Source organism: Spodoptera frugiperda, chromosome 4 (assembly GCF_023101765.2).
Source record: "Spodoptera frugiperda isolate SF20-4 chromosome 4, AGI-APGP_CSIRO_Sfru_2.0, whole genome shotgun sequence".
NCBI lineage: Eukaryota > Metazoa > Arthropoda > Insecta > Lepidoptera > Noctuidae > Spodoptera > Spodoptera frugiperda.
Window position 1 is genome coordinate 8419025 of NC_064215.1, and position 487587 is coordinate 8906611.

Consider the following 487587-nt stretch of genomic DNA (forward strand, 5'->3'; position numbering starts at 1 on the left):
GCGCTGTGTACCCTTGTATTGTTTTACTCCTGTTCGCTTGTACGTATTGAATAAATTATGATATGTGTGTTTGAAGCTTTATTTTATTTATGGTTGTATTTTTAAATTGGTATCAGGGTTTGTTTTTATTGATTTGGTAAAAGAATTTAAAGAGATGATTGCGTCTTTCTCTGAATAATATGTGACCATAGAGGTTGTTTTGGTCCCGGAGCTGCGGACTTCAGGTTATTGGGTATCCGGCTCGAAAAGCAGGAGTAGGAACGGAATGGTTTTTAGTCAGTAAGAGATACTTGCCACACCCAAGGCGAGAGAAGTCATTTGATGATTTTTCGCCCTAAAACAAAAGAGATTGTTTTGGTCCTTCGGTAGCATGCGGTACAAATAAAAAAAAAAGTATAGAAGTGACATTGACAGACGATAAATGATTATTGACAATCTCATACGGCGACATCCAAGTTCCATGTGACTAGAACTAATATCATTTGTTAACCAGCACTGGTACTTTTACTCTCACAGTTCCAATTCTAATGGGCCAAATAATAAATGAGTCATCCACTTAATAATAGTCGGGATGCAATCATTGTTATAAATAAACAAATCAAAATAATTATTTAGGTCGCGATAGTAATATCTTTGACGTATAATGAGATTACTGCTAAAGATATGTCAAGACATAACATGTCATAATGTTTATGAGAAGTGTCAGCACTTGATTGATGTTTGAATTGATTTCTAGAACGTTTGTATATTTAAATTCATAATTGTGGTTTTAAAGCCATATGGCAGACCGACACGACCAGAGAGAGATCAGGCGCAAGACAAACGGCTTTACGTGCTTTTCGAGCCAAGGGGGTGTAACACCACTGGGTCCCTCACTGGCTTATAATCGTCATTTTACTCAGAAAATACAATTAACACTTTTTGGTCGGTTTGGGAATCGAACCCGCGACACGAAGCACAGCAGCCGGCCACCCAACCACTGCGCCACCACCACTTCTATTCTTCTTTCAGTGTAGTAAGAGCCATTAAAGAAACTGCACATTTACGGAGGCCACACAGCATCACTCTCTAATTAACCAGAATCTTTTAAACAGCGATTACCAACCTAGGAGGTACGCAAATAACTGCTCTCAAGTAGAAGGGGTTCACAGTCCAGCAGTGGCTATGGAGCCACTTGTTGTTGATGATGGTCATGACGATTTTGTTTCAGCTCGTGGTAGACAATCACTCTAATATTATAATATATGAAAGTTTGGATGTTTGTTTGTCAATCACGCTAAAACCATTGAACGGATATTAATAAAATTTGGTATTCACTTGGGTGATAGGATACTTTTTATCCCACGGGAATGTGAGCAAAACCACTACCAAAAGCAAGTTTAAAATAACAGCTACATTAATATACCTACATTACTAACAAATTACTCATATAAGAACTAAAATATAATTAAATAGCTGTTGACATCACCAATGTTACGGTTCACTATTCATAGCTATTTTCAATATAAAACACAGTATGATGTCATTTTACATAGTCAGCTATACAACTGTGACATTACGTTTGACTCACTGAAATATTTTTGTCTTCTTTGCTAATAAATTTTCAGTAGTATTCTTACGTTATGTACAATTATGTGTGATGTAATAATTTGAGCATGATTGAAGAACAACTTGGGGGGTAAGGGGATAGTGGATTAAACATCTTTTCCAGCCCAAATGTCAACCTCACCTGCTCGCGCCGGATGGCAGCGGAGACTAATCTGTTTCCGTGGTGCTCCCTGCTAGACAACGGACGGGGCTCTGGCGACCGAGTCAATGGCGGTATAACCATTCCCCAACCTGACAACTGGTTGGAAGAGGTAACAACGACCTTGGGGGTTAAATGCTTCCTAAAATGAAAAAAGGCAGAAGGTAATGGGAACCCACTGCTGAATAATCTTCCCAAGAGAGTCATGATGGACAACGTTGCAACGGAGATTTTGTCGAGCGATCCGGCTAACGCCCGGCGCCACCTATCCGGGCAAGGTGGTGTGAAATATGCTACCGGCCACGTGGGAGTAGAACACCAGGCCTCACGTGGAAACTATGCGACTGGTGCAGCACATCCAAACAAACTTTCGGCGAGATGCCCTCATCGAATTGGAACCTGGAACGTCAGAGGGCTTAATCAACCTGGCAAACTACAGATTGTGGAGAGGGAGATGGAAAGGAAAAACCTGAATCTCTTAGGACTCAGTGAAACTAAATGGAAGAAGTCTGGACATTTTGTTTCTGAAATTGGTAACAAAATTTATTTTTCGGGACCAGAAAATGAGAGCAGCAATGGAGTGGCTTTTATTATACCAAAACACCTAGACAAATGTGTCATAGGATATAATCCAGTCAATGACAGGATAATCACCATTAAACTTAATGCATCCCCTTGCCTCATAAACATTGTCCAAGTCTACGCCCCCACATCGCTATCCACGGAAGAAGACATAAATCAGTTCTACAACGATTTAGCAAAGACACTGAAAGACATACCTCAAAGAGAAGTAACGCTGGTAATTGGGGATTTCAATGCAAAAGTTGGAAGCACAGTCGATGATGACCACCTTAGACGCGTAGTTGGAAAATATGGTATTGGAGAGAGAAACGAGAGAGGTGATCGTTTTCTGCAATTCTGCAGTGAAGAAGATCTGACTATCGCAAACACCTGGTTTAAACATCATATCCGTAGGCTATACACGTGGATATCGCCGGGGGACAGATACAGGAACCAGATAGATTATATTCTTATAAAATCTTGTTGGCAATCGTCTGTTCTGAACGCCACTACCTTTCCTGGAGCGGACTGTGGGAGCGATCACCAGCTCCTTGCTGCTGTTCTAAGAATACGTTTCAAAAAATTAAAGAAACCAAGCAGAACACCAGACCTCCGAAAAGTAGACTACAGCGGATTTAGACAGAGCTTCAAGGATAAGACTGATAATCACCCTGGAAATGGCGTAATCTCTTGGAGTGGCATGAAGGAAGTCATAATACAAGCAGCTAAAGAAAACGCAGTTCATAACACCTTGATGAAGAACTTCATTACAAAAGACACCGAGCGCGCTATAACGGAGAGAAGAATGCTAAAAGAAAAAGGATTGATCTCGGAAGAAGAGCATCAGCGATATTCTGATCTAAGCGCTGAAATACAACGCCGATGTCGGAGAGACAAAACTGACCAGATTAATAATCTCTGTGAGGAACTGGAACGGAACTCTTTAAAGCATCAGACCAAAGACCTTTTTCAGAAAGTTAAAGATCTCACCAGAACGTGCGCTTTCAAAACGTGTTCAATAAAAGCAGAAAATGGAGTACTACTTACAAATGTGGAACAAGTACTTAGTCGCTGGAATCAATACTGTAGCCAACTCTATGATGACGTTTCTGCTGACTTAACACCATTACCCTGGGACATACAGGAAAAGGAACCAGATATTTTACCAGCTGAAGTAGAAAGAGCGGTGAAAACTCTAAAACCTGGTAAATCTCCTGGCAAGGATGGAGTTCCAGCCGAACTTATTAAAAACTGTGGCGATGAAGGCATAGCAATGTTGACCAACATCTGTAACGCTATTTGGAACACTGGGCAATGGCCGGAAGAATGGACCGAGTCGGTTTTTATACCACTTCATAAAAAAGGTTCTACCACGGAATGTAGCAACTACAGAACCATTGCATTAATTTCGCATGCCAGCAAAGTTCTCTTGAACATCATAAACCATCGGCTCCATCATTACCTTGACCGCCAAATACCCGAAGAGCAAGCTGGTTTTGTTAAGGGTAAAGGAACCAGAGAGCAGGTTCTCAATATTCGGCAGATAATAGAGAAGAGCCGAGAGTTCAACAACCCCGTAGTGCTATGTTTCATAGATTACAGTAAGGCCTTCGACTGCGTGAGATGGGATAAGCTATGGACAGTTCTTAGAGAGATAGGAGTGCCCGAACATCTCGTTCGCCTTATTCGTAACCTCTATGCGAACAACCGCTCCTTCGTAAGAATCGATACCGACTGGTCTGATGTATTCGTCACAAAGAAGGGAGTTCGACAAGGTTGCATACTCTCTCCAGTTCTATTCAATATCTATGGAGAGTACATAATCCGCAAAACAGTCGAGAACTGGGAGGGAGGTTTTCCGATAGGAGGGAAGCGCATATGTAACCTTAGGTATGCCGACGACACTGTCCTTTTAACAACATCCATGGAGGATATGCGACTACTTCTGCAGAAACTGGAGGCGGAGAGCTTGAATCTGGGTCTGGCCATCAATAGGAGCAAAACTAAACTTATGATAGTAGACCGTGCTCAGAAGTTGGCTGATATTGATGACATTGGTGTAGACGTCGTCCAAAATTACATCTACTTAGGCTCCCAAATATGTAACGATGGCAGTTGCGAGCCGGAAATAAGGAGACGTATAGCTATGGCCAAGGACGCTATGACCCGCCTTAATGGGCTGTGGAGGAATAGGGGCATCACCAACACAACCAAAATGCGCCTGGTGAGAGCATTGATTTTCCCGATATTCCTGTACGGCGTGGAAACATGTACCATCAAAGCAAGAGAGAGGCAAAGGATTGACGCATTCGAAATGTGGTGCTGGAGGCGGATGCTGAGAATTCCGTGGACTGCCAAACGCACAAATGTGTCAATCCTTTCACAGCTTAAAATCAAGGAGCGTCTCTCAGCAACGTGCTATCAGCGTGTGCTGAGCTACTTTGGCCACATAATGAGACGCGAAGACGACAGCCTCGAGAAATTGGTCATTGTTGGAAACACGGAGGGCAAAAGATCCAGAGGCCGCTCGCCGACAAGATGGTCTGACCAGCTCAAGACCACGAAAGCAACAAAGTTTTATGGCGTCGTTAGCATAGCATCAAACAGAAGCCGATGGAGACAATTTGTGCGCGCCAGAATCACCCACCATGACCACGATCTTCAGACATGAAGGACCGACCAGAGAGAGAGAGAAGAACAACTTACTGTAAATTATGTATGTATATTGTAGTGAGAAAGAAACAATTTAATATTGTTACATAAGAAATAAAGATTTTAATTTCGATCCCCAGGGGAACAGTGAGTCAATAGTCCCCCACTGTAAGTGCGGGTCTGGGGACGACGAGCTACCCTTGCTCGCCGTCTACAGACCCGCACCTGAACCGACCGAATCGACCAGACCCGTATGTACGCGTCGTGCTTCGCGCGCGCTTCAAAAGGCCAAATCACCACAGATGGGGTGCAGTAGAACTGATGCCCGATTCGGAGCTGCAGACAACGTAATAGTTTACCAGGGATCCGGCTCAAATAGCAGGAACGGGGTGGTTTTTAATCAGTAAGAGTCTGACAATTCATGAGTTGAAGTGAAGTAATTGGATGATTTTGCCATAAAAAAAAATATCCCATAGAAAACAGCTGAATATCAAATCTTTGAAAAAGGGGGATACCGTAATAATATTATCACATTCACAACCGGAAGCTAATAGCGACCGCCATTAATGCATTATCACTTCCGGTGCGCTGGAGTTCCACGATATTTGCTCCGCCCGCACATTTAATTTTGCAAACTAAAGTTTGTTCAGTGAAAATAGCAAAACACAATACGGTAGTACTGGGTTGGTCTCACTTTATTTATTTATTTATTAAAGCTTTATTCACTATCGTACATTAGGCGGACTTAATGCCATTGGTATTATCTTCCAGTCTGACCTTTTGGTGATGTAGAGAGAACTATCAAGCAAGGAGAGAGCAATGAGTTTAAATGTAAATTAAAGAAATATTAAAACTCTTACATATTGCATATACAAATATACCTACGTGTGATAAGTACACATATATTATAACTAGCTACTTCCGCGCGGTTTCACCCGCTCTGCTTGGCTGCTATTGGTCATACCGTGATTTTTTATAGCCTATAGCCTTCCTCAATAAATGCACTATTCAACACAAAAAGAATTATTCAAATCGGACCAGTAGTTCCTAAGATTAGCGCGTTCAAACAAACAAACTCTTCAGCTTTATATATTATTATAGTATAGATGATACCTACATACAAGTTAATTCACTTTATGTATTGGAGAGATAGAAATAGGTTTGAATGATGCATGATTAGAACTGATGATATAGAACTGACGCATTCGTCAAACGATTGTAAAATATATATGGCACTGACAGTTTATCGTTGGCAGGTCTTTCTATCGAGAAAAATAATTATTAGTTAATTAAAGATAAATCTTAACGTGAAGTTCCTATTTCCGGTATTCTTTAGGAGTCCAAATATCGTATAATATGGTGCAAATTTTGTAATTACTAGAGTTTTGCCACAGGCTTTTCTTATTACGAAGCATTCAAAACTGTAGAAAGTAAGAGTATCATTATAATCCTTGTACAACCATCCCTTCTGGGAATAAGAGAAAGGAAGTCTTTGTAAATTGTTCACAACACCCCAACGCGGAATCCTTGCAAAGGATCCAAAGATAACTGGAGTTGGGACTGCCGAAACATCCGTACATTGTCTTTGACGAAATTACATCACACTACAAGTTACTATGTAGAAGTAAACATCAAGGTATACAAAACCAGTTTACCCTGGTCTCGCTATGTATGATCATTTCTTACATTCTACGGTCAGTTTATACTGGTTTTGTATAGCTTCACGTGCAGTCGTGTGTACGAACAAACTTGTTCCCTTTGTTCACGCAAACTTTGTTTCGGTTTATACCTCACCTACCCTTTGATCTCATTCGCTGTGCGGTATTCAGGAAGTCACTGAATGCGTTTTACAGTAGTATCGTTCGTAGAATTTCGTTTTAGTGTTCTGTGGCTACATTGTGTTTGGATTTATTGTTGTAATATACTTGCACGTCATGCTACTTCGATGTGTTAAATTCTTTAATTGATTTTGAGTCTTATAGAAAAATAATAGGGTATTTTTATGGTATAAGCCAGTTAACACGCAGACGAATCACCTGATGGTAAGCAATCGCCGCCACCCATAGACACACGAAACAACAGAAGCATTACTATTGGGGGTTTGGAATTTAAGGGTTGTTGGGGAATCGGGGATTGGGAAGGGGGGTAATTGGGTTTCCGTTAATTTCATTCACACAACTAAACATATCGCCAGCGTTGTTTCACGTTAGTTTTCTGTGAGGTCATGGTATTACTCCGGTCGTGCCGGCCCGTCCGTGCCGAAGCGTGGCTCTCCCACATCAAAAACTGAAATATAAGATAATTTCAGTTATAATAATTATGATTATTCTCTAGACTTATTCTCGTTATGTAAATCGTAAACATATGAATAACCTATCTACATTTAACTTAACTATAAGTCAGTGTAATTATTTCTCACGATAACGATTTCTACAAATGAATGGGCGGACAGTCGCTACTTTCGCAATTAATCCTACATTAGTATAAATGATCCTGGAATTAGATGTATTTGTCTTCGTGATCTAAAAATAGGAATAATCTTGCAACTAAATCTTAAACTTGAGTTTTCCATTTTGATGAAAATTTATTTCATCAATCTATACTAATGCTCAAAACTTCTCCGTATGAGAAGAGACCTTTGGTCAGCTATGGCCACTTACAGGCTGCTGATGTGATAATGTCATACCCTACTTATTAACAGAATACATTATTCTAGTAATCATAATCTTAAATGCCAAGAAAACAAATTCAAAGCAATTAAATATGCATTCAAAAAGATATTGCACACGCACGCAATCTTCCGGAACATTACTCTTGACAGAAATCCTACTAAGAAAACTGATTTCACTTGAGCTATCACCTGTACAAAATCCTCAAACGATTTCCAACCTTCAGTAGTACAATTTAAAGTAGTATTTGGAATGTCAGCGAGTGCCAAAACAGAAAGAGGCAACAGCTGTTCTAAGTCGTTGACCTGACCCAAAGAAGATTCATTCATATTTAATACCTTCGGGAGATACGGTCTCCGGAATGAGTCACTTTTACTTGATTCGGGCTCGTTAAACACAAAGTGAACAAATTATATTTGCATTTCAAGGTAAATACGAGAAAACCGTGGTTTTTCACCGATCTCGTTTTTTAGTAAGAGTTTCCGGGACGTTGTATTTTTTATTATCAAGATTTTCGACGTAATTTTTGCAGTGTTATCTTTTGAGTTAGGTTATTTTATCTACTAGTGAATTTGGATATAAAAAAAGCCTATTGCCTTCACGATTTATATATAGAGTCTCACCGCAAATATTAGATATCTTAAACCAAATAAGTATCATTCAAAAATTTAAAAATTAAATCTTGTACATAAACAAAGTGCGTATGGGCAGCGCTGATTGCTAGCCATCAGGTGACCCGGCGGCTCGTAAAACAGATTCGAGACTAGAACGCTCCGACGTAAATGAGCTGTCTAATAATAACTAAATGAGAGGAAGATTATCTAATAACAATAGACCAATGACCAATGTATTCCTCATTCTAATATAAATACTTAAAAGGGTCGATGACGAATCGGAATGTAATTCACACGTCAATCTCAGTTTCAATTGTTTGTTTAGTTTGTAAGAATTCTAAACAGGACAATGTAACATTCCGCCTGATTCCGATACTAACTTAAGTAATATTATAAATATAAAATTAGTTTGCTTCTAATAGAGTGAGAGCCCACGACGCCCAGACCTTTGTTATATTATAAAAGCTGAAAATTTTTCTATACATGTCTCCTACACAGGTATAAGCAAACCCAATTTAACGAAGGTCTGGGCTTAGTGAGCTCTTAGCCCATAACCTTTTTATGTATTATTTATTCAATCAGTCTTTAAAAGTCTACAGGGTAGACGTAGGGTGTAAAGAAAGACAGGTTAAGAAGTGACACTGGTAAAACTGCGGAAAAAATCTAGTTAACAATTAAATAAACTTAATATTCGTATCGTCTCATCACCATCATCATCCATGTAAGTGATCACTGCTAAGAAAAGGCGAAGGTTTGAGCATTCATTACCACGCTTCCTCAATGCATGTTAGCGATTTCAAACTTATAATTAGAAAATATAAGTCCAGGTTTATAACGATGTTTTCCTTCAACGTTCGTCAGTGGTGTCTATAAAATCTTAGAAAGTGCATATAACTCGGATAAAGTCACATTGGTACCTGCCGTTGGTAGGTTTCGAACTCGCACTCTCATGCATGAGAAGCAGACGTTTTAAACCTCCGAGTTAGCACGACGCGACGGGCCTCGTATTGTCTATTTCGAGGCATTAAGGCAGTTGTCCCACCAACGGCGAGTGAACGACTAACTATCGGCTATTTTCTCGCTCAAGAAACGTACAATAGATATACTTTCCGTGTAAACAAAAGAGATGCATATACAAATAGTTGATCGCTGACTGTTCACACTGCCGGCGAGTGCTCGCTTCACTTGTTTGTTTTTGTTTTCACTCGTTTTCACTCGTTTCTAGTTCTAGCTCTACTCGTTACTCGTTCATCGTTGCCGGTGGGACAACTGCCTTATTGACAAAACATTGTAGCTGTGTTTAGCTAAATAAGATAATTTATTGTTGTGTTCTAGTAACAAGGCCAAATAGAATGTAATATTCGTGGGCCGGTCGTAAAACCTGATCTAGTTTCAATTCCAATATAGAGCTAAACTGTATAACTAATGAAATTATTGGTACTATATTTCTTTGGTCAAATTGTTGCAAAATCTACTGCAAACCACTATGCTGATGGTTTTATAGACTAAAGGTTTTTAGGGTTGCTTATATCTTATTATATTATATTTATTATGTTACTAGCTGTTGCTCGTGATTTTGTCCGCATAGAATAATTACTTCTAAAGAAATTGGGTTTTTCGGTTTTCCGTTCCATCAAAATCGGTCTAGCCATTTTAGAGATTAGCCGGAACAAACACACGGAAGACGGACAGATAGACAGTCAGACAAAGATTGAAAAACAAAGTGATTTGGGTGTATGTATCGCATGTAAATTCACATGCATGGTTATTTTAGTATTAAAAACAAACACTCCAATTTTATTTATTAGTCTAGATCAGGTGCTTAAGTTCTTGGTGAACATTTATTTTGCAAAAATAAGTAGTAAATCTCTCGAAAGCACAACTATAACTTTATTCTCTAAGTAACATATTTTCGATATTTCAAGGGAAGAAAATATTTTCCACGTCTTTCTACCTTTGAAGTATTTACCTGAGAAGAACTTAGGAGTATTATTGTATTTAGTATTAAATAATTTTATAATCTTAATAGTGCAAAACCATAATCATATTATTTTGAATTCAGTTATCAAAAACACTTAAGTGGTGTTATTTAGTATCCATAAGTGCTTTACCTGTTTTTATCCTCATACTTAGTTTATTCGTTTAAACTAGTTTACCTGTGAACGTAATTACTTCTTATCGGTTAGTGTTAATAAGTTTTCCTTATAAGTAACCAGTTTAATAGACACATTACATTAAATATCTTACTTTATTGCAGAAGTACTAATATTGAACGCAAAACCATGTTTCTAGAAGTCATTACTATTTAATATAACCTACCCATTTCCTGGCGCTGGTATTACTAAGTTAATTGGGAAAATTTAAAGACACAGTTCTAGTTTGCGCAACGTTACTAAAAAAGCATACCTAAAGCGGTCAAAATACAGATGGGGCCCAGTAGGTTGATAACTGAATCGCAGCTGCTTACTACCTAGGTTTACCGGAGCTACGGCACGAAAAGCAGGAGTAGGTACGGGTAGTTTTAAGCGAATAAGAGTCTGACACTCCCTATACTAAGTTATGTACCTGTACGAGTAAGATATGCTATGACGATGCGCCGCCGCAAAATCGAGTATGCGATGTGTCAATAGCTATGGATGGCTTCCCTAGCCATCCATAGCATGCATCTGTCCATATAAAAACATAGCTTAGCAGAGTCGCTTTCCACCAACACGTTATTATATTTGCTTTGACGTTAAAAAGTGCCTGCCTGGTCTATTTAAAAATAAATAATTTTGACTTTGTTTTTGACGTACTATGTGTACCAATGAATGTGATTGGTGGCAGCCAAACGCACCCACAGTAACATAGCATAGCACATCTCTGGTAGAAAAGGCCTAACCAAAATCAAATGATTACCAAACCAATGACGTCATTACACAACTAATACTGAAAACACATTTGTATTTTATTTTAATAAATAATTTAATAAGATTATGTGTTTATATTATAATTGCCACAATAATGGCTCGTTAAATAGTATTTTGATTGTATACTGTAAACACAAAGAGCTTTGTTAAACATTAGTTTAAACATTAATCGAATTAATCTGTAATACGTTATAATATTTAGTTTGATACTATATTTGTGCACATATAGATATACCAAATCCATATTTAACTTACAAATAAAGTAAATAAATATTTGCACGCCTTTTATTCCCGAGGGGTAGGCAGAGATGCACATTATAGCACGTAGAACCACTGAACAATGTACATCCACTGCTCACAATTTATGTCATAAGTCCCTTGTAATAGGAGTTGTACTACGGCGCGCGCGCGAGAAATTTTCGAAAAACTGAAAAAGCGCAGCAACACTTTGCCCAACGCAGGAATCGAAGCCGCGACTCCTAGCCCGGCAATCGTACATTAAGCCACTCAGCCAACGAGGCAGTCTATTTGATTTACTATTTATATTTATTTATAGCAACAGAGTGGCATATTATCATCATTATCATATCAGCCGTAAGAAGTCCACTGCTGAACATAGGCCTTCCCCAATGACTTCCAGATAGGCTGGTTGGAAGCGACCTTCATAATAATATTTACTAGGAATTCATAATTGGCGAAAAACTGATCAATACATGGAACAATATTTATAAATAGGTATATGTTTACTTCGAAGAATTTGTATATTAGAGACGTAATAAGACATTATAAATAAATATTATGTAGTAATTCTTGTGAATCACGGAACATAATTCTGAATATTCTATAATATAATTAAATACCTGGTAAACTATTCTGTAATCTCTCGCTCGGTAGTTACGTTTGTGTTCACTCGCTCAAGAAGGAACAAAATACATACATTGTAATACAGGTTTTATGAATCGCAGTTTATTTCCCAACAACCCTTAAATTCCTAACCCCCAAAAAGCCGGCAACGCACTTGTAACGCCTCTGGTGTTTCAGGTGTCCATGGGCGGCGGCGACTGCTTACCATCAGGTGATCCGCTTGCACGTTTACCAGCATACACAATAAAAACACAGTACCTCAAACCCCGCATTCGGTATTCGCGTTTGCGATCAAGAAGGTACAAATATTGTAATGTAGGTTTTATGAATCACAGCTTATCTTTCTGAATAGACGTAAATAGCTACTGTAATAGTTAAATGACTACAGGAAATATGAATGACCACTACACATTACTATTTTATGACTAACTACTATTGCTATGAAATTGTGTTTCAGTAAATACCGCTGATGTAATAGAAACGGTTGTGGTACAATAGTTTTAGTAGCAATTATCGAATGGTATGTATTAATTATTAATTATTATTGGCGAATTTAATCATGATTTATAATTGGTTAGTTTAATTATGAGTTTGCTGTTTATGAGGTCGACGATGTTAAATAAATTTCGTGATGAGCAAGAAGTAGATAGACTAACTAAATATATTTTTATTGTAATTTCTGTTGCTTTTTACTTTAATTTTAGTAAAAGAAACATTGCTTTACACTAGGATTTTCTCCTGTGTCGTGGATGCGTTTATAAACATACAAGTTCACACAAACATGACATCCAGTCCGGCTACAACAATTTGTGGATCACACAAAGAGTTGCTCCATGCGGGAATCGAACCCAATAAACATTGTGCGGCAGCCGATTTCCCATCCAAAACGCCAACCAATATACATATATATTAAGACACAATATTGGACGACATTCATAAAAAGAAAATCGTTAACCACTATACGCTTTGTTTTTAAAAAAGATATAAGCTTGTAAATTTGAAGTAAGTTATGAAAGATTCAATTCTAATTTGGATCAGATCGGATCGGCTTTAGATCGGATATTGCAAATAGATTTGATAAGCCTGACCTGCCTTAATACATAAATACTAGACTGCTATGTTAGATAAACTTAATATCTCCTTACGTGGGTGGGATCGTAGGCGGAGTTAGTACTCAAGTTAGAATGAACTAGTTCTCGAATATTCTTTGTCACTAATAAACACAAAATAATTATTTTGAGTGTTTGTTTATTCAGAAAAAAAAATGTGAAATAAATCAAACGCTAATTCTCATGAAAAACCACTTAAAACCAGGGAATCAAGTCTGCTATTTTCATAAATTGAGTCATTCCCACACGATCCCATTGTCGTTTTGCTAAGACTATAGACAGGGTAACCAATCCACAAACAAGGGTATAAGCTGATTTAGGTGATACTATTGACTTTTTAGGCCACGGGAAAGTGGGCGAAGTCATTGGCAGAAGCTAGTTATTCATATTCGTATACACAACTTGTCTCGTAAAACAACTTCTTTAGACAAAGTCACAGTAAAAGCTAGTGCACTATAAAATTCGAAGGTATTATTACAAAAGCAAGATTGAAAACATAAAATATAGTTGCACTAAGGAATATCTTGTCGTATTTAATTTAAACGTCAAGACAGTTAGTAGCAGTTGAATTAATTGGAAACATGTAGTTGAAATGCTTGCTATTCAAATGTTTGATACTAGTAACTAGTTAGTTCTAATTGAAGATTATTATTTCGTGATACTCTTATTGATTAATTTTGATTTTGTTAGGCGTAGTAGGTATTTACATATCTTTTACCGTGGTTTCGCATACGGTGTGTTGTTTTCATTGAGCTTTTTTAGAGTACTTTTTCACCAGAGATGTGCTACGTAGCTATACTACGAAGACGTTATAGTTAAGCTGTGAAAGTATGTGACCGTTTCCACTGATACTAACATGTATTAAAATGGGTCGCCGCAAAGAAGGTATGCGAGGAAGATGCGCAGCTCGACTATGCGAAGTATCGATAGAAGAGAAGCCATCGATAGCACACGGCCATAGCACACATCCATAGCACGCATCGTCATATAAAAAACATAGCATAGCTGAGTCCGATTTCACTAGTGCTAATCTATGTGTATCAGTGTATATGACTGGTGGAAGCCAAACGCATCCACGACAACGTAGCATAGCACATTACTGGTAGAAAAGCACCATTATTTTCTAAAAGTTTTATCTAAAAAATACATAACATAATACGTGCATTCTGCACATCTGCCAACTACTTCTAGGAATACAAATTATGATATTGTGTAAATATACATCTTCTGTGGTTATGTACGTTTCATAACGCTAATTTTAATTTAGTTTTATGAAACTATAAAGCGCCAATAAAACTTATATAGCAGGATATAGTGATGTAAACGCATAGCTGGCACGTTCTCAAAGAATATTGTATGTTCTATGTTTAAGAATTTTGCAACGATCTGTTTATCTATCAAAAACTATTATGATGTCAATGAACTTGCCTCTGGTTGCATCACAATACATCAAATCCCCACGCTATAGATTCAATGGGGATCACAGCTACGTCATCGACATATTAAGGATGCTGGTTCCTTGTTCTTTAGGCGTCTGGTCAAAGGCTATTATAGGACATAAGCACTCGGATGTAAAAGAGTACCGGGCAAGGGGTCTCGGTTTCGATTCCTAGGTCGGGCAAAGTATTATTGAGTTTTTTTCAGTTTCTCGAGAATGACTCAATAGTAGCACGGAGTTTAGAATTGTGCACAGTATATGGCAATAGGCTCACCCTCTATGATATGGGACTTATAACATAAATAGTTAAAAGTGGGTGTATATTGTATAGCGGCATTACGTGCCGTAATATACACCTCTGCCTACCTGCCTGCCTTTTAGTATAAAAGGTGTGACGTGGCAAAAATAACAGGTTAATGACGAAAATAGCTATTGTTTATTTTTCATATCAATTTATCCTCAGGGAAAAATAACAGTGATTGCGTATATTAATAACATCTGACAAACGTAGGGCAACATTGTTTTCATAATAAAATGTACTAGTTTATTAGCTGCGGGTTTCTCTACACAAATTTCCCGTTAAGAGTGCTCCAGCAGAGATGTGCTATGTAACTATGCTATGAAGATGTAATAGCTAAGCTGATAAACCATGCGATCGTTTCCACTGATACTACGCTGTGTAGCTGGGAGAGTAAGATGTGCTATGAAGATGCACCGCCGCAAAGTAGTTGTGTGAAGAAAATGCGCAGCTCGAGTATACGATGTATCGATAGCAGGGAAGCTATTCATAGCACACAACGATAGCACAAATCTTTCCATATAAAAAACATAGCTGAGTCCGTTTACACTAAGTGCTAAGCTATGAATATCAATGAATATGATTGGTGGAAGCCAAAAGCATCGCACAGCTACGTAGCATTACCACATCTTTGGTGGGAAAAGCACCCTAAAGGGTAGACTATGTCTTCCATACTCCAACTATCAAATATTGGTATTTTGCAAAACTTAGAGAGTGCTTGAGGATAAATACCTAATCAGCATAAAAGGGTAAGAAACAAACTTACTTTTGCAATTTTTATATCAATTAAGATTACTGCATCTATTTTCAGAATGCATCTAAAATCAATAGAAGATCTCAGTTCAGACCCATTGAGCAATTCAAATGTCAGACAGACTCAAAGCAATAGGTATACCAATATTCAATTGTTTTGTATCAATAGTTGAATAGGCAAGTGATTGTAGGCATGTGCTTAATTCTGCAGTGCGCCTTTGTGTAAATGGTTGTAGCAATACTATCATATTGTCATGTTTGTTTTAGCTAAATAACAACATACTCTTAGGTACAATATGAATTGTGTCTTGGATTATATTAGATCACTGTCAGACTGCAGCCTTTGGTTAAGCGCTTTCTATCTGGCAAAGTATGGACTATCTATCTGGTAAATCTACCTATTTAAGACTAGCCTAACTCTAACCTATTCCAATGAAACACAATTGTTTCTACACTATTGTTATAAAAAGTGAAACAAATTTGACTGCAGGGTTGGCGTGGTACTTAGGCAACCGGCTGTCGTTCTACGTCAAGCGGGTTTAATTCCCGGATTCGATAAATTGATGTTTCGGGTCTGAGTTCAAACATATAAGTTCACATAGACATCAGTCTATGTGAACTTGTATGTTTTTTAACACACCCACGACACAAGAGAATATCTTAGTAATAGGAGACGTCCAAAAAACAGTACTCAACACATTTTATACAGCATGATTATATGGACGTATAAACTTAAATGAAATACTGACAAAGTACTAATCATATCACAAGTAATATATGTATTACAGGACATAAAAAACGGGCACAAGCACTAATCTCCCATCACAGTTCCACTCAAACTACCAATCTCCTCACATCTATCAAATTACACAAAACACAAGATGCACTCAAAAGATTTCACCCGAAAACTTCTCTTTCTGACCTAAGCTTAATCTTGTTCAAGCAATTTCATGGCCCGACTTGATTACTGCAGAACAAACAAGGAAAACAAAATCACTATCCCGCGTATTAATCTTTTGCTCCTAACAATTATTTTCCTTCGCAAATCTCACACGCAACTAAACAGCTCTATCTATTTAGTTATGTTGTGTCATAATACACAAACTGGGTAGAAGGACCACTTTTGTAAGCAGTAGTAAAAAATCTTGTAAAGTAAGTTTATCGTTTCGGAGATGTGAAATTGTAGGTTTGTAAACGCACCCACGACCCAGGAGAAAATATGATTGTGGAGCACGGTTTAAAAAAAAAATCTCTACAATACAAGGAGATACGGAGATTAATTTTTCTTATCAGTTGGTAAGTCCAACTAATAAGACAAAATTATGTTTATGGATTAAAAAAAAAGACAATATGTAATAATGAAAAAGGATTAGACAAAACCAGGATTATTTTTATTTATTATAGCTTTTTTAATTATAATTGTTTAAGTATTTGATATCGGTGAAGAGAAATCTTGACAACGAATACGGGGTTCGGGCTCGAAAAGCAGGGGTAGGAATGGAGTGATTTTTAATCAGTAAGTCTGACACACCAACAAAAAGAGTACCTAAGCCAGATTTGACACACCAACCGTATTCCACTCCCTCCTTAACAGTCTTACTGAACCTTCTGTTCCCTCCACCGTCTACATATTTCGTTCTAGTCACGCAACAGTGTCAGCTAGATCACTTGCGATAGACGTAACGTGCCCACGCTTTGTTAGCTGGAGGAAATCACTTCAGTAATGGGTTTGCATTACGCGTTCTACTTAGAGGATTTCGGTACACAATTTAGAAGTGATTTCAATTAACATTTGTGTTAAACAGAATGGCTTGTATGGTTACGTTATAATTGAATTGTCAATTAGCTCGTGTTTGGAGATAGTTAAGGAAGTTCATTTGTCCTGTATATGTTGAGATAGGTGGTAATAAATGATGATTATGTAATATAATTGGGGTATATACTATCTTCTGTTCTGTTTGTCGTTTTCACAGCAATATGGGCATACAATTGACAATTATTTATTATTGTGGTAGTGCTTCTTCAAAAGCATAAAAGCTGCTGACAATGGGTCTTTGGAGAATACAGTTTATTACTCAATTTATTGATCAGATGGCTTGTAACAGTGGACCACATTGGATCAGAACCTCTGATCTCTTATTAAGCGAAACATTTGTGTGGTCTATCTCCTAAAGGAAGAGAAGGAAACTCCAGAAACAATAAGACAAAGACATCAGAGAGGTCGCGGGTGTGATGTGGAACAGAGCAGCTCTAGTCAGGACAGAGTGAAAAGGTTGGAGGAGGTCTTTGCCGACGCCAAACAGATTTGCAAAAGATTACCAAACAATAGTCATAGAATAAGTTTTATCTACAGTTACCTTGAATATGATTTTTAAATGTACCTATAATATTATGTAATGTTTTTAATTTTATTTCCGAGGGCTTATAGAATTACTTGATATCCATCCAAATCCATTTATAAATATGAATAGTCAACAAATTAATTGAAAACTAGCAATAAAAATAAGAGTATCCACGTGAGTAGTACCTCAGGACAAATAAATAAATCAATAGGTCACGTAAGCACAGGTTGAACGGTTGCCTTGAGACACAGGTACGAGTCAGAAGTGTATCTTTTTAAATAATGATCACGTGTCACGGAATACCGCATCGTTAATCGAGTGGCTATAATGCGGCTGGCGAACAAGGTGTCTTGTTTAATTCTTATTTCATGCTAAAAGGTATTAATTTTAGTTTTTATGTAGTGGAAATTGGCTGTTACGTTTACGTTATGATAAGTTATGTGTTTGATTTTGGTTCAGTAATATTTCAGTAATCAAATAGGACTTACAAATAATTATATTTATACATATCAGTTATTATAATATAAGGCCATCTTAAAAGGCCGGCAACGCACCTGTGACTCCTCTGGTTTTGCAGGTGTCCATGGGCGGCGCTGATCGGTTACTTTCAGGTGACCAAAAAGTTCGTTGGCCCCAATTTCATGAAAAAAATAAAGCTAAAGAGTTTGTTCCTGACTATAAAGTATAAGTATAATTATAAAAAAGTCGCGTGCATTTATCTCAATGCGTTATGCATAATGCTAGAAAACAATATTATTGATTAGCTCTAAGATTTGCCACAAATTAATCATCGTTATGGAAACACGCTACATCTACTACTGAAACTATTTGTAAAACCATTGTATAGTACCTACATCTATAAGCATAAGTGTACAGTATTTTTTATACTAAAATAGTTTATTTTCCACGGGCTCGTGTCTCTGCCGTTGTTGTAAATTAGTTACAGTTTTATAGTCAATAACACTTATTTTAAAGATAAAGATAGAATTGATTGAATAAACATAGAAGTACACAGTATTAAAATCTATGATTGAATTACTTTAATGCGTCCTTAAACAAGCAGTTACTAGTAAACAATACAAGTATCTGTTTAAGGATGTTTTGCCACCAGAGATGTGCTATGTAGCTAGGTTACAAAGTTGTATTAGCTAAGCTGTGAAACTCTGTAACCGTTTCTACTGATACTAAGCTTTGTATCTATGTAAGGAAGATGCGCAGCTCGACTATGCGACGTATAAATAGTAGGGAAGTCATCCATAGTACACAGCAATAGCACGCATCGTTTCATATAAAAAACACAGCTTAGTTGAGTCTGTTTCTACCAGCGCTAAGTTATGTGTACCACTGAATATGATTGGTGGAAGCCAAACGCATCTACAGTAACGTAGCATAGAATATCTCTGGTGGAAAAGCACCATTAGGATTTTGCCATAAAATAGTGTCGGTGTGTGACGGCATTCATGCCGTTGTAAAACTGCCAATTGTTTTAATAAGACTTCCAATGTTAAAACTACATTTTTATTACTATTCTTGCTATATATTTAAACAATTTCGACTTAAACGTCTACGTGTTTGGCATACAGTAATACATCTATATAAAAAGGCCTAATGGAGTGAATTATAATCAGTTTTTTTTGGAATATGATTAAACATTCATTGAAAACTCCCGTTTAAGGAGTGGAGTGAGATTACTTTGGTTAAAATTAATTATTATGAATGTTGTACACCAGCCATAAAATATAGTCGCTTTAAGGTGATGACAGCTATGGAGGCTTGGTAGTTTAAGATGCGTCACATGCATGAGAGACAAACGATGAATGAAATCATCGTAAGGAAATCTGAGCCTATCATTTCTAATTATAAGTTTGAAATCACCAACACACATTGAGCAAGGGTAGTTAGTGATTAATAACACAAAACTTCTCTTCTTGCCAAAATACGCCTTTGGCCAGTAGTATCCACATATAGGCTGTTAATGATATGAGAAGGTGTTGATGGTGATCATCACATCTCTATAAAATATGAGAATTGAACTAATAACACACTGTAAAGAAAATTCCTCGAACATCTTCATGAACCAAACTCAAGGCCTTAGAAACCAAACTCAAGGACTCGTTCACAACGATAACATTACCATTAAAACAATAAAATAAAACTTAAATACAAGCACTTCAGTCAATCAAAGTCCTTTAAACGAATAAAAACATTCACAGTTAAAAAAAAATGCTTAAACAACTAAAATGCTAATGGAACTTGAAAACTAGAATTTATAAATTTCCAAATGACTTTTGGCGTCAGTTCCCGAGATATCTAGGTTCCCCGGCGCGTCATTAGGGACGAATCAGCTGTCAACATTAATAAAAGTTAAAACTTCGCAGAAAAATGTAATTAGGTCCGAATAGTTGGATCGTTCAGAATCCTGCTTTTCTAGTGATCGAAATTTGTGTGTGCCTGTGTGTGTTTGTTTGTTTATGTTTTTTGTTATTCAAACTCAAATTATTTATTGCATTCATGTGTACATTTGAATAATATATAATTAGGGGCTCTTCATGGGTCTCAACATGAAACCCGGTTAGGGATTCTTCTTTTTTGTTAAAATAGAGATGATATCTGGATCTTTTTTTTCTTGTATATATTTAATAATTTATATATAGCTAATCAGTTTTCAAGGCAAGGACGTTGTTAGCAGTCTGTAAAAAAATACTATCCTATTTTTGTCGTAGTTGGTGGTTCTATACAACGATCATATAAATAGGACGTTTCTATTATTATCTAACATCTATTTTGATTTCTAGGCTTATAGAATACACTGATGGAGCCTAGTAGGGCTGATGCTTAATCTAGAGCTGCGGACTACCTAACGGGTTTACCGGGGTTCCGGCTCGAAAAGCAGGAGTTGGAACGGGGTAGTTTTTAGTCAGGAAGGTCTGACACCCTTTCTAACCTCGCCCAGAGCGGGATAAGTCATTGGATGTTTCTTCCCGCTTAGAAAAAATCCTTAAAAGTGAAGCTGCAATCCACAGCTAGTGTATATTATAAGTTCCTTCTAATTTCCGACGACAACCGCAAAATTGGAACGATTAAAAATAATACGTTTTTTATTTACAAAGATACCGTTCATTTAATTCTGTGGCCTTTTCTAATAGGTTCTATTAAAGAGGTGTTTAGTTGTTCTAGTTATGGCTAAATGCAGTGTGACCTAACCTGTGATGAGGTCAATTTTGTTTCTTTGGGTGGTCCATAGATGCGTGTACGAACGTAATCTACAACACATGTTGAGAACGTACATAGTACAAGAAAACCCAATGTATTTTTTTTTTTTTTTTTTTTTTTTTTTTACATTTAATGGGTCGACGTTTGACCGCTATCTCACCTGATGGTAAGTGATGATGCGGCCTACGGTGGAGCACGTCTGCCCATAAGCAACCTATTCACTCGGGCCTTGAAGACACCCAGGTTATACCCATCAGGGAACACAGACTCCGGCAAGGAGTTCCACTCCCTAGCAGTTCGCACAAGGAAGCTTGAAGCGAAACGCTTCGTGCGAGTGGGTGGGATATCTACCATGAAGCGGTGACGCCTCGCCGATTGTCTTGTGGTTCGATGATGAAAAGGACTAGGGGGAATCAAGTTGTGCAATTCCCCCGCACACTCTCCGAAATGTATCCGGTAAAAAACGGAAAGGCTTGCGACCTTGCGCCTGTGTTCAAGGCTTTGAAGCCGGGCCTCCACAAGCGCATCATCGTTGATGAGCTTCTTGGCACGCCTTTCAATGTGTTCGAGCGCATCTAGCTGGCATTTAGCCGAGCCGTCCCAAAGGTGAGAACAGTACTCCATACATGACCGAACCTGCGCTTGGTACAGGCTCAGCAGTTGTTTCGGTGTGAAGTACCGTCTCACCTTCGAGAGGATACCCAACTTCCTACCAGCCAGATGCGCCTTCGACTCTATATAAGAGCCGAAGTTTAGCGTTGGCGATAGAGTTACGCCCAGAAGCTCTAGATGATCCGATATTGGAACGGATACATTTCGGAAAGTAGGAGCCAGCGGAAATTGACTCCGTTTGGCAGAGAATAGACACGCCTGGGTTTTGGTAGCGTTGAACTTGACCAAGTTGGCGTCACCCCAATCGGAGACCGCCTTCAAGGACGAGTTCAACCGTTCGACCATGGATTCTCTTAGAGACTGGATCTGTGTTCCGCTAGTCCGCGCATCGGACACATACCTTTCAACAACTGTGCTGTCATCTGCATACCCAAAGATACCGGGCTTAAGCAGGTCGTTGATGTGCAGCAAAAAGAGCGTTGCTGAAAGTACTGACCCCTGAGGGACTCCGGCGTTGATACCAAATTGGTCAGACGAGCAGCCATCGATGACTACTCGAATTGACCGATCCCTCAGGAAGTCTGCAATCCATCTGCACAGATCAGCGGGAAGTCCATATGCAGGAAGCTTGCCGATAAGGCTGTCGTGCCAAACCCTGTCAAAGGCCTTCGATATATCGAGTGAGACCGCTATTGCCTCCCCGTGCTTCTCTATGGCCTCGCTCCAAATGTGGGTGGCATACGCAAGAAGGTCCCCAGTGGATCGGTTGTGGCGAAACCCATACTGCTGATCGCTGAGGAGGTCGTTACCTTCAAGGTATGCCAGGAGCCTGTTGTTAAGTACACGTTCCATACTCTTACAGAGTATGGACGTGACTGAGATTGGTCGGTAATTGTTAGGGTCGGCACGACTACCTTTTTGGGCACAGGCTGCACGTTGGCCAGCTTCCATGCAACCGGCACTTGACCAGTCTCCAAGGAAAGTCGAAACAGGCGTGTCAGGATTGGAGACAACTCAGGCGCACAGGTTTTTAAAACCACGGCCGGGATTCCGTCGGGGCCACTGGCCTTGTTCACGTCGAGATTACGCAACGTCTTATACACCTCCTTCTGTCGGATGCGAATTTTCGACATTTTCGTCTCGCATACGTTATTTAGAGAAGGAGGTATAGCGCCACCAGTATCAAGACGTGAAGATTCCGCAAATAGAGAAGCAAACAGGTTTGCCTTCTCTACCGCGGTGTGTGCCAGCGTCCCGTTAGGCCCCAGGAGAGGTGGGAGTGAAGGACGGCAGAAGTTCGATTCAACCGCCTTGGCCAGGGACCAGAATGCTTTACTACCCGCTGGGTAAGAAGCCAGTTTGTTCCCTATTCGGCCAATGTGGTTGAACCGGGCCATCCGTAATGCCTTTTTGCATGACTTGGCAGCCCGGTTATAGGCTCTCTTCCTCTGAAGAGTGTCGTCAGCCCTACGACGCCTGGCATCCGCCCATGCCAAGTATGCCGCATGCTTTCGCGCTTCAGCACGTCTGCAGTCGGCATCGAACCATGGACGAGTCCCACCGAAAGATGTCGCGTCCGAGAATGGAATGTAGTATTCCATGCCCTGACGCAACACCCCTGTTATGGCATCCGCACAAGCTGACGGGTCTTCAGTAGAGAAGCAGACAGGCCGCCAAGGATAGGATGCAAAAAAGGATCGCATCCCATCCCAATCTGCTGACTTGTACCGCCACATCCGCCGAGATCCTCTGGGACAAGGATCCGGTGGGGAGTACGTGGATACGGATTTCACCAGACAGTGGTCAGAGCTACCCAAGGGTGAAGATACTGACACCGAGTAGCTGTCTGGATCAGTTGTCAGCAGAAGGTCTAGGCAGTTGGCAGTGTGCGAGTCGACATCGGGCACCCTTGTGGCCTCCTGGACCAGCTGGGTCAGGCCAAGCGTTAGCGCAAGCTTACGCATTTCCCTCCCAGCATGGTCAGTGCACTGGTATGGGAACAGCCACTCCTGGTGATGGGCGTTAAAGTCCCCCAGTAACACCAACTGGGCCGAAGGGTACCTCTGCCGAGCCGCATCCGCCGTCTCCACAAGGTGCTGCGCTAATCTGGTCGTCTCCAAATCTCCGCTGTGCGACCGGTAGACACAGGCATAGAGGATTTTCTCTATGCCTGTGTCCACCAGTATCCACAAGGTTGAAAAACTGGGGTCCTCAAAGTTTCGGAGACGCCGGTAACAGACGCCGTCTTGGACGTATAGGCATACGCCTGCACGGGGAACGAAATTGTGCTCCAGGGAAAAGCCTGGGTAGTTCAGGTATGATACGTCCGACGGACATCTGATCTGGGTCTCCGAGAGAAACAAGAGCGTTGGGTTCTCGGTCTCCAGATGGTGATGGACCGCATTGAGATTTGAGTGCAAGCCTCGGATGTTGGAGAGGTGCACTTTGAGGGAGAGGAGTGCAGCCGCTGTTGAACCCTTTTCTTAGCTCTCGTTTTCATAATCGTAAATAAGTTGCTGAGAGAATGGTAGTGAAATGTTTCCCCACACAGGCGACCCCCAGACGCGCACCGCAGTTGGCTACACCATTGGGAGGCCAGTCTGGAGACTGCGGGGACGCCCGAGCCCCCCCACGTAAATCCATCGGGCCCTCTCTTCCGGTCGCCAACCGGCACGATGGCGTATACGTGGGATTTTTCGCTAGATGGCGGGGCAGCCTTTCACGTGTGGCTAGCACGCTAATTGGGCCCCCAACTATCTGCGGTCGGCCAGCGGTGCACCGTGCCTCGGATCCCGCTACCCTCCGCGACTGGCCACCCGATGCAGCCACACCAGCGCGCGCCAGATCGGTCTACCCATAGTGGAACAAACACTTCGACCCATCCTCTCGTACGGCGTCACCGAGCATCGTGGCGGAACACGGCTAGGCCGCTTGGCGACACGGTTTTGCTCGGTGGGTGGTTATAATGCCGACGGCCGAAACCTACCACCTGAGTGTCACCTGTTTAGCACCACCCAGAGGCCACGTGTAGGGGTTCAGTTTTTTAAGGGTGCTCTCCTACGGACGAGGGTGACTCAGCCTCCTAAAAAAGTACCTAAGTCATTCAAATTTGAGTATTTGAATGACTTATTTGTAAAAATAAGTTTTAGTTACTTTAGTCTGTTGAAAGTAGGATAAAAACTAAAACCGAACCACGTGTCAAGCAAGACAAGACTCTCAATATCACACTTAGATTTTAATAATGATTCAATTTTAGCATTTTTTTCGATTCTAAACAAACCATAATAAAGGCACCACAAAACTGAAGCATGTCACAAAATAATATCTCAATTGACTGCGCCCATGCTTATAAAATAGTTTTAGTGAGACTTTCGTCAGTCGATAAGCATATTATTTATCTCATTCAATCGGAATTACAATGAGAGTGAGATTTTGTTGACTCACCCATTCATAGGTTGGGCGTGTTCAGTAGATGCTGTGATTGCGTGGCTACAAATATCAAGTTGTAAGCGGATTGATACGTGTGTTATGGAAATATTTATACCAACTGTTATTTATTCACGATGCTATGGAGGTTTGCCTTTTTTTTAGTATGTACATTTTCATTCATCTTATCTATTTGATGACAAATTTTAATATCCGTCTTGTAGATTATTTTAAAACATTAGACATGAATTTTTATTTTCTTACGGAAACAAATACTTTTGAAGATATAAACTTGGCATGTATGTTCCTTAAGGAGTGTAGGTAAGCTCTAAGAGGGGATTGCCCTAAATTCTGGGAAAAACAGGAATCTCCTAAATAGGCGTACGAAGTCGCTGACAGAATCTATAAATCAAATGCTATGAACTAAACCAGCTGTTATTACTTTCATAAACAAAAATCATATGAATCACCACTACGATTAAGCGGCTACGAGTTAGCTTCTGTTGCTCGTAAACCTCTTTTTACTAAACATTTAATTGGACCGATTATAGTACCGCCTCCTTAATGAAGTAATTGCTATTATCGCGTGTTAGAAACGAAACAAAAACTGAGACACTAATTATTGTTCTTCAGTCTGGTCGGCCCAAATTGTTAGTTTTAGGGGATGTCAACAAATACTCGAATATTATATTATTATTTCTTTACTGAACGAGTTTTAGTTAGTTATATTCATACATATAAGCTAAAATAGTAATATTGTATTGTTAACATAAATATACATCACTAGTTGACCCGGCAAACTTCGTACCGCCTCATAACGAAACAACAACATGTGATCTATGAAACTTTCAATCTTCAATCACTAAAACAAACCAAATCGGCACTATTGATATAAAATTAAAATTCAAAAATCCGTAGAAAATTCCAACACTGAATATTAAACGCTCAATTAAGTCTACTAAGCAAGCCATTTTAAACAGTTTCGTAGAACAATAAATAGCTAATATGGTCATAAAACAAAAATAGAAGACAATCGCCAAAATTACATCACCTCCTCTATGACAGGACAGGTATGGGGCCCATAGTAAGCTACACATATAAATATGTTTGATTATGTCATAGACATTTAAGAAGTCGTTAAACTCACCTCTAAAATGTTACTTTGGCGCAGAGGTTAACTTATTTTAGCGATTGGTTTTTGCTTAGATTACTACGATACTCAGAAAGAAAAATATAAAAAAAAAATAGTCCTACTATTTCTTTTTTGAGTGAGGAAATCATCCATTCTCCCGCCTTGGAAGAAGTGATAGGGAGTGTCATACTCTTACTGACTAAAAACCATCCTGTTCCTACTCTTGCTTTTCAAGACAGAGCCCCGGTCCTGTTCCGGATAATAGTAGGACTATACCAATTTATTTTTGTAGGTGGCATCATAACAAAAATAAAATTAATTTCAAATAAGTACCGTAATAAAACTTTACAATACTGATAAAAAAAATAGTTTCAGTAGAATTTTTGTAGACTCACCGAAGTGATAAATTAATCGCTCAAGGAGACTTCAAACGAATATCCGCCATTGTTCTTTTTAAGGACATCATGACATCTGTCAATCAATAAGAACTGTCACTGTCATCTTGTCAGTCAATCTTCCTTTCTCTCGACCTTTTTCGCAGCCAGATCAAAATGAAATCTAGGCTATAATTGAGATTTTGGGTGTTTATTTTAAGACTGTATTTAATGTTATAATAGTTATCGTGAAATATACTAAATTAACTAAAAATGCTGCTCATGATGTGGTCCTTCTGTGACTCGAAACTAGTGGAGATTTTCTCCATTAACATACGTGCGTAAACTGTGATTTTTGTTACTCTAATATTTTTATATTCGATTACATTAAAACAAAATGACACTAAAAAAACCGAATTACTTCAAATATCAGTTTCAAAAAATATAACAATGCTTAGTTAGGATACAAAACGACAAAACAATACAAAATATTCCTATAACCCAATGAACATGTTAGGTCATCAATAAAAACTACCAGACAGTTACCACGTAACCTATTTTTAGTTTTTATAACACTAATAAGAACAGAGAGACAGCCCTAAGTTCCGCCGGCGCTATATACAGTATGTGCAAAATATTAATGAAGACATGTCACGTTGTTAATATGGCCCAATTTTTTGACGTTGATTGCAGCTGTAATTAGAACTCGAGACTTGATGAATTACGTGTTTTTTTTCCACCAAAATCGGGTCAAGGATGAATGAAGCCTGGGAGCCCTGTTTTTTATTTAATTGGCGACGTGTTTGGATACAGGACTTTGTTCAGTATTATGCGCTGTACTTAAGATATTCTTTTATTATATGTAACTTTGTAATTTCGAATCATCTCCATGTCTTAAGTCTTCGTGTGAAACACAGAGTGAACTTACACAGAAAAAACCCCAGACTTTACTCATCTTTGTCATTCATCTAATCAAATTTTGAAACAATCACAACATCAAAAAAGTAATTTAATGTTTACTACATCTTATTATCGCATTGACATCAAAAACCAATGACGCAGACTCATCAAACATGCCAAAATGAACCTTAAAGCAACCACAATTAAGCCTAACAGCACTATTGTTCGAATCTAATAAGGCCATTCACAACAATGCCTAAACGATTCCACACCTAAATCTATTCAGAAGAAAAAATTATACGTCACAATTATCACAACTTGAATTCATTGAGCCGTTGCCAGAACATTCGACAGTGCCGCGGAAACAAGGGTCATTGGTTCCTATTAATGCCCTCAAAATCGGGGCTATAGATGAATTCCCGCGTGATGTAAGCATTGACTGTTGTTAGGCAAAGCTCGTTACAATTCCAACTAGATTATTCTGATATGCATTATTGTGCTTTGGCTAGACTTGGTCTAAAATAAATGTCTAAATTGATTTCGATGACAATGGATAGTTTTAATTTGTCTAGTCTACTGTATAGTCGATTGTAGCAATTTAAATGCTTTGAAACCTAATAATAGTATTGTATTTAGATCATTACTAGTTATTCTGGTAAAACTTTAGTTAATCATTATTACATAGTGCCTATTATTACAATAAATTTTTCTATTGGACACCTAAAAATACAACACAATACACGACAAATTGTACTATAAATACAATTTCAAACTGGGATTGGGCATAGGAAAATATTTATCATCTTTTATTTAAAATTAATGTCCAATCAGTATGAGCCTATGAGAAAATTTTACCTTATAGTCACGAGACTGATTTCAAACCATATTATTATTAGATATATTGAAAATCAAATGTAGGTATGACAGCCAATATTTCATACAGGCGTAAATTAGTACATAAATAATATTTATAGCTACGCCAGGTCAGTTAAGCACGTAATTCACACAATTAAATTACCAGATGACAATATTACATCAACCAACTATTATTACTGCGTTAATTTATTAATTAAGTAATCCTATACATGTCACGTTATGAAATTTATTTACTGTTTACGAAATATTCAGATACTGTTAATATTGCGTACGTTTTTAATGAGGACGTATGACTTATCCGGGGCAGGTCTTTTAGAGGACCCGGTGCTCCTTATAGGTGCTGAGGTACCGGAGTGGTTTCAGTGAGGTAAGAATCCCACACTCACTAGTCTTTTTCCTCAAAAAAAATAGGTGCCTTTTGAAAGTTTCCCCTGTCGTCAACGAGTTGTAAGATTATTTAGACACTTCTGGTAAACGGTGAAGTAAAACAAAACCATCGTGAGAAAACCTGGGCTTATAATTTCTAATTATGAGTTTGAAATCGCCAATCCGCGTTGAGCAAGCATGGTGATTAAAGCTCAAATCTTCTTCTTGTGAATAAACGCCTTGATCAGCAATGGCCACGTATAAGCTGATGATGTATTGACCAAATACTACACTAAGCGCAAAATATTAAGATATGTTTTCACCTCTTTTAAGGTGTGAAAATCATCTAATGACTTCTCCGGCCTTGGGCGAAGCGAGAGGAGCGTCAGACTCTTACTTACTAAAAACCACCCCGTTCCTACTCTTGCTTTTAGGGCCGGAGCCGCAGTAAACCCGGTAAACCTACCTGCTTGTTTAGCTACCCCTTGTAGGGTTGTTGTAGGGCAAAAATACTCACAATTTAATACCGTTAATTAAATGTCATGGTGGAACTCCGTTCTTAACGTGTGTAATTGTTAATTGAATGTTAGCTTCGCTGGATATACAAGGCTTCAATATCGATGCTCGTAATTATACTGGAAAATTGAATCGTTCAATGTAGTTCGATATTGAAATTGGTAGGGGAGTGTTTACCTTGGGCGTGATTTACAGGTTGCATTATATTGTGTTTAGTTGTTAATTATTATAAATTATTATAAATACATTATTGAGCCAATTATTTATGGATTTTTATAAACAGATTCATTTAGCTTGAACTGTTTATTTGGGTCAAATTTAGTTATTTTCATTTAACCCTTTCCTGACGTCTGAACGGTCTGATATTTGGTACACCCTCTTAATCTTGATAAGCATACAATATATAAGCCATACATTAAAACTGTTACATCAAAATATTCTTATGTATGGTTTGTCTACTATTTATCTATTGATCAATAGATTGGCTTCTGGCTCTCCTTTACTTAAGAAGGTTTGTTGAAGGTAATCTTTGTACCGTTTGGCAAATCGCAATTTTAAACTGCTGCTGCTCGCTCTTTGTCAAACCTCAAATATCCTTATGTCTATCTAGGTTAGGTAGAGAAGAGAAGGTGACAAAAGGACTATTTTTTGCATTGCTAACTATTTGACAAAGATGATATTTATAACAATTACTTTTGTTTAGCAATATGGAAATATTTTTTCTTGACAAAATTTGGTTGCCCAAAGAAATAAGTATTTACTTTTCAACCGCTATGTTTTGAACACTAGGTACATATTGTAAATAATAAAGTCGAATCATATCAGGCATAGTGCCAGACTTTTTTGAGAATGACAATGACATCTCATGGCGCCTAGTCATAATTATGTAAAAGAACACGTGTTTGCTTCAAGATGAATTTGGCAATGGTCTGAATAATTAGCAATTATTTAAACTATACTTTAGATAGCTTTAAAAATAAAGGCGAGATACGCCTGTTTTTTTGTCCGTTAGCAATAACTCAAAAGCTATTAAAATGTCATTACAGTTTAGAACTAAAAATAAAGTATTTGAGAAAGGTGTAAGAAACTAATGTAGGAGGATTTGAGTACCGAAAGCAAAGCAGTAAGTTATACATATACAGTGAAACCTCGTTAAGTGAGACAGCCAAGGGACCTTCAAATTGGTATCACTTATAGAGGTATTCCACTAACCCAGTGTCTCAGATAAGCAGGTATAAATGAATTGTTGACATTAGATAATCATTTCTATTACGACGCACTAAAGGTCGTAACAGATCAAATTTCTATCACATGCATTTGTATAAACAATAAACGGGTTATTTCACATAAAGAGGTAACAATGATGATTCTTAAATAAAACAATGTGTTATGTGCACATTATAAATGAATAAGAATAAGTAAATCAACAAACAAAATGATGTGGTCTCAGTTACTGAGGTTTATGCATTAAAATTCACTTGCTGTCTCATTTATAGAGGTAACGAAGATGATAAATCGAAAGAACGAATCCCAGATATAGAGGGTTGTTTGTCCCACTAATAGAGGTAATTCAGTGCCAATGGGTAGGGACCTCAGTATGAATTCCATTTGTGGAGGTTTCTCACTTATCCAGGTCCCACTTAACCAAGTTTCACTGTACGGACATACCTACACATGTATATCTTACTGTAAGGTATGTAGTTGCTGTACTTAAGCAGTAAGGCATATATGTAGTAAAAAAATAATAATAGAACGTAGTTGACATTAGATAATCATTTTTATTACGACGCACTAAAGGACATGACGGATCAAATTTCTATCACATGCATTTGTATAAACAATGAATGTTTTGATTTACTAACCTAAAGACTCTTATAACAATGCGATGACGTATCGAGGAAGTAAATGCATCTGATTACTCATTATTGTTATTTGATCACTTAACACTATCAACACTACGTCGCGTGAGAAGAATATCTCAAATCAACTAAAGATCAGAACATGTTTATTACCAACAAGTCCATATTGGAAACTTCCACATGGTTGCCTAACGTGAGCAAGTCAATTTGTCATACAAAACAGCGGGAAGCCAGTACGGAGGTAATTTATATCCACCAGTTAGTTTAACTATGTAGACTGTTTCCTAATATCTTGAAGAACGTGTTTTAATGGCTTAAGGAAAACATATTTTTATGAATAGGTTGCCAGCAGTACATGTCCGATAATATGGATGTTCAAAGGAACACAGCAATTATTCGGAAGTGCAAATTAGGCTTTTATTTTAAAGACATACAAGTTCACAAACACACGACACCCAGGCCCGCAACAACAATTTGTGGATCACACTAAAAGTAACACATCGCACGGCAGCTAGTTGCCCAGCCACCACGCCAACCGTGCAGTTAATGTCATGTCAATAAAAGCGTAAAATAAACAACATCAACACTACGTCGCGTGAGAAAATATCTCAAATCAACTAAATCATCAGAACATGTTTATTTACCAACAAGTCCATGGAAACTTCCACATTATTGCACTAACGTGAGCAAGTCAATTTGTCATACAAAACAGCGGGAAGCCAGTACGGAGGTAATTTATATCGTTAGCAGTTAGTTTTAACTATGTAGTACTGTTTCCTAATATCTTGAAGAACGTGTTTTAATGGCTGATGTAAAGGTTATATTATGAATGGAAAGGAAAGATGATGGTTGAAGAAAATGTAATGTATTTTGTAGCTTGGCTGATCAGAGCCATTTGCAATCGTCATTCACATTGCAACGTTAGGTCTTTTATCCCCGAAGAGGTAGGCAGAGATGCACATTACGGCACGTAATGCCACTATACAATGTATACCCACTTTTCACAAGTTGTGTTATAATTCCCATTTAATAGGGGGTGAGCCTATTGCCTTATACTGGGCTATCCACTACACAATTCTAGACTTCGTGCTACTGCTGAGAAATTTTCGAAAAACCGAAAAAAACCCAGTAATACTTTACCCGACTCGGGAATCGAACCCGAGACCCCTTGTTAGGCAGTCACACTAGCGACGTAGACCACACTAACGAGGCAGTCCCATCTCATATTCACCATTTAGTTCCAAATTAAATTAAAGAGTAGTTTTTAGGTAATTACGTAAGCGACGTATTGTTTTGGTCTAGATCGGGGTATTTCCATGTTCAAAAAAACTTATCTTAATACCTATTTAAAATGTTTTATTTATGCATCGAACTAATAATATTTAAGCCAAGCTGGTTATGAGCTATCGGCTATGTTGACCTATGACACTTTCAGATTGTATTAAAGACAACGACCCGCGTGATTCGATTTAAATATTTTTTTTTACATTCATAACTAGTAATTGCCTAATTATTATGTGTAAAATAATCCAAATGCAATTGCAAAGATGGCAGATTTTAGTTCTTTCTCCAAGTTAGGGAAATTAGAGTTAAAACTAAAAAAAAAAACAAGGTGAAACAAAGTTTGCGGGATCTACTAGTATTAATTATGTTTGTCAGTATTTTTGTGCAAAATATTAAATATAGTATTTAAAATATAGATGATTCCAATTGAAACTATAAACTTTCCTCCTATATTGAATAATCAATAAAATTACAATTATTTATCGTAAATAATTTAATCATTTCAAATAACAATCTATTTAAAATATAGTCATGTTTGTATTAATAATTTACACCGTGTAAAGGGAAATTATACTTTTATAAATTGTATTATCAGTTATTTTACCTATTATTATTCTGAATTAGACATATGTATACTATTTTATTTTGAACATCTCTACTTTATAAGTCATTTATACATATAAAATAATAACAAACAAAAGATTTAAAGAAATTATTGTCAAACTAAATTCTGCCAGCGGCTTCGCCCGCTTTCACGTGGGATAGAATTCTAGTGAAAAATGTCACCCAAGTCAGCTTATACGTAGTCTGTAAACCAAATTCATCCAAATCCGTTCAGTAGGTAGTTTCAGCGTAATTGATAGACAAACATCCAAACAAACAAACTTTTACATAGATTATAATATTAGTGTGATAGTGTAATATAATAGTGTAATAAACAGCACGAAATTTGGAAGTAGATGATACGTATTAATACATTACTTTGTTCTAATTCTGTTTAAAAAAACAGTTGCTGGAATAAACGAATGTTCCTTGTTAAGTCTGTCAACAAGGGAAATAAATCTGCGCGTGAGTTGTATGTCTATTCAACATTTACAATAATACACACTTACACGCTTCGGTCGCGAAAAATCTAAATTTAAACCATAACGTATTGTGTTTATAGACTGCCATAGTATTTATAACATTAATAAATCATAGAAAATGAAGTGAATTTTAAAAATACATTGAAAAGTATTTTAGACGAAAATCGAAAAGATATGAAAATGAAAACCGTCTCCTTTTTTAAAAGTCGGTTGATTAATAAAATAAACACTATGTGTTAAGTAAATTACTTAACTATTTACTGAATACAAGTGATAAAATAACATCAATAATTCTGTAGAAGTGTTATATATAAATAACGTGTATTAACTGAATGAAAAATAAATGTAAATGAATTAATGAAATTAAATTAATAAATGTAAATGAAATATAACATAACCAAGTGTTACTTTAACCATCCCTACCAGGAAATAAAAAACATGATATATCTAATGTTACATTTTTTACGTCAGAATGTAATATCTATTAATCTGTCGGCTTGTTTGTTCAATAAAGAATCAGATTACTAATACATTTTTCTTAACCATTATCTTGGTGTGTGGGCCATGTTCCAATTTATACAAGATGACGTGTTTCGGAACTTTTAGTTTAGTTAGTAAAAATAACTTCGTTTAATAAATTTAAATAAAGGAGACATTAATATAGTGACGTGCCTTTCCTACTATTTATACTAATTATTGTTACATGTTTGCGTTTATTTTAGTTAGATTTTGTGATATTTATCATTTATGTTTTCCTTTTTTTATTCGTACCGGTGATTGATTTTACTTTAGTGTTTGTATGACGATCGAATGCTTGGTTTTGTGTTTGATCCATCATAATCCACTGCTGGACTACGGGCCTTCTGTATGTAAAATTGGGGCTCTGGTAACCTCACTCACACAATGAAACACGCAAGCTTTGTCTCACGTCGGTATTCTGTATCACTTGAATTCTTGGAGATTTTTGTACACTTAAATACTTAAACAGGTAAATACAAGGTATAAGATAGTGCAATTTTAATTAATTACGCACATTTATGTAATATTTTACCGTATCATTCGTACCTAGAGGAAATAATGATTTAATAAACACTATTTGTAACTGTGCCTTAAGTACTAAAATTAAATTTTAAGGATAACGTATTAGGAAATAATTTTAGCTGTGCCTAAACTACTTAAATTTTTGTAAGGTGTTGAATAGTGTTATTGGCTTGTACCGTTCTATTCAAATAAATAAATAAATTAAATTTAATTGTAAGGAAAACGTTTACTATTAGAAACAAGATATATTTTTATTTCAAAAATCAATTAATAAAAATAAGAAATAAATTATTTATATATAATTCTATGTCTTAGTTACACTACTACGGTTCATGTTATTGTTTTAATTTTCGAAAAAAGTAAATAATAGTTATTATATCAATATAATATAGTACAAAGAAAATGCTCTAGTACGGTAGTATAATAATTCTATGTCGATCGTTACACGACTTCGGTTCATGTTATTGTTTTAATTGCATGTAAATAAATAGTAAAAAGGTTGATGAAAATAATATCAATATATTATTGTTGGATGTATATCCAAGTATTCGATAGATGGCGTTGGGATCGAAATATCGCGCTATGGCTTCGTTACATTCATTTGGTTGGGTAAGGAGCTTCGGTACTATTGTAGCCTAGTATTATCAGTCGTATTTATTATTTGTCCGTAGTGGCTCCTGCTGTTTCGTATATTCTAAATGGTTTCATGTCAATTAATAAGTTTACTGGTTTTTTGGTTAAACTATAGGTTCAGTTTGAATCGAATTAGTAGTTACTGTAGTTAGTATAAAATTGTAAGTCTAATTTTTTTTTAATTAGATTAGATTTTCGTTTCTCTTAAATTATTTAGTTTAAGCTTGGTTATTATAGCATAGAGGATAGGTTGTAATTGGTTATAAATTGTAATTCGTAGCTTTCTTTAGTTTTAAGTTAGTTGAAGTCCGTTTTTAAAATTTCATGCCCTAAGTGAGTAAACATCTATTAAATTCAAACGCAGAGCTCATTATGTTGGAAGTTCCCTGGAATATCTTCCACATCTCATTTTTGAAGAGATCCCGCGAGATCGGGAACTATGTGGTTAAAACCAAAAATTTGCCGGAAGTCACTATTCCACGCGAACGAAGTCGCGGGCAAAAGCTATGATTTAATAAACACTATTTGTAACTGTGCTATACTAAAATACAATTTTAAGGAAACCGTATTAGGAAATAATTTAAGAAATAATAAAATTGTAGCTGTGCCATAAGTACTAAAATAATTTTGTAAGGAAAACGTTTATTATAAGGAACAAGAATTTACCCAATATTAATTATTGTTCTACTATATGTAACTGCTTAGTAAACTAATACGTCCTTTGTTGAAAATGTTCATAATTATTATTGTTGGATATAGTATTGAGTAGTTACCTATAATAATTTGTATTGATTGATTTATTGTTAGCATGTAATACGTCCTTGATGAAAATATTCATATATTGTTGGATATATATACAGTGTTCTGAAATTATCTGCCACGGCTTTAATGGAAGGTAGTGTTGTATTTGAAGATTACTATAGTGCAGTAATTTTATACCCCAGATCACTTTATTCAATTTGGGAACATATAAAAGAAAAATAAACATTGACTCTTCATTGCATAAAGTAGTTTACAAATACACACGATGACAGTGACAGTGAAAAAGATAGCTCTTTCATAACAAACTCAAACGTAGAATTTTGTGTATGAAAAAAAATATATATATTATATTATTTGCTATTGTAATCTTCCAACCTAACACCATCTCCCATTAAAGCCTTGGCAGATAATTTTAAAACACTTAATATACCCGTATATTATTGAGTACCTATAATAATTTGTATTGATCGATTTATTTATTACATGGGAAGAGACCTTGGATTGGAATATTTGTATGTTACATACTGACTCATGTATTAGACATACTTCTTCCGGTCCAGAGCTGTGGACTACCCAGCGGGTTTACCGGGACTCCGGCTCGAGCACAGCACAGGGTGGTTTTTAGTCAGTAAGAGTCTGACATTCTCTCTCGCCTCGCCCAAGGTTTAAAATACAGACTTCTTATAGGGAAAAAATTTGAATATAAAATTATGAAAATCAAATTTTATGTTGTACCTAACTATCATGTGTATGTCAACTTGTATTTTTGTAAACGCTCTCACAACACAGGAGAAAATCCGAGCGCGAGGCAACGATTTAAAAAAAATGTAAATACTAGGCAATGCAAGGACAACTCGTTTTCAGGAATTTCATCAATCAGGAAAAAAACTAAATTAGAATACTACACGTTGAACATTAATCTGCAACTCCTTAATTATGAGCTCACGATAATACACCCGAAGACTAATACAAAAGGTCCACACGACACAAAAAACAACAATGTACAAGACTTTAAAAAGAAACAGATAGATGCTTATTTTTTGGTTTTGTCATGCATTTGAATGAATAGCTTGGATTATAAGGAGGTATAAAAAGATCTATGGTAGTGGGCCCGCATGTTCTTTTTATTTTCAAAAACTGACTGGTTTGATTTAAATATTAAATAATTTGAGGGGTTTTTTTGACCCTACAGGATAATTTTGACTCAAACTTTCAGAGCCCTGAAAAACTAATAAATGCTTTGTTTTAGATTCGTATTGGTTAGGGAATTTAGATCAAAAAGAGATCAGACTCCAGCAGGCCAAAATAACCCGGACTTACCAAAATCCAGTGGCTCAAAACCAGTATGGTTCATTGTTATTACTATAAAATGTTCTTTGTAACTCGTTCTGTAAATCACTAAACTGAAGAAGATAGAATAGAAGTCTAGATAGCAAAATACAAATAAGGTTTATTTTTATTATAAATTTTTACATAACATTATAATTGTCAAAATGTGCTTCAAAACTAAACTATCGGTGTTACTAAAAATAAAATTTTAATATAAACAGGTAAACCTTCTGATTTTATTTATAAGTATCTATTATCACTACCAATACTTATCAATTTGATAATATAAAGAGATTAGTATTAAAATCATTTGACCTAATTCTAATTAACAAAAAAAAAAACAAATATCATATCACAAAAGTATAATTGTTTTTATAACAAAACTGTAATCATAACCTATATTTAAACATTTGAACGGAGTAGACCTTCTGCACGATTTTGTTATCACACTGAACTTTGGCGCAGGCGCTAACAGCTAAGCCAGTCAAACTTCCCGCGTCGACGCGAATACATGCGTATGCGCTCCAATGTGCGAATAATTCGAAAATACGATGTTTTCATATGAAAAAATGTGAAACAAAGTTTTTATAAAAATTAAATTTAAATCGGTGATGGTGATTATGTTAATTTTAAATTAGTGTTGTGTTGGTTTTATTTAATTTAAGTGCATATTCGGATTTTTATAAGTCAACATGAAAATTATTTTGTGAGTATTTTTTTCCTATTATTTTGTTATTGGTTCGCGATTTAGATTTGTCATGAAACTCGTTTTACCAGACGATTGTAATTTATTGACTTATTTCTATATGACTTTTATTTTTCGTAAACTTTTTTATATATTTTGTATAATATTACCTAATACATTAAAATAATATATGAATTTTAAAATACAACCTTATACGCTATTAATATTACATATAGATTTAAAAATGTCATCGTTTATTCTAAATTATTTTTCAAAATCTTGCATAGAAACAGCACCTCAAAATACACACAACTTAAATACCTAATAATATCAGATAAAAATGTGACACAAACGTAACACACATTTTATAAAAATCGTTATAATAATTTAAAACGCTATTTGCACGTACGAATAATAACATTGACGTATGAATATAGTTCAGGAGTACCTTTTTAGGACATCAGTCTACATTGCCTAAATAATATGGAGTTTAGAACTACTAAAATCTACCATAAAATATAAACAATGGATACATACAATGCCCCTAAAATGAATATAAAGGGGGTCAGATATTTAAGTACAAAAAAAAAGTTAAATATTGCTTCTATTGCTATTCCTATTTTTGTTTTATTCGACTGTAGATAGAGTATTGTTATCTTATACTGTTTTTGAAAACAGTAAAAATCAGCACTGCATTTTACTTTTCTCTCCAAACGTCATTGAAATAGAAAAACCTTATTTGTTATCTATCTTAGTTCCGATATTTACCAAAATTAGTCTAGCAATTTAGGATGACAAGCGCAACAAATCAATCTAAGACTGGTAATATTACTCATCAAAGATAATATTATGCTTAATTAATTAAACAAATGCCATTAAAACTCGTGTAGAGATTTTATCACCAAAAATCCGGTAGTCAGTAGTGTTACCAGTTAATTTATTTGATCAATGATTAATTTACGACCTTAAACAATTAAATTAATAAGGTCTAATTTTTATTACAACATGGGTTCACTTCAACAAACATATATTACGTAAAAATATAGTAAAACTATGACGACAAAATATAAAGATTGTTTGATGTTAAAAAGTATAAGAGATCTTACTAAATTTATTTTGTGATGAATATCATAAAACATTACAATAAGTTACACTCTACACCATACTCACGCAACTGTTTAGAATACTTCGACTAGTTTCGAGCCACAATAAGGACTCATAATCACAAGTAACATACGCGACAACCGACGCAGATTGAAACTAATCGAGAAAGCACTTCGAATTTAGTGACTAATTAACTTACTTAGAATATGTCAGCGTGACGACGTGAAAAATTAGCAAAATTTTCGCACAAAAAATTGTCAGCCAGTTGAATCTGGCTAAGACTTAGTGGCGACCCTAACCCAGTTGGTAAAAAGCCAGGAGAACAAAAACATTCTAGAATAATAGTTGCTAAGCCAAAATTTCTTCCTTTCTAGCCAAAAAATATAAGATCTATTCTTAGGTATGATCTAAGTAATGATGTACAGAAAGAACGTAATTGTCATGTACGTGGAAAATTTTGGTAATCACTCATTTTTCATATTCGAGTGTTTTTCTCGCGAAAATTATTATTATTATGAGGCCATTTCTACTCTTTGTTAATCCTTGTCAGAATAATACAAATGTGTTAAACGTAATGTAGTTTGTATTGTGAAGTATGTTATAATAATAAACTTGCAGTTTTTGACTGTATTTCTCATTACATTTTGGCCACAATAGGATGGATGATAATTTTTTTATTTTAATGCCCGTCTTGTAGATTATTTTAAAATATTAGATACGTATTTTTTTTACTTAGGGAAACAAATACTTTCGAAGATATACGGTATTGATTTAAAATGACGTATTTTATTCCCACTCCTAAACTTTGATTCATTTTATTTAAGTATTGTTATTTTATATGACAAAATAAAATATTTGTTTCTAATATTATTCATTAGCTAACTGACGAACTAAATAGATTTTTAAATTCTTTTTACTTCATTATAATCCCTATTGCAGATTTACAAATAATATTTTGTTTGAACGACGTATCAAGACCGAGACCTTTTGCAGATACTAGATCCGCAGTAAAGAGGCAGTCAGACATAACATATTTTTTACTGATAATATTATGTATGTAATGTACACTATGTATCGTATATACATATAAAGAAAAGATAACTCTTCATAAAGTTTACATTTCGCGTGGCCATGAACATGACCGATAGATCGTAAATATAAATAAACAGTGACTCATTAAACATTATTGTAATTCATGACCGAATAAAAATCCACTCCATTCAGTTACAACATCAATTTTATTTATGTCGAACTATAATTGGATGAAAACTATTTTTTTAAGCGTTGCCTATTAGAATTTTCTCAATGGTCGTGGGTGCATTGCACCCAGTGCATCTAGACCCGTAACAACAATCTGTGGATCATACAAAGAGTTATTCTGTGCGGGAATCGAACCCGGGACATGTTGTACGGCAGCCAGTTGCCCAGCCATCGCGCCAACTGTGCAGTCGAAATAAACTAAATGGATGCACTTTGTGATTGACACTGAACTTTCTTTCTCGTGTACTGTACACAATTTTATTCCGCTTCCTCATTGTTCTCGCCAAATAATCGATATAAATGCATAACAAAACAAATAAATCGATTTGCATTCAATACTAATTACCATTCACGAACACAAAGCACAATTATAATATTTGCATAAAGAGCATATTATGAATTTATAGGCCATATGCTTGTTACATTTTAGGGATGCAAGTCGCGTATTGCAATTTATATTTTAAATTGAGAGCAGTAATATAACTTTTCTAGTAAATTGAATTTTCTCGTCACAATTAAATTGGAAGTCAATGTGTTGTAATTATTTGCTATGTTTTAATTAAAATGGACTTTAATAACCAAATTAAAAGTTCTCATATCATAAAAGAAATGATCAGTTAAACAAATTATTACATTGGGGTTATATTTCCTTGGCAAAACAATAACAGGTTTATTACATACATTCATTTTATATGTTTAATTTACTAATTTTAATTTTAGTTCACGTTAACTTACGAATATTCATACTCAACTAAGGTTTTCTTTTTTAATTTTAACTTTTTTATTATACGTTATTTTAGTTTTATCAACTGGTGATGACTCAAGATAATACAGTGCTTGTACCTCCCACCTAAGGGGATCATGGTGACGCATTTTCATTTATATATCGGACACTTTATTTACATGAAACTTTGCCAAAATTTTCTTCGAAAGCTAAACTAAAACTGTTTGTATTACATTAAAATCCGGTAAAGTTACGTGACAATATGCAATAGAAGGCTTAACGTTAAGCCGGACATACGAGCTTCAAGTTCATTGAACCTGTTATTATCTTAAACAGACGACTATTTTGGTTTTCCACTTGAGTATATTTAATTTTAATGATGACAAATTTTTTGGTAATTTGAGTAGGTAATATCTGGCTGCTAAATTGTTGCATGTTAAAGGTTTCTTGGTCAGATTAGAAGAATCATATAATTTACTTTTATATAATATCCATTTAAAAATATAGAATACAATGGACAATCCTATTGTTTTGGGTAACTTCTTCGAGCCTATTTTTATACCACGACAAGTGACAAGAAAGCTCACGCTTGCTACACTTGGGGCATTACATGTGATTTATCGACCCTTAAGTAACCTATTTACACTAAACCTACAACATTACCTAAACACATTCCTGGAAAATGTAGGTATTGCTCTATAAACATGTTCCTAAATAATCGGTGAAAAAGGTGTATATATAGATTACTTTATTCAAAAGATCAAATGATCACTTTAAGCAGCTAATAATATCCCAATTCGCTTTGGTAATATTATTTATCAAAACCACTCTCAGGCAGTGTGTTTTAAAAAATCAAAGCCACAAAGAAGTGCCCTCGAACGAGTTTCTTTAGTCCCGAAATGGGCAATTTCAGCAGATTTTTTATTACCCTTATAGCCGATGCTCGTTGACGAAATTTTAAAGGACGTAAACGAAAACCCGTAAGTCTTTAGAGTTTTTAAATCGCTTTCCCTGACTTGCTTGACTCGTAAAATCCAAATTTAACTATTATGTCTCAGGCTCTGAATAAAACGTATCATTTGTTTTGTATTAAATTGTTCTGGCTGACATAGGAGTAGTTAAAGTTTATGACAGCATATGTTTTATGGCAGAAATAATTGTGGAGGTCTAAGATGATTGTTCCAACTTCATTCTGCTGTTATTGCTCCTTAAATTGTTGTAAGTAACGTGCCCCCAAGTGGCTATTGAATGTTGAATTTCATTTTAGTTGTTTTGGAATAAATATGTTTTTATTTTTCACTGTCCAGTATTAATTTTTTGGTGGATTTAGTTTATCTATTTATTTATGTATTTAATCTTCATCATAAAAGTGATAGTGAATGGCGGACTTAATGCCTTAGAGGCATTCTCTGTCAACCATAGGGTAGTGCAGAAAAATTAAGCGGTTGATGCGAAGCCAGGACACAGTCACAAAAGAATAAATATATGAATACAATATACAATACATTATATTAGTTTATGTTTATACATTAGTTCTGATCCATTATTTGGATTGGTTTTTACTTGATATTTTTATCTATTTTTTTGTTATAAGTTTAAGCGTGTCTACCGAATACAGTAAGATCGTCTCCTAATGAAGATTCAAATCATAACCACCCAATGGCTACAGATTACTAGACACATAAGATAATCTAGTAATTCTACAGAATGATATCTTATTATTACATGATAAACGAGACAGGCCAACGACTTTGACATCAAAATTCCCAACTGACTATTTAGTTTAAGAACAACCATATGGGATGCCTTAGTTTATTGCTAGTCTCATTCTCATAATATTGTAGAAGATCTAATGACATTTTATTACAAGGACAGTAAGAGATACCATTTCACAGACTAAAATTTTACAAGAATTTTGCTTTGTCATCAGATTGTAAAATTCGTTTCAAAGTTGTGAGGGAATTCTTAAAATAAGTATTTGGTCATGCGTAGAGAGACTGTTAAAGTAGATACAATGTAATGAGTCAAGCTCTGTACTATGTGTTGCGTACAGAGAATCATAAAATCTTTAATACATATATAATTATGTACCTGTGTTGAGTTTGTGAGTTTATGTGTTTGTATGTGGTTGAGTAACAAACATGTTTGTTACACGATCACGTCAAAACGTCTGAAGAGGTGGGAATGAAATTTGAAACAAGAGTAGATTATGGTCGGGAATAACACATAGGATACTTTTCATCCCACGGAAAGTGGGGGAGCGGACAAAGCCGCTGGCAGAAGCTAGTAATCAGATAATGGTAATTAAATTAGCTATAATTTTTATATGAGTATGAACAATGTAACTCCAATTGCCCTTTACTCTACCAAGCAGTGTGTCTCAACTAGTTTTTCTCGTATCGCTGAACATTTTCAATACCTATCGTTCGTGTTGACACTTATGAATGTAACCTATATGAGACGTGCCTAAGCCTAGCCTGGGAACATCATCTTTGCAGGAAATTGTGGCGACACTAAATCCAGATGAGATTCTATTTAGATCTAATTTAGGAATCTTTTTAACGTGATTTTAGCTTTAAATTGAACAGGCTATCTATTTTGTCGACAATTTCGTAGCTGTCACGAACAAGAGTAAAAAAATATGACGTCATGATATACCAACGCTATATAACTATTATAAAAAAAAAAACAACGAAAATCACCTTATTACGCTTCGCCTGACTTTGGAATCGGCCACGAGACCCATCACTTGTCCCCACTTATAATTGCTCAATGAAAAAGACTGTTTAAAAATCACACCATTAAATTAATAAAACTTAAACACAATTGGCACTAACTCTCTATCTTTCTTACAACAAAATTTGCAAACCAAATTACACGAACAAAATGAACAAGGAATTAAATAGCAACCAGTATTTAACACAGCAAGGGATCTGAGTAACATAAATCTGTTCGTGTTCAGTACAGATAACAATGGCTTCAATATTAAATGTCCAGTACATCAGCGCCCACGGATGCCTTTAACCTGTTCCTATAGGACTAACTCTCATTGGAGTTGTGTAAGTGATAAAGTAAGGTATAGGATTGTTCGTGGGCTCATTATAATGTAATGTTGGATTTAATAAAGTGACTGTTTTGGTTTGTTTGGTCGGTTCCAATAGTAGAGCATCGTGTACATTATAGGTTTTTTTATGGAATACGGGGCAAAACAGTAGGCGGATCACCTGATAGTAACTGATCAGTGCCGCAGAAGGACGTCAACACCAGAGGAGGAAGGTGCGTTGTCAGCCTTATAAAAAGGAATAAGGTCTTTTCCTGAAGTTTTGAAGATCGTATCGGTTTAAAACTATCACTGACGATAATCTAGTTCTTGTAAAAGAACATGTCCAACCGGCTTCTTCTATTTAATGATTTTCACCAAAGTGTTTAGTAAAGAGTTATACAATAGTGCTTGCAGCTGATGAAAAATAGCTTATTTAATCTGATTAAAGCTGAAATCTTCTCCTCTTTTAGAAGACCTCACTATTAATCATTTTTCATCGTACCTTAAATCTGCACCCAAAATAATTTAACTAAAAATCCCTTTTACAACCTCACATACACCAGTAACATCACTGGAAATTCCTGCAAACGAGAATCACAGTCACAGTGCTACTTCATGAATTCAATCTCTATCATACAAAGTTATTGGATAGCTAGCTTTAAACTTGTCCGGAGAGGACTGCATTATCCACAAATCGTCTTCCAATATGTAGATGCCCATTGATGCGGCAAAGCTCAGGTGTCAATAAATTCAGAACGTATGAAGTGAAATTTTAATATTCGTACGAATCTAAGCGTTCTAAGAAACTTATTCCTTTCAAAGTATGAATTGAATGTAAGTGTCCTACCATATACAGTTGCTTGCGTCTTTGATACTAGAAGAATGGATAATGTTCTTAATAATAAGAAATGAAATAGTAGCACGGTATCCATCGGAGACAAACATTATACAAAAGTCGCTCACGACTGCTTTGTTGCTGATTGGCCACACACGGTGTGATCGAGCGAATGCTAAGAATATTTCCTAAAAAATAATAATAATAATAATTCCTTGATTTAGATAAAGCCAGATAAAGTGAAGGTCAAATCATTTCTTCCAATTAAACCATAAATATGTACTTTTGAAATGTCAACAAATAAAGACATAAATCTGACAGTCTGTAATAGTCTGTCAGTCTGTCAGTCTGTCGGTCAGTGAAGCTAGGTGCTCGTTTTAAAGTGTAGCTTCGATTGGAGAAGAACGAGCAAGAAACTCCATTCGATGAAGCAATATTATAATTATGTAAATTAAAATATTAAGTCATCAAAAAATTATCTATAATTCATAAATAAATCCGCGAAGAAATGTGTTGGGCTTGGCAATTCACCGTAAAACTGGTTTTGATATGATTGTGTTAATTGTGTGACAGTAAGAGCTTCGTGTGTTATCAATTAGAGCCCCATAAACACACATTCACAAACAGTTACATAGAATACAATGTTGTTAATATGCCTATGAAGGCTATAAACTGTCGTTTTTCTTTTTATTTTGTTGTCTGGCTTCCATTTATACTCATAGTTTGGATTTTTGTTTACTAGTAAACTTTTGAAGGGTTTGTAACCAACTAACTACATGCTTGACAGTGATAGGCTAGCAACGATCTATGATCATTTGGAATCTTCAACAACGATTTCTTGCTTTCTAGAGAAGCCCACTAATAAAGTGGATCCATAATCCAGTAATTTGTGTGACTGTGATAGGTTATTGATACCTGTACTACGTCTGGGCTCAACTGTTCATATATAAAACTTCTTTTTTAAAAAAGGGAACCATCTTCTTTACTGCCCACATTTTTGTCAAGTTAGGCAAGTCAATAATAATCCCTAAAACCTTTACCTAAATCTGAAAAATACGATACAGAACAGCGCATCCAAATTGGTTCAATCAAACGCAACATAATTGCGCACATACATACATGCATACAAGTCAAACTTAGAACATTCTTTTTTGAAATTGGTTGAAAATATTTTACTTTGGAAATTATTATAAGAACCCACACACCTTGATTCAAAAGCATGTCACAATATTTATATTAAGTATCTAAACATGTACTATTATTTATTGGCGATTCACTCGAACATCGTACAAACTTTGAACTTAACCGACCTGTGTGGAAATGTCGTAGGAGTTACACAGGTGGCTAGAATTTAAATCCGTTTATTCAAATGAAGCTTACTATCAAATCTTTTGAGGATTTATTAATTTTGACTATTTATTTAGCTATCTTCAATCTGCGAATCTATACTAATATTATAAAGCTGAAGAGTTTGTTTGTTTGAACGCGCTAATCTCAGGAACTACTGGTCCGATTTGAATAATTCTTTTTGTGTTGGATAGCGCATTTATCGAGGAAGGCTATAGGCTATAAAACATCACGTAATTAATAGGAACCGAGCAGAGCGGGTGAAACCGCGCGGAAGTAGCTAGTCAAATGATAAATTCAAAGTTAAAGTCAAAGTCAAGGTCTAGTTATTTATTGCAAATAGACCGGGAAGGTAATTTTGAACGTCAAAGCAAATATTATAATATCAAATGTCTGTTTGTTGGTCAGGCATCTAGTTAAGCTATTTGCTCGTTCCAAAGTGATAAATGATACATAATACATACATATATTTCCTACATATAAGTAGAAAAGAAAGCAAGCCTTTAAGTTAACAAACATATCTTCCTTTGTTTCAATTAACAAGGGAGATTCTCTCTCGAACATAAACATTACATTCTAACTACGAAAACAACTAAAAGAAAGAAATTAGACATTCAACTTGCATATTGTTATCAAGTCTAACAGTCTACCGAAATAGATATTAAAACGCTTATCACACAAACAAACATACATACATATGTTTATATAAAAGCAAACAAGTAAAGTGTCTACTAAAAACAGGTTACTTCAGTGCGATTGCCTACAAAACTTGCTAATCGCTCATAATCGGCTAGTAAACGATTGGTTATAACACGTCATTATGTGACGACCTCCTTTTATAGATTTGTACCTTATATACGTATACATATGTATACAGATTTTATATATATTTCATTCAGCGCTATTCTGAACTGATAAGACCTTCAAACCTTCAAGAAAAGAGCGTATTCCTTTTTTAAAAGGCCGGCAACGCGCCTTTGACTCCTCTGGTGTTTTGAGTGTCTATGGACGGCGCTGATCGCTTACCATCTGGTGTTTCGTCTGCTTGTTTGCCTCCTATTCCATAAAAAAATATATTGTTAACACAGAATTTAGATAAAACAAAAGAATGATACCAACGAATCGCGCTACCTAATGAATTGATAGAAAGAAATGATGCCATGGTCATCACAGATTAGTTTAAAAATAATTATTATGTTATCGGCTTACTCACGTAACTGTTTGACGAGGAACTCAACTAGTTTCAATCCATGGTAGAGGCTCATATTCATGAGCAGCATTCCGCGATACACTACGATACAGTCACTTATAATAAAATAATTCTTTAAAAGTTGTGCAAATCTAATTACCATTTAAGCTTAGCTTCTATTCATAACATTTTGTTCAATAGTATTCAATAGAAATCTTTTATACGTATTTTTGTACTAAATAGTCAGATAATACATTAGTTTCAGATCAATCACAAACTACAGAACAACGACTTAACCGCTATTACTAGCTAATATTATGGCTTGCCATAACCATTTGAACTAAATCCTACGGTACATTATCCTCCAAATCCCTGTAGGATGCACATTGAACTGGTATCTACGGGTCATTGCGTACACGCAATCGATCCCGCGGGACCCATAACAATTCGCGAGAACAAGCAATTGATAAAAATAGATAGATATTTCTTCCTTTCGTATTCTTGAATAATATATGCATTTCGTTTCTCTACGTTTAGCAGGAATAACTAGATATTTCCCAGTTAAAAAGATAATTACGAAAGTTGAATGTATTTTTTTTTTGATCTTGACTTACTAAACTATATTTGAGAAGTTTAGTATGCTAGCTGTTATCTAAAACGGAGAGTAAAAATACGAAGAAGAATACATAGGCCTATCAAAAATCTAAAAAACCATTAAAATAGTTAAGAAATATGTATGGAAAAGCAAGATAGTCAATCTACCTATTGACACCTTTTGATAGAACTAGAGGCCTCGTGATCCGTGACCGAACACCGAAGAGTCAACAGTGCAATGTATAGTAGTGGACAGTTAAACAAACTTGCAGAAGCGTTAGAAAGTCATATCAACCAGCATACAGAACAAATATTGGCATGAATAGATGAAAACAATGGGAACATACATCTTCTAAGAACTACCGACAAACATAAAACGAGAAAAGCATTAAAAATTTCACGTCGTGTTTTAAAAAAGAAGTTTAAACCTGCCGTCCATTATTGGTGTTCGAAACTTCCTGAACAGGTTTTATTTTCGGCTTTTATTAAAACCTTTTTGGACTGCAAGCTTTATGCAAAGTCAGGGAGTCGAACAAGGTATGTTCTCCCGTAAATGGATGCAACACGGTAATGGTTACTTTTAAGATAAAAAAGTATGATTGAATATCTTGTTTAACGTGTCTTAAGATATTGTTATTACTGTATTTTGGAGTGTTTCGTCGAATACTTTGCAGGTAAACGTGCTACGTATGCGAACTCTCTCAATTCTGTACTTAATGTGAATGAAATTTGAAGTGTATTTTTTGTTTACTGTTCGACTAATTGATTCATTATCAATAACTGAAGATTTTTAGGTCAAAAGAAAATATTTTAGCCACTAATTAACTATCTAATTCCTATCAAAAACTAGAACTAGTACAACAAAGATAGGTCTACGAATCTACTAGAAAAAATGGCGTAACTATGAACCAAAGAAATCAAAGGCCGATAGGCATTCCAAGTAGGTAGTAATATCAACGTTATCAGTCACGATAATCACAGGTCAATGACTCCATATGACGACTTTGTCCCAGATATTAGCCACGAAAATGTTCTTTATCTGATTAATCGTCTGACATTATTACAATGAGTAAATACAAACAATGAATGAGTAAAACTATCGTCACGTTTTGTATGTTGAAAATAGATCATTGTTGCTAATGAAAATTTGTTATGCAAGTTTTAGTCGAAGACATTGATTTACTGGTAGTGTCTAGTCTTTTATCTAGTGAGTAGAGTCAAATACCTGAGACAAAAGTGTTAAACGATGGCATGGAACTATTATGACTCAAAGGTTATTCAACTGGTGAAGTTAATGCTGGAAAAAGAATTCTAGAAATGAGACATTTAATACATGTAACTGATGAAACTGCTTGACCAGCGTATAAAGATATTAATCATACTGAAAGAATTTTTATACACCTGGCAATTGGACATATCACTAATATTATGAATGCTAAATGATTGTGAAGATGTTTGTTTATCAATCATGGTGATACTACTGAACGGATTTTGATCAAATTTAGTGAAAGGATACTTTTTATCCCAGAAGAACGCGGCGAAACCGTTGGCAGAGTCTAGACTATAATTAATCTCGAAAATATATTTATGGCATTAAGACCAACAACATTACCAGCTCGCAATCCAACAAAGCCTAAATCCTGTATGTTTAAAGAATAGATAACCTGTCCAGCCAGCAACCAGTGACCTTCAAAATGATTAAGTGGCTCAAACAGCTGTAACTTAGACACGACATCTACCATTGAATATCTAAACAGGTCTACATTTGATTGTGGTGGTGTTAGATTACCACTATCTGATAATATGGTGACCGAACACGCGGATTATGCGTTTGATAGTAATGGTGCAGAACCTGTTTTAAGTGTGAGTTTAGATACCAAGCCGTAGGCTGTTATAGCTAATCTTCTTCATGACACATTTGAATAATTGTTATATGTTTGGATTTTAAATCATTTGGCTATTAAGCTAATTTTAAAATTTGTCTAGATAAGAAATAAGATAAATTGTTTAATTCATATTCTATTATTCATAATTCCATTATTTGGCTGTCACACCTGCATCCGTTTGACCATCAAGGCTTTTATATAAGGTTAAAAAATATCATTTGTAAGATTCATGGGATGAAGTCTAACATTAATATTTTTAGTCTAATCTTTAATAGTAACGTGCGTAACTTTTGCAGATGGTCATTTAAAAGATGATCAAATAGTTTAATAGTCATTGAACGTTTGCAAAAGATTATCTTGTTTGATAAAATCAATCACTTGGAATCGGATAGGCTCATGGTTCATGTCAGAATTAATGGTCAGGGTTTCGCCATCAACAGATACATCGATTAGTAATTAATATTGTTTTACCATCCAAATGATAATCTTTCTCGTATTAGGTAAAAAAATTCTTCATTCGGCTCCATAATAAAATTGTAATTTCGGTTCTGAGATAGAAGTATCGACAGTCCATAGAATTTTCCTTTAGGTATTAACACCAAGTTTCTATATGTATGTATGTAATTATATGAGAATGTGTGTGATTCACGTCTTATCTTATTATCACAGAATTATAAGGAAGATTAAAAGTAAATATGCCTAGGATTACAAAACATGTTTGTTATGATAACAACGCCTAATTGAGATGTTAGTTTCTCACGATTTGAAGAAAGTAACACTGTATTTGTTACTGATTTGATGTCTGTTATTTCATGCTTTACTTTTTAAATTTTCCACCAGATGACCACATACTTTTTTGTATCAGTGAAAATGTATTTATATCACCAGCATCTAAATTTAATCAAAAACATACGCGCGTACGTAAATAAAGCGTTTATGTATAATCTATATAAAAATCAATTGCTGTTCGTTAGTCTCGCTAAAACTCGAGAACAGCTGGGTCATTTTGGCAGATTTTGGTCTTGAATTATTTGTGCAGGTCCAGGGAAGGTTTAAAACGTGAGAAAAAAATGGAGACAGTACGAAGTTTGCCGGGTCAGCTAGTTGTTTTATAAATTAGAAAAAGAGAGTAAAAACTAAAAATGCATAAGTTTGTCGATGATGTGTATATTTTGGCAGAGTTCCACGTACTTGCAGAAGACTCTTCATAGAAATTGGTAATCAATCTGCGAAACTAGAACAACGTACTGTAGTAAACCAATACTAATTGAAGCGTTTACAATAATGTAGGTAATAAAAATACGTCGAAAGTGGTAAGCTCGTGGTAATAGAGTCTGCTATGCAAAATTATTCTTCATTCTATACTATGAAAAGAGATGAATAACTAACTATTTTTTATTTTAATGTCCGTTCTGTATACTATTTTACACATTAGACACGTTGTTATTTATATTTGTCGTATTTTTTTTTTTTATTTTCTTACGGAAACAAAATACTTTCGAAAATATATTGACTTCAAATATCGCGTGACGTATCTTATAGGTACGTTTTATACGTAGAAATGACGTATTTGCTCCTAAACGTTTTATATAAGTATTGTTTTATGACAAAATAACTGACAAAATAAAAATATACCTGTCTTATATTTTTTCATTGCGTAACTGAAGAACTAAATAGATTTTTAATTTCATACCCCGTCATCATCCCAATTCTATTTTTACCTTATCCAAAAATCAATATGTAAGATTGCTTATATGTTGTTTGTTATACCAGTCAATATTGTATCTACTGTGAAAATACAAACAATTCATGCGAAATTTCCCGCTAAATATCAGCAGCGTAATATTTGCTAAGTTCATTCACAGGCTTCTAGTCTATCAATCTTGTGCAGTGTCGAGAGTTAAACAAACATTTATTTTACACCTTAAAACTCTAATACGACTTCTATTCCCACACCCTTAAGAGCGAAGTTTGGTTACATTTTCTTTTCTGGTTTACTTTTTCGATAGGTCATTGTCATTGTTCGCTCTCCTAGATTTCTCGAACACCTTAGTAACTCTTCCTAACCGTTTGAACTAGAACCGTTTCCAATATATCTTGCAGAGTCTCCGATGTAGACAAATGAAAGTGTCGTTTGAATAATGGCTTTCGATATGACGATTTCGGGAAAGTTTTTTATTGTAGCTACGAATTTATGGGGAGAAAATTGCATATAGATTTGGCTGTGACCAGGAAAATCTTTTTGGATTTTGTTTTAAGTTGTGATCTGGGTAAGGTGGAATAAAATGAGATCTAACCATGATTATCCCAGCTGATAGCAGTAGAAAGAGCATAGTAAAAATATGGTTTACAAATTGTAATGCAAAATAATACAAGCACGGAGTCTGTAATTGTGGCCGGTATAACACTATCACACTAATAGGATAACTGTGAAACTTTGTTTGTTTGAATATTTGGACATTTTCCATAAATTACGATGAAACTACCGATCGGATTTTGATGAAATTCTGTATACAGACAGGGTAAGAGCTGACTTGTTTGATAGGTTTTTTATTCTATAGGAACTTGGGTGAACTCACTGGCGGAAGATAGTATGGTTACAGGTTCATCCCTAATCATATGAGCCTCTTACAACTGGTGACACGAGAATTTTACATTAGACGTGTACAACATTGCTAACCATTCGAAAATTAAAAAGTTACATGACATTTACTTATGTTGTGTCGATATTTACCCGGTAACAAACCTCTAAGTTCATACTAAGCACTTATAAATGTATACGAAGTATTTTCCTTAAGATTTCCATCAAGCATTCGTTCCTTGCGACCTGTTACCATTTACACACCATCATGAATCTCTTTAAAATATTGCAACACTTTGCTTCCGATAATGTCAAGTAAACTTATACACTGATGGTACAAATATACATATACAAAACCAGTTTATCATGGTCTTGCTTTGTATGATTCTTCAGTACTTTCGAAGGTCAGTTTATACTGGTTTTGTGTAGCTTGATGAGTAGCGGCGTGTACCTGTAAGTTAGCTTGTCCGGTTGAATGATAAAGCGATAGATGATGGTAAATAAGTAGACGCAGTACTACTTACATGCGTGTTTAAGTAAAGATAGACAAGAAATAAAGTGTGCAGTAAAGTAATGTAAAATCAGATTGGATTACTTTAATGTTTTATTTTAAAAAAAAAAAAAAAGTATATTTATATAAACTCCATATTAAGGTAACTTACTTTAGTAGATGAGTTATCGGATCTGTAATTGTTATAATAAAGAACTTTTCTTTATTTGGAATTCAGGATTGGAAAAAATATTGATATTTTTTTCAAATTATCTTTCGGAATGCATAAATGTTAAGTATATAAGTAAGTAAATAATGTTTATACAGCAACACCAAAATGATATGGTTGGACCAAAAATAAGTATGCAAGTTTTAAAGCAAAATTATACACAACCTAATCTCAAATCGATTAAGATAACAGTTATTACTTATTAGTGAGATTCGAAAAACTTTTTATCGAAATATCATCTTCGAATAAAAAAAAACAATTAAAGATATGGGTCTCATTTACTTTTAAATTCATTCCAAATGATAGCTTTAAAAGTTTTATTGGAGCATTTGCGATAAAAAAATATTTTCCATTAAATTAATCGGAAACTTTCAAATTGCTAAATCATAACTGTGATTTTAAGATTTGAACTTTATTACTATTATAATAAGTTTTTTATTTTTTGTGTATAGGTGAGGGATCCTTTTCTAAGCACCGATTTATATCCATACAGTAAAACTAGAAATAATGACCTAATTTTTCAAATATAAAGTCAAAAATTCGTATGTGTACTATTTGTGAGTAACAAAAACTTTGTACTTATAGCATTTTTGTAAAATCCAATTATCTCCCTCCCTCTCCCAACCCCTCAAAATAGGCGCGTGCAAAGCCGCGGTCAGAAAGCTAGTTTCAAATATGTCTATAACAAATCAAATTCAGTTACATTATGGCTAGCAAACAGCAATGCATTGAGCAAAGCGTAGTCTTGATACAAACTCGATTTAGCTAGGTTCAACTGTATCGAATTAATTGTTTGAGCAAGGTTTAGCTGATCAAATAGATTTATACGAAAGGTCATTTCCAGTCATTGGTTTAAGACCAGAATAGGCATTTGTGGAGGAGATATGTATGAAGGAGATTTATTACTGCTTTATTCGTAAAGTGGTTGCAGTGCAGCATGAGATTCTGGATTTGATTCCTTTTTTGGCTAGGTATTGGGTATAGAAATATTATTATTATTACGAAATTGATTTAAGTACAGGGTGAACTAGACTTCACGGTTGCCGCACAACGGGTAGTAGAGTTCCCTCATTGTAAACGCACCCACGACGCAGGAGAAAATCTTAAGACGGGGCAATTTTTATAAAAGAAAAAAAACTTCTCAATTAATCGTTACGTCTTGTGAATTATTTATGGTGTTATTGTCATCGCACGAAGTTTGAAATGGCATTTTAACTTAAACCTTCAATTGGGTCGTAAAGTGGGTGTTATTATAACTTACAAGATCTTAGTAAAAATAACCAATACACCATATTTCTCAGGGTTTACCAACTACATAAAAAAATACAGGTGCATATTCTTATCCCCAACAATTTTCCTTGTACACCTGATATTTAAAACTAAATGCAAGTCTTTGTATGCAAACCGCCAACTTGTAGTTATGTTATTGCTATTTTATTGTCCCGTCTTATCGCGTTCCTACCATGTTTATATAGCTATACTCAAAGGACGAGATGCCATTTTACTTTGTCTTGCACTAACATTTTTATCTAGTTATGCACGTACCCAACTACATACCAAGTTATACATAACCAGTATAAACTGACCGATGAACGTGTGGAAAGATTGTATAAAGCGAGGTCATTGTAAATTGGTTATGTATAGTTTGAGGTGAAAGCGTGTATACTTTAACCCTGAGTAGGGTTGGCATGTTCTTAAGTATTCTTTTAATCTTGACATTGCTATGTTACTCGACTGAAAAGTTGTTTTATATTGGCAGTTTAACGTGTGATCTTAAAATGTTAATATTGATAGGCAACTTGGATTGTATTTTTGTTTTACTAAAGGGCGAGTACAAGTTTAGTGCGGACATATATTTTTAGAAGTGATGTCTTAGTTATATTTTGTCAGGCAGTGATTAAAATACAATGTAGCAAAATAGTAGACTGTAAGGAGTAAAAACATTAAAAAAATGATGGTTGTAAATGAATTGGAAATGTGTGAGAAGGTAACAACTGGTTAAAGCGAATTGTAAAAGATATCGTGTTACAATATTAGTAACTTGAGATCAAGCACAACATAATATAGGTATTTGGATTCATTAAAGCCACACAAAGTTTTAAAATGTACTTTAGCACTTGCTAGCGGCTGCACTCATGTTCCTGTAGAATAAAAAGTGTTTAAGTGTTATTCTAGATCATGATTTGTTCTAAATTTTATTCCAATCCCTTCAGCCGTTTTGACGTGAAGGAGTAACAAACAAACAAGCATACACTGTTTCGCATTCATGACATTAGTAAGATATTTAGCAACAAGTCTAGACAAAAGTTCATCAATTTAAATTCAAGTCATCGACAGTTCTTCTTACTATTGCATCAGAACCTAACGGGAGGCCAACCAAGGAAGATATTTAAAGAAAACATTAACATAAAGTTGCAATTCCATTCAATGGTTGAAGTAAGTAAGAATTTATATCGACAGTAATCAATTCAGTTAGTGAAGCTAATTGAATAGAACACGATGTTCTAGATAAGAGGGGAGGAACATATTTTATCATTCAATAAGCTGGCCTTCTGTGTGCCGACTGCTAAGTCACAGCTAAAGATATTTTTGAAGCTATTGAAAGCGTTAAGTGAAAGATTATTGTAATAGACTATGATGAACAACAGAGTAAAGGGTAAAACCTAAGTACCTAACCAAATGTAAGATATTTTGCAGAACAAGGCGAACTAATTATTTTTATTGGTAAACGAGCAAACATAATTATCACCTGGTAAGCAATCGCCGCCGCCTCATGAACACTTGAAATACCCGAGGCGTTTTGGGGGTTAGATATTTAAGGGTTGTTGGGAAATCGGGGATTGGGAAGATTGGGAAGAGGGGTAATTGGACCTCCGGTAAACTCACTCACACAACAAAACACAACGCAAGCGTTATTTCACGTCAATTTTCGGTAAGGCCTTGGTATCACTCCGATCGAGCCGGCCCATTCGCACCGAAGCATGGCTCTCCCACACTTAAAAGTTTAGTAGAATCTAAAAAGCCATGATACAAAACATAATCTTGACTTGGTCTTTCATAAGAGAACTAACTGAATGCCGAGAAATTCATTTACCTAATATACAAAATTTTACAAATCTCCATTCATCTTTCATAGCCTTTGATGGAGTTCCACCTTAGTTGACGCGATGCCAACTGTTTCTGCATTCAGTGAGTCATCAATCAGGCTGGGGTGCAGGTTTCTTGTTATAAATAACTCCAGGCTTGTTAGTGTGGGCTTACTTGCAAATTATGCTGTCAAACCCATCACTCTGTTTTTTTGTTCACAGCTTTTTATTTTTGAGGCTAATTGTATGTAATGTTATACTTTTTGGCTTTGTAGTGCCTTTTTTGTCGTGATTTATTATATCACTTGTCTTGAGTATCTAGTATGATTGACGAGTATGAAGACTGAAGAGTAGCGCAAACTGTGTATATTTTTGTTAATAAATTTTGATTGATTTTATAATATGTATGAAGTTCTTTTTTCTATTTAATATTATGGACCTTTATACTATGTACACTACGTATCAGTGTCGTGATGTACAGGCGTATCAGTCTCATCGTAATCTAATAAGTGTATAAATCAACCAGAGATCAATAAATCAGGGCCATAAAGTTAAACAACATTCTCACACTATTCGTTCTCGGCTCATTTAGTATTTTATGGATAATGTGTGAAAACTTCGAAACGTTTACCTAATTCTCATTCCAGTCTCTGACTCAAAACTATTCGTGGCGATTTTGTTTCCACAGTTTATTTAATTTTTATCTGTCAACTGACCAACGTCATGCCCACTTATAACTACTACCTTATAGCAGTATCTACGCTAAATATAAAACTAATATATTCCAGTACTTCCCACCTTAGAGGCATCAATTGCCAAGCGATGTGGATAGAGGTATTCACAATAATAAGGTACTAACTATTCTGACCATGTCGGTATCACCCTTTGCCCGCCTTATTTCATTTAGCAGGAATTTTAGTCTCAATTGTGAATTCTCACTTTTGCGAATAAATTCAACATTTATACCTTCCCCTGAAGGCTATTTCCGAAATTGGATTCGGAACAAAGTAAGCCTTGCAGAATGCTTAGAATGAATTCGCGAAGGTAAAATACAAGGGGAACTGCTAGCGCTGTGAACGACAATGCTTGCCTTATTCGATGGTAGAAGAAACGCCCAAGATAAAACACCAAGACGATCAGCTTACTAAACATTTTAATAGATATTCTTTTGGATACGATAGAAGAACAATAGTTAATTATGAAATGGAGAACATTATTGACGTACATAGTAGACTTATCGAGTTTCTCGCCAAACAGTTACGTGAGTGAACCGATAAACATAATAGTTAAATACAATAACATTCCACTGGAAACACCAAATATTGTTTTGTCGACGACTACATACTAATCGTAAAAAATATTAAATTTTAATGAAATATAGATTCTATATTAGAAGCATTTAGGTACACTTGTAGTTAGCTGATCCCGAGGGCTCAAGTCCTTGAGTTAGTGACGTCCACGCAGAATATGATTACTAACAAGATCGCACATTTATTATAATATGATACGTCCCGTAGTTACGTGAACCGCGTTATAAATAAAATAAATAGAATATTTTTTGCATTTATTGAAGACTTGGCGCGATTCCAACATTTCATTCGATATGTCGCCGATTCATAGCGATCATTTTTGTCAAGCGCCAATAAAATCTGGGATTTCTGAGTATTTGAATTATTTTTGGCATTTCATTAAAGTTCATGTAACGATAAATTGGATGGCCGTTAGCAAAAGATAGCACCAAATTCTTACATAATCAAAGTATTAGTTTCTTTTAGATCAAACATATCGTGTTCCGTTTAGAATAAATCCATATTGATTAAAATAATTTGTATATTACTATGCTGTAGGTATTGAGACCATTATTGTGCTAATAAATTATTACATCGATGTTATACAAGTCTAACGTGTATTGTGGAATAAAAAAACATAAATTAGTTCCTCGCTTTTATTCTGAGCATATTAATGTTGAATTTTCTACCTTGAAATATTGTTAGTGTGGACTGTACCCAACCAGGCTAACACTGGCTAACTTAGAATTGGAAGTACTTCAATCCAACCTCCAAATCGTAACACATAATATTTAACCTTATATTGAATCCTTTAAATTACAATTTTCAAAGGTCTACATGTCCATAGACAGCTTTAGACGACCTGATATCGGTTATCGTGCCGGCTCGAACCAGGAGAAGGAACGGGGTAGTTTTTGGTCAATAAGAGAGTCTGACACTCTCCTTCTCACTTCGCTCTAGACGAGATAAAACATTAGGTGATTTTCTCCCTCAGAAAAGTCTTTATGTAAAGAAAGACCGTAGTCCACCAGAGTAGACTGTTAGAGGCCGTTAATGATGAATAGTTTAATTCAAAGATCACATTCGCAGTTCCAGATGCTTGACCTTGAATATAATTTTATACACTAACGTTAGAAATAGGTTGAACAAAAAAATCTTACGAGAGCAAAACATTTTCGAATGCAGTTTTATTTTTCGTAACATTTCGACAGCTCATTAGTTTTATAAGTCCAAATATTTGTATTTATTCGACGATTTTATCTATATTCGATGTTCTTACTGAGATTTATAAAGATCAAACATTTTCTATTACGAAAACATATGGTTCTAAAGAAAAACCAATTACGTCGTTTTATCGCATAAAGGATTAGATGTTCGATAGTAACGTATCAATGTTATTTTGTTTTAAGACAAATCTAATAGATTTTTGAGACTGTCAAGTATGAACTGAAGTTACGGGGTGTTATTATTGTTAAAGATTTTTCTTTTATTTATATGAGCAACTTATTATCATTGTTGTTCTAGATTCTTGTCTAATTGTAAACTTACATGCATTATCTGATTACAATGAATGGCTGAAAGTTTGTTTGTTTGGATGTTTTTCCGTCAATCATGCTGAAACTAGTAGACGGATTTTGATGAAATTTGATGTACAGATAGGGTATAAAAGCTGACTTAGCTGATAGAATACTTTTTGTCACACAGGATCATGGACGAAGCCACTGTCAGATGCTAGTTGAATATAAAGCATAAAGTCAGTGACACTCGCTCTTTTTAGTGTGGGTGAATAAAATATTTTTGGTATAAAATGACTCGTAATTTACGATTTAATGATATAGACAGGTGGCTTTCGTCAGTAGTAGGTACAATACGGTCTTTTTTAAATTTTTTGTAAGCGATCCTTAAAGGTTTTAAGATTTGTAAATCTATTTCCAATATATCAAATTCTGCTGAAGTACACATGAGAGTTCAAGATTTATTTCATCTCGTCTGCTTTTTGCTTCGTTTTCAATCGGATTTTTATTTCTATTCTTTTTTAGCCATTTTAAAGGTTGACGTCAAGGTTCATTTATTACCATTTTGAGAATGCATGACTAAGACATTGTGCGAAAAATATGGCGTCAATTAGTTCGGCATTTTAGAGTTAGATTAATGATTTGAAAAAAAGAGGTCGTAGTAAAGTTAAATACTAAAAGTAAGAGACTATCTAGCAATATCCATGACTATGGCACGTCGCATTCAGTCTGCACATCAAAGAGCCATCAGACCACTACAGATGGGGCCCAGTAAGCCTGATGCCTGATGGAGTTGCGGACTGAATAATGGGTTTACCGAGGCTCCGGTTCGAGAAATAGAAGTAGGTACCTAGCGGGCTTATCGCTCCTCCGGTTCGAAAAGCAGAAGTAGCTGAACGAGGTGGTTTTTAGTCAGTAAGTGTCTGACACTCCCTCTCGCCTCGCCCAAGGCGGGAGAAGACATTGATTGATTTTCCCCCATCAAAAAAAAAATCTAGCAACATTGTACCTACAACTCAATTTCTTATTCCAAAACTTCAAACACTTCTTACAGCTTATTTAATTAGTATAAACAAACAAATCATATTTTACCTATAACATAAATAAATAAAACAAAAACTATACTATGTTTATATCCATCCATCATCATCTAATTATGTTTAAGTAGTATTCTCTGACAGTTTGAGGAAGCTTCGCACTATTCTTAGGCAAGACCACACAGTAAGCGTCTAGACTGTACGTAATGGATTTGGATTTTGTTGTACATTCCATAACGAAATGACAGGTCTAGATTGCGGTACATTCGTCTGACTGACAGACAACATATCTCCAAAACTACTGATCGTAGAAAACTGAAATTTGGTCATTTGTGCGTTAGTTGGGGAGTGTAGGGTAGCACTAAGGAACAATGTATGGAATTTCCCACCCTAAGGCGACAAAGGGGTGGTAAATTGAGAGTGGGAGTAAGAGTGAGAGTGAGAGCAAGAGTGAGAGCGAGGGTGATATAAAGAAAGAGAAAAGAGAGAGAGAAAGAGAAAGAGAAAGAGAAAGAGAAAGAGAAAGAGAGAGAAAGAGAAAGAGAAAGAGAAAGAGAAAGAGAAAGAGAAAGAGAAAGAGAAAGAGAAAGAGAAAGAGAAAGAGAAAGAGAAAGAGAAAGAGAAAGAGAAAGAGAAAGAGAAAGAGAAAGATTTTTAAGGTTGCGTTACTAAGATAACTACAAACTATTTTTACTTCTAGAGTTATTTATTTTGTCTAAAGCCAAAACATAATGTTACACCAAATACACAGTGTCACATTATCTTGTTGATTCTGTTCCAAATATCATGTCTGTAACGACGAGTAGCATGCATTTACAAATGCCAAACCAGACGGTAATTAATTCATCTTTTGACATTGCATTGCTTTTAAAAATACTACTGAGCTCATGATCTCAATTCAAATTCTTACCGTATGATTCGATTTAAAATTCGCATGTTTAACTATCAAATAAACATTTTGCATTCAATATCGATTTTGTATCTATACTTATTCTCATCAGTGGTATTATTAAGAGCATGATAACGTATTTGGTTATGTAGAAAATATGGATGAAAGCAGATTTACGAAAGAAGTATATAGAGCGGATATGAAGGGGTCGTCGCCAGAGGGCGCCCTAGACGGATATACCTATATCGACCATGACCCGACGAGCTTGCACAAAAAGACTGATGCCTGTTGATGCAGTGAAAGAAGTATGTAAAATTTGTAGCAATTGGCGTTCCATTGTCTCTGCCTGCCCCCATGAAAGACAGGCGTGAGGTTATGTATGTATGTAGGAATGTATGAAAAAATATTAAGGTATTTTCGTCAGATCGTTTTAGTCCGATAAAGGTTTAAAGTAGGTTGGTCACTTTAATTGTTTATATGACGTCAGCAGCCCTCGTGGAAAAGTAAATTTCTTGCAGCAATAGTAACTGCAATAGAAATAAATAAATATTCCTGCATTAACAACTTCAATGAACTACAAAGAGTTCAAATTGCCGTGACACTAAACAGGTCGCCAATATAAAAAGTTTTATTGAGTTCCAATATTTATTTAGTATAGAAGTTTATTTCATTTCAGACATCTGTTCGCCATCATGCATCGTGTCTATTTGTTATCGTGAGACTAAAATGTAGGTAATGTATCCGGTTGAAATAAATAGTTCTAAAAACATTAGTACTTTGGCCTTTACCTATTTAAATCTGATCTGGTCTAGACTTTGAAATCTATTACACGTGTAATTTACGTTAGCTGATCTATTTGTGGGTTTTTTAAATTATGTTTTTAGGTCATCGGTGTTTTATAGAATCTTCGAATTTCTGCAGTCTTGATATACAAATCATCGTGGCCTAGATTTTATTAGACTGTATGCTTTATGCACATAAAATAAATCCCTACATACCTAATACTAGACTTAAATACCATAAGCAATTTCTATCTATTAAGCTTACGGGTAAAACAGTTTGGTGACGATACATAATAGAAGCGAGACAAAGAACTGCTGAATTGACGAACTGGTGAACATAGTCATTGATGAAGTTCATCACTGATGATTCATCAATGACATCATTATCACTGATGATTCATCAATGACATCATTAGTGATGTCATCATCATCACCAGTTCATCACTGATGAACTTCATCATCAGAACCAAATTATGCACTTTGGAATTATTACATAATTTCGTATTAAAAAATATTAAAAAAATAAATATTTATAAATAAGGATAAATAGATTTGCTCTTCTCTCTGTATTTAATAAACAACAGAATAAAGCTCTGAATAGCTCAGATAAACATTACAACAAAAAGGAGTCAAACTTACATCAGAAACCCTCATGTTAGACAAGAAACCTCCAAAAAATATTTTCAAAATCTACAAAAATGTCATGATCGTTAAATATATTATCACCTTATTCTAAAAAAGGACCGCTAGCCAGACGTGTCCTAGACAGGACCCACAATGGCCGATCCTGCGCTTAAATCCAGCGAATTCTATTATAATGGCGTTCTTCACCTTGAAGGACCTTGTTAAAATAGTCGACAGATAGATAATCTATAGTCGTTCAGTACCTAGTTGGACCTAGTATTTTTTTAAGTCTATTAGGCACCTACTCACGTTTTTGTGACGTTTTGGTTAGGTTGATTTGTGTATAGGCACACCCATTTTAACTCAACATAAAAACTTAAATAAGACACGATTCTATACATATAAATCTTTTAAGTCTAATCTTAAAATCTAAAGTGCATATTGACTAGTATAAAATGATCGTCATTAAACCGTTTTCGCCGCTACCGAAAATAGATCTGTCCTATTCTTTTCAACTTGTTTATTCTAGAATAATAGATACATACTGAGTAGTGGCTTTACAGGAGATAAAAACCCGCTTCTAATACACAAGGTTGCGGGCTTGAAACCTACCAATGGCAAGTACCAATGTAAATTTTTCGAGTTATATGTACTCTCTAAGATTACTTAGACAGCACTGACAAACAGAGAAGGAAAATATCATGAGGAAACCTGAGCTTATAATTTCTAATTATAAGTTTGTAATCGCCAGCATTGAGCAAGCGTGATGATTAATACTCAAACCTTCTCCATCCGAGAAGAGGCCTTTGGTCAGCAGTGGCAATTTATAGGTTGTTGATGTGAGTAGCTAAGATATTAAGAACCCCTTCAATAAATTTTTTTAGACAAAACCATTACACCACTTGAGTTACAAGGCTGGACACTCTCGGAACCACTCGATAAAAGAAGCACTTGATACCAAGAACTAAAAACTTAGTTTTTAAAATAAAATAATGATCTTTAATGACATTGACCTATAGAAATAGCGGGTGAGCTAATCAGTTCAGGTTGCAATTTATCATTGCTATTATGACTACAATATGGCGTCTCCGAACCGTGCCAACATACTTTTACATTGTGTTTACAAAGTCTCTCTCATAGTTCACAATTATTGAATATAATATGATGATCATGTGATGTCATTATACTTTGTTTGAGATGATACATAATAAATTTTCAACCAACATAAATATTTGCATAGAGCTGCGAAAAATCATAAATATTGAGACTAGTCTGCCAATATTTAATTTAGTACATGATATCAAAAGGCTCGGCCATTGTTTATGTACTTTGTATGTATCTACTCAACTCTTTCAACGCTTCAACGCCTATAAAGATTTCGGTATCAAAAGTATCTATGAATGATTGACGATGATATGAAACACATACTGAAGAAACATTAAGATTGAATTCAAAGTCAAAATTATTTATTTCAAATAGTTCAGGAAGCCACTTTTGAACGTCAAAGCAAATATAATAATATTAATAACGTCTGTCTGTCGGTCAGTCCTCTAGTGAATCTATTTGCTCGTTCCAAAGTGTAGATTCTTATGGAGAAAAATTAGCAAGAAATTCCATAGGTTACTCGTTTTTAATTTTATTGAATATTGATTATTACATTATTTGAAGCTATTTAAACGAAACACGACTGTGGTATCCTCCTGATCGAGCCACCCTTTCATACCGAAGCATGACTCTCTCACATACATACATAACCTCACGCCTGTCTCCCATCGGGGTAGGCAGAGACAATGGAACGCCAATCTTACAAACTTCTTTCGCTTCATCAACAGTCATCGTTCTTTTCATTTACTTTTAATTTGCCCCTTTTTTAATATATCGCCAATTTGGTCGCTATATGTCCTTCTGGGACTCCCTCTACCGACGGTCCCACTCACAGCACGCTCTCCCACACTTTACTTAAAAATGGGGGATCAAATTCGAAACTTCAAATTCAAATCTGCTATCACGACGCAAAACTAGCTTGACAACAAACAAAAGCGAAACGATCTCTAACATTTTAATTATAAAACGATTCAATAATAAAACTCACATAATTTATGATGACCAGTCTGTGGCTATTTATAAGACAACTATTTCAAGCGATTTTGAACCTTATTCTATAGATTTGACTGCTGTGATTTGTTATTAATCCTGTGTAGGAGATTATGTTATTTATAGTACAATCGAACTTGCCTACCTCAACATAATTGAAGGTTGCCCTTATTAAATGAATAAGCGCAGTGATTTCATTCGTAATGAATTTGAAATTGGATAAAGCTAGGTTTTACTTGACAATATGTATGACATTAACAATTTTATATTGATTTAAGTTTGTTATAACTTTCGTGGGACATACTAAATTAATTATTATGTTATCGGCTTACTCATGTAACAGTTTGACGAGGAACTCGACTAGCAGCGCGCGATTATCGCGGTAGCTAGGTAGCCCGCCGCCGTGCAAAGTGTAGTTCAGTTCCCGCACGGAGGACCTCTTTGTGTGATCAACAACTTGTCATTTCGGTACTGGATGTCACGTGTATGTGAACTTGTTTCTTTGTAAACGCACTCATGACATAGGAGAAAATCCTAGGGGGGTAACGTTTTTTTTTAATTAGGACCGGAAGATATGTTTGATCACTAATCTACTTACCCTATTGGAAAATAACACACAAACTTAAAAAGTTCCTAAAACCAAGAGTTTTAGGAATTTTTTATTTGTTAGAACGAATCAATGAAAAAAAAAATAAAACAGCACACAGTTTTTTCTGCATCGACTAATGGCATGAGCATATCGATGATAAGCAACAATAGAACTTCCTAGCGGTATTATTCAATCACGTGTTTAGATAGCGCGGAATACCTACAGTAACTACATGTCATGTCATAGTAGAGACGGTTAATGAATGAAGTGGAGATAAGAATGTTTATAAATTCTATGAATTCATTTATGACAAAGTGCGTTATGGCGGCTTCAGATTTTTACGTCAAATAGTACTCATTTCTAGAAAATTTGTAACAAATATTCGAAAATTAATTGGTTCATTAAATCTATAAATGAAATTGTGATTATTTTAGATAATTTTGTAGTATTGAAATGTCGAAATAATTTATTTTTAACTGAGGAAACTACCCAATTATATTATCAGTTGTATTATGTGCCTTTTGCCACAGGTAAACAGTATTGCGTATATAATTATATACAGGAATGAAAAATAGAACAGTCCCACTTGATATTAATCACTCAATGATGGTCTATGGAAAATCCACGTCAGAACATAAGTTTTCTATTATATTATCACCATACAAACTAGACACTCTTATACAAACGTTTATAGGACACATACATTAGAACGCTGCAACGAAAATCACAAGCACCGCTAAATAGAGAAAGTACACACACGATTTGTAAGTGTAACTATGAACCAATGACCAATACTCAACACATAATTTATGCTAATGCGTCCAATAACAAATATTTGATACCAATATTATGACGAAAGTGGCCCTTTGAGTCCAAACACCAATATTGGGCCATGGCCGACCGGATCTCTTAGTAATGGTTAAGTATATTGGTCATCCCGTGGTAATGTTAAACAAGTACAAATAAATTACTTATTGACTGTTTGTTGATCAATATAATTAATTAAGCCAACCTATTAGGCAATTAAAGTGTTATAATAAATCATTTGAATCGATTTTAATGTAACATAGTAGATGTTAGAAGTGAAATGAAAACTGATTTAAATAAATCAGTTGCTATTTTTTTTTATGAAATAGGTGGCAAACGAGCAAACTAGTCACCTGATGGTTAGCGATCAGCGCAAAAATGCTATTCGTTAGTCTCGCTAAAACCCCAGAACGGCTGGATCGATTTGGCAAATGTTGGTCTTGAATGATTTGTCCAGTCCAGAGAAGGTTTAAAAGGTGAAAAAAATATATTTAAAACTGTACGAAGTTCGCCGGGTCTATTAGGTAAATTATAACTTTTGTGGTACAATTAGATGGTCCGCAAGCTTTATTATAGCCATAATACCTATGTATGTAGCATATAAAAGAATAGCTAAGCTACATGGTAATTCTAATACAAACAAATAAAGAGATAATTCATTCAACCTTGGGCAAATAAAAGAGAATAAGTTTCTTAGACAAAAACACCTTTAGTCTTAGAACCATTTCCTGGATAAATAATTCAACATGACAATTCAAATAAAGATTATTAATAGTCTAGTTTATAAAGCAGACAGTCGTGTCTAAAGTATAATTTATTGACTGGTTCCCATTTAGTGTTAGATAAAAATAAACAAAAACCACTTTGTAATGTTGTAGTTCAAGCTCTTAACGTTTTGTTTGGTTTAGATAATGCAGGTTAACTCACAGATACCTGTAAGTAAGAAGTCCATTTTTGTATTTATTTAGCTTCAAATCCATCATTTTTTTAAGATGTAAGTAAATATTTTTATTCTTTTAATGATACTGCTGGCTGATAAACGAGCAGACGGACCACCTGATGGTAAGCAATCACCGCCGCCAATGGACACCCGAAACACCAGAGGCGTTACAAGTACGTAGCTGGCCTTATGTGGGTTAGGAATTTAAGGAATCGGGGATTGGGAAGGGTGATTGTGCTTCTTGTAACCTCACTCACACAACGCAAGTGTTGTTTCACTTCAGTTTTCTGTAAGACCGTAGTATCACTCATGCATGGCTCTCTCCCACTTATTATACATAGTAATATCTTTTTACGCAAAAAAGTGTAAAACCCGCTCCTGTGTCGCGGCTCACACATACTAAGGTAATTTCCTATATTTGTAGGTCACACAATTCAAATATCCAAGACTTCTTTAAAATTTAAATAAAAAGCGAAGAAATAAACATTGTTAAATGACTCCTAATCTAACACGTGGAGTTGGTTTGTTTATCGGAATATCTTAACCGTTGTACTTACAATAGAAATCCTATCTCTGTAATATTACTATAGCTATGTAAAATAGTAATACAATATCGTAAACTCACCATGTAATGTTAGAAGTATCGAAGCGTTATCTCTCACGAGTTACACGATAACCAAAGCAGATAATTGTTATAGGGACCGTTAGAGATTAGACGGTAAAACTTAGGTGTACCTATGTATATGGCTAGGAATTATACGAACTATTCAAGTATTGTACGGTACTAGTTGTTGCTTGTTACTTTGTTCAACTGATAATTTTGAAAAATATTGTAGTCATGATCATAAATTACATGCTAGCCAAAGCTATGCATTGGGCTCGCTGTCATTGCAGCGGTAAGTCCCCTCTTTGAGGAGTGGCTAGAGAGGCGCCATGGCGCCCTCACCTACCGCCTGACACAGGTGCTTACCGGACATGGGAGGTTCAGTAGGTTCCTGTTTCTGATTGGGCGGGAGGAAACGCCCGGGTGTCATCACTGCGAGGACCGCCCGGAGGACACGGTGGAACATACGGTTGCGGTCTGCCCTGCGTGGGCTGAGCACCGCCGTGTCCTCAGGGATGTGGTCGGCGACGGCGACCTCTCGCGTCCGGCACTGGTACAAGCCATGGTGCGGAGAGAGGGGGACTGGGATGCCGTCTCCTCCTTCTGCGAAGCAGTCATGCTAGCTAAGGAGGCGGGGCGCGTGAGGGAACGAACCTCACGCCCCAGCCGTCGCGAGAGACACTCCGGGCGTCGGGGATCGCGCGACGATCTCCGGCCACCGTAAGTGCGGGTCTGCGGACGACGAGTAAGGGTAACTCGCCGCCCGACCAGATCCAGACCCGTGCGTGCGGCGCGTCGCGTTCCGCGCCTCAAAGAGCCATTAAACCACTACAGATGGGGCCCAGTAGGGCTGATGCCTGATCCGGAGCTGCGGACTACCTAGCGGGTTTACCGGGGCTCCGGCTCGAAAAGCAGGAGAAGGAACGGGGTGGTTTTTAGTCAGTAAGAGTCTGACACTCCCTCACGCCTCGCCCAAGGCGGGAGAAGTCATAGGATGATTTTCCCCCTGAAAAAAAAAAAGTCAAAGCTATGCATAGTGCATAGCCAAGTTCAATGTCAACGCCTTATTGAATTACTAAACCAAACAAATGTATGTATTTATGTATGTATGAAGACTTTGACATAACAAATGTAATAATAATAGAATTTATTAATATTGAACAATGCTTTTTTTAAACGTTGCCCCACACTAGGATTTTCTCTTGTGTTGTGAGTGCGTTTACAAACATACAAGTTCACATACACATGACACCCAAACCCGAAACAACTATTTGTAGATCACATAAACAGTTGTTCCGCGCGGGAATCGAACCCGCTACAGGTTACACAACAGTGCAGAACAATGAAACGTTGATAAGCAACACTTAAGCGCCACATAGGAAAAAAACTTCGGGACATATCGCATTAGTTTTTAAATAAAAAAAAAACATTGTATTGATAACATATACCTAATTAAAACTGGTTAATATGAATTACTTGATAATGAAATACTTACTAATTACCAGCTTCGAGAGAAGACGAGCAAATGATTTCTTATCAATGAATTAAGTAATTACCTACAATTTGAGATAATCGGTAAAAACATTGAATGGAGAGGAAAATATGTTGGTTTCATTACTTGAACAAGTAGTAACTTTTGTGAGTAACTAAATTAATTATTATGTTATCGACTTGCTAACGTAACTGTTTGACGAGGAACTCGACATGAATATGAACTTCTAGCAAGGCATGAAACTAGTCCAGTTCCTCGTCAAACAGTTACTTGAGTAAGTCGATAACACAAGGATTAATTGAGTTATTCTATATTTCTTTTAAAAGTTCGATTTATAAAGACTCGAAAATTACAATTATCTTTTTAAAGCATAATAATATGATAGATTGCAACTACAACGTCAAATCGGTCCCTTCATTCATATATTCATTCATTCTTATGTATATACAAAGATAACCATTATTGCTAATAATAAAAAATTGTGTGTGAGGCGACTAGTTACTAACCGCTATCATTATTATTTACTTTATATAATATATTGATTTGTTTAATAGACAATCGTGGCGGAAATGTGGCGCCCTTTATATCATGTATTATTGTATATAAGAGATAAATAACTTGGTATCAGTAACACGTATTGTAATGTATTTATGTAAAAAATAATGGATGTAATGTACATTGTTGGTTGTAATGATTGTGTCGCCAAGCCGACGCCTGCGCCGCTCTAATAGGTTAAAAGTAGTGGAAGAGGCGACTAGTGATTGTATATTTTCCTTGTATCGTGGATAAATAACATAAACACTAAAATTATCACTATTTACAGAAGTAAATCAATATATTTAGGTACTATGGATCTTTGTGTTTTATTATATTCCATGTTTTCGTAGCAGTCTATAAAAAATAAAAATAAAAACTGCGTTTAAAAAACCGACTTAAAAAGCCAAAAACTAAAACAAAATGTTAAAACTAAAAAGAATAAATTGACTATTATTAGTACTAACTTATAGGTTAAAAGTCGGTGCCGAGGCGGTTGGTAACAATAAATCTTATGTCGTCGATATAAGATTTAATGTTAAAAAATCGACAAGTTTATTTATGGGTTGGAGCGATATGTGCTTAAGAAGTTAAAACGATAGTAACGTCACTGGATTGTGGATAAAAAATATTAATTTATGAGAATGTTCAAAAGTTACGAGCTAAATCGCTCCTCTTAAAATCTTTGAAAACACACACAAACACCCAGGCAGGCAGAGGTGCACATTACGCTATACAATGTACACCCATTTTATAAGTCCCATGTAATAGGAGGTAAGCCTATTGCCATATACTGGGTACTATTATTCATCTTTAAAAACATCCCACTAAAATTGCAACAGCAATGCAGCATACACTCATACAGCATTTTTAAATAAAACAAACCTTGAGTTCCGTCTACAATTTATGCGTGCCAACAAAACGTTTGCGAAAATAATGTTGTAGCAAAATGCAAGCAAGTGTAATTAATTGTATGACGACTGACAAATCGTTTTATCTTCTCCATATGTCCGACCTTCTTCAAGGTGGACCGTCAGGATTAACAGAGCTTTTCACTCGTGAATTATCTTCCGAAATTATATTTGGACTGTCATGTCTGGTTTCTTTTGTATTTTGTTTGTTGGATACTTTTTAACCGACTTCATAAAGGAGGTTCGCAGTTTGACCAGTATGTATGTATGTTTGGGCGCGTTTATCTCGCGTTCGCTGAACCGATTTTGATACAGTTTTGAGCATAGTATTTGTTAAATCTTTGACTGCCAATAGAAAACTGTTGAAGGCAAATCCTCCACTAACTACGGTCACCGGCGACCACCACGGCGTTCAATCTGTTAAGGGGGAAAATCATCCAATCACTTCTCCCGCCTTGGGCGAGGGGAGAGGGAGTGTCAGACTTTTACTGACTAAAAACCACTCCGTTCCTACTCCTGCTTTTCGAGCCGGAGCCCCGGTAAACCCGCTAGGTAGTCCGCAACTCCGAATCAGACTTAGGAATAGGTCTAAGGCATATTACTTACTGCTAATATTACCTACTGCCTAGCTAAGATATACGCAGCTAGGCAAGTTTATTTCCCACGGCTAAATAAAATACTCGAACTCGACTGCCTCGTTGGTCGAGTGGTCGCAAGTGCGACTGCCGAACAAGGGGTCTCGGGTTCGATTCCCGGGTCGGGCAAAGTATTACTGGGCATTTTTCGGATTTTCGAAAATTTCTCGGTAGTAGCACGGAGTCTGGAATTGTGTCCAGGATATGGCAATAGGCTCACCCCCTATTACATGGAACTTTAACACAAAATGGTGAAAAGTGGGTGTACATTGTATAGCGGCATTACGTGCCGTAATGTGCACCTCTGCCTACCCCTTCGGGGATAAAAGGCGTGAAGTTGTATGTGTGTGTGTGTGTGTGTGTGTGTGTGTGTGCTAAATAAAATACATTACTAGAGCTATTCATTCATCATTGTAAAATACTGCCTAGAAACTGTTCGTGACATATCGATGTAAGTAAAGCAAGCACAAGCAATTCCTATCTAGATTTAATTATTAGATATCGGTAATTTAAACCATTGCTTGCCTGTGAATAGAATGAATAATTGGTAGTAAAATATTTATAGGTTGATACTAATTGTATTATTAGTAGGATTTGTACGATATTGTATTTTGTTAGTGCATATTTTTGGCAAATGGCTTGTATACATAGAGTTCTTGTAGTATGTAAATAATAGGACTTTCGAGCTAGAGTACCAATGATTAAATGTGCGACCAAATCTAAGTATACGGTTAGTCATGTCTTTGGGATATTTAAATAAAAATAGCTTTAAATAAATGATTAGTTTTATTTTTGATACGTACTCCATGGCAGAGACATTGGACCGCCAATTGCTACTAATTTAACATACCTCTTTCGCTCGTCGATTCCTCGTTCTTTAATATATCGCTAATCTGGTCGATACATGTCCGTCTAGGGTGCCCTCCACAGACGGTCCCATTCATATCCGCTCTATATACTTCTTTCGCAAATCTGCTTTCATCCATTCTTTCTAAATTTTTTATTAAACATACTTAAAGCTACTCAAGATTAAACGTAAACTTCATGATTATTAGACGATCACCGTTATCTAAATGACATAATATTGTAATAAAAATAAATTAAAATTTCGTAATCCCAATATTTAATCATAATTATTATGATAGGTACTAAAATCATTTTATTGGTAAATTGTTAAGATCGTTTAGGACCGTATACCTATCAAACCTTAGATTTTATTTTTATCTATTTGCCAAAAATAGCTTCGTTGTGAAATTTATTAAAAATTATTGTTAGTTTGTAAAGTTTTCACCTAATAAACTACTGAACTGGCTTTAATATATTTTTTTTATTTTACAACTAACTTCTGCCAGCGGCTTCCACGTTTCCGTGTGATAAAAAGTATCCTATCACCCAAAATCAGCTCACACTGTCTGCATCAAAATCCGTTCAGTAGTTTCAGCAACATCCAAAAGATCAAACTTTTCCATTTATAATAATAGTGTAATAATTGTTTCTTATGCTTTTTTATACAAACAAATTTTTTTTTTTTTTGCATTTAATTGGATTTTGAAACTTTTCCATCACTTTGATAATTATGAATATCAAAAACAAAGCAGTAAAAATCAAATATTAAATTAATAGAGTCACTATCATTTATCGATGTTTGAACATCTCCTCCAACTTGATCATTATGATAATCCAATATCATAAAATATACGAAGAAATTAATCGTTTAAGAGTAAAAAACCAGTTTTGGAACATTTTACGATAATATAATCCCACCCAAAACATAAATGTGAAAGGCTGCCAAGTTCGATAATATTGGAATGCTTCGCCTATAAAAGAAGTGAGATCTAAATAAGTACCAAGTTCCACACACAGACCTCAGTTAAAAATGATATAACAAGTTGGCAAGTTTTCACACACTTTGTTATAAATCTATAAACGCAATGAGTCAAGTATATAATTTTCTATTAAAACTTGCCAAGTTATATCATTTTTAACTGAGGTCTGTGTATGGAACTTGGTACTTATTTAGATCTCACTTCTTTTATAGGCGAAGCATTCCAATATTATCGAACTTGGCAGCCTTTCACATTTATGTTTTGGGTGGGATTTCATTTATTTTTGTAAGGTTTATTTTCTTTTTTTCTTATTTTACTTTACTTTGACTAAATACAAACCTTCGTAACGAATTTTAGGTCGGTACGATCATTGGAAGATATAGATAATTTTTTTGTTTTAGTTCCTTAGGGGTATGAATTTACACCTTCATTATTTTTAAAACCGACTCACACTTGGCCATTTTCAGATTTTTTCCTTTACTTTGACCTAAAGACCTACCTCCATGCCAAATTTCAAGTCAATACGACCATTGGAAGTGGTCTAGGTTTTTGATGAGTGAGTGAGTCAGTCAGTGAGTGTATAGTAAAAATAGCGATTTTCTGACGTCAATATCTCAAGACCTACAATAGGTACATTAATGAAATTTTGTATTTTAGATAAGTAAGTAGATCTCGACAGATACTAGAAATTTCATATGCGTAGATAAAATAGATTTTGAGTTATAGGTGGGTCGAACTTGGCCCGAAATGGTTCGTGTAATATAACCCACGGCCGGTGTGTCGGTTTTTTTGCTCGAACTTGGCGGACACACTGCCGTGTGTCTAGATCAAAACATCTGTGATTTAGCATTTCTATTGAAAATAGGTAATATTTAATTATGTTTGAACATCTGTAAATAAGGCCAACGGGACAAGTTTTTTGGAAAATACATTTTAAATGTTACTTCCTTGAGACAAGGTCGCATGTTGAAAAACAAAAATATTTTCTAACAATTTTGCCAAAAATATAATAATATATTGCCAATAAGTTTACCCCATTTTTAATGAACAGAAAACCGACGCGCGACGTCGAACACCGCTTACATTGTATTTCGTTGTGTGAGTGAGGTTACCAGAGGCCTAATTTCCATATTTCCCAATCCTGATTCCCTAACAACCCTTAAATTCCTAACCCCCAAAAAGCCGGCAACGCACTTGTAACGCCCGAAATTGCTTACAATCAGGTGATCGATATGCTACTTTACCGACTAATAACCATACTAAACCATAAAAAGTATGAGCTGACTCAAAAATAACCAGAAATCGAACTAATAAACGACCAAAATCTCAGCACAAATAAGGATAGCATCGCAAAACTTTCTTGCTTCCCCATTCAGGGTAAATACAAGGCATATGCTCCTACCCAGCTATCCGCACAAGTTAGCACTCCGATTTAACACCAACTCACCAACAGTATATGGAAATAGCTCGGATGCCCGATGTAGTTAAAATTATCTCACTGCGAATGTAGAAATAATTCAGCACTGGCGCAGAGTATTTTATCTCTTAATTGTCAGGTCCTGTTATGGTGGTGATTACCATTGGTAGTTTCTTAAGGTTTATCTCTATTAGACTTTTAGTATGATTTTATACCTAGATTTATATTTCCTACAAAGTTGTTTCGTTTTCGCTAATACTAATGAGGACTTATTGATGACTGCACGGTTGGTGCGGTGGCTGGGCAACTGGCTGCCGTGCAACGTGTAGCGGGTTCGATTCCCGCACGGAGCAACTCTTTGTGTGATCCACAAATTGGTGTTTCAGGTCTAGGTGTGATGTGTATGTGAAATTGTTTGTAAACGCACCTACGACACAGGAGAAAATGCTAAAGTGGGACAAAGCCTTTTATAAAGAAAAAAAAAAAAAACGCAAAGTAAGAATGCTTTGTACAGTGAGTGATTTGCTTCATCAGATTATAGCTATAAAAATAAAATAAAATAAAAATGTTTATTGCAGAAACTTGTACAACTATAACAGTTAGTAACAGTCATAACATAGAGACCTCCTTTTAAGTAAACGATATAGCTGTGCTAGGAGGCCCCGCTCTTCAATTAAAATTTATAAAATGGTTAAAATGGTGCACAAGAAAAACAATAATAAATAAATGAACTTGAGTACAAAAATTTAAACAAAATAAAATAAAACTTAAAAGAAAAGAAAAGAAAAGAGTGTGTGTGTGTTTGTATTTGTGTTTGTGTGGGTGTGTGTGTGTGTGGGTGTGTGTGTGTGGGTGTGTGTGTGAGTGTGGGTGTGGGTGTGTGTGCAAGCTACATCCAAACAACAGAAGATGACTAAATCATCTTTTGTGAACGAAGTAAAAAGTTTATCCTATAGATAGATGAATTGTAACACACTTTTGTAAAACAAGACAAACTCAAATAATTTATTGCATTCATATGTAGGTAGGTACATACTTACATAGATATTACGTTAACAGCATTAGTTTCAACATGAAACCTGGTTAGGGCTCGGCGACATACAGAATGACACAATGAGCATCAAGTCAGTTGGTATTACAAGCTTAACACAAATGTGCTTATTTTAACAAAACTAACATGACATTATTTTACTTAATATCAATATGTTATTAAAGGATATTATTGAGGAACATTAAAGGGTATGAAGAATTAATAATTGTTACATAATTATATTGTCAGTGATATTAAGCTGGCTACTTATAAGAGTGGAAACTTATCATCTTCTTTTGTTTTTATGAAATATTATATTGAGTGTACTTCTGACTATTTGTTTAATTCACATGTTACATTATTTTGGCTATATAGTATATATATTAATAAAAAATATATAACAATAACAAAATGTAGAATATGAAAAAAAAGATCCTAAAATGACCAAAATCAAAATATTATCATTCTCTTTGCAAAGCGACGTACCAATAATAATCCCTAAGCTAAACCAAATACCGGTATTACAATATCAAATAGGCGAAGAACAGTTCATGTGCATATATGGCGAGACCAAGACTGCAGAGCAGGTTTGACTTTTAATACAAAATTGTTTAGTGGCTACACAAGTACCCAGTTTATAATAGCCTCTCTTTGTATGATCTCTCAGTACATTCGACGGTCACTTTATAATGGTTTTGTATAGCTTGATCTGCAGCCATGTTTCTCCGGTGTAATTTAATGATTTTCTAACAGTTGCACTGCTAATGATTACGCTCTTAACAAGCGTTGCCAATGTTACTCGTTTAAACATGTCATTATAATCCCATTTGCTAAGATATAAGTAAGGTCCATAAATGGCATAGCTTGACATATTAGTTATGGAAATTTTGATGTCAACGTGTCTGTATTAGCATAATTGGTGTCGTTAAAGGTAAAATATAACTGTCGTTTCATAAATTTATTTAGTAAGTCTTTGACTGCCAATAGAAAACTGTTGAAGGCAAATCCGCCGCTAACGTCGGTCACCGGTGACCACCCCGGCGTTCAATGAGTTAATAGTTCTTTAAAAACGAGTATCGACGGTTTTGACAAGTTTAAGATTTTAGTTATGTATGTTAATCTGCACATAATTTCTTACCATGCTCTTTTTACTTTTGGCTGATAAAACCTTTTACTCATTAATTGGATTAGTAGGGTTTGCTGATTTCAAATGTAAATATGTTTTTTGAAGATATTCATCATACATCATTCATATTAATTCATTTCATTGTCTCATTATGTTATGATAAAATTTGAATGACTACCTTTACATTAAAACGATTAGAATGACAATAAGTAATAATTACATTTGATTCAATAAGTTACATCTATTGTCTAAAATTTTAATTCCAAGAAATGAAATCCGAAATTCACATCAATGGATAAATTGGATTATCTTTTAAATATTATGTTCATTTGCAAAAGTAAAGGACTTCGATTATATGTTATCTTTTTAATTACATTTAATACTAATTTACATAAGAAGATAAAGCTTAAGGTTTATTGAAGCATACATCCTATTCGATAGGATTTTAATGACGATTAAAATACAGTAACCAGAGAAAACTAATCTATACGCGGTTCAGGTTTAATAGGACTAGTGATTACAAATAATTAATTGTAAAAAAGATAAATATTTGTCTTCTAAAATCTTCTACTTATTTACGCGACATACGGCAGTTAAAACAACACAGTTAAATAGTAAGGTGTGTAGCCGCTATTAAATTACCAGATTATTCTATTTAGATTCTTTGGATATAAGTACTTCTAGCTATCAAAGAAACTCTAGAATAAAATATTGGGTACGAAATTAATACAGATCAGCTTGCATTTATTTCACGCCAATATTAATATTTTGTACATTTGGTTGTTTAAAATTATAAAGACTAAACTCAATCAACCCAAGAATTCAACACGAAAAATATAACAAGTCATAAAGTATTTAATATCCAAGAAATCAACATGACAAATAAAACAAGTCATACTTTAAACAGTCTTACGATATTGCTACCTTAGCAAGATTCTTAGCACCCATTGTCATGTTTCTCCTTCCATCCAAGACTAATGTTTTTCCGATATCCCTGTGTACTTTAAAGTGCATTTCGTTTTCGTTATAAAAGAAGTTCCATGTTTTATTTCGATACGTTCAAGATTTTGATTTAACTTTTCTTTCCTTTTGATATTTCTAGTTTCGTATCTTATGGATGAGGTTTACTGTAGTGGATTTTCGTATTGGTCTTTGATTTTTGTTTTTTAAAGTTTAGGTTCCGTATCTTTTAGATAATAGGGTTTAAATGAAATTGACTAGTCATGTAAATACTAAGAATGTTGATGAGTACCTAATATATAATATCTTCATATAATCAGACATGAGTGTAGTTGAAGCCGATGGTACCAGAGACTGAAGAGCCGGTATGCCAGAATTTTGGCATTTAGTGTTCGATGATTTTATGTAGGTATGTGTTTAGTTTGATATTAGACTGCTTTTCTCCTGTATTTTTTTAGTTAGATCTCAAAAACAGTTATATGAAAAAAAAAATCAATAGCTTCGAATTAAAATGACCATGAAATGATTAAAAAATGCCACTCAGTTCACTAGGCACTCATTTGTTTATACAAAACGAATTTAATATGTAAATGTTAGCAACCATGGTAAAATTATTAAAGGTCACCCATAAGACCACATAGATCGTCGAAACTCTCCATCATTAGTGATCGGAATGTTTACCATCGATTATAATATTATTATTTAAACTGCCATGGTCATAAATATCCGAACTAGTTTGTTAAACCGTTCCCCAAATATCTTGTTGATGATAACATGAATGAAAGTTTTACAAATCTACACATATGAATAGTAACGAAACCTTTGTAGGTTGTTTAAATTAGGGAAAAACTAATATTGAATATTTTTAATTAAATGTCTATCTGTCCGAACTTGACACCTACGATAGGGATTGGTTCGATACAGAAAGCTCTGCACAGAGTGGAAGGAGAGTAAATCATAATTTTTAGAAAATATGGAAAAATGACCATGACACAAGTTCAAACAATTTCCACATAGGCAAAGTCGTACGCATGAGGTAGTTAAATAATAAAATCCTCCGCATAATTTATTTTCCCACACACATTTTAAAATTGAGGAAATTATTATAACACTCATGAACGAGAGAACTCGACGTTATGAAATTACAATCTTTGAAACTTGTGAAATGAATAAATCATGGCGTATTACTGTATTACCCACTCGGTAAATGTTTATGTATAATTTTGTGGTTTTAAAACGTTTTCTTTAATGTCGGTTTTAGTTTATTTTTTGTTTGTCTTCTGTGAATAGTTAGATTTATGTTATCATGTTTGTATAATTGAGTTTGTTTGCTATTTAAATATAACTTTGGCTTAAAAACGTTAGTTCTGCATTACTTTTTTTTAATCATATTGACGAAATTATACACAAATTGATAAAAAAAACCTTTCATTTCTTGGGTTTTCATACATTAGTTACTATTGCGATTGATTTAAAAAAAATATCAGTTAGAAATAGGTACTTCGCCATCAATATGTAAAAAAAATTTTTGAATAAGAAACACATTTTAGTTAGGGCAACAAAACCTCGTAACTTCGTTTTAACAGACTATCTAAGTATTAAAGAAAATTTTACTGATTGTAATCGTATCAAACTAATTCAGATTTTTACTCACAACATAAAAAAAAATGCGGAAATAATCTCATCATTCGACGGAGCAAACGGCGCCGGTGTACGAAGTTATAAAAATTCTTTCGTAATTAATTGCATTTCTGTAGACTAGACTCAACTGGTTGGTTGAGGCGTCGCCATTAATAGGGCTGGTTCATGCGTCAAACTAACACTTTATGCGTTGACGGTGTGATGGGCTAGCAACTGATCTCTGTAATCAAGCTATGAGTATCTTATCTTTCATCTTAAGCAGATAACTGTATAATTTTATTATAGCATGTGTGTGAAAATAACTAAGAAGCAATAGGAAATGACAACTGTCGATAAAAAATTAAATTTTATTATAGAAAATTGGTCATTAACTGTCACGGTCTTAGTCTTGCATATCAGAACATTTTCTTTTCGATTTCTGTTTGTAAGTACAGCTAAACATTATCAAGCTACTCGTATTCGATTTCTAAGTAGTTTTAAATCAAACCCTGACATTGATAATAAGTTTGATCCGTGGATTTTTGCACCTGTACGGAGCCGGGAAAGTCTGCTGGGGCTGTGGTATGTAAAGCAGCAGTAGGAACGGGTCGTTTTTGGTCAGTAAAAGTCTGACACTCCCTCTCGCCTCACCACGCGCACCAAAGAAAAGTTATTGAATAATTTTTCAACCTACAAAAAAGAAATTCTTTTTTTATATGTCCTTACTAGAGACAGTATTGACATAAGCTCCGTATATAATAAAATGTGTCAAAGTTCTAAACTATTTTAGATCCTGGTATAAGTGCTATAAACGTGTATAAAAGTAATAAGTATGTAAAGAAAACTATAGTTTCCTTTATTTGAATTTACGCGCGCATATAGCAACTCTTTGGTAGTTTAGAGTTTTTAAGAAAGAGTAAACTGTGACGGTCATGACGCACGCCTTTTGTTAATGTCAAATAAGAAAAATTTCTCTTTACAAAGAATAAGTTAATATCTAATTTTAAATAAAATAAGAAATCGACACCGGAATAATAACATTTAATGTCGTTTCTTTGATTTACAGGTATGTAAGTTAATGTTTGTTTGATTTGTTTCATGATTTGTTTCTTAGATTAACTGAAATAAAACTTTGATTTACAGAGAAACTCAATGTGTTTAATTGACGGTGCCGTATATCAAGCCACTATAAAATAATATTATAAAACGACATTAACTGTCACAAAAATGGAGAAACTAAAATTTACTTTTCAAATTAAACCAACAGTGGACGGAAAGTCAAACTTCATTGCCATAACTTCAATTGCCACACTAGATGACAAAGTTTACCTGGTTCCTGAAGAGTATCAAGCAATATCACTTCATAAACATATTCAAGCCACGAAAACATATGTTACATTAAAAAGTACATTGAAAAAGAGATATCAAACTAGAAATGTTTGGATAAAAACAACAGAAGAAATTTTAAAAACATATGTCGATGAGGCTGGAAACATGATTTTTCAGGACCAATTTCTAGAAGAAATTAACCAAGAACAGTCACCAGCTGTGAGTAAAATGACATTAGAGGATCCTATAGTGAAAATTTTGGAAAAATTGGTTGAAGACAAACAGAATGAAGAAAAGAAGAGTAAGAAAAAGTTAGCTGAAAGATTTGTGATTGAAAAATTTAGCGGAAGAAATTCAAGAGCATGTCAGTGGATGGAAGTATTCGAAAAAGAATGTGAAAGATTTAATATTGTAAAAGAGGAAGAAAAGATTGAAATTCTCAGACTTTTTCTTGATAAAACATGCATAGATTGGTACTCCTCCATGATGATAAAGTTTGGATATAATATATAATAATATATCCAAACTATATGTGTAATTTTTTGTGCACTTGCTCATTCTAATAATTTCCGAACTAGGTCAACCATTTGATAAAAAAAAATCTTAAATCACATATTATACTGCTCTGAATTGCACTGTAAACTTTATTTACGTTTATACGTCGTTTATTTATATGTCCTACAAAACCATGTAGCAATAATATTGATCTTATTTCAGCTAGAAGCTCATGTCAACCAGTCAATCAGTGGTTCACAATCGATATAATTGCGTTGACTGATTTATTTGTTCGATCTTTATCAATATATTCAGTACTGGTTTTATTGAAAGACTTTATTTATTTATTTATTTATTCTCCTTATAAGTGGCAACCTTATTCTTAGGACTGTCAATCAGTGAGATCATTATGTGATATATTTATTGTATGAGATCGTGATGTTGAATTGAATGATCAGTCTCAAGAGTGAGCTAAGAATTAGGTGGCGATTGAAAGGCATGTGGCATGGGTTTGTCATAATATTGTTAATATTTCTGTTTTCAATGTTTAAGTTAAATAATAAGAAGTCTTTTTAAGGGGGTAATCCAATGACTTCTCCCACCTTGGGTTAGGCAAGGAATGTTAGATTATTACCCGGCTAAAAACCACCCTGTTCTCTAACTCCTGCGTTTCAAGCCGGAGCCCCGGTAAATCCGCCAGGTCCGCAGGTCCGAATGAGGCATCAGCCCTACAGGGCTCCATCTGTGGAATAATAAGAAGTCGAAGATTGGGTTTTGTGATAGTTTCGCTTAGTAGTATCGAGGTTAATAAGTAATAACATTATGAATATCTTTAATTACACCTCAACTCTTCATTATTCATCAGATATTTCGATATTTATAATTAATCTTTAATTAAATGTCGAAATATCAGTCTTTATCTCTGTATTTTTTTAATTTTTATGTTTTTGTTTCTATTTTTTATATGTCTTAATATAATAAATAAATAAATAAATAACATGTCATTAAAAAAACATTATTATTGCCTTTGCAATTTAACTCACTACTATCTAGACAGTTAATCTTCACGTTGAAATTCTATCTGATCAATTAATTAGTTCCTATTTGGTCCACAAGAAGATATTTATGGGTATTTATAATTTCAATGGTTTTCTGTCCATATAAAGATTTTATATTAGTCTCACATTCATGGTTTTATTTCCTTTTTAAGATTTTTATATTAGTCTCAAAACTGTAAATGCTAGTTATAAAGGGTGATTATTTTTAATAATGTTCGTTCAACTTAATATTTTAAATTACTAATACGTGAAGGCAGGGACGTACTTGGGACATTAATAGTGAAAAATAAAATTACCTCCGTACGTAAGAAAATGATATCATGTGTATGAAGCATTTTATAAGTTAATGAGTTCTCACTTATGTTTCTTGATAGGCTTTCCAAAGGACCAATTTTATGTTTGTTCAATTAACTTTCTAATTAAGGCTTAGTAAAGGCTGTTAGTAATATCAAAGAAAAATGTGTTACTATGAACGCGTTAAAATTGTTATTTCTTACTCTAACTAATTGTGCTTTTAAATTATAAATTATTTAGGTTCTTCAATATTATTTAAATATAAAACGTTAGCGACTGCAAAACATGAAATTAACTGCTTGAATGCTGTTCAAGCTAGAATATTAACAAAATTATTAATACTGGGACGAAATTCAATACTCTTATTAATATTTTATTTACATGCAAACCATGTATTTTTAGTATGGTAGGTAAATACTTATATAGAAGTTGAAACCTAATACAGATAAAAATTTACCAAAATTATTGATACAAAATCAATTAATGACGTCATAATTTATCATATGCGGTTTATTGTTCTAAATTCTTATTTCATTTAGAATTATTTGTAGTGGTGTATTTAAATAAAAGTTGTTTACTAAAAGTCCTTGATATGTGAACCATGGCCTCTCAATATGTTTTAAATTGGTTGACAGTTACTTACATTAAAGTATAACGGAATAGCATTTTTTTTTTGTTCATGAACAATTAGAAATTTAATATTCATGATAGTCAAACAATAGGAGCGTAGGCGCCATGACTGATTTGTGCCAATTATTATTTTGTATTGCATTACATCATTGACATTGAGACTGCTTATAAAGTGCAGTGATTCAGTTAATTCTGTTATAAGGTGAACTCATCAATTTTATGGCTGTCTTTATGTTTCATTTATAACTCATAATAATGACTCTTCTTAAGGTTACTTTAATATAAACTTAAGTTTTTGTAGTCTTGAAATTACCACATTGATCTTGCAATATGTACGAATACTGAGTCAGATATTTCGAATTTGCTCCTTAACATATTAAACACCAAGAGAGGCAAAAGCGATCGGCGCTAACGGAGGATTTGTCTTCAATAGATTTTTGTTGGCAGTCAAAGTATTAAATATGTATAGTTATAATATTAAAAACAGCATACACACATTCTTGCTTGCGTTTGTATACCTACTGGTATCCAATATCGTCTAATCTGACCACATTCCACAACAAATACCTATATAATTAAATAAAATACCTTTATACCCAAAATATTGACAAAACAACCGCCGCCTACGTCGTACAATTAAGATAATTTCTTCTCAAATTGTCCCAAACGTGTGCTCCTAATTTGATTAAAATACTTTCTATCGAGCCCAAAATTACTTTAATCAAGTATCCAAATTACCTTTGTACGGTGTAGCCGCAAACCAAAACCATAAATTTAATTTAATTCACATTCTTGACATATTATAATAGAAGCAGAGTAATTTTTAAAATTACTATGGTTTTTAGAGAAAATTCTAGCATGGCTTAAACACTAGTCGAGTTCCTCGTCAAAACAATACGTGAGTAAGCCGATAACATAATAATTAAAATTGTAACATTACCAATAATAATTTTAATATTTTAAAAATGTTTTAGATTTATTAAAATTATCCAAATCCGTCCCTGTTACGTCACTTAATGTAGGTGATATTAACTTTTAACTGTATTTCACATGATTTAAAGTTGAAATTTGCATACAAAATAAAACTGCAAGCTTGTTTTTGAGTCCATTTATGAAAAACACCTGATTTCCATTCGATTAAATTTCATGTCGCCGACAGAGGCTGTCATTACAAGCCTGATTGCGTCCAAGATACCAGTTAAGACGCGCTAATGAAAGATTGTAAGTGCCACTCAAGTGTCATTGCATTTTATGCTAAAAATTTATGGCGGTCTGGACTAATTTGCCTTAACGGTGATGCAAGTGTTGCCCGAGGCGTGATGTAGAGTTAACATGATTGGTCTAAAGGATCATAAATTGTTGTGCATTTGGTTTAATGTGATTGATTGCGTTCGTAAAGCTGTGAGTCGCAAGCGCAGGGTGTGCGCGCTGAATGTTAAGTAAAATTAATATTTAATTGTGAAGCTACTTTTTGAAATGTCAAATCATTTAGCTCAAACACCTTATATCTTCGAAGGGGTAGACAGAGATGCACATTAGGCCACTGTTCAATTAACGCCCACTTTTCACCTTTTCTGTTATAATTACATAGGAGATGAAACTATTGCCATATACACTATAAAAAGCCCGGCAGTACGTTCCCCGACCCAGGAATCGAACCCTATATATATACCCGACTGCCAGATAAGAGGTCTCCTCTTACCTGACAGTCGCACTTGTTTGTCTCGCACTCGATTATCGAAAAAGTCCCTTTAACTCACAAATAATATAATAAGCTTATCAACTCTCACTAGAATCAGAAAATTAATCTCACCATAAAGCAATTCTGAATGCGCTCCACCACCTTATAATTTCATAAGTTACCTAGCGCAACTAAGCTCCGTATAACCTGCAAAGCACGTGACGTGTTAAGTCATATAATTACGTAATCCCTTAGAGAATCCCCCTTTGACGGTGCTAAACCTAGACTAGTTTAGAAGTAGGTGTTTTCAAACTGTTTATAAGTGCTACATCTGTTTTGTTGTTTGAGTAAAGAGACAGTAACAAAGCACCTATTAAAGTTGGTCAGTAAAGGTCGTAGTGTTTTTTAATTTAAGCAAAATTGTTTACTTTTGTAGCTTTATCATAGTGAAAGCAGATTAGATTTTTTCGCGTCTCAACTAGATTCGTGAGTATCACAAAATACAGACAGGGCAGCAACGCCCACTGATAAGCGTCTGATCTCTATCCATGTGGGTTAGAGCTAAACTTAAAAGCCTCTTATGTAGAGGAGGCTCATAGTCCGGTAGCCAGTGGCAGTCCACCAGAACTGTCAGCTCGAGAAGAAGGAGTAGGAACGAGATGGTTTTTAGTTAGTAATAGTTTGATACTCCCTCTCGCCTCGCCTAAGGTGATGGTAAATTGATGATATTTCCCCTTAAAAAAGCTAAATCATATTTTAGCTTGCTTAATTTTGAAGCAATATTGTCAACTAGACCCAGAATATGTAAGACCTCAAAATTATAATCAACACGTAACTTCATGAACCATTCATTAGAATAAACAAAAAAAGGTTTTCTAAAAATAAAAAATCCATTCATTCATTCGTGTCGTACAAAGTCGTTGAGTTTCTGTACTCGCGGCCCACTGCTGACAGCGGGATACTATTCTGGGTCGCGAATAAAGTGACCCAGTTACAAATGATCTGGCCACGGTGCTAGTAACCTAACTAGAATAAAACATGCCGTAATGCCTCGCCTTTTATCTCTTTAAGGGGTACATGTAACGCTCAGTTCGAATAGACATCTTTGTTACAACCACTTTTAGCCAGTTTTACATGTAGATAATCATTTTCTTCAATGAAACAAACGCTCCAGATACTATAGATGCAGATGAATGCATGGGAGAGCCATACTTTGGTACAAATGGGCCGTCTCGACTGGTGTAATACCACGGCCTCACAGAAAACCGACGTGAAATAACGCTTGCGTTGTATTTCGTTGTGTAAGTGAGGTTACCGGAGGCCCAATTCCCCCTTTCCAATCTTTTCAATCCCCGATTCCCCCAACAACCCTTAAATTCCTAACCCTCAAAAGGCCGGCAACGCACTTGTAACGCCTCCGGTGTTTTGGGTTTACATGGGTGGCGGCGATTGCTTACCATCAGGTGATCCATCTGCTTGTTAACCGGCTTATATCATAAAAAAATCAATCTAGAGAAACAAAAAATACATCTGTACAACATCATACGCTCATCAAAGAACTAAGCAATTTAATTAAACTTAATTTACACTTCACCTATTTATGTCCATTATCAGAAAACGTAATATAGTCAGCAGTCACACATAACACTAATGAAAATGTTCCAAATACATGCCTCAGTACTAGACACCATAAACATAATAAAACTCGGTTTTAGGTCTTCCGAACCCTATAACCGTACATAAAAGTGACGGATGAATCTGGTATCGATCAAGAATTCTTTCATCTTCTAGTTGGACGTATGTTTCGTTGATTAGGTTGTAAATTGACTATTTGGAATCGAATAATGATTTCATTGGAAGATTTTTATAGCGTGGGAACGTTTGTAGTTATTCTAATAGTTGTTGCTATGGTAGACATAGAGGAAACTGTGTTCTTAACAGTAGAAAGTTTAACTAGTGAGATGCTATGATAATGTGGGATGTTTATAGCATTATTGATTTTCTGTTTCCGAAGCGCGAATAATATTGTCAAATTATAATCGGATTTTTCTTCAATTTCAGAAAATACTCTTTAATATTTTGGACCTATGCCCAGTGAATGACAATAATTTCATATTAAAAAATTGGTATCTTATTTTCAATATTCTCAGCCAATCTCATTGGAAAATATCAAGCCTAACATTAACTTATACTAGAAAAGCTGTAAGACGTAAATTAGTACTGGTAGGCGCATAAAGTCGTCGTCGTAAATAGAAACAGTAACATTCACATTTAAGGTGTACTTACGACTGCATAATCTATACAAAACCGATATAAACTGACCGTTGTATATGAAGAAAGATCATACAAAGCGAGACCATGATAAACTGGTTGTGTATAGCTTCATGTGCTTACTTGCGTTTATTGGTTGGTTTATGTGACGTGCTAATGAGTACCACGCATATAACGGTTCGCTGTCACATGGTTAATTATAGGCTTAGGAATAGAGGGTACTGTATTGAAAAGTTATTGTGAAAGCTAAATGTGGAATAATCTAGACTGGGCTTTTGTGCTTGCCGTTTACCTTATTGAAGTTTCTTATATACATATAGCTGATCACAGTCGTCTGCATAACATTGCAATTGGAAATGATTTCCTTGAATTATTGTTTTATTAATTAGCAAAGATAACACTTTCTTTGCCGAAAATCTAATAGGTACTTTTTTAAGTTACAGAGCCGCAAATTGAGCACGTTACAATTAGTATAATCAAAATCAAAAAGTCGATGTGTCTAAAAAACACAAGAAACGTTAAAAAGATTGATTGGGTGTTAATTGTTTTGGTGCTGTTATCTCCTTTTATTATCACCCTTCCAATATCCACAAAATATCAACTAAACCGAATATTCTAAGTCAATATTAATACAAAACAAAATAACACTCCAAATGCAAATCTTCAACAAATCAAAGACATTTCACTCAACGTACTAACAATAGAATTCAGTGGTTCAGGTAACTGCATACATTGTCAGCTACAACTCAGGCCAACACAAAGTACTGCAGACTAATTGCAAAGCCGCGAGGCCAAGCCAGGCCGAGGCCGAGGTCAACACTATTGACATAGAGATTCCTCAAGTTGAACTAAGATTGTAAGCACCTTTTGAACTTGGTGACATTGTGGCTTTAGTGTTTTGATTCCTAAAATTTGTAATGGATGTTTTAGACTTTGTATTAAAGTTAGATTTTGGTTGACTCGTTTAAAGTGAGTTATATGTCATGTGTTTTTATTATATAATGTTCTGTTTCAAGCTACTACATTATCAGTATATACTATGTAAGTATATCAGTATAGACTGTGCGGTGGCTGGGCAACCGGCTGCCGCGCGACGTATAGCAAGTTCGATTCCAGCATGGAGCAACTCTTTATATGATCCACATTATATTATTTTGTTTAGGGTCTGGGTGCCATGTGTATGAGAACTTGTATGTTTGTAAAAGCACCCACGAGATAAGAGGAAATCCTAACTCGGGACTAAGTTTTATTAAAAACCAAAAAAAACAAATACGGACCAACTTGACTTTTACTTTCAAAACACTATACGATCAAAACCGTAGAAGAAAATGTATAAACGATTTTCAACTCGAGACTACTACATTTTTTTCCACAAATATAGCTATAATTACGACGTACACTTAAAAATATAACCCATTCTTGATTAAATCGATGCAATCACTATAATAAAACAATTTAAAACTGGCAGCATAGTCGACAACACTGGAGACTCGGTTGCCATTAAAGGAAAAAAACTAAAAACTGACATCGAGTAAAACTTTTCATATCAAAACAAGTTCTTAATCCTTCAAAATTATTGCCAACTGACTAACCAGCAATTTAAACTTTCATTCGCTTGAAACTAGATCTAGTTTCCTTTAACTTCAAAAAAGATTTCAGGCATTTTTTTTTTAACTAGTTGGTTCTTTGATTGTAAGAGTAATATTTCTTCGCTTGTAAATATTTGAAACAGTAGCGGTATCAAGCCTAATAAAAATTCAGGTAGGCTCTGATTCAAAACTCGTTACGTCTGGCCTAGTTTGTTTTTGTAGAACTTGATGATCTTTTTTTCAACCTGGATTTAAGACTAATTTTAAATAAAAATAAAATTTCTTCTTCAGATTTATTTTTCCAACCAAGATTTGTTTGTTCGTCTCGTTTTTGGAACGTGAATGAAATTATAATGACGCCTCGGGTTTTCTTTCAGTGAATTAGGTCTTCGTTGGTTTTTATAACTAATTATAAATTCTAGGTTACAGAAATAAATCCTAATTGGAGTGTAATCAAAATTATTTTAATTGAAATTATTGTGTAGGTAGAAATATCTCGGTCAGGCTTTTGATGAAAGAAGTGTAAATACTGATTCACTATTTTTGAGAAGATTGATTAAAATCTTTTCTAAATAACCTTTTTAGAAGAATTTTCATGAAGTCTCCACACCTTGAAGGAGAAGAGATTCCGTTAAAACATAGCTAAAATAGAATGATCATGCTAAATATACACCAGATCAAAATTTCGAATTATGAAATTCAATTTGATTTCATCCAACCAAAACAATCTACCTCTAACCAACAAACTATAACAACTTGAAATAACAATACCTCTCTATTGAAGATCTCATTAATACAAAACGTGATAACGTACATACAAATTTGGCAACACAAAGAGCCTCAATCGTTGCACGTTCCCAAAATACCGGGATAATAAAGCTTACTCGCGATTCTATTAATTATGAAGGCACACAAAATGAAATGAACACCGTACGTCGTGACGTCATCCATACAAATACTTACACACGGCTCAATTAATACCTGCCCGACAGCCCTCATCAAACCTCATACGAATATCTAATTTAATATAACATGAAAGCAATTTCATGTATAAGTAAAATAGAGACCCACATACAAGTCGATACATGTCTTTAAGATCGACAGTTGTGCCACAGTGTAAAGAAACACAAAGAGTTTTTCGTGAAAATTTACAGTTTGTCAAGATGATTGTGTGGAGTAGTTTTAGTCTGTGAAGAAATACGATATTACACTGCTGACTAAAATGAACGCTAACGACTTGGTTAAAGATAAGACGTTTGACGGCGGCGCTAGTAATTTTGACATTCGTATCACGTTTTAATTGAATGTCGGTGTAGTTAGATACGCCAGTGATTTTCATACTATATTCATTTACTATTATAATATATTGCTCGTACAGATATTGAATAATCCCTTTGTTTTGATATTAATAATAGATCTGAAGTTTTAGATGCCATTTAATCTTGCGTATCACCTTTTGTGTTTTGATACTGTTTCTGCTTAGCTTTAGGAATATGTACATATATGAATGGAACGTCACTTGTTTTATCCTCGAAAGGATAGGCAGAGGTGAACTTAATGCCGCTATACAATTTACATCCACTTTTCATCATTTGTGTTATAAGTCCCATGTAATAGGGCGTGAACCTATAGCCAATACCTACTATTGCAGACTCCGTGAGAAAATATCGAAAAACTGAAAACAGCCCCGTAATACCTTGCTCGACCAACAAGGCAGTCTCTTTAGCAATATATTTTTTATGTATTAGTTATAAATTCCAATAGTAGATACTTAATTAAGTATACACAATTACTTTTATATGAGCAAAAATTAAATCGGTATAACATTTTTTATAATTATAAAATATTATATTTACGGACAGATAATAAACCACAAATAGATCTGTTTCCTTCAATTAACATAATTTCATTCCACAAACAAGCTTTAAAAAAATTCATTGAATATACAGCTTGTTTAATTTTCATAGTCCAAATGTAATATATCATTTTGACAGCTGTGTACCACTTAATTTTTTCGGATACTTTGCTCTAGATAATGCGGTGAACACTCCCCGTGATTCATTTTGTAGTCACATATTTATTTGTAAACGTTATTATTTTGTTAGGCAATTTTCGACTCGAATATTGATGAGTTATGAAGACAAATAGACTGAAAGTGGCTTGCTTTATTAGATAATGGGTACTTTTTCATGACAGTGGAAGCCTTCATAAGGCGTCTTGCTTTTTGGGGAGAAAGACTAGGGAGTATGGGATTTTTACTTCACTAAAACCACCTCGATGACAATAGGCTCAGCTTACCTATTATTACACACGATTATGTTTTAAATCGTATATGTTTATCCATCTCTACCTAACTTTTGAGGAGAAAAAGATATGAGAATGTGTTTAATGCCAATACTAAGCTAAAGAAACACAATCTCCCTAATACCTAAGACCAGCAGCGTCTTAGCTCTTACCGCAACAGAAAAAGCAGCTAAGCTCATAGCCTAACTTAGTAGACCGACCCGCATATTTATCTTCCCTGCCCCTACTAAGTACTGACCGTCTTAACAAACAACTAAGGCGACGTTGTTCTAGTACTTAGACGAAATAAACACATTTGTCTTGGTCTAAACCCCCAAACCCTTTGCGTGACACGCTAGCCGAGTCGGCTATGTGGCCCCGTCAGCTGTGTTCTGACACGTATTTATAGCCGTTATATACCTTATATAGTACAGTTCGTGTCACTTGAATTGTATTGTTAAGGCGAAGGTTTGGCTTTTGGTTGTACGTTTCAAGTTTCTGTTAAGTGTAAGTGTGTTTAGTATACTGATTCCGGCTATGGTTAATAGTCTCGACCTGGAGCTGCGGACTACCTAGCTGGTTACCGGGGCTCCGGCTCGAAAATCAGGAGTAGGAACGGGGTGGTTTTGAGTCAGTAAGAGTCTGACACTCCCTCTCGCTCAAGGTGGGAGAATGGATGATTTTCCAACCTCAAAAAGGTTTAATTGTTACAAAGGGGTACAAATAAACATTTTAAATTCTGAGCTCAATTCATCAATATCACAAGTGCTTGATATACTATCATACGGGACGTATAGGAAACTATAACTTAAACCTAATAATATTGTGTAGGCATTAAACTTGTTGTTAGGTTCATACTTTAGATCTGTAGCAAGATACAAGCTATGCTTAATAAATTCAACGATTATGAAATGTGTCTATTTAGTATCATCTTAGATTTTATTTGGATCAAAACTCATCAAACGCTGTACACATTCGATTAATCTAACATGAGTACCGCACAGAAAATAGAACACCAAAAACGCTACGAAAGTCGAAAACCAACCCCTACCATCAACTTAAACGAAAGACTTTCATCCTAAAACGCTGACATCGAGTGTGCCCAAGCAATCGCTTTGGAACCACAAACTATTTCAATTCCAGAACTTTTCACCCCCATTTTTCATTCCTTTAGGGATCAGACTAAGTGTCAACTGTCGTACTAAAAGGTTAACAGTGTGAATGTGAGTATTTGGAGTTAGTTCCTGAATGGATGGTAGCTAATTCCAGTTTATTTGAGATGGGTTGCTGTAAAACTCGTTTTAAATTAGTAGGTTGAATGAAACATGTGTTCCTAACTGACGTCTATTCTTTAATCTTTTATTAAAGGGGAAGGGAAAGTGAGAATGTATTTTAATGTAAACGGCAAAATGAATAAATATATCGGTAGAATTATTCACAGGTCAATTAATATTAGCTTACACATAATGAGATGTTGGTAAGACATCCTTTGTTTTAAAAGAGAAGAGGCCTTTGGACAACAGTAGCCACAGTAGGCTGTTGATGAGGATGAATTTAATAATAATTATTTTTCTTTTGTTTCAGATATATTGCTATAACAACATACGTCGTGTTAAATACAACAAATGCATTTGGTAATTATTATTTTTATTTTTGATACGTAGTTCATACATTTGAAACACTTCTACAGTGAGAAAAATGTTGGTTCTCCATATTATGGCCTTTGTCTAGCAATTTTCCAAACCCAAGAATTCAATTCTGTAGTACCAAGAAGAGAATAAGATTAAAATTTAAAAAGAAATGGGAACTATCTTCAATTTTCTTCACCCCATCCTTTTTTAAGTCAGGTAATATCCCTAAAACCTTTTCCTAAGTTCAAAACATACTATGCTGAAAACCGCATCAAAATCGGTACATACAGGTCAAACTGAGAACCTACCTTTTTTGAAGTCGGTTAAAAATAATGGTGGATTAGATAAGAACAAGAAGAAGAAGGCCTTAAGAAGGGATCCCATAAAATAATGAACCTTATTCAAAAGACGATACGGTATACGTCTTATAGCCGGGTTTAAATACACAAATAGTGAGGTGACTAAGATCCTATTAATACCGAACGCCACCAAAAAGCTCCCGTGACGGTCACCATTAGTGCTTCATCAAGATTAGGGTGTAAACACCAGCCTGTTATACGGTAGCGTCTTTTGTGCTTCGTTTGAACGATACAAGGATCGAGTCAGTTATTTTATATGTTCTTTTATGATAAACGTCCACAGGTCCGCATCATACGCATCGCACGGGACATATCGCATCAAACGGATTGACTGCATACGTACGATACGGATCAGACCAACTAAAATACGTTGTGTGCGATGCGTATGATGCGAGCCTGTGGAAGTTTACCTTTAAGGCCATAAATGAATGACCGTTCTTAATTCAAAATCTTGGAGTTGAAATCGACTTTTGACAATAGTTGTTTGGTTTTTTCTGTCAGAATTCGAAATTTTCGGATTAAGATTAGGCCATACCAAGTATTATAAAAAATATGCCATAATTGCTTCGTTGACCAACATTACCATTCGTACAAAACTACCAGTTTTCAATTTTCTGACGTTTTCTGCAAAAATAATTGTTGATGCTGTAGTTTTTTTTCAACCATCATTGACTTTATAGATATTTGATAATCACTACTACACATAATATATTATTATCAAATATAAACTGGTATTTGGGCATCATACATGAAAATGTGAGTAAACATAAAAAAATATATAACTCGCTCACCTACTTAATTCGTCGTCAGTTCAAACGAAGCATGACTTAGTAGATGGGGTGTTACTAACTTAGCTATTTGTTAGCTTCCACTTTGACAAATAGACATAGATAAGAATTTTGTGTTAACTAAGATGTTTATATATCTATAGTATAAAGTTTACCTGTCCATTCAAGTGTAGTATCGCTATCCAATCGTGTTAAAAATGTAATACGAAAAGTCTTAAAATTGCATTTGTGTTTATTCCTAATTCACATGAATTTTATCAACCAAAAAAAATAAATTTTATAATATTTTTTCGATACTTTCAGATTATCTTTTGCTTGAAGTTCAACTTTGTAACTTTAGATTTAGATTTCAACCATGATCATCCCAATGCAGGACAAAGGTCTCCATACCATCCTTCCACTCCTCTCTGTTTAAAACGAAATAATTGATGTCTATTTTTGGGTATTATTCAGTTGTCCAATTACAAGTATTACTAATTTGATCCATCATCTCAATTCTTAGCTACAACTTGATGACTACTGAATATTAGTCCATAAGCCTATGTTTTTATTTTGTTATTTGATATTGAATTTTATTTTCCAGATACAAAATACACATTGCTTCAGCCACCGACAGACACCGAATTAGTTGAAGAATCCTTCTCACCTGGTGGCTTCTCATATAAATTTACCAGCGGTGAGGCGTTTCCAGTTGATCCCACCAGCACAGACCTTATAGGCACATCACTGGCACCTCCATTTCTTGTATCGTCAACATTTAAATCGTATACAAGCAAATCCTTCTGCGTATTTTCTATAAAACAAAATGATGTTATCGTCTTGAGCTTATGTTTGCAACCGGCTGGAAAGAACGTTTCCAGAATCACACTGAGAACCGAATTATTCACATTAAGTGAATCGATTCAATACTTATTCAATGAGAATTACAAAGATAATTGGATCAAACTTGTGATGTATGTACATGATGACACTGCGGACTTGTACGTGAACTGCAGTAAGCAACCAAATACGCTGTATTTGGATCAAAAATTGGACAGTATAGCGCTAACGGACCGTATGGAGATCAATGTAGCTGTGTCACAGAGATTTAAATTTGAGGTGAGTGGACTTTTTAGTTTTAATTTTTTTTTCTTAAGTAGATTAGATGACTAATTTTTATTTTAATGTCCGTCTTGTTGATTATTTTGAAAATTACGATTACGAGATTAAATACGTACTTTTTATTTTCTTACGGAAACATATACTTTCGCAGATAATTTATATTCCTATGTACATCGCCTGTAAAATTTTATTAGATTAATTTAAGAATAGTTTTCTTACCTATACGACAAAATAAAAAATACGTGTCTTATATTTTTTCATTACCTAATTGACGGACTAAATAGATTTTTAATTTTCATACCCCGTCATCATCCCTATTATTCTAAAGTACAAAAAAGGAGTTTTCCTCTATAAATGAGGAGTTTGACATAATCTACACGCATAACGCATAGTCTATTAGAAAGTGTCACTGCCTAGTCTCTGTTTAAAATATACAGTTCTGAATATGAGTAGTCAAATGTTGTATAGTCTGCTAATATTGACTTTTTTAAACATAAAAAGAAACATTTTCTTCTCTCTAATTAAGTACCTTCTAAATTGCTTCCAATGTTAATATGCTGTGTAGTTTGTAAACGGTGACTCACACGGAGCATGGCCGGAAAGTTCAGATTCACGATAATTATGATGAATGTAGAATTAGATAAGACTTGTTAGGTCTAACTAGTAGACGTATTAGGGTTAACAAGTTATTTAGTTTGAAGAGTCAAAAGTTAAGTTAAGACGAAGTAGGAAATATAAATGGTTTAGTTTTAGAAATGAATGGTTAATTTTTCAAGAGGTGATTGAAAAGTTCCTAAAACAATAGATAGTAAAATATTAACTTAAGAGGAAGAAATTCTAAGAAAATATTACGCTTCTCGTTTGTCATAAAAGTATTTATCTTGGTTCCTTAATTATTTATTTAAGTTTTCAGTTATAAAGAGTATGCTTCTTCTTTTTTTGAGATGGGAAGAATCATCCATTGACTTTTCCCGCCTAAGCTGAGGTAAAAGGGAGTGTCAGACTCTTACTGTCTAAAAACCACCACGTTCCTATTCGTGCTCTTCAAGCCAGAGCTCCGGTAACTCTCTGCTAAAGATAGGTACTTATTACGATTGTATTATCAAACAAGCTGACCTTTTTTCCGGTTCTACCACCCTTTTAAATACATATATGTATAATTATATATCAACGTCATTCATTTGATAAACTTTATCATAGACGTACTTACCTAAGTTAAATGGTGTGGAACGTAAATAATTATAAACAACATTAATTATGTATATTATCTTGTCTCTAACGTAATGAACGATAAACATACCTACATTGTTAATACATATTTATATTCATTCATAGAATTGTAACTGGTTGTGTATTTTCAGCAAAATTTTTCACCCATGTATTCGTGTTATTTTACAACCCACTCATTACAGTGTAAGAACCAGAACGTTTCATTAATAAAAACACATCAATGAATTCTATTTTACTATTTTTGCTGTTATTAGAGGGCGCTACTGTTGATTATGATCTTAACTTTTTAATAGAGTGAACGTTTTTATTTATAGGAGTCTGATCATATCATCAGCTTAGGTGGTCTTCTACTGAGCATAAGTCTGTTCCAAATCGCAAAACAATGGTCCCTACTTGCCTGACAACATTTTATTACCTTCACATTAATTGCCCTTTCTAGATTATTTTTAATTAACTTGTGAATGTGATTGTTTTCTAGCATATTAGCAAAAATCAATCCACTGGTTTTACGTATTGTTTTGTAACTTACTTCTCTTCTTTTAAAATATCTTTGAGCCACATTAGGATTTTCTCCTGCGTCGTGGATACGTTTACAAACATATAATTTCACATACACATAACACCCAGGCCCAAAACAACAATTTGTGGATCACACAAAGAGTTGCTCCGTGCGAAAATCAAACCCGCTACCCGTTGCACGGCAGCCGTTTGCCCAGCCACCGCACCAACCGTGTACTCATCAGTCACTTCTATTCTAATTAAGACTAAATAATATTGATGCCAAATTCGATTCCCACCTAATTCCGGTACGTACCGACACACGACGTTTTAGTTCGTTTAACATCAGTTATTACTTGAATTTACATTCATTTGAATACGAGCATCGAATGTATACACACTCCTATTCTACTAATTTACAACCGAATCAATGAAGCGTTGATTGTCTGTTTATATCAAATAGTTATTTTTGTATTTTAGTCTAGATTAAAGACAAATGATTCTACTATATCCGTGATCTGTTTTGTGTTTGCTTATCAAAATTATACACAAATATCACGTGATAAAGAGTGCAAAATTGATTGCCAAAAACTTGTCTGATATTAATCTGTATGTTAAATACCAACAGACTATTACTAGTAGTAAAGAAGAAAAAAAAAAAATTTACGATTAAAAAACTTGTGAATATAATTATTATACATGAGTAGCAAAACATGTGAACAGCCTACATATGGCCACTGTTGAATAAAGACCTCTTCTTGCACGGAGAAGGATCATTAATCACCATGCTTGCTTAAAGCGGGTTAGCGATTTCAAACTTATAATTGGAAATTATAAATAAGCCGAAGATGTTTTTCTTCACCGCTCTGTCAGTGGTGGAAAAATAATCTTAGAAAGTACATATAACTCGGAAAAAGTCACATTAGTACTTGCTGTTGGTAGATTTCAAACCCGCATGCATGAGAAGCGGGCGTCTTAAACCTCGTGGCCACCAAAACCACTAGAATTCATTGGAAGAAAATTATCTTACTAGATTAGAAGTTTCTGTTCCTCTGAACATAGAACAATCATGATACTAACTTATTTACTCAACACGATATCACTGCAAAACTGCCTCGAACTTTCGCAACTGAGAACTAGACTTTAACAACAACTAACTTAGTTCCTAATGTAGCTAAACCTAAATATTAAATCACGCTATATTACTTAATTAAAGCGTGTTTCCTACGAGCCATGTGTTACTGAATTATTGTTTATACAATTTGTATAATTCGCATTCAATTTACGGGATTCTAGGGGAGTGTAATTGGACTTTAAGTTTGTCACACATGTGTGTATGAAAGATTATATTTTGGCCGTTAAAGGTTGTTTACACGCCTTGATGCTGGTTCGAGGGATATAGATGTATATTTTAATTAAATTACGCCATTTTAGGGGTGCTTTTCCACCAAGATGTATATGTAGCTATGCTACGAAGATGTAATAGATTTTTCTTTCTTTCTAATAGCTAAAGTGTGATGCGAGTATACATATGCTATAAGTATACTAAACTAAGTATGGAGCTGCTGCGAGTAAGAGTTACGTGCTATGAAGATGCTCCACAGCAAAGTACTAATATTAAGCGAGGAAGATGCGCAGCTCGAATATGCGATGTATCGATAGTAGGGAAGCCATCCGTAGCACACATCCACAACACGCATCTTTCCATATAAAAAACATAGCTGAGTCAGTTACCACTAGTACTAAGCTATGTGTACCAATAAATATGAGTGGTGGAAGCCAAACGCGTCTACAGTAACAGAGCATATCCCATCTATGGTGGAAAAGCACCTTAAAGCGAAGGGGAGGAAATTTACTGAGTCTTGTGTTGTGTGAAATGTAATAATAAAATAATAATTTTGAAGGAGCTCGTTATAATTTTGGTATGTTGTGTAAATGTTTATTTTTTAAGCCATGACAGATAAATAATAATTTCAAATATAGGTAATTATAATAATTAACAGGATATCGCATTCAATTTATGGTGTTACATTCAGTCTAAAGGTTGGCAATCTAGATCCCAGAACTTATACAAAAACAAATTATAAAAAATATTTTAAGAAGCTATTGAAATCATACAAGTGTGAGAATGTAGAAAATCGAAGTGAAACAACGCTTGTGTTGTGTTTCGTTGTGCGATTGAGGTTACCCGCGACCCAGGTACCCCTCTTCCCAATCTTTCCAATCCCCGATTTTCTAATAACCCTTAAATTAATAATAAATAATAATAAAACCATCAGGTGATCCGTCTGCTCGTTAACCGGCTTATACAAAAAAAAAAAATTGGTTCTCATATCATTTGTAAAGGGAATAAAGATACATTTTTTTAAATAAACTTTCATTCAAACTACGCCTGCAAACATCGAAACATTAATTATGACATCTAATGATGACAACGCGTGGGTCTCTTAATTTTGTCATTTAAATACCTTTTCAATTAACTTAATTAGAGAGAAAATGTTAATAGATATCCCTTGCTTTCAAATTATACTGACAATTAGGTAGTACTAAGAACGAAGAGTGGGTGTTTTAAAAGCGGCACATAAACAGCTTTACAAAATTTTAATAACAAATATCAAAACCTTAAAATTAATTATGAAATTCTGTTACAGAATGATAAAACAAAGTTTAAATTTCAAAATTAGAACGCTCCTGTGAACGTAAAGCGCGTGCCGTTGGCTTTTTGTGAATAAAATAATAAAAAAGTTGGTTTAAAAGAGTTTATATGTGAGTAGGATCTTGTTTGTCTATTAGTTGCTGGCTGTAAAGATTTTGTTTTTCGCACGTTTTTGTGAATATAATCTTTGGAGAACCGTTTTCAATTACAATGTGCATTTGATAGAATTAGATGAGATTAGATTTTGTTTTGGGATAATTAGCAATAAGATAATGTTTTCATGTTTACTAATGATAATTCGTAACGTTTTTCAAGCCGAATAAATGGGAGGTAATTTCTAATATTTATCGAGAAATATGAAAAAGAATGTGTGTATATTACCTGATTTATACAAATCTGTGCACTAAATCGTTTATAATCACAACTTATAATGAAGAATGAAAACTATCGTGAGAAATACTAAATTAACTAAAAACACGGTTTACTTACATAAATTAATGGAGAAAAGCTCTACTAGTTTCGAGTCACAGAGGGACTCTTTATCATGACGTCACGCATCCTACTGGCATTTCTCGATTAACTTACATGAGCAAACCGTAATTTTTATATATTGAATGAAAACATAAAATGAACACCATTTTTGTAAAAAAAAAGTTCCTAACACACCACAATCACCTAAATACATAGGCAACACAATTAAATACATAAACCGTATGAGGGCCAGTTTCAATTTTATACCGTCTGTAGACGTTTCAAAGAAAATCCAATTTTCTCTTCTTGGTAAAATCCGCCTCTTATTTGTGGCTTGCGTTCAATGGGACAATATGACACACAATATGGGAACGGCGATTCACTGGATCACTTTCCCATATCACTCAACACTATGGAGGATTTTATCTTTCTGTTGTCTGTTTTTAATTTTAAGAAAACAAGAATATCTGGTATTATGATGTAAATGCTCTTATAGGTTTTTCTTAGTAGTAGGAGTCGGGAATTGAGGCCAGTATATGGCAATAGGCTCACCCCTTATTACATACTTACTTATAACACAAATGGTAAAAAGTGGGTGTACATTGAATAGCGGCATAATATGCCGTAATACGCATCTCTGGCTACCTCTTCGGGGATAAAAGGCGTGACATTGCTTGCTATTTTAGATGTAATGTTAAATTGTCTTGAGACTGTAAAGGCGACTATTAGATTTGATTTCTTTGTCAGATAAAATATTTATTGTTTATTAGCTTTTCATCCACAGCTTTACTCGCCTAATGAAAAAGTTTTCTAATCTCTAGCCCTTTGAGGCATGAAAATCGAGCAATAAAAATCATAATTCAACGCTAGCTTCTGTCCGCTGCTTCGCCCGCGTTTTGTCAGATAAAAAGTAGCCCGATCCCTTCAGCCGTTTTGACGTGATTGTATGACAAACACAGAAACTGACAAACTTTATTACTTTTAGTAAAATTGATAGCTAAAAACCTGAATTACCAATTAAAATTTATCATAGAAAACAATATACATTCAATTATTATACAATACAACAATATATCACATAACAAAAACAATATATAACACTTATACAACTATCATTATTTTCATGGCAATATAAGCAAGTTGAAATAATAAAATATAACAAGCATTTACTACATACAATTATCCTGTCATCAATAAATATACAATTTTATTTCTTTTTTTCTTCTATCTAACAAACAAGCGATGAAAAAGAAAAAATAATTCAAAGTTCTTTTTATACTTGCTCGCTTATTGGTACAGTTTTATTTATTGTGAATAGTTATCCATATTTTATTATCTTTTATTTTATTTTCTTCGAGTGAGATAATTAAAAATAAAATTAGCGTCACGCCTTTTTTGCTAGAAGGGGTTAGCAGAGCATATTACGGCACTTCGTGTCATGGGCGGTAATTGGGCCTCCGGTAATCTCATTCACACAATTTTTTTCTATGGGGCAGTGGCTCAGAGCTGGCTCATTTGCACTGAAGCATGGCTCTCCTCCATATATTATTATACAAGCCTATGTACCTTAATCTACCTATTTATTTCTCTATATTATTTGATGAACAAAAATTTGTAAATAAAATATTTATCGAGCAGCAATATTTTTGCATAGTCAATAATAATAATATTCAGTCGTTAATATTAACGTTTTAATTTTCATCATGTCCAATAGTCATTGAAAACTCATCAGTTTTGCCATAAAATATGAAAATATCGCTCATTTCATTGATCATAATGATTACTTTTATTGCAAATTATTATTCAGCATCAATATCATTGACAATATTATCTCATACATTTACAAAAATATTTAATAACCCTACAAATTAAATAGTCCGCCATTTTCATCCAAATCTCTTTTTTATGGTATAAGCCGATAAACGAACACACGGATCATCTGATGGTAAGCTGTCGCCACCGCCCATGGACACGCGGAACATCAGAAGTTGCCGGCATTTTGGGGTTAGGAATTTAAGAGTTGTTGGGGAATCGAGGGATTGGGATACTTCCTAATATTCCCAATATTAGGAAGTATCGGGCGTCCGGTAATTTCACTTACACTACGAAATACAACGCAAGCGTTATTTCACGTCGGTTTTCTATGAAACCGTGGTGTCACTTCGGTCAAGCCGGCCCAATCGTGCCGCAGCATGGCTCTCCCATACTTAAATCCCTGCCAAATAGTATTTTTCATTACGTGCAACACAAACAATTGAGGTTGCAGGCAGAATGCCTAATGGGTAGCATCTTGAACTTTACAAATTGAGACCAAGCTTCGTCCCACGTACTGAAGACAGAAAAACTTCTACCTACCTGTCTGAACAATGATCACATCGCTACAAACTTTCAACTGTTTACTGTTGGCTTAAGTTAGGAGATAACAGCGATTTTTGTTGAGAGACGATTTTATAATCGATTTATACTATTACTAGTCGGTATGCGCGCCAGAACGAAAGACGGAGGTCTTTTCTAAATGCCCTCCAAACGCTGGATAAGTGGCTAAAGTCCAGAATTGCTTGGTCATTGAAAATTTAAAGATTGTTATCACCCATGTCGCGCTAGCTGCTCGCAGTTTTAGGACATTTTCGGGCCCATTTGATACCATTTATTTCATTCTTCATTCCTATTTAATAAAACATCCAAGTTCCAGCCAAACCAAAAAATGTATCGAATTATCATCTTAACTTCTAGCAAATACATTTGATTAAATTATGTAACGACATACTATCTTTTGACTTGTACCATACCTCTAAAGTAAGATACCAAACCGTGGTTTGGGACACTTTGCTAAGAATTTGAGTGGGTTTCTTCGTGAGGTCCACTTCGTTTTTGTTTCAAACTTTCTTTTTGAGAAACTTTAAACAAAGAGCAGCAATTGATTTTATATACAATTCAATAGAACTATTATGTCTTTAACGTTCGTTTGTGATATTCCAGTAGAAATTATTTTCAATTGGTAGGTAGGTACTATTTTTTAAATTGCTCGAGTGTTTGTGAATATGGCAGTGGACCATGAGACCATAGATTTGGTTTTCGTCTAAAATAAAGTTTTATTCGTAGTTTAGTTCATGAGTCTCCCTAGTTTCTACCTTAAATTACGAATAATAAGTGATTTGATAATTCGCGAGGCGATACATAATAACTCTAAATAACCCACAGACTGTAACAAAATTACAGTAATGTGGGTAATTAAGTTTAAAAGATGACATATTCCAAGATGTTGAAAAACGTACCTATTCATAATAATTCACAACACATTGGGAAGTAAGAAACGTGCATTTGTACTCGTCCAACGTAGTTCTAGTAGATAAATCAAATACATCAGTACGGTCTACGGATAAATAAATCGTCAGATTGTCTGTTTGTATCTAATATTTCACTATGACGATGAAAATAAAAAGAATAAAGTGCTGTCTATTTTCTAAAAAATATTTATAATGATGTTGTGTGTCAAATCATTAAATCGAATAAAGTATTTTTTTTTAGATTCGTAAATTAAAGATCTATTTTTTGTTATTTGTTGCAAAGTTTAGATTTACAATAAACATTAAATTGTAACCATACGACAAATTTAAAGTCAAACCATTTATTTCAATGAACCCTCAATAAAGCACTTTTGAAACATCAAATTCAATTATCTGTCAGTCTGTCTGTCTGTCAGTGAAACTAGGTGCTGGTTCCTAATAGACACGTTTACTCAAACCATTGAAATCATTATACATTTCAGTACAAAAGCAACTAAAACATGATTTAAAACTGTGACCAAAAAACCCGAAACTCAATACAAAAGCACATGTATGCAGAACCAATATAAATCATAATAACAGACTAACTGAAGTATCATTAGTGGTGTTGAAAATATATGGTTTTTGTTCGGAACAGTCACCAAACGTGACCTCATTCCGTTTGATACAAGGAATTAAGATTTATGAGACAAAAAATTGAGACAAGACTTCCACGTCTTAATATTCGGGTAATAATGGGTTAATAAAGGGGTTATGGGTTGTTTTATTTCGATATTTTAGGGTTTCTTAGGAATGTGTAGGTTTAAGGGGAGAGCCATGCTTCCATGAATAGGATGGTTTGACCAGAGTGATACAATGGCCTCACAGAAAACCGACGTGAAACAACGCTTGTGTTGTATGGTTGAGGTTACCAGAGGCCCAATTTTCTCCCTTCCTAATCTTCCTAAACTCCGATTCCGCAACAACTCTTAAATTCCTTACCCCAAAAGGCTGGCAACGCACTTGTAACGCCTCTGGTGTTTCAAGTGTCTATGGGCGGCGGTGAATGCTTAAGATCAGGTGATCAGTCTGCTCGTTTACTGGTTTATACCATAAGTGTGAGTGATGTTGCTGGAGACCCGATTGGAGTAAACACAACAACGCAACCGTTGTTACACATCGGTTTTCTATGAGGCTGTGGTATCACTCCGGTCGAGCCCATTCGTGCCGAAGCATGGTTCTCTCAAACATTATTTTTAAATTTCTTCGCTTAAACAGTATTTTTATTACTACGGAACCGTCGGAAGTTAACCCATTTCATTCTCCATTCGTCCAAATTTCTTGATAAGTGGAAGTTAAAGGGATTAATTGTGGGCGGTAACTGTCAGACATTTATCTTCACCCGTTAGTTATAAATCATTTTGTAATAGGATGGACATAAAAATTATTAGTATTGTGTTTAACTAGACACATTAACACACATACTGAAATGTGGTTATTAAAATTTTTATGTCGGAGTTTTAGGTGTTGTCGCAATTTTTATTTGTTGTATTTATAGTTCTTTTAAAGTTATATTCTATTATGCAATGAGTGCACAGCAGAGTCATGTAATGTGGGGCACAATGTGACACTATTAATATTTCTTAAGTCTTTGACTGCCAATAGAAAACTGTTGAAGACATGTCCTCCTAACGTCGGTCTCCAGTGACCACCACGGCGTTCAATGTATTAAACAAAAGCGCAAAAGCAAAAATGTTGCACTGACTCGAATATCAAACAGATCAAACAATACAAAAACTAGATTCAATAACAATAAAACAAAAATGTATGATCAAACCCTAAAACAGGCCAGAAAAAAACTAAACTCAAAACTCATAACCCATTGAAGGTCAAAAGTACCCGAATATCAAACAGACATTCGGCACCACATCACGTAACAATTTCAGTTTCACCAGTAAGGCACGCGTTCAAACCGGTTCAAACCGGCTCCACCTTAAAATTTGCCTCAATTCTGAAGCGGGAAATCCAGTGATTTACTAGGTTAAGGCCTTATCATAATCTTGCACGTCTCTCATATTTTACGGTGAGTTAGTAGCTAGTGGCATTCTCTTTAAAACACTATTTTCACTATTCAAACGGCTATTAGGTGGTTTTATTGGAGAGTCTAGATTCTAGGTAGACCTTTTTTTTAAGGGGGGGAAATCATTCAATGACTTCTCTCGCCTTGGGCGGAGCAGGGAGTGAGTGACAGACTCTTACTGATGAAAAACCACCCCATTCCTACTCTTTGAGTCGGATTCCCGGTAAACCTGCTAGGTAGTCCGCAGCTCCGGGTCGGGCATCAGCCCTCAGCCACGGTTCAGCCCATGTTTCTGGTCGGGCAGCGAGTTACTCTTGCTCGCCGTCATCGCTCGGAGATCGTTTTCATTAAAACGCATTTATAAACTTTATATTATACATTTTTTTTTATTTCGTCTACGAAAAAGTTAAATTTACAGACAAAATATTATCATAATATTATATTAACATCAAACTAAACAAATTAACATTAAAATTCACAACAAACATAATCTGCTTTTGGTTTACAGCTCGCTTTTTAATAAAACAAAAAACAACAGAAAAAATCTAGACAAAATTAAATTCCTCGCAAACTTAACCACCGCACTGCGCTCGAGAATGTTTGAATAATTAATCAATGAAGCACATATCTTTTTGTGCTAAAATCTCTCATTAATTCCACGTTTGGTAACGAGTACGTGCTTTTATAAACTATACTAACTCGTGGCTTGCATGTTAATATACCATCCACGATAGTTTGAGGGTTAATGCATAGTATCGCTTTAGAAGATATAGTCATTGTTCAGATATCTGAGTTTGAGCCTGTTAAAATCTGTCTACGTGTAGCTATAACATAAGAAAAAATATTTATTTTTTTCTTTGACTGCCTCGTTAGCTGAGAGGTCGCAACTGCGACTACCGGGCTACTTATTACCCGGCAACTGCCGGGCAATGGATCTCGGGTTTGATTCCCAGGTCGAGCAAAGATATCTCATTAGTATCACGGAATCTGGAAATGTGCACGCTATATGGCAATTGGCTCACCCCCTATTATATTTGACTTATAACATAAATGGTGAAAAGTGTGTGTACATTTAACAATACCATTACGTGTCATAATGTGCATATCTGTCTACCACTTTAGGGAAAGGCGCGATGATAAAAATGTAAAAAAATCCTTTGAAGTAATTAATAGATTTTAACAATATTATTTGCATTGCACTAACTATCCATACGTAAAATACTTCAAACACTTATTTTAATCTAAACATCACGCCTTGCACTAACCGAACCCACAAACGACAGTCAAAAGGTTAAATTCAACATTACATTTCTCAATTTACTCGCTTTGACTGTGACAATACAAAATACACAATATATACAGCAATATTGTAAAGTGTAATAAACCAACCTGTGGTATTATAAGCCACACCATTCGTCTGTCTAGACGTCGGTTGACACTACAGGGTTAAGAGACCGTGTATGAAATAGTGCCACGAAAAATATACTCACATTATTGTGGTTAAACGTTTCGCTGTGTTTTATTAAATACAGTTTTTTGTTTATTAAAATAGATTATTAATGTTGGGTTTTTAGAAAGTATTTGTTTTTAGTAAGTGAATGACTTTATTTATTTAGGTGAATCATAAAATAAATTGAATTATGTCACAAATGTAGTGCGTCTAATTTATTATGTAACATGTTTTTAAACCTATCAGGTTCGGAGCAAACGTTTTAAGAAATGTGTTTTTCACACACACATATCACAACTTATAAGTGGCCACTGCTGACCAAAGGCCTCTTCTAGCACGAAGAAGGCTTGATCATTACCACGCTTGCTCAATGTGGGTTGGCGATTTCAAACTTATAATTAGAAATTATAAGCCTAGGTTTTCTCACGATGTTTTCCTTCACCGTTTGTCAGTGGTATCTAAATAATCTTAGAAAGTACATATAACTCGGAAAATGTCACATTGGTACTTACCGTCGGTATGGCACCTTCGTATATAAATTGTTGAAATAATACAGAGTTATACAGGTACTCGTAATTTAACCAAACACACGCACCATAACATTGTTTCCAGCCAAAAAACGTCAAGGAAACATCTTAACAAAAGATTTCCGCCTCCCATTATTTTAATATAATTTCTCCCCCACAAAAAATACATGCAAATTTAAAATACCACCATACACAGAAGTTGCGTCATAACAAAAACAACTTTTTAAAGGTACTGTGTAAGACTCGGTGGTAAAGACAGCGGGTGAATAAATAATTACAGGTTTTTAGGCTTTATCTCAAAAAAACGGGGTGGTTGTGGTCAGTGGTGTAGTGGGTTGGGTTGCTTTGTTCCCTTTAAAATGGTTGATAGGACTGATTGCTGGCCACAGGTCATGCTCGTAGTGGATGCCTTCTGCTGGAGCAGGTCGGCTTGTTAATCGTGCTGGTGGGCTGATCCAGTAGGGCCAGTCTAATGTATGTAATGAAATGAGACATTATATAGGTAATATCTTTAAGTAATTTAAGTACCAATATTAATGGTTAGTATAGAATGAAATATCGTTATAATAAGAAGTAATGACTATAAAACTGTAACTAATTATAATATGACAAAGGCACGGACTCGAGTTCGTTGAAAACAAACTATTTTAATTGAAAAAAGTATCGTATGTGTCATTCCAGACCATAATCTACCCCTGTTCCGAATTTCATCCTGATCCCTACAGCTGTTTTGTGATTGAGTAACAACCATATATCAAACACAAAATCACAAACTTTTGCATTTATAACATTAATAAGATGAAAGAGTATATTAAAACAATTATTTAAATTCTACCACACTTTTAAAATAGTATTCAAATCATTATATAAATTATATTCAGCGAATTTAAATAATATGTAATTTAAATTATCATTATTTAATTAGTATTATAAACCACATTTGTGTGTTATCTCGTATCACGATCTACATTAATTAAGAGACATCTATAAAAAATATACAAATTATGTTTAAATTTTAAACTAATTAACACTTTAATTTAAATTATTTACAAACTTGAAATTTGTGGTTATATCTAATAGGTAACAAGTTTATTTGTTTTAAAAACAACAATTCTGGACCTTATTCATTTCATAATAAGTTTAATAATAAGTTTAGTAATTAAATTTGATATAATATTTAGCTTTTGCCTACGGTTTCGTCTGCGTTCCCGGGAAATATAGCGGCCTATGTTATAATAATTTAAGGGGTTTTTTTGAGGTGTGAAAATCACCCAATGACTTCTCTTAGGCGAGGTAAGAAGGAGTGTCAGACTCTTACTGACTAAAAACCACCCCATTCCTACTCCTGCTTTTCAAGCCAGAGCCCCGGTAAACCCGCTAGGTAGTCCGCAACTCCATGTATTAATTTAAGAGTAGCTTTAACAATAAATATAGGTAGTTTATCTTTCTCACACATAAATTCTTATCCACAAAAGTTATAAAGATAATCTAAAATTAAGTGCCCGCCATCATTCAGACCTCGCTGCACAGAAGGGACGAGAAAAGCAACACTTGAGAAACGAGGTATCCAAACGTCAGCCGTTGTGATGTATATCTAAAATATATGGCAGTACTTTTTGTAAAACTTTACAACTCCACGCGTGAAATTTACGACTGTGGAGGCCCACTTACAAATTAGCAAGAGGCTTTAGGTATTTTGAGGTACGAACGGACGTATAACCGTCCATTCTGTAGGTAACAATGGAAATGCAAAATGTCGCCCGGTCCGCAATTCTCTGTTGACTTATTCATTCCTTTACTTGTACATATTAATCGCTTTTGTCTTTCGAATTTTCTCTGTTCACTGAACTGAGGATTGCTTTCAGTATAATTCACACGGGTTGAAGATTTTGTAATGCATTCATGTATGTGTTGTCTGTATGAGTGTATTAACAGGGTGCGTAGTTACAGACAGCGTACCAAGCTGTACTAAACCAATATATCGTGGTCTCGCTCTGTATGATCTTTTCGCACCTTCAAAGGTCAATTTATACTGGATGTGCATAGCTCAATGTGTACACAGTGTGTTACAAATTGATGGATCTTTAACAAGTGAACGCTTTGAACATTATTTGTGTTATCTTCAAGTGTTTTGTGGCTTTAAGTTAAATATAATTGCGTTCTTTTGATGTCTGGAAGATAATTGAGATGAAAGATTAAGTGTGTGGTTAAGAAACTTGGTTAAATCTTGTTATGAAGTTCATTTTGATAGAAACTAAGATTGACACTTTAATGAAAATAGTAATGGACTTATGTTACTAGGGTACAAAGATACTCTGAGCTTTGTGAGAAGGTAAAATAACACACTTTTTAATGATATAAGCCGGTAAACGAGCAGACGTACCACCCAATAGCCAAGCGGCAAGCAATTGCCGCCACCCATGGCACGCGAAACACCAGAGGCGTTACAAGTATGTTGCCTTTTGGGGGTTAGAAATATAGGTAAAGGTTTTTGGAGAATCGGGGATGGAGAAGATTAGAAAGGTGAGTAATTGGGCCACCAGTAACCTCACTCACAACGCAAGCCTTGTTTCACATCGGTTTTCTATGAGGCCGTGGCATCACTCCAGTGAGCCGGCCCATTCTTGCCAAAAGATGGCTCTCTCACACTTAAACCTTAGACTTTAGTATGAAAACATCGTTTAAAAATTGTTTTAATGTATAGAAAATGCATAACAGACTTTCGATTTTAATTCTCCATGCCATTCTAGCAATTGCGTTTTGAGTGTACCTTTAAGAATTGATCCAAGTATTCCTCGCTTACTCCTCCACGTTTGCTACCACAGAATTTCCTCTCTCAGACGTCCATTGTAGGAACCTCGTATCTTCTACCTTTTGTGGTCGATTCCACCGAAGCTTAGCAACATACTCGTATAAATCATTTTCAAAGGACATACTTTAATGCACAAATATCTTTAAAATTTGCCAGGAGTACCGCAAAAGATCAAAAATTCTTTGGAAATACTTTTATATGTAGCTTTGAAAATTTTATTGGTAGGTGGATTTTAAAACAAAATCTTTAGAAACTATGGAATCAATTCCCTATATTCGTGGCAAGTACGTTCTTTTTACTGAATGGAACTCTTGACTTTATCAAAATATGTTCATACATACTCATAAAACGTCAATGACCTTTTACAATAGGTGTAGATTCTCAGGTCAATAAGTATCATAATAAATGTAAACTACATAAAAAACACCTTAATTAGTCATACACAAAGATCAAAATAAAAAAAAATCCTTTTGTGTCCCACAACACAATGCTTTACCCTTGTACTGAAACTAGATCCCTTAGTTTCTAGACGGTCATATATTAGTTTGGACGTTTAAAAGTTATTGGAGCCACCGATCATCAATAACATAGTAATTGTTCTACGTAATTCAATATTTCATATGAACAAAGTAGCGCTTCTTGTTATTAATCTTGTATCTGTGTGATAGATTGGTTATGGAAGTAAAGACGTGATTGGGTCCCTTGTATTTTGGTCTAGGTTATAAACTTACCCGTGCGTACGGAGCTCTAAAAGCCATTAGACCACCACAGATAGGGCGCGTACAGCGGCTCGCGTTCCGCACGTGCCTCAAAGAGCCATCAGAACACCACAGATGGGACCCAGAAGGGTTGATGCCTGATCCGGAGTAGGAAATGCAAGAGTATGAACAGGTGATTTTTAGTCAATAAAAGTCTGACACTCCCTCTCGCGGGAGAAGTCATTGGATGATTTAGGTTATTAGTTAACCTACATTCCACATTCCAATTGTACAATCATTGGGCAATAGAATTTTATTCATTCACGCCTATCCGGTAATTTGTATTGCCAAAATTAAAACTAAAAACGCAAACAAATTAAAACCTAATCAACGTTATCTTAGCTTAGATATTCTTAAAATTTAGTTCACTCGAATCAAATTGAACTATGTGCACTTGTAAAGTACATTCTATTTTACTCCCTACAAGTAGCTGATAAATGGCAACTCCACGATACATTCGAAGACAATGGGATGTATGAGCTATACCGTGTCGCCCCCTCAAGCCGTGTTATTTCTTCCCAGCACAATGTTGCTTGCAAGATGCAACCATAACAACGCCTTGCTTCTCTCGATAGAATTTTCTCGGTTACGCTTTTTTTTTGTTAGAAAATGTAAACGTGTTTATAGCAATTGCGTGTATGGTTTTTAAATTGTTTGACTAGTAAATTGATTATGAATAAAAATATTATTATCTCTTGATTCAACGCCCGTGTCTAATATAAAATGATTTGTTACAGTTTCAAAACAAGTATATCGAAGTATTATAAATTCGCCATTAATCTGTGAAGTAATGTTTATGTCAACCACAATTGATTCTGAGACAGGAATTCTACATGAATACATTTAACTACAATTTATGTATACCTAATAGAAATATGGCCTTAAACTTACATCAAACCATTCATATCACCACATGACTCAAATCAACCCCACAAATCACAAACTGACCGAGCCGAAAGATGCGAACTTTTGATAAGTTTTACGTCCATATAGGGCTGCACACGACACACCTATAGATCCTAGTATAACGCTCCAAAGTTTGAAAGCCTGCTAAAAGATATAGAAAGATGAATGGGCCACAGTGCCCTCGCATTCGGTTAGGTAATATCCGCCACGTCATAACTTCACAGCTGCTGTGGATCTGCTTCCTTTGAAACATGGAATAAGGAAGCTTTGTGGATAATTTATGTTTAAATACGTTTTTTGAAGAATTTAAAACCAAAATGCTTTAAAGTTTGTTTAAAGTTATGACATTTAAATTCTGGCATAATTATGTATTTAATCGTGAGATAGGCCTTTTGTTTCCCAAAAAGTTGTCACGATGCACGATGAAGCGCATCAAAGCAGGGAAATAAGAATACACTCACATACCTTCGTTTCATCATAAAAATAAAAAAATTGCAACTGTTACACCATCGAAAAGCAATAGCAACATTTTGTTATAGTATTCCCAATTTAACACCAACCTTAGCTTCACTTTCCGATTTAGATATTCCTAACACAGTAAAAGGTATACAGTCAGACTTTGTTTATGGCCACTAAACCAACGAGTCAGTCCATAGCACATGAAGCCAAGCTGTTAAAAATATGTCTAACACAGCTTTAGTTCAAGCCGAGAGTCATAAATAAATAATGGCCCATCATTCACTAGGCGCATAGTGATTCGTCACATTCGCTCGACATTTAATACCTTTTGTGGACTAACATACAGTCGTATTCAGCATTCCAATGTCATTCAAAATCACTGGAAAATAGTCTGTTATTCAGTTAGAAAATATGTTAATGGTGACAGTTATTGCGAATGTATTAAAACATATGGGTTCCATTTTGGATAAAGTTTTGCAAAACGTTATGCCTTTTGTTCTATTAAAAAAGAGCTCATTTGTATTGCTTGTTCAATTTTATTCGCGTAATTATGGGACGTAATGCCACTGTGAAATGTACACCCGCTTAGCACAATTTATGTTATAAGTCTCATGTAATAGGGGGTGAGCCTGCCTACCGGGAAAATAACATTTTTTTTAAACCAGTGAAACCCTGCAATTCTTTGCCTTATCCGGGAATTGAGCCCAGCAGTCACACTTATGATTACTCGGCCAATAAAGTAGCCAATGTAATTTTCATCTAAGGCAATTAGGCAGCTCACACACAGGACCCACTTAGTTTGAAGTCAAATTTCCGTGGTGCTTGGCGACTGGGCACCTCCGTGTTGTCTCTTTTGCGCCTTTAGCCTTAGGTTATTCAGTCTTCTGTATTAAATTCAAGTGGAAGTGGAAACTATGATTTTCTTTTATTCTCCTCTACCTAATAATATCTTCTGATTTATTTCTTTGCAAAATACAAGCCAGTCATTCAAATCCCTGAAACGCTGGACTTCATTATTCCGGTGTTTTCATGAGTGTAATGTAGATCCTGGCTTACAGCAATTGCAGCAGCTAGGGAGGTTGTGATGGGCTTGTCCCAAAAATAAAATATAATTTTCAACAATCAAAGATTCAATGCAATCTATCAGCACATCCTAAAACGAAGCAGTGTGCACACAAAGTTTCGTCACTCCGTATACGGTAACATCCCTTTCCTAAAGTGAGGTACGCTTGAATCCGTTCGGAATCAAACTGTGGTGAAACTGTTCAGAGGCGGCGCGAGTTTGCTGCTAATGTATTTAGACAGCCTTAGCTATGTCGCAAGCAGTGACTACTACTACTCGTACCAACGTAAATATAGAGGTACGCTCAAGTTTGTTTGTAGTGATAAAATTAGTGTATAGACGCGCTAAGTTTAGTGCAGGAAGTTGTTTTCATCGTGACGTAGTTTGAAGAAGGGTGTGAGAAATGTAACTACTGTTTGTCGTGAGCTTGTCTGAGTATTGCAGCTTTTTTTTAAACGTTTGCACCGCTAGTTTTTGCCACTAGTATTTTCTCCTGTGTCGTGGGTGCGTTAACAAACTTACAAGTTCATATATACACACGACTGTGTCTTAACTTTTTAAATCATATTGGCATTGCTCAAAAATTTAAGTCATTATGAATGGAAAAAAATATCTTGATGTTCATTTTCTTATTGAAACTCATTACTTTTAAGTACACAAAGTACAGTACAGTACATACAAGTAAAAACTACATACTCGTATAATATCATATCATCTAAGTTGATTTAATATCAAAAAGTAGTCCCTGAGACGCAGACGGTGTAGGCAGATATAACATAATGGACGTAGGACTAGCAATTGAATGAAATGGGTAAAAGTATTTTACTTAAAGTAATAAATTCATTTCATATAATAAATATTATTATGATAAACGATATGGTACAGTATTAAGACGAAACGTTTATTGAAGTGTTTTTAGCTAACTTTGAAGCATGCTAACTAAAAATTAAAAAATACTATTTTTGGATTGGAAAGCTATTCGTAGTTTTCCGTTCACTTTGGTGAACAGTGACCATTTTTAAAATCATTATTGGGAATATTCCTTGCTTTGCAACGCAGTAACTCGAAGCTCTATTCTGCACCTTTAGTACGAGTTTGCTTTACTTTACCCTTTTGATCGAAAACGAAACGAGACCGCATTCAGCGCTTTGATTGACCGGTACGAATTAATCAACCAATCAGAGCACCGAACGCGTTTTCGGTCAACATAAAGCAAACTCGTACTAAGGGTACTGAAATTGTATGTACCTACAAAAACATAATTAACATTTATTGTTTTCAAAACACACATTTATAATGTATGAACGATAAATGATTATTTGTTCAAAGAAAGTTTCCATGTATGTTGAATTGTTAGAAAGCGTTCTACTAAAGGTTATGAAAATATTATCTATACCAGCGTTTTGCTTAGAAATGGCGGAGCTGGCTTAAGATTAATTGAGGACGTAAATAAAAGGAATTTGTGAAATACTAGGTCTGGCTGTGGGTAGCACCAGATTTTGATAATGACCAAGAATTAATTTAATACTCCTATTGTGAATATTCCTCTTTCAGCTTTATTCGTGGCTAGGTGCCTACTCGAAAAAGATGAGCAATTTAATTGGATTATCTAAATGTAATTTGATGAAATTAGAGGATTTTGAATGTGTTTACGGACAGTTAATAATGTAATGCTAATCTAGTATGGATAAAATGGCATTGGTAGTCGTTTTTTAAATTAATTAATTTCTTAATCTAACTACTAATATTATAAACGTTTGTATGTATTATCGTTACTCAATCACGTCAAAATGGGTGAAGAGATCAGAAAGAAATTTGAAACAAGGGTAGATTATGGTTTGAAATAACACATAGGACCTGTTTATCTCACGGGACCACGAGCGAATCTAGTATTAGCATGTTTTATAATATAGCTGATCTAAATGACGGGTAACTCTAATTAACTACAAGCTTTCTAAATAATTATTAAAATATCTTGGAATGATATAAAAATTCTATGTATATTTTTAGAGAAAAATAAACGTAAATTAGAAGTGATATCAATCTAGTGAGACTAAGTTAATACGAAATAACAGCAATTCTGTTTCTCAGGTTGTAACCAATCACATGTTAGGAACAGCAATCAGTAAACATTACAAGTTTGGCAATAGTTCGACGGTACGCACGTGTGTAGACGATGTTTGAAGAAAATCTGTTTAATTACCTCAAACTGTGGTACTGAATGTATACGTAATAGACCGAATAACGCCTTGTGGTGACAACAGCGCAGGTTACATTTGTTTCCGGAGCTGCGGACTACCTAGCGGGATTACCGGGGCGCGGGCTCAAACAGCAGGAGAAAAAACTGAGTAGTTTTTAGCCAAATAGAGTCTGACACTCCCCCTCACTTCGCCCAAGGCGGGAGAAGTCATTGGATGATGTCCCCCCTTCAAAAAAGAGACGTAGAATGTTGAGGAGACACTACTATTTGATAATACTATGAAATTATTTCTCTTATGAACCATCTCTTGATGATTCATATTCTAACAAATGGTTAAGCAAAATTTCGTTTGCAAAAGGAAGCTTCTAACGCATAGAGCTCATTATATCATTTCGTAATTTCTTAGCCATAAGTCTGATAATAATTTACAAACATTATGAGCTAAGCAATAACACATCTAAGTCATGGGGCATTAATGTCATATTTGCCTAACGCTGCCTTCTTTGATGAATTTTAATTATTGTTACTTAGATACAAAATGCTATTATTTAAGATAGTTAGTGTTTTAAGTTTAGTCTCTTCTAAGATGATTAGTTTAGTTAATAGTCATAACGAAGTACGCCACGTGCTTAGTCATGCAGTCGTTAGTAAATGAGAAACGCTAAAGCTAAAAATATTTGTGTATTTAAAGATTATGACTGTGAATTTTCATGGAACATGCGAAATTTTATTAGATTCTACTTTGACCATTCTAAAACTAGTTCTTGTACGCAACCAATGTGAAGATTTCTTTAATTCTCTTACTTTCACTAAAAAGTATTGAATCTCATACACAGTAAGCCACGTCGATGGAAAAGGAACATTTCCCTACGTCAGTTTCATTAAAAATCTCGCTTCATCTATTCACAAAAGCTTACTGACTCCTGTCATATTTTTAATCTTCTAGCAGAACAATGAGTCTGGCGTTTGCATAGAAAATATCCTTATTCCATATGTCTAGTCTTTGTACGTAAGGTTTAGGAAATGTTTGACTATAAAACAATGATACATAATGGAACGTACCAGAATAACATCAAATACGTAGAAAGGTACAATTCAATGTAAAGCTAGGTTTTTTTTCTGTTTTGAAGTCCATATGAGGTGATCTAGGGGTCATTTTCAAGAATTCGAAAGCCAAAGATAATACTTATATTTTGCTCTACTAGAGTAGCCTTTCCCGGAGCTGCGGACTAATTAGCGGGTTACCGGGACTCCGGCTCGAAGAGCAGGAGTAGGAATAGGGTGGTTTTTAGTCAGTAAGAGTCAGACACTCATTCGTCTCACCCAAGACGAGAGAAGTCACTAGATGATTTTTCCTCCTTAAAATGCCAATTAGAATATCGGATTCGGCAGTGGCACTTATTAATTCTTGGTTCGTGCTATGTTTCAATTCTAATATGGGTAACGTTTTTCACGAGAAAATATATTATTTTTGTTTTTGTTTCAGGGTCTCATAGAAGAAATAAACTTGCACACAAATGCCGACGAGGACACTTTAAAGTTAATATGTGAAAAGGTACGTATAACGATAATTTGTGGAACGAAGTGTGTGTTTTTGGTTTTTATGGGGATAGAGGGACAATGGGGCAGAAGGATCACCTGATAGTAAGCAAGCAGTGTCACCATGGACACTTAACCCGGAGTATGCTGGAAGCGCAGACCTACGCGAGATGTCTTATAGCATAGAAGAAGTTAAAACACCAGGAAAGTTACAAGTGTGAAGCCGGCTTTTTGGAGGTGGGAAGTGGATTGGTCCTCCGATACACGATAAGAAATGCAACACAAGCGTTGTTTCACCCTTGTTTTCTGTGAAGCATGGTATAACTCTGGTTCAGTTGGCCCATTCGACCCGAATAATCACTCTACCACGTGACTGCAATTTTCATATTTTGTTATTATTTTAATTTAATATGTCATATACATTTTTTAATATGTTTTTTACGTTCCAGGCTAGATCAATTACAGATATAGTTAGTATATTTAAATGTATTCAAAAACCTGTCGCTTACTGCTGCTGTTCTTGTTAAAACTCGTCCTAACTTTTGAATCTTTTTAACGCAATTATTTTTCTAATACGTAGTAGATTTGACTGCTACTACCAAATGCACCATGTGACCTTCAACTTACGATCTGTTTTACAACAACTATTAATACGTGCAACACAAAAATATGTTCATTTAGATGTAATTTAATCATTTTAAATGAATTTATTATTAAGTTCATTTCAAATGATAAAATTACATTTGAAAGCGTTAAAAAGATAGTACAACTGTATTTTTTCCAAATTCAAATTTATTTTCGTTTCAACACTAAAATAGATTTTGGGCTAAATTCAATTTGGTTGTAAATTTCTTGTAGATAACTAATTAGTTTTAGTTGTACATAAATACAGTTATTTTAATATCTTTTCTTAAACTTGTATCATGAATGAAAATGTAAAAAACTTAGATTATTTTCTATTTATTATAAGTTCATGAGTATAAAGTTTAAGCCAAGATACTTTTTGCAGAGCTCCAAAGTATTGAAGAGCAGTGGTAAAATAAAACATATTATATACTAAACACTTCGTAGCATAACAAAAAACAGAAAATTTAAATTAAATTTCCAAAATAATTGACCATTTACTCTCACTATAATTCTTTAGGTACTAATAATGATAATTACTTTAATAAAATTATCCTTTAATCAATAAAAAATTAGACTTAATTCTAAGTAAACTGTCATTGTTGAAAATTAAAAAAAAATATATTTTATTTAACGTCTATTTTCTGTCCTAGATTACATCATACACTGATCCAGTAAGTCTATTACTTATTTTTCTTGAATTTTTAGTAGATTTCTTTTCTTGTAGTTTTTCATATTTTTATATGAATATTTTGTATGATCGTCAATAATGGCATGTTATTTTCTTTTTCATTTTAAATGATTATCTATTAAGTACTTCTCTATTTTATCAACTGTAATACTTTTCTATGTACCTTTTGCTTTTATTGTACCCCAAAAACTCTTTTAAAAAGAAGAAAGGGGTTTGAAATATATTTATCTTTTTAAGCAGAAAGTCTATCTACTTCGTACTATTCTGTTCTCTTCTGGGATTTCAAGCCTTTCTTTACCAGGGTACTTCTTAAACTCGGTTCAGTTATTTACTAAACTGTAGTCATAATGTATTAATTCTTTATTATTTAAATATTCATATATTTATACTTTATCTCTATACTTCATAGTTTTAACTTTATAGCACAAAAACGAAGCTTCGTGCATCAAAATGTAGTTAGCAAATGTAACCTGTATCTACATATCTATCAATTTCTTACTATCGGTAGCATGTAACTATAAACGTTAAGTAGATTTTAGGTTTTACTAACAATTTGTGTATAACTTTAAAGCAAAAATAATGTATATCAATAATAACGTATTTGTCTAAATTATCCTTTCGATATTGAAAAGATTGTGCAACACCAATATATTTTAAATTTCACTTATTATACCATTTTGTTTTAAGACCATTTCAACTGTTATATTTGGATATTAAAACTGAAAATCGAGGTGAATTGACAACTTTTTATGTGTTGCTTTGCCAAAATTAAATTACACCTGTGTTTTGCACCCTTAAAACATCAACAAGTGCATGAATGGTATGTATAAGAATGTGCTTTGCAACGTCCACTCATCTCGATCAAAGTAACATAACGTTTGGTCTATAATAGAAATGGTATAATGAGGGAAAACTTGTAAAATTCTAAACTTAAGTAATTGGGTAGTTTCTTCAGCCAAAATCAAATTACCATTATTTCGCTTTTCAAAACACTTAAATATTCTAAAATAATTCACACTTTCGTAAGGTATTTAATTGATTTTGACATCTATTTTTTGCACTAATTTTGACATGTATTTATAGTAATAAGTATGTGCATTTGGTGCATAAATAGTTCGACGTCACAATACACTATCTAGTACTAACGACTACCTGGTAACTAGGTACCAGATAGTCGTTTTGACATTTTGAAAAAGTTTTTAAATTTGGCTAGTAACTACCCTGTTAATAATAATGATTATTTGTTCTAATCTCTCAAAATTCTAACCCATTTTGTTTGGCTTTTGAATTCCTCTACTTTAATGTCTATGTGCTTATTGCAGTGTTTTTGATAAAACTTTGTATATTAGAAACTGAATAACCAATAACACGAATCTGTATTATTTATGTCCAAAAAACTTATATGTCGTATCTATATTTTCACAGCTTGGGCCAAGTTTAGTTACCGCTGATACAGATCCTCCATCAACAGAAGGTGAATCTTTTAAAGTTAATTTTATCGTGTAATTTAAGATTAAAAATAGTGTGAATAAAAATAGTAACAAAAAGCTGATCTGAGAGAAATATTACAATTACTCAATATTCATACTAAATGATTTTTCCAGATCCTTTGCCTGAAAAGGGGGAAAAAGGAGAAAGAGGAGACCAAGGAGAAAGAGGGACACAAGGCCTTAAAGGAGAAGTAGGTGCACCAGGTATTAAAGGAATCAAAGGCGAAAAGGGTGATAAAGGTGATCTTGGACAGAAAGTAAGCAAAGCCCTATAAATAATTTTACTAATATTATAAAAAAATGAAACTAAAATATCATTTAAAACTTGCAGGGTGATGTGGGACCCCAAGGACTACTGGGACCAGTAGGACCAATTGGCAAAAAAGGAGAGGAAGGAGTAAGATAAATATTCAGTTCATTAGATTTTGTTTAAACATCTGAACTACTTTATTCTTCAATGTAAAAAGCAAAATATTAACAGTTAGTAACACTGCTATATATATTTTTACTAGGCATGCCAATGCTCAGAGAAAGTGGTATCAAGTCTGTTACTGTCAATGCCTGAAATGAAAGGACCTGCTGGTGAAAGAGGTCCACCAGGATATGATGGCCCAGTTGGACCACCAGGTAAAACTGTAAGTATTATAAAACAAACAGAAACAGGAGACTTAAAAAAATTAAACGCTTTGGACAGTACCTTCTTTTTAATATTACTACATACATAATATAAAACAAAGTCGCTTTTACTGTCCCTATATCCTTTGGATGCTTAAATCTTTAAAATTACGCAACGGATTTTGATGCGGTTAATTTTTAATAGATAGAATGATACAAGAGGAAGGTTTATATGTTTTTTTTTTTTTTGGTTTATACATGCATAATATATTACCATTGCACCAATGCGAAGCTGGGGCGGATTGCTAGTGTTAGATAAATGTATCTGAAAGTTTAATATTATTTCCTTATCAGGGTAATATTGGTCCTATGGGTGAAAGAGGACCCATGGGTTTGAAAGGAGAACCAGGAGCCAAAGGGGATGATGGTCTTCCAGGTAGAGATGGGGCAATTGGACCAAAAGGGGAGCCAGGTAAAGATGGCATTCCAGGAACACCAGGGGAAAGAGGACCAAGAGGAGAGCAGGGACCTCCGGGTGAAATACGTTTGGTGATTATTGTTTTTTAATGTTATTTCTATCTTTGTAACTATTGAGAAAATTCTTACATTCGTAATATCTGCAAATTGAGTGAAACGACACTACTTTTTAATTTACGAATATAATAAATTTAATTAGCAGACGTGCTCCACCGTTGGCCGCATCATCACTTACCATCAGGCGAGATAGCGGCCAAACGTCGGCCCATTTAACATAAAAAAAAATTCTAGGCTTAATGTTAATACTTCACATAGGTGTTTTTAAAACGTTATCTCATTTTGAGGTATTCCTGTCACTTCGTCTAAACATACAGTCGTGAGCGTTCCAATAAAATTCTTTATTTTACTGTAATGCAAGCAACAATCTTAGAAGTAACTCTGACAGGAAACAGACGAGGAGATAAAGTCAAGAACCGTAGTTATTCCTGGAGCAAAAGGTGATGAAGGACCAGTGGGACCTCCGGGCAGGCAAGGTGAAAGAGGTGAACGGGGGGAACGAGGTGATAAAGGGGAACCTGGACCAATGGGACAAAAGGGTGATCAGGTAAGAAAAAAATATTTTATAATATTCAAATCTCTGTTATAAAAAAGGGTAAAAAGAGAAGTATAAAATGTATTAGATTCCTCATTACTGTAATAATATGTTAACAAAGCGAACTATCTAAAAATATCTTGAGTTTATGCCATTGTATTGTAAATGAAATCGAATCTATTAATAAACCATATTTCTAAATTTTATGGTCTTGACAAAATCAAAATGAAAACACAATATCCTTTAAAGCCTCATAACATTAGTAATTCAGAGATAACAACAAGTCTAATTTACCAAAAAAATACTCAATCACAAAGCTCGATCGTACCTGTCTTGATAAACAAAGTGACGACGGAACAAGTTGTCTAATATTTTAGGGCCACAGAGGTCTTCAAGGCCCTAGAGGTGAAAAGGGTGACATAGGTGAGGCAGGAGAGGATGGATTACCTGGCACACCCGGCACACATGGACGGCCTGGAGAAAGAGGCGAAAAAGGTAAAAATGTTTTTCATTTACAAATACATTGACAGGCTAGATTACATTTACTATCTAGTCTTAACTTGTGATTCGTTGGGAACAATAAAAAGCTGTATATTTCTAGTGAGAGACAAATTATTAATACCTTAAATTGTGAGGTCACGCCTTTTAAGCCCCAAAGGTACAGGCATGTATGGCCAACGAGCATGCATGAAAAGACTGATGACTATTAAGCAAGAGAAAGAGGTATGTAAGATATGTAGTATGGGAGACTGGCACGGGATTATGCATGTATGTGTAGGCAATCGATCACTATGTAGTGGCCATTTCTCATCAGTTATGTTTAAGGCTTCATATAATAGGGATTAAACCACGAAACGATTGTACAATACAATAAGTACAATATGTAGGCATTATGAATTCCGCTACTTCTTCACATTGAGTATGCACAATAACTAATTATTTATTATTTTTAGGTGAAAGAGGTGACAAAGGAGATAAAGGTGTAGACGGACGGCCAGCTTCTTTGAAATCAGTTCTAGATGCTGAAAGTAAGTTCCGTTTTTCTGAATTCAATGTTATAAAATTGGTTATATGTATATCTTTTTATATAAAAATCAATTGCTGTTCGTTAGTCTCGCTAAAACTCATATTAACAACAAACATACATTAATCATAAAATCATTATTGATAAATAAGTTTTTCTATTATATACTGATTTTATAACCAGGAAAATAAGTTTTGAAGACAAATATAAAAAATAAACTCCTGAAAATTTTACATAGCAATAATTTACTGTCTTGCAAAATCGTATTAGGTTTTATCAATTGACTATTATCACGTTGCTATATTTTACTTGACCAAGAGTTGCTACGGGACTATACATATATTTAATTAAACAAAACACAAAGAAATACAGTTCACCAAAATATACATATATGGGAATATATGGATAAGGCATAGATACAATCATCAAAAGGAATAGTCTCACATAACAACAATTTACTATTTATTTAGATCTTTTCATTCAAGTTCGAAGCATAATACAACCTGAATAAATTTCAATATCAAACAAAACATTCTGGTCACGTAAATGTAATAACGTAAGTAGATTGAATCCCTTAACATTTTTTGCTACTATCAGCTCTATTGGCTTTGATCCTGAATCCATTGTGTAGTATAGGTAAGTTTATATTGCCATCCTTTTCCATCACAAGGGAAATGAAAAAGACGTACGCTAGAATATCTTAATAGAGCTCTTGTTTACATTTTGTCCACTGACACGATCAGGCATCGTGATTTTTGGTGACCAAAATATTTTTAACACAAACAGGACAATATTTATTATCATTTAAAGCCATGGTTTTATCCTACTGAATTGAACAAGGCACAATGCACAATTTCACAGAACGGCCTTACCAATAAAATACACAATCGTAATGAAAAGGACCACTATCCTTTATTTTCAATAATGTGTACGTGAAAATAAACGTTATTTCAGATGCAGCGGTGGCCGAAAAATTGAGAGGGATGAAAGGCGAAAGGGGAGAAACAGGTGAAAAGGTATTTCATTAATGCCCTATTGAAATTTGGGAAGCGATGCTTTCAGATTTAATATTTTTTAAAGAATATTAATCCTGTCAACATTTTATATCTAGGTCGTAATAAAAAAATACATATTAATATTTCGAGAGAGACGTAAATTAATCGGTTTGTACGAGGCTAAAGATATTTTGTTTTTTGGATGATGATCTCTCACTTCAAAGCTTTTACTCTAGGGTGAAAAAGGTGATCGAGGTGAAACTGGGCTACAAGGACCAAGTGGAAAGGATGGTAAAGACGGCAAAGATGGAAAGAAAGGTGATGTTGGTCCGATTGGAAAGACTGGGCCTAAAGGAAGCCAAGGAGAACGAGGTCTACCTGGTGAAGTTCCTGAATCTAAAATAGCTTTATTGAAGGTAAAGTTGCATTTAATTATTGGTTTAATAATGAAAACACTTTAAAAATAATTAATGGTGTAGGCGTTTTAGAAACTAAGGTATAGAATAAAGCCAAATATCTATCTACTGAAATAATTTGTTTGATTCTTAACTAAGACTCGAACAAACTATGATTATTTGTATCTATAATAATAATTAGTACTCATGTTTATAATCATGTTTTCATCCTCTCAATCTCATTACTTTGTGTACAGGGTTCAAAAGGCGACAGAGGTCACCATGGACCAAAAGGACCACCTGGCCCTACTGGTAGTAAAGGAGAACCGGGAGAAAGAGGTCCAGTTGGTCCTCAGGGACAAACTGGAGATCAAGGTGTTGCGGGACCAATAGTAATACTTGAATATTATTTTTATTAATTTTAATTCTATATTTTACCAATTTTATAAATGCGATTGTTTTTGAGTTTACATGTTAGTGTTTGTGTATATGTTTGTTACTCAATCACGTTAAAATGGCTGAAGGAATCGAGATAAAATTTGGAAAGGGGTAGATTATGGTCTGGACACTTTTATCCCACGCAATCGCAGATGAAGAATGGCAGATGTTTATTTTAAGCATCATTTAATACTTATTATTTATTTATTTATTAATACGTTTTATTTTCTAGGGACCTATGGGACCAGCAGGGTATAATGGCACGAAGGGGCAAAAAGGAGAAAAAGGTGCAAGTGCGCCACCAGTTGATTTGTATAAGGTATGTATGTACGGTTTCATACACATTTTGCTATTATCTGACAAAAATAAATTTATTTACACAAAAAACCCACATACATATATATAACTTCACGCCTTATGGAACATCAATTGCTACGAGTCTTATATTATACCTTTTTCACTTCATCAACAGTCATTAGTTTTTAAATACTGGCTCGATAATGTAGGATACTTTTAATTTGATCCTACTTTCATAATTACAATAACTTCTAGAAGCGTTATGTCATTAATCTATTTTTAAATACTAAATTTCAGGTTTTATGTCATTAATCTATTTGTAAATACTAAATTCCAGCTAAAAGGTGAAAAAGGAGACAGGGGTCTTCCTGGCGATCCTGGTCCTCCAGGGAAGTCTGGGCCAGAAGGTCCACCGGGTAAATGTGTGGAAGCATCAGTTCGATCACCTATACCAGGTCCACCAGGACCGCCGGGTCCACCTGGACCCCAGGGACTTTCCATCGTGGGTCCTAAAGGGGAACCAGGAGTCACGATGATACAGGAGACGTATCAGTCATTTGTCAAAGCGCCAGGTAAGAATATAAAGAAGTTAAAAGTATATAAAGAAATAGTCAAGTAGTGTTAAAGTGCAGGAAATATTTTAATGACAATGTTTATAGATAGAATATTAACATTTTTTTAAACGTTGCCCCTGTCTATGATTTTCACATACACATCTCATCTAGATCCGAAACAACAATCTGTCGATCTCACAAAGAGTTGCTCTGTACGAGAATCGAAGCCGCTACACGTTGCGTGGCAGCCGGTTTTCCAGCCACGGACCACGCCAACAGTCCACTCGAGTTCACTCCAGTTCCCAATTGAATCGTCTCCAGATATTTTATATAATTTCAAGTATTAGAATAGTATAATAATTAAGTATTCTTTTCATCTCCAGGTGATCCAACTGATGAGGATGACTTCTATACATTAAATACAATGGTCTTTAGGACGAAACGTGCTCTTCTGAAGGTAAAAATTTATCAATTTACTTGCAACATACAAAAATGTACTCTATTTACAGAATATAGAAGGTACCTATTCAGTAATCATCTTATTATTTTTTTGAGAAATTGACGTATCAAGTTATTTTCTTTAATGTAAATGACTTAACCCGTTTGTACCACTTAATAGGCTATCATATAAATTACATTTCCTGAACATAAACTACATTAACATAAGAAGCACAACATATGAAAACAGGAAAACTATTCAAAGCGAAATATTTCTACGTGAACAGTTCCATTACCTTGAACAATAGGTAAATATATGTACATAATTGGTTTCCTTTTGCAGAAAACAGAGGAAACGGAGCTCGGAACGTTAGCGTACGTTTTAAAGGAGAAAATATTGCTTCTCAGAGTTGAAAACGGCTGGCAATATGTTGTGGTAAATAGCGTTATTGATTTTGAATTTCTTATCCTTATACTGTTTCCTTTAAATGTATGGTTTCTTGGAAATAGGACTTTATTTTCACAGACGCAGAAGATCAATGGATCGTTATGAGATACTAAAATCATTTAAGTTACTAAAGATTTTTTGTTTACACACCTCTATATTAACGCTTGTCAGAATCGGTCAAGCCATTTCAGATATTAGCCAGAACAAACAAAGAGACAGACAAAAATTGTACATTATAATTTTATTGTAACTATTATGTGTGTAGTTAAAAGCAATTGTTTCCATATTACAAGCAGATAATCCAATTTAATGTATAACTGTAGAGTGTAGATGTAGATTAACAATCGCATTTTCTTAGATGGCTTCAATGTTGGATTCAAACCCGCCCCCACCGCCAACAACAACAACTACCACAACGACCACCACTACCACTGCCAGGCCGAGTACTACCACTACCACTACCACTGCTAGGCCAACTACTCCATCAACTGCCAGGCCGTTTGTAGAACCAGTCGTACGACCACCGAGAAGAAGAGGCTACGTAAGTTTCATTTAATTTTTTCTTGAATCAAAGACCGGCAACGCACCTGTGACTCCTCTGATGTTGCGGGTATCCATGGGTGGCACTGATCGGTTACCATTAGCCGAAATGGGTTGTCCTCTATTCTTAAAAAAAAAAAAGATAAAATAGTACATCTGTGTATAAGCGTTAATCTCTTCTTTATGTTTAATGTCTTTGTTGATTTAATAGTCACAACTCGTAGACAAGATTGCCTAACAAGGTGTTTCGTTATCGATATACGATTCGAAATTTGTCAGATATGCTATCAGTTTCTCAGTAACATGATTTCTAGAATTGTACCCGGTGTGCGGTAAACAATCGTTGCTTTATTACATGGGACCCATAACATAACTGTTAAAAAGCGGGTATTACTTTGTATATGTACAATAGCCTTTCGAGGAAAAAAATATTCACGTTATGTATGTGTCTTTTTTATCCAAAATTCGTTTTAATTTCTATTATTTTCTTTCTAGATTCGAATGGTGGCTCTGAACGATCCACATACAGGATATATGTTAAGTCATAAGAAGGTTGGACGCGAAGGAGCTGACCAGTTGTGCTACGAACAAGGCAAGATGTTCAGACTAGGAGCTACATTTAAACCATTTTTGGCGACAAGGTAACTGCCGAATATAAAACAATTTATTTATGACTTAAAAAAATATTTACATAAAGACCTTTAGTACGAGTTTGCTTTGTCTTCGTTTGCTTTATCGGATCGAGACCGCGTTCCGCGCTCTGATTGGTTGGTACATTCGATCCGGGCAATCAGAGCGCCAATCGCCCTCTCATTTCGATTACTTTAAACGTAAAGTAAACTCATACTAAGGGCTAAGGGTACAGTAATTGGTTCTAAATAATTTAACTACTTTCGACAATATAAAAACCAGTCTACCGATAAGCATACATATGTAGTATAAAAGTATTGAATTCTTTTAAAAAAATATTGCAAATTGTATTGAAAATAGATATACTTATCCAATTAACTTTTTTTGTAACAATAATTACCTCTCTTTTCCTTAGTGATCAAAACCTCATCAATATAGTTGGGAGGGCGGATTGGAATGCTCCAGTGGTCAATATGAACAGGTCCCTTCTATTTCCCTCTTGGGCCAGCATTTTCTTTGGGAGTGGAGCAGAATTTGTCAATCCTGCTACAATCTTCAGTTTTAATGGGAAAAGCGTTATGATCGACTCGCACTGGTATGTATAACTTAATCTGTATTAAATAAGGTCTAAAACGCTTTGATGATCTTGTCGATTACGTCTTAGTTGGTTAGTTATATATTTTTGATTATATGCATTGATGTCTACCAAATTGTTAATATTGAAAGTTTGAATTTCTTCAAAGTTTAAAGTTTTGATTTCGCCTACATGATTATGTAAACACACGCATATCTGATCAAGTTTGTTTTTAGGCTCTTGCATAATAATTACAAACATATAATATTATTATTGTTGTTTCGCAAAATTCCAAAGTTTAGAAAATAAATTTAATGTGAAATCTAAATTGAAAATGTCAAATGGGCGCTTACTCTTGATACCAATCTCAATGTCAATGCAATTGCAATCCAATAAAATCTCAATAATTATTTTGTAAATCAATGTAAAAAACTAAACAACCCCAACTGTAGCTAGTAATAGCATTCAGAGTACGGAATATAAAGAGCCAAACTCAATACCTTTTTGTTCATTCAATATCTACGCGATGCAGATTCAAAAGGCGCAAGTGTTGCAACTCAAGAGTTCGAGTTCCTCACGGTGTTTTCCTTCACCGTTTTTAAATAATATTACTATTACTATATGGACTAGAATATTATAATATAAATTCTTTTTCGTTTTCAGGCCAACTAAGACCGTATGGCATGGTGGTCATAATGACCATTATGGCTCAGCAGATATGGACGCAAACTGCAACAATTGGAAGAGTGGCTCTAAACACTACTATGGAGTTGGATCTTCATTAGCCAACAATCGTCTATTAAACCAAGAATTGTAAGTAACATCTATGTACCTTACTAGCTTTTGTCAGCGGTTTCGCTCACGTTCCCGTGGGTTAAAAAGTATTGTTTCACCCAAGTCAGCTCATACCCAGTCTGATTTTTTTAACTCAATGTTTCAAAAGAGGTATTATAATAATTATTAGCAGATTTTGTCCCAGCGGCTTCACCCGCGTTTCTATTCTTGATAAATAATAACATATTGTTTAATTTTTTTTTTTACTTTTCAGATACACCTGTGATAGTAAATTTATAGTTCTTTGCGTAGAAGTAGAAGCTTTCAAAGGTGATCCGATGAAAGTACGGAGACGGTAAGTTTGTGAATTTTCTTATGATAAGAAATAAATTAAAAATTAAAAAAGGTTCTATTGTAGGAGCCTTGTCGATACGCTAGTTATTTTAAACGAATCTGGTTGAAGGGGACATATTTTTTTCTAATCGAAAATCATGACTCATTCCTAAAAGTTGGACAAGTTTCCTCCCATCCCAAAAAAATTGACAGTATTCGTAACCATGATTATAATAATCTGTAAATCTGAATAGACATAATATATTTATTTGTTTTTCTTTATTTTCAGACACCGTCGCGGACGGCGGCATGATAATATAATTTATTAAATTAGTATTTTTAATTTTAAGGAATTTAACGACAATAGTTTCATTCAATTTGATTGAATTTCAAAAACTTCCATGTTGTATTAAGAGTTATTATTTTAAAAATAATACTCTCATCACATTTTAGGAATAATATTATTAAAAAAAGAAATTCAATGCTTTAAATCTAATCATATTCATGTATTTATTTATTTTATAATTAAATATTTTAATTCATTATTGTAAATAGTAGTTAGATAGTCTGTTTTTTAATTGATTTGATAGAGAAATGTAAGTGAAATATACTCAGAGCATTTTGAACAAAATTAAAGCATTTATGTACGGCATGATTTTATTTTAAAACTAGTATTTTTATATGAGAAAGGAATGTATGTTAATGAAATGAAATAGGAACAACATTGTATTCTTCATTTCAACACTGCCAGTTATTTGTGAAATTTCGTGTGAAACATTGTGTGAAAATTTCGAAAAATCAAACCGTTTTCGACAAACGAAAATGCAACCACGAAACAGTCAATATGTAGGTGCGTACGAAAAATGTAATATTAGTTTTATTTAGATCTAATTTCACTCATTAATTATCATTCGAACTTCAGGAGACGTTTATTATAAAATTTATTATAAATAAATTAATTTATGAATATATTATAACATAAAATTGGTAAATTATTTTTCGTGTTGATGATTTTTTTACAAAATGTGGAAAAGTATTACTTATTTTTATAAAATTTTATGTTATAATTTATAAAAAGAAATTTAATTAAAACTAATTGTTCAATTTTAATTTAATGTCAACTACATTGAAACGAACCTTTTTCGTTTAAGTTACGTGTTTTCTGTATTTACCAAAAATATGTTTTCAGTCAAATTATTATAGTAATCAATCTGTCAGTTTTGTATAATCATATATTATAATGTGTATTTATAATAAGATGTAAGCCAGTGCCATAATAAAATCGATGCAAATTTACAAAAACGTCGTTGCGAAAATATTAAACCGACATACTTCATATTCATAAATAAACATTTTCTAAACTTTTGATTTATTTTTCTGTGTCATTCCTGTTTTACTTTGCTTCTATAACAGCTCCTTATTTTTGGAATCTAAAGATTCAGTTTTAGGGTGCTTTTCTCCCAGAGATGTGCTAGCTATGCTGCGAGGATGTAGTAGCTAAGTTGTGGTACTATGTGACCGTGTCCACTGATACTAAGCTATGATTTAATGTACATTATAACTGTTGCTAATTCCATTTTTAAAAATAGTTTTAGAGAAAACCATTTATTTATTTATGTAGCTTTTTTTTTGTTAAAAAAATACTAGAGAGTATAATAAAAAAAATCTACACTAAAATGAAGATAAAATAACTGCAGCAGCAGACTCAGTCTCTTATCTAAAAAAAAAACATCATTTCTAAAAACGCTTACAATAACAATCAATGCAAATTTTCACCATTGAAGCCCACATTAACCGCGAAAAGCAATAATAGTTTCTTTAAATCGTTATTACAATAATCTTATTCCAAAATTAGGTCTCCGATCTTAGGCCACGTTTTGGTGTGCACTTCTCTAGAAGTGCCACGAAGCTCATTTGCAATAAGAGCGGTTGGAATGAGAAGCATAATGCGAGTTGGCTGGAGTTACCTTCCACGGTCCCACCACAAGATTGCAATAACCTCGCTCCCTCCATCTAGCAGCGGCGACTGAAAATTTGCTAGGTGCTCATTTTTAAACGGACTTACAAATTTCTTCGATTGCACAAAGGTTCTTTTGTGGGCGGTTTTTAGTTGTTTGTGTGTTTTCTGTAAGCGGTTTGTGGTTGTGATTGTTTTACGTTATTTATAAAAGAAGTGTCATTGTTAAGATATTTTACTATTACATGTATGATGAGTTTGCTAATAAATCCTTGAAAAGAATCACATAGCATATCATAAAAACTGCAAGGTTTTTGTATTATACTGCACGGTCGACGCGGTGGCCACTGGCTACTATGTAACGGGACGAAGCAACAACTATTGTGTGATCCTCAAATTGTTGTGTTTGTGAACGTGAAGTATGTTTGTAAACTGACACTGGAGAAAATCCTGGTTTTTTTTCAAAATAAAAACTTCTCAGTCAGGATGGTAGTAATCAATCAGGATCATTTTAGTCTAAACACTACATAACCAAAAAATCTTTAACACTTCATAGTTTTCTCCCATCTTCTTTAACTTTTCCGGTATTCCCCCAAACAAACATACAACCTCATACAGCCATCACTTCCCATAGGAAGTGACATATCACTGAACCTTTTTTTTTTTCAATAAAACTTTTTTCCCAAAACATTTATGAATCGCAACACTCATTCGAACTTGTTAATAGAAAAACCGCCTTCAAAACACAGACCAATCAGGTACAACCACGCCATGGTATACACAGCTTCACATCAAGTTACGCAACCTTTATAAATTGACCGTCTAATGTGTGGAAAGGTCATACAAAGTTAGGCAAAGATACACTGGTTTTGTATAGTTTGACATGTTATAATACGTGCTACATTTGATATTGGTTTCCATTGCTATTTTTAGATCGGAAACCATTGTATAGGTATATTCGGAAAATGTAAAGCAATTTTTTATGCTTTTTCCTACTGGTGTTGTTTTCTATGTAAACTCTTTGGCATTGTATCACGGTTGGCGACCGGCTGCGTCACAACATAAAGCGGGTTCGATTTCCGTATGAAGCTATTCTTTGTGCGTTTCACAAATTACAACGTAACGGCAACGTAATTTATAAAAAAAAGGTGTATGAATAATAGCTCGTGACCTATTTTCACTCATGTAACATATGAAAATATATTTAAACTTATTCACATAAGATTCATAACGATCTAAAATGGATTTGGTCTATTCATAATAACACTATGTAAAGGAAAAAGTATAAAAAAATTCAACCACAAAGAAGAAAGAACATTTATTTGAGACGTTAAAACAAAGAATCATTACATTACAAGTCTAACTGATGGCATGGCCAGTAAAAAATAAGTGAACAGTTAATATGCTTCCTGGAGCTGAAAATCCACAGGTCGACTAGATTGCATTTCTTACATTACCATACGTTCTCGACATATACCTTTCGAGTTTATGCCTCTAGTTTAAGGAGTTGGTTGAAAATCTTTTTTATAAAAGAACCGATATTGTTGTAAAAAAGGAAAACGCCTTAAATTTTCTTTGCCGCCTCCATTTTAGTAAATCAGGTAAAATTTCTTTGGCCTCTTATGTATGAAAACTACTATACTGAAAATCGCATCAAAATCGGTTCAGCCAAATGCGAGATAATCGTACACAAACCTCCTTTTATAAAAATTTGTCGAGTAAGAAGTAAGTACCTATAATTTTATTATAACTAACGTGAGATATACTAAATTAATACTGTTATCGGCTTACTAATGTAACTGATTGATGAGAAACTCGACTAGCAAGAATATGAGCCTCTAGCATGGCTCGAAACTAATCAAGTTCCTCGTCAACCAGTTACGTGGGTAAGTTGATAAAATAATAATTAACACTTTATCTTATACATCAACTACACCTAGAAACTCGTTCACAAATCATAAATCAAAAAAAGACGATGAACTATGTAGATTTCAACTCCATACTCGGTACCAACAGTAGGGCACCTAGGTCTCAGATTTGGCCGTTTTCCAACCACCAATCTCCTTAGCGCAATATCCCCTAGCTCTGTATTATTGCAGTACAAAACATAAATATAAACTTGCTAACTGTCTGTTCTTGTGATAATGTAGGACGTCTACTCTCTTGGCACCTTTGCTCAGCTTTCGATCTTGTGGTTCGGAAGTTAAATGCCAAAATTCACTTAGAGAATGGTTAATTTTGAGGCAGGCTGTGATTGAATGGTTTAGGAGGTATAGTTTTGTTTTGTTTTTAATAATTGTAGTTCTTAGATTATAATTATTATACGATTAAAACTTAAAAAAATAGTAGATTAAAAACAAAAAGCAATTGTTGTGGTCGCCCGGTGGTTTAAGGCGTCCACTTCTCATACATCAGAGTGCAGGTTTGAAACCTACCAACGGCAAATACCAATGTGACGTTTTCCGAGTATTATGTACTTTCTAAGTCTATTTAGACACTACTGACAAATGGTGAAAGAAAACATCGTGAGGAAACCTGGGCTTAGAGTTTCTAATTATAAGTTTGAAATTGTCAACCCGCATTGAACAAGCGTGGTGATTAAAGCTCAAACCTTCTCTGTGCTAGAAGAGGCCTCTAGTCACAGTGACAGTGGTCACTTAAAGGCTTAAAGATTATAAAACTATTCACACTTTTGTGTTGAACTAATATACCATCAAGAGTTCCCGAGTGAATAGGTTGCTTAAGGGCAGACGTGCTCCATCGTACGCCGCATCATCACTTACCATCAGGTGAGATAGCGGCCAAACGTCGACCCATTAATGTACCAAAAAGAGTTACTTTAATCATCCGGTAGATGTCACTACAAACTTTTAGCAGCAACGTTTAAATACTCCAACATTTTATTAGGTATCAAGTGTCGGTCGCAATATAAATTAATAATGGCACTCGACTGCTACGAAAAAGTTTTTTAATAACGCCGCAGAATATAATTTTTTTGTCATTCATTGCGGTTGAGCGCTGCATAGCTCATCGTGTATGAGATGAAGTTTAGTTTTGGACAGTCATTGTGTCATTTTTGTATGACGGTATGTACCTAAATTAATGATTTATTTTTTACTATAAATACATTGTCTTTATAGTAAAATATTATAAGGTACTAACTCTGATAAATTACGTAGTGCTCAGTAATAGCTACATGTCGTCCTTAGAAATCTATTATATAAAAATAAGTCGGGTTGTTAGGAATCGGGCAACGACAGGTTAACGACATAGGTACATACACATGTGATATGAACTTTCACAAACGTTGTCTGTATTCTATCATTTTCGTACAAAGCGAATTGTGTATTACCTACAGCAAATACACTGTCTTTATGTTATTAGGTACTGACTCTGATAAATTACGTAGAGCTCAGTAATAGCGACATGTTTTCCACGAAAATAGTAAATCATTAACAGATTTCAATGCAGAGGAGATTCACTTATATACATATGAAGAACATAAATCAGACAATGTACTTGATAGCAAAGACCACGATCAGTTATTTTAATAAGAGCAGGACTTGGCATCGTTCCAGGTAAAAGTTCTGGATGAAAAAGAGCATGTTTTTGACCAACCACTTGGCAATATTAATCTGTTCTCAAGAAAATGCTTGCTAAGTCTTATGGACGAGTTTTGAGTCTGCTTTTTTCTTTTATTTGAATCAGAAATTTCAAGATAATACATATTTTATTTTTGGTGTCTTAGGGCAGATTATCATCATCATAATACAAAACGTGTAGTGCTGATCATTGGCCTTCCCCAAAATCTTACTTAAGATAAAAATTAAATAATAACTTGCTTGAAATAATATTCTATATTTTAGTTTCAAACTCTAACGTTCCTAAAGAATAGACTTTAAGGACATAACATTAGCCTTTGTGAACATAAGTTCTAAACCAATCTATCATCATTAAGAAATCCTTTTGCTCCACTAAATAGTAAAAAGCTTGAAATGTATTTCTGCTACCTTTGATTTTTAACATCACCTATACAGTAACAATCCCACTACAACAAAAGTAACAATTACTTCGGAAAGCACCTTCATAAAGTTCCAAAAATAATTAAAACCACGAACAGCCACGTATATTCGGTTTAAAGATTTTTATCGGTCATGGGACAGTGAGGCATCCATTGTCTGCCATCATTATGGCAAGCCACTTCCCTCACTTGATGGCTTCCGACCTCGCCTTTCCACTTTAACAGCATATGCGATTTTGTGAGGTTGTAATTTTGCTACGGAATATAATTAAAATGTCCATTAGGTTTTCACTATTTCGTGAGTTTTACTGTTATGGTGGCTGAAGAGTGGATTTCGATATTAAATTATTTTATTTATTCCTTTTTGTACACCACATCAACACATAGGACAACATGAATAAGCACAGTGTACATTGGGATAGTTGGGACAGATAACCTTTTGATGGAGCTGATATTATAGTACGATATGATAGAATAAATTATATTAGTGGTACGTGTTGTTCTGATTTCTATTCTTGATTACTTTAATTATACTAAAATCTTAGTAAAAATATATTAATTAAATCTGCAATCATAATTCTTCAAGACACAACAAGCAATTAGAGCAATTCACATCAAGCAAGAAAGTGATTTACGTATATAATTTCTAGGAATTAGCCCAGCTACGTTAGATAGGGTACATAGTATTAGGGTAGCATAGTACTTACTATAACTATGTAATATTAAACCCTATGTCAATCCAAAAACTAGAACTAGGTCGTCACGTGACACAGTCATATTCTGGTGACTAATAAGCTTGTCAAACTGACAACTAAAATACTGAACATTGTGACCTAATAAAGTTAAAAACAAGTTCACAACAATATCAAGTTACAACTTAGCCCTAAAGGGTGTTTTAGGATCAACAGGACGCTCGCACTATATACAAAGGGCTCATTCAACAATGTAGGGAGGTGGTGAAAGCATTTGAAACTTCAATTTGCTAGGAGTTTAATGTGTATAGAAGTTTTAATGTTACCTATATTTAGTGTTTTCAACTCGACTTAATATTGACTTGAATTGAATATGTTATTTTTGTGTCACGTTTATTTTTAAGACGATTATGACATAGTACTTACAACATGAAATCATTCATCACAATCATTATTCAAGAGGACAGATAGCTAGGCAGTATAATTATCTTTCTAGTAAACATGACAGGTTTCAAGAAACTAGAACAGAAAGTCCTCCTTGGAAATATTTGCAATGATAGGTACTTTTTTTAGAGGGGAAAATCATAAAATGACTTATCTCACCTTGGGTGAGACGAGAGGAAGTATCAGATTCTTACTGACTAAAAACCACCCCGTTCCTATTCCTGCTTTTCGAGCCGGAGCCCCGCCACCAAAACATACCTACTTGTAGTGAACACGTAATAATACCGCTCAATTTAAACCCTTGTCTATTCAGGAAACGGCCAAAATAAAGACAAATAAGCCACTTCTATTGTATGTACACTTTCAATAAAACAAAATGCCACCATTAGCGCTAAGGAATTTGAAAGTGGTTGATAGTAAAGTTATAAGCGACGCGACGTAGGAACTTGTGGGTAAATTTGGCAAGCGCCCAACCACCGCTTAATTACAAAAGAGACAAAAACCGAAGGCTTTTTGTTCATATTTTGTAGTACGGAATTGTAGTAATAGCTATGTGATTAATGTTCGCTAGAAATTTTAACATGGACTTGTTTTGTTATTCAAATAAGCATACTTTGAGCTATGGAGTTAGTCGCTTACTTGAGTCTTGGTAATCGTGATTAGTACTTTATTTATACAAATACATCACAATATTATTGCCACTGTTATATACATAGTCGCGCACAACGTGATTTGACAGATATTTTAAGTGTAGGAGAGCCATACTTCGGCATTAATAGGCCGGCTCGACAGGAGTGATACCATGACCTCATAGAAAACTACCGTCAAACAACGCTTGCGTTGTGTAAGTTAGGTTACCAGAGGCCCAATTACCCTCTTTTCCAATCCACGATTTCCCAACAACCCTTAAATTCCTAACCCCCAAAAGGCTGGCAACGCACTTGTGACGGTTCTAGTGTTACCATCAGCATTCCTTTGCTTGTTTTTCTGGCTTATATCATAAAAAGTCATTTCTTGGTAAACAGGTTAGGCGACGCAACGAATTTTCCTACCCTTGTTCATCTTAAACTAAACACAGCTGAAACAACATTACGTAATCTTAAGAATATTATTTATTCCGTATGAGGATTGAATCTGTGACAAGTTGAGAAGCAGTCAGTATCTTCTACCTAATTACACAATGAAACTGTTAATTCAATTTATTCGTAGTTTATTCTGTTCAAAGGCATTAAGCATTCTGTTACGTATTAATTATTTACCTAAACATCTTCTAGGAAATTACAGAATCATTAATTTACAACTAATATAACTTATGAAACAACACGTGGTATGTTACGCACTTACAGTTTCTTAGAAAATACGTATGTACTGATAAATTGAGTGGAATTCCCTAGAGTGAAAAGCACTATGTAGATTAGTTAGGTTGGATGTTTTAGGTCATCGTTTCTCAGAATAAGAGCGATATTTATGTATTGTGTGTTGTGTTATTTGTTGGGGTATAATCCTTTTATTCTAGAGGGTCATCTATGTATAATAATAATATGTATTTCATACGGGTGTTTATTTTAGGACAAGATGTAATACATCTTTGCTTTTATGTTCATGGATCGATTATTTATATTTTTATAGCAACAAAGTTTAGAGCCCGCTGATAATTATCGGTAACCGTAGCAACAACGCATTAGTGCTATCTCTGATATTGCAGGCCCCACACTAGGATTTTCCCCTGTATCGTGACTGCGTTCACAAGCATACAGTTTCACATACATATATGACACCCATACTTGGAAAAACAATTTGTGGATCACACAAAGAGTTGCTCCGTGCGGGAATCGAAAACGTTACACGTTGCGCGGCAGCTGGATGCTTAGTCACTGCGCCAACCGTGCAATCAAGAGTTCAGACGCCTATAATCTTATAAGTACCACAAGTGCGTTGCAAAATTAATAAGTGCTCAATATCTAAGAAGTAGTCGTGCAGATCAGACTCTAAGTAGGTTATGATTATAATTAAGTACAAAAAAGAAGGATAATATTTTCGCAAATAAAAATAGTAGGTACTACAATTTTATTCCTAACCCCTTTTTCCTAAAAGATCAAGAAACAACAGAACAGAAACTCAAATTCAACACGAACAATAATAAATAAAAAACATTGCTTCAAATAAAACAAACGGTCGGTCGGTGTGAACGATGAATTTTCTTCTGACAGTGTTGGAGAAATACTAGTACAAATGTACTGGGCCATTATTTATTATAGTTCCCTCATTCTTCACTACGGTGCCTTAAGTTTCTATTTAATATCTCTTGAGTTTGTGGCGATGTTGCTAGAGTAGTTTTTGCTAGATAAAAATTGTTGATTAGATTATGTAATATATTGTCATGCTTTTTTATTCTTATTTTTATCTTTTATTCTTATCTCTTACTATGAAAAGTAACACCCATTTATTAAAAGTAAATCATCAAGTTATCACCCAGTTTCACCCCGGAGCTGCGGAGTATCTAGCGGGTTACCGGGGCTCCGGCCCGAAAAGCAGGAGTAGGAACGGAGTGGTTTTTAGTCAGTAAGAGTCTGAAACTTCCTTTCGCCTCACCCAAGGCGAGAGAAGACATTGGATGATTTGCCCCACTCAAAAAAAGTACAGTTTGAAATTCCGTTTCATGTTATACACTTTAAAAAGTGACCACCATATCGCTTCTTACCGCCGTACCCAAAATCATTTAATGGTTACTTAACCCAATGCTGAACAATCGTTTTCCGAACAAAATTATAAGTAAGGAATAGTTTAAGTAATCATTAAATGTCTTAGAGTACTGCAATAAAACACAAAAAATTAAGAAGTCTTCATCACCCAACTCAAAAAAAAAAAACAATTACCATCCTATCAAAAAACCCACATCAAATACTAGGCTAGCATAACAAGACAAGACAGTTAAAACAACTCTATTATAATGTAAATCAGTATTTATCTCACTTAGCTGCCTAGTCGGCAGCGTGCAGTTGCAGCGCGGTCGAAACGACACTAATTGCGATGCCGTTTGTCCTAAGTGAATGTACAGATAGCAGCAGATCAACCTACATCTTTCTGTCAAATTTCTTTATTAGATTTTCAACTATACTTGTTGTGATATAAAGTTCAAAATTAAATGAAAAAATTGACTGATTAGAGTTGGTTGACGTGCTGGTGACTATACATTTGCTCAAGTCTTGTAGATGTTGTCAGTTACAATTTTGTCGACAATTTTAAGTGACGTTTTGTTTCGAGTTTTTTAGGTCTGAAGATGGTACGTGTTGAATTTATTGGTTGATTTGCTGATCTTAGTTTGGATAAAAAAAAGTTAATTATTACGAGTATATGTCAAGTCTACGGTGTAGCAACATAATATTGCGCATTTACAGTTTAACCTACAAATATTACTTTTCAGTCTAGCCATAAACACAAACATTTGTTAATTTGATCAAATTCTAATTATAGTAGGACCTCCGGCACTTTACAAACTGGAGAAATGAGGTGTTTATATGTATCGTATATGGGTAAACTCGTCTTAAGCGTTATAACTTTAGAAGGTCGATCTTTGCTTCTTGATTTAAGATTTTGAGTTTGATGTGTACAGGTATAAGGTTTCTTATTTCTTGAAGTGGTATTTACCTACTCGGTGCATCACTATGACCATCGTTCATATAGAAAGCGGCACGCGAGGCAGGGTATCGAACCTATACCACCGCGCGAACGCCGCGTCTCGATCTTCGCTCGTTGACTTTGAGCATTTCTTTGCATCTTAACATCGATCTTGATTGTAGTTTGAGCAATAAACCTATATAATTGTAGTCCTTTTCTTTTTTACTTATAACCGACTAAGCTATATACCTATTGCTTATATCCTGTCCAGTTCAATTGTATTTAATAAATATTATCTTAATATATAATTATGTAATGCCGTTTACGACCCCCTGGGCCACCAAAAAAGTCTTCACATACATTTGTCATACATACAAGTGGTCAACCTTTAATTACAATGACATAAAGGTGGTTTTGATTGGTAAAGTAATGAAACATTGTACAAAATTAAATAAATTACAGATATTGAATTCATTTACAACCAGCTCATAACAGTAAAACAACCACACACATACCTACACACACAGTTCAACCAAAAATCCATTCACTCAACAAGTTAAAACCAGAACCGCTTCACACAGGCCATTCAGAAACGATTTAAAACATTCTACACAACCGTATTTCATGCCGACAGCATAACTTTAAAATATTAAGTAACTCTACGTTCCACTGAATATTTCAAATCGAATTGATTCCAGCTATTTCGAATCGTAATAAATTCTTTCCTACGCTTACTTCTGACATCCGCGTCTATCTGAAATCCGCGTAACCATTGCGGATTTCGTAAACTATGAATCTCATCTTCGTCTAGGCTGAGAGCCCACAGCATTACTGAGTATATCATTCCATGGCGGATATTAGGACATCGCTCAATGCTGTCGCGTATACTCTGATATATGAGCTTGAATGACTGAGACTCATAGATTCCTTGGGATTCCTTTACATTACACATAGTGCAGTCTTGGAGAAATATGAGCCGTCTTACACTATGTTACATTGCAGGAATTCGGTCTTAAATCTATGTGTAAGTAAATACATATTATACATAATATGTAATAAACTTGTGGTAAGGATTGCGTAAAATTAACTTAATATTAGAGTTTAGAAAAAACATTAACTTAATACGTCCTATACCAATCAATACGAAAGGTATAAGCGATTGTAACAACCGTAATAGTACAAAAATCACCCTTATTTACCTTTAAAAAAAATGATATTTATTTTATACAATCACGAACTAAAGTATGAACAACTCAACGAGATTGAAAGGAACAGAAAACAATGACTCATCAATATTTTCAATCCCAAATCTGTTAGTAAATAACAAGAGGTACGTAAACCGTTTTTCTTCGTATTTTCTTACTATCGCTCTCCTATTTGCTTTATATCCATCTAAAGCAAAACTGACAACCCTATTCTTACCCTTATCGCTAGGGATTATATATCTTCTCTCAGTATCGAAGAGCCATTGACCTCGGTCGAAAAAGCAAACCCAATTTGTTCATATAAACAAAAAAAGAATATAAACTAGATAAAATATTGAAACTATAATTCCCAAAAGCAACTTACAGGAGAATGATAAAAGTAATTTATGAGACTGTAGCATTATGCAGTACAGTACGTAAACGTAATAAATTTGAGTACAATATCGATATTCGATATGCAAATAGAGGTACCCAAAAATCACAAGAGGAAAATAAAAGGATGGAGGAAACAAAAAAAAATGTATGATAATCAAATTTACTTGAGTCGAAGGTATATCTGAAGATGGAGAGGTTGAATCGGTAGCGTATGGTATTTTTTTTGGCTTGTTTATTTAAGTTATTGATTCCTTTTTTTCTTCTGAAAATATTTTTGTATAGTTAGGTGCATGAATGTGATGGAAGCTACTCGTATGCATGATCGTAGAGATGGCTGTTGTTAATTTCTCATGAAACAACGGTTAAAGGATAAAATACTCATGTAAGTAACTCTTAAGCTACATAATTGTTTGAATAATATGTTGAGTTTATCCAGTTGGCTCTTATCTTTGGACATAGAAATCGCAGCATTTTACGTTTTATTACATTTTCTTATTGGTTGTTATTGAATCTTGTCATGATTCAAATGGACATTCTTACTTTGATTCAAAGTAAACAAAAAGGTCGATAGATTTAGAAAAAATAAAAGGACACACGAAATAAGTAACCACTATCCACATAGAACAATCTTTAGAATAAAACTTCAAAATAATTTACATTCTCTCACCAGATGGCAGTGGTGGTGAAACTATCAAAACAATTAAGGGGTAATTCGTCAAGCCGACCAAATACCAACAAAAATAATAGAGCTATCGACATCCATCGTATGTAGACAGATCATTAAGACCGGACGGGCCTGACTGACGACGGTAGTTAGTAACACGTCAACATGCTAAAATGCTGCTCCCTGCAGCTCTTGGGGACATTTTAATATTTTGGTTTTTGTTTGTGATTTTAAGTGTGGATACACATGCTATTTTATGGGATGTGACTGAAAATGAACAGACTGTGGACTGCCTAGCAGCAGTAGGAACGAGGTGGTTTTAGTCACTAAGAGTCTGACACTCCCTCTCGCCTCGCCCATGGCTAGAGAAGGCATTGGATGATTTTTCCCATTCAAAAATAATAATCTGTGCCACCCATGGACACTCGCAACTCCAGAGCATTTAGAAATGCGTTGTTGGCTTTTTGAGAGTTAGGGATGTTTAGCGAGCGTAAGCATGCGAACACTTACGCTTTAGGCTGAATAAAATGCATGTAGTTGTAAGCGTGCATTACTAAAACGTGCGCTTGACAGCAGCTATTTAAATCATCCAATGGCTTCACCCACCTTGAGCGAGGTGAAAGGGAGTGTCAGATTCTTACTATCTAAAAACTATCCCGTTCCTACCCTTGCCCTTTGAGCCGGAACCCCAGTAAGCCCGCTAGGTAGTCCGCAGCTCCGGATCTAAACATAGGCTCAGGGTGAAACCTCCCGTCATCTCTCTATTATCATTTTTATTCTTCCCATGTACTCATACCTCAAACGAGAAAATCGCAAAGGCCCCCAGCTATTGTAGCAACTAAACTAGAGAATTCATATTGTTCCATAAATAATATTTTCAATATAAATAACAGCTTTAGTTCGTTTAGTCTGAAGAACTAAAAAAGTGGATATATCTAATGAAGGTCACTGCTCCTATATTGAACATTTATCGATGCGTGGGTAGAATAATAGGCGAAATAAATCTACACTGGACAAATATTCTATATACGACGCCTTTTTTCATCCAATTCCATAAATTCAATACTCTGTCTGCGTTTATTTTTTATGCAATAAGATATATGACTCTCCTCATTTTCCAAATTGAATTGAGAACTGCTTTTGTCTGTGAGTTTTATCGTATACAAAATTAATATGACCTTTAACCATAATCATCTTTATATTTTCGCACACATTCATAATTTTTTCATAGGTATCCACGAATCGGATAAATATTTTTGTAATCAATACGCAAAAAAATATTATTAACTATTTACCTCTATTCAAATATTGAAGCAATTAAATATGCAAGCAATTACTGCATTAAATAATTCAGCTTGCAAATCTATTAGAACAAGATCTTGACAGAGCTAAACTCAAAACTAATCATCTAATATTCACCTCTCTGCTTTATCCCCGCCCAACACACACACTATTGACGCAGCAGCATCTTAACTGCCCACATGGAGTGCTAATGGCCACAGAGGGTTAGTCCCTTGTAATTTCAGTGCTAATGTTTAGGCTATTAAAGCTAGAGCTTTCCTATTGAATGGGTCACCTTTCAATCCACACAAATAGCCATCGGACCAATCAGCGACGAGGTAACTTGATAGAAAATTCAGATACAATTGATATTTCAAATTCGTTTCGTGTATAGTAAAGGAAAGCTGTTATTGGTATGAGAATAAGAGGTATTTTAATGTTTTTAAAGAAATAGTAGTATTATATTATTATGAGTGTATATTATGTGTTTATGACCAAGTTATTCGTATATTTCGTCTTACTGTAGTGACTTAATGTCCTATGTCCCCTAGTTGGGGCAGAGGGCGTCCATAGAAGTTCTTGAGTTTCCTTTGGTCTTGAGTATCCCGCTTCACCTTGTCCACGTCATCCCGATGCCCGCCGCTTCTACCAACACTGTGCGATGCCAGGTTTGACAAGGTGGGCCACGCTTCCTTTTAACTTATTTAAATGTCAAATCTATACTTATTATTAATATTATAAAGCTGAAGAGTTTGTTTGTTTGAACGCGCTAATCTCCGGAACTACTGGTCCGATTTGAATAAATGTCCGATTTGTGTTGGATGGCATTTATCGAGGAAGGCTATAGGCTATAAAACATCACTATGACCAATAGGAGCCAAGCAGAGCGGGTGAAACCGCGCGGAAGTAGCTAGTGGAATATAACTATTATTAGAGCACTATATTTTCTGAAATTCCCGAATGTATCTTCAAATAGGACCTTTTAAATAAAATTGTAAACATTTGTTTGCCATACAAGAATACTACTCTAATTACAACATAAGCCCTAGTTTACTAAATAGCCTAAATAATAGCCAACAATTGAACAACACAAAACATTTGCTCTTTTGTTTAAACAAAACAAACACTTTAAATACGATATTACTCGTCGACAATCATTATAACATAAAATAATTTAATACTCGTACCCTCAACTTACAACAAAGGAAGTAACAGGATAATTTAAATAACAAAACACAAATTTATATTTCGAAAATCAATCAACATTGTTCGGCTATCCTACCGTAGACAATGTGACGAACAAAGTATGTAATCCGAACATTGTTTGAATTGTACAGGCGACACAAGGTTCGAATATTTTCAGGATAATCTCACAGAAAATATTCAATTTTAATACCTTGATGGCATTGAAAAATGAGCCGCCATTCGAGTGGGTTTTAATGGTATGTTACCGGTATAATTAAAATTAAATTAAAATGGCTCATGAGGATATATTTTCATTTCAACCTTTTATGTTATACTATAACTCCGGGCTTTATTCGCACGCAATTTTTATGGTCTTAAACCTAACATATTTTCAAAAGTAATTTATGTTCTAACCTCAACTCTATTTTTACTCAGTCATCACTCTAAGAGCTTCGAAAAAAAAATAACGTAAGTTTCTTGTAGTAAAATTCTTTGTAGAAAAAAAAACAACGTGTAGTATACTGTATGATCAAGTCGTATACAGTACCCTTAGTTTGAGTTTGCTTTACATTTAAAGTAACCGAAACAAGAACGCGGTCGACGCTCTGATTGGCTGCCTGGAAGAAACCATTCAATCAGAGTGCCGAACGCGCTCTCGTTTCGATTACAAACTCGTACTAAGGGTACTGCACACTTTGTTCACAAAATCGTACAGTGTATGATCGAATCGTATACTGCTTGTATTATATACACATTACATAAAAATTACAACTAAACTACTGAAAACTTCTCAGTATACTACTCCCAACTCCCTTTTGAGAGTTTCCAACAACATATCTTTAGATTAAAACCCCCAAACGGTTAATGGAAAATCTATTTTCACATAATTTCGTACGATTTCATGGAAAAAGGACTGCTATCGTCTCATTTATAGGTAGGACCGCTTAAATGTATATTGGTCGACAAAACTGCCAGACATTGATTGATGGTAAGGGTCACACGTTGGGCGCCAATAAGTTGAATGTGTTACTTAGATGTATAGGATGGATTTACCATGTGGGCGGCGATGGCCAAATCCTAAGTTTAAATATAGGTACGAATAGATTTGCTTTCAAGACATAATTCTTAGTTAAGACCAGGTTGCTGGCTTTTCTTTATTATTCTAGGCCAAAGCCAGACACGAAATTAAAATAATTTTATTCCGTAAGTCTGTAAGGGTCTCCGGGTTGAAAAGTAGGAGTAGGAACGGGGTTCGTTTTTAGTCAGTGAGAGTCTGCCACCCCCTCTCACCTCGCTCAAGGCGGGAGAAGCCATTTGATGAATTTCCCACTTTAAAAAAACGCTCTGTGTGGGTATCAATAAAAAATAAATTTCAATTCATAAATACAACTCTGATAGTTATTAAAAAATACAGTTTTAATAAAAAGTATTTTATCAATAAACAAATTTAATATCTGAATACCTGGTCGATTCCTCTTTCAGGAGACTCAACAACGTACAATTTTAATTAAAACTCAATTCATTCAGACTTTCACTATAACGTTACAGAATATTTGTGTAAACAGTAAATTGACATAAATGGTATTTTCGAAGAACAATTTTAACGTTAACATGATAATAATTTCGTGTTTGCAACCTTTTGAAAAAAGATATATCTATCGAAAAAAGCTTAGTAATCCCTTATAGCCCGACCTGGGAATCGAACCCGAGAACCCTTACTCAGCAGTCACTCTTGCGATCACTCGACCAACGAGGCAGTCAAATATGTATAGTCTATAAAAAGTATACCTTTTACCTAATAAGAATGTTTACTTCCAAGAAGTTTTCTTACATAAAACCTTTTTTTTTAACCATTTTCTTCAGGTAACTCCCTTTTGACGAGTTTTCATTGTATTATTTGGATGGCCCTTTAAACGGCTGTAAGTACCCGGAATTCTATTATCACCATCGACATTTCAATTTTGTACTGAGTCTTTTGAATATTGTTTGACGTGTTGTCAATTTTATTGAGAAAGCTTTAACATAATTATTTATTTATTTTTAGTATTTTTTTATAGGCTTTAACTGCATACTAACGTAACGTACGTAACGTAGTGGTACAATTTTTTGACCACCCAAAGTGCACGACATGTTTTAAAATTTTAATTGGTTTGCTTACGACTTCTATAAAATATCAAAATTCTTAAAGAAATGGATATAAATGGGACCGGTCCTAGACGGACATATATTGACCAGATTGGCGATATATTAAAGGAGCGTTAAAGTACCTTTAATCGATGAGCATGCATGAAAAGTTGATAACTATTGATGAAGCGAATGAGGTAAGTTAGAATCGTAGCAATTGGCGCTCCGTAGTGTCTGCCTACTCTCATGGGAGACAGGTGTGAGTTTATGTATGTTTAATTCCTGAATTTATAAAAAATATGAAAAGCATAACATAACCTATTAAAAAAGAATACAACAATACCAAAGAACCTATAATTATTCATTTCATTAGGATGCGCGGTGTTGCATTGTATTATATGTTATTTAGACTAACAAATACATACAGTCCAAAATTAAGCATACAAAATAAATTTTAGACAGCTGCTACGAACTGCTACGCCGTAGTACGTGTAGCTACGAAATCCTTTAGCAGATACAGTCTACGAATTTATTTTGTGGAATATAAAAATATTCAAATGTAAACCTTATATGTATATTCTATGTGATTAAAATTCAGTGAAGTGTAAAGCTATTTATAAAAATAAAATTGAGATAAATAAACGAAATAAAATTTTGTTACGAAATGTCTTGTAGCTCTCGTTTTTTTTTTCTGGTGTAAAAGAAATAATTTATTTTTGTCATTGATCTATTATTTTGACGACTCTAGAAAATTCATGTTTGCATAAAAACGAATTGAAGGAAGTTTATTTGTAGATGTTAAGGGAAAAAGGAAATAATGTAATGTGGTTCCGTATGTAATGCTTATATATTTTATGGGATGGTGATTATTTTCTTCCGTAATTAATACATTGTTAGATTAACTTCTTCTTGATGTTAATATTAATGTTAAAATATATAAATACATATATACGCACGTATACGTGCCTGTGATGTAATATTTCAAAATATATTAGTGCGTGTTTTGCTCAAGAACACTTCTAAGTATTATATAATAACAAAAACACACAAAATAAGTTAAATCTTTAAAACAGTTCAATCTAAAACAAACTTTATCCAAACCTGCAATAACATTCAAAACAGAAGTAAAAAAAAGTGTTGCAACACGAACTGCAGTAAATCAACTTCATTGTTTCCATCAAAAAAAAAATCCCAAAAGTTAACTAACAGCAATTGAAGAAACGTTTGAATTTATCACGGGGATAATGTATAAGAGTTACTGTTTCTTCTGAACAAAGTATAAACTCGTAAACGCGTTTTAAGACTGTTTCCAAAGAACCCTAAAATGCCAAAAGGCGAGTTCAATTTATCTCTGTCAACTCTCAAGGGGCAGACACTGTGAAATCTCCACTCCATTAAAATGCTATACACCCTGTATATTGGATGTAACAAATACAAAATTCAAATACAATTTTCTTCAATCATTAAATGTCAGTCAGATTTGGATTGAGCGCACTTAGGACGTGCTTAGATGTTTTTTTTTGTTTTTTCGTTTATTTTAAGTAAAGTATCAAGATTACGTTGTTACTTTTTAATGTGATAAATTTTGAATGAACCGTATATTTAAATTACGACACTATACACTATTATATTTAATAAAAACTTAATAAAGAGTAGTAATAAGTTGTTTGTTCTAGTATTTCTCAGCTCATAGCCATTACGTGAGCAGCTGGCTAAGGAAGTCAAACGTCCACTGTCCAAGAAAACTGCGGTGGTTTTAGCCGGTAAGAGTCCGACACGCTCCCTTTGTCCCCAGTCAAGCTAGGCATGGTGAGGGAATTCCATGAGGATTAAAAAAAAAAGATAAGGCAAATTATCTCTGTGATATTGATGTTTATGATTAAAAGTCCTAATCAATAGGTTTTAACTATGAATATTAATATTATCATGTTTGTGATTAGCACTAGCTCATATAATCCCCATATCAAATAATTAAATAAAACAAAATATAATTCGTGACGTTCCACGCCATTTAAATGAGAAATGAGCTCAATTTATGTTTTCCATTTCGACAAGTCGGCAACGCAAATTACTATTAGACTAAAATATTGACTTTTATTACGTTGATATGAAAAATTTACTAAATTACGGCAATTTTTTTGGTGAAATTTTCTTGTAGTTCTTTTCAAGCTAACGAGGCATTAGACTTGTCACTTAGAAATGTAATTTGGTGTTTATTTAATTCCACATTTTTATTTTAATAACATTTTTGTGAGACGTTGGCAAATTACGCGTTTAGTTTTTATTTGATTTAATAAGTAGGTTACAAAGTGAGTATTTAGTAAAAGAAATCTCATATTTTGGTTTAAGCGTAATTACATTTTATCGTAACGGCTGAGTAAACGGTTTCGGTAAGTTCCTAAAGTCTATTCTGAGGATTAAAAAAATATATATACAATGTAATATTCATATTATAAACTCAAAAAGAAGTCAGTAAGTTGATAAGTTCCGATGGAACTGGCATAAACCTTGTATAAAAGTCCCTAATTAAAATAAAGAGAAAAAAATATTATTTATATAGTTATTCATGTCCTTAGGACAGACGGACTTCAGTATTCCTATGTTTACATAGTTGTATCTACTGTAGATCTTGGCTTACAGGAGATGCAACAGAGGAGGTTTGTCCCAAAAAAATAAAAATCCAAAATGCTATTACCAAAAGTGGACCCAAAAAATATAAACTTGCAAATTCTAAAAAAAGAAGTCACTTCCAAAATAAATTCTATACACAGAAACAGTTACAAAATGCGGTACATTATCTAAAGCAAACGTTGAACGTTCCCACCCAGTACCCAGTTGAAAAGTTTCCAGCAAGGAAACATCTGTTGGGTATAATTAATTAGAACTCTACTTACACCGTCTTCGTTAACAGCTTGCAGTTTGTACCGATGTGAGAATTCCTTAGTGTTTTTATAAAATTCAGTACTGAGTCTACTGTTATATTGAATGCTTTTTGGCAAAGAAATGTTTTATTACTATTGCTTTGATGGTCAAGTAATGCACGAATGGCAAGGGGGTTTGATTCATAAGTGTTAAGGTGCTTTGTCACCAGAGATGTACTATCTAATACATAGCTAGGCTGTGAAACTATGTTACTGCTTTCATCGATACTAAGCTATGTAACTGTGCAATGAAGGTGTACATCTCGGGTATGTAATAGTAGGTAAGCCACATACAGCACATATTCATAACATGCATCCATAGCACACATCTTTCCATATAAAAAATTTGATTGATGGAAGCCAAACGCATCCACTGCAACGTATCATAGCACATCTCTGGTGGAAAAACAGTTTAACGCTGTGTGTGTGTATCTTTTTTTGTCAGGACAGAAAACTTTTATTCCATACGACTCTTTAATTTATCTGTTTTATGTAATAGATTTTTGGACGTTTTACGAAATTTCATCTGAAACAATAAAGAAGAAAATGGAAAACAATTCATAAAATAAAATAAAAAACAATTTAAACCCACAAAACATTACGATTACAAAATCATAATCCAGCAATTTTTATCAGACATTAGTTTGGAACAAAAAATAAATAAAAGAAAGCGCAAAACATTTCAAACAATAAAAATATCATTAGAACATTAATTTTATATTCAATTCTGCGACATCCACACTAATATCATAAAGTGTTTATGTCTGTCTGTTTGTTTGTTCAATTTTCACGTCAAAATGGAGCATGAATTGACGTGGTTTTTTCAGTGAAGATAGTTGAAGGGATGGAGAATCACATATGCTAAAATATTACGCAAAATAAAATATAAATAAAATATTAAATGATCAATAGAAATCAAGAAGCGGGTGAAACCGCGTAGAAGTAGCTAGTATTTTTTATGGTATAAGCCGGTAAACGGGCAGACGGATCACCTGATGGCAAGCAATCGCAGCAGCCCATGGACACCCGAAACACCAGAGACACTACAAGTGTGTTGCCGGCCTTTTGGAGATTAGGAATTTAAGAGTTGTTGGGGAATCGGGGATTGGGAAGGGGGTAATTGAGCCTCCGGTAACTTTATTTTCACACCAAACACACAAGCGTTGTTTCACGTCGCTTTTCTTTGAGACCGTCGTATCATTTCAGTCGACCCGAACCATTTGTGCCGAAGCATGGCTCTCCCACACTTTACACAGTATTCTAAACAATATTTATTTACACAGTATTCTATAAAAGTATAGTCGTAAATTCAATTTAAAATGCGAACAAATGTTTATGCGGCTTATAATTCTTAGCAAGGCTCATTTGGCATGTTAATTGAAAAAAGTCGAGTCTGATAATCCGTCGTGGTGCATTGCGGTGCTGGTTGTCACAGCTGTTATTGAGACTATCGATTTATTTACGTGATTTATTTGTTTTCTAGTAAATTGTTATCTCTTGAAATAATTGAAGAAAGAAAAATAAAGAAACTGTTTATTACACCACAACACAAAGTGACCGAAAGTATAGGTTACACAATAAAATTAAATGAGAGGTGGTAGAATGGCTCTAGTATCTTATTGTGTATCTAGTGTCTTGTGTGACCTGTAGTCAGCCGAATTTAATTTACCTAGACAAGATTCATAGATCAAAAATCAGTATTGTTGTTGATATAAATATTTCCATTCACTAACTATACCTATAGGAAAACCTATTGAATCTTATTTATGTCTAACTACTACCGAGTGGTTTCAACCGCTCTGTTCAGTTCTATTGAATCATAACGTGATATTTTGTAATGCCTTTCTCAGTAAATGGACTGTCCAACATAAAAAGTATTATTCAATTCGAACCAGTAGTTTCCGGAGATTAGCTCGTTCAAACAAACAAATAACCTCCCCATTAAGATAAATGATGATGTTTTTTTTTATTCTAAATAAACTGCACAATATTATTATTAAAAACGTTTTATTTACAACTAAAGACCGTTCTTGAACCATCCCAGTTTTACAGTTTTCATGCCGTTTTCACATCGTTCCACATAATCAGCCTATTCCCTGCAGTCAGCAGGATTTGTGAATAAGCCACTGCTCACCCTGTTCCATTTGTTGCCAGATACCCTTGTTGCCGACTAACTAGCGCATTTCGGCTTTATTAAAATTAAAAATACATCGTTTCTTACAAAAAATGAACACGATTTTGTTGCTATCAGATTTTGTGTGAGTTAGTCATTTTTATTGAGGCCACGGATTTTGTTATATTTTTGTTGTTGTTTACAAGTTTTATTGAAATCTACGATATTGTAAAGTCACATATGAGACATACTTATGTGTGTAATACTTTTGAAATGATCCTAAAGACGGCGTTGCGCTGGTTGTACCGAAATATTTTTTGGACCAAGCTGACAAATTCTTAGCATCAAAGACTTTCTTTACCTAAATTTTAAACATAACATCTTGCATATACGTCAATAAGACCGCACCTCCACCGCTACCGCCACCGTGCCACAGCGTTAGCTTCCCTTGGATTTGCCAACGCCGAAGAAAGTCTTGCCGCCGTCGCGCCCTAAAACATTCTTTAAAGAAAGCCTATAAACAACAAATAAGATATCGCAAGAAGTGGTTGTATTTACTGAAGATTCACCTACACCTATTACTTCGGAGAATTATAGGTTAACTCTAAGCGATATAGCACTCCCAGTAAATAAACTACAATTTTCTTATGAAATTGTTAACTAATCTTATGAAAACAACAAAACAGAAATGGAAAAGGTTTGTAAGAGGTGCTCTAAAATTAAGGAAGATTTAATTTAGTTCATTAAGTGTGCCTGTTAAGAAGCTAATAGGGGTGACTTGGATTGTTTGAAAATGTCTCTAACTTCTATGACCTACATTTAACTTTTCAAGGATTTAAGAAGAACAATTTACTAACGACACTTTATATTATTTGCATACTGGCACCTCCATTAAAAATAATTGTTGATTATTAATGTCGTGGTATTTTTATGCATGCTCATCATAACTTTAATTCAAGTCTTTGACTGCCAAAAGAAAGCTGTTGAGGGAAAATCCTCCGGCTAACGTCGGTCACCAGTGACCACCACGTTGGTCGAGTGGTCGCAAGCGCGTCTGCCGGACTAGATGTTTTGGGTTCGAGTCCCGGGTCGGCCGAAGCTATTTTTCAGTTGGGCTATTTTTCAGTTTTTCGAAAATTTCTTAGTAGTCGCACGGAGTTTGGAATTGTGTTCAGTATATGGCAATAGGCTCACCTCATATTACATGGGACTTATAACATAAATGGTGAAAAGTGGCTGTACATTGTATAGTGGCATTACACACCATAACGTCTACCCCCTCGGAAATAAAAGGCGTGGCGTTCCTTTTTTTTAAATATGAAGTTGAAAGACCAACAGAGCTCCTATACTTTATTCCTGTCACACATAGCTCACATAGCTGTCAGTGTCTGATATTTCATTTCTTGGCACCCTAATATCTTTTACAATCTCAGAGAAGATCCAACGATATGTGTACAGGCAGCATAACGTTTAGCTTGCTTCATGCCTCAACGAGCAATTCCACGGACAATTTCATGAGATAAATTCTTAAAATGCTATTTTTAAAACTTTCTACCTTATTTGCTTTTACATTATATCTTGAGGCACTATTTTAGATTTTGACAGTTATATACGTTTTTGTATGTTGTTGTGAGTTATAATATATTGTGTTTTTGTATTCTTTTTTTTTGGAAGTTGTGTTTTGTTTTGGCAATGTTGAATGCGTTAGGGTGCTTTTTACTAGAGATGTGATATGCTATGTTGCTGTGGATGCGTTTGGTTTCCACCAAACATGTTTATTGGTAAACACAGTACAGCACTGGTGGAAACGAACTCAGCTATACATTTTATAGCGGAAAAGTGCGTGTTATAGATGTGTGCTATGGATGTTTTAGAGCTTAGCTATTACATCTTTATATTTACCATAGTTACATAGCACATCTCGGGTAAAAAAGCACCCATCTACCATACGATAGTTAAAAATTGTAAGAATAAAATTAAATTTTCTTTATGTAAACCAAAACACCATGAAATGAGACCTAAAAATAGATAGACAAAAACACTATTTAGCAGAGTCCCGTCGATAGATCTATTTAATTAGAGCAATCTCGTCGACCCCGAGTATAATCATTCACTCGGCAAGACAATTTATTTGGAACAAATTTTGCCACACTCGCTATTATCGTCAATCTTTCGGGAATTGGATTTCATTCATTTCCGCGAGGACAATGACCTTTATTGAAATGTTACGTGAACTCGTATGTGTGTTTTGGCGCTTGAAAACATGTCCATCTGTTTTGTTGATTAACGCAATTGTTACTTCGAAGCATTAAGTCTCACCTGCGGACTACCCAGTGGATTCGTACCGGGGCTCCGGTTCGAAAAGCAGGAGTAGAAACGGGGTGATTTTTAGTCAGTTAGAGTCTGACACTCCCTCTCACCTCGCCCAAGACGAGAGAAGTCATTGGATGAAAAGTATTAAATCTCAAAATGTAGTGAAAAGTATCAACCTCATAAATCTCACAAGGAGCAACTAACTTAGGAAGGTACCATTAAAATCAACATGACCTTAATAGCAATAATTGCAATATTATTTAGATATAACGTTTGTTATCTTATTGCATTTTATATCTTTTATATTAGTAATAATTTGAAACAGAAATGTAATCTAGGCAAATTTTAAGCAACAACACTTTCCCTACATTTTTATATTTTTTGTTAATATCGGTATAGGTAGCAAATAATTGTTTTATTTTTTTAGAATTAGATGTAGAAAACCTTTTTAAACTGGAAATAAAAGGCTTTTTTATTTTTATTTTATTTATCTTATTGCATTTCACGAAGATTCAAATTGCCACACCACATTGTTTGACTGGCACTTAACCAGTTTAAAAATAACTTATTGTAAGATTAAAGCGAATGAACGAAAACCAAATTAGTTTAAAGACATCCCCATATTAGCAGCTACCTCAGTCTTTTTGTATTGCCAATCTGCCTCCGTTCCACTGCATTTCCTTATCTACCTAATTTGCACTATCGAGTTAAGAGCAAAATAAAATCAGGAAGCGAATCTTGATAGCAAATTGAGAACCAGATCCAATGTTCACTAAATGGAAGCTAAAGCCTATCTCTGTTAACGTGCATCCTCCTTTTGTGGTGAAATCTGATATTCTGCTAGCTTAGGTGGGTTAGAAAAACAAACGGCTTGCTTGTATTAGCTTGTTTATATACCTATATAGCTTTTGTGAGACATACTAAATAAATTATTATGTTTTTCGGCTTACTCGCGTAATTATTTGACAAGGAACTAGACTAGTTTCAAGCCATACTAGAGGGTCATACGCATGAGCAGTAAGTATGTTGCGACACACGACGGTAACTGTTGCGCTACTACGTATTAGTAGCAGTATGTTAATAAAATAATATTGATGATATTTCATTTTCTTTAGCATGTTTACAATTAATTAAGTGGTGCTCAAATATGATAAAAAGTGGTACACTAAGTAAGTAAGTATTATGCTGTTACTTTAAATGAGTATAGAAGATACATTACAAAAAGTAAGCTATTAAATAAATAAATGATTCTAAAAATAAAACCTTATCACCACCAAAATAAAGTTTACTTCACAAATGATAGCATGATATTCTTCTCTAGAGAACGTTCTTCTCCACTTACTGCAGTATTTCCGAACAAGCAGACACCTAATGCATGCATTGGTCTTATGTTTGTCTTCACGTAAAATGCTGCACGTTGCAAATACAACGTCTGAGCTGAATTCTCGCTTTAAACTTAACAAAGAGAAACAAACTATTTTGAACGTACGATATAATATAATCCACACAATGTTCTTTTGTTTACATATCTCTTAAACTTTAGTGTTATCTCGTTTTGGTGTTAAAGCATGTTAATAATAATAGATTATAGAAGTTAAGCTTAATTCTCAGTTTTTTTTTTTTTTTGTAATAACTATCGTGAGGACTGCCTCGTTGGCCGTGTGGTTGCAACTGCGACTGCCGAGCAAGGGGTCTCGATTCCCGGGTCGGGCGAAGTATTATTGGGCTTTTTTCGGTTTTTCGAAAATTTCTCAGTAATAGCACGGAGTCTGGAAATGTGCCCGGTATATGGCAATAGGCTCACCACCTATTACATGGGACTTACAATATAAATTGTGAAAAAAGTGGGTGTACGCAGTGGCATTACGTTACGTGCCATAATGTACACCTCTGTCTACCCCTTCGGGGATTAAAGGCGTGACGATATGTATGTAACTATCGTGACTTGGTATACTAACTAAAAATAACAGTTTACTCCCTTGAATATACTGTGACTGAGAATGATAAATGATAAATGATAAATGATATTTATTTCTGTAAATAGATTATAAAATAACACTTTTACACGTCAATATTTCAAATAGCTAGATGAGGCCGGCATTTCCTATCCGACTACTCTGAGAAGAAATGCCGAAACAAACTCAGAGGTCATAAGTCTCTTTTAAAGTCCAGACAAAATCAATTAAAGATGTCGGAGAACCGTGCAAGTTTATTCTGTAGTGGTCTTTTGAGGAAAGAACCACAGCAGTTTGAGCGGACCTGTTCAGATGGCAGCACGCATGTATCAGTTTACAATGAGCTCAGCTGACGGCTGTTGCTGAATGATCCGACGAACAATACCTACCAAAAGAACATTTGGGTAGGCCACACAAATGCTCACACTGTCAGAATATAATTAACTAAAAGTGAAATGACTAGGCAAACTCTCGCACGGTCCTCAAACTAACAATTTTAAAAATAATATGTGAAAACAAAAAAATGTCGAATGATATTAATGTATATCATGTCAAATTGTATAAAAATGTAACTTGTGTTACAAACATGTCAACATGACCTGTGTGGACATTATAGCGGCTCACTCCCAAGCCTGACTATCATCTAAGTAGTCTTTAATTTTATAAAAAGCTTTACTATACAGTTTTTCTTTAATAACATTTTTAAATTTATTCAGGCTCAAACTTTGAATATCGCTGGGAATTTTATTGTAAAAGCGTATGCATTGACATCTGAACGAACCACTTATTTTCTTAAGTCTAGTAGTGGGAAGTCTGCGCACGCTACTCATGATGAAGAATTCCCTCAGTGACTCGAAACTAGTAGAGATTTTTTCAGTATATTTGCACGAGTAAACCGTTTTTTAGTTAACTGTATTACCAAAGTATGTGATGCCCCAATAGTAGGGTATCCATCTATTTAACGCATCCATGGCACGCATCTTTCCATATAAAAATATAGCTTAGGTGAGTCCAATTCCACCAGTGCTAAGCCATGTATACCGTTTTCACCAGTGCTAAGCTATGGGTACCAAAAAATGTGATTGGTGGAAGCCAAACGCATTCACAGCAACGTAGCATAGCACATTTCTGGTGGAAAAACACCCTTACACGAGATTCTACAAAGTTAACAAAAAACAATTTAAAATGAGAAAAAACATCTTATTTTATATTAAATTCTTTCCTTCCACTTTGTAATCAAAGAACGAAGAAATGCATTTCAATTCCTTTTGAGGAATGAAATGTAAGTAAAGCAGTGTCATTGCATAGAGGATTAATCTGCGAACATTCTTGTTTGTCGGAAAGACCTTACAAAGAGGTTCGCCTTAGTACTTGAGTTCATAGGAACAAATTACTTGGACACCTTGGAAATAGTTCAAAGAATGAATACTAGGTAGGTATTATCTAGAACTCTTGTAAAGTTGTGTGTACACTTGGAATTAAATGGTATTTATTGATCGCGTAATATACATACTTATCGTTTCTAATAAGCTATCATAGGTTTAAGAGATGATTATGTATTATGTTTTCTGTGAATGTGAGTATTCACATTGAATACAATCTCCCCCTAAAATTTGGGTGTATTTGGAAATAAATAAATAATAATACAATAAATAAAAAGATAAGACTTAGGTGGTCACCCCACCTGTGTTGTAGGTATGTAGCAAAATCATGCATTTCTATGCTATTTAAAATACTTATATTTTATGTGTATCCTGACCTTAAGTCTTTTGATACAAGAAAATTGTAATTCCGTGATAAATTAAAAACCGAAACTTTCTTAGTAACAAATTAATGCAATTAAAATTCCCTTTGTCAAAATTCCTATGAGATCTGTGCTGATATAAAACTGGATTCTCTTATTATCTGCGAAACTGTCCTATTTTTCATTTTTTATCAACAAAAACTAAAACAATTTATTATTGTTCTTTGTTTTCCCACAAAATAAACAGATCTTTGTAATCATGGGGTTATCTCGTTTCGAGTTAATTTCTATTCGTTATGCCTTTTATAAGAAAGTGGAAGAAAATTAAAAAGAACCCTTTGATGTCTTGTTTAGGGGGCAAACAATTTTGATCCTTGATTATTTGTTAAAGTGGTTTAGTTTTATGAAGATACCATCTGATTAGTATAATTTTTGTGTAAGTATTTTGTGAGGTTGGTGTTAGAGTTTTTAATTTTGATTATTTATTATAAGTAGATACCGATTAAAAGTTCTTACTTTGTGTAAATACCTATTTGAATTATATAACTAAAATAAAAAAAAAGTTGGTCGCAGACTGTTCTCTTTAATCATATCCTACCTGTCTAATGTTTAAAACTCAATGTAGATTCGGGATTGGGACTATTAGGAAGCGGAGTCATTGGGCTTCTGATAACCTCACACACATAACTAAACACAACGCAAGCGTTGTTTCACGTCGGGTTTTCTGTGAGGACGTGGTATCACTCTCGACCCGGCCCATTCGTGCCGAAACATGACTCTCCCACACTTAAAATTTACCGGACAAAATTTCCTAACATAAACATAAACTACAAGAAAATATTCTATTATCGCTTGAACTTCAGACCGAAGGCGCTTGATACATAATATGTAAATATATTAAAATCGAATCGAAACTTCTGTTATGTAAAAACTTCTCCATTAGTTTTTGAAACTACGTACTTTGAGATCTAAAAGTTTCCCGCAGTCTCTCAACCCTTTTAAAACAAGCCTATGGCTAAAAGAATAATGTTTTATTTTTCAAAAACTTGAGAATCTTGTACTTGATTCTTAGTTTTGTTGTGTTATTTTCAAATATTCATCATTCATGGGAGTTTCAAGGTGCTTTTCCACCAGAGATGTGCTATGCTACATTGCTGTGGATGCGTTTGGATTTCACCAGTCATATTAATTGGTACACATAGCTTAACACTGGTGGAAAGATGCGTGCTATGGATGCCTGCTGTGAATGTGTGCTATGGATGGCTTCCCTACTATTGACACATCGCATACTTGAGCTCGCGCATCCTCCTCACACAGCGACATGGCTTAGTATCAGTGGAAACGGTCATATAGTTTCACAGCTCAGCTATTACATCTTGATAGCATAGCTACATAGCACATTTCTGGTGGAAAAGCATCCTCATGCTCGGATTGCTGTGAAATCGTTCAGAAGCATGTCATCGATGTATCACCAATATGGGCGTGCGTTGAATACCAATGATTAACGTTTGACCAATCAGCCCTGAGTATACCAACCATTGATCGAACTCGAGTCCCTACTACCTATGCTAAACAATCATGACAATCATGACCGCAACTGAACAAATAAATCAAAAAGTCTTATGTTGATTTAATTAAATTGGAAATAATACTGTTTAAGACTGCACGGTTGGTTAGTGCGGTGGCTGGGTAACTGGCTGCCGCGCTACGGGTAGCGGGTTCGATTCCCGCACGGAACAACTCTTAGTGTGATCCACAAATTGTTGTTTCGGGTCTGGGTGTCTTGTGTATGTGAACTTGTATGTTTGTAAACGCACCCCCGACACAGGAGAAAATACCAATGTGGGGCAAGGTTTTATTAAAAAAAAAAACTGTGACTATCTTACAACTCCTATTTTAGCATAAAAACTAATCGATCGTACTCAAAATAAATAAACCCTTATTAAACAGGAACACTGAATAAGTAAACATGAATTTGTCTCACAAAAGCGTCACGAAGCGTCCAATTTCATTGTTTGTTCTCGATTACAAATTAACATTCTACTAACAGTAATTATTCAAGAAGGTTTTAGTGAACCAATCAGGATCCTTTTTGGGACATGATGTACCAATGAGGTTGTTGGAATGACGAATGAAGCGACAAACTTACTGAGGGACTGACGCAGCCTTTGATTGTAACACTCGCAACACGAGGCTGTTAGCCGTTCGTGCTAATACGTATATACAATTGTATAGTGAGATAGAACTTGCTGGAAGAGTCTTGAAAGACTATTTTTATTTGTTTTTGTAATAGATTTACTACCTCTTATTAATACAACGTGAGTGTTTATTGTTGTATTTTAGTCGTTAGTAATTTAGGATTAAGTTTATTTTAAGTGTCAGATTAAATATAATCTTCAGAACGTCTCCTCAGGCCTTTTAACTCCGAAGGGTAAGGCAGAGATGCACATTATGGCATGAAATGCCACTGTAATATACACCCACTTCTTACAATTTAAGTTGTAAGTCTCCCGTAATAGGTTCCAGACTACTAATGAGATGTTTTTCGAAAAAACCGGAAAATACCAGCAATACTTTGCCCGATCCGGGAATCGAACCTGAGACCCCTTGCCCGGCAATCGCACTTGCAATCACTCGGCCAACGAGGCAGTCATCTTCAGGACATATCTCTTATTTTTCTCAATTTATAAAAATATACTGGAACATATAAACCCAAGGAGCTGCGCTCTATACACTGAATAATACCAGTCAACAATAATTCATTTTGTGGGCCTAGTATGAAGTTTATCGGAAAATCATCTCCACACCGGTTTGGCGAGCCTCCAACAGGGAATCTCGTACTAAAATAATGATAAGTGGCAAGTTGCTGGTCTTGTGTAGCCAGCCATAAACATGTTATACTTTTTATGAGAATAACTTGAACCAAATTTTTTTTTTTTTTTAATTAATCAAAAACAAGTTTTACAGTTCCTACACTTATAGATGATGCAGGAATGTAGAGAGAAAATATCATCAAGATAAAATGACTATAAACTTTTTTCCACTTAAGTAGGTACAATATAATACGGTTGCTAATACCTTTCTCATTAGCTTTGTAGTTTTCTTGTAAATTTATTTAATGCTTTAAACCTTGTATTGAAGTCAGGTGAAACAAACTTAGAGATAATTTTAAAATCGTCCACATTCCACTTTCCATTGTAATATCAATAAAAATATTGAGACTTACAAAAAACTGCATTATTATATTTCTGTCGCAGCCATTTCCAGTAACAAACCATCCACGTCAGACTGTAGTGCTCATTTCGCACTTACCCTTTTGACGGCCCTAAAAAGGTTGAGTTCATTTGCCAACGCCATGTCGGACGGAATGAGACCGTTTGACGTCAGATTACAGAAGCACTGCGATTTTCTTTGTATATGTTGATTACAAATCGGAACGGTCCAAGAACGGCTATCGGCCAAGTGGGAACCGATCACTCTTATCGCCCTCCACCTTTTGTGACATAAGAGCCTTTTTGAAATTTTGCAAGTGTGAACAGAGAAATGGGTGTTCATGTTTTTAGGGACCGGTGAGTTTTAAGTTGGTAATGCAACCTTATTTTATAACTTTTCTGGATATGTGTCTAAAGGAATAATTATGACGAGCGATAACAATTCTTTGAAGGTACTGCAAAAATTTGTTTCAGTTTTAGTATAACAGTATTCCTTTCCGGATTACTGCCGTAGATATGGAGGTGAACGTGCTTGCGTGCGGTTCAGTTTGCACGTCGAAGCGCGTCGCCGGGGCGAAACTTCGCTGACACGACAGATTAATGCGTAACAGGATAAGTTCCGGCGTGATCTCATAGCAGTATGGCGGCAACGTGGTGGTTTTCAGTCAGTAAGAGTCTGACACTCCCTCTCGCATCATTGGAGAGCTGCCTAGGCGTTAAGAGAAGTCATTGGATGATTTTCCCCCTTTAAAAAAACCTAACAGTATACAATTTGTTGGAGTTTAGATCAGAAATTTGAACATAAAACATGCACTACAATATAGCAAAAGTAAACAGAAATGATGGAATAAATTTAAAAACGTTTTTTTTTTTTGGAACAAAATCAGCTCATACAGGATTCTGAATGAAGTCTTACTCACGCTTGACCAGTATTTTTTAGTGTTCCATGTTTCTTTTTGTACAGTATCCTCAGTGAGTATGATTCGCATTTGACCACTGTTTTTGAGAGCGTTATGGTGAATGATTTTTTGCTTCAAAGTATTCGTGTTGTGTCGACAATTTTATCGTTGCCATTTTAGAGAAACTCCACTTGAATGTGTGTCCGATCCGTCAAGAGAGGTTGGATCGGGAACGATTTTTTGCTCAATTTCTTTGTAGCAGTTTAATTGATATTTTTGTATTTTGTTTTAAGGATTTTAAGTATTGTTACAGTGGTAAAAGGTAAGCAATACTTTGAACACTTTCAGATAAATTAGTACACTTTAACTAATTTACTCGATAATGACAGATGAAAACAAACTTTAAGGAATGATTATTATTTAACTTTAAAAAATAATTCAAAAACATGATCACTTATTGTTACTGAACTATCATCAACCACTTTTTCACACGGCGCAGAATTAATGAGCCACTACAACGTTTACTCATGACGAATTTGCGATTTCAAAATCTATAACAATGTCCATTCATCTTCCAAAATAAAACCTTGTCTAACATAGTCATAAAGGTCGATAGACCTACAACAATAAGTTCCGAATCGTCTCAAAATTCATATCGCATAGCAATAACTCAAAGAGTGAGCCTACTTAATACCACTGATGTTACCCTTAACCGAACCCGATTACATTACAAACGATTCCAAGTCTCGGTACCAAATGACCGATCTCTTTCCTTACTCCCATTTGCCACGTAGAAATGAGGTCTTAGACGTACCATTGACAGCGGAATTTAACTCGTCTTTCTAAAAGGTGAGGGTTCAGAATTGTGTGTGGGTGCGAAAATATATAAGGGTTTACGTTCGTTAGGATTGACTTTAGCTGTTTGGATAGATACGCACGGTTCATTTTGAGTTTTATTTACACTATGCTATGGTGTTGTTAGGGTTTGGGAATATGGTAGGTGTTTGTGTAAGGATTTTGTCGGATCGAAGGAAATATTTAGAGAGTTGTTACGTCAAGAATAGAAAGGTGACGAACGTGCTTTTTGTGGTAGATGCATTACTTCTTTAGTTCTTTTGAAGTGCGTATTTATGAACATGGACTTTAAGACTTAATCACTAGTTCGGTAATAGTAATGCTAATGCTGTCCTGCTTTGGCATTTACTTTTTTTGTGACGTATTCCACTATAGTGATGGTCCCAGCAATGCACTAACCTTGTAGTAAAAATCTTTATAATTCAAGACATGAAGTTTATATGCGAATAAAAATGGATAGAAAATCCCAACGAACAACATTTGGACAGAAAGCCGGGTAGACACAATCACCGCGCCTGGTCGGAGGATCCTCCTTTTCCTAGGAAACAATTTTCTTGCTATATGAACTATTTATCTTACTTAAAGTATTTCTTATTCACGCCTCAACATACCCTAAACATAATTGTCGTATGATAACCATCAGTAAGTAATACGAAAATGAAAGTGTTGTAGTATACATATGTAAGTTAGACAAAACCTAGCAGAATTTAGCTTAGCTACAGGCATTCCGCTCATGTGTTGCATGATTTGCTAGTCGTTCTCCAACTCATATCACTGAATTTCCACATTGCTCTAAAATTACATAGAACATAGCTAAGTAGTGTAGAATAAAACCTCTAGTGAACAATTCATTTGATATTTTTATAATAACTGTCGTGAAACATACTAAAGTAACTAAAAATAACGGTTTACTTACGTAAATATAATGAGAAAAACTACTAGTTCCGAGTCGTAGTCATGTTATATCTATGTAAAACTAAAAATGTTTCATTTTTATTTAACATGCATTATTTACCACACTTTGACTTACGGGAGAAGGTAGAAATTTAATTACAGAGCCTCACCTCAATATAATTACGACGCAGTAAGGCTAGACAAAGTGAAGGAGATTTTTACAAGAGTTCCTTAGCATTTTTTTATTTTATAGGGTGGAAAATAGAAAGAGTAAGAAAAGAAAGAAACTTCTCCCACCTTCGGTGATAGGAGAGAGAGAGTTAGCATTCGTTTCTTGTCGTTACCAGCTCTTTATTAAAACTAAGAGATGAGACGCTATCATCATACCTTTAAAATAACGAAAAATCTTTTAAAGAAAAACGTAACTTATGAAATATTTCCAAGCACTATTCTTGTTTGCACTTAAAATTTGCAAAAAAAGGTAAGCTTTTACTCGTTGCATAGATTGTTGTCTTAAAAAATGTGTTTATGTTATATTTGTACGGTATTTTGTTATTTTACTTAGAATTTACTCTGCTAGCAAAAAATGCTGTACTTATTTTAATAAACTAACTGATAAGAAAAACATAATTGTGTTTGCGTTTTCAATTAGTATTATCAGCAATACATTAAGCTATTCCTTAGTAAGGATTTTGTACCGAAAACAATTGTTTGGGTTAAGTAATCATTAAATGACTTTGAGTACGGCGGTTAAGTTATTTATGACACACAGAGTTACATAAGTCTCAAACAGGAGATATTTTAATTTATGACTTAGTGTAAGGCCAATGAGGTCTAAGATAGATTCCGTTATTCCAAAACTAACTTTATTAAAATGAACTTAAAGTTAAAGATATATTCAACAAAGTTTTATGATAATATAATTTCAGAATTTAAAATTAAATAATACCTAAAGGACACAGATGTCCTGAACTAATCTCCTACAAAACGGATCGTATACCAGATGCTACTATGTTGCTACTAAATCCCATTATAATTTATACAATAATCTCACTAAAGGAATGCTAAAATTTACTTATTGTAATAAGTAATAAGAATGCCTTTAAAAAAATGTATTTAAAGTCTTAAATTATAATGATATTATTGAAATAAAAAATTATGCACCGCCACGTGCAATGGAGTATTTTTTACCAATTTGAATTTTAATAAGATAAATGCATTTTATAGGTAAAAACTATTGATTTTTGTAATTGTTTTATGTCTCAGTTTTTTTTAAACTTATCTTAGCTGCGTCAGTTTTCACCAGTACTTATGTGTACCAATAAATACGATTGGTGGAAGTCAAACGCATTCACAATAAAAGCACATCTCTTGTGGAAAAGCATGCTTAGACTTCATCAAAATAACAACCAAATTATTTACTGAAACCTAAAAATGGAAGAGTACACTCTTCTCATCTTTTAATTAAACACAAACCTCTATGATCTTAAAACGAATCTTGCAACCTGTGCTTGCAACAAGATGTTTACACATGAACGAATGTACAAAGCTTTGCTTAGCTAATTGTTTCTTAGAAAAATATTAATTAATGCGTTAATTTTTAGGTAACCGCTGACTAAAAGTAAAAACCACCCCGTTCCTACTCCTGCCCGTCGAGCCGGAGCCTCGGTAAACCCGCTTTTTGTTAATGATACTTTATATTATAAAGTATGTTGCAATGTCTGAGTGGCTAATTAAAAATATCAACAATAGTAAAACGTTGTATTAGCTCATTGTTTCAATTATAAATACCTATATACTGTTTTCAATTCATAAATACATAATGAAGATTTGTTACAACAAACTCTCCACATTGCATTACACATAAAATAAGCAACTAACCAAAAAATACTACAATTTCTCCAAAAATAAACCAGTACATAAAAATCTCCCTCCAAAAATTACCTCACAGTCCCATCCCCTTCCAAAACGCTGAACCTTCATTATTATTTAAAATATTTCCTTAATCTTGGAACAAACACTTCAATTAATAGTCGAGTGACTTTACAGGATTACACGGGGAAACTCTTGAAACTGGGGATTTCTGGGGATTAGCACGAAGCCTGAGACAATATTATGGTATTACCAATGTAAGGCGATCGCCAAATCTCCAAACGACAACAGATTCTCTTAAACGATATTGATAATAATATTCTTTTAAAGTTTGAGATAATTTGTTTTGCGTGGTGGAATAAAAAAATAATACTGATGTTGATGTAGTTTAAAATGTATAGTTTTATTTTAGGGAAAATTATCAAATGACTTTTTCCGCCTTGGGTGATGCGAGAGGATGTGTCAGACTCTTAGTGATTAAAAACCACCCATTCCTACTCCTGTTAGTCCGCAGCTAATAATACAACCTAAGGGTGGTACACGTAGCATAGCACTGTTAAAAACAGACTCAGCTAAGATATGTTTTTACATGGAAAGATGCGTGCTATGAAGCTGCGCATTTTCCTCGTACAGCTACATAGCTTAGTATCAGTGGAAACGGTCACATAGTTTCACAGTTTAACTTTTACTTTTACATCTTCGTAACATAGCTATATAGCACATATCTAATAGAAAAGCACACTAAGAGTATAAGACTAAAAAAATAACAATTAGGGTCAGGTGGGGTAAGTGAAACTCAGGGGGAACTGAAACACTCATTCATAACTATATTACTAACAAGTGTATCGATATTTCGCGCTTAGTCGGTAAAACAGAATGGCGATGTGGTTTTATTGATAAAACATAGAAGTCGCTATTATCATTTTCTACACCAATAAACAAAAAAGATTTTTTTCAACTGTCAGTTGTCAAAACACGAGTTGGAGGTGTGATATTTTCGGCTTTCGTGAAAGTTTAAAAATAAGTGTTTTAAATGTACCTAATGGTAAGTACTGAGTAAAAAGTATGTACTTTCTAGTCCAATGATTATATTTCGATAATTCCTACGGATAATTAATTTTTGGCTTTGGTAAAAACTAAACCTAAAAAAGTGTTAAGTGGGGTAAGTGAAACTTAATACACGGGGAAAGAGAAACATATGTTTAACTTCCCCCGTATCAGAAATCACAAACATTTTTACGTGATTAAAAATGTTGGTAATCATAAATTTACTATTTGTGTCTAAATTTTATTTGCGAAATTCTTATACTTTTTTTATTTTCAGATTGCCTTCACAAATATCTCGTAGAAAGAGTGGACACGAACACAGACTTAATAAATCGGATACTAATGACATCAGACCACTACATTGCAAGCTTACGTGCCGCTCCCAAAACTAGATGTAGCCAAATGACTCCTGAAGTCTGTGAACTTTTACAAATGAGTACTATTGACATTGAACACGAAGAAATTCAGTCAGAAAATTAAGATTCTGATACTAATAGCGACTTTGAAGAATTTCAGTATTCTGACTGAATTTCTTCCTGTTTAAGGTCTTCATGGTACTTCTGATTTGAAGTTTTGATATTGTTTTATTTTTTTTAGTTTTTTTTTATACATATATTGAAATATATGCTGTGTTATATGTTAATAATATGGTTACAATATATGTCTGAAACCTTGACAATGTCTTTAAATTTCATTCAATACATTTTATCTCGTAGTAAATTTGTACAGTTTGGGTTCCAGACTTTTGTCCCTTTAGATTATGGAAATTACACACTGTGCGGTGTCTGATGCTTGTTTCCGTAATTGTAAGCAAACTGTTAAGTCAGTAAAGAAATTTATTTTTATTTTGTTTTTGATTTCACTATCTATAATTTCTGTTTTAAATTTTACACAAATGTTTGAGACATCTGACCATGGTAACTATGTTTCACTTACCCCAAAATACGTTTTTTGTTTTCTTTTCTAAAACTAAGCCTTATATTGATTGTAGAATATAGACATTAGAGAAAGAAATTCTGAATTGTTGCCTTAGTCAGATAACCGTTGCATAAATACAACATTTAACTATATTTCTGACGTTTGTTTCACTTACCCCTTTCCAGGGGCAAGTGAAACAAAACCATAGTCTGAAAATATTGATTGTTTTCTCGCTTATGGTAAGACTAAAGAGCTGTTTGTCATAACTCCATGAATCATTGGTTAAAGGAGAGTACTGTGCAAGAAATGCAACTGAAATTGATCGTCGCATTACTGCGTCAGATGCCGTTATGTTAAAATACAAGTAAAGTATGTTTCACTTACCCCACCTGACCCTAAACCTATTTTTTTTATCTTACCTTTCACCTGCAAAGGTAGCATAATGTATGGTTAATGGCTGGCTATCTAAGAATCCGTCGGTCGGTTAGCGGTCTAACATAAGATAACCCCACAAGGCATTAATTAGGCGTGCGACGGCGCCCTCTCGCGTCCGGCACTGATACAAGCCATGGTGCGGAGCGAGGGGGACTGGGATGCCGTCTCCTCCTTCTGCGAAGCAGTCATGCTAGCTAAGGAGGAGGCGGGGCGCGTGAGAGAAAGAACCTCTTCACGCCCCAGCCGTCGCGAGAGACACTCCGGGCGTCGGGGATCGCGCGACGATCTCCGGCCACCGTAAGTGCGGGTCTGCGGACGACGAGCAAGGGTAGCTCGCCGCCCGACCAGAACCAGACCCGTGCGTGCGGCGCGTCGCGTTCTGCGCGCGCCTCAAAGAGCCATCAGACCACCACAGATGGGGCCCAGTAGGGCTGATGCCTAATCCGGAGCTGCGGACAACCTAGCGGGTTTACCGGGGCTCCGGCTCGACGGGCAGGAGTAGGAACGGGGTGGTTTTTAGTCAGTAAGAGTCTGACACTCCCTCTCGCCTCGCCCAAGGCGGGAGAAGTCATTGGATGATTTTCCACCCTAAAAAAAAAAAAAAAAAGGCATTAATTAGGCGTATCTCTTAAAGGGATGTAGTTAGGCCTTACAATTTGTTACTAGTATTGGCCCTTTAGTAAAGGTTGCTGAACTATTGAAGCTTTTACTTTTTATTGTAGAGATTTAAGGTTTATAGGTGAGGTATAGTATTGAATTTTGGGTAGTATTGAATATTTGTTGTGTTTAAATAAGCCATGCGTCGGCACGAATGGGCTGGCTCGACCGAAGTGATACCACGGCCTCACAGAAAACCGACGTGAAACAAGACTTACGTTGTTTTTTGTTGTGTCAGCCGCCATCCCAATCTTCCCAATTTCTCATTCTCCAACAACCCATTATTTCTTAACTCGCAAAAGGCCGACAACGCACTTGTAACTTCTCTGGTGTTTCGGGCGTCCATGGGCGGCGGCGATAAGTTACCATGAGGTGATCCATCGGATCGTTTAGCGGCTTATACCATAAAAAAAAAACTTTTATCCCACGAAAACGCAGACGAAGCTATTGACAGAAGCTAGAATCAAAATAAAGATAAAATTTCTAATAAATTGACACATTGTACACGTGATACATACTACATGTATTGTCACAAAAGAAAAATCCTAATAATCTCAAAAGCTCACAAGAATGTACGTCTATCCAAACAATTTAGCGAACAAACAACATACCTAAGGTCTATTTTACATGAGTGCAGGATAATGTAGATATTTCTCCTGCTTTATGACCCCGGCGTTCTCAAGCGGTCATTTGAAGAATGTGGGATATTTCAAAGGCATTTTGTTTCTTAGTATTATGTTAGACATTTTGTACGCGCTGTTTAGAGGGTTAAGGGAAAATTGCTGTGTAATGAATGAACAGGGTGTTGTAATTATTGGACGTTTCTGTGTTGGAATTTCGATGTCAGTCTAATTAACCGCTTAAATTCAGCTGTTTCCCTTAGCTACTGCTAACAATATTGTAGTCTTTAACACGCTAAAAGTAGCCACTGCTGACTAAAGGCCTCTTCTTGCACTGAGAAAGTTGGAGCATTAATCACCATGCTTGGTCAAGCGGGTTGGCGATATCAAACTTATAATCAAAAAATATAAGCCCAGGTTTTCTTACGACGTTTTCCTCCACCGTTAGTCAATGGTATCTAAATAATCTTAGAAGGTTTTTCCCATTGGTACTTGCCTTTGGTAGGCTTCGCACCGGCATTTTCATGCATGAGAAGCGGGCGTCTTAAACTCTGAGCCATATTTTGCGTAAATACAATAATTGTAGTAGTAGCACAAAAATCCTCACAATCGAGTCGAAAAATTGTATATTTATAACATCAGTTGTTCCTATTACAAATACAATCAAAATCGTATCACGTTTTCCCTAAAAATTACATTACATATTGCTTTTAAGTTTCAACATGAAAGGTACAAAACTAAGCTGTTAACACGAATTCCTGAAAACGTTGACCTATTTTCCTACAGGTCTTAGTTGAAGAGACAAAAATTCACGACCTACTTATGAGAAACTTGCAAAATGATCTAGGCGCGGTGCCCTAAGTTCAGCGTGCGCGCAATAAATTAACAATACCATTAAACTTTTGCCTCTCACTGTACCTACAGTCTCACAGTGATCTATTTAATAATTATAATGCTTAACTTATTCTACAAATTTTGTTAACCAAAACCAACTTTCCAAATTCACTCGACAAAAATGACAATAGACTTTATGCAGGAATGAATAGGATTGATTTTAGCCTGTCTCTCAGTTTTTTGGCAACATGGTCATATTTGTACAATCTGGCGGAAGAGACAAGTCTGAAATTAGACGTTTCTCGAAGTTTATTAGTTAAAGTGTTCAGATGGGGAGTTTTAATCGAACTTCTCACCTGCGCCTATTGACTTTAAACTTAATTTTGATTGGCTAAACACAAGTTTTGCTCCACCATTTCGTGGCTGTCACCTTGAAAAGAACAAACTACAACACAAACAATGTAAAGACGTTCAAGATAGATGTATACAAAATGACATACGATAGTATGTAAATAAAATACTTATTAACACTTTGTAATAAAAAATACATACCATCATAAAGTTAGGAACTGAGTATGATTAGCTAAGTTCTGGATCTCAAAAAAATATAACATTAGCATCTCTATTTCTAGATGTCGTAAAGGGCAGGAGGCTTAAAACGCCCACTTCTCATGCATAAGGATTCAGGTTCAAAACCTACCAAAGACAAGTACCAATATGTATATTTTTTTCCGAGTTACATGTACTTTCCAAGATTATTTAGACACCACTGACAAATCGGTGAAGGAAAACATCGTGATCCCAACCTGAACTTATAATGTCTAATTATTATTATAAGTTTAAAATCGCCAACCCGCATTGAGCATGCGTCGTGATAAATGCTCAAACCATCTCCACGTGTGAGAAGAGGCTTTAGTCAGCAGTGTCGACTATTAGGCTGTTGATGTTATGTGATGTGATGACTATTTCAACACGGAAATTAACTGAAAATATAGCCAGTGTAAGTCTTATAAAATAGCTTAAAAAATATTCCATAGAACATTTCCATTAAATAACAATAATAACAAAATCAATAAACAACGTTTCAATAAATTAGTTCAACTCTCAATAGGAGCAAAGTTCGATACATTAAGATAACACTCGATGAAGTATTGATGCAAATTAATTCGCTCCCTGATTTGAATATCTTAAGATAACAAATGTAAAGGGTTAGAAAATCTAAAGTTCTTGTAACCCACACAGTTTTCACTGAAAAATATACATAAGATAATATTTCTCTTGTTTTTCTTTGAACGGGTAAGCAGTGAGTTTACATTCACTTTTCGCCTGTTTTCACGAGAGTCTGTGGTGTCTAAGCGCAATTTTGCTTACATAATCAATTATCTTATTTTCAAGAACCGACGCAAAACGGTTGCGCTGTTTACTCCCTTTCGAAGTTACAAATAACATACACTATAGTTGTTATACTCCAAAAACCTAATTGTGAAATGAATTAGTAATAAATACTTCAATAATAAATTTGAGATCACTGTGATATAAATCCTATCGTTTTAAAAATAACGTTGCCCCACACTAGGATTTTCTCTTGTGTAAATAATATGCAAAATTTAGTGATTTAAATTTAGCAGAATCAGTAACCAGTAGGTAAAATAAAAATATGTAGACTTATGTTGACCAAAAATTATAGTTTTTTGTGCATGAATATACATATATAAACCAAAAAAATATTTTTTACAATTTTTGTCTGTCCATCTGTTTGTTCTAGCTCATCTCTAAAATGGCACTACCGATTTTGATGGGACTTTTATTGGCAAGTAGTTAATGTATGAAGGAGAAAGATGGAGAGACCCCCAATTTTGTTTTATTGACACATAGCTGATGTACATCGAGCAAAACCTTAGGCATCAGCTAGTATTTACATGAAATCCAACGTTTTCAAAAGCACATAGGTACAAGTAACGTATGTACAACATAATCCGTTAACAAACTTCATAGTAGGTAACCACGACTGTTTCTTGTTCGAAACTCGGTTACACAGCTCTGACAGAATTAGACCCTGGTTAGCTACTTCATACCGATACGAAGCTTAACATCAGGTAAAATTATTATAACTTTAATATTATTAGAACCAAGGATGTTACATATGATATTTCGGGTTTAGATACGAATATAGTAATAGAATAAAAAAAAACAGGTTGCTATTTTTTGAACTAACTAACTAACTTCTTCATAAAAATTAAAATGTAATTATTATTCTAGAACCCGTAATAGCAATAATAGTTTAGAATTCACTATCATTTGAACCATTCGAGCGTTCAGGAGAATTGATCATGGTTGTAAATAAAATGATAAATAACAAAAATACAGACAATAACAAATAATAGTAATAACAGTTAAAATTTATTAATTTGGCTGACAGTTGTGGTATGGAGCTGAAAATCAAGGACAATGGCATGCTAGATAAAGCTTAACTATAAAATGGTCTGAAATAAATAATCAACACTGAAGCAGAAATGGGCTATTATACTTATGTAGGCAAGATAGTTTATTCATTTATTTCGGATATCTCCTTATTTAGGTTACCTTTACGATACTCCAGAACATAACTAATTAAAACGAGCACACGTTGAAATACATCTCCGTCAAACTGACTTATACGTACGTGTGTCATGCAATAATTTCAACTTTGATTCTAACAACGGGACCTCTGAATAATTGGCCAAGTTTCCAACTTGAATCTATGTCGAAAATGTTAAAGGTAATTGTTTTTAGGGCGAATTGCCCTTGATGTTGGTTGCTAAGTGAAAATTTGTTGCTGGGACACAAATTTGTACGTCGTATGGATGTAAAGGTTATTAATGTTGTCGAAGGTCATATAATTAGAGTGTGGCAATATAGGCTCTTAGTATGAGTTTGCTTTACGTTTAAAGTAATCGAAACGAGAGCGCGTTCGACGTCCATGCACACTAAAAACACCAGAGGCGTTACAAGTGCGTAGCCGACCTTTTGGGGGTTAGAAATTGAAGAGTTGTTGGGGCATTGGGGATTGGAAATATTGGGGAGGGAGGTTATTGGACCTCCGGTAACTTCACTCACGCAACGCAAACGTTGTTTCATTTCTATGATTATTCAGGATTATTCTGATTTTTTATGAAATGAAAAAGAATTAAAAAATGACTCACGAAGTTATTATTAAGCCTTTTACTGCCAACAAAAAACTGTTACAGCCTATTCCTCTAGGTCGGTCGGTTAGCGTTTCAGACATGGCCTCTAATGTGGTAATGTACAAAATCGTATTCGTCCATCGATATCAGTTATGCATGTGCATTGTCAATCACAAGTCCGGTTGAGTGTGGTTTCTCAGTCATTGCATTAACAAAGGATTCCAGTATTATTGGTTAAATTAAACCGCATATAGTCAACCACCAGATAAGTGATCTTGTGCCAAACCATGCTCTATTGGTTTATTTCGGTTACGCACTCAAATTAGTAGCAACACGCATAACTGGCTTATTTGATTATATACCTACCTCAAGTGATCATTCCTAATTGAGGTAACGCCCGATTCGAACAATGACTTCTTAAATTAAAGGAACGCATATGCTACGATGGGTGACATTTTTGTTTCCACTACTCTGTAAGTGACACTTTACAGTAAAGGGTTAGTTTAGGAGCTACGTCACATTAAGTCACTTTTAGTTAAGTGACAACTTAAGGATGAATAGTGAAAACGTTTGTAGTTAACTACTGTTAACATCAATCTTTTAGCCATTATTGTTATAAGTCCCATGTAACAATATAGTTCCAGATTCCGCATAATAAAAAAATAAATAACATAGGTACATGCTTCACATAATTGGAATTATTCTTAAGCCTTTAACTGCCATCAGAAAACTGTTGCAAATTCTCCATTAACGTAGGTCACCGGCGACCTACGTGGCATTTAACGTGTTAAAAGTGTCAAAAATCACTCAATTCTTTCCAAACCAAGCCTAAACAAATCTATTTATAAACAAAACAAAACTAACTTATCTCATTACTTACGACCTTTTAAACTCCTAAGTCTTATAGTGTACTCGCTTTTAAGCTTTATTTAGACCCATTAAGGACTACATTCCCAAAACCTACTTAACCTGTCAACTTATAAAACCAATTTTTCTAAAAAAAAACCGCGTCTCTCACAAAATATTTGTTCCCATAATTAAATTTCTGCGACCCATCGGACTAAGGAGCATTTATTAATTTTGTTCTTATGAAGATTTTATGAAACTTTCCAAATCCATTAATTCCTATAATCCCCATTACAATAATGGATCCTCCATTATGTTATAATGGAGTTAGTTAGTAATTCACACGCTTGGAGACTTGAAACATCTCGCAAGGATCCCTTGTAATTGGTTTAACATAATAATATTTTTCATTCTATAAATAAATATATCACTTTTTGACGTTTCTTGCGTCTCTTTTTGTAATGGATGTTGCTTAAAAGTTTGATATTGTTTTGTTTTTATCTTTGTTGTTGAATGACAAAATATTTTTGTGTGGCAGTTCGGGCTAGTATTATTTTGGGACGACTCGACTCGACTTGGACGTCACACATAAACATTTTTGTAAGTCACTTTGCATCACTTTTCTGGAGACAAGAACATAACATTTAAGTCTATTTTTTGTTGCTTTTATTACACACACTGTATCGTAAGTTATAACTATTTCTCCTGCCACAGATCTACAGTATGAAATTCTAATATAAATATGTAGTACCTTTGTACATCAATTTTTGATATTATCTATTGTCCTTTGTGTTATATGTATATTTTAAAAAGCAAAACTAACATACTTACTACTTACCTCAAACAAGAAGCATTCTCACTTTCACACTCTCTCTAAAATCTTGAAGCCTGACTTACAATACGAACCCAAAACCAAACAATTCCATATCAACCCCTCATTAACCACCTCCCATAAAACCGCTTGCTCCAATTCTTACGGAAAAACTCGAATTGAAATCGTCTCATAATCATAATATTAATGAAAGTGATCTGATCGTTATTGCTTTGTGTGTCTGTCTGTCTCAGATATTAATAATAACAACGTCAACACGTTCTGCGTTCATCACATACAGTAACATTGGTAGAAACGTGCACATGAAATAAATGTGACGTTTATATGTCACGGGACGTGTACGACACGACATAGTCTGATCTAGACAAATATATGACTAGACCAATGTGAATAGGAATATTAACTTAGATATTATTTAATTTTATCGAGTATTACTAAAACTATAAAATTTTAACGCCATCTGCAATGGTTTTTACAAATGTAGTCTACCTAACTGATCGTCTAAAGACCAGTGGATTTTGCATTTGATGTTCAGGTCAAGCCATCGCTTTTTTGGCCTTGTAACTGCTCGCAAGAGAATCACCTACATTACATGAAAGTCATAACATAACTAATGAAAGTTAAATGTCATTGCATCATCAACAGCCTATAAGTAACCTCTTTTCACACCTAGAACATTTGAGCATTAATCACCACCCTTTGCTCAATGTGGGTTGATGATTTCAAACCTATAATTTGAAATTATTTGCTCAGGTATTCTCATGATATTTCCTTCGCCATTTGTCAGTGGTGTCTAAAAAAATAAAAAATATATGTAACTCGGAAAATTTCACGTTGGTACATGCCGTTGGTAGGTTTCGAACTTGCACCCTTGTTCATGAAATGCCGGTATTTTATCACGACTAATCGGTCAACATTGGTTATATTACTCCTCAAAATATCGTCACATATAAAAGTCTCTATCAACGTGAAATATGTTATAATTATAGCGTTATTTGCTTCAAGCTCAGGAAATGAACCTCTGTGCCGTATCACATTTAGTGTGGAACTTTCATTTCAGACCCATATATTGTGTTTACCTATAAATACATTGCGTTTTCATTTCCGAAATTAGATTTTGATATATCTGCTGTTCAATAATAAGGTTCAGTTTTGCTTGTAACTTTTGTCCTTTAAATTATAACTGGATTTGGAACATAGTAAGCAAATGACAACGAAGCAGTCTCAGAGTGAATCGTCGGTCGAGTGCTCGCAAGTGCGGCTGCCGGACAAGAGGTCTCGGCTTTGATTCGGGCAAGGTATTACTGGACATGTTTCGGTTTTTAGAAAATTTCTTAGTAGTAGCATGGAGTCTGGAATTGTGCCCAGTATATGGCAATAGGTTCATCATATTACATGTTTGTGTAACACATTAATTGGTGAAAAGTAGGTGTACATTGTATAGCGGCATTACGTGCCGTAATGTGCACACACTGACACACCCCTTCGGGGATAAAAGGTGTCGTTGCATATACAATAGCAGATGAAAACAGGGTGATTTTATTTTTAAAGGTCTTTAATAAAATGCATAAAATATTTTATTAATTTATTTATTTCCTGTCTTCTCTAATAATATAACAGATACAATATATTCCCAAGGCGAAACAAATTTGTCTAAAACTATTTTATTTTTAGCAATTCTACATCTATTTACTAATATTACAATTACATACAATAAATACAATTTAATATGTATATTTTGATCTTATAAATATTTTAATAATATTACACACGATTTCCCTTAAGACTAGTCAGGAAGTAATTAATGTTATTAATAATTAATATTATTATTTATTTTTGAACAATTTGTTAATGTTAAAAAATATAATAATTACAAGGTTTTTGAATGTTGAACAAAGCTTTTTTTTTAATAGGATTTTTCTATTTTTTTTTCGACAGAATATCACAGCAATTAAAATTAAATTATATACAGTACTTCTTATATGTATGGTTTTGTTAATACATTTCGTTATAGGGCACATAAAATGTTAAATCGTCTAAATTTTGGTGTAAAGCTAACTTTAAAAACTAGTGGCAAACTGTTCTTGAATATTTACAATTAATTAAAAAAGAACCAAACAAAAATCGGGAATGTAGGTATTTAATGATAAATCTATTAAAAAATAATTAAATTTAATCAAAATGCACGCATTTCATTGTTTTTTTCTTTAATTAACAATAATATTTTACCAACCCTTCGTCTTTAAAATACGTTTCGAAAAATACCACAGCACTCAAAAATTTATGACAGTCTCAAGCCAATACAATACTAACAAGCAGAGGGCACCACTTTCGCTTTTTAAACGATTTTTGACATACATACGTTTTAGTGATGTTACTCGATCAGAATAATTCATATGACTTTTTTCGAAATCACAAAATCTTATCGATAACACTGACAACAAAAATTCTTTAAATAAGAATTTAAGTAAGATTGGTATTAATTATTTTTGTTTCAGTTAAGATTGGTAATAATTTTTAACCTGGTACGTAACCAGTAACGGAATACTGATAAGTAACGAAATACAAAAAAAAAGTATATTTCCCAAAAAAATCATATAAACAAATCCTTAACTTCAACACATCACTGATCGTTCACCATTTCATGTAACCCTCTCACGTTTCAAACCACAACAGTACTTTGACCATCAATTCCTAGTCAGCATAGGGTTGATCATGATGTTTGCGAGCGCGTTCCTGCGCTTGCGCCATGCGCCGGCGCCTTGTGCGTGATACTGCAGCTGACGGTACCAAGTGCGCGTGCGTGAATTTTCTTCCGCCTGTAATAAAATGGTTTAAAGATTTAATATTATTGTTTAGATTGGTTTGTCAGTCACAGTGGTTTACAAAATTATTTAAGTTGATGGAGCTAGAACTATTTTAGATTACTTATTTTAATGACGTTACTTCTTTTATCCCCGAACGAGTAGGCAGAGGTGCACATTACGGGACATATTTGGTAATAATATTACCAAATACTATTAATAGTATTTGGTAATAGGCTCGCAGCCTATTGCATGGGACTAGTAACACAAATGGTGAAAAGTGAGTAAGTATACATTGTATCAGTAAAACTGGTAAGGACACTTAAACTATAAAACACATGTAAAATAATTATAACAACTATTATGTTGAATATTGAAATTACCGTTGAACAAAGATAAAGGAATCTAATATCTACGATTAATTTACCAAAAAAAACTGTATATTTCTCACCTTAAAAATATAAGAATCCTTAGTAGTGATCTCGTGTACTTCGAAGAAATGTTCAGGTTCGTGGTCTGCGGCGACCACGCATCGGTCCAAGAACAGTGGCTCCCTCTGCAATGTGTATCTTCCCGCTTTCTCCCTCACAAGCAGAAGAGCTGCTTCTCTTACTCCACTGCGCGCGAACAAAGCTTCTCCTTCTTTCTCCCTCGCTTCTCTATCTCTTGCCTCCCGTGTCTCTCGGATCTCGTTCGTTTTGTGAGTGATCGTTGGCTGTAAATTAAATATTATTGTGTTTAATTTTATTATAATTTTCGTGAGATATACTAAATCAATTTTTATGTTATCGCCGCATCGTGTGTCACGGAATACTGCTCATGAATATGAGCCTCTAGCATGGATTGAAACTAGTCGAGTTTCTCGACAAACAGTTACGTGAGTAAACCGATAACATAATATTATTGTGTTTAATCAAACATTGCTCTACAACTATTATCATTTTTATTTTAATATATTAAATTAGCATTAAGATCGAATCTAAAACTAGATTAAATTTTCGAAAAACTTGTAGTAGATCAGTTTAGAAATAATTTTATTTTGACCAAAAATTCCACAGAACTTTTTCAACTGAAACACTAAGTTTACATCTAGAACTATCGCAAAAGTTACTCCCACATACACAGAACTTAAGCTACCATGTTCGACTAGTACCAACTCACACGAAAAAAAAAAGTCAGCAGAATAGAACTCACCTTCCCGTTAGTTACCAAAAGAGCGTTGATTGGCGTCAACTTGATGGTGCGACCTTTCCGCCAGTTGTTGTCGTTGGGCTGGGTGAACAGCAGCTTACCCTCCATTGCGAACCTTATTAACAAGAGCAGAAAGTCCAGAATTGATTATCGATGTAACTAGGATTTTATCGTTTTATTTGTCGGTAAGGTTGTGTCAATTTGGTGGATAAGGTCGATTGGGCTTCGAGTCATTTGAGACTGACTTGGTTTGTGTTATAGGTGCGTGCATATTGCACATTGCGTCTCGTTGAGGGTTATGGTTTGTATACTATAAATTTCTAGCCCAATTTAGTAGCTATATATTATCATGTCACACAAAATATCATCATGACAAAATTGTTTAAACAATATCTGTACTACAAAAGTACACGATGAGAATTAAAAATAAAATGCCAACCTCATTTTCTTAACTTTCATTTGTCACTTATCATTTTAAATTCTTACAAACTTAACAATAATAAAATTCTCCCCACTTCTAGACCTATTACAGCGACAGAACGCAACATCTAAAATTATTTCATCTCGAGTATAATTCGCTGTTGGCAACACTGCAATGTATTATGGCACATGACGTCACAACACAACATTTCATGTTCCCCAGTCGTGATAAATTCTACGCGAGCTAAAACATTAATTCCACTCGAGAATATTGCTGCTAAATAGGATAACTCGGCACTTGTCTAATTTTAATTAGCTTTCATTAGCTGCGTTTCGAGTTAATTTGTATTGAAGGTTGAAATATTTAGTAAAATTGTCTGAAGCTTAGTAGCTACCTGTATTCTAAGGTTAATGTAATCCTGTGGTTTCAGGAAGACGTCTGTAAGATGTCAGTAGAACCTTACGTTTACCACTTCTTAAGTTATAAATTCAACTGATTTTCAAATGTTAGTCTCTTTCTAATTATTTTAAGAGATTATATCCTCTATATCCGACCTAGTAAAGTTCATAATTCTATTTCAAAACAACGACACGTTATTTAAATGTATACACTATAAATATTTAAAGCCTCCACGATTTTTTGGTGAGATTATATTCTCTATATCCTTCCTAGTAAAGCACATAATTCAGATTAACACCGACACGTCATTTTATTTCATGCACTTACAATATTTAAAGCCACCACGATTTAGTACAACTATTTCTACAGCTAGCTATAACTCACAATATTATGTATTTTCAATGTAACTATAAGCCAAACTATTCAGAAACTTACAATGCAAGAACTATTAAACAACGTTCAGCTGTTTCCAAGATGTGCGCAACAAAATTGCAAAAACGGTGGGTTTAGTTTAAATGAAGTCTAATGGCACCTGAAAGTGTTTCTCAATAAACTTCGCTCAGAATGGATTTACGTGATTTTTATATCGAAACCTTACTTTAAAAATACATTATTTTAAAAACGTCAATTTAAGCATCAGGCTGAGTGAACATACTGTGGACTTTTCACTATTTTTAACTGTATTAAACGTAGATAGAAATGAAAACTAATAATCTATAGCTATACATTAGAAACAATTTCATACTCTTGCTACTACAAAGCATGTTCATTTTGCTCGATCTTATTTTAAGTATTAACTAGAAACTGTGGGTATCGATTTTTATCTTTCTATTCTGGTATTCGCGAAATAAATTAATATTGGTTCCCAGAAAGTTACGTGCGTAGAGAAACATGAGTTAAATTTCAATGAGTATGTATGTGATTATGTTTTGCGTCAGATTTTTATATAAAGTATGTTATAAAAATGCGTAATAATTTTTAATAATTTTAATTCTGTTTCCTCGAAATCACTCAAAGATTACTTATCTTAATACTTTGAATGCCGTAAAATAAAATAATAAAATATATTATGAGTGTCATAACTTTTTAATTGACATATATTTCTTAGAAAATGAGATTTCTTAGAAAATGAGCTTCAGCAAGATGAAGCATAATTCATTTACGGCGATATCATTTTCAGTTTTCCAGGAACAGTTTTCCCGTGAATTTCCGAGATTGTGTGGGTATTGGTAAACATCCCTAGCCTACATAAATGATGGATTCATACACTGAAAACATTGATTGCTTTTTTGTTAGTCATTAAAAAGTGAAATCACATCGTTCATTTTGGGAGAAATTTGAATTTGACAACGAAAGTGTAACAACCAATCATGATACAAAAAAAGCGTTGTCATTTTGTTACCGGCGCTGTTTGAACAATAATAATGAGAAAACATTGATTTTTAAAAGCATTCTTTCACTAACTAAAATGCTTAAAAAATGTAGGTAATGAACGAGCATCAACAATTCTAGTCATTCTATTTATAGTCCATTAAAAATATATGACAGTCTATAAAAAACCAAATCTATAGTTTTCCAAGTTATTATTTTAAGTACAATTTTCTTAATCTACTTAAAACCGTGTTTTAAACCTTTTACACTTATAATTACATGTATTTGTGAAAGTCTTGAGCCGTAAAAAGCCCTTTTGAATAGCACTTGTAACTGTTAGTGCCACTAAAGCAACGATTATCAACTTTATGGTTCAAGTAATAAGAGGCAACGTATTTTGCATAGTAAAAATGTGAAGGGAAATGGTTATATTTAATAGTGCCATTAGGATATTGTCATCAAAACGTGGTAAATGCTGCTAATGTTATGCTCAATAACGCTTTCATAATAAAATCCAAAACAATGAACTTTATAGACACACTTAAGTACAAATGCAAATACTGCACCTATTTGCTATACGAATGGTATGTGAGTCTATCAACTATCTTCATTAGTATCTACGTCTGTAACTTAGACCATTGGTAAGGAAACTGCGTCCCGCATTGGATCTGTAATGGTATCATTTGTACCATCCACCAATAGTACTAAATGTGCCAACGCTACAATTTGGCGAAACATCTCCAATTATACAAAGAGCTAAGGCTAATGTTTATCTTTATGAAAAAGATTTCCCTGGAAATATTTGACATTTGCTAAAACATTTCTAGATGCTTTCATTGTTACGTAATGTAAGTGGCAGTTCAAGAAAACGTTGGGCAATTTAAATCTCATAAAATATGGACGCGTAATCTCGACATTGTAATGACATCGTGTGATAGACGAAATTTTTAGGTGAAAAAGTCATTTTGCTAATATCTCTATTATTTGTGTCTTTGGAAATACGATTCAAAATCGCATCATTGTCTTGTCAGTTTGTTATGAAACATGCCACCCACCTGGCGTCATCATGATTCCAGTCCAGAACATCGACAGCCATTTTCCTCAACTTAATATCGGCCACATGTAAGTCATGCGCAGTTCTTCGTGCAGCTGCGAGTCGTCTCCACAGAGGTACGTCTCTCGCTGCAGCAGCTGCGGCCGCGGCAGCTGCGTTGATTTCTTCGAGTCTGCATTCCACGCAGCGTTGCGCAGACTTTACGTCTTCTCGTTCGGTGGCGCACGCGGCTGTGGCGCGATACAGCCGAGAGAGAAGGAGGGGATATTTTGTCACGCGTTGTACTGGCACCTGGAATTACCAGAATAAATGTATTTATGAAAATTTATGAATGAGTATAGGAAACAAAACTTTAATGGTAGAACGTTACTTTACCATGAGAAATGAGTTTAGATTCATTCTCCTCAAAACGGCGTTTTCCATCTGCGAGACGCGTAAGAATATCCTCAGAAGTTCCTTCTCCTTCTCGAGACCAGCCAGCAGAAGGGCAGCACCAGCTTGCTTTACGCAATACGACTGGAACGCTGTCAGCATGCCTGAACACTCCAGCAGGATTTTTCCAACGTTCACAGTCAAGAGATCCTGGAAAAGTGGAATAAAAATTAGACAGTTTTAAAATGAACAATTAAAAAGTGTATATATGTTTAATGCAATTGGCAATTGTGATTAAGTTTGAGCATACCTCATCGCCTTGTTCAATAGCTATTTCAAGTCCATCCCTTAACTTCTCAGAAAGGACTTGGTTATTCTCAATTAGCTCTTCGACATTCAAGAAAATAGCACTTAGTTGTTCTTGATTGAGCAGACCAGCCACCAGCATAGGTTTGTAAAACTCTTCAAGAATGATTTGTAAATCTCTGCCATACTTCTCTTCAGTTTCCACTATTTCTGTGATAATTTCCTTTCTTTCTGCCCTTTTCTTAGCACATTTTCGGCACACTAAGGGAGCGTATATTGCACCTGGAACATTAACATAAATAAATATTAGGGACATTGCACATTAAAATTATTAATTTGTATGATAAATAGACCTTTACATACCTTGTTCTGTAATTTGTGTTTCCACAGCACTATCACAATCTTCACAAAGATGTATAGGCGTATCTTTGTCACTAATTATATTGCACGGAGACGTTTTACCTTGAAGTCTACTTCTTGAAGACTTACTCGTCTCCGAACCAACGCCAGAATCGTTCCTTTCGATTTCTGCGGACGTTTTCTTGCACACGAGGGCTTTTTCTAACGTCTCATGGTTGATGATAAGCGAATTATCTTCACTTGAATCTGATGCGTTAGATAACTGGCTGGTGTTACTACTTAGATGTGTGTCAATTATTTCACTATTATTTATTTTGTCTTTTGATTCCTCAATCATATTCGAAGACTCATTATGAGTAGCGTAACTAGTTATGTATGTTTCCTCATCATCAATACCTCTCTCCTTAGCATCCACCAAGTAAGATAAAATATCGTACTTCGATGCTCCTTCAAATATTGAACGTGATCCACTTCGTTTCTCGTCATCTAGTATCATTAGAGAATTTGGAGGCGGGTTTACGGGCAATGGCGGTGGCATATCTCCAATCTCTTCGTATATAGGATCACTGTTCAAACGAATCGATTCGTAATGATGGTCATCGTCGGTATTATTGGATATTTCAATATCACACAACGCGGCGTCGACCAACATTTGATAAAATTTCGATCTCGTTGAATTCGTATCGTCTTCAGTAGACAACTCACTCGCTGAAGCATTATAGCAGTCTGACATTGGCTCGAGATCAGAAAAAACTCCCATAGCACCGCTCTCGTACTCCATACTTTCATAGGGAGCAGAGCAGCTATTATCTTCATTCTCTTGGCAGACGGAAGAGTCGATCATATTTTGTTTATTCGACGCATCGTCTTTGGCACTATTCTCATTCTTTGGTTTCACTTCTTCTTTCTTCTCTCCTTCCTTCGCACTCTCTTCTTTCAAATTCTTTAATGAACTTTCTATAAGCTTTTCTATAGTCATTTCACTGCTGTCTGTCCCTTCTGAGTTCTTAGTTTCTTGGAGTTTTATTAAAGAGTTCTCTATTAATTTTTTAACCAGATCTGAATCCAAACCTTCGGCAAGATGAGCAAAGAAAGGATCATCAAAAAGTTTTGTGACAAAATTACCGTTATTTGGCTCAATTGTTTGTTGGCAATCAGAATAATTTTTATCGTCTTGTTTACCACAGACGTGTGGAATCAAATTTCTTCTAACAGCTTCGACGGGGTCGTTAAGAATTGAAGATAGATCATTTGATGTGTTCTGATCTCTAGAGCTGTACGAGCCATCTTTATTTTTATCAGCGTAATATTCTTCGTACGTGTTCGCTTCTAAATTCTTTTCAGGTTGTTGGGAAAGTACAGCACCTATGTAAATTTGACTTTTAGATTTCTTTACTTCTTTTTGTGGAGTTCCAACACTAATTGTAACGGTGGTTCCAGTTTGATAGGTATTACACGTATTTCCATACTCATCATTGACAACAACTGAAGACAAATAAATGGGTGTATCACTGCTCACATTCATAGTTGAATAGCACTCGTTTCCATTTATTTGAATGGAGGTCTTTCTGGGTTCATTTTCTGATGATCGCAGTATGCCTGAAGCAGTTTTCGGTTCATCGGTATCAGAATCAAATTGTTTTACACGTAGAATAGTTTTTTGCTCGTAATCATTAGCATCTGACCATTCGTCACTGGTGGAGCTTGAGGAGTTGTTACGAACAAAGCGTGTTTTGACGTAGTTATGCTTCTTTGATTTAGTTCGTTCCTTTGACTTGAGCCGAGGTGGCGGTTCAGGTGACTCCGATATTCCTCGACGTAAATTAGTCAAAATAGTTCTTGTTATTTCGCTGCTGTCGCTGAGATTTCCAATATCAATGTTGTCATTGTAATGATTGTTCAACGTTGGCATAGTAACTTCTTCATTCGCCTCTGGTTGACTAAAAACGTATTGATTTGTGCTGCACATTTCGTTTTCTACTACGGATGTTAGGAACACTTGGCTTGTGTGTCCATGTTTACTTCTTGGTCGCAATGCCATCGTATCTAAGAACTTCGGTGGATCTATTGATATAGTCGATGGGATACGTTCAGATTCTGATCGACGTAGTGCAGGTATTCTGGGAATGTTGTTATCTGGAAACAAAAAATAAACTTTAACATCATCACATACGTCACTTACATTCACATTAACAAAATATAAAATCTTACCTTCTTTATTTACATTATTAACAACTTCAACACTGATCGCTTCTGGTTTAGATACCGTAGCTGTAATTGTCTCTGTAGTGTCTTCGACCGCGGTGTCGATTATATTATTTTCCAGCTGCACATTGTCAAATTTTTCATCACCATTTGTTGTTATAGTTTGGGTTATCAACTCTGTCAATTTTTCACAAGATTCATCCAAACTACGGCTTACAATGTCTCCTTCGGCTACCACATCTTCTTCAGTATCTATGCTAGAGCTCAAAACTTCGGCGGGAACTTCTTTCGAGGTAACCGGTTCAAGGTTAAGTTCAGCAGTATAGATTTCTGTGGTTTCTTCCTTTTCAACCAGAAATTGGACACGCTTTCTACCCAGTATATTTTGAGGATTAATAGACACCTTATCTTTAGGTTTTGGTAGATAAAACAGAGACGAGTTTACTCTTTTATTCTCCATCTCATTTGATGATTCAGATTTTGTAGTCGATTCAATGGTATCGTAATTTCTTGGCTTTTTCAGAATAGATTTTATAGTATCAGTATTGTGATTCTTAAGCTTAGAGTTACGTGAGTAACTGTCAAGTTTTCTGTTAGTTCTTTCCGTCAATCTCTGATTATCACTCTCACTGTCATCATCAGTTTTATTATTCCTCATTCGTCTCGGTGGTCGCTTCGGGGAGACACTTTTTTGTTTTGCACGGTTTGATGTAGGGATACTTAATATTTTCTTACTCGAACTCTTACTAATAGACACTGTTTTCTTATTTTCATTTTTAATATTTGGCAATGACAAAGTCGGGGATGTGTCTTGAGATTTTAATTCATAGGATTTGAGATCATAATCAACGGGATCATATACTGAGGCGTCATCTATTTTACTCGATTTAGACTCGTCAGAGATTCTTATTCTTTGACCACCAATGGCTTTTACATTGGAATCTGATTTAGACTTGCCTGAAGAGCTCAAGTTTTTACTTTTCATGGATTCTTGGAAAACGTGTCCAAAATCATCGTCAAACTCAATTTCTACTAATGATTTTGAATTACCGTTTGATTTTACCAAGTCATAAGGATTGATGTCACAAGACAATATTGACTTCTTGGAGTCAGTACTTGTGTTGGCATCTTCTTCAACCCATATCTCATTTACTCGACTAACAGATTTACTTCGATTCTTACGAAGTGTCTCTGGGCTGGTTGGTTTCTTAGTTTTCACTCTACAAGGGCTTATACTTTTGGCCCGCAACCGCGTTGTTGAAAACTGGCTTCCTATACGAGCTTCATGTGGAGGTGCCAATCTGTTTCTTCTCATCAAATCATATGGATCGGTATCTCCATTAGACTTAAGTATTGTCGGTCGTGACTTCGATCCTTGTACTCTTACTGTCCCAGCTCTCAGCAAGCCAGAGTCACGACTGACTTGAGGACCTCTAACCGTGCCCCCGACCAACAACTGTGGGCTATCAGCTATAGTTAATGGCAAACGAGATCCCTTGCATTTCTTACAAATACTGACTTTGGTTGAGCTGGTTTTCTTTGTACCGTTCAGGTACTCAGGACAGGAACATAGTATGACAGCATAGTTGTGTGGTGTAGGTTTTTGAGGTGTGCTTATAAGGACAGGACCAGAGACTTCTGGGTAAGCAGAGAAGACGCTGGGTCGTATAGGTGGGGTTTGGGTCCTTACGGACCCATAAAGCCAGGTCTCAGCATACTTCATTGATTTAGATAGCGCTGAACCTCCTGGCCCACTGATAGTTCCGTACATGTACGGGCTTTCTGGAGATTTTTCTGATGTCTTGGAGCTTCCTGATGTGTTCAACTTCAGCTTCGATGACCATTTCTTCGGCCGCGTGTTTTCTGTCGTGTCATATATCTGTAACAACAAGAAGACAGCATCGTTAGACAAATGAATTTATTACTCAACATAGAAATAATCACATTTATATCCACTTAAGAGATTTCTATACCACTTATCTGACAGGAATTGGTACAAGAGCGCAATCAAAACAAAATGAGATATATCTACACCGGTGTACCATAAAATACTTGAATGAGAATAGAACTGGAAATAGACGAACACAATGGAAACAAAATGTCAAGTCCCACTCCACGAACGGGCCTACGAATAATTGTTATAGTAGCTTGTTCAAAACGATGTTTTACAACGAAACCATTCAAATGTAGGTCCAGTAAATGTGAATGAATAATAAATAATACAAATAGATTAGCTACGGCCATTTCATAGTCATTTGTTCATTTTGTATTCGAGTATTGAAAGGCTATTTTTGAATGATTTGTTTTTGATTATTTGTGGATTGTATATGTATGAGTATTTTAATATAAGGATTATCATAATTTAACTCTCTATAAAGCTGTAATTTGAAGTTCAGAAAATCGCTTGTTACATTTTTGTCTACGTATTTTTTTTAAGTCGTGAAATAAACAAATAATATGACCTTTATTTTCGTAAAACATTCCCCAATAAAATATCACTAGTTCTATTTATTCAATCCCGATTATCTATAGGCTTAACAAAATCCACTAGCTCAGTAAGCACGTTCACAAAACTTGGGCTCATAAATATTGTCTTCATCCAAAGGCATTTTGTTTACTAACTCGACAAAGCTGAGAGCTTTTTCATGCAAATATTTTTAGCCTATTTACGTAGTCGAATCGATACTTGACAGTTCAAGTCTGTTATAAAACCATTAAAATTTGTTATTGTAACTTTGTAAGCAAGCTGAAAATATTTATAATTCTTTTGTAAAATAAGGATTACTTGAATTGTTGGATTTGTTGTGATGAACGAAGAAATGTGATTTTGAGATCGATTACTGGTTGTTATAGCATTAATTTTCATCTTTTAACACAACACAACTTTTCTACCCTAAATTATTATGTGTTCCCAAATTAACAGCAACCAAGAATGGGTTAAACATATTATCCATCAAAATATTACTCTAATATCAATATTCTTATATTCTTCTTCAAACTAATACTCCTACTATATGTATTTTTACAGTATACACATCTTCATTCAATATCTTTATTTATCGTATAAACAAAACAATGATTATTTCTCGAAACAAACAAAGCTTAACTACGTACAGACATCTACTACATTGTTGCCCTATTGCTTCATAGAAACCTCTAACCTATACCTGCTATTAGCCCCCTTAATATACTATTGCCAAAGCCTTCACATTCTTCATTTTAAAGTCCAATAGAAAGCAAGCCTTCAGCATTTAGAACAGAAACAATTGTCTCTTTACTGCTACTACTAAAAGTACTGCGAGATCTAGATAGCCTTCTCTGTGGTATTGATCAGTTAAAAACAGGGCTCTACTTAGAAAGGCCTGTGTTTCTTGTTGTTTGGTTTAAACTAGACTGGCTCGTTGAGTTGTTAAATTACCAGCTGGCGTAAATGCTTATTTAGTCTTTTTTTGTTTTTAGAAATTCATGAAAATTTTTAGTAGTAAGATAATGTTAAATTTGTGGGTCTAAGACTCGACTGAATTAACAAAAAAAAGTATACTCCAAAAATAAACATTACTACATTCAAACAAACTTCGGAAGCTAACCTAATTAAAACGTTTTCCAAAATCAAATGTTAATTAACAAAAAAAATCTCTACCCATTCATTGAGGAGGATGTTTTCATTACTTGTTTAAATGACTCGATGTTTCCAAAAGGTTAATTGCCCACTTTAAGTTTAGTAAGACGGATTTGTTGTTACGTTTTGAATACTCATTCTGTTTTCAGCTTTCTTGTTAAAACATTGTTTTCCATTTTGTTTGTTTTTCGTTATTTCTTGATCTGAAATTGTTCGGTCAGTGATTTGCGTAATTTGGCCTAGTTTCTTATTTTGTCTCTGTTTAGTTGCTAATCATTGCTTATTTTTTATGAGATAGGGATTAAAAATAAAGAATGAATGAAACGTTGCTAATATTTTTGCACTGTTTTCACACTTTCTTTCACAGAGTTCTTACTTACGTTTATAGAAAAGAAAAATTTTGCTATCGATATTATTATTTAGGTAGGTGCTCTATTTATCATCTACCAACCACTTTGCAGATATCTTCACTCCACCTAGCTCGACACTATATACAAAACCTCACGCCAATTCCTACGAATCTTACATACTTACCTCTATACGCTTCATAAACATAGCTGAAGAGTGTGGAAGTTTATCTAGCCTCATTGCTTACAATTTTTCTCTTGTTTAACAACACAAAAATTTCAATGCAATTAAATAAAGCTTACTTTTAATTTTAGCAGAAAATCCTGCATAGAGTAAGCAGTGTATTATTCAAATAGTGTTTAACGCAAAACATTTTCCGCATATGCTCGGCTTCAACTTAAAACGATTTCCATCTGTTTCGCGTTCCACAAAGAAGTTTCGTGTTATTTTTGATGTCGAGAAAACTAAAAACGGTTTTCAAAGATAGCTTTTGCGCAAAATTCCTTTCGGAAATTTTTCCGTATTTTCTCCCTTCAAATAACGTAAGTCTGCAAATTCAATTTTTCGTTGAACAAAAAACTGGTTTTGAATACGAATGTACTTAACATTCGCCTTGCCTTTTGCCTCTGACTTGAAGCAAGTGAGTGGGATCCTTAGGAGACTGCGTTCTAGAAAACTCACGAATTCTTAGGATAATTAGAATCAGCACTCCTTTATGTACTTTTAGGAAAATGAATTCTAGGAAACTTCATTTTAGACGTTTTGTTCCTATTACGCGTACATTATTCAGTTTCTGAGTTTTTGTAGCTTTACTTAACTATTCTAATGAAATTGAGTACGAAAGACAAAAAAGTAAGGAGGTAAGTAAATTCATTTATTCGGTTTGATTGAAAACAACTCTAGATAAAGTAATTTAGTTTTTATGGCCTACATAATTGATACTATTCAATTTCCTGTATAGGACTTAATGGCAGTCGCAGAGAGCTACTGTCATTTCCACAATTTTAGAGAAATATAAAATAAACGGTTTAAGCTACACAAAGAAAGGCAACAATTTTCATAATGTAAGTCGCTACACTGTACAAAATACACACCTAAAATAATTTCAAAGAACTGACAAGATTAAGCCAACTAGCGCTCCAAATTAGGGTATCCACGCTTTCGGCTCACAAACCCGATTGTCTACTCCTAATTACGAGTGCCGAGCTAAGCCGGCGCGTGCTTTGTGGGGTGACCACATGGGACATTGTCCTCGGACAGTTAGATTACCGTCAGCTTTTGATTAGCCAATTTCATGCATTGACATATTAAAGGACATAACATGGGTTTTCCTATTATGGGACATCTGTTCGTTTAACGGATTTCAACGGTACGTGATTGTCACTAAGTACCTTTGTTAGGCTACGCTTAGTGCTATATTCGGTGAAAAGGTTCTTATTGAATTTCGGTTAATAGCTATTATTACGATACATGAAAGTCAAAGAGTTTTTAGAATTGTGTGTATAAGAAATACGGATGTTTTATTACTAGTTTCTGCCAACGGCTTCGTCCGCGATTCCGTGGGATAAAAAGTATCCTATCACCCAAGTCATCTTATATTCTGTCTGTATACCTAATTTCATCAAAAACCGTTCAGTAGTTTCAGCATGATTGACGGACAAATCCAACAAACTAACTTTCACATTTATATTATTATAGTGTGAAGAATTATTTTAGAACTAAATTGAACTTTATTCAAAATTGTCAGCTGAACAATTATTATTTACACATTTATAGATATAATTTTAAAATTCAGTTGCACAATTATACGGTACAGTAAACACCATAACTTTTGAAATGCAAGCCAAAATACCCATGAACTTCCTCCAGCAACCCGCCTTTTGCCTGTCAACTGACGTAATGGGGTCCACATCACTTACTTCCAAAGGGGTCTCGGGTTATCGTAAACAACCTATATATTGTTAATCTGAATACTGCAGTTAGGAGCTCCGTGGTTTTCAATTTACTATAACAAAGGCCTACACGGATACTGGCACGATTTGAATAATCGATCGACGGTATCGCGTGGTTGCAACATAGATAGGTTATCAAGTTTAGCCATTTTAGTGCAGCTATGGAAGATGCTTTGATAAGTGGTGGTTTGTAATGAATTCGGACGTAGGTAACCTTCGGAGATTGGATCGTGTTGCTTGATATGGTTAAGGGCTTGGATCTTGTTGAATATTTTCGTGGCTTGTTGTTGAAAAGCTGACTGACTAAAAAGTTGACTTACAGTCATTTTAAATTAAACAGCATAAAAATATAATTATAGAATCGCGTGCTGTTTTATCAAAATTTTACTAAATTAAATGTGCATTAAATCAATTCAATTGTTTTTTTATACACTATACCACGCGCTTGAGTTTTCTCCTGTATCGTAAGTGCGTTTACAAACATACAAGTTCACATATATATACAATATGACACCCAGACCCGAAACAACAATCTGTGGATTCTACAAAGTGTTGCTCCGTGCGTGAATCGAACCCGCTACACGCTTCTGGGCAGCCGGTTGCCCAGCCATCGTGCAGACACTTATTATCGTAATTAAAGTTTTTTTTTCAACAACCTAAACAAATTAATAACAAGCGAATTCCGCCCTTTCACTACAAACAATACATAATAAACATAGTGTATAAATACTACAAAAGTTTCGCAAAACGTTTAACGAAAGTCTGCATTCGGTATTAAGGTGCGTTTGCGCAAGCGACAGTCACGATCAATTACTTATTGTTCGAGTAAGAGAACTGTGTAACTGCTTGTCTGGCTTTCTAAGTACAGTAATAAAATAAACGAAATATTATGTAGTTAAACATAAGTTTTAATATACTCGAAATTGGTAATGAACAAATTTGAAAAATTTAATATTATAGACTAGATGTTTGATCTGCTAGAAGTATACTTAAAATTTCTTGAAAAAGAAGATTTCACTATAATAATCCTGTTTCCGAACCCTTTGATAGATTACAATTTCCTTCCACCGACCCTCCGATTGTCTCTCCCTGCCGAGGTTTTCCCAAAAGTGACATATAGGTTTCATCCAGAAAGGAGTACACTACACAATATTTTATAAGATAGACTGCCTCGTTGGCCGAGTGGTTGCAAGTGCGACTGCCGGACAAGGGGTCTCGGGTTCGATTCCCGGGTCGGGAATACTGGGCTTTTTTCGGTTTTTCGAAATTTTCTCAGGGAGTCTGGAAATGTGCCCGATATGGCAATAGGCTCACCACCTATCACATGGGACTTGCAACATAAATTGTGAAAAGTGGGTGGACACAGTGGCATTACGTGCCATAATGTGCACCTCTGTCTACCCCTTCGGGGATTAAAGGCACATACTTTATTCCAAAAACAGAAACATCATCATAGAAAATCTACACAATTACCCACACATTGTAACTAATAATATTAATTCTTACACAATTGTGGCTTGTAATTCAAAACGAATGAGATCGAGTGACAGTTGTACTGACATCTAATACTTGGCCTTCCTACGCAACCTAGTTAGTTAGGGAGAGACCTAACACCGGCCGGTGTTGGTTACAGAACAACGATACTCATTTGTTACTGGGAATGAGGATTTTATTCAAAGAATTTTGTCTGTTAAGTTTTTGAAGAGTTTTTGTTGTTAAAAAATAACGTCGCCCCACACTAGGATTTTCTCCTAAGCCGTGGGTGCGTTTATAAATATACAAGTACACTTACATATGACACCTAGAGCCAAAACAACAATTTGTGGATCATACAAAGAGTTGCTCCGTGCGGAAAATTAAGCTATACGTTGCGTGGCAGCCGATTGCTCAGCCACCGCGCTAGCCGTGCAGTCCTGCAACCCCTTTTGTAAAGTAGACCCACTGTCCAGCAATATTGCTATCAAGATAATTATCTATATTACCAAATCTCACCATTACCAATTTATTTCAATATCTCACACATCTACTTGCAGAATACAAATTCCATTCTTCACCGGAGGTTCAATTACCAATTTATCTCCTAATAATCTTCCCAATCCCCGATTCCCCATAAATCCTTAAATACTTAACCCCCAAAAGGCCGGCTACGCACTTGCAACGCCTCTGGTGTTTCGGGTGTCCATAGGCAGCGGTGATTGCTTATCATCAGGTGATCCGTCGGCTCGTTTACCGGCTTATACTATAAAAAAATCTTTATTCAAAAAAGTTATAACAGCAAAATTAGCCATTTTCATTAGCAAATAACTTCGGAAACAGTTAACCAATTTCTGCCCGATTCTCACTTCGTATGTAACATTTTCGTAGTCATTAATTACTGCCCACATAACATTATTTCCCAAGTTCCAATGTAAGAAAGTTATGGTAATAAAACTTTTAATTATGTTCATGGTTCGCCTCAAATTAATATAGTATCGAATAACACGATAGCAACTCGTTAATAGGATTGGTAAACGAAAAAATATTGCGAATATGTGACGAAGTTTCGTGTGTAACGTTCCGTAGTTATATTATTTTGTGGTTTAACCAGCTTATTATAGCAATCAATACTTTTTCTTGTGATTAAGGAATACAGGAATATCTCAAATTCAATGGCAATACAAATACCATTATATAAAAATAATTAATTAATTAATTCATAGATTTATTTAAATGTCTACATTATTTTGGATACTAGCTTCATTCAGCGGCTTTGCCTGCGTTCCCGTATAATAAAAATTATACTATCACTTAAGTCAGCTCATACCTTGTCTGTAAGTATACCAAATTTCATCAAAATCTGTTCAGTAGTTTCAGCGTAATTGATGGAGAAACATCCAGACAAACAAACTTTCTGATACGTGTATAATATCAGTGTGATAGTTTGATGTTAATAAGTATTAGAGGAAAATTAAAAGCGACGTCCTAAAAATAGCAGAAACTTGGCTCTCAACGGTTTGTTTACGGGACCCTTAAAAAAGAATCCAATTATTTACCTTAGAAAAATATTTGAACGGGTATAATAAAAAGAATCGGTATTTTTTACAAATTTTAACGTGAACCTCATCGATAAATCGGAAGGATCAAAAGATGTATGAAAGGAAAACGGATTTTATGCTCAATATCTACGGTTTTCCCCGAAGATTTTCTGGAAAACGTTTGAGTAATTATTGACAAACCTTCCTTTTATAAATAACGGGTTTTCTTGAAAATAAAATCAAAGTTTTTAAACGACTTTAAAAAGGAGATGAAAATAGGAGGTTCTCAGTTTGACCTTTATGCATTGTATGTTTGTGCGCGATTATTTTGCGTTTGGATTAACCGATTTTGATACGGTTTTCAACATAGTATTTTTTGGACTAAGAAGAAGGGTTTGGATGATTTCCATCCCTTAAAAAATGTAACGTTGAACACAGTTTGGTAAGAAAACGATAATAATATCATGTAATTACCTAGGCATTTACGCTCACACAACAAAATATCAATTATACCAACTTTGTAAAGATAACTTGTAAAGATATTCACAAAGAAAATGTATCGATATTTTTGTTTGCAACTCGATAACGTGTTCGGTGAAGTTTTGTTAAAAGGCTACCCGATGCGTGTGTGAACCGATGTCTGGTGGGAGGTTCGTTGGGTAGTTTGTAAAGTTACTAGTAGTTAGTGGAGTGATTTTCACAGGTTTTAAGAAATTTTAAGCTGGTAGGTAGTAGTCTATATTAAACTCCAGATACCTTACTATCTTTACACACAAAAATCATACCATAAAATCACTATATCACGGGCTACGTGAGAATCAAAAACAAACTAAAATATGACATATAATTAAGTCTTTCACTGCCAATAGAAAACTGTTGAAAGCAAATCCTCCGCTAACGTCGGTCACCGGTGACCACCAAGGCGTTCAATGTGTTAAAGGTAAATATATTTTTTTCGAAATTGTCGCATCTTTCAAAGCCATGGTTATTAATGATATCATTGCTATCAACGTTGTATTTAATAGATAAAGTTCATCAGTAACCTATATCACACTACCCCACTCATAAAAAGTGTATAAGGGTAAAACCGCAGGGCAATGCTAGTGGCTTAAATAAAAAATGGCGGAGTGCAGCCGCGAACACGATACGAGTGCACAAACCGGTTGACACTATCTATAAGGTTACAGTAACACGAAGCCGGGAAATCGCATTCGAAAGTAAAGGGAATGAGACTGGAAATTATGCTTTGTTTATTTATAGACAAGTACTAGTTTCGATTGCATGCCCATTGTCCGGTCCACGCCTTTTGTTTTGATACCGTTTTATTTTAAATGTTGGTATTTTTTGAAAAGTGCTCGGGTTTTATTTGGGTGCTTGTATTAATGTTTGTAGAAAACTGTAAAAGGGTAACGATGCACTTGATACTTCTCTGCAATGGATTGTTTGCATAGACCAGAAAACAGAAAACTAGCAGACAGATCACCCAATTGTAAGCAATAGACGCCGCCCATGGAAGCCCGCAACATCAGGGGAGTTACAATTGCGTTGTCGGCCTTTTAGGGGTTAGCAATTTGTGGGTTGGCGACAATTTGTAATCTGTATTCTGTACAGATCTTTATAATATATCTTCTGATAAATTAAAAGTTCTTTCCTGCCATAAAGGGCGATAAAATAATTGCCTTCATATCTTAATCAGTCAATCACGACACTCCCCTATATAATTAATTCAAATTAACCGATTAGAAATGTTTTACCGTTTCCAGGAAATATCCTATTATTATTATTCCAGGAATTATTACTCCAGGAATATATCTCCGTCAATGTAATTATGTAATAATTGCTAATTTGTACTATCATTATAAGCATAAATTGAAGTATATTATTGTGGTAAGTACCTAAAGGTGTATTTAAGGCACTACTACACCAAAGTGTGTTAGAATCAGAGCAATCACTGACAATTTAGAAAACGAATTACTACCGCGTTGTTTTACTGTCTGTGAGCTCAGCTTACTTTTCACTGGTTATGTTTTCTATCGCTGAAGCCATCAGTCATTTTATCACACTAATATTATAAATGTAAGAATTTATTTGTTTGGAAGTTTGTCAGTATATCACTACCAACCAGATTTTGATAAAATTTTGTATACAGACAGGGTATATAGCTGACTTAGGGGATAGGATATTTTTATTCCACGAGAACGACGAACGAGAACCCGGCGAAGCCGCTAGTATTATCGTAATTTTACTGGACATAATTACGAAAGAAGTCTAATAGTGTTGTACCCAATCCCGTCCGGTCATCAATTTCAAGACTTTACTCGACAATCAGAAACAGACCAGTTTAAAAATAAATTTAGATTAAGCGACAAGGACCCTAAGCACTTCCTACACAAACTAATATAAAAATAAAATAAATAATTCCTTAGAGACAGTAAATTAGACGGAGATCAAAAGGCAGTCTATTAATAAATCAAAATGTTGACCAGAACAGCTTCTGGAAATAATAGGAAACAGGATACTTATCATTAAACATAATGGAGCTTTTGATTTCTTTCATATTTTTCCTTTTCAATATTAGTCTGTTTAATTTTAGTGACTGTTATTAGGCACGTGGTTGTGAGGATAACTGTCAAATACGAGGTATTTTTTATTTTTACGGGGGGATAGGCATCCAAACACACTTCTCCCACTTTCCGCAAAGCTAGAGGTGAGAGAGTGTCAGACTCTTACTGATTAAAAACCACCCCGTTCTTACTCCTGCTTTTCGAGCCAGATCCTTGGTAACTTTCTAGGCAGTCCGCAACTCCGGGTTGGCATTAGCCCTACTGGGCCCCATCTGAGATGTCTGTTGTCTCTTTGAAGACTTAACATTACTTTGAAGATTTTATTTCAATCCTATAATCAATCCTATTCTCTGAGAGATCCAAGAATTATTTCCCTATCAAGAACTTCATAGCTGTGGGTTACAAAGCAAACTGATCCGTTACGCTGAAAAAAACAGGAGCAGTTCCACGTAAGCCTAAAAACAACCAGCTAGTTGAACCGTTGAACATACAAACACTCTGTATTGATACAGCACTACCTAGCTCCATGGCGATAGCACTAGGTAGGGGATCAATCGTGATTGATCCAGTCACTGCCCATACTAACAAAAACTTAAATAAAAATACCAAACCCATCAACTTTATACATTCTCTAATCAAGTGAATGTCAGTGTAACTACTAAACATTGAGTAATTGTTTAAGGGCGGAAAATCATCCAATGTCTTCTCTCGCCTTGGGGAGGGAGAGTGTCAGACTCTTACTGACTAAAAACCGTCCTGTTCTTATTCCTGCTTTTCGAGCCGGAGCCCCATTAAACTTGATAGGTAGTCCGCAGCTCAAAGGAGTTGATTCTCCGGTCAGAAGTTGTTATATCTTATTGTTCTCAGGCAACAGCAAATACCCATCCTATAAACATTTTATCTTGTCGCATCAACTAGAACAGGTACTGATACAGAACATAATATTCCAAGTACACTACAAAACAAAATTAAACGTCCGATTAAAATAAATAGCCACTTTGAACAGCAAAACAAAGTAAACGTACTCTTTTAATTCAAACCTTTATCTTTCTCGGAAATGCTGTTGATATTTTTCGTGCTATTTCGCGCAGCTAGGTTTTGTACCGCAAAAAGTCGAACTGACTCGCATGAACGGACTCTGCCCGGTTTTTGTACAATCACCTACCACGTTTTGTTATATCTATAGCTTTACACATTACATTTCCAACACTATTCCTCAGGGAATACGGTCGGAAATTGAATGCGTTAACACGTGCTTTGTTACATCCGAATAAAAGCGGTTGATAAAATGTACTTTGTTAAATACTCTGTGGCAAACTAGCCAGTGTTTTCATTAGCTTTTGGTATGTTTTGTAATATATTGGATCTAATGTGCATATAAATAAGATACATTTTGAACAATTTTCAAAAGCGTACGCTTGCCCTCGATTTCATGGCTAAAACTAAATATTTTAATATATATCCTACAATTTTAAAATGTTACCATTAGTAGAATATCATCATAATCCAAAAGATCCAAGAATCCATCTTCTGTATAACAAAGGCCTTCCAAAATGCTATGTTAAAGCACAAATTTTCCATCATACTAAACAGAAATACACACAAATACAAATAAAAAGACCTTACTACATATAAGGTTTCTCAATATTAAATATCTAGGAATAATTCTATTTCAAATTGTAATAAAAATGAGAACTATTAGATCTATATCTATTGTGACTAGTTTTTCTAGAAAATGTATTTCGACACAAAAGAACGTAAAGTATATCATTTTCGAAGAAAATATTATGATTATTACTAGTATCCAAAATCCATTATTAAAAGTCTATTATTTATAGAAAACATCTATATCTTTAGGAATATCCATATATAATAGGAATATCTTTATGTTTCAATAGTTATCTACGTCTTTACGGCCTTTTAATAAAAATATTTAGTTAATACAAAATATTGTTTAATTCAGAGAAGTGGTTTTATCGTAAAAGATCATAATTCAAATCAATTACTTTAGTAAATTGTTGGTCTGTTACAAAGATGAAATAAAATTAAATAAAACTATAGATACTATAGAGATTTTCGAACCACGACTTAAACATTTAAAAGTCTTATCACGTTCCAGTACAACACATAATATGTAAGTAAAAGAAAATACTAAACTAAAAACAAAAGAGTAAACTGTCTGATTTAATGTTAGAACAATATTCAAAGTCAAGAGAAACATTCATAACTAGTCGAAAACATTCGAAGTAAGTACACAAAGAATACTAAGATTTCTGGGTAAGTTTTTGAGTATAAGTGTAAAGGTTTGTTCCTACATATCGACTATACTAGCTTACTGGCTTTATGACTGAAAGACAAAGCATACAATGCGCCTAAACATTGCCTACGCCTAAACTAAACTGATTAATTTTACTACAACATTCGTGAGACATTAAATTAATCATTATGTTATCGTATTGGCCAGTAGCAGCGCGACAATTGCCGCGTCGTATTGCGCGGAATGCTGCTCATGAATGGGAGCCTCTAGCATGGCTTGTAACTAGTGGAGTTCCTCATCAAATGTTAAGTGACTAAGCGATAACTTAGTAATTAGGCTAGTATTCATATCATTATCGTTAAAAAGGGATTACCTGTGTCTAATATAAAATACCAAAACAGCCAAATTAATTTACTTCCAAGCAGTTGGAGGTCGAGACATTATTTGAAGTCTATGTTCAGAAGAAGATGTCAATATCTAATCAAACTTGATTTACATATTTAAGTATGAAAAGGTAGAAATACTATGCGAAAAAGAAAATCAAGCACAATAGTTATCGGTATGAACACGGCTCTACCCGTAATGTCCACTTCAAGCACGTTCATTGAATATACAAAAGTCGAGCATCTTTCCGCCCGTATCGCCCATATTTAAATAACAATATGAATAACACTTCCAAAGTTGAATAAATAAGAAAGTTTTGCAGTCACGTTTAGAATACACTTTTTCAGGACATTCTGTTTATTTCATGAACTAGGTTATAATACTACTTTTTTAGAAACTTTTTTTTTATTCTGAATCTAAGATTCAGGTCAAAATTTCGCTTGTGATGAGAATTCTTAAACGCAACCCATATGATGAAAAGGAAAGAGTCCAGCTTCACTGACGGACAGACTGACGAACGATTCAAATTAACGTTTCAAAAGTGCCTAATTATGATTGAAATAAATGCTTTGACTTAGAATTGGTTCAGATTAATTTTATTTAGTACTAAGGATTTATCATAAGTTACAGGACTCATATAAATGACTACTAGGTTCTACAATAGACATGAGAAATAGGTTTCTTTCCGAATACATATAGTAAACAATTTTATTTGTTGCTATTAAACGAGAAACCTCTCAATTCAATATATTTCTTGTCAATAACAAAAAAATATTGGAACATATCTTTGTCAAATTAAAGTAATAGTTTTGACATTGTTATCAAATGTATCATCATGTATTTGATTTGTGTTCAAAAATATGTTTTGGCTCTTTTAAATCAATATCTATGAACATCACTCACTGTTTAGTTTTGAAATAATAAAATGTATCTACATTTTTTCCTAGTTTAATGATAGTCCCACGTTGTTATGCCGTAACTATTGCTGAACAATGACATATTACTAACAACTTCAAACTTCTACTGATTTTGGAATCGAAATACACATATTATAATGTTTTTATTAAACAGCTTCTTTTTTTATTTTAGTTTACCTGTTTGTTTGTTTGGGTCAAAATTAATAATTGGGATTTAATCCCCTACTTGACGTCCGATCGATTTGATGCCCATACAATATAAGTGCTTTAAAAACGTTTAATATAAAAATAGTCCGGTCAAATTAGACCAAATAATTAGGGTGAAATTACATAAATTCGCAACAAGCTGAATTTCGGTACAATTGTTCAAAACACGATTATAAACAATAGCTGAAAATCATTCCCGTAAAAAAAATATCCATAGATACAAACTAGAAACAATGAAATTCGCTATTTTCAGCAAAACGGCATTTGAATAGAACTCAAAATCACAACACATTTAAATATTAACCTACCATCCTAATCCTACCAAAGTTAACTTTCACTCTGTAAGAAAATCCCAATCCACTTGAACACTCCATGTTTAGAATTAAATTGTATATAGGTAAACCGTTAGCATAATTACTTCCCTGGTTCGGCTCAAAACACTTTCAAATAAGATCCCGATAAAATGGTTCGCCATTTTCCATTATTTGAAAGCCACAAAATATCAGAAAATCTCATTGGTAACTCATCAACAAATGGATGAGGAAGGAAGGTCTCGATAGGGAAAAATCCGAGTTCAAGGTGGCGTGGAAATGTGCATTCGGTGACAATTGCAACTGTTACAACTTTTTATTCCGTAACGGTGTCTTGAGAAAAAAGTATTAATATATTGTTATCGATAACTTAATATCTACATAATATGTGTATTTATTGGTTATTTAGTTTAGATGTTTGTACGGAAACAATAAAGTCACCACTCACCTGAACTATTTTTATAGAAGTATTTTCGTAATATGAAATTGTAAAAAAAATAAGTTAGGAAGTATGCCACGTTGTTATAGAACGTGGGACAGTTTTAATTGTAAACTAATACACGCCAAAACTGTTGAGTCAAAAATAACATCTTTAAAAAAAAATCCATACATCATCATCTGGAAAATTAAATACCAACTTAAAAAGCATTTAAATAGAACTCAAAATCACAACACATTTAAACATAAAGCTACCATCCTAATCCTACCAAAGTTAACTTTCACTCTTTAAGAAAATCCCAATCCACTTGAACACTCCATGTTTAGAATTAAATTGTATATAGGTAAACCGTTAGCATAATTACTTCTCCGGCTCGGCTCAAAACACTTTCAAATAAGATCCCGATAAAATGGTTCGCCATTTTCCATTATTTGAAAGCCACAAAATATCAGAAAATCTCATTGGTAACTCATCAACAAATGGATGGGGAAGGAAGGTCTCGATAGGGAAAAATCCGAGTATAAGTAAGTAAATGTATCGGTAGTGTGTGTAATGTTTTATTTATTGATTTAATGTATTATTGGATAAGCATTATTTTTGAAAAATATTAACGTTCTGCAATTCTCCTACACATAAACTATAAGTGTACCAAATTTTATGCTCCTACGTCCGCGCAATTTTCGTAAAAAGAGTTACAAAGTTTTTGCTTCACGTATTAATATATAGATTGTAAAGAAATCTGCAGACTTTTTAAAGACATACAGTTTGAAAATACCTACGTAACTGCGATCCTTAAACCGCTTACAACGAGAACAAGCAATATGACCTGCTTATTTACTGATACTTTAAATCAAAACCATAATAGGTAACAAAAGAGTCCATAAAATAATATTCTACCTACTCAGGATATTTACAAAACTTTCAAAAACAAAAAAGGTTTTCTTTCACTTTACGCATGTCTTAATATTAAAACCGTTTGTAATAAAATGTGACCCTATTTTCAATTCAAAACAAACCTCTTCGCTTATAACAGTCACAAGTGTTGCTAGTAGTTGTAAGGGTCACATAAAGTCATATTATTGGATAAGTAACCGAAAGTTTGTCGCATATGCGATCGACTGAAGTTGCAAGTTTTCTTTTGGTTTCGTTGGATTTTAAGTCATAAGTTTAAAGCGATTAAGGTAAATTTTTCTATTTAGCAAATTTATCGTAGGAAATTCCACTTTTTGATAAAAATAAATACCCCTTATTAAAGTGGACAAGTCTATTGTTGTATAAATGAGAAGTAGGCACGTGCCATTACAGAAAAAAAAAATACAATGCCTTAAACCGTTTCTCAGCTTAGCCTATCTAACCTCCATGTAGTTGATACAAGAAAATCCAAGCGAACTAAATATAAAAGTAACTGTCTTTTCCACTAAATTCACGAATTTAGGTTAAAAACTAAACGGTATTTTTTACAACGTACCTATCTGAAACACGCAACCGCTCCTAACCGACACACGTACCAGAGATGATTCAAACCATTTCTTGCTACGGGCTGTTAAAAATTTTATTGAATGCTGTTTTTATGCTCGGGCATATAAAATCGAGTATAGGTCCTTGTAAGGTGTAAAATCGGTCTATTTTTTACGCCCCCAAAAGTCGTAACTAAGCGAGTGGATTTTTATTTGTGACACTTTTTTCTGAACTGTTACTTTTGTAAGGGTTCGTTCACTAGCGTTAACGGTGCTGAGAATTGTTGATGAGATTGTAAGATGCTCAATATTCATTTTTGAAGTCATATCAAGTCACTAAAAATGTCTTAAACTTAGTCCAAACAAACAGAAGCTTCTTTCTAAATTATTAAATTGTAAGATTGCATACCCACAAAGTGGATACACGACCTGATTAAGGTCGCAGCGAGCCGCTGGATGCAGGTGGCTACCAATCAGTCTATTTGGAAGTTATTGGAGGAGGCCTATGTTCAGCAATGGACGTCTTATCGCTAATATGTTGATGATGAATTTATGCTAAATCATATCTTATTTATGCAATTTCATAGAATTTATGCTAAAGATTGGCCAAAACGCCTAAGTCAACTACATACTTAATTATAATAATTTTAAGACTATTTTCAATCAAGAACGCAAAAATCTTACCAGTAGACGCTTAACTTAGTGCGAAGGCACTAGAATTCCTTTACGTTCCTTATAAAACATTGAGTTGCTATTTGTAACGAATTTCATTTTATGTTTACTTCTTAACTTTCGTATTTAGACATTGATAGGGTTATAAAGCGTGTTCCGAATTCATTCATACGGTTATACTTAAAGTCGACTTTTTATTTATCGACTTACGATGTGACTGATTTAAGAGCACCATTTTATTATTAAACTGTTGTGCTGTAAAAGTTATGTTTCTGGCTTTATAAAGGCGGCTACATACTGCTGAGTAAAGGTTTCAAGCGTTATTTCTGACTGAAGTAGAATTTTGTTGGTTTTATTGAGTTCTAACTATGAAGTAAGTACAAAGAGGAGATATCATAACGTGATTGTGTAAGTATTTATCTTCTGACTAATATTTTTGTCGTGGCAAGGATTCGGACAATAAAACGGAAAATAACTTTTGCCTTTTAACCGATTTCACAGAAAATTTGTAAGGAGGTAGCATAAAATCAGCAGACGGACATTTGATACTTTTTATCCAAGCAATTGCCGAAAATCCTTCGGGAACGGGCAAAAACGCAATTGCACGTACAAAGTAACGATTTTTTTTACTTACAAATACATCTTGTCTTTAGGATTCACCCTTCGTAAGACGGATAACAACAATAATAACATAATTACTAACTAATTAATCAATTACAACACCTGTTAACTGTTCCAGTTGATTGATTTCATACGAAATCCTTTACTATATCATCATTATTATATGTATATGTATGACATAACAAATAGTACATCCGTTTGTATTAGCAAACATCATTAATCATTATGTAATTAATACTTAATTAATCAATGTTTTATATTATTAATTAATTTAATTAACATTAATTTATTTACAGATTCATTAAATGGATATTTTTAATCATGTTCTAATTATGATTGTGTTGTTTGTCGAGTGAGAATTAATTACAAATGTTAAACAAGATATTTTGGGTTCGATTTTAATTGAGAAAAATGTACCATAGTGACAAAAGATGAAGGAAAAGGAAAACTGGACTTATAATTTCTAATTATAAGTTTGAAATCGGCAACCCGCATTGAGCAAGCGTGGTGATTAATGCTCAAACCTTTTCCATGCGAAAAGAGGCTTTGATTAGCACTGGCCATTAATAGGCTGTAGATGTGGACGTTTATATTTTACCATAGTGATATTTTTTTAATGTGCTATGAGTATTGTATGAAGTCTAGCATTTTAGATACCTACTTAGTTTAGGTAGCCTATGACAAAAAGTAGGTTCTTTTTAATATATACTCCACTACGACTTACCGCCTACACAGAACGAAAATCATGATTTTAAATCTCGCTTTCCTTTCAAGGTCTTATTACTACTTACAATCAATCACTGATAATAGGGAGACAAGGAAAAAAATTCGCTCAACATTCAAATACCGACCTTCCCCATTTGTAAATTGGATCTCTTTTTCAACTTAACAAGGTGACAGGTGATCTTGTCGGCGACTTACCTAAAACAAAAGAAAAACAATATTAAAGGAATATGTCAATAGAAAATGTAGTGATCTTTTTTTAGGAAGATTGCGGATAATAGTGGCTTAGGAATCAATGTTTTATATTCTGATACATATAAAGAGGCGTAAGTCACGGTTCAAATAGTTGGTTTGTGCGAATGAGCACTACTTTAGCTGAAATCACAGGGAAAAAAACTAGTCTAGAAGTTCTACCTAATCTCAAATACCTAGTAATTATCAATAGTCAATATGGACTCCTGCTTTCAGATAGTCTGTAGACGATTCGCTTCCATTAGAACTAAAGTTGACTGCACGGTTGGAGCGGTGGTTGAGCAACTGGCTGCTGCAGGTTTGATTCGCGCACGGAGCAACTCTCGGTCCTTAAATTGTTGTTTCGGCCTGAGTGTCATGCCTATGTGAACTTGTAAGTTCATAAACGCAGCCTGTCTTTTTTTTAAAAAAAAAAAGAAAGTTCACGTTGTTTCTCTCAGGTAATTTGATTTGATTTGATACCAGTAAGAGTAAGTAAGGCTTCTCTAGCACGGTTAGATATTATGAAAAATGTTCAAATCTTTTATTGGCATTATTACTGTACTATGTCATTGAAAATTCAGTTTTATCGGTATTTAGATAAGCTTTAGATTTCAATAGATTTTTAATGTAAGATCTCGTCAGCAATGGTTTCCAACTACCAAAGTGACATATTGGCAAAATAATATCACACATGTTAGCCATAAAATACATGTGCAGTAAACATAATGTTTCAAGTATAAGAAAGTCATAAAAATAAATTGTATACTTTATTGCAACGTCGCATAGTGTGCAGCATTAAATTCATGTGCAACAATATTATATAGTAGCGGAGTATGTTGGCTTTTATTGTTTTATGTAGATTTCTTTATTATTCTTATTAGTAATAGATTTGTAGATACTTATCACTTTGTTTATTAATAATTTGAACCATTTATATGGGTTGTGGTTTTTAATTAAAATTTTACTATGTTTATTTTACTACTTGTTATATTTTACTAATTTTACATTACGTTATATTATAAAAATATACATGTCTGCACTAATAAAAATATATTATTAAATAGCTACGTCTGATTTCGTTTCGGTATTTCTACTCAGTATATTTCCTATATATTCTCTATATATTCCATATTATATCAAAGTATCATGTATATACCTTAGAAAAAAGGACATATCCAACTCATAAAACTCAATACCACTTTACCTAACCCTTGCTAGACATAAAATTACAACCACTCTGTCTTCCAAAAATATAATAACAACACTAAGACAGATTAAGCGTACACGGATCTCATTACCGAAATATATTTTCGGCAATTCGGCCTAATCCTTTACGTGTATTCCGGGAAAAAATAGCCGAGTCTCAAGTGTTGGCCATCCATCAAATACGAGTAGCAAGTGCTCTTGGCAAATTAACATGGAGTATACGATATTTGGATAAGAGGTCAGTTTAATAAGTATTCTTGTAACACTTCTTATTATATTGGACGAAAATAAATTCGATTCTATTTTCGTAATGAAGTGAAGATGATAAAAAATACCTATTTATTTGTTTTTTGTACTATTATTTTGGGTTGAAGTTCGTTGTCATCTCAAAACAGACTTAAAGGACGTTAATTGTTAATTGACCAATATTCATAATTATTTTTTTCTGCTTTAAACCTTAAAACCAATCTATATATACGTCATGCCATTTATCCCTGAAGGGGTAGGCAGAGGTCCACATTACGGCACGTAATGCCACTATAAAATGTACACCCACTTTTCACCATTTGTGTTATAAGTCCCATGTAATAGGAACTACCTAGAAAAGCAAACCATACCCTGCTTATATACCAAATTCCATCAAAATTCGTTCAGTAGTTTCAGCGTGTTAACGGATAAACATCCAAATATGCAAACAAACAAACGTTCACATTTATAATATTCGTGTGATTACTATTTAATAGTACAGCACTTTTTACTTAATATATATATAGCCTTTCTCAAAAGCTCGTATAACTATACCTTGGAGAAAACTCATAAGTTTCCCCTCACAATATTAAACTTGTGCTCAATAACATCTGCTCTATTTCTTTGTTCTCACAAACGAACAATTTTCAATAAGTTTGTAAAGTAAAATACTCATTTTATTAGTCTACGTAGACTTGAAACTTTATAGTATTGTCCACGATAATATTGTTTTATAAACTCGCTATGTTATTAGTCCGTAGGTGATTTAAGGATATACTTAACTTAATAAGAATACTAAAATAATATTTGATACTTATCCTTTATCATAAATAACTGTATTTATTAGTGCAAACTAATATCACAATATATAAAAAATATGTATATAAGTAAATTAATTGATAACAACGATGTTTACTCACGTAAAACTATTGAGAAAAGCCCTACTACTTTCAAGTTATAACGGAACTCTTATTCATGAGCCGGGTATGCATACATGGACGTAAGACATTACACAGCCGGCTATTTTCAAATAATTATTGAATTAGAAAAATAACATTTTGTTTAAATATAAACACGAGATAAACGAAAAATAACAACTTTACATCATACACAACACTTACTTACTCCCTTAACATTTTTGACTACTACGTAAATCCAAGAATTGAATAAAAAAATGACGATGAAAAACTCTTAAGTTGAGGTGAATTGAGGCGTGAATTGATGATAATCTGTTCCCGTAGGATCCGCCTTCGCACTTAATTACATAGACTGTTGAGTACCAAGAGAAGAATCGACGAAAACCCACTTCATATCAAGTATTTGTTGCCCGTAATACTCGTCAAATATAACAATAATCTTGGACAAATGAAATGTAATGTGATGAATTATGTGAAGAACTCTAGAACTAATATATGGTAAATGCACGTCAGCTTTTTTAAAATTAATTATTACATAACTATAGCTAAATATAATAACATAAAACATGTCGCTTTCGCTGTCCCTATGTTCCTTTGTATGCTTAAATCTTTGAAACTACACAACGGATTTTGTTGCTATTTTTTTTAAAAGATAGAGTGATTCAAGAGGAAGTTTCATATGTAAGTATAATACATGCACCCGTGCGAAGCTGGGGCGAGTCGCTAGTTTGTGTATAAACACAATATTTTTTTTTATTAAAAGCTTGTATTTATAAACTTCAGTTTTATTAAATTTGGGTGATTTTATTTTCCGATATTAAAATCTATAAAATTAAATTACTTTTCCGAATTGGATTTTCTGTGCTTATGTTTTTTAAATCGATACTGATAGGTTTCAATTCACGCACCGTTCCTTTTGTACCTACATCGTTATTTAATTAAATAACAGATTTATTTTCAAGTTAAACAACTACAGTTTTTGGAATAGTTTGAAAAGCCTACGATTATTGTCTTATAAGTTGGCTTTTTTGAGGGTGGAAAACCATCCAATAACTTCTCCCGAGAAGGAGTATCAGACTCTTACTGACTAAAAAAAACCACCCCGTTCCAACTCCTGCTTTTCAAGCCGCTTAGACCTGCTAATGACAAACTTGACTACTGTACTCAAAACTCGCACACACAGCTACATACAGATAATATAGTAAGACAACGTACACACGTAGATATAAATACACTACTTTTTAAAATCAAGCAAGTAAAATAACAAATGCTAAATCTACTAAGGCAGCATAAAAGTCACACACATACTTTTGTCAACGTAAAAATAAAATGGCGTCCAATCTTGGCGGTTTTAACTTGAATTGTAACAACTTATCACGCGAACATAACACGTATTAATCACATGTTATCCTTACACGATCATAGCTAAAGAATTATAGTGACAGAATTTAAATAACTTGTGATTTTTCCATGCTTACATTTCACTGGAGGCATGCAAAACTGTATTTTTAAAGCTATAACCGTGCACTCATATTTTTTAAAATAGTAGTACTATACTTTAGTCAAACATAGAACGGGCTTTGACTAGATGAAGTGACACTATCTAAGAAGTGGATGGTAATGATTGGATGCGATGAGATAAAGATCGAGCTCAGTGGCGAAATGTGATAAAGCCTGGCAGGGCTGGGCAACTGGCTGCTGTGCAACGTGTAATGGTTTTGATTCCCGCACGGGGTAATTCTTTGTGTGATCCAGAAATTGTTGTTTCGGTTCTGGGTATCATTTTTATGTGAACTTATATTGTTTGTAAACGCATCCATGTCACAGTAGGAAATCCTAGCAAAGTGGGGCAAAGTGTAAAATAAAACATCACTACAGAAAAAGATCAGCAGAGAATCGTATCTAATAACCTTGTTGACCTTTTGTTCAATCTCTTCATCTCACAAGAGTACACAAAACTCTTTTTATTTACCCAAATAACTTCCACAGCAAACTCAGTTAACTCAGGCTAGCCCATCCATTACATATAATTTGACTAGCCAAGCTAATTGTCCCCGATGACTATTCAACAGCATTAGACTATAATAGCCGCAGATAGGCGGGCAACACTACATTATTTTGCAGTTGGTAACACATAAATTTTGCAGAGGAACTGTTTTGATTAATTGTCGCTGTGTGATAGTGTTGTTAGTGGAGTTGTAATATTTTAGTGTTTCATATGTTACCTGGTATTAGGAGTTGGTTTTGGTATTTCAATATTCCTTGTTCAAAGCGCTAAGTAAATAGTGTTACGGTTTGTTACACAATGTGTGGTTTAACTTTAAAATCTTCACCTTAATCATACATTTTGGATTTGGCCTTAAGTATAAAGTACTAGGTGGACCGACTATATCGTCAAAGTCGCGGGGAGCCAGTGGATGCAGGTGACGGCTTGTCGTTCTACGTGGAAGACTAAGGGGAAAGCCTTTACTCAACAGTGGACGTATGTCGGCTGATGATGATGAAGCAATTGAGACCTTGATCGTGTAAAGTCTTATCAAGCTTCTCTGTCATTTTATAAAGAATTTATATAGACAGAATTATTGAGAGTGTCTTCAAATTAGATAGCGTTTAAGTATTTAACCAATAGTCCTGTATTTAACACGGTATGTTACCGGACCTGTGATAGTATAGTGCAGTTTACTATATCGCTTTCATATTTAACGACGTTCACCTATTTACTTAGAAAGTATTGATTATATTGCTATTAATGTAAGTTAAACCTTCCTGTACACGACTCATCAGTAACTTCCTGCACTTTCTTAGGAACTTCACCTTGATGCTTCGGCAAATGCTTGGAAAAATAAAATTCATTTAAATACAAGTGACAGACTATTTTAAATTAGACACCCAAAACAATCTTAAAACAGTTCCAAAAATACATTAGCTTCTAGCATAAGGTATAGTCGTGTCGTCACGCCTTTTATCCCTGAAGGAGTAGGCAGAGGTGCACATTATGCCACTGTACAATTTATACCCACTTTTCACCATTTGTGTTATAAGTCCCATGTAATAGGGGATGAGCCTATTCCCATATACTGGGCACAATTCCAGGTTCCGTGCTAATAACCGAAAATAGTCCTGTAATCTTTGCCCGACACGGGAATAGATCCTTGCCCGGTAGTCGCACTTGCAACCACTCGGCTAACGAGGCAGTCTAGCATAAGGTCTTTACAGATAATAACAATTTAATGTAAAAGTAAAACAAATAGAATATACTATAGGGTCTATAATTCTATAGGGCCCATAAAGCATTACGCATAAGAAACTTCTAAGTCACTCGTTTAAAGGGATATCGTAATTGGGTAAGACATAAAATGTACTATCGATGGTTTATACCATTGCGATAATTCAATCAGTGCTTATAACCGGTATGGCAAACATTACTAGCCCGCTTTCCCATACACTTCCATGTAATATGTGGAACCAAGAGCGAGAGTTAGTACTTTCTAGGGGACATTAAGGGCATGTCCATTTTCGTATTTATTTGTCGATTGTACTTTTCTAATGTTTAGGACGTATGTATGTTGATGTTTGTGGACATGGATAAAAGATTTTTATTTCATTCACAAAAGTATGTTTGATTCGAAGACGAAACTTTAGATTTGATAGTCGGCTAGGAGTTGTTTGTAGGTATTTCTTATCAGGCATTGCACCATGGGGGCTCTGTGGTTGAAAAGGACACCGTATCTCCTTTAGGAGTAGATGGTGTCCACTACGGAGGTTTTAGTAAGGTAAAAATCCTTCAAACCCTGATTTTACTTTAAAAAAGCTAGGCGCCTTATAACGGTTTCCCCCCATCAAAAAAAAGAAGGTATTTCTTATGTCCTATGTGAAAAATCTGAATCTTTAATATAACTGAATAATTATGATATACCTACTCTTTCAATATAAATATTTCATTTTAATTCCATGACTATTAACTATTATCGCATTAAAACAAACCATGGCCTGGGTATTTATGTATGCCCTGTGTATACGTCAACGAAACGTTCTAGATTTGAAATGGAAATGAAACGAAAACATGGCGACTGTGTCGTAAAGTATTACGTTTTTTTTTCAGTGAAACAAATCACGGTTGCCTGTTTTAGTAACATGATTCTTACGACAAAATGACAAAATTTTAATTTAATAGAATAAATATTGTTTCGTTTTGGTATAAGACTTAAATTGTAAAGGAAATTAAATTGGAAAGGCATGCAACGTCATACCGAAGGGGTAGGCAGAGGTGCATTACGGCACGTAATTCCGCTATATGTCGCTACACCCACTTTTCACCATTTGTGTTATAAGTCCCATGTATTTGAGTTTGAACCTATTGCCATATACTGGGCACAATTCGAAACTCCATGCTACTACTGAGAAATTTTCGAAAAATTCGAAAATCCGAAAAAAAGCTTAGTATTTCTTCGCCCGACCAGGGAATCGAAAACCTTTGTTTGGCAGTCGCACTTGTACAGTCAGTAAAGGAATCGTTACAATTATTAATGCTTGCTTACCATTTTAGTGCATTATAATGCTTACTAATGTATGTATTATAATGCACTAAAAATCAAACCTTTTAACACAATACAATGATAATGGAATGCCAACAAACTAAACAAAGTATTCAGGCCTTAAGTGTGAGATTGATAGATGATTGTACGACTGATGGATGGAGGTGAGATGTGATTGCGTTGTAACGAAACGGTGCAGTCGACCGGCAACAATTTGTTTGTTACTAATACGAAGCTATGTGTGAAGTGAAGGATTTAGAGTTAAATTATACATCTTTATATATATAATTCTTCTGTACGTGTGTATGTCACTGAACTCCTCTTAAACGACTAGACGGATTTTGATGAAACTTTTTGTGTGTGTTCAAGAGGATCTGAGAATGGTTTAGATTCACAATTTTGTCCGCTGGACAATGTTTTTTTAATTAATTTTTAATTTATTAGTAGTTGTTGATTTTGGAATGTTTTACATCGGATCCGACGGACGGCGCTACCATCGCAGTGTCAAATATTAATGACGTTAGATATTGTCATAACATTTGAATAATAATTTTCATCAAAAAGGTTCAGAATGTTTTAGCTTATTAAAAAAAGAATAAAATTTTCAAATTAACGTGTAGACAGGACAACGTCTGTCGGGTCCGCTAGTATTGTATAAAACAAGGTGATTTAGAGTGCTTTTCTACCATAGATGTGCTATGTAGCTGTACATCGAAAACTGCTGTGCAACTAGGTATATGGTTTCACTGATACTAAACTATGTAGCTTTGCGAGAAAGATGCGCGGTGGTACGAGTATGCGATGTATCGATAGTAGGGAAGCCATCCATAACACGCATCTTTCCATAAAAAACAAAATTTAAGTCCGTTTCCACCAGTGCTAACCTATGTGTACCAATGAATGAATATGATTGGTAGAAGCCAAATGCATTCACAGCAATGTAACATACTTGACTTCTTTTAATAGGTAGCTGATGTACTGAGGAGTAACTTTGGTTAGTTTTATTTGTCATGTCCGTAATACACATGAGCAAAGCCGTAGGCATCAACCAGTTAAAGATATTGAATAGTTTAGTAGAGTTTGATGGGCTATACATAATAGAAGTACTACATGAAAATGTTACCCAACAGAATATCGGAAGAGGAATTATGAGGCACACAATGATCGTAAAATTTTAAATGTACTTACGAAGTTATTTATACATCGTGTTCATAAAAATAATATAGGAAACGTTGCGTAAATCTCATGTAACCAAAGTGTGCATAGAGATCAACAAGCACATCAAATGTACGTGAATGTTTTTATAACTATCGAGTAACTAAATAGAAAAATACTTGTAGACTCTGTGATTGAAAAGCCTTATAAATAAACATTTGTATAGCCCGGGAATAAGTCTCTAAAACCTTTGTCCTACTTGCAAGAGACCACAGCAACTCTAACTAACCACATAACAGTAATAGGCACAATCGGGTATATGACTAATTTTTATTTTAATGTTCGTCTCGTAGATTATTTAAAAAATATTAGACACGTATTTTTTATTTTCTTACGGAAATAAACACTTTTAAATAAAAATCAATTTGAAATATCTTATTATGTGACTGACAGACTAAATAGATTTTTAATTTTGATACCCCGTCATTATCCCTAATTACACATTGATTGTTACTAATACCATCCACTCAGGAATCAAACTCAAATCTCTTTATTCGCCAGTCATACATATACCTAAAAACTAACCGACAAACGAGTCAGTAAGGATTATACAGATGATGTTCAATAAAAATAATAAAGGAAGAGTGCGTAAATCCCACACAATAACATTAAATTTATTCAAAAGTATTATTAATACTCCTTGTACGAGTATGTATGCAAAACATCCGTAAGTGTATGGCGTCTTGAGCGCAGATCACACTGTGAGCGAGCGAGGAAGATAGACAACTTTCTGGAATAGATGTTTTTGAAAATCAGTAGTGAGCTGATAGTGAAATAAAATACATTTTATCACAACCTCTACTCTTATAATGGGTAAATAAGGGACTACACATTCAGATATACTTGAATCTTTTAAATGCGACTTCAACTTCTCTCGCAATTGTTTAAGTACTTTTGCGGTGCCCTATAGTTGAAACATATTATTGTATTAAAATTGTAAGAAAAGTAATTTGATTTAATTTGTAGAGATTATACAATACCTATCAAGTTGAGGAGCAATATAGGCTAGCAGTATTAGCTATTAACCCTTGGTATGTAAACGCAGATCCATGTGAGACAGAATTTGTTTTCTATTGTGTCTTATATACCAGAGGTTAAAACGCTGGTGATAACGATGAGTAGAATTCACACCCGAAAAAAAACGAAGCCATAACTTTTACTTATCAGGAGTCACCCATCAAATAAAACAAAATTCTCGTATACTCGCTGACAGTATGACCTACTCTTTATCAAAGCTTATACTTCATACCTTTCAACAAAATCCATATCATCGAAGGCTTTCCTGAGTTTTAAGTGAGTTCCCACCTCAACGTGGGTGTCGAACGTAGCATGACAAACAACGATAACTGAGCTAAGATAAAGCTTAACACAAACTTCTGTATGCGATACGTGATCTTATTATAATCATCTTAGAACTTATAATGGTATAGTAATTGATTATTTCAAGTTTTGTCTCATGTTATGTGAAATGCTTTTAATTGTTATACATGAAGTACAAATGTAGATCTCGTAAAAAACAAATGACAAGTCAGTGACGTCACGCTCAAAATGACAAAGACCTCAAAATATAGGTATTATCATCTCTTTCTATTCCATGAGAACAGCTGAAAAACAAAATATGCACATCAATGACGCGATGCTCAAAATGACAAGGACAGTAACATAGTGTGTGTTCTCTTTCTACATATTTGAATGAAAATGTTCTCAGTTCAAAAGAAAAACAAAAACAAATACGTTATTTTTTATTTAAATTCGGTTGAAAGCCATATGAAAGTAGGGTATATAAACTCTTTGGTTACTACCGAGGCTTAACGAATGACAGACAAACCACATAGCAAAGGCTCCTTAGTAAATGAAAGACAGAATAAAGAGAAAATCAGGAAATTGCAAGCAAAAGCTAATTCGATACAAAAATATTTAATCCATTATTCGACAAAAAGTCAGCTGTGTAAAGGTAGTTTATTTTTAATTAGAGATAGGGTTGGGTCGGTGCAGTGTTATCTAGCTCGGCACTACGTGATGCCAGTACTAATTCCTTTGGTACACTATCGCGGCGTCTGGAGTAAGATTGTCCACGTTATAACCTGATACCAAGCTACCGTTTGTACTGCGAATTAGAACTGTAATAGTTAGTGCTTACTGTAGTTTTTTGTTTAATTATATTTTATGTACGTGATGTTGTGATAATGAAGGTTTTTTTAATTAAAATTTTGTGTTGAAAACTTGATGCTAGTATTATTTTTGTTCTATAGATAACATCAAGAGATTCTGGGAATTTGTACTAGACTTTTAGCTTACCTGGTGGAAAGTAAGCTTCACGTTTAACGTTTCTGCTCTTTGGGGAATGGCGTGATTCTACATATTATGGTATGCAACCAAGTTGCACCAATCGTGGTCCACATTGTTGATATTTTTGTTAGTCTACACAGTGTGTTCAAAGTAGATATAGAATAGAATAGAAAGACTGCCTCGCTAGTCGAGTGGTCGCAAGAGCAACTGCCGAGCAAGGGGTTTTGGGTTCGATTTCCTGGTCAGGCTTAGTCTTAAAGGTTTACGAAAATTTCTCAGTAGTAGTACGGAGTCTGAAATTGTGCCCAGTATAATAATATAGTAATAGGCTCACTCCCTATTACGTGGGACTTATAAGACACTAGCTACTTCGGCGCGGTTTCGCCCGCTCTGCTTGGCTCCTATTGGTCATAGGGTGATGTTTTATAGCCTATAGCCTTCCTTGATAAATGCACTATTCAACACAAAAAGAATTATTCAAATCGAACCAGTAGCTCCGGAGATTAGCGCGTTCAAACAAACAAACAAACTCTTCAGCTTTATAATATTAGTATAGATATGGTGTAAAGTGGGTGTACATTGTAAAGTGGCATTACGTGCCGTAATGTGCATCTCTGCCTACCTCTGCGGGGATAAAAGGCATGACGATATGAGAGAGAGAAAAACAGAATAAGACAACCATTGGATTCAATGCATGTAATAAGAATAATATTGAGTATGCACTCTAAAGTCTAAATACAGAGGCGGACACTGCCTTACGTGGTTACCATTTCAAATGATACACGATTTTCTCTTTAAGATTTCATTGCATATTTAAAAGCGAAAAGTGAATAAGTAAAGTATCTATCGCTTTGCCAAGTCAACACTATCCAGTATTTCCATTAAAGCATTTCTAGGAATAGATTTTAAATAATCTGACTTTTATCATTTATTATGGAACTTTCTTGTACTTGGGTCACTAATAGGTTTTGTTTGAAGTAGGTTTTGGGAAATCGAAGGTTCTTTATTTTATTTACATCTAAATCCAAACTATGGTGATGTTTTAAAGTTAAGTCTAATGCCTTGGTAGAGCATCCTCATCATAATACTTTTCAGCACAGTCTAAAAGAGCACATTCTCTCAATAGTATTGAATATGAAGCTAAATTCCTTACCGCCGTACTCAAAGCTTAATGGTTACTTAGTCATAGTTTTGGAAACAAAATCGTTGCTAAAGAATAGTTTAAGTAATCATTAAATGTGTCTGAGTACGGCAGTTAGTTTTGTTTTCTTTCATCGAGTTAGTGTTTTTTAATTTCCTTCGTAGCTGAATGTATCTCCAAAGATAAAAAGTACCTATATAGATATCTACCATAATGTATGACAATATGATGTAGCTATAAAGAGTATAGAAAATTCTCGCGGGCTATTAAGAAAATAAACATTAAAAATGAAACACCTATTTAATTACTAAAACAGACAATTCTACCCAAAAGAAACATCATAAAAATAAGTGTAAGTACTTCCTTCGCGGACAGTTAACTCCCTAGTCGCGTATACGGGCTAAGGGTCTATTTTTTACGATCTCAGATCAAGGAAGTCACGTTTTACAGCCCCTGCAATTGTATATGCAGATGTCATGAAACAGCCCCTTAACGTGTGGGTCGAGTCGGTTGTAAACAAAATTGACACTTATACAAAGTTATGTTAGGTATCAATTTTGTTTGGTGCTACAGAAATGTAACACCTTGTAGTATAAAGTATACTTTAGTTGTCAAAAAAATGCTTCGGACTGTCTAGCGGGTTACCCCCGGTAACCTGTGGGTAAACCTAGTGGGTTACCGGGGCTCCGGCTCGAAAAGCAGGAGTAGGAACAGGGTGGTTTATAGTCAGTAAGAGTCTGACACTCTCTCTGTCCTCGCTGAAGGCGAGAGAAGCCCTCTAAAAAAAGTTGTCAAAAACCTACCTAATAAAAAATATTTCCATAATTGTGAATCAAATAAATTGTAACATTTCTTTATCCCAAGACCCATCACAACCTATCGGTTATTCGTAATCACTAAAAAAGGTGTAATAGCAGTAAAACTTTTAAACCAAAGGCCTGTCATATTACGTAAGTACTACAACAATACTTTAATGAAAAAACTAGGTCTTATAATAAAGTCTAGAATATCTGTAAAACCGTTAACAATACGCCTGCCCATCTTAATCCATGTTTACATCATGTCAGGCAAACTTTACCTTACTTAGTTAAAGTTTCCACGATCCCTGTGCTTACCTAAGATACATCACTTATTAAATTTCTAGAACAGCCGAGGATTAATACAGCATTATTTGTGTTAAGATTATAGTAATATTAATACGTAGAATATTAATCGTCTTGGATTTACTAGAACACTTGTATTGTTGATTGGAGTCGTCAGTGCCTGAAAGATTTGTAAAACATTCTACTATTAATAAGACACTTAAAATAATTGTATGGCTTACCCACATGTATTTCACGGATTAACTCGATTAGTTTCAAGCATTGCCCGGGGCCTTAAGTCATGAGCACTATGCGCTCAAACCGACAACACGAGAGACGTTTGGATTCACGAGCTATTGCAGTGCAAAATAACAATCTAACAATCTTTCATAACTCAATAACATAAACATAAGATCTAAATTCTTTATAATAATACCTACAATTATTCTACATACCAGTTTAAATAAAATTAATGTTCACGAGTCTAACAAAATATTCCTAATTCAATTCCCTTTCTCTCATTATTATATAACTGAAATCTAAATAAGTGGGACGGAAAAAATGTAGGGTACAAAATGAACGTAGGCTAGCTCTAATTCCAGGGATAAAAGTGTAGCACTGAGAAATCTAGACACGCAAATAAGCGGATAAAAAACAGGGACACAGGTTAACGCTTTGTCCAAACACTTTTATCTCGAAAAACTTAGCTTGGATTTCATACGTTTCTAGTGTGTTTGTTATTTCTTTTTTTGACTAAGGTCCGTAATGTACTGTTGGCGAATTTGTTGTGGATGTGGTAGTTCTTTAAGTATAACTTTTTTTTAAAGGGGAAATTCATCCAATGACTTCTTTCGCTTTGGGCAAGGTGAGAGGGAGTGACTAAAAACGTACTAGGTAGTGCGCAGCTACGTTTTTCTTTAAGTATTATTTTTTAAACATACAACTTAATGTCACTTTTTGGTCTCCAATGGAGTATACAGAGGTGCACGCATCCAATTAAACCCCCTTTCCAACAACTTCCAACGCCCCCCGTCCGTGCTATGGTAAAAGATTCTCTGAGAAATTCAATTATACTTGTATTTGAAAGTTAATAATAACGAAATCAAAACTTCGTAAATAATAATGTAATACTAAGTTTTGCCTCTTAGTTTGTTTAAAAAATAAGCAGTAAACTTAGTATTAAATAAGTACCACATATTAAGTCCAATCCAGAAATATAACACAATATCCCATGTTCCTCTTGGTTGACTGTACTCACCCAACACAAAGACTTCTCTGAAATAACTTTTCTAAATAATATTTTTACGCGGACAACACAATATTTCGTAAGCGAATCAGCTTTGTGGTCGAGAAGTTTATAACAGAAATATTTAAACGTACTACTGCATGGTGGTACCACTGTCTTGTATTTCATAGTTGCAGTATATTAATGTTTAGTAAGCATGTTATGGCAGATTTGAAACTAAAAAAGTGTGAATATTTTTATGATATTATGTGCATAATTTTTGTTTTTAAATGCCCTAAAATCTAATTCACTAACGTCTTGATTCAAACCTTGCCGAGTTGAGTAGGTAGGTACATAAGATATCTTTTGATATTCCTGTTCGTATTAGCACTGAAAAAGAAAACTCCTTAAAGCTTTATTATTTTACCCAAATCAAAAAAGTTCATAAAAACTTTCTAATTTAACTCAATATTTGACGTACAAGAGCACAATTCACTCAACAAACCAATCAACATTTTCCAACAAAATCAAACACCCTCATTACGAAAGCACTAGAAAAAAACATCAACAACATAGACAGTAAACAAACAACTTGAAAAAACTGATAAAATAGGAATGGAATCAATTAGTTTGTTGCGACATAAGGATTGAAGCAATAACATTGGATCAACACGCCATTGAACTAACAGCCATTGCTTCGAAATCGAAAAATTCTTCTCAAGTGTTAGCACAACGAAACGTGCGTGTCGACAATGGATCCTATAACTCTCTTTTACACGTTACCTACGGGAAAAACCCGATTGGATGGAAAAAATAAATCTTGTAATCGGTTAGTAGGACCTACTGGGCTCTGGGCACATTTTTAAAGATATATCAAAGTATTTTTTTTGTGTTTTGCTGAATGACCGTTAAAGTAACGTGAACATAACTTGTTATTGTTTTAATAGTATAATCTAAACAATATATTGTGTTGAAGCATTTTAGCTGGCTCTTCTATAAAAAGGTGAAAATCAGGCTAAAAATTAAGAACTGATTTTATCGGAGTAAATTGTCAAATATTTGACAATTGTTCCATTTTCACTACAAACAGTCCCAAGTCTAGTAAATGCTACAAAATTATCATAAGATTAGTTTTAGTCCTCAGAAGCTACGCTATAAAATACTAATTCAATACAAAATATGACTATCATTACTTTTGGTTACATTCTACTAAAATCATAAAGGTACCGTACAAAAAACATTATCCCAATCACCTCGAACGCTACTAAACACTTACAAATAATTACCTACACAATTCTAATGGAATTCCATTTTATAAAGAAACAATTCAATTAACCTTTTTAATTGAATTGAAACAATCGGAATCCAACCCCTTGGTTGTTTTGGGGGAAAACTTCGCAAGTGAGACATTGAACTTAGGACTTAACTTAATAATGTCCAATAACAATGAACGGGGCCTATTGTGGCGTATAATTTGAGCTAAACTTCTAACTTGTAGAATAATTTGTGAATTCATTGAAATCTGCATAAGTCTATGTCCTCTTAAAATGGCTCATGGTTTGAGTGGTGTCAAGGTTGAGCATCGAGTCTCCAATATCATCTACCTCAGAGCCAGAGTTTTTAGTTATTATAAGTAGCAATTAATATAAACAACTAAATTTAAAACACTTCTTTGCACCACCCTGTGGTTCGCTGGCAGAAAATGACATTCGGCATTAAGCCCGCCTAAGTTCGTATTGTACAAAAAGTGTTAAATAAATAAATATTTTTAATGTGCGCTTTATAAACTAACGCCTACTATCGTACAATGTTGAAATTAAGCTACTCGTAATTAGCTTTCTTATGAAGTACTAGTAGAGTATGTCACAACCAATTGCTAGTATGTATTTGTACAATAAAACTTCAGAATAAAAAACAATCCACTATTACAATATAGTCATCTACATCAATGGTTTGATTATGATCACAAGATAAGGTCACCAAACTAAACATCAATCATTTTTCATACATTTCATCACTTTCTAAATAAAAAAGTATGAAGTGATAGTGACTATGTAATCTCTCAATAATCACAGCATGCAACAATCCCTTCCCTATTTCTCACTTCCTATGACAGGCATCTTCATTTTCTTCATTATCACATTTATCAGTGTGGAAAGTTAATCAATCATGTTCATATCACGATGATGAAGGCATCATCTCCGACAAAAAGGTAAAAGGTACTTGTTATATAGAAGCTTCTATAAATAGTTCCGTATATGCTATTAAATAAGTAGTTTCCAATATTTTTTTAATAGTTTTGTGAGACATTCTAAATTATCTAAAAATAACGGTTTACTCTCTTAGTAAGCATTTTTAGGCTGCATGACGTCGCCGCATTGACACACGCTGCTCATGATGAAGGGTCCGTTCTCGTTAATCTGTGACTCGAAACTAGTAGAGCTTTCTTCAGTATATTTATTTAAGTACGTAAGTAAAATGTTAATTTTCAATTGTGTTTTTATATGCAAAAAAGTGATGTTGAGTGTTTTAAAAATGACTAAGCTTATTTGGCTAAGTCTATCTAGAATCTAATATAAACTTTCAAAGATACCAAGTTGTTAAAAAACAAGAAAGCTAGTCAATCATATCAGTTTTCTAACATTGGTAATAGGAGGATGTGGGAACCATTAACAAGGGATGGACAGTAGGATGTGGGTTTTAATGAGGATTGTCCCAAGAGTAGGTAGGGCAGTATGTGCTATTAAAAAGAAACTCTTAACTCGTAATAGGTTGGAATAAGTGACCAAGATATTATTTATAGGTGATAAATACACCATTTTCTACTTTGACATCTAAATACATGACGAGAAAAAGGTCCTAATACTTTCTCTAAGTTACTAAAACCGTGTGAATTCAAGGTTTCTAGATATTTAATAGCTGTTATCTTGAAAACCGCAGAAGAATGTTGGCATGGTAAAATATTTAGTATTGATAAGTATGAAACTGGTCACTTTGAGTGGTCACTTTGTGAGATTTGCTTTCTATTTCATGTCACTCATATTTCTGTGTTTATCTGTGGAATTGGAGTGGATTTGTGGTATAGAGATAAAAGTTATAAAGTTGGAAAGATATTAATCAATTTATTTTCTTTAGTGGTAATTGCTACCAATGATTAAAAAGAGTGTACATATAAATTAATCCATCTTAGATAAAATATGCTATTTAAAAAAATAGATAGTGACTCATGTAGCATTTCACTTGTTTAATAATTTTCTTGTTGGTATTTTAAAAGAAAATCTCAACAACGCAAACAACAATCTCAAATTAACACATTCAAAAAACAGCAAAAGAAAAAACAAAGAAAAATAAAACATTGAAAAGAAACAGTAGTTAAATTCCAAAACCAGACTTAAACATTTCACGAACATTCTCAAACAGTCAGACAGACTACTAAATCATTAAAATTGCCGTTACAAATCCTCATTACTTTGTATACCGTCTTATGCTCTCGAATAATAAAGAAAAATATTCAAAACATTCACCCACCCTTCCTACAACGGTAAAAATAAAACACCCCGTCAGTTTTTACAGGCGTACCTCTAGGCAAACTGCAGCGCGGATCTTAGTGAAGCTTTTGACAAAGTATACCATGTTTAAGGACCAAAGTTTTTAATAATAAATTATTCTATATGGTCTAGAAGGCTAAAATTGAAGCCTGTCATCGTTGTCTCGATAATTCTTCCACACCAACCCGGGTAGCTTTACTAAAGGAGTATAAAAATCCACGGACAATCTCGGCGAGAAATTTATGGCAACAATAAAATGTGGGATGTTTCCCCGCTCCGGCTAAGAGCTGTACCGGAATTGTTTGAGCCACCATTCGTATAGTTCTTCACAAATATATCTTCTATCTCAATGCGGTAGTGTTGAACTTTGTTGTAAGATTAAAACGCTCGGCGTTAAGGTTTCCCTCTGTCAAAATTGGTGCAACTTTGTACGTGATTTCATCAGTCGAGAATGGTGTAATAACTTTGATGAGTCGGTTTATTTAAAAAATATTGTTCGTTTATAGCGGATTTGTGTTTTGTGGACCGTAAGGAAGTAGAAATTGAAACGTTTGATACTAAAAGTCGCAAAATTAAGTACATTTACATAAATGACTCCTTTTTGATGTTATTTTCTTGAGACTGTAATTATAGTAATGCTCTCAAAATTATTAAATATCCTTGGTTTCAAGGTAGTTCCTCGAGTATTGCTTGTGTTTATAATTTTAAGACACGAGTGCCCTCACGCATTTTGTGTGACGAAATAGATCTTTATCTTGCTTTAGAATACATTCGTGATTATCAAATGGACAAAATATAATTATACTATAAACATACCTATATAATTTCAACAAGACTGACGGTGATTTATATTTGTGAGTCGCATAAAATATTGCTTAAGGTATTAAATACAGCAAAGAATTAGGCGATAGGCTTGAACTCGTTAGTGGTGCCAACAGATTAAAACAAAATACATTAGATTGAGATTTGACTGAAAACAAAAAGAATACTTAGTCTAAACTCCATAGTAAATAGACCTAACGACGGAACGACTGACAGCCTTCCAAATTAAAAAAAAAAAGAAACAAGGACTTGGAACACCGTATTTCTCTAAAAATAAAAATAAACAATTCACGAAACGAATTTTATTTATAGAAACGTGTTCTATTATAGTATTAATTGAATTACTCCACAGTATAGGCTAAAAAAAGCGAAGGTTAAACCATAAAACTGTACTTAAAGTAATTTCTAAATAGTATTGTAACAACCACGAGGGCTATTCACACAACGTTCACTTTCGAAATCAGTTTCACTATCTACTCGCTACATGGTTGTCTAGTCAGCTGTTGTACAAATTAATGGCTGAAGTTAGTTAGAATTGATAAAATATTAGCACACAGTGTTTAGGAAATTGTGTTATGAATGGTTTGTCATATATTTTGGTGGTGGATTTGTTTTTATTTGCTGGTTATAGTTGGTTTTGGTTGATTGGGTGTTTTTTATTGATGATTGATTTGGAACTTGTTATCTGGAACAGCCAAACTACATATATATAATGAACTTTTACATAAAAACATTCAAGATTTTTAACCCCATAGTATTTCAATTGTACCTATGCGATGAAGGGTTACATTTTGTTTAAGGGGGAGTGATCATCCAATTACTTCTCCCGCCTTGGGTGAGGAGCGAGAGGGAGTGCCACATTCTTACTGACTTAAAACCATCCTGTTCCTACTCCTGGTTTCGAGCCGGAGCCCCGGTAAACCACAGTCCGTAGCTACAGATCAATGAAGGATTAAAGAATCTTACTTGATTATTATTAAATCTCTGATAAATATAACCGTGCAAATGCACAGCGCAACAGTGGTCCCAAATGGAAAATCACAATAACATTTAACAGAAATCGCTATCGAGAACATCAAACGTATCGTTTCATTACGATTGGCCGAGTGATCGCATAACGGTTATAGAGCCAATCATAACCATCATAATTACAGAGCCACGGTAATCGAATAAGTTAATTAAATAAATAAATATTATGAGACATAATTGCTACAATTTATTTTCAATAAAAATTATTCAATCACTTCCTTATTTGCATAAGTAATCGTTCTTAAAATATTAATCTTAGAGTTTTTTATCTACATTCCTTGTTTAGACTATGTCTGTAGTAATTCCGTCTATTTTTTGCTGTGTCTAATGTAATACGAAACTATTAAGTATCCATTGAAATGTACTTAATATATTCTAATTTTATTTCACAATATTTTTACACGTGTGTGCTTAGTGTGTTCCGCATAGTTTTAGAGCGAACAATAATATCGAAACCACGTGTATATTACATACGACATTATATTTTTGTTTCTGAATGTTGTTTGTTTTGTTTCCTTTCTTACAAAGTTTAATAAATAAATATACGTTTTTGAAATTGTCAGCGCATTTTTATTGTAAACCTGCAAGCTAGGTAATAAAAAAATAAAGTAGGCCTTATTTGGTGACCATACCTTACATACTAGTGTGTCATAGGGCTCTGTTGAGTCGCTAATAACATGACACTGAGCATAATCTTCAACCACCACCATTCAACCACTGCCAAATACTTTACAATATCACTCTACTTAGCTACAAACAACCTACCTAGCTGAGCACCCCACCTTTTGATTTTTGTGGACCTGGTCACCACTCCAGTACACGCCTAACCCAAGGGTCATTATATTTTTCTCTCATAATAATGTGATCGATTGTTACGTCGTTTATATGAGCATTACGTGGTGTAAGGTTACGTTTACTTCAATAATATAATATTTAAAAACAAACCACTTCATTATTCTTTCCTATATAAATAAACCAACCACCCAATCTTCAAATATCGGTAAAACGAACATTACTCCATAAACACATGACGTGTAATGATGTGGGTCACCGATAGATGGCGTTATTACAAGAAAGTAACTTGCGGTAAAGGTGCGAATGCATTGCGGTATCGCAACGGGACGGAGCTAATGACTACTCTTTAGCACATCATTGGAATGAGAACAGCGGATATGTTAACGATACTTAAGTTGTTTCTTATAAATAAATACAATGTTTATGGTTGTAACTGTAAAATTTTGTTTGAACAACTTAATAAGATTGGTTTTAAAAGATTTTTATGAGGCAAACATATTAAGAGAAAAGACATAAATGTAATACTTATGAGTCAATGGCATAAATTCTCACGATATAAAATCATTTTAATTGCAATTAGACCAGAATATCTTTCACATAAGGTGCATTTAGAACTGAACATTCTTTAACTAAAATCTAGTGGTGTACAGTCTCTCAAGTCATGAAAAATAGTACAACTCACTCCATTACCTTCAAAGACCTTTGAAAAAAGGCATTAACACATACGAAAGTACAAGCACCAACAAAAAGAATTACCATTATTTTGTACTATTTTTTGCGAGCAATCGAATTACTATCATCAATCACCCATCGACAAGTCCAAGAGTAATTATTTTAAGTGTAGGTACACGGGCCAGCAGATCATACTATACCTTTTTGACAAATCTATTTATTACATTTTGAACTTTATTACTTTGATATATAAAGTCGAAAATGCAATGACACAATTTTACAGGTTGGTGTATGTTGACTTGCTTGCACCGTACTTAATAATTTTACAAGTCAATAAATCATGAAAAGCCTATCTTAACAAAGTTAGCATTAACTTTATTGAATCGCCGTAATTAAGACTTTTCAAATAGTTTATTTATTAAGATGTATTATTTCTTTAACTGTCAAATCTTTACACAGTTAAGTGATTCAGCTGTCATACTTAGTTTCAAAGTGATACCAAGTAAGTAATGATCCATAACTTAACTAAACTAGACTGCAACTTGTTTCTAGAACAACTTACTTAGTTAAGTTATTATAAATTCTAATGCTGTTAGCTGAAGTGCTGTTGGGTTTTTGGATTTGGCAAATTCGGTATTCTAATCATTGTCTCATTGTGATGACCGTGGACATGTATGGTAATAGACTCATTCGCTATTACAAAGAAATTATACCTAAACCTGGTAAAAATTGAGTGTAAAGTAACTATATAATCATACATGACTGCCTCGCTGGTAGAATTGTAGCAAGTACGACTACCGGACATGGGATCATAGGTTCGATGCCCAGATCGGGCAAAGTATTGTTGACATTTGTACCATTTCGTTTTCTCGAATGCTGCTCATGAATATGAGCTGAAACTAGTCGAGTTCTTCGTCAAATAATGACGTGACTAAGCCGAAAAACAATAATTAATCAAGACTAGACCAGAAGTAGTCAGCATCTAAATATAAACCCAACAATTTACAAGTCTCACAAGCTCTATAAAATTAATTTCTATTTTTACTCCTAGCTTGCAACTAGTTCAGGCTACTGCAGGAAGAGGGCGTTACCGATTGCTACCGATTTGCCTGTTAACACGTAATCTATTTACATATTCCCTGTCGCAATACCTTATCATAACTGGACTTTACATAATAAATAATTATAGGTAATCATTATTGACCATGAATATTTAAAGTAGAAGTTAGTACACGCATTTTTTTAATTCATGTACTCATGATCATTTATCAATTAGAATATTGTACCAACTAAAATATCTACCAAAAGATTTCATAATATTAATTTTGATCATAACCTCAGCCGGCTGCGTGACGCTCGCCATATTGGTTGTCACGCATACTGCTCATGTTTATGGGCCCCGGCATGGCTTGAAAGTAATCGAGTCACCTTGTTGAACATGAAACAGACAGCTGTATATAGCATTGTTAATCATTTTAAATCAGTCCATCTAAACGCACCTACTTCAAATTATCAAATTTTCACCTCACAAAAAGGTTAAGAAATTCTACCGTCTATAAATCACGGGATCCCTTCAAAACCCTTTCTAATTTCATCTGCGGTTGCGTGCTATACATTCGGTTAATAATGGAGTAATTTGTACCAAAATCTAAAGTTCATTATTTTCACCATACAACTCCGGAAATTATAATACTTTCCACCGTCATGACGGATGTTCTAATCGTCAATTTTATACATAAATCCATCAACGTACCGGTTTATGTGAATTTGTAATCCTAACACGTGTGTACACGTCATTGGATTTTAAACCTAAACTTTTTCACACTAAGGTAGGTTTTAAATCTATGTTTCTAATCACTTATGACCGTTTTGAATTATTGTATACAGGAAAGCAATGTAAAATAATTTGTATTATAGATTTGGATGCTCGTAAAATTAGAATGCGTCGTTCGAAATTTGAATTGATTTGCATTTAACGGTTTTACATTGACATTTATTGTCTTTGTTGTTGTTTGATTCAATTTGAACTTTATGTATAGGTATATAAATATTACATTTAAAAACAGATTTAAGTCACATATATTATAAGATTTTACGTCAAAATAAATGCTTACTTAAAATTTGTGTTATAAGTCTCATGTAGTAGGGGGTGAGCCTATTGCTATATTCCGGGTACAATTCTAGACTCCGTGCTACTACTGAGACATTTTCAAAAAAACCGAAAAAAAGCCCACCAATACTTTGCCCTACACGAGAATCGAACCCGAGACCCCTTGCTCGGCAGTCGCAATTGCGACCACTTGACCAACGAGGCAGTAAATACAATCGACTAGCGCATTTATTTAACCCAAAATAGATTATTGAGATACTAAATCACCAGTACCTTTTGCAATCGTTTAGCAGTTACTATTGATTATTTACATAAAACACTAAGTATATACAATAACAATTCAATAAATACACACATAACCCGACTTAAAACACATCTAATTGGCGTTTCGGAAGCAATTACACCAACTCTCATTGGCGTAACATACAAATACAATTTGATTTCAAAGATTTCCAATTTCTTAACAAACTAATATTAAACCTTAAACTTTGTATGCTAAGGTTGGATTTGGTTTGTGTACAGAAGTTCAGAAAGTCAAGTGTTAAAGTTTACGGGAGATATCACTAAGCACGCGTCGATTAACTAAACGAATGATTGCTATTACTTAACAATTAGCGTTCGTAACATCTTACGATTATTTCTATTGATATTGTTCCTTTAATTTGGATTTTAAAGTCATTGCGTTGGTCTAATGGCTTGGTTACACGATTTGTGACTCATATTTTTTATTATTGTGCCAAAATATTAATTTAAAATACAAGTAGGTAAAGGAAAAGTAAAAATAAAAAACTAAGCACGCTTTGTTCTTGCAAATTCTTAATAAATAAATATCCAAAAACATATATAATTTTAGGCACATTTTCAATGTGAAAGTTTGTTTCGATGTTTGTCTAATTATCACGCTGAAACTACTGAACAGAGTTTGATGAATTTTGGTATACAGCCAGGGTATGAGCTGACTTGGGTAATAGGATACTTTTTATCCCACGGAAACGCAGGCAAAGACGCTGACAGAAAGCTAGTTCTCACATAAATATTGACTATAATTTCAATAACAAACAAATAAAGTCTACCTCTAAAGAACAGGTGAGCTCATAAGTGTTAACAACACATATAATAATATTCTTTCAATCACTCTTTAAACCGTTAACACCAGACATAAACGCTTTAGGCATTAGAATATTATTTTAATAGCTGGATTATATCAACTCAGCTAACTGCAAATGGCTAAGCCTTATAGATAGCATCAATTTATAAAATAATTAAAGACGCCCCAGGCATTTGTAAGTTAAACGTTTTACATAATCAATGTTATGTAGTATTAGATAACGGATATTTGTTCAAGAAATTCTGTTAGAAAACGTGCAAAAAATATAAAAAGCTATTAAGAATGATTATATTTTTATTTTTCGCTAAATATCTTGCTTTTAGAAAACTGGATAGTTGAAGCCTATCGATTTCATTTAAAATTTATTAATAAAATGTGCATATAGAAATTTGTCCAGTCACGCCCATACTCATATTTAATTTATTCATTAGCAACGCTCAATTTTACTCGAAAAAAGACTTTAAAGGCAACAAAATAAAATCGCATTTTATAATTAGGAGTAAACATCAATCATTACTAACTAAAGGCCGTAAGAAAAAAAAAATGAAAGTGAACACATAATGACTCAAAGCTTTGTCTAACACTGCGGTTAAGTAACTTAGTGAATGAACTATTTATACACAAAAGTCTTTGAGAAAATTGGCTTTTCACACAAAATGTCACGGCTCTTATTTATTTCGTGAACTAGACTAATTATAGCTGCTATTACAGTGACAAAGTTATAATAAAATGAGTGCTTAAAATAGTTTTTTTACAGTGACTGTATTCATAACGCGTTTTTTATCAAAATATTTCCTATCACAACAATATAGTGACTATTATTATTACAACGTCACGGCTTTTATCTCCGAAGGGGTATGCAGAGGTGCACATTACGGCAAGTAATGCCGTTATACAATGTACACCCATTTTTCAGTATTTAATGTCCCATGTAAATCGAAACAAACACATAGAAACAATTCCGATTAGAAGATGTACATTAAGACACAACAATAGTAACGACTTCATTACAAATATTTCAATAGTTTTCCTATCTAAATATTCTACAATCCTATCGTACCAAAAACCACAGATGGGGCCCAATAGGGCTGATGCCTGATCCGGAGCTGTGGACTACCTAGCGGGTTTACCGGGGCTCCGGTTCGAAAAGCAGGAATAGGAATGAGGTGGTTTTTAGTCAGTAGGACTCCCTCTCACCTCGCCCAAAGCGGGAGAAGTCATTAGATAATTAACTCCCCTTAAAAAAAACATACCAAAAATCAAACAAAGAGAAAACAAGATAAACAAAACAACGTCACCCAAGTACCCGCAAACAGTCCCATAATCTTGCTAATTACTAACATCCTTATCTCCTCCGTATAAGAATACACTTATCATTTTATGTCCCTTCCTTGGTGACAACGGAATGAGTTGCCTGTTCCAATTTCTATACAATGTAATTAATCTTGGGGTAAATTGATTGGTGTTGCTAGGGTGGGGAGCGGACGTATGTGTTCTTAATTAGCACCGGTTTCCGTTGTGCTGAAGATGGGATTTTTGTTTTTGTGGTTGTGTAAAGGGTGTTTGTTTTTCTTTTTGAGGGTATAGAAATGTTTGTTTCTGTAAGTGTGTACATAGTTAACAGAGATCTCGAGTCTCAGTAGCCGACCTGTAATGTTTTCTGATATACCTAATAGGTACTTTTAAACTGGCAAAGTAAAACATTAACTACTTGCCAAGCGTGAAGCTTATGGCAGATTGTAGTGGAGACACGTCCCGAGTCCGGCACGCTCACAGGCTGTGGATGATAATGATTTCTATATTTTGTCTGAGATTTTATCTATGCTAAGTTTATTAGTGTCCTTGTCAATCCACAAATAAAAAAACTCATCTCTCACTTTCTTAACAAACCGTTCATTCAAGTTACATGTTACGTCATTTACATGATTGACACATTAACTGTCAGCTGTCACCGTAACTTGTCAAAAGGTCGTTGACTTCCCACAAGTAAAATTTCCGTAACTTTTAAACTGTGTAACTGGCTGATAGCATGCAACCTGCGCGTTGGCAAATCGGTATTTTCTATGCAATATAGTAATCAGTTTTCGAGTTTAGCTATTACTTAAACTAGTTCATGCTAATACATTTCCTATTTTTAGTTGTTATAACGTAAACGTAATTTTTCGGTATCGGAAAATCGGTAATTAAAAAAAACTACATCTTAAATCTGTGAAATTAAAATTATAAATCGACAATTCGATATAAATTAAAGTACAATTCACTATCTTTCTGTACCATGTTTTACAAAATAAGACTGAAAAAACGCAAACCTTTCTTTCAATAAGAAACCTCAAAAAGATACCCAAAAAACCAGTATAACCGCGTACTTGGAAAACAACATGTGTGACCAACACAACACGTGTCAAGTACATTTCACCGACATGACAGGTGCATTTCGCCAAATCATAACTGACATCGAAGTCCCTAAAAACCGGTTATAACGACAAACATCTGACAATATTCAACACCTTTTAAACTACAATGTAAGAAGAAAAGCAGAAAATCAATACCAACAATTCTATTTAAAATACATAAGGAGTTATTGCTATTGTTAATTCTAACCTAAGAATAATAATGTATCCTAGTAATAGTTGCTAGGCTTGTCAACATGACCCTTACTAAAATAAGAATTTTAACACAACTAACAAAAACTAGATTATTTAACCAAATTAATAATACAGCCAAATAAATAATAAACAATAGTGGTTCAGGATCATCATTTTATTCACAAAACGTCTACAACTGAATATAGCCTCACCTCACATATGAAGGAAGTTATTACTTCCAAATCGGTCAGTTGGAAGCGACTTGCATTATTATATTCTACATACATACAATGCCTAAGTTCAAGACTTCCATAATAATCCAATGATTATTATCAATCAATCCATAGATTATCGCAGTTGCCGAGATCAATTAACAAATCCAAAATCTGACACTAAGCCTTCTGTTCTCATACTATTTCAAGTTTAAAATTGGAAAGCGATTGGGCGATAAACGGCGCGCGCGCACCTGTGCCTTTCACGCCATCTATTGCGCAACCGTGGTATGCGCGCTTTTGTGTTTGCCGTTTATTGATATTTAATACTGGGTGGGAGTCTACATGTGTCTTCTGTTATTACATATTACGTCAAACGATTGATTGTACCTGTTGTAAGAGTATTTGCTAAGTGAGCCTGTGGTTGCACTTTTGCGAATTAAGTGGCAGATGTTTCGTGACGTAGGTGCCTATGTATGTATGTATGTATTAGTTCTCAAAGTGAATGGGACGAACTAGCAAATAAAACTGAGTGAGCTTTGAGTGTTTTAGCATGTTTATATCAATTGAGGTCATATCTGTGTGCCAAATTATATATCAGACTTTCAACGATCTTGGCTATCAAGAAATATCGTTTTCATTAAGCCACTTCTAAAATTTTTCTCACATTAATTAAAACAACCTGCGTTATACTACAGCTACATTTCAACGCAAAATCTTAATAAAAAAAACCGTTGTAATATTCAATACGCCGATTTCTTAACAAAACAATTGAATAATCAGCCGACCATATAAAATCTTCGGTAATTCTCTCACACGTTAATAGAAGGATATATCTGATACGTAATTAGCCTGTTCCAATACTAAATTAAAATTAATTGTAAAACATAACGTCTCTAGCTCAAGATATGCATATCAAGCTACGCAACCAATATAAACTGCCCCTTAGATGTGCGGAAAGCTCATATAAAGCGAGACCAGGGTAAACTGGTGTTGTATAGCTCGATGTGCCGTGTGTACGTGTATCGAAGCAAAACAGATCATTATGTTTGTAATGATGAATAATGCGATACATTGTGGTATGTTGTGTTGGTAATTTGCGATTTAATTACTTAATTTTGTTAATATTAATGGGCATGGATAGTGTACGGGGGATTTTCATTGATTTTACTAGACTATAAATAATGTTATATTGGTGCAAAAAGGTGCCATACTATCTCATCTATATTCATGGAAAGTATTGTGATGATCTGACGTGTTTGTCAAAATATTTTTAAGAATTTCATTTACTAACGTGAATGTATAAGCACTGGTAGAAACAATAATGTTTTGCAATATTTAAATAGCTACATGAAGTCCAAAAAGGTAGACATACAACAACAAACCATTCACCTTTGAGACTGTTAACATGGCTGGTGTTTTTTATGGTACAAGTCGGCAAACAAGCAGGCGGATCACCTGATGATAAGCAATCGCCAGCACCCATGGATATCCGAAACGCCTCTGGCGTTACAAGTGCTTTGCCGGCCTTTTAAAGCTTAGGAATTTAAGGGTTGTTATTAGTAATCACAAGGCAAGCAATCATTTCAAGTAAACGTTGGTTGTTGAAACAAAATCGAATATACTATTCTATATCTCCAATATTCCAAATCTTGTCTCAAACTAGACTTCATACAACAACTCCGTAACACATAACCGCTAAACCTAACCTCACTTAGACTCCCATTAATAAGCCATCAACAACTACCAAGTTAATTAACAACTTAGTTCAGATTTCAGCGCCGTCTAAGTACATAGTACATAGCCATAAACAACATTCCTAGAGGAAAGTGAATTCCGTATAACATGCCAGTTTGTTATGCAAGTATGCTGTTAATTTGCCGAGTGACCCCTAACCAGTACTGTTGGTTCTAGACGATAGATTTATAAATGGAATGGGATTGGTCAGTAAAAAAATCTTAAGTTACTTGGTGACCAAGTGCCTAGTAGACAATGAATAGTTCTGCTATAATAGTATGTAATAATTTTGGGATCTTATAAATAAAGAATCCTGATACCATTATAATGTCGAGAAATCTTCTATTACATTTTTCCTCCCGTTTAATTCAAAACGAGAAAACGTATTTTTCATGCGTTTTTGAAATCGTGGACTTGACATGTTAACTTAAAAATTTGCGCAGACTTTAGATCACAATAAAAGTCGGCATAACATGAAACAAAAAATGATATAATATATCATGACTTGAAACAAAAAATGATATAATATATCATGACTTGAAACAAAAAATGATATAATATATCATTTCATCACATTTGTTTCTATCGAGAGAAGGAAGAGGCGATTCCTGTGAAGGAAAATTTTACAAAAAATAGCACAGGCGAAAATGCGATTACTATCGAGTAAAGCAACCAGCAAAACAATACTTACATTACCTTGAACAACAACTTAAAAATCTAAATAAATCAAACCAGTGATAAATAATATGAGTTCGAGAATCCTTTGTACCGCTGACCTCATTTGAAACAAGACAAGTCGTGATGTTAAAATAAACTATTCAACTTAGAAACGATATTGAGATCTAATCGAAAGTAAGGCCACGAGGTAATCGTATACTTGCAATAATGTGTCGATGCATACCTTTGCATATACCTACCTATATCGCTATGATATTGCATTAGTTTCAATACAGAATCGATTTGCCTACGCGATGCGATCAAGTACGTATGGTGAATGGTGTAACTGTAATGGATCATGTTTTTGTTATGATTATTGTTCTAAGTGATGGATGTAGGAATGTAATAATAATATTAGCGGCTTATCACTGAACGCGGTAATTACCTTTAGGTGTATAGGGCACTGTAACCTTAATATGAGTTTGCTTTTCGTTGAACGAAAACAAAAGGAGAGCGCATTCGGTTTGATTGGTCGGCGCGAATGAATCAACCAATCAGAGCACTGAAAGAGTAGTTACTGTTTAGGTAAAGGGGGTTGTTGTAGCATTTGAATTTGTTTTTTGATTAAATACGATAAAATTTAATCTTATCGTGTCATTTGGACAAAATGGAAACACATTTGCAGCACCCACATAAAATGGAATTTATTGAATCTACCACACATTTGTTGCCCTAGTCGTCCCATAATTTTATAAGTCCTATGTAATAAGAATAAAACCCTACTAAACAGCCGTAATTTGAGAAATTTGCAACTTCCTCCAAAATAAAACAAAAAGAAATTATAAAAAAGTCATACAAATACGTCCCAAAAGCGCATCACGAAAAAGATATCAAGCCCACCCTCGAATGAACTCACCTTCAAAAGCAGAACTCACAATAAAATATGCGCGTAAAATATTTATCCTCGAAACGTGACGTCATAAAGTTTAAACGTTGCAAATTAAATATTCGACCGCCATTATTAAAATTTAAATGTTTCAAGCGTGACTTTAATTCGAGAGGACGAACAACAGATATAATAATGTGATCAGATGTAGCTCATGAGATTCGACGTTCATTTCTCTCTACTACTTTTATATTACTAAAATATATTAAAATTATTTTAAGGCTTTTAATTGCATAAGAAATTTATCTTATCTTACTATAGCATTATAAACGGGATTTGGGAATGAGTTTGTGTGTATGTTTGTCAAAATCATCAATGCAAACGCCTAAACGGCTTTAAAGATTATCGGGATGCAAATGTTAGTGTCAGGGGTATGTATTATTGTCTTAATCAATCACGTCAGAAATGGTTGACGGATCGGATTTTAATCCTACGAAACAGGGGAGACGATAGTCCGCTATCAGAAGCTAGTAATAAATAAAACTAAACCACGCAAAGAAACCTGTCACAAAAACAAAACATTACCTCCATTGTAGTCACAATTATCTACTAACTGACTAAGATAGATCTCCATGTTAAGCTTTATATCGTGCGAACATCAGTGGTGAACGCAAAAATTATCAATTGAAAGAAGAAAAGTGAAAATTTTCTAAATGGTCATAGAAAAAGCTATAGAGTATGTTGTGTTGTGTTATCGCAATACTTTCACTAGTTGTCAATGTGTGATTCTACGCTAAACATGTCGATAGGGTCTTGTAAAGGTTTTGTGTTAGCGGTAATGAAGAGTGAAAAGGCGAAACATTTTTTTCACTAGATTTTTCTATACTGGTTTTGAACGTCAATTGTCATAGGTACCTATAGGTAAGTCCTGGGAAATTTTTCATTAATGGATATTGACTGCATACCAGGCTTTATTACCATGTATTATAAACGCACCTACGACACAAGAGAAATCTTAGTACAGGGCATTTTTTTATCATCCGGTGCTGCTTTTTCATCAATATTGACTGCATACCATGCTTATTGCTAAGTATTATAAACGCACGTACGATACTGGAGAAAATCCTAGTGCAAAAGATTTTTTTATCAGGTATTGCGGACAACGTAACAGCTTACCGGGGCTTAGGCTCAAAGCAGAAGAAGGAATGGGATGGCTTTTAGTTAGTAAGAGTCTTTCCCTCTAGCCTCACCAGAGGCAAGAAAAGTTATAGGATGATTTACGCCATTAAAAAAAGGGCAAGGTTTTTGTTTTGGAAAAACAAACAAACAAAAAGATATTTCTGTCCTTATCACAGTAACTTTTGATCTAACAAACAATCTACTTACCTAAATTCACCATCTTGAAAACCAAATGACCACGAAAATCGTTTATACTTGAAAGGTGTTTAAACGCTCGTGAAGGCTCTCAGTTCACATCTCGACCCGAGTAACGGCAATTACATGTGCATTATGGCGGGACAAACATCCGCCATATTGGATGTATGCGTTACAGGGCCCATGGGAACAAGGAATACAGAGCCCTAAAATGTGGTTTCTTGTTTGTTCAGGTAGAAAAATATTATGTTATTTTGTTTTGGTCACTAGAACAAAATTAAGCTTATTTTTCCTTGAAGATTATTTGGAATCAATAAGGAAAATCTCAATAATATGTTAATATTATTATCTAGATTTCGTGATGATACTAAGAATTTTGGATTCAAAGAACACAGTAACACGATTATTTTTTACTAATAATTTTTAGGAAAAATCCATTGCAAGTTACACCCATCAGTTTTAGCAAATAATGTGAACATTTTTTTTCTTGCATCCCATTTGTATATTTGATAAACAATCCTTGAGAAACTAAAGTTTGTGGTCAAAATCTTGTGGTTACACTTTAGTTATTTTTTATACAATGTGCTAATAAACAGTATGTGTCAAGGAGAGCATTCAATTTGAATCATTAAGTATCGGTATTATAACTATGTAGAAAAACATAGATAAACAGAAAAATCTACCTTTTTGATTTCGATCACAAGTGAAAATGTTAATGAGTCTTACGTACAGGTTAAAATTATAAGCATAATACCTGTGAAAATTTTCCAACACAATTAATTATTACCATTGTTGTATCACAAAACAAAACAACATCAACATTCCATAATAATTATTAAACAAGAAACTTCATCTAAACAAACAAAGAATATATTTTTAGGACGCAACGAACAAACAGCGTCATTTTAAGCATCCTTGTTGACTTATGCAGAACGGTTATAAATGTCAGCTAATGCTGATATGCTGAAGAGTAGGTTGAAAAAACAAAGAGTATTTTGCAAAAATACGACGCGAGACTAAAGTACACCACTTTGTTTGTATAAGAACGTATGTTTTCAAACAAATAGCTCTATTTATAAGCCTTTTTGGTGCAGCGGAAAAATATTTCGTGAGCTTTCCCACTCGCAGTCAGTTTTAGATATATTTTGTGGTTTGTTGTTGTTCAGTGTATTTTTCGTGTATACTTTTTAAAGACGGGTAATTAAATATTTTATTAGTGTAGTCTGTTCTGTTGTTTCATAATGTAACTTATGTTGTTAATGTAAGGTTTGCTTTGGTGCAAACATTTTCAAATGAACTGTTAATGACATATTTAGCGTTAAAAGTCAACTACCATAATTATAAATAATTCAATATTTTAATTTCTAAATTATGGACCTATAGACATAAATAGCGACTAGATTGGCGATATGTTAAAGAAGGGACAAATTAATAGTAGTCTTAACCAACGAGCAAGCATGAAAAGACTGATGACTGTTGATGAAGCAAAAGAGGTATGTAAGATTCGTAGCAACTGACGTTCCTTAGTGTCTGTAACCCATGGGAGAAAGGCGTGAAGTTGTGTATGTATGTAAAATTACTCTAAGCTTAACAAACATAACTGTCTCCGACCTCCAAATATCAATAGGCGAACTGGATAGGCTAGAAAAACAATAACAAGTCTAATAAAAAAATTGTTATGTGCCACAAGCTATACATATAAAAAACCCTGCATACATTGCCAGTAACCAACACAATTACTTCGCAAGGTCTTTAATTCATTATAACGCTTATAAAAACTAACTATGTGTAACTCATTAGACCTAATATAGACAAATAATAATTTTAATGATAGTTCTAGCTATACGGAACTCGGAAGTGAATTAGTACTAGATAACAATGTCGAGGTGTTATTTTAATAACTCAGTTTCTATTCATAGAAGTAATCGAGTTAATTTATAAAGAGTTGAGCATATTTTTACTGTTCTGGGTAAATTAGTTTTGACATTAATTGAGGATAATTTCATAATTGTGGGCTTTATCCTTCTGCTATGGATGTTTTCTTACTGATCTGATTTATAAATCGCTGTGTATTACAGTTTATTAAAATAATGAATGACAAAGAGGCTTTATGGCATATTTAACATTCAACCATAAGATAGATAGAGATATAAAACGATTGTAGTGAATTTTGCATACTTATAAATCACAAGTTTTATTAATATTTGCTTATATCTACAAACTAATTCTGCCTAAAACTTATCTGAAGAGCAGTTGTGGTTGCCTAAAATTCAGCGTGATAAAATTGGGAATAACGCCATCTATGAATGAATAGTAGAACTTACCCGTTGCGTGGCATAGCAGGAGGGGTCGAGACCGCCCCCAGGTCGGAACATCGCCGCGCTGACTGCTGCCATCTGCCGGCTACCTTAGTATACCCTTCCACCGCGACATCGCTCTGAAACAATAGAACCTTCTGTGAGAAAGGTAACATAAGGTTTGTAGTGTTATTAGCTTACTAGATGCCACCTGTAACACCTTCAATAAATATAAAGACTTAGGGTTATACAAATAAGTGCTAAAATGCGTTGCCTTGCTAAACAATATAAAAAAATATATGTTTAGAACTTTCATAGAATATAAAGTAGCTAAGTAAATATCACCATCGTCCCATTTCCATACACTACTCGTAAGCCTCTCCAAATATGTAAAAGCAACAGTAAACAACATCATATTCCAATAATACAATTCAATTCCTTAATCAACGAACAACCAGTAAACGAACTAAGACATACAGACAATACCCCTACTGAAGCCACAATACTTAAAACCAACGCACCGCCAACGTAAGGCGCAAATATCGCACACTTAAGAACAACCCGTTTCTTCTTAATGCCAGCGCCACACATATGTGCACTGGTTTATTCACATTGTGTGCCATGGGCAAAATAACACATAAATGTCCGTACCACGCAATATGAAAGATGACATATGAGCAGACATATCACCTAATGGTAAGCAATCGCCGCCGCTCATGGAAACTTGAAACACCAGAGGCGTTACAAGTGCGCTGCCGGCCTTTTGAGGAAATTCCTAAGAATTTAAGGGTTGTTGGGAAATCGGGGTTGGGAAGGGGAGAATTGGGCCTCCGGTAACCTCACTCACACAACGGAAGACACCGCAAGCGTTGTTTCACGTCGGTTTTCGGTGAGAACGTGGTGTCACTCCGGTCGAGCCGGCCCATTCGTGCCGAAACATGGCTCTCCCACACTTATCACGTTCGCACATGTCTGGCTCCAGCATTATAGAGAAACGTGTAAGGACAGTTGCACACCGGTAAATTAGTGGCAAGCAACGGGAAGTATGACTCATAACTTAAAGGTAATCGGAACTAAAGCCAATGAACTTAAAGGGTTTTACGAAATGGGTAAAGTAGTCGGACCCTATTGTGCTTTGTGGATAGGCTGTATGACTGTACTCACTGGTGGACTTTGAACCGTTCATTTAAAAGAGCCTGTGAGTATTGTGAAGAAATTTCTTAAACTTTATTTCAAAGATCAATGTTGACAGAAGGAATGCTTTTTTTCATTTTTTTTAATGGTTGACTCAATTTCAAAAGAAACAATATGTCGAGAATGCAACTGAATACCATTGTAGGAGGTAAGATATTGGAGGTGTCCAGCAGTAGACTGAAATGAATTTCATGATAATTATAGTAAATGTTCAACGCTTTTTCTTTAATTTATTTCAATTAATAGCGATTTACACAATCTCTATGATATAAAGACTGAAGATCTAATAGAATTAACTACGCAGAACTATGTATTTACATTATTACATTTACGTCATTGTCTGTAAGTAGTAAACTGACTAACCGATTAAGAAATAAACCTCGAATCACACAGACCAGAAGCAAACCAATAAATCTTAATCCATTACAATTGATTGCTTGTCTACAAAGCCTACACAATCAATGTGTACTTTAAAGTTCAATAAACGAACCTTCGTGGTATAAAAACTTCACAAGACACGATTGTGCAGCGTCGGCGCATCCGTATGACGCGGCGCGTCAGTGCACTTCGGGTCAATAACCTCGCTTCCTAGCAGAGACAATTCCCACACAGGTCGCGGTAATGAGTGTATCAGTACTAACTAGTGATGCTACTTTGAGATCGGGATTATATGTATGAAATCCCGGGATTCTGATATAGTCTAGTCCCGATTCTGTTTTCAATGACAGAAACTGGTGTTTTTTGCTAATTTAATTGATTGACAAATTTCATTTTAATAGTGTCTTTTTTGTTTAACTGGATATATGTCTGAAATCCCGGGATTCTGATATGGTCTAACCCCGATTCTGAATAACAGAAACTGGCGTTTTTGTCAATTTAATTGCATGACAAATTTTCTTTTAAGTGTATTTTTAGTTTATCTGGACAAAGCTAGAATCCTAGTTTATTTATACCTATGTAGATAAGGTAAAAAATTTAGAAAATAATCTAAGAAAGTTAAATTAATTTACTAGAGAAAGGAAAATCGTGTCATTTACATGACTACTTTAGCTTAGTGTTGGAGTAAATTGCAATCGAAATACGGAAGTTGAAATACCTAGTTACCGGTGGAATTTCCAATCATGAGTTCATGAGTTCATATTACACTTGCTAAAGTAACTATGTTGTAGTCAAAATATTGTTTTGAGATAGCAGGAATATTTTTGGATCAAGTCTTGTGTTAGGAAATAACTTAAAAGTTACGAATTGTATGCTACAGAGCTTTAATAGAACTCTGGCCAGAATTCATTGATTCCAATTATTGTTGCAAATTAGGAAAGATGAATAGCAAAAATTGCATTATCCGACACAGAAATCAGACTACGCACACTTTAGGGTTTGGAACTGCGGCTTACCTAGCGGGTAACCGAAAAGTAGGAATAGGAACGGGATGGTTTTTAGTCAGTAAGAATCTGACGCCTCGCCCAAGGCGGGAGAAGACATTGGATTATTTTCATCCCATAAACAAAACACACACACTCGGTCAAACCTCACTTACTGCTACATGATGTAGCAAAAGCCCCGGCAAACGGGAAACAACGCACAACACTAAACTATCATACAATAGTGCATGTTACACAAAGGTACTACTCTAACCTACAATAGAGACATTTAAGCGGCATTTGTTTATCGTAGCCACTATTTATTGCCTGGAAATGTGCCTAGAAAGTCTAGTCCGGCTCAATATTCAACAATTTATAACTATAATAAAATTAATACTTAACACTGATTTCTATTTATGAGACATCCGTCTTTTCAATACATTTGCTTGGAGACAAGAGAAGTGAATCAAATGGCAGAATAAGATTTTGTTTAAGTTTCGATCGTAAGAGAAATGTTATTGTGATATGAATATAAGTAGGCATGGATAGGGTTAAATAAAGTAAGGGAGCAATACTTAACGATCTGATGGAGAAATATGGTATTCAAATATTTTTGGAAGATCACAGTTTGTTGAAATTAGAAGATATCTCAGGCAATAATGGACACTAAACACTTAATAACACCAATAGCAACATAGAAATCTCCAAAATTCCATTACCAATATTAAAATTAAAACTCTTGACTAACCTCACACATGAACAAAAAATAGCAACTTGTAATCTTTTCAATCGTTTCACATTAGCGTAGGTTAAGTTTATAACAATTACTGTTTAATTACAATACATAATTAGACACGCCAGTTAAAACGGCTGCACCTAATCATTACGTTTATGGTTTGCAGTGAAGCGTGCAAACTCGTGCACTTCAAACATAATGTGTGATATAATCATATAGAGGTCATTCTGCGCTTGTGTTAGAACCACCTTGTACTTGCCTTTCTTGTCTGTTAGTAGTGTTTTAGATATCAATAGTTGTATTGGTTGATTATGGTTATGTTATGTTATGTTAAAGGCTGTTGTTTTATCTTAATTTGTATTTGCCGCTGCTACCATCGTGTTTACTTCTTCATGTTGAACTGTTATAATAATATGTTGTTAATAATCTCTTCATTAATTTCTTGCTATTACTTCTACAGCAAAAAATAAGACATATGTAATGCTTTGTCAGAAACTCATGTTTTGACACAAATATTTTAGTTCAATGAGTGCGACGTTTCCCATAAACCGTCTACAATTCCAAAATCAGACTTGGCGCAAAACGTCATCTAAGCGCATAATGTCATATCAACTTTTGTACAAAAATGAGTAAAAATCGTCCAGTTTGGCTACAAATAAACAATGTCACCTTCGTGTTGGTTTGAGTACCCAAAGTATTATGAGACACTGACCTTAAAGTCACAACCTAAATTCTTATGAGAAATAGAACATGAAAAAACAACTATAAAAACCACACACTTATATCCATTGTCAACTGTGACCGTGACAAAAAATACAGTGAAGTAGCGACAATCAGAATTCGGGGGTAATGACATAATTGTGACCCCAAAAGAAATGCTCCAATGACATAAAGATGGAAGCGAAAGTTGGTAAACTTATGAATCATTGTCGAAATCAAGAGTGCACAAATTTAGCACAAGTGCCATACTATTTTCGTACTGAGTCATTGTCTTCATGACTTATAACTTAAGTAGAGGTTGACCGAAAATTATAAATGTTTTTCCATTCAATCTCATCTCATAGATTGTTTACTTCATCATCAGCTGAAAGACGTCCACTGTTGAACAAAGGCCTCCCCATTTTTAGTGCAAACATTAGTTTAAAAAAATAGTTACGTTACTAAACCAAACCATGAAATAACTTTAACACAAACTATCAAATCCCATACGCAACCTTCACATACCACAACCATAACACTACAATATGGACTAAATACTCAGAAACTATTACGTGCGTTGTTTACATCATAAAACTAATTCACTTTTTCCATAGTTTCTGGTTGAGAACTATATCACATTGCAACAGTGTTGCCAAATTGTATGTTTTCTAAAACATGACCTTATCGAATTGACGTGACGAGCTCGAGATATGACCGGTTCACGTAATTGTAGGCTAGATACCGTGACCTACACCATGAGAGGCAGTAAAGCATGGTGTCGAAAGTGGTGAAGTTATTTGCAACTTGTGTGTGATAGTGTTTCGTAATATGTTTTATTTGTTGAGGGAATAAAGGTTTATGTCAGTGAACGCATTTTTCAATAGTAGGCCATGTTATTAGGAACTCATTGCAAATGAGCCTATGTCTAAAGATCAGGAATAGTTCCGTGAGGAATTTCCAAATTGAAAAACTCAAAACTACAACAATTTGTAGCATGTATAGTTTAGTACTGAACAATTCAATACTTTACAAAAAAATATACAACGTCACGCTAAAAGAGCCCAGTAATACTTTGCCTAACCCGAGGCCCCTTGCAGCCGGCAGTCGCATTTGCGACCACTCGACCGATGAGGCAGTCACAAAGAAAATCTATCATAATGAATTAATAATAAACAAACCTAGTAAGACACAATTATAAACAACAAAAATTTGTAATGTCCAAGACCAAGCACAATATTTCAACTACCAATCTCTTTAGAAACAATCATTGCTACAAATCTACGTAAAACAAGAAAAAACTTTTAACAAAAACAAAGATGAGCAATCCTCGGCAGCCTTGTACATTATACCAAGGCGACGCCTAAACGTGGCTCTAACTACAACATCGTCACAAGAACGTGACATTCATGTCAATTACTTATCTTTAGACTTTTACATTTATCGGGATTACACCATTTTTCATCATATTGAGAAAGGTGGTGAAATTCTTTGTAATTATGTTGAATGTTTTGGACTATATGGCAAACCTTAGTTTAACCTTAATAATTAATTGGTTTAATATCAAAACGCTGAGTTTAATACCAAAATTTTATTATTTTATTCGTAAAAAAAAAAACATATTTTTACACCGATAACCATAATACGTAGTGTATGTGAAACTATTTATATTATATTAAGATCTCGATGTATACCATATACTCAGAAATAAATAACCATTCTATTCTATTCTATTAGTACGAAGGCTAGAACATTATACATCAGTACCCTCAGTATGAAATTGGTTTTATGTTTAATAACCCAATATCAAGTGTTAAGTCGTTTGTTAGATCAAATATTTGTAAAATCTTAACAGCGAATGTTTTATGTGCTTGTATGTTTGGACACGTGGCATTTAGGTATGTTTGCTAAGACGAGAAGCTGTAGCCCTACATAGTTTCCGTAATCTAAGTGTGAAAGAGCAATGAAAAGCGTGTTTAATGTCAATATTTTGATGACGAGGTTAAAGAAACGAAAGAGGTTTGATGTAGTTAACTAGCTTAGTACAAGCTACTGAATTTAATGATATAAGTGTCTGTATAATAAGAAGCAAATGTTTTGTTAATGAATTGGTTGCAATTGCAAATACACATAAAGTTTCTTTATGTACCTTTAGTACGGGACCCACAGATGGGACCTAGTCACAAATGGGCCCAGTATGGCTGATACCGACCTGGAGCTGCGGACTGTATAGCGGGTTACCGGGGCTCTGGCTCGTAAAGCAGGAGTAAGAACGTGATTTTTAGTCAGTAAGAGTTTGACACTCCCTCTCACCTCACCCAAGGCGGCGCTCTGATTGGTTGTTTTATTCGAGCTGACCAATCAAAACACCTAACGCGCTCGCATTTCGATTACTTTAATCCTTAAGCCAAACTAACTATGAACGTCCAAATTAGTCCTTCTAAACTAACTTTTACTTTTTGAAACTAATTTCCTTTTTGTTTGGAAGTGAAAGTATATTTGACAAAACAATGGATAAGGTATATACGTAGGTTCTTGTATATCTAGATAAATTGCTTGACAAGATCGTTTATGGGGAGCGCAGTTTTAAAGCCTTAGTCTTTTAACATTTCACTGGTGGGCGCGCCCACTTATTTATCCAAGTTTGAGTTATAAGATGAGGTACTTTTTGCTTTTACTGTACCTACACAATAAGGCATTTGTTTCTTTTACGGCCAATACAAACTGTCTCTCGGTAGATTTTTGATTATTTTATAGGGAACTTAGGTGTAAAGTTCCGGAGCTGTGTAAAACGTAACAGGTTACTGGGGCTCTGCCTCAAAGCAGGAGAAGGAACAGGGTGATGTTTAATCAGTAAGAGTCTGACACCCTTTCCCGCCTCCCTCAAGGTTGGAGAAGTCATTTGATGATTTTCCCCCCTCAAGATCAGTTAAGATCGATTTCTGACATTACTTCTACGAATTTTTTACTGTCGTAAATCGATCCAGAATTTTCAGATTATGGTCGATCGATTATTAACTTCCACCGAAATTGTCTGGTATTTCATCAAACTAAACTTTGTGAACATTTACACAACTCGTTTAATATTAGCAGTAATTAGACATGATACTTAAAAATGCAAAGTCAATTAATTTAAAGATAGGATCTATGAAATATACATAGTATGAAAGCACTTTATTAATTTCTTAACACTTTGCCTAATCGGAATCTTACATCACAATGTAATTCAAAACTGTCATATTGAGCGTCGTGCGCATGCGTTTATATCGCACGTATTGCACGAGACAAAATGCAATAGTATGATAATGTATTGCAAGAAAGTGTGACGTTATGCAAAAAAGTGCAGAAGGTACTTTTTAAAGTTATGTCATTAAGAACTGATTTTGGATGTTTTTATATTTTTCCAAATAACCCACAATTATATTTTATCTTGTATCGTGGATAAATTTACGTACAATTTTACATAATTACATTATGCCCAAACCTGCATTAACAATTATTTGAAAATTATTCAAAAATTGCTCCCGTAATCGTTATATTACAATATACATTATTACGTCATTTTGTCTAAATACACCCAATGCTTTAAGGTTCTTAAGTACTTCTTAGATTTTCTATCATACCATCATTTTAAACAACAATTATTCAAAATAAGACTTTGGGAACATTTCAACTATATACTTACACAGTATACCTACGCCAACAGTTTTTGGTATTTTATAGAACGGCGATTGACTCACTTTAATATATAACTTTTTGGGTGTTCTGTTGCACCCACTTGCATCGTATAAGGCTTCATCTTTTATGACTCAATTCAACGACTCTTTTGTTACTGGCAGATGGTCAATGGTCATATTGATATTAGGGTAACAATATAAAATAAATCAATCGATTGGTTACGCAAATACAATAAGAGACGGAAAAATCTTTCAAAATCTTCAAGTTTGGGTTGATGCGATGAAATTAGCTAAGTATTGTGTTTTAACATAATGTGACACATTTGTTTTTACATATTTCTTTTTGTTCCTTCTTTTTTTCGATCAATGTAGTGCGGTCCTTTAACTCCCGATTCTAATAAACTACTTTTCTTAACATCTATTGATTATCTTATGGACAACTTCATTTAGTATTACTATGTACTTACTTTTTTCTCTTTGGTAATCTACTGTTTACTGAGGAAAGAGCAATTTTAAAAATATCTGTAAATTGTGTAGTTTAAAGAAATTTTAACAATCTGAACTATATACATCTTCAACCTTGTGATCTCTAAACAAGACAGTAATTTCCCATAACCATCCCATAAGTTCGTAATAGAAACACGAACAATAATCTCACATACAATTTAACCATTATTCGTTACAATTGCTTTCCCAAAACAACTTTTGGGTATTTTATGTAGGACAGTATCATTAAATACAATAGTATGTCAATAGTGGTCACAATATAATGAAAAATGAGGTGCATCGGAAAGTAACACAATTTTTTACATTTGGATTTATGTTTTAAGGCGTATGACTAAGATTGAAAGTTGAATGCGTTTTGTGTAGGTTTGAGCCAATTTCTCGGCTCAATAATTTCCGTTACGTCCGAATCAAGTTCAGATGGGCTAGTATTGCAAGTTGGGTTATTTGGAGGTACCTTTATGAGGTTAATTGAAGATTAACCATATAAAAGGTATTTATATACCTTCCTATAGTACATCCTCACTGTTTCAAAGATGCAATATTGAAAACGCACTTTATTTATTACAATTAAGGTTGAAATTCAAATAAATCAAATGCTTTTATTATTTTCTAGTACTAGTTGTCTATCGTGGGAGTCCTACGACTATTACACTTTTTATTATGATATTCTGAGTAACGACATATAAACCGGTCGTGAAGATGTTCAGAATGTTCTAATTATTCTCGATTAAACAAATAGTCTAAGACAAGCTAAACTTTATGTAGAAATAATGTTTGTGCAGTACACTTCACTTAGTGCCAAAATATTTTTTTAAACTATATTCTTCTAGAATCATCTGGAAATACCCAAGTAGGAAGTCAGTAGTGCATTTAGGTATTCCGTCGAAGAACGAATAGTTTCGAACATTGACGGGTTCAAATGTTTTCCTGATTATGAGTACCATGCGTAACTTGAAACTAGTCGAGTAGCCTCATTGAACAAAAATATTACTTAATCTCTTTGAGTTTAAACCGAACACCATTTACTGAAAGACAGCGACAGACAATCTATGTGCAATATTTTTAATTTCCTGCCCATATAGATGTTTCAATTCTTTCACGTACACACCTCTACACATCAAGCTATATAAAACCAGTATAAACTGATCGTTGAACATGCAGAAAGATTATATTAAGGGAGGTCATGATACACTGTTTTTGTATAACTTGTCTAGCCAAACTAAATGAAGCTTAGCATGACGAGAAACAAGCATTTAATCACGTAATGAAACTAAAAAACGATGGATAGCCATATAATCACTTGTAAGTTAAAGTACTTAAGATAATTGATTTTCTTCATTAAAACTTAACTATAAAAGGATTGTAAAGCAATTTCAACTTTAAATCGTGTGTAGTATAGCTGTTTGTCGTTTGGAGTTTGTTGTTTTTATTATTTTATATACCTAATAGTAATACAAGAAGTATTTATGTATAGTTTTTAAAATGTACATTCTTTTTTAATCGATCTTTATATAGTTTATTATATATAAATACTATTTATGAATATTAATGAATACTTAGCACACTAGTTTAAACAATGTAGGTCACATTGTTTAAACTAAAAATTTTATTAGACCGAAATAAACAACAAAATACATTAAAATGAAAGAAAAATATACACAACACATCCTAAAACAAAAATAAAAAAAAACATCAAAGCCGACCCATCCAATTCGCGACCTCGACAACATACGCTGAACCTGACACAAAAATCCCATACAAAGCACTTCATCATTTAAAATCAATATTCCAAACTTAAACTGGGACAAAAGGGTCCAAAAGTCCGGACTAAAATACTTTGAGTGGCAATTTTCTAAAAACTACATTAATAGTCTATGGACAACGGGTGCTACTTTCTATAGAAAACGTGTAGAGACATGGTAATGCTTTGACGTGTTCACGCACAAACCTATTAGGCAATATCGCACATGCCTCGTTTACTTTTAGCTAGCTAGTATTCCAGTTACTGGGGCGAGTACTGGAGAGATTTTTATTCACACAGTTCTTTCTTGGTGACAATTAATTTATTCTAAGCGTAAATTAATTCCTATTTTTGAGGGGATAAAATCATTCAATGACTTCTCCCGCCTTCGGCGAGGCGAGAGGGAGTGTCAGTTTGTAGTGTAAATATCGTTACGTCTTTTATCTCCGAAGGGGTAGGCAGAGGTGAGCCTATTGCCATATACTGGGTACATTTACAGACTCCGTGCTGTCTACTGAGAATTTACTCTAAATTCCAAAAACCTCTGCAAAATTTGCCCGACGCGAGAATCAAATCCGAGAGTCAGTCTGTGAGTCAGTCAGAGCAGTCAGTAAAATTAATTTATTAAAAGTCATACATCTTTTGCTCTACTAGCCATAACAACAGATACTTAAAAAAAAATATTATAAGAAAGACCTAGCCACTGTCCCATCAACTTATTAATCTAGTAAACTAAACACGGCTAAGAAACCGACACAGACATGGCCAACTACACATCACCCGTCAAACTTGAACTACAAAAACAGTCCTTACTACATCGAGATACGGTGCTGTCAATGTCAAAGTTATGTATTAGTTTTTATCGCAGTGAGACAAGACATTTGTCCAATGGCCAGACAGCTGCTAACTGCTGCAAAAAGGTACAGGAGATTAGCAGTGTTTTATATTTTATTTTCTGCGTATAATTAAAGAAAGATCTGTTTCCAATCTTGTTTAGAGATTTTCTTTTGAAATAGACATACATATACGGGTGGTGGATATTAATTAGGTTGGATCATTTCTTATTGAATGGGACATAGATATAAGGAAGTGTGATATGAAATAGGTAGGGCAAGGAAAATAGGTCGGGTAGTAGATTTAGATCACCCTTATATTTTGTTCTTAAAGAAGGTCTTGGATATCCATTACGAAACACCATGTACCAACTCACACATTTACTACCAGAAAGCTTTAAATGTCATCAACAGCCTATAAGTGACCACATACAAAGGCCTCTTCTCACACGGAGAAGGTTTGATCAATAATCAGAAACAATTCACATAACTAAACAAGATAGAAAGACCAGCGAAAGAATAATTAGCCTCCACGCTTAGTAATTCAATTAAGTCCTATAAAATCTTAACGGTATTTAGCACCAAGCATGAAGACTTCCCACGTTCAAACTCATGGGCACCTTCCATAAAGAAAATGGAAACATCCCGTTACTACATAACCCAACCATATGATTATACCATGAGGTCCTTCCATATTTCAATTCCATACATGATGCTATCAACGATAAAACGAGTACTGAGATTCAATTTAACCAATAAATAAGATGGTTGCTTGTATAATAATTTAATACGAATGAATTTATTTTATTTGACTGTTATTTTTATTTTGATAAAGCGTGTTAGTAAGTGTAAAAGCTGGGTTAGATTGTATAACACAGAAAGTTATATGTAAAAAAATAGCTATTTTTTTATATCTGACTAGCTTACCCGGCAAACTTCGTATCTACAGCCTCAATAATTTTATTCTTACCTTTTAAACCTTATTCTAACTTCCACAAATAATTCAAGACCAAAACTAACCAAATCGGTGCAGCCGTTTTCGAGTCTTAGCGAGACTAACGAACAGTAATTCATTTTTAAATATTTATAGATATAGATTTATATTTTAATAGATTAGTTATTTTGTCTGATTTCTAGAAACGTCCAAGACTAATTTATTGTCATTGACTTGGCGTAAACGCTTGCAATCGGCTTTTGCAAACTTTTGCTTTTGCTTTTTTCTCGGGGTTTCAAAATATTAACAGACAAATGTAATTTGAAATCAATACGATTTTTATAATAATATTGCGTTACAAATAAGATGTATAAATATTGAATAAGTTACGTGTACGACTACTACGTGACAGACAACAAAAAAAAAAAAACGTTACATTGGAAGCGATCAACTGGAGCAAGTTACTAGCATAATGTGAACGCACAAAAAATGGTTGCTTGCTTCCCTACTACATTTTTTATTTGACTATTATCGCACTTCATTATTATGCACTTTTTCGATAATAATAATCTTTTTATCAATTTCTGCCTAAAAGATAGGATCGAAATATGATTTATGAAATGTATTAAACTAGTGTCTATTGCCCGATTCGACTACCGTAATGGTTTTTGGCTACTTTCGGACTCAAGTAGTATTTCAAAATTAGAAACGATATCTGACATCCTTTCTAATATCTGGCGAATGATAATTATAACCCTTATTTAAATAGACAGAAGCACCTAACTGACATAAAGCATAAGATATAATAAAATCTACACTTCTGTAGAACCTGTAGAACAGTAGACACATCATCATCATCATCATCATCAGCCGAGAGACGTCCACTGTTAAACAAAGGCCTCCCCCTAAGTCCTTCACGTAGAACGACAAACCGCCACCTGCAGACACGATTAGACCTAAATAGCAAAAGTGATTGAAATTTAATAAAAAAAAAAATGTCAATCAATAAATTTCATACCACAACTAGCGCTCACGTATCAATCTAATAAAACCCAGACACCATCTTTCTTTAGCATTTCATAAAACGAACGTTGCATCTCTAGAGCCTACACATGTATCAGAGTCACACACTCAAAGTCTTACATTTCATATAACAACATTGCATCTCTCGAGCCTATATATTAGAGTCTCGAGTCTATGTACTAGAGGCTCACAATCAAAGTTTCTTGGGAAAGTCGATCCAATCCAGAATCAATTCCGATCCAACTCCGGAAGTAACACGAACACTCCCACTCGTGAACAATTTAATGTGACTACGTGATCATGATGACATGTGGGAAGGTGAATGTTGATCAAGATTACTTACGTCGTGTCATTTCCGTGGTAATCTTAAGAAAAACGCACGCGACACGTCAATGATTTTGTTACTTGTTGTATATGATGTTGTAGTTGTGAATGGGAACTGGAGTCTTCTTCAAGGAAGTAATGATAGCTAATGGCTTAGATTTTATCAGTAGCCCCTTTAGGTAATTGGATCCAAACCTCAGCGTGCGGGCATGACAAAAATTTGTATCCTCAGAAAATCAGTAGACGTGTACTGAACTATGAGCCTCCTCTACATAATAAGGATTAGTATATTCGCAAATAATAAATACCAGCCCACTGCTAGACTGTGTGGACCTCCTGTATAAAAATGGATTACTATAATGTAGCTACCTATATACCTATGAACTTCTTCTAGATCACAGTTTAAAGAGTTCATTGATACAACACCGCTGCCCGGTCTCTGGCAAATATGTAATCTCTTAGTCAAGAAGAGTAAAAGAGTGGTAATATATGTATTCTATTCTACCCTGATGTCACTACCCAGTTTATTCTACAAATAATAATCTTTACTCCAAATCTGACCATCTTTTCGCAGAACTCGTGCTCATCATATCAACATCTACATTCATAAAATCATCACTATCTTTGTCACATACAGAGTGAGATTATATTTAGTAACAGTAGGTACATTCATGTCAAAATAAAACGTGCTAATAGCGACATGTTTCCATTTAACATTAAACCTCACGTTTGAAGTTCGGCCAGTGATGTTCAACTGTTATTTTTTTAATATGGCCAGCCTATTGCCCGCATTTTTACCCTCATAGTCAAAGCTATACACTTAAATCATCCTTTGTGATCATCACTGTTTGTTGGTTAAAATCATACAAAAGTCAGTGACCACACTGACTTTACATACTGACGACTATCTATACGAACGGGATAAATTAAAGAACTTGGTAGTGACGATGGACGCGAAAGAAAACGTGTTTCGGAATATGTAAAGTTTGTAAGAATTGTAAAAGTCACTCTTAAATCATATAGTGTGAAAGAAGAAATTGATTTACTGTATAGATTCATCAGATAAAACTCGTTATTTCTCATTAATAAAATTGTAATCTGGTAATCTATGCAAATATGCAGATTATGATTTATTAATCTTTTCTCATTCTGAATCACTGTGTAACCATTGTTGAATAAATTATTTTTGTTCAATCTTTAAGAAAACAGAAAATTTAAAGACCTTTTTTTTACTATACACTCTTCAAGATATATATTTCCAGATCAATTGATATTTATTTTTGCAAATAGTTTACAATGTAAAACTTTTACACGTCAATCTCTTAACTAGACGAGACCGGCATTTCCTATCGGACTACTCTGAGAAGTAATGCCGAAACAAACTCATAGGTCATAAAAAACCGCAAATACCCTAAAAAAAGCAACACAACAATAAAACATTGAGCACCACTGACCACATAACCTCAAAATCACGCGAATGGCTCAGAAACCACGAAATTTTATTGTAATCACGTTTCATAGACGACACTTACGTCACTATATTACATTTCCCACGATTTTCGAGTTTGTATCGTGTAGTACTATGTAGTACCTTAGAATCGTGCGCTGCGAAAGTACTTTGAATGGACATTGTGTAACTGTACTAGTCCTATGTACTGTGGCTCTAGTACAGTTTAACATGGACTTCAAGCTTCAAGTGGTTACCTACTTACTTCTACATACTTGATATTATAGCTGTAAAAATGTTTAGTACCTACAGAAACAAACAACGTGTGTGCTTTTTTACCGTAGATGTTCTACATAATTGCTATGTTGCTGTGGATGCTTTTGGCTTCCATCAATCATATTTGTAAACGGACCGTTAAATAGGGCATAAATCTTATAGTATCTTTACGCGTTTCATCACCGCAGGCGTAGGCAGAGGTGTGCATTACGCCACTTAATGCAACTGTACAATATAGTACCAATTCTAGACTCCATGGTACTTCTCAGCAGTTTTCGAAAAACCAAAAAACAACCGATAATTGTTTGTCGAGAACCGAGACTTCTTGCCCGGTAGTTGCACTTGCGACCACTCCACCATCGAGGCATAAATCTTGTTCATTCAAAATTAAACACCAAAAAACAACTATTACAAAACAAATTCAATAACTAAAACAATAATTCAGTAGACGTACCTACAGTCGAGTAATAGATTGCGTATTTCATACTAATGACTATAACACCGGAACTAACATTACGATGCTCGACATCAAAGGTTGCCACATATAGCTACATTTATTTCTACAACACATACATACAGTACAACAATTACGCAATATATACATACATTTATTTACTTTTTATGGTCTAGTGGTCGTAAGTGGTGATGATGAACTTGCTTTTACGGAATTCGGTCAAGATATACTTTAGTAGGTATACTTCTAAAGATTTGGTGATCTAATATTTTCTTATGGTATAAGCCGGCAAACGAGCAGACGGATCAACTGATGGTAAGCAATCGCCGCCGCTCATGGACCCGTTACAAGTGCGTTGCCGGCCTTTTGGCGTTAGGAATTAAGGGTTGTTGAAGAATCGTGGATTGACAGAATTGGGTAGATGGGGTTATTGTAGGTACCTCCGGTAATCTCAATTACTAAATACTACAAGATCAACTAGCATTCAAAGAGGTAGATTATTTTGCGATTATTCATTTCTTAAACCTCTTACTCCACAATGTTTTAGCATAATGTTTTATCCTCGTGTTACCTTCATAAAATACTAAAACAATATACTGCTCCTATAATACAAGCAAGATTCACTTTCAAAATAACATGCAAATCTAAAAACTTAACAACGAAAAGAAAAACAAACAAATATATTATATACGTAATAAAATATATGTGAACATTGAAATTGGACGCGTACACGGACACAATGAATGACGCAACAAAATGTTTGGAGCAACTAGAGTGAAACGTTCACACACACGGCTTTACTTTATAATTAGTTAGTGTTAGTTATTAGTGTAATAATTACACATTTATAACTTTATGGCCCATCACTAACCTTTGCTTTGTACTTATACTTATAGGAAGAAGAGATTTTTTGCGGTAACAATTTAAATGATGTATTTTGTTCTTTACTAGCCTAGCTCGGTGGTCTTTTCTGTGATCCGATTTATTACTAACAAATACAACGTTACATTTTTTATTCTACGACTGTGGCAAGAAAGCACACGGCCTACCTGATGATAAGTGGTTACCGTGGCCTATGAACGCTTGTAACACTTGAGGCATCACATGCGCTTTACCGACCCTTAAGACACCTATTTACATCCTTCTTGAAATACCCTATACCCATATCTACCGAAGGGATAAGCATAGGTGCTCATATACAATTTAACACCCGCATTTTACTAATTATGTTTTAAGTCTCATGTAATAGAGGGTGAGCCTTTGTCATAATTATAGGTACGAGTAGGCATTCTCATGTTGATAAAAGATTTTTTTACCAAAAATATTTTTATTGTATGCTTTCGCTATTCTTTATAGTGTATATATGTAGTGACAAATCTGGGCCAAATACATTCGATCTACAATAACACTAATAAAAAATATGTCACATTTAATACGAACACGTCTACCTACGTCTTCGGAGAAAATAACTCTGACGTTATACATCTAAACAATGAGACCGACAACTAATGAATGAATGAACAATAGGAAATCGTTCAGAAAGCAATCATTATATTAAACTGATTATTATAACCGATAATCGATCAATCAAAGTATAATCGGTCGACTAACGGGCATCTCGTTAGTCTGAACTCGATTCTGCGAGCATAATTAATATATTTTATCCGACGTTAATACCATGGGTAGTCGGCTCGCCAAGCGGCTGCCAGGCAAAAGGTTTTGTGATCGATTTCCGGGTCAAGCAAAGTATTACTAGACATTTAAATTTTTTTTTTCATTTACAATAGTTAAATATTTTGGATTTATATGACAAAGTACATTAGGTTAGGCTAAACATAATAGAATTATGAAAGAAGTGCATATTATGTTTAAAACTTAGTTATTCTATAAGAAATTAAAAGCAAGATTCATTATTAATTCGGTATTAAAATCGTCGATAAAAATACAAATTTTAACGTCAATATTGTTATATCTCTCTTTGAAAATAAAAATTAAATCACAGGCCTTTGTAACAAAATATCACGTGAAAACAATCGTATCAGGATTTGACGATCGTAAAACAAACAATATTTATTACCACGAACCGACAATAACCGGATAATCCATAAAGCATGCGAATCCTGTTAACGATTTGTCTCAGAAACGACAAATACGGAAATGTAAGTAAAAGTAATATTTAAGCTATAAAAAATAAGGATTAAAATTAATTTATAGGCACTTAAATTTTTGCAGCGTAACAGTACATTAAAAACCAGTTCATTAATGATCCTACTAAGATATGGTAAAATATACCCCAGCGAGCACAGTTGATGCTAATACATCTTTTCACTTTAATAACAATGTAAGTGAACAACCATTCAAAACTAAAGCTACGCATAAACTAATTGATAAACCATAACATAATAATTCAATTAACAATATCATTTTTGCGTTCTGTAGATGGCGCCTCAATCGAGTAAAGTCATCATTCTCAAAAACTAACCGATATTTGTTGACAAATCGAATTTTTAAGTTAACTAGATACCAAAAATGTTATAAACGTCTTCCATGGACCCATTAAAGCATATAGCCACTTGTCAAACAAGATTGGATGCTTTAGTCTGAACGATTTTCTTGCGAACAGTAAGAAGCTGTTCTTTTCTGAGAAGCGGGAATGGGTCAGTGTTCGTAAACCATAGACGCAAAGCGGAGTCATTAGTGGAGGGATAACTGTATGGGACCGGTAGCCGAGTGCAAAAACTATATGATGTGGTACAAGGTATAGGCTATTAGAGGTCCCGATTAAACTTCTTCGAGTAGGTAGTATGGTTTTTGTAGTGTGGAAGATTGTTTGGTTTTTAGTAGCTACTGTTTGTTCTAGATGCTTGTTATACAAAGTAAGTTTTAGATCGTATCGGTGTCTAAATTAATAAAACGCTCGCTCGTAGTGGAAAATGTGTTAAACTGGTGTGTTAGTACTAAATGTTTAAAACTACCAATCCCAATAAACACAGGATAAATAATTCTACTTCCTCATTGGCCTAGTGGTTGTAAGTGCGACTACCAGGCAAGTGGTTTGATTCCCGGGTTGAGCGAGTATTGCTGGGTTTTTTCAGTATTTCGATAATTTGTTAGTAGTAGCACGGAGTCTGGAAATATGCCCGATATATAGCACTAACTAAACTTGCCCTCTTTGCTTTCACTGTCCTAAACTCATAGTTCTCATAACTTAAAACCCTAACTGGTCTGATACTTCGGCACCGTTTCTAATTAATGTGACAGGCTAGTGACACCTAAAGTTACGGCGTTCCTTACTAGATATGGCTAGTCTTAAGTTAATTACTACAACACTATGGGTAAGTTATTCAGATCTACTTAAAGATGCACTAGAACGAGACTGTTTGAGACTCTAAACTAATTCCCATTGAGGAAAATGGAGATTTTACTTTAGATTCGCAATGACGCATTCTTTTTGGTCAATTGCATTAACCTAAGATTTGGGACTTAACGGTAGTAAGATTAGTCATTAAGTGAAGTAGGATCCGTTTGTTACGGTTTTTATTGGAAAATTATATTTTTGGAGTCAAGGTTTTTCCTTTTGGTAATTCGATTGAGTCATGATTTAGGTTTAGTGTATGTTTTATTTACGCAGAAGTTAGGTCTCACCTTAAAACATAAGAAGGTGAACCTGTTATAAAAACCACAGTTTCATTACACATTATGAGCAATAACGGGAAATAACGCTTGCGTTGTATTTCGTTGTGTGAGCGAGGTTACCGGAGGCCAAATTATCCCCCTTCCCAATCTTTCCAATCTCCTAACAACCCTTAAATTCCTGACCCCCGAAATTACTGGCAACGCACTTGTAACGCCTCTGGTGTTGGTCTGATGTCCATGAGCGGCGACAATTGCTTACCATCAGATGATCCGTCCGTTCGTTTACCGACTTATACCATAAAAAATAAGCAAATATTAAAAACAAAGCTAACAAATGTAAAAACAAAGAAAATTTTATAACAAAACTGAACTTAGACTCGTTGAATAGTACCTAATATTAATTGGTATAATATATTTACCTAATATTTTATCCCTGATACGGGCTTCCTACCTAAAAAATCAGTAAACAAAAATCTAAGCACTTAATTAAAACCTTCTTGCTTGTTTCAGTGCGTCCAACAAAAAGTCCTCAAGCATGAAGGTTAAATTAAAAATATAGTAGGAACTGTTTTTATTGTGACTTCAATCGTGAAACGGTTTGTTTGAAAAAATGGCGCCTTCATTACTTCGGAGTATCATATGACGTCTGGCATTGGTGTTTTTCTAATAATGTTCCACGTGAACTGGTGCTGACATATTATTAATTAATATGAGACATTTATAGTTACATAATAATTAGACCTATTCATTCTCAACTAGTAAACACTATCTACAATATCTGCACCACTTTTCAGTAGTCAGTTTAAAAAGTATTACCTATATAAAACCCTTATTCCAGACTATGCTACAACTGAAAAAATAACCACTTCTTACCGCCGTATTCAGAGTCATTTAATGGTTACTTAACCCAGTGCTTAGCAATTTTATTTTTAGAACAAAAGCATCACATAGGTATAGTTTAAGTAATCATTAAAAGTCTCTGAGTGTGGAAAATAGACAGATTAATGAGATGCAAAATTTCAATATTGAATGAATGAATTAAGAACGCACTGTGTTCACAGCGCTTACAACAAACATTTGACCAAACGAAGCAATCACAGTACAAACACACCTAATTAACACATCAACTAAAAATAACAAAATCTAAAACTAAAAACTAATTTTCAACTCTAAAACAAGCTAATTAGTGCATCTATTTATATGCACGTCAGTTTATCGCGCATAGTTGTACAACACGTAATGCAGTGGAAGCATTGTTCCCGTGCACACCCTAGATACCAACTGGAGCATTGCTGCCCGTCTCATGTTTACATTTGTATTTATTACAAAACATATAACAAAATGGTTTAAAGCCTTGAAAATCTTGAAATGTTGTCACAATTGTTATTAAGATGTTTTGGATAAAGATAACTTGTTTAGAGTTTTTTAGTTGAGTATAAGCCGGTGAACAAGTAGACAAATCACCTGATGGAAAGCAATCGCCGCTACCCATGGATACTCGAAACACCAGAGGCGTTACAAGTGCATTGCTGGATTTTTGGAGGTTAGGAATTTAAGGGTTGTTGGGGAATCGAGGATTGTGAAGGAGGGTAATTGGGCTTCCACTGACCTTACTCACGCAACGAAACGCAACGCAAGCGTTGCGTATTAATCCCTTTAAAAGTTAAGATTTTTCAAATGAAGTTGACTTAATTATATGATTACTTACAGAAGCACGCTTACAATTTCAACCAATTGAATCTTCACAAAGATCAGAAGCTGCGATGACTATTTACCTGCAACAATCAATAAATAAATTAAGTAATTGGTTAACTAAACATTACAACATTAATAAAACTGATTGCACACAAGTATCGATTAAATTGTAATGGGACACAAGTATAAGCACACATGTTTATGTTCCATACTTCTGCTGCAGACTACCTAGCGGATTAACGGGGCACCGGAACAGTGTGGTTTGTAGTCAGTAAGAGTCTGACACTCCCTCCCGCCTCACCCTATGCGGGAGAAGTAATTAGATGATTTTCCGCACTCAAAAGAGATGCTTCTGTAGAAAATTATGTAAAAATGATTGACGGGGCCTGTGTCCTTGCACTAGCAAACCCATTGGTTAGTGTATACGAGCCGGCTAATCAGATCATCGAACGCATTCTCTCATCTCGATCTCGTTAAACGTAAAACAAACTTCCTTTAACGTAAAACAAACTCATTCTACGCCCTCTGCACTCTACTAACTATCCTAACAAGAACAGTACCGTTCAAACAAACATTACAAAACACATATTAGATCAAGTCAAGAGATAGCAATCATTCAGATTCGCAGACGATGCCACACAGCCACAGGCATCATTCACCAAACACATAATTACACGTTTATATCACAATACAGGCAATTATGTGTCTTACGCAATATTTTAATACGGCAACTTTTTCTTTCACACTGACAGACATGGCTTTACAATATTACGATTGTTATTATTATGTAAATCGCTTGTTTTTAAGAAATAAAATAGGTATATCATTTATCTTTTCGTGTTCTTTTTTTATCTTGATGTTAGCAAATCTTATTTATTTACCTTTTAGAATGTGAAAAGGCAATTTTGTTGATGAATAAATTAGTCATAACATAATGTCTATTCTTTTCGACTAAGGCCAAAAAGACTAAAGGCATAGAGTAAGACATACATACTATTGCTGTTTATGTGATCTGTGTTCCAAATATCTAAATAGCATGAGTCAATACAGTTTGCTATTTAAGGAACAGTAGTATTTGTTCTTAACTTAAATGTTCAATAATTGCTTAAAAGTTAAAATATATCTAAGGATGTTACAAAACATCACAATACTTCAGCAATTAATATCAAACACATAAGTTACCCATTGCCCACGCGCACGATAAGGATCCGTTTCACTCTGGTGCCCTCCAAAACTGGGCTACAACGGCAAGTACTGGTTTTTTTCGTACCAACAAAACATGGAAATTTATTCCACGGCCGTTATCTCCAAAATACTCGAAAAAAAAAACATAAGTTCAACGACTTCCGTAAGTACAATGACTTTAATGTATATCGGTTCGCGAAAAGGGGTGATGACGGGGTATGACAACCAAAAATATATTTAGTACGTAGGTTAGATAATTAAAAAATATTAGACGGATATTTTTTTGTCGTATAAGTTAACAATACTTAGAAAAAATAATCATAATTTAGGAGTGAGAGTAAATACGTCATTTCTACTTACAAAACGTACCGTAGAAGTGACGTAACGCAATATTTCAAATCAATATATATTTGAATAAGAAAATAAAAAATATGTATCTAGGTTTTTATTATTTCTACAAGTCGGACATTAAAATAAAAATTAGTCAACTAATTCACCTACCCTATTGATAAAAACAAAACATTTTCCACTTAAACACCGCAAGGGGGCGGTACCTACTTCATTTTAATGTCCCAACAGTTTTCTTCGACAATTTATCGAATACTTACAGCGAACGTTACAAAAGAAAAAACACGAATACCTTATTACCATTGACAAGTAGATAAACAATGTTATTTGCAGTCAAACATTCAAATGGCAAGCGATTATGGTACTTAACGTTGCGTAATAAGGATTGTGTATTGTTTTTTCGAAAGGTATTGTTGAGAAAAAAAAGAAAATTCGAGATAATAATATGCTAACGACACACTATTCCTCACGCGACGTCGATGCAAAAATAGTAGCGTCTGTTACTGAGTGAATCCACGCAATGAGAGATATAAAATTTCAAGAAGGTTTTTATTCTTTTTGCTAACAGTATTTTTCCTACAATACATAATATGACATACTTACATATAGGTATTGATTTCTTTGTTTTATGTCTGGTGTTAATTTCATCAGCTTAGTGACAACGTGACGTGACGTTTGTGTCTATGCAAACGTTGCGACAGAGTGTTAATAGGTAATTTAATGTGTTTCAAAATGTATGAGTCATAAACCAATTAACGCGTATGGTTAGTCGAAGTAATCGTTTGATTGTTCACATAAATGGACTTTATTCAGAATTTATTAAATTTAACAAATACTTAGACTTTAATAAAAAACCATCTAAGTAAATTTGCATTCAACAAAGCAATTTTATCCCTAAAGGATGTCTCCATTTAAAAAAAACTAAACCAACTTTCACCGTTCGACTTCGCATAAAACCCTCCATCAACTTTCCAACAAATTATTCGAAGCAATTGTTCCGAAAATTTGAATATCGAACCACTGTGCATTGCGCCCGCGTTGGTTCTTATGCAAGTCTTATGTGGGTCAGCCCATACGCCAACCACGGTATCTTGATACTAAGTTAATGGTAGTATACAAACTTTGTATAACTGTATTTTATACATCTTAAGCTTCGCGTATAATTTATGCGAAGATCATTGAGAATTAAGTTTTATTTTGATATTGGAAATTGATACTTATGGTTGGAGAAATAATGGTAATTGATGGTGTAAGAAGAGATCTTTGTCTTTTCTTTGAAGAATCATGATTAAACTCTGTTTTTGACTTTGACTAGTGATCATTAAACTGGACATAAAGCGATGATAAGACTTTAAACCATATCATATCGAAATTCAATATTGGTAACATAGCATCCACGTAAGTGTACATCTCTGGCTTACATTACATTGTTATGCTTTACTTATCTTCAGAATAACTAGGTACGAAAACCATGGTTGGGAGAACACGTGAGAGTTATTTATGAAATGAGTTCAAGAGATACGATAAAGTACAAGTGGTTTAAAAATAGATCAAATTTCAATAAAAACCATGAATTTGTTAATACTAGCTATAAATAATACAAAAATAGTAATTTATGACATTGTACTTTCTCGTTTAATGCCCCATAAACTCATAGTCAAACATTTATGGCACGATGTTCTTAGATTTTGTTGTTCTTACAACAAGCTTATAATAAAAGTAACCATAAAATATTATTATATTCATGTTTCGCGAGTGTAATATATTCGATCCCCCATATAAATCCCCTTCTGAAGGTCATGTATATACTGAACTAGGTTTCACACACGATGTGTGAAAAGGTAGGTACTAAGGGCCAACTACGAATACACTTTATATAAGTACCATGTTCTTTAGTCATAATTCATATTGGAAAAATTAACTTGATTGTCTTAAAACTACAATGCACATTTATTTTTTTAAATATTACAGTCATTATCATCAGTTGGACATGTCATTGTTACAAAAATGCCACATCTGATGCAAGTAGTAGTCGTAAGGGTGTAATGGCTGAAAATATGTGACCGTTTTCACTGATACTAAGCTATGTAGCTGTACGAGAAATAGGAGGCTTTTGATATTAGGGAAGCCATCCATAGCACACATCTATAGCACGCATCCATAGCACGCATCTTTTCAGATAAAAAACGTAACTTAACTGAGTCCGTTTCCACCAATGCTATACTATGTGTTTCTAGTGTATATCTGTAGGGTGTTTTTCTACTTGAGATACAAGAGTAGTAGTCTAATCTTTTCAAATACCACTATTATATATTATTTACTATTTTTTTCAAATAAACTAAACAAATTATCAAAGAAAAATCAAGTTTTCCCAACACGTTCCATTTCTGCGACAGTTGACGGCGATCAAACGACAGTCGATAGTGTTATCATAATTGTTAAGAGAAAGTCGTTGTACTCAAACTTGTCATTCTTTAAACAACTTTATCAGTGTTAAATAAAGTCTAAAGTCATTTGTAGGTATTTGTAAGTCATGTCGCGTAACTAGGGAGAATAGTAATGCAAACATTACATCTATACAACCTTTTTGACGTATTCTCAAGTGCCATTGATGAGTTAGGTACCGTATATTAAAGGGCACCGTGAAATACATATTTCAATAACACTTATGTATGACAAATATATTATATCAGTGTTGAAAAGTGAGGGTGAAATGTTCATTTCGTCCAATAACTTCTCTCACCTCGGGTGAGGTGAGAGGGAGTGTCAGACTCTTACTGACTAAAAACCACCTCGTTCCTGCTCCTGCTTTGTGCTGGAGCCCTGGTAACTTGTTAACTTGTTCTGCAGCCCCAAATCGGGCATCATCACTACTTGACTGGGGCCAAGTAGGTACAAGTATAAGTAGGTACAGATACCCATCTATACCTACTTATACTCTATGTACTGTGGTGCTATGATAGCTTTTTGAGGCGCGCGTGCTTATTCATAACATGCTATTTCGCAGATTTAGCAACGACCAGCCAATAATCAACTATAGGAAAGTGACTAAAACACCAATCCCAATATTGTTAGTACACATTAAAGTAATTAATTACCGTCATAAAACGTCTAGAGACATTAACTTACCTTTATAAGTGTCCAGCTAACATGACTGTTGCATCAATGTTGCAAACTCATAATGTTATGATGAATCGTAAAAATCCCGTTGGTCTGTCCTAACGTTAACCGTTGCTTTCTCAATATTTATATTAGTATTAATTAATTATCATTTCAAGTTAATTCATATTTTAAGTTAATATTCCTAGCTGAATTGTGATTGGTTTCAAATCATTGGTGTTTCACACTTATATCTATACGATGGACGTTAAATCTATACTAATATCTATACTAATATTATAAAGCTGAAGAGTTTGTTTGTTTGTTTGTTTGAACGCGCTAATCTCAGGAACTACTGGTCCGATTTAAATAATTATTTTTGTGTTGGATAGCGCATTTATCGAGGAAGGTTATAGGCTATAAAACATCACGCTACGATTAATAGAAACCGAGCAGAGCGAAACTCGCGGAAGTAGCTAGTTCACAATGTACATTACACTCAGACCCGGAACATCTATTTGTGTATCACACAAAGAATTATTCTGTGCAGAATCGAACTCGCGATACGTTGCACAGGAGCCGATTGCCAAGGTACTGCGCTAACCGTGCTGTTAAAACAATACAATATAATGGTAATTAAAAACAATACTAAAAACTAAACCTTGAATCCCTACAACCAAGAATTAAAATCCAAATCTAACCTTACTTTTCAATACAAATAATACAATAGAATATTTCAATGATATCCATGAAAAATATAATTTAAATTATAATCAAAATAATTGCCTGAGAAATAACTGTACGAGAACTGTATCGAATGGCAATCGATATAAAATCGGACAAGCGCTAACAGCAGCTAATGAAATTTCACGTCCTACTGAACTTGATAAATTTCAAACTCACAATTTTCATACTAGAGGAACAAAATTTGTTAATAGGGCTGTCTGCAATGACTATGCTATTGCTGGGTATTTTAAATACAAAATTTTGTCAGTGAACGATATCTGCTAGTCTGTCTACTAATTTGATTATTTATTTAGAATTCGCTACACAAACTAACCACGGTAAAAAAATTGGTCTGATTTGAGTTATTCCTAAGAATTATATTGTTTATATTTTGATTAATACATACACACACAATAATTTGTAATATTTTATCATTCACCGAAAAGCATGCATGAAAAGATTGATGACTGATGAAGCGACAGAAGTATGTAGGAATCGTAGCATTTAGCGTTCTGTAATCTCTGTCTAACAAATGGGAGACAGGCGTGAGCTTATGTATGTATAATTACATTATTTATAAAGTTATTTTAAGTTGTGCTTTTTCGTATAACATCACGGTTAAATTAAACAGTACCCTTAGTACGAGGTTATTTTACAACATAGCAAACTCGAACTAAGGATACAGAATTTTCAAACACATCAACAAAATCAACTTCATGTCTAGTTCCCGTTAATTCGAAAGGACATTTACCGTGGACTTTTAACCGCGTCTCTGATAACAGCCGTATTCGAAACGTGATCAAGCCATTGCCACATTTTACCCCGAGTCTGTTTGCTTAACCTAAACCAACCGTGCAAGTTTACTTACATTTAAACCGCCGACTTTTTATCTAAAGATCTTATTCTATCGTACGGTTCTGTAGCTTTTATTGTCTTTGCAGTGGAAATAAAATTGGCTTTGCATTTATCTATCCATGAAATTTCATTCCATTTGTATTCTTATGATGCTTTATTTTAACCTGTGTTTCAAAATAACAATTAGAATATTGTCTAAAGATAATATTCAGATATTGAGCAAGTACAACACAGTTATTAAAATCATCTATAACAATTAAACACAAAGTAATAAATTAAAAGCTAACATCATTCCATATATCACCAATCAAACTACAATCAAACTCATTCCTAAAATCGTTCTTTCCAAAAACAAAGTCTCAAAACATTCAATTAAGTAATATCTTAACTTCAAGCAGCCCTGTACAAAACAGATATCACAAACCGATTTCTAAGTTCCCATTGCTTTCACCAAACAGTTTAGTTGCCATTTGCACCTATGTCCATTGTTCTCAACTGAATACTAGTGAAAAAAAAATAACGCATTACATTTACTGTAGATACCTTTTCAATAAGATGGTGTTGGAAGCCAATATGGAGATGGTTTTTCTTCACTGTTTATGGGTCTGTCTATAAATAGGTTTCAATAGGAATCTTTGAAAAATGTTTTTGGAATAGCTTTGCACTTGCATACAAATATAGCAACTACGCTACTGGCTATGTTTTGGCCATGTGAACTATTTACTTCTGATATAAGTTTTTAACTGACATGGTCACTAACACTGTCATTAGAACTTAAGTTCCATTGTTGTAAAGTTCCATGTTTATTTATATCTATGAGTTTCCGATATTTCGGCACTGTTACGAGCGCTATAATCACGGATGAACTCATCTATTTTTTCTGTAAAAATATCACCAGCTCTTCAGATTATTCAAATTTGTCCAATTTCCCACCTTATTCATTTGGCATTAAAATTGAAAATCAACCAACCGAAATAACAATATCCTCAATAAAAAATCTAAAAAAACGAAGAGAAAATATAAGACTAGGCTATACAAACCGATCGACAATAACACGGACAGTTACGTAACACTATCTAATGATTGTAATACATAAACGGAAGATAACTAGTTATCTTCTCATTGACGAAGTATACGTAATACAAGTGTTTGTGTATTTAATGATGTCAATAGAAATCAGAGGAAACACGTTGAACAGGAACTTGATGAAAGTTAAAAGAATAACAAAGTCGCTAATACTGCAGTTATAAATTATTTAGTTAATAAAGAACTTTATTGGAAAGACAATAGAAGTTATGTAAGAATGAAATTGTATCAACCGCTATACTTGTTATTGGAAACAAGTGTTTTTTAGGAAAAATCATCTAATGATTTCTCCCGCCTTGGGCGAGGTGAATGTCAGACTTACTGACTAAAAACCACCTCGTTCCTACTCCTGCTTTTCGAGCCAGGGCCCTGGTAAACCCGCTAGGTAGTCCGCAGCTTCGGAAAACAAGTATAATGACTTCAAAATATTCCTAGCGGGGCGATACTCGCATCATAGTGTATGCTTAATTTGAAAATCTGCTGAAGAAATTACACAAGGTAGCTTGGTTTGGTAAGCAAAAGCCTCACGCAGACCAATCGACCTCACAACCTCTATAACCCAAACCGCAGCACGAACAGTTTCCACATGAAAACTAGTTCACACAAAAGAGAGCAACTACCAAAACATTATCTTGTGTTCAACACAAATATCTGAAAAGCGGATACGTGTCCAAAACGAAAGTACTTCATCCATTCATTGGAGCATTAAAAAGGCATCCACATAATGACAGGTTACAAATTGACGAAAGTAAGAATTCTATTGTGTGTTGCTGTTCAACTGTTGTTCTCATTTCCTGCCTCATTGTGGTTTACGTGTAGGAGGATTTTGAATGAAATATACACAGTTTTGGACTGATTGAATTAGCGTAGGTTTGTTAAACGTTTTACTTTATTATTGCTAATTGGAAAGAGTTCTAATTTTACTGTTTTGTTAGATCAATTTAGTTGTATTTTAGAAGATCCGTTTTAGGTGATTGTGTGGTTATTGGATAGATCAATATGGTTTGGCCTTCATTATCGGAAACGATGTATAGTGATTGTAGACGATAATTTCATCATTTCATAAATCACTACTATCATGCCATTAGCCAAAAGATGTTACTATCTAAAGGTATGTCTTCAAAAAATAAAGAACATTCCTTATATTTATTTATCGTTTATAAAAATTTACAGTAGTGTGACTTAAATCATAATTTGTTTTGAAGTATATGCCCTGTTTCCATAACACGTGAATCTTTGCATTCAAACCATAATATACAAAAACCAAAAAAGAACTCTTCCATTGCAAACCAATACAAATTGATACAGATGACTAATTACACAGAAAACACTGATGAATGAATACGATTATGCACAGGATTAGATAAGGCAGCTACAAACGACATACGATTCGTACACACGGGTTATGAATAACCAGTATACACTGACCTACGAATGTACGAAAATATCATACAAAGCGAGACTATGATAAACTGGTTGTGAATCGCTTGACGTGTACATGAGCGAAACATCCTCATGTTGTCTGCGATCCTGGTACCGATTATCGTATGTAAGCGACATTTAAATGGATGCCCAACAGATTACCGTGTCAAAATGTCAACAGATAATTTTAATTTTAATTGATTATTTCTATGTGAGCGTATTAATATTGAAATTGAAAAAAGAGTGCATTTATGCTAGTATACTAAATTAATTAAAGAGGGTACCTAGAGGTTGCTACTGGAATGTAGCCTAAACCATTTAGTAATTATGCCTTCCATATATGTTCAAGTTCTTAATTACCACGCAAAGATGAAATAAAATTAATCAAATCTCACGATAAATCATTTTGATGCATAAAAACATTATAAAATTAATTAACTTCGTACAAAAATATTGACTTCCATATGATTTCCACATTTCTAAACAATTAAACCCAATGTGCACGGTTTCAATGATTTCAATTTATTTAATGACACTAATAATTACAAGAGATCCAATGGAAATTAAAACCGTCAATCACTTTCACTAAAATTAATAAAACGAACGTAATAATCTTGTTACATAACAACTTAATTAAAAGAAAACTCAAAACAATACGTTTTATTTTGTAGGCGACGAAGATTTTGTAATAGTTAAAAAAATACGACTGTATACCAAACATTACTTTCTTTTGTTTATGTTCGCCTAGTACAATGCGAGGTTTAGAGACATTTTTGGAACGTATATACTCGAACGCATGCAAGTAAGAACATTACTATGGAATATTTAAGATATGCAAATCTTTTTCCTCAGACCATTCAATTTTGAACACTCATTACCAAATTAGAAAGCTCAGTTTCGCACAAACATATCAAACACCCAATTTATAATTTCATTAGCTCGAAGCTAACATTAATATCAATAAAGTTCCTGGTAATCTAAATTTCGCATCTGATATCAGTGAATGTTCAGTTCAGTGCTATTATTCGCAATCACGGCGCTAGATTCAATCCGACCGGGTTTCTAAACGCTCACAGCTAAATGCTATATCTACCACAATAACGGGCAATACTCGTTTTGAGACCAAAATGGTACAAGTGGGAACAAAAGGGATATTTGAAACATAGAAAGTTAAGACTAGAAGCAATTGATAAAAGATTGAATCGATTCAGCTATTATTGATATTAGAATCTGATTTAAAGAGAGAAGTTAATATAATACTTATTAATATCGTTATTAAAGTTTAAAATACATAGGCAAGAACTTACCCAAATACCTAGTAACACACTTCAAACCCGTCAGCTATCACAATTACAGAAACATCGTTATTAAAATTCCTTTCTTCGCCGCAATTCCGTGACGCGTCAGTCCTACTCTTGCGCCACACTTCACAAAGATCCAGGGCCATCTCCTAAGGCAATAAGTCACTATAGAAAGCAAGGAAGTGGCAACGCCTATAGTTCAATATTGTCTCGGCTCAATAAACTGAACTGGTTCAGTTTCAAACGGATCTTTGTTTAAAGTTTCACCAAATATTTTTGTTTACAATGCACTGACCGAGTTGCTTACTCTATTTAGAATTAACTAGCTAGTTAAAGGTCATTCAAACAATAGTTGAGTCGTTGAATTGAATAAAGCAGGTGCTTCAATAGGTACAGTTACTCATGAGGGCACAGTTAAAGTAATGAACTAAATCAATGACGATGATTCAAAACTACCACAATGAAAGAACCTTAAGTCATTAGGTAAAGATAAAATGGACATCAAAACAATTACCAAAACAAAAATATTTTAGTAAGAATTAAAAAGCCATATCCATATTATATGCAGTCTCAATCAAAGCAACAAAAGCGTCCTCTTTACGTATTATTAACACAGAAACCGATAGATCAGGATCTAAAACCGTTCACACCGAATCGAAACAGGAAAGCGGTGGTGGCAGCTTTTTCAGACAAAAAACATGGACGATAGATCTAGTTCATCCAATTAACACTTCCATGTGAGATAAGAAGTTGGCTATGTTGGACGTACTTGGAAGTATTTGCTTGTGTCAGTGCGTCAGTACTGCTTGAAGACATAATGGGCTCTCTGCAGTTTCATATAATTAGCATCATTGCAGGATGCCCTACCTACAATTTTGACTTTGATAAGCGTTTAAAATCTTCATTATTCTGTTTGATTTCTAATCAATTATCATTCAAATGTCTTATTAAAATTTTATTTGTGTCTGATTTCGTTTTTACTTAGTCTAGAAGCAATTTAGCTAAATCACTCGCCGTTCCACGATTTCAATAAAATCATTGTTATATTGATTTTGTCCGAACACTAGATAATATTATAAGCCTTTATTTATTGCCTTGCAATAATGAAATCTATGGCAATATAAATCTTCTGCAATCATCATTAAACTAACACTGAGTTGGAAAACGTAAATCACTTGAATGGGCCTTTCATAGCCCTTGCATGCGATGCAGGTGATGAACGACGCCTTGGGGACCGTTACTTGCTCCAAATGTTCTATGTCGGAACGACCTAGTTCTGGCCATTTTACATGTCAATAGACAGACGGATCTTCTAGTGGTGATAAAGCCGCAACTAGTCGAGATGACACGTCTAGACGTGGTGGCTTTAAACATAAGAGATGTTATAGCGAAGAAATGAATGATAGGTTGAATAAAGAAGGAAATAAAAGGAACTTGAAAAGGAATTGGATATTGGTTACTTTTTAAACATGAAATGTAGAGACTTTTGCTAGACAAGACAGATCAGTTTAATAAAAATTAGTTAACGACAGTCAGTATCAGCACCGCAATAAAACAATAACTAAAATGCTAAGAAACGTCACGTCAACGTTCAGATCAGACATCGTCTCTTCGAATCCAGAACTGCGTTTAAATTGTAGGTATATCTAGAAACGGAAAAGGTTACATTTGCTATGACCAAGAATGCAATTTGTATGACAGGACTAATCATTTTAGAACTTGTTATTTATTCATAGACTTTCCTTATAAATTAATTAATTAATTGCTTGCTCTTAACATCTTCTAATGGCTTCCGGATACAAAGATATGTATGTAGGAATTCAATAACAACTCGTTTAACTAGTTTTAAAGACTTCTAAATTGCATAGACAAAACCTGCCCAGATTTTACAAATTTCTGCATAGTGACAGATTTCATTGGTTGTATTTTATATTAGAACCGACACATTGAGTTCAGTTTACTTCCACATGAGCAAAACCGTGGAACATGGAGTTTCTTGCTCGTACTTTTCCAAATCTAAATCTACACTTTAGAACGAGCAAATAGCTTCACTAGAAGACTGACCGACAAACAGAATTTTTTTATGTCTATGTGAAATAAATAATTTTGATTTTGACTCTGATAGTGAACAGCTAGTTCCAATATAAATAAAACTTCACACAGATTTTCCTCAACGCCTAACAAAGGATAACTGTAACTGACCATACTGAATATGTATTGTAAAGCTTTAATTGACCTTCTATATAATTGCATAAAAAGCTGTACTTAGGGTTATAAATAAAGATGATTTTTCTAAGACATACCAGTATTGGGTGCGCCTTCTCGTGATAGCAGGAGACTGGACTAGACAACCTTGATGTGTGCGGTGCAACTTTTTAGATTCACTTCCTATTGTGAATTGCAGTACTGCAAGGGTAGATGTAACAATGCATATCGTGGGAGTATAGGAAAAAAATTGCAACAAAGAATATAATGCACTAGATGCAAAAAAAAATTGGCCTTTATTGTTGTTTTTTTTTTCAGAGCTAGTAATAACATATTCTTTGCAAAAGGTAGGAACTAGGAAGACCTTAGATTTTACCTCTTTGCAATTTGGTTACAAGCAAGAAAACTTGAAATATTAAAAGTAATAAAGTTGGAATATCATATTTATGTCAAATCTTCAAATAAATACTGCTCCTAACATTTAGACACTTAAACACTTTTTTCAGAACCCTATTAGTACAAATATACGTTTAAAGTAATCATAACAAGAGCGCGTTCGGCTACTCTGATTGGCCGGCTCGAATAAACTAACCAATCAGCAAGAGCGCCGAACGCCCTCTCGTTTCAATTACTTTAAACGTAAAGCAAACTCGTACGAAGGGTACAGATCAAAATGCGTAAACTTTACTCAGTTTGTGAGTGTATAGCACATTGCACAATAGCCCCGCATCTCCTAATTTGTAACAAAACAATTACCCAGCCCTATGGGTCAAAGCAACCTAATAAAACTAGTTCTTCTTTTGGTCATTCACAATTTTCATTATAAGTTAAAAGTATGGAAGAAGGTTTTAAGCGACAAATTTCGTCTTTATTTGTTAATGTATAAAGCGTATAATGCTATATGCAGTGTTTGTAGACATTTTGTTAGGATTACGCCAGCCATACTCGTCTCTTTTGAGGTTAGGTGTATGATCTGAATTGCAGTCATGGCCTGAACATTATGGTTTGAAACAATAACTTTGTCATTTATTAATCTTATAAGTAACTACTTATAAAGTTCAAAATTGAACAGCACCTACGCTTAATATTAACATTACTTCTCATATTTTCTGATAGACTGGCCCACTTTTACTTACAACTCATTTTACATCGTATTAATATACTGTTTAGACCATAATATAAAGGTGGAAAAAACAATGCACAACATTTCCTACCAGAGATGTGCTATGCTATGTTGCTATGGATGCGTTTGGCTTCCACCAATTTTATTCATTGGTATACATAGCTTAGCACAGATGGAAACTGGCTCAGTTAAGCTATGTTAAATGATAAGAGGCGTGCTATGGATGGCTTCCTACTATCGATACATCGCATACTCAACCCTATCTAGTTTAGTATCAGTGGAAACGGTCACATAGTTTTACAGCTTAGCCATTACATCTTTGTAACATAGCTACATAACACATCAGATGGAAAAACACTCTAAACCTACTAACAAATATTCTCACCCTACATACATTGACATATAGTTATTATAAACTTCAACTACACAATACAATACAATAGTATATTTTTCCATCAACCAAAAGACCCTTAATAAGGAAGTGTTATTAAATAACACCGGTAATGAGGTTTTTAGCGTGTAATTATTCCATAATTAATAGTCTCATGTGAAATACTAACACGGTATCTAAATTCAGTAATGTTATACAATTCAAGGCTGCTCAGTGATTATTGTGTTCAAAAAGTCATTATGAAAATAATTAAGCTAACGTACCTATGTACGTACGTTTTGATTGCATTTGGTAGCAAAATTGTTTGTTTGCTTTGAGTTAGGCAATTGCTTAAACAAATTTGTTTGAACACCAAAATGACTTGTTATTTAAGAGTGCCTAAATTGAGGACATTTGTCCTAAAACTAGTAATGGAAGAAGTTTATTGATTATTCACTTTATCTGCCAAATGTTTTATTCAATATAGTTCTATAATTACTATCATAAGACATATTAAATTAACTATATCACGGTTTACTCTACTATTCTACTACACACACTGCTCATGATAAAGAGTCCCTCTGTGACACGAAACTAGTAGAGATTTTCTCCATTAATGTACCTGAGTAAATTTTTAGTTAATCAAGACAATTTTCTTATTTCTGCTTTGACTTTATCTGTGCAACTACCGTAAAGGAATGCATCTATTACTATAACATATCATATTTCCTGAACCTCACAGACTTGCTCAAACATACCAACACACACATTACCTACATATGATATAAATTACTCAATAATTTCTTATTCAAACCAGTCCTTATACCAAGTTGCATTCACTACGACCTTAGCAACGTTGTCACATAAAATCGTTAATAAATAAACCTGATTGATCAAGATGCTTATCTCAAATCTCCATATTTGTATAAACCGCATATCAAGAGACACTGATACAGTATAAACTGACCTTGCAATATTTCTACTTTATATGAAATCAGAGCTCAACTTACGCTGGATATATTTAGTATGACGTGCTGTCTTCTAAGCATTGACTGGTCTCACTAGAAAAACAAAAGAACATCGTACATTCTTTATCTAATAAAGTGCAGATCGTATTGGAAATTAATTGATTATCTAGAGATATGAAAACGGGTTTTTACTACTTTTTCTTCGCAAACTGTTGATGACATATTATTTGTCTAAGCTATAATGTTATGTGTTCGATGTGGGTTTGAAAGGCAGCATTTAAGTACGCATACAACAACATAAATATGAACTAACAATATTATTACTGACCGCAAACCTAATTGGTAAACGCCAATACAAAGAGTATCTAACAAGAAACGAGAAATTGACCCAAAACATACACCATTGTAGTTCCTGTGCATTCTCCAATATAAAACAAAATAACATTATTGATTTAAAGCTATTATTTTTCGTAGTTTAGAGGCCATCCTGTTTTCACCTCCGGGTCTTTGTAAAATGTTCCCAGACCAAAGGCAAGGCTAAGCCAATTATGGCAGATCGTCATTCATCATACAAATGATTTCTTGTACCTCTATTCATACGATAAGTGATTGGAATAACAGCTCTTAGAACACATTCCTATAATTATGCAATAAATTATGCTTGAAGATTATCCTTTTTTTCTTGTCTTGTTCTTAAGTTGGTATTAAATTTTTTGTGTCTTGCAAATTACCCATTTAGGAGGTTGACAAAAACTGTTGAAGTCTTTATTGGCTTTATATTTAAAGCTGATGATGATGAATTTGTTGATAAGTAGTCGTAATGGCTACTTACGTTGTTTTTTTCTATAGACTTTTTGCTAGTTTTGTAGATTTTCTATCCATAATTACACTCGTTTTGAGCAAAGATCTTTTAATCCTTTACACTTTAAATAAGTTCTGACTAACTGACTATTTATGAATAAGTATAGAAAACCGGACCTTCCTGGACTAAAAATTGACGCGTTTAAAATGTGGTGATGGCGAAGCAGTGGGTGAGATGTCCAACCTCACAGTTCCACAAGCTATAAAGACCGCAGACGACAGAGGCGTTTGAAGGAGGGTCGTACATCAAGTGACGCGTGCACCTGACCAGACACGATATCTTCAGCAATGAAGAGAACGACTGAGAATAATAGAAAACTTAAAACAGTAAATATACGAAAGACAAATACTGTCCATTTCCTCACAAAAAAGATTTTAGTAAGCTTATCTTCTTAAAATGACTGATGCTTTGCCAGTTTATACGGTACCCCATAGCTGACATTATGTCAACCACAAGTTGACCCATATCTGTCAGGTTTCCTATTAACTGAAGTAATGATAATTAAGCAGACTTTCGCCAGACGACACTGACACAGTGGCCAGATTCCGACGCAATTAGCCAGGCAATCGCGATTATAGAATTTTATACATGCTCCCTGTAGAAACACCATGGTTTTGTTCGTTGAAGGACATAAAACACCCAAATAAATGAAAGAAAAACAGTTTATTTGCGCCGTTATAATAAGATATTGCAGGCAAAATATATAATCAAGAAGGCACAAAAAGGGCTGTGCTCAGCTGAAAGCGTAGCCACTTTGGCTCGAGCCACGGCACTGATTTTCAGCACTAGCCATTCTACACTGATAAGCTAAAGATTTCAAAATCGTTCAAATAAATGCAAAATTCCTAAGAAGGTTATTCAATTCTCATAATATTCAATCACAAAATGGAGTTCAGAATTGTACCTGATAAAAGTTAGCTAATTCACAAAACACAATAAGCGAACAAAGTCAGGTATTACATTTGAAAAAAGCCGACAAGATTTAGTTATTAAGTCTCAAAACAGAAATAACTCGGTAACCTACATACATAGTTAGAAAAACAAACAAAATAAAACGTTGTATCGTGCAACGCCAGTCAAATTGCGTGCATATCACAATCGTCCGTCAGGGGCTTAATGCAATTTTTAAACATCAGACAAAAAAAAAAATTGTTTTGCCAATTACGTGCAACGTAACTTGCAGTTTCTCCCTCGCTGTAATTACGTCACGAAGATTGCAAATCTCTGTTATTCAAGTATTTATCTTTATTTTCCTTTAAAATGTTTGTCTTCTTTAAATATTTATTTGGTTTTTGGGATTATCTGAGGAGTCGTACCAGTTACGGCATCGTTCTTTTTGCAATATTTTATTTTTGCATCGTTTGTGGTTTCTGGTTTTTGTTTTTTAAACTTTCCTTGCCTTTCCTTGTATAGGAGAACTGTTCTACATACTTCGTGTCCTATATTACACTTTTTATGACAAATATCGACTTTCATCTATAGCCGATACTTTATAAATTTAATCCAAAGACAAAAAACCTTAAATTCGGCTTTTTTGTACCACTAAACGTACCATACTAAAGATGAAAATTATCATACGATCCAATATACTTCCCTAAAATTAGCAAATCATTACGCTTACCATCCGATATACTTCTCTAAAATCAGCAATGATCGAAGGAAGCTACATTAATAAGACTACAAGAAACTGTCCAAGACAACATATAAATCATAGTGACCCCAGTAAGGTATGAGGACATAGCTGGTCTGTTAGTGTCGCGACACCGACATATACACGGCAAAAACTTAAACTGATACTAATGAGGTTTACATTGCAGCACATTGTATTTAACTAGCACCTAGACTAGAAGATACCAGTGCTTAGACATTCTAACGAAACCAAGTATCTAAAGAGCACGAAGCAACTTTAAATATTGAAACACATTTTGGTAGATTTTCTGTTTGACCTCGCTTGGGTAGAAATGTCGTTATGGAATCTTCTAGTCACTGTTTTAAATAGTTGAATTAGTTATTGCATTTTAATAATGTCAGACAAAAAATTAAGAAGAAAAAAACTAAGGTTAAGAATGAAACTAAACAGCGATGATAATAATACTTTTACTGTCGTACTCAGAAACATTTAATGATTACTAAACCTACTGCTTAGTAACGATTTTGTTCCGAAAAAAAAAGTTGCTAAGGACTGGGTAAAGTAACTATTAAATGACTCTGAATACGGCAGTTAGTTCGTATTAGGTAGATAAAAATACCATTCCATACATCATAATATACAACCACATAAACACAAACGTTGAAACGTAAATACCGAACACTGGTGGGAAAAACAAAAGTGAAAAGGATGAAAGCGTACCAAGAGATTTTTCTCGAACAAAAGTCGATTTAAAAATGTTCCCAGAAACAGCTATACAATGAACATTTGTTCGTGCGAGATTATAAAGACGTAATTGTCAAACGTAAGACGATGAAAGTATTACGACATTGGTTAGCTTCGAATTATATTTGAGCTATTAATTAGGTGTGAGCTTTCGCTTTTGTATGCGTGAGATCTTATGATGAAACTGTAGGAATAACGCACGACGAACGAGCTGTGGCGTGTGTTTGTACCTCGTAGTAATTGTGGGAGCGTTTCGTCATTAAAATGATTCTATAGTAAGGTGTGAATGAAATATTGCGTGCGCTAAGGTGTACTTTAAAAACTGGATTGTTGTGTGTAGTGAAATTTGTGATGCTTCGCAGAGAGTGCTGGATAAAATCATCTTTGTTTGCAACTTAGACCTTATCTACGAATGTAAATGGAAATTTAGCTCTATTAGTACTGAGACAACCTTAGTAGGTTGTCTCCTCAGAAGATAAAGTAGTCTTTATCTTTTGAGGGGCTGAAATCATCCTGTTGTATCTCCCGCCTTGAGCGAGGCGAGACGGAGTGTCAGACTCTTACTGACTAAAAACCACCCCATTCCTACTCGTACTTTGAACCGGACACCCGGTAACCTATTACATTGTTTACAGCTCCGGAACAACCAACTACTTAGATGTCATATTTAAGACCATCTGACAACTTAAGGTTAAGTTAAGTTGTGTTAACATCATTCAACGCTTAACATCATTTTCGACAAAACTCATCTACACTTTACTTGTACTAAATATTTCGATTATAAAACAGTTTTATACCACAGTAAAATAAATGAGCCTGTTTACCTGAAAGATTAATTCAATAAATAATTCTGGAAAGTCTCCGTTCCTACACTAGGGCTGTGTTATTCGCGCTGTAATGGCGTGAAGTAATAAATCTTCATTTTAACATCTACAAGCCACGATGAATGATTGTGCAGCCCTACTACTTTCGATTTCGCAAGATCTTGAATATAAATTGGCATTTATTTTATGAACAGTTTTTCATATCTGTGACATCGATAGGTCTATATTAAGATTTATAAGAGACTCTTGTTCTTAATTACTATCTCTTTCATCAGTGTAGTTTTTATACAAGTAAAGGATTTTATTGTAACTTTCATGAGACATACCAAATTATAACAAGTAAAGGAGTTCATTTAACCCTGATTTTAACTCATATTATTTACTCGTATACATCCATTCTAAATAACGGAGCTAATAGTAACCACAAAATCCATCACCAAGCTACTCCTTTTAACTCACATCTATTTCAGTCCTTCACACACATTTTTTAAACCCCATTCATACAAAAACTTACACGCCCAACATTGTACTACAAAACCAATTAAGCTAACAAAACAACTTCGTAACCAATTGATTATAATTCATGTCTGCTGGTGACAAAAACCGAATCACAAGCTAACAGGGCCATAAAATGTACTGACAGAGCTTATAATAGCTTGTAAACAAGTACACTTTCGCCCAGTCACTATGACTTGTGGCATTGAGTGTACATAGTTACAGATCAAGCTACACAAAACCAGTTTATCATGGTCTCGCTTGGTTTGATCTTTCTTCACATTCAAAGGTCAGGTTATATTGGTTGTCATAGCTGGAATGTACTCGTATAGCCGTGTAAACACGAGCTAGTAAAATACAATCACCCTATATTCAGGTAGATTAATCAATTATAGGACAATAGTTATATTTTGATTGGTTTATGAACGTAGAGTACAATCCTTTGGGATTCCCAGATTGTAAATAAATTGGTTTATTTTTTTATACTGTTAATAGGTCACATTACGGAGGTAGGTAATGAATGCGGATTTTAGATTCTCGTTAACTTGCATCATAAAGAACTTAAGCTTCGATTTTCCTGCTCTACCTATGTACTGATTATATCATATCTTCAAACGCATTCATTTTCATTAGCAATATGAATATCGAAAGGTGGTGGACTAGTAACCTTTTGATTGAGTTAATAGTTATCTGCATACGTAATTGTTGGAAATTTGTACACTCTGCCTGTACTGCCTTAACCTACTTCTTGTGTTAAACCAATTACAGTTACTGCAATCAATCTCTATTGTAGTAATTGGCCCATAACTTTATTCACCTATAATTTAGTTATACAACGTACAATGTTCCTCACTTTTCTACATCAATCTTACCAGTCACAATAATTGTCAGAGCATCATTGAAATCTGCAACACAATTTACGGAAACTATTTGTCCAATCAAAATCAAATTCAATTGAGGAAACGTTTTACGAAAGCAATTTGATAAATCTACATAGACAGGTACCTATTAAATATACGAATTGTTATCTTAACAAATCATAGCGAGACACGCGAGCTAAATTAAAAACAAACAATTTATACGCTCAATACGTTTTACAATACTAAAATTAATTACGTAGTTACATTAATTGCGTACCGAATCAAATCTTGTTGGGCGCGTTGAGAACATAAGTCACTGGTAAACGAAAGCTATTGTGACGTTTAATTACAGTTTCGGTTTCAACAGGCAACACGTGACCTCAAGGCAATTGTTCGTGCCCTCATTATACTAATTGATAAATATTTCCGAATGAACAATAATAGGAGTGCCGCAGGGCACCATTTTTTTGCAACTTATTGGTAAAGTATGGCCTTCATTATAAGACTATATCTTAGCTATTGTTCCAGTTTCATTCAGGTATTGTTTGGTCTAGACAGTAGACACGACTTACATACTATACTCAATTATTTAGTACTCAAATTGTAGATCTTATTACGAATGCATAAGATACAATGTTGCGTTTTCGGTAAAGCGTTTGTTGTTATGTTTTTATACGCTGACTAATGTTCGAAAACAGACGTTTTATTCGCCGGAACTTCAAGAAAGTAAGTGGCTAGCCACTCGTGTTTATGTGCACAAGCACCATAATCATTTTACTTTTACAACCAGCTCGGAAAGAAAAGTTCCTCACGCGATTTTCCTAACGTACTCGTCTCCATCGAGGACAAGTGGTTTATGACGCTTATAAGTACGAGTATACGGCTGTAAAGCATTATTAAAATAGCAAGCAAAAGCATTATTAATAATTGATTACAAGTGATTCTGTTAAGAAACCAAAATCTGACTAACTAAAGAGTTGGGTCAAGCAGTCAGTTTAAGAATAATAAATACTTACAACCGTCTAATGAAAATATTAGATTATTTTATCTATCATTAGATTAATTGACCTTACAATCACAATATGTTCTACAATAAATCAGTCGATAATTTCCAAGAATTACAAAACAGCTTTCAACCCATCACGATTCATAAACATGTCAGCTCAAATCATCTGACATTTGGCATGACCACGTACAAATGTATCTCCATTCGTGTCCAACTTCAAGATTGACATTTCGTTAGTCCTTTATGGAAAGTTGAACAGATGTATTGCCCGTTTGCCCCTTTTGGCGTTCAATTTTGCAATGTTCAGGTTTGTAATGAGTCATAACATAACACGACAATTTTGTCAAAAGGGTAAGTAACAAGCTAGCCAGTCAGGGACATAATAATTACTAGGATTAATTCAATTTTTTTGACTAACTGTTTAAGCACTCTTGGGCGATCATTTCATTTGAAACGCACATAATCTGAAAATAAGTACTGAAACTACTACAGCACAATATTATACGGATACTAAATAAAACACATTTTAAATACCAATTATTAAACTAGATACACAGGTAGTATAACGGTTAATTAAAGGAGTCTCCAAGACGAATCGCTTTATGAGTCACATCGATACAGATTTGGCATGTGTGAATCATAGTGATGTATTATTCCACAGCTTCAATTAACACCTTATATTGCTTGTGAACTCAATAAATTACGTCTTGAAGATTGATCATAATCGTATATGGTAGGTGATTGCTTCTCGTTATCTGCGAGGTAAGATCTGTCCAAATTTGGAAACCATACAAGACTTTCAGCCAAGGTTTTTATAGCTGTAAATGTTACAAGCCTCTTTAAGATCTAGTTTTAAGTAACTAATAATAATTTACGCTTACGCAATACGAAAGAACTAAAATGGTTCAAAAAGATATAAACAACATTTTCATCAACTTGTTTAAAAATAATGCGTCACATTTAATTCAAATATAACTAAAACAATAAAGGCAACACAATAAACTACCAAATTAGTTACGATCATAAATCTCATAGAATCCCACTTCATTGAAATTACAGCAATAAAATTCACATCTATATCCAAACCTAACTTCAGCTTCATAAAACCTGCTAATCTAAATTAGTATTTCTACACTACGTTTTAAAGTTTAATATCAGATATCCTTGTGTGTTAAAGTAAAATCTAAATTGGTGTACGTATCCTCGAAAGGCTCGGGAGGTATGTGCAGGCGCAAATGCCACGCTCCACTCCGCCCGTAACGATATTTCAAATGTCAGAATCGTGATTTTTGTTCGAGAAATGTTTTGCAACCGTTTCGGTGCACCTTCATACCTTGCTTCTACAATGATTCACTTTTCTATTTTATTTATTGCTATAACTTTAGCTTGTGCTTTGTCTTGTAAAGATTGCTTTGTCGGCCCTTAATACAAATTATCGTGGTACTGTACCTTAGCATTCACTTCCTTATGTGAGGCTAGAAAAATTATGTTTACCTGAAACAAAAATGCATTTTGGTTAATGTAAAATCATAGGATTCATTTCAAACTCAGTATCTTTTAATAAACATCATTTCTGCCAGTAATAATTCCAGAATTCAATATGCCAGTAATTCATAAAAACAGGGAAATGTCAGTTCGTTAGAAGAATAACAACAAAAAAATCATATTCTTCTCTTAAACCTTATACATTATAGTACATAATAACAATCACATTTGAACTATAGTACAATTCAAAATCAATAACCACTGATACAGTTTGTTAAATTCTTGTTGCATTCACCAACCATATATACCATCAGATTAGTTAGCGCCTTTAATTCTCAAGAGACTTTAGAATAGATCGCCTAATCGTTTCCCACGGCCCTTATTCCCATTATTGCATTATACTTTATATGTATCCGTACAAACAAATCATAATTATCCTAGACGTATTAATGTTAGGAAATAACGCCAACATGCTTGAACAAACAGCCTGTAAAACTAATCGGATAATAGGTACAGAAATTATTTTCAAAATTGCTGCTAATAGTATTAGTCTCCTGGAATAATGGTTGTTTATGGAACATCAGCTTTTAGAGTTGACTCTAGTATTAGATAAAATCACTACAGTTAGTATTCTATATTAAAAAATCTCAATTCCGGATAAAAATGGTATTTCACAACAATTACTAGAAGTAACAACCAATGTTAACACATTGAACGCCATGGTAGTCACCGGTAACCGACGTTAGCGGAGGATTTGCCTTCAACAGTTTTCTATTGGCAGTCAAACACTTAAAAAGAGTTTTATCGTACATATAAACTTTCTGATACACCATTGAATCAAGTTCATAGAAAGGGCTACAAAATAATTTTCGAATAAAGAAAACTATAAACGTGAAGCAACGATGTAAAGCACAATACTTTACGACGACAATTCTGTCAAATAATGTTAATGCTTAATGCAAACGCCACCTTAATTCAAGTTTGAAGTGGAAGTAGGCAACATTAGAGTCACCGCGAAGACTCCCAACTATCTAGCTAATGCGCTTATAATGGTACCATTATATACAGGGGAAAGTAGGCAGGGTCGTTTAAATGAGACCTGACTCAGAGATACCACACATAAAGCTGATATGGGTGGAACTAAATTAGCCAACAAGGGCAATTACAGATACATGTAAGCAGATAAACGACTGCAAGCGTAAGATATAGAGGAATTAAATGTTTGTGTAAGCAAAATTGAATTGCATTTGATAATAATCGGTTGGCGGTCGGTAACAGTAAGGGTGCGCTTCTACCAAATATGCTATGCTACGTTGCTATGGATGCATTTGGCTTCCACCAATTATATTTATTGGTACACGAAGCTTAGCGCTGCTGCTAACGGGTTCAGCTAAGATATGTTTTTTATATGGAAAGTTGCGTGCTATGGATGAATGACATGGACATGTGATATTGATGGTTTCCCTATTATCGATACATCGCTTCTCGAGCTGCTCATCTTCCTCGTGCAGCTATTTGTGGCGGCACATCTTACTCGCCCCGCTACATAGCTTAGTATCAGTGAAAATGGTCACATAGTTTCACAGCTTAGCCATTACATCCCCGCAGCATAGCTACATAGCATATCTCTGGTGGAAAACCACCCGCAGCAACGTACGGTACTAAACTAAGATTTATTGGACGCAACAACACACAAATTGCATGACACCTCGTGGCCTGTACACCGCTATAAAGTTCAACTTGCTGATTTACTACTTTCTATCTATCTTTAGATATATGTCTCTAAGCTACTTATTGACGCCAGTCTCGGGAAGCAATAAATAAAGGATTTCCCTTTCAAAATATTTATAACGAAATTACTTAAAATATAGTTCAACATAAATCGTGCCTCCGTGTACGCAAGATAAGATTAAAAGAACAAAAAACTAGAGCAGTTTTTGAAATAGTGAAACGCGGTAATATTGTGAAATCAAAATGTTGAATAATATCATTACACAGATTAAATCCGTCATCCTTTATCAAATATAAGTCTTTATTGCATAATATAGAACACCAACTGAAAAATAAGTCAACCATATAGAATTGTAATTGGCCGATATCATGGAAAAACTCTGTAATGGCTTGATGGAAACATTGGATAGCTCATTTGAAGCATTTACCTTCTTCATGGTCTCATAACCATTGATAAACGATCCATCTCCAGCAATAATAGCTTTGGAAACTGGTGCCTTTACCAATGATTTGCTGTCCAATCTTCGAGATCTCTGAAGTGGAATTCGAAGGTGAATTCAATATAAACACCTAACACCTGTGTCATTTGAGAATTATTACCTAAGACTTGATATACCTCTACATTTATATTCTTTGTTAAGCTCAGTTCTATCTTGAAACATTTTGGACGGAAAATAAAGGAATTTTCGGTCGTGACTTATCTTTTCGATCCTTCAGAGACAAAGTAATATTTCATGTTAAATGTTGCCAAGACGAGACCGTATAGCTCGCACTGTCAAAAAGTAATCAGATCCCGTGTAGAGCCAAGTTTCTAACCCTACATGACCTCGCTTTGCGGAAGAAAGGTAACAGAGTCAAATGACTTCTTTTGTTTCATTGCTATGATCAGTGGTGCGATAAGGCTTTTTGCTCCATTTGCTTTATCCTATTTCTTCAGATGGAATTCGAAGGTGAATTCAATATAAACACCTAACACCTGTGTCATTTGAGAATTATTACCTAAGACTTGATATACCTCTGAGATCAGGGAATTAAGTTTTATTTCAGATTTTTACCCCTCCGCGGCCGCATTCTTTGTTAAGCTCAGTTCTATCTTGAAACATTTTGGAATTTTGGAAAGTGATAACGAAATCGGGGAATTTTCGGTCGAAACTTTGACTTATCTTTTCGGTTCAAAAATCCTTCAGAGACAAACCGTGCCCCCAGAACAAAGAATAAGTGGAAAAACACTTAATAAATAACTGTTAACCTTTCTCGCGAAACATTCGCTCCGTAAGTAAGATTTCGTTGCTACTGACGTGTAGCAAACAAAATGATTAGCGATATATCACAAATGGGCCAGTCACGCAATGTTTTGCAATCCTTGCTGTATCAGTTTCGAAACAATGTCATCTTTTGTTCTCTTCATAACCTCTATAAGAATGGGTAAGAATACCATTGGAGCAATCACGCTGATAAAGACAAATAGATCTTGCCGTCAATCAGAATTCTTTAATTAAGCTCTGTGTTCGGATGTCAAAATAAATTAACTAGGCCATGTAGGGTTTGGTCATTGTTTGATTTGGATTTTAATTGGATTAGGAGATGATCTGTAGTAAAAGTAATTAATTTTGTTACATCAGTATTTTCATTATTGTTGTTTTGGTTTAAGCAACTTATCGTGTAGCACTTCGGACATATGTGGTCATACTTCTGCAGTCTTTTTACTTTATGAATTCTCTTTATTTGAATATTCTTCGTACCTGCAAACAAATTTTTATTTTTGTAATTCTTAGTATTTTTACCTTGAGTGATGTTTGTTCTTTCACCTTAAGTCTGTTAGCGTACCTACTTCGAAAAACCCCGAATATTAGTCATAAAATTTTACCGTTTCAACAATAATTTCTTGAAGAATTTGTTTATTTTTAACGGTTCATCCTTGACGTTTACTGATTGCTATTAGCATTTATTCATACGCAGGAATAAAAACGTTGTTTGCGACCGATTTGTCCCTAAACTCTGTAGTCACGAATCCAAACGCTTTTATTTCTTTTAATGTTATATGTGACCTTGATTTCGTTTATTTTTACCAAACGATTTTCTGCTTAGATGACTCTAAATCGTACCATAAAATTGTGTAGATAATTTTCTTGGGATATAAATCATGTTATGTCATATTTTTGTTTAGGGGTTATGTAAATAGACGAAACGTTTATCGTTGGGCTATTTGGGCCTAGAATATTGTGGTAGCATAAAACATGGCGACTAAACGTCATCTATAAAGGCTGGCAGATATATTTATGCGTCCATATTCCTATTTGGTTTTAGATCTCAGAACGTGTATTTCTGTCTATTGAAAGGAAAATGAAACTGGTGTAATAAAGAAAGCTTGTCTAGACAATCTCGCTCCCAATATAGAGGTAAGTACTATTACGTACACAATATACAAGAGAATTTAGCGAAATACTGAATTCTTTTATCCAATTTTGTTCAGTTATGATCCAAACCACATAACATAAAGTACAGTTACCATTTTAGTACTCACTTGTAATTCTACACTACTTTCGAAACCTTATTGGATTTGTCTTTACATGCCAATTGGTTCTTACTATCGTTTCTATAACAATAACACTCTTCATTTCTTTAAACCATACTAACTACTTGTTTCTCAATATTAAAATTGATACAAATTCCAAATGTTTTAAGTTTTTATAACAATTATATAATTGTTATGGATATGGATATTCCAAAACATGATATTAGAGCCACTGTTCGTTTTAAAGTTTATAAGCAAAAACTTGACAACGAGCTCAAGTTACATATTAATAAAGAGTCCGTAGATGACGATTACGAAAAATCTAACAAATCTAATGCTGTGTCTAGTTTCATAAATGACCTAATCTATCAAATAAGAGATGGAATGGCGTTTAAAGATGGAGACAAATTATCGGAGCGCCAACGTCCTAACTATTTATGAAGACCATTGAGCAGTCATTGGAGCGCAGTGAAACGCTTTCTATGCGCTCTGAGTGACGCGATGACGCACTACACTGTAACAGACCAGAAAAAAGGGAACGACCAATCTAGAACATTGTATCTCAATACTTGAAGTTGTTATGAAAAGGATTCTATCGATGTTAGTTTAAAAATAATTTTATACAAACATCTAGTACCTCTACCATGAATTTTAAGCAATAGTATTTGTCGATAGTCGCTAGCGACGCCGAAATTTTTTTGTATAGGAAGTTTTAGTTCCACATTTGACCGGTAGAGGCGTTGTAAAATTTGACATTCAAAAAATTTACGTCGTCGCTAGCGACTATCGACAAATACTGTTGCTTCAAACTCATGATAGAGATACAGTTAATAAGAAACAAAAGGATATACACGCATTATCTCAAAAATCAGTTTAAAATGTTAATTTAAACAAACAATGTAAAAATATAGATTACAATTACACTGAAAATCAATTAGACACAATCAAAGAAAAGCGAATCGATCTACAAAATTAATTTGTCAGAATTAATTTCTGAAATAACGGTGCAAAGTTTTGAGGGAAAATTTTATGGTGGCGTGACTCGGCGGTGTTGAACACTGTTCCAAGTTTCAAATTATATTCACGCCGTCTAGATTATTAACAAGATAGCTTTTGAACACCATGTTAAATTGTCTTCTTCATAGTTTTTACCGTTGATTTTCAAAACGGTAATTTTAATATTAGCAATTTTACCATTGGGAATCACACGAATGTTTTATTCTTCTTCAATTACTGTTAAATGTGGTGTGTTATTAGTTGTTATATATAATTATGAACAGTTTATAACTAAAATGTGTTTTGCTTCCGTAAGACCAATACGCAGTACACTCGTACTTTCCAAAGTCGTGGGTGGACTTGGTTTTCTAATCCAGTAGTCAGAACCTTACTGATAAAACACTAATCAGGTACTGAATATAATCTTTATTTATGACACCTATTAACTCACGTTTAAAGTAAACCGTATTACATAGGACTTATAACACAAATGCTGAAGAGTAGGTATACATTGTTCAGTGGCATTACGTGCCGCAATGTTTACCCGTGCCTACCCCTTACACACAATATCTAAACTAACGTATCACTCTTCATCACCACCTCCATCATCACCACCATAGACCTTTGCTTATGACTTCCAGATCAGCAAATTGAAAACAATTTATATCCAATGAATGCTACCTTTATCAGATCGTCCTCACCTCACCTCAACCTCCTCTCCTCAAATAGAGACTTCAAATATCACAATCATAAACCTCATCTACCATAATACACACTAAACTCCCGTCACAACATTCAACCAACAAGTAGGTAGGTACCTCGCCTTTTTCACCAAAACATACAAAACGTATTCATTAGCTATATCCATTCAGTTTTCTCTATACCAAACGAGCTACGCACAATGGTGCACAATAGCATGGAACTATGGTTGGTTGCGCATACACAAGGCCACGAGGATGTCCGTCCGTTCGTGTCGGATCATAACTAACAAGCGAATGTTCGTTAAGATACGGCTTTTAATTACATGCTGTCTGAGAGTAAACATCTTTAGGCAGGCTATTCGTGTGAAGGATTTGTTAAAAGTGGGTTTGGTGTGGTTTGAATAGGATTTGTACAATGTTGCAAGTCGTTTTTGGAAGAGCCATGCTTCGGCACGAATGGGCCGGCTCGATCGGAGTGATACCACGGCTTCACAGAAAACAGACGTGAAACAACGCTTGCGTTGTACTATTTTGTTGTGTGAGTAAGGTAACCGGAGGCCCAATTACCCCTGTTCCCAATCTTTCCAATCCGCGATTTCTCAACAACCCTTAAATTCCTATATCCCCAAAAGGCCGGCAACGCACTTGTAACGTCTCTAGTGTTTCGGGTGTCCATGAGCAGCGGCGATTGCTTACCATCAGGTGATTCAGGTGGTTTCAATAGATACCATCGTTTTATAGTAGAAATTATCGATAACCTCACGGATGTAAATTAGGAGTAATACATACTATAGTTGGTAGAGATTTATGGGGAACCATAAAAATCGTGATGTCTTTTTTTGTCTCAGTTTGCACACGATTGCAAATATCTAAATCCTTAAGAGCAATTCTCCTTGACCTTCTGGTCGATATAAGATTCAATATTACGAATTGTTTTATTTCATTTCCCGATTCGTTCGGGGTTTTTCTTAAGAGCTGAGACCGGAGTTTTAACCACAATCATTGCGTTATAACCTTGGTTTTTGTTCAGTCGCTATCAACAGGCGGATAAGAGGTTAAACAAATGATTAACTTTTCCCATAAGTTTTTTTTATAACATTGGACAACGAATGGGCATTCTTACTTAGTGTTAATAAACGGTTGACGAGACTACACCATGTTTCTATACATTTATGCTGCTAAGATTTTTTTAATTTTATTAACATACATTATTAATGTCCAATGACAATATGGCATAATTACCTGCGATTTTCTCGGCCACATATCAATAACAAAATAATATTTTTCAAACTTTAGAATCCTTTCAAAATAATTTGTTTACAGCAGCCGGATCTCCATTTTTCTTTCCATATTTCGAGTCTTTTCTTGTTATCATGATTGCCTTCAAATTACCCTTTACAATATCAATTTAGAATAACCTTTTCATTATAATGCATCAACCTTCTAACAAAGAAGTCTAATACAACAAACGGTTGTGGTCATGCGCAAGACCTTTGACATGAGCGGTTAGACCAATCAGAGTATAGAAGCAAGAATTATTGTGAATGTGATAAATGGTTGAAGGCCACAACTTGTCGCCAATCACGTAACCTCACTTAACACCTTTTGTTTAAAACTTAGAGTTGTTCTGCGAATAATATTTAGGTATCCTAGAAGCACGTCTTTTAATTTACAATTGTGCATAATAAGTATTTGATTGTTTGGTTTTAAAGTCTATTATGCTTTGGCCAACAGCTTGAGGTAGACTGAGATGTGGTTTATTGCCCAAAACGACAGACTGGTGTATGTCTCTTATAAGTCTTATTTTGGACAGGACTACATGTAACCCAGCAAGTTGTAGGTGTTGACGATTTAAAAAGCAAATTCCTCCAGTAACCTCACAAAGTAAAGGCCTCAAACTAGGGTTGCAATACTCTTACAATGTAAAAAAAAATATAAGTCTCATCTGCCTGTACTCATATTAATTTTGTATTCGGCTCAACAAACACAATGAGAGAAAGATATATTATACTTAGATTTGGAAAATAAAATTAAAGGATAGAAGGATTCTTATCACCTAAATCTAAAATAAACTTTACACAAATAATTTTACAACTCAATTTAACATAAACAAACGAATCTTGAAACAAGTTTACTTCAGTCGCGTGCAAACAGCAGTCATTAGGCTTCCAAACTACTTGTATTGGGGTCGATTATTCTATTAAATCCAGCAGTAGAGCTATTACCGGGGCGCGAAACTCCGACCAATTTGAGATCCCACATTAACTTTTATAATGAGAAAATTATTCAGCCCTCAGTCTACCTCACTCACGTCTTGCTTTTTCATCATCTTTAAAGCAAGGACGTGCATCTTCTGTAGAACTATTTTCATTTTTGTACTCTAAACTTTAAAGTTCAAATTGATTTGTAGGAAAAATGAAGTTCAGAAGATATTTCGTATCGATTTTAATAATACCGATTATGGTGATCGATTGCGTTCTATTGCAAAACATTTTTTATTGTATTATGTTTGTTCCATTGTTCGAAAGTGGGTGGCCGAGTGTTCTTATTTTGAAATTACTTTATGCCTGCTTTTGTTTTGGTTTTTTTTTTTAAGTGATTGAAGTGGCGTTCGAATGAGTGTTGTACAAGTTTTAATCAAATTGAAAATCTCTCCCATAACGAAATTGTTGTCTGTTTTTGTTTACATAATGTTTATTAGATTAATTTTCTAAGTTTCTTTAATGGATTCTATTAGTAGTCTTCTTTTACATTGCTAATATTTCATTAAAAAGTAAACGCTTACTCTTTTGCCAAACGCACCGGAATTGATTATCATATAATTTTAATTTCGCTAAATTTCAAATATTTGCTTAATTTAAATATAATCTGTAGATATCCAAGTGAAACCTGCACAGCATTGACCTCAGACCTCCACATGCAACTAACCGGCTGTCAAAAAACCGTGCCATTGCCACCGGGGTAACAAAAAAACAACCAGAGTGCTTTTTTTAAATAAACTGTCAAACCTGTTAAACAGCCTCTGAGACATTTTTTCCACTGAAAATTTGAATCGTAAAGAATAATAGGCTTGTTAACTTTAGTCGTTTAATAAAAAAAGGTTTCGTAACTTAAAAAAGTATTTAACAATAATTATGTTCTAATTTTAAACTTCAATCCAGTATTCAATGTTGACCTTGACAATCCTGTCAACAAATATCTAATTAAGATTTTTTATTTGTGATTATTTTTAAATTTGGAACATAACAAATGGAATGGAATGAATGGAATAGTGTCCAGTATATGGCAATAGATGGGTCCTATTACATGGGACATATAACACAAATGGTGAAAAGTGGGTGTACCTACATTGTATAGCGGCATTACGTGCCGTGATGTGCATCTCTACCCTTCCGGGAATAAAAGGCGTGACGTTGCGTTATAAATAACATTCTAAACTTTGCATAGCAAAAAGGTATAATAATTACACACAGCAATGTAACCAATCAAATAAGGAAGAAATAAAACATAACCTCAAAATTTGCATCAAACTTCTGTTAGTCCTAGTTACAATCAGGCATACATAATGGCGCACGCATTTTCGATGATATAATTTACAAAATCGTGAGGCATGCATCCAATTATAATTGGTATAGCTACATTCACACATCAAACTAAACAAACCAGTATAAGCTGACCGTCAAATGTACAGAAAGATCATACAAAGCGAGACCAAGATAAACTGGTTATAATAGCTCGATGTGCGTCTAGTGTACATGGTTGCCGTGAGAAAGCGTTGCATAATGTAATAGAAAGAATGTTTCCACTCATTTCCTCAATACTTGTCAAGCAGCGGATGCTTTGATTGACGCGAGTGAACACTAGTAGCTTTAATCGTCGTTTGTTTTTATAGTATAATCATTGGTTAGAAATAATGAGGCATTTGATTAATAAGAAAAATTTAATGGCCACGAATATGTGGTAAGAATCCTGGTCAAGTTTAATTTTAATTGGACTAAGAAAATGATCAATGTGTCTGAAATTCGTAATTCCTAGATAATAACACACAGACATATAACCTTACGCATGTCTCCCATGGAGGTAGCTAGAGACAATAGAACGCCAACTCTTGTCACTTTATTTACAGTCATCAGTCTTTTGGATTGTTATTAATAAAGGGTTAGTGACCTTATATTACACCTGCTTAATAGAAAATAGTCACGTGTATGACCAGATATATGAACTTGAAGGAATTAGAATCGTTGTAGATAAACCGATAGCAGTTAGTAGACAAAAACCAAAGAACAAAAAAAATATTTTCAATAATCGTAACTTTAATCAAAACTATGATAATTTTGGTTCTAAATACAAAGTAGTGGCAAGTTAACCATGTTAATGACCCTTTAAAAGGTAGTTTGAATAAATTAATTAATTGAATGTGACTTGGTTTGAATGGGATTTTGACGTAATTAACTCAGAATTGAATGAAGTTTGATGGGAACGTTTGACAGACAAACAGATTAACATAATGAAATTTGATACATCATACCTACATGAGTGGGCTATTGTCCCTACTGCTCTTTTTATAACTAGTTTTCAACAATTTGAAACTTAAAGCCCGTCGTGATGCTATTGAATTGATAAGATTACCTACCTATCACGTATATGTACAAACTCAAATCGGTAGGTAATAAGTATGACGTTTTTACTCAAAGAAGGAATGAGAAACAGAAAAAAAAACTTAAAATTCACTACTAGTATTTAAAAATCAGACATAAAAAGCAAAAATTTGCCTCCAAAAACTTTCTCACCACCATAAATCTAAGCCCCAACTACTACATAACGAATGAATTTATTACCTAAAAGTAAATACACGCCCATTATTATAATAATGTAAATAGCCAAAATTTCTCCCATGAGGTTCATCAGCTGACCGACACCCAAAGTTATATAAGATTTTATCTGGTGTTATTGTTATGTTAGCGAAAGTGCCTGCCGACCAGGTGGCTTACTCGTGTTGCCGGCTAATTTCCAATTTCTCCGCAAGACCGGTTCTAGGTGTAAACTATTAACTATTGTAACTGAGATTATTGATTTTGTTTCACTAATAATTAAACGCCTAAGGCTTGGCTCGTGGGAGACGCTTGTCGGTGATTTTATCAATTTGTTTATCTGATGGCTGTTGAAAAATTTGATAATGAGTCTTCTAGTGAAATTGATGGTGCTATAATGGATAACGTTGTTTTGAAGGGAGTTGAAAGCTGAACATTGTCTCTGCCTACCTCCATGAGAGACATGAGGTTATGTACATGTGTATTGAAAGCTGAACTGGTACAATTAAAATGACTATGAAAGAAAATGAAAAATTTGCAAAGACTTTTACAGTGATGATCTTTTAATTTTGTAGCTGCTGAATCGAAAGCTAGGAGACAGAGAGAAGAAATAAGGAGAACAGAGTAATGGACAGGAACATATATTAATCACATTCAGGGAATCAGAAATAAAAAGTAAAATACTCCAACTGCAAACATTCAGTTATAAAACGCACGTGGGTGCGTTTACAAAACAATTAGCACACGATCAAAAAACCCGATATAAAGCAACAAAAAATATTGAATCACAGTTCCTAATGGACGGTAGTGTTTACCAAATTAGTGATGCCAAATGAGAGATGCTTTCAAAACATTTCCATCTATGTTTTCACTTAGTTCATGATAGAATGAATAACATTTAGATTAAGACACGAGCTATAGGCACTGTTTAATTGGTAGACAATAATAATGCTCCCGATATGGATACATCGAGGTCGATGAACTTTTTACTTAGCCTATCATTACGTAGCACTGCGAGTACCTATCAACATTGCGGTAATGTTTGCTGACGAATTCAACTAGCTGTAGGCTTGCAAATGTGAATATTTTTTGCTAATAATAGACAATTTAATAAGCACGTTGCACGTTGAACGCAATTTAGTAATTTAAAACTGTTAGTATTTTTATTGAATGTATCGTATAGAGAATGCCTTTCTGGTGATTCCACAAAAATTATTAGAAAAAAATGTATTAAGAATTCTGGATGTATTTCCTCTAGTAGGTGCATTTACCTTCATAATTTTTCCTCAAGAACAAACCTGACGCAGGATTTTGTTGTGAATTGAAAATATTTTCTAGTTTTCCAAGGTCATTTGGAGAGTAAAATTAAAGTTAAGAATGTGCACTTTAACATTTAAATAGACATAGATATCAGAAAGTATCATAATACTTACAGCTAAAAGGAAAAATATTTAATTAATAAACTGGAAAATATCAACGACGAAGCCATAAAAAGTAATACCTACTAAAATAGTTTCAAGTATTTTTACATCGTCTGTTTCGTTCGCGGAAATTTTCCACACTACCGACTATGAAGCGTTTGTGACCTTTCAAGAAATTAATTTTATATTTTAAGCGGCGTTAGGCATTGGTGGAGCTAATGCGATGTCCATTCGTGTCGCTGTTTTTTATCAACACCAACGTTCTTGACATTTTGATGAAATCCTCGATAATATAATTGTCTGTTTTTGTTACTTTGCCAACATTAATAATAAAGTCGAATTAATCTCGGCTTTGGTAAGATTAGCTTAGTTACTGTAAACCGGTTTTGTGAGAGGAAAGGCAAATGCATTCTAAGGCCATAATAATAAATATTGTTGATTAAAAAAAGATACTTAGCGAGAGATGACGTTGTTCATTGTCTGGAATTATTTTTAATGGATGATCGTTTGCAGTAAAATTAAAAAATTAAACGATTAAAGAGAATTGTGTGTTATAAAACTTAATTAAAAAAGTGATTTAGAAGCTATTAATGCAAAACTCACCTTGAATATAGCGAAGCTCAACAAACCACGTACTGCAGATCTGAAAACAAAAACAAGATTTATTAGATAAGGTATTAAGTAACTTCAATCATAGCTTATAATTACATCTCTTGAAGAAGTTCCAATTATTTAAAGAGCGATTAATAATCTAAATATCGACGCCCACAGACGGAAGTCCCAAACGAGATTAAGTAACTTAATAATAACATTATCTATACAACGTATTACTTCAACGAAAGTGAAAATATCGAAAGTAAGAGGTCCAACGGCTCGCCGCCATTTTGACGAAACAAATGATGCGCGCGTATTTTCGAACCTGTTCGTGTGTGGGTGTGTTACACACGATAGCAATAAAATGATAGTAGACGCAGGCGCACGCAGTGTTTTTATTCATGGCGTCTAGCCCAAGTTTTTGCTCGGTCATCTCATCTGTCAAGATTATTTTGTTCGCATTGGAAGGCTTGATATCACTTGTGTTCTTGTACAGTTTTATTATCATTTGTACTTCTGAGAGTCAAATGATTATCTAAGAAGTTGACTTGCAGTGATACATTTAATGCATTCATTTCTGCATCTGGTACGCGTACCTCGTTTATATTAAGAGTTGTTTTATCAGGATTTGTAGCAGTGACTCATTGTTTGTTTGAACTGATTTCGTTGTAGGCCGTGACATTCAAATAAATCTGAAGTCCTGTTAGAACTAGAATGGTTAGCTCCTAAATATGGTCGGCATTCTGAACCAAGTCACGTTTAAATTTTTGGTGTAGGCCCTCATTGTGTCGAAATACCGCTAAGTTGGTAATAAATTGTACTGGTCAACCATCAGCTGGAATGGCTTCTAACTATCAACATTAAAATCTAACCGAATAAGGTTGACCTGTCTTACAGCTGCATTGATATGATCTTAAGGTTGATGCATGGTGGTTCTCTATTACAAGCCTGTTTGCCTTTTGAGGTAAATTTCGTATTACAAGTATTACCGTGGTTTACGTGTTTAGAATATTTAAATGGGTCAATGTTTTAAATGACTGTGACATTTTTGTTTAAATGAAGGCATTGATCTTAAGATGAACGTTCTTTTGTAAAAACGTAACGGCTCTTATGCTCTTACAGATTCCATATTTGATTTATCTGAAGCTATGGTATAAATTAGTAACTGTCACTGAGCTATTTACTTAGCTAATTGACGTTGGATGTATCGCGTGAAAATTGTTCGTTGTAAATGTGCGTGTTACCAACATGACAACCTGATTATGACAGATGGTATTATCGTTTTACAATGTTGGTACATAACATAACAGATGGTTAAGAACATCGTGTGTTGCGTAAGTTGAAAAGTTGCTCCGGAGATTTCGTTCGTACCTCCAACATGCAAGTTGGATTTGTAACTTGTATAAAGTTAATTACGTTTAATGTATTAATGGAGGCTGTTACTTATTATGGATTACAAATTATTTTAAGTTGCTCATGATTGAAAATGTGACTGTATAATTTGAAGCAAGAAAAGTAAGACTACGAAAACTAACATTACACGGTTGGTGTGGAACATGTAGCGGGTTCGATTCCCGCACGGAACAATACTATGTGCGATCCACAAATTGTTGTTTCGGGTCTGGGTGTCATGTGAATTTGAACTTGTATATTTGTAAACGCACCTACGACACAGAAGTAAATCCTACTATGGGGCATATTAAACAAAAACAAAAACTAAAAGCGAGAAAATGTATGTCCCATAATACTTAATACAAGTTAAAACTGACTTTTTCTATTTGTATTACCGGCATACAATTGTGTAGTTGACAGTTTGACGAACAACTGCAACTAGATACTAAAGTCTATCTTTGAACTTATGAGCAGCGCGCGGTGCACAATGTAAAGAATCTCATTACGACTCAAAGCAGGCAACCGTTGTTTACGATCCACACGATTTATGTATTTCTAGTTAAAAGCAAAGAATCTTTCCGTTTCTTTGGATACTACTTTCACAAAAAGGATTTTAATTTGAAATTAAACCTACAAGCTTACTTTTGTCAGTATAAAAAGCCAGTAGCTGCGGACTACCTAGCGGGTTTACCGGGGCTCCGGCTAGAAAAGCAGGAGTAGGAACGGGGTGGTTTTTAGTCAGTAAGAGTTTGACACTCCCTCTCGCCTCGCCTAAAGCGAGAGAAATCATTGGATGATTTTCGCCCCTTGAAAAAAAAAGGTTCTTATTTCAAATATTCAATTACACATATTATGAGCAAGCCAAGAAAACAAAAGAAAAGTTATCACTAAAAAGGCTGTAATCTATAAAAAAAAATACCTTAAAACTCACTGCTGTCAATATAAACAGCCAGTACGGTGGTTCTATTTTCAAATAAAATTATGAGTATAAATAGCCAGTCTCTCTTATATTGCAGGTTATAACGTGTTTCCTCGCAGATGGACGGCGGTTGATCGACACGTAGGACGGCAATGAACTCCACGGAACCATTATTGAATTCTAATAAGCACCGTAATGAATTGTCTAGTGCACCAGATTGTCTGATTGGAGTTTATTAGTGTCAATAATTAATAGAGTGATAAGATAATTTGACTAATTGGGTTTTTAATTGGCACTGCTTGAAATATATGTTTTGTTTATGTTTTCTGTCTCAACTAAAACCTGTGCTAAAATTCACGGTTTACTCACGTAAATTAATGGGGAAAACTTCTACTAGTATCGAGTCACTGAGGGACTTTTCATCATGAGCAGCGTGCGCAGTCGCGGCGATTGTTATTTAATTTAGTATGCCTTGTTTTCGGTGATTCGGTGTAATTTAGTATGTCTTACGATAGATATTATAAAAATATTTTTTCAATCCTTTATAGATTTGAAAATTTGGTTTCATTTGGTATGTTATTGTCATTTTCTTTACAGTTATAATCATAAAAAGTTAACAATAAGAGACACCACATATCCACACATAGACCTTTATGTATGGCGTGTACTGTATTACATAATTCCATACAATTTTCATAACAGTACCTAAATAATAACAGGTAACTTCTCTTGCTCGCATCACGCGTTATAATTGTTTAATTATACAACCTTCGCAGGGCAGAATGTGATGGAGTTTCCCATAATTATTCTTTTGCCATTGTTTATGTAAAATTCCATGGTAGGCATTTGTTTTCTCTTACTATTAAGTGCTTCATTGGGTGAGTACCAAACACTACTTTAACTTTACTTTACTCAAGTATAGTTTTTCTTATTCGAAAGTATAGACTTTGCTATGGAAGAGGCTTATGTTGAGTAGTTAACTGTGGAAGAGCCGTGCTTCGGCACGAATGGGACGGCTCAACCGAAGTGATACCACGGCCCCACAGAAAACTGACGTGAAACAACGCTTGCGTTGTGTTGTTTGTTAGTGAGGTTACTGGAGGCCTAATTACACCCCTTCCTAATCCCCGTTTCCCCAACAACCTTTAAATTCCTGAGCTCCGGTTTAAAGCAGGAGTAGGAACGGGGTGGTTTTAGTCAATAAGAGTCCGTCTGTCTCACCCGGGCGGGAGAAGACATTGGATGTTTTCCCCTCTCAAAAAAAGGAATACATAGAATGCGTAAAATGGCGAAATAATAAGAATTTTGTCCTATCGCGCAGAACTGAAAATTAGCTGAAATATTATTGTGTCATTATTAACATATGCTTCGGATAATAATTTTGATGTTAAGTACATAATGTTATTAGGAACTTGTCTCTACATAAACATATTGATTGACGTAAATACCTATAAAGCCTGTACATAATATACTTACCTAAGGTAAGCTAACCAAATAAGGCCTACCTTATTTTTATTACCGCCTAGCTCGTAGGTTTAAAATGACAATGGGCTGATAATTTCAAAATCTTATATTTATTTATTAAACTTTGTAATAATGGAATCAAAATGGCTTTAGAAACAAAATTTACAATTTTATAAACACAAATAACTAAAGTGTCACTTTGGCCTTATTGGGAACCCTATGTCTTAATAAGGCCTCAATAAAACTAGTAAGTATTCAACTTCTTAATTATAACAAAACTTTGTCAATGCTTATAATAAATGTAATGAGATCTTATTAATTAATTTTTGTCATTATACATCAGGCTAAACGAGTTTCTCATCATGTAATACCCAAGTAACATTTTTGAAGTCATCGGCACCCCAGCATCAGTCAAACGAATGAGAATAACTTCTTGTTCTGTAGCCAATTTAGCGACCGACCTAGCTTTCGTGTAGTGGAAACCACTCTTTAGATGATGCGTACTTCTTTGGATGTTATATCTGGCTGCAGCAGCCTACCGGGTAAAACAGGGTGTATAAAATTCGAAGGGTGAATAGATACTATGAAGAATTTCCCGATATCCATTCACCCCTTTTCTGTATCTATTCACCCCGTTTACCCCTTTCTACCATTTTAACAGCGTTTTCTATCTTTTGCAAAATATATTGGCTTTCTTTTTGACAGAAGCTGGTGATCCGTTTTCTTTGAAATTACTGAAAAACAACTATGCCGTAATAAAGCCTACACGTTTTTTTTGTAGGCTTTATTAGGGCATGGCACATAGGTAAACAAAACAACGATTATATGAAATACACCGATATTATAGCTATTTCACTAATGTGAGGAGATGGCTAAATGTATAATTGTCATACAGGCAAAACACGGCACGTCGTATACTGATAAATATAAAAATACTAACAGTTTACGCTACTCGAATTTTATAAAAACTAAAGTGCGCTCCACGTCGTGATTGTTTTCGTCTGTAGGTTCCAACATAATCGCGGCACGGGTTGCTTGCTGTGCTCAAATTAGTTAAGTAATGTGCATGCACACTTCTACAAACTTTGGCGACCATTTGACATCGGGAAGAGGGAAATTTTCAAAATAGGCTTTATTGGGGCATAGGCCTTATTTGGTTAGGGTACTATATATTATGTATAAGCTGTATTTATACTCAACGTACATAAACGCAAGAGTAATAAGGTATGTTATGAAAACGAAACAGGTTGCTGCGATGTAAAATTAATGACTCTTTAGTGGTTATCCCAACGTAATTAATTATGAAATAACTATACCTACAAATGATTTGTCAATTTGTTACCAACTCTTGGTGCAAGCTCGCAATCAATTTTGTATTAAAGTTGGTTTTAAATGAAAGTTGTGACACGCGTATGATTGATGAAATGTATGGGATTTTGTAGAAAAGGTAGTTAAAGAAAGTTTTTTTTTGTTTTGTTTACGTAACATCGCAAGGTTTTTTGTATATTGTACCACTATCTGTTGGTTAGGTATGTTGTGAGATCTATGTAAGAGGTACCTACGACATTTTGTCCCTTATTTTTTATTCTACAGATGATCATCATCAAAAGTGAGTGAGAAAACCTGTCTCCTTTGTCTCTTGAACGAAAATATAAATTATTTTTAAAAATGAAAATCAGAAAAAAAATATATTTAAACAAGTGTTCTTTAAAAAAAAACAGAAATTACCAGCCACTATTTTTATTTGGATGCCTCAAAAATATTTGAAATTCGAACAAAAGACTGACAGAAATAAGGCGCGGTACACACAATAGTTCACGTGCGTTTATAATTTTGTCTCATTAGTATTGGCCTCTCGACCGCTTCGTGTTAACCTATGGCCACCTGTATGAGTATTGTTTTCTTCTTAACGTGCGACATGGAGAGAATGGAACATTAAAGATAGATTGTCTGACTAGTCGGTGTGTGACTGTGAAACAAGAAATCTTGCTTTGGTTCAATTTCTGGTACATACAACGTATTTCCCTTTTGGGGATTCAGCGATGATACGTTTTGATTTATGCTTGTAGTTGTAGCAACTTTCTTCATACTGAAATTCGAAATTGAAATCGGCACTTAAAATTACAATTACAATCAAGATGCGATGAGAATTAGATAGACAAAAAAAACAATGCATAATATCTATTCCACCCAACAATTGCATGCCCCAGTCGCCAGTGAACAATAAGCCTTAAAATACCATAGAGCACGGCTCATAAAAACTTATTGTAGACATGTCAATTGATTTTTTTTACTGGCAATCACTTTCTTGATATTGTTTTGTGGAATTAGTTGCCATATCCAACGGACTACTCTCATTGTAAGCCCCCACCGTTATGTAAGCTTGAGAACTGAGTTCTCTCTGACTCTCTGAGCCCATTGTGACATGGGAACATGAGCTTTCTACTCAACTATGTAAAAAAGAGCAGTTTTGTCGATGACTGGATCACTCAGCCAGCGATGTTGTTATGTTTTTCTTTTTTTAATTATATACTCTTACACATATTATGTAGTTTTTGTCAAGATATTACGTGACAATGGAAAGTGGGTTTTTAAAAGGTAATAATAAGACAATCCCTTTATTTTATTTTTTTCTTTGAAGATACATCGTTCGGTTTTGTTGACATTGACATTTCGAAATTAATTCTAATCGATGATTATCTAATTTAAATGCTTCCTAACAGCGTGTTATTAACTTTATTTAATTTTGATGAACTGAACTAAAATATTTACTAACCGAAATGTCAAGTATGAGTCATGATCGGATCAAATTAAGCATTAAATTTAGTACCTACATACGTAAGCAGTTCATCCGTTAATTTCTACATCAATACGTAAGTGAGGTTACCGGGAGGCCCAATTACCGCCCATCCCAATCTCGATTCCCCAACAACCCTTCAATTCCTAACCAAAAGGCTGCACGGTGGCTGGGCAACTGGCTGCCGCGCAACGGGTAGCGGGTTCGATTCCCGGCCACGGAGCAACCTTTGTGAGATCCACAAATTGTTGTTTCGGGTCTGGGTGTCATGTCTATATGAACTTGTATGTTTGTAAACGCACCCACGATAACAGGAGAAAATCCTAATGTGGGGCAACGTTTCCACAATAAAGAAAAAAGAAAAGGCAACGGCAACGTATTTGCAATGCCTCTGGTGATTTCGGTGTCTATGGGCGGCGGCGATTGCTTGCCCTCAGATGATCCGTCAACTCGTTTACCAGCTTATACCACAAAAAAACAATCTTTAGAAAATAACAAGTGTAACCAATAATGATAGATATGTTAAAACCCATTACAAATTCGCCACCATAAAGTTTGCTTTACACACGCAACGGTACTAAACACACAAAATCCCCCGAGGCGAAACACGCTGTATTTCATTAAACTGGAACCACAAACATGTTCGAACATACCGAACACAATTAAGAAACACCTGAACATACACTCGTATGAAACATTCCATTTGATACACAAAATGTTGCGTAAAATCAACCATGTCCAATATTCGAGCCTCTCGAATAAATACAGGATTTGTACACGAAGTCACGTGTAGAAGCTACTACACTGATTTACGAAACTAACCCTTGATGGTGTAGAATAAGGTGTAAAGTAAAACGGGAAAGGGTTGAAGATTGTCACACAGGATTGTGAATTAAGAACAGATACGAGAATTACAAACAAACCCCCTAAACCTAAACATTTTCCAAGATTATGATAGCACGTAGTGATTTTGTTCAAAAAGAACCGGTATAAACTGGCTGTCAAATCTGAAGAAAGATCACACAAAAAGAGACCATAATAAACTGGATGGGTTATCCGAAAACAATAATTGAATTTGGGATATACCTACTACGTATACTACTTTGCTACATATAAATTATTTTAATCGATTCTGGATTTTTGGTCCTTACATATTTGGCCATAATTATTTTTCTTTACAGTATACTCACTGTCAGAAACTTAGTATTTCTCCAATAAGTAGAGGGCGCTCTACAGTCGACACTAGCTTACCAACCATTGGAAGGCAAATATACGTATATAAACCTTCAGGGTATAAAACATAAGTGTTATTCTTATGACCAAGAACATTTTAATAATCATAATAATTTTATAATGACGTCAAGTATGCTATGCTATTAAGCGATGAGCTCAGTGAAATCAATGATCAAAATAACTTGCAAGATCATATAGTACAAACACGATTCGATCAAGTTTCTTCACTGACATTGAAAATACGTATTTACAAACACGATAAACAGGTATACATAGTTTCCTTATATATGAAATAACCTAGTAAAATGTTAGACTACCTAAGATTTTATTTGAATATATCCAAAATGGCGACTGTCATGTGACTGTTATTTTGTTGCTAATAACTGGAAAGCTGTTAACGGTTCTTTAATATTATTTAAACATTAATAATGTATAATAATTTAAACACTGAACAAATATTGTAAAGTACATTACAGTCGAATCTTATTAATTTGAAACTGGAGGGATTTTTACAATATTTCAAATTACCGAATGTTCGTGTTGCCGATAAGTTCAAATTGACAAGCCATTGGTTCACGTAGAATTTTTTTTTTATTCAAATTACCATGTGTTTCGAAATATAAAGAGATTTTCTTGGGACCTCGTGATAACTTCGAATTATAGAGAAGTTTGAATTAACGAAAGTCGACTGTATTTACCTACATTGCAACATAATCTGTAATAAAACCACCTTCTTTTTCTTTTCTAAACGTAAATGCCTACGCACAATATGTGAACATTGTATCCATTTAATCATGAAGCGAATGCTTGCATTACTTTTGCCAATTAGATACGTATCGCTTCTAAAATCTATGTAATAGACAATCAATATTTCGAATTCCAACATTCTTAGGGACATCCGAAGACATTGTTGACATTTCGTCACGTATCTCTTAAATTTAAGATGGCCGCTGCATCGTCTGTCATCTGTCATCTTATTGCGTTTTGTTACATGTTGAAAATCACGCGCGCTATGATAACGTGTTGGTATGCAAAGAATTGGCTTCCGTGCATGCTGACAAATTAATCGTCGCATTTGAAATGTCTTACAGTAACTAATACATTGGCTTTTTAATGTAATTATTGCTAATAAACATTACACTAATGCGTTACTAGTAGTAAATGTAGTTTAAATCCAAGTATTGTGTCTTCCTATTCCTCGATAATAAAATGTCTTGAATCATCAACTGGTTTCACAAGACACGTTTTAAAAGGTTATACAGAATAATACAGCACAAAAAGTATTATTTTTCTTGCAAATTCTTATAGAACTTGATAATAGGTATAACATTCAATGATAATAATATTATTAAAAAAAAACATATAGCGTTGAATTATTGACTTGCTTTCAAATATTTTAAGCATGACAACACTATGTATGATGCACTACAGAAATAGAAGGATAAATAAGTATCTGTTAGTAAATAAAAATCTATGTAGGTATTGGTTAATCCAGCAAAACAAAAATAAGCCACAATAACTAGGCGTCTGTCAATTTAAAAACCATAATATCATCAGATGAAGTAAGTAGGTATCCATTTATATACTTCAAAGAATATAAAGAGGTTCAAAATTATCTGCCACGGCTTTAATGGGAGGTAGTATTGTGTTTGAAGATTACAATAGTGAAAACAAATAATTATTGATAATGAGTGTCTATTTTTTTTTAAATAACATACGAGTATACAGTATAACATACGAGTATACAGAGTAATAAACATACGAGTTTGGTATGAAAGAACTATCTCTATCATTGTCTGTCGCATACGAAGCGATGCAGAGTGCGTATTTGTGAACCACTTTATGCAGAGTAGAGTCAATGTTTATTTAACTTCTTTATGCTTTTTGAAATTGAATTAACTGGTGCGGCAATTTGGTCCGGAGTACGAAATTTCTTCACTATTGTAATCTTCAAACATAACACTACCTCCCATTAAAGCCGTGGCCTATAATTTTAGAACACCTAAATGTATAAAATTTATAGTTTAATAATTTTATTATCTTTTAGCATTAGCTGTAATATAATAATAAAATGTGCATTCGTGTCATGTTGTCGTAAACAATAACACAAAAGTGTGTATAATTAAACTTTATTAAGATGTTATTAGCCTGCGATGCCAACCATTGTTAGATCTTCATTTTTATTATTTTTAATTCTACGCCAAGATCTTAAAGATACAAGGACGTTGGTATTATATCCACTAGTCAGTAAATCTTTTTTTATATGAGACTTCTGTATAGTCAAACCAAATTATTTTGTATACAGGTAAAAAATATAGATTGATTAAGTACCTATAAAGACAATAGCTATTGTGATACTATTTTCCATTTTTAATGTTTTTTGATAAACCCTAATCTTTTATCAACTACTACTACTAAATCGACTGATCTACGACTGACTCTAATCGCTTAAGTAATAACAAGGTGCCTCATTTTTAAATAGATTTTCAAGAAAAAGCAAGAAACTGACAAGTTTAACATGCTAGAGTGTTCATCATATAGCCTCTGCACTTCAACTAAATATTATCAACACTTCTATACAAGACATTTACTATTCTACAACCCCACACGTAGAGAATAAAACCTCCATAGACAATAAAATAAAGTTTCCAACGTACTTATAGACAACAACTTTCATTGGCTATTTAACCAAATTTAATCCGCGCATTATGTCGTTTTCCCGCGCTTTCTATTCTAGTCCCGGTCGTGATGCGTATGCGCATACTACAGCGATCGATTTTACGCGCGACAGGTGTGTGTTTACGATTACCTTTGAATGTTTTATCGGTAAACGTTGAACGTATCGATTTCTGGAAGTAAATTGAGTATACTATTGTCTATTGTTCTTATTTTATTTTAGATTCATTCGAAATTCGACTCTCAGTTTTTAATCAAAAGGTATTTATTATAAAAATCCATAAAATCAAATGTCTCCTATCTCAATAACCTTGTATGCCTAAAAAAACAAATATGGAACCTGTTTGATTTTTGAATTGGCTATTAAAATATCATAATTAGAACTTGTTTCCTCCATTAGATAAAAAAGACATGCTCATACCTAAATCGTTTTGACTACCTACTTACCTAGATTTTTTGCACACTTGACATTTAGAACCTCTTTTTTTGAAGAGGGAAAATCATTCAATAATTTTTCCCGTCTCAGACAAGGTGAGAGGGAGTGTCAGACTCGTACTGCTCCTACCTAAACTTTCGCATTTATAATATAAGTAAGATGCCAATTTGTTAGTATTTAATAGTAATGATTTGATTGCTAACACGATTAAATGTCTGTAATACTAGCGAAATCCTAAATGTCAAATATTTCATGTAGTTGTAGCTCTCTCAATACATAGGTAATGATAGGTACTTACAAAATTACATACGTTAAGTAGGTAATTGGCAATTGGTAAACTGCTAATTCATGTCTGTCTAGGTTTCTAAATAAAATTTTAGTGTTGACATGAAAGACCGTAAGGTAAAGACAGATGTATACCTACTGAAATAATTTAGATGAAATTTCTAACCTAACGAACCAAAACCTGAACACATAGTTTTTACCCACACAATATCGTGAATATCGACGTCAGAAGAAACAAAACAATTAACAAAAAGTTAATAATATTTATTTTGCCATGACGTATCCACACTATTAAAAGAAAAACGTGATTGTTTCCTTTTACGTCTTTAAATTATAGGTGTTTTCAAGTCTAGAAATTATAATCAAGAAGTGTCATTTTGCAGTAAGTGCCACTGCTATAGGATTAAATCTAAATAAAAGTCAAAGTTCAATACAAAACTATTAATTACGTATTTACTTACAGTTAACGTACGTACGCAGATCAACTTACACACAATCTGTCAATTTTATTCAAAGGATTTTCGACTTTATGTCATCAATATAATAAGATTGAAAATGTCATAAAGAACTTCGTATATACTTATATTGCGCTGTCATCACCTTAACTATAACTCCATTGAATAACAATTTTACATACTAAGACCTGTTTATTTACAGTTCATGGCTTCCTTACAAGCTTTACATACATATAAGGAAAATGTACAGGTAATAACTAATACCAGTATATAATTATGTAAAGCGATAGAGGAGCTGAAAGGTGGTCGACTCTATTGGTACGGTACGTAAATAGAAGGGATGAAAATCATGAGACTAACCGAATGCTTAGTATCGATGTGGAAGGATGGAAAACCAGAGGACGAAATCAAATAAAGAAAAAATATCAATAGACTCACTTTGAGCCGGGGCCCTGGTAACCTATTAACCACAGCTTAGGAGTCCGAAATAAGTCATAATACAAAAAAATACTTAGACCTAATTGAAAATAAAATGTATAAAATAAACAAACAAACAGTCAAGTCACGTGCAACAAACTAGAGCAAACATTAAAACGTTACTCCAATAATCTAATGACACATTAGAATGACACCTGCGATTAATTTATTACCAGAATGACATAAAAATTAAATCTGCTCTAGAACTGTCAATTCATAGAACACAGGTGATACAAAAAGCTTCAATGCGAGACATTTCGAAAGTGACTGACATTGAGCATGAAATGTCAATTTTGTAGCGGTCACACTGGTCAAATGTCACGTTACATAAATATAGTAACAAAAAACAAACTGGGCTAGGTCAGAATGCGTTATATGATACGCATAATACGCCGTGACGTATGCAATTTTACTAAATAATGCATATGTAGAATTGATTAACTTTTGAAAGTTTTTTTTTATTATATTTGATGCTTCCTAATCTTGTATTAAGGCTAAATTTCCCTTCAAAGATTGATATTAAGTAACACTATATTTGGTATTGTCTCAAAAACGTTTAAAAACTAACTTAATCTCGCTTTCCAAACTCATTAAACGCATTTGGAACTTCGACAAAAATACGTGGGTGAAATTAACGCTTCAACCTACGTAGGTAAAACAAAACGTGAAGTTAAAACAAGGTTTGAAATAAAAGTAAAAACGAGGTATTTAGGTGCAATCGAACGAAAGTCAAATACCTTCACGTCTATAAATGGCGTCAGAGATGAAACAAAGACATTTTTCTAACAAGAAACAAACATTGGACATGAAAAAGTTAAACAAAACGTAAATGGTGGAGAAAGTGGTGTCTTCCTATTCTCACAACGACTAATCATTAGAGGAAACTGCTTATACGTAGGCAGTGTACTTATAGACACACATACAAAGATGGTAGGTAAAGATATACCTAGTTGTAAAGACAAAGATTCGTGAAACAATGTTTTGTTGCTTGAAAAGTAACACAAAGGTATCCTACGCTGCGATACTTTGGATGGATTCAATGAAATCTTAAATATTATTGTCTCTAATTCATTTGGTAGTTTATGTTTTTCTATTGATTTATATAGCTTGTCTACAGTTTTTGTCCGTTTTTTTTTTCAAAATACTCCGTCTTATATCTTCCCCAAAAAAGAAAGTTTTATGTCTAAGTTTACAGTAATCTAGTTCTGTCGTGTAATGAACACAATACTTTTATATTTATAACACTATCAATAGGCTTAATTAACAAACCTTATTACAACTTCTCGAATAAGGTTATTACCTTATTACAATACTCTGACACAATATTTACACAAACACAGATTACGACTTCATTGCTATCACAAAAATATTTGAACGGCCTTCGAAAATTACGCGACAAACCGATACAGCGACTAAAGTTGCGACAAACTTGCAAACTGGTCGCTAGTGATCTCGATTTTGGTGAGGACATTTTTTATAGGCATAATTTTAATAAAATTGTTGCATAAAAATATTGTTATGTACCTTTAATACCTAGGCTAGGCACAAACATAGTTGTTACTCTCTAATTGCTTGTATACTACTTCGTATATTTTTTATTACCAAAGTACCCCTGCTTCGCTTGGGTGCAATGGTGATATATCATGCAAGTATTATACATATAAACCTTCCCTTAAAACTCTATCTATTAAAAAAACTGCGTCAAAATCCGTTGCGTAGTTTTAAAGATTTAAGCATACAAAGGGACATAGGGACAGAGAAAGCGATTTTGTTTTATACTATGTATGTGAAGAGATTTATTATTACTTCATGTACACTAAAGAATTGTTCAGATTTCTTCCTCGTATTATTTGGAATCCGATGATTCACAATTACAACAAGCAATTACTTCATCCGATGTAGACATACCACTTCAAATTAAAAAATATCCTACAAAAACGCAGCCATATTTGCCAGACTGTTTAAGGATGTTTATACGCGTTATTTAGCCTCCGTACTTTGAATTACGGTTAAAAGATTCCTTGCGGTTGGAACTTGGAATTCATTTAAGCCATATATAGAGAAATCGTGTTTCGTTTGAAGATAGGAACGGTTCACAGGTCGATAGAACATCGCCTACAAACATCTTCTATTTACTATTACTGCTTCAAGGAGTATTAAGAAGTCAGTTGCTACCTACGCTTGCTGTATTTATTTTACTAATATTGTGCTATGTTTATTTCATGTCTTAATATTGCGTTTCAATGCAGACCGTTTCGTTTCGAATGTATTCTATTATATTTTTGCAGCAGAGGTTTGAAACTTTTTAAATTAATAACTTGTACACTGCAATCATAAGTTGAAAGTGGCCATTTTTTGTATGAAATGTTGTACAAATAAAAAAGCACTTTAAACTTCTGTATCAATACAGATTGCTAAACAAATTGAGACCACAATATGGCGACCTCGCGGCTGCATTCGATTTCGTGATATTAACATATTTTGCATATTGTTGAGTTTCGAAACTTGATTTGCAAAATTTAAATTCCTTAATTAATTTCGACACAGAGTGTTGTCATTTGAGAAGAATATATTTTTAAATGGACTTTTAATCAATTCAATAATAGGAGATGAAAATTTTGAAACGAAATTTGCCAAGATTGAGTTGTATATCTTACCTAAGTAATTTGTAGTACTTAACTGGAATTGTGAATAAAGAAAAGTATGAGCCATAAATTATAGTACTTCCAGCATTTCGCGCGTAACATACGCCATTCCAATGTATCATTATAAGCATAATTACATTGATTAGCCTTATTACGATGTAAATTAATCACACAGTCACGATAAAAACGTTACAAAAGAAACGCAATACACGATTTATAATAAGAAAATTCGAATGCGTTGTCACTGTTACATAAACATTAGGAATTCAAACGCATATGCAAATCAACACGTACTCGGATAAGCGCAGGACATCGTTGTAATGAGGCGTCAACTCGATTCTACACCCGTTGTCAACGCGAGACGATTTCTATCGACTCGACTATCGAGATCTCGTTACTGGAATCAGTGAGGTATGACAGCGATGAGTGCTCTACAGAGGCATCGCACGCTTTAAAAATCTAAATTCGAATAAATACGAAATTCAAATCGATATCGAATATTTGTTTGTCTTAAGAGGTCAGGTTGAAGGAGACTGTTGTGACAAAAAGAGGTAGTCTCTTTTACGACAAACATTATGATTTTTTTAATCTTAATGCTAATATTAGTGGAGTTGTAAACAATATTAGGTATAGTTAGTTTAATAACAATATCAATGATCACATCGATATCATTGTGTGCAACTGATGTAAACCATGCTCAAATATATGAAAATTAGTATTGAATGGGTCACTCCGCACATAACCAACAAAATTATGCACGATTCTGCACCAAAATCCGGATATTGATATATGTTCGAACTAATGAACCAATATGTATAGTGCATAAATAAACAATTGTTGACATTGACACTAGTCTGGCAAGCCGGATCTAACGAGCTGGTCTTATCACTCGATCTTATTGTGGCCTGCCACAAGGCTGACTACTGGGCCCAACCTTGTTCCTAAGCTTAGAAAGCCAACTTTTTTACTAAGATATCAATCAACGGCTTTCTATATGGTTTCTATATTAGCTAAACATAGACTTGGACTTGCCTTATCAATAATTCATTTAATTCTCTGGTCTGTTTCTAGATTTACGTCATAAATATTTTAGTTCAAATATTTTTTTTTCGAATTTATTTAATTATTACATGAGAACTAACCTTTATCACCAAGAACATATTATTATTAAATAAAAATAAGTATATTTTAATTTCTCATCTAGTTCACTATAAATAGGAAAATGTTAAAAAGATAATTACTTTCCCGTCATCTATAATCAAAATCATCTATTTCATTAAAAAAACAAATGGAAAACAATCTGGTTTTGCCTTAATTTCTTTCTGATTGACGAAAGTTGCCGAAATCACATTAATTTAAAATACCTCATCAAAATATTTTACATATTTTAATTTTAATTTAAACTTAACCAGTTAGAACTGTAGGTACAGGTTTGAATGGCAGTTTGAAATATTAGCACCGGTCCAGATACGAACATGACTTGTACATTATGAATGATTCAAAAAATCTTGGTCATCAAACTGGAGAACCGTTCTATATCAAATTGAAAACTCCACAAAAACATACGCCAATAACGGATAAATATTAAATCTTTTGTTATTAATGAAAATGAGACAGATACTTATTTACAAGAAAACTTGTTTGGCAATAAGAATCTTTGGGTTTGTGTAAGAAATAAACAAAAATATCAGCAACTTGTTTAACAAGTTAGAGACTCAATCTAAACAAGATTTCAAAAACAGAAACATTGTGCAAACAGGACTATGTGATGATATCAATATACAAGGTTTGGATACTTGAAGCTGCGGGTGATATCAATACAACCCTGGCTTCGCAATAAACATGGCATTGTACCAACAGAGCCAAGAGGAAAACACTTAATTCCAAACATCGGCTTTATCGTTGTAAACTAGGCCGTGCATGATCTCAGAACCACTATTTATGGAGTTGTGAAATGTGGAGGGATGAGATAGGATCTTGAGGAAAAGAACAATTCTGCACAATTTGATAAAACTGGAAGTAGCCGATTAAAACAACAAGTCAGGGTCCTTGACTTTGCAACAAAGAACTTGCGTCATGCTGTTACAGAGATAACGATATAATTGCCGCAAGAACTTTACTTTCACGGACATAAGCAACTATCATACTCCGATCCAAGGCTTTGTATGAATTGTGGCGGTTTAGCGTTAAGTAACACCATTTACAGTTTCAGTTTCAAATTGCACTTGGATATCAGAGTAATCACTGATCGGTCACACTGAACGGGCAACGACCTAACACGAAATCTAACAATTTTCCACTCCGAGAGGCATTTCGAAAACATCTGGCGTCTAGTTTAATAAAAAACTTAGTTTTACTATGTTAGTGAGCTGTATTGCATTCAGCATAAAGTTTATTTTTATTCAAATCAGTGTCAAAGTTAAATTGCTAAAGCAAAGCTCTGGTTCGCTGATTCGTTAAAACGTTTGTATAACGAAATTGTTTAATACTGTCGGTGGACTTTCTGTTGCCTTTGTTTGTCGCTTTGACACTTTTTAATGGCTTATTATAAACATAAATTGGCGTATCGTCTTTCGTTTTTAAGATCTTGTTAAATTAAAATTGCTTCAAGATTAAACATTGCAACACGTTTATTGATTACAATTTTTGATGAGACACAACGTCAATAGAAATCTATACTTTATTTAATTTTCTATTTAAAACTACAGGATAGTTTACATCGTAGAAAGTCTTTGGAACAACATTGCAAATTTAGTTTCTAGATTAACTTTAGCCCTTCATTAAACTCTGCGTGCGTGGGTGAAATTGTTTCCTTTATTGCATGTACCGTTTGTACAATAACTTGAATGCATAATGCATGTAAAATATCCATTTAACAAAATCTTGATAGATTATCCTCAAAATGGTAAACTAGGATGACTAATAAAATCACTTTTTCAACAGCTAATACATTAGTTCCATAAGAAATAGATCAAGTTTCACGCTACAGTTGCAAATATCGGAGCCAAAAATTAAAATTATGACTGCCTAATCCACAACAAGTTGGGCAGTTATATTTACCGTTAATAACGTGTTTAGCTTCATCGAACCGTGGACCAAAAACATCCAGTACAATACTATTAATTCCTATATCCAACCGAATATTAACATGGTTGGTATTTGTGTCAGCCGAGGAATCAAAAAACTGCCTTCCTATGTAATTTTTGCCAGTTACCGTGAAGTCATAATCATATGATTTCGTCCGTCCATCAATACAGAGAAGATAGAGAGCTAACGGTATAATCAGTCACATCTGAACGGCCATCAGGTCTAGATTCCAACACGGGGAGACCTCGATAGTTTTTTACTATAGTTTCTCTTTTAGCTCCATCATTAATGGTCTTTATTGCTCTGTTAATTAAGTCTGTATTTGTTCAACTCTTTACGTTTGTATCTTTGTCCGATCCGTATTTGTTTGTAATCGCTGTGATGCTTTCTTAATTAAATTTTCTACGTCATTTAGTTTTGAGGCTGGTGGTATTATAGCATTTAGTTTATTTGAAAACGGTACTTTATCATCTAGTGCTTACAACTATGACTGCTGTACATTAAGTAGAATTTTTAGCTTCTGATTTTATCCAAAACAAATAATAAAGTACAATTAAATAACATAAAAAGCCTTAAAGCAAAAAATATTTCAAAGTAAACTTTTCTAAAATTAACAGAAAAGTTAAATAATGTTACGTATGACAGCCTTACATTACACACTTCCATTACACAAGTAACTTCAATCAAAGTTTAACCAAATATCAAAAAAATCAACTGTATGTAACCACAAAAATGTTTTGCAAAAACACAATTTTTAAGAGCATGAATATTCATTGCGTGTCTTAATAGTCTAGCCATTTAACGATTCGATCTTTTGTCGATAACTCACGTATTTGTCAAGGAACTGACAAAATGATATCATCGAGAGAATCGTGACTTCATATTAGTCTTTATTTTCTTCAATATTTCCTCGTAAGACAAATGCCATATATAAATATTATGTTTAAAATAAAAAATATGATCTAGTCCTAGCCCGGCTAGCTTAAGACAATGATGGTATACAGACAAGAAGGTAACTTCCCTCCAGAGTAATTAATATCTCTTTTCATAATGAAGTCTATACAGTCCCTGATATTTGGCAGTGAAGTTCTTTTTTATTCATAGGAACAGACCATCATAACTGTCTAACACACATTCTTATGGTTATTGATAGCCGTACTTTTTTCACCAGAGACGTGCTATGGTACATTGCTGTGGATGCGTTTAGCTTCCACTAATCATATTCATTGGTACACATAAAATAGCACTGGTGAACACGGACTCAGCTAAGCTATGTTTTTATACGGAAAGTTGCGTGCTATGGATGGCTTTCCTACTATCGATACATCGTATACTCGAGTTGTGCATCTTCCTCGCATAGCTACATAGCTTAGTATCAGTGGAAACGTTCACATAGTTTCATAGCTTAGCTATTACATCGTAGAATAGCTATGAAGCACATCTCTGGTGGAAAAGCACCCAACAATAACTATTATTAGTCCTATAGTACTTATAGGACTAATAATAGTTATATGACTAAATATACAACAATAACTATTATATTAGTCCTATAAGTACCTCTTCAAACTTCTGCTTATCCCATCACAGAATAACAGCTACAACGTTCTATACGAACAGTTGTTTAGCAAGCTATATTCAAATATTTCAACAACACTTACTAGTTTTGCTACAACCAAGATGAATTTCGCAAGTTTTCATAAGTCATTAGTTATTTGCACAACTTCAAGTAGGAAAGCGAAATCTGATTTGCATGCTATTTAATAACGAACGAAATTGGTTCAAGAGCAGTCTGTTTGTCCATCTTGTTATACTTTTTAACTTTGACCCGCTTACATTTTGTTAACATAAAGTAATAATGTTACGTTTTTATGTTTGTTTTGATACACAAAGCAATGTCACTCGTACGACCTAGTAGTACTCGAATACTATATATTGATTAATTCAGTGTGAGTTTTACGATTCTAAAGAGGTTAGTTACATCTCTTTAAAAATCGCACTCAGTAAAACAATTTAATTCTTACCAGGAACATATAACTACCAAGAATAGGCCTATGGAGGCTAATTTTAAAATTAATCATAAGCTACAGGATTCCGTTACCCACTCAACCCTTAACTACTCAACCAACAAACGTCACTACCACAAGAAAATAACATCATCAACTTAACTGTAAAACAGTCTGCAATATGAAATATCGACCAGACAACTTGATCCTTCATCTCTTTGACATAAAGTCTATTCAGAGACCATATTATGCTGGTTGTTAGAGATAGCAATCAGAAATTGTGTCATAGAGATTATTGCTTATGTAATAAGCGGAATAGTGTCACCTAAGTTCCCATAGGCGGTACAAGCGATTAACCGTTAATCGACTAACGCTAACCGCTTAAACACGCTTTTTAGTTTCGATTTGAAAACTCGATTTTGTAAATTGCAGTTCTTAACCAAGTTTTGTGATAGCTTTAATTATGTTTCGCTTTGAAATGAACGGAAATTAAGGCATTCTATGATTTTGAGTCTTAATAGCCTAAGTTTAGGTTTGAAATCGATGTTGTAAAGCGGTAAACAGTAAGTGTGGGAGAGCCATGCTTCGGCACGAATGGGCCGGTTTGACCGAAGAGATACCACGGCCTCACCGAAAACCGACGTGAAACAACGCTTGCGTTGTGTAAGTGACGCTGTCGGAGGCCCTATTACCTTCACCCTTCCCAGTCCTCGATTCCCCAACAACCCTTAAATTCCTAACCCCCAAAAGGCCAGCAACGCACTTGTAACGCCTCTGATGTTTCAAGTGTCCATGGGCGGCGGCGACTGCTTACCATCAGGTGTTCCATAAAAAAGATGGCCATATTAATTGGAAAATGTTTCCGACATCGCGTCAAGTATAGCGGTAATCATATCTTGTTGAATGTTCAAAGAAATCTGGTGTGGAACACGCGACGCTAACGTTTTCTCGTTGTAAACATGTGTTATGTAGGTGAGTGCGCACTTTACATACATATTGTCTGATAAGTCATTTGTTGACTGATTCTCTACTTTAGTAGGTACAACGAATAGAATTTTGATCGATACTATAGATCGGCAATAGCTATCTTTCAAAGCATAGAAATTTAGAAATAACTTTGCCTTGATGAGTAAATTAATTACTTTAATTAATTTTTCCTGTACTATCAAAGTCTAGGGCACAATTTCCTCTACCGCCTTATCTACAATCACTGTAAACGGTAATAGTTTGTTTGAGTTCATCTCTAAACGCATTAGTTAGTCTGATTTGAATAATTATTTTTGGGTCTGCAACTACCACTCTAAAGTAAAGTATAACCTGTTTAGAACCCAGAGCTGCGGACTACCCAACGGGTTTACTGGGGAGTAGGAACGGGGTGGTTTTTAGTCGGTAAAAGTCTGACACTCCCTCTCGCCTCGCCCAAGGCGAGAGAAGTCAATGGATGATATTCCCCCTTAAAAAATGCCTCTTTGGAATCAAGCTACAACACTAAGAAACCATAGGTAAAGCCATACGTAACATGTCCAAGAATAGTCATCACTTGACTTTGACATTTCAAAGGACAATCTAAACATTGATGGCATTTAGATGAAAACAAGAAGCTTATTGTAGGTAAATATATTTTGATTGTGGTCTTTTAAGATACCTTTTGTATCTCGTATAAAACCACATATTTTTTAAATGTCCAAGGTCCTCAATGACGCGTGTACTTAAAGAGCGCTTTGCTTATTATTATAATGTTCTTAATTTTATATTAAATGTTTTGTTAATGCTTATTATTGTCAAACAAAAACTTCTTAGATAGGATATTGTTCAGAACTATTCAGTTTTGTTTATTCGACAGTAATCTTGTTCCTATCGATACATTTTATATTGAATTGAAAAGCAATTTCAAATAGTTAAACAAACATCCCATCAACAGCCTATAAGTAGCCACTGCTGATTTAATGCCTATTCTCATAAGGAGAAGGTTTGATAAATCACCATGCTTGCTCATTGCTAGTTTGGAAGCAAAAATATTCTCTTTTGTGAGAATTTTGCCAAAATGCACCAGGTTGAGTGATAATCGCAAAAATAAATCAAACAATAAACAAGGTTATATTAAAAGTACTGCAAGTCAGTTGTCAGTATCATAATTTAGTCGGTCGTATAAAAACTACCACAAAGGTCACTCGAGCCTTAACAATGCAAGTCAGTGTGATTGACATTTAACACTTCTTGTCAGGGTTCGCACTTTCAAAGTAATATTTGCACTAAAAAAAATGCGGCTAAACTCATTACTTAGTATAACTATGAAGTACATTTTAAACTTTTTTAGGGGGAAATATCATCCTATGACTTCTCCCGCCCAAGGTGAGGCGAGAGGAGTATCAGACCTTTACTGACTAAAAGCCACCATGTTCCTATTCCTGCTTTTCGAGCCGGAGCCCCGGCAAACCCGCTAGGTAATCCGCAGATCCGAAGTACATTTTAACCTAATTATTAGTTTTGTAACAATGAAGCATGTCATAAATATAGAGCAAAATAATGTTAACGAGTAATCGGAAAATGCATTATCCCATTATTCTCATAAAAAGACAAAAGTAAAAGGAGCCATAACTAAACCTTTAAAATAACCTAACCTCTAGGCATCTGACAGCCCTGCATAAAGCATACAACTTTCAAACACTTTCAAGGACTCTAAACTCTCAGTAATAAGATCCATATTAGCATCACACCGCCTCATGTTTATCAATCATAGTGACACAAGTGTTTCGATGAACAATACACTTGTTAGTGTGCCAGTTACCTGTTTTCAAACACGCGTGGAACGTCTCTGAGTGACATTCGAAATTCAAATCAAAAGAATGAAACAACGGAATATGGATCTAATTGTTGAATAATATAGATTTATTTTTAAAGAGTGGACTGTTTTGAGGGTTTTTCCTGGGTTTTTTTGGATTTGTATTCTGTTTTGTAGACTGCAAGGTCTATTTTGCAATGTTTCTATAAATCTACCAATGTTTGCCGCCGTGTTCTACTCCATTGTGTCCAATATCTTTGAAATGACTAAAGTTGAAAAGAACTCGATGTTTTCTCATTTTCCAAGACTCGTCAATCACGTTCTTAAGATCTCCAACGAGAGCAATTCTATCAAACCGTTTCATTTAATTAAAGCAAGCATGATTGCAACCCAAGCGTCACCTAACGCATAAACCTATCATCATCAAATTAAAGGAAAGTCGCAACAAAATTAAGATTAAACAAATTAATTTCACACCCAAATCATTTCACTTTTTCATCTTCCAAAACGACAGCGTAAAATGTGATCAATTAAATTATATAAAACCCCAAAAACTGGTCTCTAATCTCTTCATTGAGATAAACGTTTAAATTATGTACAATCATACATTTGTAATTACTAGTAATCTCAAAAACATGTAGAAAGCCATATTCAATTATTACTTGGACATTTTACTTTCGAATTCTACTATGTTGTATGTGTCGTATAGGCTGATCATGTGACTAGTTCGTAATTGAATTTCGAATTAAAAAAAACAAGTTTTTGAATCTACATAATCCTTTCGAGGAATCACTGATATGGTTTTCGCCATTAGCAGATGGCGCCACTGTCGATTATAGTCGTGTAGACAAACTTTTAGCGAGTATCAAAAGATGTGTTGGTAATTTTATCTCCTGTATTTTGATTCGGATATTTGTAGATGGTTTTACGTCTCATAACGTATTAACAGATATTTATAACAGTGTTAATATTAGAACTGTTAGAGGTTTTAAATAGTAATGACGTGTTAAGTTGTCAACGGTTAATTTTTCCGCAATAGCCTCGTCATTGCGTGTGAGAGCGAGCGAGTAACGGTCATAGGCAAAGGGCCAAGTTGGTCACACCATTAACAACGATGTGTGTAAGAAATTTTACAATTACGAGTATGTTACATTTCTCTATAGTTCGTCATGAGACCTAGTTAATGAGAAGAAGTGAAGCATTTGAGTGGGGGGATATAAAACGATGAAGAATTAACATGAGGTTTCGAAAAACTTTAAAACACTTCATTAACTAAAAATAACGGTTTACTCTCGCGTAAATGTATTGAGAAAAGCTCTACTAGTGTCGAGTCACAGAGGGACTCTTTTCATGAGTAGCGTGCGCAGACGTTGTGCAGCCTATTCTCAATATATTTACGTGAGTAAACCGTTATTTTTAGTTAATTTGTATGTCTCACGATAGTTATTATAAATTACCTTTGAAAAACAGAATGGTTATGGATGAAATGGTCATTCTCGTTCTATACTTCAAAGAGAAGAACACCATAAGATTTTACATAAACTGCCCATCTTCATGAAGTATCCTTTTATGTGTAAGCGATAGAAAACTGTTAAATACGCGGCCATGATGCCAGATAGAGTGAAACTACATTAATAAAACATGAATACATAAAAAAATAGGTAACCAAACGCTAGGAGATTGCATCTATTATTAAATTGACGCAATTAGACTTGAACAATCTTCGCGTCTATTCTTCTCAATCATAATTAACTGTTGCTTTTGCATAATTACATATTTTGACGAATGTTGTTTACATAAATTTTCATAATTGGATTGTGTTACATCAAAACTTACGTAGACGAATCTATTGTACAACTAATTATGTGTTCAGAACAATCGTCTAATATTCTAATCGAATAATTAATGGCTTTTGAAGACTGCAGACCTTAATGAAAGGTTCGTTTATTTAATTCTCAATTGGATTTGATTTGATTTTTTACTATTATAGATGTGAAAGTTTGTTTGTTCGGATGTTTGTCCGTCAATCACGCTGAAACTACTGAACGGATTTTGATAAAATTTGGTATACATACAGGGTTTGAGCTGACTTGGGTGATAGGATACCTTTTATTCCACGGGAACGCGAACAAAGCAGCTAGTAGAACCTAGTTCCCAATAATTAACATGACAACTTAATTTACATCTTACGTCCTAAGCAATAAAGTCTTTTCTCTAAACATGGTGCTTACTAAAACGTTACTAAGGAAAAGTGAGTGCACTGTACTGCTTTACACCTGTCGTAAAAACAGGCCTAGTATCATATTATGTATCATTACCTCCAGAATCATTTCACTACGCATCTCATACGTATCGCATCCTCTCCTTGATTTTCCACTTTCATTTTCTACCTATCAAGAGGTTAGCTTTCAAGTTTAAGTTACTTAATGCTCGGGTCATAAGTTAAATGTGTTGACATTAGTCGCAAGTGTGAATAGTAACTGCTTACATACTAAGAAGTTTGTACGTGATAGTAATTATTATTTATTTTTCTTGCAAAGTCATGAAGGTGAATAGGTGTGAAGGATGGAATAATTATAGAGCCGTGGGCTCTGATGAACTTTGATAACGATGCAGCGTTGAAACGTGAAAGGATAGATTATTAACACTGGCTAGACGCTAATTCTAAAACAAATGTCAGTATGCATTACACTATTGACTGGACTGAATATAAACAATGCATAGAAACGTGCTGTACTCAGAGATATTTAATTATTACTTTGACTATTCCTTAGAAACGATTTTGTAGCAAAAACAAGATGACAACGATTTTGTTGTTAAGTGACCATCAAATGACTCTGAGTATGGCAGATTTTAAACAAGATCTTAATTTCAGAAACTATGGATAACTATATAAAATAGGCTCAGTCTTCTGTTTATAGTTAATAATAAAAAGTTAAAGAAATAACCAGTACAGGTAAGCGAAGGCCAAACAAATAGCATTTATTTACATTTCGCAACCTACATAAAAACTAGACTGCAACCCACTTCATAATGACCCCTAGTACTCCCCTATAAAGTACAAAATATAAATGTCAAGCATTACTTAAAAGCCGGTGTTGACATCGCATTAAATCTGCCCATAAAAATATAAAGCTGACAACCGGCCGTACTTATTTCTACAATACTAGGTCAGAATATGCCCAAAAATGTAAGCCTTGATGATGAATATATCAACGGAGTAGCGTAGGTGGAACACAGAGACGAACAAAGTGAAATGGATGTAATACATTGCGTAGTGTAAACAAACACACTCAAATCAAAACCGCAGTAAACAGTCAATGAAGTGCAAACAACGATTTTTACTTTCGCAGGTGAAGCTCAAGTGCTACTTATGAAGCAGTGTTACGACTCAAATGTACCACTTTGGCGAACAACTGAATACATTAAATACACACGAGTGGACAATTTCTTGCTCATTACCTTGACTCGTATTTGAAAAGGAAAATCTCGTAGTTTTGTTACTTAATGACGAAAGCGTTGACAGCTTTGAATAACAATTTACTGGGGAACTTAGAAAATAAAACGTTTTCAGTGTCACTGATATCATAACACTATTTTTTGTGCTATTCGCTAGTTTTTTTATTGAAATCATTGAAGTTCTACTAGTTTCGAGTCACAGAGGAACTCTTCATTATGAGCAGCGTGCGCAAACGCAGCGTGCGCAGACGTCGCGCAGCTACTGAGATTTTTAAATATCCTGACTAAAATTGTATGTCAATTGCACGGACCAAGAGTCCGTGGAGAACTAATAAGAATAAAAAATATTTTCCTTTTTAGTGTCTACTTATTCTAAACTCTAATGACACTTTGTCCCACTTTGAAAACAAAACCTAATGCTAAACAATTTTACACTAGATGACCTACATAAGTATTTGTTTAAAACTAATTGTAAAATAGTCATTAAGAAATATTGTTTCACAAATCTATCACTGTCTAGCAACATTAATTCCTATACAAATATGAACAATTCCTACATTTCCCATACTCTCACCACTTTCCTAAGCAACATGCTAAGTCAATACAACATTCTAACGAACGCGGGGTCACATCGGAGTGACGATTCAATCTAAAGTTATGGAACTTTACGATTATATGGAACGTGTAGCAGAAGACTGGCATGACGAATGAGACGATTCTACCAAGCATAATAGGTAATATGAAAGTCGGTTCTAGAATACAAATGCAAATAAAATGCATTGTGGCAATAATACGTCTGTTATTCCCTAAAAACAAAGCCGTACTTGTATATAAATGTATTTTTCACCGATAATGTCAAAGATCCCATATTTTTGAAAATTTTAACATCATCCAATAATGTTCTGCGTAATATTAAAGCAGACTAAAGCCCGCAACAGGTCAAAATAAAAAATCTTTAAATGTTCGAAAATATTTTTCCGATAAATTTTTGCACTTAAAACGTAAATGTTAATAGTTGTAACAAGGTCTGTGGGCCATCGTGTAATTTCCATACAAACTACGGTCACTTTCGAAATTGTTCATTGAAATTCGGCTCCGTTGACAATTTTTAAACACCATTGTTTTCGATGCTCCAACGGTTGGGAAGCGGTTTGAAAGGTTTAGTGTAGTGTATTGACTTGTAGTATACAACGAATGAGGTTTTCAATAAACAGAAGTAATATTTGTAACCATTAAAAACGAGAAATTATTTATGAAAATGACTTAAATCTTTGGAGATACAACTGTGAGAATTAAAAAAAATCAAATTTTAATTAAGAGACTTAATTAAAATCAAATTTTAATTAAGAGACTTAATTAAAATCAAATTTTAATTAAGTGCATAAATAGAGTGTCTGAAGTAGTCTGAAGAAGTCATAAATAGAGTTAATAACCCACATCCAACAAACAAAAGCAATCAAAATTTCAAAGAACACAACTCCACAGCAACGACGATCTTTAAAACAATGGCCTCTTAAAAAAAGAAATACGTCATTTATCGAAACGTAATAAACTGCGGCTGGAATTTTATTACAAAACTGAGAGGAACAAGAGAAATGCGTATTATAAGACAGTGTTGCATCACTATCATTCAGTCACGACTCTATCTGGGCTGCCAGGCTACACTTACTACTATTAATATGGAATTATGTTGAAGAAAACCACAAGCCGGTTTTGACATAAGCCAGTAATTTCTTGAAGACCCATTGATTTTGATGGTGTAAAGGAATTGGGAGAGGTTTTTGAAAAACTTAATACAGTTTTTAATAAAGGATATATTTGGTGCTTCAGTAGTTTGTGAGTGCTTTACAACACGATTTTCTAAAAGTTAAGTAGTGAACGTAAGACTGTAAGTCGTAAAGAGAGCTTGAATTTAAAAGTAGTAGTATTAACTCCATACACTACCAAAGAATCAAAAACTTTGAACTAAGAATACGTACCTATACAAAAATTAAATGACCTGATAGGTAATTTTCCCACCTCACGGTTAGACAAATAACTCATCCTCAACAACCGCGTTGATGATCACTCAACTAGCGATACGACCATTCAAGGTTTTATATTAATTGATAGTAAACAAGAAAACGGTTTTCCAAAATTCATTTATGAAAACGGTACATTTAAAGTAACTGCACAGTAGAAAGCTTGCCTAATGCAATAATTGCCGTAGATAATCATTTTAAACGATTGCTTGTCGTCGCTTGTACAGTAAACATTTCAATATTTCTATTTATGAGTGAGCTTCTGTCAAGAATATTAATTAAAATTCACATTTCATAGCTTAAAGTAGTAACGGTACTACCTTAGGTGTCGCAAACAATAGTGTTAGACATTTAATTTCAGGTTCTGCCTCTCCTAAGACTTTGTCAATATTTTTACCTAAAAATTAGGCTGATATTTGGTTGAAGGTATAATTGTCTTAAGCTTATATTCCATCTGACCTTGTATTCCCTCTGATTAACCAAGAAAATACTTTGGCAAAGATATACCTATAACACCTAATATTATGTCTACCTTATCGATGATTAATCAGGAACAGTTTGTGGTTACACTAATTTGAATAAAGTTCAAACTGAGATCAGCATTGGCTCAAACAGGCTTTGCCTTAAACCTAACCTAAATGACGTCATTGGGGACAACTTTAGAAATGGATTACTAGCGCTTACTCATTGTATCTGCGATGCAGTCATCAAGTCAACCTACCTTTTATCCTTCTTTAGATCGCTCCTTCAGATTGTGATAGGTATTCAATTTGACAAAGCTAGAATGTCAGATGATGTAAACATAATTTTGGTTGACCACCGCAATAAAACAGTACGATAGCTAGATATTTTCACTGTTGTTTTTGCATATCATCACGTCTTTATATTCCCTGAAGCTGTAGGTACATAGATATTCAAATATCCAGTGCAACATCCATCTGTTGCTGAATTTGCAGTATTGCTGTGATACAGTGGATCAAGGACAAATACGACAGCTAAATCTAGTGCAATAGTGAGAAAGATTATTCAATAAAAACTATATTGTACAAAATTTACTAAAATCAATAATGTAAACGACAACTGGTTAATCATCGTCCGTTATCTTAAAAGGTAAACTCTTGCTTTAAGAGCAGTCTATAACTACTAATTTTACGATCAAATGCGACTAGGCAATTGGTCAAAGCAGCCATAACTTAGCTACGATCACCCCGTACTATAATTATCTAACCCACCATATTTTGTCCATAATGTCATGTCAAACCAGTACAGAATACAAAATTAGCTCTTTAATATTATCTGACCCCAGCCACCGAGCAAAAGTCAAGGATGGAGCCTTAAAAGTAAAAGATATAATGTATGGAAATGTCAGTTGTATTAGATATACATCGTCTTGTCTTTAGTCAAAGCCGCGAGGCAAACTAGTTATTCAAAAGACGAGATAATATAAATATCTTTTTTAGAAACTATTAACACTTGAGCATGGTTCTTAAATGGCAATGCCAAGGATGTATTGTTAGCAGAATTCATTGGATTATACAAATGAAGGCCAATTTGATGATAATGGTCACAATGTAGTCATCGATTATGCTGATTAAGAACTCTTGAACAACTATAGTGATGTTTTTACAGTTTACAGATATATATAAGCTCTCATTAAATGATATCTGGTACAAGAAACCTTTGACTAAACTCCAGAATATTCCATAAATGCCACTATTACGTACAATATCAAATAAAACTTATCATCAAACGCTACCAAGGAAATTAACAAGGTTACTATAGCAACGAACATTTCGAATACCCACATTATTAGTAACACATTACTTGGTGAAACTTCCTCCTTACGCATGCGTAAATAGATAAAGTATACTGATAACTATTCAAAATTGTATTTCACATAGTAAGCATTTAAAGCACATTATTGCTTGACATGAAAGGTGAATTACATCATTACTCTCCCTTAACCTATTCTTTTTTGTTCAAAATTAATTTATTTTTGTGAACATGTCCAGCCTATGTTTCGCCGAAAGGCATACTGTAATTCTATGATCAAATTTAAATCATTGATAAACTATAATAAGAAAACTATCTTAACCTTTGTCTTATAGATGAAGCAACCGCTATAGACCGCTACCTAATACGATCTGTTATACTTCTTTTGTCTTTATTACATTCAAGATTTGGATCATACAATCACGCAAAATCGCTATAACTAACATGCATTACTTCTTTTCTCATTTCCACCAGTACATGGAAAAAATTTAACTTGAGCGTGTATTTTAGGTAAAATACTAGCTTCCGCCATCACCCCTCAAAAATCTGATATTTAGCAAATATTCAAAACATTGACGCAATGAGCAACAACTAAAAATACTAACAAAAAAAATCTTTATTAATGAATTTCCGTGTTCCGTCCACATTATTGTGTCTAATTAAATTAATCTATAGTCGTATCCGCAATTACAAGAATCTTTAAAGAATTTTAGATGAGATTTTGCTACAAATGGAAAATATATATATATCTCTGAAAATATGGAAATGAAACTAACCAAGAAGAAAGAATATGAATATCATAACACAAATTACTTTTTCTCTGAAGAAATAGCAAGAAATATACTATTAATCAACCTAAAGTGCTAAAGAATGAGGCAATCGGAAATCATTAAGTTTCAATACAATAGATACTAAAATATAAAATCTATTGCAGACGTTCCCTACCGTCAACATGAGTTACAAGTCCTGTCGAATGTTAGATAGATTATATTTTAATAATAGGGATAAGTAAACAGCAACTAATTAATTGAAACTAGAGTAAAATTTCTAGAGCTGATTAACATTTTTCGAATCCAATCTAATTAAACACGATTTCTTTTTGGCTTAGATAATTTTTTAAACGCTGATTAAACAATTTTATGCTTTATAGCAAGAAAGGTACGGAATGATAATAAACCTTTTGCAAATAAAACTAAAGTTAAAAATACAATAAAAAGTCTAAAAAGAGGTCGAGGGACTTTCCTTGGTGCACAAAGGCAATACAATAATTATATTGAAATCGTGACTGCAATTTTCCTTAAAGCTGACCACATCGTTTTTATAAAACTTCAAGATGTTCTTGATAAGATAGGTAAAGAATAAAAATCAATAAATAACTAAATACTTTAGGTAGATATAAAACCCGTCTTATTTTATTTCGACAATCATAAAAAAGAAACACGACATACAGGAGAGACTGGAACAGTCTTGACATTAAAACTCTTCATTTATTACAGTAATTCGATGTAATTGTGTTGATAACCACTTCATTCAAGGCGATTCACACGTTTAGGGCCTTTGTCATACAAACAATTGAAAGTGAATATTTCTAACGACCACATTTTTCGTAGACAATGACATTAATTTGCGCAGTTCCATCATTAGACACAATAATCTTAAATTATGTAAGTGTTGTCACCAAAATCTTGGTTTAGAATCGCAAATTCAGAATGCGTTAACTTTATTTACATTCAAGCATTGTTTTAACACTTTAAAGTAACGCCTTTGAAGATAGTGCTGTATGTAGTAAACTACGTTACTTAAAGTTGCAAAAGCAATGCCGTAGATAACCCAGAAAGATGTTCGTCTGCATTTACTTTATTAAAGTGTTAAAACATTAACACGAAACGTTTCCAAACTCTTACTTCGAGTAAAAAGTACCGAAACAATAATCAAGCCATTAGTTCCATCGGAAACCAATTTAAAAATTCGTATTGCACTACTTAAGACCCGTTTCATTTTGTTCAATATTAAAAAAGCTGGTGCCGAAACTATTCCGTGACATGGAATATAAAAAAATCTATATTTGGAGGCGATTGCTGCATTCGCGCCAATAGGAGCGGTGAATGCGGTGGCAGCGAGGTTGTGGCGAGGTCGTCACGAGGGCCGACGGACTGCACACTGGACCGATTTTAAACTTTTATAGAGCTCACGACTTGTCGGGTCCTGTTGTGAGAGAACCTTGACTGCGCTAAGTGGTCGTCGATATTATCGTTCATGCTGTTTACTACAGCATTAACTTAATTGGTCTCACTTTAGAAGTGGATCACGATTAATATCAAGCAATTTAAATCGAAGAAGATTGTAACAAGAAAATTTATTTGACAAATTGTAAAAAGAACGTTAGTAGGCCACGAAAAACTTTTCTAACACGCAACCCGATTAATCTTACTCAAAATAATACTACTACAATTGCTATAATTCATTGTGATAGCTCTAGAATAAAAGGACGATAAATTAACGGATGGACGTAAAAATAAAATAAAATTCTAGAAAAATGGCTCATAAGCCATTTGAATAATGTTCATCATTAGGATAATTGCCGCATATGTACATAAGAGCGGTGCGGTTATTCGTCATTGTCACATACCCTGTAATGACTACCAGTTTTGAAATATTTCCTAAATATGTTGGATAAAAATGTTCATGAACCGTAAAGTTTTCCATTCAAAACAAGTCATTAAAGAAACCTGCCACATCGTGACAGAATATGCAAAACAATGAAAAGTCGCCTTGCCCCAATTACATCGCCCTTTGCATAGTGGGCGGCTGGACTTGGCTGCCTTGTGCGACCATTCTACATACATACACGAACATCCTAACGAGTACAGTTCACTTTTATTGTAATTAAAAGAAGATTTATTGCAACCTTTACCAGCGCGGAGGGGTTCCACTGGGTACTATTTTGGGTCCACCACAAAAAACAAGGCAAAGTAATTTTAATCGTTGAATAAATATACTTATTTTTAGTGTAAAAAAATACATGTGTACAAAGTGTACAAAGTGTACAAAAATATATATTTAAGAGAAATCAAGAACTTAGTAACGACATAGAAGCCCCTACACCTACAACAGAGAAAGCATTTAAGTAAATATTTAATCAGTCTGGCTTCACGTCTGTCTATTTGAAATAAAAGATAAGGATACATTTCAATCCAAATATGCAGACACCATTTATATTTACCTACAAACACAGATAGGACTACGTATAGATCTGTAGTTAAAAACTTTCACTAATATTTAGACATGATTGCATAACACAATTAATAGTTTAACTTTATAGTAAATAGCTTGTTACAAAATATAAATTAAAGTAAAAACATCGTCGAATTATTATATAAGGCAATGCGAGTGGCAAAAGCCACCTAAAGTACTTTCCCTCAGCAGCCTTTTACAACTTGATTAGCTACTGGTCCATTCATCTTTTCTTTCACTCCTTATATTTCAGCAATACCTGCCCGTATATGTTTTACTACCATATTTTGGTGTAAGATTGAGATGGGACATATGTCAAGTCACATTATGTTAAAGCTCAATATGGTATTTAAACAAATGTGTTGAAGATAAAAATGTGATCACAATACCAAAAAAGATTGACGCTGTACCATTAATTATGGTTAAGTCTTTAAATTTAAACGATACTAAATGCACTATAAATTAAACTTTATATAAACACAGATAGCGTTACTTTTCCCAATAAATACAGCACTAATTAAAATGCCAACGTGAGCAATGCACGTGTTCTAAACAAAACCAATTTATTGTTTAATCGTGACACAACAATTAAAAGTGTAAAACTGAAACCGTAATTAAAAATAATATCTAAAACAAATCTGATGGAGCAATAAACTCAAGTGGGACATGTTTCCGGAGCTGTGGACTGCTACTAGCTGGTTTACCGGGGTTCGAGCTCGAAAAGCAGAAGTAGGAACAGGGGGATTTTTAAGAGTCTTCACTCTAGGCCCGGCCAAGGCGGGAGAAGTCACTGGATGATTTTCCCCCTCAACACAAAAAAGTGGGATATCTTTGTATCGGGGAGAATAAAGACGGAAAGCTTTGGCACTTATGAAAATAAATAATTACCGGTAAACTATGGCAACTTTACCGGACCCTTGGCAACTTTACCATACTATAGGTATTCAGTATAAACTCATTTACCTAAAAATCTACCCACTAGAATTCTGTTTTGTAATAGTAGTATTTTTTAGACATTAAAAGGAAATATTTACTATATTTTGCGTAGACGCAAGACTGTTATTATACCAGTAATGGCTGTCACAGTGTAGTGCGTGAAAATGTGCTAAAAGTTAGTAGTTCCTAAATTGTGCTCACAGAGCCTTAATTATATGTCACAGGTGAGTGAAATTTTGATCTTGAATGTATAATATAGTTGGGATTACTGTTGTAATGTCAGCAATTGCTTTTTCTTTAATTTATTGATAAATAATCGCTTCGGTAATGTTGACACAGGTTAGGTAAAGTTGCCACGGCCTGCTTTGTGGCAACTTTACCTACAGTTAGGGTTGGCAATAAATGTTTTTTTCTTGTTTGTGTGTATGTAACCATTTTCGAATACCTAAATTTCCCAGCATAATAGTGAATATCCTGGATGATAAGTTATAATGTATTTAATAATACCTTTTGTTTTAGAGCCAAAATGGCTCACATGAAACAAAACCGCAGAAAACTCGGAGTTAGACAATATAAAAAGTATACGAAAGTAATGTTAAAATTAGCTAGGGAGATAGTGAAGTCAAAAAATTAAAAAGTCAAAAGATTAAACATTATTTTGTAGCCTTTTTTTACAATTTTAAACATAAATACTTAAAATTTTAGAACTTAATTTAGTTTAAAAGGGAACAATATTTATGTCAGATATTTATGTTTTTTTTTACTTTAGGTTTAAGGTTTATATATATATTTTTTTAAATATACATGTCATAAAAATAATTCTCATTTTTTGACAACCCCGAGCGTAACAAATTATTTGTATGTAAATTACGATGAAACCCGTGGCAACTTTCTCTAATGTCTGTGTAGCCGTTATCTTTATAGATTTCCTCATATTGTTTGCATTATAATACGAAGAGGTCCTAGATGAAGCCCTCTGTACCTCAACAACTCTTTAATATGCAATACACGATGAATACGGCGCGTAGGTAAAGTTGCCAAAAATTTGGTATCTTTACCCATGTTATTTTTTCTTTACTACGGCTAAAGTAAGCGTTTGTATATAATGACGATTACGGTAAAGTGAGCCAGATAGACTACAATTCTAAATATATAGTTTTGGTTCCTATGCGTCTTATGGTTAAAAATATATTTCGATTTTTGTTCCAAAATATGGTAAAGTTGCCATGTTTTACGGTAATCTTGAATTTTCGTCATTCAGTTTTATAGATATGATGCATAGATATCGACTTTACGACATCATTGTGACTTTTTCTAAATGAAACATTTGCGCATTTTTAGACGTCTGGCACTCCCTCACCCAAGACGGGAGAAGCCATTTGATGGTTTTTGCCCCTTAAAAAAGACACCAAAGAAAGGCAACCTCCTAAACCTTAACTGATTCGGTGTAAAAATCAGAAAGCCGGACGTAGGAAACCAAGAAATGTGATGGCATGGATACAGCTATGCAATTTGAATTAATAGATTCGCCACTGTTTACTGCAATAAGTGACATAAGCTAATGTAATTGTGAGGTAATGGCGTTGCATCAAATGCAAGATGAAATGTTACATCATGTAAGCGAGAGAAGATTTGATGCGCAGTTATTACCAAGTTATTATATTTCACAAATAATGAAATGAGTCATCACACATCAATTAAAATTGGCAATCCGAATGCAAATAAAAGTTGAGAATTTAATACCAAAATAAAAAAACATGTGAGACGTGATTAAAAATTCACCAAATGACATTTCGAAGCAATCTGCATAACAGAAACTAGTTTTCAATCAAACATAGCAAAAGAACGAATGTCAGCGTATAGGTACCTAGCAACAGAAATTATTTCATTGCATTCTACCTGCTTAAACGACCTCCAAAATGAATATCATTCCTTTTAATCAGCTTTTTTTCAATTTTATGCAACATAATTGCATTTGCTAACGAATAGACGTTGTACAAAGATATGGCATTTTCAAGTGGACTCTTAAATTCTAATAGACAAATGATCTTGACCTTTATGCTATCATAAGTTTAAAGGCCAAATTAATTTTGTTGAAATAAATCAGGCGGCTACTTTTGTAATACAAAACAAGTTGAATTATTTTTCTTTTATTTATAAGTAAAAGAGCTTGTGTTGTATTCAAATTGGCTTGCTGCCATATAAAACTGTCATTGTTAACCTTGAATTTCTCTGGCTTAACATAAACATCCCTAACATTTGATAAAATGTTGAACAGTTTTATATCTTGCTCAAACATTGTCACCACACGAAGTTAAGTCTACAAAGGCGTTCTCAAAAATGGAAAATGTAAACACCCAAGGTCAGGGAACGAGCTCAGCGTGGACCCAGAGTGAGTCCTTATCAGTAATAGGGTGCATTTACAACCATCCTATGTTTGCACTTTCATAAACATCGGGACCTTTGTTTGATAGCATGGCTTGTTTATACACCTTGATAACACGCTCAATGTTTTTTTCATCACTTAGATACTTTAGGGATATAGACATAGGCACGCTAGCGAAGAATTTCTTGATAAAACCTCCTGGTTTAACATTTTCTTTGAAAACTACAAACATGAATAAAATTGTAAAATGTTTATTGTCGTCAATAACAATAAAATATTTCCGTATTTTATAAACGTTTGCCGGTCTTTAGAAAGTTTCAAGCTTGAGCCATATTCTTTGATGACTGAATGAGTTTCTTTAGTTTGTAACGATTGTTGTTCTACATTTAATACGTAAAATATAATGTTTATAACTCTATTTCGGTTTGAACAATGATCATAAAATGTTTTTCTAGTCAGCTGATTGTTGTTAATTGCCTTTATTTATAAATCTCTCTAGCTTGACGATTGTTTTGACATCAATAAATTATAAGTTAGGTTAGAATAGATTTGATTTGTCAACGATACAATTAACTGCACGTTTGATAGTAACCGGATTCCGCGCAACGTGTAGCAGGTTCGATTCCCGCACAGAGCAACACTTTGTGTGATCCACAAATTGTTGTGTGATGTGTATGTGAACTTGTATGTTTGTAAACGCACCTACGACACAGGAGAAAATGTTAGTGTGGGGCAACGTTTAAAAAAAGTTACTAGTTCATCTACAACATTACACCTTTTATTGAGTTAAGTTAGGTATTAAGTCCCATATTCTCAAATAACTAGAACAAAATAATATTAATTACTATTCTAGACTCCAATACTATTAAATTATAGCATTCCTATTCATCATTTTAACGCATACAATCTTTCATTACACCAACCATTAATTAATAATGGATGACGCTTAATTTCGGCAACCCTTTATGCATTTATAGTACCAAATGTCACTGCAGTTATGTCATACACCTATTGACATTTAATTCGCTGATTTACTACAGGTCACCCAATTCAATAGTAGTTTCATTGTTCCATTGTTTTTAAACAACTAACTGAGCTGTGAGCTAACTTTTTTTTCTACGAATGACAAATACTTACTTTTACTTATGATCGAAGAAAACAATCAGTTTACGATCTTTTTTTATATCATAGTCATTGACGAATAAAAGTCAAAAGTTTAATATTTAACCTTAAACGAAAACAACACTCGATGTTTATGAATACAATACTTTCATTAAATGCAAATATAGACTTACCGCCACACTCAAGAGTAATTTAATGGTTACTTAACCCAGTCCTTAGCAATTGTTTTCGGAACAAAATTGTTACTGAGGAATAGTTGAAGTATTATCTCTCAGTACTCACACACTCTCAGTCACAAAGATTTTGATGGGATAGGCCAGCTAACGAACAGATGGATCACCTGATGGTAACAAACAGCGCCAATACCGAATACCCAAAACAGAGGAGAGGAGAGTGAAACAAAAAGTGCAATTAGACAAAAAAGATCATGATTACTTACGTATTGACTTACTTTTTACTTAGTGTAAAAGTTATTGGAATTTGGCAACGAAAGAACAATGTTTTGTACAGTTCATTTGTTTTCGAAAAGTTTAAGAAAAAGTTAGTCGTGCGCCGTTGCTCTCTTTTGCAACTTGTTTTAAAACTTGGATGGCGAAATGCGCTGTTACCACTGCAGGCTTGCGCAGTGGTACATGTTTCTTAAGGAGATAGGCATAAAAGTTTACCTTCTGACTTATTAACTGGTCATTATTTTCATTATTTATATTAGAGTATGAATGAGTATTATGCCCAATATTTTAAACAAAGTTTTGCGAAGAGAAATGGTGCAAAACTTTCGCGAAATCCATCGCAGCCATATCTTTCACCGGCCGATCAGACGGCAGCTTACGCAAAGAATAATTAAACAGATATAAACAAATCGGTCCGCGCCCATTGTTTACTAAAGAGACATACAAAGCTCGTTTCGAAGGTAAATTTATTCTAAACAGAAGCTCCGGGCGCGAGTGCCGCACGTAAGATGAGTCAGAGACCTTTTCACCTGGCCAGCCAACCATTGTTTATTCTGGACGCAAGCACGTCCTTAACGTTTTCCCTCACAATTTCGTTGGTGACTTTAAAAACTCTAAACGCTCCATTTGAATATTCATAACACCATTTATGAATTATGAATGTTTTAGAATTTATAATTTCTCGCTTTTTACCAGTCCCATGACTTTGTATGGAAACTTGTTTCTCTTGAATATTTCATTATTACCCACCTAGTTTTTTTTTTTTAATCTGTGTTCGTTAAGAGCTTTGCTGTTCGATATATTGACGAGGTGATCAATCAGAGTGTTAGTTTTATGTTTGAAACTTTCTACCAATAAGTTTTAATCTAGAACCTTTCTAGGCATTACCTAATAATCTCTATGATCTCCGATTTGATTGGTAATGTTTAATGAACGTGATTCTTGTAAGCTTTCTCCGCCACCGTTAAAGTTATACAATAAGCATAACTGTAAACATCCGTTCTTACCTCTGCTTAGGCAAGTCCGTTAAAATTCCGGCACACTGCTTTTAAGATACACTAACACTTATTCGATTTTAGCGAGTCGATCGAGCGTCGGATCCCCGCACCGTTATTCACGTCATATGTGTGTCAAATAACGAGAAAAATTCTCACAATCTCCGTGGACACTCACGTAGGGAGCCGTGGAACACAATCACTAGCACAAAGGTTTTCATGCACAATATCACTGTAATGCGGGTATTTGGTGGTAGGTGCAGGGAGTGCACAGTTGCGCGCGCGGCGTTTGTGTTGCGCGTGGAGTCGTGTTTCGCGCGCACTCGTACAGCGCAAGCGTCGGTCGTGCGCCCGCCTCTCACTCGCGTCGGCGACTGGCGCTCGCCTCCTTCACCTTCGCCGCGCGCCCGCCCGTTTCGCAACCTCAGCGGTTTCCTTGCAGATATCTTGTTGCATGGCAACTGTTGAAACGATGTGACGCCGCAATAACAAACTTATTTTCGAACAAATCGATTCTTTTCCAATATTTTTTTGTCTCGAGCTCTTCGAGCGAAGTGTCCCACTGTGCACGCACTGTTCTAAATCGGTGAACAGGTTGACGCGCAATGTAAACAAACAAAACGTCTGTGACTTCATGTGCTTAAACAACTGCCGGTCGGAACTTTAAAACATGCTAATGCAGACTTTAATTAACCTTCGCTTTTTCAACGTTAAATTAAAGTGCATTGAAAAAGTCGAGCAAACTTGAGTAGTTCAACTTGAAACCCGGAACTTGAGAGTGCAGACAGATGCACAGGTCGCACTAAACCAAACTGGTTGTATTGCTCTTGATCTTAACAAAGGGAAGCCTTTCAAAACTACTCGAATACCTAATAATATCTATAATAAAATTTTACAAGAGAATTGAACCGAACGTGACCGAGCGAATGAACGTGAACTTTCTATCGATAACAAATCGATTATTGTTACAATTCTATGAAATAGCACATATCGATATGTGGTGAAACGCTGATGAAATCGATACTGTACGAGTATGAACAATTTACGTGTCACAATTATGATGTATCGAGTTTTGATTTCGATTGTCTTCAGTTAACGAATGGGCGTTGATATCTTTTGGCTGCGCGTTGCGTTGTAGTGCTGCGCTACCAGTACAATCACTTTCTAAGTAAGAAATGTTAGAAAATATTGATTATAATAGATTAGTATTATTGCTCCTATCATTGGATGGAATGAGGAAAGTAGTTTAATTGCTTTTATGACTTGTTCATCATAGAAAAACACTGAGGTAAATAAACACATATGATGTAAACAAGACTGTGGGTATTTCTAATTTTTTTCGTCCATGCCTATCATGCGATCGACTTATGCCAGCATTATACATATATATATCTACCCCTTTTTTATGGAATAGGGGGCAAACGAAAATACGGGTCACCTGATGGTAAGCGATCAGCGCCGCCCATGGACGCCCCTTTGTGTAGCAACAGATGCAATATTCCGTTAAATATATTACACAAAATTAATACTTAACTTACAAACCTATATGCCTTTAAAATATACAGGCAGCACGTCAAGCTCTACCTTACCATCAAACATTTTCAACCCTACACTATCACAACAAAATCGAAATTCCATTGAACTTTAGGATACCTTTATAAGCTGGTGACTACAAAATACATAATACATGCACTTAAACTTACTTGTTGGTGCACATGGTTTAAGCTATACAAAACCAGTTTATCATGATCTCGCTTTGTACTAACTTTCAGTGTATTCAACGGTCAGTTTATACTGGTGGTGTTTAGCTCTATGTGTAGCTGTGTATACGAAAAGCGGATGTTATATGCGATAAAATTATACCCTTAAGACGGATAGGGGTTAAATAAGTGGCTTATGTAATGGCTAATTACAACGTGGTATCGTGTCTGAGGCTTCGAAGGAAGCTATTGTAATAAAATGATTATTTAATAGGTCAATGCACTTGACTGCATAGCATGAGGTCTTAGTTTGAATTATTGGGGTTTCCGATCTAGTACTTATTCACTAACTAATCTATATCTACTTAGGTATAGTTAAAGCTGAAGAGTTCGTTTGTTTGAACTCGGAGATATTTTTGTGTTAGATAGTGCATTAATTGAAGTAGATCAATATAATTAAAAGATTATATATTGTAAAACATCACGCCACGACCAATAGGAGCCAAGCAGAACGCGAAGCTGAACAGCCAGGAAGTAGCTAGTGAACTATAAGTTTAATGTGGCTGGAAAATTGATAATTTTTCACTATCACGATACTTCATGGCACTTTTTCAGGCTGTATAATGTGGACATACACAATAGAAATTCCAAAAATAAAAAAACCATCAATTCTTCTTCATACACTGTAATCAAACCCTTTGTTCAACTAATATACTTACAACCAGTCGACCAACGCAAACCAATAAAGCAATCAAACTTACATAAACAAAAGAAAACTCATTATTTAAAGTTTAGACGAATCACAATCATTGAGACATTAAAATCAAAAACGTGATGAGATAAATATCATACTTTATACTCTGAAGGTATGATAACACGACATAGGTATAGTCACGCAATGGCTATATGTATGAAGGGAACTCGTTAGTAACCAATTATAAAGTTATATAGATATATATTATTATAGTACAAGTTTGGATGTCAAGATTTCACTTTTGTTAGCAATGTTACTTGTTTTCCTACTAGAGTCATAAACTTCCGATAAAATTATGTACTTATGAGACAAGCCAAGCTATTTTATAGAATGAGCCGGTAAACGAGCAGACATCACATCATCACACATCACATCATCATCACATCAGCAGCCTATAAGTAGCCACTGCTGACCAAAGGCCTCTTCTCGCACGGAGAAGGTTTGAACATTAATCACCACGTTTGCTCAATGCGTGTTGCGGGCATCAAAATAATCACAATTTTTTATAAGACCAAGTTTCCTCACAATGTTTTCCTTAACCGTTTGTCGGTGGTGTCTAAATAATCTTAGAACGTACATATGTATAACTCCGAAAATGTCATATTGGTACTTTACCGTTGGTAGGTTTCGGCTCTCATGAGAAGCGGACGTCTTAAACCTCCGTGCCACCACGACATAATTATCTATAATAGCAAATATTTGGGAGATGATTTCACTTTTCTTAGCAACAACCACAACTTTTTCTCCTACAGAGTCATAAGTTCCCATAATTGTATGTTTACAAGCACGGATCATTAGAATGGCCATTGAAGACATGCGGGCAATCATTGGTCTTTGGTGAAAACTTGAATAAGGAAACAATTTGATGTTGATGGAAGTGGGAGGTTATTAGTGAGACAGTCGTTATTACTAAGACTCGTATAGTACTGCAATTCCCATGTCATAAACCACAAATGTTGTTCTATGACTTTTCTTTTGTCATTTATAAGGTGTTAAGTCAATGCCTGAAAAACTAGGTTTTAAGCTTTAAAGTGTGCAAGAGCCATGTTTCGACACGAATGGCCCTGCTCGACCGGAGTGATACCACGTCCTCACAGAAAACTGACATGAAACATCGCTTGCGTTGTGTGAGTGAGATTACCAGAGGCCTAATTATTCCCCTTGTCAAACTCTTCCCTATCCATGATTCCCCAACAACCCTTAAATTCCTAACCCCCAAAAGGCCTGTAACGCACTTGGAATGCACGAGCCATTTTCACACACACAATTAATTGCAAGTTAAATAAAAGCTTGTAAAAATCACTCATATTTACCTACTAAACATTGTCTTTATTGCATACTTCAAAGCATTTTGAAGTTTATTTTTATGCTATTAACATTCAATTTCAATAATCGCGTGATCTATTTGGCTTGCAGCGACATTTCCCTGAGTGAACAAGTTTTCATTGACCTCTGAACTAATTCCAAGTTCAGCTGCTTCGTGATTGAGTTGCAAACATTCATTCATTCATTTAAACTTCCGCATTCATGTTATTTCAAATGTTTTTCAAATCAAGTCTTTGTCTGGTAACCAATATTGTATTTTAGTGGATAAGTACCTAATAGGTATGTCACATGATTTCATTATCGCCTAAAACAATGTAGTTTTCATACATAACTGAATTGAATTGAATTGAATAACGTATTGTACATCTATACAGTATATTAAAATTGTAGGAAAGTCAAAACTGTACATTAATATTTTTTTAAAAGAATACTTGGAGCGTCGCCGTCGTCTGCAATCCATATCAAAAAATATAGTTTTTAAATTATTTTGTCTGTTCGAATCGACGTTCGAATGTGACGAATTATTCTATATCTAAAACTAATTAAAATGTTTAAGCAAAAGAAAAATATTTATCGTAAACCGGTGTAAGCAGTTTAATACGAATATTGCTGTAGATAGGCCAAAACTATGTATTACCGCTGGAATCGAACGGTAGTACGGCACTCATATATCTCGCGGTAACTAGCCCCTGTGGCCTACCTTGCAATTTTATCTATCAGTTTAAATAAATCTTATTAATAGAATTATTAGAAGTCAATTAATTTCAAGTCTACCCAGACGAGGCAGCCAACTTCCAAGGCAGTTTGAGAACAATAAGTAGGAAATTAGTCTAAACAGTTCCTTGATAAAGAAAAATAAACCTTATAATATTATGCAAATGCTAGGTAATTAGCCTTTTGTTAACAAGTTTACTTTAGGTTTGGTTTTCATATTTATTCATTTTTGTGCACGTAGGTCGTGGGTACCTAGTCTAAACTAGTGTTTAATGTGGAGATCGAAATTTTCAATAATGCTTTGTTCGCATTACACTAGTATTTTTGTCCAGTAGCGAAGTACATAGTAACTCTTTCTCTCTTCTGTCTCAAAACCGAAACTAGAGAGAGCTACTAAATACTCGGTGCTGGACTAAAATAATAGCGTAGTGTGAACAAGGCATTAACGAAAAGTTTGTGTTAAATCTTGTACGATGGTACTTACTACCTTCATCCTCTCCTAATCCTAATTTATCTTATTATCTAATTTATTTATCTCTCCTAATTTATATCCATTAATTATTATTTTCACTTGTATGTTGTCAACTACCCAAGCCCAATTTACTCAATAGTACCTATTCCGTTAGATACAGAAAAAAAGAAAACTATTTTTTCACCGATTTTGTAATGACGTGCATAACAGAATAGTCGCGTCATTGTATAAAATGTAACACCGAATCGTGAGCGATTGATTTGTTGCAGATTATTTTTTGCTGTTACACATTCTGTCTGAAACGACAGTCGTGATTATAACAATTAAATATAGACCTATTTACTTCCGTGTACACTGTACATAGACCGATAATTTAAGTGCCTAGATAAGTTAGGCTAGATTTTATTTAAGTTGACAAAGGCTTGTTGGTTCTTCATGAGTAAAATATACGTAAAATCAATAGCTGTGGGAAATAAGGAATTATTTATATTTTCTGCTACTAATGTCCAAATACTAGGACTCTCTCAAGACTAGTTCTGCTGCTACCAATTCTTTATAAAATGACACAGATAGCTCGATATTTAAGTATAATAGCATAGTATTTCAGTATTCGGGCGTTAGATACTTACTTGACTAAGTGGAGAAATATCTACACATCTCCTTTTTCTAAATGAAATTCTAAAAAAATCCGTCTGGGTTCTATGTATTTCTTTAAAAAGAAAACATACACTAAACTACATAAACTTTCAATGACATTGACTTTCATCCCCAATGGTTTGGCATGCTTGCCTACAAAAAAACCTACCAATAAAATTTATTACATTAACATTCCCATTTTCTATGAAATCGATAGAACATTTCCATAGATTTCGCATCTATGTGGGCTGTATATCGAGTTGTTCTCGTACACTTGCAATATTTCATGTGGTCCGTCTGTACGTCTGTACGTCATTGTGTATATGTGGGTCGATCGTAACAGACGATAGTCACGAACAGAGCTCGTCAACGCATCCGCCACCGGACGAGCGTTGCTCTTTTGTGAGCGTGCCCATTGGGATACACGACACGACATTTGGATGCAGACATTTTACATCTTTAATTATTCTGTTATCGGCTTACTCACGTAAATGTTTGACCAGGAACTCGACTAGTTCATTCATTCATGAATATGAGTCTCTAGCATGGCTTGAAACTAGTCGAAAATAATATAATAATTAATTTAGTATGTCTCACGAAAGTTACAATAAAATTTTACATCTTACTCATTTCGATAATATAACGTCAATGATTATGTTACAAGTAAACTAGATGTATAGTGATTGGATGCGTAGAGGTGATGATCGAGCTCAGTGGCGTGCCATTGGAGAGACCTATGTCCAGCAGTGGACGAGAACAGGCTGATGATGATGATGATGAAACTAGATGCTACGGTCACAATCTGGTAGGATTTTCATCTCTGCACAACCGTCACCGGGCTATTCCATTTTTTCAATAACATCAACAGCTTTTTTTGAAGGGGAAAGATCGTCCACCGACTTCTCCCGCCTTGGGTGAGGGGGAGTATCAGACTCTTACTGACTTAAAACCACCCCGTTTTTACTCCTGCTTTTCGAGCTGGATCCTCGGTAACCTCCGGATCGGCATCAGCCCTACTGGGCCCTATCTAGGGTGGTCTGATGATGGATGGTCGTGACGATGATTACTTACCACCAGGTGAGATAGCAGCCAAACGTCGACCGTCGTTTTTTTCTAAAATGACGTACAAACAAGTGGGTCATTTTCTCATTCAAAAATACAATAAAATAACCAAAAACAATCATTCTTTCATTCATAGATTTGACGATCTATTTAAGTTTCGATTTTTTCTAGTTTATTTTCTAAAAATAAGTCAGCTATTTGGCGCAAAAAATCTGATGACGTCATAACGCACTATTAAACTATCGTTTTTGACGTTTCGAAAAAAGTATTGAATTTGACTAGTAGGAAACTAGCCTATTCACGCACAACTGAACTTGCCGTATGACAATGAGAACGCACATTATTATAAGTGATGGTCCAAAGCCATTCACTGGCTGTCCGATCGGATTCTCAGTCTGTTCTCACTTACATAATAACAAAAATATTTCTCTTGTTTTGTTTTCTTTGCTTACAAGTTACAAATGCATTTCAAATGTAAAGAGCTTTTTGATGTTAAAGGGACATTAATTATGTGTCTTGTATTGTTTTTTTTTATATTTCCCACCATAAAATATTCAATGAAAAATCAATTAATAAAATTATTAATTTAATTTGTAAGAAAAAGTCTGTACCTACCTTTCTCTGAGACTGTATTTAAGATTGCTTTTGTTTTCTTGAAAAATCTAATCTCTCTCTATCTAAAAGTATAAGTCAAAATTATTTATTTTCAAATAAGGAAGGCACTTTCGAACGTCAAAGCAAATATTATAATTTTAAAAAATGTGTCTGTCGGCCAGTCTTCTAGTGAAGCTATTTGCTCGTCCCAAAGTGTACATTACTATAGAGAAGAACGAGCAAGAAACTCTTTTCCAATCAGGTAAACCTGATTAATATAATTCTTGGTTACATTGTATCATTGCATTTTTGTTTTCGAATTAATACAATATGCAGGTTAAAATTTGTATTACAACCTGAAGTATCATCGACTACATTAAGATGTTTCACCAAAGACAAATAAATTAACATAAAATATTTCACATGCAAACTTCCCACACGAAACCCACGACCGACATTTTATCATCTCCAATGATTGATATCTCAAGAGACGCAGACGTTTCGTCAATTTCCTTCGTAATGTACCAATACTAATAAGCGTAATGCATGAAACTGTAAGTAACATCACGAATTCATGCGCAATGACCATTAAAGTATCTTCAAATAGCTAACAATTATGTACCATTTGAAATAGATCGACAACTAAAAAGATTTTAACCTAATTTTTGCATACGTAATGATTACGTGAAGCCAAGGATGAGTTGGTATACAATTTGTTCGCAAAAATAAGTACAAAATAATGTTCTTTGTTAGATAAGTAGACTTTGATTGTTTGCTTTCGTTTTCTTTGAGACATTTTCGACTACAACTGATGAGTGTAATGTAGTTTGTGAGATGAAAGTGATGACCCATTTTGGGTGCTTTGCCACCAGAGATGTGCTATGCTACGTTGTTGTGCGTTTGGCTTCCACCAATCATATTCATTGGTACACATAGCTTAGCACTGGTAGAAACCGACTCAGTTAAGCTATGTTATTTATATGAAAAGATACATGCTATGACGTCGATACATCGCATGAACTCGAGCTGCGCATCTTCCTCGCACATCTACCTTGCGGCGGCGCACCTTCATAGTACATCTTCTTCAGACAGCTACAGAGCTTAGTATCATTAAAAACGGTTACATAGTTTCATAGCTTAGGTATTACATTTTCGTAGCATAGTTACATAGCACATCTCTGATGGAAAAGCATTCAAAGCCTAATTAGCAAATGAAAACAATGTTACGTAACAGTATCATCTCATTACTTGTTTATTTCACAGATGTGAATGTCTGTTACTGCACCTGAGTATATTTTGAATTCTGTTTAATAGCAACAATAGACTATTGTGATCAGTACATGGAAGACGATCTTAGGTCTACTACTACCATTACTATTAGAATACTCTGTAAAAGTTCTGAGAACTCGGAAAATTATTTATTGGAAAAGAGTTTCATTTCCAAGTATTTACACAGCATTTAAATAATAAAAATAACTAGCAAACCGGGCGAACTCCGTTTCGCCGCCAATGTTTTCTCGTTTTTCTGCTTTTCTCTTGAAGTTTTCCCTAATTATCTTTGCTATAAACCTTACGGAGCCCGAGATCTTTCCAACGAATGCTAAATAAGGAAATCAGTTCGTGCATTCTGGAGTTATAGCGTCAGGAAGGAGAACCTGACCTATTTTTATATTATAGAAGATAAAAATAAAAAAAATAATTGTATAGAAGACGAATGTTATGTGCATAAACACGTAGGTAGATATACATCTGCACACCGTTAGAGAAATGAAGTGAAATATTACCGTCCAACAACAAAACCTCTAAACTAAACTAACATAAAATTAAACAGTACCCAAGATAGTTAACACAGTTGCCACCCACCGTGTTTACATCAAAGTCAGGCTCAACATTAATATATGCATATTAAATACCTGGGCTAGACTAAAGTAGGTGTTTGATAGCTCGATGCATGGAGTGGGTGCCACCGTCTTGACCATTGCCATTTCGACAGAGGTCAGTCGCATTCCAGTGTTTGCGGATCTATAAAAACTATAATGTATGAAGGAATCCTACTTGTGCTGTTATTTAGGCGGTATAGTGGGCTTTTTGATCGAACTGATAAGTGATCTGGTAGTTTCTAATTTAGACGACTAATTGCTTCTGAATTTCTTATAATATATTTATTTGTTACAATATCCATAGCTTTTATTTGTATTTATTTTACAAAAGTAAACAATCAACCATAAAGCTAATTACGGTTTTACAATTTAATAGTGATATAATGTATATTATACTATAAGTTTCAAGTATTTAAGTATTTATTGCTTCTTAAGTTTCGTGGCTTCCATATTAGTGAGAGTCTTCTGGACTATGTTTCTGAGTCCTGTTAATGACCTAATTACATACTAGTTCATTTTTTAAATTGATAGAAAAGGGTAATTGGTACAAACAGTAAAATAGGTATGTTGTAGGTAGGGTTGCCAACGTTTTTAGAAGAATCTGATTTTAAAGGATACAGTAAAGAGTACAGATTCACAAAAAAGAGAATTGTTTATTTTAAAGAAAACTAACGGTACTACTGCACTTTGATACAAAAACAGCACAGCTGACAAAAAGGTAGGCATGGCACACTTTTACTTATTTTTGACTGTAAAAAAGTGTTATTGGATCAATATTATGATGTATCCAAAAACCACAAAAACCAACAACTCCAAACCAAACATTAAAAAAACAACTGTTAACTTTTGAATTTCGATCGATCGTGAATTCGTGACGCAATCAATGTTTGATCAACGGGCGACGAATTTTTCGCGGTAAAAGCGAAAAAAATTGTCACGCATTTCATTGTCAACAAAATATGAGAAATTATTGTAAGGAAAGCGTTTAAAATTGCTTATGAAATGGAAGAATGAGTAGGAAAGTCGATGTGAGAAATAAAGAAATTGAAACGATATTATATTATCTGCTACAATGCGTTTTGATCATTGTTTGAGTTTGTTCCGTGATCTTTTTGTCACCTAGTTAGCTATGCTTTTTGCTTGATTAACTAATCTACTACTTATTATCTGTTTATCTCTCTGCTTCATCTTTTTAGAATCAGCATTTCAAATCATTCACGGAATGCCGTTTCATTGCCGGGTCGCACGTAGCAACACTATTTTTTATTTCTAAATATTCTCAAGATTATTGTGCACACATTTAATAAAACTATAATAAAATTATACTTTTTAAAATAATCACCACATTATCAAATAAAAAAAAGAATTCTCATTTCAAATTCATACGAAAATCGAATGCCAATTTTCACCAATAAAAATCCTTTTTGCGCAGTAGGTATATTTCATTAAAACCTCTTTACTAATTAACATTATAGTAGTAGTTGGAATAAATGACAGAATCGTGTCGGTTGGCACCGAGGTAATTGAGTGCCACCTTAATTAATCACGGTATGCATTGCATGCGAGATTGAGTGCAGTTGCATTGTGCGAGCTAAAATATCTTCTACACTGTCAGAATGAAATTGTATAAATATTTCATAGAGAGAAACCTGCACGATTTTCTTTTCTATTAACCTTTACTCAACAGTTAGGTATCTGGTTTCTTCGTAATGAATCTTTATGGTAGTCGTAGTACTATTTCTGTTTTATCATTCTTAGTTTATCTGGACTTTCTAGCTACTGAATACTTGCAAAGACTTTTATTGTCTTTATTATGGCAACTAGAATTACTTATCTAAAATTTATCTAATAATCTACAATCAAAAATAAAAATTCAGATCCAATAATTTCATTTTTCTTTCTACAAAGAATAGATTGTACACGATATTCTAAACGATTTTTATTAATATACAAACAAACGAACTCCTTAAAATCTCCAATCCGCTTATTGAAACTCTCCGCTTACATCCTAAGTCCTCCGTCTGGGAACGACTATGACCCACGAGGACAATTTGTTAGTGTTATTACGTGCTGTTAAAGTTCGCGTCAGTAGGTACTCCGCGGTTGAAAGGGGGCGCGTTACCGACGTGCTCCTGGCCGTTAATAAAAAAAAAGAATAATAAAAAAAGTGAATCAGTGCGTTGCGTCTGTGGTTGACAATTTGAATTTATTTCGAACATGGAATGCGCGCCATTATTTTATTACTATTTGTAAATCGATAAAACAGTTTTTATTTTCGTGTGTTTTTAAAATTGTGTGCAAATGTTTATTTCGGCTGTGATTTTTTAAGATATTAGTGTGAGTTTTTGTGTTTCTTTAAATAAAAAGTATTTTCTTAGAGCTGCACAGAAATGTCTGTTCAAGTAATGCGATAAATTAAAACCAACATGAATTCCTAAGATAAAGTGCTCTTGTAAACAAGAATTCCTAGTTTAGTGCAGGATTTCCCGCCGTATATCTGACACATAACATAGCCCCAGTGATCTTGGATAGCATTAAGACATTTGCTTTGAATATTTTCAAACATTTTCTTAGGAATAAACTATTTTCTAAACGAGAGTCGAGCTCATAAATATGTTAATTTATTTTTACTTTTATCAAGTTCTGAAAGGCGGTAATAAGAAATTATTCTCTTAATTTAAAAATAGAATTATATATTAAATAGGTATTGAAATTAATTTAAACCAATAGTTGAAAGATTTTACTTTATATTGCAATATTTTTTCGACTGTTAATAATTACGGGTCTTCTTAAGAGAAAAGTTTTTCTGTCGATAGTTACTTAATCGGTAATTTATAAGAAGGACTCACTCAATTATTCAGCTTTATTTTCAAAACCTGTATTTTAGAGCCGTTGTATTAACAAACACAAGTCTAACTTTCAAAATATTCTACAAACAAACATTTAAATATTTCCCACAGCCTTTAAAACCAGTAGCTGAATTGGCAACTAAGCATGATTCACATTAATCAATTGTGGTTCTCGGTATAAATCACCAATCCCGGACATAAGTCAACATGTCATACACAAGCCATCTCAAAAACCGATGTGTCAACCCGCTTCTCTAGACAACAGTAGTTACTTGAGCCAATTTAACCTGACAACAGAATCCAACATAAATTGACCCTTCATTCGTCAACCAGTTTCTCATTCCCAGTCGCTTTTAGTAACAGTAAGGGGTGTCACGGATCAAGTTACACTGGGAGTATTTTAGCCAGCCCACACTAACACTCTGATTCCACATTTCCGCCCAATGCCCTATACAAAATATCGTGTTACGAATATAAACCCTATCGCTTTGTTGATAAAGTTTAATTCTCTGTAATGGGACGGAATTAAAAATCCACTTAAAAATTATGATGGAGTTTACATTTAGGTAGAAATACATAAAGTGGAATTTAATCCTCTTTGGCTGTGTAAAGACGATTTAAAAAGGCCAAGGGCTACTTTATTTTGACATTGACCAGGCATCAGACTTACTGAGTCCAAAACGCCTTGAAATATATGTAGGTACTTATTGCTATTGAGAAAGTAAATAAGCGAATAGAAGTTACATAGTCTTTAGATTTATCTTTAAAGCTATGTACATATGTTCGGTTACAAGCGGTGTTCGATGTTTTAGCGCTATTAGCTTAGATTTATGTGAAAGTGCACATAAAATGCATAAGGAATTACTTGAGAGAAACAAGTTTGTATTTCAACGAATTTATGTTTGTGTTAATAAGGGTCACATTTGTGTAAATCCATGCATAAGGACAGGCGTGAATTAATGTATGTATGTATGTATGCATTCATAAGTCACCGTATTCTTCCAATAAATACTTACCTACGTTGTGGGATAATATATAGGTCCGCAATCTTTCGATCATTTTCTTCTATAAGTGTTCTCATACACTGACATTGTAAATAACTCCATTACTGTACGTTTACTACTTAAAATTACATAATAAATTGAACAAATTTCAGATAAATGATCCGCAAAGAGCAAAATGGATACACCATCTCAAAGAAAAAGAATAAGTTTGATCGTATTATTAATTTTATATGGAACAGCTGATGTTTGGTGCAGTTTACCGGTTGATTTGGCTGCTGAAGAAAAAGGTGAGAAAACAACTTTATTTATCTACTTACATTAATAATATTTTCCGGGTTGACTAAAGTGATACCACGGCCTCACAGAAAACCGACGTGAAACAACGCTTGCGTTGTGTAAGTAAGATAACCGGAGGCCCAAATACAATCCCCGATTCCCCAACAACCCTTAAATTCCAAACCCCCAAAAGGCCGGCAACACACTTGTAACACTTCATATGTTTCGGGTGTCCATGGGCAGCGGCGATTGCTTACCATCAGGTGATACGACTGCTCGTTTACCGACTCATATCATATAAAAAAACTTAATCATTGGTAAACACAGTGGAAATTAACTGCAATATCTGTATATTGTCTTTATTTATGATATGAGGATACTTGGCCTGCATATTTCTGGTTCAAAAACATTTAGTTTAAAATTATTGTTAGTGACTTTTTAAACGACTTCATATCAAGTAGGTATCATTATCTCCTTGTCACTTTGATCAGAGATGGCAATCATGGCTGCTACAAAATAAATAAAAAATGTGTTCCAGTGTCTTAGTTTCGAAATTCTCAATATACTTAATTGCATAGTAACAACTGTATTACTAGTACCTACTGCTTATTACATATAATATAATAATATTGTACTTAATTATTTATCCGTGAGAATAATATTACAAAATCCCTTCGCCAATGTGCCAAAAACCAGGCCTATCTCTTTAACTATTATTAACACAATCAGAGTCAGATTTCAAAACAAGAAACAAGAATTTAATAAAGTGACTTACTTAAGTAATTACCAACACTTACGTTTCAGTGTGTTGTACTCGAATCGAAAGTATTTTATTACATTATGTTGAAACTTTTATTAAATAATACTTGGACTTAGTATTTGTTTTATATTGGTTTAATGTGGACATAAAACTTTCAATAAGTATTAAGATTGATTGTGTTGCTAATGGATAGGAAAATTGAAGGTTTTCCAACAATCCACCACTTTAATTTTAGGTTATCGGCTTACTCACGTAACTCTATAACGAGGAAGTCGACTAGTTTCAAGCCGTGCTAGAGGTTCATATTCATGAGCAGCATTCGACACACGAGGCGGCTATTGTCGCGGTGCTACTCTAGTCAAGTTCCTCATCAAACAGTTACGTGACTAAGTCGATAACATAATTATTTATACCAAAGTTTCAGTATTACGCAAAGCTTGATTAAGCTCAAACTTGGTCAGAACTTTTATTTGTCAATTATTTTAATACATATTATGTAAATCACAGCAATTTCACCCAAAAATATTCTTTTGTGGCCAAAAGTGGCCTTAGTATCTTAGTGCACCATCCCCATAATATCATTCGTCAAGCTTATTGCAATAACTTTTGTTTATACTACAAAAGACTATGCATATAGGTAGGTTACCAACTGCTACCAATTTAACTCGCATCGGTATCACTTAGACTGAGTATGATCCTATTGATTTTAATTTAAATCCTTGAACTCCAGACCTCAGGTCACGTGGTCTACATCTAGCCAGGCCACTTTATTGGCTAGTTCTAAATGACTTAGTAACAAATCTATGCAGAACACAAGGCTAGATTGTATATTTTGTAACAGTGGAAGCTAATTGTTAGTTTTATATTAATGTCAATTACTTTCTTTTGTATTTTGACTAGTTACAACTTAGAGTAAACCTAATTAATTTAGAAACGTATTGCCAAATGTTCCCAAAATCTGGGCTACTACTGAGAAATTTTCGAAAAACCGAAAAAAGCCCATTAGTACTTTGCTCGACCCGGGAATCGAACCCAAGACCCCTTGCCCGGCAGTCGCACTTGCGACCACTCGCACAACGAAGCAGTCACAGCCTTAGTGTACTTCTACCATCTTTATTTTAAAAAAGGCAATAAATAGGATAATAGGCCGTAATAGGCCCAGAAGGAGATGGCGGGACGAACTTAACAGCTATGACAAGGATTGGCCGCAAAAAGCTTTTAACAGAGAGGAGTGGAAGGAAGGTAGGGAGGCCTTTGCCCTGCAGTGGGACGATCATGGCTGTATAATAATAAATGGATAATCTAATCTAATCAATAATTAACAAGTCTTTTTATTTCCAGTGCTTCCACCAACCACATTACCGCTAACCTCACCATCATCGAGCATCACCACAGTCAACGTGTCCACGTCTACCTACGCCACTGCCATCCCGCCGATACCACCCAGTGATAGAGACAGATTCCTCACGTTCGCAGAGTCTGGACATCATCAGACCTTCATGTTTGCTAAGGACAATACTTATATACAGCTAGATGGAGATATAATACAGAGGTTTCAGCTTAGGTTAGTTAGATATCATTTTTATTTAATAAGACTGCTTCAAAGGTAAAAAGATCCACTATCATTAGAACTTCAGACGGGATATTTACCATGTTTATTTATGTCTATGAGTTTCCGATATTTCGGCACTTTTGCAAGCGCCATGATCACGGATCCAATTTTATTCGGTGAGAAATTAGCGTGAATAATGTCATAAAACATACTTGTAGTTGTATGTTTTGTGAGTTTGAGTTGCATGTTGTATGTGAGACAAATTTTATTGGTATTTTGAAAATCATCGAAAACATCAAATTCGTTTATGGCTATCCAGCTTGCAATTTACACACTGTGAAGAGTTCTTTATGCTTCTTCTCCACTAGTGGAACATTAGTCGAGCGACATGTGTCCCCAGAGACATCGGGTGATGTCGGGCGACGTCTGACGACATCACCCTACAGTTTCAACAATGTCGTGGCGATTTCGTCTGACTTCGCCCGATATCGTCCGATTTTTCAACCGATGTCTCCGGGGACACAGTCATGTCGCTCGACAAATGTACCTAGTGGAGACGAGGCTTTACATTGTAACATTTTCGATAAAATACTTTAAATATACTTTTTTCAAATTACAGATTGTGCAGAGAAATATCGTTTAAATTCCGAACACGTTTGCCACACGGCCTTTTAGTGTACCACAATGTCAAGAACCCAGTTTTCAAAATGCAACCGTACGCTTTGTATGTAATTGTGGAAAAAGGTGAATTGAAAGGTAAGAAATTGTTTAACTTAATAGTTTCTTACTTAGTTCTTCAAACGCGTATGGCAAAATTACTTTTGGGTCTGTAAAGTATGTTTTCCTATTCTATTTCCCCATATTCTTATTATGTGATAAAATCTTCTACTGAATGTCCAATTACCCCCATTCCAATCTTCACAATCCCCTATTTCCCAACAAACTTTAAATTCCTAACCACTAAAAGGCCGGCAAAGCACTTGTAACGCCTCTGGTGTTTCAAGTGACCATGACCAGCGGCGATTTCTTACCATCAGCTGATCCATCTGCTCGTTTACCGGCTTAGAACATAAAAAATATGTCTCCTAATAACAGAAGTCTTTTTAATTCCCCTTTCTTCTATCATAACTTGTACCTCAACTCTTCTACTCATTCATCTTTTCGCGCAAATAGATTAAAATGCACTATAAACCATTTCAACACAATAAAGTAAACGTTAATGCAATCACAATATCGATAGCAAAACGAATACCACGACGAACATTAGCAAAATGTAAGATGGCGCAGGTATCGGTCCCTCTTAAATTGCAAATACGGAGCGCGGCGAATCGTTGACAAGCTCTAATTCAGGGACACAAACAATAAATCTTAGTTGGAGACGCGCTCCGAAGCTATGCCTATCAAGTGCGGCATTGAGATCTTATTTGTGATTTGTAGAACAATCATTTAATTTTATATACGAGTAATATAAAATTTATAAAAGATCTTTCGTAAATCTAACTAGTAGAATATGATTAAGTTATTTCATATTACTGGTTTATTTCTTCTGATAAATAATTAAGCTACAAATAATCCACATATTTCATAATTCTTAAGTAATTTATTTGCAAATGATAGAGACCAAAATCCTACTAGTACTCATACCTACCTTGAAACAAAATCGAATTCAATTTACGAGTTCAAGTACCTTCAACCTTTCTGTTTCAATGACACAGAATCATGTATCTTATTCAATCCTTAAATCATTAGTACAACAATCTCTGCTTCCGTTACAACTATCAATTCATCTTCTTACAACTTAAAGAATATAATAAACTTGCTATGATTTATAAATTCCAATCAATCAGCTATCATCATTTATTACCATTGCTATACACACACATCAAGCTAAAGAAACCAGTATTAACTGACCGTTGAATGTGCGGAAAGGTCACACAAAGCGAGGTCATGATAAACTGGTTACTATAACTTGATGATTTCTCATCTTCTATACCTCCGGGATCGTACTAAGCCTTCACTTTTTTCTCAAGCGTGTCAAGAGTTTCCTATTCAAGTGTCTGTCCATCTGTGTCGTCTTGTCTGTCGATCTGTCTATATGCCTCACAATGTCTATGTGTTTTGTATCTAAAGTCGGTCACTAGTGTATTCTGTCTGTCTGTTCCTACTATTTGTTGTACGGTAAAAGTTTTTTTACGTCACTGACATTTCTTTAGGATAAACGATAAAGAATTACGGTTTCCTAAAATGAATCTTAGAATCCTTGTTTTTGGATGATCTTAATACATGCTCTAATTTTCATAGCGTCTCTAAATGTCTATTTATGACAGTCTATTTATCTGTTCCAGCTAATTTTAGTGTACTTCTTTAACGGGGAGAATCATGCAATATCTTCTCTTACTTTGGACGGGGCAAAAGGAGGTGTCAGACTCTTACTGACTAAAACCTCACCCATTCCTTCTTGCTTTTTGAGCCGGAGCCCCAGTAATCCACCAGGCAGTCCACAGTTCAATTATAATGTATTTTTTTCTTATATTTCCAGTGGTCCATGTATTTGGCAAGCACCTAACTTCAGTCACAGTTGGCAGAGCATTGAACAGAGACCAATGGCACAGCGTAGTAGTCACCATAGATGTCCATGGCGCCAGACTTATTGCTAAGGTGGACCATCTTAAAGAAGAAGTGTATTTGAAGGTATGTTTATTACGAATAGCTAAGCGTCAAATAGCGTCTCCTTTTATATTTTGAAATCAGCAAAATATTTACTGTCCATCCAAAAGGCGTTTGAACGTCATCTACTGTTTTATGGTATAAGCCGGTAAACGAGCAGACGGATCACCTGATGGTAAGCAATCGCCGAGGCATCTGGTATTTTGGGTGTCTTTTACCCGAAACACTAGAGGCGTTCCAAGTTTTTGGTTTCCGCAACGGGATTAGGAATTTAAGGGTTGTTGGTGAAACGAGGATTAAAAAGAATGGGGAGGACAATTATTGGGCCTCCGTTAACCTCACACACAAAAACAAAATACAACGCAAACGCTGTTTCACGTCGGTTTTCTGTGAGGCCGTGGTCGGTTGATCCGGGCCATTTATGCTGAAGCATGGCTCTCCCACACTTAAAACTTCTTATCAAAAATAAAATAACTTGAAAGTAAATATAACAGTTATTTTTATCTATTAGTAGCTCCTACCGTAGTCTATATTCTACAAATATTTCATACAATTTCAAAATCCTAACATTACTTTCATAATGTTAAATAACAAGCACCCGTACCAATGAAAACGGCAAAAAATTGTACTGCAGTGTAAATTGTCAGTAACAAATACAGGAAGCCGGTCACTTCATGCCGCGAATTTGTGACCTGCCGCAACGCGTGTGTCATGATTTTAAACGTTATTGTTGAACAAGGACATTGGTGTGAGGACATCAGAACTTGACTCACAGTATTCTGCGTTTGGAAGAGGAAATTCGAATTTACCTAATTCATTAATTCTTTATGATGTTCTTGATACCGTGTAATAGGGTAGATGATTAGTATTCATTTTAATGTCCACCTTGTAGATTATTTTAAAATATTAGAGATTTTTTTTTTCTTATGGAAACAAATACTTTCAAAGATATAACTATCGATTTTAAATATCACATGATGTCAGTTATAGGTAGGTACATTTATACGTAGAAGTGACGTATTTGGTCCCCACTTTCTAGATATTGTTATCTTATACGAGTAAGATTTAAAAAAAAAAGACAAAATGAAAAAATACGTGCCTTATATTTTTTCATTACCTAACAGACGGATTAAAGATTTTTAATTTGCATACCCCGTCATCATGTCTATTATGAACTTTAAGAAATTGGTATTTTTGGAGTTGTATTCAGAGTTATATAATGTTTTTATCTTTTCTTTTCAGGGTTTAAGCTTCGACACTAATTATGGTATCACCGACAACTTGACATCCGTTATTCTTATCGGAGGTAAGTTGTTATGTCACCTCAACTTAATTACTTTTTAACCAAAATTTATTACAACAGTAATTCTGTTATTTAATTTGTATTTTGTTTACAACGATCTGAAATTTTCATTAGCAGCATTATAATTTGCAAAAACACATTTTTTGACTGCACGGTTGATGCGGTGGCTGGGCAACTGGCTGCCGCGCAACGTGTAGCGGGTTCGATTCCCGCACGGAGCAACTCTTTGTGTGATCCACAAATTGTTGTTTCGGGTCTGGGTGTCATGTGTATGTGAACTTGTATGTTTGTAAACGCACCCACGACACATGAGAAAATCCTAATGTGGGGCAACGTTTTTTTAAAGAAAAAAAGGCAGTTCATTTTCCAGAAGACTTTAACCAATCCCTTAAAATTCTCTCCAGGTCTCAGCTCAGAAGAAAAACTTCACGGTGTAAAATACATAATAGAATCTTTCGTCGGCTGCATCAGTGATATGGTCCTAAGTTCTGGCAAAGCAGCATCAGATCTCCTACCAATAGTGCCTCTAATTGCTACCAAGCACGAAAATGTTAAAGAAGGTTGTATAGACAAGTGCAGGACTATGGAGAACTTATGTTTCGGAGGTTCCAGATGTATCAATGAGTACAATGGATACAGATGTGACTGTTTCGGGACTTTGTATGAAGAGCATCTCTGTGATGTTTTCAGTGAGTATTTTTATATATAGTTTATATTTGTTTATATGGAATAAGCCGGTAAATGAGCAGACGGATCACCTGATAGTAAACAATCGCCGCCCATGGACACTTGAAACACCAGAGGCGTTACAAGTGCGTTGCCGGCCTTTTTGGGGTAAGGAATTTAAGGGTAAGCGGGATTGGGAAGATTGGGAAGGGGGATTGGGAAGATTGGGCTTCCGATATTCTACCTGTGTAACGAAACACACCGCAAGCGTTGTTTTACTTCGGTTTTCTGTGGAGCCACTATTATTATTAACTGTTAAAATGTTCGAAGAAGCAATTTATGACTTTGACCGCAGTAACGTCTTCTCATTAACACGGTATCTGGTTCATTTTTTGTCTCCATAGTCAACCTAGTTTCAATTTTAGTCAAATTAATTTCATTCATCCAACTTAGAGCAATTAAGAACTCGTCTTCATCACCGTATAGATTTATAGTATCACTCAAAACATAGGAATCGTAAATCCAAGTATTTACGACACCAGTGTCTGTTTTCCTTTCTACAATAAATTTTAAGTTGATATTTCAAGTAAATTGAGGCCAATCAAGATCTTTATAACCCTGTGCATTTCGCGAGCTATTTAGGTTTATTAATCCTTTCAAAAGCAGTTCAATCTTAAGCACTGCTTACATAAGTCCAATGAACAAAATAATTAAAAATTACGCAAGCTCGTTTTATCCACATCTGGGCATTAACTTCGTATAAGATCTAAAGCAAGATGAGAGATGATTGTTTGCTTTCACAAAGTCCATACTAGACCATCATAGCTACATAATATAGCCTAAAGGAATTAGGTAACAAAATCAACTCCCACTTTCAATAACTCTATTATTAAGAACCGAATAAGGACAAGCGACAACAAGCATATAGCTATAGATTAAAGATTAACCAGACTTATTTCTGCTCAATGATTTAAGCAGCCGTTAAACATTTAAGAGACGATTCAGTGTTCTGGCATATGACTTTAAAATTATATTATGTATTAACCTATGTCTCTAAAAAGTAAATCCTAAACAACGTGGTATTGAATCGTAATTGGATGCAATTCTAACAGTCCCTATGGCTTTTTTCATTCCTTTCTTCATTTCAACGCCTATCTCATTACCTCTATAGATGTTTACTGTTAGAAATTACAATCAAAAATACACTTTCTCTGTTAAAATCTCTGATAAACCAGTATCATTATCTTCATCTATCATCCTGAGCCTACGTATGACCTTAAAATAAATCGGCCTGTTTCTAATAATGTTGCTAATATCGATCTGAGACTGGTTTTGGAAACATGTTTTGATTGAACTCTGACCAAATTGCTAGTTACGTCCTTAAGAGTGTTCATGTCATTACTAGCCTCTAAGTACATAAAATAACGTCATCTTATTCCTTGAAGGGTAAACAGAGTTGCACATATTATAGGGTATCAAGCACATCTAGCCAGTTGTTTAATAGTAATAAGTCCCAATTGAAACAGTAAAGCGACTTTTTACGTCATATTCTGGGCATAACTCCAAGCTCTAGGTAAATCATCCAATGACTTCTACCGTCTTGGGCGAGTCAAGAGGGAGTGTTAGTCTTTTACTGATTAAACACCACCTTCAGTTTTTACTCACTAAACACCAACCCCGTTCCTACTCCTGTTTTTCGAGCTGGAACCCGCTAAGTAGTCCACAGCTCCGGATCAGTCTGCAGCTCAAATTCTGTACCGTACACTGAACAATTTGTTTTGAAAATAGTCGAAAGCAATAATATTTTAGCCAACCAAGTATTTATAGACCTCTATCTCAGCATTTACTCTCACGATCATTCACACAAAACTTCTAAGTACCATATTTAAGTACCATTACTTGTATTTCCACTTCTCTTTCATCAGAATTTATATCAGTTACAGGTTTTAGTATTACTTTCTCGATACTTAAAGTTATGTTGTCGTTATCATCCTTTATATTGTTGAACTTGACTATCACAAAAACTAGTTCTGTTTATTCAAGTTTGATATCAAACTGGTCCTGTCACGTAGTTTTAATTATACTAACAATCATTAATTTAATGCTTTTTTTCTACATCTGGAACGTTCTGTGTGATACTTGTATCAGAATTTAAGGTGTTTTTACTAAACTCTGTCTCTTTATGAAGATAAATTGGTTATATCGAGGAAAAAATTAAAATTTCTCAGTGGTAGCACGGAGTCTGGAAATGTGCCCTATATATGGCATGGGACTTACAACATAAATGTGGGCGTACATTGTACAGTGGCATTACATGCCATAACGTGCACCTCTGCCTATACCTTCGGGGATAAAAGGCGTGACGATGTGTGTATCCAGAAAAACACATGTCTAAAAAACTTTAAATTTGTCACAAACACTTACAACTTAATCACGTATTTCAACATTATCATCGATAAAAATAACTTTGCCGATATAAAGTTAATACTTTGTAGGTAATTACGTCACGATTGCATTAACTCTCTAAGAGATTCTAGTTACGTGTCAATTCACAATTTGTGACTAAAAGGACCAATTAGATCGTTAGGAATATCTACAACTCTTGCTATAATTTTCAAGTGAAATTACTCTAATCTGATATCAGTAGTATCGACTACAACTAAAATTATATAAACAATACAATGAAATGCTTTGATATTGGGGAAACTAACAAACGTACGGTAACCTGATGGTATGTAATCAGCGCCGCCCATGTACTCCCGCAACACCAGAGAAGTTACAACACTTTTTTTGATGAGAGAAAATCATCCAATTACTTCTTTCCCCATGGGAGAAGCGAAAGGGGGTGTCAGGCTCTTACTGACTAAATACTACCCCGTTCCAACTCTAGCTTTTTGAGCCAGAACCCCGATAACCCGCTAGGCAGTACAGCTCCGGGTCGGGTGTTACAAGACCGTTTGTCGGGGGACTCACAAGTCACATAGCAAAACACAATGCAAGTCTTAGCAAAATGTAATGTAATTCCTCATCTTGTTTCTTCCACATCATCAATCTCAATACCCACTAGTCCTAAGACACTTTCTTCATGACAACCATCAGCAATACCACGACCAATGACATCTGATTCCAGCGGCAACGGTCCTCACTCTGCGAGGCTCGAGTTACGTGTCGTATCGTGTTTACGATTGGAAGGACCGAGTGCACTCGACTAGCACGCGTGTCAGCATGCACTTTAAGGTAATTCTATTTCCATTTTACATGCGATTTTATTTGTATTAGGATTATTTATGTGTTTGTTTTTTGATTTGTTATGTGTTAGAGTAGGTAAGGTTAGAAAATAGGTTGTTTATGTTTTAGGTAGATTAGTGTGAATATATTCATTGGCGTGTTTACGTAGAATTGATTTAGTTAAATTGGTAGTTTTCCTCTTTGATGTTACTATCATGTTACCTATAGCTAGGTAATCATTAAAAATAAATCGTGTTTGTTGACTGATTCTATTTATTTTGAAATATGAGTACAAAAAAACAATAAATTAGAAGCTTTAGGCATATAGCTACCAAAAATAAATGCTTAACATTTTTGTATACCTAATTAATTCTCATAATAGTTCAGGTTTCTACAAAACATCCTTTAACAGCGTTCATTAGTATGATTTAATCGGCCTTATCTGTATAAAAAATCAAACAGTCCATTATAGGAACCAAAAAAGCGATTAAAAATCTAGAATTTAAATCCTTAACATTACATATTGGAGTTAATAAATAACTTTTTTATGAAACGAAGCCGACTTTCTCTTGTACATGTTTATGAACAGTGACTTGATGACGTCATAATCTCGCAATCAGCATTGCAAAATGTTAAATGGATATAATTTACAACTATCATACAAATGTAGATTGTAAAAGATACTTTGGCAAAAAAAGTATAATAATACAAAAAGGTTGACACTTAAAGATTCAATTTCTCAAGTTTATTGTGTCACCGGTTTACTTTATTTTTTTATTTATTTAAATTGTGTTACGTATACTGCTTGATTACACGATTCATTGTGATGATAATAGAGTAGGTTTCCGATTGAATTTTTTTATTTATTTTTAGAATACAAATCGGAGATATAACATTTAAATTGTAAAGGGTATTTTTTTGTGAAATCTATAGTCCATGTTGTGTATTTCAAAAGTAGATCTGAAATGATTTTTAGAAAATCTATAGGTTTAAGTTATTGGCATTAACCACCGTACTCATGAGTCATTTAATGGTTACTTAACCTAATCTTTAGCAATTGTTTTCGTTACAAGTCGTTACAAAGGATTAGTGTAAGTAATCATTAAGTTTTGAGATTACAACTTAAGCGTTGTTTCATGTCGGTTTTCTGTGAGGCCGTGGCCTAACGCCGGGCGAACCGGCCCATTCGTGCTGAAGCATGGCTCTCCCACACTTGAGTGTGGCAGTCAGGCTAGTTATTAGAAGATTAGTGTTTATAGATACATCAGGCATTAAGATTAAGACTACATAATATGATCATTTATCAAAAAGCTAATTCTGCTCACATTTATTTTTATCAGATTACTCACACTGATTATCTTGTTTGCGCATCTAACGATACATTATAAAATACAAAGAAAACACGAAATATTCTTAAATATTTCGCAGACATTTAGATTCAAACAGACAAGACGATTTATAGCAAAGGTCATTCGAAAACAAAATTCTGATGTGCATTGATAATGTCAAGCAAAAAAAGTTGAATGCAACATGTGATATACTGAGATGTTTTTAAACACACAACAGACCATACGTATTATACTTAATGTTAATAGGTACCTACAGATAAACACCGACTTTGTATAGGTATAAAACTTGCTTTGGAACTAAACAATTTGCAATTTGTTTATGTAAATAAATAAACATTGACTCTAAGGGTGCTTTTAAATCCTTCCTAAGTAACGATTTTGTTCCGAAAACAATTCCTAAGGACTGGAATAAGTCGTTAAAGCTAATCTGTAAACTGACCGTATAATTATCATTATGATGACATATAATGTCTCTATTTTAAAACCTTCACTTATTGCGTAAGACCTAAAGAAATAAAGATACCAATTTACCAAATCAATTTCACAGACTAGATTCGACGATTCAGCTCTATTCTACGCGAGTGGACAAATAGACGACAAACACCATTACATAGCTCTGTCGATACACGATGAAAAAGTGGCCGTGCAAATAGATTTAGGTGACGGGCCGGTAGAAGACTATTTAGGAGAAAAAGTCAACAACAACATGTGGCATAATCTCACCGTCCTACTACAAGACCAAACCATATACGTGTACCTCGACAACATTACGGAAACTTACGAAGTACCAGGAAACGCTCGATACTTATGTATTGATCCAGAAATCTACATATGTGGCGGTCCAGATTTACAAAAAATGAAAGGATTGAAATCGTTCAACAATTTCGCTGGCAACTTAAAATACGTTTATTACAATGACGTGTCCATTTTGTACGAGTTGAAGCAAAATAACCCTAAAGTCCACTACATAGGGGTGTTGGATCCTGAGTTTGAGGAGATAGATATAGAAGTGATACCTATCACGTACCCATTTGCAACATCCCATATTTGGTGGCCGTTGAACCAAAGCCACACTGTCAATTTGAAGTTTGATTTCAAAACAAGCAAGAATATGGCGGTGTTGGCTTATAGTCAGACGTCCACACAAGGTTACTGGGAGGTAAGTCTTAATTATACCTAACTCACGAGAAACAAGTTTCTTATATTTTTATGCTAATCGCAACATGCAAAGTTCATTTCTCGACATGTTGTTTCGGAATTAATAAGACATTCAATTATAATTTTCTACGAAGTCATCTGACACCTAGCATATCGCTATTATTTATTTCAATATTAATGCGGGATTATATGAAATTCATTCATGTATACGAATTTAGCAACGAACATAAAACAAAGGAAACAACAAAAATTCGGCAATAAAAAACATAAGCACAAGAATTTCAAAATTACCAAAAATAAGCCTTAAATCTGTTTATATAACGTTTTAATTACGACACAAGAGAACAAGATACGTATTAATTGTAAATAAATGCAAATACGGTCTAGACTTCTGTGTCAGGTTGCAACAACGACCTGCGAAACTGAATATTACCTCACTAGTGTATATTGTTAACATGCTCCACTACAACACTGTATAAAGCAGAAGCTGACCCAACAAAACAGAATTACTGCCACACTCAGAGTCAGTTAATGGTCCATTTTCTTGCTTTAATGACAATTAAAGTTAAGTATAGCAAAACCTTTACTTAAATATTGAATGATCGATTTTGACGTTTTTTTTTCAAACATTATGTTTACATAAAATTCATTACATTTTAATTTCCAATTTCACTGTATCAATAGCGAAGATGTTTGATTTGGTAAACTATATTCTCTCTCTCTGGTTGTTCTTTCATGTCTGTGTATCGTGGTCAGTATGTCAGTTGCATCTGGAACGGATAATCTGCCTTTAGCGGTTTCTGTCCAGCGCGTCTCTTACAGCCGTGTAAAATGTTGAGGACGAGTCCCTCACCTGATCGCTCCGTCTCCTTGAGGAGCGTCCGCGTGATCTCTTGCCTTCGGTGTTCCCAAACACATACAATTTTTCTAGTCTTTTTCGCCTCTGCGGACTGTAAGGCCAAAGAATTAAAGAATACGTTGATGGCAAATGGACCCTATGTTAATAATTATTTAAAAGAATTAAAAATAAAATTCGCCTAACGCCCACAAACATTGGACATAAGGTCGACTGCTATTTATAGATAATATATTAGCAATCCAACAGTAAAATAATAAATAAATATGAATTTTAGTGACATTTTCTATAAAAATAGATATTCAAATGTGTTCTTTAAAACCAATACTCAAGGTTACTTATGTAGCATAGCAACAAAAGAATGTAACCAAGAATTGTATTGTGAACCTGATGGAAAAAGTAAACCTATGGAGTTTCTTGCTCGTTCTTCTCCTTAGGAATCTACACTTTAAAACGAGCAAATAGCTTCACTAGAGGACTGACCGACAGACAGACATTTTTTTAATATTATAATATTTGCTTTGACGTTCAAAAGTGCCTTCCAAAGTTAAAATATTTGAAATAAATAATTTTGACTTTGAATTTGACTATAACAACCATACTAAAATTACCTCATGCAAATCTAGGTAAGGATGGTGAAAGAAGAGATAAGGTTCGAGTTGGTTTCGGATGTCAGTAAAAATGTGACTGCGTTGAAATCTGTGAAGTTCAACGTGAGCAATGATTGGCACAATGTCGAGTTGGACTATAGGAAGGGAAGGATCAAAATGACTGTGGATCAACATAACAAGCATGTGCAGATGTTTGGTAAGATATATTTGGTTTAGAAGCTTTTAAAATGAAATGTTAATTTGTAGAGTGTAATTGGCGGTCCATGTTTCTATCTTCCCCCATGGGAGACAAGCGTGAAGTTATGTACGTATGTATACAACGTGTAACAAAATACCCATATACATCAAGAAGCGCTGATGAATACAGGTTGAATAGAGTCTCTACACGAAGTTTCAGCTTAAAATACGTTTAAAAAAAAATTGTACCAAATACTTGGTATCGCATGGTTCTTGATTTTAAATCATACAAACATGTCACAACACTACAGGGATCACTCACTAATATTACGAAACATTTCTTCTGTCAATCTGATCGCCTAGTACCTGTCTACCTAATTTTGAATCACGCGGCGGCGCGATTTGAAAAATTCATAACTTGGTACCATGAAAACTTGAGTTTAAAAAACCCTTCCCGTATCGTTTGTTATGTTATCTAGAAGCCGTGCAATTGATATGTATACCCCCTTTTTGTTACACGTTGTATATGTAATGCATTAAAGTTCCATAATGTCCAATTGGAGATTATAAGATACGAGAAGCATTGTACAAGAGCTCTCAATATTCAAAATTCGGTTACATTTTTACATAATATTCAATCTGAATATTAAACGCCACATTTCACACAAATAACTCACAGAGGAATTTGCAAGCATCAATTAATTAATACATACCGTTAGCCTTTCAAAAAACAGTTAGTTTTCTAATCATCACATTTTCTCAGGTCTAGACTTCGAGCTTCAAGACAAAATCGTGATAGGCAGTAGTTTGAAACCGAACAACTTGGGTCTGATTGGGTGCATGAGGAACATAAAAATAAATGGGATGCTAATTGAGCCGAGATATGTGATAAGGACTGAGAGAGTGATCGGTGAAGTGGCTATAGACGATTGTAGATATGTAGACCCATGTACGAGACCCAATACTTGTGAACACGGAGGTATCTGTTCCGTTAGAGACGACAGGGTCATTTGCAACTGTGATAATACTGGTAAGGTTTATGTTTTTTGAAATATATTTTCGCTTAACTTTAACTTAATTATTAGTGACTCGACGTCTTGTAATGAGAATAGGGGATGAAACACTCATGGTCGAAATAATGTTTTTGTTCAGTATTAATAAATACTAATTGATCCTACAGCAAAAATATATACGTATCTTACTGCCGTACTCAGAGTCATTTAATGATTACTTAAACTACTCTTCAGTAATGATTTAATATGGAAAACCATTGCAAAGGACTAGGTTAAGTAACAATGATTTAGTACTTTACTTAATCCTACTAACTTTTCTTATTTTCTAGGCTACATAGGTGAGAACTGTCACTTTGCAACATTCCGCAAGACGTGTGAAGAATTAGCCCTATTAGGCTACACTAGAAATGACGTCTACCTCATTGACATCGATGGAAATGGGAAATTTCCCCCAGCACACGTGAAATGCGAATTCCAGATTGAAGCGGACTCTTCTACTACTGTTGTGGAACATAATCTGCCTAGCCAAGTTGTTTGTACCATATTTTTTTATGCAATTTCATTTTCTACTTTCCTTTACCTATCTTTGTCTAATCTTATATCTATAGTCTACAAGTTTATTCTAGGTGATTTATCGACGCATGTGTGCATGATCGCATGATTGATTACCTTACGCAAGAAGATTACTTTCAACCGCTATGATTGGATCAAATTCTCTATCTGCACCTATGACGGCAAGTGCATGAGTATTACTTAACATTTCAATTACGTTTATTTACATTGTCCTTTTAATTTCTTTTTATTTGTAGGACGTTCGTTCAGCATCAGGCAATGACTTTAGCTTCAGTATTAAATACAGGGAGTTCACTGCAGAAATGCTTCAAGAACTTATCTCCCATTCTTTGTACTGTAGGCAGTATATTAAGTATGATTGTATGAAAGCACCTTTGGAGTTACACAGCGCTACTTGGTTTATATCTTCGTCTAATAACACGGTGGACTTTTTGGGGAGTGTTAAAAGGTGAGTAAATTAAACATGATTTTTCAAATCTAACAAATAGATGATTTCCTCTAATAGGGTTTTTGATATACATCGTGTTTTGAGACCAATAATTAATATTATTATAATCTTTCCAATTTATTAATGGACACGATAAAATTCGTTTTAGAGGATATTGCCCATGTGGTGTGAACGCGACTTGTGTGAACGCTACTAAGTCTTGCAACTGTGACTCCAATGAAGATGGCAAATGGCACAGCGATGAAGGCACCTACGTGGAACCAAGCAGTCTTGGCATTACTGACATGTTCTTTCTACAACAAAAGGATTTGCCTGAAGATGCTCAAGGAAGAATTACTTTAGGACCACTTGAGTGTGTTGAAACTAGTAAGTATCCAAAGTGTAAAAGTTAGGTTGCCTATCATTAATTCCTTGGCTGTTGAATGAATGAGAAATCATATTACCTAATCGTTTTAAAAAATGCAATCAAGAGCTTTTAAAATCACTTTTATATAATCGAAAGTGCTTCTAAATTCATTTCTATATAATCGAAATTGATAAGACATTATATTAGAACGTATTAAATTGCACATTTTTACACGTTTTAATTTGAAAGATGTATTGAAATTAAAATCATTTTGGTCATTTTCCTAGATACCCAGCGCTATGTCGTCACGTTCACAACATCTCAATCATACATAGAAGTTCCTGGCTGGAGGAAGGGAGATATCGCCTTCAGTTTCAGAACAACTGGTACCAGTGCCATCTTGCTGTTCCAACCACCAATCAGGCCTAACTATCCATCTTTTATGGTTGCTTTGACTAGTGGTAAGTTTCTGTCTTCTCTTTTTTTTTTGTTTGAGTCACTGTATATGTAATATCCACCTGCTATCACCATGCTAAATTTTTCCGTAACCATAGATAACATTAGTCCAATTTTTACTGTATCTACAAGACTATTATATTCCCCCTATTCCATATTTTCTAATTCAACTCGAATTCACTATACGTAAAAAACTATTTCTTATCGAAATCAAAAATAATCATGTTTCCGATTCCGTGGTCGTTCTTCTCCATAGGAATCTACACTTTGGAACGAGCAAATAACTTCACTAGAGGACTGACCGACAGACAGACGTTATTAATATTATTATATTTGCTTTGACGTTAAAAAGTGCCTTCCTGGTCTATTTGAAATAAATAATTTTGAGTTTGACTTTGACTTCACAGAACACGAACTAACCTTCAATTTTACTCTCAACACCGGTACAACTCGGAAATTGGTGATAAACTCCAAACGTAAGCTAAACGGTGGCGAATGGCACAAGATCTGGATCGACTACAACTTCTACCACGTCAGGTTTATGCTGAACACTGAGTACCAGATGCTGAACTTATTGTTAGAGGAAGAATTCGGACCCTTTGAAGGATCTATGTTCATTGGTGGTGCTACAGCGTAAGTGGTTTCTATTTTGAATATAGTAGTTACTCTTAAGAATCTGAATGACTCATCACTGAATCATCACTTTTAATGATAAATATTAAGAACTGGAAACAAGCAAAAGAGAAAAACTAAAATAAATCACTCATGTAATTGTTTGACGATGAACGCAATTAGTTTCAAGTCATGATATACTAGTTTCAAGTTATAGGGGCTCATGTTCATGAGCAGCATTCCGCGACATACAAATATGAGCCTCTAGTTTTTTCAAGCCATGCACTTGAAAAAACTAGTCGAGCTCCTCGGCAAACAGTTTCGTGAGTAAACCGATAACATAATAATTATTTTTTATTAGTGATATATTTCTGATCTTATCATTAATTTCAAGAGTCACAAGTTCTCATCAAAATACTCTTTTCTATTACAGAGAGCATTTAAAGAAATCCGCAGTAAACCAAGGCCTAATCGGCTGCTTCAGAGGTTTGGTAGTGAATGGAGAAATTTTGGACATATACAGTTACATGTCTGTCCATCTATCAGAAATTATTAAGGACTGTAAGCCATCGTGTGTGCCCAACCCGTGTCAGAACAAGGCCATTTGTAAAGAGCTATGGTCTAGTTATGAGTGTATTTGTAAAAACCCTTGGGCGCATTTGGGAACTCATTGTGAAGAAAGTAAGGAAAAGTATTTTGGTTTTGTGGATAACTACTTAGTGAATAGTTTTTCGTGAATATCGTAATTATTGTTTATACACAGTCTAACTCATAAATATCGTGTCCGCGATGTTTCATTTTGGTATGGACAAAAAACAAACAAATCTCAAACGAAAAAAAAAACTCCAACTACAACCAAAATTCCTGTTTTTAATTTTAGACATAAACGAGAAAGCACTAACATTCCAAACGAAAGAAGCCTATCTAAAGAAGAACTATTTAGTAAACAATGAAACTGACGCAGAAAAGCATCGCCTAAAGAAAATGATGACAGAAAACGTTCTGATGAACTTACGAACGTATGATGACGATGCATTAGTACTATACGCTAACGACAATCTTAATAATTTCATACATCTCTTCATACATAATGGTACAGAAATCATTTATCTATTCAACGATGAAGACGAAATCCTACAAATGAACGTTACTTATAAAAATATTAATAAAGGAGAAAGTGTACAGATCGCTATTATCAGAACTGAGAACACTACAACGCTACATGTCAATGAAAACAATGTCACTATTGAAAGGACGGCGAAGTTGTTAAACAATTACACTAACAAGCCTTGGATTAATCCTGAATTGGGTGAGTTAGTTTAGAACTGTATAAATTGGCATCCTTCTTTTTTTTCGTATCTTCCTAATCCCCGATTCCCCAACAATCCTTAAATTCCTAACCCCCAAAAGGCTGGCAACGTACTTATAACGCCGCCGGTGTTTCGGGTGTCTGTGGGCGGCGGTGATTGCTTACCATCACGTGATGCGTCTGGCTGGCCAGCTGGCTTAAGGGATGATTTAGGAGTGGTTAAAGAAAACGGCCACCAGAATCTTGTTCATTCGTGTTTAAATTAATAAAGCACTTACCAATAACCTCTTTGATTTCCATTTCCAGAGGTGATCCGTCCACAAAGGCCACCAGCGCCCCCAACTGATTACTTCCAAATGAACTTGGGTGGGTATGATCCATACTCCTTGCATTTGGCTCCCAGAGCAACCTTGTACCCACAAGGGGGTTATATTGGATGCGTCAGGGGCTTCAAGATTGCTGATCATGTCGCTGATCTTTCTAGAAAAGCGTTACAGACTACTGATCAAGGTGAGTTAATAATTTAACAATTAAGTATCATTAAACCAATAAATATTTTTTTTTTTACAAAACAGTCATTCATGTCCCTGGGACGCGGGTTTTAGTGTTCTGGTGTTTTCATAGTTGAATCTACTGTAGATCTTGGCTTACAAGAGAGTCCCAAAAAAATATCAAAATTACATATTAACCTCCTTGTGGCAGACTGAAATACATTTGAATTCCAAATCCCTACTCTTCTCAAAGGATATATAGTATCGTAAGACAAGAGCCTTTTTTTTTCATGGTGGAAAATCATCCAATGACTTCTCCCGCCTTGGGCAAGGCGAGAGGGAGTGTCAGACTCTTACTGACTAAAAACCACCCCGTTCCTACTCCTGCCCGTCGAGCCGGAGCCCCGGTAAACCCGCTAGGTAGTCCGCAGCTCCGGATTAGGCATCAGCCCTACTGGGCCCCATCTGTGGTGGTCTGATGGCTCTTTGAGGCGCGCGCAGAACGCGACGCGCCGCACGCACGGGCCTGGTTCTGGTCGGGCGGCGAGCTACCCTTGCTCGCCGTCCGCAGACCCGCACTTACGGTGGCCGGAGATCGTCGCGCGATCCCCGACGCCCGGAGTGTCTCTCGCGACGGCTGGGGCGTGAAGAGGTTCGTTCTCTCACGCGCCCCGCCTCCTCCTTAGCTAGCATGACTGCTTCGCAGAAGGAGGAGACGGCATCCCAGTCCCCCTCGCTCCGCACCATGGCTTGTATCAGTGCCGGACGCGAGAGGGCGCCGTCGCCGACCACATCCCTGAGGACACGGCGGTGCTCAGCCCACGCAGGGAAGACAAGAGCCTACTAACTAAGGAACTACACATTTAACAGAGACTGGGAAGCAGTGCTCTCTAATAAACCTGTACGTTTTAAACGCGATCTCTTGCCGAGCATTCAGTAACTGGACCGTCAAGGGTTGTTGATGGAATATAGACGACCAATTATATCTTTCACAAACTTTCCATTCCTATTTTAGATCTCACAGGCGTCTTACCAAAATGTGACATGAAGTGTGACTCGGAACCCTGCAAGAACGGTGGCATCTGTACTGAAGACTTCACAAACCAGGAGAGCAGTTGTGACTGCGAACTAACCAGCTACTTCGGAGAGAACTGCATTGATGAAAAAGGAGCCGATTTCACTGGAGAAAGTATTCTGCAAAGGAAGTTTAATCTTTCAGGACCTGTGCATAAGGTATATTCTTGGATGTAATCCATTTCAAACGCTATAATATACTTCTTTGTTTGTGTTTTATAGTAATATAGTTGCGTTTACTATATTACTTATGTTGTTCACAGGTAAAAATAAAATTGGCCTTTTCAAGTAACGATCTACGCCAGAAAAACACAGTACTCTTATTGGTACAAACTGAAAATAAGTAAGTAAACATTTTTGTCACTGCGCTTTCCATAAATAGTGTTACAAGTATGGAAAAATCACAAAATACTGCAATTTCAGGCGCAGTTACTTCTTACTCGTAGCGATCACGCAAGACGGTTACTTGAAGTTTGAAGAAAACCGTGAGGAGGAAGCTTATGGCACTGAAGTTAAAAACAGGAACTTTTTGAATGGTAAGTGAATAAACTAAATGATGCTTCTCGGCTCTACATTTTTAAATTGTAGACAAGATTACAGTAGAGTAGTATTTGTAACCAGCCCTACTCATCCTGCGGGTGTCGTAAGAGTAGATTAAGGTACTACACATTTGATAGAGATCGAGCATTGCTGGGCAGCAACGCTCAAATAATAAACAAATAAATGATATATTTTTATAATTACTATCGTAAGACATACTAAAACAACTAAAAATAACGGTTTACTCACGTACATTAATAGAGAAAAGCTGTACTAGTTTCGAGTCACAGAGGGACTTGTCTTCATGAGTAGCGTACGCAGACGCGGTGACTTCGCGCAGCCTACTGGTACAGTAAGCTGCGCTGCTGTACGTGAATAAGCCGTGATTTTTAGTTAAAGTATACCTAATTTATATATTTCCCCAGGCGCCCGTCACACAATCTACTACACCCGAACCAACCAAGAAGCCATGCTTCTAATAGACAGGATAGAGGTTCCCCTTGAAAAGGTGCCTCCGCAAATTGTCATCCCCTATGTGGAATTAGGGTCCAATGAAGTTCAAGTTGGCGGCCTCAATACTACGGACCCGAGGCTCAAGATTTATAAGGGGTACAGTGGATGTTTGTCCAGTAAGTAAATATTGCTTTAATTTTGCCATTTATTTTTCAGGGTTTTTATTGTTGGAAACGGCTTTCATGTTGTTCCGCAAGGTGACTTCTTGGGTCCAACTAAAAACTTTGTTCATGTTTAACTCCTGGTTATATTCTTTTGTTTTATTTACTAAGTTGAATTAAAGAGGAGTAAATAAAGAGAAGAAGCAACAAGTAATTGCGTAAAAAAAGTTCAATAATACAAAATATTTTTCGCTACTGAAAGTATAATATAGGTCGTTCTAACAAATACTATCTCTAAATCCAAAACAGATATCCTAGTAGAAATAAACGACTACGAGATGAAGCCTTTAGAAGAATACATGCTGTTCACGCGACTGAACTCGGCCGAGGTAAATGCCGTCAACGCTCAAGGAGTGAGATCGGCGCAATGTTCCGCGGACTTTGACGAAGCTTGGCCTGACCAGACGCAGTTAGCGGCGTCACACAATGGCAGCTTTCTTATTGTAAGTAGATCGTCCATTACAATAGACAATAGGAAATCACCTCAATAAAGGTGCAATAAAATACAGATGTAGGTACAATCTAATCGAGACGATAAACACACAAAACATGAAAATTAAAGTAAGTAAATAAAATGGAGATAGTATATTTTTCCGTGTGGTGACCACATAGGCATATACGACAGGTAGCGAGCTGTCTTATAGGTTTGTCTATCGTAAGCCTTTGTCCAGCAGTGGTACTTTCGGCTATTGATGATGAATCTTCATCAGATATAGTAGAACATATTTTTCACAGCTACTCTTCCTACGGGTGTTGAAAGAGCCGATTAAAGGACATATTAAATTTAATAGAGACTGTGTAAATTATTTCCGTTTTATTTCCGCAGAGTGTAGATAAGACATGGGTGGAAGACCCGCCATCTCGCAACCCTTACGACTCTTTGTACCAACAGCCAGACGCAGAAGAGGACAACACTGATAATTTCTTTATAGCACTCATATGTGTGTTCTTGCTAGGATTATGTTACTGTGGATATCATGTAAGTAAAACATCTTTCATTTAAGGAAACATTCACATGGTTTTTGACTGTAAAATTGATAACCAATTTCAATCCATAATCATTGGACCAATTTTTAATAGTTCGATTATTAATTTCGACCACTAACAAACATGGGACTTTTACAAAATTATCGTAATTTCTGACATTTCACTTCAAAAATACTTAAACATTTCTCACACCTCATTCCATATACAGATGTGGCGAACACATAAGGCATACAAGTTGAGCCTGGAGAAACAAACCAATGAGGATATCATGAGGAGTAAAGAACATGCGACGAAACTACAGGAGCCTACCATATCGTTTCTGCAGGTCAGCTTTTATGATGTTGGCAAAGTGTTTATAGACACATCATAATATTATTTTATTAATTAATGTCTGACGTATTTTCGGAGCTACAATCTACCATTTCTACCAAAAAAAAAATCTGTTTTTTTTTTATTTGTTAGACCAATTCTGAAAGTACTAAAGGATTATAGATTTTTACCATAAATTCTACATCAATCTAGTCTTTTCTCACGTGTCTTTGCCATTATTTCAGTTAAACAAAGACCCAATACCAGATGACCCAATTCTTGACGGTGAGAAGAAATCCAACGGCGTCACTATCGACACTGCCGTGGTTATAGTGGAGATACCGAGCGAAGGCTCAATCAGCAGGAAAGGAAGCTTGAGATATAGAGGCAAGTATTACGAAAAATTTTGCGCATTCATCTTGTTTTATATAGGCCGATGAACGAGTAAACGGATCATGTGATGGTAAACAATCGCCACTGGCCATGGAAACACGAAACACCATAAGCGTTATAAGTGTGTATTTAAGGGTTGTTGGGGAATCGGCGATTGGGAAGGGGAGTAAATGGGCCTCTGGTAACCTCACGTACACAAAAAAACAACGCAAGCGTTGTTTCACGTTGGTTTTCTGTGAGGCCGTGGTGTCACTGATAAGGCTGTCGCTAGATATGCCTTTTTAAACCTAATGTATGTAATATAAATCCTAATCCATAACCACAATTTTCAGACATGTTAGAAAAAGAAAAAGTTTGGGAGACTCTTGAAGAAAAGGATGAAATGTCTGATGATGACAGTGAAGTAGACGATGATGATGATGATAGGGACGATGACGGTGAATGTAAAGTTAATGGTAAGGACCGTGAAGCCAACTGCGGAGACCCTGACAGTGAAGACGAATCCAAGGAGGACTCTACTTCTGATAGTGAAGAGGTTTGTATAGCTATGAAATAAGGTATCCTTTAGGAGTTTTAGGGTGCTTTTCCACAAGAGATGTGCTATGCTACGTTGTGTGGATGCGTTTGGCTTCCACTAATCATATTTATTGGTAGACATAGCTTAGCACCGGTGGAAACGGACGCATGAAAGCTATGTTTTTTATATGGAAAGATGCGGGCTATGGATGTGTGTAATTGATGGCTTTCCTACTACCGATACATCGCATATCCGAGCTGCGCATCTTCCTTACACACTTGCATAGCTTAATATTGGTGGAAACCCTTAATCTACACTATCTTGCTATTAATGCGAGCAGATGAAGCCTGTGATGGTAGGTGATTAGCACTGCCTATGGCTGTGCATTTCCAGTGATTGGAACAAGTGATTTATAACTTAAATGTCGCCGGTGAAGTCTATACTAAGGTAAACTTCAATTAAACTTTATGTATATTTTAATTGTTCGTACTACTTCCAGAATCAACAACAACAGCCTCACATCAACGGTCGCAAGACCATCAACAAGGAGGGCCCGCCGACACAAACTAATTTGACGACACAGTTGCCCTACAAAATAGATGAGGATGACACAAATGAGCTTCTTACGTCTACTGCTTAGTTACCAAATAAATATTTCCTATCTAAACTGTTGGTTTTTTTTCTTACTCATTACTGGATATATCTGATTCTATTCTACCCTTATGAAATCCACGCATCTTAATTCATCAGTTTCGATGATACTGATTACATGATATATCAATATTTTTTTTTATTTGTGAGACATATATTATAGAAACGCAGCTTTTTTCTATATATTTATTCATTAAACAATTTACATATTCTATTTGAATATCTTTTTAATACTTAATTGCATTCCAATATTCATTTACAAGACTAAGACTAAAGACTATGGGGGAGGCCTTTGTTCAGCAGTGGACGTCTCTCAGTTGATGATGATGATGATACATACGTTACGTTTTTGCTCACAAATAGTAAAAGGACATTTTACTTACCTATAATAAAACGCACTTAATGAGGAAAACAAAATCAAATTAAGCTGATCTAACAAACGCTAACAAAGCACAATTTTTAGCAGTTTATCAATAGTTATATTATTATTTAGACTGGATGTGTGAAAAAGGGTATCGAAAATTAAATAATGATCTTAAGCAATAAGTAAAACTTTAAAGAATATTATTGATTAGCTAGTTTTTCATAAGTCCAAATCGGGCTAAGCTATAAGTCATCTTAAGTACCTTGTATTTACTAACGCAGGATTTTCAAATATCCCGCTATACACAACCGGATATACAAATCTATATTTTTTTTTACGTAACCACTCAAAATTTAGGCTGTTAATCTACTACAGAATGCTACTAAATAATAAAAAAAACTACTAAATAATAAATCTGAAATAAAAATCTACATTGGTCTTAAAGTTGGATATATATATTATGAACTCCAATCTAACAGCCGTGCACATATTTTTATTTATGCATCTATTCAGCTATGTGAAGACAAACATTGTAAAGTAATGAAAACAAAAAAAATACTACTATGCAGTGCCGGCGTTAGGGGAGGCGTGATGAGGCGATGGCACAGGGTGATAAATTCTGGGGGCGCCGATGCCGCCGCCGATGGGATCCGCAAAAAACTAACACTTGATATTGATTCCCTCAAGTGGGCGCCACAATATTTTCGCCCGGGGTATCAGTGGCCCTTACGCCGGCACTGCTACTATGTGCCCATTGAGGTGTATTTAGCAACGCTAAAACATTGTTCTAACATTTTTTAAATTATAACTGACGTAAAAATAATTCAATATTTTATACAAGTAGGTTGTATTGTTTTGATTTTTGAATTTTTGTATAAAACCTAAAAACTCTATTTTTGTCATAGATTTTAGCAAGTCTATAATTATCTGGCAACCCAAAAAAAGTTTGACGTTTATTGAATGTCTTTGGCCAGTCATTTTTGATTTCAGAAGAACTCGGTATTGACATGGACGAAATTGAAAAAGAGAAAATAGCGGCACTGCCATCACAGCTGCTCGTGACTACAATATGCCACCCAATGGAATACGCGAAAGTGCTCATACAACTGGGGTACGAGCCCTTACCACCTCGCCGGTCTACGACATTGTTTGGACGCCCTGCCATGATATTACCTAACGTGTTCCAGTACATCAAGTTTATCAAAACATCAGATGGATTTTTCGGCTGCTACAGAGGCCTATCGGCGAGAGTACTCGGGCTGATCGCGTCCAGTCAGCTGACATCTAAGGTAATCTACGCGATGGGTATTGATTTGCCAGAAATCAATGACCCTCCTAATATTGTTACTGATGAGGAGCCCAAGGTTGAAGATTATATCAGGCTGGGCCGCCGGGACATGATAATGCACACGGCTTCTGTCATCGTGTCCTACCCATTCCATGTTGTGTCTGTCAGAATGATGGCCTCGTTTATTGGCAAAGAGGAAGATTACAGCACATTGTTTGGTGCAATTGTGTCTATCTACAGAGATGATGGCATCCGTGGGTTTTTCCATGGTATTATACCTAAGCTTCTTGGTGATTTAACTTGTGTTGCAGTGACAGGAGTTTTGGCTTATTATGTGAACAAATACCTGGTCAAAACTAAAGATCTGCGATACTACACAGTACCACTGTTGACTTTTGTGACTAGCACTATCACTTATCCGCTGGTTGTGGTGTCCACCTGCATGGCTGTGGCTGGCTGCAGCCTGTCTGCTGGCAATCCTCCCAATATGCCCAAGTACCCATCTTGGCAAGCCTGCTGGAGGGACTTGCTGAGAAACAAGCAACACAAGCGTGGATCGTCCCTAATCTTTAGGTACTACATTGCCCCTATCGCAGCCATGCAGTAGTCACTCTATCCTAAATGTATTTGCATTTATTTTTATTAGCTAAGTGTTATTCCATGATCACCAAAGTAGTCTCAACCTCGTAGTAGAGAATAAAGGATATGTACAATGAAACTATGTAAATAATTTAGTATAAATGGTGTACCATGCGGATATTCGTTTTGCTAGATTGTTGAGTCAAGGTGTGGTTAATATTAAATAAATATATTTTATTTGACAGATGCTTTGTTATTTTATAACAATTTAAAATTATTACAACAATATTTATGACATTATTTGTTATATTTTGAATTTTTCAAGGCTAAGATAAGACATATAATATCAGTTTTCTTTGAATGTATCTGTTTAGATAACTTATCGTAATAAAACTCATGGTTCTGAAAACAAAATTTATTTTATTTTAGCTAATGTCTGTGCTCTTATAAATTGGTCAACATGTTCCTTTTTCAATGTGCCCACAGCTCTTCTGTAGATGGCAGGAGTGGCTTGTGCATTGTGCTCTGTTTCAAACTCCATGTACTTGGTCCAGATGTCCACATTATCAGTGCCATGATGTTGCACGGCACATTCATAACACTTCCTAATGTTCTTAGGATTTGGTTTCTCCTGAGACATCTCAATGTCTATCATGTTTGTGTGGACCTCAATCTGTGTGGGCGGAGTTCTAATGAGGTCTTCATACAAATCTCTTGCAGCTCTTAACCCATTCTTTTCATACATTTTTTGCAAGAGTTTAGGTTTGATTGCCAGCAATACAGCATTTTCACAACTCTGGAACTTTTTGTATAAATTCTTTAGCTGGAAAAAAGAAGAGTATTTATGAATACATTTGAAAATTGTATAATAACAAATAAAGTAACAATATTATGACACTTACTGCAACATCAGTTTCCACATTATCCAATACTAGATTATAAAGATGCAACAAATCATCAGATTTCAATCCTTTCACAGATTGTAGTACAGACAACATTTTCTTCTCATCTGATTTACATAATAGAATCTTTTCTTCCCAAGCACACCTTAGTTTAGGATTCATTTTTATTGCAGAGTCCAGAATCTAAAACGAATATAAAAATGATTACTTACAATGATACAATACTTAATCAAAGTGCATATTTGTATGGATGAAGAGCAAGCTTTTCATATTTTAAAATAAAAAAACAAATGCAAACCTCCATCAATTCCTCATCAGATGTTTCATTTTCCAGTTTCAAAATCTCTAGTCCAAACGCAAACATATCATTTGAAAGGAGTCCATTTTCGTGACCGTATTTCCAGGCGTGCTTGACGGCGCTTATCTTCTGTTGGTCACTGCATACACTATCACTGGCGCCAAGCAAGTCGTGGATGTATTTTGTGCATAATGTTTCATCTGGGAACTAATAAAAACCGTTTAGAAAGTCTGCATTTACCAATTCACATTAAAAAAGTATTACTTTTTCTCTTTTAAAAAACGTCTCACACTAGGATTTTCTCATGTGTCGTGGATGCCTTTACAAATATACAAGTTCATATACACATGACACCCAGAACCGAAACAGAAACCGTAGATCACACAAAAAGTTGTTCGGAATCGAACCCGCTACATGTTACGCGGCAGCCGGTTGTCCAGGTACCGTGCCAATCGTGCAATCATCAGTCCAAATGGGTGAAAACTGTGCCTTAGCAAAAAGCGCAGAAGGGGCTGGTAAAAAGATAGATTGATTATAACTACTAAGTAGTTGGCAGTAGAAGTATGAAGAGTTGAAGACCAGGCTCAGTAACACCCTGTTCCCTGTAGGAATAATCTGTGTCTATGTCTTTCGACTGCACGGTTGGCGCGTTGGCTGGGCAACCAGCTGTCGCGTAATGTGTAGTGGATTCCCGCAAGGAGCAACTCTTTGTGTGATCCACAAAATGTTATTTCGGGTTTGAGGGTGATGTGCATGTGAACTTGTATGTTTGTAAATGCACCCACAGGAGAAAAACCTAGCGTGGGGCAACGTTTTCAAAAAAAGTCTAGCAATAGATAGACTCAAGTTAATGATGGACCAACCTTCTGCAAAGCCTCCTCATAAACTCCTATGTAATAGTTTACTTCTTTAGAAAAATCGTTTTCTTCATCAACAAATACTTCAATTTCTTCCCAGTGACAACCCTGTAACAGAATGACTTACTTATTACAAAACTGTTAAGTTCATTTTTGAATACACTAAAGTAAAGCTTGGGAACATACTTCCAATTCCTTAGCAGCAATATAAGACCAAACTTCTTTGCTGTCATTTCTAAGCCAGATTTCCTTTTTAATGTCATCAACAAAGGATTCCTTGATTTCATATTTCATGCATAGATCAAACACATCAAATAGGAATTTTGGACTTTTAATATTTTTAGCGCCATTTCTCCAAACAATATCAGCCCTTTTTACTTGCTTTTCCTGGAAATAAAATCATAATTATTTATCAGTTACTATTAAAAAGTATTCCTATACAAAAACATTTATCATAAATAGCTATTATTTCAATATCTACACTTACCAATTTACCATACTAACTTTGGAATAATAATGCTGACTTTACAAAAGTTAAATAAACAAGAAGATAATAAACTGTTAGTGCTAATTGATAATTAAATATGATTGTTAGCATTATTAACAAAAACATTATAAAATAGGGCCAAATCAGCATTAGATGGCTTTATAAAGAAAACTAGCTTCTGCCAACAACTTTGCCCGCATTCCCATGGGATAAACTACTGTTTATCCTATCACCCAAATCAGTTCACGACCTTTCTATTTACCAAATTTCATCAAAATCTGTTCAGTATTTCCAGTGTGTTTGACAGACAAACTTTCAAATTAAGTGTAATTACTTGATAATATGATAAGCTATTTTCTTAATGTCTAACAAGTTAAATAATAATTTATTCGTAACTTTCGTGAGACATACTAAATTAATTATTATGTTATCGGCTTACGGAATGCTGCTCGTCGAGTTCCTCGTCATTACGTGAGTAAGCAGATAACATATTAATAATTAAGTTAAATAATTCCTATAACAACATTAGGGTTCACAATCTTACCCTATCCTCCTCATCATCGGTTTTGAATGTCAAAGCAATGAGTTCAATATCAAACAACTCAAGATACAAGACTTCAGAGTCAGGATGCCTCTGGACTCCCTTCAATAAAAAGTTCCTTGCATTGTCCAAGTTATTCTGTTCTTTACTCTCCCATTTACTCGCCAACTGCCAGATTTTAGGTTTATCACCATGAATCTAGAAAAAAGTGATTAGATAATATTACTATTCAAATTAGTGGTTTTTGATAATAAGTGGACATAACAAATGGTATACAATTACATTAGTGAGTATTTATTTATTTATTTTATACTTTATTGCACACATACATAAAAGACATTATATTGTAATGTCTAAATTACAAGCATAAATACATATCAGCAGTAGTTGACTACCTTTTGGGCAAAGTGGTCAGTAAGGCCTGTATAAGAGTGCTTTTTCATCAGAAATCATGTACTACATTGCTGTATACTACATTGCTGTAAGTGTGTTTGGCTTCCACTGATCATATTTATTAGTACACATAGCTTAGCAGTGGTGAAAATGGACTCGGCTAAGTTATGTTTTTATATGGAAAAATATGTGCTATGCTATGGATGGCTATCAATACTTACTTGTACAGCTACACAACTTAGTATCACACACAGAAATGATCACATAGTTTCACAGTTCAGCTTATTAAAGCTACATAGCACATCTCTGGTGGAAAATTATACTCAAGCAGAGATGTGCTCAAGCAAAGTTGAGAAAAGACTTCTGTTTCAGTAATGTTCTATTAGACTAGCCTAAGTATTATGTACTGACAATAAATAAACCATAACAAACCTGTAACATCTGTCCAATAATCCCAGAAATGGCGTAATCAAACCCTACACTCCTGCAAAACTTAATGTACTCAAAATATATTTCCAAATCATCTTGAAACCTGTAAATAAACTGTTTGAACACTTTGTTCACACGTTTAGCTATAGCGTACTCAATGTCTTTCTTTTTTTCACTCAGTTTTGCCTTTTGTCGTCTCAATGAAATGTCTTCAAGCAAAGCCATTTCATAAGCTATGTATTGAACAAAATCTTCCTTCTGTTTCACTCTTCTCTGTATGTGGTACTCAAACTCTTTTCTCTTTCGTGATATTTCTCTGTAAAACAACATTACATGAATATTTAAGCAAGATTATCTTTGAATGAGGCCGATGCGACGTGGTGTTTTTGTAAACAATGCGATTTATTGAATGAAGATTTTATTTTACGCATTTTTGGATAGATTTTATTACTTTTTTGAGATAAACAGTTGTAATAATATAGTTATCTTTTGGAAGTAACGATGAAATAAGTAAATAAAAGTTAGTAAACTTGTGCCTTACTTTATTTCTTCATCGTCATACATTTGCGTTCTTCTCATCTGCTCCAACTCATTGATCATATCCTCGATACGTTGATTTACTTGTTCAGCCATTTTTGATGATTTTAATGTAATTTACTGGTAATAACACTGATTGTTTCGAATATTTTAATTTCGATTACAAGTACTTTAATCACGCGAGCGTGACACTTTGAGGTTATGTGTATTGTTATGCTGTCAATGTCAAAAATGAAACTGTCATATTGAGTCTTACTGTCAAAAACTAATTGTTCGTTCAGAAATGAACACAAAATTAACTTAACAATTTTTACAAATTAACAAACAAATACAAACCTGATACCGCAATTTGTGGATCACAAAAAGAGTTGTTCATTGCGTGCTGGAATCGAACCCACAACACATTGCACACAACAGCCTAATCTCTGCAGCAATTAATTGACGGACAAAGGAACTCTGGTTTGATTCTTAGAGTTGGAACGAACGTATTGTATGAGTAGTACACCTCTGCATATTAGCGGGGTTTTTATTTGGCTAAAATTCTGAGCTTGAAATGTTAAATACTAGATGAAGTAGTATTGAGAATGATTGATTATCAAGCAATATGTACGCTGTACTCTATCGTTATAAAATGATCAGTGGTTAAGGTGAATGTTCCGAGCTCTTCATGGCTCGTTTCCCGATAGATGGCGCTGAATTGAACATTTTCAGTTTTATGTTGTTTTGAGTGTCATTGGAACAATATTAAGTAACAGAAATAAAAATGCGAAAATCAGGCATCCCACTTTATCGGAATAAGTCAAATTATCGCCTCAAAACCCATCCGATTTGCCATAAAAGCGAAATATTAAAATCCAACTCTGTTTACACTCATTTATACACACATAGACATAGCGCCTACTTTAAAATCAACCTTTCTTCAAAATTATCCACTAGATGGCGTGCATTTAAAAGTTAATAGGCTGGTACCTGTAGAAATTATGTCTTGGGGATTAGGAACTAAAGAACACCATCTGATGCTATTATGTTCTAAAAATAAAAGGTATAAGTAGTGTTATATTTAGGTACTAAATAGCATAAAACAAAGTCGTTTTCTCTGTCCCTATATCCATATGTATGCTTTCTACGCTACGGATTTTGATGCTGTTTCTTTTAATCGATAGAGTGATTCAAGAGGAAGGTTTATATGTATAATACGTGTATATTATAGTAGGGAAACTGATAATTTTGCACCTGTGCGAAAACGGGGCGGGTCACTAGTTTGGGAATAAAATGAATGTCAAGAATGCAATGTAAGACAGTTTTATTTTATTATCTTATACATTATTTAATAGAATGTATATACTAACCTGCAATTATTACAAGTATTTATGTGACATGAATGCTTGATACATGACTGATTATTAAAAAATAATCTCATTCAAAATAATAATTCAAAACTATAATTCATAAACAAGGCAACCAGAATAATAGATTGCAATCAAAGCGGAAAAATGTTTGAGAATATCTAAGCATCCATAATCACTATACTACATAAGGAAATAAAAAAGCAACAACTTTCCTATTTTGTTTTTCAGAAACCTTAAAATAGGTCAATGTATTCATATCACATTATGAACATTATGTTTATTACGATAAGTACACCATTTCAGTTTTCTGACATCAAAAAAAACATGACTGTAAACATTGATAATGTAGATTCTAAACACACTACTATAAAAGTACAATAAAAAAACATTTGTCGTGTTGTTTTCACTCATCCTTCTTCATTATTGCCTGGAAACTACCGCTACACGTTAGAGTGGATAAGGAAATAAAAAAGCTGCTGCGAAAGAAAATTACTATAATTAGTATATTTTGTGTTTAACTTTTGATGTGGATGAAAACAATATCCCACAAGAAAAAAATATAATATAGATTGAAATCAATGGAAATCATAAAATAAAATAAAAAAAATTGTGTACCTTTCATACCTAGGTATAGGTACATTTCGCATTTTTTTGAACATGTCTCAAAACTATTTCTGGCAGAATACATTCTTTAAAAAAGTGTATTAACTTTGGCATCATATTGCTGATAAAGTCATTATATTATCTCGACAAACTTCTATAACAGTCAAAGGTTCATTGACTGAAATAAAACATATGAAGTAGCATTTATCCATGTTACTGACACGCATTTGTCCTTGAACCTGAAATAGATTTAATATTATAGTAAGAAGATGCTAAAATAAATTATAAAGTGGACATGCAATAGAATTTACTTGATAGTAATATTCATGCTTTTTATTCATAACTAGAACATTATTATCCAATGATAGAGCAAAATTGAGAGGAAATCGTTTTTCTTGGTATGGTCATGTAAAGAAGAGGGATGAAACGCATATTACTAAAAGAGTTCTAAGTTTACATGAAGATGGCTCAACAACTGATGACTCTATACGTACTTGAAAACTAAAGTTTGTTTACAATGAAGCTGGCCACAACTTGAGTTATAATTTACAGGTTTACTATCTTGTCGTCCACATGTATCCAACTGAATGCGCTTTTCACTCGTTTTGACGATTTACGGGCGCCTGAATATTCGTGGCGTTGATACGCCAGCTTTCTCGTAGGACCCCGACATAGTAGGTACCTAGATGTAAACGGAATCCGAAATACACAAAAACTAATTATATACAAGACAATATTATGTTACTTTTATAAACTCAGTACCTATTCGCATAAAATTGAAACGAAATTATAACAAAACCAGATCAAATCGCTTGTAATTGCAGCAAAATGTAGTCTCATGTCATGAAAATTATTGCAAAGTAAATATCCATACCATAGATAAAACAGAATTTATTAAATACGTTCCGAAATTCAGAAAAATTATAGCAATAAAATTTTACTTACCCAAATTATGATATAACATCAATTGAAAAATCGCTGCAGAACAACCATAATAAAATCATAAAATCATATTACATAATTATACTCTATTTACTATAACATTAGAAATTTAAAGATACTTGTTTTACCGTCCGTTCAACTGATTTTGAGTGTATCGGAACGCGCGGGATTCATGTAGCAGACGCAATATAATGTGACAAATAATACTAATGTTTGTCCGTCCAAAGTTATTTGTATTACTAATCTGAGAAAACAATATAATATCGATCGGTGATTTCTAATATGAGGATTTTAGTTTGTAATAGCCAGCTAAAGTCACGGGCTGACTTGCTAATATTTATTAGTTGGTAGGTATTTTTATTTTGAAATAAAATTACTTACTTATAAACAACATATACTACAATACTTTGCAATAATCATATTAAATTGGAAAGAAATACATACAAGAAATATTACTTCGAATCAATGAATTTTCATTGATCAAAAACATACAAGAAATTCCGCGCGTAAAGTCTAGCGTAATGCTACGCAAACTCTTCGAAATGTATTTTATTTCAAGTCAACCATCTGATGGTACTAAATAAGTTTGGCAACGTGTCAAAGGTCATGTTCGACGGAACGGCAACATCGTATTTTGTCTACGAACGAATATAAAAATTTTTATTGTTGCCAGTGACAATAATAATAACTAACGCTAACATTTTTTTCACACACGACCACAATGTTTTATATTTTCGTTTACGATAGTTAGTTTTAAATTATTGTAATGTTTTTTAATGAAAACCATTGTTATAAAATTAGTAATGATTCTTCAAATTTACATTATCGGGTGCACGCCATCTAGCGTTTAATATTATAACCTATCCAGACATTCCGATATGTTTGATTGTCAAATTGCACTAACACTAGTAAAAGAAATGCCAAATTTTTCACGGTTTTCAAGACTGTTTTTCTCCATATATAATGCGAATTATTTACCAAAAAGTTATATGCAGATTCTTGACGGTACAAAAGTGATAAAGTGATTAGTTTTGTGCAAAAAGTGTCTATGTACGGAGAGTATACCGTGAACGAAAAATGTATGAAAAGGCGATCGGAACATTCACCTTAATTCATATTATTACTTCTAGTATTAAATTAGACATTCTTTTATATAAATGTCATGATACATTGAGCGATTATGAGTTTAGGGAGAAGATAGATATCTGGAAGTCATTGGGGGAGTCCTATGTTCAGCGGTGGACATCTTATGACTGATAATGATGATGATGATGATAAGTGTAAAGCAATAATAGGTGCTATTGCATGTCACAATCTTTATTATAGAAACAATATTTACATCATTCATTCAGGGTCATAATTAAATTAAACTAAGTTTGTAGAAAATATCTAAAAAAATAAACAACCTTTAAATTAACTAACCAATAAATTAAGCTAAACTTTTTACTGGTTTTGTTCTTTTCTTATATAACAATAATTTTATTATACTATTTACAGATTGATAATACTTAGTTTTACAATATAAGGCACAATTACATCTAGTATTCGTGGGTTCTGAGAGGTACAACAGCTTTTTTTTATAGTAAACAGGTTGCTGGCATTTCATTTCATATAACATAATGTATAAGGTACAAAATTGAAATTAAATAAGTATGGTGGGCTTGGTAGAACTCAGAAGTTTAATAGAAACAGCTTCGAAAAAGACTCATGTAGTAGGATATAGCTGGGATAGGCGATGAATAATGCCAGAAATATAGCATGGCGCGTCAGACGCATACGGTTTTCATAGATTTTACATAATTATATTATTAATGCGAAAGTTAGTGAGTTTGTGCGTAAGTTTGTTGCTCACACATATCAAAACGACTGATTGGATTGGGATGGAATTTTATCCCTTGTATCCTATGGAAACGCGAGGAAAGCTGTGGGCAGAAGCTTGTTTATTATAATTTATAGTTATGACATGTTTTACGAATAATGGGGATATTTTAGTGAGGTAGATTTTGAAGTAGAGTTTCGCAAATTTATATTTACGAAAACAATATTTTATATACAAAAATATATCTGTCTTTAAATTGACTCGCACTCCCGTCCGGTGCGCTGCGTTGCGTGGCGATGACGCAACGCACAAGTAGGGCCTCGCTCTTAATATAAATTAAGACAGTTTCAATTATTTCATTCTATATCATATAAATAATTATCTTACAACCTTAGTACACACAATTATATCTCATCTAGCTGTGAATTTAATAACACCCCCTTCACAGTGTTCTATCATGCCTCTACCTTTAAAACAATTCAACCAAGTCTTAGAAAAAGACTTAAAGCTTTCCCTTTCTTCATCAGTTTTGGAAACCGGCGTCACATTTATCTCTGGTATACATCTACCAAAATCTATAGCTGGCAACCAAACTTGAAAGTCGGAATCGGGAGAATATTTAAATATGTCCTGGCAACCCTGAAGATTTATTTGCGGAACCGGGGGTTGCCGTTGCAATAATTTCTTTAATGTGATGAAAGTTAGATTGTTGTTCTTGAGTGTTATTGTTTGCAGGTGTTTTGCGCGGCCGATGCTTCTGTAAATAGATAAAAAAGAAATTAATTGATGATTTAAATCGAATTGTTCCATTTTTATTATTAATGTTTTACTGTTTTTATTTAAGTTTGAACTCATAATTAAAATTATGACTGTTTTAACAGGTTAAACTTCTATTATGGCTTTAAATGTGATTAAAGCAATATGACTATTATGCATGCTATACACCTTCCGATTTTTTATGCAGTTTTAACTGTACAAGCGAACTGTACAGTTAAATTGCAGGTCCATAAACACCTTATAATTTAACTGTACACTTTGACTATTACAGTTATACTGCACAGTTAAATCATAAGGAGTGTAGCATGCAAATGCATTGTTGATCCACAAAATATGAGTATGTCTTACCTAAAAATCCTCATAAACAGTCCATCAACCAATTTGCAGTTCGACAACGCGAACCTTCTAATCTTCAAATCTTTAGCAGAATCTAAGAAACTTGCTATACAGCCCACAATATTAGCTTCCACGCCAACATTATCCAACTCCAAATCAACCAAAACATTTGGATTCAATGACGTCACTATACAACTAACAACACCCTGTTTCACATCATTATTGCTCAAATCAATCGATTCCAAACAATCGAAATTCATACTTGATTTAATCGAATCGTTTATAGCATTTTCTGTTATACTACAATAATTTAATTTTAACGTTTTTAGTCTAATATACTGAGTTATTTTCGCTATATTTCTGAAGCCAATATCTGATATAGGGTTGGCACTTATATCGAGTTCTTCTAGGGTTGTGCAAGCGGGTCTGTTTGTCCTTTCGAACATGTTAAGTAGATATTTGGTTCCTTCGTCTGTGATGTTGTTTCTTGTTAAGTCTAAATGAGTTAATTGTTTCATGGTGCACATGCATTCTGTTAGATATTTGACGCCCGCGTCCCCTATGTTATTGTCTGATATCATGATTGCTGTGATATGTGTCTGATGGGTTAGAGCCCTGAATAAAGGTCGTATTTGTGATGAGGATAACGTTCTTGCTCCTAATGCTAGTCGTCGCGTTGTGTGACTGCGGCCGACTGCTTGTTGGATTTCTTCTGAGGGGGCTGGAAGATAGAAAAATATTTGACTTTAATAGGAATACTAAACTTGAAATCAACGCACAAGAATAGGAATGATGACGGGGTATGAAAATTCAAAATCTATTTAGTCCGTCAGTTAGGTAAAGCAAAAATTTTAGTGACGATTTTTAAAAATTTTATCATATAAGATATTAGATAGAACGAATCAAAGTTTAGGAGTGGTGAACGAAGCAAATACGTTATTTGTACGTATAAATTGTACCTAGACGTGACCTTCAGTGATATTTCAAATGGATATAATATTTTGTTCCCGTAAGAAAAAAAATACGTGTCAATTATTTTAAAATTATCTACAAGATGGACATTAAATTAAAAATTAGTCATTTACTTTATTAAAAGTACAAAGGGTTGTGTGCTTGGTTTCCTTACCATACTCGTCCTGATTATAATTTAAAGAACAAAAAAAAATTCTTAGCCGTCTAGTCGATTGAAAACTAAGTAATACTCACGTATACTCAAAGCGTCACAGCACTCAAGGTACCGTTCTTCAGCCGGTGAAGCCTTCCAGTTTGTGATACACGTCTTTAGTTCGGGAGAAGACAACACTAAGCTCAATGGATCCTCCTCTGACAAGATAGCACCATCTGACGTCATCAAACTGAACACGGGACGGACGCCTGTTAATCTGTAAGAATAATATGGGTGTTAGACCAACTTTAAATTTGTGGTTAATGCAAATGGTTTGCGCAAAGTTGCACATTGCGCTAAGTTTTGCGCATAATTGCACATTGCGCTAAGTTTTGCGCATAATTGCACATTGCGCTAAGTTTTACACAAAGTTGCGCAATGTGCACAAGTTTGCGCAAATACGAACTGCACCTTATAGTTAAATTAACATTAAATTTACATGTTAACAAAATGTTTTAAGTTTTAATTTCTAAATCCGTCTGTTTGAAGACGATATGCGAATGATGGTGATGAATAAATAAATAAAAACAACAAAATATATTAAAAATTCACTTACTTATAATATCTAGACTTGACTTCTTCAACCAGCCAGCTGATTGTCAACTTATTAATAGTATCCAACTTCAATGATATAAGCAGCACCTTATCTTCTACCTGTACTTTGACCGCGGCCGGCGGCAAGATCTGCGTCTGTACGGGCCGACCGTTCTTAGTCGACTGCACGATATTTATAGGTTGTATCACATTCATTGGCTTAACAATACTAGGATTCATACTCTGCATTATATTAAAACCGTCATTGGAATTAAAAGCGAAATTTTCTCCCGAAGATTTTCGAGTAAACGTCCCTGTAGGAGTCAGTCTTTTGTTCGTGTCTCTTCTAGAATATTCTGTATCACTTCCACTGTTGCTTGCGTCATCCTCTCTCTGTCTTTGAAAGCCTGCTTTTAATAACGTGCTCTGTCGTTTCCACCTACGTTTCATATTGTCCCTACTATCCCTGGACCTAGTCTCATTAAGTTCCTTAGCAATATTTCTCATAGCTTGCGTCGCAGTCACTTTAGGCCTAACATTCTCGTTCCTAAAACTATCTGAGTCAGAACTGTTCTCACTTACATCAACCACATCACTGATTCTAGATTTCTTTTTAGCACTTAATCTATTATTGTCAACTAGAGGTTCTGTGATCTTATTTAAATCTTCTATTTTATCTTTAATGCTTTCGTATGAAGGTTTTTTAGCTACCGTTGTTAACGGGTCAGTTAGTTTTCTTTTCTTATTGTTTTTATTGATTCCTAAGTCATCATCTAGCCAATCATCGTCAACTTCTTCTGGGTCTAGTAACGCTGGTTTGACTTTAGATTTCTTTGTATCTACTTCTGGAGCATCATTGATACTTCTATTTCTTAGAGCTTCTATAGCGCTTCTGTATTCTTTAACACCTGTGGACTTCTTCTTATCTTTAACTTTGCTATCATCAGAAGAGTTAGAATCGTCAGATGGGAACGCAGCTTCGTTTCTTACGTTCTGCGATAGATCTAAATCATCATCACTATCATCGTCAATTATGTTTCTTCGTTTAAACACTGGTGTGTCTAGTTCATTGATTCTACTCTTCATTTTAGATGTGCTAGGTGGTGTGACATCCTTTACAGGTTTGACTGGAGTCCTAGATTTAGATCTGTTAAATAGTTCTGTAGAATTTGTTTTGTCTATTGAGTTTTGTATTTTATTGCATATGTTATTGTATAGTGTTTCTTCGTCTCTCGTCAATATGGTGCCTGTTCGCCATTTTTGTAGGACGTGTAATGGTGTTTCGCCGAAGTCTGTCTTTAGAGTAGGTATTGCGCCTTTTTCTAGTAGTAGTTGTACTACGTTTAAATGGCCGTTGCTTGCTGCGTCGTATAGTGGTGTAATTCCTAAAATAATAAAGAATATTTCAGTAAGGAATGCACTTAATTTGGATGAGGTTACTATTTACAACCCAGAAGAGATTAACAGGCAGAATATGAAATATTTTACATTGGATAGTTAAATTTATATTCATGATGTTGCTCTAATAAAACCATGGAAAACACAGCTTTACGGTGAATCCCGCAGCCTTACGGTGATTCTCAATTCTAACAAAAATATATTCATATGGTCACATTAGAAGTGACAGTAGTATTTAATTATTTTCAAGCCACATGACTCATAGTTTTTATTAATAACAATTTGACTTATGTACTGTGATAGCCCATAGAAAACAGCTCGTCTCTAACATTGCACCTTCTTTAACTAGTAAAAAAACTCACCATCACAATTAGCCCCACCCCTATCATTCACATTGGCACCGTTATTGATAAGTATGTTAACCACTTCAATATGTCCATGTATGCAGGCCTCGTGCAGAGGCAGCCAGCCTGCATTGTCCCTTATATTCACTGGGTGGCCTTGAGCTATTAAGCGTTCCACTAGTAGCTTGTTGCCAGAGATGGATGCCTGTAAATAAAGACATGGAATAACTGAAAAGAGTACTAAATGTATAAACAGCACAGCATAAGAGTAAAATGGGACTTTAGGCTCTATATAACATAATAAATTATGGTATTTCATAATTTCCACTCTTTCTAGGCAAATTCAAGACGTTTAGATTAATCAGAAAGTGCTGTATCCCCGTCAAATGTGATCTCTCGAGCGAAATTTAGTTTTTGATACTAGTTGCAAACTTCATAGAAGTTTCTGTCAAAAACTTGGATCGATCCAGAGATTTAAGATTAAGACCAGTTGTGAATTTCGTCCGTTATTCGTTTCTTACGTACGACATAGGGAAGAGTATAGTTGGTATATAAAATTAAATACTATCCCAATTCCATGAAAATTATAAGTATAATGAAGTGTCTACTTACGACATGTAACTGCGTTTCTCCCTTCATATTCTTCTTGATCGTGAAGCCTTTGCCTCGCTTACGTGTCTCGCGTTTTGTTTCAGTCACTTCTTCGTCGTTTGTATCTGACAAATCTGGAAATAACATTTAAAGTAATCAAAACGAGAGCGCGTTCGACCTCTGATTGGTTAGTTTAATCAAGCCGGCCAATCACAGCGCCGAACGCAAAGAACGTAAACCAAACTCGTACTAAGGGTACTAATATATATTCTTAAAAACTGCTAAATACATAATTAATGACGAAATTCCGGTAAGCTACAAAATGATAACAAAATGGACAAACACAAAATGATTTTAATTTGATACCAAGGCAAAAACCAAACAATATTTTAACACAAACTTACAAAGTTTTGTAATAAAAGTTCAAAATCTAGGTACACTCACCAGTTAAGTCATCTAAGCATATATCATCCCCAATACGTATATCCTCATCGCCACCGCCAGCGGAACTCTGCTCATCTTCAGAATTCTCCAAGTTGTCCAAGTTATCATACCCTAGGGCTCTCAATTCGTCCTTAATCTGCTCCATTTTGTCAATCTCACCGTATTCTTCTTGATATTTTAATAAGCTTTTTAGAACTCTGATTTCATATTTTCGCTTGTTCCATTCTTGAGCCTAGGTGTGAAAGAAAGTAAGTAATATAGGTATGTATGAGTTTGATATATTTGTCTCAATAATGATAAAATGATTCAACAAAAAGTGCTAAAGTAGAATATAATCTGACTTATTACTTTAATACAGCATTTTTCACATATTTTATCCTGAGAACATGTGCAATTTCAATGAATTCATGTTAAACAACTGCTAGTAATGTACTTCAACTGAAACATATTCACTTTGATGAGCGAATTCAGAGGTAATAACTGTATTTAAAAAAAAATGATTGTGTCGTATCACTTAGGTTTTTGAAAAATTAATATAAAATCGCATAAAATACAAATTTTACTGCAAAGACCATAAAACAAAAAATATACTCACAGCCCTCCGAGCTTCTAAACAAGCCTTCTCAATCTGTCCATACGGCTTCTTAGCCAAGAATAAAGTCTCGGCGATGTTATACATAGTCGTGAATGCTTCTTTCGGCACATCTTTGATCAATTCATATTCTTTCTCGTAGAAATCCAGTGCTTCGTTGTATAAACCCATGTCTTTGTATGTTTGGTAAAGGCTGAAAAGAAAGATAATGTAGGGTAATATCTTTTTTTTAAATTTCGGTTATTGGTTTTTATCTGTGTAACTATAATATTTGTACCTTTAGTACGAGTTTGCTTTACGTTTAATTAAAGTATTTGAAAGGAAAGCGCGTTCGGTGCACGCAACGCAATTTTACCCTTTCGCAGCATGGAATCTATATTTCAATGCATATTGTTAATGAATTACCTTACTTACTTAATTACCTTTTTTACGAAACCCGTAAATAAACAGAAGTTTGACATTGAATAAAGCAACCTTTGCAACTACACCACAATTATTATCAGTGCCCTTAGTACGAGTTTGCTTTACGTTGGAGGAAAACGAAACGAGAGCGCGTTCGGCGTTTTTTGGCTCCGGTGCGAATGAACCAACCAATCGGAGCTCCGAACGCGCTTTCGTTTCGATCTGATTATGCTAATAATATAAGAAGCAGCAATTTATCTGGACTGAAGTGAAATCCATCCATTTTCCCACTACTACATACCTCACATAAATCGGTATCAAAGTCTTCCCGCAGTCGCCAGCCAGCTCAGCATGGTCCAACATCTTCAAATAGTACTCCACTGCGCCCGCATAGTTCTTCAGATGACAGGCTCCGTCTCCTAACTTTTCATAGTGCTTTTTGAAGGTGGTATGATCTGATGGATCCGTTGATACTAGGAGGTCTTCTGTATAGCACATTGCTGCCACTGTGTAGGAGAAATTGATTGAGTTGATTAGTTTGTCTTGTAATGTGATATAGAATTATACAATTCTGGAATGTGTAATATATAATAATAGAGACAAATACAACATTTTTTTAAGCCAATATGATTATGCAGGTTAGCAACAGGCATTTAAAATTGTATGTCTTTTAGTTTTCAATCTTTTTGTACTTTGTAATTTTAATATTTTAATAACATTATCTAACAGTAGAGGTGTAACAATTACAATTTTTTTTATTTTTTTTAAAAGGACAAAATTAATTGTTCATTCTAAAGCAAACTACCTTCTATACATATTTCAGCCTCCTTATAATAACTAGTAACTACAGTGCAGTACTCACCAACTCTAAGATTCGATTCAATGTTCTCATGTTCCTCTTCATCAGGAGTCTTCAGCTTCCAAGCCTTAAGTAACACCTGCTTAGCACTCTGATAGTCAGACATCTTGCATAGGATGTCTGCTTTCGATGATAGAGTCTCACATGTCTTCAATACCTGTGATTGAGTGGAAGGAGATATGTATTAGAAAATTATTTGACGAAGAAATTAACTAGTTTCAAGCCATGCTAGAGGCTCATATTCATGAGCAGCAATCAGCAACACAAGACGCGCTTTTAGTCGTCTAATAACTACGCGAGTAAGTCAAAAAACATTATAATTAATTTAGTATGTCTCACGAAAGTTATAATACATACATATGCAAGTCATATTCTTTTAGCACTACTAGTAGTACTCATAAAAAGTATTTATGAAACATATCTTACCTTATCTTCAAGCCTGCTAGCAACTTCCAAAGCCTTATTCAAGCAGCTTAATGCTTTGGCATAATCCTTCTTCTTATTACAATGTAACAAAGCTTCAGTAGTGTAACAATTGTGAAGTACTTCATACAAGTCTTGGCTAGAGCATATTGATATGGCTTTGTTGATGCAGTCTAGGGCTTTGTCTAGGTTACCTAAGTGTTCCTGCACTACACCTATGTTTAGGAGCAATCGGGCTCTCATATCCATTAGTTCATGTTTGTTTATTTTGCCGTTTAAACTGAAAAAATAAATAAAAATAGTATGAGTACGGAAGAGTGTTTAAAATTGTATCTCATTTAGGTAAAATGGCAATAACATTGCCCTCTGTTACATAAGATGTATAACTAAAGAAAAATTTATGTATGTCAAAGTCAAATTATTTGTTCCAATCCAATACTTAGGTACTTTTGAAACATCAACAAAGAAAGAAATAAACAATGGTCTGTCAGTCTGTCCGTCATAGATGCTAGGTGCTGTATGCAGTATGATAATATAGATTTATCAATGAAACAACAATGACTTAAAATAACTACTTGAATGATAATTGTGAATTTCATTGGGGAAGGACTATGTCCAGCAGCAAATCCTTTAAAGCTGATTTGATGATGAATGATAATTTCTGCATTATTATGATACTTACTTCTCACACAACACAAGACTCTTCATGAAAGCTTTTTCAGCCGCTCTCAAAGATACTTTAGATTCACTCTCTTCTATAGTACTCTGTCCTTGTAGCAAATATATTCTGCCTAGTGTTGCCATAGCTCTCTGTTCTTCTACTAAGTTCTTTAACTCTTTTGCTACAGCTGTGAACAATAGAGGTTTTATCATATGAATGAAAAGTTTTATATGGTTGAGATTTTAAAGCTACATTTACATTAGTTGTGTGTATGTATTCAAATAGGAGATCTACAAAGAAAAGGATATATTCTATGTTATTGTTAGACACTATATTTTATATAATACCATGTAAATATGAAGACATGATGTGAAATTCAGGTTCCAGAGAGCATAACAGTACAACAACTAGATAATAATAAGCAGTGTACCTAAATGTCGCTCCTCATACTTCAGAGCTTTGTCAAACTCCGCTAGCAACATATACATCTCTCCGATCATGCGGTTACTGGTGCCCCATTCCAAACGTAGACCCAAATCTTTGTAAATCGACGCTTCACTCTTATACTCGTCGAGAGCATCACTATAACGGTTGTGTTTGTAATAAAACGACGCCAAATCATGATAAGCTTCCGCTAAAGCACGTCTGTTGCTGCTGTTCAAAGCTTTCTTCTTTCTTCGGATGAGTTCTGAAATATTATTTTTCACATCAATAAACAATACTAAGATAACCTAAAAATACTTTTTTAGCACGAGAATAACACAATGAACTTACTTTCTTCTTCCATTATAGATGTTTTTGTTGATTATTGCATAATAATAGATTTATTTAGTAAAATATGATCAATCAAACTTTTAGGCGCCGAAATACAACAAACATGAATGAACTTGACGTCCTCTATACGTCATAGTGTGAATATGACACCCATCTGTATCAGTGTTATTTTCCCGTAACATTTTGTGATCGCGTTCATTTTAAAGGAAACATTTCTATTTGTGATTAATTTGTATCTAGAGATTGATAGCATTAAATTATTGAAACGAAAGATATATTTTCTAATAAACAGTATTGAAAAGACTAGCTAACTGGTCAAATTTAAATAGAAATTAATTTCAATATAGTACATTTTTTTATAAAATATGAACGCATCCTGTAATCAGCTGAAAAAGGTAAACAATTTTTTTTTCACTTATTTTATGTGGGATGAATAGATTTTATTTACAGATTATTACACGTTAATTATAAAATCGTAATAGTACCTAATTTATTTATTTTCTCTGATCTATTAAATTTCCTCAACAACAGATAATAAAATTGTTAATTGTCAAAACGGGTAAATAGAATCTTTTGTTTCCCATTCATTCTACTCGGTCGGGTCAACGTACGGATAAAGATTGTCGTTTGTTTCTGTTGTGTACAAATTATTTGAGAATTAAATCAATTATAACTTTTTACTCGTAAACAGAGCAAATCGATCGTGTTTTCTTTTATTTGAAAAATAACTTTTATCATACAGTTTCGTCGTTACAAAGAAGTTGTGCTAGTACCGGCGTTGAAGATAACAATTGGCTGGTGAGTAAGTACACTTTATTTTTTTTTATTGTTCCTTTCTTTATTTAAATTAGGTAATGTTTATTTTTGTTGTGTAGCGTGGACTGTAGATATAATAATTATTCCTTCGTAACATTGTTTTTATTTGTATTTAGATAGACGTTTTACTATTTTTACAAAGACCTATGATTACATTATTACAACCGGCCTCCGAGGTTTTTAATAATTTCTAGAAAATATCTTGTATTATTTTTTAATTCATATTCAGTTCGTATCTTTAGGAGCTGACAAAATTAACTAGAAGTAATTACAAAGACAACTAACAGTATTGTATTTGGTCCCTACTGTTGTTTAACCGGCTATTACCCAATATCTTAAGGATTTGATTCTCACAAATAACAACACAAGAAACCCATATCATTGCATACCATCACCAGGTGAGATGGTGGCCATAGTTAAATTTTTTATAATAACTATCATGAAACATACCTACTAAATTAGCCAAAAATCACAATAGTCGACTACTAACTAGTGGAGATTCCATTATTATCACAAATAAGGTTTACTCACATAATATATCAATGGAGAAACACTACCAGTTTCAAGTCACCGAGGGACTCTTCATCAGGAGGTGGCTCGAAACTAGCAGAGCATTAATGTATGTGAGGAAACTGTGATTATTAGTTAACAACATTAATGTTGTTATTAATATGAACATTTAAATGTTCATATGTCCATTAGTTATTTTCCTGTATCATATGTCAATGATGGTTAAATAAACATAGAAAGACTTTACTACTTTTACATTCATACTTGCTGGATTGTACCTCATTATGCCTAAGAAGCAATCATCTTACCCAAATCAATTACCGTACAACATAGATATAGGGTACTTGCCATACAATAACATAATAATGGAAAAAAATGTTTATTGAATTCAATCAACCATATACAGCATACATAAAGTACTACATGTAGTTGCACAAAATTAATATACTATCTAATAAATTGTTAAAACATAAAGTCATAAATGCAAACATTTGTATGTATTCTGCTACGCAAGAGAAAAAATAAATATGTCATTATACATAACACATGTATACTATTAACAGCTCAACTTTACTCGAAACTTATAAATAAACTGCACTTTTTTATCTGAGAAGTCAAGACTTATGATCCTCAGAATATAAAATTTTAATTAATGCTATGTCATTGAAATAATACACATAATTATTTAAGTTTCATTAACATTGAAATAATAATTCTAATTATAGAAATCATTATTTTTGTGTAACTGAAGCAAATAATACGCTAAAGTAGACTTTTCCTTATAATGTGTTCTACAATGAAATATTAAATTCATTAAAGTTGTATTATAAATAAATAGTTATATTATAAATTTCAAAATACCTATTAAATTCAGGACCATGTTTTTCCTAACTAATAACAAAAGCAATGAAAAGTTAGTATGCACCTATATCTGCTGATCCTACAAGGAAAACATAATTAGTACTTTATAACATAGTATATAAATGTTATATTAAATACTAAATTCAAATATGAAATTCAATATTTATGTAGTTACTTACATAAGCTACTCGCATGCGGGTTCACCGCCTCTGCTCAACTCCTATTTATCGAAGCGTCATGTGTCATAGTCTATAGTCTTCCTCGATAAATGGACTATCCAACACAAAAATAATTATTCAATTTGGACCAGTAGTTCTGGAGATAAGCGCGTTTAAACAAACTCTCTATGTATAATAAGTAAAATATAGATAATTAGATACGTACCTATACCTAACTTAAGTATAGATAATGGTATCCGGAGCTGCGGACTACCTAGCGGGTTTACCGGGGCTCCGGTGCGAAAAGCAGGAGTAGGAACGGGGTGGTTTTTAGTCAGTAAGAGTCTGACACTCCCTCTCGCCTCGCCCAGGGCGAGAAAAGTCATTGGATGATTTTCCTCGCTCAAAAAAAAAGTATAGATAATGGTATTTCATCAACATTAATTACGAAAACTATACGATTTTAGCCATAAACTAAAATAGATTTCAATCATAATGATGATGAATGTTCCATTTTCCGGCATTATAACCAAAACAGATATCTAAAAATATGATAAAATTCTCCTTTCTCATGTATTGTGCGTACATCAACATTCCTATTCATGGGGAGCGCCTCCTTGGCGCCAGTCGACGCCGCCGTCCGACGCTACGCCTATAGTTAGCTAATGTCGCCCAGTCCTGATGGGACCCCTTCAAAAATATCACTGTGACAATTAGGTCAAGTGTCTTATAAATGTGTTTGGTAAACAAAGTTATATCTGTAATCCTCACCTGAGATACGTGATCCTACATTTATGGTCTTATGATATTCATAGCATTCACAAAGAAATCGAGAAAAGAATATTTCTCTATAGATAATGATTTTGTTTACGGTATAGTTAATCCGGTAAACGAGCAGACGGATCTCCTAATGATAAACACTAAGCAATCGCCGCCGCCGCCCATGGACACCCGAAATACGTTACAAGTGCGTTGCCGGCCTTTTCGGGGTTAGGAATTACAGGATTGTTGAGAAATCGGGGGTAATTAGGCCAATGTTGGGTAATGTACTAATCTCATCATAAAAAATCGGTTCTAGTTCCATGGTCAGTTTTTTGATAGGATTGTTATGTTTGTATTCTCGTGAAGCTTAAATAAATTCACGATTTCGTCAATAGCCGTAACTTAATACTCCTAAAATATTTATATTAACTCAAAAATTCTAAAACCTCAAAATTAAATTAAGTTTAACCTTGAAATAAGTTGAAACAGCGTCGCTTATTCGTTTCAATGTACAATTATTAGCGTAACTAATTATTATCAGAAAACATTCCAGGCATAACGCGAGTTTTATTAGCCACTAGTTTTTATTAAATGAATTATAAACATCGACTTCTACATTACGTAACTTAATACATTTATCGAATCGAGTACTTGCTTAAGTTTTTGCATCGCATTGCGTCGCATCGTTGCTTCGTCTCTTTGCATGTAAATAAGCAGGAACAAATCTTTTACTTTTTAAACTGAGCGTTTTCCTGGCCACTTTTCCGATTGCAGCCTCTTTAAACCTCTTATTTCGTAATTCACAGCTCTCTTTCCTCTTGAGTGGAGTTAAGCTCTTGTATTGGGCATTTTCTTGAAGATTGAGAACCACAAAATTAAATTAAGGACTTTTATTTTAATTTTTGATACATTTATTTTATCGGTTTAAAATTTTACATTCATCAACGTGAATACGAAATGTTACATTCATTGAATGACTTATTATAAATTTTGTTGTCTACGAAATTATAACTTCGATCCGTTTCTCCTTTCCCTTATTCTTAGGTTCAAGTTATTGCTAAGAAATGTTAAGATAAACTTAATTATTTTTGAACATTTTGGAACATTGTTTTATTTCAAAAGGTGCTTCAAATAAAACAGATGTTTTAGATAATTTACAGATGCTGACTAAAAGCCTTTTCAGACCACTCAAAGAAAAGTTTGGACAAATAATTATTTTAATAATAACAAGTCAATGACATAAGATCTATGTTCACGAAGAAATCGTGTTTACTGTGCCATAAAACAATTTTCTAACGATTGTCGACGGCACACCGCTTGTTGCAGAAATAGAATTTAAGTTTCTCTAAAAATATATCCATACTCGCATCGGAAACGGCGGCTTAAGGCGAGCATCACCTGGTGATATGCAAGCCGCGCGTTCCCAACATGAAATCGGTCGACGAACCGGCAAATCTGGGCCAAGAAAGCATATTGCCTGAACATTTTTGCCTTGAATATTTTCCGCTGAATTTGCAATTTTCTTTTGGATCCCTTTCCTACGATTGAAACGTAATGCATGGCGCCCCGTGATCCAAATGCAAGCTGTATTTATTGAATGCAGTCTAGTAATACCAATCAATAACATAGTCAATGAAAAGGATTTTACAATTAGACCAATCTGCTGCGTAACTAGAGATCAATACGTAAGGCGTGATGACGGGCAATAAAATTTGCATCGATTACGGAAGATATTAATGATAAAACGTCCGATAGACTGAGTTTTGATTGACTGGAACAAATCTTGACGAGCGCTAACTCTTGCAACAATGGATTCGGATTGGTCATTGATTCACGCGTCGCGTTCAAATGTTGCATTCGCGGAACGCATACTGTTACATCTACATGAGTTCACCAGAAGTGTCCGAACGGTATCAAGATTCCGGTTCTAATTAAAGCGAAGTGATTCAGCGGCCCCACGCCATGTTAATTTGCCTAAAATTCGCATTATATCTACCGGATCGTGTTGTGGAAAGCTGTCAGAAATTCTTAATTACAGAGTTCGGGGTTTGCTCATTATTTGTTCTGTAATTAAAGCCAGTTTACTAATTGCCGTACATATTTCTGTTGGAGAACAATACATTTGACAGGACGCAGTAAAGTGTGTAAACAGTATCGCCGATAAAATTTATTGCTTCAAATATTTGGTACTTACATCTTTCCTGGTTATAGCATAGCACTTATTTTTAATATAAAATTTATGGCGTGACTAAGGGGGTTATCTTGCACAACCCTGAGTTATGGTGACCTATTTACTGCGGCGTAGTGTGTAATCTGTGCATTAAAATCTGGAAATAAATGACGGCGAACGCACGAACGTTCAACGAAGCCAATGTTTGTTCGATACTAAATCGAATTTGATGTTTACCACATTGCATCGCAGTTTATCAGTCTTGCAATTTACAGATTAATGCCCCTTGCTCGCTGACAACTCCTGAGAGAAATGTATTGTTTAGAGAGTTGAGGTCTACTAATTGAAACTTACATAAGTTTTTAGTTACTTAAGGTTGATGACAGTGAGCGTCATCATAAACAAACTTTATTTCAAGCAATGAATGATGATGGCTACCACTTTTCGTTATCTAACTATTTTAAGACATTGTACTGAGTTTCTAAACACATTACACATAGTTTATTGTTTAAGTGTATAATCATTAACAGCGTGTACGTCATATTTTAAAATGTAAATGTGGTAACAGTAACCATACCCACTAACTATAGAATGTTTTATAGCTTCAAAATATAGGTAGTTTCTGGTTTTAAACTGCCTTGTAACCATAAATAGAATGGTGATAAATATTGCACTGACTCGAAGCACCACGCTTCGAACAGTTCATTCAGTTACCAACTGTAAAGCTCCGAAAATATCATTATGGAGCAACGGCCGGGAACTCAATGGTTTTATTATAGACCTCATCTATTATGCATTTAGTGGAGTCCAATCAGGGGTCGAGGCAGTAAGCGAAAATCGTTACCGATTGCCAAATATGGAAGTAAGTGTGAAGTGAACACGGATAAAATTATATCTCGACCTATAAAAGTTGGTTAGCGAGCGATACAGGTCGTTTGCATTCCGTGAACAAGGGTCCCCCTTTCCACAATCAGTAGCGTGAACGTCAGTTTTATACTTCGCCCTTAATTCCGAACGATGAAAGCTGTCGTGTTCATTACGAGTGACGTCATTGTACAATGCGTCATGGTAAATAATACACTTTCCAATTACCATCACGATTCTTAAAAAAAGTAAGAGATAGGTTCCGTGAAGTCTCTGTAGCATGATGACAGCGTGGGCGCAGTAAGGCGGAGTTTTATCAGGTTACCATCTAATTTAATGCGATATTTTGTTTCGTAATGTCTCGCAAACAATGGAGTATGTGTGGCCGTGTTCCTTTATTATTTGTAATTTATTCTACAACACTCGAAGGGCTATAAGGTGGTGCTTTATGTATTTCTATGTAATTTAAATTACGAAATAAGCATTTCGATCATCCACTACAAGATTTGACACTAAAATCCAAAAGTGATAGTAAACTTTGAACCCAAACTTAATCTACACGTGTTAAAGCTACATCACTATAATGAAACTGCTTGCAGCGCAAACCTAGTACACAGTGCAAAAACAATTGCATCTTTAAACTATACCTCTGGAAACACTTCAACGAAGGAAATCTTTTACAAAACTCGCCTGGCATCCGCACATCTGTGGAGCACACCATTTAACATTTAGCTTAGCAATTATTCACCGAGTTAAACTTTGCCCACAAAGTTACTGTTCGCGGCTGGCTCAAGCTCTTACCTCGTCGTAGAATCTATGTAAACTTTCTTCTATAAAAACTATAGGTATATTACAATAAAATAAAAGTAATGTTCAAGGATTGCTTTTAAAAGGATTCAAAAAAATAACTGTATCCATGAATAATTGATGCCGAGAATGGAGGTGCTGTTTTTAGGCTTATTTATTTTACTAAAAGAAGAAAAACACGGCGAGCGAGTTCAACTTATTTTGAACCGCTACTCTTATTCTTATTTGGAAAACGCCTTAAGTATTCGTAAGTATTTATGGATAAAAAATATTCCATGACAACAACAGATTTAAGATTATATGGCAATGTTCTGTGTATACCGAATATGGGCGAACGAATGTCGCCGCTCCACCATTTTCGGCATAATGAATTCAAAGCCGTTGACTCGATGAAGTAAGAAGCAAATATGTACTTAGTTGCCTTATAAACACGCAATAACACTTACGTAAAAGCAATCTAGTTCACTGATTTTAATGTTAACATGTTTTGAATGAATAATTCTAATGCATTTACGATGATAAACTGTGTTTAGTTCGAAGAGATATAGTAAAACGAATTTGCAGTTCAGAAGATTTTGATGCAGGACGAAAGCAAACTTTTCGAATTTGGGAATCTTCATGTTTTACTCGCAGTGAAGCGTGGTTAACTGAATATCGGAACTACACAACTGCACCAGGAGAACCGGAACTTATCTGTGAACAACGAACGGTGAACGTAACAGTGGAATCGGGGCTATTGGACGTAGCGTAGAGAAATTGACTCTTTTAGGGGTGACCGACTCCGAATGTGAACAATCATTGTTCACGTTAACTGTAGCCAAACGGAACTAACGGATGGACAATAAACAGTTGTAGATAGGTAATACATAACACAGGCGGTCACAACTTTATGTAGGTAGTTTGAGATAGGTATTGGAAGAGCATCAACTGCATATGATCCGTCATTTGTCTTTTCTCTAACTATATTTAGCATTCAAGTAAAATACTTTTAGCAATGGAAAATGTTAGACTATTTCATATCAGCTTCGATTTGCAATATGGACGAGTGCAGGCGCGAGCTGGTTCATTTCCGCAAATGTAAGTAACTATCTGAGATCGTTCTAAATTTTACAGCATATTAAAAACGTTGCAGCACTTCTGCGATCCCGTATCCTACGTTCGTAGGACGCGATTGCGACTGTAGATAGCATAATCCATTAACCGACGTTCCAGTAACATCGTTACGTTTCGGTACTGCATTTACATAGAGAGGAGCGATGGAAATGTATTTCCATTCACGACCAAATTCTATGCTGATTTGGTTCGGCGGCAATTTTCGCGGTAATTGGTGGTGCTACAAAATTCGGTATAATACTTTTAATGTGCAATATTTATGGGCTTACCTCTACGCATTGTGGCTATCAGCATTTATTATAGCTTTGAGCCTTTGAAATAGCAACAATGAAATTAGGTGCTTCTTTCGTTGTATTCATAATGGTCTGTTTACCGGTCTCTTCAACTTATAATGGAGTATCTTTCATTTTGCTCTATTTGTGATTCCAATCCAAAAATCATTTTTAATAAATTATCCATCATTGGTTAAAGTAGACGCGACAAGTAAAAGACTTAAAGGAGATTGGTGAAAGTTCCGCGTGTCTTTTAACAAGCTTATAACTTTGTAAGGAGGTGGGGCTGACACAAAGACAAGTTTTGTAAACTACCTACATATTCCATCAGGCCTGTACAACTTAGACAGAGATTCTGGAAACGTATTGAAGGTGACTAAGTACTTATATTGTGTCAATACGAAGGAATGGAATTGTGAAGCGTGAAATTGAAGATGTTGTTGTGTAGTACATTTTCCTGTTTTGTTTCTCTTCTGTGCATCATTGGTCATGTATGCGTTTGCCATTACATTTTCCGAATGCGACATTGCCTTGAGAATCTCAGAATTAAATCGTTTAATCTCTTACGTATTGAACTGCTATTGTGACATTATTAATACCGAAAATATAATTTTAATACTTTTATTTGTGCCAATACCACAGTCGGATTACCTACTTATATTTCGGCTTTTGATAAATGTAGGATCTCAAGACATTAATATGGAAGTTAAGTGCCAAGTTCTATAACAAACGCAAAGTTTGATCCGAAAATAAAAAGTCTAAAAATAACCAACCTTTTCTCCCCAAATCAAAAATCTAAGAAACGGTTACTTATTCCTGTTACCATTGCCTCAATACTTATTACGACCATCGACTTAAAAAATAGAAAGTACTTAGTCATCAGTTTTCTACGTATAGATTTTTTATACCTGCCACACCTCTTCGTCAGCGTATTGGAGGCTCAAGAGGTCCGTAATCGACCGTCGAGGTGATTCTGCAGTGGGTCAACGAGTTTGACACAGGTCGAGGAGTGAAGATAAGGTACATCATTCATGTACTTGTCAATGACCCGGTGACAGACCCTTTTTGGAGTATTTCGGCTCTAAATTCGTGTGATCCTTTGGTTTCGGAGCGGCACGAATATCAAATTGTGTTGGTAATGTATTCGCCCACACATATTACATTGTTTGTACTCAAATAAGTGGAGATTTTGATATAAATCTTGTTTACTCGAAGGTTTTGTTTCTTACATATGATAATGGTTTATTTTCAGAAATTGTGTTTGAGGTCCTCAACAGTATCTATTGTAACTGTGAGGAAATTTCAAATAATGGTTTTGGATGTGTGTTTCTTAATATAATCTGAGTATTTACTCAACCAATTGTTATTAAAATATTTCACTCTGAAACCTTCCAATGACAGAAATGAAATTACATTTTGGTCACAGTCAAATTTCCTAGCGCCTCTTTGTCCCCAAAATGAAACGTCAACCGCAAGCCTGAGTTTACGTATTTTCCAATCAACGTTATTTGTTTGCATATTTATTCATAAATAGACCTAGAGTGGAACTGCTTTGATTTCTTTTAAGTTAACAGAAAACAACGTACTAAAGAAACCTTCCAATGACAGAAATGAAATTACATTTTGGTCACAGTCAAATTTCCTAGCGCCTCTTTGTCCCCAAAATGAAACGTCAACCGCAAGCCTGAGTTTACGTATTTTCCAATCAACGTTATTTGTTTGCATATTTATTCATAAATAGACCTAGAGTGGAACTGCTTTGATTTCTTTTAAGTTAACAGAAAACAACGTACTAAAGAAACCAGTACTAATAGAATTCTCAATAACTATAAGTGGCTTCACTACTCTGACGTCACGTTTAATTCTGGGTCAAATTCATACACTTGAAAGACAAGTAAGTTTGTGATGTTAGACAGTAAAGCTCTTCGCTAGAAATTGAACTATGGAAATCTATTAAACATAACAATTTATCTTCAGAAGATTACTCAACTGAAACTTCTTAACTTAGTGATTTATTCTCGCTTAAATAGAAAACACTTGACAGGTCTCCATTATGCTAAGTAAAAGATTAAAATGAGCCCCTGGCATTGTTTTTAGTAAAATCAAAGTAAATATTTCGTTAGAAAACTTTCTAGTACTTACCAGAAGCCCCTGTGACACTAGTTAGAAATACCTCCTACACAGACCTGTATTAGAAAGGAGCTAATGATCGAACTAGGTTATTGATTACAATCGGAACCCCCCTTTGTTTCTATTGTGCTTGTCTTTCAAACCATTTTCATCTAAAACGAAGTTCTCAGTATTTGCTTATCTTTGCTATTGTTGTTATATGAATGGATATGAATTCATATTATTTCTAACTCAAATATAATTCACGGATGTTATTAAGACGTCATTGCTGACCTTAATTGGCCTGAAAATCGCATATGGTCTGGAAGACAATGTTGTTTCAACCTTTTTTCTTTTCCTTACATCCGAGTGTTCCCACCATGGGTTTTAGGTCGCAAACAATGGTTTTCGTCTGAATAGCCACAGCTACATAGTTCTAAACATCTACAAGACTAAAGCAGGTGCAGGCGAAGTTTTTGCCGCAAGCGTTGCGCACTGGGTCAACAGGTTCGCTCGAGTACCAGCTCAGTGACGCGAAGTCTCTCAGCCACTTACTTAGAGGTTTCGTATGTGCTGTACGTATAACAAAGTCGCATTGAATTGAGTTTTACGAGACCATTATGCGAATGTTCCCAGTCGCATGAATTTATGATGCGCTTTTGATTTCTAGGGACCGCACTCTACTTCTTAGGCAGTCGACGTCTCCAAACGGAAGCTCTATTGTTTGTTTAGATATGTCTGTGGCTGTGTCTGAGAATTCTGTCTGGTCCTGGCTTTACTTCGTTTGTATTGAATAGGTGTTAAAATGGTAGTTGGCTGGAAATGGGTATTTGGCAGTAACTTCGTTAAATAAATTGACAATCACACTATAAATCGGAAGAGTTAAAATTGTGTGGATAATTTTATGCAAGTTGGGCATGCTGCGTTCGCCCGCTTGTATTGATTTTTGTTATTTGCATCCCGTCTGCTCTCTTGTACATCTGTAGCTATTGTTGGACGAATAGCCTTTATATGGTACTTTTAAACATACTGAACAATTTTGAACATTGGTGGAACTATTATAGAATCTACTTTCGCAAAAAGTTTCGAATAAAACAGGTAATAGATATTGAGTTATTCTAGTCGATTGTTTTGTTTAGGCAACTGGGACTTCCATTGTTTGTATTTTGCACTGTATACACTATCGAATTTATTGGCAGATGTTAGTTGTAGAGTAATGGGACTGATTTAGTAGTTAACACTATGTTAAATACGTATTTAACATTTCAAAACTTGTATCTTGTGCAAGCCCTTCTGTGAATATGTGGTTCATCCTTTACATTTACAACCAAGTCCTATTGCACTGAGCTTATTCTTGGAACTTACTCAGTAAAACAAACAGTCAATAAACTCAATATATCTCTGTCACTTCAAATCAAAACAGAAATATCACAAAGATATTTTCGTCGACTCGTCGTAACGGATTATCAATTCCGTTTGTTTGACGTTATCACTTTGAAAAGTAATTAGTGTAATCACTGGAGCCATCGAAATGCGTAATTATTTAACGGAATCTTCTGTTAATGATAGCTTTGTTGCCTTTGAGTCGGATACAAACGGTACGTTTGTTTATACCTGTTGTAAAGGCGCTATTTCGAAATCTACCTGTTTTGCCTTTCTGTTGTCTGGAAATAGTCGTTCTCGTGTGCATGTATTTAGGTCGCGTCCGTTCCAGTTATAATTATCTTTGCTGATGCGTCGCTTCATCACCCACAAAATGCCATTTCACGATTAGGCGTGGCATTGCTATGGTGTGTGAAAGCCATATGTTTCATTTTGACATCGCTTTCCGTGTTTTCGAAATATATTTTAAATATTTAAGATTCAGTTCAATCTGTTTCTCAATCTTCATCTTCATACAAAATTATCACTACCGTTACTTATTTATTGTTAACCAAAATCTAGTAAAATCACGCTACGTAATATCATTAAGAATAATAACAGTAGCTTTTAATGATAATTAATTCACTGTTTGGTTAGTTATTAAAACGGGGCTTTCATTAAGTCTTACCTTCTCAGCTGAGTTACAGCCCAGTTAATCTCCGCCGCGGCACTTTGATGGTATCGCCTCCTGTCTTGAGTAAATTGAGTAATTACCGAGTAAGATTACTTGGTAATTTAAGGGGCGGAAGGTATCGATCACCCTGTTAACGTGACAGCCACGCTCTGTGTGGCGAGATCATCATTTCACAGATACGTGATCATTGTTAAACACTTTACTTGTGTTACGATCTCCAGGTGAGAAGTTATCTTTAAACTTAACTATAAAATGTTTATCATCATTTTCAACAACCTCGTTTATATTTAGTAGAATCTATTTTAGTTTTTCATTTTAAATATAAAATGAAGCGATAACAGCCCTAAAATATAAATTGACACATTTAAAGTTCACTAGCCTGTCGTCCCTTCTCACATCGAATTCGATTCAATAGATATAATTTTACATTGTAAACGTTTTTGCGAAGTTCATTAACCCGTTCTATCTTCGGTTATGGCTATTATTGAAATGACACCAATCAACAGGTTCGTCAAGGTTAGCCTGACCAAAGATCTTATTTTGTTTTGACGCCCAACTGACTACGGGCTAGTGATAACCTGTTTGGAAATCTCCATCTTCGATTTCACCATCATTAAGAACCGATTGATTCACAAGCGAATAATATTCGTTGAGATGTACTCGAGCAGAAACTAAAGCAAGTCAAACCTTCGCAACATAACTAATTATAATATGTTGATTATTTGAATATCAATAAACCAAAGTAAACTAGATAGCAGACTATTATAATAAGGACCCTTACAATTATCTCTAAAACCTCTGCCAATTCTGTAAATTCAAAACAACTATATTGTATTAGAAATGAGAATTTCTATCAATAATCCCCTCGTAGATCTCGTACTTAATGACCATTCAAAGTTCCACACATGACGTCATTGAGCTTAGCGCGAATGTCTCATGAATCATGACCTAGTTCATTCAACCTCTGTATTTAATTCCAAAGTTTCTATATGAGGTCTAAGCCTTTACAAACTAACCTTTTCTGCCTTTTCTGAGGAGGTCAATTTCAAGTCGTATCGGGCCAATATTTATATATAACCTACACAATTTATATTTAAGAGACTGTTTTGTATGAATTTTCTTTTGTGTTAAACGAAATTATGAGACCTCAAATAAGTGGTCCACGTTAAACAACACTCATTGTAACTTAATCTCAATTTAGACTTTTAGTAAATCGTCTAGACAAGTAATAATAATAATATGTTCGTCCTTTCGAAGATTCGGTAGTTCAGTGCACCGTCTGCCCTTTGCCTCATCGTACGTCTCACTGAGCCGTCAGTCTCGTCTAGAAATTCTGTTATTAGTGTTTACTGTTACGCGAACTCCAAATCACATTATTCATTTTTCAATAAACATCTTTTAATTTTTTGCTCTATTTTAATTATTCTAACCACATCGGGATTGGTTATTGATTTATTCGTTTTTACGTTGAGTGTACAAAAAAAATGTTTCTTTTGACCTTTACTGTTATTACCTAGACGAACCAGGGTCAAGTTTTGCTTGAAGGTATGAACTAATCGTGCGCTCATTCATGCGTAAGAACACGATCATTTCATTCATCTTCAACACAGAGCCTCCAGATCTCACAACTTCAAAGAAAACCTGCGAGCTTAATTGTCAGGATTGAAAAGTTTACCTTTTTGTCGTCTGTCTGAATTTTCTTTGTCAAACTTGCTTTTGATAGGCTTAACAAAAAAAAAAGATTGATTGATGACTTATAAAACAGAATAAAGGCGAAGGAAAATTAGTGTCATTCACCTCTCACGAGTAAAGTAGACACGAGAGCTAGTGACCGAATAAACTTATTGATATTCAAAATAATTATTATTCTGAAAGGCATTCGTTCATCCCCACTTTAATATTAATGTTGGCGCTGTTCACTAACTACTTAGTACATACATTTGAAGTTCTTTGAAATTATCCTTTCATCAGCTCGCTCATTCTTGAATCCAATATAATTGCTACTAATTAAATTTCGTCGATATGGAGCGCCGATGAAGACATCTGGCGCTTAAGAAGATCATTCGAATGATTGGATTATGGCCGTCAAAGGTCAAAATGCGATTATTTAATTGATATTAAAATAAAGATTACCGATATTCTATTCGAGTCACCGTGGAATCGGTAATAATGCTAAGCCTTAACAAAGCCGTCACGGAGTATTATCGTATTTAATATTTCGTTTTGTTATTTTTTGATAGAACCGTGAATGAAACATGGTGTCGTCGGCAAAAACTCAGTGTTCGTTTCAAACTAACCAAAAATAAAAGATGAAACATTTAAATTTTACGAAGTACCATTTCAAAATAAGGTTTAAAAAAAATAAAATTAGGTAAACTAATATGGTAAAAATATTACCCATTCCATAATTTGCGTTAGAAAGCTAAAAGCGAGGGCTAAAAGCAATTCTTCACCCTCGGCCCGGAATGCCAGGACCGTTACACAAATGCCTGCCCCACCCACATCAGCTGCTCCGTAGAATGCAGCACTGCATTCACTTTGAGGGGCCATCTCCGTGCACATGCCAAAACGAACTAAACTCTTGCTTTTTCGCTATATGGTCAAAGAGTTTGTGCTTTGTCAACACATATAGGCAAGTTTTAAGTTAGATCTATTGTAACGTTCTTTTTCATTGTTGCCATAGGTAACTGTGGATGGATTTAGTAGATACATGTTATTATTTTGTCTAAATTGTGTATCGTAATATGTGTTTTCACTGACACAAACATTTTTATTAAAATCTATTTCTAACGAAATGAAAGGCAGACGTCACATGGCGTTTTATTTTGTAAAAGTAATATCAAATAGAAATTTCACGTGGCAAAAACACCACTTTCTTTTGATTACATCGTTGCGGTGTCGAAAAACCTTTTCCGTTATCAAAGTCAAATGAGAAAATGTTAAGGTTGAGAGCTTCAATGTTATATTTTTGTTGTTCAAAGTGACACAGTTGCTCGTAAAATTAAAGGAGAAACGTCTTAAGTACGTTGAAGGCTCATTTTCCGAGTAAAAGATGTTTTTGCTCCCATTCATTACCTGTGAGAACCCTTAAGTCAGCCAGATAACTGTAACATCAATCTTTCATTTGATCCTCCTGTTTACAAATATATTGTACATTGGCATTCATCAACAACCTCTTGAACCCTTGATCTTCAATCTTAATTACTTTGTACGTAAGTATGCTTATACTTTTATTAAAAGTTCTTAATTGGTTCTAATCCTTTCACCGATAAACTGGTTCACAACACTTCCTTAGTATCAAGTATTTCAATTACAGTAACTTACGTAACTATTGTTGCAGATACTTCATCTAAACTTTGATTTTAGATTGTGGTACAAATGCTAGATGGGATTTGAGTTCCATCAACAGACTATAGATAGCAAAGCATTCCGGAGCTGTAGACTACCTAACAGGTTTACCGGGGCTCCGGCTCGAAAAGCAGGAGTAGGAACGGGGTGGTTTTTAGTTAGTAAGAGTCTGACACTCCCTCTCGGCTCGCCATGGCGAGAGAAATCATTGGATGATTAAAAAAAAAGACAGCAAAGCACCTAAATAGGGAGATTCAACACTATCAGAATTCTCCGAATATTCGATTTTGAATCCCATTTATAACATCTCGATACATTAACTACACAGTCTTGCGCTATTGCGCTAATTCTAGAAAATACAAAGCCTGTTAATTGAATTGGAACTTACGATTGAATGATAATAACATTTATATTTCATTGCTGTGCGTTTCGAAAGTACATTCTTGTTTTTTATTATACTTCACTGGTATCTTTATTACTGTATTATATTATGATACTCCAATTACATATATCATGCAACAAGCAAGTGTTATGTTTTGTATTGCATTTTTACAATCACTCATAATCTTTATAAACCACTGTAATCGCTATATCGACTGATCTTTACAACAATACAGGTCGCATTCGCTTGATAAAATATTGAGACAGTACTGAATTAAATGAAAAAATCTTTTGATATCGATGAAGGTCTAATTACCGTTAATTAATGACATGTTTCTTTCATAATTTAATTAAAACGTTTTTTATCCAGATTTTTATCAAATGGAATGTGAAATTTAAAATTTGATACTATATCAAATTTTGCATTCCTTGGTCTGATAAGAGCCACTAATAAAGATAGGATAAGTAGATTCGGAACAAAATCTTTTTACGAATTCTCAGTAGTAGCACGGGTTTACTGGTATCTATTTATACTCAACGTGGCAATAAGTTCAACCCATAATATGGGACAAATGATAAGTCCACCATCCCGTCCACCGTTCACCTTTCGAAGAAGCACAGGTGTGAGACAAAATTATATAAAATAACAATTTTATAGTAGAGACATTATGAAGACACTTGGAGGATTTTAGGATGCCGGCTACAAAAGAAATCAATACACATGATGGAGCGTCGGGCGAAGTAAAAGAGACCTGCCACACACGCCGGTATGCAATAAATCTTCTTTATGTTTGCTTACCAAATGTCGCCTGAAAATACAAAATACAACAAGCAAATTCGGACGGAGCCGATCGACATGCTTGCAGCGTTCGGGCGTGGCCGTCGTATATTTTTATTGCCACACTTTGTCGGTGTAAAGGGACACTTAACTTTCGCACAGCGTGGCGCACCATTTATTCTTGTTACATCTTATCAAATTCTAACATATTTATTATTTTCTCTGGAACCACATCTAGATTAGAAAAGGGACTGTTTCTGACCGATAAGTGAGAGCTTGCTCTACAGGAACCATCCCTGACTAGCTGGTTATTTTCACCAAGTTAAATATAAACTATCCTGAAGACCAACAAAACGTTCTCCGCGTGCGAGATGCCGTGACTTAAGTAATTTATTACCGTATTCGTAGCATCTGCACCAGATTTTCTACTCACCAATGTAAGAGTATGAGTCAATATCGTTGAATGATTTACATTGTTCGGCGATTCTTAGTCGGCCTATTTAATCAAATGGTCGTCTTTTGTTTTTTTTTAATCCTTCGGCTTTCTCTAAATAGAGTTAATATTGTCCCCCTCTTTAGTAGGGTTCTACTTCAATAGCCCTTTATTGGCTGTGAACTTAGTAACCGGTTGACTGCACTCTGATTTTACGATGCGTATGAATCAGCGACAGTGCATTCATTAAAACGGGATGTGGACGTGTGTAACAGGACTTTTCGTTTATTTCTCATGACTAAGGTATTGTCCGTCCCAGTCGCAGTTAACGATGGTATTTTTACGCCCTTAAATTAACGACGCTCGTTCGATACTGACAAAATTGATTGTTTTGCCTAAAAGAACGAACCAATCGACACACTCACAGTGAAACTACCAAGTACCGACCTGGAACATAGGATATATTTAGATTACCAAACAAAACATTTGCAGGAGAGCAATGTCCCATTTAACTCAACTCACTACAACTCTCACTCAGTCGTTCAAAAATATAACAGTAATCTAAAATTCTTGGAATCGATTTACTGATTCATTAGATATTTCTAAAGTAAAATTGTTCTAGAATGCATCAAGGCTTAGCGTGACAATCTTAAATAGAAAAATGGAAACGTATTAACATTAGACACACTTTGAATATGCATGTAGGTAGAGTAACATTTTAAAACCGTGTTGTTGAAAGCAGTCTGGCTCTAGTTTAGTTTACCAACTAAAAACATGAGGCACAAAAAGATACATGTATTTTTTACACTCACTCGAGAAGCACACTCGAAATGCAAACATAATTTATAACAGCGTACGAGAGAAGTTATCAAAACGTGGTGTTTGTAAGCATCCACTTTTTCCACCACTTTTATGCAATCAGTTTCAAAGTGTCATCGAGGAAATTCATCAAACTTTTCGACTCTGCCTTGCTATTATTTTAAATGATATTTACTTGTGAATTTTCTTACCTGCATTCGATATTTTTGTTTGCCGCAAAATATGTTTTGCGTGTTCATAATAATCGCTTTCTTTGGCTTTATGATTCCAATGTCTCATTTACAATGAATGAGAAACAGTTAAGCTGTATCGAAAATCATTTTATATCGTCTGCCTTTGTAAAATCCGACTTGATTCAATCATAATTAGCTTTCACTTCTCACGGTGTGTATCATTTACCAAACGTGACCAAAATTACGCAAGATGAAACCACTTTCTTGTCAGTGTTTATTTTGGAGTTAGATGCAACACGACGTGAAAGAGCAAAGGGGATAATTTTTTAACTCCCTACAAACTAAAAAACGTCGCGTTTATTTTTTAATCTATTTTAGTTTGAAATCTCCCAGATTTAAGGATTCTGATGGCCACAAAGCTTAAAAAATTATTGGGTGTTAGTAGTTTTGTTCTAAAACTTCCTTTTTTCGACTAACTTGTGTTTGTATTTCTTAAACATGTTTAAGTATAATCTTGTATTGTGACGGAATGTTTGAAATTCGAATCCATAGCTCAACCCTCGCTAGAAAAGATTTATTGTTCTCCATGTATTTTACATTCATTGTTTATTTTGTCAATGGACATCTGTTTTGGTTGCTTCTTATCGTTACTCAGTTTGGGCTTGCGTTCCGTTCCGTTTGATATATTCCGCCTTTGTGTGTATAGTCCATCCCTTTCTTTCACAAGTTCGTAAATTGTGCTGTATCGTTTGCTTTGTGTACATTCGTTATCATATCAGCGACAGTGACATAGGCTAGTTCGACGGCTCTGCTAGCGTGGTAGCGTTCGACGCGCGCGCCCCCTACTGCGCTCCCCCCGCCCGCCCCCCACCACAGTCGTCTCTGTTCTGAGTGATGCAGTCTGTATCGAACGATCGTTGGAACCGCACGTCTGTTTCGTTTCAAAAAAGCTTCACGAGTCCGAGCTTTGTAGAAATTTTTAATTATGTGTTTATTGTTTGATCATAAATAGAATTCACGGGAATCTGTTCATCTGGAAATTGTGAATTTGTGATTGTAAATTAGTTTGTTTATCCTGTAGCGGAATAGTGTTTGTAAACGGATTCAGTAGTGTCGGCATAGTTTATTTAACTAAGTTCGTGACAGTGCTTGCCATCTATCTACGGAATGTTTCTGGAGTATTGAGATCTTAATAAATATAAAGGTTTGTTATTAGATTAATGTACTATTAAGAGTAATTTTGAATTGACTTAATTTACCAAAAAATATGTAATAATTATCTCTTGTCACTAGCGCTTGAATATCCAGACTGTGCAACCAGTGTAATATATCATGATTAATTATCTGGATTTCATAGTAGATATGTTAGTTGATCACGGCGTTTGTGATGACATAAATATTTAATTATCCCACGATCCTATGACGGAGGGTGAATTCGTCGTGAGAGAGCGAGATAGTGCTACATCTACTTTGGAGAGGGGTTGCCAAGTCCATACAGTTACACGACAGGGATTTCCGTGTGAATACAAGCAGCCAGTCCGTTTGTGGAATACTTATTTGCTTCCTTTATTGTTGTAAAACTTTAAATGCTTCATTCTAATCAATGTATTCGTCTTTGATGTCATGAGTCTAAACGACAGAATTTGTTTATAGTATAGATGTCCAAAACATTTGGCAATCACCTGGTTCTACCCGACGCCCGTCATTGGGTATAAATTGAACAATGAGGAGCCGTTCTGGCTTCCTGTCGAGGTTTAAACAAGTTCAACAGGGACCCATATCACGGACAAGTTCCGACATGACTACATTTGTTAAGAGATCATTAAGCACGCTTATCTTTAAAGTGTGTTTTATGTTCAAAAACCCTGTTTGTAATATCCAGTAACATTGGAACATTATGTAACCGAAAGACGGTGATTTTTCACAACTGGATTACTTTCACACGAGACAATACGTTCCTTTCACACGTTAGCTTCACCTCCCAAAGAGAGCTCGTTCTGCAAGTAGGTATACATGTCTATGCTTATACAATTTCGACGTTTTGCTATACAAAAATTGAATGCTCGCCTACGATCACGCTTTCTACTCTAGCAAATAGATATGTATTTTGCATGATGACTGGGATTAACACAATGTTTATGGACATTTGCAAGATGATTAATCAATTTATACCTGAATCAGATTTTAGGATATCTAACGATATTTTCAGTGGTAAAGTCTTGGCTGTTAAAAGTACAGAGGCATTCACAATGTTAACTGTATAATTTCGAAACCAAGAGATCTTGTCCCAATCTCTACTTGATGTTCACGTTGATTGTGTGACAATAATGCTCATGTTTCCAAAATCCGTACATGGTCAGAGAGCTGTTTCACTTATGTTTATTACGACAGTGCTGTCCATGATGTTCACACACATTTATTTAACGAGACGTAAACGTCCGGCGACCTAACAAGGGTCACTAGCTGTCAATTTAACCACAACCAAGTCTCTGTGCACTGTTCGTCATTTTTTATTACTTAATTCATTCATGTACACCTACGTAAATAGAAAATTAGACACCACACGCGTTTCATATGTTCCCCTTTCGTAGAAATCTGGTGTTGGTGTTTAATTTCACTGATTTCGTATTGTCCAATACAATTGATTGACGTATGTTGTTTAAAGGCCGTGTGATGTTATGAAATTGGTTTGTCATATCTACGAGAATATGATTTGCTTTATTGTCTGCGACGTTCGCTTACAATCAATGTAGAGGACACTGACCCATCCGATCACTTAGTACCGATTTATAGTCTTGCTGACATCACTTATCAATGTAATATATCTCACAATTTATATCTGTGTTATGGGCGTTTTTTATTCAACGCATATCGTATTTGTTACTCGCACAAGGCCATCTTATTAAGCTCATTCTGTTAGATGGTCCACATAACTTGAATTTAAAATTCAAATCATCTTCAAATGGTTGTTTGATGAATCATGCTCTTATTGGGATGTAACCGCCACTTGTGACTTTGTGACCACACTTCCGACTAAAGACAATCTTTCTTCACATTAGTGACTCATAATGTTGTTAACTTATTGTGTAATTGTCAACACTATTATAAAATTCAGTTGAAATAATTATCGCCTGTACCCAAACGAAGCCAAAGAAACCTGATATCCACCAATTAAATTCAATATATGTTATTATGCAAAGATTTGCTCTTTTACTGACCTAATATTCTCATTTTTATTTATCGCTGTACTATATTTCAATAATCTACTGAGTATATCGCTTAATGAAATGCTGTTTAACTCGTTGGAGACTGACCCAACGACTTGCGAATTCAAGCTGCGCATTAAAATTTAAAATTGTATTTAGGTTAACGATTTTTATTGTAACATACTGAACTTATCGTAGTGTGATCAATCATTGTTGAGCACTTTATTATTTGATTTTATTAATGTGGACTCTCAATTTCAACTTAGAAGGCTTTTGTAGGTCATGTTTTATTCGTATGACATTTCATGTGAAGCATATTGGATGTATGAGGGATTTTTAATTACATCTGAGAATGAGCATCTAACAATCGGATCAAAGGCCGCTGACCTGTCTGCCGCCCGGCTATTGAATCGGTGTTTGTCATTAATATTTATGGGCTGCGCACTCTTCCACCCAGCGCTTCGGGGAAGTAGACACCTGAGTGTGTTTGTCCATTACACCATCCGCCTACTTGTTTGAATACGTGTTAATTATACACACAAAAGTCTAAGATCATGTTTTCCAGGTAGGTAACCTTGCCTTATAGAGGTTGGTCATTTCAAGCTGAACAAACATGTTACCGTAGAACTGTTTGCTCCTATTTAACTAGGAGCTCTTTATTGTTCTGTCTAGCCAATACGTATAACAATGTCGTACCGCATGATATAATGCGACCGAAGTCTGACGAATGCACCTCACGACGAGATAGTGTCTGGTATCGTAGTCACCATTTCCTGCCAGTGGCTTGCATCAATTTTGTATGGAAATGGATGGTGTTGCACCGTACGACTGGAGTGTAAATTCATGTTTTAGTATCCACCTTTGGGACATTTCGATGTTGGTCTTTGCAAGTCGCGTTTTAATGATATGATATCCAACTGGTAAAACGTGTATTTGTGTTACGTTGCGTGTTTACGAACAAACAAAGCATTATCATAAAATTGAGAAAACACTGACGGACGGACGTGGGTTGGCTGTGTCGGTTGTTGCAAAACTTACCGAGAACTTCCACGAATACTCATGACCCACGGACGCTACCAGCATCGCTAATCTTGACACTAATACAACCAAAGAATTACGCGAATAAGCACGCCCACTAGGTAATTACCGACTTACCTAGAGATCGTGGTATTAAAAGAGAGTGAAATTATTCTTAGAAACTCACTCGAAGAATAACTTTTCCCGTGGATTTTGTTATGGCGTAAATACTAGACAGATAATTAAGTTTGTGGTTTATGGAAGAGTTATTAAAGTCAAGGCTCTGTGATAAGTATCTGCTGTCATTTTATTCTGTATAAATCATTAAGTATATTGCAATCTTCTAGTAACGGTCACAATAGTTCAGGCAATCAGTTGATGAAGACGTCAAGATAAAATATGACAAGATTGTCTGACCGTACTGTAAGTAGGATCTGATGAGAATGTTCTGATATAATTGACAATGGTAAAGTCTTTGAATAAGATCACAATAAGGTCACAATTAAATGCTTGTGTTATAAAGCAATCACCAAGCATGCAAGGTGAAATACTATGTCCATTAATAATGATAGATGCTACGAGAAATACTTCGCATTATTTAATGTGTTGTGCAATTAATCATGGGCATTGCAAAAACCTAAAGAATTTTTGGAGAATAAAAGTAAAAAATCAAGTAACGGGTCATGTATTCTCCGAGTTATTGAACAAAACAGGAAAAATATGCACGAAACATCTCCATTCTATACTAAAAAGGAAAACAATCATACAAATACACTCCGAATTTGTTCACTTGTACTTACTGACCAAAATATTGATCCTGGTACTATGTAGCGCTCCTCGAACACCGTTAAACAATACGTGTTGATCAAAGATTGTGATGAAGAAGACACAAACAAAGCCAGCGATAAAACAAAGCCAAAACACAAGATTGTATCTCATAGTTAAGGCTTACGATATTATTGTATTACAGAACAAAATGTAATTACGGTAATTCAAGTCGTGACCACGTTGCTTGGTACAGGAAAAGATTTTTCCTACGTTTGTATGAACGGAAGCGCCATTTGTTGATAGACTGCACGAGAGTGGTTCAGGAGATTACTGACATTAAAACACTTGTTGATGGTAGCCTGGTGATGACTTTCGGAACACGATGTGATTATTGCACGGTAATCTCCGTGCCTAAGTATGGTGTTATGGAGGTCGGATACGTCAGCCGTACTTACCGCCTGTCATTATGCGATTGTTTCAAGGATACTATATTTCTATGTGTTGTCGATGAATGCTTGCCATTCATAGGCATCACTTAATGGAAGAATCAATAGTTATGTGTGATGTAATGTTAGAAATAACTGGGATAGGAATTCCATTTCCTTCAGTCACGTCAATGGATTGAACAAAGTTATTCACAAGATCAGAAAGACCTAAGTGTCGGTAGACCACCTAGATAGTTTTCGAGGACATTGTAAACTTTATAAAATCAAACTGTCAATGAAGTTTATTAAAATTCTTTGCTTAATCTTTATAAAGATAAGATCTTTATAGCTTCATACCGAATATGTATCAGTGACATGTTAATGCTCGTGGCATTTCGAAGGGCCACTTTAGCATTTAAAGGTTAATCGCTTGTGGGTTATTAAAAACTTTGCTAAGTGTCACGAAATCACGATGCCTCGGCAATAAACCTGATTTCCTTTTAATTACTTACCTTTAACTTACTATCTGGGTCTAAGTACTTAATTTTAATAGAGTATAATTATAAACAACATCCTTTTTAATTAATTCTGTATTTTCGGCGGCCAAAATCGGATGAGTTCTTCAACTAAAAGCTATTAAACTTTGCCAATAAATTACACAGCTTTGTTGCTCTAATAAATTGTAACTAGGACTGTATATTTATAGACCTGGTTTCTTTTCAAAAGTCGAGTATTCTTCTGCATAGGCTAAGCTAGTCAAGTATTTCTGCAGTGTTGTTTTCAAGGGTGTCTTAAGAAAAGTTTTCGAAAGTAATGTCATGATAATACCTAGTCGCAGACATCTAAAGAAACTCAATTCCCACATTCTATTTTCACCATTATAAAATTAACATAAGAATCCACATTTTCGCCATTAATAAATATAAAAGACTTTCAAATCACATCAATCGTCATAAAAGTATTGACGTTCTGTGAAAGGTTGTGGTCGAGATTTCTCAATGGGCGTGTAACGGTGTAATCATCGTCTTTTAAATTAAATCTAATTATCGCAACAGACACCCATTAGTTAATCTGCACCATCATCATGGTAATAAAAGTGTAGCTTATATGGGATTATCGAGTTATGAGCGCTCTGCATGCGGGTCGTGATATAGCGCATAAAACATTTATTTATAGGAAAGTATTGTTCGGGTAATTAAGTTTAAGCGGGTCTGTTTATAGCCTAAGCCGTATCTTTTAAGAACTCTCCTCATTGGCTATTTTAACTATGTGCTTATATTACTTTTGTAAATCTTAATTTTATGGACAAATCAATCAAGTACTTACGTAAATTTTCAATGATTTTAAATTTCATCACTGACACGGAAATGTAAATTACTTTTGCCGCAAAATATAAATTGATGTTACATTAATTAGGAAGCAGGAAATAGGAGGGTTCCATTTTAGTTTGTTTACTTGTCCAAATTAACTGTGACCCATAAAAGCATTGTCCCCAAGGAGTAATATAATTAGCAATGCGTGACCCAAGTACCAAGGGATAAAAGCATGGATGGACCGAACTAATGGCATAATATCCAATTATAATTTCAATCATATTATTTCGATCTACGCTGTCGATGCCATTCCATTTCTTGGTAATCGCTTCACTAAGGTAATTGAGTTAGCTGGTGAAAAAATACAAAAAAATAAGGTAAATCCAAACCGCATTTCATAGAATTTAGATTTCTTAGTAATGTATCTTATTGGAATATCGTGTTCAGACGCATAAACCGTATAATAAATTAGGGAATAGGAAACCAACGCCGAAAGGGACTCACTATCCCATATATCAAATTCGTGAGCAGAACTTCAAAGAGCTCAGTTACATCCATTTAAAGACGAGACAAGTACAAAATTGGGCTCATTAATTGACGTTCACTGTTACGATGATTGAAATGTGAACACTCCTTTTGAAAACACAAAAATAGTGAAGATAAAAATAGAAGTTTAGGGGAACGCTGAACTTGGTAATATTCCAAGTGAACCTGACGATATTGTTTCAACAAATATTTGTTCGGGAGTATTCTGTTGCAAGCAGAGTTGTCAAGTAGTAAAACTGAAGTTGCTTCAACGGTACCTTGATAAAACACCATAAAACTCGGAATGGCAGTGCGTCTGATGTTTGTGGTGCGCTGACCTCGCTTGAGTGGCCGTTAACCGAAATCGACATCATGTTTCGATCAATTCCTTACTTTTACTTCACAACAAGCTTTGGACTTGAACGCTTTGCTCAAACTATTATAGAAACAGTTTGGCTGTTAGAAACCCAAACAATGGACCGGTCCTTCAAAGCTATTAAAGCAAGTTGCGCAATCTTTTGTGTCAGTCACCATGATCAGAAGATAAGGTGATACTGTTGTAACTGTTCTTTGTCAGTTCATTTAAAAGTTATCAACAGCTGTTAGTTCCACGTATAAATATCCAATATAAAATGTAGTAGTGGAAAGCAATAAACATTATGATGTATCGGCAATATTATTGTTCTCGCTATAATAGCTGGAGAATAAACAAATAAGTTAATTTCACATATTGCTTCTACAAACTTCGTTGGAGAACCGCTGCTAACTTGTTTACCTACTAAGTAAAGTGCTAGATCAATATATTAAATTAGGTCAGAATTTAGCTAACTCGATTCAGCATTATTTGTTTGCCCTAATTAATATACGCAAGAAGATTTTTGCAAGCACCATGCAAATTAATAAACAATCGAGTAAATTGCGTCTTAGGAAACAGCGTTTTGCGATTGGTGAAATCATCGAAAGTATTTTGATGAACAGTAATTGTAATGGCCGACAAATTTCAACGGATCGGAGCACTATCACGAATCATATGTTTATTCATCCATATCTTCTTAGAAACGAAGATTGAGGATGGTAGCGAATATATTAGAAAGCTGCCGTTCCATTTATTTCTGATTGTTAGCCTACCTCGGAATTCAGAAAATGTATGTATATTCACTCACATGATTGAACGTCCATTATTAAGTGAATATTTACGGACGATTTTATTGGTACTTCTTATTTACATCTGAGGAGTTATTCTTTAACTGTGTCTTATTTTCTTTCTCGTTAGTTTCTATTCCTTACATGACTGACGACGTATTTGTCACATACATGTAATATACCAGTTTAATGCCAGTGTGATGACTTGTATGTCGTATAGTTCTGATATCTTGTGTATGTTTTCCTCGTTCGTTCTCCGAAATACTAAGACTAGATTTATTCATGGCATTGTCTAGACAAGACTTTTGCTTCTAGCATTTTATTTAATCCCAAAGTCCACATTAAGCTCGGTAGCTGGATATAGCTACAATACAATTATCGTATATACTTACCTAAGTGTATAATGTACCTAATTGCCGCAATTTCATGAGTCACACATTGGTACCGAAAAATAATTAGTCTGCTTTAAATATTCATTAAATTAATGGTTTCATAATGTTTTTCTTTTCAGGTACGAGAAATGTAAAGCCTGGTAAAAGTGGTAAGTTAGGTTGGCGTGCTTCAAAATCTTACTTACTCATACTTTTACTTAAGATAAAGTCTAGTTCTTTTGCTTTCTAGTTTCTAACTGGCTCTGATTTTATTATAACTTTCGTGAGACATACTAAATTAATTATTATTATATTATCGGCTTACTCACGTAACTGTTTGATGAGGAACTCGACTAGTTTCAAGTCATGCTAGAGGCTCATATTCATGAGCAGCATGACAGCGCGATAGTCGCCGCGTCGTCTAGAATAAGCCGATAACATAATAATTAATCTAACTGTCTCTTTCGTTTCAATAACGATCGTACATAAGTAACGTCCAGTTTAAAATCCATTTTCAAATAATATTTAAACGTTTGGCTACATCGAATGCTGACATACATCGATATATTCTATATCTATCTCTATCTTTCCATCCTTCTATCCAAAATTACGTACATTTGTAATCTAAAAGCAATTTTCTGATACCTATTCTATTAATGTCTCTATTTGTCTATGACAATAGCACTAAAGCCATCTTATTCGGCCATTTTGAATTTATTACACAATCGATTTTAAAACAAAAAGTTTTTATGAATAGCGTCATGGCGTTATTCCCCAATTGTATTGTTTTTGTAGCTCCATTGTCATAAAAAGAAGTGTAATCTGTTATTAAACGTACTTAGAATAGACTATTCGATTAGCATTAAACGTGTTTTAGAGATCTTAATTGCAAAAATAATTTGCGCTGTAGTTGTTGTATTCTATATATATTCGACTGTAATCCGGAATTATGATTATGACTATAACGATATTACGGAAGTCTCTCTTAACTATCATCCGAAAAAAATATGAGCCATAAATATAGTGGATTTGACCATTTTGCACCCTTGTGACCATCCCAAACAAAATTCTCCAACAATGTTTTTCTAAAGGCTGTTCTCCTCAAATAATGTTTTCAAGTAAGCTCTTAACCGCTTATGTATTTCATTAACTGTAAGCACAGTCTGCCACTCCACAAACTCCCCTAAGTAAACAGTAATACAGATTACCTCCTGTAATCGGAAGAGCAAAGATTATTTTAAAAGAATACACCCTGGCTTAAGACCCTTGATACCGTATTATTTTACCGTACCTACTCCTACTATTTTCGCGGTCATTTTTATGGTCTCCATGTTAGAAAGGTTATAGAATTTCATTTACATTGTTACCCTGCGTGTATCGGATCGTTGAACTGTGGAAAGTATAGGTTTAAGCGGGTTTTACAACCCTACTGAGGTTTGTTGACCGCTATTGATAGGCCGACTAACGTCGATATATTTTACCGTAACAACTACATGATAACGTTTGTGTTTAAACGCATAGCCAACTAATTTGAATTAAAAATACTAGGGCTTCGCATAACTGAGATTCTTTAAGCACAATGGCATTTAATTTCAAAACTATTTATTGCAGGTATGTCCAATAAAGGTACATGAATTCGTTTATTAATTCTATCGACTATAACTTTGTCGTCCCAAGAGTGATATGTGATTATAGCTATAACATTATTTCTTTTTTAGCGTAGTAATAAATTCTCTTTATTTTCGTCTACAAAAACATTCGCATTGTATTTTACAGTCAATAGTCTCGTTTAATCACTTTCCACTCTTTTATGAAACGTTGGATTTTGTCCAAACAAACGATGCTGTGAATATTCAATGGATTGAAAAACTAATTGTTTTTACTTTCCCCGCCCGTAGGCTGTAATTTAATTACGGGATCCCATGTGCTGTTAGTCCAAAAACCAATATGTCTATAATTGAAAAGAATTTCTTAACTTAAAGAACGTAACTTATTTAATGACATGTTTCAGAATATGGAAACAGCGTCACAGGATTGAGTTAAATAGGGCGCGTAATAATAGCAACAGTACTAATAATCCAGTCTTTGCTTGTGAACACTGCTGAGATTGACAATGGTGCACCCTGCAAGGATCAGTTGCGATTTAATTGCAGTTATTATGCAACGAACCGGCCATTAGGTCGTCAAACCAATGAGCGGTTGCCCGCGAAACACGCCGCAAAAAGATTCTCACGTCTGCTACACTTCACCTAGCTGTCTAACAACGTGATTGAAGTAAACAGGAATATACAGCAGTTTGCCTCTTTTATGACCCAAGATGGCGGTATGGTGATTACGTTAAAAAGACATCGTTATACATAAGTACGGGCTTTCTTTACGGAATAACGACCCATTCAGTGATAACCTGGGTAAATGTGCCTCCTGTTATTTTTAAAGGGAAACAACAGCTCGTTCTATGTTCTATAAGGTATAAGTATCGACTATAAAAATTCAATATGGTTACTAGCGAACCTGATTACCAGAAAGTGCTGCTGAAAATAGGAATTATTTGTTGAAATTGGCAATATCAATAGGGTTTGGTTTTGACTGGCTCTTAAACTTAGCTTAAACTCGTTGAAACATATTAGCATTATCCAAAGAGTCAACTCTCCAACTAATTCTAAAATACCAAGCAGTTCAAAAGTTGAACATTTCACCAGCAGACGGTCCTCGTTTCGCTGTTCTGGCGCTAGCTAGATAAGTATAGAGCACAAAATTGTCCTCGGTCGGAATACTTGCGACTCCTTACAAACTTCAAGTTTTAATAATATTCCAGAAAATTTCAACGTCTTTCATCATTTCACCACTAATAACAGAATCGTCTCCAACAAAAATAAAGTGCACAGACTTGAAACGTGTTCTAAGTAAAATTGCAATTACAGTAACTCTTTGTTTCAAGTTTGCTTTCAATTTATATAGAAACGATCGGTTTGGGTCGAGGACCGACCACCATTAGGGTTTCTGAAAGCCCGATGGGACTCGTTTGGCGAAAACCGAGGCACATCGACTGGGTTATTACTCGATTTGGGATGGAATTTTTTAAGAGCAACGTAGACGTTGGATTTTACTTAGACAATAAGAAAAATAACGTGAAATTAAACGTTTACTGAATGAACATATTGATTCTACGTCAGCATCTTCTCCTCTCTAATCAATAGCATTTATTACAAGACAAGAAAGTTAGCCATTGAAATACAAAAGATAATGTCGGAGTTGAATAAATAATCTATTACCTATATTCCATTGTCTATTCATTCACCTTATTTAACTGTTTAGGGCTATTGAAAGCCAGCCTTGGTTGCGCTTTGATTGCAGTGCATTGTGCATATTTGTTTACAAGCAGGATCGTAATGTCGTAACGGACCTCATTGTGTCAGCAAGCAGTTGTGTAGGTAATGCTGTTACATCACCGTGTTTATACCAGTATGCAGTCAGCTGTTGAATTCTTTCGTTTCTGTATAACATGAATAAAAAAGATGACTAATTATGACGTCCGCTTTCCCCACTTGATGGCCTGATACTGTCATGCACAGTCTACTGATGACTAAGTATCGAAGCTAGAGACGGAATCCACAAGAATGACAACATATCTAGTAAAAAAAATACTCAACTAGAAGTACGAAGAGAGGAAATTGCCGTGAAATATAAGGTATTTCATTTGTAATTTTATATAGTCAACGGGTTCAGTCTAGCCGGCATAAAGCAAATTTTACTGGAACACAGTTCCTTCGTTGGCGATGAATTTTTACTGCATCACGTGACGACGACGCGACGTCGAGAATTCCTAAAGTAGTGGAATTTCGTTACGTAGCATGGTCCATTTTTTCATTGGACTGTTGTAATTGGATCTGAATGTTTCGGACGTGCATGCGTATGTTTACGGACGAATGCACTATTTATACGCGAATGTGATATCACGATAGTCTGTTCTGTTTATTTCGTGACGGTTTCTTACCACGTTTGTTCACAAAAACTGTTTTTAAGTAGGTTATTGTGTGGCTGTTAAAGCATAATTATAGGCATAGAATATGAGTATTTTTCCTTTTTATAACTAACTATCGTGAAACATACTAAATTAAAAACTAAATTAAAATTACTTGATGAGTATGTTTCGTTTAATAGTTACTTGTGGTAATTAACTGGACTGGACACAAGATCAAAGATTTTTGTATTTACTTATCTGTTTCTAAGTAGATTGTTCGTGAATAAACTCATCTCCAATTACTTGAAACGAATAATAAATACAACTGGCAAAATGTGGGAGTACTTTTCACACCACAGCCTACTCATTCATGTTTATTTGCATTGAAATCCGTTCTCATTTGAATGAGCCTTCGCTCTGAAGATAAAAATGCTAGCAAATTCTTTAAAAACACGTCAAAAATTTGTTCTTTAATTGGATAAAAATCACTCATGTATCATATCTATTTGGGAAATGATAAAGCTACCTTAATCTTATTAAATTATTATTTGATTGATTTTTTCTTATCTTACAAAAGTCCCTTTATCTTTGCGTACAAACGTGAATTGTACGGATAGTACGGACAGTTTTAGTGCGTGGTAAGCTAAAAATATAATATGCAATGGAGACTCAAGTTCAGAGACCTGGTAATGTATTTACCGTGCCGCTCCGTCTAGCACGGAGGGCAAACACCGTCAACGGAACAAAAATCCATTTTTTTCCTCCTTACCATCAGATTATACTTCACATTATAATATTTGGTTCTTGTTTCTTTGATGTTCAGAGATTGTTTAAACCACTATAAAATGGTGGTCAGTTTATGGTGCTTTGACTGCGCATCAGCCCATAAATCTTGCCGATTTCTGTCAAACCTTATGAAAGATTAAAACAGATAGAGTTGAAGTAGAAACTTATTACCGTCAACAAAACACATGATCAAAGTTTAAACATTTGTCTAAAATTAATGAAAATTCTAACTGTTTCATATTAGTAGGCACCCATTTTGTGCATTCCACATTTTCAATTTACATTTTACGCTTATACAAACGCCAACGAAACGTTATAATGTGTGAATCAGACATGGGGTGTGCGTGAAAATTAATAAATGTCATAATCATGCACAAAACGAACGCGCCGCGAGCTACTTCAAACCTTTGACAGTGTGAAACTGAAACGTCCCTTCACAGAGCAAATTCTCCCCTCGTTTAACAGCTAGTCTGAACAGTTTAATTTTCATTCGTTGGTAAAACGCGTTATTTTTGCAGTCGTTCTTAAAGATAATTGTGAGACGCTCAACGTTACAGATTCAGCTCGTTTCAACCCCCACTCGAACGCAAATAGCTTTACAAATTGTTACAACTCATTCCTTTTATACAGTTACCATTGTGTGCCGTTTATCGCATAGAAAAGTATTTTTACTGCGATATCGTGTTCTACGTAACTGAAATAGGTACATATTGTTGTCCATATGGACTGCAATATCCGAAGATAGCTCATAAAATGTTCGCGCATTGGTTGACTCCTCATATCAAACATTCCTCGTAAACGGATCGCAAGAATGTGCAATGCTATAAACGGAGTTCTTAGTTATTTGCAGTGATTCCAGATGCTCCTTTGGCGAGGAAACATTGTTCTGAACTATTGCATCCACATTTCGTTTGAAATTCGTTGAAGCGCAGCAACGTTGGGCAGAGACAATAAAATAATTTTCACATATAGCAAAATTAAATTACAGAAGCTGGAAATGCTGACACTCGGTTCCACAGAGGATTTATGAATGGAAGGGCGTTGACATTGATTTATTTTTGGTTTCGTGGAAACGCGTTCTATCCACGTAGACGTAGATAATGGTTTTGTTTTGGAACAATGTTCGCCACAACGCTCTACGTGTTTGAATTTCTATTGTCAAAATTCATCAAATTGAACAGTTCTATCTTAGACTGTACGTAAGCGTGGTATTGAAAAGGTAAATGTGATATTGAATCAGGAGGCAGGATCGCTGGGAACTGGCGCTCCGTCGCAGGGCGGTGTAATTGAGCATATGATACGTGGCGCGCTGGCCGGCTGTGTCCATTCTCTGGGAACGAACACAGCAGGGCTGGCCTCTGTAACTCAATACATTTACGTTAAACACCTATTTACCACCCAGCGTTATCAGATTAATGGCCAAATTAATGGCTATGAAATTAAATGAGTCGCATACATTGTGGTTAATATTTGTCGCCAATACTCCAGTGTAGTGCGCTAACAATTGAGCTGTATCAGTTTATCACAACAAATATCCAACTAAAGTGGGTTTACTATACTTCCACGAGTTGATCAGAAACTATGTCTACTTACTCAAACAATGAAATTGTTGTTTTCCTACGTATATACATTTGAACTAAGAAACTTTCTAGAAACATTGGAATCGTTGCTGATAACGTGTTTAAAATTAATATGGATTAACAAGACAAAACTCACGTGACAAGGATTAAGAACTTAATTGAAGGAAATACTGATTGACTATGTGATTGCTATACGAATTAATGCTATAATCTGAATGTATGCAATCAGATAAGATTGAATACTTACTAATCCAGTATTATGTGCAATAATGGATCGCTGGTGGCTGCCAAAGATGTGGTAACCCTGAAGTATATAAACATCTAAACAGCTATGTACGTGACCACATATCAGACGGGCCGAGGCGTGTGGTCAATCTGCAGCTGCGCTTTGTGTCGCAAAGTACATAAAACATAGACACATACCTCCAACACACTGTTTGTATAATCATACCTGACCGTACCAAAACACGTGCAGCTGATCACGTTTTAGAACCTTCACACTATTTCATAAACGTATCGTGAAGCTTCGTAGGCACGTACCAATCTCGGTAAAAGTGGTACTTACACAAAAATTGTACTAACTCTATTTATTTAAATAAAAACCGCAAAAGCCCTAGAACCCGACCTTCGACACGGCCAATTATTTACATTTGGAACAAACACTCTTATCGTTCCCGATACGGTATCTAAATATAACAAAGATATTTCTTCGCAGAATTTCGCTAATCCAGATTTACTGTTGTTTACTTAAACTTTTATATTTTCTATAAAAAGTAAGGAATATTTCTGTTCATATTTCACCGCATTAACTCTACCTTAACGTAAATGGATGTGGCGATAAGTTGAAAGCGTAATGGCTAGTAATGTAAGCAAAGAAAGCCAGTATCGCAACATCGATCACGGCATTACCGAACACGGAAACATGACAGAAACCCATAACAAACAAATCCCCGAAGTAATAAAGACTTGCAGCGCTTAGGAAAGGAAAACATTGAAAATTAAAGTTGCAGAGATTTAAAAGATTAGCCACGAATGCAATGGCGTTGAAAACGATAATAACTAACAAGTAAACAATAAACATGGTTTTACATATGAGTATTCGCAAAATTATCACCCGACGTGGGTAGAAAGGTTTGACACCCACGTATAGCCATTGTGAGGACTGCAGTGAATATTTATGTTCAAGCGAAAGTTGTTTTTTTATGCTCTCCGTTATCTACATGATTGTTGGTTGAATAAAATAGACCTTCTAAATGTTCTACACCCGGCGTTTTATTATCTAGTGCTGGTTTTTACGCTTCAGATAATCTAACTAGACGCTTCTCCTGAGAGGCTTTGAACTTCAACCTCATGGAATATCTTAGTTTATTATTTACTGGTTGCCAGACGGACGGTCTTAGAATTCTAACGACGGCCTTTTTTATAATAGTCACGTGTACTTTTATATGTGTTGCTCACATCAGTGATTTTTTATCGATTTTAGAATCATTAAGCTCTATTTTGTGAATAGTCATATTTGATTTGATTATTTGTTGAAGACAGAATCTATATCTATTAATTCTGATTTGGTTGATAGGTCGTGCTAAGGCAGACATCAGATAAGGACTGAGCACCTATTTGCAATTGATAAAATGGCCGAAGTAAGCATGCTAAAGTGGTGATTAACAATCAATTAACACTTTCTTTTCATCTCTGATAAGTAACTAGCAAAGTGGATTCAAACTGAGATTACAATCAATGCCCATTTTTTAAATGAATATTTTTAGAGGGACTGTATGTTTTTGAATCCGCAAACATTTTAACGTCAAGTTCGTCTGTCTATCTATTTTGTCTCTATCTATGATTGTACCTATCAATCGTTAACATTTCTACGAAACATGATTATTGAGATTCTACTAATTTATAAGGAAAAGATAATTGACAATCTCATTAATCGGATTTAGTTTATCGTGGCAATAAACATAATAATTATAGAGCCGAGTTTCATGTTTTTCTTCAATTTCAATAAAACTATCGTGTACATTGCAATTTACTTATTTTAAACTTAAAGTGCGTTTAGTCATACTAGGCAATTTTGACGTAGTACTATTTGTGGTAACAAAAACTCAGTAGGCATTCAATATTATTTTGCATGACTAATCTATGAGGAAGGAGGGAGGAAGAAATACATACAAATAAAAATATATACTTACATACAGAAGAAATATAAATTAACAAAAATCACAGTTTACTCGCGTAAATTAATGGAGAAATATGGAAGGAACCTATTCCTACCAGGCTGCGTGACGCCACGGCGGCATCTGCGCACACTGCTTATGATGAAGAGTCCCTCTGTGACTCGAAACTAGTAGAGCATTTCTCCATTAATGTACGTGAGTAAACCGTGATTTTTAGTTAAAGAAAGAAGACAATATAACAAAACACAATATATATTAAAAGTATCTTTAACCGACGACCGTCATCAGTCTTTTCATGCATGAAAAGACTGATGACTGTTGATGAAGCGAAAGAGGTATGTAAGAGTCGTAGCAATTGACGGTCCATTGTCTCTGCCTAACCCCATGGGAGACAGGCGTGAAGTTATACATATACAATATAACACCAAATAGGTATTCCATTCAAAATTATTATTCGTTAATTTTCGCGGCAGCCTTTGTCCACTATTGTTGTTAATTCGTATTTAGTCATAGCTGGTGTTTCTATCAGCGTGTCATGATTAAATTTTCCCGTAGCGGTTACAGTGTGGAGTCATATGCAATTATCGTGCGCCTCGTGTCCATGGCCCCTTGGTGTAACGTTACTCACGATAAATAATCAACGGCTTTATCGTCACGGTTTCTTTCAAATCTCTGCTGCTATTGTATGCTTTAACACACATTTATGGGCGATTTCTTATGTGGTTTTGCTACGACGTAATTTGAAACTCATAGTTTCGTCAGTTTTTTTTTAAAGTCAGCCATTTTCCTGCACTGCTTAAAACCGGTCGCAATGGAGTACTTCTATGGACGCCTTCTGACCCATCTAGTAGGAAATAGCACATTAAGGCGACAATAAGTCATACTTTCCAAAGAACCTTAGTCTGTCTTGTTTTCTGTTGTCCTATACTTATTTATTAATTTATTTAGATGATGGTATCTTCTAATTCAAAATGGTGAAAGTACCTAAATGTTATGTTTGATCGCGATGTACTTGTTTTGTTGTCTCCAGGCTCTTTGTTCATTGTATTGTATTGTATATCTTTATCATGTACTTATTTCTACATCAATTTCCTCCATCGGATATTTAAATTCCGATTGCTTCTTCGATATCATTGATACCCTTGAAATATTTGATTTTTATCTTTATTAATAAATCAAACAATTTTCGTTGTTATTTTAACGTAAAATCTTTTCAGTTCGATGGATGGATGCTTTTTGTTCAGTTTTTCTATGAATTCAATGTTAAAATGGATTTGTAAATGTATTGTAAAAATCATACGTCTATTCTATCTTCGATACAGATTAAATGCGATCACGTCCTTCATTTGTCAAACATACACTGAACTCAGCTAGGTCAAAGAACTCGTCGCCAGATGTTCTCTTATTAGCTAGCAATGGAACATGTTGCAATAATAAGCTTATTATCATAATATCTTCATAATGAGAACTGCGTACAAGGTCGAAATATCTCATGTAAGTACACATTGGGCGAAAGTCGTAACCGAAATCTCTTGTAATAATGTCTTAGACTTCTTTCACATGCCAAAGGTGTGCCTACCCAAAGAAAGCATATAAAATGCTCTCAAAGGCACTCCAGGGGCCAACAATAAGGTGTTTTATGCTCAAAACTACACACAAACGCGAATTACAGGACCGTTGCTTTACACTTACAAGTACACTTTTGGTAGGTATAAATTGTATTTACATATAGTTAAAACGAAGGGGAGAGTGGGGTTTCGAAACATTCAGACTTCGAGAATTTTGAGGGGCGAAGGGTTCGTAGAAATTGTATACAGTAAAGTCGGGGATACAAACGTACTTATACCCATTGCGGCGAGAACAACAAAATTGGACACAATGGGGAATATTTTCGAGATTTCAATGCTGAGCACGGCTTTGTCTAAATATTTTACGCAGAAAATAATATTCAAAGCTGTATTTAAATGAAATAAACTTGCTATTTTTGTTTGTGTTAAAGCATAATATGGGTTTTAAATATGCAATAATTATCCATTCTGTTCAGATAATATAATAGAAGCAATTTTTATTCGATGACTGACGCAGGTGTCACGAAACGGATGCAAGCCGACCAGCGGCTCTTTGGGTGCGGTCGGAAACAATAAATTTATAAAACGGTCTATAAGCTATAGTTCTGTTAATTAAACAAGCGTGAATATTACTAACTTATGTAAATATGTAGACCGAAATTGAGGAAAATTATAGAGAACCGTTTAATTACAAAACTACTTAAATATTCAGTACGTTTTCAAATTAATCATCTTTTTTCTAAATCCTCTACAGATTTCTAAGAATAATATTAGCTGAAATGGAACAGTTGTTTATAAATCCACAGATTTTCCTGGAAGTTCCTAAATATTTTGCTTGGTTACCACGGTAACTTGTTAATCAATAAAGATCCGAGCGTTATTTACTACGAAACTTTTACACACGTGCAAATCGCGTTTAAGGAAAATTGGATCCTCTTGAATATTTATTACGATATATTTTTGATCGTGGGAGCGTACTAACATGAATGTAGAACGTGTCTCCTTTTTACCATATGTGAACTTATATATGCTATACTATTTGTATATATGTAGCTATACCAACCCCATTTGTCCAAATGTTACTGGTTCCGACAGTTGACTTGCCTTTCTATTAATAGCTCTCGAAACTTTAAGTAAACACCCTCCAATTCTACCCCACGTAAAAACCTAATAAATAACTGTCGTCTACACGTAAACATATAATTTATGTCTTCATTATTTTATTATTTTAATATCCGAAATCTGTAAATAACTGTTTATGACTCTTATTCCTGAACCCTTTGGGTCTAATTTGAATATTTGCTAATTTAACTGTCATTCCTTTTGATTCAATTAAAGCGGAGAATTTGCCGTCTAAAATTGTACGAAGAAAATTGAATTTTTGCTCTCGATTTTAAGAAAATTTTAATACACTCGATATTTTCGTGCAAAATTTTCAAGATCGCACTACCTACCTTTTCTCGAAGCGCTTCGTCGTATTTTTGAACCTTCATTTATTGGATGATCGAACTCTGAGACTCATCGTTTGATAAAGTCATTTAAGTTATTGACTGCCAAAACTTTAGCGATTATCCGAAATTAAGTTTGGAAAAAGCATATTGGTCGTATATGATTATCCCCTCTTCACCCTTTGTGTTAATACATTTTTGTAATAGACTTTAGTAGTAACCATCTTTAAACATCATCAGTATTCATGAAAAACGTAATTAAGGATTACGTTTGCAATTTTCTTATAAATTTAGTAGTTTAGTAGGTGAAGGTTTAATCATTACGTTTGCAATTTTCTCACAAATTTAATTAAGAAATTCAAAGATTGAATAAGTAGGTATTTGCAATTAAGTAGTATAGGTTAGTAGGTATAATATGTTTATAGTTGTTTATGTAGGTACGACTTAGTGAGAATAATTTGAACCCAAAAAAAAAGAAAGAAAAAATGAGCGACAAAAAATACTTGTATTTGTCGCTCATTTTATCTTTACATACCTTACTATGATAGAACGCACTTCAGCTTACACCTTAGCGAAGTTTCCATAATGCAGACGGTTATTTTCTCCGGAATGAGACCATAAATTGCAGACGACGAGTACTTACCTTCATGAAAGAACTATGCCCGGCTTTCCTTAGCGCTCCAAGTGTACCTAAATTAGTGAAACTCTGAGACTCATCGTTTGATAAAGTCATTTAAGTTATTGGCTATTACAGTGCCGACTAAAGTAAATAGCGGTAACCATCTTTAAACATCATCAGTATTCATGAAAAACGTTTTCGTTTTTCTTACAAGAGGAAGTTTCCATAATGCAGACGGTTATTTTCTCCGGAATGAGACCATAAATTGCAGACGACGAGTACTTACCTTCATGAAAGAACAAACAGTGAATACTAAAGTAAATAATGGCTGGAACAAACAGTGAATATAATGGCGTAGAAAGTAATTTCCACTTCATTTAATTTCATCTGTAACTAATTTTGTCTTAATAAAAATCCCCTTGTCTAAGTGTATAAAATTCCGGAAAGAATCAGGAAGACACACAAAAGGCATTTGTTCCCATGACACCGACTTTGACCCGAAGTCCCGACAGACACTCCCTCATATGGTTCGTTATAAACCCTTAATTTACCGGCCGTACCATGAATAAAACTACCTCATACGCTGAATTCGTTGAGTCACGTATACACACACGCCATTGCCATAAAACTGAAGATAAATATCATATAGGGAACATGTAGCCATTTATTGATCATATCATTATATCATAGTTTTCGATACGTAAGTACCGTACAGCATTGAGGTATTAGATAACACAATCTACACATCACTTGATTCAAATAAGCACTCATTTACATCAATTTTCCCGATAATTATCCAAGAACGGCTTTCTCTTTTAATTTGCATATTACAGACGCATCCGCAAATTAACGTTGAGAGAACGCTTAATTTAACAACTTTGAAGAGCTTTGATCAGCTTAGTCTTCTGCCATCGTTCATAAAGACTTCGGGGCACGTCAAAGTTTGAAGTCGTCAGCTCGAGCACTAATTGTTTCTCGAAGAATTAAACAAGTACCTAATTGGTGTGAGTACTTTGAAAATTGCGTGAGAGGCGTTCGGAAGTGGGCTACGCAGTCGGCGGCATGCCAGTAGGGAAGCCCTGCGTATTGATCGCTCGCGCCCCACGCGTTATGACCATCGGCGACAGGAGGGCGCTCCCGGCTTCCCGTAAACACTCCGATGCCTCAACATGTGTAGTAGAAAAAATATTCCAAGCAGTCAATGGGCTAATTCGGGACTTCGGAGAACTCTACAACTGTCTTTCGTACAACAAATACGGATAATTCGCCCCAATAATAAGTCATTATTTATCCATTTAATGACCAATTCATTACTATATTAAAATTAGCTAAGTACATAATACCTGCCCTGATTTAATAGAGATTTGTCTGTAGGGCGCCCGCCCGCCCGTTTGTCGACCTCCACGACCCGAACTCTAAGGTCTTCGTACTAATGGCCCTGCGCCTAATCGTCGACCCTGAGCACTGAAAGTTTATTGTCCTCCTATGAATAGTACCGAACGCAATTTAATACAAATTGTCAACCGCTCGACGTAATATAATCAAATGAGGCAAATAGCAGAAAGCCAAAATTTGTTTCCGGTTACATTTTATGTCTGCGAAAATGGGAATATTCCATCTCGAAGATATGGCGCAGTGAATCTGTACTGTTATTACCCTTATTAAGATAGAGCCACAACATGGGCTGTTCTATTCTCCGTACGCTACTGTTTGTGTCCTAAGTTATGTTTACTCATCAGCAATCTATTTATTTACCGTGCCGAAGTAATTTCCCTAATGGAACTGTTTCTTTTGAACACAAGTATGTATCTAACGAAACGGAGATTTGTCCCAGTTTGTAGTTCAGTGTTTTCAATACAAACATTGCGTCGCCGCTCGGACGCAAACATCCCGTGAGTGAAGGAAGTAGGTTAACCAAATATAATTTAATCACTTTACGATTAAGTTGCATCCTACGTTGTTTCAATTTACTCCGCACACTCGGATTGCTTCACCCTTATCGTGTTACCATCCGTTTTTGAAGAGTTACGGAACTGTGTCTTGTTATTACCGGAATAGAATTCATCTTTGTTTGCCCAACGAGCGTAAATGCGGGTGCATTGTGGTGTCATCCTGTCGTTTGGACCCTGATGTTACAGTCGCTGGTTCCGCGAAACTGATAAACAAGATAAAGAGTTCGTTTAACGCCTACCTGTATCTACAAGTCGTAAGCGCAGTGTATCCGGACGGTCAGCGGAAATTGCCGAACCCGAGAGGGTTATAGCTGAGGGGAAATATCAGAGATATTTTCTTGTAGGGGAACGAAGATTTAGGGCGTGAGATAGCAGGCACAACCATGTTTATCTTCCCTGGGAGCTCATTGATATATTATATTGGATCTTGTACGAAGCGTGTGTCCGTGCGGGTCCAGAATTTCATTAGGACGTAACCTACCCTCAAGTCGAAATAATTTATAGGAAGGATTCAGGTCAGTATTTGAGGTTTGCAGTAAACCCGTAATCGAAAGCGATTTCTTTTATTGACAGTTGAACAAAACGTGGTACGGAAGCTCATCTATTCGCCTATTCAGCACGTAATCGCACGCTCGTTTCGGTAATCTGTTCTATTGTTTGTACAGCTATTGTCACAGACGATATTGTGTACGGAGTCGAACAGTACACATCGGCTAACGGCACAAGTCTTAGCGTTTGCGTTACTCACATTATCGTGACTTTGTGTAAACTTTACCCAACCAACCGTGTGAACTTTTAATAAGTAAGTGCTATTGAACACTCAAGTGCAATTAAGTCTCACTCTAAATGGCATTGTTCGTAATTGTTTACCAGAATTTGTAATTGTTTCTTCTTTACTGTTCAACAATTAATTGCAACTTACATCCAATGGTAGCCTAAATAATACGGTGGTAGATCTCATTGATAATATCGTCTCGTTCGTTTTTTACTTTTGCTTCAGTGATTCTCAATGACACTAAAGTAGTCATGAATCGGGAGCTTAATATCAGCTTATGGCTACTAGCAGTGTAATCATGAATGGATCGAATGATCAATGTACACGTATTATAAGTCTCAAGCCAAGATTTCCGCCGGATAGCGTCTCGTAATACCTTCTTCGTCGTTTCATTCAAACGTGCCCTGAGTTTTAAAAGGACTCATTAAACGTTCAAAGATTGTTACCTGTTTCTGCGCATTGGTTTAAGAAAATTTGCATGTTTTACGTAAACTTTGGCGATCGCTGATTACCATAGTAATGTAAGGAATGAAACGCTGGTATTGGTAGAAAAGTCGTTTTAAATCAACTCTAATCTTAGTTTTAACTGCTGAATAACATTTGACACCATGTTTGTCATCGTCGCCACATTTCATTGTAAAGAAAGTAAAAATGCTTTAACTTTTCAAATACATACGTACTTGTTTCATTTGCCATTAACGAAACTTCTATCGTATTTCCATTTGCCCTTGCTCAAGACCACACAGCAACAACCTACCATACACCGAGCCTTATAAGATTCAATACTTTATTGTCATTCATAGCCACAAGCTTCGTTGACTTTACACGCCCTGATATCGACGTTTTTAGCTCCAAGGAAAAACGCGTTAAGAATACATACGTACCTACGTAGTTATGTTAACCGAACACATATCAAATTTATCAAGACTGACATCTGATTCCGATTAACTCTTGATATATTAAACCATCATCCTTATCGAATGTCGAGGTGGTCATTATGGGATACCAGAAGCTTGGTGATATCAAGTTTAATATTTCGAAATAAAATTTCATGATAAGAGGCCGTTACTGGCTGGCCCATGTCGGTTGAAATATAACCTTTAAAATAACGGGTTAAGAATTCATATTCAGTTGGTCAACGAGAATAGTTGTTGGAAAGATAGTGAAGAGAGTTCTAGAAATAGGTGCAATATCAGTAGAACCCATCAATTTCATCCATATGAAGAAACCTCGATCCTTCCTCATTACCTCTGTTATTATAAACCAGTACCATCGGCACAGATTGTTTCCTACATAATCAGAATCGTCTGCTACTTCGTGAGCTTCCTATTTCATAGTTTGTGTTTACACGCTTCGCTGAACTGATTGTCTAGTGGAACTTACTTGAGCACCACTAAATGTAAACAATGCTCTGAAATCTTCGCTAACTGCTTTCTTAGTGTCCGCTTGTTAAAAGGAATTACTTACTAATTAGTCAGATTTGTACTTTGTTAAACAGATTCTTTAAAGAAATTCTACATTATCTTTAGTTCGAGTTTAGAAAAGAAAATGGTATGTCCCTATTGTAGTTGCACAAAATGGCAACTTTAAAAGTAGAAACTCAAGTTTGATAAATAATTTAGGTCAGCTGAGAAGCCGCTCGCGGACAAATTGCTCGTTTCAAGCCCTTCTGTGACCCAAAAGCTTTTATGCTAGTTAAAAAGTCTCAATTAGGTACTAAGAGCGTCTCACGCCAAGATTTTTCTCAAGAGAGCCAATTTTAAACAACTTCACTATCGTGAATCAATTATGTGCGATTTCGAACTAAGCTACGTACTAGTTTTAAGTGGAATTGAAGTTTTCGCATCAGTTATTCACAACGATTGCATAAACATTACCAGAGTTTTATATCATTTCGATTAAATAACATTTAATAAAGTACTTACATATACACACAGAATTTATTAATCCACGCCATGAATTTGCGTTATGCAATGAGAATGAATGCTTGTATTACTTAGCGTAATAGCAGTTTAGTGTGTTAATGTATTAGCATTTAATTTATTATCAGCTGTATTAATTACATTGCTATATGCATGAAGTTTCTCTTGGTATTAATTTATTACAGTACAGATAGACCGCACAGTCGCTTCGTCTACTTCGGGCTTGTTTACACAAAGCCGTTGTTTTCTGTTATCCTCGTGTTTCGTATGACAGCGTCAGTTTCTGTAAAGATAGTGGGCATTTTAATCATAACAGCATTCAGTGCAGGCAGACCATCTATTGTGTGGGCCACAGCTGTGCTCGACGATCCTACGTCCTTTAAATACAAATCATTGTCAAGTTCAACAGAAGTAACGCGCGAAGACTCGGTAATGTTAAGCTTTTTATTGAAATACAACACCACTTTAATGCTTCCGTAAATCCATTTAAAATAATGTTCTCATGGCTTAAATTATCCATTGTCTGATTCAATAAATTGTCTTCGTAATATTAATTGGCAAAACTAATTGAGATAGTAATGAAGTAGTGTCGATTGTAATTTAATCATTTGAATACATTACAATTTAATACAGTGTGGTGAATTTTGTCGTGTTGTGTAATTCTAGTCGAAGCACAACATACAATATGGACACTTAAAAGACTTGCTATGCCATTGAAAATATGTCTAACTCACAGCTATTAGTTCTCAAGTTACTTCCTACATTGTGGTTTAACGCAAACCCACATAATATGCATCATATGTGGGATTTATCTGACAATTGCCACGACAGGCAAACAGACTTTATTGCCAACCCGAGGTCCCAACTAATACATATTCCACATTATAACTTCATAGAACTTATTCTATTTATTCTCACGTCACGAGTTTTTGAAACGTGTGAAAATTAATTTCAATGACATACATTACGCCTCCGCTCAAACTGGAAAATACATTGATGAATAATTCAACTGATCATAATGCCAACACTCACTAAATAAAGTTTGATGAGAATATTAAATATATACGCTTGAAAAAATTGTGTACCTTTACTTAATGCGTAAACAAACACATTAGTCAATCATTAACCGTGACGTAGATTGTAATGATCAGGATTTACCCATGACATTTTTTCCCTAAATTAGCTCCAATTATATCACTGCCTTTTTAACTTCAAAATACCCATCTCCATACTTCTTTATCGTTAAACTTAGTACACTAACTTAATGTAATTCATTCACGTTTGAAGTCCAAAATAATATCCAGCCATCTTTAGAAATTGGATAGCAGATAAAAATATAGGTGTTTCCGTATTCGCTTTGTGGTTCAAGTTCAAGATTCCGCCCGCCTGGGTTATTGACCGGCCTCGGTACATGCGCGAGGGGCGAATTAACTTTTCACTGGTCTACGAATTTCCCAAACTGCCATGAAACTGTCTAGCTGGGAAATTACAAATGCCAGCATTGATTTTATTACTGCAAAGATAATCACGCTTCTAGTATCTGATTTATTTCTAACAAAGGACATCTTTACTGCACGGTGCTGCGCTCGTTCACCATTTTGGGGGTATTGATTATCCTCTTATCTAAAGCGGTTGTGTTTGAACAAGGCTTCGTTAAGCCCTTTTATTGCCCTTTGAAGCTTAACTACAATCGGTGCGGGACATTGATTTTGTTTTGGAAGTGGTCACTAATATCATTGTTTTCGTCCGGTTGTGGCTTCGGTCTCTGTTACAGTTTATAAAAACTTTAATAGTCTAAACAGTCATTGTGTAACTGTACTAGAAGTTATTTTACTGTCATTAGATTTGACCACAAAAGGCTTTTCGATCATGGACGGTAAAATTTAAACTTAGTTGTTTGAAACTGTTTCGAATGGTTTGGCTATGGTGGCGACTACTCGTCGGTTTAAGGGAACAATGGTGCGTTGGTGATGTTATTGATTGGTAGCAACAGGTGGCTGGGGCGTCTCGTCCCCCGCGGACTGCTCCGCACCATCACCTTCACTTTCTTCTTCCAGACCAAACAAAACTTTAAGGAAACCCATTCGCCATTCCACAAAAGGCATCCTTTACTAGCAACGAAATACTCCCGTAGCTTTTATATCCCTTATTCGTCTAGAAAAACATTCTCTTGCTTTAATTTTCAAAGAAATAAAAAGTAATGATAACAAATAAAGTCTTATAAAGTATTCTGCTACGTACCATTTAATTACGTCCATGATAAACGACATTATAACACCATTTGTTTTTGTAAGGAACTGCTAATTTAGATGAAAAATGACAATTAGCGCTAAGTATTTTAATAATGAAAATAAAGACGTGGCCGCTAATGGTGCTCTGGCCTTAATTAAAATCTGTTTGGATTGCTTTTGAAGTCCCTCTAGTGTTGTAATCGTGACTGAGTTCGTCATGTTTCTTACTGTTATCTTTATTGGTGTATCAAGTCGATAGCAATGTAAGCGTGTTTATCCGCCGGCGATCAATCTCTCCCAGTCAATTTGTTTGGTGGGTTGTGTGTAAATCGGTTCCCGTGCGCTACGACCGACGTAGTTGGGTGCAATTTATCGATAAGCTGTTGCTGTTTACTCGACCATTCTGCCTAGTTGCCGTTGTTGCAGCGTGTTTGTGACTCTGAAAAATTGTAGCTTAGGGACCATAAAATTTAGAAACTTGGCCCATCCATGCTTACCTCAATGTTTGAAGGTTACGGGTCGATAATTACCTTCTGACATCAACGTTAAGTGGTTATGTGATTAGCTTTGTCATGGTTTTTACCTAAAAACGTAGATTCCATTATTCTATTTAAAGTTTCCGCTTATTTAATGGACGAAATATATTATGAATTCACTCAACCATGTCTAAGTTGGTTTTATCGCCTTGTTCGTTTGTGCTATCGTCTTCCGTGTAGCCTGTTTAATAATTTTGGTACCTACTTCCATTTTTATGTTTTAACATATTTATATTAAAATAGTGTTTATAAAAGCAGTTTCACGCTCAAAACTTTTTAATAAACATTAAGATACTTATACAGACTTGTAAATAAGTTATATTAAATGCTTTACGGCTTATTTAATACAGAATTACAGTGGAGTTTTATTAAAATTTATTTATATTTTCCCTCATTACGCATTCGCAAAAGAAGGAAGAAATATTGCCAGAAACTTTTCCTCTTTTGCCTGAACAAATGTACGTAGGACTGGAATGTGAAATAAAACGAACCACGATGAATTAAAACACGTATCTATGGAAATAATAATGTTTATTACAATGGCTATTGGAATTTTTAACCTTACAATAACTGAAGGATCTTCAATTCGTTGTATCCAATGGCCGGATGCCATTGTGTATTCTATACGCCGAGTGTTGACAAAACGACGAGTCGACTGCTTTCAGAATTAACTACGAATCCCGTATATATAAGGAAAACGTTTTAATAACAATCAATAGTGATTTCATATTACGGATACCAAAATATAAACTGGCTGTCGATGTTCTGTTATGATGAATAAGCGTACCAAACAATAATCATGTTTTTAAGTCCCCAATAAAACAAATTCGTATGACCAAGTAACCTTATGACCAAGCTTATTACGCCCACGTACTCGAGTATCCAATTCCAAAGTAATTCAGTGAATAATTCCCTAGAAATCCAAGACATCAAAGAACCGATTTCACCAGCAAAACTATTCAGTCTTACTGTTATTACAAAGCATTTATCTTCAAAGGACACCTGAGAGGAAAATAAAGATTTTCTTTTGGATTGAACGCACTTGAATCTCAAAACTTGTCTTTAATAAGAAAATGTAGATGATCACTCGAAGATTTCTGTACTGTGCGCTGAATAAAACAAAATGGAATAAGTAGAAAAGGAGAAAATAAACAGTTAAATGACCTGTTAATATCATGTAAAGCAAATTTGGGACAATATTCGTAAGATCAAAGATGTTTTCTACATGTGAACAGAAAGTAATCAATATAATGCTAACGTACCAATATGTTAGCATTTGCGCTTTGAATCCCAAACATTGAGTCGTAAATGTGGACTGATTCTCTTTATAGGCGTGCGAATTGTGAGCGTAAAAAAGTTATGACCCAAACAATGTCTTTGAAATACGGTTTAAATAAGTGAAAAGTAACTGATTTAAAAAATCTTCGTAGACTATTTCAGTAGTAAAATGGCCATTTCACGCAAACGTTTCGCACGGGTCATAGGTTTCCAGGTGAAGTTAAAACCAATTCACGAATTGAGGACTTCGTAACGCGATTTTCGATGAAAGTCTAGGTCATATCATTACCGATTCTAAATTGGTGTCTAGAGTAGAATAAAAGCTAGGCTCCTCATTCTATGAAATTACTAATAAAACAGGCACGCCGTTGAGTCTCTGGATAATAACGTAATGTAAAACATTTTCGAAAGTTCCTACGAAAAATAAAGTTCGTAACAAAAACAAACATCGAAAAGTTGTTTAAAATTAAACAGGCATCTCGCCCGTGTTAGTTACATCGTTGTATTAAATTAGCAGTTTCGGAATCAATTAACATGATTTCTGCCGTTATTCGGTCAGGACGGACCATTTCGAGGTCGCAATTAAAGGCAACTTTTATTTCTCCTTCTAAAATCGATGGAGTGTTATAACCTTACCTGTTTTAGTCTGATTTGAACGGTTCTTTCTTCTATAGTCTCCATTTAAAGACTAACTTCTGAAATGTTCTTTATTTTAAGCTTTTTAAACCTAAGAAAAATAATGCTGTAAATACCCCTCTTTTGAGAAATTGCAGACTGTATATTTCGTTATATTAAGTAGCGTCTTAATCGAAACTTAGGCTATAAACGTCAGCTGTCGGTAGCCCTTCATGAGACCATATGATTACATTCGTCAGGTGGTAATCGTCCCATTCATTCTTAACAAAAAACCGGAACTTCAAGACGGGTGTATCTTAACCGCACATGTCCCTCTTTCGGTCTTCTTATTGTTTTTTTAGCCTTTAATAACGGCTTGTTAGCTATAAGACTGTGTTAAAATATAATTAATTTCTTAAATAGGTAGTTTGCGGTTGGATATTTACTGTCTTTAATGGAAGTATAGACTTTTTGCTTCATATTGGAAATTGGTCAGTAGGTGTTCCTATTTCTACAGATGGAAGGTTGTCTTGTTGTTGTGGCCACAAATAATAAGGTAAAGATAATTTAATCAGGTAAATAGTGTCATTTAAAGCATCGAGTATTTATCTTGTCCCAAACATTAAAGGCAATCCCACACAAACATTGCACCGTCGCACCTTTTTTTACCAAGATTTATGTATAGAGATGTTAGAACACCCACTTTTAATCAGTTATATTTATTGGTCCCATAAATATTGTGGCTTTTGGAATTGTTCAACTATTAAACACTGCCAGTTCTGTGTACCTATATCTCTGATCCCAAGACTTATTAAGGGCATTGGGCCTTAAAATGAAGTCCTCTATTTATCTTGCAATTTACTTCGACAGGTCAAGTGTTATTGATGATTTTGCTTTTTTCGTTTACATGTTTATATTACAACTTTCGTGAGACATACTAGATTAATTATTATGTTTTTCGGCTTACTCACGTAATTATTTGACGAGGTACTCGACTAGTTTCCACTTTCAGGCCATGTTAGAGGCTTATACCATACCTACTGACGCAGTATCAGGGTGACAGACGCCGCGTCGTGTATCGCGGAATGCTGCTCATGAATATGAGCCTCTCTTCTCGAAAAGGGAGCGTTACATTTAATATACGTGCACCTGTGCCTATTTCCAAAAAGCGTGACGTTTTGTTATGATCTGATAACTAAATAGCAAACTATCAACTATGCCATATCTTTCACACTTCTAATCAAGATACGTGTTTGTAACTATAAATCACTGTTGTTATCATTGGCAAATAATGATTACTGAGATATCACTGCTGTTATCATAAGCTGTAGCCGTGGGAACTACGAGCCATTTCAACTAGGCCAGTGATATCGTGTTGATAAAAGCTTCGATGGAACTTGTATGTAATTAGATGTTCACACATCAAGCAATACGGAACCAGTTTATGGTGGTCTCGCTTTGTTTGATCTTTTCGCACATTCGACGATCAATTTATACTGGTGTTGTATAACTTGATTTGTAGCCGTGTATACCTGTACTTAGGACTTATTTTGAGGCACGTGCTTAGCACGTTTTATTTCGGTGATAAAATGGGTAACTCGTGTTTTCTCAATAATGGTACGAAATCTGGAATTGTATACACTGATCTCATCATCCAATTTCTTTGGGTCTGGGGACACATGTGTAGTAATCGACAGCGCCCATGGACACTAGCAAGTTATTAGTCTGAGATCATAATTATGTCTGTCTGTTCTCATTATTGGTCATTCCCATTTTGATGCCATTGGTTCCAGTTTCAGTTATCTTGACTAATGATTATAGATTTAAGATATTCATATGCCTCTATCGTAGTCTTCAGCGGCTGCTTTTCTTTTGTGGAGCTCCGGTAAACTCGCTAGGTAATCCGCAGCTCCGGATCAGGCATCAGCCCTACTGGGCCCCATCTGTGGAGTCTTCGTGAAGACTAAGCACTAAGCTTATAAAAATTTGTTCCCATTTCTTGTTAAGAACTTTATGAAACAAGTAACGTATGAAACTACTTTTGGCCAAATAATGTCACACAACGGCTTTACCATAAAAGTATATAATTTCATTATTGACGTCAATATATTTCTACGAAATTAGCTAAATTCACGTTATTTTTAAATGGTGTTTCTACTATAAGAACGGATAAACATTTTTTCCTGGTTTGTCAGACATTTATTTCCCTGAAATTCAGTAGTAATGTTAAATATCAAAGTTAACAATATGAATAAATTATATAGGTAATTGCCTACCTACTTACTGGCTATTATATTGGTATACTTCCATACGTACATACTAAAGAATGTACAAGTAGGTACCAATTTAGTAGCCGCATATACTACTCAGTTATGTGGTTAATAACTGCGAGTTAACAAATGAATAAAAAAACTATGGTCATTTGGTTTAAAACATTTAACACATTGAACGCCGTGGTGGTCACCGGTGACCGACGTTAGCGGAGGATTTGCCTTCAACAGTTTTCTATTGGCAGTCAAAGACTTAAGAATGTTACCTATGATTTTAAAATAAATTAATTGTAGTTGTACCAATTTTAAAAATGCTATTGACGTACACTCGTTCCTAATAAGGGCCTCATAATTAAGACCTCATACTAATACATTTAAATGGATATATTTCACTAGTAGCTAACTACAAACTTTTCTGTAATACCGACAAATAAAACCGTAAAAATACTAATCGGAAGAGAAGAGAGAGAAGAGAATAACTAACACCCAATTTGGTTTGTTTTCACACAAGTATTGATTTATTCTTTTCTTAGTTGACTGTGCGAAGGGATATTTTCAACCGCTTAGTTGTGCCCATGGGGTTACAAAGGGTCGCTCCAGTTCTGCACCAGTGGGTCTCACTGACCAAAGGGCCGGAAATTCTAGAGGATGTCCGAGTCTCGGTCACTTGTTTAAGCACTCTATAACGAAGATATATTAGTTACTGAATATATCAGTTATTGCGTGAAGCATAAGTGTTTATGGACGAATATAATACAAGTATACACGGTGTTAAATAAAAATCTTAATACGAAAAGGTTATAATATAAGCGTCAGTCTAGTTGAGTTACAAATGATTTTTTTTTCTCTAAGCAGGTTATAAAATAACACTTTTACACGTCAATATTTCAAATAGCTAGATGATGCCGGCATCCGGGCATATCCGACTACTCTGAGAAGAAATGCCGAAACAAACAAAAGAGCCTAGCCATTGCTTCATGAGCCCAACAGTCCAGGTTTACCATAATCTCCACGGTTTGCAGATAGGTTGGGACATAAAGATCAACCCTAATTCCCCAACAACCCTTTATATTCCTAACTCTCAAAAGACCGGCAACGCACTTGTAACACCTCTGGTGTTTCGGGTGTCCATGGGCGGCGGCGATTGCTTACCATTAGGTGATCCGCCTGCTCGTTTACCGGCTTATAGCATAAAAAAAGTATAGAGAGTTGCTACCCGGTCTCATCAATTATGCAGTGAATAATCACATACACTGTACCTAACCTACACCTATTTATGTATTTATGTATGTCTACTGATGTAATTCGGCCTTGGTTTTTGAGTTTGACTTGCACAGTCAATATATTAAGTTTTCCTTCCCTAATTGAAACAAAACGTTTACCTAATACGTATATTGTAGTTTGTACATTAACATTTAACATTATGTATTAAATTCCCTATCATGTACGATTTCTGATTCAGTCAGCCTCACAAGTTACAATTAGGGAATGCTATCTCCTTTTCGTTCTTGCGAGATTAATCGGGATAGCTTTTACTAAAGTTTGTTTGATATTAGAAGAGAAAACTGGTTGTTTCTCTCATTTAATATTTGATAGTTATGTAAGTAAAAGTATAGGTAAGTAGTAAACTACTTAAAATTCATTTAAAAGCTAGCTCCTGCCGCTTCGTTCGCGTAACTTTAGGCAGAATTCTTTTGTTCCAGTTTCCGAGAAAATAATTGTGTAAATAAAGTGTTTTACCTTATTGTTATAATTTTTTTCCTAATTTATTCAAATACTATGATTTATTTAAAAAAAAAAATACAAATTTGCCAAAATCGCGAGATGTCGTTTGAGTTCCTATCTCACTAGATTTGCATTTCCTAGTTAGAACGAACAGCTATGAAGATATTTTGACTTATAGAACGAAGTCTGGAATAGTGCCCAATGTTTTTCGAAAGACTCATTCCCTATTACAATGAGACTATAGCATAACCAGTGAAAAATGTAGACATATCTTTGGGTAAAACCACCGGCTAGCAACGCACACAGGAGATACAACTCCTCTGGCATAGTATACATGGACAGCGCTAGTCACACGATCAAGTAATCCGTCTCTTAATTTGACACCTATCCCATTAAAAACAAACAATATTCGATTAATTATCAAAACTTAAAAACAAGTAATTTTATTCATAACTAACACAGTACTCATTACTCAGAGTCATTTAATGATTACTTAAACTATTCCTTAGTACCGATTTTATATCGAAAAACAATTGCTAAGGACCCCAGTCCTTAAATGACTTAAACCGCCGCAATCAGAGTTAATTAATGGTGTCTTAACGCAGTCCTTAGCAATTGTTTTCGTAATATTTTTAAGCTTTTTAAGTAATTATTAAATGTTTCTGAGTACGATAGTAAGTAATCATTAAATGACTCTAAATGCGGCGGTAAATGCAATACCGAATTAATTCCCGTCAGAATTGTACGCATCGTTATTAAGTACACTTGTGTTGTAAGTTATCGCTGTACCGTTTATCAAAACTCGGGGTAACAGCGCAAGTTCATTAGCACCGACTGATAACATGGCCTTTCTAGCCCTCAAACGTTCAAGAACGAAGGAGTGAATCTAATTTGTAATGTAATGAGTATTTTCGTGATGAAATACAAACAGATCGTTTTCATTTCTCATGAATTAATGTAATAAGATGAGAAATTGTAAATATGTATTTAGGCCTGTAAAAATAAGGTTGGTTTTCCACCAGAGATGTACCATGCTACGTTGCTGTGGATGCGTTTGGCTTCCACCAATCATATTCATTGGTACACATACCTTAGCACTGATAGAATGGGCCTCTGCCAGACTATGCTTTTTATATAGAAAGACGCATGCTATGAATGGCTTCCCTACTATCGCATACTCGAGCATCTTCCTCGCACAGCTACATAGTTTAGTATCAGTGGAAACGGCCACATAGTTTCACAGCTTAGCTATTACATCTTTGTAGCATAGCTACATAGCATATCTCTGGTGGAAAAGCTCTCTAACACTGGCCAAAAAGAACATCAGATCTAAAACCTAGCCAGTTGAGAAATCGCTCTTACTATCTATTAAAGTACAAAACTTACACCATTTATTTTTGTTTACTTTGCCACATTATTCACCATTCTCTCCTCTACCCCATACATATTACCACAACAAGAATTAGATACATCCTCAGAGTCGGCACATTATATATTTTTATTGCACCATAATTTAGTCGTATTACCCCATTGCTGGTACGCAGAGTCTCGGAAAAACGCACACTTTCCATTTTAATAACGGGCGGAGTTTAGGTACTGTAATGTCGTATGAAAAAGGGATTTATATTACTCCTACTTTTACGTAAGCAACATACTGGAAAAATGGATGGACGAAATTAAATTTACATGAGTAATACGATGTTACTTTCGTTAAAAAAAAAACTTAATCCGCACTTTAAAATCCAAATGCGAAATACTAGCAACAACAAGCTCTTGTTGGATATGGGAAAATTACTTTTACAAATTATGTATGTTATGGTCAGCACTAAGTCTTAGCCAGATTCAATTGAATTTTGCTTGCTGAAAATCAGCGTTGAGTGGCATAGGCATGCTAGAAGACCTATTATAAACTTTGATATTGAATATACAATATTTGGATTTTGTAATGTTTATCTTTTAATTTCTGTTTATACCACAGTGCTTGTAATGTGCCGAACTTGCCTTTTCTTTCTTTCTTCAACATCGAATAACATTTAAAAAAATCGGGTCAAATGAATAGAAAATGTATAAATTATTAACTAATACGAATAGAGAAACCAAAACATAACACGTTCACACAAACTAGAGCGTTGTTTTCGTTACTATCAGCGTAGATAACCATGTTAATATAACCTACTTACTTCTTCACAAAGATAGTCATATAAGCTTTTTGTAAATTGTATTACTGATATACACACTATACTAATGTTTCGACGCAATAAATTCTTGTATGATATTTATCCACTAAGTGTTGAACTAGATGTTTTATTTATTTTAATTTTATCAATGAATTTATTTCGATGATTGTGATCTGATAAGGCTTGTTGTGCAGTTCATTCCGTAGGGAAGGCGATCATTTGTATGTACATAAGTACTGCACACAGTTCGTTGCTCTGTATTTGGGTGCGATATGTCTGTTTTATTGGTGTTTATTTATCTGCCACGATAATGAAAAATCTCTACAATGAAAGCTATAACTATAAATCTGAGTTTGTTTCGACATTTCTTCTGAGAGTAGTCTGATAGGAAAAAACCTAATTATTTAGATATTGACGTGTAAAAGTGTTATCTTGGAACTTGTAAATATTATATATAAGTTTATAAAGAAATCTCACTGGATCTCTTTGTACTCTATCTCTTCATTTACTGTTAGCACCTTTTAATGACTGTTTTGTATGGTATAATGAACGTAGGACTACATCAGTGACTTTCAAATCAGCCGATTGATTGGAAGCAAATACGTAATACGAGACAGTTTCGTATCTTCAGACAACAATGAACCTTACTATTATAGTATTATCCTTGCTTTAACATTACCTATTTAACTACAAAGTCTCTATACATGAATACACCGCCCAACTGGACGCTTAGACGCCATGTTTCCATGTCGCTAATGTTATTTTCTTTTTAATTTCAGGAGCGGCTTGGCGCGGCGTAACCGGCGGGCCGCGCCATGGGTAACAAGTGCTGCAGCCGCCGTCATGACCCAGATAGGCCTTTGGGTAAGTTATGTCATTTTACAGGACTTTGCCCCTTATTTTTATTGTCATATGTTTTGAATTCTCCTGCGGTATACTAGTGATTTGAATATCCTACAATGTCCTACATAGTGTAGTTTAGCGTTCAATCTAAAGCTCGACGTTTTTTTTTATTCAGTCAGAATTAAAGTGGTGCAAAAACATAAGTAAAATCTTTTTAATGAATCAAAATTGGTCATCAAGTTCTTTATCTCTGTCTAAATACAATTTTGATAAAACTTTCCTCACAAAATCTTTTAACAAATCGAAGGTTCTCGAAAATAAGGAGAACGTAAGACGTAAAATCGATCTTGAGAAACAACTCGATTAAAGTCCCGTGATGTCTCTGTAATTTTGTGCTCCCTGTATAATTTATTTAAGACCCAAAAACCCTTTTAGTTGGCGACAACAAATAGGGTAATATTGTGTATACAGTCAGTACAGTCTAGTAAATAAAGTTACGCTCGCTACTAAATATTTCAATAGCTACAACTACAATGTTCCAATCAAATTAACCATTAGATTGTAAATATTTTAGTCATAGTTATTTAGTCTATATTATATCATATCTTACACCATTTGATATATGAATAACCAAATCTACATCCACACAAATGGTTTCGTTGCATAACTTTTTAATTACACATCAAAAGTAATCGCGAAATAAGTAAAAAATGGGCATTTTTCATAAAGGACGAAACCAAGCTCACAAGACTTTATATTTATAGCAAAGCAGTTTCCTTGAAAAAGAACAATGGTTCGAGATTTTTTCGCACGATGTTAAAAACCCACCCATTAGACGCAATTCGCGTACATTCGTTACTATTCTACTTAGAAGTCGGTTTGAGGTCACATGCATTGTTTGGAAACAATATTAATTGCACCTCAATGGGCATATGAATCAAACAGCAATTACAGATTCGATGTTTTTAATTACAGCTGCTTTAAAAGGCCAAGGGTGATTGGAACAGAATCTTGTCCTAACGGTTAAGTAACATGTCTTGGTCAATTCAATTGTTAAGAAGTAAGAACATTATTCAGATGTTACCCAAAATTTTTACTTAACCAAACCTTCGTCAGATTCCGCTCGTGTGAAAAGTTCCTTTGAGATAGGGGATCTCGCATTTCAAGTGCAAAAGCAACACATAAAACCTGTCTACGGTGTGTGACTCGTAAAAGTAAAGGGAGGAACGTAAAGAAAAGGAACATTTCAATGGTTAGTCAATATTTAAAGTAAAAGTAGCGCAAAGTACCGACCGTATTAAATAAATACTCCTTCATGAAAACTCCTTGCGTTGAGTACACTTTAAATTATTAAGTAACCGCGTAGAAACTGGCCCTTGTGCCGTCTAAAATTATCCTTTTGCGTAACTTGTTTTAGTTCTAGCGAAAGTTCCTTTCCGACGAGGCAAGTTACCATAGTTCTTTTTGGCATTTTCACCAGTCGGAGTCAGGATCAGGGTTGAGTCTTGACTAGTACCACGTCTCCACATTAAGAGCAAGTATTCTCTCCTCCAGACTGCCATTTGTCCTCCACACCCCACTAAAGGTGCTAACATATTCTTGGTGAAACCTGTCGTCAGATTTTTTAAGCTATATGCATCTCGGAAGATCTTTTTAACACTTATTTGGTTCAGCAGCTACTGCCTCAATAGCGGAAAGATGTCATCACGTGTCACGCCGCCATTTTTAAAATACAAAATGATTAATGTAGGCGGATGTCTGTTTCAGTATATCCGGCGTATAAGAACGAGGCGGGGTTCACGGCGTGCCCGTCGTCGCTGGAGACGCGCTACACAGGAGAACCCAACACACGAGTGCTGTCGCGACCTCCTGCGGACATCGTGCGTACACGCAACCCTGGGAAATGTAAGTAAAAAAAGGTAATTTAAAAAACTAAAAAACCCGACTGCGTTTCTTTATAATATGAAAATTAAAAAACCCTAAAACAAGAAAGTCATCGTAAAATTGAAGCAGTCGGGACCCTTTCTAGAAAGCCAGCCGTATACGCCCTCACTAAGTCTTAATATTTAGAATGGGGAACCCCTCCTTCTGCAGCAGTCGGGTAAAAATGTAATACCGCGATGTCTATGATGTTTTCTATTAGTGTGGTGAGAAAGTGACAGCTATAATATTTTTGAGAGTGATTCTTTATGCGATAGTCTGGTAAATGAGCAGACGTTCACCTGATGGTAAGCAATCGGTGCCGCCCATGGACATCCGTAACACCAAAAGAGTTATACTGGTCTTTTGAGCCAGCAGTTTTGGGAGATGGTAGAGGAAACCTCACACAGTTCAAATATTGCTTCATATCAGTTTTCTGTTAAGTCGAAGTATCACTTTGGTCAAGCCAACACATTCGTACCAAAGCATTACTCTACCACGTGAAAATTCGAATATCTCTAATCATTCACCAAAAATTCCAGGTATAACAAACGGCGGTCGGCGCGTAGTGAAAGCGCTATGCGCGTACACAGCACGGGCGGACTCAGACATCTCATTCCGCAAGGGCGACCGCATGGAAGTCCTGAGCGACGCAGAGCCTGATTGGTGGAGAGTCCTGCACCTCACCACGAGGAGAGAAGGACTCGTGCCTGTCAACTTCGTCGCTGAAGAAAGTTCCGTTGAATGCGAAGAGTAAGTGTTGTGTTCAATGATTCTGCTGCCATGATGCTAAGCGTTCTGTTAAACTGTCGTTTTTGTATATGCTTTCATTGTCTAGTGCTATAGGTTCCTAACCTTCTACAACTAATGTGCCCTGATGTAAAAGTCTTAACAATAATGCTATTTTAACCCTTGCCAGTAATTTTTGACTCATTAACTACTAATTTACTCGTAAATAAACAATCTACTACCGAATTGATTTAACACTTCATTCATCCTTTTCATACAGAGACTAACTAAACTTGTCTAATTAGTGAATTAGACTAGTTTACTACAACTCATTAATATAATCTTCAAAGTAACTAATACTATCTTTAACAACCTCGATTTACCTTCATCATTTGTACAAACTAACACATTACAGCTTCATAACAAAGCAAAAAAAAACAACAAACCGGTGATGGGTCACAACCCTCCCCTATGTGTTATTAATCGGCGACTTTCCGCTAAAGGCCGACGTCATGTTGCAGCTGGTTCTTTCCTCACGTGTCCCGCAAAGAGGCCGACAAACTCCTCCTTGCTGAGACCAACCCTCGAGGGACCTTCCTCGTGAGGCCAGCAGAACACAACCCTCACGGCTTCAGCCTCAGTGTCAAGGACTGGGAGGAGGGCAGAGGGTACCATGTCAAACACTACAAGATCAAGCCTTTGGATAACGGAGGGTTCTACATCGCCACCAATCAAACGTTCCCGAGTCTGCCTGCGCTTGTCATGTCTTATACGAGTGAGTTCGGATTTATCTTATTTTATTTTAAACTCCAAAAAACATAGCATTACCTACCCAGTTGAGAAAACTGTTACCTAACTTTCTGATAAAAACTCAATTAATTGCAAACTACACGCTTTTGTTTTTGGACTATCGTTCATGGTCACAACTAATAAGCAAGTACAAAGAGGAGATGCCATAATGAGATCCAACACTGTAACCTACAGTCTGTAAAACCTCAGTACAAGATTGCTTTACGTTTAAAGTAATCGAAACCAGAGCGCGTTCGGCGCTGTGAATGGCCGGATCGAATAAACCAACCAATCAGAGCGCCGAACGCGCTCTCGTTCGATTACTAAACGTAAAGCAAACTCATACTAAGAGTACTGTTTGTCCACCACTAACACTAATATAAACCAAGTTTTGGTTTCCAGTACCAAAAAGACCTAGTAACAAATAACATACTTCATATTCCACACTAACCATTAAAAAACGTTAATCTAAATAAAAGATACTTATGTTTTCAGAGAACGCGTTAGGTTTGTGCCACGTGCTTGCGCGGCCATGTCCGAAACCTGAGCCCCAAATGTGGGATCTCGGGCCTGAGTTACGGGACAAATGGGAGATACCTCGGTCCGAGATACAACTCATCAGGAAACTGGGACAGGGCAACTTCGGTGAAGTCTATTATGGAAAGTGGCGTAATAATATTGAGGTGGGTCTTATTCTGATTATTGTTTTTGTTGAAGGGAAATTTGTTTAAGAATTTGATTGAGGTGATACCACAAAACATCAAGGTTTTGGACTTTCTGGTCTCTTATAGATCACAGTATAGACTAAAGCTCTTTAAATAAATCCTGAGAGGCATGATCGGTGTAAAATTTATGCCAGTTACTTATTGAAATCATATTAATGATGACTATTAATTACGTTGTAGTTTAAGTGTGAACTTATTTTTTTTGTCATAGAAAAGTGTTGAATGCACCACTTTGGGCATTTATAAGTTTAATTCTAATAATAATTCTTGCAATATGATTATTACAGGTTGCTGTGAAAACACTAAGAGAAGGCACGATGTCGACACAAGCCTTCCTACAAGAGGCAGCCATCATGAAGAAGTTCCGACACAAGCGGTTGGTGGCGCTGTACGCAGTTTGTTCAACCCAAGAGCCAGTCTACATAGTGCAAGAATACATGAGCAAAGGTTCCCTCCTAGAGTTCCTCAGAAACGGTGAGGGCAAGTTCCTCCAGTTTGAGGACCTCGTGTATGTCGCCGCGCAAGTCGCGTCCGGCATGGAGTACTTAGAATCCAAAATGTTGATACACAGAGACTTAGCCGCTAGAAACGTGTTAATAGGTGAAAATAACGTAGCCAAAATATGTGACTTTGGACTCGCGAGGGTGATCGAAGACAATGAATACTGTCCCAAGCAAGGATCCCGGTTCCCAGTGAAGTGGACGGCTCCAGAGGCCATTATCTATGGAAGATTCTCCATCAAGAGCGACGTCTGGTCGTACGGAATACTACTGATGGAACTATTCACATATGGCCAGATACCTTACCCCGGTCTACACGGCAAGGATGTGATCGAGCAAGTGGAGCGAGGCTACAGAATGCCCAAACCCGTCGGCCACTACCTCCCCGACGATATCTATAGACTGATGCTACAATGCTGGGACGCTATCCCCGAGAAACGGCCCACCTTCGAATTCCTAAACCACTATTTCGAATCATTCACAGTGACCAGTGAGATACCGTACAGAGAAGTGCAAGACTAGTGCTGTGATATAGTGAAATAGTTTGTATGTGCCGCGTGAGAGACATGTGTAGGGTCCTCTTAGCAAATGTCGGAGTTATACTGTCTGTGGCCGTCCCGCCGGGACCGACCACACACACCTATAAGTCCACTTTTAGTATTTTTATACTCAAATCATTATTGAACTAAAACAATACAGGAACGTGTGAGCTTCTTTTTTATTGGTCGACGGCTTTTCTCTTCTGTTTTGTAAATCAAAATTGATATCGAAATACTTAGCCTAAGTCAATACGAAAACACAGAAACTGACGTACGTTTAAGTCCACTAAAATAACTTAAGTATTTATAGTATTGATCAAGTTTCACTTTCTATTATTTATGTAGCTTATAAGCACTGGTAGTGTTGTTTTGCATTTTGTACAAATTGAATTGTTCACTACGGCATAAGCAATAAGGTTGAAAACACAATATTTTCATATTCTAAAATGATATGTGATATTTTTTTATCACCTTAAGGCCCGACACTGGAGTACGAATAAGATCTCAACGTCCTACGCTTCACTCGTGCTTTGTTACTCCATGTTATTGTTAAAGTTCACGCACAATCGAAATTATGTCTTATTTGCGTACAAAATATTTGCCGTTGTAATGACAGAAAACCGAACTAAAGTACTTCAAGGCTCCTTTGCAATTATCATGTAAATGTTAGAGGAAGTTATTGTAGAAACCTTTAGTTGTCATTAGCTCCCTGAATCAAAATTTACTACTGGGTAAGACTGGGTAGATGGAAACACAGGACAACCGAATAAGAACTCTAATAAGTTACACATAATAACTCTTGTCGTAAAAGTAAAATCGATTTTGAAGTCGCTCCTGTGTTTCTATCCACCAAACTACCAGTTGGTACAAAATTGTGATAAAACTGTGCTCAATGATCCCGTACAACACTTGCAAAGGGGCCAACTATCCTCATGTAAAAAGACAATTAATGCTAGCTATAGGACCATATACCAAAGAGATAATTGTACATTAAGAGCGAATGATAGATGTAGAGAGAAGCGTATTTAATTTATAGCGTAGTTAGACCTTGTGACCTGTATAATATTAATTAATTAATTTGACCAATTATCCCCCATTTTTGACGCATGTATTATATCATATTAATTGTTAATATAATTGGATTCTAATCGACTGATCATCGATCCGTTGTTTATTATTGTAATTACAAAATTTAACCTCAAATTTTATTATTTTCTTCGCCTAAAAGTATTAAAATGCTTTAACCACTTAATCGTTTCGTCTTAGAACATGTAAAATGTAAAAAGCCAATGAAAAATAGTGTCTTAAATAACATTCCAAATATTCAAACACGTTAAATTTGGACACTTTTGTATGAAAACGTTTAGATTTGTAAGATTTTGTACATACAATGAAAATAAATGTCATTGATATAAATTATTTTATTTCATTTACATACTTCCACCTACATTTACAATGCGATTCATGTCAAATGCATCCGTTGATTCACATAATTCTATAAATTAAAATAAATGTCGTACATTTTTAATTATAATATAAATAAAAGCTGGTATCATCACATTATCAAGTCTACTAACAAATAAACATGTATTTTCAATTATTGCCAAGCCCCTCAGGATACTCGCATACGAAAAATTATTGGATCAAAACTCATATTCACACCAACATGATATGTATAATCTCAAAATTAAAAATCACTGGGTAATCGATTGTATTGTCACGAGATAATATACCTAAACTATACTAGAAAAAAGCTATAATATAGAATTTGGCATTTTCTGAAATTCGACTGCCTACAACGGGGATGATGATGGGACATTAAATAAAAATGACCCGATTGCTAAAAAAGCATAGCATTTGGATAACGAAGCAAAACTTATCAACACGCATGATTGCAAAATAGATCCAGTCGTTTCTAAGCTATGCGGAATTTCACCCGTCGTATGCCGAAACGTGGATCGATGCTAGACACAATGTATTTTCTATTGTTGTCTTATATACAAGGGGTTAAACGAATAATAAATACATAATATATTAAAATTAAAACGGCTTAGTAAAAGGCTATGACATAATATACACCTAGTACATAATTAAATTAGCTAAAATCGCTTAAATTACTTTTTTCTACTAATGGAGCGATCTCAATATGTTTTACATATTGTCTTAGTATTATCTAAATATGTAATAATATTTATTTACATAAAATTGTGCTAACTCGTAAAAAGTACATTTTAAAAAACATTTTATTTAATATCAATATCCATATCTAACATTGAGGAAAAGGAATTTCATTTACACAATTATTATATCAACTTGGGAGAGTATTTTGAAAACCATTATTTAACTTTTTACACTTGAACAAACTAATATTTCTTAATAATTTTGCTGGCAATGTCATTTCTAAATTAAAATCATGATTTTCGGTTTACTCACGCACGTTACTGTTTGACTAAACTACTCCACTCTGCAATGGCTTGAAACTAGTCGAGTTCCTCGTCAAACAGTTACGTGAGTAAGCCGAAAAACATAATAATTATTTGGAATGTCTTATGAAAGTTATAATACAATGCAATTTCTGTGATAATCTGAGTAACTTGTGTCAAAATAATACTAAAAGAATATTATATAAGCAATCAGTTTTTGAACGAAATCCCGTGAAAGCAAACTCATCCCATTCATCTACTTAAAACCTAATAAAACTAAAGATCACATACAGTAGGCAGCGCGACGTCGCCGCGTCTGCGCACGCTGCTCATAATGAAGAATCCCTCTGGAACTCATAACTAATAGAGCTTTTCTCCATTAATTTACGTGAGTAAACCGTGATTCCTAGTTAATTTAGTATGTCTCACGATATTATAAAAAGATCACATATAATTAAACGGTGTCAGCATACATTTTGCTCTTAATCCTTAGATACCGGTACTCAGACTGGTAGAGCCCGTTCATATACTGCCAGCATCGCACCACGACGCTAGGAACGTAGTTTGGATTCTTCTTACTATAATGGTTTAGGTATATCGCTAGTATTACTAGCATTCCCGACCATACGTATCTGGAAGGAAGAAAAGTATTTTTAGTATGGAGTTATGATCAAAATAGTTACTATTATGGCCGGAATTTTAACCGGTCTCAATCCAAAATTTATGGATTAAAATAATTAATTCTATGGTTTTCTGTTAAAATTTCAATCAATCCAGAGATTTTGGATTAAGTTTGGTTATTCATTTCAACTGTGAGGGAACAATAGAGATGATGACTGGGTGAAAAATAAATTATTTCAACTTTTCAATACAATAAAATGTTCAAAAATAATCACTCTCATTCATAAATTTTTTGAACTACTTAATTTTCGATTTTTTCTAGCTAAATTTCTAGAAATAAGTCTGCTATTTGAGGTCAAAAACTTATGACGCCATAATAAAAATATTTCATACAAAGTTCATAGAAAATATCGTTTTCGACGTTTCGAAAAAAACTATTGAATTTGACTAGTAGGAAACATGCCTATTTATGTTTGTTTTTACATAACATTGCCCCACACTCGGATTTTCTACTGTCGTGGGTTCGTTTACAACGTACAAGTTCACATACACATGACACCCAGACCCTATATATCTAGAATAGATCTAGAAATCTATTGAAAATTGCATTATTGATCGAGTGGTCCAAGTGCGACTGTCTTTCGAGTTCAATCCCCGGGCCAGGTAAAGTATAGTAATAAGTAAAGTATGATTATTTCATTAGAAATACATAGGTAGTTTGGAATAGTGTCCAATATAAGACTAAGGTTTACTTCGCATTACTTGGGATTGGAACTTAAAACATAACTAGCTAACGTCCGAATACTGAAATGCTACTCAATTTTAAGTTCGACTTAAATAACGTGCTATCTCTGTCATATAATTCTTTGATCAGGGACAGGACTAGTTTTGAGAGCGTCTTAAAATTGAGTAACGTTTGAGTATTCGGACATAAGAGTCCAGAATTGCAGAACATTGAATATATGTACACCTTTGAGTTTAATCCGTGATTAAATGACTTGACATTTTATATGTGGTAGGCTCTTATCTAAACTAAGCTGAAATAACAATACTCACTGGAACACAAAAGGCTTGCTGAACACCAGGAACGATATGATGATGGAGAGCACTTTCCTGAAGGTGGTCACCGTCACAGCGATGGTGGCGCCACAGATTCGGACCAGTGTTAATACTGCTTGTAGTCCCAAGTACCCAGTCAAACTCAGGAAGAATATATCCCAGTACGTTGTTAATGGATCCTGAAATTATAAAATTGTTTCTTAGGCATTTTTATAGTATTTTTTGCATATTTACTTGATGTGAAATAACTACTAAGACTGCCTCGTTGGTCGAGTGGTTGGAAGTGCGACCGCCGGACATTAGAAGACCTGGACTATGCCGACGATCTTTGCCTGCTGAGTCACACCCATGCCGACAATTTGGGTTCGATTCCCGGATCGTGACTAAGTATTACTGGGATTTTTCCGGTTTTAAGAAAATTACTCAATAGTAGCACGGTGTCTGGAATTGATATGACAATAGGCCCACCCCTATTACATGGAACTTATAACATAAACGGTGGAATATGGGTGTAGGTACATTGTATAGCGGCATTACGTGCCGTTATATGCACCTCTGCTTTCCCTTTCGGGGATAAAAAGCGTGATGTTGCATATTTATTTGATGTGAAACAACTACTTAAGTTTTGCTTTGACGTTCAAAAGTGCCTTCCTGGTCTAATTTTTTTTGATTTGATTGCAATAATAATCTATTAATTTTGTGTCCTACTACAATTAAATACTTTTCAGTAACTGGGTATTAAACTAAACATAAATATCTATCAGACAAGCGGTAAAAAGCCTTATCACTGCATACTAATGAGTAGGTAATGGTTCATAAAACATTTTATTATGTGTTAAGACATAATATTGCAGAACACAGAACAAACAACTTTGGTAGGTAACGTATATTTTTCATGGTGCTACAAAACTTTTTATTAATAAGGTAATATAAAATTGTTATCGGCATTTACAAATAGTTACGCGGTTGAAATTAATTAAAACTTATGTACTTGTTTTCATTATTGGCATAGCAACTACATAATTATTATTATGCTAGGTACGCTAGCCTAGTTAAGTACCGTAAGTGCGTAACTGCTATAAGGCATTGAGCAATAGAGGCTTCGGGGCTCATCTATTGGGGACTCGGCAAAGTTGCTGATGATGGTAGACCCTTTTTTTGAGGGATAAAATCATCCAAGGACTTCTCCTGCCATAGGCGAGGCGAGAGGGAGTGTCAGACTCTTACTGACTAAAAACCACCCCGTTCCTTCTCCTGCTTTTTGAGCTGATCCCCGGTAAGCCCAATACGTAGTCCGCAGGTCCGGATCAGACTGGGGTTGTTTTAGTGAGATAACATTCCCATATTTCTTAGACTTTCTCCTTAAGAAATAGGCGCTATTTAAACGTTTCTTGTCGTCTTAAATATGTAGGTACTAACTACTAAACCCGGTTTACTCGCGTTGTTAGAACAGTTCCCTTAGTACGAGTTTACTTTTACCGGTTCTAATAAACCAGCCAATCAGAGCGACGAGCGCGCTCCCATTATCGATTACTGTAAACGTAAAGCAAACTCATACTACTACTATACTACCTACTGTTAACTGCCAAGAGGCCTCGGGTTCGATTCCCGGGTAATACAAGAACATAACTAGTAAATTATGTTATAAGGCCGTGGTGTACGGTACCTATTCATGCCGAAGCATGGCTCACCCACACTTTAATCGTAATTATAAATAGATAAACCTTACCCGTGCACAATACTCAATGCCCGCCGACATGATCCCAGTAGGCACAGTTATAAACAGCAAGTATATGGAGCCGATAGCGTAGGAATAGAACACGACTTCGTTGTTAGAAGCGTGATGTTGTTTCATCGCCTTTTCTTGTACGTTGCCGATGATAGCGTCACATAACAACGCTAGTGATATCACTATTACACCTATAAAGTTGAACTTCGGTGATGTTTGGGAGTCCGCTGTAATCAATATGGATTTACAATTAGAATTTTAGTTTTTTTTATTACAACTTTCCGTTTAATCCACTCTCGGACCCTCGGCCCCTAAAATATATTTTGTGAGACATACTAAATTATTTATTATGTTATCGGCTTGTTCACGTAACTGTTTGACGAGGAACTCGACTAGATTCAAGCCATGCTAGAGGCTCATATTCATGAGCAGCATTCCGCGACACTCGTCGCGTCGATTGTCGCGCTGCTACCGCATCAAATAGTTACGTGGGTAAGCTTATAACATAAAAATGAACTTTCGTATTGCTTGAATACTGACTGACAATGGAAGCCAAAGTAAAAGTAAAGGTAAACCGTTTTAAAAAAGAATTTTGAAATTGCTTTAATTATTATAAGTAACTATGGGTAAACAGTGCCCTTAGTACGAGTTTGCTTTACGTTTAACAAGAGCGCGTTCGGCGCTCTAATTGGTTGGTTTATTCGAGCCGGCCAATCAGAGCGCCGAACGCGCTCTTGTTTTGTTTTTGTTCAGCGTAAAGCAAACTCGTACTAAGGGTACAGGACGTTTTCTTCGAAGAAAACATGCGAGTGACACTTTAGTAAATATAGACTTATAGATTACCTAGAATTGTAGAAAAATTAAACTGAACAATGAATTTGCATTTTAAAAGAAACTAGAAACGTTTTAGACGTTTATCATAGGTTGATGTTTCATTTACATAACTCACGTAGTTAACATATTTAGATTGTTACATTACCCTTTAACCGTCGTAGTTGTATATAAGCAACTTATTATTTTATAGTTGCTTATATACAACTGCGGCGGTTAAAGGGTTAAAATTGAGAGTAATTTTTCCGCCCATACTACATCCAACTAAGGGTGCTTTCCCACTGTACTATGCTACATTGCTATGGATACGTTTGGTTTTCACCAATCATATTATGATGGCTATGGATGGCTTCCTTAATAGATACATCGCATACTCGAGCTTCTTCCTCGTACACCTACTTTGCGTCGGATCAACTTCATAGCACATCTTACTCACACATTAATTTTCTTATGGTACAATGTCTAAATGGAAGAAGCAGTTAATACAAAATATTCCTTACCTAAAGTGAACATAGTGAGGCCAATACACATGACCACAGCAGACACATAGTCCAGAAACCCGTACCGTTTGCCCAATATAATAATACTGCCAATCATCACAGGTATTAGTTTGCAGCTCTTGAAGATCAGCTGCGTCGGATAGTTTAGGTAGCTCAGAGCAAGGTTTGAAAACGCCATGGTACCGAGGGTCAGTCCTGCTAGTAGAGCATATGTTCTCAGTGGTACCCTGAAATATGATACAAATTATTAGTCAGTTGAAAGACATAGTTTACGCAACATCACGCCTTTTATCCCCGAAGGGTTGGCAGAGGTATACATACAGTACGGCAGTAATGCCGCTGCCATACAATGTACACCCACTTATCCCCATCTGTGTTGTAAGCCTTATGTAATAGGGAGTGAGCCTATTGTCATATACTGGGCACACTCCAGACTTTGTGACTATGAAATTTTCGTAAAACAAAAAATACCCAGTAAAATTTGCCTGACCCGGGAATTAAACCCGAGACCCCTTGTCGCAATTGCGATCACTCGCCAATGAGACAGATATACTTATGTATTTTTTTTATGGATTTCTAATTAGACCAAAAGTCAATTGATTCGAATCTGCAATCTGAATCTGATCATTCATACAAGGTTATCATGCTTATTACCAGTCAACTATGATGCAATAAAACGTTTATTCACTTTTCAATATAATGCCACAGTACTTACTTCCGTTTTATACGACTCCTTATCAACGATTCAATGTAACTCAATGCGGTTGTTATCAAAAATTGAACTAGAGTTATGTATAAGCTTACTTCAGAATTTGTAAATAATAATTCAAGAAAATATCCATATGCTAAGTAAAATATGAATACGGAGACTAGACAGAACATGAATTGAATTATGAAACTGAATGGGTTTAGGTCAAGGCATAGTATGTTGATGTCTGCCTGCTCTGTTCTCTCTGCATGTTTCGTTGTGCCTGGCACATCTATGCGAATAATTGCATCCTTCGGTTGATTCATCGTTGCTGTGTCTGTTTGCGATTCTGTTACTGGTTCTGCTTCATATTTTTCTAAAGGTTTAGAAGATGTTTTCTGCGAATAGATAAAATTGAACTTTAAGTTTGATAAGACTAAAGAGTCCATTTCACAATGCCTAAATATTTTTTTTTTACTTTATAGACTGATATAACACATGTAAAAATATGTTCAAGTATGTATTAGCAACTTATTCAAGCATTATGAAATAGGCCCATAAAAGTGTAATTAACATGTTTTAATTTGTTATTTTTAATTAAAGATGATATGAAAATTTTCTTATATGTAGTCATACTAATGTATAAAATTTAGTTCATATTCATACAAGGAGAATACAATCTAATTAAGTAGGTACATAAAAATGATATCTGCACAAAACAATGAATATAAGCAAGTGTTGTTTGCATACCTCTAGTAGCAACAATTTGATCAATTGTCAGTTAAAACGTAAACAAAAATATTGACTTATAAGTAGTTGACTAAACAAACCCATTTCTAAACTAATAGAAACTAATAGAGAAACATCCACCAATCAGAATAGGGGCAACTACCCAATTGCTAGCACTGCACCAAATTATCAGCACTCTGAATAAATCGACCAATTCTAAGGTTTTCACTTACTAATTTGGGTTTCCACACTTATAAATAAATAAATGTATGTTTTTGGAATCCTGCTATTGGGAAAATCATACTTTGAGACCTCAAATTGATGGAAATTATGTAAACAAACATTTGTGTCTTGCAGTTTCTTCTGTTTTTGCCAGTTTCTTGTGATCGCCGTTAAGGTCACGTGTTTACATTTTATGATATATCGTATCTTTTACAAATTTAATATTGAAACTAATGATTTCTCTGATATTTGAGATAATTTTTGATGATAATCTGAAGAGTAGAATTTGAGGTTTTGGTGATTAATTGGTAAAATAGGTAGTGCTGATAAATGGATCGAATATTTTGTAAATTCTAAATTATCAGCACTGGTGATAAATATATATATAAATACTAATTTCATATTTTTTAATGTAAATTATGTTTATTTTATGCAAAGAATTGATTTTGCTTTGTAAAACTAGTTTATACCATCAGAATCCAAATGTTAGCATGGTGCTGATAATTGGATCAGAAGCATGCTGATAAATGGGTTTCCCTAGAATATCATCATCTCTTCTTATTTCTTTCTATTTATTTTTTCTCTTCTTATTTTTTGTTTTATTACCAGTATTATTAGCAGAGATTTTGTAGATGGTATGCAAGCTACGACAACTTTAGAGATTATTTTAGTAGTGCGCAATTGGTATGTCTTGATAGACAACAATATTTACTAACACCAGTCAAATTACAGGGCAGTTTAATTACTGAAAAACCATTTGAACGGAAAGGTGTTAAAAAAAAGAGATTGACTTGGCCATCGTACGTAATCGTGCAATAGACCATCGTAATTCGTTGTCATGATATAGACTAAACAATTTAATACGAGAAATGTCATCAAAGGTTGTGTTTTCATGCGATGGCCAAGTCAATCTATTTCATTTAAAACGTAAAATTAATGTAATATTGATATGATAACAATTTATATTATAACTTAAGACAGAAGGTCTCTTAAGTAGGGACTAAATAAAATAACCGACTTGGTATTACATACATGGATTTCACATTTTTTTACGGTACATAATAAACTGATGAGGTGCGCGACTTGGATTTTTTTACAGAATGTTTTTGATGGTATCTCACTTCTTTTTGTAGATTCAATTATTTCATTAAACAATAAAATGTAACTGCATCAATAACTTTGTAATCTCATACATTTATATGGGTTTACAAAGTTATTGGTGTGATGAAATTGTAACTGTATCAATAACTTTGTAACCCCATAAATTTTTAACCCCATAAATTTTTATAGGATTACAAAGTTATTGATGCAGTTGATGTATCTAAAAAACTGGACTGAATTTACAAAGTATTTGATTTTTCCCCTGATTTAGGTACTAAATACTAATTTTATGCAAAAATTTTAAGCTTCTATGTCTGTTAAAAGTGCTTTATACTTTTGATGATCTGTCAGTCAGTGACAAAATTTCGAAACTTTAACATGTTATAATTCTTAAAGTAATGGTTAAAATTTAATGAAAATTCAAATATACCATGTTTGTATAATGCCTGCTTAGTATTTGAAAATTCAGGCTTCTTGTTTTATCCACAATGAAGTTATAGGCGGTCGAAATTGGCCTGAATGGCTTCGAGAAAAGGATGGTACGGCCGAGACGCTTTATTTTGCTCGACTTATACAGATAAAAGTATTATTAGTTTATAAGTAATTATTTTGTTACCTACTTACTAACTATGTAAAAAATAAATTAAAACAGGTTTTAATAATGTAACTAAATTTTTTTAATGCAATTCCTAACAGTGATAGTGAGGTGCTGATAATTGGGTTGCTCTGCTAGTAATTGGTGGAGATGGTGCCAGTAAATGGTGACAGACCCATTTTTTATTCTTACTTGTCTAAATAATCTTGGATAGATGTCTATCATGTTTTTCTTTTATTATTGTCTTCCTTATTAAATATTATAACTATAAAATTTACCTTAACGGGTGAAAGCCTTTTTTTCACAATAATAAATTGACTTAAATTAGGACTAACTCTTAAAGTGCTGATAATTGGGTACTTTACCCTAGATTAGTTTTTTTAATTTTAATTATCAGCGATTTTGATTGAGATAAATAAAACCTTTTTAGATCAATTTCGGATAACATACAATCTGAACACTCAAAATGTAGTTTATGTGTTTTGAATAATAATTTAAATAATTTACAATATTTTTACTATAATATTAGTTCTTGAGATATTATATTGTTTTTCTAATATTTTAAATGCAGATTTATCTTCTTTCTTCTTCTTTCTGCTGAATTAAAAGAAGTCAGCAATATCGATATAGGTAATTAAACAGAATTGAATCTTCCAATTTGAAGAGACCAACTCAGAACAGGCATAAGTATTTATTGTTTATTGATTCTAACGTCTTCCTGTGTACTCTTATTGCATGATAGTAGTAATTAAAACTGTAGATTTACTGTAAAATACGGACAAAATGCATTAGTTTGTTTGCCGAGTAATTTATTAAAAGGACCTACTTTAAAATATTTCTAATTAGTTACCTACCGTGAGGGAGTGAAGATACTTCACTTAAAACACTGGACATCATAACAGTACAAATTGCAATTGCAAATTAATTGTACGGACAGCCAATCCTCCGACACCACGACAACAAATATGACGACAACTTTTGCGAAACCGAGTGAACGCGAATGAAAACATGGAAATGGAAGAGGTAAAAATGTCACATCGACATTTACTATTTGACATTGACAGTCGAACTTGCAACGTCAAAAACGTATGCTTGACAGTTTCGAACACTCCATTACACGTGCGTTTTCATGGCAGTAAGTACATATAGATGGGCGAAGGATAAATAGGTACTCAATGGACAAAATATGTATATTCGAGTATTATTCCAAAGTAGATAAAACCCCGTTTTTATCCTTTATTAAATGATATTTATATATATCAAATGGATATTTATAAATTTTGCGAATTGGGTGACGTTTTATTATCAAAAAATGTAAAAAGGTATAAATCTAATTGTAACATAATTCTATCTAGAATAAATTGTGATCTTATAAGTTAATGACTTATGATGAATTTATGAGGCACTCTTTCGCTTATACGTCTTCATGCTGTGACAAATGGCATGATAAAAGCGTAGACACCTAAAAAGGCATTTTTCACCGATTAATCATTTAATTCGAAAATAATGCAAATTAAAAATAACAGTAACTTTTAATCGTTTATACATTAAGCACCTATTTACATTCTCATAAATAATTAATAAACAGAATTAACACCAGGCTGCAACTAATTAAAAATGAATAAGTTTAAAAACTGTCCCAAAGACTTGTTGTGCTTAGTTTATTACCAATCTACCATCCATTTCTGATTTCTTTTTGCACAGCTGTTCAATTATAACCGTACCTGGTAGATTTCGCGTTACATAGCTCTGGCTACACTCAATTGCTGTGGCTGTCTGGTTGTCAAACAAAGAGAAAATATATATTTTTTCCTTTAAATCTATTGTATTTTATGCTGTCTGATAGTTTTACACGTTAAGGTGTGTATTTTTATTAACGCTTTATACATGCGTGAGTGGTGTGTTGTTGATTGACGCCATAATCGTGTGACAACTTTCACAGATCGCATAATCAACCAGGCAAACTGGATTGAAGAAAATGATGGATTCGGACTCGTCCGGCGCGGACTTCTGCCGGTTCTGTCGTTCGGAGGCTTCGTCTGACAGACCGCTGTTCCATCCGTGTATCTGCACAGGCTCCATAAAATGGATTCATCAAGAATGTTTAGTGCAGTGGATGCGATACTCCAGGAAAGAGATTTGCGAGCTATGTGGCCACCGATTTTCTTTTATGCCGATATATTCTCCGGACATGCCTCGCAGGCTGCCTATCCGCGACGTGGTGGGCGGCCTGGTGACGTCCGTGGCGTCCGCCGTGAAAGACTGGCTGCACTACACGCTGGTAGCGCTCGCTTGGCTCGGCATCGTGCCGCTCACCGCCTGCAGGACCTACCGCTGTCTGTTCTCGGGCTCCTTGGACCCAGTGATTTCATTGCCCTTTGACATAGTATCTGCTGAAAACCTTGCTAAAGATGTCTTCTCTGGATGTTTTGTTGTAACATGTACACTGTTCTCTTTTATTGGCCTTGTTTGGCTGAGAGAGCAGATCATGCATGGCGGTGGCCCAGACTGGATGGAGAGAGAGAACCTGCCAGCTCCACCCCCTGAAGACCTCCCTCTGCAAGACAATAACAATGACAGAGTGAATAATGGAGCAGGGGATGGTGAGGTTGGTATAAGAGATGAGGTTAATGCTGAAGTTGGAGAGGATCCCCTGGGGGCAGATGAAGCAAACTGGAACCCAATGGAGTGGGATCGTGCAGCTGCTGAGGAGCTTACCTGGGCCCGTTTACTTGGCTTGGATGGTTCCATGGTATTCTTAGAACATGTGTTTTGGGTGGTGTCCCTGAATACATTGTTTATAGTGGTGTTTGCATTCTGCCCGTATCATATTGGAAGGTTGGGAGCTGCTATGGCGGGGCTGACAGCTGAGGGTCCGTTTGCTGGGCCACTGACAGCTCTAGCAGGGTATGTGTTGGTGGGGGCTATACTGGCAGTGTTACATGGCATGGCGTCCCTGCTGCGCCTGCGGAGTGCTAAGAAGGCACTGGGATTCTGTTATGTAGTTGTGAAGGTGGCTCTGCTGTCTGTTGTTGAGGTGAGTAGATTATTCAGTATTTTAACCCTACAAAATTATTTCTTTATCAAACTCTCAGATCAAATGATTTATGCAAAACATTGTTTGTAAATCAACACCCAAAATCCTATAATATTATTAAAAGCAGGTAACTTATACACATTAGCATTAAGAAAACTAGTTTCACAACTTGTATGTTTACATAATTTTTGCTCATTTGGGAGATACTTTTTAAAATATTTCCTTATTAGTTATGAGTGCATGTGAACTTATCTGATATGAACTTGAGGGCAGTAATAATCAGTCATTACCCTTTCTATAAGACAATAAAATTATATCTTCAGATATGATATGGCTGAAATTGAATGATTATTAGGTAATAATTTATAGGTAAATAAGATTTTCTAATCATAATTCAACTGATATAGAATTTTCCAATTTCAATGTTAGTCTTGTTGGTAATGCTTTTAATATGACTAAACAGCTGAATCTAATTGGATGAATTTTTGACACAGATAGATAGAATTATGAAGATGATTTAAGGCTAGTAACTTTTTTGGGTGAAATTTTTGAGCTAAGATACAAAATAAGGGCAATATGTATTTTTCAGTAACAATTTTTACTTTGATAAAATTATTTTCTAATTGGATTTTTTTCGTTTTGTATGATGATGAGTTATTTATTCTTGTTATCTTTACTAATGAGCAGTTTAAGATTAATGAGTATACAAAAAATGTTTCTTTGGGAAAGTTGTTTGTAATCATGAGTACAACTATATGTTTAAATATCCTTCACTAATTACCGGTCACCCTACATATTGTTGCACCTGTCTCCCATTGGGGTAGGCAGAGATAACAAAACTGTTACTATCCCAAACATTTAAAGAAATTCCTTTAGTCTTTATTTAGTGTAAGTGTAAAGTCATTAACAATGATAAACACAAAACAATTAAAATTAATATTGTGAACAATTACATATGTTAATGAACTTGTCTGTCTTAAATGAATGTTTATTCATTAGACAATGGTTGTAAGTAATAAAATAATTAATGCTCATTAATAAATTAGGTAACTTTCTTTTTTATTTTGTCTGGAATTTTGCTCAATAAGATGTGAACTGATGAGGATGAAAGGAAGACAATATGAACACTGATTTTAGATGTGGAAGAATGGAAAGGTAGAATATGAACACGATATCCTTAGTACGACTTTACGACAACGAAATGAGAGCGCATTCGGCACTCTGATTGGTTTGTTCATTTGCGCCGGTCAATCAGACCGCCGAACGCTGTCTCGTTTCGTTTTCTTTCAACGTAAAGCAATCTCGTATTAAGAGTACATATGTGACTGTGTGAAAAACGATATACAAAAAAAGACAGAATTTTGACTCAATCTCCCGAAGGAAATAGGTACATTAACCTCTACCAACGAATAGAGTCTTCTCTTAAAGACCTATAATGATCCAATAAGATTTACTTCAGTATGTGTGTTTTTACCGGTATACCTCTTTAGTAATAACTCCAATAAGAAGATCCTTATTGGAGTTTTCTCCTTATTGAAAACTAGCGACCCGACTGAATTTTCTGTACTATAAACCTCACGGAGCCCGAGACCTTTCCAACGAATGCAAAACTGTGGAAATCGGTTCGTGCGTTCTGGAGTTATAGCGTCAGGAAGGAAAACCCGACTTATTTTTATATAATAGATAAACAGCAAAACCAGATTACACACAAATTAGTCAAAGGCTAAAGTTTGTTATAATTAAATATTCTAGGTCTATTTAAACAAATTATACAAATTGTTAACTAATTCTAACTAACTAGTCAATGCACTCCAGTTCAATATTTAGATTTGTACTGCTTTTTGGTCTGAGGACAATGACTTCTCTAACCTTCTAATGAGTCATTGCCACTGTATTTGTTAGGTTTTTAGGCCTAATTGATAATAAAAAGTGTTATGAAAAGTAAACATGCTATGACACACAATGATGCAATATTTTTTGGGTGAATATTCCTATAAGAGGCAATCTGAGTGTGTGTAAAGTCAGACTATTATTGCTATGTTATTTCGGTTTTTGAATTCAGTGGTGGTACAGAGTCTGAAGTGGCATCTGGTATCCCTTACTAGGTAGTTAGTTTTGCGATCTCATTATATTTCTACAGTATACACCTACTAGTAACAGTTAGTACCAGTTATAACTAGTTTGGTGGTAGTAGGTGTTACACTACATTGCATGATGGATGGTGGACCTCTTCTATTCCTTTGCGAAATAAAAAGCAATAAAATGAAGTGGTCATATGCGTGACTGAGATATAGCAACTGGGTCTGCAATCAATAAATTTAATAATTATTATGATATCGACTTAATCACGTAACTGTTTGACGAGGAACTCGACTAGTTTCAAGCCATGCTAGAGACTCATATTCATGGCGCGGAATGCTGCTCATGAATATGAGTGTCTAAGATGGTTGTAACTAAGCCGATAACATAATAATTAATTTAGTATGTTTTACAAAAAATAACATTGAATAGTTTTTTAACTAATATAACAATTGTATCGCCCTGTAAAATTCTCTAAATAAATTATACCAAACGCCTCGCCCTTCAAAACTGTGTTTTGTACATAGGTGTCATTTAATACCTTATTATTTTCCAGATTGGTGTGATACCGCTAGTCTGTGGCTGGTGGCTAGATCTCTGTTCCTTATCAATGTTCGACGCTACGCTTAAGGACAGAGAGTCGAGTTTGCAAGCAGCTCCATGGACCCTCATGTTCATACATTGGCTGGTGGGAATGGTATATGTGTACTATTTCGCGTCGTTCATTCTCTTGTTGAGAGAAGTATTAAGACCTGGAGTGCTGTGGTTCTTGAAGAACTTGAATGATCCCGATTTTAGTCCTGTGCAGGTTTGTTTTGGCTTTTTTAATTTATTTTGTTCTGTATTTAAATTAGTTAAATAACATTTGTACTTAATTGACTGCCTCGTTGATCGAGTGGTCGCAAGGCGACTTCCGGGCAAGGGGTGTCGAGTTCGGTTGCTGGGCCGGGCAAAGTACTGCTGGGCTTTTTTCGGCTTTTCGAAATTTTCTGAGTAGTAGCACAGAGTCCGAAATTGTGTCCAGTATATGGCAATAAGCTCACCCCCTATAACTTGGGAATTATAACAAAAAAGGAGAAAAGTGAAAAATCATAATGTCGAGAGGTAACAACGTACAAGAAACATCTTCAAACAAAGACCATAATTCTAATATAATAAGAAATTACTAAATCTAAATACGCTCCAACCAATTATAACCATCAAATTAATTCCAGGAAATGATCCACTTATCAGTGTGGTCCCACATCCGTCGGCTGGTGGTGTCTGCCATGATCTTCGGTACGGCTGTACTGTTCATGCTGTGGCTGCCCATCAGGGTGATCAAGTACGTGCTGCCCGGGTTCCTGCCCTATGCCGTGGCTGTACACTCCGATGCCCCGGTCAATGAACTCAGCTTGGAACTGCTCTTGCTACAGGTGACTATAAGTTTTAGTTATGTTACATACGCCCGAATACTCAAATGCTACTCAATTTTAAGTTGTACTTAAACATCGTGCTATCTCTGTCATTTTATAAAGAATTGATAGGAACAGAACTAGTTTTGAGAGTGTCTTAAAATTGAATAGCGTTTGAGTATTCGGACAATAGTGTTATTGATTGCCTTGTTGGAATGGGTGCGATTGTTGGGTATGAGGTCTTATGTTTAAGCACTAGGTCTAATAAAGCATCATGAGAATCCCTTAGAATGTTTAGTGATTCAGAAATTCTCAGTAATAGTAGTTTATTAGCATGGTGTTTCTTACTCATTCTTCTCTATAGGCGTCAACATAAATCGTTTTCTTTTTCTTCTCCTCTAAACATATCTTCTGATTTATTTCGATCCAAGACAGTCATTCATGTCCCTAGGACGCGCCTGACTTCCGTGTTTCGGTGTATCTACTGTAGATCCTAGCTTACAGGAGTTGCAGTGGTTTTGGGAGGTTGGGGCGGGCTTGTCGCAAAAAAAAGAAAAGGCCTCTACATTTTAGAAAGAGTATATAGCTAAGAGGAGGATCAATTGACTTTAGTAATTAGGTGATTGCAAGAATTTATAATATGACTGGGTGGAAAGTGGGTGTTACATTCTATAATGTATGATGTTATGATTTCTTAGGTCATCATCCTTATTGATGGTCTAAATCTAGGTAAACTCTGTGGCTCGATTCTTAGGATGCTTTTCCACCTGAGATATGCTACCCTATGTTGCTGTGGATACGTTGTTGGTGTGGATGCATTTGGCTTCCACCAATCATATTCATTGGTACACATAGCTTAGCACTGGTGGAAACGGGTTCAACTAAGATAGTTTTTTATATGGAAAGATGCATTCTATGGGTTGTTTCCCTACTATCGATAACGTCTCGTCTGTTATTATATGAGACACAATAGAAAACACATTGTGTTTCTTGCAGACCTGCGTTCCGACATACCACGAGTTATTATAGCAAAGGCAACAAGATTTGAAACGAAATATTTCTTTAATTTATAATATAGACAATGACACTTTAATTAAACAATTTAGTCGTCAAAACTTTATTATGTATTTTTAAATACAATAGCTATGCTAATGAGAAAGAGTTGTTTGTATGTGACTTCATGATTGAATGCCGGTATTGTTGAGATCGATGTCCTTAAGTTCTTTTCCCGAATGGAAGTATTCATTATGGTTCGTAAATCGTGCTTCTCAGAACCCTCTTTTTCTTTTTGAGGGGGTTAAATCATCCAATGTCTTATCCTGCCTTGGGTTAGGCGAAAGAGAGTGTCAGACTCTTACTGACTAAAAACCACCCCATTCCTACTCCTGCTGCGAGCCGGAGCTCCGGTAACCCGTTAAGTTGTCCACGGCTCCTCTCAGTATCTTGAAGCCTCAATACTATTTACTATGCTATGGAGTCGAATTTGTCCACATGTCCTAAAATTACGATAGGCCACAGACAGGTCCTGAAAATTTTCTTCTACTGTGTTCCCCAAGCAAAATACTAAGCATATGGATGATAGCCTACCCTCCATTATAAGAGACCTATTGTTCAGTAGCATTTTGCACTTCGGACTACAACAAGCATGATTAAGCCAACTCATTCAGAAAATCATTCCGTCCCTCTCATGTTCATACAAAAGACAGAGATAGCATGCCATGTAGGAATGCTCATTATAATAATAATTAGCAAAGTATGCGCGTCATCTAATTGCGTATTCTTTTTTTATTTGTTTGTGCGTTGATCAGTAGTTAGATTAGGTGGTAGAATAAAAATTTCTAAAAGTTTATGCTATATTTGTATCTTTGCTGGAGCCGGGCACTATTCCTAAATTCGTCCAATATTAAACATTATGATAGTAGACTATGACAAGGGTGTTAAGTACGAAGAAAACAAACATTTCGTTCACCAGTCGCATTTCCGACTACTCGACCAACGAGACCCAGAATAAAGAATTTACAAGCACGGTTCAGAAATGCAGTGGCTGACAAAGACAGGTACCATGCGCAGGGAGCATACTCTATGTGTGATCCACAAGTTGTCGTTTCGGGTCTGGGTGTGATGTGTATGTGAACAAAATGTTTTAAATTCATCTACGTCACAGGAGAAAGTCCTAGTGTGGGCTTTTTTAATAACGAAATAATAAAGAATTATACAAAACAAGCACGTAAAAGTGACTGTTAGAAAAACAAATTTATGATCAATTCCCATTTCCCTTACAGTGTCGTAGCAAATATGCTGGGAAGTGGGTATCATAGTCAGAATCATTCATTCAAGTTAGACCAAAAATACACTTTTAAGCGTCTAATAGATACTAAAGAAACTATTCCGAAAACAAAATAGTAATTAGTTACTAATTAAGTATCAGCCTACAGGTCCTCGGCTCATTCCAAAATGTACATTCCTATTGAGAAGAACGAGCTAGTAGTAACTCCAAATAAGTTTCAGTATTCCCGGTATCCAAGCCGTACTCAGAGTAATTTAATGGTCATTTAACCTAGTCCTTAGCAATTGTATTTGGAATAGTTTAAGTAATCATCAAATGTCTCTGAGTGCGCCAGTAAAACCTCATATTCAACAGTCGCTTTCCTAACCATTACTTACCAAAGAGGCAGTTTGAAATTAAAATAGAATTCATCACAATTATAAAACATTTGGTTCAACCACTAGGTATCGCATCGACAGGCTATTGATTTCCACAATTAATTAACGATAATTAGGTATTTGGATAAAGGAAAGTGCCGGCGTATGTAAAGCAGGTTGTTGTTCGGTTATTACAACTGACTACAAGCTACAAGTAGTTGTATATTAACATAATGTTTACTTATTAATACGCTGTACTACTTTGTATTCTGAACGTATGATTTAATGTAATTTCATTACCATATCTTGGGCACTAGTGTACTATAAGGGCCAGTTTTGCAAATCAGATAATATTTAGTTTTGTTATAGGTAAGTGTGTCATTAATGTAGTTAAAAATGGTACAGTTAGTAGGAAGTTACAGAGTCTACTAATTAAATTACCTATTACCGCATTTTTTTTAAATTGACGTTAATTCTTCTGATTGTTTGACACGTGTCCAATGTTGCCATAATTATATTGTTTTTTCCTACTAACATTTTTGCGTTAAGTAGGTGGCGCTAGTGAGTCGTAAAGTCTCCTTCATTCTGTTCACCCATGCTACCAGCTGGCTGTCGCAGCTCAATAATACATGGCAATTGAACCCTACAGGTTGAATAAAGCCGTCTAGCCGTAATTATGCTATGTTTAGTTTACTTTAGTAAATTGAAACTCTGTAGACTAGGAACTGCAAAAGAAATAGTGGTAATCTTAAAAGGCAACCAATAGCTTGTCGATTTATTAAGATCATTTTCTTTATCATCTTTTATTTTAAGTAAACTTCAGACCAAATTGTATTGGTATCTTACATGACTTGCAGTTGGATGTACCACATTTGGTAAGTACATTCTTTACGTATTTTTCTAAATGCATCATAATAGGTTTTCATTTCTTTGATTGATCATTATGTTGAGATCTACTTATAGGATCGGGTTATATCTGACGGAGTATGCGTCGCGTATTATCGGTCGCGTAACGCCACAACTGATTAATCCAAAGAAAAACACTTAACTGTTCACCGATGACACGTTAGTGCAACCAATGATGCACTCAACTTATTTTACATCAGATATGAACCGACCCTAAAGCAATAACTGCCAAAAGAAAATACTTGAAGGCAGTTTTTTCGACAAGCGTCGGTCACCAGTGACCTGCTCCTTCGTCTCGAAATAATGCATCAGTTTTTAATTAACACGTTACTTGGACGTGTGCAATTATACGAAGGAAACCAAACCAAACTAATCAGTCATACAGTGCTACAAAATTCTATTGAATAAAAACATAGAGATGTTAACTGCAACATGTAATAGGTATGGTAAAACAGTTTGCAAACCGCTTTCCAAATACTATGAAAATCTAGTAAGGGTAGCCAGAAAACTCAATCAATGGGTTTTAAAGGAAAATCACCCTTACTGTAGCGTGAAGAGGGCTATTTACGACTCAAAATCCCAAAAAATTGGGAAAAGGTTGACAAAAGTTAATATTATTTGTTCGCAGGTGATCCTTCCAGCGTTGTTGGAGCAGTCACACACTCGTACATGGCTGAAGGCGGGCGTGCGAGCGTGGTGCGCATGCGCAGCCGGCGTACTGGGGCTGCGGTCCTACTTGTTGGGGGAGATGCGACACGACCAGCCCATGCCTCACCCGCCGCGGCCACCGCATCAACTTGGAGCTGCTCATCAGGTATATTATATTGCTTAATTAGCTGATACAACATTTTTTTTTTTGAGATTATATATCTTCTTTGAACTTGGTCTAAAGTGGCACCGACCACATTCTCACTGCATCACCTAAAGATTGGCTAGCAAGAATACCTATGCCTGGTATTAAGCCCATTGTACAATAAACTTACAAAAGTAAAAAAAAATACATAAAAAATTGCTGTTTTGTTGTTTTGCATCACACAAAAGTGTCGTTGTCCGCCTTTTCCAAAGGACTTTTACATTTTTGTCAATAAAGCGATAAACATGTATTACAAAGTGAATTAACCCAATAATTAAAATCACTCACTTATTTTATAAGAATGAAACTACCTACAAATAAATAAATACTATAATTTGATTGTATTTGTTCCAGGCACTGATGCGTCGCGATGGTCCTGCAGGCTTCGAGCCTTACGTCCGAGTATCATGGTTCCCGCTCCGACTGGGCGCTCTATTGGTCCTGGTCTCCATGTCTCTCGTCATGGCCAGCGCACTTACCTTGGTGAGAGTTGTGTCACTTTAGTTGCATGATGACGTCATTATGAGCCCCGGTTGTGGGTCGAAAGTAGTTGAGCAGCGTTGAAAAGTAACGAGATCAGTCGTGTAGTCTAACAGTTGACGCGGTGGCTGGGCAACTGGCTGCCGTGCAACGGGTAGCGGGCTCAATTTCCGCTCGGAGCAATTCTTTGTGTGATACCCAAATTGTTGCTTCGGTTTGGTGTCGATGAGAAAAAAATTGCGTGGCTTAGGGGCAACATATTTCTAAAAAAGTGCGATCTTTTTTTTTAAACTTAATAACAACATAAAGAAGAGATGGAGCATAAGTAATTTATGCCTAGTCACTTAGTGCTATCCTTTTTACTCCTATTAGTTCTAAAATTATTTATACGTTTGTTAATTTGTAGGTGATTCCTGTCGCTATTGGAAGGCGAGTGATGGCTTTGTGGCTGCCGAAGGCATCGGATGGAGTTCACGAATTGTATACAGCGGCTTGTGGTATGTCGTTTTGTACTGATCTTATAAGGATAAACAAAAATTGGTTTTTTACAAAAAAAAAATTAAAGTGTCATTGTGTTTTTTGGACAAAAAGAGAGGTTTTGGCGTCTGCATTTTGCTGCCTTTGACTGGCATTAAATTTCTTAAGAAAATAGATTATTTGCCTTGTGATCATAGAATCGAAGTTAAAGGTCATCCATAGTTCATTAGAGTAACCTGGCAATCCGACTAGCACCGTTTTGCTTTGATCTTTGTTATAATAATATGGACTTATATGGATACGTGCTCATTATCGTTTGGTTTTATATTCTGTACTCTGAATGCTATTTTAACAGCTACGATTGGGATTGTATAGTTTTGACATTAAATAATTATTATTTACATCGAGATGGAGATTGATTGGAAGAGTAAAGGTATTCTTATACTTTAGACACATACTTTATTCTATATTGTTTCTATATTGTAGGTATGTACGTGTGCTGGGCGGTGGGTCGCGGCGGCACGCTGGCGGCGGGCTGGGCGCGCGGCGGCCGCGCCATGCTGGCGGCGCGCGCCGCGCTCTGGGCGCGCCTCGCCGCGCGGGCCGCACTCGCCGCGCTCGCGCTACTCGGGCTCGTACCGCTCATGTTCGGGTTGCTGCTTGAATTGGTAACTTGTTGCTTTATAATTGTCTTATCTTTTCATCCACATATTAAACCGTTCCTTTTGATCCTCGTAAAATAGTTTAGTAGTGTTTGTGACTCACTTCCTATTATTTTGTTAATGTATAGTGTAAGTATCTTGTTCTTTTGTAACATCCAATAAATAAATAAATAAAAATTAACCCAGTCCTTAGCAATTGTTTTTAAAACAAAATCATTACTAAGGAATAGTTTAAGTAATTATTACATATCTCTGAGTACAACATTCCGTTTATGTATGTTTCACATATTTACACCGTAAATATGATTTGATTGATATGATGTAAAGTTTTAGTAACAGAATGCACCAAATACATAAAAATATGTCAACCAAATGAAACTTATGAGGTTCGAAAGCGAAATCTAGCAAAATATAATTCAGTTTTTGAAGATTGTCTATAAAATAACAGAATCACATAAACCCCTTCAGATAAAACATTTTAGTATTAATTACTTACTCCACTACAGCTCATTGAACCAAAATAACTATACATCACATCCCATTTATTTTCCCTTCCATTCAATTTGCAACCTTATCCCCAGGTGCTAGTGATCCCGCTCCGCGTGCCAATCGAGCAGTCCCCGGTACTGTTCGTATGGCAGGACTGGGCACGCATTACATACCTTTTATTTTCCCTTCCATTCAATTTGCAACCTTATCCCCAGGTGCTAGTGATCCCGCTCCGCGTGCCAATCGAGCAGTCCCCGGTACTGTTTGTATGGCAGGACTGGGCACGCATTACATACCTTTTATTTTCCCATTCATTCAATTTGCAACCTTATCCCCAGGTACTAGTGATCCCGCTCCGCGTGCCAATCGAGCAGTCGCCGGTACTATTTGTATGGCAGGACTGGGCACTAGGTGTATTGTACACGAAGATAGTGTGTGCGCTGACCATGATGGGCCCCGACTGGGCCATGCGACGGGCCATCGAGAAGGCCTACCGAGACGGTATTAGGGAGATGGATTTGAAGTATGTATATGTTTTGTTTTGTTGTGAAATAGACATTGATTTATAAAACCTAAGATTCATATTTCAGTGTCTTAAAACAACTGTCCATATAAAATGAGAGCAATATGTGCACTTTTCGCTAAGAGCAAAAGAGTCTCGCATTGAACAAAATGCCAAAATTAAATTGTATGTTAATTTTCATTGATGTGTGAGTTGTTGGGGACAGTTTCGTGTTATTACAAATTAAAGAAAATATCTTCACCCCAGATCTTAAATTTTTCGGGCATTGGTGAAAATTTTTAATAATTTATTTTTGACCCAGTCATCATCCCTATTGTCCATATAAAATGAGAGCAATATGTCTTTTCTAACAGTCTCACATTGAACAAAATGCCAAAATTGAATTGAATGTTGAATTTGCAATGTCATATGGTTGCAATGTGTAATCGTGAGTTGTTGGGGACAGCCCGAGTTATTGCAAATTAAAAAAATGTTTTCACCCCGATCTTGAATTTTTCGGGCCCTGGTGTAACTCGAAAGCAGTCGAGCTTCATCGAAATTAGTCGAGCATCTTTGAAACGAACGTGTAATGTTTGTAGGTTCATCCTGCGCGAGATAGCGGCGCCGTGCGTGTGTTGGCTGGGTCTGGCCCTGGCGGTGCCGTACGCGCTGGCGCACTCTATATTACCATTACTAGTCGCGGCGCCCGCGCAGCGCAACCTGCTGGCGCGCCGCGTCTACCCCGCGCTACTGCTCACCGCGCTCGTACTGGCGCTCACCGTCTTCCAGGTAATATATCTTATAATTTCAGCTTTTAATGAAAAATAAAAATACTCATCCCTAAAACAAGACAAAATAATCACTCAAAGTTTTAATATAATCCTGTGGCATAGGTGTGCATATTAAAAAAGAGCAATTCAGCATGAGCAATCATTCCTAGGCAAGGCAAATAATGTAGCCTTCATAGAATACACAGATTATATGATATTGTCAGTAGTATCTAAATTATCCTAGAAAGTACATATAACTCGGAAAAAGTCACATCAGTACTTGCCCTTGGTAGGTTTCGAGCCCGCTCCTCATGCATGAGGAGCGGGCGTCTTAAACCTCCGGGCAACTACGACATACATATTATATGTCATTGATACCATAATATCAATGTATGAACCTATATAATAGTTAACACAATACTGTTTCCCCCAGATACGTCAGTTCCGCAAACTATACGAGCACATAAAGAACGACAAGTACCTGGTCGGGCAGCGCCTGGTCAACTACGACCACCGGCGGCACAAACAACAGCAGAGCACCGTCCCCGCCAACTGAACGTGACGTCAGCGCCGTGACGTCACCCGTGACAGGCCGTGTGATAGACACCAACGATCTCTGTAATTATACCCTTCTTATAAGCGAAACTTTCTTTATACAACCTCGCTAAGTGATCATTTTTTAAAAGAGGTTTAAAATGTATACTTTTACGCGGTGGAGGTCTATGTTAATGTTCGTAGAACAATAACAACAAAAATGAATCTTAGCACTATAATAACACGGTGCAAAGTTATTTGAATTAGTCGTATCACTACATGTATCTTGTAAATAAAAATGTTTTAGTCACTTAACTTTTAAACCACATGTTGGCATTCCTTGTATAGAAACGTTAGATCTCATGGCCACACTATTTATTGGAGCCAAGCTAAGTAAATAGCACCTTGTGAATCGTCTTCACACTGCCTCTGTCACGAACCGAAACGTTTTATTAAGTTTAAGTATCGATATCCACTCGATTGTATGTGACTACTCGATAAAACATGTGGAACTTTTACCAAAAATAGCTAAAGCGAAACACTAAATGTTAGAAATCGATTATATTAATCGAGTGAAAGTTTAATCGATTGTGGAGATGTATGACGAAATCGATTTTAAATCGTAGTTAGATATAAAAGCTTGAGCCTAATTAGTAAGTTGCGTGGTGGTAAACGATTAAACTTTTACCGATTAATAGTCGATTATTCGCATTTATTTTAAGTCAATCGGCATGGAATTTATTTTTTATGTGAAAAAAGATTATAAATAATTTAAAAGACACGAAAGTGAGAGAGAATCGGGTTTATATCGACTGGACACGTATTAATTGCCACATGTTACTACTTAAGTACAATATTTACTGAGGGGAGCGGGGTGCACACATATGTCTCGATAATATTAATACTTTACCTACATATTTCCGCATTTCCTATAATCAAACTTTAAATTTTGATAATCATAACCTGTGTCGAACTAAATTCGCCTTAGTGAAAGTGATCATAAGGTTGTAAATCATACTAAAATTATTTTGGACCATACATACACACTCGCTCCCATACCTACAGCATTTTTTCTTCATATGACGCTTTTTCATTGTGCAAGTAACTAGCCAGTGTATAGAATCACACATTTTCTTTTATTAACTATGCTGTACGGCTTACTTACGTAACTGTTTACGGGTTAACTCGATGAGTTTCAAGGGACGACGGGGCCCATAGATGTAACAAGCGGCGAAACTAGTCGAGTTACCTTTTCTAATAGGTACTCAAATAAGTCATACAGCATAATTAATGTCTCACAAAAACATTTTCTTAGATTTTATTTTTACTTGTTATTATTAATTATTGTAATATTTTTTTGGTCTATTTTAAAAGGCCTGACATGTTATTTTGCCAATGTATATTAAAATAATGTTATAATTCTTCCGTTGTAATCATTCCGACAAACCCCAAGACGTTACTTGCACAACAATTTGTGTAGAAAGTTCTCGAAAAATTAAGATTTCATAGTTCAGTACCATTAGTACGAGTTTCCTTTAAGTTTAATGAAATGGAAACTTGAGGCGCGTTCGGCGCTCTGGGGCCTTAGTACAAGTTGGCTTTACGTGTAACGAGATTGAAATGAGAGCGCGTTCGGCGCTGTGATTAGTTGCTCCTGTTGAGCCGGCCAATCAGAGCGCCGAACGTGGTCTCGTTTCGATGTCATTCAACGTAAAACAATATCGTATTAAGGGTACTGATTGGTTGGTTCTGTTGAGCCGGCCAATTAGAGCGCTCTCGTTTCGATCTTGTTAAATGTACCCAAAGCAAAGTCTTACTAAGGGATACAATTCTTTAAATAACATATTTCTAATAATAGTTAGCTAGGAATGTTTTCCGTGAAATAATTCTAATAAATCTACACACAGATGAAATTGAAATCTGATGGAAAGTTCTCGAAGTGCAATAATTTTAAACAAAAATCTTTCATTTAAAAGTTTTAGTTCTTACGACTGTGAACATAGAATATACAGTTAGCTAACATTATTTGGTATGCAAGTAAGAAAATTAAAAAAAAATAGTCTCGAACAGAAACAGTACCGTGAATAGAATTAAAGGGGTGAATAGTTACAGAAGACATTACAGGGTGAATAAGTGTTCTAACATCTATTCACTCCATTCTTGTATCTATTCACCCTTTGAATTATATTCACCAAGTTTTACCGTAGTTATTGTTGAACTAAATTGTATGTCTTTTCAACGAAGCCATATCTTTTGTAACCATTGCTTGACTCAGTAGCCAACCAATGGTTACTGTCTCTGTACTGAATAAATCTTTAGTTTTCTAATCTGTACCTCTACCATGAGTTTGAAGCAATAGTATTTGTCGATAGTCGCTAGCGACGACGTACATTTTTTGTATGTCAAATTTTACAACGCCTCTACCGGTCACATGTGGAACTAAAATTTTCCATACAAAAAATTTATGTCTTGTCTTGACTATCGAGTATCGACAAAAACAATTGTAGTAATCTCATGGTAGAGGTATTGTATTCTAAATAACTTAATTTTATCACATGCTACAATCTTTTTGCGCCTACTCACAGTGGCCAATAGTTTATATAGAAATATCATCTTTAAGATATTGATATAAAGTCGAAAATCCAGTGAAAACTTTGCCAGATTGGCCACTGTACATTTCTAAGAACGTCTGAATCTTATTCTTCAATAAGTTAGTCTTTGCTAGCCATCACATTAACAAACAGTTATTATTACTACTATCTATACTATAATTTAGATTAAACTTCCCGATTATACATTTCTGATTCATTATTTGAGTATTTATAATTCCGATACCACAGCTTGCCAGCTTATAAAAAGATTTTTTGTATGCGGCAACACATTAATAGATGTCGCTACATTGCTTTTGCAGTGGAAAGGAGTGGCCTATATTTGATTTTGTGATCGTATTTAAAACTGGATTTAGAAAGTGCCAAATCGATTCTTACTTGCATAATTTGATTAATCGTTTTAGTAAATTTGAACAATAATGATATTTACGTTTCAATAATTAAACAATATTTCTTCAATTGAACGCATTTGCATCGTTTGGAATTTAGAGGTTTCAACAGTCAAACATTGGTCACTCCTTTTCTACTTAAGTGCAGGTATCATCAACTTTTGAGCCAACTCCGAAGCTAAGTAACAGCGTAGTAGCAAGTACATTGGTCAGAACAAAAATGTTGACGAAGCCTGTATCTAAAAACCAGCTTTATTGCAATTTATAGTCAAATTAATTATGTTCTCTTCATACTTAGGGAAAAGTTAATTCCGTGTTTAATATAGATAATCAATTTTGGTATAGAGGATTCAATTTACGGAAAGATATTTTTTATATTCTATGGTATGGGCATAGACGCAGATTTAGGCTTAGTGGACACCGGCGGAGGCGCGGCGAAGGTATTGAGAACAATTTGAAATAAACCTTAACTACTATGGCATACGGATGAAAACGGCATGCAATGCTATCGCCGGTGTGTACTAGGCCTTACTATTCCATAATTTTAAAGTGTCACTCGTTGATAACATTTGAACTAAATAAAATAAAGTATGTCTGATTGTCTGCCTATAATTTTACGTAAAATAATTTCTAAATGACCGGCGTTATGTCCCGACTCAAAATTGCAAGCGAAAATCAGACTTACACCGTTTGTTATAAATGCTATTGTTGCGTGGTTTGTTATCACAAAGTTTCGTAATTTTAAGTCGAGGGGTGACGCGGTAAAATTAGCAAAAACATAAAAAATAAAACTAAATAAAATATTTATTTTAATTCCGCCCTAGTGTTAAGTAGTTTTATAAAGAAAATATTTATTGTACACTGCTCAATCTTGTATGTGTTTTATTCTTTTTAAAATAATTGTTTTTGTTTTTATTAAGCCAGGGTTGTACCCTTTTATTTCATAAAATGTTTAGTATTGTACAATTGTGTGTATAGTCTACAAAATCAACAATGTAGATGTAAAAATATAAAAAAAAAACGACTTCGGAAGTGGTTTTAATCATTTATTTGTGTGATTTTATTTTTAAATGACATGCTTAGTCCTTTCTGTGGCCTGAATACTTTTTCTGTCCTCTCTTCCCTGGGTTGTAAGTCTGTAACCTTTTCTTGTAAATTTGTATAAAATAATAATTTGACTGGCGTAGGATGTTTTCTTTCAGTTGTACTGTTATTATCAATTGTGAATTAATATGAGTTAGATGACAGTAGATACAGGCAGGTAATAAGCAATTTGTAAACAATAAAATGATTATTGAAATAGATTTTATCTTTTATTTTGAGAGATCCATTCCTTTACACGTTAAGCGCTGTCGGACACTGGTGACTGACGCTTAGCGGAGGATTTGCCTTCAACAGTTTTCTTTCGGCAGTTAATGCTTTAAACATAATTTTGTAATGTTGTTAAAATCGCTCACAACTGGACCAATATACAAGAGACTTAATATTAAATCAGAAATTTTAGAATAAATTCCCATATTAGTAAGTTTAAAAAAAAACTCATAAAAAGTTGACGGCGTCATTATCCTCAATCAAAAGTTTACAATTCTACCGATTGAAACACAAAATTTGGTTTTAATAAATTGAGCTGTGTCACTGCTCTCAACCAATCCAATAAAAATAAGGATGATAATAAGCTATTACGATACTTAATAAAGCGGTAGAACAATGACTTGTTAATAAAAGTTAAAGTTTTTTTGAAGAAACACCTGGAATGTTCCATTATCAAGTAGTATAATATGATGTACAGACAAACGGACAGACGTACCTTCCCCTCTATATGAAGTGACTTGACAAAGATATAAATCAATAATGTAAATACGGCCTACATTTTTGGTACGCATTCTACGCAAGCATTAACTTTCATCTTAAAAATGTAAGGCTGTGTCCACATGCTTAGACGAGAAAACTCAAAATATGTAAGTCTTGAGTCGGGGGTATTTTTGGTTTAGTAAATGACTTGTACTTTACGCTTATACTTACTAGTCGCTAAGGTATTGACGATTTTTATTTTATTGTACCTACCTTTAAATTCCAAAGTTAATAATAATAAAGAGAAATATTCTCTTGTAGTTTATTTTTTCAGTTAAAAAATTTGCCACTTGCCCAAGATGGCTTTCTACACATGCATAAAATTAAATCTTCCTCAAGAAAAAAGAAAAAATGTAGAAAGTTATAAAATCTGAGTAAATCACACGGGAACGTTATATAAAAACTTCTACTCATCACGATTTCCGACACACGTCTCTTATTACACGTGGCGGCCATTTTAAATAATAACCTACAAAAATATTTGACAGCTTGTACGACGCTTTATGCGTAAAAGCGCGGGAATCCTGCCGTCTAATCAAGTTCAGCCGACATATTGCGTTGTGTTTCGCACACGCGTTGAATTCATATCAACTGGAATGCTTATGTTTTATGCCGGCGTTAAACTAGTCACGTTGAATATGAACTCCTTGCTAGGAATGGTTTGTTTTGTGATAGAAGACTAGAAGATTTGATGCGGCTTTGTTCTACTTTTTTTCTACTTTCTACATCTTATTATAAAAACGTATAGATAGGCTTTTTTTGGCCGGAGATCGTCGCGCGATCCTCGACGCCCGGAGTGTACGTATAGATAGGCTAGATATCCATAAAATAATACATACAGCTACGTTGCTACATAGGCAGTATCCGTAGTATATTGTGTCTTATAGAGCTGGAAAGAAAAAAGCTAGAATATATCGACGATTCTTGGGAATACTTAGGTTAAGTAAGGTACGTAAATATCTTTATCTACGTCTATACAGATACCTACACAAGATTCTGATCAAAATGAACCCCTACAAGGAAAACTTTTGCTAAGATTGGATTACAAAATCAAATATCAAGTCATCCGATATTATCCGTTGGTTGGAATCCTTTCAAGAAGTCGCGGAAAGAGTTGAAGTTTGGCCTTTAAGATCGACGATACCGGATTCTGGAAGTTTTTATAAAGTTCTACGCGATTGAAATTAAATCATACTTTGCAATTTTCTCTCTCAATATCTTATTTATAGGAAATCACAATCAAATTACCAATAGGTTTAATTAGTTGGAACACATATTCTGCCGCCCAACATGGGACAACGTGTACCACGCTGGGCGCCAATACGAGATCCCCTTACCTATGCATATCTATTCAAGAACAAAACACAGACAGATTATTTTCTCTATACACGCCTATATAAAATAAGACGTTCTAAATATTCACTTCATATAGTTGGTATTAATAATCGCTGTTCGTAACAGCAAGGCTCACGTCATCTGTTTTGATATTGGATCTTTTTACGATCCTACCCTCGTAATATTATGGAGCATTTGTTATAAGATGACGTTGGCTCCACATTAATTATTGATGTAAAAGGTATATAAGTGTTTTTATAACTTGTTTGTGTAGTTAAAGGCAAGTGACGAAAAGGTCTCCCTTTTTTAAGAGTCAGGTTCTTACAGTAAAAGCTAGGCTAGGCTTTTAATCAATAAGAGTTTTACTGACTAAAATCCACCCAATTCCTACTCCTGCTTTTTGAGCTGAAGCTCCGTTAAATCCGCTAGGTAGTCCGCAGGTCTGTGACCCCCCTTTGTTAGTTTGATTGACAGGTAAAAAAGAAATTTAATACCTCGTAGTTCACCAATGATGATTACGAACAATGAGAGTAAAGTCTAACTGCCCCACTCAGACACGTTTAACGTTATATAAACTATTCCTTAGTAACGATTTTGTTCAGAAAACAATTGCTAAGGATTAGGTTAAGTAATCATTAAATGACTCTGAGTACGGCAGAAATGCTTTGTTCGCATTATGCTAGTATTTGGATCGAATAACGAAGTACACAGTAGTTCTCTCTCGCTTCTATCCCAAAATTGAAGCGAGAGAGAGAGAGTGTGTTACTAAATACTCGCTACTTAACTAAAATACTAGCGTAGTACAAACAAGGCATTAGACTCTATTGATTTAAAAGTTGTAGATACCTATTGATTTGGATGTTACAAAAGAATAAGATACATACACAATACATTAACAAAACAATAGGAAGTAAGTCACAAAGACTACTTAACTATTTTACGAGGATCAAATGGAACGGTTTAATATGTGGATGAAAAGATAAAACAAATAGTAGGTAAGTACTGACATCAAAAGGCCAAGCATCTAATGCGTTCTTTAGGAGATTTTCCTTTCGATTCCGCTTTGAACTTTCGCAATCGGTATTTGAAGAATTGGCTTAGATATAAAATTGATTGTAGAATATTATTGTTGGAAGACAATCAAATTAGAAGTACCCATAACCGACGAGCATCCGGAGTTGCAGACTATCTAGTGGGTTAACCGGGGCTCCGGTTCGAAAAGCAGGATTATAAACGGGGAGGTTTTTAGTCAGTAAGAGTCTGACACTCTCGCCTCATCCAAGGCGGGATAAGCCATTGGATGATTTTACCGCCTTAAAAAAACATTAAAAGTAAAAGCGTTTTATTTAACAAGGCAAAAAAGAGTTTCTAGAACATGTAATATCTAACATTTAATTCGAATTACTGAAGTGAAAATATGTGCAGGTTTAACTGAAACTGTGTAGTTTCAGAGTAAATACTTGTAAACTTCGTTAGTGTTGACTATCTAGTAGTGGTGTAGGCAAAGTTAGTTTATAGTTTCTAAATTACTCCTGTGTCAAAGGACTTGTATGAAATTCCATACGTCATGTTAGGCTGCGTTTCCATAGAAGCTGAGCTGCGCGGAGCCGAGCTAAGCCTTATAAAAATTGACCATTCACATTGCTCGAAATAGACCGTCTCATATCCGCTTTGATTTAGTGGAAACAGTGTTATCGGAGTTTAAAATCTATGCTGTTCGTTTGTTTGCTCCGCTCATCTCTGCTCGGTTATACTCGGTTTTGCTAGTCCCCGCTTGGCTCCACTTCACTCCGATCGACTCCACTCGGCTACGATCGACTCCACTCGGCTTCAATCAACTCCACTCGGCTCTACTTGGCTCCACTTCACCCAATTATATAGTTCAGATCTGCACTGCTCAGCTCTGCATAGCTTTAGTGGAAACATCTACCTATTTACACAGCTCTAATCAGCTGAACTCCGCGCAGCTCCGCTTCTGTGGAAACGCACCCTAAGTTAGCTAGTAGCTTAGATACCTTAAATTAATTTAATGTACCTGTGTAATGTACCTATCTAACTCTATTATTTCAGTAGAAGTTAGGCGAGATGCACCTGTAGTACGTACTTTAGCTTTTTTAATGTAATCAGTTCCATGTATGAAATTGGGAGTGAAATTTTGTTATAATCGGTCTTATCGGTTTTTTTGTGTGAGTAAGATTATTGGAGGCCCAATTACCCCTCTTCCCAATCCTCGACTCCCCAATAACCCTTAAAATAACGCCTCTGGTGCTTCGGGTGTCCAAGGGCGGCGGCGATTGCTTACCCGTTTAGCAGCTTATACAATAAAAAAATATCCATCTGTTTTAGTGGCAATCGATTTCAAAATATGTACAACTTTAGGCATTGAGTTTAGAAGTATCTTGTACGGAGTATCGACGGGACCAAGGGTCGCATATGTTTAGTTTAGCTACCTGTCTGTGCTCTGTGCTGCGTTTACATTGAAAAAATACTCGTTCAAGTTTGTCCTGTGACTTGAAGAATGAGGATTGGTGGTGCTCGTTCATACCTTTATTTAACGTGTTGAAATTCTTATTGATACCTTTTGTCTTACGAGTTCATAATTAACTTTTGACGGACAACGGTCATCAAGGTGAGTATAGGACACAAAGAAAGGATTCCAATTGAGATTAGAATCGCATACTCCCTAGCCTTTTTAAGGTTCTTCCATTATTATTAAATGGTTCTCCTATTTGAGTAGGCGTGGGCTCGTGTCGTATGGATGAGTAGTTGGTAGGAAAAGGAAAGTAAGATGTGTATATCAAACGAAGCACCAACTTCTCTAAAGTCAGCATTCATCGATGAAGTAGAAAAAAGGTTTCGTAAACTTTGTGAAGGATACAATGTGAGCAGATACATTTGTTTCACATTTGGTATTAGTCTTGCCCCTTAATAAGATGAGGTGATATAATTGGCAAAAGTTTATTAAAGATCTCTGTTGATAAAGCTAAAGAGGTATGTAGGATTCATGGCAACTGGCGTTTCATAGTCTCTGCCTACCCTATGGTAGACAGGTATGAGATTATGTATGTATCTTCTTTGAAAGCAGACGACAGAAAGAAGAAAAAAACTTCGTCTCCTCTGAAGAATAGCATTTTCAATTAGTACCTACCTAGAAACTAAATGCAACACTTTTTCTAACAATAAATCGTCGCAAATTCTACTATCTCATAAATACATTCATCTTCTGTTTATGATTAAAACCAATAACAACAGACCATTAACGTCAAACTCTATAAGGCGTCGATGCAGCAGACTATCAATCTCCAGAGCTGCAGAACACCTAGGTTCGAAAACAGGAGTAGGAACGGGGTGGTTTTTAGTTAGTAAGTGTCTGACACTCCCTCTCGCTTAGCCAAAGGCAAGAGAAGTCATTAAATGATTTTCGCCCCTTAAAAAAAAGACTATCAATCTACTCCGTTAAATCTAGGTATAAGGTACAAAATCCTGCCAAAAGAAATTCACTGGCCAAAGAAAAGCGCAAAAATTTAACGCCGGCTAGTAA

General features: G+C 34.8%; 9 protein-coding genes across 20 annotated transcripts; 5 read left to right on the forward strand and 4 right to left on the reverse strand.

The window, feature by feature from the left end:
- Positions 1-37846: 37846 nt before the first annotated feature.
- On the forward strand, positions 37847-129856 carry LOC118272604 (collagen alpha-1(XVIII) chain). Of its 5 annotated transcripts, XM_050707952.1 has the most exons (28): positions 37860-38070; positions 92352-92401; positions 94129-94643; positions 116509-116577; positions 117011-117031; positions 117839-117859; positions 119302-119350; positions 119481-119623; positions 119698-119763; positions 119879-120001; positions 120336-120530; positions 120904-121062; positions 121428-121545; positions 122004-122078; positions 123029-123090; positions 123306-123485; positions 123722-123856; positions 124135-124221; positions 124537-124771; positions 125137-125210; positions 125535-125627; positions 125998-126070; positions 126125-126180; positions 126675-126820; positions 127225-127404; positions 128047-128196; positions 128432-128512; positions 128780-129856. In XM_050707952.1, the coding sequence occupies exons 1-28, from the start codon at positions 38057-38059 to the stop codon at positions 128817-128819; spliced, it is 3210 nt and encodes a 1069-aa protein (XP_050563909.1). In that variant the 5' UTR covers positions 37860-38056; the 3' UTR covers positions 128820-129856. The 5 variants fall into 5 exon arrangements, with proteins under 5 accessions (XP_035445099.2, XP_050563909.1, XP_050563908.1 ...); XM_050707951.1 differs by having other exon boundaries at positions 125998-126180; XM_035589206.2 differs by lacking the exon at positions 117011-117031 and having other exon boundaries at positions 37847-38070; positions 125998-126180.
- Positions 129857-175760: 45904 nt separating this feature from the next.
- On the reverse strand, positions 175761-333433 carry LOC118272345 (uncharacterized). Of its 2 annotated transcripts, XM_035588751.2 has the most exons (11): positions 333013-333433; positions 293984-294023; positions 238105-238217; positions 184677-186549; positions 182469-184601; positions 182110-182387; positions 181803-182009; positions 181429-181718; positions 178186-178297; positions 177443-177706; positions 175761-177006 (listed from the first exon to the last, which is right to left on the reverse strand). In XM_035588751.2, the coding sequence occupies exons 3-11, from the start codon at positions 238174-238176 to the stop codon at positions 176875-176877; spliced, it is 5361 nt and encodes a 1786-aa protein (XP_035444644.1). In that variant the 5' UTR covers positions 238177-238217; positions 293984-294023; positions 333013-333433; the 3' UTR covers positions 175761-176874. The 2 variants fall into 2 exon arrangements, with proteins under 2 accessions (XP_035444644.1, XP_050563893.1); XM_050707936.1 differs by having other exon boundaries at positions 182469-186549; positions 333013-333387.
- LOC118272419 (adenosine 3'-phospho 5'-phosphosulfate transporter 2) lies at positions 318053-464058 on the reverse strand. Of its 2 annotated transcripts, XM_050707965.1 has the most exons (7): positions 463891-464058; positions 460417-460787; positions 459702-459928; positions 458371-458597; positions 456639-456820; positions 455393-455593; positions 318053-318069 (listed from the first exon to the last, which is right to left on the reverse strand). In XM_050707965.1, the coding sequence occupies exons 2-6, from the start codon at positions 460713-460715 to the stop codon at positions 455416-455418; spliced, it is 1113 nt and encodes a 370-aa protein (XP_050563922.1). In that variant the 5' UTR covers positions 460716-460787; positions 463891-464058; the 3' UTR covers positions 318053-318069; positions 455393-455415. The 2 variants fall into 2 exon arrangements, with proteins under 2 accessions (XP_050563922.1, XP_050563921.1); XM_050707964.1 differs by lacking the exon at positions 318053-318069 and having other exon boundaries at positions 453942-455593.
- On the forward strand, positions 344221-371003 carry LOC118272644 (axotactin). Its single transcript, XM_050707935.1, has 29 exons — positions 344221-344475; positions 346144-346278; positions 348369-348591; positions 349199-349335; positions 351119-351270; positions 352489-352552; positions 352954-353238; positions 356346-356452; positions 358340-358951; positions 360433-360613; positions 361358-361624; positions 361937-362139; positions 362417-362628; positions 362777-362994; positions 363262-363435; positions 363838-364063; positions 364476-364723; positions 364923-365351; positions 365658-365861; positions 366858-367075; positions 367180-367259; positions 367340-367452; positions 367882-368085; positions 368380-368573; positions 368957-369109; positions 369326-369442; positions 369672-369813; positions 370152-370354; positions 370836-371003. Exons 2-29 carry the CDS (start codon positions 346167-346169, stop codon positions 370974-370976), a joined length of 5619 nt encoding a protein of 1872 aa, XP_050563892.1. The 5' UTR covers positions 344221-344475; positions 346144-346166; the 3' UTR covers positions 370977-371003.
- Positions 372303-373632, forward strand: LOC118272516 (mitochondrial carrier homolog 2). Its single transcript, XM_035589079.2, has one exon. The coding sequence runs from the start codon at positions 372359-372361 to the stop codon at positions 373244-373246; it is 888 nt and encodes a 295-aa protein (XP_035444972.1). The 5' UTR covers positions 372303-372358; the 3' UTR covers positions 373247-373632.
- On the reverse strand, positions 373619-377885 carry LOC118272515 (U3 small nucleolar RNA-associated protein 6 homolog). The gene is made up of 8 exons (XM_035589078.2): positions 377667-377885; positions 377129-377441; positions 376307-376501; positions 375462-375662; positions 375282-375383; positions 374419-374625; positions 374121-374303; positions 373619-374041 (listed from the first exon to the last, which is right to left on the reverse strand). Exons 1-8 carry the CDS (start codon positions 377756-377758, stop codon positions 373634-373636), a joined length of 1701 nt encoding a protein of 566 aa, XP_035444971.2. The 5' UTR covers positions 377759-377885; the 3' UTR covers positions 373619-373633.
- LOC118272889 (tonsoku-like protein) lies at positions 381858-391838 on the reverse strand. The gene is made up of 14 exons (XM_050707937.1): positions 391676-391838; positions 391332-391589; positions 390923-391088; positions 390244-390520; positions 389821-389974; positions 389260-389464; positions 388560-388749; positions 387965-388196; positions 387542-387654; positions 386948-387134; positions 385210-386572; positions 384695-384870; positions 383501-384209; positions 381858-383132 (listed from the first exon to the last, which is right to left on the reverse strand). Exons 1-14 carry the CDS (start codon positions 391686-391688, stop codon positions 382787-382789), a joined length of 4389 nt encoding a protein of 1462 aa, XP_050563894.1. The 5' UTR covers positions 391689-391838; the 3' UTR covers positions 381858-382786.
- LOC118272417 (tyrosine-protein kinase Src64B) lies at positions 392257-453954 on the forward strand. Of its 6 annotated transcripts, none has more exons than XM_050707959.1 (8): positions 392257-392473; positions 419014-419043; positions 447273-447357; positions 449104-449241; positions 449799-450009; positions 450489-450760; positions 451270-451457; positions 451787-453954. In XM_050707959.1, exons 3-8 carry the CDS (start codon positions 447309-447311, stop codon positions 452519-452521), a joined length of 1593 nt encoding a protein of 530 aa, XP_050563916.1. In that variant the 5' UTR covers positions 392257-392473; positions 419014-419043; positions 447273-447308; the 3' UTR covers positions 452522-453954. The 6 variants fall into 6 exon arrangements, with proteins under 6 accessions (XP_050563916.1, XP_050563919.1, XP_050563917.1 ...); XM_050707962.1 differs by having other exon boundaries at positions 450507-450760; XM_050707960.1 differs by lacking the exon at positions 419014-419043.
- Positions 464059-464730: 672 nt separating the features above from the next.
- On the forward strand, positions 464731-482164 carry LOC118272307 (E3 ubiquitin-protein ligase MARCHF6). The gene is made up of 11 exons (XM_050707966.1): positions 464731-464896; positions 464979-466073; positions 468709-468960; positions 469367-469567; positions 473724-473909; positions 474303-474431; positions 474835-474925; positions 475392-475573; positions 476395-476579; positions 477158-477347; positions 477762-482164. Exons 2-11 carry the CDS (start codon positions 465015-465017, stop codon positions 477882-477884), a joined length of 2598 nt encoding a protein of 865 aa, XP_050563923.1. The 5' UTR covers positions 464731-464896; positions 464979-465014; the 3' UTR covers positions 477885-482164.
- Positions 482165-487587: the final 5423 nt, after the last annotated feature.

What these genes read in the sequence shown, in the direction of transcription:
- LOC118272604 (XM_050707951.1), top strand. An exon ending in TTACATCATACACTGATCCA is followed by an intron (nt 117,860 to 119,301) that starts GTAAGTCTATTA and finishes ATATTTTCACAG; the next exon opens with CTTGGGCCAAGTTTAGTTAC. An exon ending in GTCATTTGTCAAAGCGCCAG is followed by an intron (nt 124,772 to 125,136) that starts GTAAGAATATAA and finishes TTTCATCTCCAG; the next exon opens with GTGATCCAACTGATGAGGAT.
- LOC118272345 (XM_050707936.1), bottom strand. Translation starts at nt 238,176, where the DNA reads ATGGCAGCAGTCAGCGCGGCGATGTTCCGACCTGGGGGCGGTCTCGAC. An exon ending in AACACAAATTACAGAACAAG is followed by an intron (nt 182,388 to 182,468) that starts GTATGTAAAGGT and finishes TTAATGTTCCAG; the next exon opens with GTGCAATATACGCTCCCTTA. An exon ending in CTATTGAACAAGGCGATGAG is followed by an intron (nt 182,010 to 182,109) that starts GTATGCTCAAAC and finishes CCACTTTTCCAG; the next exon opens with GATCTCTTGACTGTGAACGT.
- LOC118272644 (XM_050707935.1), top strand. Translation starts at nt 346,167, where the DNA reads ATGGATACACCATCTCAAAGAAAAAGAATAAGTTTGATCGTATTATTA. An exon ending in TTGGTACAAACTGAAAATAA is followed by an intron (nt 367,260 to 367,339) that starts GTAAGTAAACAT and finishes CTGCAATTTCAG; the next exon opens with GCGCAGTTACTTCTTACTCG. An exon ending in TATGTTACTGTGGATATCAT is followed by an intron (nt 369,110 to 369,325) that starts GTAAGTAAAACA and finishes TTCCATATACAG; the next exon opens with ATGTGGCGAACACATAAGGC.
- LOC118272516 (XM_035589079.2), top strand. Translation starts at nt 372,359, where the DNA reads ATGGACGAAATTGAAAAAGAGAAAATAGCGGCACTGCCATCACAGCTG.
- LOC118272515 (XM_035589078.2), bottom strand. Translation starts at nt 377,758, where the DNA reads ATGGCTGAACAAGTAAATCAACGTATCGAGGATATGATCAATGAGTTG. An exon ending in CTGATGAGGAATTGATGGAG is followed by an intron (nt 374,304 to 374,418) that starts GTTTGCATTTGT and finishes TATTCGTTTTAG; the next exon opens with ATTCTGGACTCTGCAATAAA. An exon ending in ATGTGGAAACTGATGTTGCA is followed by an intron (nt 374,042 to 374,120) that starts GTAAGTGTCATA and finishes TCTTTTTTCCAG; the next exon opens with CTAAAGAATTTATACAAAAA.
- LOC118272889 (XM_050707937.1), bottom strand. An exon ending in AGTCTTGTGTTGTGTGAGAA is followed by an intron (nt 390,521 to 390,922) that starts GTAAGTATCATA and finishes TTATTTTTTCAG; the next exon opens with TTTAAACGGCAAAATAAACA. An exon ending in GAGAAACGCAGTTACATGTC is followed by an intron (nt 387,135 to 387,541) that starts GTAAGTAGACAC and finishes CTTTATTTACAG; the next exon opens with GCATCCATCTCTGGCAACAA.
- LOC118272417 (XM_050707959.1), top strand. Translation starts at nt 447,309, where the DNA reads ATGGGTAACAAGTGCTGCAGCCGCCGTCATGACCCAGATAGGCCTTTG. An exon ending in TGACCCAGATAGGCCTTTGG is followed by an intron (nt 447,358 to 449,103) that starts GTAAGTTATGTC and finishes TGTCTGTTTCAG; the next exon opens with TATATCCGGCGTATAAGAAC. An exon ending in AGTGGCGTAATAATATTGAG is followed by an intron (nt 451,458 to 451,786) that starts GTGGGTCTTATT and finishes TGATTATTACAG; the next exon opens with GTTGCTGTGAAAACACTAAG.
- LOC118272419 (XM_050707965.1), bottom strand. Translation starts at nt 460,715, where the DNA reads ATGAATCAACCGAAGGATGCAATTATTCGCATAGATGTGCCAGGCACA. An exon ending in AGGAGTCGTATAAAACGGAA is followed by an intron (nt 459,929 to 460,416) that starts GTAAGTACTGTG and finishes ATCATATTTCAG; the next exon opens with GGTACCACTGAGAACATATG. An exon ending in GCATTGAGTATTGTGCACGG is followed by an intron (nt 456,821 to 458,370) that starts GTAAGGTTTATC and finishes TTATAATTTCAG; the next exon opens with GATCCATTAACAACGTACTG.
- LOC118272307 (XM_050707966.1), top strand. Translation starts at nt 465,015, where the DNA reads ATGATGGATTCGGACTCGTCCGGCGCGGACTTCTGCCGGTTCTGTCGT. An exon ending in ATTGTATACAGCGGCTTGTG is followed by an intron (nt 474,926 to 475,391) that starts GTATGTCGTTTT and finishes TCTATATTGTAG; the next exon opens with GTATGTACGTGTGCTGGGCG. An exon ending in ATTAGGGAGATGGATTTGAA is followed by an intron (nt 476,580 to 477,157) that starts GTATGTATATGT and finishes TAATGTTTGTAG; the next exon opens with GTTCATCCTGCGCGAGATAG.